The 551,577-nt window shown below is 36.1% G+C and overlaps 1 protein-coding gene across 2 annotated transcripts; it reads left to right on the forward strand.

Moving 5' to 3' along the window:
* Positions 1 to 12,840: 12,840 nt before the first annotated feature.
* LOC150109739 (solute carrier family 35 member F5) lies at positions 12,841 to 469,165 on the forward strand. 2 transcript variants are annotated; one of them, XM_090409943.1, is made up of 13 exons: positions 12,841 to 12,970; positions 45,922 to 46,180; positions 100,169 to 100,306; positions 134,377 to 134,445; positions 167,540 to 167,621; positions 214,923 to 214,973; positions 245,838 to 245,974; positions 252,402 to 252,571; positions 294,371 to 294,540; positions 341,298 to 341,457; positions 364,270 to 364,360; positions 389,712 to 389,863; positions 468,564 to 469,165. In XM_090409943.1, the coding sequence occupies exons 2-13, from the start codon at positions 46,085 to 46,087 to the stop codon at positions 468,625 to 468,627; spliced, it is 1,380 nt and encodes a 459-aa protein (XP_090266069.1). In that variant the 5' UTR covers positions 12,841 to 12,970; positions 45,922 to 46,084; the 3' UTR covers positions 468,628 to 469,165. The 2 variants fall into 2 exon arrangements, with proteins under 2 accessions (XP_090266069.1, XP_090266077.1); XM_090409951.1 differs by having other exon boundaries at positions 245,838 to 245,941.
* The last annotated feature ends 82,412 nt before the right edge of the window (positions 469,166 to 551,577 follow it).

Below are 551,577 nucleotides of genomic sequence, written 5' to 3' on the forward strand. Positions count from 1 at the left end.
GGGACCATTACTGGATTGTTGTTGGACAGACGTCCATTGAATTTATCTGAAGTTCCAATTCATCCCTCAGATGTTCAATAGGGTTGAGATCAGAGCTCTGTGGAAGCCAGTCAAGTGATGACGTTCATGTCACAAACCCCTTCGTTACAGCAATAGCCTTTTAATAAGGTGCATTGTCTTACTGAAAAGAAAATTCTCAGTTCTTCCTTAGAAACTCCACAAAACTAGGCAGCATTGCATTGTCCAGAATGGTGATACCTCTAGTAGTACAATGTTCGTGGCATCACAAACACTGGTCCGAGGGCAAACCAAGAAAAACAGGACCATACCATCTTTCGCCAGCTCCGAATTTCACAGTTGAAGTTATGCACTCTGTTAAGAGATGTTCACCAAACGTCGACAGAACACACCCCTGTCCATCGCTTGGTAGATAATGTAAACTGATTCGTCGCTCCATAACACAATTTTCCAAGCTCCTACAACCATATGCATCTACATCCTACTGTACAAGTTCTTTGCACCACTGAAGACGACGCTGCATGGTGGTTCACATAATGTAGGATTTGCATATTGCGGTCCTACCATGGAAAACAACGTCGTAACTCTCTGTTCTGAATGTTTTAGTGCAGATTCGTGTTCCAGTCGATGCCCGAAGTCTGTTTTCAACATATCAGCCGACGAATGGCGTCATTTACTTATTATCCTTCGTAACACCATAGTCACGTTCGGTGAGAGTGGGGAGTTATCCACTGTGGATAGTAGTTGAAGTTGACTCCCTGTGCTTCCATCTCAATATGTTATCACTAACTGTGAATCTGAGATAGCCTAATTACTCAACAATTTGCCGAACGGATAGGTCTTCCCCATGGCATCCTATCACAACGCATGTTTCAAACTCTGTCAGTTCCATTCTCGCAGCCATTTCACCTGGGCACAGTTGTACTGACTTGGGAACATCACATTTCTTCAATTTATATTGGCTACAATCACTAGATTCGTTGTATCACATGATGCACATTACCCATTGCGGTGTCCTTTGACTTCTTTAAAAGCAGCATAAGTTTATTTAGATAATAGGAGTTAATTCTTCTTTCTTGTAAAACCCATTAACTTCTGAGATCGCTTCTTTGGAAAATTTTATGCGATAGCTCTTGTTCAAGCTGCCGCCTAAGAGTCATAATCGCTAACTCTGTGGTTTTTCACATACCGTTTTTAATTGAAAAATAAGTGGAAAATGAAGAACAGAAAGAAGCAGCTTTGATAGCAACTAGTTGTTGCTATACTTTATAGCATCAACTGGTTCTGTATTTTCTGCCTTGTTGGCCTCAAATACAATGTTTTCAACAACTCTGTCCTCCTTCTAAGGATAAAGTTGTGAAACTCCGTACTCTTTTCATTTTTGCCATTTAATTGTTATTATTAGGAACAACTTCCTTCCTCCTGTTCCCCCTATCCTTGCTTAAAATACTTTTCAACTTATATTCTGGCCTTATAACTACTATTCATCCGCAATTAAATAAATCTCTCTAATTCCAAAAACCGCTCTATTCTATTAAAGATTATTCTTCTGTTTTTGGTATGCAAAACTTTCAGTATTCCCTTGTACCCACAATCTTCTCTACTAATTGCATTTAATATCATTCAAATAGGACTTGAGACACTACCTTCTGTATGTTTTGATAATTCTGAAACTCCCAGGCCTCAAGGTGCCACACACACAGGCTCACCTATTTTCCCTACGCATACATGCTCACCTATTTCTCTCCTAATGGCTCATTTGTCTCATTATATATTTTCACACACTGACTAAACACATATTTCAAAATAACTAACTCTAAATCTATTTCAGTGCTATCTGACAGTCTTATAAGGATTTTACTCTCCAAAATTCACCTACAGATGTCCCAAATTGCCACTATCTCTCATATATAACTTACATATTGACTCCTTTGAGATCATGGCCCTTCACGTCAATCTGACCGAAGATTTCATTTTTATCGATGTATGAAAGTTTTAGGAACGCATAGCGAATCAGCGCTCATCATAATTGGTCCAATGAAATTAATTGTAGGATCACTTTGAATATTTACCTGGATTACCTTGATGGACCTGTGATTTCAGTAAGGATTTCTCCATGACTGAGGTTGTAAAGAGTCCAGATATTCATGTCTTGAACCGTTCTTCTCCATTTTCTTCCAACTTTCTCGATCATTCTGTCTTCATATCTTCCAGGTTTCCTTTTGGTACCTTTGGGATACCAATTTGTTCTGAGTGTCCATCTGTTGTCTCTCATTCTGGCAAGATGTCCTGCCCATCTAGGTTTGCTGTTGTAGATCTTTTTATTACATTTTTGAGTCCATACGTTTTTGTGATTTCCGTATGTCTTTCGTGGTCTATTTTATTTATATTGCATGCTGAGTTGTTATTAAGCTTTGTTCTTCTTTTAAAGTTGTGTTCCATGTTTCACTTCCATAATGAATGCAATTAAGTTAATGCTGGTAGGATATGGCTATTGAAAAGATGGGCTCTTATTTCTATATCTGTTGTTGTTGGTAATTGTTGAGTTCATTTTGTTGAAGGCCATCCATATAGCCCTTTTCTCCTTGCTATTTCATTTTATATGTAGTTATTCATTTTTATAAACTGTCCTAGGTAGATGAAATCTTCAGCTTTTTCTAGAGTGATCGTTATGCTGACAATAGGTACCGTTTTTTTTTTCATATTTCCCGGCCGTCCCGTCGTTTTAATAAAAATGTGAGTTTTGTCCCGTTTTTAACAAAAAACTATAAATATACTTTAATATTGGTCAATCATAAATTATTATTAATAACCTATAATCGTATATCAATATCGTGGATACCAATAATTTGTATAACCATAGAGTCACATTGTTTGATACCAAATATCAATATCTGCAGTGATTTATTCAGAGAAAATAAAAAGTACATGCTGGCAACACTTGCGCGTCTCAGACGCGGCGTCTATTCTGTTATTCTATTCTAATTATTCTGCTATTCTATTCTAACCGGGGGTTTGTTATTCAATGCTAGTGGTTTAAATTTCATATCTTTTAAAGTTTGAAGTCTTATTTTTTAAAGCCTATCCTTGCAATTTCAAAGAATATAGTGATGGAACAAAAGTGGTATGCCAACATTGTAATGTTCATTTTTCCGTTGCTCATGCAGACAGAAGCGACATCAACCAACATCTACGTTGCCAGAAACATAAAGATGCTGAAGAGACTTTGACTTCAGTTAAAAACATCAGCTCGTTTATGGTGAGACCTGGTGATAGTGAAAGCAATAAAATTGCAGCAAGTGAAGCTCTTGTTGCTTATTATATTGTGCATCAGGGACAAAGTTTTCGCGCAAATGACTGCTTGTCGACATTTATAAATAAAATTTAGGAATCTAAATTTTCTTCAGCACGTACCAAATCAGAAGAAGGAATTACCAACGGTTCATTACCACACATATTGGGCGAAGTAATAGAAAATTTGAATAAAACAAAAATCATTAACTCAGTTTAGATGCATCAAACAAAAAAGACATCAAACTTTTTCCAATCGTTATGCGGTACTTTTTGCAAAATTGTGGTGTTCAAGACAAAATTATAGAGACTTTACTTCCTTAGGTAGTGAAACATCCAACATACAGTGTGCTATGTTGAAAGAAGTAAGTGACAAATTTGCTTTACAAAACAAAATGGTTGTTTGTGTGCAGATAACACGAACACCAATTTTGGTGATTGCAAAAGACTTGGAAAAAAGTAATGTGTTTACAATATCGTCGACAGGGTGTAGCATAGAGGAAGCCTTCCTCACGGCCCTGCTTAATTAAGGACGCTCGTTTAGCCATATTGCGGTAGGCGCCATATTAGGACAACAAGATATTTTACATCTGATGTAGATGCAATAGATTTATTTGAAGAATTAAAAATTCTCTCTCAAAAAAAAAATATATATATATATATATATATATATATATATATATATATTCGCCTTATATATATATATATATATAAGGCGACAAGCGACTTATATATATATATAAGTCGCCTGTGTAGCTCAGTGGATGTGGCGTTTGCACACCACCGCGCTAGGCCGCACGAAGGAAGTCTTGGTTTCGAGTCTAGTCGGCGACTAGAGGAAATTTTTCTAAGCCTTTTTTCGACCGGTTCCCGAGTTAGTCGATCTCTGGCACGGGCAAGCAGGTTTTTCCTCCCGGAAACTCGGGTTTTTCGTCCTGTAAACTCAAGAAAATCGACCGTAGAACCCACATTATTTCAGACATTAAATATATTGTGTTAGGGTTAGAGACCACGAGATGGCGGCACATTTGAGCCGTCTCTCTTCACTGCGTACCGCTTAATTAGTGATAGCCTTGGGCCATCTGTCTCTGATTGGGTACTAGTGGAGATTGAACTGCCCACTCAGTCTCCAAAAAGTTAGATAGGGCTAAATGGCCTCGCCTACTCCCGTATATACGGAAATAAAAAGGCGTTAGCTGATTTTTTTATATATATATATATATATATATATATATATTTTTTTTTTTTTTTGAGAGAGAATTTTTATATATATATATATATATATATATATATATATATATATATATATATATATATATATATATATATATAAAAAAAATCAGCCAAAATATTTTTTTTTTTTGAGAGAGAATTTTTATATATATATATATATATATAAATAAATATAAATATAAATATAAATATAAATATATATAAATATATATAATATATATATATATATATATATATATATATATATATATATATATATATATATATATATATATATATATATTTATTTATGAAGAGTTAAATGACTAGAACCGAGATTTAAGTAAAAAGGTTTTAATATAAACACACTACTAGTTTCGGCCTGTAACAGCCTTCTTCAGGTGACATTATAAAAGAAAAAACACTAAACATTGAGGGTTAAAAGACTATGAACAGCACAGACAGTCTTTATACATAATTAGCATGAAAACGTTGTAGTTGTATTTGAACTTATTCTTTCGTTTGTTGCATTGTTGGGAGAGTGCGTGTTTGCTGCATCACGTGAACGCCAGTACATGATTACAGCTGAATGACTATCTGGGAGGTTGTAACTTAAGTTGTTATTTAGATGAACAGGATTGAAGATGATTTCTCTAGATTCCACAATTTTTCTCTCTATTTCGTCACTGCAACGGAAGATGTTAGTAGATTTTTCCCAGCAGACTTTGTGACTTTGGTTATCATCATTAGGATTAGCCGAGAAAAGGATATGACTTGATAATGCACTCGCTCGCTGTCTCTTGTAAGTAATGTCTCTCATGTGTTCTTCCATACGCATTTCGACAGATTTGTCTGTCTGACCGAAATAAGGAATATCGCAGTCGCATAATATTTTATATACACCAAGGTATTTGAGTTGATGATGACAAGGTTTTGGGTGGCTAATTAAGGAACGGATCTTTGGAAGTGGAGTGAACAAGGTTCTGATATTGTATTTTCTTAGAACCTTTGCTAATTTGTGTGAAACAGTACTTATGTAAGGAATAGATATATTGCCTTTGAATCTATTTGTTTCTTCTGAGTGATGTCTAGGAGGATTAAGAAGGAATTTGTCAATGATTTTCTTGGAATATCCATTAACTTCGAAAGAAGTTTTCAGATGATTTATTTCTGTAAGCACTTCATTTGGGTCCTCAAGAAGAGAACGGGCTCTATATCCCAAGGTGGAAATTATTCCAAGCTTATGAGGAGGGAAATGATGAGACTGACTGCGCAGATATCTGTTGGTATGTGTGGGCTTTCTATATATCGATATTTTTAGTTTACCAGAAGAGCGAGTCAGTTTGACATGAAGAAAAGGCAAGGAATTATCCGTTTCAAGCTAGCAGTAAACTTAATACTTTGATGTCGGCTATTGAGATGTTCGAGGAAAACCATAAGGGATTCATGTCCATGGCTGCAAACAATGAAGACATCGTCCACATAACGTTTCCAAACTTTAGGTGTTAAAATAAAGGAAGAGATAGCCTTGGTTTCAAAATCCTCTACGTAAATATTTGCGAGTACAGGGGATAAAGGATTACCCATAGCCAGTCCATGATTTTGTTTGTATATATTATCTTGAAATTTGAAGTAACCGGACCTGATGCAATGTGTAAGAAGGGCTAACATTTTTTTGGATAACTTGTCCTTGAGTAATGTTAGGACTTCATCTGTAGAGACATTAGTGAACAAAGAAGTTATGTCGAAGCTAGCCATGATGTCATTTTCATCAACTGTAATATCCTTGATGTATGTAACAAATTCTGTAGTGTTGTTGATAAAGGATGGTGGCTTCCCTGAAAAACTTTTGAGGTATTTGGCAAGATATTTTGAAAGTTTGTATGTAAGAGAATCGATACCTTCTACAATTGGGCGTAATGGGGTGTTCTCTTTATGGATTTTAGGAACACCATATATGCGAGGAATTAACGGATGGAAAGAGCGTAGAGATAAACGAACGTTTCGGGATAATTCAGTTGTTGTTTTTAATAAGTTGTTTGTACGATTTTGAAGTTCACGAGTTGGATCTCTCTCAAGTATTGAGTAGGTATCATTATGTAGTAATTCAATCATTTTATTCTGGTAATCTTCAGCGTTCAGGATGACTGTTGCATTTCCTTTATCCGCAGGGAGGATGATTATATCTCTGTTGTTTTTTAAACTTTTAATAGCTTTGCGTTCAGTTGAAGTAATGTTGTCTGCAGGTGGTTTTGCGTTATTGATAATAAAGATTGATTCAATACGTAGAAGGTTTGCATCTTGTGGAGGGAGAAAAGAAGCAGCTTTTTCTATTTTTGTAAGTAGTGTCTCCTTTGGTATTAATTTTGGTGAAGGAATAAAGTTAGACCTTTACTAAGTATGCTTTGTTCTATGTATGTATTTTGATTGTGGCTCCTATTGGACGGTGGTCTTAATAAATATCACAGTAGGTTTTTCCAATGACTTCAAAATTTTTTTTTTATTATTCTTTTGCAATTTGTTAGGATGGAATCAATTTTGCTTATTGTCTCTCCATTTAGAGATTTCCAAGCATCTTTTTCCAGTTCTCTTTAAAAAAACAACAACTAATATTGAATACTTACATTTACCAATTAATTATAACCACATTTGCGTAGAGTGGAGGGTGATCTATTAAACACGTATTATGAAATAGAGAAGTGTCTGATGTACTCAGTTTTTGCATCTTTATGGTTACGCGTTAAATTTGGAACAGGAGATCGAATTATACTTTCTTCGACTATAATCATACAATCCGCAAAAGCTCAGACAGAAAGGAGATATTCGTCAACATTATTTCGCATTGTAAATATAGCCAAGAAAGTTATAAATTATTTATAGAAAATTATATGCAGTAGAATCCGCTTATTGTGATCGCGGATAATATTATCAATCGGTTATTGTTATCAAAATCAGTCGGTCCCAAAACACACTATTTAAAACGAATTAAAAATAATCCGTTTATTATAATCAAATTTCCAGTTATTGTTTTCAAAATCCTCGAACGTTTAGCCTTTTTTGTCTCAGAATTCTAAGAAATAAGAGTTAATCAGGAGAAAATTTGACGATGAACATTTGACGAAATATTCCTTTTTTTGTTAATCTTCCTTTAAACATTTTCAGATATTTTTCACTAGAAATGTTAATTGTTATTACTTTTCTTCTAGGAAAAAGAAAACAGGACGTCCTCTTAAACGATTCAACGATGACTTCTAAGGCCGGAACAGGCCATACTAGGCCTAAATCCTTGATACGTATGATGATGATGATGATGATGATGATGACTTTTCTTCGAGGTTTTTTTTTTTTAATAATAATTTTTTGCTCTTTCCTAATGAAGTGGGACAAAGATTTTCACGAAATTAGTCGAATTAAAACTTGATTCAGAACAGCACGGAGTGAAGTAACGGGTGGCAATAAAGGGAATTTGGAAATGCCATAAATAAATTAAGAAGGGACCGGGAAATTAATGGGCAATTAGGAATATTTCTACGGAATTCTGAAAGTGCGTCAAATTCCAATTGTTTTGAGGAAGAATATTGCAAAGCTGAAATTAATATATAAACTGATTATTATTAATATTAAAACTGATATAGAAGTGATTATCACTGATTAGATCGTCGGCTTGTCGAGAGCTCCTGAAAAGATTAGTAGTATTTTGTGTTAACATTGGATATTTTACTAGAATTTTAAGTAGTATTGTTTGCTTTTTGTTTCTTGGTGTGTCTGTGAAATTTTTGCGTGTTTTCTGTTATTTGAATTATTATTTTTAAGATAGCGTACACATGGCACCGATAAAGAAAAAAATGGCGGCCAGGTCGCCATGTTTGTTTAAGAGTTTTGATGTAAACGAATTTATGCAATGTTCTGTCTGTGAGATGTATGCCTTGTGAAGAGCGGTGGGAGTCTGGTTAGAAAGTGATAATGGAGTTAATATGTGCAGAAAGTGTAAAGAGAATGAGGATTTCAAGCGTGTTTCGTGTGTCGATAGTGACATCGTTAACGATAGTCAGAATGTAGAAAATGGTGGTGTGCTAGAGAATTGCGTGGTAGTGCCAGACAGGTGTGAGAGCGTCGCTGAAAGTGTAAATGAATATAGAAATACAGAAAGAATGGATGATTTGATCGATAATGAAAATGGTGATATAAATGCGAGTAGCGAAATTGCCCGTTTGAACGGTGCGATACACAGAGCTAAAAGACAACTGGAGCATATGGAAAAATGTGTGTTGAACGTACCGACAAATAACCGGCGGAAGTCTGTGACGGCAAATAATAGAATGTTCGTAACGTCAATAAAATGAAGGAGCGAGTGCTGTATGGGGATTCGCTATTAAGAGGTGTAATAATTGAGAGTTTAACGAAGTCGTACCAGCCGGGTGCGAACATAAAGGACGTCAGCGAATTTATTCGACTGCAAAAACAGAGGGTGAAAGAGATGATAATCGTGGCAGGAAAGAATGATGAACAAGAACGAAGAGTTTTTGGCCATGGTTGGCATTTCCAGGCCACAGATTGTTGGTATTAGTGAAACATGGCTGACTGAAGATGATAGAGCTAGTGGGATTGAATGCGACGGGTATAGCGTGTTCAGGAGTGATAGGGTGAATAAAAGGGGGGAAGGAGTGTTATTGATGATAGCTGATGAGCTTCAGCCAAGGAGTATAGAAGTTGAACTGCAGTATGGGGAAAAAAGCACATTTGAGGCTGTTTGGTGTGAGATAGAATCTAGCAGAACAAAATATACAATTGGGTGCTGCTATAGACTAGGTGATGGAATAGATGGTGGGGATAGTAGGCATAAGCAAATAGAAGAAATGAGTGGAAGGAGGGTAATTATTATGGGTGATTTCAATTATGGTAACATTGACTGTAAAGTGGAGAGGGCACATGGGAGGAAGGAATTGGATTTTATGCGGTTATTAAGGGACAACTATCTACGGCAACATGTAGTGGAAAATATCAGGGGGCAGAGAGTGCTGGACCTAGTAATTGCAACTGAGAATGTGGCTGTAACGAACATGACCATGTTGCCACCAATTGGTGAGAGTGACCATAAGGTCATGACTTGGGAGGTGGCTAAAGGAGTCGAATTTACAATTAAGACAGGGTACATGTGGAATTACTGGGCTGGAAAGTATGACAAACTTAGGTATGCGTGTGTGCTTGGCTCAATGCCATGGCATGTGAAACTGCAAGGGCTGGATGTTGGTAGTGCATGGGAGGTGGTTAAGAACTGTTTGCAGGAGGCAATGGTTGACTGTATACCAAGAGTCCGAATAATAAATCAAGTAGGGGTTAAATGGATGAATAACACTATTAAGCTTGAGCTGCAAAAAAGAAACAATTGTGGAGGGAATTTAAGGAGAAGGGTGACCATCAGGCACAGGAACAGTATAAACCTCAGGCCAGGATGGTAACAAGGGTGGTAAGAAAAGCAAAAGCAGATTACGAAAGGAAATTGGCCACGCAGGCTAGAGAGAATCCCAAACAGTTTTTCAATATGTTGCAAGTAAAAGGAAAAATGCTCATGGTAGAATGATCTTAAAAAATGCTGAGGGTAGGGAGGTAACCGAATCAGTCGATGTTGTGGAATTACTGAGCGAGCACTTTGCAAGAGTATATCATCCAGGTGGTGACTTTGCAGGAATGGAAGAACCAACAGCTTATACTGTAAAGTTAAGGGGATAAAAATCCCTTATTGTTATTCAGCCAGTAAGCGAAACTAAGATCGAAAACTACGATCCGTAACGTTTCATGCCGACGAACTGTCAGCGTATCCAAGCGTAAGTGACCACTTGGTAGTGCCATACCACGGCAACTCGTTGCAAAGGTGGAGCAAGATCCCTCACTGTTCTTGATATTTTCTCACAATATAAAACACACAGCTCTTAAGAGATGTAGTACTGTTTTACATTATGAGGAGAGGTCACTACCCAGACCGGTTTCAAACTTTTTTGAGGTCTCATCAGTGAGTAGCTAGACCTAGAATATCAGAGTTTAAGTGAAGAAAACTTACATACATTTGCTATACGATTGCCCGACAGGTGTGTCACTATATTATATTATAACATAGTATAACTAAGATGAAAAGCCAAATAGCTATTTTAAACCGGTCTGGGTAGTGACCTCTCCTCATAATGTAAAACAGTAGTACATCTGTTAAGAGCTGTGTGTTTTACATTGTGAGAAAATATCAAGAACAGTGAGGGATCTTGGTCCACCTTTGCAACGATTTGCCGTGGTGTGGCAGTACCAAGTGGTCACTTACGCTTGGATACACTGACAGTTCGTCGGCATGAAACGTTACAGATCGTAGTTTTCGATCTTAGTTTCGCTTACTGGCTCAATAACAATAAAGGATTTTTATCCCCTTAACTTATCAACCTCGACAGAAAAAAAAAAAAAAATAGCCGTTTGGCTTTTCGTCTTAGCTTATACTGGAATTGTGATGAATGAAGTAGAGGTAACTAGTCTATTACAGAACCTCAAAGTCAATACATCTGTGGGATTGGATGGTATACCAGCTCGTATCGTACGTGAAACGGCTAAAGAATTCTCAGTGCCTTTGACCATTTTGTTTAATTTAAGCCTCAGGACTGGGTCATCCCAAGGGGGTGGAAAGAGGGGAAAATAGTTCCGCTGCACAAAGGTGGTTCCAAGGCTGCTGTTTAAAATTACCGGCCAATCAGCATAACAGGAATCATTATCAAGGTCTTAGAGAAAATAGTCAAGAGGAAAATACAAGATTGGACAGAAGAAAATTGGATACTGTATCGGGGACAGCATGGTTTTGTGAAGGGTAGGTCATGCCTCAGTAACTTGCTCACGTATTATAACACAGTGACAGCTGAACTGGATAAGGGTAATGGGTTTACAGTAATTCTACTGGACCTTGCTAAGGCCTTTGACAGGATACCACATGGAATTCTAATCAGTAAATTGCAGCATATGGGGATGGACATAGGGTTGGTGAGATGGATAGGAGGGTGGTTGATGGAGAGATATCAGAGAGTGGTTTACTCAGGAGTAGAGTCCACAAGACGGCCTGTGACTAGTGGTGTGCCGCAAGGATCTGTTCTTGGACCACTGCTGTTTAATTTGTTCATAAATGATATAGAAAAGGATCTGAGAGGAACAGTTCATTTGTTTGCGGATGATGCGAAGTTGGGTAGGGCAATAGTGAATGCAGATGACGTCAAAATTTTGCAGGATGATTTGGATAGATTGGAGGTCTGGGCTAAGTAGAATGGATGTCAATTTAATGTGGCAAAATGTAAGGTTATGCATTTTGGGGTGAAAAGATTGGCGGCAGTTTACTGCATTGGTGGAACCGTGCTCCAGGAAATTGACCAGGCACGAGACTTAGGAGTGTTGGTGGATAAGGAATTGAAATTTAAGGGACACATTGCAAAAGTGGCCAAATCAGCTCATCAAATCACTTGGTTGCTGAAGAATACGTTGACAAGCAGAGACAAGCAGGTTATTGTTCCTCTGTATCGAGCCTTGATAAGACCCCATCTCGACTACTGTGCTCAGATTTGGTCACCTAGGTTTCTTTTTGATCGGGAGGAGGTGGAAAAGATCCAGAGGCGAGTGACCAAGATGATAACAGGTCTGTGGAATGAACCTTTTGAGAACAGGTTGAGGATTTGTGGGTTGCAAAAATTGGTTGATAGGCGGAGGAGGGGAGATATGATTGAGACATTCAAATTACTGAAGGGTTTCTATAAAATTAATTCAGAGGATATTTTTGAGAACAGGGTTGGTTGTGGGAGGACTAGGGGACATCCATGGAAACTGGGCAAAAGTGTGGTTAGTAAAGGTGTTAGAGCTGGGTTCTTTACGTTTAGAGTAGTGAATGAGTGGGATGCGCTCCCTGAGTCTGTGGTGGATGCTGTGACAGTGAATGAGTTTAAGGCGAGATATGATAGATACTGTATGAATGTCGAATAGTTGTGATGAATATGATTTGGGGCCTCCCTCGATGAGTCTAATGACTCCCTGGAGTTGCCCGTAATAATAGTAATAGTAATAGTAATAAAACACACTTTCTAAGATACCTTTATGCCTGGTTTAATACCGGAAATAATTAGTTCTGGTCATCTTAATTTCGAGAAGTAGTCAATTTTTCAACTAAGCTCGATTATGTAATAATTTGAACTACCCGAAATTACATGAGAATTCTGTATGGGGGAGCTGCGTCATATGCAAGCATTGACTACTGACGAATTGTTTTTAGTCTAAATTTGAGAATGTCTTATGTGACTCTGAATTTTACGTGGGCATGTGTTGTTGCTTTCTTAAGGTGTATTATTGCGTGCGTATTGTAAATCATCATTTTAATTCATTATGTATGCAGTGTATCGTTTATTTATTTATTTTTTCTAATCTGAGTTGTAAATGAAAGGTAAGCGCATTAATGTGTTTGCTGTTTAGTTTTTAAACTGCTAAACATGTCACAGGTCATTGATGAATGTATTTCGATGCGAAATCTGGTTATTATTATTATTATTCAGGCCTCCATGGAGTCAAAAGACTCATCGTAGGGGAGCGAAATTTTCGTTCAGAATTTTAGGAATGATTACTTCAAGTAATCATTCCTAAAATTCTGACTTGTCCCAGCAGGCGGTATAGCGATTTATCAGATTCAAATGCTTTTTTGAGAGCGTCAAATCCTTATTATTATTATTATTATTATTATTATTATTATGTGACACATCCAGGGAGGCCGAAGACTCAGCATTTGCGCATAGATATTTCTGCATTAATTAATTTTTTTACTTGAAATAGTTTTTAGTTTCATTTAACTTATTGAGATTCCTAATGTATATGCTCGGTAACTTTTGGGGAGATTCACATATATAAGGGAGAGAGAGAGAGAGACTTTATAGATGTTATCAGCAGTCATATTGTCTTAAAGACGTTTACCAGCAGTACCAGATATTTGTATAATGATGGAAGGATGTCCAAATGACATTTTTTCAGTTCCTTTGAATATTGACTCTGTTTTCAAAATAACTGATGAGTTGATAAAGCAATATCAAAAATCAGCTGTGGGATAATGAACTGCAGTGAGGTGAACTTTTATTACATCCACATGAAAGCACCCTGTGTGACAAAGTTTTATGGTTTACATGTTGTGTGTGGTTTGCAAGGAATGCAAAACAAAAAACAAATGTTTTCAAAATTACTGACAACAAATATAAAGTACAGTATTGCAGGGGGGAAAATTGGTACTGCACTTCGACACTTTCCTTTGTATCGTAGTTATTATTATTATGGTGCGGTCATCTCTGTACAGTCCGAAGACTCATCGCAGTAGACACAAACTATCCATGCAATCTATCATCCTTCTCGAACAAATTAACACAAATCACTCACAACTGACTCTGGCAACCAATTACACTCAGTCACAACTGTCCAAGTAAACAATCTAGTCCTCACACCCCTACTAACCACACATTTATTCAACGTCCAGGGATGATCTCTTGTTCTGGTCCCTCCGACCAAGTGCTAACACATTTTCCCTGCATCACTTCTATAAAACTCTTTACACAACTTAAATCTTTCTATCACATCCCCTCTTTTTCTCCTATCACCAACTTCTGCAATCCACACCCACCCACCTCCAATCTATCCTCACAGAGAACATTCCACAGACCACTCACTGTCATTGTCGCTTGTCTCTTAATTCTCTCCACCACTTCCTCATCCCTAAGAAACCAAGGAGACCAGACTTGAGCACAGTAATCCAGATGTGGACAGATAAGGCCTTATTGAGAAGAATAACTTTCTTATCTCTATTTGTTAATTTTTTTTATTTTTTATTATTTTTATTTATTTTTTTTTTTTTATTTTTTTTAAAATAACGAACCTGTGGTGTGTTCATAATTAGAAGAAACACACGTATAAACCATGTATAAATAACTTTCACTGTGGTTTATACGTGTGTTTCTTCTAATTATTAATTCTATTTGTTAATGTTTTCTTCAATAGCGAAGTAATTTATGGGCTACCTTAGCAATTTTAGCAATATGTCTGCTAAACTTTAATGCTGTCTACCACCACACCCCTAAATTTCTAGCTTCATCTATTTCCTGGAGTACATGTGCCATTAATATGATACATGGCTTGTAATCTATTTTTTTTACAAAATGCATAACTTTACATTTCTCCACATTAAAGTGATATCCATTATCTTTGCCAATACTGCCTGCCTATTTAAATCATCCTGCAAGCTGTTGACATCACCATAATTAACTATTATTTTATCTAATTTCACATCAACAAATATTTCCTTTTCAGGTTATTCCTATATCATTTATGTACAAATTAAACAGCAATGCTCCAGCCACTGAACCTTAGTCACATGAATCTTCCTCATGGCACACTACTAGTATCTGTTTTCTTCCCCTCCATATACCACTTTTTGATATCTGTCCAGCAGCCACCTTTTTATCCACTTAACCAGTTTCACATCCATCCCATTTGTTCTAACTTGTGTAACAGAGTTCCATATGGTATTCTGTCAAATGTCTTTGCAAAATCCAGCAGAATCATCCTTTAGCCATTTCCTTTATCCAACTCAGTTGTTACTCTATTATAAAAAAAAAGTTAGTAAATTACTAAGGCATGACTGACCCTTCACAAAGCCATGTTGCTCCACATACAGTATCATATTTTTATCCACCCATTCTTGAATTCTCTTTTTGACCAATTTTTCCAGTACTTCTACCACCATGCCTAAGATACTGATTGTTCTATAATTTGCTACAGCAGTCTTAGAACCTCCCTTATGCAAGGGAATTATTTTTCTCTCTTTCCACTCCCTTGGAACCTCTACCAGAGCCGAGACTTAAAGAGTCTAGTCACAGGCATTGCCAGTTCCCTTGCACATTCTCGCAAAACCCAAGCTGACATCCCATCTAATGCCACAGCTGTATTTACATTAAGATTCTGCAGTATCCTGAGAAACTCCAGTTCATCCACCTCTGTTACCACATTAGTGTCTGTCACATATATTAAAGCAGTAACCTTCCAAGGATGATATACCCTTGCAAAGTGGTTGTTCAGTAATTGATTAATAACATATTAATAACAGAATAACAGAAAAGTAACAGATGAATCATCCTCTTACCTGCTACGTAATGAAAGAACCCTTTGGGATCTCCTTTTGCATGCTTGGCTTGATTCTTCTTATAAACTGATTTTGCCTTTCTTGCCTGAGCCTTGTACTGTTCATGAATTTGCTGGTTACATTGCTCTTTATATACCATCTTTCTTCTTCTGCAGCTTGTGTTTAATGATATTACTCATCCATCTAACTTCTGCCTGATTAACCCTTCTTACTTTAGGTAAGCAATATTAAATTGTATATCACTACCCTGCAGTGTTCTTTGCCATGGCACAGATTTAAGCTTCTTCCTAAGCTTGTCATAATAACCTGCCTTGTAGTTCCACATATACTTCTTCTTGACAGAATATTCGTCATGTTTTACGATTTCTGATCATGAAAGTGACCGTGCAGTCTTGACTGCACATTGTCACTTTCATAAATTGGAGGCAATGAGGTAACCTTGGTTATGGATAGGTCTTCTGATCCTATGATCAGTTACCATACTCTCACAACCTTAGTCCCCTCCATCCCATGCAACCTAAAGTAATTATCTCTTAGTAGGTGGATAAATTGCATTTCCTTTTTGTCATGTGATCTTTCTTCCTTCTAGTCTATATCTCCATAATTGAAGTCCCCCATAATAATCACTTGACCTATACTCATTGTTCTAATTTAGCAATGCATGTCTTCCAGATTACCTGCGGAACTCTATGGTAACAACCAACTGTATAATTTGTCTTACTGCCCTTAATCTCACACCAGACTGCTTCAAATGAATGATCATCCTCCTGCCTATCTCCTATTCTTTTAGTGTGCAATTCCAATTCATCTGCTGTCATCAGTAGTACTCTCCTCCCCATCCTGTGTTCGCTATCTTCCCTGAAAACACTAAACCCTTTACATTCAATCCCTGTAACTACATCATCTGCTATTAGCTGTCTCACTAATGCCTACAACTTTTGGTGAGGTTGCACTAATCAATGGCAAAAACTCCTCCCTCTTGTTGCTGATACTTCTAGCATTAGTATATAGAAATGAAGAATCCCTTTAGGCCCCCACTCACCTTTACTTCCTGAATTGACTACCCTATTCAATATTGTTGCTTGAGAGACTAGATTCTGCACTTGGTCATTCTCATACTGTCATCTCATGGATGCCATAATACAAACTTACCTCCTTCCACCCTAATTGCTTAAGTTTTCCTGAATTTGTGCTTCAGCATGCTCGGTGAACAAAGCTCTCTCTCTAGACACCTAACACCAAAAACCATTTTGATGCCAAGCATTATACAAAAACTTTCCATCAAACACAGACCACAGAACCACAAATCCTACATCATTCCTTCTGCATAATCTATGTGTAGTTATTCATTGCTTTTTTTTTGTGTCATACTGTATTTATCAAAATGGTATTTGAAACTTTTGAACAGTTTTCACAAACAAAAGATTCTCTTTCCAGTGTCTTCCTATGTGTGAAAGATGCAGCAATTTTTTTTTCGGTTCCTAACCATAAAAGGTCATTAGTAAACCCATAGTATATTTGTACCGTGGGTGGACTAAGGAATTTTTTCTCCCCATTTTTATCAGTTTTATGTATATTTTTTTGTAATTTATTTATTTATTATTATCCCAAGACCCAATGGAGTCAGACTCATAGTGGAGGTCCTTTCGTCATACACACAGCTCATCATACTGTGCCTTAAACACATTCAAATTCTCTGCAGACTCCATTCTCACAGGTAAGGCATTCCAATCATTCGCAGCTCTGCATTCAAAAAAAAAACTCTGCTTCTCACTCCCTTGTTCACACCCTCCTTGTACATCTTCCAGGGATGACTTCTGGATTTCCCCCTGATCTCCCACTGTTTGTTGTAAAACCTCTCCAACATTGATCCTATAATAACCTCTTACTAACTTGTATGTCTCTATCATATCACTCCTCTTCCTCCTATCCACTAGACTCTGTAAATTGCATCTTCTCAACCTTTCCTCATATTCTGCATCCCAGAGATCAGAAACTACCTTAGTAAGTTGTCTCTCGGAACCTTTTCAACATCTCTTTGACCTTTTTAAAACCAGATGACCAAATCTGTGCACAGTCCATGTGTGGCCTAATCAAAGCCTTATACAATGGAACAAGACACTTTCTATAAGTCAATGTCTTCTGTCATTCCCAGAATTTTTTGTGTTGTCCTCACAATTTAAGCATTATCCCCTAAATTTCAGATCCTTATCCACTATCACCCCAAGATCTCTTATTTCCTCCACCTCCAAGAACATATCAGGACAGAAAGTGTTAGTAACAATTGTGTCGTGAGTGCACGTTTGAAAGAGGATGGTGAGAAAGAGAGGCGAAAAAATGTTAAAAAATCAGGAAAAAAGAAAAAGAGTGATTTGAAAACCGTAACGGATGTTAAAAGGGATGAAAGTGAGGCGAGAGTGGTGGAAAGAAATGAAATTGAGAGAACGAATGAAACTAGAAATTTTTTTCACTCGCAGAAATAGCAAGTGAAAAAAATCGAAAGAATAAATGATAGCGAAAGTTCGACGCATGTTGGATTGAAAGTACAGAAACAAAGAAGGATGAATGAGTCTGAAAATGAGAAGAATGATAGCGAAAGTTGGACACATGTTGGACTGAAAGTACGGAAACAAAGAAGGATGAATGAGAGGGAAAGTGAGAAGAGGGGGTCGAGAGTTAGAAAGATTTAATGATAGAGAGAATGTGTCGCGAGATTCGGAAAGTGAATTGGATTGGATGAGGCAAGAAATGACATGGATGCGGAATGAAATTAAGAGAATTCAGGTCAAAACTATTAAAATAAATCATGATGGCGTGAAAGAGTTAACGAAAGATGAGTGAGTGGCGTTGTGTGGCGACTCCATTATTAAAGGTGTGCTAAAGGATAAAATGCACAAGGTATGTTTTCCAGGTGGTAAAATGAGTAGAGTGATTGAGGCATTGGATTTGAGGCGGGAGCGAGCAAAAGAGTTAATAGTATTAATTGGTACAAATGATTGGAGAGAGAACAAAGAGCATGTCAGAATGAATATCAGGAGGCTGCTTGGAAAGATAAAAGAGAATAGTGTGACAGGAAGGGTAGTCAGTGTGTTGCCTAGGTATGACTGTGGTGAAATGAGTGGAGAGATTATGAATGATATGCTGGCTGAAATGTGTGAGGAGATGGGAGTACAGTTTGTTAATGTGTGGAATGAGTTTGAGGGATGAAGTGAGCTGTATGGGAGCGATGGCTGCATTTGAGTGGTTATGGTGTGAGTCGCTTGGAGAGACTGCTACTGGAAGGCAGAGAAGTGAATAAAGAGAATGAATCAGATCGAGAGGGGAGTAATGTGGAAGAGCAGGAGAGTAAGACAGGAGAGATTGAAGAAGTGGATATGAACGGGGATGTGAGTGGTATGAGTATAGAAAATGAGAGAATGGGTGTGCAAGAGGAGCAGGGAAATGGGGAGGCAGAGGGTGGACAGGGGTACACAGCGTGAGAAAGGTGGACGCTCCAAGAGGAGGTGAGAGCATGTGTAGGCAGGAAAGAAATGGGATGACCAGGGATCAAGAGGAAACAGATGGAATTGAAAAGGGTTCTAAAATGAAGAAGCAGAAAGGGAAATGGCCCCAGTCCAGCATAGAAAGATCACATCGAGTGAGTGGTATCAGTGGAACTAGCTGTAGATCCAGAAATGAGCTGTTGTGTTTGTATACCAATGCTAGAAGTATAAGAAACAAGGCAGATGAAATGGTTGCACTAATTGCGTCTGTTCACCCAAAGATTGCAGAACAAGTGAGACATGGTAAGATGAGGACGACATCCTGACAGGAATAGAGATGGAAGAGTATGATATGTTTTGTGAGAATAGAAGGGGTAAAAAGGGAGGGGAGTGCTATTTATGATAAAGAGTTATGTCCATACAAGGTAGAAATGCAAGAGGAGAAATAGGGCCAGTGGTTTAGAGGCAGTATGGTGTGAGATAGAGGTGAATAGAATCAAATACTTGGTGGGATGTTGTTATAGACCTGGTAATGTGGATGGTGGTGATAGTGAAATGTATAGTCAAATAAGCCAAGCAAATAAAAAAAGGGTGATCATTATGGTGATTTTAATTATGGCAATATAGACTGGAATGAAGAGTTAGTCTTTGACTCCATGATGTCTTGGGTAATAATAATTATTTTTATTATCACCCCAAGACCTCATGGAGTCAAAGACTCATCTGGTAGGTCCTTTTATCACAAGCACAGCTCATCATACCATGTTTTAAACACATTCAAACTCTTTGCAGACACCACATTCTCAGGCAAAATAAACTATAAAGGTTTTTTTAAGAGACTGGGTTCAAATCCTGCCTAGAATGTGAAGAACCTTTATCAGGGCTTTTGATCTGTCGGTGAGTTAGCTAGTTTGAGGTGGCTTTTTTCTCCTGTAAGAGTAACTCAGGTGTATTTGAGAGGCTAAGAAAAATTATGGTAGAGAACTTAAGCATGGATCTCAGGCCAAATAGAGAGTTGAAATTGGATTTTCACTTTGACATATAGTTAAGAAATTTTGGGAATATAACAAGGATCTGCATTTATTTCTAGATCTGGGAAAATAAATATGACAGGGTGCCAAAAAGAAAGAAAAAAAAAAAAGCCGTTCAGAATGCTAAGTTGTTTGTGATTAATGAAACTATATACCACTTGAATACTTGAATTAATATATATGGAATAAGAAAGAAATTAGCCAAAAGACTAAACTAGTAGTATACAAGACAATGTTCAAATTACTTAACTCATATATCTGAGTTGTTCTGGAAATAAAATAGTTGATCAAAGACTGAAGCCCACAGATATGAGCAGAGCTCCATAAATCGCTTCACAATGGGTGAATTATTAGTTATCTCTACTCACAAGTAGATAGTGAATTTTCAGCCTCGTTCTAAATTCATTTAAAATGAATTACCTTATTTTCTTTGCATAATTTAAACATCCCCCCCCCCCATTAAAAAACATCTCATTCACTGTTAAGTCATTCGATCCAGGTGGCCTCCAATGAATGTAATAGCTTCTCAACCATAAGCTATTTAGATAGTATTTTATGTAATGAATTTAATAAGTTAATTCCTTAGTAGACCATTTGTCCTGTCTAAAAGTTAGCCCGGAGACGCTCAAAGATTCCTTGCTGCAGTTTCTGAAATTATTATTATTATTATTATTAACATTTGACCTCCATGGAGCCAGACACTTATCGTGGGAGGTACTCACTGTTGCATACAATGCTCATCGAACCGCATCTTAAACTGATTCAATGTGTCCACATCCACAACACACTCAGGCGATGCATTCCACTCACCAACCACCCTCCATGCAAAGAACCTTCTTCTCACTCCTTTGCTCACACCCTCCTTAAACAGTTTCCAGCAATGGCCTCTTGTTCTACTCTCCTCTCCCCTCCCATTCTATGAAAAATCTCTTCCATGTCTACCTGATAACAACCCCTGACCAGCTTATATGTCTCAATCATATCGCCCCTCTTCCTCCTATTCACGAGGCTCTGCAACTTACATTCCCTCAATCTGTCCTCATACTCCACATTCCAAAGACCACTGACTACCTTTGTGAATCTTCTCTGTACCCTTTCCAACCCAGCGACCAAATCTGTGCACAGTAATCCATACAAGGCCTGATCAAGGCCTTATACAATGGAATCATAATCTCTTTATTTCTGCATGTCAGGATTCTCTGCATCATTGCATTATCCTCTTGCTGCCCAAGCATATTTATCTTTGTTTATAGAAAGAATTCATTATTTTAAGATTATTATAAACCACAAAGTCAATCAATTTTTTACTATTCCTGTTTAGAATGTTCATGTATTCCTGTATTATTATTAATTTTCGTTTTTCCAATTTTTGCAGTCTTCTGCTAATATTAAATAATCATTTTTATTTATTTTATTGTATATATTTTGTAATTATAAAATTCAGTATTATCTTCTCTTCCTTATTCTGGGACGTATGAACCAATTTTTGTTAAATAACCTCTATTTTTATTCTAGCTTTTATTATTCATTCATTCCATAGTTTATAATACGTTAACTGAATGTTGAAAGGGAATTATGAATCCAAATCACGTGCTCTTTGGTCTCTGTTGACTGCACTATATATTATGTTAAAATTTTCAGTTCTCATGGTTCCTTTTAATTTCTTTTTTTGTTTAGTTTTGCTTTTTAATAGTGTTATTTAAAAAAAAAAAAAAAAATATATATATATATATATATATATCCATCCAAGATAAGCCACAGGCCAAATCATTTTTGTGATGTTACATTGTGAAAAGTGTCTGGTTCCTTGTAAGTGCAATTTGTTGTTTTCATAAACTTTTCTTTTCTATTGAATTATTTTTATAAATAATTTATATAAATTCACCCTTCACTATGAACAATAAATGAAAGGAAATGCAAACTACACCTTTTAATTTTGTGACATTCAACACTGGAGAAAAATTATCTTGCATCATGAACTAAGCACAACCAAGATGCACTTTCAAGACAAATGGATCAACAAATTTACATTGGTTGTGCTATGAAGAGGAAGTTGCATACCGTAATGTAAAAAATATTCTAGGACTGCTGACAGAAACTCATGGAGGAGGAGTGCTGCTGATGATAGCAAAGAAATTATGTCCACATATCGAATGAAGAGATAGCATTTGGGAATAAGGAAAATGAATTTCTTGAGTTCTTGAGAGATAACTATCTCAGGCAGCATGTAAAGGAGGGTACGCAAGGATCGAGAGTTTTAGATCTGATCCTTTCATCAGAGGAGGTAATTGTGATTAGTGTTTCGTACTTTCCTCCAGTTGGTGAGAGTGAATATGAAGTGATCACCTGAGTTGTGGCTAGCCATTTGGCAGACTTCTGTGAGGAAAGGATATAGGGGGAAGTACAAGCTTGGTGATTATTACAAGCTTAGGAGACAGTTTTGAACTATAGCATGCAATGAGGAGTTGAGTGGTAAGGAAATAGATGCTGCTTTGGAACTGATAAAGAAATACATAACAGCATCAATATGGGAATCTATTCCGAAGTCCAAAAGACTGAATAAGGTAGGTGTAAAATGGATGAATTAAGCATGAAATCTGGAAGAAGATACTTTGGAGGCAGTATAAGAAGAATAATAGTAATAATCCGTTACATGAATAGTATAAAGAACAAGCCAGATAAGTGACTCAGTTAGTAAAGAAAACAAAAGTGGAGTATGAGCAGAAATTGGAAAACAACTTAAGTGTAGAGGACATAGGAGAAGATGGCTTAATTTTGAGTGAACACCAGGTATTTTAGGAAATATTTTGTATCTTGTGGGACCCCTTGATGTCAATAAGGCAATAGGATTTGATGACCTATCACCATGTGGCTTAAGGGAATTGGCAGTAGCATTGGCATGCCTATTTAATAAGAGACTTACAACAGCACAGGATCTAAGGAAGTGGAAAGAAGGTAAAATTGCTCTGTAGCATAAAGGTGGTGATAAGGCTGTGGCTATAAATTATAGGCTAGTTTGTATATCTGGAGTTGTGATGAAGGTACTAGAGATGAAGTAGGATACAGAAGGAATCGTGAGAAGTAGGATACAGAAATGGATTGATGATAGTATTATTTTCTGTGCTTATCAGCATGGGCTTGTTAAAAGGAGATCATGTTTTACTCACTTATGTACTATATAACAAGGTGAAAAATACCTTGGACAGGAGAGATGCATATACAGTACAGTGGTGTACTTGGACTTTGCAGAAGCTCTTGATAGACTTCCACACAACAAGCTATTAAATTAAAATAGATGGGATTGGATAACAGGCTTCTGAGTTGGGTCAGTGACTGGCTGTTAGATAGGTATCGGAAAGTAGTTGTATATAGTGGTGCAGTATCCTGAAAGAGGAAGGTCACTAGTGGTGTACTGTATGGGTCAGTTTTTGGACCGTTGTTGGTCAATTTTAATATTAATGATATCGGGATGGGTTTAACTAGTGATATGCAGCTATTTGCAGATGATGCAAAACTGGAGAGAGCAATGCAGAGTCGAGCAGATGTTATGGCTTTACAAGAGGACTTGAATAGATTTCATGAATGGGCAGGTAAGTGGAACTGTCAGTTCAATGCAAAGTATAAGGTTTGAGATTTAGTAAGCAACGATGGAATGCGAAGTATACGCTTGATGTGGAAACTTTAACGGAAGTAGAGGGGATGATAGATCTTGGAGTCATAGCGGACAAGGACTTGAAATTCCGGGGCCACATTGCACAAGTTGTGAAGACATCAGATAATGACAATGATGCAGAGGATCCTGACATACAGAAACAAAGAGGTTATGATTCCATTGTATAATGCCTTTTCAAGGCCTTATATGGATTATTGTGCACAGTTTCGTTCGAGGAGCTACGTTTGGCATTATGTGAACTCTTCTATGATGCCTGCACCCATCTGCACATCTGAAGTCTTACTGAACAATACTTTCTCAAGATACCTAACTCTGTCCACCGGGTTTTCATGGCAATGAGGATATGTTAGAAAGTGTCCAGAGAAGATTCACAAAGGTGGTTAGTGGTCTTTGAAATGTGCAGTATGAGGACAGATTGAGAGAATGTCAATTGCAATGCCTTGTGAATAGGAGGAGTAGGGGGAGGATATGATTGAGACATAAGCTAGTCAGGTGTTGTTATCAGGTTGACAAAGAGGAGATTTTCATAGAATGGGAGAGAGGGGTGTCGAACAAGAGGCCATTGCCTGGAAATTGTATAAGGTGGGTATGAGCAGAGGAGTGAGGTGCAGGTTCTTTGCATGGAGAGTGGTTGGTGTGTGGAATGCATTGCCTGAGTGTGTTGTGAATATTGACACATTGAATCAATTTAAGGCATGGTTGGATGAGTACTGTGTGCAATATTGTGTACCTCCCATGATTAGTCTGACTTCATGGAGGTTAGATGTTATTATTATTATTAACGCTACATTACCACAAGGTTTTTGAGGCTTTTTTAAGGTGCAGACATTTTGGTTTCATGAGATGGGATTTCCACCAAAGAAAAAAAAAATGGAATAGTGGCAGAATTAAGGAAAGCCGTACCAGATGTTAGAAATTATTGCACATAATTTATTATCATTACTCTTCATGCCTCCATGGAATCAAGACTCATTGTGGGAGGTTCTTCCTAGGTCTACTGTACCATTTCTTGAACTCATTGACTGTTCTTGCTCTCACCACTCTATCAGGCAATGCGTTCCACGGTTCAACCACCCTTCATGCAAAGAAGCCACTCCTTACCCTCTTACTCACAGCTTTCTTTCATAACTTCCAGGGATGGCCGCTTGTCATCGCTCCTTCCTGCTGATCCACAAAGCGAAGGAACTCACCAGTGTTAACCCTGTAACTACCTCTCAGCGGTTTAAAAGTCTCAATCATATCACCTCTCATTCTATCTACCAAACTCTACAGTCCACATTCCCTAAGCCTGTCATCATAACTAACATTGTACAGTCCTGAAACCATCTTTATTATCCACCTCTGTACCATTTCCACGGTTAATTTATCCTCTTCAAATTCTGGGGACCAAATTTGAGAACAATAGTCAAAGTGTGGTCTGATCAAGGTCTTATACAATGGAACAATAACTCTTTTATCTCTGCATGTCAGCTTCCTTCTCAGTATTGCAGCAATCCTCTGGGTTACCTTCACCACCTTTGCAGTATGTTCCCTGAATTTCAGTTTTCTATCAATCATCAACCCCAGATCTCTTGTCTCCCCTAATTCCTCCAGTACAACTCCAATAGAGTATGAAGTATCCCATTGATGTTTCCCAAACCTCAAGACCTTACATTTTGCTGCATTAAACCGATTACCCCATTCATTTGCCCATCTGTCTAGTCTATTCAAATCCTATTGCAGAGCTGCCACATCTGCACTATTACTAATAACCCTTCCCAGCTTCACATCATCTGCAAACTGAATATCCCCTTGCAATCCATTCACAGTGTCATTGATATAAAGGTTAAACAATACAGTTCCCAGTACTGAGCCCTGTAGGACCCCACTTGTAACCTTCTGCCTCCTTGATATTGCCCCACCATACACAGCTCTCTGATACCTATCTGACAGCCAATCCTGAATCCAGTTGGCTAACCTGACATCTAAACCCATGTGCTGCAGCTTATTATGTGGCACCCTGTCAATTGCCTTTGCAAAATCCAAAAAAAATGGCAGTATATTCCTTTCCCTCATCAACTGCTCTTGTCAGTTTATTATAAAAGGCAATCATATTACTAAAGCAAAAATACCCCTTAACAAATCCATGTTGACTCTCACAGATAACATTGCCATCATCTGCCCAACGCTGTATATGGTCCCTCACTAATTTCTCCAAGATCTTAACTACTGAAAAACAAACTGGCCTATATTTAAACACATCCAGTCTGCTACCGTCCTTATACAATGGCACTGTCTTACCTTCCTTCCATTCCTTGGTTACCATTCCTGTAGCCAGACTTTCATTGAAAAGCCAGGTCAACGGAGCTGTCAGTTCTTTAGCACATTCCCTCAAAACCCATGGTTGAAATACCATCCAGTCCCACAGTTTTACCGACATCCAGAGTACTACTCAGTATTTGGAACATCCTCTCCTTTTGCACATCTAAACTTCGAGCCTGCGCTATCTTTCTAGTATTAAAACTTGCTTCTCAGGATGTGAAATACTCCAATAAAGTGTTCATTGAACAACCCCACTATGTACTCTGCATCAGTCACTCTATTCCCATTTTTATCCACAATGTCATTTTTCTACAATCATTTCTCCTCCTACTTGCCACATTAGCTAATGTGGCAAGTAGGAGGATATTTCCTTCTTCATGCACCTGCTCTCCATCCCTCTCCTTATATCTCTTCCATAACCTCTTTTTCTCCTACAGTTCCTGAATTTGATTGTTTAAAATTCTATTAAAGATGTTCTCTCTCTGTTGATATTGAAATGGTGGTAAATATGTGTGTGTGGGTGTGTAGTACACTTTACCACAATTCATGCTATAGGCAAGTAAAATATTTTTGTGATTTAGCCGATTTATGTGGTATTTCTTGGATATATGTGTTCTGAGAAATAATAGGAGAGTTAATAGATGGTATCACTGGCAGAATCATATTAAAAATAAATTCTTTCAAGGTTACACCTTGGTCATAGCTCAGAGGTTAGTATAAATGATGAACACAGCAGTTAGATTGAGCTTGCTTTTGCATAATGTTATGTGTCTTGTTCATGTGTATGTTTTCCTGATGATTGACCTTGATATAGAGACCAAATCGTTGAGGTTTTTTCTTAATTATAAGTAAAGTAATTGCTCTAACATGTGTTTTTGTCTTCATAAATTCTATACAATGAATATCAGAAATAAAGATATTAGATGGAACTGGGTATTGTTGGCATTCAAGAATGTTGCATAGTTAATGTAGAGTGGTGTGGTGCCATAAACAGAATGGCAGAGGAAAAGTAAGCAAAATATGTGTTTGATGGCCAAGATGGCAGGAAAAAGACCCTCCCCACCCTCCAAGAAGGACCAATATTTAGGTGTATTCATGCAGTCAGAACTGCTGTAGATGGGATAAATATCTCATCTTCTTTATATACTCTTTTACCTTGCGATGTCGAGAGTTTATTAATCATCAGACGACTCAAACTGTTCACAGGATAAGGTGGTCAGCCCTACGACCTGGTGTATCCTATGTCCTGTAGTGTTGAGTTCTCAAGGCCAGTTTGCCTGCTTTGCAGGATGAAAAACCCCAGGTTAAACTGGAGAAAAACCCTACTATCCACTCCCAAGACTGGCTAACTTGGCTATGGCTGAGGAAAATCCTTCAGCTTCTCACATCTGAGAGACAGGAATCGAACCTAGAACACTCCTCCAGGAATATGGTTGCGACGTGCACAGCCACTAAGCTAACCGCACAGACATGAGACAAATATGAGCTATGACAATACTGGAGTGCTGACAAGTTATAAACTAACATGAAATAAATTTGTTTACCAGATGTTAGTAATGTAAGCTTAATTGTGTAGAACTGTTACAATATCCTGTACAGTCTTGAGGTACATGTCGGGAAATAATTGATGATTACTGTAGTTTGCATTTTAAGAGGCAGGGAAAACATATTTTGTTTGTCAGAATGGTAGCCAGTAAATATGAAGGTATGACAAACACAGTTAAGTTCAGCTATGAGAAAACCTAGACAGTCCATTTTGCTGATTGCTTGGCTGATTTGAAGTGCGAATGAAAGAGGTTTACTGTTTGTCAAATTATTCTTGTATTTTGTGGTTAAAAATTCGATAATTGCCAAGGAATTAATAAAATCTTTAACCTCCACCTTATTGGCCATATCACTTTTTATATAAAAAAAATTTACTAATTTCATTTAATTTCATTGGAATAAATGAAACATGGTTGAATGAAGATGATATTGTAACAGGAATAGAAATGGAAGGGTATAGTATTTTTTGCGACGATAGAAAGGGGAAGAAGGGAGGGGAAGTGCTGTTGATGATAGCAGGGGAATTAAGTCTGCATAAAAAGTGCGAAATAGTGGCAGTGATTATGAGGTATTGTGGTGTAACATGGAGGTTGAAAGGAAGACATTTAGTTGGATGTTACTTTGTCTGGTTGAAGGTGGCGATAAAGAAATCTATAAACAACTTGGATTAGTGAACAAACGAAGGCGTTTGTTCACTAATCCAAGTGAACAAGTGAACAAAATAAAATTATTATGAGTAATTTTAATTATGGTGGTATAGATTGGAATGAAGACATAGCATCTTGGAATAAGGAAAATGAATTTCTCTAGTTTTTGAGAGATAACCATCTTAGGCAGCACTTAAAGAAGGGCACTCGAGGATCAAGAGTTCTAGATCTCATCATTTCATCAGAGGATGTAATTGTTAGAGGGGTTTCACATTTTCCTCCAATTGGTGAAAGTGATCATGAAGTACTCACCTGTGTTCTGGCTAGTCGTAAACAGACTTTTGTGAGGAAAGGATATATGTGGAACTTCAAGGCTGGTGATTATGACAAGCTTAGGAGACAGCTTGGAGCTATAATGTGGAATGAGGAGTTGAGTCGTAAGGAAATAAATGCTGCATGGGAACTGACAAAGAAGTACATAACAGCATCAATGTACGACTGTTTTCCAAAGGCCAAAAGGTTGAATAAGGTAGGAGTAAAATGGATGAATGTGGAGCTTAACATGAAATCTGGAAAAAGAAGGTACTTTGGAGGAAGTACAAGATGAATAATGGTAATAATCAGCCACATGAAGAGTATAAAGAACAAGCCAGGAGAGTGACTCGGTTAGTAAGGAAAATAAAAGTAGAGTATGAGCAGAAATTGCCAAATTAGGCAAAGTTAAACCCCAGAGAATTTTTAAGATAAGATGCAAGTAGAAGGAAGAATGATCATGGTAAGATGAAGTTAAAGGATGAAAGTGGTAGAATGGTCACTGCTGCAGAAGACATCATGGAGGTATTCAGTGATCAATTTATAAGGGTATTTCATCCTGATCAGGGTGGAATCACGAGGATCTTAAATGTAGAGGACATAGGAGAGGATAGCTTAATTGTGAGTGAGCAAGAGGTATTTGAGGAAATAAACTTGATGTCAATAAGACAGTAGGATTTTATGACATATCGCCACACATCTTAACCACGCTACTGGCCAGGACGTATATATATGTCCAAGTTACCACGGATGTGAAGTGCATATTAAAATTGTAATACCATTGATATTACATTGAAATATATGATGGATACGAAGTTTATGAGGATGCATATTTGATCCATAATGGCCGGTAAGGTGGTTAAGGGAATGTTTCACGGAATTGACAGTAGCATTGGCATGCTTGTTTAATAAGTCTTACAACAGCGCAATTTCCAAGGGAATGGAAGGAGGGTAAAATTGTTCCACTGCATAAAGGTGCTGATAAGGCTGTAGCTTGAAATTATAGGCTGGTCTGTATATCTGAAGTTGTTGTGAAGGTCCTGGAAAGATTGGTGAGAAGTAGGATAATACAGAAATGGGTTGATAACAGCAGTATTCTCTGTGGTTATCAGCATGGGTTTGTTAATTGGTGAAATTTTTCCACTTGGTTATACTATAAATTAAAGATACCAAGAAATTATATACTTCGTTTAATCCTTTATCCAAGCAATCTGAAATATTTTTACGACTGGGGCAACTCATGGTAAAAGTGCTATGACTTCACATCACTTGCCTTGGTATCCCATAATGCAAAACACATCTCCTTGCAGAGATGTGTAATGCTATGCATTATGGGAAGGGTCACTACCCAGACTAGTTTCGAGCTTTATTGAGGTCTCATCAGTGGGAGCCAGACCCAGAGGTGTGATTCCAAGGTTGAAGTAATGCAGAAGTCATATTTTCATATACGAGTTACCAAAAGGTGTCGCATCTTGCCAAATCAAGTGATGTGAAGTCATACCCCTTTACACGAGTTGCCCCAGTCCTGAAAATATTTCAGGTGCAAACTTTGTTTGCTTACACTTGGATAAAGGATTAAACCAAGTACAGTTATACCTCGATTAATGAAGAGGTTGCGTTCCACAAAATTACTTTGAGCAAAACTTCATTCTCAGATGTTTTGCTTTCCATGCCATAATATGGATATGTTCATACATAAAGAAAATGAAAGACCTTTTTTTGAAAAAAGAAAAGCTTTATTAAATAAAATGTTGATATTACATACCAAACAAAGATAAAATCACGACATTTTAAAATACAAATCTAAAGTCAATTGTTTATGCTTTTTTCTCTTTCATTTAACAATTGCATATACGAATTTATTGCATTTAACACTGATTGCTTGACAATAACACTCATTTTCACTGAAAAAATTTAAAATGTTTTCAATGTCATTCAAGCACCTTTTCAAATCTTTGGTTGCTAACACTTTTTCGGTAGGAACTTCTTTAATTTCATCTTCATTTTCTTTGATTTTGTTGCTAACAAGATTTTCTAAATCTTCCACTGAAAAACCATCATCTTCGGCATTTAATAAATTTCTTACATCCTCTTCGTCAACATTTTTGAAACCTATTGATTGAGCCATCTGGATAACTTCATTTCTAATCTCTTGAATGTTATTTTCTTCTTGTAGTACAACTTCTGCCCATAATTTGCACCAAACTCCATTTAAGCATTTCTGAGTGACTTTTTTCCAAGAGCTATTAATGTTTTCAATTGCATCTTTAATGTGTAGTTTTTCCAAAAGGTTTTAATTGACATTTGCTCTTTAGCTTCTAGTTCAGTTACATTGCTTAATGTATCACGCAGATAATAAGCTTTAAACGTTGCTATTATTCCCTGATCCATCAGTTGAATCTGGGAAGTTGTGTTTGCCAGTAGAAAGACAACTTTGACAGGAATGCATGTGTCTAACGTATTAAGATCAGTAGGATGTTCCGGAGTGTTGTCCAACAACAAAAGAGCTTTTTCTTCAAAATTATTTCTTTGGCAATACTGTTCACTTCTGGACAAAAATGGTTAACAAACCAAACAGTAAATAACTCCTTGATAATCCACGCTTTTCTGTTAGCTTTCCATATTAGAAGTAAATTTGTTTTTATGTTACCTTTTAACATCCTCAGATTTTCCAAATGGTAAACTGATAACAATTTTAATTTAAAATCGCCAGAGGCATTTGATCCAATGAGTAATGTTAAACAGTCTTTGGCTGCTTTGAACCCAGCTGCTGATTTTTCTTCAATAAAAATGAAGCTTTTTGATGGTAGCCGTTTCCAGAACAAACTGCTTTCGTCAACATTGAACACCAAATTTGGTGAAAATTTTTCACGTTCAATTATTGCCTTTAGTTTTTCTGGAAACTTATTCACAGCTTCAACATCTGTACTTGCAGCTTCTCCTGATGATTTTGCACTATGAATTCTGGCCTGTTTTTAAAATTTCTCAAACCAACCATGACAAGTCCCAACATTTTCCACAATTTCTTCAGTTTGTTTAAATTTCAGGTGATTAAACAAATTTGCTTTTTCATGAATCACCATTCGAGTTAAAGGCATATGAATCACCATTCGAGTTAAAGGCATATGAATCACCATTCGAGTTAAAGGCATATTGTGGATAGATGATGTGTCATATTGTGACACATCATCTATCCACAAACTTAACATTTTCTCCAATTTTTCTAAAATTGGAGCAAGTTAATTTTGCTGCTATAACATCTGTACCATTCTGATCAGACTGTTTTATTGTTTCTGATTGACTAAGTATGGTTGTTAAAGTTGACTGCGCTAATCCTAAAGAATGTGCCACATTGGATTTTCTTTCACCCCTTTCAACACGTTGTACGATATTTAATTTAGTTTCTAAAGATATTGCTTTTCTTTTCAGCTAAGTGGGTAGAAAAATAAAATATCAATTAATATTTACAAAATCTACAATAATGCTATCAGAGAACATACGTCATTTATTACAATGCACCACACTGAAACACACCCTATGAAGTGTAAGCAATGACTAAATTAACACAGATGATGTGCGAAACAGTTAAAAAAAAAAGACAGACCCACAGCTTGGAAGTACGTGACGAGTTGGCGTCGTTTGCCAATCAGGTGATTGCCAGGCGTTGACCTTAAAATTTTAATATTTTAACATAAAATGAATCTTGGAATTGCGGACTTCGTTATATCGAAGCTTGTTACCAGAGATAACGTTAACCGTGGTATACCTGTATATAATTTCTTGGTATCTTTAATTTATAGTATAACCTTACATAAACTTACATCAACTACCTATCTCTAATCCAGAGTGTTTTAATAATGTATGACACCTTTTGGCAACTCGTATATGAAAATATGACTTCTGCATTACTTCAACCTTGGTATCACATCTCTGGGTCTGGCTCCCACTGATGAGACCTCAATAAAGGTTGAAGCCGGTCTGGGTAGTGACCCTTCCCATAATGCATAGTATTATACATCTCCACATGGAGATGTGCTTTGCATTATGGGATACCAAAGCAAGTGATGTGAAGTCGTACCACCTTTACCATGAGTTGTCCCAATCCTGAAAATATTTCTGGTGCAAACTTTGTTTGCTTACACTTGGATAAAGGATTAAACTAAGTATATAATTTCTTGGTATCTTTAATTTTTGGGTTTGTTATGGGATATCATGTTTCACTAACTTACTTATGTACTATAACAAAGTGACAAATACCTTGGACAGAGGAGATGCATATACTGTGGTGTGCTTAGATTTTGCAAAGGCTTTTGATAGACTGCCACACGATAAGCTCTTAAATAAATTAAAATAGATGGGATTGGATAACAGGCTTCTGATTTGGATCAGTGACTGGCTGTCTGATAGGTATCAGAAAGTTGTATATGGGGGCACAGTATCCTGAAAGGGAAAGATAACTAGGAGTGTGCTGCAGGGTTAGTTTTGGGGCCATTGTTGTTCAATTTATGTTAATGATATTGGGTTGGGTTTAACTAGTGATATCCAGCTGTTTGCAGATGATGCAAAACTGGGGAGAGTAATGCATAGTCAAGCAGATCTTATTTCCTTACAAAAGGACTTGAATAGATTGCATGATTTGGGCAGGTAAGTGGAACTGTCAGTTCAATGTTGCAGAGGGTGAGGTTTGAGATTTGGTAAGCAACAATTTGATGCAAAGTATACACTTGGTGGAGAAACTTTAACGGAAGTAGAGGAGATGAGAGATCTAGGAGTGATGGTGGACAAGCCCCTGAAATTCAGGGGCCACATTACACAAATTGTGAAGAGATCACATTGGATAATGGCAGTAATGCAGAGGACCTTGACATGCAGAAATAGAGAGGTTATGATTCCTTTGTATAAGGCCTTGATCAGGCCTCATATGGGTTATTGTGCTCAGATTTGGTTGCTGGGTTTTCGTGTTGATGAGGATATGTTAGAAAGGTTCCAGAGAAGATTCACAAAGATAGTCAGTGGTCTTTGGAATGTGGAATGTTCTCTATGCATAAGAGAATAGTTCTCTCTTGTGCATAGCTGCCTTATATGTGTAACATTTTGTAAGCCAATCCTAAACCTTCTATCTAAAATATATTGATCTAGTCTTCATTGATCATGTGTAGCTTATACATCCTTCCTTCACCTCAAGAATCGACATCCTCAGAATCCAGTTCACCATAAAAAAAGAAATAATGGTTTAGTCTTTCTAGATGCTTTATTGGCAAGCTTTCCTAATTTTACTTTATTCTTCACAATTTCCAAAAAGCCTACTCCTGTAGATTGATATATTCCATATTATTACTCCACTGGCACCTCCATTCAGTCCTAAGACTCATAGTGGGAGACTCAAACATCTGTCAAACTTCTCCTTGTAAGCAGACAGAGCACTCAAGCTGACTCAGCTAACCCATTCTGTTCATTTACCACTCTCCAAGTGAAAAAATCTAGTCCTCATGCCCTTGCTAACCACAGTCTTACCCAACTTCCAGGGATGACCTCTTGTTCTTACCCCTCTAGCCAAGTGCTGAAACATTTCCCCTGCATCAGTGCCATAAAATCCTTTAAGTAACTTAAATGTTTCTATCATATTCCCCTCTCTCCTTTCATCTTTTTATCAACTTTTGCAATCTTCAAACCCTCAATCTATCTTCATATGGAGCATCCCACAGACCACTCACCATCTTGGTTGCTTGCCTATGGATGTTTCTGCTTCTTTCTCATCCGAAAGAAATCCATGTGTGGTCATATCAAGGCTTTATAAAGAGAAATCATAACTCCCTCCCTTCAAATTAATTACTATATCATTTACGTATAAATTAAATAGCGGTGATCCAATCACAGAATCCTTTGGCACACAACTAGTCGCCTGGATTCTGCTCTTCCATATACTACTTTTTGATATCTATTCAGCAGCCACCCTTTTATCTATATCACCAGTTTTATATCCATCCCCATTTGTTGCAGTTTGCATAACAGAGTTCCATGTGGTATCCTGTCAAATAGCTTTGCAGAATCCAGGAGTATCATCGTGTAACCATTCTTGTTATCCAACTCAACTGTCACTCTGTTAAAAAAAAAAAAAAAACATTGTTATTATTACGTGACATCTTCGGGGAGTCCAAAGGATTCATCGTGAGAGGGCACTCTACTTTGCTAAATACCTCACCCTCTCCACTACTATTTAATTCTCCTACTACGACACTACTACCATCAACTCCATCTACCGCCCATCATCACCAACAGTATTTTTGTCTATAAATTGCATGTGTTCTGAAAGCCGATTTCTTTGTAGGTGGGATAAAAATCCTGAGTTTCCATGAGAAAAAACCCTGCTATCTCCGCATGAGATCGACTAACTCATCTTTAATTGAAAAAATTCGTACAAGAATTTCCCTTGTCATGACAAGAATCAAATCCAGGTCTTTTTCTGTCGAAGGGCACAATGTACTACTGTTCTTTCAGTTATTCTACAGAGGCTGTTATTATTCCCATTCACTTCGGCACCAAGTTAAGGTTACTCATAACATTAACATGATTATTATTATAATGTGGATAAGAACTGACAAATAAGAATATGAAGTTAACAAGACCCGAACTTCTGTCCTAACTAGGTTCCCCTCACAGCTGAACATAATCGTATTCGTGATATCTTCATAACAATGGCTACATTTCTAGCATAATTTAAAAAAAAAAAATTGTTCCTTCTTCCATCCCACCTATCTTTCAAAATACAGATCACAGTCATGCTATTATATGATTCCTATATCTGTGATGTGACACCTTGGTGAAATATTTTGGTCAATTAATTCTTGGTTATCTTGTTGCTGTAATACTTGCCTACCTCAATATAGCTGAATGAGTGCCCTTATTAAATGCCACTGTGAGGCAGGCTGCCTCTATGCTACATCCTGTCGACAGTACAGCAGACAGTGCACTCCTTCATAGGACTTGAAATTATTACCACATGTTCTTATGTGCACATTAGTTTTTATATTAGAGCCTTTAAACTAATGTTTAATTAACTCCTAGTGTTTTAATTCCATTTAAACATAAATGCAAAACTACTAACAAAGCAATTAGTAATATAACAGCGGTGTGCTGGTAAATTTTTAACAACTGACTTACTAAAAAAAAAAAAAAAAAAGAAAGAAAGCAAATATCTGATTAATTTTACCTGGGTCATTTCTTCTTAGGCTAATGACTTTATTAGGTTCATGACATTTCTAGAAATATAAAATATTTCATAGATGTTGAGCATGCAACAGTCTTACTTTAAGAAGAAGCAACTAAGGTAAAATTAACCTGATGTTTGTTGTGAAGGAGATAATCCCTACACAAGTTATTGTGTAGAATGGGGTGGGGGAGAAGAAGCCCAAAGGGTGCAGAAATAAGCCACATCCCCTGCTGTATTTTCCATGTTATCCCATATGAACGTATTGCCCAAATTCCTCTAGCCATTGTGGATTGAAGTGTGTGCCACTACAGTTTATAGCCATTGTTGGATTAACAACTGGTTTCGGCACTACTGGTGCATGTCTATGCTCATACACATATGCACATAACTAGCAAAGCAACTAACATCCACCTTACAAACCAAAGCTCATTCATTGCATAGGTAATGTGCTGTGCTTGGCACAATTTGGTCAACAGCAGACCGTTGTGCGGTTATAAAATTCTTTGTAAAAGAAGGTTTAACACCAAAAAGAAATTCATTCGAAGTTCATAAAAGTTTATGGGCACTCTTCTCCTTCATTTTTGAAAATTAAGAAATGAGCTGCTGAGTTTAAACATGGCCGTACAAGCCTTGAAGATGATCCACATGAAGGATGTCCAAAATGTGTAACAACACAGAAATCATTGATCAAGTGCACGATATGTTATTGGATGACCAGCAAGTCACATTGCGTGAAATTACTGAGACTATAGGCATTTCAAATGAACGTGTAGGATATATTTTGCATGAAGAATTGCAAATGAAAAAGCTTTGTGCAAGTTGAGTGCGTGCTTGCTCACAGCAGATCAAAAACGTACTCGCATGAAAATCTCTGAACAGTGCATGGAGCTTTTTAACAAGAATAAAACTGATTTTGTGTTGATTTATTACTATGGATGAGACTTGTATTCACCATTACACACACCAGAATGCAAACAGAAGTCAAAACAGTGGACAGAAGCCTGTTGTTCAGTGCCAAAGAAGGCAGTCGTTCCATCAGCAGGAAAGGTCATGGCATCGGTGTTTTGGGACGCTAAAGGCATTTTGTTTATTAATTATCTTGAAAAGGGTAAAACAATAACCTGAGAATATTATTCCAATTTTTTAACCAGACTAGACAAAAAAATTCGTGAGAAAAGACTGTTTGTAGGAGAAAAAAATCATCTTTCATCAGGACAATGCACCTGCTCACAAAGGTGTTTTGGCAGTGGGAAAATTAAGGGATCTGTGCTATGAATTGTTGGAACATCCACTTTATTCCTCTTCCTCGCTGGTCAGCATTTTTCTTCAAATCAAGAGGTGATTGTAGCTTTAGAGGGGTATTTTGCAGATCTTACTGAGAACCACTACAGGGATGAGATAATGGTGCTGAAGCATCGCTGTAATAAATGTATTAGTCTTAAGGGAGATTATGTTGAAAAATAAAAATAATTTTGAAATTATAAATTCGTTTTTTTCATTGTTAGGCCGAGAACTTTTCAGAACACCCTTGTATGTGTAGGTGTTTCGATGGCCTTTGATCTCACATCTCTCATCTTCTCCACCTTCCCTTCATTTATATACTCTGCATCCCTGCTTTACCTACCAAATTTCAAGACTTTGCACTATGCGACAGTGAATTGATAGCTCCACTTATTTTCTGACTCATTTCTCCTGCAAGGCTACAATAACTGCTTTCTCTCATAACCCTTCTCAACTTTTGCATCATCAGTAAATAGCTGCACATCTCCAGTTAAGCTGGTCCCAATGTCGATGTACAAGTTGAGCAATAATGGTCAAAAAACATTTCTGTGGCACTCTACTAGTGACCTTCCTCCTTTGAGACACCACTCCTCCATATACAACCTTCTAATACCTGTCTGACAGCAATCAACTATCCAACTCACTAATCTGCTATCTAATTACTAACTTGTCATGTGGCAATCTATCAAAGGCCTTTGAAAAAATCCAAGTAAACCACTGTATATTATTATTATGACACCTCCGGGGAGTCCAAAGACTCATCGAGGGAGCGTGTGCCAACAGATCAAACGATTGAACCCCTTCCAACTACTAACTGCACTCAAACTTGCTTAAATGTTTTGCGTGAGCCATTAGTAGCAGAGGCTCTAGCAATTGACCAACCTTTGCTATTCAGTGAGCTATTCACCTCGTTGTAACATGTAAGCAGATTGATGAAAAAAATACCTCCTCGAACAAACCCATGCTGACCATCATAAAGAATACTGCTATTATCAACCCTCTTCTGAATCGTATGCCACACCAACTTTTCTAATACCTTAATAGCTACCCCAGACACACAGATTAGCCTATAAATTGTAGCCTTAGTCTTACTACCCCCCCCCCCCACACACACAATTTGAAGTAAAACCATTTTTCCTATCTTCCATTCCTTTGGGACTCGCCCTGTTTCAAGACTCATGTTAAATAATTGTGGCAAATTGTGCCACTAATTCCATAGAGCATTCCCTCAAGACCCATGACAGTATATTGTCAAATTCCAATGCCTTATTAACATCGAGTTTACTTAATTGCTCATATTTTCTTCTCATTCACTATCAGTAACTCCTCCTCCATACATTTTACATTCAAGCTTCTTCTGATGTTTTCATCACTAGGATGAAATACACTGATAAACTAATTATTGAATAATTCAGCTATGTCCTGTGCATTGGTTACCAATCTGCTAAGAGCATCATCAACTAGCATCATCCTCCCATAGTCATTTTTCCTTCTACTTGCCATGTATCAAAAGAACTCCCTAGGATTTTTCTTAGCTTGATTGGCTAACTTCTCATACTGCTCTTTTGCTGCTTTTACCTAATGAGTTATCTTCCTGGCCTGCACTTTGTACTCTTTGTGCAGCTGATCATTACTAACACGTATCTTGTGTTGCGTCCACAGTGCCACCTTCTTTCAGATTTTCTGCTTAACCTCTTCATTCATCCATCCATTTTATTCCTACCTTGTTTAGTCTTTTCTTTATATAAATCAAGTCAGGTCAATAACAGATTATGCTTGTGCAGATTTTTAAAAGAATTTTCAAGCACTTCTAGTTCTCTTACAAAGGATTCACTGATTTTTTTGAACTATTGTATTATGACAATTGCTTGATATAATATATCAGAATTTTTTAATTGAAGTATAAATTAGTTCAAGGAATAAATAAGAGAGATAGTAGAAGTTTGTTGTACTTGGTTGAACTAGGTCCTATTAGATACTTAACGAAAGATTAGTAAAGAAGAGAAAATATGTTACAAATCCATTTTTAAATGAAACCGAAAATTTAGGTGGTTTAAGCCAATTCTTTAATTAATAGCATTGATAATTGTTATTGATGGAGCAGTAAAGTAAATAAAAATGAATTGATAGTTAATTATTATATTTAACACAGAGTATGTTTTTCTGTTTTTGTATAAATATCTAATTTTTTTTAACATTAAAAATACAAAAATAAGAAAATTTGAAAGCGAGAAAAGCTGTAGCATGATATGAGCCATTCTCTACATAAATGGTTTTTCTGCTTTACAGTAATACAGTAAACCTTCGATTTAACAGACTGATAGGGGCTAAGGGGGTGTCCATTAAATCGCGAATTTTTTAAAATAAAGATATCTAACATTATACTGCAATTTTATCAATATTAGCACTGTAATAAAATTATTTTATACCCAATTTTTAACACAATTTTCACACTTTTAGATAAGTTAATGTTTGATGTTGAGGCACTTGGTTTGGGTAATCCTGCTTTGAAAAAACTATGAAGTTTTTTTTTGAACTGTTGAATTCTTCTGTTTTCTTATACAGGTAACTCTCATATAACGCAGATGTTAGGTTCCATAGAAATGCCACGTTATATAAATTGCATTATGCTGGACTTAGATAACATAGAAAAAATAGGGTTAGGTTCTGAAATAGTTCTTTTTTTTTAATTATATAAACAACAATGACATATCCAACAAAAACAATATTTTTATTTAATTCAGGTAATTCATGTAAGTTAAGAAAACAAACTATTAGACAAATACATAGTACAAAATTATAAAATTTACAAATTTTACATAAACTTCATTGCACATGATGCATAAATATTAGACACAATAAAATAAAGTGCATATTTTAATCGTCATTACTGACTTCAAAAAGAATATTTCATAGATGTTCTTTATTTACGAGTGGCCGGACGTCGTCAATACTTGAAGTCTCTTGGACATCATTTGTATGATTCTCATTGCACATTTCGACTGGATTAGTTATCAAGAAGTCAGTAATAAGACCTTGCTTACCACTATGCTGCAAATTTTTATTAAGTTCATAATATGGCACTAAACAAATATCCAATTGTCTTGTGAATTTTCCCGAGCGCTCCATTATCCATAAAATAACTTCCTAACCTTGCCAAGTCCAATCCTTCTGCTAATTTCTTTAAACTGAATTCTTTAACGATTCATGGCAATCAGAATCTTCAGCAGAACTTTCCCCACCATTTGGTTCGATGTCATCTATTAATCGTACCAGTTCCTCCTCATTTAAATCTGTTTCCCCATCAGTTAATTCACTAATTTCGTTTTCAATCATATCGCAAAAGCCCTCTCCACCAAAAAAGGTGTGTGACGTTTATTATACAACTTAGCTCGGCATCCATTGGAGGTACGAAATTTTGTTCCAGAACGGCTTCAGGCCATATTTTTTTCCCAGCAAGCATTCAGCGTAGAGGGTTATAATTCCTTAATGGACAGAAAAATAATTTTCACAGAATTCAATATTGAAAACTCTTTCCATGCTTAAGGCAGTGTCATGTTTGGATTAGATTCCATTTTTTCCAAAATTAATTGAAATGTTCGAAAAATATATGACTTAAATGTTGATATTATTCCTTGGTTGAGTGGTTGAATAAGTGAAGTCGTATTAGGTAGCAAAAAAGTTATTTTAATATTCGAATGGCTTAGATTTGTTGGGTGGCCTGGTGCTTATCTAAAATTAGTAGAATTTTGAAGTCGATATTCTTTTTCTTTGTGTAACTTTCTACATCGGGTACAAAACACTTGAAAAACCAGTTTTCAAACATGCTAGCTGTAACCCATGCCTTTTTGTTGGCCCGCCAATAAACAGGTAGGGTGGACTTGTCTAGCCCTTTCATCGCACGAGGATTTGCGGATCAGTTAATAAACATTGGTTTTGTCATGTAATCAGCTGATGCATTACTACAAAACAGTAGAGTAATTCTATCTTTGGAAACTTTGAATCCAGGAGCTGATCTTTCATTTTTCAAAATATAGGTGTGTTTTGGTATTTTTTTCCAATATAACCCAGATTCATCCGCATTGAATACCTGGTCTTCATTATAACCACCTTCTTCAATTATTATTATTATTATTCAGGCCTCCATGGAGTCAAAAGACTCGTCGTGGGAGATCCTTCCTAAGAAACACAAAGTCTATCATACCACTCCTTGAACTCATTGACTGTTCTTGCTGTCACCACTCCATCAGGCAATGCATTCCATGGTTCAACCACCCTCCATAGAAACCACTCCTTACTCTCTTGCTCACAGCTTTCTTTCATAACTTCCAGGGATGGCCCCTTGTCATCGCTCCTTCCTGCTGATCCACGAAGCGAAAGAACTCCCCAGTGTCAACCCTGTAACTACCTCTCAACAGTTTAAGAGTCTCAATTATATCTCTCCTTCTTCTATCCACCAAACTCTGCAGTCCACATTCCCTCAGCCGATCCTCATTACTATCATTGTACAGTCCTGAAACCATCTTTGTCATCCGCCTTTGTACCCTTTCCACGGTTAATTTATCCCCTTCAAATCCTGGGGACCAAATCTGAGAACAATAGCCCAAGTGTGGTCTGATCAGGGTCTTATACAACAGAATGATAACTGTTTTATCTCAATGATTTTTAAAAGTTCTGCTGGGTATTTCTGGGCAGCTTCAATATCTGCTGATGCTGATTCTCCCTGGATTTTAAGATTATGCAAAGAAAACCACTTTTTAAAGTTTTCGAACCAACCTTTACTGGCACAAAATCCACGCTGAGAGATTTCTTCTGAAGGATCTTGATCAAATTCTTTTAAATGTTTATAAATTTTGAGAGTTATTTGCTTAAGATGTCCATCCAAAGGAATTTTCTTTTGAGTGAAATCTTCTATCCAAATCATTAGAGAGTTCTCTATTTTTATCTATTAGAATATCGCGTACATGAGCAACGCGCTTTGCACTTACTTTTGACCCAGCTATTATGTTCATTTTGTTTGACTGTTCGAATTATAGATTCATTTAAATTCAGAGTCCTTGCAGCAACTTCTAGTTTTTCTACAATTTTCAACCGATCCAAGATTTTAATTTTTTCTTCGAGCGAAATGAATTTCCTCTTCAATGTTGATTTTTTCCCTTTCGTTGCAGTTTAGTGGCCATTACATTAGAATTAAACTTTTACATAAAAAAAAAAAAAAAAAGCATTACATATTGTATGTAACTCACCAGAAAATAAACTGCTCAGCTTAAGAATAACACACTTATGATTTTTAATGCGCTTTCCTGGCAGAAAATGAAGACAATTTTCAACAATAAACACTTTATACAGTAACCCTAGATGGCGAACCTATGGCACTCATGCCAGGGGTGGCACGTCAACGATTTACAGGTGATATCCTTTTATATGCTTATAAATTATTCAACTTTTTTTTTTTAATTATTACATTACGTACAAGTTGAATTTTCTTTTACATGAGAGAGCAGCTATGAAGATGGGCTTATGATTGGTGCGGTATTAACAAAAGATCTTGCAAAGACAAAGGTAATCGTCAAGTGTTGAGTTGAAATGCTAATTCTCTTCAGTCAAATTCCATAACATCTGAAACTGTCATAACAACATTCACTATTAGTTTTAACACATTCACGACAGGGTGTCATTTATCGTTCCGACGGAACTTTTCATTACCGGCTGGCTCAACTCACACAGAGTTTCAACCCTTGGTTGTTTATGGCTGCTTGTTTGCGTTTGAGGTGGCAGGCGAAATCACACACTCATTATATGGCATGTTTCAATTCTTGGTAGAATTTTATTTCAAATTAGCCTTTGTGATTTGTTATAATAACATCACGAATTTCAAATGCAATAAAATAAACACTTATTTCATAATTGAAAAATTGGACAATAGTTTTTGGTTAGATACTGTTTCAGTGCAACATATGGTTTTGGTTGTGTTAGATCCTGAATGAAGGAATCTTGCAAAGAAATCATTCATTCAGAATCCAACATATTAAACTTACCAACAAAGAGAAATACTTGCACATCAGCTGTAATTAAAAGTGAAGCTTCTTCACTTTATGTATAAAGTTTGCATTTCTTATTTCATGTAGGATATATTTAATCTGTTGTGTTCATATTACGATTTTATTCAAGTATGTTTTATAAGAGGGATAATCTGACTTAAATTAAGCCTCACTTAAGTTGTGTAAAATTAATTTGAGTCATCAAATAGTTACTAAATAATAATTCTTGGAAGGTATAAAACTACATGTGTACAGCGTAATGCTGGTAGCAGTAGCTTAAGCAGAACTTATATTGATGCGAATTCTGGGAATACAAGGGCATAACAGCGTTGGAAAAAAGCAAGGGATGAACCCAAGGTGTGAAAAGATATGGGTCGTGTGCAAAGGGGACTGAGGAAAAAGAGGGCCCTCTAAGGAGGAATATAAGGGGATGAGCGCCGTATCGGAAGTCTCTTGTCATATTGTTTTCCTGTTTGGTTGTTCGGAAGTTAGCGGGAGTTCGTGTAAAGGGGGGGGAGAAGCGTCTGTGCTAAGATAAGATGTCGGACAGCAGGCTGTTTTAAAAATGGAGAAGGATTCTATGCAGAGCTGAAGGTAAAAATTTCCAGTCCTAGCAGAATTAAGCCGACGCTGAGAAGTCCCATAGAGTTGTTTCTGAAATGCAAAGATTTAAGTCCGTTTTTGGCAGAAATAATGAAGATAGCGTAACCCCTACGTTGGTGTATGGACAGCCAATAGACAAGAAGTATCCAGATGTACACGTGGTGCTGAAAGATGCGGAAAAAGTTCGGTAAGGTAAAATTACTCTATTTTGTGTATAAAATTCATTAGAAGAGAGAAGATTGTTTGCGAATGTGAAATTAAGAACAGTATTCTAAAGAACTCTGTGGACAGTCTCTAATTAGAAAGTTAACCTCCTTTGAGAGAGTAAGAAGAATTGTTTGGAAGAGATCTTTAGTAATTGTATGTGATAGGATTAACTTAATGAGATCAGAATTGTGAATTTTAGTAACTGAGTAACATTAGAATGTTTGTTTATATTATTTTATGAATAGCATTACAGAAAGGAATTTAGCTTAACTTCATGTCAATTGCTATCTATCCCAATATGCAGTTACTGTGTTTCGCATGCTTTATGACCTTTGATTTAATTTAGAATATGTTAACCTCTTAACTCGAGTTTTAATTAGCATTGAGTCATAGATTGAGTGTATGAATTCTTTTGTATTCTGTTTAGATATTCCAATAAACATGTCATATATACCTAAACCTGAGTCATGCCTGATTACGATTCCAAACTACCACTTATAAAAGTAGAACCTATTTTGGCAGGAAAGAATTAGTAAGAGTATATAATTATAGATTTAGGTCACGACTGCAATAATCTGAATCTATACGTCAGTGTTAAAGATCATTGTGTAAGAACGCCTCAGAATCTAGTATTGTCTCCTTGAGTAAGGATCCTTTTCTGCTATAGGATACTGGCTGGCGCAGCAGAATATAAATTTGCCAGTATCCGAAGAGGAAACAGTCCTAGATATATGTATATTAGGCCCGATATCTGAAGAAGTAAAATAGCGATAGAAAGATAGAATAGATATATTTAAAACAGAAAATATAGAGAAAGCAACGACATAACAATAGAGCAGCTGGTAGGATTTTAATTGAATAAGGTTTTGAATAAGAAAAGACATAATCAAGTAACAAACTAATCAAGTATAAATAATAAAATATATAAATAAAAATATATAACAGTTGAATCTATATAGCATAGTTTCTGTGAGAGGAGGACATGTGTGATTCATTAGTTAGCACGTTTTTATTCCAGCTCTATTATATCTTATTGCACTATTTGTTGAGAATTACAGACTGAAAAAGCCTCTGTACAGTACCTTATTCAGGGATACTTATAACTACTTGCGCGATACAGGGAGACACAAATTTAAATGATTATTTCGAAGATAAAATTTGATTTTTAAGTGACGGGGTGAAAAATATATTAAAAAAAATATAAAGGGTTACTAGAAATTGTAGACCGCGTTATATGGAAACCGTGTTGAACAAGGTTTGGAACAATTTGTAGACCGCGTTATATCAAAACCGCGTTATATGAGGGTTACCTGTAATTAACTCCCTAAAATTATGAAAATGTGTGTAATAAAACTGCTGCAGAAAGTCATGTTATGCCACAAAAGAACCAATTACAGTTTGATTGGTGTGATCACGTCCAAATCATTCAGCGAACATGTTTTATGAGCGGCGACTCATTTATGTCAGCTAAATTACTACAGTGTTTTTCCAACATATGATGGCCTATTCGCCAAAATTTGTTGAAAATAATAGGAAATTAATAACAAAAAAAAAATAACCTGTTAATTTAATTATAAGTAAATTTTGGTTAAAAGTATTTTAAAATTAACAGATGTTAATTTTCACATGTGACATCGAGGGTTTGCTGTATTAGGATGACCTTGGTGGTGATTGTGTGGTATAAGCTTAATCTACTATACTGTCATGTGTAAATTAGGTATTCAGCAGTTACTTGGGCAAGTTGTAGAACCCATGTCATTGCAACCGTAGATGGACTGAAATCTCTTGGAGACTTCAGTTTATTTATGGTGGATGTAAATGAACTAGTTAAAACTTTTTTTTTTTTCTTGGTGAAATAGATTTTCACAGCTTATTTTATTTAATGTAGGTTTTTCTTCTGTAAATTTACTGGAGGAATGATGTCCATATGCATGGCCTGACATGAAGAACAGGAGTCAGAAAAAACTTACTGGTTCCTGACATCGTTAACGGGGTTTCTGCACTATGCTGCATAGTATCCTTGACACAAAATCAGATTATACCTGAATTCCATGGCGATGTTAACTAAAACACAACGCTTGCTTGTGGGAACTTTTGTGCTGCTTCTTGTAGATATCATATGGGTGGCATCATCAGAATTCACCAAGGTATGATATCATTTTGAAACAAATAATTGAAATTTTCTAGATAATTTTGATATTGTATATGTTCCATAGTAGTCTACTATGTTATATCATTTTCAGTATTATAAAGAATAGACTTTGGATGGACTACTTAAACATCATTGAACAAACTTGAGTATAAATTAAAGATGCCATGGAATTATATTCGTGGTGTCACACTTTATCCAAGTGTAAGCAAACCAGGTTTGCACGTGAAGTCACTTCACGACTGGACTACTTTTATATAGAGGCTAATGACTTCACATCATCAGTTGCCTTAGTATCACATAATGCAATGCACATATCCTCACAGACATGTATAATGCCATGAATTATGGGAAGAGCCATTACCCAGACCAGTTACAACCTTTATTGAGGTCTCATCGGTGGGAGCCAGACCCAGAAGTGATACTGATTGGTATCTGTTGGTATCACTTCTGTATTGGTATCACCAGAATCATAGGCATCTTTAATTTATAGTATAACCAAGTGAAAAAAAATTTCAAAAACTTGAGTAGTTTGTCCAACATATATCGTGTCACAATATTTGCAAAACAGAACATACCGTATAAGACGCACTTTTTTTCTTTGAAAATAGGTCTGAAAAACAGGGTGCGTCTTATACGCCGATACTCAGTTTTTTTATTATTTTCATTTCTGGAAATTTTCTCTGTTCCGAGTTATGCGATTTCTTTATTGCTTCCTTGCAGTGTGTGTGTGAGCATTCCAGTTACGTAGAGCAGTGTTTCTCAAACTTCAGACATCCGCGTTCATGTGATTGGTGCAGTATTAACAAAAGATCGTGCTGCTAAATGACAAAGACAAGGCAACAGTTCAGTCGAAATGCTAATTCTCTTATATCTGTATAATATCTGAAACACATTCACTATATATTTCTTCGTTTTAACACGTTCACTCAAACAAAACCATATGTTGCACCAGCAACATATGGTTTTGCTTGAGTCATACAGTATTTTCTGTGTGTGGGGGGGGGCATGCGATTCATTAGTTAGTGCCGTTTTTATCCCAGTAGTCTGCACAGCCTACAGATGTCTCTGTACCTTATTCAGTGATACAATAGGAATGTTTTATGATCTCGAACTTCACGGATACATTGAATTTTATTCTATGCGTTAATGATGCATAGCCGAAAATTGCCATGAACCCCCGGCGGTACACGTACAGCGCATGCGCATCCACTGACATAGAGTTCAGTGGATGTGCATGCGCTGTCATCGATGATCACAGCTGTGTCCTGTTCGTTTAAACTTTCCAATTGTTGTCGCAGTTGTGAACGGTGATAAATTTCTGCCGTTAAATTTTCTCTAAATTTCTTGGAAAATTATGGCTGAATAACATTGGCATTGTTACAATATTGCATACAAGCTACGTGTGATTGCGTATGTTAAAGAACATGGAAACAGGGCTGCAAAGAGGCATTTCGGACCACCCTCAACTGAGAAAATGATAAGAACTTGGCGGAATCAGGAAGAGGATTTAAAAAATGCAACTCAGAGTAAACATAACCTACGAAGTGAAACTGCAAAATGGCCAGAACTCGAGGCAGAACTGAATACTTGGATTTTAGACCACAGAAAAGCAGGACTTTCAGTCTCTACAAAAATGATTATTAATCAAGCGAAAGTGATAGCCATTAACACAGGGATCGCCAACTTTACTGGATCAACATCGTGGTGTTCAAGATTCATGAAGACAAACCAGCTGTGTATGTGGACTAAAACAAAAATATCACAAAAGATGCCAGCTGAATATGAAGAAAAAATTATTGAATTTTGTCGATTCATCAGTAACGCAAGGAAGCGAGAAAATTTTGAACATGCATAAATAGGAAACATGAACGAGGTTCCACTGACTTTTCATGTGCCCTGAAACAAAACTGTAGATTCCAAGGGCACTAAAAGTGTTACTATTAAAACTTCGGGGCATGAAAAAACTCACTACACGGTTGTTTTATCCTGCTGTGCTGATGGGACAAAATTGCCGCCACTATTGATTTTTAAAAGGAAGATGCTACCCAAAGAAAAACTGCTTAAAGGTGTGTTTGTACATGTTCAAGCAAAAGGCTGGATGGATGGAGGAGGAATGAAGTTATGGATAGATAAAATTTGGTCTAGGTGCCCTGGTGGACTGTTGAAAAAGCATGCCATGCTAGTATGGGATCAGTTTCATTCTCACAGAACAGACGATGTTACAAATAAACTCAAGGTATTGAAAACTCAGTTGTAATTCCAGGAGGTCTAACTAGTCAGCTTTAACCTTTAGATGTCCGTATATTAATAAATCATTTAAGGGATTTATGAAGGAGAAGTGGAACAGCTGGATACAGTTTTCAGATTTTGAGGTTACGCCATCAGGAAGAAGGAAGAGGCCTAGCATTTCGCAAGTTTGTGAGTGGGTCAAAGCTTCATGGGATGCTGTGAAAACTGAGACAGTGGTTAAAACATTTAAGTGTGGAATTAATAATGCACTGGATGGTACAGAGGACAATTTGTTGTATGAGGACTCAGATTCTGATTTAGAAGAGGTTTCAAGTGTCTCTTCTTTTAGCTCTGGAGATGAATTTCTGGGTTTTGACGATTAAAAGGTGGGTACTCTTTCCTAGTTAGATTAGGTATTTGTTGAAAGTAGACCTACTTATTACTTTATATTTGAAATACTGTAAATTCATTATAATATTCAGTGATAAAATTTTTTTCCTAAAAAAATGTGTACAGAAAAGGGGTGCGTCCTATATGCCAGTGCGTTTATATATGCCGGCAAATACGGTAATTAAAACCAAAGTTTGAAATCTTGCATTATGCAGAGAAAACTCTGCATAATGCAAGATTTACTAACAGAACTAGGCCCACAGAAGTGTGAGCCTAGTTCTGTTAGTTGCATTGTGCACAGCAATCTTCGCATGTTTATCACTAGACAGAGAGAGAGTTGTCTAGTTGTATGGATTAACATTCTGTGGGAAGATTATGAGAACTGTGTAGCTGTAATAGCACCTCACAAGATTAGAATGCTGCCACCTGTTATTTTCAACATGCTAAAAACACTCGGAATCAGTAGGATGTTTATGTATTGGACTGTTAACTTAAGAATGATACAGAAGATGCATCTGACTACCAAAGAACAGGTCGAGCATGCTGTTGTGTCCCAATTTACGATTATTATGCTTTAAACTATCCTTACATGTGAAACCCTACTTGTCTTTATCCAAAAAATCTTTATATATGAGATATCACCCAAATATAAATATTCAAGCGTCTTCTCCCCTTAGTGTCCCTAAATATTTATTTTATACTGTACCTTTCAGGACATTTAGTTTAAGATATAAAATTCAAAAACAAGGAGCAATTACCAAAATATGTCTGAGTATGAAACTAATATGCAGTCGTGACCTTTATCTCGTAACTTAACAAAATCCCCCCTGCGTGATTAGGTTCGTACGTTGTTACAAGTGGTGTGGTGCATTGAGCGGCAATCTCAGACAACTGTATTTTCAATGAACAAAAGTTTATCAAACTCTTAAACATGGTACAATTCATTCTTTATCAAATAAAACTCAATTCAATACTAAGAATATATAATACAAATTTCACTAGCTAAACACAAGTATTAGGTTAAGACCCTACATGAGAATTGTGATCATATCGCCATAACAGATTCTATACATACAAACATGTATAATCCTAGAACTAGTTGATCCTTTGTCTAATCCCTTACTGGTTTGATCATGCTATAATTCTGTATTTTCTAGGACATATATAATCAGTTACTCTAATTTTCTCACTAAGACAATATGGATTAAAATTATCCTTTCGCTGAGCTAATACAAACTTTTGACCTTTAAAACTCTCTTAATTAAAATACAATGTACATGCATAAATCTCTAGGCACATGAATACGTATTAATTAATAGTAACAAGCTCATTTTTATTCTAGTTTGACATGTACTAAAGTCCTAGTATAATTCTCATTAATCCTTTCAACTGTTCAGTAATTGAACAATGACTACAGTTACATATGATTTAAATTGACACGAGATCTTACAGTACCTTTTGACTTTGGTCTTCTACACTGGTCTCTACCTTTTTCTGATATTTTACCTTCCTAGGACAAACTCTTCTATAACTTATCGCTCCTAAGTTCTTTTGGCACTAAGATGGGCTTTCACAATCTTTACCTTACATTCTTCAATCAAGGACATACATAGGATCATCTATTCTATGGCTATGAAATTCACCACATGGGCACTGACTCCTTTATAGAATTTTCTTTCTCTCGTTACGATCACTGGACGATGAAACACACTGACATTATCTTCTCTCTTTTTAACTAAACAGCATCCCTCATTTCTTACAATAGGAACACGGAATCGAAATCCTGCACACTTTATTTCCTTATTGTGTCGGACGGAGAAAACTCCTAACCCGTCACTCAAGAAAACCGCGTGAGACCTATATGAAGACTCGTGAAGAAAATACTGAGGAAAAAGCCTTGTGTGTGTGTGGGGGGGTTCCTAACCCTTTTATACGATGACCCCTACCAGCACCTTCTTCAATTTCTTTTCTTCCCCCCCTTACTGGAGTCGATTTCACTGACCAATTAGAGTGGCATTTTTCTGCCAAAACATCATGCGGTCGTCCATGTGCACGCGACTGACACGTGATGAAGTCTCAATTCGGGAATTATGACCTTGAGCTTTGGTTTTTGTTTAAGCTAACCTCTATACTAAATTAATCCCCTTTCCAAAATTTTCTAAGAATTAACTCGAATCTTTAATCTCTTATTTCAAGTGTAAAAACTAGCCTCTCACTTACAAAATCCTATGACTAATCTTCTTTGCTTTACTTAACCTTATTTTATCATATCACAACTGTAATAAAATTCCCTTCCTTTTTTTATTTAGTTCAACAAACAATTTCAGCTATATTTTTCACTTCCTTTTATTTTTTGTATTCGTTACTTTCAAGGGCTCTTAACGATATCTGCTTAGGAACAAGCCTGCTTACTTAGTTATCTATAAAGGTTTTTATTTCTTCTCCTGTTACATCATGATAACTGAAATTTTCACATTCTTAAGTTATCAGGGTGTAACACTGTGTTAGGACACAACAGCTTGTGAGAGCTGAGAAGGCATGCCTACACGATAATCCTGTGAGGACTCAGATCTTGTGAGAGATAAATGTTTCACAGAATGTCACATGTACTAACTGGTAACCTTGGAGTGAGAACCTATCATCGTTCTACTGGACACTTCCTAACAATACAACTTATGTGGCAGAGGGTGATAAAATCAAAGGCACTTCTCCAACGATATGCCAACAACAGAGACAGAAATATCCTTTTCACATATGAGAAGATTTTCACCATTGAAGAACCATTTAACTACCAAAACGAACGATAAACTATATTATTTATTAAGGGGATATTAAATACCACATTGTTTTAAAACCGAATAAGAAACTCAAAGATTGGAATCAAAGAGTTTCATGCTGAATATAGTAACTATAAATGTATCGGCGACTACTAGCATAAGCTAAAGCACGTAGTTCAAGTACATAGTACAAACTAGGACAACTTGCCGAAATGAAGCCTATTGGCTCTTTACTTTAAATAATTTATGGGTGCACCTTTTTGACAACTTGTATAGCAGAATATATGTTCTTTTCGCTATACCCTTAGTATTATACTTTGGTCTAGCTACTCACTGATGAGATCTCAATAAAGATTGAAACCGGTCTGGGTAGTGACCTCCCACCATAATGTATAACATCACCCATCTCCTAGGAGATGGGTTTACATTATGGAAAATATTAAGAATAGCGATCAGAACTTTCTCCACCTTTGCAACGAGTTGATGATTGACGAGTTCTGAATCATCATCCTACATCAGTGATGGTTTGGTAGGTGTGTGTGTGTGGGGGGGGGTGACATATTAGGGTTATCCAAATTTCTGCAAGAAAAGGGTCAAAACCTCTGCCAAAGTGTCTTGAAACTGTGCTGGAACCTGTGATACAGACCCTAAACAACACCTTGTTTAGTGATAGGCAGTGGACCTTCCAGTAGGACTCAGACCTTACACACAAGTGGTTGGAGGTGAATGTGTCCAATACATATCACCATCTGATTGGCCTTCTGGAAATCCTGATCTGAATCCATTGGACATCAAATTGCGCTTAGAGCTTGGGAGAGTAGCTTGCAAGAAAGGATACCTAGTCGCCAGCCTGAAGGTGAATTTAGAGAAATGGCAGCATTTTTATTCTGTTTGTGCATGCTGCCATCAATGTGTCCTCAGACATTGGGCACATTGATGGCAGCATTCACAAATACAATAAAAATGCATTTCAAATATTGAGTGCACGTTATACATGTGGTTTACATGTGCTGGAAGCTGTAAATGATTTACTGATAGATTAAAGGTTTATGTGCTATTCAAGTTCTAACAGTGTTTATGGCTAGACTAGGTACACTGCTTGGAAATAAGTCAATCAAGTGAGAAACAAATAGCCTTTTGCTGCGATGACTGCAGCAATCCTACGGGGTGATACAAATAAGCATATAACAGCAGTCAGTGGGAATTTTGCACCATTCTTCCTGTAATCATGTAATTTGGTTCTGGACTGTTGATGGACATTTCTTGACCTTATCCAATGCACCAGTTCATCCCTCAGATGCTTAGTATGGTTGATATCAGGGCTTATGGAGCCCACTCAAGTGTGGCGACATTCATCTATGCCAGGGGGGTGGCTAACCTATGGCAACTTCTGGTGTAGAAGAACGTCAATGCACCACTTCTGGTGCATGTGCCAAAAGTGGTGCATTGGATCCCAATGATAATAATAAAAAGTAAGCATATTTATGCAAAAAGTATTAACCAGAAGTCATTATTTTTAGCGATTCTATTATTTTGTGCACATATTTTGCACATTCACTTGTTTTGTCCTGAGGAGCCAAGTGTTAGCAACAGCAGTGCATCACAGATTTGTCAGTCAATTTACAACTGATACTCATGCACTACGGAGTTGTGCTTTGTTCGTCCTTTGTGAGTTTTTGTGGTTTTTGCATTGCAGTTTTTGTACTTTTTGGAAAATTAAACCTTGTTTTTACATTCAGTTACCTATCACAATGCAAAAGAAAAACAGAAGGTGGTAGTAAGCGTGAATTCAACGAACAGTGGGAAAATGAATTGTTATTTATAGTGAATCCGTCAAGAAAGCCATTATGCATTGTTTATGAAAAAACCTTCTCAATAATATAAGACATGATCTTAATAGACACTATAAAACACATCAGACTGAAATAGAAGGAAAACTGAAAGTAGTGCTTGGGTCTGAGTTACAGAGAGAATATGTGATTAAGAAAAATGAAGAAATCAAAAGAAGATGAAATATGTTTGTTAAAAGAAGTTGTGAAAGTTTGGCGATTACAGAAGAATCCTACGAAATTGCTTTAGCATTGACCAAAAAACAGTCTTTCTCTGATGGAGAAGAAATTGTTGAGCCTTGTCTCTAAATATTTGCAAGATGTCTTGGTGATAAAAATATCAAAAGGAAAGTAAATGAAATTGCTCTGTCAAAGCAAACAGTTATAAGACACACCTGAGAAACTTTCAGTTTCTCAGCTACATCTCATGATATAGCTGAGAAAGATCTTGTCCGTGCTTGTACTTTCTTTTCTTTAGCCTTGGAGATCTGCTCATATATGTGATGTTGCCCAGTTACAGATTTTTGTAAGAGGAATCGATGATAATTTTAACATTTTTGAAAACCTTATCAGTCTTGAATCGCTTCATGGAAAAGCAAGAGGATAAGACATATTTGAGAAAGTGAAATCTTGCCTAGAAAATCTACAAGTACATTCTAGTAAACTCATCAGTGTTTGTACTGATGGAGCTCCACCAATGATAGGTAACGTCATTGTAACTACAACTTTGCTTGAAAACTTTTTCTATCGTCCTTCACTGAAATATCACTGCATTATACATCAAGAGTCACTGTGTGAAAAAACATTACATTTGCAGCATGTTATGTGACTGACTAGTTGTGAAATGTGTGAATAAAATTAGAGCAAGAAGATTAAACAAGAGAATTTAGAGAATATTGTGAAACATTAGATTTGGAATATGGTGATCTTGTTCTTCATTGTGAGGTACGCTGGTTTCAAGACAGCAGGTTCCAAGTACATTTTGGATACTGAAAAATACCGTTCATAATTTTCTAGAAGAGAAAAATGAGCTATCTGAGAAATGATCCCTTTTATGTGATAACAATTGGCTCTTTGATTTAGCATTTTTGGTTGATGTTATCAGTGATCTTAATTTGAAACTGCAGGGTAAGAGCAAATTATTTCCTAGCTTAGTAAAGGATATCAATGCATTCAAGATGAAGTTAAAACCATTTACCTCTCAGTTAGAAAATGAGGATTTGAGCCAGTTTCCACACTTAATAAAGCAGAGTAAATGTGCTGAAGATAATGGTAATTTTACAAAAATACATCAAAAAACAAGCAATTGCAAGAATCAGTTGAAAGTCGCTTTCATGAATTTGCTAAAGAAGAAGACTGCATGCTTGCATCTTTAAACCCATTTTCACTTAGTGAACAAAAAAAATTATGAAGATACCTAGTAACATACAAATGGAACTTATTGATTTGAAAACAAATTTATTACTGAACATGAAATCTCATGAGCTTCCCTCAGTCCAAATGCTTCCGACATGATTAATTTCTGGCAATCATTACTTTGTGAGCATTTTCCAGAATTAAGAAAATTTGCCCAGAGTTATATGTTGTTTTGGAATGACATACAGACATGAACAAGTATTTTCAGCCATGAAATGGATTAATAACAAAATGAAGTCATGATTGACTGATTCAAATTTGAAGAATTCTCTGCTGCTCTCAGTAACTAATTTAATTCCAAATATTAAATGCTTAGCGAAATCAAAACAGACTCAAAAGTCTCATTAAGATAAGTAATGTTTATCTTATTTTATATTATATCACTATATCATGTCTATATTAAATATGTCTATATTAACATTTTTACAGGGAGTTTTTAAGGGTACAAGGGTCGTAATATGCACTGAACTCATACTAAGTAGTAGTATCAGAATGTTCTGATACTTCTCAGAGTTCATTGTTTGTCGCACTGCAAACAGAGGTCCTATGCCAAACCAGGAAAAACAGGACCATACCATCACACTGCTACCTCCAGATTTCATAGTTGGGATTGCACACTCTGTCAAGAGATGCTCACCGGGCATCTGCAACATCCATGCCCATCCAACTTCTCAGTAGAAGTTGCAGTTTGATTTGTCGCTCTATAGCACAGCTTTCGTAGCTACCACATCCCACTGTGGAAACCCATCTAGTCTCGCTTCTGAATGTTTTTGTGCAGATTTGCGTTCCAGTGGATTCTCAGAACTACACATTCAACGTGCCAGCCGACAAATGGTGGTTTTTACATATTATCATTTGTACCCCCCCCAACAGTTGTTCAATAAATGTAGTGGTCATTCACTGTGGGTGGCACTTGCAGTTGACTCCATATGTACTTCCATCTCAGTATCGTATACCACTGATTGGTGAGCTGGGATGGCCGAATTTGTTAACAGTTTTGCCAAACAGATAGGCCTGCAACATGACATCCTATCATAATGCCTCTTTCAAGCCTCATCAGTTCCCTTTACTCAGCCATTTCACTGGGTGGCATCATATTCCTCCAGTTTATAGCATGGTGCACCTTGTCCATGGGAGGGGGGGGGTGTCCTTTGACTTCTTTCCAAGCAGTATAATATATACAATAGATTCTAGTTCATAAGTTATTTTTATTGATCTCTGTAACAGGGCTGTGGCTTTTCGAACTAAAAAGCCCACAGTGAGGTATGGAAATGTATGTGTTGTACTTTTGATATAAAAGAGGCATTATTGAAAGTGCATCATATTTTTGCTGTCTGTTTGATGGTGAAAGCTTTATATGTCATTACGTGGACAGTAATAGCCTCTAGTTCCACCATAGTGTGTGATTAGTCACACGAATACAGCACATTTTTTTTTAATATTGACTCGACATATGAGATCACAAGACACATACCACAAGAATGCCATGTGTGAACAAATGATTAAGAAGTAATCTATTCATGTATGGAAGGCGCACCCTGGGGGGATGGGACCTTGCCCCTCAAAAAAAAAAAAAAAAAAAAAAACTAGAAAATTTTCCAAAAATCTTTTTCTAATTAAAATTCATTTTTTTATTTATGTTGTGTTGTGTTCTATTTCTATACTACTTATGATAACGGTCACGTAAGGTAGAAATACCCTATTATAAAATGACAGTAAATACCAAAAAAAAAAAGAAAAAAAAAAAAAAGGGGGCTTACATTGTATAAAGCCATGCTAGCAACTGCTGAGAGTCTTATTCCTTTTTATATTTGTATTTATCCATACATGAGTAGCAAGAACAATATAGCACATCAGTGCTCTGTTGTGGGGGGGGGGGGGGGGTAAGGACTGAGAAAGAAATCTGTTGACATTTATCTTGAATAGAGATTGTAGTTAAAAGTTTTTTCACTTGGTTATACTATAAATTAAAGATGCCAAGAAAATTATATTCTTGAATTAAGGGGATATTAAATCCCACATTATTTCAAAGCCAAATAAGAAACTCAAAGATAGAAACCAAAGAGTTTCATGCCGAATATATAGCAAACTATAAAAGTTTCGGCGGATTGTAACATACGCTAAAACACGTGGTTCAATACTACGGCAACTCGTAGCAAAGGTGGGGTAAAGTTCTGATCACTTCTTAGTATTTCCCATAATGTAAAACATCTCCTAGCAGATGTATGATGTTATACATTATGGTGGAAGGTCACTATCCAGACTGGTTTCGACCTTTATTTAGGTCTCATCGGTGAGTAGGACATGTCACTAGCAGACGTATGATGTTATACATTATGGTGTGAAACACATCTCCTAGAAGATGTTTTACATTATGGGAAATACTAAGAATAGTTATCAGAACATTACCCACCTTTGCTACGAGTTGCCCTAGTATTGAACCATGTGTTTTAGTGTATGCTACAATCCGCTGAAACTTTTATAGTTTGCCATATATTCGGCATGAAACTCTTTGATTTCTATCTCTTTGAGTTTCTTATTCGGTTTTGAAATAATGTGGGATTTAATATCCCCTTAATTTAAATAATTTTACATTGCCAAAATGAAGCCTTTTTGCTCTTTATTTTAGTAATTATATTCTTGATTTAATCCTTTATCCTAGTGTAAGCCAATTTGCACGTGAAGTAATTTCACGACTGGGCAACTCGTATGTAGAAGCTAATGACTTCACATCACTTCTTGGCATTTATTCATATTTGTTCAAATTAGGGGATATTGGATACCTACAGTAGATGATAAAAACAGTCTTTCTCTTCTAAATTTATTGTGATGGAGTATGGTTGTCTTGTTCCAATTTATTCTATGAACCTTATCCAAAGCATGCTCTGCAATGCCCAACTGACCATAGTCATGATTCCAGATGTATTTTTGTGTTCTTCCATGTGGATGGTAGCTGATCTTGTCATTCCATAGTAGGCCAGCTTGCAAGAACAAAGTCTATTAATGAAATAAAGAGGCTTCACTTCGGCGATGTTAAAATTATTTAAATTAAGGGGATATTTAATCCCACATTATATCAAAGCCGAATAAGAAAACTCTGAGATAGAAATCATAGAGTTTAATGCCGAATATAGTAAACTATAAAAGTTTGGCGAGTCCAAGCGTGAGCAAACACCTCGGTGGTACAATACCGGACAACTCATTGTAGAGGTGGATAAAGCTAGGATCGCTAGTCTTAGTATTTGCCCTAATGTAAAACTCATCTCCAAGGAGATGTGTGTTGTTTTACATTAAGGGAGATAGGTCACTACCCAAACCAGTTTCAACCTTTATTGAGGTCTCATCAGTGGAGTAGGTAAACCAAAATAATACCACGATGTAATGATAATAGCTTTAATACTTTACTGTACAAGTTGTCAAAAAGGTGCACAGATAAATTAATGAAATAAAGAGCCAAAAGGCTTCACTATGGCGATGTTAAAATTTAAATTAAGGGGATATTTAATCCCACATTATTTCAAAGCTGAATAAGAAAACTCTGAGATAGAAATCAAAGCATTTCATGCCGAATATAGCAAACTATAAAAGTCTGGCAAGTCTAAGCGTGAACAAACACCTGGGTGGTACCGGCTTTGAAATAATGTGGGATTAAATATCCCCTTAATTTAAATAATTTTAACATCACTGAAGTGAATCCTTTTGGCTCTTTATTTCATTAATTTATCTATGCACCTTTTTGACAACTCGTACTGTAAAGTATTAAAGATATTATCACTACATCTTGGTATTATTTTGGTCTGCCTACTCACTGATGAGACCTCAATAAAGGTTGAAACCGGTCTGGGTAGTGACCTATCTCCCTTAATGTAAAACAACATACATCTCCTAGGAGATGAGTTTTACATTAGGGAAAATACTAAGAATAGCAATCCTAGCTTTATCCATCTTTCCGAGTTGCCTGGTATTGTACCACCCAGGTGTTTGCTCATGTTTGGACTCGCCGAGCTTTTATAGTTTGCTATATTCGGCATGAAACTCTTTGATTTCTATCTCAGAGTTTTCTTATTCGGCTTTGAAATAATGTGGGATTAAATATCCCCATAATTTAAACAAAGTCTATATTTACCATGAACTGAAAGAGGAGGGAGTTCATCTTTAGTAGAGCAAATAAAGATAGCTAGTTTTAAGTGGGGCTTCAAAGTTATGCAAAGATTGTATTTCTTTAAGATTTTGGCTATTTTTTCTGATGTGCTTTGGATATAGGAGATGGTGATGGCATTACTAAAATCTTTCTGAAGTGAAGGTTGTGGATTAGAAATAGGATTTATTATTTATTTTAATTTTATTTTATTATATATATATTTTTTTTGATACTGTAGGAACTGTAGCCATTAGAGAAGGTTTGACATATATGATTGAGTTCTGTTTCAAGATCAAGTTCTGATCAAAGGATCCATTGGTTAGTGTTTTAATGATACCATATTGTTGAGATCAGGATGATGGGCAAGTTTGTGAATGTATCTACCTGTGTGAGTGGGTTTTCTGTATACTGAAAAGGACAGGTTACCATTAGGTAGGTATGTTGACCAAGGTGTCTAGAAAGGCTAGACTATTATTAATATCCTTTTCCATTGTAAATTGGTTAGAAGTTAGAAGGTTTGAAAGAGACTGAGTCAAGATCTTGTTTTACAAAATCATCCATCAAAAAATTGGCAAGAGGGAGATGAGAGGAGAGAACCCATAGAGGGTAACTGATATATCATTTATCACAACTGATACCACAGAGGTTTCCTCTGTGTATAAATTTTGTACTTACAAGAGAAATATCTGGAATGGATAGCAAAGGAAAATAGATCTATGAGGAAAAGCTTTTTTAAAAAAGTAATAAGGTGTCATTTAAAGGAATGTTGATGAATAGTTAGATGATGACAAATATTCCTATGATATCAGTATTATTAACAATTAGATTTTAATGTAACTTTTAAAGTGGGAAGTTTTTTTTTTTTTTATGTATGATGGGGTATGACCAGTAAGGAAGGCAACAGATTTCACTAATTGTAAAATTTAATAGCAAGGGGAAACAGTAGCATTTGCTATGGGTCTTAGGGAGGAATTAACCTTGTGAATTTTAAGTTAACTATATAGTGTTGTGTCCCTATCTATGATTATTCGACTTTCTTTTATCCTTTCAAGTGAATCTCTAATTTTATCTTTATTCAAAACTAAACTATGCATGAGATATTACAAAATTCATATATTTAAGCTTTTTCTCCCCTTAGTGTCCCTAATATTTATATTATACTGCGCCTTTCAGGACATTTAGTTTAAGATATATAATTCGAAAACAAGGAGCAATTACAAAAATATGTCTGAGTGTGAAACTATTAAGCAGTCATGACCCTTTATCTCGTAACTTTTCCCGCGTGATTAGGTTCATATGCTTTTTCAAGTGGTGCATTAGGCAGCAAATTCAGACAACTGTATTATCAACGAACAAAAGTTTATTTAAAATCTTAAACATGATACAATTCAATTTCTGTTATATAACACACAATTCAATACTAAGCATAAAATTACAAAATTACACAAGCAAAATACAAGTATTAGGGCAAAATCCTATATGGGAATTTGCGATCATGCTGTTATAATAGATTTTATACATATAAATATACACATATAATCCTGGAACAAATTAACACTTTACTTAACCTTTTACTAGTCAGAATGCTCTATATTGCTATAATAACATGGACATTTATATTTATATTCTGTATACCTTATCTAACTTACAAAACATTATAGGTTAAACTATCCTTTCGCCATGCCCATACATACATTTGACCTTTAAGACACACTCATATGAAGTACCATGCACATACATAAATCTCTAGCACATGAATGCTTATCAAATAATATAAACTAGTTTACTCTCACTCTAGTCTGACTTGCACTAAAGTCCTAGTATATCTTCAACTGTCCAGTAATTAACAATGATTGCAGCTATATGTGATTTCAATTGATACAAGATTTTACAGTACCTTTCTGGGATGAATCCTGGTTTTCACGATCTATACCTTTCGTGCTTGAATTAAGGACACACATTGGATCTTCTATTCTATCACTATGGAACTCATCACATGGGCACGGACTTCTGTATGGATTTTTTTTTCCTCGTTACGAGTACTGGATGATGAGATACATAGACAATTTCTTCCTTCTTGTAACTATACGGCTTTCCTTGTCTCTTGCAATAGGAATACAGAATCGAATTCCCGCACACTTTGTTTCCTTGTTGTGTTGGACGGAAATAACTCCTACAGCATCACTCAGGAAAACAGCATGTTAGCTATACGAAGATTTCGTGAAGAAACTCTGAGGAAAAAAGCCCTGTTGGGAGGGGGGTTTCCTAACCCTTTTATCTGCATGGCCCCTATCGGCACCTTCTTTAATTTCTTCCCTCCCTCCCTCCCCCTTACCGGAGTCGATCTCATTCACCAATTAAGTGGCCTTTTTCTGCCCAAAACATGCTAAGGTTCGCTTGCATGCGATTCTCACGTGGCGACATCTCACTTCGGGAATTGGCCTTGAGCGATCGTCATTTGTTTTAAGCTAGCCTCTATACTAAATTAATCCCCTTATTAGAATTTACTTGAATATTTTAATCTCCTTTTTTCAAGTGTTAAACTAGCCTCTCACATGCAAATTCTTATCACTAATCTTCTTTGTCTTACTTAACCTATTTTTTTCCATATCCTTTTTTTTTGTAATAAGATTCCCTTTTTTATTATTTAGTTAAACAAACAATTTCTATTATAATTAATTTACTTGGATGCAAGCATATTTTCTGTCTTTAAGTATTTTGTATTAGCTACTACTTACATATGATTTTATATTTTTATTTTCATGTTACATCATGATAACTGAAATTTTTACATTCTTGGTTATCAGGGTGTAACAATAGCTGTACATTAAGATATTTTGAGTTTTTTGTGATCTCAGGAAAACGGGAAGAAACTTTTAAGTAGAATTTAATTTCTTGATCTGAGATTTAGTTGGATCATAGTCCAAAGGTCTGTAGGTGGAGCAGTCCGAGAATGATATCCATTTTCCTGTTTAGTTTAGTGGCATTAAGGATAACATTATCTCTTACCATGTCAGCTCTGGTGCTGAATATGCTGTTATCTTAACATAGTTTCTTGAGGGCTTTGAGATGGTAGGATAATTTCTTTTAGGTGACAAAGATCTAGAAAGGAAACTAGTGATTCCATTTTACTTTCCTATGTTGTTAGCTTCTCTGGAGCTAAGTTGCAGATACTGCATTTGATGTTGAACATTAAGTCTAGTGCCAGTACCTGTTTAAGCGCAATGGCAAAATTGTAGCCAAGACTTAGGATGCTGGTGGCAGCTTCTCTAAGCCTTTTTGACAACAGGTTAACTGTATGAAGAGGTTGAACTTGACACAAGGATTTAGAATCCAAAAGACTACTTCTTTATATTTATTTATTTTTAATTTCAAGAATTCTTTTTGAGCAGAGGCTTCCGAAATATCAGAGAGCGGTACAAAGTTCAGTTTTGAGAATTGCTGAGAGCTCTGACTGTAATGAGCTTTTGGCTGCATTGGTGGCAGTGAGAATCATGCATCCAGCAGCTATCTGTTCAATTAGCAAAACTTGCACACTTGTTGATACAGAGGGTTTTTTGACTTGTGCTTGATTTTTAATTTGATGCAATTTGCCAATATTCCAGTATACCAACATCATTTAAGAAAGGCTAGCCAATTTAATTGTCTAGACAGTCTAAGTTTCAGCTCGCTGTATTGTGTTGCCTTGCATGCTATATTTTCACAAAGGTTGCCTGACATCACAAAATAAAACTTAAACCCTTCAGTTGCCATCCTCCTTGGATATATGGCTTACCTCAAATCGCAAACTTAATTACTCCCTTCCTCTAAAACCCATAGTAGATGCTAATGATTTCCCCTTGCTATAAATTATCCACTTATTGAAATCTGTTACCTCCTTTACTGGTCATACCACATCATACATAAACTCTTCCCATTTTAAAAGTTCTAAAAATTTAAGTTAATAATATTGATATCCTAGTAAACTTTGACATCACCTCACTGTTCACCATTTCACCAATATTCCCTTAGATGACACTTTATTACTTTAAAAAAAAAGGTTTTCCTGCTGATATCAGAGATCTTTTTTCATTTGCTATCCATTTTGGATATTTCTCTTAAAAGAACAAAATTTATTAAGAGTGAGTACCTCTTTGGGCTCTCTCCTCTCATTATCCATTTTTTCATGGAAGATTTTGAAACACAATCTCTTGACTTAGCTATTCTCAAAGCTTCTATTTGATCTTATGGCCCATATATATTACTCTTTCATCTGTCACATCAATAGTTTATCCTTTCTAGACACTATGTTCAACCAGCCACCTACCTACCTCAGTGTAACCTGTCCTTTTCATTATACAATAAACTCACTCAACAATATGGTGTCATTAAAACACTAAGCAATAGACTCTGTAAGTTTTGTTTCAGTGAAGCATCTCTTGCAGCAAAACTCAATCATATACCATACCTTTCTCTCTAATGTCTAGTTCCCATGGTATCAGGAAATGATACCAGGGGAACTAGACATTACTAAAATCTTTCTGAAGAGAGAGATTTTAGTAATGCTATCGCTATCCTCTGTCTTTAACACATCAGAAAAAGTAGCCTTTATGCAACCTTTTGATAACACTCAAGCCTAACTTAAAACCTCGCAATCTTTATCTGCTCCACTGAAGGCGAATTCCCTCATCTTTCAGTTCCTGGTAAATATAGAGTTCCTTGTTCCTGAAAATAGTCCTCCTATGAACTGACAAGAAGATCAGTTACCATTTGTATGGAAGAACATAAACAATACACCTGCAGTCATAACTATGGTCAATTGGGCAGTGCAGACCATGCTCATAGAATCAATTGGAATAGACAACCATGCTCCATCAGAGTAAATTTTGAAGAGAAAGACTGTTTTTAAGAGCTGCTTCTTATCCCAAAAATCAGCTTAAATAAAATATGGTTGCATAAAACTTTCCAAAATATTGGAAACGTTAGTAGTTTGAGATCTTTGTTTACATCATAGGTCGCTATCAGTTGCCTGTAGATGGCATCCCATCTAGTTAGGATTCTAGTCTTTTGTCCACATGTTTCACTTAGCTTTTTTTTGTGTGTGTGTGTGTGTGTGTGTGTGTGTGTGTGTGTGTGTGTGTGTGTGTGTTTGTGTTATACTTCTCGTATTGTACTCTCATGATGTACAGAGACAAACTACATATTATAATTCAAATATTATGCCAAGTAACTAATTTGAACAACCAGATATTTAACTAGCCTAACCTCAAGTGAGAGGGAGAAAAATAAATAAACCTACATCAAAGCTGTATCGTATTTTTACATGGCCAGATAACATATTATCTTTTATATATTATACTCTTAATACAGCAATTGTGGTGGCCTAATCAATACTTTAACATAAGTATTTGTTATATTAAGGCTTGGAGTACTATTATCCTAATTAAAATTTAGAATGAACTCTTACAAGAGGTTTGGTGGGTAGAATATGTGCCATCCACAACTTTGGATTTTTAGGCTATTGTTATTATTAAGATAACATATTAGAAAACCTCAATGTCAATTCATCTGCAGGATTGGATGGTATACCAGCTCGTGTCGTACGAGAAGTGGCTAAAGAATTGTCAGTGCCTTTGACCATTTTGTTTAATTTGAGTCTCGGGTCTGGGTTAGTCCCAAGGGGGTGGAAAGAGGGGAAAATAGTTCCACTGCATAAAGAAAGTTCCAAGGCTGCTGTTGAAATTACCGGCTGATCAGCATATCAGGAATTATTGTCAAGGTCTTGGAGAAAGTAGTCAAGAGGAAAATAAAAGATTGGATAGATGAAAATGGGATACTGTATGGGGGACAGCATGGTTTTGTGAAGGGTAGATCATGCCTCAGTAACTTGCTCACGTTCTATAACACAGTGACGGCTGAACTGGATAAGGGTAACGGGTTTACAGTGATTCTACTGGACCTTTCTAAAGCCTTTGATAGGATACCACATGGAATTCTAATCAGTATACTGCAGCATATGAGAATGGATATAGGGTTGGTGAAATGGATAGGAGGGTGGCTGGTGATCAGAGAGTGGTTTATTCAGGAGTAGAGTCCAAAAGACTGCCTGTGACTAGTGGTGTGCCACAGGGTTCTGTTCTTGGACCACTACTGTTTAAATTTGTTCATTAGCGATATAGGAAAGGATCTGAGCAGAACTGTGCATCTGTTTGCGGATGATGCAAAGTTAGGTACAGCAATAGTGAATGCTCAGGATGTCGAAATTTTGCAGAATGATTTGGATAGTTTGGAGGACTGGGCTAAGGGGAATGGATGTCAATTTAATGTGGGAAAAATGTAAGGTTTTGCATTTTGGGGTGAAAAGATTAGCAGCAGTATATCACATTTGTGGAACTGTACTCCAGGAGATTGACGAGGCCAGGGATTTGGGAGTGTTGGTGGATAGGGAGTTGAAGTTTAGGGGACACATTGCAAAAGTGGCAAAATCAGCTCATCAAATCACTTGGTTGCTCATCAAATCACTTGGATCCAGAGACGAGTGACCAAGATAATAGCAGGACTATGGAATGAACTTTATGAGAACAGGTTGAAGATTTGTGGGCTGCAGAAATTGGTTGATAGGCAGAAAAGGGGTGATATGATTGAGACATTCAAATTACTGAAGGGTTTCTATAAGATTAATTCAGAAGATATTTTTGAGAATAGGACTGGTAGTGGGAGGACTAGGGGCCATCCATGGAAACTTGGTAAGAGTGTGGTTAGCAAGGGTGTTAGAGCTAGGTTTTTTACTTGGAGAGTGGTAAATGAGTAGAATAAGCTGCCAGAATCTGTTGTGGGTGCCATGACTGTAAATGAGTTCAAGGTGAAGTATGATAGATACTGTGTGAATGTTGAATAGTTGCTCTTGACATGATGTTGGGCCTCCCTTGATGAGTCTAAGGACTCCTTGGAGCTGCCTGTAATAATAAAAAAAAATATTAAGTTGGTTGATTAAAATTCACAGGCTTCCTTAAATTTTTACTGATCTGTTTATTATATTATTATTATTATTCAGGCCTCCATGGAGTCAAAAGACTCATCATGGGAAGTCCTTCCTAAGAACATAAAGTCTGTCAAGACTCATCGAGGGGAGGTTCTCCCCTAAGAAAAACAAAGTCTATCATACCACTCCTTAAACTCACTGACCGTTCTCGCCCTCACCACTCTATCAGGTAATGCATTCCACGGCTCAACCAAGATTTAGCTTGATGTAATGAGCAGATGCATTTCCACACAGTAAAGTATCCAAGACATGATCAGAAAAGGCCAGATTTACCATAGTTATTAAATTTAATGTATCATCTATTTTCCTTTTTTCTAGATAGGAATTGTGCACCCAGTTTCACCTATATAAGACAGGTCACAAGTGCATTGAGTTAAGTACACTCCAGGGTGGGCCAGGGTAGGAAAAGGGATCCTTGGAGAAGTTGAATAAGTTCTTTGATTTAATTTGCAAGAAGTTTAAAGGTGGCATTAAGGTTATATTTCTTAAGTCTTTTCTTTATTTTATCTGCTATCCCTTTAATGTATATAACAGCTACAGTTTTATTGTAATCTACTTTATTTTTTATTATTAGTTGCAGTCATGTTAAGAATTTTGTTGATAGTATATTTGCTGTAGCCAATTTTTACAAAAGTATTTCCCACAATTCTTAATTCCCTCTACTAAGAGCTTGCTTGTTGGAGCAAATCTTTCCAACACCCTATTTTTTAATGTTATTGGTTTGACTTTAACATGGCATTAAAGATTTGCTCCAGTCATCAAGCTCTTTTGCTGCAATATTGTTATCTTAGACCACTAGTATTAATCTATTAAAAGTATCAAAGATGATATGAATTCTCGGTGCAGAAATTCACAATATCCACCATCCCATCTGGAGGCAAAAAGGCAAGCCGAATGAAATGATTGTCTTGGTTAGTAAAAATGATTTGAAAGGCAAGAAGTATTTTATGAGGGAGTATGCAAAGGAGTTGTTAGAAGAGGCAAACTGAGGAGCGAGAAGATGAAACGTAGATTGTGCAGAAGGAATGATTAGGATTTGTGGATCTGTGGTCGTGTTTGATGGAAAGAAAGATTTGTACAATTCTAATGGACTGCATCTAAATGGATTTGGTGTTAGGTATCTAGAGAGAGAGAGCTTTGTTCACTGAGCATGCTGAAGCACATATTCAAGGAAACTTAAGGAATCAGGGTGTAAGAAAGTGAGTTTGTGTGAAGGCATCCATGAAGTGAGTAGGAGTGAGAATGACCAAGTGAGGAATCTAGTCTCTCTCAAGTAGAAATATTCAATAGGAAGGTCAATTCTGAAAGTAAACGTGGGTGGGGAGGGCATAAAGGGAAGCTGCAGTTTCTATATACTAATGCCAGAAGTATCATCAACGAGAGAGAGAGAGGAGTTTTTGGCATTGGTTAGTGCAACCTTGCCAAAAGTTATACACATTAGTGAGACTTGGCTAGCAGCAGATGATGGAATTACAGAGAGAGAATGTGAAGGTTTAATATTTTCAAGGAAGATAGAAAAGAGAGGAGATGGAGGGAGGAGTACTGCTAATGTTAGCAGATGAATTGCAGGCAAAAAGAATAGGAGATAGGCAGGAGGATGACTGTTGATTTGAAGTAGTCTGGTGTTGAGATATTAAGGCCAGTTAGGCAAAATATAGTTAGTTGTTGCCATGGACCAGGGAGTTCCACAGATGATTCAGAAGACATGCATCACTAAATTAGTACAAAGATACAAGTCGATTATTATGCAGGACTTCAACTATGAAGATATAAATTGAAAGGAAGAAAGATCACATGTTAGGAACGAAATATAATTTATTTGCCTAATAAGAGATAATTACTTAAGGTCAGCATGTGATGGAAGGAACTAGGAGTGGGAGCGTATTGGACCTGGTCATTCTTGTAGAAAGGCTTTTATGTTGGCTGCACACATGTGTATATTCCAGTATACATTGTGAATTCCTTAAGTTATTTAATAAGACAGCGAATATCAGAATTTTGGAACACAAAGACTACATCCAGTTTCACCAGTACAGCTACTCTGGGCTTGCAGATCATGCTCTGAATACACACCACAGAATGTGTTGGAAGAAAACCACAGTAATACACTGCAGCAAGTTTAAATTTGAAAGACTATTCATAGAATCAGCTTCAGCTCTAAAAAAACATGCCAAACCACAACAAATTTGGATGCATGAGACTGTCCCAAATTTAGGAGACGTACATCATGAGAACTTCAGTCCAACGGCCAAGAATACTCAATATAGCCCTCTAGGGGGCACCATCAGAACTTTAGGAAAAATAGGAGTTTCTCTCTTCGACCTCATTTGCTGTTTTAGTGCCTGCGTGCACATGTCTTAGTCTTATGTTCCCATGAAGATGGCAATGTGACGTTGCTGAAATATAGGAAGTACATATTAAAGTTTATTTTAATTTATATTCCAGTATACGTTGTGAATTCCGTAAGTTATTTAATAATCATTGGACCTGGTCATAGGCTCAGAAGAGCTATCCATAACCAAGATGACCACAGAGCCTCCAATTGATGAACGTAAAATATGAGGAATATTCTCTCAAGAAGGAGGATATGTTGAACTCTAAGCAAGTGATTATGACAAGCTTAGGAAGAAGCTTAAATCTGTGCCATGGCATCAAACACTGCATTAGTAGTGCATGGGATATAGTTAAGGAACATGTAGAGGAAGCAATATTAAATTATATACCTAAGGTAAGGAGGGTTAATTAGATCGGAGTTAGATGGATGAGTAATATCATTGAGCACGAGCTGCAGAAGAAGAAAATGCTGTGGAGGGTATTACTATCATTGTCAATATCATCATCACACCCTCCATGGAGTCGGAAGACTCATCGTGGGAAGTTCATTCAACTGACAACATATTTATCATATAGAATCTTTAAATCCTTAACACTACTTGCATTAACAACACATTTCAGTAATGAGTTCCATTCACTGAAAATTCTTCATGCAAGAAATCTAATCCCCTGTGTGCCGAAATCTGGTCACACCAGGTGACCAGATTTGACCACAATAGTCTAGGTGTGGTGGCACAATCACTTCCTTATCCCTACATGTTAGAGTACTTCTTATCATTGCAGCACTAAAACATGCAGCCTTTGCAACACTAGCAATATGCCCTCTAAACTTCATTTTACTGTCAACCACCACTCCCAAATCTATAATCTCATACATTTCCTGCAGTACGGCACCATCAATGTAGTACACAGCCTTATATTTCTGAACTCTAAAATGCAACACCTTGTACTTATTGATATTAAAACTATAGTCTCACTCCTTTGTCTAAGTAAGTCTATTCAAATCTTGAAGGGAATTAACATCAATAGCGTTACTTATAATTCTTCCCAACGGTGCGTCATCAGGAAGTAACTGAAGATCCCCATTCAGTCCATAATATATTGTTTCCAAACAAGTTAAACAGCAAGGGCCCAAAAACAGAACCATGGGCCTGCCACTGGTCACCCTCCTTTTTTGAGACACTGCTGCATCATACACAACCTGATGGTATCGTTCAGAGAGCCAATCTCTGATCCATGTAACCAATATACTATCTGTTTCCATCGTTTGCTGCTTGTACATCAACTTATCATGTAATCTATCAAACACTTTTGCAAAGTTTAAGAATATCACTATATATGATTCTCTCTTATCTAACACACTTCTCACTTTATCATAAAATGCCAGTTAATCACTAAAACAGGGTTTACCCTTTACAAATCCATGTTGACCATAAAGAATGCCATGTCCATCAACCCAATTCTGTATTCTATACTTTACCAATCTCTCCAACACCTTTACCGCAACTGCAGTTATATAGACTGACCTATAGTTGGAGACTTTGGTCTTAGAACCATGCTTGTGGAGTGATACTATTTTGCCTTCTTTCCACTCCTTAGGAACCTACTCACTGCAAGACTTTCATTAAATAACTAAGTCAAGGGCATAGCCAACTGTGGTGGATATTCCTTAAGAATATGTGGTGATATGTGATCCATTCCCACAGCCTTATTAACATTTAACCCACCCAACATCTGATTTGAGTTGTAATCAAGCAATACTTAGTCTTTAATTGAGTTGTAAGTCAGCAGTTAGAATTCAAGGAAGTACAGGAAGATGGTTTAATGTTAAATCTGGTGTGAGACAAGGATGTACATTATCCCCTCTGTTATTCATTATCTATATGGATCACATTATGAAGGAAAGTGGTATTAAACATGATATCAAAATTGGAGATGTTAATGTCAGCTCTTTGCTTTATGCAGACGATGTTATACTTCTAATAAATCCACTACAAGTTTGCAAGATTCCCTGACGAAATTGAATAACTGTTGTAATAGATATGGTATGAAGGTCAGCAATAAAAAGACAAAGACAATGAAAATAGGTAGAATCATTAAAAATGTCAACTGTGTTTTGAATGGGGAACTTTGGAACAAGTAAAACATTTCAGCTACTTAGGCACGATTTTTAGTGAAGATGGTAAATTAAATACGGAAATAGATAACAGAATCAACAAAGCTGGTATGGTAGGAAGTCAATTGAATAAATTCATATGGAATAAGAGAGAAATTAGTCGGAACACTAAATTAGCTGTATACAAGACAGTGTTCAAATCAGTTTTAACATGTATCTGAGAGCTGGGTCAGAAGTAAAAAAACACTTGACCAAAGACTTGAGACCGGAGATATGAGAGTCCTGAGAAAGATTAGAGGCGTGAGCAGATGGCATCAATGGCAATATCATATTAAAAGCAAGAATATTAGGAAAGAACTTGACATTGTCAACATCCAGGAATGCATTAGCAGAGCTAATCTCAGGTGGAATGGGTGAGGAAGGATTAGCAAAACAAGTGTTCTCTGCCAGGTTGGCAGGAAAATGACCCAGAGGAAGACCAAGATATAGGTGGATTGATATGGTACAAAGTGCCTTAGACAATAGAAATATAAGATCTGATAATGTTGAAGTCTTGACAAGTAACAGACTGATCTGGAGGAAAATTGTAGATAAGAAGTTAGTAATGATGTAAATTTTTCATGTAGTACTATCATATCCTGTATACCCATTGAGGGTACATGGCAGAAATTTGATGATGATGAACATCGATACACCTCTGATTCTTTCACTTCCAATTCTCCTAATACTTTCCTATCTTCTATATATTGCACTGCATTATTTACACCAGTATGGTATATGCTGATAAAGTGCTTGTTCAATAATTCCACTATATCCTTTGCAACTGTTATTCTGCTACCATGACTATACAGCAATGTTTATCTGCCATAATTATTCTTTCTCTTTCTTGCCATATAGTGGAAACAATTCCCTTGAGTTAACCTTAGCCTGACCAGCCAATCTTATCTCATTCTGCACTTTTTCTTTCTTTACCATGCTCATCACCTGATAACATTTTCTTTTCCAGCACAGCTTGCTTGATTTCACTGTACAGTACATCCATTTCACTCCCATTCTTTTTACCCACTTAAACCTTGATATGCAGTTATACGTTGCTTTTGTCAGATACTGCCCTGTGAGTTTCCATGCATTGTCAACATCTTTTCTGCTCAGCTCATCTATCCAATGTACTGATGTTAACTGACTACATAGCTTCCTGTAACTACCTGCTTCATACTTCTGCATTTATCCATTTTGGGTAGTAAGCTTTTCTTGTTTCATCACTTTCCAAACAAGTACATCACTCTCACCAACTGACGGCAGTGTCAACACCTCATTAACAACTATGTCTTGTGAAGTTATCACCAAATCCAAAACATTAAAGCCTCTAGTTGCTTCAGTCACATTCTGCTTAAGATACTTCTCTCAGAAATTCCATAAACTCTCTCTCCTTGTTCCCATGCACTATCTCCTTCCATTCTATATTCCTGTAATGAAAGTCTCCCATGAGGATCATCTTCCTTTTACATGCCCAACTAATTTGCCTAAACATTCCATAATCTGTATTCCCTGCATCCTGTCAAATATACTAACCTGTTTATTTCAACTTCCACACTTTGCAGACACAATTCCTCTGCATTCATTAACAGCACCCCCCCCCTCCTCTTTTCATATTTCAATCCTTCCAGAAAATTGTATATCCTTCTAATTCTATTCTTGACATCTCATCATCATTTTACATATTCACCAAGTTTATAGTTTCACATATTCCAATTATCTTTGGGCATACTGACTCAATCAATGCAACAACCTCAGCTCTCTTGTTTCGAATACTCCTTACATTTGTGTACAAACATATCAATCCCTGTGTGTGATTGAGGCCATTCTATCAGCACCAACATTCTCTATTCTAGCTGCTATACCACATCTGTCTCTTTGGTCTGACCACTCCCATTTCCCTGATGCTGACTCCGTTCCTATCTGTCTCATCCTTGTCTTTATGCATTCCATCATCTTGTGCTGCTGCAATCGCATCTTCAATCTCATATCCATCTTCCTCCTATTGTACAGTCCATTTATTTGTGCTATCCTGCTTCACAAGTAAATTTTTATCATTTACTACATTACCTTCTGACTCTGTGCCTTCTCAGAAAACAATAGACTTTCTAAATGCCCAACACCAAATCCATTCAACTATTATCCATCAGCTGTAAACCATTCCAACTTCCCTTCAAATTCACTCCACAGATTTACAAATTTGAACTCCCATTTACCTCACATATAACTCAGCCATTTTACTATTTATATTCTGTGCTCTCCTTCTCAATTCACCATTGTCATATCTGTGCCTATGACTTTCCCAACAATACTATTCTTTCTCATAGACAGGCTTATACGTTGGTTATGCATTACTAAATCACTTAAGGAATTGACAACGTAGATACGAATATAAATTAAATTACACTTTAATAAATATTTCCGATATTTCGGCAACGTCACGTTGCCATCTTCAAAAGGAACTTGCAAAAAAAGGCACATGCACGTAGGCACTACAACACAGTAACTGAGAATGGAGTGATGAAGCTATTGTTCTTCTAAAACTCCTGATGGTGCCCTCTAGCAGGCTAAGTACCATGGCAGCTACGAGTTGCTTCGGGAAAAATCACCGCCACGCGGTTTCTCTTAGCAGACATTAACAAAGCTATTTGTGCTTTTGAAGAAGAGCTTTCATGCACTTTAAATCATGAGCTTTGGTCAATTTTACATGATGTCTCGTACTGCTGCAGACAAAGAATTTGAAAAAATACGAGGTCGACAGATGAAAAAATTAAAAAAGAACTCGACCGTCAATCCGAAACTTCCTACCAACACTGTAATCAACCTTTCTTCAGTCACCCTGAAGCCTGAAGCATTCAGCGTGCTTTCACATGGCCACAATTTCGCCATTGCTCCCAGAAAAATACCTAGTGAGGATATTATAATCCACCACCTTTCAAATGAAATCGCCAACAGTGTAAGACTGGATGTAGCTTGTGTCTTCTCCAAAGCAAGACAACCAAAAACCACCATATCCAACAAAGAATATAAAGCTCTGCAGGAAATGAGGAATAATAAAGAAATAGTTATCACCAAAGAGGATAAGGGAAATGCAACTGTAGTACTTAACCAAAAGGACTACACAGGTAAGCTTAATGCTCTTCTATTAGATCGGGCTACTTACCTCCCTATCGAATACAATCCCACCAACTCACAAATCAGAAAACTTCACAGGCTCCTTAAGAAAGTCACTTCTTGGCCTGTAGAAGTTACCAACAGATTAAAGCCGTTTAACTCTATACCCCCCCCTCCCCCCGTATTTATGGACTCCCAAAAATACATAAAGAAAATGTTCCATTACGTCCCATAGTGGATGGCATCGATTCTCCCACATACAAATTAGCTAAACATTTGGCCAAAGCGTTCGCACACTATACTGGCAACACACCATCACACACAAAAAACTCAGCCCACTTCAAAGCCAGCATAGTAAACCTTACACTCCAACATACTGACATAATGGTCAGCTTTGACGTCTCCTCCTTATTCACAAATGTCCCACTCAAGGAAACTTTAGAGCTAATCCAAGCTAAATTTTCTCCCGATATCTCAGCCCTATTTCAGTTCACAATGAACTCAAGCTATTTCATTTAGCAGGGAAAATTCTACAAACAAATAGAGGGGATAGCCATGGGTTCACCACTCTCCCCAACCTTGGCCAATTTCTTTATGGAGACCTTTGAAGAAAAAGCCTTAGCCTCTGCCCCACAAAAACCAACCAAAAACCAACTCCTCTCTTCTTAACACACTTAAACAACCAACATCCCAGAATCAAGTTCAACCTGGAAAAAGAGGAAAACAACAGCCTCCCTTTCCTAGACACACTATTCACCCGCCAGCCTGATGAAACCTTTGTTTTCTCAGTTTATAGAAAACCCACCCATACAGGCAGGTACATTCACCAACAATCTCACCACCACCACCCCTCACAACAATATGGAGTGGTGTAAACACTATGCAACAGGGCTAACCTAATCTGTTCTAACAACATGGCCCTAAACACTGAACTAAATCACATCCTCAACACTTTCTCAGCCAATGGCTACCCCCCCAAAAAAAATCCAAAAAATATTGAAACCTACAAACCACAACCCCCCTTCCACAACAAGGATTACTCTAAATCCATCACCGTTTCCTACATCCGAGACACCTTGAAAAAAATTACCAAAATCTTAAAAAACATGACTTGACCTCCTGTTACAGACCATACAGAAAATTCGCATCCCTTATCTGCTCCACTAAAGACCAACCACTTCCCCTAGACCTACCTGGTATATACCAGGTCCCTTGCAGCTGTAAACTGTCTTACTTTGGCCAAACAGGCATGACAGCGATTACTAGAATACAAGGACTACATCCGTTTTCACAAGTACAGCCATTCTAGTCTTGCAGACCATGCTCTGGATACATGCCATAGAATATGGTGGAAGAAAGCTACAGTAATACACCGTAGCAAATACAAATTCGAAAGACTATTTATGGAATATGCCTCAGCCCTAAGAAGCTCTCCAAACCTCAACAAATTTGGTTGTATGAGACTGGCCCAAATTTGGGAGGCGTACATCAGCAGACCTTCAGCCCAACGGCCAAGAACACCTACTTAGCTCACCAGAGGGCGCCATCAGGACTTTTAGTAAGAACAATAGCTTCATCACTTCATTCTCAGTTACTGTGTTGTAGTGCCTACGTGCACGTGACTTTTTTTTGTAAGTTCCTTTTGAAGATGGCAACATGACGTTGCCGAAATATCGGAAATATTTATTAAAGTGTCATTTAATTTATATTCGTATCTACGTTGTCAATTTCTAAGTGATTTAGTAATATTATTCTTTATCTGCTGCAACGACTTCCTCAAGTCCTTATCAACATTCTTTTTTTCTCCAACTACGTCTTCCTGACTATCACTAATTTTGATGCCTGGTTTTTCCTTTTCTGCAATGCATCAGTTATTTGCTTTATTCACGTGGATAGGCTTATGTGTTTGTCAGATATTTTTGTAATAGATTTCGCGGTTACTATTATCTATTACAAAAATATTTGCTTTATTGTTCCACTGCTTCATTGTATAAAAAGAGAAAGGTGGCCAGCAAACTCACAAACAGTACTAATCTCATGCAAGAAAGCTGAACAGCATGGCAAGGAAGGCAGAATCAGATTATGAGAAGAATCTAGCCAAGCAGGCCAAAGGAAATCCAAAGAGTTCTTAATTATACAGAAAGTAAGAGTAAGAATGACTATGAAAGATTAACCTCAATGAATGATGGTCTTTAGGAGACAGAAGCAGATAAAATAGTTGAGTTACTGAGTGACCAATTTGCAACCGATATATCATCCTAGTGAGGTTACTGCTTCAACATATGTGACAGACACAATGTGGGAACAGAGATGGATGAATTCGAAGTTCTTAGGATATTGCAGAATCTCAATTTGAATACAGCTGTGGGATTAGATGGGTTATCAGCTAATGTTTTGTGAGAATGTGCAAGGGAACTGGCAATGCCTCTGACGAGGCTCTTTAATTTATGTCTCAGCTCTGGTCAAGTTTCAAAGGAGTGGAAAGAACGAAAAATAATTCCCTTGCATAAGGGAGTTCTAAGACTGCAGTAGCAAATTATAGACCAATCAGTATCTCAGGTATGGTGGTAAAATTAGCAGAAAAATTTGTCATAAAGAGAATTCAAGAATCGATAAAAATAAGATACTGTGTGAGTGTCAACATGACTTTGTGAAGGGTTGGTCACGCCTTAGTAATTTACTCATCATCATCATGTGTATCAAGGATTTAGGCCTAGCATGGCCTGTTCCGGCCTTAGAAGTCATCGCCTGGTTTTCTTTTTCCTAATAGCTTGTACTTTAAGGCCTGTTTTGGTAATCTTTCTGTTTTCATTCTTTGAACATGTTCCATCCATTTATGTTTATATTTTTAATTTTTTCTATTACTGGTTCTTGGTTTAATTCTTTCATAATTTCTTCATTTCTTTTGTGATCAAATAGGGTATACTTTGCAGTTTTTCTCATAAACATCATTTCTGCTGTTGTTAATCTTTTTGTTTTATTGTCCAGATTTCGCTTCCATACATTAAGATTGGTAGGGCTAATGTATTGTATACTTTTAGTCTGGTTTGTTTTTGAACTAGGTTTAGTTTAAATATAGAGTTAATTACACCTGTTATTTTTAAATATTTTGCAGTTTTTACGTTTATATCTTTTTTCATTTTCATATGTGATCGTACATCCTAGGTAGTTAAATAAATTCACCTGTTCTAAGATCTTGTTATCTATAACTATTTTAGTTCTTACTGGATCTTGTCCTTTAAAGGCCATAGTTTTTGATTTTTCTGTTGATATTATCATACCATAATCTTTGGATATCTCATTTAGATCTAAAATAGTTTCTGTAAGTTACTCTTCAGAATTTGTAATTATTATTTGGTCGTTGGCAAAGAGGAGAGTGTTTAAGTTTACTGTAGAAGAAAGTTTAATTCCTTGATGTAAATTTTTATCCATTATTATTTCATTTAAGTAGATATTAAAAAGAGTTGCTGAAAGGGGGACATCCCTGTCGGACCCCTTGGTTTATCTCTCTCGTATATGATAGCTCGTGATTTAATCTTATTTGTATTTGATATATTTTCATATATACTTGTGATAGCTTTTAGGATATTATTTGGTATTTGTCTTTCTTTTAATATGCTAAATAATGTTTCTTTTAACTTTGTCAAATGCTTTCTCAAAGTCAATAAATGTATCATGTGATTCTAAATTGTATTCTCTTCTTTTCTCTATCATTAATTTTATGCAAAAGGCCGGGTCTATACATGATCGTCCTTTTCTAAATTCATTCTGTACCTCTAGAATAAAGTTTTCGGAATATTTCATTAGTGTTTTTTTGTTGTTATGTGCTCTGAAGATGCTGGATATAATACCAGCAAAATATTAGCTTTTAAGTTAATAAATAGTTATTTTCTTAATCATCTGTGTTCATATCAAACCGTGAAATCTATTACAAAAATGTCTGTTATTCTTTCATTCCATAATTTATAATGTTTTAACTGTTTTAAAAGGGAGTTTTGAATACAAATCATGACTCGTGCTTGTGCTCTTTGGTCTCTGTCAACTCCAATGTATATCACATTAAAATTTTCAGTTCTCATGGTTCCTTTTAATTTATTTTTTGTTTCAGTGATTACTGCTATTTTAAAATTTCTTTCATTTAATAATTGGTCTAATTCTATTTCTTTATATGCTATTCCTCTTATATTCCAGTTTGCTATGTGTATTATATTTTGTCGTTTCCATTTTTGTTTTACCTTTTCCATTCGAGGGTCGTTTCCTATAGATTCAATCCGATTATCTTTTTCTGTCAGCTTACTAGTAGAATTATGTTCTCCATGTCAGGGGACTAGCCTGATGATGGAATAGTTCAGTGGTAGGGCTGCTACCTTAAGGCTTCTGAACTAGCCTTCTTCCGAATTTAAACCCATAGGAGGAATAGGGTATATTGAAGGGGGAAAGAGTAGATTATAGAAGAATTATAGTAAGGTTTATAGAGAGGGCATAGTTGCAAGGCCAGAAATGAAAAGACCCCATGGCCCTCGAGTACTCTAATACAATAGGGGTCATAAAATAAAAAGAGTTGGCTAATAAGGCCTTATAGGAAAGATTAAATAAGTGGATCTTCCTCAAAATAGTAGGAGAGGATGATCCAGCTAGGGGTCCATGGGAGTGCCAGTTCCCTTACAATCAAGATGATTGCCCCTTATGGCCCTGTTGGTCCACGAGTCCTTATTTAGTATATTCGGACCACCCCACCTTAGTAATTTACTAACTTTTTATAATAGGGTAAAAGTTGAGTTTGATAAAGGAAATGGCTGTACAATGATTTTGCTGGATTTTGCAAAGCCATTTGACAGAATTCCAGATGTTATTCAGATTAGAACAAATGGAGATGTATTTGACACTGAATAAGTGGATAAGAGGGTAGCTGGTCGACAGATATCAAAAAGAGGTATATGGAATATCAGAATCGAGGCAAAAACAGGTGACTAGTGGTGTTCTGCAAGATTCAGTGTTGGAACCATTGCTGTTCAATTTGTATATAAATAATATAGGAAATATTCAGTTATTTGCTGAGGATGCAAAATTAGGTAGAGTAATAGTTAATCAAGGCAATGTGGAGAGCTTGCAGGATGATTTAAATAGGCTGTTAGTATGGGCAAAAGATAATGGGTATCAATTTCATGTGGAAAAATTAAAGTTATGCATTTTGGGAAAAATGTGTTACAAGCCATGTATCATATTGAAGGCACTGTACTCCAGGAAATAGATGAAGCTAGAGATTTAGGGATGGTGGTAGACAGTTTAGTGGGCATATTGCTAAGATGGCTAAGTTAGCCCACAAGATTACTTATATATGCTCCAAGCAAAATTTAATTTGCTTGGAGCGTTTATAAGGCCTTGATACTGTCACATCTGGATTATTGTGCTCAAGTCTGGTCCCCTGGATTTCTTGGGGATGAGAAATCAGTGGAGCGGATTTGTGGGCAAATGACCAAGATGGTGTGTGGACTGGGGAATGTACTCTGTGAGGATATTGAATGTGTGTGGATTGCAGAAGTTGGTTGATAAGACAAAAACAGGGGATATGATAGAAATATTTAATTTGCTTTAAGAGTGAGTTATAAAGGATTTGATGCAGGGGAAATGTTTCAGCATTTGGCTAGAGGGACCAGAAGAAATGGTCATCTCTGGAAGTTGAATAAAGATGTGGTTAATAGGAGTGTGATGACTAGATTGTTTGCTTGGAAAGTTGTGAATGTTGGGAATGGGTTGCCAGAGTGAGTTGTGAGTGCTTTGTCTGTTAATGGGTTGAAGGAGAGGTGTGATACAATGTGTGGATTGATTGTGTCTCCTGAATTGAGTCTTTGGACTCCATGGCCATGGAGGTGCCCATATAATAATAATGTTATTAATATTTGTTCGCTGACTGTCTAAAAATAGGATGTAGCTTTGATGTATGCTCCTCTCCCTTTCTCTCTTACTAGACATCAGATTAGTTAACTAACAATTAAATTATTGTCAATTTGACATACTGTTTGATATTGTAATGTAGCTTGTCTCTGTGTGTTTGTGTATCTGTGTATATATATGTGGGTGATCTGAAAAAGTTCTCGGCCTCTACCATAAATGGCAACACTATCGGCAAGATTTTTTTTGCCGATAGTGTTGAAATTGTGAAATCCATGTGAAATTGCAAGTCATTCTATCAAGTAGTTTTTTTTTATACATGGATAAAATATATGGATAAAATTGAGTATCGTGGGGTTTTAAAATGCTTTGTAAAAGTAGGTTTTTAACACCAAAAGAAATTCATTTGAAGTTCATAAAAGTTTATGGGCACTCTTCTTCTTCGTTTTCGACAATTAAGAAATGGGCTGCCTAGTTTAGACATGGCTGTACCAGCCTTGAAGATGATCCACATGAAAGACGTCCAAAAAAGTGTAACAACACCAGAAAAATCATTGATATCAGTGCATGATATGTTATTGGATGACTGGTGAGTCGAAGTGTGTGAAATTGCTGAGACAATAAGCATTTCAAAAGAACATGTAGGATATGTTTTGCATGAAGAATTGCAAATGAAAAAGCTGTTCGCAAGATGGGTGCCATGCTTGCTCACAGCAGATCAAAAATGCACTTGCATGAAAATCTCTGAACAGTGCTTGGAGTGTTTAACAAGAATAAAACTGATTTTGTGCATCGATTTATTACTATGGATGATATTTGGATTCACAATTACACACCAGAATCCAAACGCTAGTCAAAACAGTGGACGGAAGCCGGTTGTTCAGTGCCAAAGAAGACAAAGTTGGTTCCATCAGCAGGAAAGGTCATGGCATTGGTGTTTTGGGATGCTGAAGGCATTTTGTTATTAATTATCTTGGAAAGGGTAAAACAATAACCTGAGAATATTATTCTGATCTTTTAACCAGACTAGAGAAAAAAATTTGTGAGAAAAGACTGTTTGCAGGGAAAAAAAATCATCTTTCATTAGGACAATGCACCTGCCCACAAAGATGTTTTGGCAATGGGAAAATTAAGGGATCTGCACTATGAATTGTTGGAACATCCACCCTATTACCCAGATTTGGCTCCCTCTGACTTCTATCCCCCTCCCAAAATTAACACTCTTCTTCGCTGGTCAGCGTTTTTCTTCGAATCAAGAGGTGATTGCAGCTGTAGAAGGGTATTTTGCAGATCTTACTGAGAACCACTACATGGACAAGATAATGGGGCTGGAATAAATGTATTAGTCTTAAGGGATATTATGTTGAAAAATAAAAATGATTTTGAAATTATAAATTTGTTTTTTCATTGTTAGGCCGAAAACTTTTCAGACCACCCTCGCATGTAAAATCGAATGATATACTAATAGTAATGAGTGACTTGAAAATCCACTTGTTGGAAAATTTGGAGTGGGCAAAAGAAATGAAGGAGGCGAGAGATTGATATAATTCTGCATTCAAAACCACCTACGTATAACGAATACTTTCTTTCAACATCCAGAGAGCAGACTATATACTTGGAGAAACCCAGATAATTATATGAAACCAAATAGATTTCATAATGATAAATAATAGATACAAAAATAATATAACTAACATTAAAACATACCCAGGTGCTGATATAGGTTCAGACCATAATCTTGTTGTGTTTACTTTAAAAATTAAACTGAAAAAACATTTCTAAAAACAAGCATACTGAAAGACTTGACAGCTCTGAATACATCTGACAGCATAATGGTGTATAACTAAGAAATTAGATCATGTAGGATATAAAACAGAAGACAATATACTTTGCAACACAGAGGAAATTTGAAAACAGATGGTCAAATTTTAGAAGTGCAATATATGAGACAGCTAACAAGATTATTCCAAAAATTATATACAGTAAGAAAAAACCCTGGATGACAGAATCAGTATTAGAACTTATGAATGAAGGACCAAAAAAGAAAAGTACATAACAGTATAGAATACTCAGTAAAATTATAATAAAATGAATGCAGGAAGGTTAAAAACAAGTCTCTAAATGAAAAATGTAAAGAAATAGAGGAATTGGACAACAAACACAATAGTAAAGAAATGCATAAGTCAATCCATGCTCTGACAAATAAAAAGAAAAATTTCAACCATAATCTTTATATGAAAGATCAAAATGGAAAAATGCTACTAGAGACACAAGATATCTTAAAAAGATGGAAAGAATATGGAAAAAAAACTGTTTGACTCTGATCGCACAGGTGCACCAGATATACAAATTGTGGATGATGAACCAATTACATATGAAGAAATAGAATACACTCTAAGTCAAATGAAAACAGGTAAAACACCAGGACCTGATGAGATCCCTATCGAATTGTTATAGAAATTAAATGAAAACACAGTTAATGACCTGAAGGTTATTTTTAATAACATGATCTAAGGAAATCCATCTTTGTCACTATTCCCAAAATTCCAAGAACATTTGAATGTTCAGAATCTAGACTAATAAGTTTAACATGCCATGTTACAAAATTACTACTGAGAATAATCCTAGAAAGAATAAAAGGCACTTAGTCAATAGAAATAGAAGTGAGCGAGCATACAAGAGTATATCATCCAGGTGGTGATATTGCAGGAATGAAGGAACCAAGAGCTTAACAGGAATTGAGGTGAATGAAATGGAGGTGAATAGTATATTTCAAAACCTTAATGTGAATACATCTGTGGGATTGGATGGTATACCAGTTCAGGTCTTACTTGAAGTGGCTAAAGAATTGTCAGTGTCCGTGACCATTTTGTTTAATTTGAATCTCGGGTCTGGATTAGTCCCAAGAGGGGAAAATAGAAAATAGTTTTTTAGAAAGATGGGAAAATAGTTTCACTGCATAAAGGAGGTTCCAAGACTGCTGTTGTAAATTACCGACCGATTAGCGTATCAGGAATCATTGTCAAGGTCTTAGAGAAATTAGTCAAGAAAAGAATACAAGATTGGATAGATGAAAATGGGATATTGTATGGGGAACAACATGGTTTTGTGAAGGGTAGATCATGATTCAGTAACTTCTCATGTTTTATGACACAGTGACAGCTGAACTGGATAGGGGTAATGGGTTTACAGTAATACTACTGGACCTTGCCAAGGCTTTTGATAGGATACCACAGAGAACCCTAATCAGTAAACTGGAGCAGATGGGGTTGGTGAGATGGATAGGAGGGTGGTTGAAGGAGAGATACCAGAGAGTGGTTTATTCAGGAGTGGAGTCTAAAAGACGTCTTGTGACTAGTGGAGTGCCACAGGTCTCTGTACTTGGACCACTGCTTTTCAATTTGTTCATCAATGATATAGGAAAGGATTTGAGAGGGCGTGTTCACTTGTTTGCTGATGATGCAAAGTTGGGTAGAGCAATTATGAGTGCAGAGGATGTCAAAATTTTACAGGATGATTTGGATAGTTTGGAGGACTGGGCTAGGAAAAATGGATGTCAATTTAATGTGCCAAAGTGTAAGGTTATGCACTTTGGGGTGAAAAGAATAGCAGCAGTATATCGCATTGGTGGAACTGTACTCCAGGAGATTGACGAAGCGCCAGGGATTTGGAAGGGTTGGTAGATAGGGAGTTGAAGTTTAGGGGGCATATTGCAAAAGTGGCTAAATCAGCTCATCAAATCACTTGGTTACTGAAGAATACTTTGATGAGCAGAGACAAGCAAGTCATTATTCCTCTGTATCGAGCCTTGATAGGACCCCATCTTGACTACTGTTCCCAGATCTGGGTGCCAGGGTTTCTTCTTAATGGGGAGGAAGTGGAGAGGATCCAGAGGCGAGTGACCAAGATGATAGCAGGTCTATAGAATGAACCTTATGAGAACAGGTTGAAGATTTGTGGGTTGCAGAAAAGGGATGATATGATTGAGACATTCAAATTTCTGAAGGGTTTCTATAAGATTAATTCAGAGGATATTTTTCAGAACAGGACTGGTGGTGGTGGGAGGACTAGGGTCCATTTATGGAAATTGGGCAAGAGTGTGGTTAGCAAAGGTGTTAGAGCTAGGTTTTTTACTTTGAGAGTGGTGAATGAGTGGAATAAGCTGCCAGTGTCTGTTGTGGGTGCCATGACTGTGAATGAGTTCAAGGCAGTATGATAGATACTGTGTGGACGTTGAATAGTTGTTCTTGACACGATGTTTAGGGCCTCCCTCGATGAGTCTAAGGACTGCTTGGAGTTGCCCATAATAATAATAATAAAAAAATAGAAAACAATCAAGTTTTTAATAACCAGAAAAGTATATATATCTTTGTTTTATTGATTACACCAAAGCATTTGATTCAATAGATCACAAGAAATTAATACATATCCTACAGAATAATGGGTTAAAAGGAAAAGATGTACATATAATTACAAATATATACTGGAATCAAATGCCCTCAAGATATAAAAATGCATATTCTGACAACTTTGAAATCTAAAAAGGAGTAAGACAAGGATGTGTTCTTATCACCCTTACTGTATGTAGTGAGCAAGTTTTTAAAGATATTTCAGAATTGAATGGTGTAGAAGTCAGGGGTTGGAACTTCAACAACTTCAGGTATGCAGATGACACTGTCCTTATAGCTGAATCTGAAGATGATTTTCAAAACTTAGGCACAGAAATTTACAACAGAAGCTTAGAGATGGGATTAATTATTAACCTAAAGAAAACAAAGTGCATGATTATATCAAAAGAACCAATAAAGAAGAAATTAAACATAACTGATAACAAAAAGAAAATTGAACAGGTTCAATCTTTTATATATTTGGGACAAATGTTCACAGACGGAGGAAATTCCCTTAAAGAAATAAAAAGAAGAATAAAGATAGCAAGAAAGCCTTTATTGATATGAAAACTGTTCTAACATCCAGAGACATAACATAGACACAAGAAAAAGATTAATAAAATGCAATATCTGATGAAGTCTTCTCTAGAACAGTGAAACATGGACTAAATAAAGAAGCAGGGAAAAAAATTAGAAGCTTTTGAAATGTAGACTGTCAGAAAAATGTTGGAAATATCATGGACTGAGAAAATGAAAAAATATGTTTTAAAGAAAGCAAAAATGAAAAAATATGTTTTAAAGAAAGCAAAAATGAAAAGAACATTAATGAAAATAATTAATGAATAAAAACTTAAATATTTTGGACATCTAACTAGACAAGAAGGCATTCAGAAATTAATATCAGAAGGGAAACTGGATGGAAAAAGGAGAGGTAGACCCAGGAGAATGTGATTTCAAGACATTAAGGATTGGACTGGCTTGAATTACCATAAATGTTCCAGAGCAGCAAAAGAAAGAAAAAAGTTCTGTGACATGGTTACCAACCTCCTTCTAGGGGATGACACTTGAAGAAGGCAAAGAAGTCATATAGCCTCAATTTCAGTACCTTTATAATGTATCTTATTGATTTTCATTAATGAAATGTTGCAAACTTTGAAATAAGTGGTAATCTGAAGGTGCAAGATCAGGAGAATATGGAGAATGTGAAAGCTTTTCCCAGCTGAGTTCTTCAATCTTGATACAGGTGATTCTTGCTATGAGGGCATTCGTTATCGTTGGGAAAAACAACACCCTTTCAATTGACCAGAGAACACCTCTTTTCTTTCAATTTTTTCATTCAGTCGATCGAGTTGTTCACAGTATACTTCAGCCTTGATTGTTTGTTTTTGTGGCAAAAGTTTGAAAGTGTATAATACCATCCATATCCTACAAAATGCTTAACAAAACCTTCTGAGGGTGAAGGTCTTGTTTTGGTTATGGTTTAGCCTATTCCCCTGAATGAACTCACTCCCTTAGGTACTTAGCATTCTTGTGATGTGTCCACTTTTTATAACCAGTGGCTACATGACTCAAAAATGGAGATTGGCCCTCTTGAGAATGAATAGCAGTGCAGATGTTGGTGCAACTCTTCAGTTGTTGTTCGTCAGTTCGTGAGGAACTCACTTGCCAAACTTAGATCCAAGTTCTTGCAAATGGCAATGGATGGTCGATGACTATGAATTAATCTTTTGCTAAATCTGGAACAGTTGCATTGCCATTTCTTGCAGTAGCAGCCCAGAGTGAGGGGAGTCTTTCAAGCTAAAGGCCCCTTGTCAACATTTTTAGAACAATCGCTGGCACTTTCACCCATTCAAAACATTATCACCATACACTTTTTGCACATTTTTTACAGTGTTAGTAGCATTCTTACCTTTTTTGAACTCATAAAGCATGATGTGCGTAATGTGTTCTTCATTGACCTCCATAAAGGGTTATTTAAACAATAACTTATGTATGATGTTCTTGCAAAGTAGAATTCCTCAGAATGAGGCTGTCTCAGCTTAGTGGTACTTATAAAGGTTTAAAAATTCATGTTTAGATAAGCTGAGACACGTTCGAACAAGTACAGCATAAAAATGACATTACTTTTACGATGACCTAATACAGGGGTGTTCAACCCGTCGATCACGGAGCGATTTTTGGTCGATCTCTTGTGTATTCCTCCTCCTTACTGAACTGAAAACATGACATTTTATTTATCATTATTTTGTATTATTTTTAATTCGGTTTAAGTGTATTGCTATTGTTTATTTATTTTTCGTTAAAATTGTCAAATCAGTAATTTTCTTACAAGTCCGAAAAAATGAATTAATTTGGATCAGTGGAAGTCAAACAGCGAGCCGAGTGAATATGATTATAAGCAAAGTGTAAAAACTCGATTGTAGCTTAAATATTAAATATTCCAAGCACATTAAATCAGTTTTTTACTTAGGTTAAGTCCCATGTGAATATTGTAAAAAAATAAACTCAGTATAGTTTGTATTAGATGTTTTGTAAATAACTCTTTTGAAGCTAACTGTATATACTGCTTTAATAAGAAATGTTAGAGTGTTAAAAACAAAGGCAATGTTTTTGTCGCCAAAGCTGTAAATGGCAGCATTAGAAAGATTGTTATTGAAACTTGTATGTATGAGATAGGCTTGCAGGCTCTAAGTGTAAACATCTCTGAAGTCAGTCAGAAAGAGTTCAAACAACTTTCTGATGGCTGGCAACTTACAATCAAAAGAAAGCGGAGGAGAACAAAAGGCGTGCCGAACTTGAAACTTAAGATGAAAGACTCATACCGATTCATTGGGGATTGCCAAACTTCGGGTGAGGTCTCAGAGAAGGCATAATAAAAAGGAACTGAAGCAAGCAGAAGGGGTCCCAGTTCCAGAATTGCTGTCAGAGAGGAGGCCGCCTGGTCCACAGTCTCCGTCAGAGAGACTTCCCGGATCCACGCTGCTTGAGAGAGGAGTTTCCCGCTTTCAGAAAGGAGCTTCTCGGTTTAAGACATCGCTAGAGAGAGACTACTTCTAGGCCACAGACAAGGTTTCAAATTGCCGGAGAAAAGTTTCCAGGCCAGGTTAATGTCAAACATTCACGAGTGTGTTGCGTTTTCATTACAATTTGATGAATCGAATGACTTCACTGATATTGCTCAGTCAATGGTATTTATTTGCATGGTATTTCAAGATCATTCAAGTAAAGAACTTTTGAAAATTATACCATTATTGGGAAGGACTAGGGGAAAAGACATTTTTTTGGCATTTGATGAATTTGTGAAACAACACAAACTTTCGGTTTTTAAACTTATGTCTATTACTATTGATGGTGCTCCTGCAATGATAGGTAATAAATCAGGCTTCATTTCATTATGTAAAAACGATGACAAATATCCAGATTTTTTAACGTACCACTGTATTATTCACCAACAAGTACTATGTAGTAAAAGATTAAACACAAAAGATGTTTTGGATATTACATTTAAAATTGTAAATTCTGTTCGAGGAAAAGCCCTGCAACGGCGGTTATTTAAATTACAGGCAGATGATGATAGAGAACTTCTGTTGTACAATAATGTTCACTGACTCAGCAGAAGTCAATTTTTAGAAAGATTTCTTGTATTAATTAACAACATAAAAATTTTTCTTGATGAAAAAGGATATATTTATCCACAATTGAGTGATAAAAGATGGTTGTTACACTTATAATTTTTAGTAGATTTCTGTACAAAATTAAGCAATTTAAATTTAGAGTTACAAGGTAGAGATAAAAATTGTATTGACATATTAAGTTCAATAAAAACTTTCAAACAATACTTACTTTTATTAAAGAAAAATATAAATGACTTGGAATTTAGACCCATATTTATTAAAAAATTTTGAACAAAATCAAGAAATGCTTCGCTATGATTTAAAAGAATTTATTCGTGAAATAGAATTAGTTGAGGAAGAAATAAATTCAAGATTTAAAGATTTTAATAAAATTGAAATGATTGTATCTTTTATCAATAATCCATTTCAAGAAAACTTGAACATCACAGAAATTTCAAATAAAATTAGTGGGCTGTTTGATATAAACCAAGCTGAAGTAGAACTTGAGATAATAAACATTCAGAATAGTTTACATTTAAAATCAATAAACAATGAAGTCATTTGGAAGTATGCACATGAAAAATTCTTGATATTAACTGATATTGCGCAAAAAATTCTGTCGTGTTTCGGATCGACATATTTGTCAGAATCTGCTTTTTCAAATATGACTGTCATAAAAAATAAATTAAGAAACCAAATTACAAATGATCATTTGGATGATTGTCTGCGATTAGCCACTTCTTCATATCAACTTGACTATGAAAATATTGTGAGGTCCAAACAATGCCAAATTTCACATTAACTTTTTTTTTTTTTTTTTAATCAACCAGCATTTCCTGCAACTTGTGAGTTTGTAATCAATCTGTTGTTTTTTCTAACTTTGGTTTTCCAAAATAGAGAAATATTTTATTCCAAAATTTTTAAATTTTTTTTTGTTGTATTAAAATATTTGTTGTATTAAAATAATTAAAAGTGATAAATAAATTTTTAAATACACAAAGTTTTTAGTTGTGTATTTTTTTTATTTGTTTATTTTTTGTTGTTTATTTGTGCATAATCAGATATCAGATTGGGGGAACATGATCTATATATTGAGAGTAGATCACTGAATAACTTTTTATAGAAAAGTAGCTCGCATAGCAAAAAAGATTGAATACCACTGACCTAATAGATTAAGGTCAAACAGAGTGTCAGGATCAGATTTTCACTTTAAGACAAATAGTTGAGAAATCTCAGGAATATAACAAGTATCTCATCATCATCATCAAATTCCTGCCATGTACCCTCAAGGGGTGTACAGGATATGACAGTACTACATGAAAAAATTACATCATTACTAACTTCCTATCTACAATTTTCCTCCAAATCAGTCTGTTACTTGTCAAGACTCCAACATTATCAGATGTTATATTTCTATCGTCTAAGGCACTTTGTACCGTATCAATCCACCTATATTTTGGTCTTCCTCTGGGTCGTTTTCCTGCCAACCTGGCAGAGAACACTTGTTTTGCTAATCTTTCCTCTCCCATTCTATTTAAGTGACCATACCATCTGAGATTAGCTCTGCTAACGCATTCCTGGATGCTGACAATGTCAAGTTCTTTCCTAATATCCTCGTTTTTAATATGATATTGCCATTGATGCTATCTGTTCATGCCTCTAATCTTTCTCAGGACTCTCATATCTGTGGTCTCTAGTCTTTGGTCAAGTGTTTTACTTCTGACCCAGCTCTCAGATCCATAAGTTAAAATTGGTTTGAACACAGTCTTGTATACAGCTAATTTAGTGTTCTGACTAATTTCTTTCTTATTCCATATGAATTTATTCAATTGACTTCCCACGATACCAGCTTTGCTGATTCTGTTGTCTATTTCTATATTTAATTTACCATCTTCAGTAAAAATTGTGCCTAAGTAGCTGAAATGTTTTACTTGTTCCACAGGTTCTCCATTCACAACACAGTTGACATTTTCAATGATTCTGCCTATTTTCATTGTCTTTGTGTTTTTATTGCTGACCTTCATACCATATCTATTACAACAGCTATTCAATTTAGTCAGAGAATCTTGCAGACTTGTAGCGGATTTATTTAGAAGTATAACATCATCCGCATAAAGCAAAGAGCTGACATTAACATCTCCAATTTTGATATCAGGTTTAATACCACATTCCTTCATAATGTGATCCATATAGATAATGAATAACAGAGGGGATAATGTACATCCTTGTCTCACACCAGATTTAACATTAAACCATCTTCCTGTACTTCCTTCAATTCTAACTGCTGACTCACAACTCAAATAAAGACTAAGTATTGCTTGATATAATGCCCCATTGACACCATATAACTGCAGCGTATTGAATAGATTCTCTCTTGGCACCTTGTCATATGCCTTTTCCAAATCGACAAAACTTAAATACAGATCTTTGTTATATTCCCATGCTTTCTCGACTATTTGTCGTAAAGTGAAGATCTGATCCTGACAGCCTCTATTTGGCCTGAATCCAGCTTGTTCTTCACCAAGCTTTTCTTCCACAATTCTTCTCAACCGTTTCTCAAGTATACTTGCATAGATCTTGCCAGGAACACTCAGTAGGGAAATACCTCTGTAATTCTCACATTCAGTTTTATTTCCCTTTTTATATATGGGTACTATGAGAGCTCTACTCCAATCATCGGGAATTCGTCCCTCTGTCCAGGCTTTCTGAACTATGCAGTGCAGCCACTGTAAGACTCTTATACCACCATACTTCAGCATTTCTGGTCGAATATCATCTACTCCTGCTGCCTTTCCACATTTCAAGCCTTTGATGGCTTTTTCTACTTCAAGTATGGATATGTATTCCTGACTGCATGCCTGGTCAGTGTTTTTTATCACTGTGCTGTCATCACTGCTTGTTTCATTTAGCAGTTTTTCAAAGTAATTACTCCATACTTCAAGGATATCTTTTTCTCCTGTTTTCATTTCACCTTTATCATCTCTAATTTCTTTTACAGCACTCTTTCCTCCATTCCTAAGCTTCTTCAACAACCTCCAGAATATTTTGCCACCTACTTGATATTTATTTTCTATATTCTTGCCAAAGTCCTCCCATGACTTTTGTTTAGCTAGTTTTACGCACTGTTTAGCTTTCTTACATTTGTCTCTGTATTCTGTAAGAGTAAAAGCTGACTTATTTGCCAGGAACTTTTGATATGCTTTCTTCTTTTCCTTCACTGCCTCTTTAACTTCCTGTGTCCACCAGGGAGTTCTGATTTTTTTATCTTTGCACTAACAAGTATCTGTATATAAATTTTGTACATCTGGAAAAGACATGACAATGTGCCAAGAAAAAAAGCTCTTGAGAAAGCTACAGTTATATGATGTAAATGGAACATTATATCAAGCAGTATATACTCTCTGTTTGTGTTAAGTTATCAGTTAGAATTGAAGGCAGTACAGGAAGATGATTTGATGTTAAATCAGCTGTGTGACAAAGGATGGATATTATCTATGTAGATCACATTATAAAGGAAACATTAAATCCAATATCAAAATGGGCATTGTTCTCTTTACTTTATGCAAATGATGTTATACTTCTGAATAAATCCAATACATGTCTACAAGATTCCCGAACTAAATTTAATAACTGTTTGCAATTAATTTTGGTATGAAAATCAGTATTACAAAAACAATGAAAATAGGCAGAAACATTGAAAACATCAACTGCATCCTGAATGGAGAACTTATAGAATAAGTAAACTATTTCAGCTATTTAGGCACAATTTTTAGTGGTGATGGCAAATTAAATGTGGAAATAAATAACAGAATTAGTAAAGCTTTAATTGTAAGAAATCAGCTGAGAAAATTTATATGGAAAAAGAAAGAAAGAAATTAATCTAATCTTAACTTATAGATATGAGAGTTGGGTTAGAAATAAAACAATTGATCAAAAGCTGGACACTACGATATGAGAATTCTGAGAATGATTGGTAGAATGAACAGGTGGTGTCATGTCAGTATTGTATTAAAAATGAGGATATTAGGAAAGAACTTGCCATTGTTAACATTCAGGAATGTTGTTAGCACAGCTAATCTCAGGAAGTATGGTCTCTTAAGAGACCGTAGTAGGAGTTTTGACAAATAACAGATTAATTTGGAGGAAAATTGTTGACCTTGAAGTTATTAATGATGTAACTTTCATGTAGTACTGTCATTGAGAGGGCACTGCTAACATGTGAAGTTGGATGCAACATGTGACAAGAGCTGTTAAAAAAAAAAGATGAGTATTATTAATAAGTTACGATATTATTGTATTTATTTTGTGACAATACTGGTTTTTAAGTTTGCCCTATTCAAATTAACATTTTTTTTTTTTTTTATAATTGTTGGGTATTTTCTTAGGATTTTACTGTCTCAGTATTGTCTCTGCATGTATCAATTGTATTCAACATGGCAGCTACCAGTTTTATTACTACACCTATCCCTCCCCCATTCAAGAACTACATTATTCATAACCTAGTTGATGATTTTGTAGCTTTCTGCGCATGCAGTATGTATGCATCCCATTGTTTAAAAATGTGGTGGTCTGAGACAGGAATGTGTACATGAAATGTAGGTAGTGGGAAGCTCTAGGATACGCGAGTATCTCAGTCTCGGGATTTAGTAGCAGTGGATAGCTTGTGGATGTCAGTAGTTTGTTGGAGGATGGAGAGAATGTTAAAGACCTATATATAGATGTAGTGTAAATTTTTGTGGATGATTGCTTTATTGTGCTCTCTTGTATTCGTATTCTATCTCATGTATGATCTAATCATTAACTCATCAACTTCTCATTAACTTGTAGTCTTGTTGGACTGCACCATATATGAAAAATCATTCTATCTACTAAATCTCATCTATTCTAATTAATCTCTAACCTTACTTACTTTTTCTGTTTGCTAAGCCCTTCTGTCCTAAAGTTTTATTCTCCCCTTCCTTTCCCCTTCCCTTTGCTCCTACCTCTCGCTAAGCTGCCTGTTTATTCAGCTATTGCTGGCTAAATGATTGCAATGTACTTATTCTTTCAGACCCTTCTTCTAGACAAATTTATTTTTATTAACGACCGCACCAGTCTAGAAAAATTAGTATAGTGAGAATAATAAGAGTGCAAACAAAGGTAAGGTCCTAGCTAAAATCCTCTTAGCTATACTGCAAGTTGTGGCTATTCTAAATCTCATGCACACAGGTACGAATTTTATGACATAGTGCATTGGCAAATGATCAGATCAATTGTTGCTTAAACAAAACATTTTATTCTAACTTAACAGTTGAAATTACAACACAGTGGGAATGACTAACTATCTTAACATGTCTAACTTCATCAGAATTATTACATCTTGGAAGTATATACATTTTTATGTTAACTTAATATTTACACACAACTTAGCACTATGAAACACACATTCTTTACAATAAGGTATAGAATAAATATTCCCTCTAATACACGGTGTTTCAAAAAGAATGTCTCGATTTGAAAATTGTATATCTCTGCAACCACGAACCACAAATGAATGCGATTTGTACAATGTGAATGGCCTTGGCCCAGAGTTTGATATGATGCCCGCCAGATGCCACTACTAATTATAATAATTAGTTGTGGCATCTAATAACTATAATTATTTGAAATCGGGTCATTCTTTTTGAAACACCCTGTATAACTACTTTCAGGAAATAATCCTTGCACCGGCAATACATGTACACTTGTTCTACCTTGTTACTATACAATACATATATTTCAGTAAGGAAATACCGTAAGTAGACATAATAATTAAAATTATAATAATGGAATAACTCATGTAAAAATATTATTTATTAGTAGAATTTTTGCCTAGGTATCACAGGCATCTTCAGTACATGTATAAAGCTAATTAAACAATAACTGACAATTCCAAAAGCCACCACCTAAGTAACTAATGTGAGATAACTAAAGATGGTCAATAAATTTCCTAACTTATTAAAAAAGAAATATGTATATATATTATTATCCAGGGCTCCATGGAGTAAAAGACTCATTGTGGGAGGTCGTTTTTAGGAAACACAAAGTTTTTCATAGCACTCCTTGAACCCATTGACCGTTCCTGCTCTAACCACTCTCAGGCAATGCATTCAAGGTTCAACCACCCTCCATGCAAAGAAACCACTCCTCACCTTCTTGCACACAGCCTCCTTTCGTAACTTCCAGAGATGGCCACTTGTCATTGCTCCTTCCTGCCTTTCCACCAAGTGAAAGAACTCTCCAATGTCTTCCCTGTAACTGCCTCTCAACAGTTTAAAAGTCTCGATCATATCACTTCTCCTATCCACTGAACTCTGCAGTCCACATTCTCTCAGTCGATCCTCATAACTCATATTGTAAAGTCCTGAAACCATCTTTGTATTTTATATGTTCCTAACTTTTTTAATTGTGTGTGTATGTGTGTAATTAAAAAAGTTAGGAAAGATTAGCTGATTTATCAAGTACTGTCCTCCCACAAAGGGGATAGACGTAAACTATCAGATCTGTTTAAGTTAGGAGAATGGAGTAAAGTTTCACATGTTTCTTTATAAAGTCATTCCATAAGGAACCGACTTTTGTGAAGGACTCTTGTCTTGTTCCAATGAACTCTATGTCTAGTATTGATGGCATGTTCTGCAAGTCCAGACTGTTCAGGTTCAAGGTATTGAATATAAGACTGGTGTTCTTCTAGACAAATAGAGGCAGATCTTCCTGTTTGTCTGAAATAAGATAATCCACAAGAGCAAGGAATCTGTTAGACACCTGGATAACTGAGATGTGGAAGCTTGTCCTTTGGAGAAGTGAGAAAGGTAGATATTTTTCTGAATGGTCGAAAGGCAACAAAAATATTTAGTGGTTTTAAAACTTTTGCTATGCGTTTACTAATGCCTTGCACACAAGGGATAGGAATACGTGTTATTTCTTCTGCATTTGAAGAGGAAAACATATCAAAAGTACTCATAGCTCTTTTGATGAAGGAATTCTTATATCCATATGATAAAAAGGAGGAAATAATATATTGCAATTCTTTCTGTAATAGATCGTCTGAAGAACAAAAGGAGTGGGCCCGATGAACCAATGTTTTAATAGTTCCTGCCCTTTTGATTGGGATAGTGATGAGATTCAGCATGGATATAATGGCCTGTATGAGTCTTCTTCCTATAGACTGAAAAATGTAGGTTACCATCTGGTTGGAGAAGAATTAAAAGATCTAAAAAGGCTAACTGCTCACTTACTCACTCACTTCCTTCCTTCACTCAGCCGATCAGGAACTGAAACACCTGCAGCAGTAGTAAAAGAGCCAAGTCTCCTTTCTCTTCTTTGTAGTCTGTAGTCGCCCCCTTAAATACACTCCTTGCTCTTTGTTCTTAACCTTCGAATATCCACAATTATCCTGCAGTACGATGATGTCATTCTGGTCTTCTCGCTGAAAGTCGGTGCCTTAGGCAATCGGTTAGTTTGCAAGTTGTTGCAAACTTTTCTGATACATTATTCTTATTGCTTACTTACAATGTTAATATCGATTTCTCAAATTTTTAGTACAATATTTTAAACGTGAATTATTTAACACAATTTTCAATACAGTTAATTTATATTCAGACAAAAGGATTCATACGTTAATCTTTCTACATTATTTTTGCCTAAAAACTGTAAAATTGAGTTCAATAAGTTAAATTAATTTATCCCACAAAATTTTACAATAGCCTTGGGCAGTTTATTGGACAGAGATGGCCATGATTCTGTTTGTGAATGTCAGTTGAAAGCAGAACGTGTGGAGAGGGAAATAGAACCCTGAGAATGGGGATGGAAGGAATGAAGACCAAGTTGAGGAGGATGAATAAGGATCTTGGGAGGATAGAGAGATTGGCTGGTGTGAGAGGAACTAAAGTAGGTGTAAGCGAATGGCATCAGAGCACAAGGGACAGAGAGAGAGAGAGAGAGAGAGAGATTGAAAGGAAGGCAAGAGAATGGGAGAGACAGTGGAAGAGAGGAATTGCAGAAAGACAAGTGTGTGGAAACAAGGAATAGACAGGTGGAAGAGAAAGAAGAGATATTGGAAGCCATAACAGTCAGGGATGCCGGTAAGAGAAGGATGAAAGAATCTATTTGAAGCGTCATGTGGAGATTTGATAATTCAGGGTGTAATGCAAGGAGAGTGCTTCTCTGGTGTAATGATAGCGCATGGCAAGCATGTCAAACTCAAAGGCTAACACGGGCCAAATAAATGAGGTTTAAGTTTATGTGGGCTGCAAAAAACAAAAACTTCAATTTTCATAAAAATGCAGGTTTATTTTGAAAAGTACAGTATAAAAAGAGAACAAGAACAATGATAAAATTAATGTTTTCTCCCTGACACTTGGCATCTCTTCTCTGCTACTATCTTTCCTACTTCGGGGGAAATCTTGTTCGCAGTGATTACTTTCAAAACTGATCCAAGGTGAATGTCAGTTCTAGATCTGACAGGAGACTTATTTCCCTTCATAATTGTAAATAACTGCTCACACCAATAAGTACTTCCAAACATGGATATAATTTCATATGTGAATTTTCAAGTATTTTTAAACCTGGCCAGTAAATATTTGTAAAATCCAGGCACACCAACTTCACTGAATTTTGCCTTCAAATCTGAATCGCACTGGATCTCAATTACCTCCATTTACATTTGATTAGGTACTGATTCAATATTTATTGAAAAAATCGAAGAAAACAAAGAAAACTTGTCTTCCAAAAATTTAAAATCTGCAAACCTTGTTTCAAATTCATTTCTAAGGCTTACAATTTTTCCTGCATATTTTTTGATACGATGCAGTTTCACTTAAACTTGATTTGTTTATGTTGCATATCGGAAAGTGCATTAAATCTTCATTTTTCAACTGCTTTTTCCAGAGAACTAGTTTACATTTGAATGCCTTAACTCGGTCACACATGTTCGTAATGATCTGATATTTTCCTTGCAGTTTTAAATTTAAGTGTTTTGTTATATCAGCCATGAAGGATAAATCTTGCAACTACACTGTGTCAAAAAACAGGCTTGTGTCTTGATTTTTAGATTTTAAGAACTGACATATTTCTTCTTTCAAGTCTCAGAATTGTTTAAGAATCTTGGAGCAGGATAGCCATCGTACCTCAGTATAGTAGGACAAACCAGAATATTCGCTGTCTAATTCACTTAAGAAAGCAGAGAACTGTCGCTGATTTAAGCCTCGAGATTTTATGAAATTAATGATTTTTTTGATAGATGTCAACAAGTTTTCCATGTTTATTACTTTCACGCATAATACTTCTTGATGTATGATGCAATGCATATGATGAATCTTGGATCCGTCGTAAATTTCACTTTGCTTTTTTTTGTAGTAATGCCACGAAACCATTGTGTTTTCCGTTCAAAGAAGGAGCTCCATCTGTAGCTACAGAAGTTAATTTTGACACAGGTAGATTGTATTTTTGCAGAAGTTCAAAAACACGATTAAATATATCTTGTCCTGTACTAGTGTTATGCATTGGTACTAGTTCCAATAATTCCTCAAAAATGTTGAAATCTGTGTCGCAAGCACGAAGAAACACAGCTAATTGAGCTACGCCCTAATGTCCGTACTCTCGTCGCTGGCAATGGAAAAAGCTTCGAAACTAGATGATTTTGCTTTGATCTGAACACTTAAATTGTTGGCTAAATCAGTAATTCTTTCCAGAGCTGTATTTCGAGACAAAGAGATTGTTTGAAAAGCCTTCATATTTTCAGGACAAATGATTTCTGCAGCTTTAATTAGACATTCCTTAATGAAATCACCTTCAGTAAAAGGTTTCGAGTGTTTAGCTAACAGCTTGCATGCACTGCTGCTTCACTTTCTGGTGATACGTTAGTAAACATGAACTTTGTTTTTTTCAGTCCTGACTTGAGCTCTTTCAACTTTTCTTGTCTCATTAATCCCTCGTAATTATCATATTTTGATTTATGTTGTTCATAGTGACGATTAATGTTGTATAACTTTGGCACACTTATAATATTATTACATATTAAGCAGATTATTTTATTTTTTACTTCACAGCAAAAATACTCCAATTCCCACTTTTCTTGGAAATTTCGATGTTCGTCAGCAATTTTTCGTTTATTACTATAACTTGGTTTCGATAGAGACATGCTGAATACAAAGGACTGATAAAAATTAATAATCGTTAACATAAAATAATAGAATATTTTCATAAAAACTGATATTTTTTCTTGAACATCAACTTACCAGACACTAAATAACTGCACAAATTAATAAGCGTAACATAAATAAACTTATTTTTCTTGTTCACCGAAAGCGAAATATTTCCTGTTATGCACACCAAACAAGTGACGACTAGACGTGGGCCTGGCATGTGATAGTAGGCAAGTAATCGGCTGGTAGAAATAGTGGGGGAAATGGTTCGCCTGCGTGTAAAGGAAATGCATGCAACATGGCTATAAATAGTAATCACTTTCATTGGCAAATGTTTGGCTTGGCTGCAAAAAATATTCGTTGCAGGCCGCAAGTTTGACACCGATGGTGTATGGCAATGGCAATGTGGAGGAGACTATAGTAATGCTTGGGACAAATGACCTGAGAGGAGGTGTGAATCATGTAGCACAAGATTTGTGGTTGATGTTAGACATCGTGCAGCAGAAATGCATCTGAGGAAAAATAGGGAGCATGTTGCCCTGCTATGATAATACAGAGTGGAGAAGAGCAGTGATGATGAATGAGATGTGAGATGATTGCTAGAATGTGCAGAAAAAGTCTGGAATATGTGGATGCATGGAGTATGTTTAAGGATAGAAGGGAGCTGTATGCAAGAGATGAATTGTATTTGAATGCAGAAGGACACAGGCATTTGGAGAGACTGTTATTTTTTGAGCAAGTGAGTGTGTTGGGACTGAGAAACTAGAATTGCACAGGTTTCCAGAATGTTGTAGGAATGGCATCATGTGGAGATAGTGGCTTGGAAAATGAAGAGGTGTACACTATTATAGAGTCAGGTGCAGTATGAAGGAAGTAATAATGGCTATAAGATTACTTGCAATACACTGGTTTTTCTGTATACAAATGCTGGGAGCATTAGGAATAGAAGGAATAAGTTTGTGCCATTGACTGTCTCTGAAGAGACTGACATTGACTCAGTCTCTTCATGGTTGTTGGTATCAATGAAACTTGGTTAACTGAGGATGTTCTAACAGGGATAAAAATCAAAGGGTATAGCATATATCAGCAGAATCGGGAAGGTAAACATTGGTGGAGTGGTACTCATAATAAGAGATATTGTGCATTCTCGGGATGGAGGATCTCAGTGGAAATAACACTAATGGCTTTAAGAGTATATGGTGTGAGATAGGTGTTTATAAGACATTATAAACACCTATCTCACACCATATGTTGCTACAGACCTGGGAATATAGATGTGATAAGCAGGAAATGTTTAGGCAAATTAGTTTGGCAAGTGCAAAGCGAGCAATCATTATTGGGGACTTCAACTATGGTGATATAAACTAGGCAGAAAACAGCATGCAGTAATAAGGGAACTGAACTTTTGGATTTCTTCAGGTACAACTGTCTTAGGCAGCATGTGGTGGAGGGAACACGAGGACATGAGTTCTGAATTTGATTAATGCATCAGAGGATCTGATTGTAACTGAGATGACATACTTGTCCCATTAATGACAGTGACTGTAGTCCTGACTGGATGATTGAATAGGCATGTGAAGGTATCAAAAAAGAAAGAAGTTTTGTGGCATTATGAGGCAGGTGACTATCATAGACTTGTGGACCCAAAAGTTATTGGCATTAGTGAGTAACCTGACTAACAGATGATGGTTGCAATTATTCAAGGAGGGCAGACAGTGTAGAAAGCAGCACAAAATATGTGCATTCGATTGTAGCAAAAATTTCATACAATGACACAATTTGTGAAAATTAAAACTGAAATATCAGTTTGGTACCCTGACCTTTTAGTACAAATCTTAAGAAGGATAGATAAAGAAACTGATGTCAGTGATATAGGTTAACTTCATTATTCGGTTCTTTAACCACTAGTTTGTTTTAGAAAATAACATAAAAATATATTAGCATAACACCTTCTTTTTTTGTTTTCTGTAGATTTTGTTTCTTGCTAAACTGACAAACAGGTATTGCCATTGTATTTCATTATTACTACTGCAAATTCCACTCAAGAAAGATTTAAAATTTTTAGCACACTTGATGCCATGGGTGGAGTTAATGATTAGATAATCTGGGAACCCTGCTCCTAAAAAACATGAAACTTCATCATGCCTTCAGTGTACGACCACCACTTTGCTTATTTCATGAAGGCCTGATATAGAACTTCATCAGACTTTCAGTAAAGAAAGTAGTGGTCTTGCACTTATCAGAAAAATGTTAGAAAAACTTAAAGGAAGTTAGCCCCATGTATTTCTATAAATACATGGCAACCTCCAAAAAATTGAATCACATGAATCCATAACTAAGATAAATTCCCAAATATGCCATTACTGCAAAATGTACCATATTTTTAACATTTTTTATTTCTTTGGTCAATAATAAAAGAATTCTCTTCATCAGTTTGATTAAATTTTTGCTATCTATTGTGCATAGGTTTTTTTCTCATAATTTTGTATATCTGTTCTTTATTAAGGTTATATTCTTTCTTTACAGTACATTTTTCGAGAAGAAAATTTTTGTAAACCATTCTTCAGTACATATGTGAAAACAACCATGTTTATAATATACTTAATAGGATTTTTTGTCTGGAAACCCTGGAGAGATCAGTGTTCTAAAAAGCACATTTACACAGTAAGTTATTACAAAAATATGATTTGTATCTTTTGATTTCTTTCAAAATGAGAGCACATATAAATGAAATTTTTAATAGGGAATATTTTAAGTTTTCCATTTTATAGGCTTTCCTCTCAAATGCAAGCAACTTCATTTGATTTTATTAAATTAAGTGAAGTAGTGATATTGCTAAAAAGGTGGCAGGATAATATGGATAAGGGCAGCTAGCTTAATATAGGTTTTGAATATAGGGAATAGTAATAGCATTTCTGTAATCTGTAAGTGATATGAGTATTATGTGTTGGATGGAGAATTAAGTATTTTATTCATTCTATTGGAATTATATCCATGAGTAAGGTACTGCAGATATGTTCATTTTATCTGAGAGAGAGAAATATCTGATCAAAATAGATTGATCCTTTTGTTAGCCGGTGTTTTTATAATAATATTATTTTGTGTGGTAGCATGATGGGAGAGTTTGCGAATGTATCTGTATGAGACAGTTATTTTACATGCTGTGAAAGATGGGATATTATCTTGATGTCTAGAAAGGTTAAATTATTTTATTTTTTCTAGTAAATTGATTCTGGAGTATTGATAGTTGGGGTAGAAGAGGAACATATAACATGTTTGTCACATGGCCAGATAGAGAACACATCATCAGTATATCTTAATCAAACAGTTTATTAATAACTGTCACTGCATTTGATTCAAAATGTTTTAGAAATTGGCAAGGAGAGTAGAGACAGGAAAAACCTATTTTGATTACTTTGCTTGAAAGACCACAATTAGCATGAATGGCAGAATTGTGTAGAAATGTAATGCTAGTGGGGGAAAATGTTTTATTTATATTAGCAATAAGGTATCTTCATAGGAAAGTACTCTTAAAATCAAGGCTTGTCATCAAAATGAATTTGCTGTCAGGCTTTAATATTGTACAGTACTAAAGCAGATCATTTTTTTTTTCAATAGATTAACATCAAGGGAATCCACTTTAAGAAAAAGAAAGTAATCCACTTTAAAGTAAAGCCTTGAGTTATATGAGATTCTTGGCTTTTATTCATTGTATGAGTAAAAATACCAGATATTAATGAGCAAAACTATGATAGATTGACATTTCAATTAACAAATTGATTGTCCTATTTTGAAAGTAAGTGCAAGTTCTTAAGGCCTGTAGGAAGGAGTGGGGCAGTCAGTTAGTGATATGATGCATAATCTGCAAGTGCCACACACTCAAAAGGATGACTGTAAAATTCCTTATAGATGTAAGTGGCCACACTGGCCTTATCTGGTCCTAAATTTGTTTAGCTAGCTCCAGAAGTGTCAAAGTAGATTAAATCCTGGAGGTGTGACATTTGGATCTGTGATCTTGGTACTTGTAGTTCATTCCAGAGTTTTTCTCCATTATTACTGGGACCACTATCTGGTATTTCTGCAAGCCAGGTGGGAGATCTGTAGCTAATATGATGAGCTGGAGGTAGGGAGATATCTTGATGTATGAAAAGGTTGATTTTATTTCTTTGATGGATTTTATTTCTTTTATTTCTGCTTCTCTTCTGAAGCATGGTGAGTGATGTGGGAAAGAACAGGCAATCATGGAAAATCCTAGACCTTAAGACCAGAAATAGTTATCATTGTTATGTTGAGTTGTATATCCACAAGAATCATGTGGCAACATGTCTCCAAACTGGAGAGTTTACTCTGCTGTTGGAAAGACCAGAGCAGTTACTGTTCTAAGAGTTGAAGCATTACAACCTTAAGTTGTGCCTGTGAGCTTGTTTATCATGTTGTTCCTGGCAGCTATTTTTAACGTAATTTTTTCTAAATGCTATCAATATGTCAGACTGTAATCAAGTGCGACTCCAATGTAACAACGGTTGCTTTTATGAATTAATCCTTTTGGAAAGTTTATTTTTGAGTTTTCTATTTAGGTTGTAAAGCTGAAACTGTTGTTTCAGCTTTTTTCCTAAATTAGGGGATAATCTCCCTAGGTTTCAAAGTAGGTTTGCAGTGATTTTTGTGCAGTGTTCCCTCAAGGCCTTGGATGGTAATTGCTTATCAATTTAGATAAACTTTCAGCTGGCTGTTGAAGGAATGTCATTTGCATACAGGTTGAATAGAGCTGGGGCAAAGACAGATCCTTGTGGCAGTCCATTATGTAGGATGAATGTTCTGCTTTTTTTGCAAATTTAGATGAACCTTTATTTTCTTATTGGAGAACATTTGCCCTAGTATTAGTTTTTTGGCTGTTTTATACAGTAAGCCTTTCTTCCAATTAGTGTCATAAGCTGATGTTAGGTCTATGTAGATAGTAACTTTCTAAACCATTTGGTATACAGTTTCTATGTCAGTGGTGAGTAGCAGTACCTGGTCACAATAGCTTTTGCCAGGTCTAAACCTATACTGTGCATTGGGTAAGTGGCTTCTATTTTTGGAGAAATTCTAGAAAGGATAATCCTTGCAAACATTGAAATCATGGAAAGGATAATCCCAAGAGCAAATGCTATAGGACAGTAGTTGTTAGGTTCATCAATCGACTTTTTAGGTTTTGACAAGGCATGATCTTTGACTCATGCCAAAGTTTCAGGAGTCATTCATCATTTATTATTGATGAGAAGAAATTACATGCCAGGCTTTTGCTTTTAGGCCAAGATGAGTGATAAAACCTTGAAGGATGCCACTTGGCTTTTTCTGTCTTAGAGGCCTGCATCAAGTTCATCTAGGGTTACTGGATTAGAGTTTGCTGGAAATGTAGGACATGATATTTAAAAAAAAAAAAAAACGTGTGCATTGTCCGAATGGTTCTGTTCACATTCTGCCAGACGAATACTACTTTTGGTTGACCAGCATTGTGTGTGTAGATCTTTCTAAATCCTCTTTGGATGTGTGGTTTTCCAGTTGCTATGGGAACTTAAGTGAATCTTTCATAATTATCAAATGTAGGTGGAATTATGTTGATGTTATTTTCGATGAACTCAGTGAATATTGGGTGGTCTGCTTTCCTGAGATTCCAATGGGATATTGGGAAGCAGTAGGATGGCAAATAACACAAATGTTGATTGCTTAGAAATACAAGATGTTTACCATATTTTATTGCTTGCATTTGTGTGGTGGTGTGGGGAATTGTCATTTGAAATATTGGAAGGTTCTACTGTGGAATACTTATTGAAATTATGTTAAATTCTAATTAAAATATTATTAAAATTAACATAATATTAAAGGTTGCCAAAATTTCACTAATGGCATGTATTCATTTTGATTTATGATATACACACACAAAAACAGGATATGACAAAAACAAAACAACAGATTTCACAAATGAATACCCATACGAAAGCAAGAAAAAAGTCTTTGTAAACTTAGCTAGCATGTAGTTTCCCTTTGCTGCTCTGAAAAGATACACATAAAACTTAATACATTTATTTTTATTATTAAGTTTTATTTGCATTTATTTTACATTAATTTAGTTTGTTGCATTTGTAATAGTTCAAAGTATTGCTTGTTTCCTTTAGTATATTTAAGAACCATTGTCAATTTCAACTTCGATGCAAGTCAGGATTTGCAAATAAGGGAATGGCCTGCATATCATTTTTGAGCTGTTCTCATTTTTCATTTTCAGCACTCCATATGTGCATATTGGTCATTTCATGAATAGTGCACTTTGTCATTCATGACTAGATTTAAAAGTATGAGAGCCAAATAATAATTATATGTCAAACATCATAAACAGTTGTCAGTATCATTGAATGTGATAAGGTTTAACGGAATGAATACAACAACAAAGAAATAATTAAACACTGATTTGATCGTCTTTCATCGATTAATGATATTTCTTCTCTGCCACAGCGATATCTTCTGGGATACAGTATAGATATCGTAATAACATACACAAAAACAAACAAAACAATAGGTGGATGAAGTTAGACTAGATACCTAGAGTCCTATGGGTGTTTGTTTGCTAGCTTTGGACCTAGTCAAGTTTAGCTGAGCAATGCTGAGAGATAATTACTTAAGGCAGCATGTGATGGAGGGGACTAGGGGTGGGAGAGTATTGGACCTGGTCATAGGATCAGAAGAGCTATCCATAACCAAGGAGAAACATTGCCTCCAGTTGGTGAAAGTGGCCAATGTGGTCTTGACTTGGAAAATTGTAAAACATGAGGAATATTCTATCAAGAAGGGTTATTTGTGGAACTACAAGGAAAATGATTGACATTCTTAGGAAGAAGCTTTAATCTATATCATGGCAATAAAACATTGCAGGGTAAGGATGTTAGTATTGCATGGGATATAGTTAAGGATCATCTAGAGGAAGCACATTAAATTGTATACCTAGGATAAGAAGGGTTAATCGGATAGAAGTTAGATGGATGAGTAATATCATTAAACAAGAGTTGCAAAAGAAGAAAATGCTATGGAAGATATATAAAGAAAAAGGAAACCAGCAAAGCAAACTCATGAAAAGTACAAGGCTCAGTCAAGGAAGGCAAAATCAGATTATGAGAAGAATTTAGCCAAGCAGGCCAAAGGAAATCCTAAAGCGTTCTTTTGTTATGCGGCAAGTAAGAGGAAGAATGACTATGAAAGATAAACCTTCATGAGTGATGATGGTCACAAGGAGACAGGAGCAGATAAAATAGTTGAGTTACTGAGTGACCATTTTGCAAGCATATATCTTCCTAGTGAGGTTACTGCTTTAGCCTGTGTGACAGAAACCAATGTGGGAACAGAGGTGGATGAATTGGAAGTCCTTACGATATTGCAGAATCTCAATGCAAATACAGCTGTATTTACATTGAGATTCTGCAATATCCCCATTTCTCTTGCACATTCTGGCATTGCGTTGCGTTTGTCTAAGCTGTTTATATCAACTCTGATAGTTTCAGGAATTGGAAAAAGGACAAAATTATTCCTTTGCATAAGGGAGGCTCCAAGACTACAGTAGCAAATTATAAACCAATCAGGATCTCAGGCGTGGTGGTAAAAGTATTCAAAAAATTGTTGTTTATTATTTTAACGGTATAATAGAACACAGAAACTAAGTAAATAATTAATTTATTATATAGCTTTTTTTTTTTTTTTTCAGATAGAGGGTGCCAAAATCAGGACTCTAGTCTTTGTTGCTGCTACAATTTTGTTTAAGTACACCATGTTGTTTTAGTCTCGCGTATTGTGACAAACAGTGTTTTTGTGCTCTGAAGATGCTGGTTATAACACCAGCGAAATATCAGCATCAAGTTAATAAATTAATTATTTACTTAGTTTCTGTGTTCTATTATACCGTTAAAATAATAAACAACATGTTCGACGAACACATAAGTCTGTCCACATATTCAAAAAATTGTTAAAAAAGAGAATTCAAGAATGGGTAAATAAAAATATGATACTGTATGAGGGTCAACATAGTTTTGTGAACGGTCAGTTATGCCTTAGTAATTTTCTAACATTTTAGAATAGCGTAACAACTGAGTTGGATAAAGGAAATGGTTACATGATGATTTTGCAAAGGCATTTGACAGAATATCGTATGAAAGACTGTTATGCAAATTAGAACAAGTGGAGATGGATATGACACTGGTTAAGTGGATAAGAGGGCGGCTTCTGGACTGATATCAAAAAGTGGTATATGGAGGGACAGAATCCAGGCAAAAGCAGGTGACTAGTGGTGTGCCACAAGGTTCACTGCTGGGACCATTGCGGTTTAATTTATACATAAATGATATAGGAAATATGAAAGGAAATATTCAGTTGTTTGCTGATGATGCAAAATTCGGTAGAGTAAGAGTTAATCAAGACAATGTGGAGAGCTTGCAGGACGATTTTAAATAGGCTGTCAGTATGGGCAAAAGATAATGGGTATGAGTTTAATGTCGAGAAATGTAAAGTTATTCACTTTGGGATAAATTGATTACAAGCTACTTATCACATTGATGGCACTGTACTCCAGGAAGTAAATTTAGAGGTGGTGGTAGACAGAGAGTTGAAGTTTAGATGACATATTGCTATGGTAGCACATAAAATTACTTGGCCTGAAGAACACATTAACAAGTAGAGATAGGGATGTTGAAGAAATTCAGAGAGCCAGTCTGATCCATCTAATATACTATACTATCATACATCATACTATACTATCATTGTATGTATATAGTATATACATCATCATCATCATCATCATCATACGTATCAAGGTTTTAGGCCTAGCATGGCCTGTTCCAGCCTTAGAAGTCATCGTTGAATCGTTTAAGAGGACGTCCTGGTTTTCGTTTTCCTAATGGCTTGTACTTTAAGGCTTGTTTTGGTAATCTTTCTGTTTTCATTCTTTGAACGTGTTCCATCCATTTATATTTATATTTTTATTTAAATATAAATATAAATAGTATATACATATAATATACTATCTATTCCTGTCCTCTGCAACTTGTACACCAACTTGTCATGCAGTAATCTATTGAATTCTTTTGCAAAGTCTAAGAATATCGCTGTATATGATTCTCCTTCATCCAATACATTCATCACCTTATCATAAAACATAAGCAGATTGCTAAAACAAGACCTGACATCATAGAGAATCCTGACATTATGTTCATCAACTGAATCCTGTATTCTATTTCTAACCAATTTTTCCAGCACTTTGATCACAACTGCAGATATACAGACCAGTCTATAATTGGAAACTTCTGTTCTTGAACCATTCTTGTGGAGAGGTTTTATTTTTCCTTCTTTCCACATCTTAGGAACCTTATCCACTGCAAAACTCTAATTAAATAATCAGGACAAGGGTATGGCTAACTTTTTTGCATATTCTTTAAAAATATGTGGTGATATTTCGTCCATTCCCATAATCTTATTAACATCTAACCTGGGCAACACTTGATACACCTCTGATTCTTTCACTTTTAATTCTCCTAATTCTTGCCTCCCTTCTACATGTTGCACAGCATCATTCACACCACTTTGATACACAATGATGAAATGTTCATTAAATAATTCCTCTATATAATTTAATATGGTTACTCTGTTACCATAGCTATCCACCATCATCATCATACGTATCAAGGATTTTGGCCTAGCATGTCCTGTTCCGGCCTTAGAAGTCATCGTTGAATCGTTTAAGAGGACGTCCTGGTTTTCTTTTTCCTAATGGCTTGTACTTTAAGGCTTGTTTTGGTAATCTTTCTGTTTTCATTCTTTGAATGTGTTCCATCCATTTATGCTTATATTTTTTAATTTTTTCTATTACTGGTTCTTGGTTTAATTCTTTCATAATATCTTCGTTTCTTTTGTGATCAAATAGGGTATACTTTGCAGTTTTTCTCGTAAACTTCATTTCTGCTGTTGTTAATCTTTGTTTGTCTTTTTGTTTTATTGTCCAGATTTCATTTCCATACATTAAGACCGGTAAGGCTAATGTATTGTATACTTTTAGCCTGGTTTGTTTTTGAACTAGGTTTGGTTTAAATATAGAGTTAATTACTCCTGTTATTTTTAAATATTTTGCAATTTTTACATTTATATCTTTTTCATTTTCATATGTGATCATACATCCTAGGTAGTTAAATGAATTCACCTGTTCTAAGATCTTGTTATCTATTACTATTTTAGTTCTTGCTGGATCTTGTCCTTTAAAGGCCATAGTTTTTGATTTTTCCGTTGATATTATCATACCATAATCTTTGGATATCTTATTTAGATTTAAAATAGCTTTCTGTAAGTTATCTTCAGAATTTGTAATTATTATTTGGTCGTCTGCAAAGAGGAGAGTGTTTAAGTTAACTGTAGGTGAAAGTTTAATTCCTTGATGTAAATTTTTACTCCATTTTATTATTATTTCATTTAAGTAGATATTAAAAAGAGTTGCTGAGAGGGGACATCCCTGTCGGACCCCTTGGTTTATCTCTCTTGTATATGATAGCTTGTGATTTAATCTTATTTGTATTTGATTATTTTCATATATACTTGTGATAGCATTTAGGATATTATTTGGTATTTGTCTTTCTTTTAATATGTTAAATAATGTTTCTTTTAACTTTGTCAAATGCTTTTTCAAAGTCAATAAATGCAATATGTGTTTCTAAATTATATTCTCTTCTTTTCTCTATTATTAATTTTAGGCAAAAGGCTGGGTCTATACATGATCGTCCTTTTCTAAATCCATTTTGTACCTCTAGAATAAGGTTTTCGGAATATTTCATTAGTTTGTTATTTAAGATTCTGCTATATATTTTGTAACAGGAATTTAGTATACTGATACCTCTATAGTTTTTAGGGTCATCTCTATTACCTTTCTTAAAGATCCACCATCATCAACCCACCATAATTATTTTTCCTCTTGCTTGCCACACAGCAGAAAAATTCCATTGGATTAGCTTTGACCTGACTGGCCAATCTCCTTTCATGTTCTACTTAGTCTTTTTTTAACCATGCTTGTCACTTTTCTAACCTGCACTTTGTTTTTCATGTATTTATCCACTGCAAAATGTCATGCACTTCCTCCATAACTTCTTTTGCACTGCTTGCTTGATTTCACTGCCCATCCATCTAACTCCTACTCTGTTTATTCGCTTAACTCTTGGTATGCAGTTATGCATTGCTTATTTTAGATACTGCCTTATCATTTCCCATACACTGTCAACATGTTTTCTACACAGTTCATCAACCTAATGTATTGATGCTAGTTGACTACTGAGCTTCTGATAATCACCCACCTTATTGTTCCACATATAGACCTTCTTGATAACTTTTTCCTGATCGACTACCTTCAAAGCCAATACTTCATGATCACTTTCACCAACAGGTGGTAGTGTTGATACCTTATTCACAACCACATCCTGTGAGGATATCACAGAATCTAACACACCGATAAACTTTGTGTTGGTTATATCACATGCTGTTTTATATACTTATCCTGCAGAAACTTAACGAATTCACTCTCCTTGTTACTATACACTATCTCTTTTTTCCAATCACATTCCTATAATTAAAATCTCCCATTTAGGATCATTTTCCTTTCTCTTGCCAAATTAATTTGTCTAAGCATTTCACAATCAATACTCCACATTCCCTGGCCTATAACAGCATCCTATTAGATAAACTATTCTATTGATTTCAACTTCACACCAAACGGCTTCAAAATCTTCACACGTACTACTATTTTCTACTTCGTCTCTTGAAGGACACATTTCTTCTGCTACCATTAACAATACCCTCCTCTCTTGATCATCCTATCCTTTTGGAAAATTCTATATCCTACCATTTCAAGTTCTGACAATATATCATCCTCAGTCAACAACAAGAAGATGCACTGAATTCAATTTGTTTTAGAATATGTTTTCCAGTATTTATCCAAAAAATATATATAATTGTTCTGTTGTAGTGGGGTTTTGTCCTGGTTTCTGTTCTTGGAACATTGGTGAAAAGATTTACTATGTCCAGGCTTTCAGTTATTTCAGTAGGAATTATTGTGATGTCTGATGTTTTCTATGAAGTGTGAGGTGTTCTTTACATGAGAGGATGTTTGCCTGGTGTAAGATCTTAGTAGGTTTGCTAGGAATTTCGATAGCGAAGAAGTTGGAGAGTATCTTGCATTGACAATTGTTCTCTAAGGCAAGTCTTGTTTGTGCAGTTTGAGCTCCATATATTCTAGGATTTAGTGTTTAGATTCAAGGTGTTTTGTTTCCTCAGAACAGTTTAGCATGTTTTTTTTTTAATTTTTTTTTTTTTTATTAAGTTGGTCTTATTATGGAAATATCCTGTGGGATTGTGATTCAACTTTTCATATGTGTTGGTGATTTCATTTTAACTTAAAGGTTTAATTTTTCAACATAAAGGTAACCTTCTATCCAATCGGCAAGATCTTTTTTTTGACATTGTAGCCATTGGATGGAAAGGTATGGCAAATAAAGGAGAGTTCTGTGAAAGAAGCCTGGTCGGAACTTCTATTCCAACCAGGCTTCAGGTTTCAAGTTCCAATCTGATCACCAGAAACCTAAAAAAACGTTTCCACATCTGCCATTTAAAAATCCAGGTCTCTACAAGATCATTTGCAGTTGTGAGGACAGACAGGCAGATTTGGAGAGGTATGGCGATCGGAACACTTCAAAGGCATTGAGAATGAAATAAAACATAAATCAGGGCTGGCAGCACATACAACAGAAACAGAACATCAAGTGACATGGCAACAAACAAAAATGCTCCACATACATTACTGTTTTTTTTCTCAGGAGCATTCAAAATATCAGCTGAAATGATGATGCGTCCTCTACAGCATAACAAAAAACATGGGATGATTATATGTCAGGATGATTTAAATAAGCTGGTGGAATGAGCAAAAGGTAATGGATGTCAGTTCAATGTGGAAAAGTGTAAAGTTATGCATTTTGGGATTAAAAGATTACCAGCTGTGTACTACATTGATGGAACAGTACTCCAAGAGATTGATGAGGCTAGGGACTTAGGAGTGTTGGTAGATAGGGAGATGAAGTTCAGGGGACACATTGCTAAGGTGTCCAATATTGTACATAGGATTACTTGGTACATAGGAAAACTAGACCATAAGGGGCAATCATCTTCATTGTAAGGGAAGCAGCACTCCCATGGACCCCTAGCTGGATCTATCCTCTCCTTCTACTTTGAGGAAGACCCACTTACTTTAATCTTTCCTTTAAGGCCTTATCAGCCAACTCTTCTTACTTTATGACCCTTGTGCTATTAGAGTACTCGAGGGCCATGGGGTCTTTTCATTTCTGGCCTTACAACTATGTCCTCTCTATAAACCTTACTATATTTCTTCTATAATCTACCCTTTCCCCTTCAATATACCCTATTCCTCCTATGGGTTTAAATTCGGAAGAAGGCGAGTTCAGAAGCCTTAAGGTAGCAGCCCTACCACTGAACTATTCCATCGTCAGGCTAGTCCCCTGACATGGAGAACATAACCATACTTGTAAGCTCACAGAAAAAGATAATCGGATTGAATCTATGGGAAACGACAAAATATAATACACATTGCAAACTGGAATGTAAGAGGAATAGCATATAAAGAAATAGAATTAGACCAGTTATTAAATGAAAGAAATTTTAAAATAGCAGTAATCACTGAAACAAAAAAGAAATTAAAAGGAACTATGAGAACTGAAAATTTTAATGTGATATACAGTGGAGTCGACAGAGACCAAAGAGCACAAGCAGGAGTCATGATTTGGATTCATAACTCCCTTTCAGAACAGTTAAAACATTATAAATTATGGAATGAAAGAATAATAGAAGCTAGAATAAAAATAGATAGAGGCTATTTAACAATAATTGGTTTATATGCCCCAGAAGAAGGAAGAGAACAGGATAATATTGATTTTTATAATCAGCTACAAAACGTGTATAATAAAATAAATAAAAATGATTACATAATTTTAGCAGGAGACTTAAATGCAAGAACTGGAAACACGAAAATTAATAATAATATAGGAATACATGGAGAACACACTCTAAACAGAAATAGTAAAAAATTGATTGACTTTGTAGTTTATAATAACCTAAACATAATGAATTCCTTCTATAAACATAAAGACATAGATAAATATACTTGGGCAGCAAGAGGATGGAAATCAATATTAGATTACTTCATATTAAATGAAAAGACATCAGAATTTTCACTAGATGTTAGAGTTCACAGAGGATATGAAATAAGCAGTGACCACTTCCTTGTTAAAATAAAATTAAGATTACCACCTAAATGGCTACAAGTAACAAGAACAGAAAGAAAAATTGAAACATTTGTTTATAAAACTAGACTATTGAATGACACAAATGTACAATGGCTATATGAACAAAGAATTAACCAGTATCTAGATAAAATAAAACAAAATGAAGAAATAGAAATAGAATGGCTTACTATAAAAACGATACTAAATGCAGCAGCAAATGAAAGCTTAGGAAAGACCAAAAAATTCAATAAAAGAAAAAACTGAAGATCTGGGATGATACAATCAAAGAAATAATCAAAAAGAAAAAAGAAGCCTATCACAAATGGTTAAGCAGTAAAAGATTAGAAGATGAAATAGAATATTAAACCATAAGAGCCATAGCTAAAAGAGAAGTCCAAAAAAGACATAGAATCATGGAACAAATTTGTTTCTAATTTAGAACATGATTTATATAAAATAAGACCCAATGTATATAAGATTTTGAAACACCTAAATGCAGATACCAAAGAAAACATAAAATTAAACACTGAATTGAAATTAGAAGAATTTCTAAATTACCACACGGAACTGTGGACAGACAAATATTTTAAAAAAGACAACTGGCAAACAATTAACGAAAATGAAAAGGAAATAACTGAAGAAGAATTAGAAATCAGCCTGAAAGAAACAAGAAACGGAAAATCACCTGGAGAAGATAAGCTAGGTTCAGAACTATATAAATACGCAAGAACAAGATTCAAAGGAAGACTCTTATTATTTTTAAATAAAATTTACTCAACTGGTATCCCCCCAATAGAATGGAAAAAAGCAATTGTGATTCCTATCTTTAAGAAAGGTAATAGAGATGAGCCTAAAAACTATAGAGGTATCAGTATACTAAATTCATGTTACAAAATATACAGCAGAAACTTAAATAACAAACTAATGAAATATTCCGAAAACTTTATTCTAGAGGTACAAAATGGATTTAGAAAAGGACGATCATGTATAGACCCAGCCTTCTGCCTAAAATTAATAATAGAGAAAAGAAGAGAATATAATTTAGAAACACATATTGCATTTATTGACTTTGAAAAAGCATTTGACAAAGTTAAAAGAAACATATTATTTAACATATTAAAAGAAAGACAAATACCAAATAATATCCTAAAAGCTGTCACAAGTATATATGAAAATAATCAAATACAAATAAGATTAAATCATGAGCTATCATATACAAGAGAGATAAACCAAGGGGTCCGACAGGGATGTCCCCTCTCAGCAACTCTTTTTAATATCTACTTAAATGAAATAATAATAAAATGGAGTAAAAATTTACATCCAGGAATTAAACTTTCACCTACAGTTAACTTAAACACTCTCCTCTTTGCAGACGACCAAATAATAATTACAAATTCTGAAGATAACTTACAGAAAGCTATTTTAAATCTAAATAAGATATCCAAAGATTATGGTATAATAATATCAACGGAAAAATCAAAAACTATGGCCTTTAAAGGACAAGATCCAGCAAGAACTAAAATAGTAATAGATAACAAGATCTTAGAACAGGTGAATTCATTTAACTACCTAGGATGTATGATCACTTATGAAAATGAGAAAGATATAAACATAAAATTGCAAAATATTTAAAAATAACAGGAGTAATTAACTCTATATTTAAACCAAACCTAGTTCAAAAACAAACCAGGCTAAAAGTATACAATACATTAGCCTTACCGGTCTTAATGTATGGAAACGAAATCTGGACAATAAAACAAAAAGACAAACAAAGATTAACAACAGCAGAAATGAAATTTATGAGAAAAACTGCAAAGTATACCCAATTTGATCACAAAAGAAACTAAGATATTATGAAAGAATTAAACCAAGAACCAGTAATTGAAAAAATTAAAAAATATAAACATAGATGGATGGAACACGTTCTAAGAATGAAAACAGAAAGATTACCAAAACAATCCTTAAAGTACAAGCCATTAGGAAAAAGAAAACCAGGACGTCCTCTTAAACGATGCAACGATGACTTCTGAGGCCGGAACGGCCTAAATCCTTGATACGTATGATGATGATTACTTGGTTGTTGAGGAACACACTGACATCCAGAGATAAAGAGGTTATTATTCCCCTTTATAAAGCCTTGATACTTCCACATTTGGATTACTGTGCTCAGGTCTGGTCACCTGGATTCCTTGGAGATGAGGAGGCTGTGGAGAGGGTTCAGAGAAGAGTGACTAAGTTGATGAGTGATGTAAAAAATTCTCCCTACATTGATAGATTGCAGAGGTTGGTTGATAGGCAGAGAAGAGGGAAAAAGGTAGAAACATTTAAATTACTGAAAGGTTTTTATAGGATTGATGCATGGGAAATGTTTCAGCTGTGTGATAGTGATGGAAGAACAAGAGGTCATCCTTGGAAATTTAAGAAGAGTCTGGTTAATACGGGTGTGAGAACAAGGTTTTTTTGCCTGGAGGGTGGTGAATGGTGAATTCATTGCCTCACTTAGTTGTTAGCTCTTCGTCTGTAAATGAATTCAAGAAGATATATGACAGATATTGTTTTGCTAGTTTGGGTCTCTCTCCCGCGATGAGTCTACTGACTCCATGGAGATACCCTTAATAATAATAATATGTGAAACCTCAAAAGTCTGGTCTGGCTCAACATGGTATTGACACTAAACACAGTATTCAGTGGGATGAAGCTCGTCTTCTCCATAGAAACAGCTTTAAACATGAACTCGTTTTCAAATAAAGTTGCAAAGCCTTTTGAAATTGGCCAAACTGAATCGGAACGATTCTGTCTCTCAAAAGTTTGGGAGATTCTCATTTTATATAAACATCCAAATAGTTTTAATTTTATTTTTTAATATATTCATTTCTAGCACTCGGCAACCATTTTTAATCGATAAACTGATTGTTGTGTGTACTTTGTATTCTTGTATTTCATGTCACTTCTAATTCCTGTAGCAATGATGTTACAGGGCATGGAAAATTATGCTCACACGATGCAAATCATTGCTTGGGCAATCGCCCTCATATTCCTCTGCCTGGACTCCTTCAGATGACTGTAGCAGAATTATGCCAGCAAAATTTTTCACTAAATGACCTTTAAACGAAGAAAGGCTTTGTTTTCCAGATCTTAGTCTTCTGAAACTGTAGAGCATGCTTCAGAATAGAATAAAATAAATATGCATAAGATCACATGGGTAAATGCTTTTCAACCATCAGTGCACCTTGGAAATACATTATGACTGTGGAAGGTAACATGGTTTATCAACGTTTTTGGAAGACAGTTTCACCATTCGTGAATGGCTCCCAATAAATGAATAACCTGGTGATATTTTTAACTCAGAAATTGATGCTAATATAGATGATGAAATTTGCAGTAGTGTTGCAGTTGGTATGCGGTAGTCCTCCCCCCTCATCCACGGGTTCACTTTCCATGGTTTCAGTTACCTGCAGTCAACTCTGGTCTGAAAATATTAAATGACAAATTTCCAGATATAAACAATTCATAAGTTTTAAATTGTGTACCGTTCTGATTAGCATGATGAAATCTTGCACCATCCTGCCCAGGACACAAATCATCCCTTTGTCCAGTGTATCCATGCTGTACTGTATATGCTACCTGCCTGTTGGTCACTTGGTATCAGATTCGGTTATTAGATTGACTGTCGCAGTACTTGTGTTCAAGTAGCCCTTATTTTACTTAAGATCCCAAAGTGCAAAAGCTATAAAGTGCTTCCTTTAAAGGCGAACGTTCTCCACTTCATGTGGAAAGAAAAAAAATTCTATGCTGAGGTTGCTAAGATTCCATTCACATAACTTTTATTACAGTATATTGTTATAATTGTTCGATTTTATTATTAGGTATTGTTAATCTCTTACTATGCCTAATTTATAAATTAAACTGTATCATAGGTATGTATAGGAAAAAACAAGTGTGTGTGTGTGTGTGTGTGTGTGTGTGGAGGGTTTGGTGGTGTACATTCCTAGTATCAGGTATCCACTGGTTGTGTGTGTATGTGGGGGGGGGGGATCTTGGAATGTATCCCCTGCAGATAAGGGGTGAGGGACTACTGTATAATTAAAGTATTCATTATATCAGCTATACATCTTCATTGTCATCTTATGATTAGGTCGGTTTATTTGGATTTACAACCGAAGCAACTCAGGCTATGAGGCCAGTGTATTGTGTCTGTTAACTGCATGTGTTTTAATGGCTGATTTGATTGCTTTGTGGATGAAAAGCTAGAGTTTCAAGAAAGAAAACCCTTCCACCTCGGTTTGAAAAGATTTAATAAAGCTTCTTCACGTCCTTGACTCGATTCGAACCCAGATCTTTCTGAACAAAGGGCATCATTAAAATCAACTGTGCTATGGAGGCTCTGTCATCTTTTTACCCTTTATATTTGCTGTGAATTTTCTCTTCAGTCAATCACTACATTTATGATTTACTCTCTTCAGATTTTCCTGCCAATGCCAAAGTATCTCAAGGATGAACCACACAGCTCCAGATCACTTTGACATGGGTAGGGAAATTGGGAGAGAGAAATTCATGATTTTCTCTGACTGACCTCAGATCCTATCCACAGTTCTGTTGCTGATCCTTTCTCCTCCTCATGCCTTGCAGTGATCAAACATTCTCAGCTTCAGTATCTTCTATAATGAATACCTTAAACACTGAGCATCATGTTCTCCTTTACTGGGCTGAAACAACCTCATCAACTGCAATTTTACCAAAACACATATTCCATCTTTCCTCCTGGGAAAGATTACATACCAGCCCATTACCTTTTGACAATATCAACAATATTTATTGAAACAAATATCTACATTTCTGGGCAAGATTAGATTTCTTTTCTCTCATGACATATATGTTTAACCTTTCCTGACATAAAATGTTACATTCCTAGTATCCAAAAAAACAACAACTTAATTCTCTCTCTCTCTCTCCTCAAAGCATGATTTGTCACCTGCATAACTTCCAACCTTATGCAAATATCCCATTTCCTAATCTTTGTAATGCTGCTAGTGTTCTCATATTTCAGATAGTACTACAAAAGCTTCCATAAAATTCTTGATGCTATATCCAGATGATTGATTTAATCAGATTGACTCCTCTCTTATAGCTTACCTCCGAAATACTTGCTCACAGACTGTCATGGCTTGCTAAAGATATATCTATGAATACTAGCCTACTGAATTGCTGCCTTCACTCTTTTTCTCTAGGTTTATAAGAATGCATGTAGCTGCTAGTCAACATCCATTATTTTCAGTTGAACCTCAAACCCAGAACTTTTTCCCTTATTCATTCAATGCACCCCTGTCCTGGAACAGCCTTTTCTCAATTGCTACAATCTCCATTTGTTCAAAGTAACATTCATAGATTTTCTCTTTTCTTTAACTCTTGGTTGCACATTGTGCTAATGTCTTATTGATTCTGCAGCTGCTCAAGTGAGGTTAATCTTTAAAAATTCAACCTTTTGATTCAAACTTTAATATGCAACTTTCCTTCCTTTGTGATTATATTCATGTTTGTTTGTTTGTTTGATATTAACAAAATAAAGTAATAAGAATTTCTTATTTTATGTATTTTCTCTCCACAGTACTGAATTTATGAGTTTCATAAATCTCCAAATTTTCCATCTCTTTTTGCCCTCTCCCAACTTTCCCAGACATATAGAATGTATGCCTGGAATTCGTATGATATGATTTGTGAAAATCATGTCAGATTTCCACAAAAAAAAAGCTTTTTCTTTATATCGTTTTCCTCAACAAATCATTTTTGTTTGTCTTCCCTATTAAAATCTTTGGTGGGACCATGGACATCAATAAATTCTTTCCAATTTGCCATTTTGGTATTTGCCCATATTATCCTATTTGAAAATAGGCCAATCATGAATTTCCATTGTTCCATTAAGAAAATTTGTCTACTCTCTAATTTCAAATAAATTATCCTTGCCAAGAAATTATATCCTTGTTTAATCCTTTATCCAAGTATAAGCAAATAAAGCTTGCGTGAAATATCTTCAGAACTTGGCTACTTATGTACAGAATCTGATGATTTCACATCAGTTGCCTTTATATCAAGTAATGCATAATGCAAAACACATCTCCTTGCGGATACGTATAATGTTGACATTATACATATCCGCAAGGAGATGTGTTTTGCATTATGAGAGATACTGAGATAGAAGTGATTGTTAGCTTGGTCCTCCTTTGCTACAAGTTGCCCTGTGTTGTTACTACCTCACCCCAGTCCTGAAGATATTTTCAGGTGCAAACTTTGTTTGCTCACACTTGGATAAAGGATTAAACTAATTTTATTATAGTCTAACCAAGTGAAAAATAAACTTTCAAGGTCAATACTTAGACTGGTTTCAATCTTTATTTGAAGTCTCATCAGGAGAAGCCAGATTTAGGAAGATACCACAGTTGAATTAATGCAGATCTCACATATTGCTCACTGATGAGACCTCATTAAAAAGTCCAAACCAGTCTGGGACTGACCCTTCCCATAATGCATAGCATTAAGCATATCTGATAGGAAATGTGGTTTGCATTATGAGATACGAAGGCAATTGGTGTAAAGTCGTCAATCCTCTGTATAAAAGTAGCCTAGTCATGAGAATACATCACACACAAACTTTTTTTGCTTATACTTTGGATAAAAAATTAAACAAGAATATAATGCTTTGTCAGTTTACAATCATATATTTATTTTTATCATTTAAAGTTAGTCATGATGAAAGCATTTCTGGCATATAGTAAATGGAATATGTTAACGTTCATGTTAGTGTCAGAAACACTTTAGTATTGTCCTGTAATTGAATCTGCCCTCCAGTTCATCTGGTTAATGTAAAGATAGTGCAATATCGTATAAAGGATTTTCAGTAGGTAATTGTCCATAGTTTGATTTCTCTTAACAAGAAATGGGGTGGAACATCTGTGATTTTGATAAAGGAGATAACTTTTTGTAACTTTTCTACCATCATGTTCCAGTATATTATTGATTAGTAGTACAATGAATCATAATCTAAAGAGCAAGAAAGTAAAAATTGTGAGTCTGCTGCTTCAGTACGATAGGACAGAACTGAGAATGGCTGCGATTGTCAATGAGAAGATTGTGTAGGCAGAATGGTGTGCAGTTTATTGATGTATGGAGTGAGTTTGATGAACAAAAGGACTTTTATATGCCTGACATACTGCACTTGAATGGTTTTGAAGTTAGATGTTTGGAGAAAGTGTTTTTTAGCGAGAGTGTGGTAGTGCAAAACCAGGGAAACTAGAGATATTAGGGAGGATGAAATCTAGCATGTGTCTGACCACCCCTGTGATAAATGAGCATGTGTACACTAATGATTATGCAATACCAAATGTTTCACAGGTTTCCAGTTTGAATGGGTTGGTAATGATATTACACAAGGGTAACTGGGTTCAAAGGGACGTTAAAATGCATATACACGAATGCAAGAAGTTTCAGGAACATGGGTGAGGAGGTTTTGGCATTGGTGCCAAAACCTCCTCACCATTAATCGCCATTAATGCCAAAAATTATAGACATCAGTGAGACCTGGTTGACCGAAAATGATGTAGTTACAGGGATAGAATGTAAAGGGTATTGCATTTTCAGGGAGGACAGAGGGAACAGGAGAGGAGGTGGTGTATTGCTACTAATAGCTGAAGAACCAACAAAATTAGAAGTTAGAGGAGTTAGGGCTGACCAAAATGGTTCATTAGAGGTTGTCTAGTTTGAGATTAGAGGCAAATAGGACATATGTTGTTGGGTGCTACTACAGATGGGGGGGGGGGTCTACAGCAAGATGTAGATGCCATGTATTGGCAAATCAGCACAACGAGTGTAGACTGAAACATTATTACGGAAGATTTTAACTATGGGGACATCAATTGGAGGGAAGAAAGGGGGACATAGCAAGATGGAAGTGGGATTTATACAGTTGATAAGGAATAACTACATGAAACAACATGTTATAGAAGGGGGTGGGGGCAAGGGGTTTGAGGGTGTTGGATCTGATAATAGCATTAGAAGATGTATCCATAACCAAGGTAGACACTCTGCCTCCAATTGGAGAGCAGTCTTGTTCTGGGAAGTTGCCAAATACCCGGATTCTCTGTCAAGAAGGGGTTTATGTTCAATTATTAGGCTGGTGATTATGAGAGACTCGTGGTCATCTTGGAACAGTGCCAATGCCTGAAGCTGAAAGAATGTCAGTAGTGCATGGTAAGTGGTCAGAGACTGCTTGAAGCTTCTCAAGCCATGGCATTGTTCCAAGATGAATCCTGAGTGTCTCATAATCATGGGGTAGCAGTATCAGATTGCATACCCAAAGGTCAGGAGGACCAACCAAGTTAGAATTAAGTGGATGAGTACAGATATAAAGCAAGAGCTGCAAAAAAAAAGAAAACATTGTGAAGGAAATCTAAAGAAAAAAGTGATGAGCATACTCATGAGCAGTACAAAGTGCAAACAAGAAGGGTGACTAGCAGTTCGGCTCATCCATAAGGGCTGCAGGGCTGCATCATTGAATGCAGTTCCAGTATTGAGTATACTAGTGAATAGTACTGGCTAGTATACTCAATACTGGAGCTGCATTCAATGCAGCCCTGTAGCCCTTATGGACAAGCTGCCACTGGTAACTAGTATGATAAGGAAGGCCAAATCTAGACTATGAGAGAGAATTAGCCAAATAGGCCAAAGTAAACCCAAAAGAGTTTTTTTCATTGTACAGCAAATAAGAGGAAGAATGACTATGGTAGAATGACTTTAAACAATGTTCATGGTAGGAAGGTGACTGAACCAAAATAAATAGTTGAGTTGCTGAGTGATCATTTTGCAAAGGTGTATCATCTGGGGTGGTGATTTTACAGTTGCTGATGTTACAGAGATGCATATCACCATTAAGTTAGATGAACAGGAGGTGTTCAGCATATTAAAAAATATGAATGTGAACACAGAAGTGGGACTGGATGGCATATTAGCCCATGTACTACGTGAATATGCAAGAGAATTGGCATTGCCTCTGATGAAGTTGTTTGATCTAAGTCTCATCTCTTGCGGGGTTCCAAGGGAGTGGAAAGAGGATAAGATAGTACCATTGCATAAAGGTGGCTCCAAGACAGAGTTAGCACACTACAGACCAATTAATATATTGGGAGTGGTTGTTAAAGTATTGGAAAAGTTGGTGAAAGATAAAATACTACAGGGGTGGATAGGCATGTGATACTTTATAGTGGGGCATAACTTTGTAAAAGGTAGGTCCTGTCTTAGTAACGTATTCACATTTTGTAATAAAGTGACTGTAAAATTGGATAAAAGTAGTGGCTACACCTTGTCACTGCTTGACTTTGCCAAGGTATTTGATAGAATTACCGCATGTAAAACTATTATAAAAATTGGAGAGAATGGGAATGGATATAAAACTAGTAGCATGGATGGGGTAATGGCTGTGGTGGAGTGTTGGAAAAGTTGGCAAAAGGTAAAATACAACAATAAGTCTAGAAGAATGAGTGAGTAGTGTAGTACCTCAGGGTTTGGTACTAGGGCCACTACTCTTTAATTTGTATATGTCAGTGACATAGGGAAAATTTTAAGAGGGCATATTCATTTGTTTGCTGATGATGCAAAACTGGGAAGAGCAATAGTCGATAAAGGTGATGTAGTTATTCTTCAGTATGATTTAAATAAATTGGCATTGTGGGCAAATGATTGTTAATTTAATGTTGCAAAATGTAAGGTTATGCACTTTGAGTTGAAAAGGTTGCATGTGGTGTATCATATTGATGGTTTGCAGGAAACTGATGAGGCTAGGGACTTTGGGATAACATAAATTAAAGATACCAAGAAATTATATACTTTAATTCTCTATCCTAGTGTAAGCAAACAAAGTTTGCGCCTGAAGTATTTTCAGGAATGGGGGAACTCATATACAGAAGCTAATGACTTCACATCTTTGCCTTGGTATCAAATAATGCAAAAAATATGCATATACTATCCTTACAGGTATGTATAATGCTATGCATTATGGGAAGGGTCACTACCCTGACCAGTTTCGACCTTTATTCGGGTCTCATCAGTGGGAGCCAAACCCAGAGGTGATACTAAGGTTGAAGTAATGCCAAAGTCATTTTCATATACAAGTAGCCAAAAGGTGTCACACCATATTAAAATATTCTGGATTAGAGATACTTGTTGGAAGTTTTTCCACTTGGTTTAATTCTTTATCCAAGAGTAAGCAAAAACAAAGTTTGCCCCTGATGTATTTTCAGGACTGGGGCAACTTGTATATAAGCTAATGACTTCACATAACTTGTAAAGTGGAAAACTTCCAGTAGCTGTCTCTAATCCAGTGTATTTTAATAAGGTGTGACAACTTTTGTCTACTTGTTTATGAAAATATGACTTCAGCATTACTTCAACATTAGTATCGCCTCTGGGTCTGGCTCACATGGACGGGACCTCAATAAAGGTCAAAACTGGTCTGGGTAGTGACCCTTCCCATAATGCATAGCATTATACATACCTGTAAGCATATGTGCATTGTATTATGGTATACTAAGGAAAGTGATGTAAAGTCATTAGCGTCTATATACAAGTTGCCCCGATCATGAAAGTACTTCAGCACAAACTTTGTTTGCTTACACTTGGATAAAGGATTAAACAAAGTATATAATTTCTTGTTATCTTTAATTTATAGTATAAGCAAGTGGAAAGATGTTGGAAGTTTTTTCCACTAGATTAGACTATAATAAATTTAGTTTAATCCTTTATCCAAGTGTAAGCAAACAAAGTTTGTGCCTGAAGTATCTTCAGGACTGAGACAACTCGTGGTAAAGGTGGAAGCTATGGAGAAGTCATATTTACCTATGCAAGTTACCAAAAGGTGTCTCACCTTATCATTAAATTACTCTGGATTTAGAGAAAGATGTTGGAAGTTTTTTCTACTTGGTTAGAATATAATAAATTTAGTTTAATCCTTTATCCACCCCCCCCCCCCCCACCCCCCCCCCCCCCCACCCCCCCCCCCCCCCACCCCCCCCCCCCCCCACCCCCCCCCCCCCCCACCCCCCCCCCCCCCCACCCCCCCCCCCCCCCACCCCCCCCCCCCCCCACCCCCCCCCCCCCCCACCCCCCCCCCCCCCCACCCCCCCCCCCCCCCACCCCCCCCCCCCCCCACCCCCCCCCCCCCCCACCCCCCCCCCCCCCCACCCCCCCCCCCCCCCACCCCCCCCCCCCCCCACCCCCCCCCCCCCCCACCCCCCCCCCCCCCCACCCCCCCCCCCCCCCACCCCCCCCCCCCCCCACCCCCCCCCCCCCCCACCCCCCCCCCCCCCCACCCCCCCCCCCCCCCACCCCCCCCCCCCCCCACCCCCCCCCCCCCCCACCCCCCCCCCCCCCCACCCCCCCCCCCCCCCACCCCCCCCCCCCCCCACCCCCCCCCCCCCCCACCCCCCCCCCCCCCCACCCCCCCCCCCCCCCACCCCCAATAGCCTTTAAAGGAATGCGGAGAACCGACCAGGGCTTCTGACCTAATGTCCAATCCTCACCTTCTCGTGGTGCACCCTGTTGGGTATCTACTTGGATACTGAACGGACGAGGAGGGGCTGGCAATTTGGGATTTAGCCGACCAAATTGTATTCTTATTGGTTCAACCAAAATATTGAATGATGGTACAACATGACAATATTTCATGCCGGCTGGGGCGTCACCCGGTTAAACAAGGACCCCGTTGTTTTCGCCAGGGAACCAGGGCAAACAGCGAAAAGTCAGCTACTGGAACAAATCTGAAAATAAACCCCAACTCAACATCACCAGAGTTAAAGATCGGTACTATCAACGTAAGAAGCCTGAATGGCAAAGAAATGGAGCTAGCTGAGGAATTAGATAAGTACCAGATCGACATAATAGGGGTGACTGAAACAAAAAAGACCAAAACTGGTGAGATCTTTCTGAGCAATAAATACAAAATGTTATATTCAGGCAATGACAATCAAGGAAAAAAAGGAGTAGCCATAGTATTCAACACAAAATACGAGGCTAATCTTCTTGAATGGCAGTCAGTCTCAAGTAGAGTAATGTGGGCAAATATGAGAATGGGGAACTGGACAATGAGACTTATTTGTGCCCATGGTCCCCACAGAAGGTTCTACTAAGATAGAAGTGGAGGAATTTTTTGAGGGTTTAGAAAAAGCAACTGACACAATGAAAAATGAAAAGTTGGTCCTTGTTGGGGATCTAAATAGCAGAGTAGGAAATGATTGTGAGACATACAAAAATATTTTGGGAAAATTTGGAGAAAAGAGCAAAGCTAATAATAATGGCAAATATCTGTTGGATTTCTGCTCAGGACATGGACTGGTTATTACTAACACCATGTTCCAACATAAAAATGTGCACAAATTCACATGGAGAGAAGAGGCTAGGAATAAGAAAAGTCTCATTGACTATGTTATTGTTGATAGTGATGTTTTCTCCCTGGTGCAGGACACCAGAGTGTACAGAGGATTTGAAATTGGAAGTGATCACTATTTAGTCTTGAGCAGGATAAAATTGAATTTCATATTGAAAAGAATAACATGTAAGAAAGTTTTAAAGTGAATAAAAGTTGAGCAGCTCTCAGATGTGAGCTGTAGACTAAAATACACAAAGATTATTGAAGAAAAAATGAAAGAGTTTGAGAACATGAATCAAACCTTGGAGATTCAGTGGCAAACTCTGAAGAAAACATTGATTGATTCTTCCAGAGAGGCATGTGGTGAGGTTGTGTGCAAGGATAAAAAAATCAGAACTCCCTGGTGGACACAGGAAGTTAAAGAGGCAGTGAAGGAAAAGAAGAAAGCATACCAAAAGTTCCTGTCAAATAAGTCAGCTTGTGCTCTTAGAGAATATAGAGACAAATGCAAGAATGCTAAGCACTGTGTAAAACTAGCTAAACAAAAGTCATGGGAGGACTTTGGCAAGAATATAGAAAATAAATATCAAGAAAGTGGCAAAATATTCTGGAGGTTGTTGAAGAAGCTTAAGAATGGAGGAAAGAGTGCTATAAAAGGAATTAGAGATGATAAAGGTGACATGAAAATGGGAGAAAAAGATATCCTTGAAGTATGGAGTAATTACTTTGAAAAACTGCTAAATGAAACAAGCAGTGATGACAGCACAGTGGTAAAAAACACTGACCAGGCATGCATTCAGGAATACATATCCATACTTGAAGTAGAAAAAACCATCAAAAGCTTAAAATGTGGAAAGGCAGCAGTAGTAGATGATATTCGACCAGAAATGCTGAAGTATGGTGGTATGAGAGTCTTACAGTGGCTGCACTGCATAGTTCAGAAAGCCTGGACAGAGGGACGAATTCCCGATGATTGGAGTAGAGCTCTCATAGTACCCATATATAAAAAGGGAAATAAAACTGCATGTGAGAATTACAGAGGTATTTCCCTACTGAGTGTTTCTGGCAAGATCTATGCAAGTATACTTGAGAAACGGTTGAGAAGAATTGTGGAAGAAAAGCTTGGTGAAGAACAAGCTGGATTCAGGCCAAACAGAAGCTGTCAGGATCAGATCCTCACTTTACAACAAATAGTCGAGAAAGCATGGGAATATAACAAAGATCTGTATTTAAGTTTTGTCGATTTGGAAAAGGCATATGATAATGTGCCAAGAGAGAAGCATATTCAATATGCTGCAGTTATGTGGTGTGAATGGGGCATTATATCAAGCAATACTTAGTCTTTATTTGAGTTGTAAGTCAGCAGTTAGAATTGAAGGAAGTACAGGAAGATGGTTTAATATTAAATCTGGTGTGAGACAAGGATGTACATTATCCCCTCTGTTATTCATAATCTATATGGATCACATTATGAAGGAAAGTGGTATTAAACATGATATCAAAATTGGAGATGTTAATGTCAGCTCTTTGCTTTATGCAGATGATGTTATACTTCTAAATAAATCCGCTACAAGTCTGCAAGATTCTCTGACTAAATTGAATAGCTGTTGTAATAGATATGGTATGAAGGTCAGCAATAAAAAGACAAAGACAATGAAAATAGGCAGAATCATTGAAAATGTTAACTGTGTTGTGAATGGAGAACCTGTGGAACAAGTAAAACATTTCAGCTATTTAGGCACGATTTTTACTGAAGATGGTAAATTAAATATAGAAATAGACAACAGAATCATCAAAGCTGGTATGGTGGGAAGTCAATTGAATAAATTCATATGGAATAAGAGAGAAATTAGTCGAAACACTAAATTAGCTGTATACAAGACAGTGTTCAAACCAGTTTTAACTTATGGATCTGAGAGCTGGGTCAGAAATAAAACACTTGACCAAAGACTAGAGACCACAGATATGAGAGTCCTGAGAAAGATTAGAGGCGTGAACAGATGGCATCAATGGCAATATCATATTAAAAACGAGGATATTAGGAAAGAACTTGACATTGTCAGCATCCAGGAATGCGTTAGCAGAGCTAATCTCAGGTGGTATGGTCACTTAAACAGAATGGGCGAGGAAAGATTAGCAAAACAAGTGTTCTCTGCCAGGTTGGCAGCAAAACGACCCAGAGGAAGACCAAGATATAGGTGGATTGATACGGTACAAAGTGCTTTAGACGATAGAAATGTAAGATCTGATAATGTTGGAGTGTTGACAAGTAACAGACTGATTTGGAGGAAAATTGTAGATAGGAAGTTAGTAATGATGTAATTTTTTTTCATGTAGTACTATCATATCCTGTACACCCCTTGAGGGTACATGGCAGGAATTTGATGATGATGATGATGATAACTACGTTGTTCATTTCCTTAAGTGTTTTAATAATGCATAACCAGTGTATAAGCCTGTCTACGAGAATCAACACTTGTCTTCTTTGGTGCTGAACAACCAGCTTCTGTTCACTGTTTTGACTGCTGTTTGGATTCTGGTGTGGAATGGTGAATCCAAGTCTCAACCATATTAATAAATCGATGCACAAAATCAGTTTTATTCTTGTTAAAACGCTCCAAGCACTGTTCAGAGATTTTCATGCGAGTGCAGTTTTGATCTGCTGTGAGCAAGTGGTGCACCCATGTTGCACAAAGCTTTTTTATTTACAATTCTTCATGTAAAATATATCCTAGAGGTTCTTTCGAAACCTATAGTTTAAGCAATTTCACACACTTTGACTCGGCGGTCATCCAATACCATGTCGTGCACTTGATCAATGAATTCTGGTGGTGTTACACTTTTTGGGTGTCCTTCATGTGGATCATCTTCAAGGCTGGTATGGCTACATTTAAACTTGGCAGCCCATTTCTTAATTGTCAGAAATGAAGGAGAAGAGTGCCCAGAAATTTTTATGAACTTCTAATGAATTTCTTTTGGCATTAAACCAAACTACTTGATAGAATGACTTGCAATTTCACATTGATCCTTGTGACAGATGCACCAACGTAGAAAAAAAAAATCTTGCCGATAGTGTTGCCACATATGGTCGATGCCAAGAACTTTTCCGACCGCCCTTATATAGATGAGTGACCAAGATGGTGACAGGTCTGTGGAATACTCCCTACGAGGATAGAATGAAGGTTTGTGGGTTACAAAGTTCAATCGATAGGCAGAAAAGTGGAATCATGATAGAAACTTTTAAGATATTAAAGATGTTTTATAAAATTGCTGCAAGTGAAATTTTTCAACATATGACAAATATAGAACTAACAGCCACATGTGCATGTCGTGTTAAGAGTGTTGTTAGTAAGGATTCGCAGACCAGAATTTTTGCATGGAGATATGGATTGCCAGAATTGGTTGCGTGTTTCCTGATGGCAGTGAATGGATTCAAGGAGAGGTATGATAGGATTTTTGTGTGTGATGGTTAATTTTGGTCTCCAGTGATGAGTCTCCAGACTCTAGATGTAAATAATAATCCCCTTTCTTTCTTAATCTTCTTCTTCTTCTACCTTTTACGGTGTTGAGGTTTCTTATTCTTGCAACTGTAACCATCTTGAGGATAAGGTAGTAGGCCCTATGTCTCTAGATGCGTGTGTTCATGGAGGCTACTTTGCCTATTCTAGGGGATGAAAAACAGAATTTCTCGGTGGGGAAAAACCCTCTACCTCTGAATGAGACTGGCTAACTCTCCTTTTGTCAGAAGAGACCAGATAAAGGTTCCTCATGCCACTGACCTGAATCTAACCTAGGTGATTCCGACCAAAGGGCTTAGTCTGTAATAACTGAGCTATGGTGGCGCCCGTAAATATTAATCTTTCATAAATCTTAAATGCATTATTGCATTGTTCCATTGTTTCCTCAGGAAAACTTCTTAGGGAAAAGTTGCTATTGTTGGATTCTGATTATGTAGAGATTAGAGTAATTATTATTTGCTTCAGAATCCAACATGATCTTCCATCACAAAGGCTAGACTTGTAAATATTATTTAATGTAAACAACTTATTTTACAATTTAATATTCATATAACTACCTTAATTTTGTCTAATATTTAATTATTTATTCAAAGATATATGTATTAATAATGAAAAGACTGTATTAAATATTATTAAGCTATTTTATTTATTACTATGTTAATATTATAAGAGTTTGTATTTGATAATTTAACTGTGCATTAATTGAAACGTAAATATTCTCTATTTATTCCTATTTGTAGAAGTTTAACATTATGCAATAGCTCAATTTTATTATGTTTTGTTTTGTTGTCATGGAGACGCATGTAAGTAAGCAGCGCGAGTTTTGGAACACCACGTGGGAGAGAAGGTTTATTGAAAAGAGTTTTAGATCACGAGAACAATTTAGGCGGGAAGAATGGATATAAAAAGGGAAGAATGCTGAAAATAGAAGATTAGATTATTAAGAGAGAGAGAAAGGAGAGGATTGGCATTAGGTTGGAATCGGAGCATTCGGGAATCACAGTGCGATAATAGCGAGTCGGCAAGTCACTCAAGCAGCTAATAAAGTCTACTAGTCGAGAGGCGGTTAGCTAATAAATTGTAGAATAACAATTATAGCTATGGAAGACAGCTGAGTGACTACTAAATAGACTAGCGATATTTGAGTTGAGATTCAATTTCAGGGCCAACCTTTCAAGGACATACAGAACCTTGAAGCAAGGCACAGAGTTATTAGCGAATAGTAGAGGCCGTAAAGTTGAAGTTTACCATTAGTTGTGCTTAGAAATATACTGCCTAAAGAAATTAAATGAATGCAGGAAGAATGAACAGCTGTGCATATAAGACCTACAAGTTAAGGAATTATTGTGTATTGCCTTAATTCATAAGAGATCAGTAGTATTTCATGCAAGAACATTTATGTGTATAGTGACCGACGATTAATTCAGTTATTGCTTAGAAGATTTATTTAACGAGTGCCGTATACTGTTTAAAGTGTTTACAGTTATAAAAAGTGTTTACGTATGAGTAGATGAAGAAAAAAGATTATCGGTAAGATTATTCCAACCATTAATATTTCTATACAGAGAAGTGTGCGAGTTTCATCCTAGAATTTCCTTATACTAACAGTAACTATTGCAAAGATTAGCTGAAGTGTAAAATTAAAAGTGTTTGTTTGTGAAGAGGTGTGTTACTGCAATTTTTATTGTATTTGGAACTTAAGGAATTGCAAGAAGACTGTAATAGAGATAGCAGAATTACCATTGTCTGAGTTTGTATGATTGTACTTATCAGAGAAGCTAAAATGTTTGTGATATCTTAATTAGTGATTTGAAGTTAAGTGTAAAATTTGGGATTTTAAAATTAAACGTTTGTTTTGTTAATCAAAAGTTGTATTTTGCCTGAATCTCTTTTACTGCACCATTCATGAAATATTCGAACCAAAGCGGGTAAATTAAGTAAGTTAAATATTCTCGGCCAGTATATATAATAACAACATAAAGGAACGGTAATTGAGAGTTGGTTTATCTTCATTTCTTGAACTAATTCAGATATAAAGTGGCGCAGTCTTTAAATATAAATTTTCTTTATATTTGAATTAGAAATCAACTTACAACTTATCAATTAGTTAAGAACATCGTAATAGTAATCATGTCGGATCCAAAGTATAGATTCAGAAGAATTAGGATCCAACACTATCCAGATGATGTTGGCATTTCACATTTATTTTATGTATTTCCTTTGTGCCTCAGTCCTGTCTACAAGCTTTTTCAGACTCATTTGTTGTTCTTTGTAATGTCCTATTTATCTGTTTGAATAATTTATATAAAAACACTCTTTTCTCTTCTCTGCTGGTTCCCAACATTTAGAGTAATTGCATTTAATATAATAATGCGACTCAGGGCTTGACAAATACACAGACACCCCCCCCCCCACACACACACACATTACCATGGTGAATAGCTGAAAACTGAACAAAATGGCATATTTTTTATTTAATAAAAAATATTTTTCTAAATAGTCTAATTTTTTTTTTAACTTTTAGAAAATATATAATATGTGTAATAAAAAGGCCATTCTAACAAATTATGTTTTCCAAATATCAATCTAGTAAAATTTTACTGTTCTTCCTATTCTTATTATTATTAACTTATATTCTTAACTTCTTGGAATGGTTCTCACCAGGGCTGGATTAACTATTAAGCAAAATAAGCATGTGCTTAGGACATCATGGAGAGAGGGAGGGGGGAAACCACAAGATTTCTGCTTTAGTTAGATGACGAATTTAATTTAAATTAACTTTTAATTAGTTTTTCATTGATTTTATCTTTTCTTACTGTTACCTACTTTGTTTCAATAAATAATGACGTGTAGAAGGCCTAATAAAACTAACCACGTCAATGACGGTTCGTTTACACTGTATTATCGCTCACAACGCTTTCTGGCACTACCATTGCATCAAATGAGGTAATTTTTTATAATTAACGTAACCATTTTATTTTTTATTTTCCTGTCTGTTTTAGGTCTTGTTTTCATAAATTATGTCTTATAAAAGCTCCACAAGCAAATATAAAACAAATCACGTAGGTGTCTCAGAAACGCGCCTCTGTTAAAAGGCCTAGCTGTTGCAGAAGTGCGACTCCGATAAAATAAGAGTTAATTAAAGCACAAAAGCACAAGATTCAGCTGTAAGCCGAAAATTAAATTGTTTGTATGATTTTGCCTGTGATATGTGTAACTTGTTGATTGCCACCTAATATTTAACAAAATAATCTTTTTATTTCTGTATTTAAGATCCCAAGAACCAAGATGAAACTTGTTCAGTTAAGTGGTGCATAAAAGCGAAAACTATCAAAAAAGAAACAAGAGGAGACTTTGGAATTAGATTCCAAGACTGCAAAGCTGACTGATTTCTTCACAGAAGTTCCACAACATTATATACCAATTCCTGTTCAGAGCCAATCTCCATCATCAGAAGTGGACACAAATACCACTTTGATTACTTCAAAATCAAAATATGATGTTGGAATCATCAAGGTATCATAAGCAGGTTCATCTAGCACATATCTCACTACTGACCTCACTTTGTCTGTAAATTCTCTTAATATCTCTACTGCAAATGTTGATGCAAGTTGCTTTACAAAACATTCTGAGGTTGAAATAATCGCTGAAAATGAAAGTTTAGTGGGCCATGGTGGTGAAATGATTCAGTCTGCAAAAGATGAAGTAAATATAGCAAAAGATCCAGGGTTGTGGCTTGATTTCTCTGCTGATGACGTGGCTTATTGTACTGCTTGTGGATTCAGTGACTGTCAACACCACAATGGGCAATTTGACAAGTCTTACCAACATTTCAGTGGTGGCAAACCAGTAAGATACTGTTCGCAGAAACTTTTTGTTGGGACAAAAGCCAATGGTGAGGAATACAAGAGAGTGGTTATTGTATTCACCATCAACGGGATCAGTTTATTGTTTTGTTTGTAAACTGTTTGCTCCTAAAAATTTCTCACATTTTGTTACAAGAGAAGGGTTCAGTGACTGCTGAAATATTTTTGTAATTGATCAACATGAAAAATGCACTACTCACTGAGACTCTATGCTAACATACTTAACTCGCAGACAAGGTGTAGGGTTGGGACAACAGTTGGAAAAACAAATTCAGGAAGAGTGTGATTACTGGGAACATGTCCTGAGGTGTGTCATTGCTGTTATTCGTACATTAGCTGAATGTGGCTTGGCTTTTCGAGGAACAGAAGAAAGATTTGGCTCATTACAAAATGGGAACTTTTTAGGGCTGCTTGAGCTCATAAGTCAGTTTGATCCATTTTTAGCAGGTCACATTGCGAAATATGGAAATTGTGGCAAAGGAAATTCTTCTTATTTGTCCAAAGAGGTTGGACAGATAAGAAGAATTGGACAAAAAGTTGAACGAGTTCCTGTGAGGAACTCGTTCAACTGATGGCTCAAAAGGTCCACGTGCTTATTGTTGATGAAGTAAAATCTTCTGGTTATTTTAGTGTGTCAATTGATTCAACACCAGATCTGTCACATATCGACCAGTTAAGTGTTGTACTTAGGTACTTAAAAGATGGACAGCCTATTGAACGCTTTTTAACCTTTCTGGAAATGAAAAGCCATACCGGTGAGGAAATGGCAAATCGGGTGTTGCAGTACCTATGTAAAGTTTGTCAGCTAAACTTTTCAAAATGTAGGGGTCAGTCTTATGACAATGCTGCTAACATGTCTGGGTGTTATAAGGGGATGCAGCAAAAAGTTTTAGAAACAAACAAGTTTGCTATATATGTGCCCTGTGCAGCTCACTAAATTCGGTAGGCCAGTATGCTGTTGACTGCTGTCAAGAGGTGGTTAATTTCTTCTCTACAGTGCGGTTGCTCTATACCTTTTTTTCAGCCTCAACCAGCCAGTGGACAATTCTTAAAGGTTGTATTGGAAATGAAAATGTCTTAAAATCCCTCTCTGATACCAGATGGGAGGCACATGCTATGGCAACAGCAGCAATTTTGAAATCTTTTCTTCATATTTTAGAAGTGTTAGACTGTATAGCCGAAGACCAGTCACAAAAGGGAGACACTAGAAGAGAAGCAGATAATATTGCAAATAAGATGCAAGAGCTAGAATTCGTTTTTATGTTGAATTTTTGGGATGAGATTTTGCAAAATATTCATAGAGTAAGCCAAGTTCTACAGAATGAGAATGTCAACTTAAAAACATGTGCAGATCTGTATGGATCATTAGCTGACCAATTGTGCACTTCACGAAATGAATTTGAAAGATATGAAGCAGCTATAAAAGAAGTGCCACGATGTTGATTTCAAGGCAGCTCAAACTCGCAAACATATCAGAAGGAAGGTACCCAATGACGGAGATGCTCCAGAAATATATCTGAATGCCAGAGATAAATTTCATATCACCACCTTTTACACAATTGTTGACAAACTTGAAACAGATGAGAAGAAGAGGAGAGATATACAAAGAAATATCAGAGAGATTTTCTTTTCTAAGTGATGTGCCACATAATGCTACTTTAGTGATTTCATCATCTACTGAAATTGAAAGGTATTCTCAGTGTTGTCAAAAGTTGATTGATGCTTACCCAGAGGACTTGAACACTAATTTCTCAGCTGAGCTTCAGCAGTTTCACTCACATGTGCGCCATAAGTTCAGTGCAACAAAAAATGTAAAAACAAGATTCAGTAATGCTGAATTTTATAAAATAATTGTAGAAGACAATATTGAGTGTGCCTTTCCAAATGTAGATATTGCCTTTCATATATTTTTAACATTGATGGTCACAAATCTCTCAGCTGAGCGTTCATTTTCTCAGTTGAAAATGAATGCTCAGAATTTTATATTAAAAATCCCATCAGAACAACTATGCAACAAGGCAGGTTGAATGCCTTATCTCTACTAAATATAGAAGCAGATGTGTTACATAAAATTAATTTTGAGGATCTGATCGAAGACTTTGCAATTAAAAAAAAGTAGGAGAAAACTTTTCAAATCTAAATAAAGTTGAAGTATACAAAAATAAACATTATTTTCCATCTTACTATAAGTTTTGTTTCATTTTGAAAAATAAAAATTTATTTTATGGTTTATTATTGTTTATATTTTGAATTACATATATATAGGACACCAAAATCTTTTAAGTGCTTAGGGCCTCTATGGGTCTTAATCCGGCCCTGGTTCTCACACAGTGGAAGTGTTCTCCAAACAGTGATACAGCACCACTAATCACTTCATGGGACTCCTACTGACATATCATTAAAAAACTAAGTGTCTTTTGTGAGTAGGATTTTGCATAATTTGTCGAGTCCTGAAAATACTTATCATTAATTAATATCAGCATATAGAACTGTATAAAATATTGCTTGGTACCGTATATAATTAAAGGATTACTTTATATTTATATATATATATATATATATATATATATATATAATTATTTTTTTTTCTTTTCAGCTTGTTGATCCAAATGGAGAAATTCAAAATACTGAAAGAACTTGCTCTCTGAATGTGGAGCCTGTCTTAGTAAGTAGTATAAGTTGTTTGAAAATGAATAACCAGGAAAAAAAGTTGAATTGTATATTCATTGTCAGAGCGGGTTGTGGGGAGTATGATCCAGCTTGATTCATGAGGTTTTGTGCTGTGGCCTGAAAGTAGTAGTAATCATAATAAAAGTAAAATTAGAATTTAAGGCTACATTAGTTTTTCAACTTTGTAAAATGCAACAAAGAAAGCAAGACAGACATCTTCCAGTTGGTAGTCACTTGATCAGTTAGTCTTGTACAAATGTAATGGCATGAGAAATTATGGATCGAGCACTTTCAAAGTTCTCACATTTTATGTCAGAGTTATCTTATGAGGTGTTTGTATGAAATACTAGCATCACTTGTGAAGGAAACACTGTTGCTTCCTAAGCAAATTCAAATACTCACTAAAAACTTTTAACAACTTGCATTTTAGAAATTATGGACTTTTCAACCGTGTTATAAATAACTATTTTATTTTCTCAATGTTTCGACCTTCATATTAAGGTCATCATCAGGAGTATACACAAATATGCAAGAAAAAGCTGAGTTAAGTTTCACACAGTAAACTAAAAAAACAATGATTTGATCACCGGTTATTCTAATGGCATGACCTCTAGTGAAAAAAAAAAAATATATATATATATATATACACACAGAGATAAAATTACAATTAATTAATTATTTAGAAACTTCATAAAAGCTAAGTTCCATGAGAGAAACATTCTTTCTTATAGATAGTTTTCTTACAGTAACAGTGATGTCCTATTTTTAACATTACAATTGTTACATTAGATTTAAACCTGCAAAATTAAAAAGCTTAATCAACTCATCCAAAGACCCATTCCATCTGCTAACCCACCCTGACGTATACCGTATTTATTGCACTTGTAATCTGTCATATATAGGGGAAACGGGATGCACAATTCCTATTAGACAAAAGAAACATAAACAACACATTAAATATAATAACTATGGTGAAGCTGGCCTTTTTGATCATGACCTGAACACTTTACATTGAATTGACTGGAAAAGCACCAGTGTTTACATCACACCAAAACACGGTATGAATGCAAATTGAAGGAAGCCTGTGAAATTCTTATCAACTACCCCAATCTGAACAATAACGATGGTCTAAAAATCCCAAGCATATGGAAGGCACATATTCTACCCACAGAACCTTTATCCCTAAGAGTTAACTATAAACATGACTGTAGATAATCCATAATCCTAAATTTAATATAATAATTGTAATGTTAAAAATAGGACATCATTGTTACTCTAAGAAAACTATATATAAGAATGTTTCTCTCATGTTATCTTAAATAGAATTTAGCTTTGATGTGGTTTCTAAATAATTAATTTAAATTTTATCTGTGTGTGTGTGTGTATTTTTTATTTTTTTTTCACTAGAGGTTATGTCAGTAGAATAACCGGTGATCAAATCATTGTTTCTTTAGTTTGTGTGAAATGTAACTCGGTTTGTCCTTGTATATTTGTATATACTCCAGATGATAAACTTGTAAAATTCAATGTAGCTTGGAATTTTACAAGCGCTTTACATCGACTTTTACAGAGGTCACATCTCAAAAGTTTGTAATGTAAAAAAAACTTTTGTATAAAGAATGAATATAATCCTATGGAAAATTTAACCTGCCCAAAATGTAGTAAACAAAGAATGGCTAAAGTTAGTAACAACAAAAGAAAATGCTGTGTCACTGGAAACTGTATGTTATTGTTCTGAGTGCTTTGGAACCCTTTAATTACAAGCTCTGTGTATGCCCACCTTCAAGGTCGTTCTTAAGAGTCGGTGTGGATCAGTCAAGGTTCCGCTGTCCGACAAATCGGATTTTAGTAGTGCTAGGAGAAGAAAGAAATGGTCTGCTTTAACAGAAGATCAAGGAGTCGCGCTGAATTCTTTGGGCAGTCTCAACCCTTCATGCAAGGTTTCAGAGAAGGTGAAATAAAAGGGTGTGGAGAAGAATATCGGCAGTAGGAACCAGAGGACACGACTATATGGCGAGGCCATGCCAGAGGTCGAGGGAATGAAGAGAAGGTCGCCGATGAATATACCTGAGACAGTCTAGATCGGATGTCATTCCAGCTGGAGGTCAATCGAAGCCATTAATCGAACTACAGAGCTAACTTCAAGCGCCGGAAAAGTTGCACCTCCATCTGGATGAGATCACATGTGCTCTGTACGCTGAAACCTCATGCCAAGCTATGGAGTGCCGAAAATTTGCTTTCCAAAGCCCGCCACCATCCTGATGAGTTGCCAGTGAAGCAAGACACTGTAGAAGGAAGCCTAGTCTAGGAACTCTAGTGCAAATCCTTGAATGAGTGTGCGACACAGATAACGGATCCTATGTGAGTTTGTTCCTTTTTATATGTGCTGTATTTCTTTTATGTAATCTAGGAGATATAATTTAGATGGACTGATAAGATATAAGATACTAGGAATTAGCAGTGTCTATGAGAAAGTTTTGGCTTCTTAGTAAGTGGAATACTCTTATGTAATAACTTGATATAGCTAGTTAACTTCTTTATGAGTAAATTAGAGTTTTAATAATTTGATTCAACAAGCAGAGAAGTAAATGAGTAATTGTGCTATAAAGTTTGTTTAGAGGTGAAAAGGGAAGGGTTTTTTTTAACGCTAAAGTTTAATGGATAGGTAGAGAGAGAAAGTAACCTTCCTATCGTTTAATTGATGTACTTTTGTATTAGTGTAAATAAATGAGTTTTATTTATGTCAACAGAGTGCCACCTGATCTTTTGATTTACAATGCACTGTTCCTAAATAAACTTGGATAAGAGCAGGAAACAGATAAGGTATTAAAAAGTGTAATTTAAGTGCTTGAGAACTACAACTGTTTATTTATGGTAATTTTAATGAAGGAATTTATGCTAGAAAGTGAGAGAGGGAGAGATCTACCGGCTGTATTGCTGAGTCTTATGCCAAGAAAAGAATACTGGTGGCGCAGTCTAAACAAAAATAAATTTTCCAATACTCGTAGGCATATGACAAGAAGTGCGAAAGGCAGATAAAACCTTGTACAAAAGAGTAAGGTCACTAAGGTAGAATAAGCAACAAGATAAGATAGAGAATAAAATAAGATATTGCAAAGATTAAAGCGGAATAAAGCATAAAGATTAAAGATAGTAAATAACAATAGAGAACCAAGAATTTACAACAGTGCAGCAGCTGACAACGTAATAAGGTAGAAATAATATAAAGAGGCAAATGTATAGATTAAAGGTTACAATACGAATATAGAACATCTATTACAACCTTAATATGAAGGTCGAAATGTCGGGAAATTAAAATAGTTATTTATAACACGGTTGTAATGTCCATAATTTCTGAAATGAATGCTGATCACCATGCAACACTAAAAGAAAGGATTTAACAACTTGTGGACATGTCGCTTATGTTAGTATATATCAAAAAATCTTATCGATGTTTCTTCAAGAAACAATTTCTACAACAGAAGCTGTCAAGTGAATCGAAGCCCTCAGTTTCTTTCTATCCTTCGAAATTCTTTTTTCATGAACACAGTTTCAGCTGAGTATTTTTTCCTTAAATCTTTAATCTAGGCTCCATCTTTTATGAGGTCTTTCTCTTGGTCTCTTTCCCCTCAGTTTTCATTTCACACACACAAACAGGGATTGTTCAACTAATGAACAGTCCTTAATGGGTACCCATTTGGCTAAAAACTATCAACCTTGTTTATGTAACAGCCAAATATTGCATCTACACTGAGAAAGAAACTTAGATGTATGAGTAGGAGGTACTAGAGCTATCGCATAAGCCGAATATGAATTCGGTGATGGAGTGATGAGATATCAGCAGAGATGCTAAAAGTCTGTTCACCTGAACTGGCTGTTCCTTTCACTAGTCTGTATAAGTCTCAGCACAGGAAAGATTCCACACTAGTGAAAAGAATGTATGATAATCCCATTACATAAGGGTGGTTTTAAGACTGGTGCATCTATTGACATATCTCTTTGGTAGTAGCGGTGAAGATCTTGGAAAAGTTGGTAAGAATCTGCATACAGAAATAAATTAACAATCTATATTTTGCAATGAAAGCATGAGTTTACTAAATTAGTGTCTGGTTTGAGTAACTTGCTTATATTTTATAATGTTACAGTGGAGTTAGACAAGGGGAATGGATACACCATGTTGACAGAATTCAGCATGGAAGACTGTTGCATAAGTTGGAGTATATGAGAATAGATTACAAAAAATTTGAATAATAGGATAGCTGACTGACAGATAACAAAAAGTGGTATATGGGGAATTTGAGCTTACAAGATTTAAGGCGACCAGTAATATACCCCAGGAATCAGTCCTAGTCCATTTTCATTCAATCTTTATGTTAATGATATTGCGAAGAATTTAGCAGATGAAATACAGCTATTTGCTGATGATGCTAAAGACAGGTAATTCAGGTGGGAGATGAATTTCTTGAGGTTGCTTAAGGGTCAAAGTCAAATAACTGGAAGGAGACCTCCACATTGTTTTTCAGGAATGCGGAGAACTGACTGGAGCTTCTGAACTAATGTACAATCCTCAGCTTCATGTGGTGCACCCTATTAGTAGGTATCTACTGGGTAAACGAATGAGAATCGGCTGGCAATTTGGGACATAGCTGACCAATTTGTACTCTCTATGCTTAAACCACAAATGCATATAATGGTACAACATGATTACATTTCATGCTGTTCTTGGGCAACAAGGCCCCCACTTTTTTTTTCGTCAGGGAACCAGGGTTGAACAGTGAAAAGTCAGCTACTGGAACAAGCTCCAACTCAACATCTAACATTAGAACTGAAGATAGGCACCATCAATATAAGGAGTATTAATGGAAAGGAAATCGAACTTGCAGAAGAATTGGAAAAGTGTCGTGTGGATATGATAGGATATTATTTTCAGGCAATAATGGTCAAGGAAAAGTAGTAGCAATATCATTTAACATCAAACATGAAGATAAACTTATTGATTAAAAGAAAGTTTTAGTAAACTTATGTGGGCAAACATCAAAATGGGAACATGGACAATGTAACTTATTTGTGTCTATTTATTTACTTATTTATGGTCCCACAGAAGGTTCTTCCAAGGAAAAAGTGGAGGAATTTTTTGAGTCACTAGAACAGGCAGCTAAAAAAAAGAAAATGGGAAAAAGTGATTGTTGTTGGAGATCTGCACAGCAGAGTAGGAAATGACATCCCACCAGGCATATGGGAAAATTTGGAGAAAAGGCAAAGCTAATAACAATGGTAAGTATTCACTCAACTTCTGCTCAGGACACAGAATAGTCATTATTAACACCATGTTTCAACATAAAGATGTGCACAAGTTCACATGGAGAGAAGAAAGAACAAATAAGAAAAGCCTCATTGACTACGTCATTGTTGATGGTGATGCTCATTCAGGATACAAGACTTGTACAGAGGATTTGAAATTGAAAGTGACTATTACTTAGTACTAAGCAGGATAAAAATGGATATCACATTGAAAAGAACAGTATGTAAGAAAATTTTATAAAGAATTAAAGTTGAGCAACTTTACAATTAGATAACAGAAATGAAAGAGGAGAAAGAATATTAGAATTTTGTAAAGCAAACAATCTATTTATCTGTAATACCCTTTTTTTCCATAGACCTTCCCACAAATATACATGGACCTCACCAGATGGTACAATAAAGAACTGTGTTGATTACATTATAATCAAACACAATTGGAAATCATCAGTGCAGAATGTTAGAACTTTAAAAACTCCAGACTTCGACACTGACCATGAACTGCTTGCAGCAAAAATTAAACTAAAATTCAAGTATCGTAAATCATGAGCTCCTATCAACAAAGTGAACCTGTCAAAACTGAAAGAGAAAACTATGCAAGATAACTATCAGACACTAATTTGAAATGAGTTTAGAAAATTTTCCTATGACAATATAGGAAATACATGGAATCAAGATAAAAAAAATTGTTACAAGTACTGCAAGAAACATACTTGGTACAACATCAAGACCAAATCATGAATGGATAACCCCTGAAATTCTAAATACTTTAGAAGAAAAAAGAACAGCAAAGCATATATTAAATATAAAAAATACAGAAGAAAATAAATGACATTATAAGAATCTTAAAAACAAAATTGATAAAATATCCACATCTGCCAAAAATAACTGGTTGGAGGAAAAAGCAAAACTGTGCTAAGAAGCTAATAAAATTAATGATAATAAAACGGTATACAAAATTATCAAAGAATTAACTAAGATCTATAAAGATAAACCATTAACAATGAAAGATAAAAACAATCTAGAAACTGGGTCAATACAAAATATTAAAATAATTTTGAAGGACTACTATCAAACATTATTTCAAAAAGAACAGGAGGAGGAAAGTATAATGGAAAAGATGATATATGAAAAGGCACCACCCATAACTACAGCAGAAATTATAAATGCAATAAACCAAATGAAACTTTCAAAAGCTACGGGTAAAGATGAAATATCTATAGAACTATGGAAATATGGTGGCAAGGAAGCTATTAATTTCTTAATGAATTTATTTAATCAAATTCTTTATACTGGAGTAATCCCAACTGACTGGAAAACAGGAATTATTATACCAATTCACAAAAATGGAGAAAATAGAATATGAAAATTATAGACCCATAACACTCTTTAGTCATACTTATAAACTATTCATTCGAATTATACAAAAGAGAACACAAGTGCTTATAGAAAAAATCATAGAGGAAAACCAAGCAGGATTCAGGCCACATAGATCCACCATAGACCATATCTTCACCATTAATAATATAGCAGAAAAATATTGGGAATATAACCTGCCCATATACTGTTGTTTTATAGATTTTAAGCAAGCCTTTGATTCAGTTAATGGAAACAAATTAATCACTATCCTAAAAATGGATTCAGATATTTTAACACTGATTACAAATTATTATGGAGACACCAAAGCTTTTATTAAAATGAACAACATTAAAACCGAGGATTTCAGAGTGGAAAGGTGTAATGCAGGGATGCCCTCTCTCACCTCAACTCTATCATCTTCCTAGAAGAAGTCCGTAAAACCATAGCTGATGAACCAGGTGTAAAAATCAATGGTACCAACATTAATCGCATAAAATACGCAGATGATATCATTATTTTAGCAGATTCTAAACCACAGCTAGAAAAAACTATTAATATTTTAAATGACTCGTAAAACTTATGGTATGAAAATAAATCATCATAAAACAAAAATAAAGATAGGTAGAGAAGAAGAAAATATTTCTATAAATCTCGAAAGTCATCTGCTGGAACAAGTTAATAAATATGTTTATCTTGGCAATCTTATATCTAGTAACCTCAACAATATGAAAACAGTAAAACACAGGCTAAACCTAGGTTGGACCAACATGAATAAACTAAATAAAATATGGAAAAATAAAAAAATCCCAATGAGTCTAAAATTAAGATGATATAAAACAATTATTATCCCAACGGCTACTTATACTTATTCTTCAGAAGCTTGGAGATTAACTCAACAACCAATCAAGAAATTTCAAGCATTTGAAATGAAATGCCTCAGAAAAATTAATAACACCCACTGGATGGAACACAAGACTAATGATCAAGTCAGAACAGATTTAAACTTCACAGATAATATAATAGACACAATCATTAAGCATCAACTGAGATGGTTTGGTCATATTCAGAGAATGGCCCCTTGTAGACTCCCATATTTAGCTCTGAATGGATATATAGGAAGAAAAAGACCTAGAGGCAGACCAAGAAGTTCTTGGATAAAGTTGCTGAAAGAACATTCCCATCTACCCAGCTATAGAGTCATAAGTGAGATGGCTAAAGATCGTGATTAGTGGAGAACCTTTCTTCTTAGTGGACTCAACCCATTATCAAGTGGATGAGATGAGATGAACTTTACAAGTAAATTGTAGACTTGACTATAGAAATATTATTGAAGAAAAAATGAAACAAATTGAAAACATGAATCAAACCTTGGAGTCTCAGTGGCAAACTCTGAAAAAGACATTGATTGATTCAGCTAGGGAGGTATGGGGTGAAATTGTCTGCAAGGAATCAAAAAATAAGAACACCATGGTGAACACAAGGAGTTGAAGAAGCAGTCCTGGAAAAGAAGGAACATACCAAAAGTTCCTAGCAAATAAATTGGCAGATGCCCTCTGCCAATTTATTTGCAAGAATACAGAGAAAAATGTAAGAGCTAAGCTAAAAGTAGCTATACAAAAGTCATGGGAAGACTTTGGAAAGAATATTGAAAATAAATATCAGTAAGGCAAAATGTTCTTGAGGCTGTTGAATATTGATATAAAACGAACTTCTTTTAGCTCTTCCTCAATCTGCTTTGTCGCTAATGGTGCAATAACATTGGCTATTATTGCCTTTCACTTTGTTTGTGAACACCTGAATTTATCATTGAAAATTTTTTTCACGATGGTTGTCCACGGAGTTAAAGCTGTGGTTATGCACAGCTGTGTGATTAGCGAAGGTTGCTTCATGTGCTGCCAGTGATAACTCTTTTTCCCTTTCACTCTTAGTTTTCACAATTAAAAAATTACTTATACTGCATTTGGAAGCTTTACTTCAAACAGCAGCTTTGTTTTTTCGTTTTCACGTGGTTGACTACTTCTGACCGACCACCATGCGAAATGCAAATTTACAGTTACATAAAGCACATTCCACATTTTCATCTACACCTTTAATGAAAGGAAATTCTCTTCTAATATTATCATTATTACTGCACTTACGTTTCGGCATTATAGGGATAGAAAATTTAAATAAAAATAAAAATTTAAACACGCAAAGTATTGATCAAATAAGATACTGTTATAACAGAAGCATGGGAAAAAAAGAACATCGCCATTAGTTATTATTAGCAGGGGCGAATGCTGGTCTTGAATTCACGCTTGCTCTTGTTATCATTTAGGGAGTGAGAGGTGTGATCGAAGTCTGATTAGCAGAATAATGAATTACTTACCATTTAAAACTACTGTATTTTCCGGTGTATAAGACACACCCAAGAAATTTAGTACAATATTCTGGAAAAAACCTAAACTTTAAAGTGATTTTTAAAAAAAAATGGATAAAATAATAGGTAATTTTTAATAGTAAACTGACCTTTCAGAAACCTGCAAAACCCATGTCACTGTCATCTGACTCTTCTCTATCATCATTAATTTCTTCTCTTTCTTCTTCCTCTTGTTCTTCATCATCATCATCTTCATATAAGAAATGATCTTCACTTCCATCAAGGGCGTTGCTAATTCCACATTTCAAGAAAGATTTCACGCGCTAGAAGTCACGTGAAGGTCACGCATCAATTTGATTGCACCATTAACCGCCTACAAAGATCTTGGAACATAAAGGGGAGTGTGTATGACTTTGAAAAGAGGAAACAATCTTTACCTTCATTATATAAGATGCACCCCATTTTTAAGATGAATTTTTAAGGTAAAAAAGTGGGTCTTATACACCAGAAAATACGGTATATATTTAGAAATTTATGCACATTTAATCATACAAATATAACATTTATTTTACAAATGATATTCTATCTTTTTCAATTTAGCTACTTGAATACAAATTCTACCCTGCGGTTCTTCTTTATTAACTGGTCAATAACATCGTCATAAAAAAGTTGGTTGTAACTTAATTTTCCCAAGCAACACGCACACTTGTATAGGCTGGCTGAAGCTCACTGGCTAGAGCTACGTTGACTGTGTATGGCCTGTGTTTAAGCTACAGAGTGAGACTACGAGGGGGATACGTGGCAGTTTTTGGCTATGCACCATTAACACATGGAATCATTATTAAGAGAAAAAAAAGAATTATTTTAAACATATATATTTCTCAATAAATTATATATTATGTATGCATTCTTCTACTCAAATTGTGATAACTCCTTCATTTGAATAGTTTGCAAATTCGTGGCCGATCTCCTGAATCTTCATTCAGCTTTGTATATGAATGTACGTTGCGAGCCTGCAACAACGCGAAGAACATACGATAGTGACTGATTAAAAAAAAAAAAGTAAATTAAGGGGATAAAAATCCCTTATTATTTTACAGCCAGTATGCGAAACTCTGAGGTCGAAAACTATGATCTAAGAACTCTTAGATCGTTTTACAGTGATATAATTGCTTTAATAATGTACGGAAGTTATAATACCTATAATAAATATAATTTTTTTTAGCTTTCAAATTCTTAAGTATGGATCATTGGTTAAAGACTGGATTTATAAAACGCACAAAAGAGAGCAATATAGCAGATACAAGTAGCTGTAAGCAACAAGAAAATGTTTATTGTATCTGGATCAAATGAAATTGTTAATGAAATGTGAATTTTCATGGATGGGAAATGAAGAACCTATTCCATTATGTGTCATTCGTGGTGGAACTTTAAAAAATGAAAGCATGAAACCATCTAATTTAAATCACCATTTTGAATCGAAACATAATGAATACAAGAATAAACCTGTAGAATTTTTTCAAAACAAACTAAAAAATTTAAGCATCTCAAAAAATGAGGTCGATCATGTCAGGAGGTGAAAATCAAAGGCTTTAGAAGCTGCAATCATCTGTCACTATTAATAACAAAAAGTAGTGCAGCAGAAACAATACAGTGGTAACTTTGGTAAAACCTGTAGCAAGAAACATTAGCAGAAATTATGATCGGAGATAATGCAAAAATTCTCTTGATCAGATTTGCCTTTCAAATAGTACTGTTAATTGAAGAATCACTGAAATGGCTGAAAATATAAAACAAACATTGTTATCTGATATACGTAAGAGTCATTATTATGTATTGCAGGTCGATGAATCCACCGACACTACAAATTTTGCAAATCTTCTGGTGTTTGTTAGGTACAAAAAAAATCAAAAACTTCATGATGACCTTATATTTTGCCAACCCTTGCCAGAACATACAACAGGAGAAGAAATGTTCAACAATATAAATACATTTATGCATCAAAACAAGCTTGATTGGAATAAGTACAGACGGAGCAAAATCCATGGTCAGATCTAATAAAGGGTTTGTGTTCGAGGATTCAAGCTGTTGCACCAGATGTTGACATACTACTGCATGCACAGGGAGACTTTGGCTAAAAATGAAGCTGTAAAAATTATATTAAAAGGCTGTCCTCTAAATGCCAGACTTTTCTCTCAACTTTGTGAAGATGTTGGGAGAATAGCATCCAGAAAGACAGCTGAGATCAAAATTCTGGATTGGAATGGAAGAACTTAAGATAGAAAAGAATGAAATAAGACAGTGCTATACTTTGCAGTACAGGAGAAGTATCTCAGTTTTTGGTTAATACCATTTTCATACCATTGGACTATCTTCAGAAGCACATAAAGCAGCAGAAGTTGTTAGCATTATATATCGTAATATTTGCTCTGGTCAGATGGAATTTAATTAATTTGGGTTTTAATTTATTGTCATTTCAGCATTAGTTTCAATTTGTAGTGATAAAAAAATTAGACACAAGATAAGCCATTTACTAACTTTTGACACATTCATTGGTTTTTCATAGAGATATCTCCTTTTAATATCCTTTGCATGAATTTTTCACAGCCATTGTAATAGTTTTCATGAAAATAATAGAAATATTGGCAATTGAAAATTCATCTCTGAATAATTTCAAACTAAAATGTAGGTAAACAATTATAAGAGGCTAAGCCAATGCCTAATTGATCAGAACCAAAATTACTGCATTACACTAGATACATGGTAATGCAGCACTTTTCATCCTTTCAATGTCATGAACTCAGGACTGGTTGATAACCCTCCCCCCTTGTTTCCACTCTTGCTGTAATTCCTTTAATAAATGATGTCACTGTATTCATTTATTAAAGTGCTTTATCTGTTATCTGGAGGTTGGTAGCCATAGTTACTTGTTTCCTGCTTTGGTCATCTCTAAAGATTTGGATGGTATTTTGGTTGGATCATTGCTCTGTGTTCTTGGTATAATTGTGTTTCAGCTAATCTTTGTCCCTCCTTCCTTCTAGTGTTCCTATGATGATGATATTGGTGTCTTTCTCATACCATATGCTAAGCATTTCATTTCTCTTTTCAAATTCTTTGTTTATAACTTTTTCCATTCAAAATTTACATCATTCTTTTTATTAATCACATCTTGAAAAACTGCTATCTGCTTTTTTTTTTTTCCTCTTCTTTTCTAGTGACTTCTTATCTAGTGACCCTTGTTTCTGAGGCATGTACATAAACATAAGTTAATTGGTTGCATTCTGGTATTAATATTAACTCTTTTGTGATTTTATGTTAAGAAAAGGCCATTTGACTATTTGTTCTCTTTTAATTTCTTGTTCACATTTTCGATCACAAGCATGGACTTGGCTAATAGTTCTGTAAACTGCACAGAACTATTACTCACTGAAATTCCAGTGAATTTCTTTTTTTTTTTTTTGTTAATCAGGTGATCCTTTACCCCCTAAATTTTTTAACATTTCATTTGTAACTAAATCTGGATCTGGTGTTTTATTTAAGTCATCTTCTCCATTTTCTACTGTCACTATACACTGCTTGGAAAGAAGTCAGTGGATATCACCATGGGCAAAATGCATCTCGCCATGTAATTAGTTACATGTTTGTACCCGGTATATATTGGAGGAATATGATGCTCCCAAGTCGGTGCAAGTATGTCCAGGTGAAATGGCTGCGAGAAGGGAACTGATTTTGATAGAATGTCATGTTCAAGGCCCATCTCTTCAACAATCAGTGATACCATACTAAGACGGAAGCACAGGAAATCAACTGTAAGTGGTACCTGTAGTGGATGGCTTACTGAATGTGACTGTAGGGTGCTATGAAGGAAAATATGTAAAAACCACCATTTGTTAGCCGATATATATTGAATGAGGAGTTCCGGACATTGACCGGAACACAATTTTGCACAAAGACATTCAGAACTGAGGCTCACAACATGGGTTTCCATGGTAGGACCACAATATGCAAGCCCCACATTAACTGAACCAACCTGCATCATCAATTTCAATGGTAGTTGAAATTGATGTGTGAATCAAAAAATTGTGTGTGTGTATACAGTGGGACGTGGAAGCTTGGAAAAGCTGTATAGAGCAACAAATTAGGCAATTTGTTGCTCTATACAGCTTTTTCCTTCTACCGAATTACCTTCTACCGAGCAGATGGATGGGTGTGATGGATGCCCAGTGAATGTCTCTTACCAGAGTTCATAACCTAGCTAAATTCAAAGGTGGCAGTGTGATGGCATGGTCCTGTTTTTCCTGGTTTGGCCTCTTATTTTTGTTTGTGGTACCGTGAACATTGAACTCATAGAGATATCTGAACATTCTGGACATTGCAATGCTTCCTACTTTGTGACATTTCTAAGGAACTGAGCATTGTCTTTCAGCCAGACAATGGACTGTCATAAGGCTGTTGCTGTAACTGTTTGGTTTGTAGACATGAACATCTTCACACTTGACTGGCCTCCACAGAACCCTGATGTGAACCCTATTGAACATCTGTGGGATGAACTGAAATGTTGGGTGAGGTCAAGGGATGTCTGCCCTAAACAGTCCAGGACCTGATTACATGCCTACAAGTAGAATGGTCCAAAATTCCCATTGATCACTATCATACACTTGTGGAAAGTATACCCCGTCGGATTGCTGTAGTCATCACAGTGAAAGGAGGTCCTACATCTTATTAAGATGGGCATCTTAATAAGATCCTCACACTATAGTGTCCATTGGCTTCTTTCCGAGCAGTATAATGAAGCTATTAAAAATGCACTTTTAAATAACAATCTGCAGTCATTTCCTCACTTGTTCTGATATTTCTTTTCTTCTTCTAATCATCCGGACATACAGATATTAGTCATCTGTAGACTCACTGATCTCTGGGCACAAACTATGAAAAAGTTTGTAATCCATGTGGTCAGTTAAAACATTTCCAGAGTATTTGATCATATCTGGCATAGCCCACTTACCAAATCTTATGGTTTGTAGTCCACTCTTTACAGTAGGGTTGCCAGTTTCCTCTTTTGTCATTCACTATAATCTCAGAGTTTCCCCCCATTGCTGAAGTGTCCTAGGAGCCTTGGTGTGTGCTCTCTCTCACACACACACACACCTATTCATAAATGACTATCTTCTCTTACTCTCTTACTAAGCTTAAACCTTTCCATAGTTTTGCTAATCATAGACTCTTCATTCTTCTTTCTCATTTGACAAACCTTGCAGTGCTGATGGTGCAATCCAAGTTAATTGGTAATCTCTCAGAGTTATCCAGCTACTTTCTCATAGATGTTCTGTTTCTTTTTCTCTTCTACAGGTAATTTTCCATGTCTTGGGGAATTTCATCATGATCAATTATTCTGAATCCACTATCGGATGAAGGTCTTTTCAAGACCTTCTCCCTATCTCCAGATGTTCTATGAAAAATCTCATCCCTGCTAATCTGGCAATTAACCCTTACCAACTTATATGTCTTGATCATCTCTCTCCCCTCTTCTTTCTGTACACTAGGCTCTGTAATTTGTATTCTCTCAATCTGGCCTCATATTCTACATTACAGAGACCAGAAACCAACTTTGTCCACGAAAGTCCCTATCCACCACATGCCCCAAATCCTTCCAAAATATCCCCAACATTCCTATACTCTGCATCCCATCTTTGCTTCCCAAATTTTAAAATCTTACACTTTGTAACATTAAAATTACACCACCCCCACACACACATACGTGCATTGCCCATTGAGGCAGTCTATTTAGGTCCTCTTGCAAAGCTACAACATCTGCTGTACTTCTCATAGCTCTTCCCAACTTTGCATCATCTATAAACAACTGTATAACATTCCAGTGTCATTTACATACAAATAAAACAACAATGGCCCCAAAAACAGAGCTCTGGGGCATGCCCCTAGTGACCATTCTTTTCTGCAGTATCACTCCCGCATACACAACCTGTTGATACCTATCAGACTGCCAATCTCCAGTCCCATCTGTTCCAATTTAACTACTAGTTTGTCATGTGGTAATCTATCAAGAGCATTTGCAAAATCTAAATATACTTCTGTATATGCATACCCCTTGTCCATTGTATTTGTCATCTTGTTATAATAAGTAAGCAGATTGCTAAAACACGATCTCCCTTTAGCAGACTCATGCTGTCCATTAAAGAGAATTCTATTGCTGTCTACCCAGTTCTGAATCCTTGTTCTCACTAGCTTCTTCAACACCTTGACTTACCACAACTCCAGACAAGCAGATTGGCCTATAATTTTAAACCTATTTTTTTATCATCTTCTTTAAGAAGCAGAACAATTTTGCCAGTTTCCATTCCTTTGGACCTGGGCTAATCTAAGACATTTTGTTGAAAATGTATGTTAAAGCTGAAGTTATAGTTGAAGTGTTAAATGAGCATTTCATTAGGGAAGTAAATTTCCTTGAGGGAAGTTTACTTCCCTAATGAACTGCTCATTTAACACTTCAACTATATCCTCCTCAGTGCTTATCATTCCCCCATTATCACTGACCAACATCATCCTCCCATAATCATTCTTCCTTCTGTTGGCCACATATCAATAAAACTCTGGGATTTCACACTTTTGCTACCCTTACTAAGTAAGTCACCGTCCTTGCTTACTTTTTGTACTGCTCATATGATTATCTTCACTCTTCTGCCACCTCCACAATGCCTTTTTCTTCCAGATTGCACATTGCACCTCTTCAGTCATCCATTTTACACCAACTTTATTTAATCTCCTGATCTTTGGAATACACTGTCATTGCCTCTTCCAGATAATTCCTGAGTAGAGACCAGTCAGCTTTGATTTCCTTCCCGTCAAAGCTGTATAACTGAGAGGAATCCTCCACATAGCCTTTAAAGGAATGTGGAGAACCGACCAGGGCTTCTGACCTAATGTCCAATCCTCACCTTCTCGTGGTGCACCCTGCTGGGTATCTACTTGGATACTGAACGAACGAGGATGGGCTGGCAATTTGGGATTTAGCCGACCAAATTGTATTCTTATTGGTTAAACCAAAATAAAAATTAATGATGGTACAACATGACAAAATTTCATGCTGGCTGGGGCGTCGCCCGGTTAAACAAGGCCCCCGTTGTTTTCGCCAGGGAACCAGGGCAAACAGCGATAAGTCAGCTACTGGAACAAATCTGAAAACAAACCCCAACTCAACATCACCAGAGTTAAAGATTGATACTATCAACATAAGAAGCCTGAATGGCAAAGAAATGGAGCTAGCTGAGGAATTAGATAACTACCAGATCAACATAATAGGGGTGACTGCAACAAAAAAGACCAAAACAGGTGAGATCTTTCTGAGCAATAAATACAAAATGTTATATTCAGGCAATGACAATCAAGGAAAAGAAGGAGTAGCCATAGTTATTCAAAACAAAATATGAGGCTAATCTTCTTGAATGGCAGTCAGTCTCAAGTAGAGTAATGTGGGCAAATATGAGAATGGGGAACTGGACAATGAGACTTATTTGTGCCTATGGTGCCACAGAAGGTTCTCCAAGATAGAAGTGGAGGAATTTTTTGAGGTTTTAGAAAAAGCAACTGACACAATGAAAAAGGAAAAGTTGGTCCTTGTTGGGGATCTAAATAGCAGAGTAGGAAATGATTGTGAGACATACAAAAATATTTTGGGAAAATTTGGAGAAAAGAGCAAAGCTAATAATAATTGCAAATATCTGTTGGACTTCTGCTCAGGACATGGACTGGATATTACTAACACCATGTTTCAACATAAAAATGTGCACAAATTCACATGGAGAGAAGAGGCTAGGAATAAGAAAATTCTCATTGACTATGTTATTATTGATAGTGATGTTTTCTCCCTGGTGCAGGACACCAGAGTGTACAGAGGATTTGAAATTGGAAGTGATCACTATTTAGTCTTGAGCAGGATAAAATTTAATTTCATATTGAAAAGAATAACATGTAAGAAAGTTTTAAAGCGAATAAAAGTTGAGGTGCTCTCAGATGTGAACTGTAGACTAAAATACACAAAGATTATTGAAGAAAAAATGAAAGAGTTCGAGAACAGGAATCAAACCTTGGAGATTCAGTGGCAAACTTTGAAGAAAACATTGATTGATTCTGCCAGAGAGGCATGTGGTGAGGTTGTCTGCAAGGATAAAAAAATCAGAACTCCCTGGTGGACACAGGAAATTAAAGAAGCAGTGAAGGAAAAGAAGAAAGCATATCAAAAGTTCCTGGCAAATAAGTCGGCTTGTGCTTTTAGAGAATATAGAGACAAATGCAAGAATGCTAAGCACTGTGTAAAACTAGCTAAATAAAAGTCATGGGAGGACTTCAGCAAGAATATAGAAAATAAATATCAAGAAGGTGGCAAAATATTCTGGAGGTTGGTGAAGAAGCTTAGGAATGGAGGAAAGAGTGCTGTAAAAGGAGTTAGAGATGATAAAGTTGACATGAACTGGAGAAAAAGATATCCTTGAAGTATGGAGTAATTACTTTGAAAAACTGCTAAATGAAACAAGCAGTGATGACAGCACAGTGGTAAAAAACACTGACCAGTCATGCAGTCAGGAATACATATCCATACTTGAAGTAGAAAAAGCCATCAAAAGCTTAAAATGTGGAAAGGCAGCAGGAGTAGATGATATTCGACCAGAAATGCTGAAGTATGGTTGAATAAGAGTCTTACAGTGGCTGCACTGCATAGTTCAGAAAGCCTGGACAGAGGGACGAATTCCCGATGATTGGAGTAGAGCTCTCATAGTACCCATATATAAAAAGGGAAATAAAACCGAATGTCAGAATTACAGAGGTATTTCCCTACTGAGTGTTTCTGGCAAGATCTATGCAAGTATACTTGAGAAACGGTTGAGAAGGATTGTGGAAGAAAAGCTTGGTGAAGAACAAGCTGGATTCAGGCCAAACAGAAGCTGTCAGGATCAGATCCTCACTTTACGACAAATAGTCGAGAAAGCATGGGAATATATCAAAGATCTGTATTTAAGTTTTGTCGATTTGGAAAAGGCATATGATAATGTGCCAAGAGAGAAGCCATTAAATACGCTGCAGTTATGTGGTGTGAATGGGGCATTATATCAAGCAATACTTAGTCTTTATTTGAGTTGTAAGTCAGCAGTTAGAATTGAAGGAAGTACAGGAAGATGGTTTAATGTTAAATCTGATGTGAGACAAGGATGTACATTATCCCCTCTGTTATTCATTATCTATATGGATCACATTATGAAGGAAAGTGGTATTAAACATGATATCAAAATTGGAGATGTTAATGTCAGCTCTTTGCTTTATGCAGATGATGTCATACTTCTAAATAAATCCGCTACAAGTCTGCAAGATTCTCTGACTAAATTGAATAGCTGTTGTAATAGATATGGTATGAAGGTCAGCAATAAAAAGACAAAGACAATGAAAATAGGCAGAATTATTGAAAATGTCAACTGTGTTGTCAATGGAGAACCTGTGGAACAAGTAAAACATTTCAGCTACTTAGGCACGATTTTTACTGAAGATGGTAAATTAAATACAGAAATAGACAACAGCATCAACAAAGCTGGTATCGTGGGAAGTCAATTGAATAAATTCATATGGAATAAGAGAGAAATTAGTCGGAACACTAAATTAGCTGTATACAAGACGGTGTTCAAACGAGTTTTAACTTATGGATCTGAGAGCTGGGTCAGAAGTAAAACACTTGACCAAAGACTAGAGACCGCAGATATGAGAGTCCTGAGAAAGATTATAGGCGTGAACAGATGGCATCAATGGCAATATCATATTAAAAAAAAGGATATTAGGAAAGAACTTGATATTGTCAGCATTCAGGAATGCGTTAGCAGAGCTAATCTCAGGTGGTATGGTTACCTGAACAGAATGGGCGAGGAAAGATTAGCAAAACAAGTGTTCTCTGCTAGGTTGGCAGCAAAACGACCCAGAGGAAGACCAAGATATAGGTGGATTGATACAGTACAAAGTGCCTTAGATGATAGAAATATAAGATCTGATAATGTTGGAGTCTTGACAAGTAACAGACTGATTTGAAGGAAAATTGTAGATAGGAAGTTAGTAATGATATAATTTTTTCATGTAGTACTATCATATCCTGTACACCTCTTGTGGGTACATGCAGGAATTTGATAATGATGATGATGATGCAATTCCTCATTCTTCAATATTGCTGAAAGCTGTCTCCTGAGTTTGCCATAATCACCTTCCTTATAAATAACTCTGTTTCCCAGAAGTCCTAATATGACTGACCACCACCAAAGTGATCATCACTTCATGGTCACTTTCACCATCTGGAGGAAGATGTGACATGTAAAAAGTTTTTTACATTGGGTATATATTATGTTAATGATACCAAGCAATTTTATAAGCTACTTAGATAATTTTCCTTCTCAACCGTTCTTTTCACTTTATTATAAGAGGCAAGCAAATTACTTAAACAAGAGAGTCCTTTAACAAATCTATGCAGACCTTAACACATAATATTATCTTCATCTACCCAATTTTGTATAAGTTTTCTTGCTAATTTCAAGCCTTAACAACCACAGTAGAAATATAAAGTGGTATGTAGTTTGCCATCTGTATTCTACCATCACTTTTGTTCAATGGCACTATCTTACCCTTTTCCCACTAATTGGGCACTTTTCAATGACTCGACATTCATTAACCAGGTGTGTTAAGACCAGCGCTGCAGCCACACTAGGATTTCCAAAACCTGATCAACATTTCATTGACAAGCAAACCTGGTGATGGTTTGCTTGTCAAAGTTCCACAGTTTGTTGCGCCTTGAAGTGCAACAAACTGTGAAAATGAAAAAGAAAGCCTATAAGATATGACTAAAGACAACAAGAAAGTCTGATGATTGTGAAAGATACTGAAACCTAAAATCTGTAACAAAAGCAAAGTGTGCCTCAGCCAAAGCTATGCACTACCAATATATATATATATATATATATATATATATATTATCAACTGGACACATTGGAAGATGAAAAGCAAAAATCTGTCGTCTTGCCCGGGCACGTCAACGTTTTGCACAATACCTAGGTACATTATGAATCAAAGATGAAAACCGAATGATTCTGCAGAGTTTCCATACCCACATTGCAAATAATCACAGCAGACCTTGGACCTGTGCCTCCTATCAGCACTGATGAAGTACATACTTCAGTCCATCAAATGAAAAACAAGACCAACGGCCAACATTTCATTAGCCGGTTTGCCCAGATGATGCACCAGCTGAAATCTGAAAGCTACTCCGATCACAAGGAGCATAATCTCTAACGATGCTGTTTAACAAAATCATAAACAAAAAGGAAATACCATCAATCTGGTTAACCAGCATAACAATTCCCATCTGGAAAATCAAGGAGGACATTTGCTGTTCAAACTACAGACCAGTTTGGTACTTTGCCATTCAATGAAGATTTTCGAATGAATACTCGACGCGTACCTTAGAGTCATCTTCGAAATCTCATCAAATTAGTGTGGCTTTATCAAAAATTGTGAAACGACAGATACAATTCATGCCATTCGCCATTTAATGGAGAAACATCTAGAAAAGAAGAAAAACACATACATGGCTTTCCTAGATCTGGAGAAGACGTTCGACCGTATATCACACAATCTCATCTGGATGTCATTGAAAACATTATATACTAGAAGCCTATGTGCAATGCATAAAAATGCTGTATCAAAATGTCACTAGCACAGTACACTGCGCAGCAGGAAAATCTGATATCATCCTAATAAAGGTAGGAGCTCACCATGGATCTGCCTTCTCACCTTTGCCCTTCATCCTCTGTATGGACACTGTCATCATCATCATCATCATCATACGTATCAAGGATTTAGGCCTAGTATGGCCTGTTCCGTCCTTAGAAGTCATCGTTTAAGAGGACGTTCTGGTTTTCTTTTTCCTAATGGCTTGTACTTTAAGGCTTGTTTTGGTAATCTTTCTGTTTTCATTCTTTGAACGTGTTCCATCCATCTATGTTTATATTTTTTAATTTTTTCAATTACTGGTTCTTGGTTTAATTCTTTCATAATATCTTCGTTTCTTTTGTGATCAAATAGGGTATACTTTGCAGTTTTTCTCATAAACTTCATTTCTGCTGTTGTTAATCTTTGTCTTTTTGTTTTATTGTCCAGATTTCACTTCCATACATTAAGACCGGTAGGGCTAATGTATTGTATACTTTTAACCTGGTTTGTTTTTGAACTAGGTTTGGTTTAAATATAGAGTTAATTACTCCTGTTATTTTTAAATATTTTGCAATTTTTATGTTTATATCTTTCTCATTTTCATAAGTGATCATACATCCTAGGTAGTTAAATGAATTCACCTGTTCTAAGATCTTGTTATCTAATACTATTTTAGTTCTTGCTGGATCTTGTCCTTTAAAGGCCATAGTTTTTGATTTTTCTGTTGATATTATCATACCATAATCTTTGGATATCTCATTTAGATTTAAAATAGCTTTCTGTAAGTTATCTTCAGAATTTGTAATTATTATTTGGTCGTCTGCAAAGAGGAGTGTTTAAGTTAACTGTAGGTGAAAGTTTAATTCCTTGATGTAATTTTTTACTCCATTTTATTATTATTTCATTTAAGTAGATATTAAAAAGAGTTGCTGAGAGGGGACATCCCTGTCGGACCCCTTGGTTTATCTCTTTTGTATATGATAGCTCATGATTTAATCTTATTTGTATTTGATTATTTTCATATATACTTGTGACAGCTTTTAGGATATTATTTGGTATTTGTCTTTCTTTTAATATGTTAAATAATGTGTTTCTTTTAACTTTGTCAAATGCTTTTTCAAAGTCAATAAATGCAATATGTGTTTCTAAATTATATTCTCTTCTTTTCTCGATTATTAATTTTAGGCAGAAGGCTGGGTCTATACATGATCGTCCTTTTCTAAATCCATTTTGTACCTCTAGAATAAAGTTTTCGGAATATTTCATTAGTTTGTTATTTAAGATTCTGCTGTATATTTTGTAACATGAATTTAGTATACTGATACCTCTATAGTTTTTAGGGTCATCTCTATTACCTTTCTTAAAGATAGGAATCACAATTTCTTTTTTCCATTCTATTGGGGGGATACCATTTGAGTAAATTTTATTTAAAAATAATAAGAATCTTCCTTTGAATCTTGTTCCTGCGTATTTATATGCAGGAACAAGATTCAGTGATCAAGTAAGAAAGATATTTCCTATAGCTCTTGGGAACTATGGATGCTGTGAATGCAAACAAAATAGTGCTTGGATAGACAGAGCGCTGCTTCATTTTCCTGAACCGGGCCAGAGGAGATTACGGGTATCATGTATCGGCGATCACTGCAGATGCTCAGTCATAAGTTGTATGCAATGTGTAGTGTGTATTCTCAAATCGTCTACTCACCTCTGTTCCTCCCCCCCCCTCCCCAAGATTAAATCCTAAGTGCATCACTGCTATAGCAACACCCTACTAAACATTTCATCCTGTCCACCTCTACTTCACACCAATATTGCTTCAAAACCACAATCAGCATTTGCTTGCATCTCCACCCTATATGGGCACAACTCCTCTGCCATCATCATTAACACTCCTCCTTTTTTGCTTTGTCTCTCTTCATGAAAGACTACATGTCCCTCCATCTCTATTCCTGTCAGAATGTCTTCAACCATGTTTCACTTATGCCATACACACTAGTTCATTTCTGTATCTATAGCAAGTCCCACTTTCCCCACTTCTCGGACATGACTCTACACTTTCCATTGTCCATTGCTATCTATCATCATTGATATTATACCCTCACCAAACTTAAATGTCACCCTGACATCTTTGACTACCTTATTCCTTTCTTGCACACTCACACTTCCTCCTGAAATCATGATCTACACTTTTCATGAAATACTCCTGTCCACCTTGATTTCCTCCATTTCCCTGTCTACTCTGTGTTCCTTCTCTCTTATTCTCTTCACTTGTGCCACACACAAAGTTGCCTACGTTACTCTCTTCTTCTTGCACAACGCCGCTTGTTTCCTCAGAGATCTTACATTCACTTCAGTCATTATCTCTTGCAGGATGGTAGGCTTTTGTTTCTTTCACTTTCTTGGAATGGATTTGATATATGTTAATTTCCATAAGATGGGATAGGTGCAAGTTGAGTAGAAGATTGAAGAAATGATAGAAGACAAGTGTTAGATCTGAAGCACAATGTTAGGAAATATGTCATCGGACCAGACAACTATTTAGTGTTTAGGTTGTCTAATATTCTTATATCTTTCTGCTGAAAGACGACAGGAGGCATATGGTTCTCAGTTGCTGGTATGGAAAGAGGTGATTTGCCTTCATCTATGCAGGAGTTAGAGGAAATGAGTAGTGCTATGAGGTCAGCTTTTTCTTTGGGTTCTTTAACAGTAGTGCTATCTGAATGGGTGAGAGGTGGAAGTGCAGCAAAATCGTGTCCAATGGCTTTTGCAAGGGACCAGAAGTACTCAAATGACTTTTTTAATTAGTTGTGTTCTTAAAAATCAGCATAAATATGGACGTGTGAAATTTCCCATGATATGGGAAAGTTCAAATTTTAAGACCAGCTGCTCAGCAATTAAATTTACCTTTTAGCATCCATAGAAGACATCCTGTCTAGGATTTTATGCTTTTAGTGTTATTGCTTCCAATTTTTTGTTTTTGCCTGTGTAAGTATGTTCCACTGATGTTTCTGTGACAGATAAAATATTGGAATCATTAAAAGCTAATGTTTTTTCCCTGGGGGATTCCTCTGTGTAGTGAAAATACCATTTGCATCCATTCCCCTAGACTGCCATAGTCATTAAACCCCATTATTTCTATGTGCTCTTGTGCATTTCCACTAAATTTCAGTTATCAACTATAACCAATACTTAGGCATCTCTATTATGCACAATGCTTAACAGTGAATGATTTTTGTGTTGAAAAAAGTATATTGCACATATTCAGTGTTTTATTTAACTCTGAAGAGCAGTGGGGATTAAGTAGATAGTATAAATTAAAAAAAAAGGGGCAAATGAACTAAGTCAGTAGTATACATGAGGTAGCATGGAATTTGTGTGTCATTAGAATCTGTGAAGCATAAGTGTTAAGGATAGAGTTATTATTGCCCAGGTATGATAGTAGGAAGCTGAAAAGAAGGGCGATGATTATGAATAACGTGATAGCAAGAATGTGTAAGAAGAGGAATATTGTGTATGTTAATATGATGGCAAGAGAGTTGTTTGCTGAGGATGGTATACATCTGAACAAAAGTGGTAGTGAGAAGCTTTGTAGATTACTGTTCAGTGGAGGAAAGAGTGTGTCTTGGCAGGGCAATGTGAACTAAATGGTGGATTCATGATGTGGCTTCAAGGATTGTCTCTAGAAAGTCTACATAAATTAATGGTTTGGTCCCATCAGTGTTAGGAATTGTGGGAAGGGGATCTAATGAGTTCTTGAGGATGCCTATTAAGATAAATTTGATGAACTGGTGTGAGATTTGGGAATGCAAAGACAGGGAAGCTAAAGCTACTAGTTTTAGTAGCTTTAGCTTCAATAAGGGAAGGGGATCAGTGAAATGGAAAGCAGTACATTTGGCCATCTGGTCTGATTGGTTGCTGCTAATGGCCAAAGAATGGAAAAGATGATGCAAATGGTATGCATTGGCAAATAAACTCAATGAGTAAAGTGCAATGGGGACATTAATTAGAAAGAAGAAAGATCACATGGGTGAAAGGAAATGGAATTTATGCAGCTGCGAAGAATAATTGCTTAAAGCAATATGTGATGGAAGGTACTACTTTTGACCTAGGAGATGGCTAAACATGTGATTTCTGACTAAAGAAAGATTATGAATAGAATTACAGAGCTGCTGATTATAACAACTACAGGAGACGGGAAAATTGCAATGTTGTGACTAGTGGTGTGCCACAGAACTGTATTTGCACCACTATTATTTAATTTGTATCATTGGGTATAGAAACAATGGCATTTATATGCTTTATACTAATGCCAGGAGTATCTGGAATAAGGGAGAGGAATTGGTGGTGCAGATAGCATCAGCCTGGCCAAAAATTATTGGGATCACTGAGACGTGGTTGACAGAAGGGGATATAATAACAGGAATAGAAGTCGCTGGGTATAGCATTTTTCGTCAGGATAGGAGGAGAAAGCGTGGTGGTGGGGGTACTGCTTATGATAAGTGATGACCTATGTCCTCTAAGAGTGGAGGCTTTGGAAGGAAGTGAGACAAATGATTTTGAGAGCATATGGTGTGAGGTAGAGGTAGGCAAGACAGGATATTTAGTGGGGTGTTGCTACAGACCCAGGAGCACGGAGGATGGGGACCAGGAAATGTTTAGACAGCTTAGTTTGGCAAGTGCAAGAAGAATGATTGTTATGGGAGATTTTAACTACAGTAGTATAAATTGGAGAGAGGAAGATGCATGTAGCAATAGTGGAATGGAATTTCTAGAATTCTTGAGGGACAAATGTCTTAGGCAACATGTAACAGAGGGAACAAGAGGTTCAAGAGTTTTAGATTTGATTATAGCATCAGAAGAGTTGATAATAACTGAGATGACATCTCTCCCACCAGTTGGAGAGAGTGACCATAAGGTTTTGACTTGGAAAATGAATAGACATGCAGGAGTATCAAAGAGACGGGAACTTATGTGGAATTATAATGCAGGTGATTATAATAGTCTTAGACGTCAACTTCAGGAAGTTTCATGGAGGGAGGAATTGGAAGGCCTGGATATTGTTAGTGCGTGGGAAATTGTGAAAGAATATTTGTTAGCAGCAATGGTAAGTTGTATACCACGAGTGAAGAAGAGGACACAATTTGGAGTAAAGTGGATGACAAACAATATTAAACAGGAATTGCATGTGAAAAAGAGGCTATGGAAGAGATATAAGGAGACAGGTGAAGAGAGGATACGTGAAGATTATAAGACACAGGCCAGAAGAGTGACTAGTGTGGTAAGGAAAGCGAAACTGGAATATGAGAGGAGATTGGCCCTAAGATCCAAAGAAAATCCTAGGGAATTTTTTAGCTATATGGCCAGTAGGAGGAGAAATGACTGTGGAAGAATGATATTGTGGGATAAAAATGGGAATAGAGTGACTGATGCAGAGGACATAGTGGAATTGTTCAATGACCACTTTATTGGAGTATTTCATCCTGGAGGAGTCGGTTTTAATGCTAGAGGGATAGGGAAGGTTCAAGGTTTAGAGGTACAGGAGGAGAGTGTGTTTCAGATACTGAGAACTCTGGATGTCAATAAAGCTTTGGGACTAGATGGTATTTCACCACGAGTTTTGAGAGAATGTGCTAGGGAACCGACAGTGCCTTTAACCTGGCTTTTCAATGAAAGTCTGGCTTCGGCAAAGGTGCCCAGAGAATGGAAGGAAGCTAAGATAGTGCCATTGCATAAGGGTGGTAACAGAGTGGAAGTGTCTAATTATAGACCAGTCTGTGTGTCATCAGTAGTTGTTAAGATCTTGGAGAAAGTAGTGAGGGACTGTATACAGCACTGGGCAGATGAGGGTAATGTTATCTGTGAGAGTCAACATGGATTTGTGAAAGGGCGCTCTTGTTTTAGCAATATGCTAGCCTTTTATAATAAAGTTACAAGAACATTAGATGAGGGAAAGGCATATACTGCAATTTTCTTAGACTTAGCAAAGGCATTTGACAGGGTGCCACATGATAAGCTGATATTTAAGTTGCAACACATGGGTCTGAATATCAGATTGGTCAACTGGATTCAGGATTGGCTGTCTGATAGGTATCAGAGAGTTGTGTATGGTGGAGCAGTTTCAAGGAGACAGAAGGTTACAAGTGGGGTCCCACAGGGCTCAGTACTAGGACCTATATTGTTTAACCTTTATATCGATGACATTGCCAGTAGATTGCAAGGGGATATTCAGTTGTTTGCGGATGATGCAAAGCAGGGAAGGATTATTATTAATAGTGCAAATGTGGTAGCCCTGCAAGAGGATTTGAATAAGCTAGATAGATGGGAAAATGAATGGGGGTGTCAAGTTTAATGCAGCAAAATGTAAGGTCTTGAGATTTGGGAAACATCAATGCGATGCTGCATACTCTATGGGAGGAGTTATACTGGAGGAAGTTGGGGAGACAAGATATCTGGGGTTGATGATTGATAGAAACCTGAAGTTTAGTGGACATATTGCAAAGATGGTGAAGGTAACACAGGATTGCTGCAATTATGAGAAGGACACTGACCTGCAGAGATAAGAGGATTATCATTCCATTGTATAAGTCTCTGATCAGACTACACTTAGATTATTGTTCTCAGATTTGGTCCCCAGGATTTGAAGGGGATAAATTAACTGTGGAAAAGATACAAAGACGGATGACAAAGATGGTTTCAGGACTGTACAAGGATAGTTATGAGAATCGGCTGAGGGAATGTGGACATGAAGAGTTTGGCGGATAGGAGAAGGAAAGGTGATATGATTGAGACTTTTAAACTATTGAGAGGTGGTTACAGGGTTGACACTGGGGAGTTCTTTCACTTGGTTGAACAGCGGGAAGGAGTGATGACAAGAGGCCATCCCTGGAAGTTACGAAAGGAAACTGTGAGCAAGAGGGTGAGGAGTGGTTTCTTTGCATGGAGGGTGGTTGAGCCGTGGAATGCATTGCCGGATAGAGTGGTGAGAGCAAGAACAGTGAATGAGTTTAAGGAGTGGTATGATAGACTTTGTGTTTCTTAGGGGGGAACCTCCCCTCGATGAGTCTTGACAGACTTTATGTTCTTAGAAAGGACCTCCCACGATGAGTCTTTTGACTCCATGGAGGCCTGAATAATAATAATAATAATAATAATAATAATCTGATATAGGAAATGATCCCAGGGGAAATATTCAGTTATTTGCTGATGATGCAAAGCAAAGTAGAACACTAATTATAAGAATGATGGGAAGATCTTGCAGGTTGACGACATATATAGACTAACACTATGGACAAAGAAATATGGCTACCAATTTAATGTAACAAAATGTAATTTTGCATTTTGGGATGAAAAGATTGCCATCTGTGTACTGCATAGATGGACCTGAACTGCATGAAAATAGAGACTAGAGATTTGGGGGTGCTAGTGGACTCATGGTTAAAGTTCAGAGGGCCACATTGCAGAAGTAACTAAAAAGCTCATAGCATTACTTGAACACTAACAAGCAGAGATTAGGTGATCATCATACCTCTTTATGAGACCTTTATGGCTCTCTCTAGGCAATTTATGTACAGTTTAGTCACCAGGGTTCTTTGGAAATGTAGAAGAGCTGGAAAGGAACTAGAGGTGAGTGACCAAGGTGGTTGCAGTTCTATGAGATGCTCCTTATGAGAATAGATTGAAAATGTGTGGGCTGCAGAAGTTGACTAATAGGTGGAAAAGAGAGGGTATGGGGAGTATAATGGAAACATAACTACTTAAAGGGTTGTTATACAATTGATGCAGATGAAATTTTTCAGTATATAACTAGTGTGAGGGAACCAAAGTTAATCAATAGAAATTAAGAAAGAGTTTAGTTAGCAAGTGTATAAGGACTAGATTTTGTTTGGAGAGTGGTGAATGAGTAGAATGAATTTGCCAGAGTTACTTGTGAGTGCAGTGTTGATGAATGAGTTATTGTGCAGATGGTGATTGGTTAGTAGTTGGTTTAGTGGATCTCCTGCAATGAGTGATAACGAATTTTAATTGTATTAACATCTCCAAACTATTTTATAAGAAAGATGTTTATTAACTTTCTTATATTTTGCTGAATTTCAAATGTGCATTTTCAGAGCACAATGCAACATATTATAGTTTATATGTGACAATGAGTAAGAGAAACAATTCATATTCTAAGGAAAAAAAAGATCTAAATCTAAAGTCCTAATTTGGTGCCTTCTAATGTTGTGAAAAAAAAAAAAAAAAGCATTGCAGCTATGTAGGAGTCGATCTTAAGATAAGTCTCCCAAATTTTTTTTCAAATTTGGGAGACTTATTCTCCTAACCTGAATAAACTTATTCAGGTTAGGAGAATTCTTCATAGCGATGGCTGACTAAAAATAATCTTTCTGATCTGTAACAACTTCTAAATAGCACATTAGTTATCGTCCATCTAATCCTGTATGAAGAGGTGTCCAAAGCATGGTCTGCCAGTCCTCACTTGCCATAATAATGGTTGTGAATGTATTTTTTTTATGTTCTCCAAGGCAGATGTTAACAGATCTTCCTGTGTGCCAATAGTAGACCAGGTCATAGTCATAATTTTATGACTAGGATGTATGATCACACATGAAAATGAAAAAGATATAAACGTAAAAATTGCAAAATATTTAAAAATAACAGGTGTAAAAACCAAACCTAGTTCAAAAACAAACCAAACTGAAGTATACAATGAATTAGCCCTACCAGTCTTATTGTATGGAAGTGAAATCTGGACAATAAAACATTAAAGACAAAGATTAATAACAGCAGAAATGAAGTTTATGATAAAAACTACAAATTATACTCTATTTGATCACAGAAGAAATGATGAAATTATGAAAGAATTAAACCAAGAATCAGTAATAGAAAAAATTAAAAAATATAAACATAAATGGATGGAACATGTTCAAAGAATGAAAATAGAGCCTTAAAGTACAAGCCATTAGGAAAAAGAAAACCAGCCATCCTCTTAAATGATTCAATGATGACTTCTAAGACCAGAACAAGCCACGCTAGGCCTAAATCCTTGATATGCATGATGATGATGATGATGTGAGAGCATGTTGCTCTCTAGCTTAATATATCTCTTATTGATTTTTAACCAAATAAATAACAGTTTCATTATTCCAGATATTTACAAAGATTTCTTGTTCTGGCAAATTGTCTTATTATGGCCCAACTGGTTGATTTGCCATAGGTCTGGCCAGTAGTTTTAAGGGCTGACCAAATTAATGTAACTTTAGCATACTGTGTAGATTGTAATATCTTGTTTCTTTGTATATACTATTATTATTATTACATGACACCTCCAGGGAGTCCAAAGACTCATCAAGGGAGGGTACCTGCTCTACAACTCTGTCTCCACCAGCACCATCTATCGCCCATCACCACCACTAGTATTTTCACAAACATCTGTGCCCATGGTAGGATTCAAACCCACATCCTTTTGGCTGGAGAGTGGATATGCTAACCACTTGGCCAACCAGGTTGGCATACTATATGTGTATACTCCAGATGATGATCTTAATGTGAAGGTCGAAATGCCTAGTGATTATTTATGTTTATATTAAACTGAAGTTTTAATATAACATGGTAGTCATTTCCATAATTTTTAATAATAGATTCTGTTTTTCATTTTAGTCACTAAAACATCATCAGGGATACAATATTACAATTGTAAAAGCTCTCACAAAAATATCCAAAACAATAAATGGAAAAAATTTAGGCTAAAAGCCTAGTCACGGGAGGGAGGCTAAGAATAAGTTACCCAAATTTGGGAAGTTTAACTATTTATTGAGATTAGATTGTTTTTTTTTTTTTTTTTACTCCCCAAATCTATCAACTTTAGATTTGTTTCAGTGAAGCATAGAAGTTTTTTTATCTTTTGATTCTATGCAAGGTATCCAAGACATGGTCATCTAGACCTGACTGATCGTGTCTAGTTATGACTGCAGGTGTATTGATGGTTGTTGGCAGATAATCCCTATATCCAGGGCACCTAAGAAAAACTGGCCAGAAATCTAAAGAAATATAATCTCTGCACCACTTTTAAACTTCAACTGAACTTGGCTGCTAAGATCCACTCCTTCCTATTTGTTCCTGGTATTTACAAAGGTTCCTTGTTCTTGCAAATTATGTTATTATGGCCTAACTGAGAATAACACAAGCAGTAGTCTGAGCAAAGGAAATAGTTTGCTCAGGCTACAAGTTGTTATTCAGGTTAGGAGTTGTTATTCAGGTTAGCTTTGTCAAATCCTTTCACAGGATTTGACAAAGCCTTATGAGCAATTGCTGCTAGCTAAAATGAGGTTGAAAATAAAGATGTAGAACATTTGGTCAACACAGCTGTGGAAGAGAAGCTCTCAAATGAAGACCTTAAAGCATTAGAAGAGCACATGATGTTGCAGAAGAAGAAGAAAAAAGTGCAGAACAAAAACTTGAGCCCTAAACTTAAGTTTACATGAAAAAGTGAAATTGGTAGAGGTATTTACCTTTTGTAAGGCAGTTAGGTTGAGGAAATGGACACCAGTATGGAAAGATTTAGCAAAGTATACAAGCTGTGCAGACTGGGTTGGACTCGTATACGAGGGCTGTTCACTAAGTAATAAGACTAATTTTACTGTTGCGAAACCACTCATCGCAATATTAATTTCTGTGCAATAAAGAAATGTTGCTGTCTGTATTAACAAAAGAGATTGATAGATGGTGTATACTGGCTGATGTGCCAGAGTGTCACGTGACTAAATGCAAGCTTGTTTCGGCATGCCTACGAGCCGCGACCGGTCATCGAAATGGAAGCGTCCTTGGAACAGTGTTATGCGATTAAATTTTGTGTGCGTTTGCAAAATTCGGCATCGGATACTTTTAACGTGATACTCAAAACTTTCCACGATGAAGCAATGTCGAGGGCAAGTGTTTTTCGCTGGCATAAAACTTTTAAGGAAGGAAGGCAAAATGTGGAAGATCTTGAACATTAGGGAAGACCTTCAACGTCCATCACAGAGACAATGATCAACACAGCAGCGATTATCATCAAGGAGGATTGCAGAATTACAGTACGCCAGCTGCATGTTGTCCTGAATATTTCTGTGGGAGGTGTTCACTCAATCATGGCTGAACATTTGGGACTGAAACGTGTTTGCACCCGATGGATTCCCAAACTCTTGACACCGGAGCAAATGCAGCATTGAGTGGATGTGTGCACAGAATGGAAAGAAAGACTGGAACAGGAAGGCGACAACTTCTTAAAACGCATCATTACAGCAGATGAAGCTTGGTTGTATCACTATGACCCTCTACAATGAAACAACAAAGCAGTGAATGGAAGCATCCATCTTCGCCTACTTCCAAGAAAGCAAAAACTGTAAAATCGGCTGGTAAAGTTATGACCATAATGTTTTTTGACTACGAAGGCATTGTTTACCAACACGCTGTAGAACCCGGAATACTGTAAACGGCTCATACTATGCTGATGTTTTACGGACAATGGTACAGCACGTCAAAAGGAAGTATCCACTGCTGAAGAATGGCTTCTTATTGCACCACAATAATGCAAGGCCACATCTTTAAGGAAGGTTAACCTGTTCAATTTCGGTAGGTTGAAACTGAAATTGTCCAGAAAATTTCCCTGAGGTCACCCCCCATGATTTATACCTGCTAGGTAATGTGTACTTACTATCATTTCATCTATATTTGCTGCTACTCTTTGTAGCTAGATAATACATTAGCAGGTATTCCTGTGACATGCTGTTTTAGGCAATTTAAACCATTAGATCTTATGCAAAATTCTCTTTACTACTCTTCGTTAAAGGCTTATAACACCCATTTATACCTATTATTTTTATTCGCATGCATTGTCATCTTTCCCTTGACATTTCACTCATATCTGCATCCCTGTCTGCTCACTCTTTCATTCATATACCTTCTACTTGCTTCTTCACATCTTTGTTTAATTTTGATAATTTCACATGTTCAGTATTAATGAGATCATTTCAGAGTTTCATTTTGAGACAGTCCTGTTTTATTGTATAAAGAATTATGCAAAAAACTTTTTTGAAGTTTAGTATAATTCTTTAAAATTATTCTTTTATTTAAAATGTCACATGCAGCCTTTAGCCAATATATCTGATATCAACAATTTTTAAAATAGTAGCATGCTTAATAGATCACTGTGATGTACAAATAATGTTTTTTTTTTTTTAATGCTGATAAGTACACTAACTGTTCATGCATACTGTGTTCAGTATTCATAAACTATAATATTGCATTAGTATTTCCATATAAATGTTTTTCTTTTTCATTTTAGAGTGAACCAGTGTGGGTTCCAATCAGATTTCATGATGGAGGAGAAAGAAGTAGTGGTACAGAATCTGATGATGGTTCTTCAAGTTAGTATTTCTTAATTTAAAGAAATGTTTTATAGCTCCTGTACAGAACCTGCGCTAGGGTCTTTGCCACCCGAATGCAATGTCTATCTAAGCGCCCCTGTAACGATCCAGGCATGTGTGGTTCTTTAACGATAATAAAAATTGAAATTATTTGAAATTTCTTAAATAAATTTTGACTGAACAGCCACATGTCGGTTCGCTAAATGTAACGAACCGGGGTTGTTGACTAGGCAGGATAATCGTTAAAAACCCGAATATTCAAAAAAATTCTCAAAAGTTAAAGCAAATTTTGATAAAGCCATTTCATTTCACTTTAATTGTCGAATATAATGATACAGGAATTATCGCCTTCTCACCGACCCGAATCGCTAACACAATTAAAATGAATTTTAATTAAAGTTAAAATTTATTTGAACTAAAGTTTAAAAAATTTTTACATTTTACAAGTTACTAAATTCTTAGTAACTTGTAAAAATGTTTTAATAATATTTAGAAGTGGAACTATCTTTTAGGAAAATAAAAGAAACTCAAAATAGATGAGAAAATAATATAAGAATTCAGAAATTAGAACAATTAATATAAGTATTCAAAAAATAACTTCTTTATTTTTTGAATTAAATAAATTTAAATTATCTAAAATAACAGAAAATAAATTAAATTACATAAATATACTTGAAATTTTTTTATTAAAATTTTAGGGTTTTTGATTTCATATTCGCAAAATTAGAAATAATGGACTTAACGTCTAATTCCGCACATATATCATTTTCAATAGCTATTAACGCCAAACTAACAAGCCTGTTTTGTGACATACTTGTTCTTAAGCAGGTTTTAATCAATTTCAACTTGGAAAAGGAACGTTCACTTCTCGCTACACTAACAGGTCAGGTTAATAGTATTCTTAAAGCAATTGAAAAGTTAGGGAAAGATAAATTATTGGACACGATAAAATTAAGAAATCGAAAGGGTTGAATATTTAAATTATCCTTCCGAAAAATATCCCGGAAAGCACATAACTTGTCATATAGTTCTATTGCATTTACGTCTTTATTGTCGCCGTCAAGAGAATCTCTGAATCGCCACAATTTTTTCGTAAATCTTCATTATTAATTTGTAGTAATCTATACAAGAAATTGAAATTATCATAATATCTTTTTAGTTGTTCAAAACATTCTATTATCGAGCACATTGCAACGTCTAGAAGTGTATAAAACACATTCACTCTAAATTTATCTTTTGGCGATTGTGGCGTTTCGTCATGATGCTCGTAGTCAAATTGTCGTGTCTTCTTTCGTCGTCGAACTTCTGTACCAGTTTTAAATTCTTGTTCTCCATTCATCTCTTCACTCAGTTATTTTGCTGTTTTTAGAACTTCTTTAAAATTTGTATCTGATCGATACTCTTGTAAAAATATTTATAAGTTTTCGATAGATTCTAAAGCAAATGTAATGTTCATATTTTTGTCTTGAAGCATTTTACTCACAGGGTTTATTCTGTGAAGTAAATCATGCCAAGTTATAATTCAATGTTAATTTTTTTACGAACTTTAAAAGGATTGCCCAACGTTTATAAGAGAATGAAAAGAAATTGTATATTTCTTGAATAATTGCAAAGAAACTAATTATATCTGTATTCACTTTGGCTGCATCGTTAATGATTAAATTTAGAGTATGAGTAGCACATGGCACGTAAAAACCTCGAGGATTTTTGTTCAGAAGCTAATTTTGGAGCCCATATTTTTTCCCTTTAATATTTGCCCTATTATCATACCCTTGACCTGACGTCTTCAATGGAAGTATTACATTTTTCCAGTTGTTCCATTATTGTTGCACATAAACCATGTCCTGTGGAATCTGATATATCTGCAAAACCTAAAAGGTTTTCCCTGATCTTGACAATTCCATTGTCACAGGAAACAAAACACATAATAGTGGTCATTTGTTCTGTTTTATTTGCATCATGTGTGCAGTCTAAAATTATGGAATAATATTTAGATTTTCGAATTGATAATAAAATTGTATCTCTGATTGCATTGCTTAAATTTTTCAATATTTCATTTTGACTATCTTTACTCAAATAGTATACTCTATTGTTTCATTGTAGGGCCCTTTCAACATGATTTTCCATAATGGGATCAAACTTCGCAAACAGTTCGACTAATTTTAAAAAATTGCCGTTATTCCTTTCATATAATTTATCAAATGATCTGCGAAAAGCTAAATTTTGGCTACCAAGGAATTTTATAATTTCAATCAAGCATTTTAAAACACTTGTCCAATGTTTCTTTTCCATTTCATACATGCTTTTAGTCTGGCAATCAAAATAGTTTTGTTTTTTAAATTTTTATCAAGTTCCTTCCATTTTAAGAAATTTTTCATGTGAGTTAAACTAGTCTCATGTCTATGCACAGTTGTACTTACATTTCTCCAATTGTTATAACCTTCTACAAGACTACTTGATTCGGTAGGTGCAAAAGGTTTGCAACAAAAGCAAAAAACAGAATTTAAAGTTTCGGAATAAATGAGCTATGTTCTTGGTACGAGCTCACCGTTTTCCATTTTTCTATTATAATATGTGTCACCAAATTTACGTCATATGTATCTCTTGGATATATATTTTTCTTTTGAACAGGCCCCATTTCAATTAAAACAACTTGTAATTTTTCATCAATATTTCCCCATTTGCCTGGGTCTTCTAAATTTACAGAGACTAACAATGTGTTAGTTTCGTGGTCAACTACAACTAAATCTTCTAACTGTTTTTCACCTAAATCATGCGTCTTATTATCTTGTTCAATAGTTGCAATAGTACTTTCATACAAACAGGATGATGTGCACGGTTCTTCAACTCTGATTTCTGATGTATCGAGTTGGTTACAATCAGCATCAGAATATTTTAATATTTTAACGAATTTATTAAGAGCACTAGTTTGTTTCTTAACATCTGCTTCTTTCGCAGCATGATGCTTACGATTTTGTGCACCGGATAACTTTTTTAATTTTTGATTCCTTTTCTATTTTATACTCACAAGAAATTATTGCACAACACGACACAGAGATGAAATAATAGTCTGCACTGCTCTACTGTCAGTAGCCTACTGAGATGCATACCGTAGACTGGTTAACTAGCAACAAATGTTTTGTATGACAATTCGTTTCTGCGCATAAAAATCGTTCACTGTTTCACTTTAGATAGACTGCAGTAGACACAACAGTCTGCAGGCAAGCATTTAGCCTGCTCTTGCTGAAAAATTGTAAACAGCCGGCTGATGAACGAGGTGGCAATATACAATTTTTTAAAATTTTTATTTGGTGTATCAGGCCTTATTTAATTTAATATTGATCATTCTAAGAATTTTTTTGTTTTTATGATAAAAATTTTGTTTCTTAAAAATGAACTTATGAACCATGACCTGGCGGCGGTGCCCCCCTTCGTAGCGGTGCCCGCATGCCCGCTTCTGCCAGTCCTGCTCCTGTACATCTCAATTCAGGACAGTACAAGAAGAAAACATAGCCATGTTTCTAAAAAAAAACAATAAATGAAGTTTTACAATAAATACAATGTTTTCATAACTGACAGCTTAATTCATAATTTAGCAATCATTGTTGGTTTCCTTTTGCATGTATATTCATGCTTTGAATTTTTAACAGGGAAAGTTAAGTACACAGCTAATTATTATTATTATTATTATTATTATGAGACCTCCAGGAAGTCAAGGACTCATCAACAGAGGTTATAAATCATCCAAACCAGCTGTCATACCTTCCCTAAAATCATTGCACTAGTCCACTCGCTCACTGCTTTCTGGGAGAAAAACCTAGCTCTTAGCCCTTTCTTGACTGTGAACAAATGTGAAAAATGGATGTCAATTTAATGTGGCAAAGTGTAAGGTTATGCACTTTGGGGTGAAAAGAATAGCAGCAGTATATCGCATTGGTGGAATCATACTCCAGGAGATTGATGAGGCCAGGGATTTGGGAGTGTTGGTGGATAGGGAGTTGAAGTTTAGGGGGCACATTGCAAAAGTAACTAAAACAGCTCACCAAATCACTTGGCTTCTGAAAAATACTTTAATATGCAGAGACGAACAAGTTGTTGTTCCTCTGTATCGAGCCTTGATAAGACCCCATCTGGACTTCTGTGCCCAGCTATGGGCACCAGGGTTTCTTCGTGATGGGGAGGAAGTGGAGAGGGTCCAGAGATGAGTGACCAAGATGATAGCAGGTCTGTGGAATGAACCTTATGAGAATAGGTTGAAGATTTGTGGGTTGCAGAAATTGGACGATAGGCGAAGGAGGGGTGATATGATTGAGACATTCAAATTACTGAAGGGTTTTTATAAGATTGATCCAGAAGATATTTTTGAAAATATGACTGGTGGTGGGAGGACTAGGGGCCATGCATGGAAGCTGGGCAAGAGCGTGGTTGACAAGGGTGTTAGAGCTAGGTTCTTTACTTGGAGAGTGGTAAATGAGTGGAATAAGCTTCCAGAGTCTGTTGTGGGTGCTACGACCGTGAATGAGTTCAAGGCAAGGTATGATAGATACTGTGTGAATGTTGAATAGTTGTTCTTGACATGATGTTAGGGGCCTCCCTCGATGAGTCTGTCGACTCCTTGGAGTTTCCCGGAACAACAACAATAATAATAATAATAATAACAAGAGTCTGCAATCCACATACAATCTGTCATCATAATCTGGATATAATCTTTGTAACTCATCTTTGCACCCTTTCCACAGCTTCTTTATCCCCTTGGAACCTGGGAAACCAAATCTGCACACAATAATCTAGGTGTGGTCTTATCAAAGCCTTATAAAAAGGTAAAATGACTTCCTTATCCTTACATGTCAAGGTTTGCTTCAACATCACAATTATTCTCTGAGTTGTATTTGCAACTTTTTGCTATGTGACCTTTAAACTTCAAATTCCTATCCAACAATATGCCAAGATCCCTTGCCTCCTCAATTTCTTGTAACATAACCCCACTAATATAATATGCAGCTGGAACTCTAATCATGCCAAAGTGCATAACTTTATACTAATAAACTGATAGCCATTTTTGTTTGCCCTATTCAAATCATTTTGTAAGTGCTGAATATCAGTAGCATCCCTGATTGCCCTGCCTATCTTTGCATCATCAGAAAACAATTTGAACACCTGATGTTAGACCCTGTTTGATGTCAGTAATGTATAGATTGAATAATAATGGCCCAAGGACTGAACCCTAAGGTACACCATCGGTCACTTTAAATCTGGCAGATTCACACCCACTATATACCACTTTTTGATATCTGTCTGTCAGCCATCCCCTGATCCAAGTCAAGAGTTTATATTCAAATCCCATATTCTGCAGTTTATGCAACAGCCTTTTGTGTGGTATCCTATCAAATGCCTTAGAAAAATTCAACATTATCATATTCATTATCATCAACATATCATATCCCCTTATTAGTAGCTGCTTTGTGCATAACAGTTAATAATGTTATGTGAGGAGGTCATACCATAGTATAGTGTGAGCTCCCCTTCTAGAATAGTTATTAGCTGTTTTCACCTTGAGATTTTATAAAATTAGTATAATTTATTAATATTTTTATATTTTCTTACAAACTCTCCATAAACTGCAAAAAACTTTGCCAATGTTTAACAGGCTGCTGACTAATGAGAAATTTCTTAAGACATTTTCTGAAATTACTTGTAATGATTTCTGAGAACTATAGTATTCAACACTAAATGAGTATAATCTTGAATGACAAGAAAAAAAAAATTGGATATGTGGCATTTCAGGCTGTAAATTGTGCTCTGTTATTATAATGTTTTAAAAGTGATTTCACTTAATCTTCTACCGCAAAAGAAAGTACATCAATAGTTCTCAAGGGACTGAAGTTAAGTTGCTAAACCATTCATAAGTACTCTAAGCATCTCAAAAAAAGTTTCCCATACTTAAATACTGGCCATAGCAAGCATTATCAGCCAATGTGTGACCATGCCTGCAACAAAACAGGGCAGTGAGAAATCACTTCAAGTCTCGCCTCTGCAGATAGATCTCTTGAAGCTTTAAAATGTCAAAGCTGTAAACTTGACATTATGGAAAAGAAAAAGAGTTTACTTTGCAATTTTTGTTGCCAGTGGACTCATACTGATTGTGCCAAAATAGATAAATGGGTGATCAAACCCCTAAGCGACCTTGGCCAGCCATTTTTCTATCCCCTATGTCTCCCCACCATTAAACAATTCCTAAATCCTGGCAAGCACGTGGATAACCTGGAAAGTTCTTATCATACTCATTAAAACCTTCTTCCAGAAAATTGACAAAAAAAAAAAAAATCTCAAAACAATCCGCGATCACCATCTGAAAGCTAACATGCTTACTTCAGACAATGCCTGCAGGCTTTGTGATTTCATTGCTTCATCAGTTCAAGACATAATTGAAGCAGAAAATAAAAAGTACATCATCATCCTAAATTTCCATTTGGAAACAGACACAATGCTAAATGACATTTGCAGGCCTGCTGAACAATGCAACTTTGACTGCAAGAAAATTGTCAGGTGTCACTGTTTCAGGCCCATGATTGCAAGGAACAACAGAATGAACTTCCCACTCTTAATAAAAGTGACCTGCGATACGCCTGTAAGCAGATTGGCTGTGTACAGCTGAACTCTCCTTTATTCACCAAGCTTTCTTGTCCAATGTCTACAATGCCAATAAGATCAACAAAATAGTAATAAACACAAAAATTTATTCTGATTATAAGACCATCGGTTTAATACACATATGTACAAGAACGCCGACTAGTTTCTCTAGCATACTGTCTAGCTTTGTAAAGACTAAAAAAGGTGAAAAAATTTTGTTGCCTAACCGTTATAAACGGTTCTGTATTTCTTTCTTTTCTTTGCATTTATTATTTTTTCACCTTTTTTAGTTTTGATAAAGCTAGACAATATGCTAACGAAACTAGTCTGTGTTCTTGTACATATGTGTATTAAACTGATGGTCTTATAATCAGAATAAGTTTTCGTGTTTATTACAGTATATAAAGACCAAATATGAATAGGCTAAATCAACAAAATAGTTTTCTTCCACTCCTCACATCCCTTTCAACACACAGATTATATATACTATTACTGTTCTCTATATCCAGAGCACCTCTAGAAACATAGCCAGAACTTTAAAGAAATATAATCTCTGCACTACCTTCAAACCTCATGTGAAGTTGACTGCACTTAACTGCTCTCCTAAGGATCTACTCCTTTCTCTCACTCTTCTAGGTTTATAAGGTTCCTTGTTTTTGCAACTTATATTATGGTGAAACTGGAAAGATCTGCTGTGACAACAGAGGTCTAGATGGCCATGCCTTTGATACAGAATGAACTTAATAAATCAGTCCCACTCTTAATAAATCAGCCTAATCATTCAACCTAATGTAAAACATGGGTTAAATCCCATGATTTGGGAAACTTTAATTATTAGGCTCCCTCTCCAACAGCTAAGGCTATCCAGTGGCACCATAGAGGGGACCCCCCCACTTGAGGCTTTTGGTCTAACTTATTCCACATATTATTTAATGTGTCCTATTACAATTTTAATGTATCCCTGATGATGTCTCTATGGCACAGATGAAATATAGCAGCTTTAAAACATGTTTAATTATTTCTCTGTGCTATATTCATTCCATTAAACAACATTATGACTGTAAGAAGTTTATTTTGCACTTGGTTAGACTATAATAAATTTTGTTTAATCCTTTATCCAAGTGTAAGCAAACAAAGTTTCCACCTGAAAATATCTTCAGGACTGAGGTAAGGTGGTACATCCCTTGGCAACTTGTAGCAAAGGTGGATCAAGCTTTCATCACTCCTTGTTTCAGTATCTCCCATAATGCAAAGCACATCTCCTTGCAGACATGTATACTGCTATTCATTAAGGGAAGGGCCAATACTCAGACTGGTTTTGACCTTTAATGAGGTCTCGTCAGTGGGAGGCAGACCCAGAGCAGTGATACTAAGCTAGAAGTAATGGGGAGGTCATATTTACCTATACGAGTTAACAACTGGTGTACCACCTTATTATTAAATTACTCTGGATTTAGAGAAAGATGTTGGAAGTTTATTTTGCACTTGGTTAGACTATAATAAATTTAGTTTAATCCCTTATCCAAGTGTAAGCAAATAAAGTTTGCACCTGAAAATATCTTCAGGACTGAGGTAAAGTGGTGCAACTCGTAGCAAAGGTGGACCATTTGCATCATAGTCCATCTTTGCTTTTGGCTTAGTATCACCACTCTGGGTCTGCATCCCACTTACGAGACCTCAATAAAGGTCGAAACTGTCTGGGTAGTGGCCCTTCTCTTAATGCATATCAATATATATATGTCCGCAAGGAGATGTGCTTTGCATTATGGGAGATACTGAGACAAGGTGAGATGAGAGCTTGATCCACCTTTGCTACGAGTTGCAAAAGGATGTATCACCTTACCTCAGTCCTGAAGATATTTTCAGGCACAAACTTTGTTTGCTTACACTTGGATAAAGGATTAAACCAAATTTATTATTATGACTGTAAACCAGCACCTAATCCTATTAATAATATAATAAACTAATAGTAAACTAATAAGTTTTTATTATTTTCTAATAAGAACTAATGCTATCTATTTGACATACCAGCCTAACAAATAACATCAGGTGTTACTATTAAAGCTAGCCTACAAACAGATCAAACTTCAGGATTAAACGGCATTAAAATCACCATTATTAGAGAATGTCAATGTACATATGCATTATACTGTACATTTTTAACTTAATACTGATGACTGGTACATTTCTATTAAATATTAAGGAAGTTGTAGTAGTAGCATCAGTATATAAAGAAGGCAAATAAAGCTGATTTAAAAAATTAGGCTAATGAAATTTTTTGGATAAAAATAACTTTTCAAAGAATTAGTGTGAGTTCAGACAAAAAATTTAACACTGAACATGCTTTAGTAATGTTACACTAGGGAACACTGAACTAACAGTGGAAGCTTTTTTTTTTTTGAAAAAATTAAGTAATGGCTTTAACATGGTATGCCATGAAATTTTAATTAGTCAATTAGAGGCCATACGAACAACGTACGCTCCTCTATTGTTTTAAAATTTATTTAATTGCTAGATCTCAAGCTATAATTATAAACAGCTAAAGCAGTTTTGAAATATTCTATATTCTATGACCAATTTATTTTAGTGTGTGTGTGTGTAATATATATATATATATATATATATATATATGACGTGTGTGATCTAAAAACTAAACAGTGAAATACATATCGATATGAAATTGATAACAGGAAAACTCACGTACAAAGATTATTTAATAGTATAATTTTCGCCTGTGTGTCACAGGCATCTTCAGTACATTTTAAGCCCAAATTAAACAATAACTGACAATTCCAAAAAGTGCCACCTAAGTAACTGGTGTAAGGTAACTAAAAAGGTCAACAAATTTCCTAACAAAAAAAAAAATGTATGCAATAAAAAGTTAGGAAAGATTAGCTGATTTATAAAGTACTATCTCCCATAAAGATCATCACCATCCCAGTCAAAAGGCAGGAACTATTAAAACACTGGTTCATCTGGTCCACTACTTTTGTTCTTCAGACAATCTTTTGCAGAAAGAACTACAATATATAACTTCTTCCTTTCTATCTAATGGATATAAGAATTCCTTCATCAAAAGAGCTATGAGTAGTTTGTCTTCCTCTTCAAATACAGAAGAAATAATGTGCATTCCTATCCCTTATGTACAAGGCATTAGTGAACATATAGCAAAAGATTTAAAACCACTGAATATTTTTGTTGCCTTTCGACCATTTGGAAAAATCTCCACCTTTCTCACTTCTCCTAAGGACAAGCTTCCACATCTTCATCCAGGTGTCTACCAGATTCCGTGCTCTTGTGGATTATCTTATTTCGGACAAACGGGAAGATCTGCCTCTATTCGGCTAGAAGAACACCAATCTTATATTGAATACTTAAACCTGAAAAGTCTGGACTTGCAGAACATGCCATCTTCACTAGACACAGAGTTCATTGGAGAAAGACAAGAGTTCTTCACAAAAGTCAGTTTCTCGTGGAACACCTTTATAAAGAAACATGTGAACCTCTACTTCATTCTCCTAACTTAAACAGATCCGACGGCTTACGTCTGTCCCCTTTATGGGAGATAGTACTTTACAAATCAGCTAATCTTTCCTAACTTTTTATTGTATATGTATATATATATATATATATTTTTTTTTTTTAGGAAAGTTATTGACTTTTTTAGTTTTCTTACACCAGCTACTTAGGTGGCGCTTTTTGGAATTGTCAGTTATTGTTTAATTTGAGCTTAATGTACTGAAGATGCCTGTGACACACAGGCAAAAATTATGCTATTAAATAATCTTTGTATGTGAGTTTTTCCGTTATTAATTTTGTATCGATATGTCTACTCAAGTATACCTCTTTAAAAACTTAATTAATAGACATGATCAAACGAATGCAAACCATGATAAATGCTATCTTTTAAAAATAACAGATTGGTACCACCGAAATTTAATTTGTTTTTTGGGACATTTAGACTATATACATTTTAACTTACCAAATGCCTTATGTGAAATTAACTTCTTCATACATTTATTCTTACATTATAGAAATTGTAGAGCAGATTCAAATTGCATTTATATGGCAATAGAAAAACAATGTAAACATTTTTTTAGGATTTAAAAAAAAAAGTGATTGTAATTTAAGCTGTAAACCACACTACTAGTGTCAAAAATAGAGTAAGGGTTATGTTACCCACCCTGGCTGGCAAGCATGGTCTAGCAAGCTGCAGATCTGAATCCTGCTGTGGTATATGAATGTTTGTTAGTGTCTTTAGGTTGACGATGAATGTCATCTCTTGGCATGAGACCACCATCTCACTTATTGCAGGTCTGAAGTGACTTGGAAGTTTGGTCTCTAGATCAGGATTTCCAGACTGTGTAAAGATAAATAAGAATGCCAGCACACGCACACATGCTCACTCACTCAATTCCTGGTTTACGCTCACACATAGACCCACACTTCACTGTGTAGGCATTCGAAACTGAAATCCTGTGGAATAGGTTGGTTAAATCCTTATTCCAGGAGTGTCTTATATCTGTAGATGTGTGTGTTCGGGGGCCAGTTTGCCTGTTCTGTGGGATGAAAAACCAGAGTTTCCAGGTGAAAAAAATCCTCTACCTCTGTATGAGATCAGCTAATTCACCTTTAGTCAAAAGAGACCAGATGAAGGCTTGTCATGTCATGGACAAGCCTTCATCTGGTCTTGAACCCAGGTTTTTCCAACCAAAAGGCTTTGTCTATACTGACTGAGCTGTGGAAACTATATATACTTACTTCATTAAAAAAAATAAAAATCTTTTTTTTATATTCAAAAAAAAAAAAAAAGAGCAAACTTTATTGTTTGAATAGATTCATAAAATTAGAAACATTATATTCTGAATGAATTCAAAGCACACAGCATATTTTGAAGAAATGTGCTAAAGAACTGACAGCTCTGTTGACTGCTTTTCACTGATCATTTGATTATATGAAAGGTGCTCAAGGAGTGGAAGGAAAATAAGATAATGCTGTTACACAAGAGTGGTACTAGAATAAATACCGGTTTGTATTTCTTCATTGGTTTAGCATGTGCAGATGTGAGGGTAATGTTATCTGTGAGGATGTGCATGGAGTCATTTAAGGAATGATTGTGTTTTAGTAATCCGTTTGCTTTTATAAACAGAAAAAGGGAACAAATTTGTCAAGCCAAAATTATTTTCTAAGGCTTTAGCTACAGACAGTGTGCTGTTAGTTAACAGTCCTCATGTGGATAGAAATGCTGTTAAAAGGGGTGGGGGGGGTATCACCATATTGTGAATGTAAACTAACCCCACAGGCACCTTAACTGATATCCTTGAACTAATAAACTCCAGACCAGCTACCTAAATATTTGAATCTGCAATTTGATAGTTGGTGCACTGTTTTTAAAACTTCATATTTTAAAAATAATCACTTTGAACAGCATTTGTAAATTCAGATATGCAAATATTATTGAAGAGAATATGCGGGAGTAAAAAAAAAAAGAAGAAAAAAAAAGAACCAACCCTTAAGAGACCCATTGCTAAAATATGAAAGTAACAAAGTGATTCAGCCAGAGAAGTTTAATGGAAGGTTGTTATTCTTAATACTTTAGTATGAATATCATGGGTGGATTAAGGATTACATAATGTAGAATGCAATAAATAAACAATTGCATACAAGTTAAAAACCTGGTAATTATCAGCCAAATTCATTCATAGTGAATTGCAAAAAATTCAGAAATCCTTCTTTAGAATCCAAATATGTAGCTTTCTCTGGCTCTTTGGTAAGTAAATCAATCTCACACCAGACAATAAAATTCATCTCCCACCCATTCTCCATGGATGGATTTAAACTTTTATTCTGTTATTTGAAGAGCAGATGTGTTAACCATTTTGGCACCACTGGAATTTTCTGCAGTGCTAGAAAAATAGCATTAGTCCAATTACTGTGATTGAAATTACCGTTAATGATTATCTTTTCTTCTTTGCTATGTTAATTTGCCTATACATTTCCTTTTCGCTGCCCTCCACATTATTAGGTCTATGGCAACTAACTAAATATTTTATCCTGTCAACCTCTACCTCACATACTTCCTCAAAACTATTACTACCATTGCCCTTGCCCTTCCATCTTGGATTGTCATAACTCCTTTGTTGCTCTCTGCAGCACTCTCCCTCCTTTTCTGCCCTATCTCCAGTCTCCATGAAATACACACTCCTCCATCTGTATTCCTCTTAGGATGTCATCCTCATCTAACTGTCTGATTTATTTTGACCGTTTGGGGGCAAATTAACTCAATGCAACAATTTTATTATCCTTATTTCTGATACTACTTTCATTCATAAACAAATAACTAATTTCTGGTTCTATAGCAAGTCCCATCAACACCATTTCTCAGATATGACTCGCATATCTTCCGCCCTCCTGATTTTACAACTTTCCCAGATCAGAATGTCCCTTCCCACACCCCAGACCATCTTAATCCTTTCTGGTCAACTTGCATTTACTTCTATATCCAGCATCTACATTTCTCCCACAGTGTCTCCCTGTCCACCCTGAACACTCCAGTTCCTGGTCCTGCATTCCTGTTTTCTTGTTTCACTAACCTTATTCATCTCTCTTTTCACAACCTCCTAATCTTTCCTGCTTTTCCACATTACCTCTTATATCAGTAGATCTATTCACTACAGCCATTACTCTCCCATCCATTTGTTATACTGTTCTATCTCTCAAATTCATCAGACATTCACAAAATTCACTCCTTTCTCCTGGCACAGTGCTGCTAATATACCATTTATGATCTTCACATGCTATCTGAACTCATCACTGTCTACCTGGTGAACACACTGATTACCTTTCCTACTATTTTTATCTTGTATTCTCCTCAATAACCTCCTGATATCCATTCTTATATTCTCCTTGTTCCCAACCAAATAATTTATTCCTGCTACCATTACTAACTCTATCTCACTTGCTTTTCATATCCATTGCCTCAATTACTCTTCTCATTCTACTCCATCAAAACACACCTTATGCATCTTGTATTCACCACATATCATATTATTGAATACAGAGCCACTCAATTATTAGATACGTTATTTCTTTTACGTTATTCATCTTTCATTCCATTCTTCTTCACTCTTCCCATGCATATCTGCATTTCTTATTTCACTCTGTGCCCACTTCATCTCTTGCCTCATCTTTGTCAGCTCCACTTTCATGGCTTGTATTACTTTCTAACTACAATTTGTGCTTGCTACCTTGCCATTAGTTGCACGCGTCTTTCTTGCTGCCATTCTTGCCTACCATCTTCCCATAACTCTTTCTAGCTGTCAGTCTCATGTTTGTCAGCTTCACCCTCTTTCTCACCATCAGTTTCGCATATTATCTTACTACCAGTCTTCATGCTTCTATGCTTGCACTAATGGTCTCTCAATCTTTTCTGCTGCTGTTCAGATTCACAGAAGCCTCATAGTCCATAAGCATGTCACACTTATGGACTATGAGGCTTCTGATAGTAGTATTCAATCATCCAAAAAACTTTACCTAATTCTCTTCTCTTATTTAACCTGTCCACTTTTAGACCTGGGTTTAAATCCCATCTAGGATGTAAATATCAGGGCATTTTCAACTGAAGGTGATTTAGTCTCATATGGAGGTTGCATGTTTTTCTTGATCTCAAAATCAGGAATACCGGCCTTTAGAACGCACACAATTAACATACATAATACACTGACCTTAGAAGCTGAGTTGCTTTAGCCATGAATCCAAATCAATCAACCAATTAAATCAACCTCTCCACAGACATTTTGAGCTCTCACACATACACATTTCATTCATGGCATCATACCATTCTCGAAAACTCTGCACTCCTCATTTTATCCATCATTTGTGCTGATCTGCATATCAGCACTAGTGAACACAACAAAACTGAGTTAAAAACTCATCAGCATCAGTTTCATGATATGTATCCTCAAGGATTGTTAAGGCTATTACAACAGCACTATATAAATTAAGTTTACCTAATTATTAATCTCCTGTCAACAATTTTCCTCCAGATTAGTCTTTTTTTTTTTTTGTGATTCTCCCCCGTAGAAGGTTATTAGTAAACTTATATTACATTTGTACCGTGAGTGAGCTGAGGATTTTTTTTTTTTTTTCAATTTTTATCAGTTTTATATATTTGTTGTAGTTTTTTTATTTATTTTTACATAGTCTAGAAACCCTACTCTGCAAACCAAACATGGAACTTTCAGACAGGGTGGCAGACACACACACACACCAGGCTATGAAATACATCTCTCACCTAAAGAGAATCACAAACATCCATACCATGGTGTGATTTTAACCTGCCACCTGTTGATTGGTTGGTTGGAAAGCATGTATGCTAACTACTTGGCCAACCAGGTCAGCAACTTGTCAGTACTCCAATATTGTCTTATTTAACATTTTGTTTCTCAAAGTCACTTCTGACTGAATCAATCCACTTAGACCTTGGTCTTTTTTCCTGCCATATTGACATTAAATACCTGTTTTGCTAACCTTTCTTCTCCCATTCTGTTTAAGTAACTCCTTAGATTAGCCCTGCTCACACTTGACTCTGCCATTAATGCCATCTGCTTGAGCCACTAATTTTTCTGAGAACTCGCATTTGGTTAATTTCTCTCTTATTCCATGTAAATTTATTCAACTAGCTCTACACCATACATGCTAGCTTTGCTTATTCTTTTGTCTGTTTCCATGTGTAATTTGCTGTCTTTATTAAAAACTGTGCCTAAATAGCTGAAATATTTTACCTATTCCATAGGTTCTCCATTGAGAATGCAGCTGAACTTTTCCATGTTTCTACTATTTTCATAGTTTTGGTCTTTTTATTGTTAATTTTCTTGCCAAGTCTGTTACAGCTGTTATTTAATTTAGAGAATCCTGGAGACTTGCATTTGATGGATTTAAGAGAACATCATCTGCATAAAGCAAAAAGCTAAGTTTGAAATCTCCAATCTCCAACTATCTTCCTATATTCTCTTCAGTGCTAACTGCTGACTTACAACTTAAATATAGACTATGTATTGCTCTATATAATGTTCTCTTTAGCCCACTGCAAAACATGTATGTATCCCTATTTGAACATTTCTGTTCAAGTATCATTTACTCCGGCTGCGTTTCCACATTGTTTTTGAAGGCATTTTCTACTTCACGTATTGATATTGTAAAATCTTGTATAGGAGGAATTTTTGTACAAAAAATCCTTATATACCGATTTTACTGGAGAACGAAAATTCATACAATATACTTGTACTTAATTAGCATTTTTTATTATGTTTATGTAATATGGAAATATTTTAGAGGTGAACTATTAAATCAAGTAACTGCCAAATTATTGTATAATGACAAAGAAAGTTAAGTAAAAATTAAATTGTAACAAAGGATTGTTTAAACAAAGATATATCCCAGACGGATTAAGATATGACCTAAGGCAATCACTATCGCGAAGGTCTAGTATGTACGAGGTTTCCCACCTTAACATAGTGACCTAAAAGTGTGCTGTGTGAAGACCCATGAAGCACCCAAGGGAATAAAATCGTAACTGGACCCAAGGTCAAAGGAATAATATAAAAGGGGGAGACATTGAGGCAAGAGGAGTCACACACAGAGGAGTCTTGGTATTCATTGTCGGAATGTGGTTTGTTGTCGTTGTGGGTTTTTCGTAAGCCATAGTAGAGGTCAATCATATTCTGGGAGATGGCCACATAGAAACAAAGGTTGTATCGATGTTCGAGGATGTCATTACCGATTCAAGGTCGGTGACCTACATTCCATCCAACAGACACCTGAAGTGCGAGATAACTCATTTGAGTTTTGAAGAAAGTCGGTTCTAGATTTACAGTCGCCAAGTTTCGTGACGTTCTAGAAAATGAGAAGTGACCTCATCGATCTCGGAAAAAGGTGCCTGTATGTGTAGCCAAGATCGGAATGTAATGGAGGATAGTGATTTCAAGAATCTGTTAGTGTGGACCAGACGACTATGTACAAAGTGAGGTCTAATATATTGTATTTTACTAGAGGCAGAAATTGTGACAGAGATTACTCTAAAGTTTTTATGTTAATATTGTTTGAGGACTGAAGGCATTTAGCTAATCATTGAATTAACTTGTTTAGTTGTGGAGACAGGATATAATTAATGTAAGGTGAAATTTTAATATGCTAAATGTAGTTTATTAGCTAAGCCTGTCTATTGTTTAGCATGTGTAAGTTTGCTCTTTGTATGACTAAGTGATAGCTAAATTATTACCTTAGACAAGTTGTTTTAGAGAGAATTGTTAATTTTGGAGGAATATACATAATTCCAAGCATATAATCGCTGTAGAAGTATAGAGCCTGAATCAACTTGTGTGTTTAGTGTTAACTTATATTAATGTACATTCAATTAACATGAATAAATTGTTTTGTTTGTCAAATAATTTGCCTGATTCACTGCTGATAAAAATGGAATCTGTGTCACCTAGATTGTTATGTAGCCTCTACTGAAAATTGGCAATTTTGCATTGCTGGATTTAGTATTAAGTATAAGAGAGGAGAGGAGAGTTCCGTGTCTTGCTGAGTGTTTTTCTTTGGAAGGATATTAAACTCCTATCTCTGAATTCTGATGGCGCAGTCGATATAAACAAATACATTTTCAGAATTCAATATAGGAAGACGCTGGTAGTTCAGACAAAGAAATTGGCTCCATCCAGAGGCAATTTCTTATTTCTAAAGTTTCGTGCATGTGTAGAAGCATAATCGTGGCCTTGAGACAAGGGGGGGGGGGGTAAAGTTGAATGAGAGGATTAAAGATAAGAGACTAAATCATGCAACGTATTTAGAGCTTGGAGTTAAGACTGTTTAATTTAATAAGTATAATTGAACAAGTAATGGATAAATATTGAATAGTCATTTAGAATCAAGTATAAATAAAAATTGAGTAAAACAACCATAAAAATCCTATTTTTACAATATGTACTCCTCTGTTAATTTTCTGCTACTGTTCTGTTACTGTGTCTTCCAAAGTAATTACTTCCAGGTGCCTAGGATATTCTTATCTTCAGTTTTCATGTCACCTTTGTCATCTTTGATTCCTTTTACAGTACTCTTTCCTTCATTTCTAAGCTTTCAATAGTCTCCAGAACATTTTGCCACTTTTCTGATATTTACCTTCTATATTCTTCCAAAGTCTTCCCGTTACTTTTGTTTAGCTCCTTTTTACACATAGCTTACTCTTATATTTTCTCTATTCTTTCAGGACATCTGCTAACTTATTTGCTAAGAACTTTCTTCTTTTCCAGAACTGCTTCTTTAACATCTTGTGTCCACGATGACATTATTATTTTTTGATCCTTGCAGACAAGTTCACCATTTTCCTCCTTAGCCAGTCAGTATGTTTTTTGCAGAATTTGCCACCGAGGCTCCAACGTTTTCTTCTTATTTCTGAACAGCAATAATTCTATAGTTCACTACAATTTTCCTGTAAAAGTTGCTTGACTTTAATTATTTTCAAAACTTTTTTACATACTGTTCTTTTCAATGTGGTATCCCTTTTTATCCTACTCAAAACTTAGTGATGGTCACTTCCAATTTCAAATCCTCTGTACATTTGTATCTTGAATAGGCATAAGGATATCACTATCAACATAGTCAAAGAGTTTTTCTTATTTCTTGTCTTCTCTCCATTGAACTTGTGTACATCTTTATGTTAGAACATAGTAGTAGTAATGACCAGTCCATGTCCTAAGCAGAAATCTATAATAATATTATGCTATTATTATTATTAGCCTTGCCCTTTTCTTGAATTTTCCCACAATGTTTCTGTGCCTGGTGAATTTGCTGTTTCGATCTTCAACAAGAACCATTTTTCCATTTTTTTGTCAGCTGCCTTTCTAATAACTCAAAAAATTCATTTACTACTTCTTAGGGGAACCTTCTGCAAGATCATAGGTGCAAATTAGTTTCATTGTTCATTTCTCCACTTCGAAGTTCGCCCACATGACTTGAAATTGCCTTCCAATCAGTAAGTTTATGATGACTTTGGTGTTAAATGTTATGCTACTCCTTCATTTTCTTGATCATGATTGTACATCTTTAACATCCTATATTTATTATTTAGTAAGATCTCACTTGTTTTTGTATTCTTTGTTTTAATGATGCCAGGTACTTGTCTTCTGCATGCTCGATTTCCTTTCCATTAATACTACTTATATTTATGGTTTCTATCTTCATTTCTTCAGATGTTGAGTTTGTTCTTCATCTAGACATTAGCTTCAGTTTGTTCCAGTAGCTGACAATTGACTGTTTACTTTGGTTCCTTATTTAAAAAAAAATAAAAAAACAGCAAAGTTCTGATTTAACTGGCCAGTTTCTCAGCCTGGCATGAAATTTCATGTCTATCGTTTATATTTCTGGTTTAAGCCAGTAGAGAGTACAATTTGATTGGCTAGTTCCCGAATTTCCAGTCCATCCTTGTTTGTTCAGTACATGCTTGATACCTACTAACAGGGTGCACCATATGAAGGTGATGGTTGGGCATTAGGTCAGAAGCCCCTGTCAGGACTTGAAGGTGATTATGTGGAGGTCACATCCCAGTTATTTGGCTTTGTCCATTAAGTGCCAAAATATCAATATCATTGCACAATAAATATAAAAATTTAACTCGACTTTCTGCATCTCTTTGAACAATTATCCTCTTGATAGATGATGTCATGATTGCAAAAATGTTTGGGATGTTATTGAAGACAGAAATGAAGGGAGATACAAGTGAATAAAGAAGTCATGTTGAAACTAACCATGATATCAGTATTATTTAAAACTAAATTTCAGATTAAAGATTTATTGCTGGTAGAATTTTATATTCAAGTTGAATTATGGTCAGTAAGTGGAGTTAAAGATTGAGCTAATAATTTAAAGGAAGAGGAGTGAGAGCAAGGCAAGGAGTATTATGTTTATGAATTTTTAATAGCTGAGGTATCTTTTAAATGGTTTTCTGTGGTCATTAGTGGGGTTATAAACTAGAGGGTTGCAGATGGTTACAGTCTGAGCAAGCCACTCATTTTTTCATTTTCCTTTCTTTAATTGCATTCACCAGTGAAGACAACAGTGGCATTTCCCTTATCCATTGTAATGTTTTTTGTATCTTTACATAATTTATAGAGAGAAAGAGTTGGGAGTTAGGGACAAAGCTTTGTAAGATGTCAGTTATGTTGAGTTTAATCTTATTGACGATATATAGAGGAAGGTTGCAAACATTGCATTTCGTAAGGTCTTATGACCTTATGTTGTATACGGATTTGATGCAGTTGACCACTGCACCAAAAACAGTCACTGAGCTGCTTTGTCAAGTCTTTTAGAAGAAAGGTTGATGGCAACTGACATAGGCTGAATTTACAGATAAGAGTGAGAACAAAGGTGGCCATATTTCTTGATGTCTTTCTTCCTTAGTTTTGGAAATGTCAGTATGCTCCCAAGTTTTGTGAGATTAGAAGAGAGGACTGTTTAAAGATAGCAAATGGCCACCAGGTACTACATGTGGCAGCAGTGTATTCTCATAGCTAATCTGGCATGCCTATAGATTTCAGAGGCTTTTGCATAATAGAGTGATTTTAAACCTGACACGGATAGGTATAACACTACATCTTTTTTTTTTTAGAAAGGCTTGTCAGTTAACTTCCATAGATAAATGGAATTTCTACTTAATACAACTAATGCAAGATAGCAATAATTCTGGCATGCAAAAGAGCCTTAGAAATATTCCTTGTGAAATTTCTAACCAGAGTTCATATTGTTCTTTTAACTAGTTTTGTGTAGAAAAAAAAATAAAAAATAAAAAGTTGTTGCTCTGGTGTATTATTATTAAGAGAGACTTCCAGGGAGTCAGGGATTCATCGAGGGAGACCACATACTACACACACCAGCTCTCATACTTATTCTTGAATTCATTCACACTGCTTGCACTCCCAACATCCAATGGGAGTTCCAATCACAAACCACTCTACGAGAGAAAAATCTAGTCCTCACCCCTTCTTAGTGGCCTTCATTCTCAGCTTCCAAGGATGCCCTCACGTCCTTTCCCCACCCTCCATAAATTGAAAAATTCCATCAATTGAAATCCTATATGACAATTTCAGAAGTTTCTAAGTCTCAATCATATCTGCTCTTTCTCCTGTCTGCTGGTGTCTGCAGTCTACAAATTCTCAATCTGTCTTCATACTCAGTATTCCATAATCCTGATATCATTTTTAACACTCTCCTTTATACTCTCTCCAGTATATCAAAATCACAATGGAAACCAGGAGACCAGACCTTCGCACAATAGTCCAGGTGAGGTCTTATCAAGGCTTTGTAAAGAGGCAACATCCATAATCTTTACATGTGAACATTTGTTTTAGCATTGCAATTATCTTTCGAGTTGTATTTGCAATCTTTGCCACATGACCCATGAACTTAAACTTCCTGTCTATTAACACCCCAAGATCCCTAGCCTCATCAGTTTCTTCTAGCCTAATTCCACTAATATAATACGACATTGGGTATCTAATCACGCCGAAGTGAATGACTTTACATTTACTGACATTGAACTGAACCCATTTTCCCATGCTCACATTCCTGATTACACTACTTATCTTTGCATCATCAGAAAATAGCTGTATGTCGCTTGTCAAATCCTTCCCAATATCATTAAGGTACAGATGGAATAACAGTTGACCAAGCACTGATCCTTGTGTACATCACTAGTTACCTTAAATCTTGCAGACTCTCATCCCCCGTATATCACTTTTTAATATCTGTCAGTCAGTCAGTCAGCCATCCTCTTATCCATGCTAATATTCTATATTAGCATGGATAAGTGGATGCCTATAGATTTTTCAGACCAATTTTCTCAATTTATGCAGCAGTTTGCAATGCTGTATTCTGTCAAAAGCCTTAGCAAAATCCAAAAGTATCATGGTGTATCCATTCCCCTTGTTTAGTTCAATGGTAACATTGTTATAGAGTGTGAGCAAGTTGCTAAAACATGACCTTCCTTTAGTAAACCCATGCTGTTCATTGCATAGTAGAGATTCACTGTCAACCCATTTCTGAATGTGAGCCCTAACCACTTTTTCCGAAATCTTCAGATACTAATCGGTCGATAGTTGGATACATCGGTCATTGCACCACCCTTTTGCAATGGAATCACCTTCCATTACTGTGGAATCTTCCCTGTTCTGAGACTCATGTTAAACTCTTATCAATATCCCATCAGTACCTATTGCTGAATTCTTATTCAATTTGTGCAACAGCTCTAATACCTCGTCCTTATACAGCTGCATTTCTTCATCTAGTGAAGAGGTAACAGTGAGCTCAATGTTGTGTACATCAGGTTGATAGCTTTTAACAAAATGGGCACTCATTAACTGTGAACCTCTTCTGCATCTGTAACCCTCATGCCATCTGCACTTAGATGAGTTATTCAATCTTTCTTTTACTTGCAGCATATCAATAGCATTCTTGTCAGTTGTCTTTCGCATGCCAGTTTCTTTTCATATTCAGACTTTGCTTTCTGTACAACAGTTGTGACTATTCTAGCCTGCTGCTTATAATGGACGTCATCCTTATGCACAAGGTATTCCTTCCACATCATCCGTTTCTCATAAATCTCTTGCTTAATAAGATTACACATCCATATGACTCCTACTCTATTTATTCCTCAAACTATTGGGACGCATTTCAGTGTTGTTTAAATGCTTCCCATGCATTCTCGATATTCTTTCCATCCAGTAACTAATCCCATCTCACTGAACTCAGTATACTCCTGAGTTGGTCATAATTTCCTGCTTTGTAGTTCAGCATGTAACCTTTTCTGAATGGAACATTCATAAACTTAGTCACTTCCCAAGTGAGGACTGCATGATCACCGTCACCAACCAGAGGCAGAATAGTCATGTCTTTAACTGAAACACCATTTGACACTCTAATCAAATCTAACACTCCTTGACCTAGAGTTCCTTCTGTTACATGCTGCTTGAGGAAGTTGCCCCGCAACAGCTCAATAAATGCATTTTCATTCTTCTCATGAGATTCTACTGCTACCAAATAAATATTTGTATAATTAAAGTCCCCCATTATGATTACTCTTTTTACACTCATCTTTTCTATTTGGTGATGCATTTCTTCATCACTACCAACCGATCCACCAGGTCTGTAACAACACCCCACTATGTAATTAGTCTTGTTAGATTCCACCTCACACCAGAGGGCTTCAAACCCACTGCCACATGAAATATTCTTAGTAGTAGTACTACTACAATCATAGGTCTTGACTCTAACTGGATTCAAGTCATCCATTATCATTAGCAACATGCCCCTCCTCTCTATCCTTCCTAAAAGTACTCTACCCTTGACACCCAATACCAGTTAGTAGCTCTGATTCTGATAGCCGGGTCTCACTAATACCTACAATCTGAGGTCGCAACATATTGACTAAGGCAACAAACTCTATCCCTTTGTTTCTGATACTGCTAGCATTCGTGTACAAACATAATAATCTATCTGTTTGTTCTTTTGTATTGTCTTGTCTCCAGTCTACCTGACACAATTGGACAACTTGCACATCTCTATTATTCTCTAATGCCTTACATATGTTAGAAATTAGTCGGAACACTAAATTAGCTGTATACAAGACTGTGTTCAAACCAATTTTAACTTATGGATCTGAGAGCTGGGTCAGAAGTAAAACACTTGACCAAAGACTAGAGACCGCAGATATGAGAGTCCTGAGAAAGATTATAGGTGTGAACAGATGGCATCAATGGCAATATCATATTAAAAATGAGGATATTAGGAAAGAACTTGACATTGTCAGCATCCAGGAATGTGTTAGCAGAGCTAATCTCAGATGGTATGGTCACTTAAATAGAATGGGAGAGGAAAGATTAGCAAAACAAGTGTTCTCTGCCAGGTTGGCAGGAAAACAACCCAGAGGAAGACCAAGATATAGGTGGATTGATACGGTACAAAGTGCCTTAGACGATAGAAATATAAGATCTGATAATGTTGGAGTCTTGACAAGTAACAGACTGATTTGGAGGAAAATTGTAGATAGGAAGTTAGTAATGATGTAATTTTTTCATGTAGTACTGTCATATCCTGTACACCCCTTGAGGGTACATGGCAGGAATTTGATGATGATGATGATGATGATGCCTTACATATGTAGACGTCTTTGCACACTTATGATGGGTCCGAACCGGATGAACACAAAGTTGAAATCGTTCTCTCCTCATCAACATTTCCATGATAAAGTTCATTGTTATCATTAACACACAGCTATAACATTGTCGTCCTAACACTCGCATTCACACCATTCCCACCTTTATAATTTAGTTTCACTAACTCTATTTGTTAGGTCTCATACTAGTTATTAGTTTTTCTGGACTCCTGATACCAAACACATTCAGGTGTAGGCAATCCTTCTTATACAAATCTAATCTTCCCTCAAACTCACTCCATACATCCATAAACTCATCCATTCCTTCTATATAGCCTACGCATCAAATCGTTTGACATCATAGCTCTTCTTCTTAATTCATTTTTATCATAGTGAGGTAAAATACTAGTGATTTTCACTTTCTTGCTCTTCACTCTCGCCTCTTCAACAATCCTTTCATGCCCTCTCTCATACTGAACTTATCACCAGTTATATCGTTCATACCTACTACAACTATGATTTTGTTTACTTTTCTTTTCTGTTTTTGAATTGCTTCCTTTATATTCTTAATTTTCACTCCAAGAAAACTCACTGTTATAACTCTCATCTATAGTATGTTTTATTATAGAATCACCATACCAAATAACATCTTTCCTTTTACTAACAACATCACTTACCTGATTTCTGTTATTTCGTGCCTTATCTGTTTCCTTGCTTTGTTGTTTCTTATTTTCCTGTTTAATTTTTCTTTTTCTCCCTCTGTTCGTTTAAACATCTCTTTACTTTTTGCAATTTCCACATCATCTCTCTGATGATCTGCTTCAACTTCGCTATTTTGGAGGTTAATTGATTTTCATTAACCTCCTCAATAACCTCAATAGCAGTGCTAACACCTTCTTGTACTCGCCTTTTTTTAAAGGTGCTTTTTTTAGCATTGCATTTTTTGTCGGCATTTCAAATGTATACTAAATATTGAAATATCTAATAAAAATATGTGATAAAATACTAAATACACTAAAAAAACACTAAAATTTACACTACTATACTACAACACAGTAATTTTCTAAGGGAAAACACAATAAAAACAGACAAAAAAAAATCATCAATTTCACAGGAGCACCAAATTCACCAACCAACCACAATGTATCATTCAGAGGCAATTGTGTTTTAGCATGAGACGACGATTGTTTCACCGAGTAAGTATCATTATCATCAAATTCCTAACATGTACCCTCAAGGGGTGTACAGGATATGATACTACTACATGAAAAATTTACATCGTTACTAACTTCCTATCTACAATTTTCCTCCAAAATCAGTCTGTTACTTGTCAAAACTCCAACATTATCAGATCTTATATTACTGTCGTCTAAGGCACTTTGTACCGTATCAATCCAACTATATCTCGGTCTTTCTCTGAGTCGTATTATTGCTAATCTTTCCTCACCCATTCTGTTTAAGTGACCATACCACCTGAGATTAGCTCTGCTAATGCATTCCTGGAATGCATTATGCTGACAATGGCAAGTTCTTTCCTAATATCCTCGTTTTTAATATGATATTGCCATTGATGCCACCTGTTCACGCCTATAATCTTTCTCAGGACTCTCATATCTCCAGTCTCTAGTCTTTGGTCAAGTGTTTTACTGCTGACCCAGCTCTCAGATCCATAAGTTAAAACTGGTTCGAACACTGTCTTGTATACAGCTAATTTAGTGTTCCGACTAATTTCTCTCTTATTCCATATGAATTTATTCAGTTGACTTCCGACCATACCAGCTTTGTTGATTCTATTGTCTATTTCCGTATTTCTTTTACCATCTTCACTAAAAATAGTGCCTAAGTAGCTGCAATGTTTCACTTGTTCCACAGGTTCCCTGTTCACAACACAGTTGACATTTTCAACAATTCTACCTATTTTCATTGTCGCTGTCTTTTTAATGCTGACCTTCATACCATATCTATTACATCAGTTATACAATTTAGTCAGGGAATCCTGCAAACTTGTGGCAGATTTATTTAGAAGTATAACATCGTCCACATAAAGCAAAGAGCTGACATTAACATCTCCAATTCTGATATCATGTTTAATACCACTTTCCTTCATAATGTGATCCATATAGATAATGAATAACAGAGGGGATAATGTACATCCTTGTCTCACACCAGATTTAACATTAAACCATCTTCCTGTACTTCAATTCTAACTGCTGACTTACAACTCAAATGAAGACTAAGTATTGCTTGATGTAATCCCCCATTGACACCATATAACTGTAAATATTGAATAGCTTCTCTCTTGGCACCTTGTCATATGCCTTTTCTAGATCGACAAAACTTAAATACAGATCTTTGTTATATTCCCATGCTTTCTCAACTATTTGTCGTAAAGTGAGGATCTGATCCTGATAGCCTCTATTTGTCCTGAATTCAGCTTGTTCTTCACCAAGCTTTTCTTCCACAATTCCTCCGAACCGTTTCTCAAGTATACTTGCATAGATCTTGCCAGGAACCGCTCAGTAGGGAAATACCTCTATAATTCTTGCATTTAGTTTTATTTCCCTTTTTATATATTGGTACTATGAGAGTTCTTCTCCAATCATCGGGAATTGGTCCCTCTGTCCAGACATTCTGAACTATGCAGTGCAGCCACTGTAAGACTTTTATACCACCATACTTCAGCATTGCTGGTCGAATATCATCTACTACTGCTGCCTTTCCACATTTCGAGCCTTCGATGGCTTTTTCTACTTCAAGTATGGGTATGTATTCCTGACTGTATGCCTGTCGAGTGCTTTTTACCACTGTGCTGTCATCACTGCTTGTTTCATTTAGCAATTTTTCGAAGTAATTACTCCATACTTCAAGGATATCTTTTTCTCCTGTTTTCATGTCACCTTTATCATCTCTGACTCCTTTTATACCACTCTTTCTTCCATTTCTAAACTTCATCAACAACCTCCAGAATATTTTGCCACCTTCTTGATATTTATTTTGTGTATTCTTGCCAAAGCCCTCCAATGACTTTTGTTTAGCTAGTTTTACACAGTGTTTTGCTTTCTTGCATTTGTCTCTGTATTCTCAAAGAGCACAAGCTGACTTATTTGCCAGGAACTTTTGTTATGCATTTTTCTTTTCCTTCACTGCCTCTTTAACTTCCTGTGTCCAACATAGAGTTCTGATTTTTCTATCCTTGCAGACTACCTCATCACAGCCCTCTCTGGATGAATCAATCAGGGTTTTCTTCAAGGCTTGCCACTGAATCTCCAAGGTTTGGTTCCTGTTCTCAAACTCTTTCATTTTTTTCTTCAATAATCTTTGTATATTTTAGTCTACAGTTCACATCCGAGAGCTGCTCAACTTTTATTTGCTTTAAAACTTTCTTACATGTTATTCTTTTTAATATGAAATTTAATTTTATCCTGCTCAAGACTAAATAGTAATCACTTCTAATTCCTCTGTACATTCTGTTGTCCTGCACCACGGTGAAAACATCGCTATTGTTGTGTCCCAGTTTATGATTATTATCCTATCTAGTGAAATTCTGCTTATCTATGTTCAACTATTATCTATGTATGAGATATCACCCAAAAATACAAATATTTAAGTTATTTCTCCCCTTAGTGTCCCTAATATTTATATTATACTGCACCTTTTGGAACATTTAGTTTGAGATATTAAATACAGAAACAAGGAGCAATTACTAAAATATGTCTGAATGTGAAACAATATTGCAGTCGTGACACTTTATCTCATTTTTTTTTACACATTAATTTCCCGCGTGATTAGGTTCGTACGTTTTTCAAGTGGTGCATTGGGCAGCAATTTCAGGCAACTGTTTTATCAATGAACGAAGGTTTATTAAACTCATTAGTATGGTACAATTCAATTTCTAATATAATTCAATTCAATAGTAAGAAAACATTTACAAATTAGCATTAGCTTATCACAAGTAATTTGCTTTGATTCTATATGGGTATTACGATCATGCCGCCATAACAAATTCAACACATAAAATCATAAGTAAGATCCCTTATCTAATTAACACATTAGGTAACCCTATGTTAGTCTGAATATGTGCTATATGTTGTAGCACATGGACATATATGATCAACTCGCTCTATTTTACTATCTAAAATTACGTAGATTAAATTATCCTTTCACTGTACTAACACATAACTTTGACATTTAAAACTTTCCTATACATTACAATACACATGTATAATTCTCAGGACACATGAATTATTTATATAATATTAATATTAGCAAGCATACTTTCAACATAATCAGTCATGTGTCCTAGTATAATTTTGTTAGTCTCTTCAACAGTTCAGTAATAGAATAATGATAACAATTACAGACGATTTTCAGTTAACACGAGATTTTTACAGTACCTTTTTCCAATTGAACTATCCTGGTATGATCTCTCCTATAATCTGTTACTCCTAAGTTCTTTTGGCATTGAACTGTGCTTACACAATCTTAACTCTTCATAGTTGAATTAATAACACTTTAGAATCATCTATACCATGGCTGTGAAACTCGCCACTTGGACACCGACTTCTTTACAGATTTCCTTTTCACTGGACGATGAAACACTTAGACAATACCTTCTTTCCTTAGCTAAATGGCATTCCTCGTTTCTTACCATAGGAAATACAGAATCGAAATCCCGCTCACTTTTGTTTCCTTGTGACGAAGGAGATAACGGAGATAACTCCAATCCTGCCACTCAGGAAAACCACGTGAAACCTATACGAAGGAGCTCGTGAAGAAACTATCTGGGAAAAAAGCCTCTGTGTGGGTGTGTGTGGGTGGGGGGGGTTTCTAACCCTTTTCTGCATTGACTCCTAACTGCACCTTCTTTAATTTCTTTTCTCCGCCCCTTACTTGATTCGACTTCACCGTGACGATGTCTCAAATCTGGGAATTGACCCTGAGCGATAGTCTTTTTTTTTTTTTTTTTTTTTTTTTTTTTTTTTTTTTTTGCTAGCCTTTAAATTAATTCCCCTTCCAAATTTTTAAGAATTTACTCTTAATATTTTAATCTCTAGCCTCTCACATACAATTTCTTATGACTAATCCTTTCTGTCTTACTTAGCTAATTTAATCTTTTATATCACAACTGTAATATATTCCTTTTTTTTTTTTTTTAGTTAGTTCAACAAACACCCTTTTTTTTTTTCATATATATTACTTGGATGCAAGGATATTTTTCTTTCTTTTAAATAATTCATCTAATAGCTTTTATACAGGGTTTTATTTTATTTTCTCTTCATGTTACACCATGATAACTGGGAATTCTACATTCTTAAGGTATCAGGGTGTAACAAAATCCTGCTCAAGACTAAATAGTGATTACTTCCAATTCCTCTGTACATTCTGGTGTCCTGCACCACGGTGAAAACATCGCTATCAACAATAACATAGTCAATGAGACTTTTCTTATTTCTTGCTGCTTCTCTCCATGTGAATTTGTGCACATTTTTATGTTGTAACATGGTGTTAGTAATAACCATTCCATGTACTGACCAGAAATTCAACAGGTATTTGCCATTATTATTAGCTTTGCTCTTTTCTCCAAATTTTCCCAAAATATTTTTGTATGCCTGACAATCATTTCCTACTCTGCTATTTAGATCCCCAACAAGAACCAACTTTTCCTTTTTCATTGTGTCAATTGCTTTTTCTAAAGCATCAAAAAATTCTTCCACTTCTACCTTAGTAGAACCTTCTGTGGGATCATAGGCACAAATACGTCTCATTGTCCAATTCCCCATTCTGATATTAGTCCACATCACTCTACTTGAGACAGCCTGCCATTCAAGAAGATTAGAATCATATTTTGTGTTGAATACTATGGCTACTACTCCTTTTCCTTAATTGTAATTTCCTGAATGACAATTAAGGAAAAGTTTTGTATTTATTGCTCAGAAAGATCTAACCAGTTTTTTGTCTTTTTTTGTTTCAGTCACCCCTATTATGTCGATCTGATACTTATCTAATTCCTCAGCTAGCTCCATTTCTTTGCCATTCAGGCTTCTTATGTTGATAGTACCAATCATTATCTCTGGTGGTGTTGATTGGGGTATGCTTTCAGATTTGTTCCAGTAGCTGACTTTTCGCTGTTTTCCCTGGTTCCTTGGCGAAAACAACGGGGCCTTGTTTAACCAGGCGATGCCCCAGCCAGCTTGAAGTTTTGTCGTGTTGTACTGTCATTTTGTATATTGGTTTAAGCCAATAAGAGTACAGTTTGGTCGGCTAAAACTGAAATTGCCAGCCCATCCTTGTTCGTTTAGTATCCAGTTAGATACCCAACAGGGTGCACCACGAGAAGGTGAGATTGGACATTAGGTCAGTAGCCCTTGTCTGTTCTCCGCATTCCTTTAAAGGCTATGTGGAGGTCTACTCTCAGTTATACAGCATTGACCCTTAAGCTACAAATATTAATAAAGGAAAACATAAGCACACATGAATAAACAGTTTTTATTGTATTTATTCTTCCTATACTTGCATTATGTTTGTGAATATCATGTTGCTTTAAAGTTGAGAATTTGTATCTGCATTTTTTCAAAATCTGCATTTCTAGGCAAATCCCTAGCCTAGAAATCACCAGGCTATGGATTTACAAGTGAAGTAGATCTTGACCGTTAGTTTCATATTTTTTCATGTGATTTCTGTTTTGCAGTAGTAAAAACCTAGGTTTCTAGATAGAAACACTTTGTCACCTCTAAAGTGACCAACCAAACATAACTTCAGTTGAAAACCTCAATAAATGTTCCATGTATTCTAGAAAAAAGAGTTCCTTAGAGACATGCAAGGGACAGAGCCCTTCGGTTATTGTACTTGATGTGTAGAATACATAATCCATTTATTATTGTATTTGCAATATAATGGATTTGCATTTGCAGTTTAAACCAATAGACAGTACAATTTGGTTGGCTAAGTCTCAAATTGCCAGTCCATTTTTGCTTGTTCAGTACTCATTAGATACTTACTAAAGCTGCATCACATGAATGTGGGGATTGACATTAGGTCAGAAACCACAGTTGGTTCTTTGCATTCCTGAAGCGCGATGTGGAGATCTCCTACCTGTTATTTGGCTTTTCTCGTCAGGGAACCAGGGCAAACAGTGAAAAGTCAGCTACTGGAACAAGCTCCAAATCTAGAATAAGAAGAAACCTAACATCAGAAGAACTGAAGAAAGGAACTATCATCATAAAGAGTATCAATGGAAAGGAAATCGAAATTATAGAATTGAAAAAGTGCCACGTGGACATAATTGGCATTACTGAGACCAAGGAGACAGAAACAGGTGAGATCTTGCCAAATAATAGGTATAAGATGTTATTTTCAGGCAATATTGATCAAGGAAAGACAAGAGCAGCATTGGCTTTTAACATCCAACAGAGGTGCTCAAGGGTCAAAGCTGTATAACTGACAGGAGACCTCCACATAGCCCTTTAAAGGAATGTGGAGAATCGACCAGGGCTTCTGACGTAATGTCCAATCCTCACCTTCTCCTGGTGCACCCTGTTAGGTATCTGCCTGGATACTGAATGAACGAGGATTTTTTTTTTTTTTTTTTTTTTTTTTTTAATAACGAAACCTGTGGTGCGTTCATAATTAGAAGAAACATGTATAAACCACAGTGAAAATTATTTAATTGTAAATATTTCATCTTAAGTATCTTAGGACATCATCAGTACAGTATTTAAACAAAATTAGGAATAACATACAGTTAGGGCACATGATTACAATAGAATCTCATGAAAACGTGCATAACGTGCTAAAGTAGTACAAAAAAAAAAAAAAAAAAAAAACCGTTAATTATTTAACACAATTTTGTATGATAATTTCCCATACTTTAGGAATAGTAAGAACGTCGTTGCGGTTTAGGTTTGGTCTGTGTAGTAGGGCTTCAGAACTTTCTTTGTATTAACATTCATGTTTAAATAAAGATCTATGTAAAAGTTTAGCCTTTTCCCAATGGATCCTATGGTTTGGATTTTCAATTCCGTGTTGAGAGAGGCCAGATTTCTGCGGTTTAAGAAGACGAATGTGGTCTTGATGTTCCGAGATGCGTTTCTGAACAGACCTACCTGTCTGTCCAAAGTAAGATAATTTGCATGAGCATGGAATCTCATAAACACCAGGTAACATCAAGGGTGAGAATTTGTCCTTAGGAACCGAAGGTAATAAGTTGTAAATTTGGTTGATAGGTTTGTAAGTAGTGGCAAAATTGTATTTCTTCATAATTTTAGAAAGACGTTCTGAGATGCCTTTAACGTAAGGTATGGGAATCCTATGCACTTCTTCTGTCTGGTTTGATGTATGCAGAAGTGACTGATGATTTTTTGAGTTATTTTGGGATTATATCCATTTAGGATGGCTGTATTTTTGATAACTTCTAATTCTAGAACACCTTGAGGAAAAAATATTCACTTTTGAACCCAAACCAAAAATTTGGCTAAGTTATGTCAATGACGTATTTGCAGTCTGGAATCATCCCGAACCTGAATTACAACTGCTTCTAGATAAAATTAACCTTCTTCATCATCGCATCAACTTTACATTAGAAAAAGAATCTCCACAGGGTATCTCTTTTTTGGATTTACACATCAAAAGAAAAGACGGTTCCATCGCCACGTCCGTCTTTCGCAAGCCTACATTCTCAGGTCGCTACATTCACAATTCTTCTGCTCATCATCCATCTCAGAAATCTGGCATTATTAAATCACTAGTTTCCAGAGCACCCAAATTCTGCTCCTCTGAAGAATCTTTAAACCAGGAATTAGAAGTTATCAAAAATACAGCCATCCTAAATGGATATAATCCCAAAACAACTCAAAAAATCATCAGTCACTTCTGCATACATCAAACCAGACAGGAAGAAGTGCATAGGATTCCCATACCTTACGTTAAAGGCATCTCAGAACGTCTTTCTAAAATTATGAAGAAATACAATTTTGCCACTACTTACAAACCTATCAACCAAATTTACAACTTATTACCTTCTATGGGCAAATTCTCACCCTTGATGTTACCTGGTGTTTATGAGATTCCATGCTCATGCAAATTATCTTACTTTGGACAGACAGGTAGGTCTGTTCAGAAACGCATCTCGGAACATCAAGACCACATTCGTCTTCTTAAACCGCAGAAATCTGGCCTCTCTCAACACGGAATTGAAAATCCAAACCATAGGATCCATTGGGAAAAGGCTAAACTTTTACATAGATCTTTATTTAAACATGAACGTTAATACAAAGAAAGTTCTGAAGCCCTACTACACAGACCAAACCTAAACCTCAACAACGTTCTTACTATTCCTAAAGTATAGGAAATTATCATACAAAATTGTGTTAAATAATTAACGTTTTTTTTTTTTTTTTTTTTTTTGTACTACTTTAGCACTTTATGCACGTTTTCATTAGATTCTGTTGTAATCATGCGCCCTAATTGTATGTTATTCCTAATTTTGTTTAAATACTGTACTGATGATGTCCTAAGATACTTAGGATGAAATATTTACAATTAAATAATTTTCACTGTGGTTTATACGTGTGTTTCTTCTAATAATGAGGATGGGTTGGCAATTTGGGATTTAGTCAACCAAATTGTATTCTTATTGACTTAAACCACAATATAAAATGAGGGTACAACATGACAAAATTTCATGCCGGCTGGTGTGTCTCCCGGTTAAACATAGATCCCATTGTTTTTACAAGGAACCAGGATGAACAGCAAAAAGTCAGCTACTGTAACAAATCCTAAAACACATCCCCAACTCAACCAGAGTTCAAGATCGGTACTATCAACATAAGAAGCCTGAATGGCAAAGAATTGTAGCTAGTTGAGATATTGGATAAGTACCAGATCAACATACTAGGGGTGACTGAAACAAAAAGACAAAACCTGGTTGAGATCTTTCTGAGCAATAAATACAAAATGTTATATTCAATCAATGACAGTCAACGAAAAGGAGTAGCCATAGTATTCAACACTAAATATGAGTCTAATCTTCTTGAATGACAGGCATTTCAAGTAGAGTGATGTGGGCAAATATCAGAATTGGGAACTGGACAATGAGACTTATTTGTGCCTATGGTCCCACAGAAGGTTCTACTAAGGTAGAAGTGGAGGAATTTTTTGAGGCTTTACAGAAAGCAACTGACACAAAGAAAAAAAGGAAAAGTTGTTCCTTGTTAGGGACCTAAATAGCACAATAGGAAATGATTGTGAGACATTGAAAAAATATTTTGGGAAAATTTTTAGAAAAGAGCAAAGCTAATAATGGCAAATACCTGCTGGATTTCTACTCAGGACATGGACTGGTTATAACTAACACAATGTTCCAACATAAAAATGTGCACAAATTCACATTGAGAGAAGAGGCAGGTAATGAGAAAAGTCTCATTGACTGTGTTATTGTTGATAGTGATGTTTTCTCCTTGGTGCAGGAGACACTAGAGTGTACACAGGATTCAAAATTGGTAGTGATCAATATTTAGTCTTCAGCAGGTAAAATTGATTTTCATATTGAAAAGAATAGCATGTAAGAAAGTTTTAAAGTGAATAAAAGATGAGCAGCTTTCAGATGTTAACTGTAAATTAAAATACATAAACATTGAAGAAAAAATGAATGAGTTTGAGAATAGGAACCAGACCTTGGACATTCAGGGGCAAGCCCTGAAGAAAACATTAATTCAGCCAGTGAGGTCTGCAAGGATTGAAAAATCAGAACTCCATGGTGGACACAAAGAAGTTAATGGAACACTGAAGGAAAAGAAGAAAGCATATCAAAAGTTCCTTCCAAATAGGTCAGCTTGTGCTCTTGGAGAATACAGAGACAAATGTAAGAAAGCCAAATACTGTGTAAAACTAGCTTAACAAAAGTCATTGGAAGACTTTGGTAAGAACATAGAAAATAAATATCAAGAAGGTCACAAGATATTCTGGAGGTTGTTGAAGCTCAGAAATGGAGGAAAGAGTGCTATTAAAGGAATTAGAGGTGATAAAGGTGACATGAAAACTGAAGAAAACGATATCCTTAATGTATGGAGTAATTGCTAAATGAAACAATCAGTAACAGCATAGTGGTAAAAAAAAAAAAAAAAAAAAAAAAAAACTGACCAGGCATGCAATCAGGAATACATGCTTGAAATAGAAAAAGCCATCAAAAGCCTGAAATGTGGAAAGACAGTTCGAGTAGATGATATTCGACCAGAAATGCTCAAATATGGAGGTATAAAAGTCTTACAGTGGCTGCATTGCATAGTTTCGGAAGGCCTGGACAGAGGGTCGAATTCCTGGTGATTGGAATAAAAGCTCTCATAGTACACACACATAAAAAGGGAAATAAAATTGAATGTGAGAATTACAGAATTATTTCTGTACTGAGTGTTCCTGGTAAGATTTATGCCAGTATACTTGAGAAACGGTTGAGGAGGATTGTGGAAGAGAAGCTTGCTGAAGAACAAGCTGGATTCAGGCCAAAGAGACGGCTGTCAGATTTTCACTTTAAAACAGATAGCTGAGAAATCATGGGGATATAACAAAGATCTGTATTTAAGTTTTGTAGATCTGGAAAAGGCATATGACAATGTGCCAAGAGAGAAGCTATTCAAAATGCTACAGTTGTATTGTGTCAGTGGGGCATTATAATCAAGCTATACTTGGTCTTTGAGTTGTAAGTCAGCAATTAGAATTGAAGGACATACAGGAAGATCTTTTAATGTTAAATCTGGTGTCAGACAGAGATGTGCATTATCCCATCTGTTATTCATTATCTACATGGATCACTTAATGAAAAAATGGTATTAAAGCCGATATCAAAATTGGAGATATTAATCTCAGCTCTTTGCTTTATGCAGATGATGCTATACTTCTAAATTGAATGACTGTTCTAATAGATATGGTGTGTGAAGGTTAGCAAACCTATAGAACAAGCAAAACATTTCAGCTACTTAGGCATGATTTTTAGTGAAGTTGGTAAATTAAATATGGAAATAGACAACAGAATCAACAAAGCTGGCATGGTAGGAAGTCATCTAAATAAATTCATATGCAATAAGAGAAAATAGTCAACACACTAAATTAGCTGTATACAAGATAGTCTTCAAATCAGTTTTAATTATGAATCTGTGAGCTGGGTTAGAAATAAAACTCTTGACCAATGATTAGAGACCACAGATATGAGAATCCTTAGAAAGATTAGGGGCATGACCAGATGGCATCAATGGCAATATCATATTAAAAATGAGGATATTAGGAAAGAACTTGATATTGTCAGCATCCAGGAATGCATTAGCATAGCTAATCTCACGTGGTATGGTCACTTAAGCAGAATGGGAGAGGAAAGATTAGCAAAACAAGTGTTCTCTGCAAGGTTGGCAGGATAAAGATCCCAGAGGAAGACCAAGATATAGGTGTGATTGATACAGTAAGAAGTGCCTTAGAAGAAAAATATATAATTCTGATGATGATTGAGTCTTGACAGGTAATAGATTGATTTGGAGGAAAACTGTAGATCGGAAGTTAGTAATGTAAATTTTTCATGTAGTACTATCATATCCTGTACACCCTTTGAGGGTACATGTCAGGAATTTGCTGCTGATGATGATCAAACATGAAGATAAACTTATTGATTAAAAGACAGTTTCAAGTAAAGTTATGGGCAAACTTTAAAATGGGACATGGACAATGAAAGTTATTTTGCCTATGGTCCCACAGAAGGTTCTTCCAAGGAAGATGTGCAGGAATTTTTTGAGTCATTAGCACAGGCAGGTGAAAAAAAGAAAATGGAAAAAGTGGTCCTTGTTGGAGATCTGCACAGCAGATTATGAAATCGATACAAAATTAATAACGGAAAAAACTCACGTACAAAGATTATTTAATAGTATAATTTTCACCTGTGTGTCACAAGCATCTTCAGTACATTAAACTCAAATTAAACAATAACTGACAATTCAAAAAACGTAATTACATTATTGTACGTGAGTTTTTTCCGTTATTAATTTTGTATCGATATGTCTACTCACGGTATACCTCTTTTAAAACTTAGATTATGAAATGAAATCTCACCAGGCATATGGGAAAATTTGGAGAAAGGGGCAATGGTAAGTAATTATTATTATTACTACTACATGACACCTCCAGCCAGTCCAAAGACTCATCAAGGGAGGGTGATCCACTCTAAACTCTGTCTCCACCACACATATCCACCAACTACAATTAACCCGAACTACACCAATGCCATTGTTATAGCCTTACTTTTGTTTTTCTATATACATTTCTTTTCTATATCTTACTCTGCTAGTCTTTATCTTTAATTTCGTCTAATATACTACTTTATTCTTACTTATTTATCTCTGTTCGTCTAAGTCACTTGATATAACGTTCTTTCTCCCCTTTTCTCTACTATATACCCTTAAATAAAATATTTACTTATTAATATTTGCACAGCTATCTTAATTTTTTCACACATGCAAATAAAATGTTTATTTCCTACCAAGTATTCTTTCCATTAATTCCTTGCAGTCTCATTGGCCTCTTTATATCTTATGTTTTATCTAATCACACAACAATCTAATAGAGTTAACCCGATAAGTATTAACAAAATTTATTTTTTTCACTGCGCCAGCTAATACCTTGGATAGACGGGATTCTTACCCAGGGCAACCCTCTCAGAGTGATACATGAAAATTAGATCGAATTTAATCTTGTCCCTCCGTTTTCTTATTTCTTCCTCACAGTCGTGGCTCGCTTTAGGAGTTTATATACAAGGGTTTAACCCGCTTAGTTCGTTAGTATTTTATGAGCGGTTGTTTTGAATTCATAAGACAAAAGCAGATCAGGCAGGTACTCGAATGAAACATTTTAATAAGCTTGAGGAATTATGCAAATATACATTATAGGCATATTATTAGGAATGCTCTCAAGGTAAATCAAGGGCTCAAATTTCAATACACTAGATACATATACAAACTTGCATTGACCACTATTACAAGCATCTTCAGCATAAATTCATAGGCTAATATCATACCATCCTAATACACGTGGTCATAAATTAACACAATAATGCACTCCATACATTAAGTTTAGCTCGTTCAGAGATATTCTTGGCCTCGTAGGGCAAACCAATATTAACACAATCTTGGCCCGTACTAAGTCATAGGCTTTTCTTACAGTTCTTTAATTTTAGTCCATTACAAAATACTTTCTTAGGGATCGCACTCTTCTATAGCTGGAAATAGGAATTCAAAAGTCTATCTTACCGTCTCTGATCTAAATTTCTTTGACCTTCTTCTTGCCTTGTCTGGTCATCAAGGCTTTCTGTTTTAGTTTCCTATTAGGATATCTCCAGTCGGACTGTACAAGTGGAATCTCAGCGAGAAAGATTGGAGGTGGCACAGTAACATCACCTTGACCGGACGGCATCTATTTGGTTCCCTCCATCACACGACAACGCACAGCTATCCTAGTCCAAGGATATAGCTTGGCCCATTCCTAACGCTGCGACAGATGAACCAAATGCCTTCCACGACTAGCCAGGAACTTCTCCGACTGTGAACTCGACCACTGTCCGCAAGATCTGGAACCAGGAATCCAAGAAAAAAGCCTGGAATGGTGCTTGCAAGCTTATTAATTTTCTCCTCTTGGTATTTCTCGATCTTTGCGATGTGTGCCTACGCAGTCACGTGTGTTTACGTCAATCTCCTTAGCTCCACTCCCTCTATTTAGTCGCACGTATACCTGATTTCTCTTCCTGGAAGGCACTTTGGTTTCCTCCCTCCCTTATTCATAATACAGGACGGCAAAGGTGAACCCTGACTCACAGGCATAACTATTTTAGTACAAGAGATGGGGTTCTTAAGTGGATTTGCCAGCTTACATTGATCTCTACATCTGGCCCTCACTTAATACAGATTATTTTTAACAGCTCTTTATACAATTTTATACTATTCCTAAATTTTTAATTGATTTGCATTTACAAACAGCTTACATTTATTCTGTTGCCAACGTTCCATATTCTCTGCCCAAGTTGTATTAAAGTTGTGACCTGAATATTTTATAATAAACATTTCTTAGCCCTTTCAGGACACAACCATCTACCGCCCATCACCACTAATATTTCCACAGACAATCACAAACACCCATGCACATGGCGAGATTCGGACCTGCAGCCTTTTGGTTGGAGAGTGGATATGCTAACCACTCGGCCAACCAGACCGGCATTTACTGGACTTCTGCTCAGGACATGGAGTAGTCATTATTAATTCCATGTTTCAACATAAAGATGTGCACAAGTTCACATGGAGAGAAGACAGAAGAAATAAGAAAAGCCTCATTGACTACGTTCATAATCCAACATGCTTCTAAACCGCACCCTTAGGCATTCCTGCAATAACTCATTTTATACTGTAATTACCCCTTACTCACTTGTATGTTTTTGCCTTATTTCCTCAAACCATGATGACCACATTCCAGAGGCCACTTGTCATCTTGGGCACCTGTCTGAACCTTTCATTTTTCTCCTGAGAACCTAAGTGACCATATCTGCATACTCCATTCTAGATGTAGTCTTATCAGACCCTTCTAAATTAGAAGAATAACTCTTTTCCCCTTGAAGTTAGCATTGCCTTCAATAATGCAGTTATCTGATTTATCTTCTTCTTTGAGTGCCATCTCCTATCAGAGGTCGGCGACCACCTTGGCAAATTTTGAGCGATTCTCAGCTATTCTGAGCAGTCTCTCAGAGTTCATACCAGTCCACTGTCTGATATCTGCCAGCCAAGATTTTCTTCATCTTCCTTGTCCTCTTCTTCCATTTATCTTCCCTTTTATAATCAATTGAAGTATCTTATATTTTTCATTACGAAGTAGGTGACCAAGATATGCAGTTTTCCTTCTTTTTATGGTATCTAAAAGTTCACGTGATTTCCCCATTTGTTTCAGTACTTCCTGATTGGACGTTTTTGCTGTCCATGGGATTTTTAACATTCGTCTGTATAACCACATCTCAAAGGCTTCAAGTCTTTTTATTGATGTTGTCTTCAAGGTCCAAGTTTCTGCACCGTACAGCAGTACAGACCATACATAGCATTTAACCATGCGTGCTCTAAGTTTAAACTGCGGTTACACAGTGTTAATTTCATCAAGAGAAAATTTTTTCTTGCCATTTCAATTCTAACTTTTGTTTCCATTTCTGGATTGCAATCTTCATTTAACCAGCATCCAAGATATTTAAACTCTTGCCACTCTTTCTATTTGTTTCCTATTTAAAGAAAGTGCTAAATTAAGAATTGGTTTCTTACTTATGACCATGAATTTAGTTTTGGTGATATTTATTTTTAATCCCATTTTTTCACTCTATGCATTTATTAGCTCCAAAAGATTTTGAAGATCCTGAATATTGTCAGCCAGAAGAGCTGTATCATCGGCATATCCGATGTTACTGATGATTTCACCATTTACACTAATCCCTTCCTTTCTTCCTTCCAAGACTTTTTGAAATATGGCTTCTGAGTAGATATTAAAAAGAAGAGGTGACAGCACACATCCTTGCCTTACTCCTCGTTTGATGTTAATGGAGTCTATAATAATGTCATCAACTTGAGCAGATGCCTTTTGGTTCCAATATAAGTTTTCAATGATCCTGATGTCTTTACCATCTAATCCAATTCTTTTTAATAGTACAATCATTTTAGCATGTTGGACTTAGTCAAATGCTTTCTTGAAGTCGATGAAGCAAATGAATATTACCTTGCTTTGGTCAATACATTTTTGAAATAGGATCTGAGAACAGAAAAGGGCCTCTCTTGTTCACAAGCCGTTTCTAAAGCCGAATTGAGTATCACTGATGGTGTCTTCACATTTTCTGTATATTCTTTTTTGAATTATTTTCAGAAACATTTTGAGAACGTGACTCATTAGGCTGATCATTCTATAGTCATTGCAAGTTTTCGCATTTACTTTTTTAGGTAGCATGATGAAGGTCGACTGTAACCAGTCTTGAGGGATTATGCCTGTATCGTAGATCTTATTAAATAGCTCTACTAATATGTTAATGTCACCTTCTAATAACTTTACTATATCTGCCGGTATTCTATCTGGTCCTAGGGCTTTACCATTTTTAACTGAGTTCAATGCACATTCTACCTCTGATTTTAGAATGCATGGACCTTCCATATGTTCATAAGTATTTTCTGGGTTCTGTCTGTCATCAGTAAAGAGTTCTTCTATATATTTCACCCATTCTTGTATTTTGTCATCCTTTTTGGATATAATTTCTCCCTTTTTGTTTAGAAGGATACAGAATTGTTTTTTCTTATATATATACCTGAGGTCTCTTTCATCTTTTTGTGTAGATTAAAATTGTCATGTTTTTCCTGTAGAATTTCTATTTCATCCAAATTCATCCAAATTTCTTTTGCTTTTTTGATCTTGTGTTTAATAATTTTCTGAACCTCTGTATATTTTGTTGGATTATGATTTTTATATGATCTGCGTTGATCCATGAGAGAAAGAATTTCATCAGTCATCCAATCTTTCTTTTTTACTGCTCTATTAGGACATAAGGTATTGGTACATTTCTCTATGAAGACAGATTTCAATTTGTCCCACGATTCATCAACCCTCATGATGTCATCATTCTTGATAAGTGCTAGCTCTTGATTCAGATCTTGACTCAATTTGCTTCTTATCTCTGTGTTTTTTAATTTTCCCAAATCAAACCTTTTGTGTTGATGTTTCTTAAGCATAGCTTTCAGTTTAAGTTGTAACTCTGCCACCAGTAGGTTATGATCAGAAGCAATATCTGCACTAGGATAGGTTTTTGTACTCTTTATAGAACTTCGAAATCGTTGATTAATTAGTAAGTAATCAATTTGGTTTCTGACTATATTCCCATTATTATCCTGTGGTGATCGCCAAGTATACAATCTTCGAGGTGGTAGCTTAAACCATGTGTTTGTGATTATTAGCTCCTCTTCCTGGCAGAATTGAAAAAGACGGTCACCTCTCTCATTTCTTGTGCCCAGTCCATGTTCGCCAACTACATCTCCACTTCTACCTTTCCCAACTTTAGCATTGAAATCACCCATGACTATGTTAATATCATGCTTTTTTGTATTTTTCATTAGTTCTTTTAATTGATCATAAAATTCTTCAACCTCGGTATCACTCTTGTCAGCAGTAGGGGCATAGACTTGTATAAGATTAACATCTAGTGGTTGTCCTTTCAGTTTTAATAACATCATCCTAACTGAGTAAGGGATGAAGCTCAACAGTGACTTATTGATCTCTTTATTATTATTCCAATTCCATTTTGATGGTTGTTTTCACAACTTCCAGAGTGATACATTGTCATGTCATTGACTTGAGTTTTGCCTGATCCTGGCCACCTAACTTCACTCATTCCTAAAATTCCAATTTCAAGTCTTTTCATTTCTTGGATAGCATTTCTTAGCTTACCTGCTTCATACAAGGTTCTGACATTCCAGGTTCCTAGTTTTACAGAGCGCACCATGTTGAGCCCGGGGATTCTTCGCACCCCTGTCCCATTTAAGGGATGCCAGTAACTCGGGGCCATTTGTGTAGATTTGCTCGCCATGGTGGTTAGTCTGGAGAGAGAATAGAGCAGTAGTTTCTCCATTTGCTTTTTGCTCTGCAGTATTACAGACGTACACAATAAACTGTATTGCCATCTGCAATTTTCTAATCACAAGCTTTACCATCATCATGAGACTTCAACCTTGTGTCAGTACTGACAAAGCTGCTTCCCTTTGCCAGAGGATTGAATCCTTTATTTTTCCTTGTAATCCTAGGTAGGGGCCCTAACCGGGTACTGGCAGCCGGAGCCAGCTGAGCCCGGGTTGTTTATAGAGGTCTGCTCCTCTGAAGATTCTTCCGCACATTTCACTGTTGGGATACAAATCCTCTTCCACTGATTTGTCCGTTGTTCTTCACAGAGGTCCATTAGCATCCTTGTAGGGAGTGTACCCTACGGAAGGTCCCAGGGAGCACGACATGGACTTGCCTCATCTGATTTATGACAACCTTAAAAAAGGTTGTCATAAATCAGACCCTCTGAGACCCTAAACTTTAATCCTTTGATCACTACTAAACGTCTAGCTTTGTTGACTTACTGCAGAAAATGTCTATAATACATATTGTGAGCAAAGAATAATGATTGTCAATTTCATGTTGCAAAATGTAAGGTTATGCACTTCAGGTTGAAAAGGTTGCATATGATGTATCATATTGATGGTATTGGTTTGCAAGAAATTGATGAGGCTAGGCACTTCGATAATGGTGGACAAAGAGTTGAACTTCAGAAGACATATTGCGAAAGTTGGTAAAATAGCTCAATGATTTACTTGGATGCTGAAAAACACATTAACAAATAAAGATAAGGAATTTATTATCATTCTTTATAAGGCTATGATTCGGTCACATCTTAACTGCTACTCACAAATTTGGTCACCTGAGTTTCTTGGGGAACAGGAAGTGGTCGAAAGGATTAAAGACAAGTGACTAAGATGGTTACAGGTCTTTGGAATACTCCCTATCAGGATAGGTTGAAGGTTTTTTGGGTTACAAATTTGATAGGAAGAGAAGAGGGGACATGATAGAAACTTTTAATATATTAAAGGAGTTTTATAAAATTGATGCCCGCAGTAAAAGATTTTTCAATATATGACAGAGTACTAGGTGTTATCCATGGAAGTTGTGTAAGAATGTGTTTAGTAGGAGTATCCCGACCATATTTTTGTGTGGTGAGTGAGTGGAATGGATTGCCAGAATTGGTTGCGAATTCCCTAATGGTGAATGGATTCAAGGAGAGGTATGATAGAATTTGTGTGTATGATGGTTGGTTTGGGTCTTTTGCGATGAGTCGCTGAACTCCATAGGGATGCCATAAATAATAATAATAATAATCTTACATTTAGAAAACACTGGCACAAAAAGCTAAACCCAAAATTCCCACAGATACCAAAAAAAAAAAAGAGACCATCGTCTCCATGAAAAAGTTTTATCATGTCTTATGTCTACAGCAAACTCCAACCCACTCTAGATGAAATTGATGCAGCACTCAAACTAAAACAAGTAAAGCGTTTGGTATTGATGGCATCCTCCCAGACTTTCTTACTCACTTGGCTCAAAAGCAAAACCCTGCTATTTATTTTTCTTTTTAATAATAAATGATGAATGGCTCTGAAAACTTTGGCATGAATCAAAGATGATAGCCTTGCCAGAACCCAATGACCCAATAACTACTACTCTATAACATTACTGTGCACTCCTTACACACTTTTTGAAAGGATTATCCTCTCTAGGATTTCTCCACAAATAGAAGCCATCCTACCAAGTTAGCAGGCTGGGTTTAAACTTGCAGAAGCTGCTGTGACCACGTCATAGCTCTCACAATCCACATACACCCTCTGTCCAAAAAGAAGCCGAGCTTTTGATAGAAAATAAAACACAGGCCAATTATAATTATTGAAATCATTCATTTCAATCAATATGCTCTCCCTCAGCTTTGATACAGCGTTTGACACATTCAATTAATTCGTTAAATGAGTTTTTTATATCGGTGTTTGGGATACTGTTGAGGATCGTGGTTACTGCTGTTTGAATTTTCAGTGGTGTTGTATCGCTTTCCTTTTATTGGCAAATGAAGTCAGGGGAAGAGAAAGAAGTCACAGGGTGCTAAACAAGTGAATACAGCGAGTGATCCAACACACAAACTTGGTCTTTGCTCAAAAACTGTCTCACAATGTTTGAACGATGAGATGGTGCATTATCGTGCAAAAGTGACCAGCTGCCTGCATCACGATATTCATGCCGTACGCAACGAATTCTTGCTATCAATCGCTTCAAAACTTCAAGATAAAACTCACCATTGACTGTTTGGCCAGGCAGAGCAAATTCTTTGTGGATAATGCCCTTGGAATCATAGAAACAAATTAGCATTGTCTTTACTTTTGATTCTCCAAGCGACTTTTTTTTGCACATGCCCCCTCTTCTGGTGGTCTCCACTCAGCACTCTGGAGCTTTGTTTTTGGGCTCGTACTCAAAACACCACATTTCGTCACCAGTAACGATCGTTTCAAGGAAGTTTGAGTCCTTATGAGCGGTTTTAATGAGGTCCTTGCAGTGCTCAATTTGATACATTTTTTGGTCGTCAGTCAACTTGTGGAGAACAAATCGAATTCAATTTATGAAGGCCCAAACTCTCGGTCAAAATGTTGTGCACAGTTGATTTTGAAATCCTCAATTCATCTTCAATCAATCTCACAGACAATTTCGGGTTTTCTTTGATGAAATCGCGCACTTTTTGGATGGTAACTTCGCTCAGTCCAGTTTTTGGACAGCCTGGCTTTTCATCGTCCTCAAGTGTCTCATGACCACTTTGAAATCACTTAAACCACCCATAAACTTGAGTATGGGATAAGCATTCACCACTGTATGCTTTCTGAAGCATTTGATGCGTTTCAGTAAAACTTTTACCAAGTTTAACACAAAAGTCAATCGCAGTCCTCTGTTTGAAATTCATTTTCTGACCGTTCGTCATAACACACTGTCACAAACTCATTTTCTAACCATCATAACACACCATCACTCTTGGCACTATAACTTGGCTTCTAATGAAACGAATGTCATAAACAGTTCACACAACACTAATGAAGGTTGCTGCTTTCGACAACAAAAATATACAACAGGTGGCGCCACTAGTTTCTTCTATTTTCGAAAAATTCTGTTTCTTTTTGGACAGAGGGTGTAGATGCTGGAATTGTTTAAAAACAGGTACTGCTTTCAGAGACTTAACATCAGCTTATGACACCGTATGGAAGAAAGGTTTACTGTATAAAGCAGCCAAAAGACTCTAAAATTACTATAACAGATACTCGCCAATAGGAAAATGAAGGTTCATCTGGATTCACAGAAAAGAGAACATTTTTCCTGCAGGATTTATTGTCACAAGGTCCTCACCCCTCAGTTTTATTCAACCTGTAACACAAGTAACATCCCTCCAACTGCTAGTTTAAAGTATATCTATGCTGATGACACAGCTATTGATCCAAGACAAGATTACTCTGAAACTACAAGATTGCTTTGAAAGCTAAGGACTATCTCCTAATCACATCAAAACTGTTGTTTCTGCTTTCCACAAAAAACATGAAGCTCATAGAAAACTAAACTTCTGCAACAGGACTAATCCATTAAAGTAACCCCTGTTACCTTTGTCACACTTGACTTTCAAAAGCATTTGGAAAAAACTAAGTTTAAGAAATCTGCCAGGAACAACAACATAAACAAGCTGATAGCACAACTTGGGGTTGGAATGCCTCGACTCTTAAAATAGCAGCCCTGGCTCTTGTCTTTCCTGTTGCCAAGTATCCTTCACCAGTTATCAGTCAAAGTCACCACACAACTCTTGTGGACACACAATTTAACATAACAATAAGAACCATCTCGGTACCTTAAAATCTACTCTCTCATGGTTATCTTTTCTTTCCCACATCACTCCTCCATGCTTCAGAAGAGAAAAAAGCAACCATCAAAGAAATAAAGAAAATCAGAAATAACATGTACCTTCCTATACATCAAGATATCTGTCACTTCCAGCTCACTACCTTACCTCTAGATCTCCCATATGACTAGGGGAAGTACAAGATGATATTCCTCAGGATTTGGTGGTGAAGAAACTGGAATGAACTACAAATAAGTGCCTGATTACAGATCCAACTAGATGAAACCTACAGGATTCAGTCTCCCTCAACTTCTGGAGTCATCTAAAGAGAATTAGAACTGGACAAAGTCATTGTGCCCTCTTATTATATCTGGGGAATTTCAGTTACCCTTTTTTTGTGTGGTGCTGTACAGACTGTTTGTCATATCACCGATGACTGCTTCACACCTCCTTCCCTGAAGGTCTCAGGTGCTTGCATTTATTCCCAGATTGCACCATTGATTGGTTAACTGAACTCTGTCTGTATATAGTTTTGCTTATTAATTTCTTGTATTTTTCCTCATATGCTAAATAAATAATTAAATAGAAAACATTAAAACAACACACTTTAACATGTGTCCAACCTGCGTAGTTACTCTGTTATCAGATGTATCCCTTATCACTCGTTAGGCTGCTGAGAAGTTTATATAATGCATTCATTCTCCATGTCATACTTAATAATTGAGTTATTGCTGAGAAGGCTTCAGAGAATTGTGATTTTAGCAATATTTGGACTAAATTGAGATCATGAATTTCCAAGTTCAGACAGTCATTAGCCTTATAATGTATCAGATTTGTCACGTCTTTATTTGAATGTTTTGATATCTGTAAAAAATATTAAACACAGCATTCATGTTATAAAACTTTTGTGATTTTTGTTATGAAGTAATGAAACTGGATGAAACTCAGTATTTATCTAACCAATGGAATATTTTTTTATTCATTTTAGGTAATAAATCTGTGAAATTCAGTAAAGTCACAGAAGTTAGGCAGCTGTCAGGTAAGTAGTTTCGTTTACTGACAATTAGTATAAAGTTATCAAGTTATACATCTTGGTGAATAATAGGACTACAATACAGTCAGTGTTGGTTATGCTAGCTTCCTTAGATTATCTTGTTCGGAGATATTAAATGAAGTACCTTATAAGACAAGGTATGGCAAAATGGCATTAATTTTCTGATTTATTCATCATAGATGTTGGCAAGGAAATCTGCAGATCAAAAGTAGAAAAACTTATACTGGTGTTAAAAGATATTAAAAAATGTGTGTGTACATATAAAACATTTTATATACATTTTTTAAATGGATAATAAACAAGTAATCATTATGGGTAATATAAATTATTCGAATATTGATTGCATAGCTCATCATAAGAATGAAAGAGAATTTTTGAACTGTTGCTAAACAGTTTTTGCAAGTACCGTGTGAAAGAGGAATTTATGGTCAAAGAATGTTTGATTTAATCATACTGTCAATTATCGGGTCTCATTAAGGATGTGACTGTTTTTCCACCAGTTGGTGACAGTGATCGTACTGACTCAGGAAGAAATGAAATAAATAGACTACTACATTCAATCCCATGTTAATGTTGCTGAATGGGAATGACATGAATCTTGTATGGGGAATCTTTGAAAAGGTGCCTAAATCAAGCAGTATCTGAAAGAACAAATAGGGTGGGAGTGAAATGGATATGCAACTTTATTAAACAAGAGATCTTGAAGCAGGTGATGATAGGAAAAGATATCATGAGAATAAGAGTGAGCAAAGCTATGAAATATATAACATGCAGGCCATAAAAGTTACAAGTATTGTATGGAAAATAAAATCAGAGTATGAAACGAAATTGGCTGTATAGACCAAAGTACCCAAAAGAATTTTGGGTACATTATACTGCAAGTAAAAGAAAAAATGAATGTGAAATAATATCTTCAATGAATGCAAATAGTACTGTTGTGCAAGAAGCAGATATATATGATTATTCAAATAATGAATCCTTTCTTTGTTGAGATCTGTCAACCATATATATTGGATTTAGATATAGAAGTGAATGAGAGGGAGGTTCTCAAGTTGTTGCATAACCTGAATTCAGCAACAGGGACAGATAGGATATCAACACATCTTCTAATGGAATGTATAGAGGACCTGATTAAGCCATTGATACACTTGTATAATTTTAGCCTTAGTTCAGGAAAAATCCTGCATAAATGAAAAGGATGTATGATAGTCCCATTATACATATGCAGTACAAAAACTGATGTCTTGATTACCAATCTATCAGAAAGTCTGGAATGGTGGAAAATATTTTAGAGAAGTTGGTAAAAACTTGCACACTTGAAGTGGTTGGCAAATAAGCTATATGTTACAAGGAATAGGATGAGTTTAGTAAAGGGCAGTCATGTTCCATGCAATTTCCTCATGTTTTATAATAATGTTATGGCTAAGTTGGATAAAGGATGTTGCTAATACAGTGATAGTGTTGGACTTTGCTAAGGCATTTGATAGAATATCACATGAAAAGCTGTTGCATAAACTGGAGAATATGTGTTGGAATATAAACTGTTGACTTGGATAAGTGGTTGGGTGACAGACATCAGAAAGTTATAGGGTGTCTGTCTGCCAGATTTAGCATGACCACTTGGAGTACCTGAATGATTAGTCCTTGGTGGACCATTGCTGTGTTCATATATTTTAATGGTTTGGGAAACGTCTGTCAGGAGACTTTCAGTTTTTGCTGATGTTGCAAAGATGGGCAGGTCAATCAATGATGCTATTAGTATGCTGTACTTGCAGAATGATTTGAATAAGCCACAGCTGTAGGCAAATGATGATGGTTGTCAATTCAACATTTGTGAGTATAAAGTGATGCACTATTGTGTGAGATTTCCATGGTATATTATTTTGGTGGAACAATTATGTAAGGATAATGCAGTCATTTTTGCCTCTTTAAAAGGCTTTAATATGACCTCATGTGAACTACTTTGTGCAGATTTGGTCTCCTGCATTCCACAGAGATAAAAAAATCGATGGGAAGAGTTCAAATAGGAGCTACAAATATGATATTGGGATTATGAAATATAGATTATGAAGACAGATTGACAGAATGTGGACTGCAGAAACTAGTAAGAAAGTGAGGAGATATTGTTGCGATGTTTTCCTATAATATTTATCTCTCTACTTATTTGTTATAATACGTTTGTACTCTAATCGTTTAGATTAACTTCTATTGTTTTATATCTTTCCTTTATCCTACCAGCTACACCATTTATATTGAGACTTTTTCTTATCTTGTTTGCTTTTTCTTTACTTAATTAGTTATTTACCCTTTATATATATCCTTTCTTAACTAATCCAACATCCTATCTTTCTTAAATTCAAAACTCGTCTAACACTGTACCTTACTTATACACATTTATCCCTTATAATTTAAACTCTACGATCAAATATTCTCACCTTCAGTGCTTTGCAGTCCTATTGGCCTCTCTATGTCCTAAACAAACAATCTGAAGAAGTTCACCCTATAAGTATTAACACATTTATATTTATGCTGCGCCAGCTAATACCTAGGTAGAAAGGATTCTTGTTCAGGGTGACTCCTTTAGAGAGTTAATGATTATTTGATCAAGCATAAATTTATCTCCCCCTCGCTTGTCCTTTTCTTTCTTACAGTCGTGGCTTACTTATTGCATTAGTATTCATGGGTTTATCCCGCTTGGTTTGTTGTTATTTTTATGAGCGGTAGTTTTGAATTCATATAATATAGGCAGATCAGGCAAGTACATGAATGAAACAATTTAATTAGCTTTAAGGTGATACACTATAATACATTTCAAAACAGGATAATATGGTTGCACTCAACTCAGATCAAAAGCTCTAATTTACTTATACTTATCACACATACTAAATCTTAGTAACCTTAAATACAATCATAAAATACAATTCATAGATTATCATTAAGCCATTCGGATACACGTGGCTATCAGTGAACATCATCAGCACAATCACACTTTTAGTTTAACATGATCTTGTATCTATTCGGCCTCTTAGGCAAACAATTCTTAACACTGTCTCTGACACGTATCTAGTTGTAGGCTACTCTTACAGTTCTTTAAGTTCAGTCCAATTTAAACGTTCACACAGGAAATTCACTCTCTTCTTACAACTGGAATTAGTATTTCAAAAATCTACATTACCATTTCTGTCCTTGAACTCTTAAAACTTGTTCTCGCCTTGTCTAATCATCAAGGCCTTCAAATGTAATCGCTTGCGAGGATATCTTCCGTAGATCTGTGCGAGTAGAATCTCCGAGGGAAACACGGGCAGTGGCACGATAACGTCTCCTTGACATAGCTTGGCCCAATACGAACGCTACGATGGACGAACTAAGTGCCTTCTGCGACTGGCCAGGGACTTCCCTCCTATGACAAGCAGGACCACTCTGAGAGATCAGGAATCCAGGAAAAAAAGGATCTCGAATCTTCATGCAAGGCCTTTTTGTTTCATTTTCTCCTCTCGTTAAATCTCGATATTTGCGACACGCACCAACTCGGTCACATGTGTCCACTTCAATCTCATTAGCTCCCTCTATTAATTTTTCGCACGTGTGTCTGCCTCCTATTCCTGGAAGATGCTTAGGTTTCCCTTTCCAATACTTTCATAATGCAGGACGGTAAAAGTGACCTTTGAACCCTGACTCACAGGCTTTACTATTTTACTGCAAGAGGCTGGTTTTCCAAACGGATTTTGCCAGCTTACATGGATTTCTATTATCAGGCCCACACTTAATACAGATTATATTTAAACACTTTATACAATTTTATACAATTCCTTAAACTTTATCTTGACTTGTGTTCACAAACAATTTATTTTTTTTTATTGCCAACGTTCCATGTTCTCTGCCTGAGTAGAATTAATGTTGTGACCTGAATATTTTAATATAAACCTTTTTAATGCTTATTCAGGACACAACAATATGATAGATGCCTATAAACATTCTTAAAGAAAATATTGGTTGATGAAATTTTTTATTAAATGGAATGTGGAGAGAGGGCAAGAGGTCATCTGTGGAAGTTAAGTTTGTATGTGGGTAAGAAGTGGTGACACCTAGATTTTTCTCACAGAGCATTGATGAATGGAACAGTTTGCCTGTTGAAGTGGTGAGTAGATATAATGTCAATGAGTTTAAAAGAAGGGATGACGACTGATGTGGATAATATAGCACCACCTTTCAATAAGTCCATGATTACTGAGAGACCTTAATAATAATATCTGGACATTATTCAGATATCCACAAATTGATCCAATGGGGGGGGGGAATCTGCTACAGCACTACAATATCCTTAAACATTCCCAAAAGTCTATTGAGATCTTCAGCAAATGTCCATCTAAACAGCCATAGAAAATGCCAGTTAGGAATGCCCACCTTTTACGATCAAGCTGCATTTGCAATTCTGCTAGTGTACCTGCATGCATATGTGCAATGTAGAATGTAAGTAGAATGGCTTAGTAATCTAATTAGCTAAATAAATACATCATCTAATTCTTGACATGTACCCTTAAGGGCTGTACAGGATACTACTATTTGAAAAACTTACATCAATACTAACTTCCTATCTACAATTTTCCTCCAAATCAGTCTGTTACTTGTCAAGACTCCAACATTATCAGATCTTATATTTCTATCATCTAAGGCACTTTGTACCGTATCAATCCACCTATATCTTGGTCTTCCTCTGGGGTCTTTTTCCTGCCAACCTGGCAGAGAACACCTTGTTTTGCTAATCTTTCCTCTCCCATTCTGCTTAAGTGACCAGAGTACCTGAGATTAGCTCTGCTAATGCATTCCTGGATGCTGACAATAGGAAGTTTTTTCCTAATATCCTCGTTTTTAATATGATATTGCCATTGATGTCATCTGGTCACGCCTCTAATCTTTCTCATAACTGTGGTCTCTAGTCTTTGGTCAAGTGTTTTATTTCTAACCCAGCTCTCAGATCCATAATTAAAATTGGTTTGAACACTGTCTTGTATACAGCTAATTTAATGTTTTGACTAATTTCTCTCTTATTCCATATAAATTTATTCAGTTGGCTTCCTACCACACCCACTTTGTTGATTCTGTTGTCTATTTCCATACATTTTTCTTTTCTTTTATTTATTTATTTATTATTATTATTACGTGATGCCTCCAGAGAGTCCAAAGACTCCTCGAGGGAGGGCACCTACTCTGCAACTGTCTCCACTAACTACCATCATCATCTACTCTAACACCATCTACACCCACCACCACTAGTATTTTCAGACAACAAACATCCATGCCCAATGCAGGATTTGAACCCACAGCCTTTTGGCTGTAGAGAGGATATGCTAACCATGCCGACATTTAATTTACCATCTTAACTAAAAATTGTGCCTAAGTGGCTGAAATGTCTTACTCATTCTATAGGTTCTCCATTCATGATGCAGTTGATATTTTCAAAGTTTTTGCTTACTTTCTTTATCTTGTTATTGTTGATTTTCATGCCAAATTTATTACAACGGTTATTCAATTTAGTCAAGGAATCTTGCAGACTTTTACTTAATTTCTTTAAAAATATAACATCATCTGCATAAAGTAAAGAGTATTAACACCTCCGATTTTGATATCAGGCTTAATACCACTTTCCTTCATAATTTGATCCATATAGATAATCAATAACAGAAGAGATAATGTACAGCCTTCTCTGACACCAAATTTAATATCAAACCTTCCTCTTGTACTTCAATTCTAACTGCTGACGTACAACTCAGACTAAGTTATTGCTTGATATAATATCCCATTGATACCATATAACTGTAGTGTTTTGAATAGCTTTTCTCTTGGCATCTTGTCATATGCCTTTTGGGGGGGGGGAGGGTCTACAAAACTTAAATACATATTTTTGTTATTCCCACAATTTCTGAACTATTTGTCTTAAAGTGAAAATCTGATCCTGACAACCTCTGTTTTTCCTGAATCAAGCTTGTTCTTCACCAACCTTCCCTTCCACAATCCTTCTCAACCATTTCTCAAGTATACTTGCATAAATATTACCAGGAAGACATGAAAAAAAAAATTTATTTCATGTACTATCATATCCTGTACACTCCTTGAGGGTACATGTCAGAAATTTGATGATGATACCAGGAAGACTCAGTAGGGAGTGATTCTCACATTTCGTTTTATTTCCCTTTTTATATATGGGGTACTATGAGAGCTGTAATCTAATCATCTGGAATTCATCCTTCTGTTCAGGCCTTCAGAACTATGTAGTGCAGTGACTCAAGACTTATACCTCAATACTTGAGCATGTCTTGAATAACATCTACTCCCACTGCCTTTCCACATTTCAGGCTTTTGATGTCTTTTCTACTTCAAGTATCCTGTTTGATTGCTTGTTTCATTTAGCAATTTTTCGAAGTAATTACTTCATACATCAAGGATATCTTTCTCCATTTTTCATGTCATCTCTAATTCCTTTTACAGCACTCTTCCCTCCATTTCTGAGCTTCTTCAACAACCTCCAGAATACTTTGCCACCTTCCTGATATTTATTTTCTATGTTCTTACCAAAGTCTTCCCATGACTCTTGTTTAGCAAGTTCTACACAGTGTTTAGCTTTGTTACATTCGTTTCTGTATTCTCTAAGAGTACAAGCCGACTTATTTGTCAGGAACTCTCGATATTCTTTTTTTTTTTTTCACTGCATTTTTAACTTCCTGTGTCCACCATAGAGTTCTGATTTTTCTATCCTTGCAGACGACCTCATCACATTACTTTCTGACTGAATCGATCAATGTTTTCTTCAGGACTTGCCACTGAATCTCCAAGGTTTGGTTCCCATTCTCAAACTCTTTCATTTTTACTTGAATAATGTGCATTTTAGTCTACAGTATGCATCTGAGAACTTCTCAACTTTTATGCCCTTTAAAACTTTCCCACGTGTTTCTCTTTTCAATGTGAAATTCAATTATATCCTGCTCAAGACTAAATGGTTATTATTTCCAATTTTAAATCCATATTTTTGTTATTCCCACAATTTCTGAACTATTTGTCTTAAAGTGAAAATCTTTAATGTCCTGCGCCATTGAGAAAACATTGAGACTTTCTTATTCCTTGCCTCTTCTCTCCATGTGAATTTGTGCACATATTTATGTTGGAACATTGTGTTAGTAATAACCAGTCCATATCCTGAGCAGAATTCCAACAGGTATTTGCCATTATTATTATTAGCTAAATAAATTTAGTTAGCTAATTGCTTAGTTTTAGATGTCTGTTTTATTCATAAACATAAGCATGAAAAATGCATCCCCAAATTACCATGTTGGATATTAAATGAGTAATCATTATGCTATCATATTGTTATATCTTTACTTGTTACTCTCTATCTTTTACTTTTACTTGGTATAGTTTTACCCTTTTTACTACAGGTTACTTCTTACACTTACCAGAAATTAGCCTCTGACAAATTTGTTTATCTTAAATCGACTGTGCCAGCTGGAGACTAGTTCCTGATACTTAATCTTACTTTAACAAACTACCTCGACAATATTGCTTGGCATTGGGAACACGTGGTATGCAGTCGTGGCTCCTCTTTTTACTTAGCATAAATTATTTCCCCTCCCACTTACACAGGTTCGTTTTTTTTTATAAGTGGTGGAGTCAGTCTCAAAACAACAGGACAATCAACTTTTAAGTTAAAAGAACAGGTTTAATACAGCTATAAGTCATGTATAAAAAAAGTAATGGCAAAACAAAAGGAAACAAATGTTTAAGCTGATTCAATTAATACACTTACTCCCTCTTACATACTTATTAACATACTAACATACATGATTACATTTCTGGAGCATTAGTCAATCGACCTTACTTCTATTCTTTGCGTTAGAATTAAATAATGCTCCAATGGTCTTATAAATTATGATATTTAAAGTTAACTGGACATACACAATTATATACACTTAAGTTATCAATTTGAGATTCAGTTAAAGAACTACTCCTTACTGTGAGTCTTAAGCAAATCACAGGCTTAACATACAGGACATTATCTTCATGCACTTTATCACATATAATAAATTTATCTCTCAAACTGTCCTCTAAAGATGTACAACACTTCCAAATTACAACAGCAAGGTGCTATCAAGACGATTAGTCCAAAACGGATCTTCTAGTTGGCTCGAGCAGGACTACGTTTAATATCCTCCTAATTTTGATTCCCTCTAGTTCCATAACACTTGACACATAAAGTATTAAATATTCACCTTACCGGATAATTTCTTTAGTGTGGTGGTTCCTTAGTTCCGTTCCAGGTTTTCCTCGGTAGTGGCAAGATTTTCTTGTCGCTCTGCTGTCTTTTTCTTTCGTACTTTTCCGAAGGATTCTCTCGCTACCGTCACATTGGCAGCAGGTTGACCAATGGCCCTGTCTGCTGGTTTTTCGTTGTTCTGTTGGACGTCCTGTACATCTCAGGTCCCACAGCAACGTGGAAAGTTGCTGGATACCGGTGACAAGCTTCCTCAGCCTCGACGGCCAGGGTGAAAGTAAAAGGGGACCTCATCATTGGCCTATGAAAAAGGCGGGGTCAGAGTGCCCCAGTAGAAAAGAGAAAGAAGGGAAGGGAAATGACAGTGAGGTTGAGGTGGAGAAATGAGGGGGATGGGAAAGGGGAAAAGGAGAGGGAATAGGATGGGAAGGGGAGGGGGGAATAGGAAAAGGAAGTGTAGGCCTCAGCTCATATCTCACATCTTTCTAGTTCCATGCTATCAGATGATATCTTTTCATCCCAGCCGACTTCCTGGCTCACAAGATCAAAAAGACCACGGAGGTAGCCGGTGCCCAGGTGACCTGCCCCATCAGGGTAGCCCACCTCGAGTAGGCCTGCACTGCCTGGGTTTTTTCCTCCGAACTAGCTCCGTGGGAGACCAGGGAACAAAACAGACCTCAGGGTGGGGGGGGGATGCTGAGACCAAGGAAATGACTAGAAGTGGAGCTGCTACTGCTGCAGATGGAGATCTTAAAGCTGCAGCAGGCAAAACTTGATGGTGTTGTGTCTGACATCACACAGGATTGGAGGTGAACACCACTTGATCTTAAATGTGGTGTCACCCAGAGCCTCCCTTTCAAGATGTAAAAACCTCCTTAAGGAACTGTAGAACATGTAGAGAACGATCCAACAGATTGGGAGGATTAGTAGGATTAGAAAATTTCTTTCTTACCTTCCAGATGTGGTACTTGAACTCATTAATTATAAATACCACTAACTTCTGCTTGTTGTTGGCTGGGGGAGTGAACTGCAGGAAGATGACTTGCTCCTGCAGTAGGAGGGGGATGCAGAGCACGACACTTAGTCTCCTCCAGATGAAGATGGAAATGGGACACTGGTACAAGGCATGCTCCATGGTGTCCAGGCTCCCACAAAAGTCACAAAAGGGGTTCCGGATGTTGCGGAACCGCCAGATGTTGATGTTGACTGGAAGGTGTTCATACACAATCCTCCATGCCAGGTCCTTTCTCGACGGGTAGCCTCGATGTTTGGAGAGGTGGCCGAAGAGGATCTCGTTGTTGATCCCCAGATCCGGAACATCGGTACAAAGGATATTAAAGAAATGTTCGTACCATGTGTAGCTGTTCCGGATCCCGGCGATGTTCACACCCGACGAGCGGAGTTGTTGCATAAGTTGGCACAGTCTGTTGTAGTCTTCTGGAACAACAATGTCTGCCTTGGGACCCTGGTGGACTGGGATCCCAAAAAGGGGAAGCTTGAAACTAAGCTTCCCCTTTTTGGGATCCCAGATTTTTGGAAACTCTGTACCCTAAGAAATACTGCACAGGATAACTGCAGGGATGTGTGGTCTGCAGTACCCTGTTTAGATGGAAAGCAGTATTACTTAGGTATCTGATGTTAAAGGAGGGGAGGCCGAAGCCCCCCAGCTTCTCTGGAAGTTTGAAGGATCTTGATACCAACTTCCTGGCGTAGACTGTCCCAGAATAACTTCAGGGGCTTCCTGTAAAGCCGATTTCCTGATCCTCGCTGATGTTAGTAATGTTCAGGACATGCTGAAGCACAGGGCATATGATGTTCTTGATGACAGTGGCCCTGGAGGAGAGTGACAGCTGTCCATTTTTCCAGTCCTCGAGTCTCTCGACGGTGTTGTTGTCAAGATGTTCTGTGTTGAGCACGGGCTGTTCTTCAAACGTGACCCCGAGGATAGTGAGGGGGTCGGCAGTAGGGACGAGACCTGCAGGGATGTTGTTCAGGTCCCAGACTCCACACGTTTTGATCTTGGTTTTGTCGGGGTTGGATGTTAGCCCCGACACTTTAAACTTCTCTAAGATGTTGTAGAAGTTTAGTATGGAGTCATTGTCCCTAAGAGTGCCCACCACGTCATCCACGTAGGCGATTACCTTGGAATCATCCGTGGTGAGAGGAAGTGGGATTTCTCTAACCGAATGTTGTTGACAGCCCACAAGAACGGCTCAAGGGATAGTGCAAACAGCAGCGGACTGAGAGGACACCCTTGTTTGACCCCTTTCTGGATGGTAATGGTGTCGGATAGGTGTCTGTTGATCAGGAGGCGAGTGGAGCTGCTGTTGTAGCCTCTTCTGATGATGTTGAGGAGTCCACTGACCCCGACTTTCTCCAGGATGTTGAAGAGAAAGGAATGTCGAACACTCGGTTGAGATCAATAGTCAACAATGCCATAGAGCAGTTCTTGATGTTAACCAGATGTAGCACTTCTCTGATTAGGATGAGATTGAACTCCATCAATCGACCAGGAACACCATACACTTGTGTACTTTTGATGATGTACCTCATCACGATTTTCAGTCTGTTGTTGAGAACACGGGCGAGGATCTTATAGTCCGTGTTCAACAGACTGATGGGGCGCCAGTTTTTGATGATGGAAGGGTCCCTGTTGGTCTTCGGGATGAAGATGGTATGGCATTCCATAAATTCTCGTGGCATGTTTCTGGTGGTAAGGAAGATGTTAAATATTGCCACAAGAATGGGGAGGATGTAGTCCCAGGCCTCTCGGTAGAGTTCCGTGCTTAATCTGTCTGGCCCAGGTACTTTCTTTGTACGGCATTGCTTAAATGATGATGTTATTTCGACCGCTGTAAAGGGTGCATCCAACCCTGCTTGGATGTGCGCAGGGAAGGAGTCAATGTTCCAACAGGAGTAATCCTGGGGGGGGGGGGGGCACTGTTGTCTTGGTGGAGTTGACTGTTGACCCCAGAAGGCATTCATGACGTTAGGTGTAGTGGTGTGATTACACACGCCTTCATTGATGGTAGTAATGGCTCGCTCCCGCTGGAAGTTGACGTATCGCCTGTTATAAAAAGCGGCCGATTGCCTGTCTTCTGAGCAGAGGTGGCGACGGATCTTCATGTTCTTTTCTTCCACCTGCTTTTGTTTCTCCAATTCAATGTTGAGATTAATGTCACAGATGCCGTTGTGACATGGAAAGCCTTGGCGTTGGATGGCCACGAACTAGCTCCTCTCCTTGTAAAGATCCCGGAGCCGAGCTCTTCTGAGGAAGGCACATTCCTGGACCCATTTTTTCATGTTGTCTTTGATGGTAAGTTTAAGTCGTACTCAGGCATCCCAGTCCCAGCCAGCGGTGCTCCAGGTGTAGCACAGTTGATTAAGCTTGGCCGAGAGCAGGGACGGGAAGTCTGGTGGTAACTTCCAGGAGCCCGGACCAACATCTACAGCTTCTAAGGGATGATACCTGAGCATGACTAATTTATGGTCCGAGATTGAATAGCTGATTGGAACATGCCTTATTGTCTCGGCTCTGGAGACAAGGGAAGGTGACAAATAGAGGTGTTTGATTCGTGTGCCGATGCCTCAGCCTGTCCAAATATAATCCCGACAGTAGGGGTTGTGAACCCTTCAGATATCTGTCAATTGGAGGTTCCTAAGGTGGGTTTCCAATTCCCTGTAGCCAGCTGTACCTGTATTGGGATTGCCCCTTACTTTGTCGTAGGCCGGGTCCATCACACAGTGAAAGTTCCCCATCAAGATGACGTGATGGGCACCGTACAAGTATGTATGGAGCGACTAGAAGAATGCTGGTCTTAATGTTGCATATGCCGGGGCATAGATGTTAATTTATTTAGTGATACAGCCCCGGTACTTCCAGTCGACGGCTAGGACTTTCCCTTCTGTATTCCTCTCAATGTTATGGAAGGCTCCGAGGAGGGGGGCTACCATAAGCACCCCGACCCTGGCGCTGTTACTTGTGCCGAAGCTCCAATATGATTGTACGGGGTACTTATGGCTCAGTTCCTGCATATCTTTGTAATGAAAGAAGTGTGTCTCCCCCAGGAACAAGAGCCGATATTCTCTGTAGAGGGGAGGTAGAATATCCCGCATCCTGCAGACTGGCTTTCAGCCTTGTGCGCGAGCTCGAGAGAACTTCGAACTCGTGCTGGGTGTTAATAATTCTGAAGCTGACGATCTTATTGTCTTTCACTTCATAATTGTACAAGTTGAACTGGGAGCTGGTGAGGTTTTGTATTTTCGAGTTGACACTGTGTCTGTGGTGAGAGGAGGTTTCCCCCTCCATCTCGGACTCTGATGTTGTTGAGTCCAGATCTCCCTTGGGGCGACTTCGTTGATGTTTTTTCTCCAACTTTGGAGAAGCTGCCTCTTTTCTTTTCTTAGGGAGGTCTTTGGGGGGGAGTAGATGTTGCTCCCTTCGCTGGTGTTCAACTCTTCTGCAGGGGGTGGATTGTGAAGCATTAACAGACGACACTTCCTCTGCTGCGATGGGGGGGGATAGCTGGTGTTATGCTATCCATATCATCGTCTGTACCCTCGGCTGTGTGTTGTTTTTGTTCCTGTTCCGATGGTGATGGTGGAACAATGGAGGTGGCCGGGGGGGGGGACTGCTTCCTCAATGGATGTTGTTGCTGGGGGGGGGGGGGGGAACAGTCTCATCTGCTGATGTTGTTGCAGTGGGACGCTTCTTGATTTTCCCCAAGACAGTCTGTGAGAAAGTCTTCTCCCTGATGGTATTGGGGAGTACCGGAAATCCACCACCATCTTTTGCAGGCTGCGGATTTATAGGTTCATAATAAATTTAATTTAATCCTTTATCCAAGTGTGTGCAAACAAAGTTTGCGGCTGAAAGTATCTTCAGGACTGGGGTAAAGTGGTACAACACCGGGCGACTCCTTGCAAAGGTGGAGCAAGCTACCAACACTCCTATCTCAGTATCTCCCATAATGCAAAACACATCTCCTTGCGGATATGTATAATGTTATGCATTAAGGGAAGGGCCACTACCCAGACTAGTTTTGACCTTTATTGAGGTCTCTTCAGTGGGAGCCAGGCCCAAGTGGAGATACCAAGGCAGAAGCATTAGCAAGGTCATCTCCTCCTATAGCAACTGCCAAACGGTGTGCCACCTTTTTATTAAATTACTCTGAATTTAGAGAAAGATGTTGAAAGTTTATTTTTCATTTGGTCAAACTATAATAAATTTAATTTAATCCTTTATCCAAGTGTGTGCAAACAAAGTTTGCGCCTGAAAGTATCTTCAGGACTGGGGTAAAGTGGTACAACACCGGGCGACTCCTTGCAAAGGTGGAGCAAGTTACCAACACTACCAACTAGTGTGTTGTTTCAACATTTATAGGTTCAATCGGCAGCCCCACCCTCTCTGCAAATGTGCGCAGAGAGCAAGATGTTATTTTGTTCTCCATACTGGAGCACTTTCAGCAGGGGTGTGGGCACTGGTTGGCAATGTGCCCGATGCAGTTTAAGCACTTGGCTCGGGGGCAGTCACTACCCAGATGTTCTGCCGAGCCACATCACAAGCACTGTGTTTGCACTCCCGGATAGTTCACCATTACATGCAACGTGCCGATGGTAACAAGATTTGGCCCAGGCTGTCACATGTCCATGGTGAAAGTGACTTCACCGGAGAACCAGGCGGGGTCTTCCTGGGAGACGCTCTTCTTGATGTTACTCACTTTCCCCCACTTATTGAAAGTTTGTATGAGCACGTCGTCTCCAGCTTCGATGTATTCCATGGGGAAGCGGCTGATCTTAATTTGGCGCACTTGGGACCCCACCATGGTTGGGGTCACCTGCTTCCCCTGGACTTGGAAGCCCTCTAAAAGTTTATCCCTCGTTGTCACGTTCTTTACGATGAACAGAAATCTACCCCCTCCATAGGTGGTGAAGGAGAAGATATTCTGTGCTCCTATGGTCTCCTTTAGAACTTTGATTAGTACTCTGGGTCTTCCAACCCTGGAATCTCCCCTCCTAAGGTCCGGGTGCTGGGGGGGGACAAGGATCACTCGACTCATTCTTGGTCTCTCCGTCTATAGAAAAAACTTGATCTTAAATAAAAATGCTAACAAACAGACACACGCACACATGGAGAGAAAGAGAAACAATATTAAAGAATTAAAACACTATGACAAAGTGACACTAATTTGCTCAGACTTCATAATAGCAACAAAAGCAGTGGGGTGGGGGGTTCAGTTAAGGACAAAACTGTTTTGCTACAGGTTGGTTGACAGTGATCATGCTAAACTAGCCTGGAAAGTAGCTAAATATATTAATGTTCCAATTGAGTTAAATACTGAATTACAAAGCTGGAAAGCATGAATAACTAAAGAGAATTTTTTATTGGGAATAAATTTTCTCAATCATGAAACAACTTCCTCGGGCTGAATTTGATCATAGCATCTGTGAAGTTGTTAACTACACGAATGTTTCAATTAGGATAGGTTATGTGCTAAACTATGATGCTGGAAATTATGACAAGCTCAGAAGAATACCATGTGTTTGGTTTGGGTTACTAAATCTGACACAATGTATATTTGGCTCCAAAAATATTTAATGGCTTACCTTTCTTAATACGAAACAAGACTAACATGAACACAAAAAAGAAGTTGATTAGAGAGTAAGTACTTAAATTTTTATAAGAATATTGAAAATTTCTTTAGAATAAGAATATAAAACAAGAAATTAACCAATGCAAAATAATCAGTTAGTGTTTTTATCTGATGTGAACGTGTGTGTGTGTCTGTCTTTTATCTCCTGTATATTGTTCTTGCCAATATTTTTATGCACTCCACTATTATGTGTTGTATGTTGATTTCTGTAATTTATAACCCATTTTATAATTCATTGTTAAATTATATTTCTATTAAGTATTGTATTGTATCAAATAAATTTTGTTCCTTGAAAAAAAAAAGGGGGGGGGGAGATATCACCATTACATAAGAATCTCTGAAAAAAGTATTTAAGTGAGATCTGAATGCATCATTAGAGTTTGAACAATAAATAGGGTGGAAGTGAAATGGATGTGCAACCTTATTAAGCATGTAATCACTGAGAAGAAGATAATGTGGAAAGAATATTGTGAGAATAAGAGCAAGATGAGTTATTAAATATATAAATTGCAGATTTGTGCAGAAGGCTAAATCAGATTACAAAAAGAAATTAGCTGTGCAGGCTAAAGGCATTCCAATTTTATTCTTATGCTGCAAGTGAAAGAAAGAATAAATGTGGAACAATAACTTTACAGAATGCAAATGGTGTGCATGTATCAGAAGCTGGTGAGATTTTTGAAGTAATGAGTGCTTACTGTGCTAAGATATACCAACTGGTGCTACTAGTACATTGGATTTTTTTTTGATTTTTTTAATGTTAATACCATAGGGGAGAGGTCAGGAGACTTATAAGCACATCAGTGCCACGTGTGGCATAAAAAGTTCTTGTAGTCAATGACTGGATTCAAACCTAGGTCATTATTTTCGTGGCTTTGCACTGTGGAGTGCAAACACCACTTCCACTAAGCTACACAGGCTCCAAAAATGAAAGGATGAAAAGGATTTAAAAATAGAGGTGCATGAGAATGAGGTTGAAGAGCTAGTGCATAACCTGGATACTGATAGAATTTAGCAAGAGGGACAGACAAGATATCTGCATGTATGCAAAAGGATTGTTCATTTGAACTGGCTGTTCAAATTGACCTGTCCATATAATTTGAGTCTCAGCTCACGAAAGATACTACAGAAACAGAAAAAATGTGTGATAGTTCTGTTGTGCAAGGGTGATGTAAAAACCAGTGTGTATAACTACTGACCTATCAGTATCACTGGCATGGTGAAGGATTATAAAGAAGTTGGTCAGTTTGTTCATACAGAAATGGGTTCACAGACAAGCTGTACTAGGCAAGGAAGAGCATGAGTTTACTAAAGGGTGGTCATGTTTTAGAAGTTTACTCATATTTTATAACACTGTTACAGCTGAGTTGGATAAAGGGAATGAATTCACTATGATATTGACGGACTTCACTAAGATATTTGATAGAATAGCACATGAGTGACTTTTGCATGAACTGAAGAATATGGGATTGAATATAAACTTTTCACATGGGTAATTGGATGGTTGATGGTCATGTATCAGAAAGTGGTATATGGTGGGTGTTAATCTGTGAGATTTAAGGTGAGCAGTTGTGTCCCACAGGGGTTAGTCCTTGGATTACTGTTGTTCAATATATACATGAATGATTTTGGGAAGGATCTAACAGGTGTTCATTTGTTAGATCAGGAGCAATCAGGGAAGGGATGCTACTGATATTTGAATAGGCTTGAAATGTGGGTAAATGATAATGGCTGTCAGTTCAGTATTAGTAGGTGTAAACTTATGCACTTTGATGGTATGAGATTTCCAATGGTACATTTTACTGGCTAGGTTATGTTGCATGAAACTGATGATGCTGGAGATATTGAAGTTATGGTGGATAGGAATTTAAAGTTCAAAGGTCACATAGCAAAAATTGCAAATGCAACTCAGATGATAATTGTGATGTTAATACAAACATTGGCATGTAAGTATACAGAAGTCATTTTGCATCTTTACAATCCCTTGATAAGACTGCACCTGGACTACTGTGTACAGATTTGGTCTTCTTGTTTCATAGGAATAAAGAAGTTGTTGAAAGGGTGCATAGAAGAGTTACAAAGGTTATTTCAGGATTGTGGAATGCAGATCCAGATAAACACAGAAAAGTGGGGTGATGTGATAGAGGTCTATAAATTAGGATGTTATATATGTTACTGTAAAAGCCTGAAAACTGGCAAATCCTAGGTTTTACTGATAAATCCTGCATATACCATAGTGAGGTGGTAAAAGTCCGAAAAAGACTTGTAAACGCTTCCATTTCAGGCTTTTACCAAACCATTTCGGTAAATACCAGCATTTACCAACACCAATTGGTAAAAGCCCCAGTACAGTGTAAGTATAGACAGATGTGAGCAGCTATGATCTAGAATCAGTTTAAGTTAGGTTAGGTTCCAAGAACCTACTCTCAGACAAAATATTAGATTCAAAATACCAGATATTGATAGAGCCAAGATGGATCCAAAATCAATAATAGCCGTTATCAGAAACATTAAAGGTGGAACATTTTATGAACTTGGTACTAAGTTTGGGTAAACTAAAAGCATTGTACACAATAAACCAATTTACCTTGTGCAAAGAAAATTTTTTAAGCATCAAAGAAGTCAGAAAGGAAGAAATAAGTGCACATGAAGTGGTAAAAAAGCTTTCTTTAGTTGGTGGACAAGGATTCCAAAAATGCTACTGTTCAAAAAAATGTACAACGAAGATGTGTTTGTGCAAATCAGCCAATTTACTTTGTAACTCCAAATTTCACAACAGTCAACCTTGCTGTAACAAATAAGTTTGATTATGATTTAATAATGTTGAAGGAAATTGTGATTAATAAGTTACTTTTATTTCATGAACATTTTCTTATAATACATTAATTAAATGTAGTAAAATAATAAAGCAGTTATGTTTAATGTTATTATGGACATTATGTTTTGAAATTTAAATTGACAAAGGTAAATTATTATAATGTAAACAAAACAGGCTTTTACCAATTGGTGTTGGTAAATGCTGGCATTTACCGATATGGTTTGGTAAAAGCCTGAAATGGAAGCGTTTACAATCATTTTTCAGGCTTTTACCACCTCACTATGGTGAATGCTAGGATTTACCAATTTTCGGGCTTTTACAGTAACATATACACGAGAGAAAGCTAGCACATCATCCAAGGAGAATCCTGAAATTTTTTTTTGCTATTTTTCAAGTAGGAGAAAAAAGTGATTGTGAGTGGAATTACCTAGCTAGATGGAGAGGTGACTTGTGTAACCAATGTAGGTGACATAGTTGAGTTATGTAATGATCACTTTAACATTCCATCATGGTATAGTGATTACACTAAATCTCAGTAAGGCACTCTAGATGGAATTTTGCCATGTGTTGTGGATATGCCTGTTCCATTAATTTGGCTATTTATGGTGGCTGTAGAATAGAGGTATCCAACTATAGGCATGTTTGTATTTCTTCTGTAGCTAAGATTTTGGAGATGAGGATGTTATTTATACAAGCCAGCATCGATTTGTTAAGAGGAACTGTTGTTTTAGTAATCTAGTTTCCTTTAACAGTAGAGTAACGAGTGATGGTTGAGGGTAAGACTTGTCACAGGTCTACAGGAGATATTCAATTGTATCCAGATGATGTGAATCTTGGGAGGGTTATCAGTAATAGTGCTGATGTTTTGCCTCTTCAAGAGGATTTAAATAAGCCGGAAAGGTGGGCAAATGAATAAACGAATGTCAGTTTAATGCAGCTAAATGTGAGGTTTTGAAATTTGGAATCCACAGGTGGGATGCTTCATACACATTTGGTGGAGTTATTCTGGAAAAAGTGCAGGAGCAAAGGATATTGGAGTGATTGTAGATAGAAATTTGAAGTGTGGAAGGCATATTGTTAAAGTTGCTAAGGTAGCTCATAAAATTACTTGGCTATTGAAGAGCACTAACAAATAGAATAATCATCAAATTCCTGCCATGTACCCTCAAGGGGTGTACAGGATATGATAGTACTACATGAAAAAAATTACATCATTACTAACTTCCTATCTACAATTTTCCTGCAAATCAGTCTGTTACTTGTCAAGACTCCAACATTATCAGATCTTATATTTCTATCATCTAAGGCACTTTGTACCGTATCAATCCACCTATATCTTGGTCTTCCTCTAGGTCGTTTTGCTGCCAACCTGGCAGAGAACACTTGTTTTGCTAATCTTTCCTCTCCCATTCTATTTAAGTGACCATACCACCTGAGATTAGCTCTGCTAACACATTACTGGATGCTGACAATGTCAAGTTCTTTCCTAATATCCTCGTTTTTAATATGACTTTGCCATTGATGCCATCTGTTCACGCCTATAATCTTTCTCAGGACTCTCATATCTGCAGTCTCTGGTCTTTGGTCAAGTGTTTGACTTTTGACCCAGCTCTCAGATCCATAAGTTAAAACTGGTTTGAACATTGTCTTGTATACAGGAAATTTAGTGTTCTGACTGATTTCTCTCTTATTCCATATGAATTTATTCAATTGACTTCCCACGATACCAGCTTTGCCGATTCTGTTGTCTATTTCTATATTTAATTTACCATCTTCAGTAAAAATCGTGCCTAAGTAGCTGAAATGTTTTACTTGTTCCACAGGTTCTCCATTCACAACACAGTTGACATTTTCAATGATTCTGCCTATTTTCATTGTCTTTGTCTTTTTATTGCTGACCTTCATACCATATCTATTACAAACGCTATTCAATTTAGTCAGAGAATCTTGCAGACTGTAGCGGATTTATTTAGAAGTATAACATCATCCGCATAAAGCAAAGAGCTGACATTAACATCTCCAATTTTGATATCATGTTTAATACCACTTTCCTTCATAATGTGATCCATATAAATAATGAATAACACAGGGAATAATGTACATCCTTGTCTCACACCAGATTTAACATTAAACCATCTTCCTGTACTTCCTTCAGTTCTAACTGCTGACTTACAACTCAAATAAAGACTAAGTATTGCTTGATATAATGCCCCATTGACACCATATAACTGCAGTGTATTGAATAGCTTCTCTCTTGGCACCTTGTCATATGCCTTTTCCAAATCGACAAAACTTAAATACAACTCTTTGTTATATTCCCATGCTTTCTTGACTATTTGTCGTAAAGTGAAGATCTGATCCTGACAGCCTCTGTTTGGCCTGAATCCAGCTTGTTCTTCACCAAGTTTTTCTTCCACAATTCTTCTCAACCGTTTCTCAAGTATACTTGCATAGATCTTGCCAGGAACATTCAGTAGGGAAATACCTCTATAATTCTCACATTCAGTTTTATTTCCCTTTTTATGTATGGGTAGTATTACAGCTCTGCTCCAATTATCAGCAATTCGTCCCTCTGTCCAAGCCTTCTGAACTATGCAGTGCAGCCACTGTAAGAATCTTATACCACCATACTTCAGCATTTCTAGTCGAATATCATCTACTCCTGCTGCCTTTCCACATTTCAAGCCTTTGATGGCTTTTCCTACTTCGAGTATGGATATGTATTCCTGACTACATGCTTGGTCAGTGTTTTTTACCACTGTGCTGTCATCACTGCTTGTTTCATTTAGCAAATTTCCAAAGTAATTACTCCACACTTCAAGGATATCTTTTTCTCCCGTTTTCATGTCACCTTTATCATCTCTAACTCCTTTTACAGCACTCTTTCCTCCATTCCTAAGCTTTTTCAACAACCTCCAGAATATTTGGCCACCTTCTTGATATTTATTTTCTATATTCTTACCGAAGTCCTCCCATGACTTTTGTTTAGCTAGTTTTACACAGTGTTTAGCATTCTTGCATTTGTCTCTATATTCTCTAAGAGCGCAAGCTGACTTATTTGACTTATTATACATTTAAGTTACTTAAACAGTTTTATGGGATTAATGCTAGAGAAATATTTCTATTCTTTACTCATCCCTGGAAGTTGAGTAAAGGCATGGCTAGTAGAGGTGTGAGGACTAGATGTTTTGCTTGGAGGGTTCTGAATGGATGAATGGATTGCCAGTGTCTGCTATCAGTTTTCGGACTCCATTGAGATGCCTGTGCAATAATTATAATAATAAAATTCAGTAATTTTAATTAAGCATATATTATAATAGTAAATGGTTTAAAATAGTTCAAAGTGGTATCTTGAATGCTAAAATTTATTTAATTTAAGCATTTTTAAATTCAGAAATCATGATGTTCCAGAGATCCAACATGGAACTTTATCAAGCCACTTTAGGCCTCCAGTAAGCTAGAAAGTCTTACCTTCCATTCATTCACAAACAACCATGTCCATTTATGTTTGTTATTGTTCAGGATTCAAACCCTATAGCCTTTTAGTTGGAAAAGGTATACTAACCATTCATCCAGCCAGGCCATTAAGACAGTTTATACAGTGATTATTAGGTAAATGCAAAAAAAAAAAGGCACATAATAAACAAACTCTGGATGCCAAAAACATAATTTCTACTCTGCTTTACAAATTGAGGCTGTACCAAGCATCAGAGGGTGTGGTACTTGCTATTGAGTAAGTGGAAATGCAATTAATAGTGACCAGTCGTTGTTTTTATTTATATATATAGTATATATGTGTGTACACACACTACTAAATGGCTTTTTTTTTATATTAACCCCATACATGAGAAGTTAAGGGATGATAAGCACATCAGTGCCATGTGTGGGTTTCAGATGATGACAGATAGAAATTTATCAATGCTTTTATTAAGAATTGCAGGTGGTAGTTGTTTGGGAATACTTTGTTCTAGAGAACGTAGGTGGACTGAATAAAAGAAAAAGAATAGAAGCAGATATGATGTGTTTGCACCTGCAAAGACATCACACCTGTTTCTGCACAGTAAAGGGATGCTGGGTACTACTGCTCTTCTGTAAACAGGTGCAACAGAAAGTGCAGGGCTGCCAATTCACTGGAGCACTGACTATGGAAGTACCTGTAGAATAGACAGTGCTGAAGCACTGCACCTTTCAGATAGAGGTCGAAGCGAGTGTGTAAGAGAGGGATCATCAAGGAGCCTAATTTCTTTCCTCTGGATGGTGTCATGGATTTTAAGGGAAGTTTTAGGTACACCACCCCAAATATGTGAACAGTATTAGAAACATGGATGGATTTGGGATTTGTATATTTGCCAGTCTGTTTGTCTGAGTGGTTGGCGTATCCGCTCTCCAGCCAAAAGACTGCAGGTTCGAATCCCGCAGTGGGCACAGATGTTTGTGATTGTCTGTTAAAATATTAGTGGTGGTGGGCATTAGATGGCATTGGTGTAGTTGCGTTTCGTTGTAGTTGGTGCGTGGAGACAGAGAGTTGTACAGTAGGTGGCCTCCTGTGATGAGTCTTTGAACTCCCTGGAGGTGTCACGTAATAATAATAATATAGTTAAGAGCTGGTTGGGTGTAAAATAGGCTCTTGCCAGGCTTCTTGGATGCTGAGGAGGCTATTGATGAGATGTATTTATGACGGGAAAGAATGGAGGTAAAAGTTAGTGCAAGCAAAAAGATATGATCTTGTATGATGATTTCTATATTACTGAGGGCAAGGGTAGGTGGGATGGGATCTCTCTCTGTGTGAGAAAAGGCAAGACTGTTTTGATGGCCTTAAACATAACATGGTTGTCCATGCTCCATCCAAGAATAGTATGTAGATCAATGCTTAACGCACTAGTTATAGATGAGCTTGTAGCCGTGAATGTCAGGGTACTTCACGGTTTGTCGAATGAGTAGGACAAGTGGAGAGTACTGTTGTCTACAGAGCTGTGGATAGGATTCATGGTTATTGTAAGTCATTTATGTACAGGAGAAAGAGAGTAAGTGATAAACAGAGCCTACAATGACTAGCAGAGGATAACCAGAGAGAGAGAGAGCTAGCCACCCAATTACAGACTGGCAGTTTGTTTAGTAGGCTTCAATGCTACAAGATAACTTAAGAAAATCACAACGTACACTAGAATATAAATTAAATTTTAATATATATTTCCAATATTTTGGAAATATATTGGAATTGGAATATTTGCCATCATCAAAGGAACTTAAAATAAAGACACATGCATGCAAGCACTACACACAGTAAATGAGGACGAAGCAGGAAACTATTGCTTCTCCTAAAAGTCCTGATGGTGCCCCCTCGTGGGCTATGTAGTTATTCTTGGCCATTGGGCTGAAGGTCTCCTGATGTGGGTCTCCCAAATTCGGGGCAGTCTCATGCAACCAAATTTGTTGACGTTTGGCATATTTCTTAGAGCTTAGGCTGATTCCATGAATAGTCTTTCAAATTTGAACTTGCTAAAGTGTATTATTGTGGCTTTCTTCCACGGTATTCTGTGGCGTATATCCAGAGCATGATCTGCAAGACCAGAGTGACTGTACTGGTGAAACCGGATGTAGGCCTTGTGTTCTGAAATTCTAATATTTGCTGTCCTGCCAAAGTAGGACAGCTTACAGCCTGCAAGGGACCTGGTATACACTAGGTAGGTCTAGGGGAAGTGGCTGTTCTTTGTTGGAGCAGATAAGGGACGCCAATTTTCTATATGGTCTGTAACAAGAGGTCAAGTCATGTTTTTTTAAGATTTTGGTAATTTTTTCTGAGGTGCCTCAGATATGGGGAATGTGATGGATTTAGAGTAATCCTTATTGTGAAGGGGGGGTTACTGGTTTCAATATTTTTTTGGGGGGGGATGCATTGGCTGAGAAAGTGTTGAGGATGCGGTTTAGTTCAGTGGTTAGGTCATTGTCATTTGAACAGATTAGTTTAGCCCTGTTGTATAGTTTAACTCCATATTGTTGTGAGGGAGAAGATTGTTGGTGAATGTATCTGCCTGTATAGGTGGGTTTTCTATAAACTGAGAGAACCAAGGTTCCATCAGGCTTTCGGGAGACTAGTGTGTCTAGGAAAGGGAGGCTGTTGTTTTCCTCTTTTTCCAGGATGAACTTGATTCTGGGATGACAGAATCAAGTTCATCCTTCTTAACACACTTAAAAAGGAGAGGAGTGTATCAGAGCCATGTGGCCAAATAGCGAACACATCATCAACATAGTGAAGCCATATGGTTTGTTTTTGTGGGGCAGAGTTTATGGCTTTCTCTTCAAAAGTCTCCATAAAGAAGTTGGCCAAGGGTGGGTAGAGTGGTGAACCCATGGCTGTCCCCATTGTTTGTTTGTAGAATTTGCCATGCCAAACGAAATAACCTGAGTTCATTGTGAACTGAAATAGGGCTAGATATCAGGAGGAAATTTAGCTTGGATTAGCTCTAGGGTTTCCTTGAGTGGGACATTTGTGAATAAAGAGGAGACATCAAAACTGACCATTATGCCAGTATGTTGGAGTGTAAGGTTTTCTATGCTGGCTTTGAAGTGGACTGAGTTTTTTTATGTGTGATGGTGAGTTGCCAGTATAGTGTGTGAGCACTTCGGCCAGATGTTTAGCTAATTTGTATGTGAGGGAATCAATGCCATCCACTATGGGACATAATGGCACATTTTCTTTATGTATTTTTGGGAGCCCATATATTCGGGGTGGGGGGGTGGAGTTGAATGATTTTAATTTGTTAGTAACTTCTACAGGCCAAGAAGTGACCATTCTTAAGGAGCCTATGGAGTTTTCTAATTTGTGAGTTGGTGGGATTGTATTCAGTAGGGAGGTAAGCCTGATCTAATAATAGAGCATTAAGCTTTCCTGTGTAGCCCGTATGGTTGAGTACTACGGTGACATTTCCCTTATCTGCTTTGGTGATTACTGTTTCTTTGTTTTTCTTCATTTCCTGCAGAGCTTTATATTCCTTATTGGATATGTTGGTTTTTGGTGGTCTTGCCTTGGTGAAAACACAAGCTACATCCAGTCTGATATTGTTGGTGATGTGGTTTGGAAGGTGGCGGATCCCACATTCAATTTGATCATTATATCCTCGAGCAGTATTTTTCTGGGAGCAATGGCGAAGTTGTGGCCACATGAAAGAACGTTTAGTGCTTCAGGCTTCAACATAACTGAAGAAAGGTTTACTACGATGTTGGTTGGAAGTTTTGGTTCGGAATTTAGTTCTTTTTTCATTTCTCAAACTTCTTGATATGTCGACCCTGTATTTTCTTGAATTCTTTCTCTGCCGCAGTACACGAGACGTAATATAAAATTTACCAAAGCTCGTGATTTAATGTGTTGGAAAGCTCTTCTTCAAGCACCCAAATAGCTTTGTTTGCTTCAGCTAGGAGAACGCTTGTGCCTGCAATTTGTTCTCATAGCAGCGCGTAGCTAGCATGGTTATAAATTCGCAGAGCCTTTTGTGAAAAGAATTGGTGCTTTGAAAAGATGGTCATGTTGCCATCTTCAAAGGAACTTAAAATAAAGACGTGTGCACGCAAGCACTACACACAGTAAATGAGGACAATGCAGGAAGCTAATGTTTCTCCTAAAAGTTCTGATGGTGCCCCCTAGTGACCTATGTAGTTATTCTTGGCCGTTGGGCTGAAGGTCTCCTGAAGTAAGTCTCCCAAATTTGTGGCAGTCTCATGCAACTAAATTTGAGGTTTCGCATATTTCTTAGAGCTGAGGCTGATTCCATGAATAGTCATTCAAATTTGAACTTGCTATGGTGTATTATTGTGGCTATATTCCACCATATTTTGTGTATTCTTTCACATGGCCACAACTTCGCCATTGCTCCTAGAAAAATACCAGCCAAGGGTATAATGATCCAAATTGAACACGGAATCTGCCACCTTCCAAACCACATCTCCAAGAATATCAGACTGGATGTAGCTTGTGTTCTCACCAAGGCAAGACCACCAAAAACCAACATATCCAATAAGGAATATAAAGCTCTGCAGGAAATGAAGAAAACCAAAGAAATAGTAATCACCAAAGCGGATAACGAAAACTCCACCATAGTATAGTACTCAACCATATGGATTTTTGGAAATTATGGTTTATCAGAATTTTGCAGGATTCTTTAAATTTTCTTTCGTACCATGTTTTTGTGTGGTGTAAGGAGCAGGTGCTTTTCCTGCGAAATCCTGATAAACCACCCAAATATCAACAATAAAGATGGTATGAAAATTCCAAGGATCTGGATGGCACACATTCAGCCAACCCAATATGAAAGATTCAACATAAGTCAGGACTCTAGCCAATCCGCTAGTATTAGAAACCATTCCCCTCCAACTGGCTGGAATGATGTTAATATATGTATATAGTAGACAACACAAATAATAGGACTCTAGCGTTGATGTATAAATTTTTTTTTTTCACCAGAGGTCAGGCCAACAATTGTGGTAGCGGTTAGTCAGTGTCTTTAACGAACCAGTATGCTTGTAGTATAGCTTGTTTCTTGTGTATATTTGTACGCTCCAGAAGATGACCTTGACATAAAGGTCGAAACGTTGAATTGTAAAATTTTAGTAATATTAAACTAAAGTTTTTATTCAAACACAGTAGTTGTCTCCATAATTTCCAAAAATGCATTCGGATCACTGTGCAAGCCTAAAAGAAAGGATTCAACCATATGGACTACACAGGTAAGCTTGATGCATTATTATTAGATCGGGCTACTTACCTCCCTATCGAATACAATCCCACCAACTCACAAATTAGAAAACTTCATAGGCTTCTTAAGAAGGTCACTTCTTGGCCTGTAGAAGTTACTAACAAATTAAAACCGTTCAACTCTATACCCCCCCCCCCCTGGATATATGAACTCCCAAAAATACATAAAGCAAATGTGCCAATATGTCTCATAGTGGGTTGCATTGATTCCTTCACATACAAATTAGCTAAACATTTGGCCAAAGTGCTCACACACTATACTGGCAACACTACATCACACATAACAAAAACTCAGCCCACTTCCAAGCCAGCATAGAAAACCTCACACTCCAACATACTGACATAATTTATCAGTTTTGACATCTCCTCCTTATTCACAAATGTCCCACTCAAGGAAACCCTAGAGCTAATCCAAGCTAAATTTCCTCCCGATATCTCAGCCGTATTTCAGTTCACAATGAACTCAGGCTATTTCGTTTGGCATGGAAAATTCTACAAACAAATAGAGGGGACAACCATGGGTTCACCACTCTCCCCAACCTTGACCAACTTCTTTATGGAGATTTTTGAAGAGAAAGCCCTAAACTCTTCCCCACAAAAACCAACCATGTCGTTCGCTATGTTGATGATGTGTTTGTTATTTGGCCACATGGCTCTGATACACTCCTCTCCTTCTTAACATGCTTAAACAACCAACACCCCAGAATCAAGTTCACCCTGGAAAAAGAGGAAAACAGCAGCCTCCCTTTCCTAGACACACTAGTCTCCCGCCAGCCTGATGGAACCTTGGTTCTCTCAGTTTATAGAAAACCCACCAATGCAGGCAAACACATTCACCAACAATTCCCCCCACACACACACACAACAATATGGAGTTAAGACACTATACAACAGGGCTAAACTAATCTATTTAAATGACAATGCCCTAACCACTGAACTAAACCACATCCTCAACACTTCTTCAGCGAATGCAACCCCCCCCCCCCCGGAAAAAATATTGAAACCAGTAAACGACAATTACCCCCCTTCCCCCCTCACAATAAGGATTACTCTAAATCCATCACCATTCCCCATATCCCAAGCACCTCAGAAAAAATTACCAAAATCTTAAAAAAACATGACTTGACCTTTTGTTACAGACCATATAGAAAATTGGCGTCTCTTATCTGCTCCAACAAAGAACAGCCACTTCCCCTAGACCTACCTAGTGTGTACCAGGTCCCTTGCAGCTGTAAGCTGTCCTACTTTGGCCAAACAGGCAGGACAACGAATATCAGAATTTCAGAACACAAGGACTACATCCAGTTTTACCAGTACAGCCACAATAATACACCGTAGTGTTAGATCTAAATTAGCGACCTCATTTTACATGACGTCACCATTCCAGAATCTAACAGTAAACATAAAATAAATAAGCATACTTATCTTTTAGCACAGTATAATTATGTTTTTTTTTTGTAAACAACATCTTGTATATTAAACTTTGAATTATGTGAATGAAAATTAATGTATCTGTGTGTCAAGTATAAATGTAAGTCAGCAAAAAGGGGCAGTTATAAGAGAAATTATTAGTGATTTTCTTCAAGTGAAAGAATGAAAATTATTCAGCAACATAGGGCAAAGATCACCCTAACGCTACAATAGCAGCGTAAGCACCCGCGGGCATCACATCTGAGAAAATATCGTGATGCATATATTCTTGGAAATAGAAAGTCCCATGTGTTGATTAGTGAAGTCACCCTGTCTAAGACCAATAGGCGGGACGATAAGAGAAATTCAAACTCGGAAAGGTGGTGCTCTTGGGGAGCGTATAAAACCCGTAACACGGAATTGAATCCCTCCCCCCTCCCCGTTTGGTTGTTCCTGCATTCTCTCCGTGTGCTTCAAGTGTTCATCGCAGCTCAGCTCTTATTTTTAAGAGCTGACTTTTGGGAATTTCTGGCATGGCACCGCAGCAGAGTTCGGCAAGATCGAATGTAGGCCGTCAATAAGAAGGATCGTTGACGTAAACCCATAGCAGAGAAACAGCGCCCGGCTCAGGAGAGCACGTGTATCCCACGTGGCGAAAAAAATCAAGATAGCCAGAATCGTAACAAAGAAGGAAGGACGGAAAGAAACCGATAAAGAGTAGATAAGTACTTTCACATGTTCTAGCCCCCTTTTTGAGAAATTGACTAATAGTGCGAAAAGAGTGTATCTTAAACTTGTAATAGAAGGAAGTGTGAAGAATTGAGATTTATGTAAATGACTCCATACCTTTTGAAATGAATTTTAAGAACTTTCAGTTAGATAGAGATTTTGTCGTGATTCATTCGAGAAAGAATATCAATGTGCTAAATGCCTAAATGACCAAATGAGTTGTAGATAAGAATGTAAAAATAAGTTGAAATATTTAATTTGTTAACATTTAGAAATCAATGCTTAATTATTTTAAGAATGAGAGAGTGAGAGAAAAGTAGAAGCTTAACTTAGAATTGATAATTGTCTTGTTTCTGTATTGCATTGCATAATGAGTTCATTAAATTTACTTGATACTTTACATGTCTGTATTTCTAACCATGCTGACTGACCCTGACCCTTCATAAAATACGAACCTGTGATTGTATGTGTGCACGGGGATATCCCAATTAAGAGTAGTAGGGCACGACTGCAATAAACTAGGAAACCTAAGGCTTCTGAATTTTAGCTAAGATTATTAGTAGCACCTTATATCCTATGACTATTCTTAGGCTGAGTTTAACTCTACCCTTAAGGCCCAGGCTGGGGCAGTAAATAAATTTTCCTGAGTGAATAGGATAGCTCATAGTATTTAGGGAACAAGTATTTCTGGCAGCCCTTAGAAAGTTCAATTACGTAAGGAATAAAATAAAATGAATAAAGAATAGTATGATAGAACAAAGGCGCAGACCCGACGATAAGTATATAATAAGAGAAAGATTGTAAAGATTTGATAACACTAAGACATGATAAAAGTTAAAATAAGAATAAGATAATAAAAGAATAAAAAGGAAACATAATGATAAAATAAAACAAAGAGAAGGCCACATAACAATGGCGCAGCCGACATAACAAATGGTGCAAGCAGTAGGATTTTGATAGAAGAGGTTGAAATAAGAAAGGATATAATTAAATATAGAGCATCGATATAATAGTAATAAAATACAACATAACAGTAGCAAGTTCAAATTTGAAAGAGTATTCATGGAATCAGCCTCAGCTCTAAGAAATGTGCAAACCTCAACAAATTTGGTTGCATGAGACTGCCCCAAATTTGGGAGACATACATCAGGAGACCTTAAGCCCAACGTCCAAGAATAACTATATATCCCGCTAGGGGGCACAATCAAGACTTTTAGGAGAAACAATAGCTTCCTGCTTCATCCTCATTTACTGTGTAGTGCTTGCGTGCACCTGTCTTTATTTTAAGTTCCTTTGAAGATGGCAACGTGATGTTGGCGAAATATTGGAAATATATATTAAAGTTTAATTTAATTTATATTTTAGTGTACGTTGTGAATTCCTTAAGTTATCTAGTATTCAAGGGCGACAGCACATTTCTGCCAACCTTTCTTTCCATGATATGTGTCCATTGGTGGATGATGTAATTATGAGGTCAGCCTTGGATCTTGAATTGCTAGGCTTGTACTGGTGGTTACTGATTAATTGATGGGCCTCTAAGTGGTTGAGGATTTATCTATTGATGACTTTCTCCATTATTTTGAGAAGACAAAGATGATGGCATTTAGTTGGTAGTTTGGTAGACTTCTGTTGCCCTTTTTTGGAATAGGATGGATATGAGGTTGCTTTCATGCATTGGGAGAAATACCAGATATATATAATAAATTATAGAGATGATGCTGGACAGGTGTTAGCTCTGGCGCACAATGTTTGAGAACATTTGGAGATACCATCAGGACCAGAGAACGTTTTAGTATTCAAGTTATTTAGTAGTTTTCTGATGACTTTTTTGGCGAAAAACTATAGGAGGCATATGCTGCTTGGGTTCCAGTTTGGTTGGAGGTAGTTTCTCTTGTCATCTCTGCAGCAGTTTGAGGGAAAGAATGATACCAGGAAGTCAGCTTTATCTTTAAGTGAAGTAACAGTGGTGCCATTAGGATGAGCAAGAAGGGTTGAAGTGTAATTGAGCAGAAGTTGCATCCAACAGCCTTAGGAAGGGACCAGAAGGCATGGCTGTCATTGGGACAGGAGGCAAGTTTTCTGCTGTTGGATTTGGATCTGCTGATGACTGATTTACATATGTTATATGCTTTGTTATAGATAGGACAAGAAGCTGGAATTCTTGATATTCTTTGATGTAAATCTTGAACTTTATTTGACATCTTATGTTGGTAATTGTTCTTTGTTTCAGAATCTCAGGCAGAAGATGCTCTGCTAGCACGGTTATCATATCCCGCAACTCTCAGAGCTCAGGAAGCCGTTATACGGGCAGCAAGTAAATTAACAGTGAAGCAGGTAGCAAGAATAGCACTTATGTTTTGTTTATTAGTAAGTGATTTGATTTATATTCTTCCATGAATAACTTTGATTGCAGATGTACCATTTATTCACAGTTATAGAACTGCAGTGTTTTAATGTTTTCTTAACATTTCCAAGTTAGCTTTTTTAATTACTATATTCTTAAAACTCTAAATCCTGCACATTAATGGTTCCATGTCATGTGTTTTGGTGCCAGACAAATCTGTCTTCATGTGGAAAACAAGTTATCATGCAGGATACTAGGTACTATTTTTAATACACACACATACAAATAAAAATGAAGAAATATGTTATGTAAGGTTCCATCTGCCTAAAGAAAACTCAACATTCCATTGTATGAAACAAAACATTTTATTTCATAATCTATAGTTTCCTGTAGTGATGCTGCTATGTGAAATTAGATTATTAAATGCTCAGAGCAAGCCATTCAGATTTGGTGTCTTCTTATAAGCATAACTTATTTTAAGAAACATGTTCCAGTCCAGTGTATATGTCACTTTTCAATGGCATGTGATGCGACAGGTTATTGATATTCGCTGGGTTTGTAACCTACAAAGTATGGGCATTTTGAGCTAAGTACTGTGCTAATTTCATTTATGGACTGGAATATTATTATTATTAGTATTACACCCTCCATGGAGTCAACAGACTCATCATGGGAGGTTCATTCAACTGACAACCAATTCTCCATGTAAAAAATCTACTCGTCACATCCCTCTTCACCACAATTTTACATAACTTCGAGGAATGACCTCTAGTTCTTCCCCTCTCAACTTCTACTCTTTTTTTTTAATCCCCTCTGGATTAATCTGATAAAATCCTCTCACTAACTTAAATGTCTCTATCATATCACCTCTCTTCCTCCTATCCACTAAACTCTGTAATCCACATTTCTTCAACCTTTCCATAGCCAGCATTCCAAGCTCCTGATATTGTCTTAGTCACTTGTCTCTGGATCCTCTACACTGTCTCCACATCATATTGAAAACCACTTGACCAGATCTGAGCACAGTAGTCCAAGTGTGGCCTTTGCAACACTAGCAGTGTGCTCTCTGAACTTCAGTCTACTCAACCATCACTCCCAAATCTCTAATCTCATCCACTTCCTATAACATGGCACCATCAATATAGTACACAGTCTTATATTTCTTAGATATATTTTTTAGATATGTGGCCAGTAGGAGGAGAAATGACTGTGGAAGAATGACATTATGGGATAAAAATGGGAATAGTGACTGATACAGAGGACATAGTGGAGTTGTTCAATGAGCATTTTATTGGAGTATTTCATCTTTGAGAAGAAGGGTTTAATACTAGAGGAGTAGGGTAGGTTTAGAGGTGCAGGAGGAAAGTATGTTCCAAATACTGAGTACTCTGGATGTCAGTAAAGCAGTGGGACTGGATGATATTTGACCACAGGATTTGAGAGAATGTGCTAAAGAACTGACACAGCTCCTTTGACCTGGCTTTTCAATGAAAGTCTGGCTACAGGAAAGGTACCCAAGGAATGGAAGGAAGGTAAGATAGTGCCGTTACATAAGGGCGGTAGAAGACTGGAAGTGTCTAATTATAGGCCAGTTTGTGTGTCATCGGTAGTTAAGGTCGTGGAAAAATTAGTGAGGGACTATATACAGCGTTGGGCAGATGAGGGTAATGTTATCTGTGAGAATCAACATGGATTTGTTAAGGGGAAGGTAATATGATTTCCTCTTATAATAAAGTGACAAGCAGTTGATGAGGGAAAGGCATACACTGCCATTTTTTTGGATTTTGCAAAGGCATTTGACAGGGTGCCACATGATAAACTGATATTTAAGTTACAGCACATGGGTTTACATGTCACATTCAAAGTTATGTTCTCTTTTAGTGTTGTTCTTGATAATGTGTATTATAGAATACTGCAGGCAAGAAGGAAATTATTCAGACAGATACTTTCATTAGTACTAAAGGATTGTTTAGAAAACTGTAGAGCCAACTTTTTTTTTTTTTCTTTTAACACGTTCATGTCAGGGTAATAGAAGCTCGCTTGCCGTGAACTTAAACTCGTGAAGCAAGCAAAATTACCATCGATTTCATTCCTGTGTGTCATCGGATGTGCTACTCTTCGTAACGGTTTCTTCAATTTTGACTAAATTGAGGAGAGGGGATAGGTGAAAAGGAATGTTCTTTTCAGAATATGTTATAAAACAATAATTAAATAAAATTATATATTTGATTATTAGTTACTATACTTGATTTACTCAAAGATGTAAAGAATAGCAAATATAAGGAAGCGAAAGAATAGGCATGAATAAAAATACTTTCCATACTGTAAAATGGATTATGAATAATTTACATTGATATTTTATGTGCACTTGTGTTATAAGTATCTGGGATGGAGCGAAAAATATCTGATCCTATAAACTCTAAACTTTCATATATGCATTTATGATAGGCATTATTAAAAAAAAAAAAAAAAAAAAAACTTATGAATAGATGGAAAGGGATTCATTTGCGAAACATAAATTACTAATGGCCACTATACTGCAGATGCAAGAAAAATAAGTAGTTTTATTGTATCACTGAATAAGGTACAGAGACATTTGCAGTCTGTGTAATATTTGTCAACAAATAGGGCAATTAGAGACAACCAGAATAAAAATGGCACCTACCTAATGAAACACGTCCCCTGCCACAGAAACTATGCTGCATAGACTCAAGCAAAGCTGTTTGTTGTACTGCCAGACACAGTATCTAACTAAAAACAATTAATCAACCTTTGTCCAAATTTTCAATTACATGAAATAAGTGTTTGTTCAGTTGCATTTGAAATTTTATGTCATTAAGACAGATCACAAATACTAACTTCAAACAAAATTCTACTGGAAGAGTTGCAACTAACATGCCACATAAACTTTGTGCCATTGAGGCTGCCCACCAGCCTTACATAATGCCTTACAAACTTTCTGTCAGTTCAGCCTGTCCACACGATGCAGAAGCAGCATACAGTAATGAGAAGTCCTGTTGGTACAATAAACGTGTGAAACACTTCCTGGCATGAGCATGTTAGGTGTATCCTCCTCATGGATAATTTTCTGAACCAGAACTAATAAGATGTTTACACTGAAGTATGACAAGAATATGCATGAGGAAGGACCTGCATACTTTTGCATTCACTGTACTTGCTAGACTTAGTCTCATGAAGTTTTGTTTTATTTATTTATTAGTTTTTTATTTTTTTTGCAAAATTTAAGCCTTCTTTTTTTTGAGGCTGTACACACCATGCATTCAGCCATGACAAGACTGAACATTATACCAAATTTCAGGTCAATAATGGGCTGGTGATGTGCAATATATAGCTAATGCTAACCAAGCCATCTCTACCTTCCCATGGTATGGCTTCTTTTCACAAATGGGATACTGCAATCCTGGTAAAAGTCACCAGAAAGGCATATTTCCCCTTATTTGGAGGAAATGTCATTTGGACCATTAGCTGGTGGGTCACTTTCGTTACCCGGTGAAATGCCATCTGGCTTATTGGAGGCTTGAAGTGGTTATTGCCACTTCAGGTATTCAAGTTATTAGAAAGTAGTGGGTGTCTCACTCGCAATATGTGCCCCTATTCTTTAACTCCTTGTCAACATAACCATGTGAATCAACATAATATTAATACTGCAGATAAAAAAAATCTTCCTCAAAAAAATTTTAAAAAAATTCACATCTGCTGCACCAATATTGATGGCCTTAATTGTAATATACATGATGTATACCACCACCTAAACCCATCTAAACCCATCCTATTATTTTTAACAGAACCTCAAATAACACCTCAACCACTGTTTCTTGTCCACCTCATCTTTCTTAACTATACTTTGCAGTTCCTTCTCCCACAATCATGGAGCATGCACAGTTACTGTACTAATATGATACTACCCATATACAGTACTAAAGTATTTGGTTGATCAGCCAACTTCTCGTATATGGGCCCAACACTAAAATAAAGTTATCAAAGAATGGAAAATTTCAAGTCATCTCTTTACAACCTACAAACATTCAGAATTTGCTTGTTCCATTCTCATTCAAAAGGGAAAATTTATTATCCTCTTTGAACCTTATTATCATGGTTCAAAGATATATATTCGTCAAGAATTTATCTGCAGTCAAAATAACCAAACAGTGAGGTTGTCTTTCTTGGATGATTTCACATGAGCTTCCTGTCTCCACTGTACAAGCTAGAAAGGTGCATAGGTATTCTATCTTTCCTTGGACTAAATACTGCTTACATTCTTCTAACCTAAATACCTGCTCAATCAGAATAACTGAAATCGTTTTTACTGAAATTAAGTCTTCATTCCTATCTATCCAATCCCCAGATCAGTGTTCCAAACTTTTCAGCATATCACAAGTAGCTTGAAACCAAAACTCCAGCATCCAAATCAACCTCCACTGCAGCATACAATAGCTGCAAAAGACTAATAGCATCAAAACCAAGTTGGAGTTTGTGAGGGTCAATTGCAGAAGCTTGCCACCCCGTCAAATGCCATTTGAGTCTTTTGGTTCCTCATAAGATCATTTGAAGCAATTTCTACCTTTCCAAGTTTCTCACATCCAGATGTTACTATCATCTTTCATACCCATCTGTATCTACCCTATAGCATGGAAACAAGTCTATATTATGCTGGCCTGGTTGGTCAAGTGGTTAGCGTATCTGCTCCAGCCAAAATTCTGTGGGTTCGAATCCTGCCATGGGCATAGATGTTTGTGATTGTCTATGAAAATACTAGTGGTGTGGTGGGCAGTTAGTTGGCATTGGCATAGATGATGTGGTGGAGACAGAGAGTTGTAGAGTAGGTGCCCTCCCTTGATTAGTCTTTGGACTCCTTGGAGGTGTCACGTATCCTCAAATCCTGCCTATAGTTTTGCTGAATTAGGGAACATTCTTTGCCATGTTTCAGAGGAGTGAGGTCAGCCTTCTTAACTTCAGTGCTACCAACTACATTTTTCATTTTCATCTTGGTCCCAATTTTTATCCTACTGAATGTTTTGATCACTTCCTGTTTAATTCCCTTTATTCTCTTTTATCCAGAACTGATGTTAAGATATCAGTGTCAGTAAGTATACTTCACTAGAAATATTCATATCTTTCATGCAAACGAAAACACAAAAGTTTTCATGTGATGTATCTTCACAACTAGACTAATTGTATGTAGAAGCTATTGGCCTCACAATATGCATCTGTTTCCCATAATTCCCAGAACACTTAATAGCCTCTCATACTTGGTGATTTATACAGGAATATAAGTTCTTGTGAAGTATAATTTGCTTTTTAACCGACTGAAAAAAAAAAAAAACTTCCTACAGCATAGTAAAGATGTTTTTGTTCTCTTCATTGAAGAGAATTCTTATTTTAATGTTTCATGAGGATGTTAATGACAAATCCATTTTCTGATCAGAAATCAAACAATCTATTATTATTAGATTGTTCTTTTCTTCTGAAATGGGTTGGCTAAGAAGATTATTTGGAGTATCTCTGCTGGATCGACTAAGAAACGATGACATAAAGAAATAACTAAAACAAGAAATAACAATAATAGACAATATCCAAGAAAGAAGACTGCGATGGTTTGGCCATGTGACCAGAATGGGAACAGAAAGACTACCATCTAAAGCCCTGAATACGACGATGGAAGGTAAAAGATCTAAAGGTCAGCCCAGAATTAGATGGATAGACAAAATAAAAGAGGACCTGAAAACCAAATCACAACAAGCAATACCAAACTGGATAGAATTCTTCAGACTCTCCCAGGACAAACAGAAGTGGAAAGAGTTCATTCGGCCTCATCATCATTCACATAGATGATGGAAGAAGAAGCTCTTTTCTTCAAATTTTCTGAATCCATTTCTGTGTCCAGTTTTGGTTTCCTAATTTGCTGGTTAGATGTCTAGAACTATTTACTTATAACAAGAACTATTGTTTCCTTTTCTTTTATATCAACTTCACTTTAAAAACCCTCCAAAAAACCAAAAATAGGCAAAATTGCCATAAAAAAACAAACAGCGGAATCATTGTTCCAAATAACACATTTTTCCATTCTTTTTAAGCTAAAATTACATATGATGTAATCAAAGCTGACTGGGTGGTTAAGTTGGGTGGGATAGGATTGCTTCAGAATTTGGTTTTCAAGTAATATAGCTATTCATTACAATCAGAATACATTTTTTTACTTTTATAGACACTGTTCAAAATTTACTTTATATAGAACCACGTTCAGAAGCGGTTTTAGTTACTTTATTTCTTTTATTGCATATATGTAAAGAAGAAAGCTATGAAAACATTTATTTTAAAAAAAATTATTTAGTTGCTTTGCATATTCTCATTAATTATCAAGTAAAAAGTCTTTTAATACTGAAAATTCTATTACCAATAACAAATGCATATAGTAATAAATATTTTCAGTGGTTCATAGGAAACCTTTCTTACCAAGAGGCCCTCTCGGATACAGAAGCAGGCATTGTCAATATCCTCTCATGTTCTTCAGGCCTTTTCACCCTTATCTTGGCTGGCATGTTTCCTGCTAACAGTGGGGACCGATTTACTCTTTCAAAATTACTTGCTGTGATCATCAGGTAAGATGTCAGATTATTATTATTATTATTATTATTATTACGATCAGCTCCAAGGAGTCCTTAGACTCATTGAGGGAGGCCCAACATCATGTCAAGAACAACTATTCAACATTCACACAGTATCTATCATACTTCACCTTGAACTCATTTAGAGTCATGGCACCCACAACAGAATCTGGCAGCTTATTCCACTCATTCACCACTCTCCAAGTAAAAAACCTAGCTCTAACACCCTTGCTAACCACACTCTTACCAAGCTTCCATAGATGGCCCCTAGTCCTCCCACTACCAGTCGTATTCTCAAAAATATCTTCTGAATTAATCTTATAGAAACCCTTCAGTAATTTGTATGTCTCAATCATATTACCCCTTTTCTACATATCAACCAATTTCTGCAGCCCACAAATCTTCAACCTGTTCTCATAAGGTTCATTAGATAGTCGTGCTATCATTTTGGTCACTCGTCTCTGAATCCTTTCCACCACCTCCTCATCGAGAAGAAACCCTGACACCATATCTGGGCACAGTAGTCTAGATGGGGTCTTATCAAGGCTCGATACACAGGAACAATAACCTGTTTGTCTCTGCTTGTTAAAGTGTTTTTTAGCAACCAAGTGATTTGATGAGCTGATTTTGCCACTTTTGCGATGTGTCCCCTAAACTTCAACTCCCTATCCACCAACACTCCCAAATTCCTGGCCTCGTCAATCTCCTGGAGTACATTTCCACCAATGTGATATATTGCTGCTAATCTTTTCACCTTAAAATGCAAAACCGTACGTTTTTCGACATTAAATTGATATCCATTCTCCTTAGCCCAGTCTTGCAAACTATCCAAATGATCCCGCAAAATTTTGACATCCTGAGCATTCACTAGTGCTCTACCCAACTTTGCATCATCCACAAACAGATGTACAGTTCCTCTCAGATCCTTTCCTATATCGTTAATGAACAAATTAAACAGTAGTGGTCCAAGAACAGAATCATGCGGCATGCCACTAGTCACAGGCCATCTTTTGGACTCTACTCCTGAATAAACCACTCTCTGATATCTCTCCATCAACCACCCTCCTATCCATCTCACCAACCCTATATTCATTCTCATATACTGCAGTTTACTGATTAGAATTCCATGTGGTATCCTATCAAAGGTTTTAGCAAGGTCCAGTAGAATCACTGTAAACTCATTACCCTTATCTTTCATAATCCGCTTTTGCCTTTCTTACCACACTTGTTACCTTTCTGGCCTGGGCTTTATACTGTTCATGTGCCTGCAGGTTACCTTTCTCCTTAAATTCCCTACACAGTTGTTTCTTTTTTTTCAGCTCAAGCTTAATGGTGTTATTCATCCATTTAATCCCTACTTGATTTATTATTCAGACTCTAGGTATACATTCAGCCATTTCCTCCCAAACACTTCTTAACCGTCTCCCATGCACTATCAACATCCAGCCCTTGCAGTTTTACATCTATGGCACTAAACCAATCAGACTCCTAAGCTTGTCATACTTACCAGCCTGATAATTCCACATGTACCCTTTCTTAAATGTAAATTCCACACCTTTAACCACCTCCTACGTCAAGACCCTATGATCACTCTCACCAATTGGTGGCAATGTGGTCATATTGGTTACAGTCAAATCCTCAGATGCAATTACTAGGTCAAGCACTCTCTGACCCCTAGTATTTTCCATTACATGCTGATGCAGATAGTTATCCCTTAAAAATCACATAAAATCCAATTTCTTCCTCCCATGTCTCCTCTCCTCCTTCCAATCAATGTTACTATAGTTGAAATCTCCCATAATAATTAACCTCCTTCCACTCATTTCTTCTATTTGCTTATGCATACTATCTCCACCATCTATTCTATAGCAGCACCCAATTGTATATTTTGTTCTTCTAGCTTCAATCTCACACCAAATAGCCTCAAATGTGCTCTTTTCTCTATCCTGCAATTCAACTTCTATTCTCCTTGGCTACAGCTCATCAGCTATCATCAATAATACTCCTCCTCCCATTTTATTCTCCCTGTCACTTCTGAACACACTATACCCCTCACATTCAATCCCAATAGCTATATCATCTTCATCAGCCATGTTTCACTAATGCCAATAACCTGTGGTCTAGAAGTGCCAACCAAGGCCAAAAATTCTTCCTTCTTGTTCCTAATTCTCCTAGCATTAGTATACATAAATTGCAGAAGCCTGTTTGTCCCATTCCTTCCTTGATGTCTTATACTAACTATCCCATTCTGATTTGTTATTCTCTCGGGCATATTATACTCATTCATACACTCAACTGAGTCACTAAGGTCTGCATTCCTACAACCCCCCCCCCTTAATAAATCTAGTTTCCCTGATTCTGCACATCACTTCATTCAACAACACTTTTTCAAGTCTCCTTACACCGAATCCATTCAAATGCAAACCATCGATCTTATATAGATCCATTCGTCCATCGAACTCGCTCCACACGTCCACAAATTCCGCACCACTCATCTTGCATAACCCGTGCATAAAGTCATTAGCAATTATGGTCCTCCTCCTAAAATCTTCACTGTCATACCATGGGAACAGTCTAACTATCCTAACTCTCTCACTCTTCTCTTTTGCTAAATCAAACAATTCCTTCAGGTCCTCTATCATATCCCTTTTATCTCCTTCAAATCATTCCTATCTGCCACTACTATCATTTCTTTAACTCTTTGCTTTTGCTCCCTAATAGACTCACTTACATCCTTAATGGTCGCCCCAGGTTGGTACGATTTTGTCATACTCTTAACTATCACACCTCATACTAACGAATCTCCATACAGCACTCGCTCCTTCATTTTATTTACGTTCACAACCAAACTCTTATTTTTTTATCATACTTTTTTTTATTGGCTGGTACACTCGGTAGACATTTGTGCATACGCTCCAGCTGCTGATTTGCCCTATGTATCGCTCTGCCCAACCATGCGATCTCACTCTTTGCATCTATCTCATCTTTTTTATTATCTGTTAAACAATTTATTTGTTCTGTATTATTACCTTCATTCTCACTTTCAATGCCGCCTTCACAGCTCTGGTACAACCTCGCAATTTCTTATCATATCGCTATTTTCTACATTCTGAAATTTGACAAAAATATCACACTCACTACCTGAAATACACTTTAATTCCTAATTTTCCTTACATTTTCTACACACATTTACTCCACTATCATCATCTAACCAGACTCCAACCGCTCTCCGCAAAGCATACATATCGCAGATAGTACATTGAATAATCTCCTTTATGTTACAATTTTTGAACAAAGATGGCGAACCGTTATTACTGGTCACCATTATTTTCCTTCTTACCGGAGCCATGTGCGAAGTTCATATCATTTACAATAATGCAGACAGCATATTTTCATCTAGTCCACCAGTTCCCTACCTTTTTTTTTTTTTTTTTTTTTTTTGGATCATGCCCCACCTCAGCACCTCAAAAATTTCATGCATAGTAGTCAACTAAATTCTGAAAAAGTATAATATAAATAGCTACTTCAAATAAAAAAAGAACATAGGGAAAACTGTGTTTAATTTCACTTTCTTCAATGAAAATAAATTTTATATTACACTTTGTATATTATAAAACACAAATCGAATTCAACTCGGGAAACTAAATTCCTAGTTAATGTGATCCTTGAGCTTGATGTCTGCTGCAAAGAGTTATTTTAAAAATTTATTTTATTTAAAAAAGAAATGCTTGCTAGCATAAAGAAGTATTGATAATACATAAAGCCTCGTTATTTCTACAACAAAAACTGCACAAAGTTAAATTGGCACTGTTTACTTTTCAAAAGTAACAGATACTATGATATAACTCTAACACACTTATGCCACCAAGTATTTGTGTTGACTGGTGTACTAGTGTTGCCAGCTTTTTTTCTTGGAAAGTCAGGGTTGCAACATCGATAATTTATCGCCGACAATGGTGATTTTTTTTTTTTTTATGATATCAGTGATGAGGTGACAAATGCAACATCATTTAATAATTGCCCACCCTGTGGGGTGTATGCCCCACGTTGGAAAACACTGATTTAGTTTAAGCTAGACAAAGAAAAATTTCCGATGATTGGAGTAGAGCTCTAATAGTGCCCATATATAAAAAGAGAAATAAAACTGAATGTGAGAATTACAGAGGTATTTCCCTACTGAGTGTTCCTGGCAAGATCTATGCAAGTATACTTGAGAAACGGTCGAGAAGAATTGTGGAAGAAAAGCTTGGTGAAGAACAAGCTGGATTCAGGCCAAATAGAGGCTGTCAGAATCAGATCTTCACTTTACGACAAATAGTCAAGAAAGCATGGGAATATAACAAAGATCTGTATTTAAGTTTTGCCGATCTGGAAAAGGCATATGACAAGGTGGGTGCCAAGAGAGAAGCTATTCAGTACGCTACAGTTATATGGTGTTAATGGGGCATTATATCATGCAATACTTAGTCTGTATTTGAGTTGTAAGTCGGCAGTTAGAATTGAAGGATGTACGGGAGGATGGTTTAATGTTAAATCTGGTGTGAGAAAAGGATGTACGTTATCCCCTCTGTTATTCATTATCTATATGGATCACATTATGAAGGAAAGTGGTATTAAACATGATATCAGAATTGGAGATGTTAATGTCAGCTCTTTCCTTTATGCGGACGATGTTATACTTCTGAATAAATCCGCTACAAGTTTGCAAGATTCCCTGACTAAATTGAATGACTGTTGTAATATATATGGTATGAAGGTCAGCATTAAAAAGACAAAGACAATGAAAATAGGCAGAATTGTTGAAAATATCAACTGTGTTGTGAATGGAGAACCTGTGGAACAAGTAAAACATTTCAGCTACTTAGGCACGATTTTTACTGAAGATGGTAAATTAAATATGGAAATAGACAACACAATCAACAAAGCTGGTATGGTAGGAAGCCAACTGAATAAATTCATATGGAATAAGAGAGAAATTAGTCGGAATGCTAAATTAGCTGTATACAAAGCAGTGTTCAAACCAGTTTTAACTTATGGATCTGAGAGCTGGGTCAGAAGTAAAACACTTGACCAAAGACTAGAGACTGCAGATATGAGAGTCCTGATAAAGATTAGAGGAGTGAACAGACGGCATCAATGGCAATATTATATTTAAAACAAGGATATATAGGAAAGAACTTGACATTGTCGGCATCCAGGAGTGCATTAGCAGAGCTAATCTCTGGTAGTATAGTCACTTAAACAGAATGGGCGAGGAAAGATTAGCAAAACAAATGTTCTCTGCCTGGTTTGCAGGAAAATGACCCAGAGGAATACCAACATATAGGTGGATTGATAAGGTACAATGTGCCTTAGACAATAGAAATATAAGATCTGATAATATTGGAGTCTTGACAAGTTACAGACTGACTTGGAGGAAAATTGTAGATACGAAGTTAGTAATGATGTAAATTTTTCATGTAGTACTATCATATCCTGTACACCCCTTGAAGGTATGGCAGGAATTTGATGATGATGATGAGATTTCTATCATCTAAGGCACTTTGTACCATATCAATTCACATATATCTTGGTCTTCCTCTCGATCATTTTCCTGCCAACCTGGCAGAGAACACCTGTTTTGCTAATCTTTCCTTGCCCATTCTGTTTAAGTGACCATACCACCTGAGATTAGCTCTGCTAATGCATTCCTCGATGCTGACAATGCCTGATATCCTCGTTTTTAATATGATATTGCCATTGATGCCATCTGTTCATGCCTCTAATCTTTCTCAGGACTCTCATGTCAGCTCTCAGAAGCAAGATCTGAGAGCTGGGTCAGAAGTAAAACTCTTTTTCAAGTGTTTTACTTCTGACCCAGCTCTCAGATCTTCCTTCTGACCCAGCACTCAGATCCATAAGTAAAACTGGTTTGAACACTCTCTTGTATACAGCTAATTTAGTGTTCCGACTAATTTCTCTCTTATTCCATATGAATTTATTCAATTGACTTCCTACCATACCAGCTTTGTTGATTCTGTTGTCTGTTTCCATATTTAATTTACCATCTTCACTAAAAATCGTGCCTAAGTAGCTGAAATGTTTTACTTGTTTCACAGGTTCTCCGCTCAAAACACAGTAACACAGTTGACATTTTCAATGATTCTACCTATTTTCATTGTCTTTGTCTTTTTATTGCTGACCGTCAAACCATTATTCATTACAACGGCTATTCAATTTAGTCAGGGAATCTTGCAAATTTGTAGCAGATTTATTTAGAAGTATAAATAAATAAGAAGTAAAAAAATCCGTCACTTGGTGTCGCACTGATTAGATCGTCGGCTTGTCGAGAGCTCCTGAAAAGATTAGTATTATTTTGTGTTAACATTAGATATTTTACTAGAATTTTAAGTAGTATTGTTTGCTTTTTGTTTCTTGGTGTGTCTGTGCAATTTTTGCGTGTTTTCTGTTATTTTAATTATTATTTTTAAGAAAAGATAGCGTACACATGGCACTGATAAAGAAAAAAATGGCGGCCAGGTAGCCATGTTTGTTTAAGAGTTTTGATATAAACGAATTTATGCAATGTGCTGTCTGTGAGATGTATGCCTTGCGAAGAGCAGTGGGAGTCTGGTTAGAAAGTGATAGTGGAATTAATATGTGTAGAAAGTGTAAAGAGAATGAGGATTTCAAGCGTGTTTCGTGTGTCGAGACTGATATCGTTAACGATAGTCAGAATGTAGAAAATGGCGGTGTGCTAGAGAATTGCGTGGTAGTGCCAGATAGGTGTGAGAGCGTCGCTGAAAGTGTAAATGAAGGTAGAAACACAGAAAGAATGGATGATTTGATCGATAATGAAAATGGTGAGATAAATGTGAGTAGCGAAATTGCCCGTTTGAATGGCGCGATACACAGAGCCAAAAGACAACTGGAGCGTATGGAAAAATGTGTGTTGAACGTACCGACAAATAACCGGCTGAAGTCTGTGACGGCAAATAATAGAATGTTCGTAAACGTCAATAAAATGAAGGAGCCAGTGCTGTATGGGGATTCGCTATTAAGAGGCGTAATAATTGAGAGTTTAACGAAGTCATACCAGCCGGGTGCGAACATAAAGGACGTCAGCGAATCTATTCGACTGCAAAAACAGAGGGTGAAAGAGATGATAATCGTGGCAGGAACGAATGATTTGAAAGAGGACAAAATGGAAATGATAGAGGATGTGAGGGAGTTGTTTGAGGTAGCAAAAGAGAAGAGTGAGAGAGTTAGGATGGTGAGTATCTTACCGCGGTATGACAGCGAAGTGTTTAGAAGGAGGGCCATAATTGCCAATGACTTTATGCGTGGTTAATGCATGGAGAGTGGTGTGGAATTTGTGGATGTGTGGAATGAGTTCGATGGGCGAAAGGACTTATATAAGATGGATGGGTTACATTTGAATGGAGTTGGTGTACGGAAACTTGAAAGAATGTTGATGAATGATGTGGAAGTGGATGTACAGATTCAGGGAAACTAGATTTATTAAGAGGGGGGGAGTAAATATGCAGACTTTAGGGGGGGGACAGTTAAGTGTATGAATGAGTATATTATGCCTGGGCGAGTACGATGGACAACAAATCAGAATGGGATAGTTAGTATAAGGCATCAAAGTAGGGATGGGACAAATGGGCTTCTGCGATTCATGTACACTAATGCCAGGAGTATTAGGAACAAGAAGGAAGAGTTTTTGGCCATGGTTGGCACTTCCAGGCCACAGGTTGTCGGTATTAGTGAAACATGGCTGACAGAAGATGATAAAGCTAGTGGGATTGAATGCGATGGGTATAGCGTGTTCAGGAGTGACAGGGTGAATAAAAAGGGGGGAGGAGTGTTATTGATGATAGCTGATGAGCTTCAGCCAAGGAGTATAGAAGTTGAACTGCAGGATGGGGAAAAAAGCACATTTGAGGCTGTTTGGTGTGAGATAGAATCTAGCAGAACAAAATATACAATTGGATGCTGCTATAGACCGGGTGATGGAGTGGATGGTGGGGATAGTATGCATAAGCAAATAGAAGAAATGAGTGGAAGGAGGGTAATTATTATGGGTGATTTCAATTATGGTAACATTGACTGGAAAGAGGAGAGGGCACATGGGAGGAAGGAATTGGATTTTATGCAGTTATTAAGGGACAACTATCTACGGCAACATGTATTGGAAAATTCCAGGGGGCAGAGAGTGCTGGACCTAGTAATTGCAACTGAGAATGTAGCTGTAACGAACATGACCATGTTGCCACCAATTGGTGAGAGTGACCATAAGGTCATGACTTGGGAGGTGGCTAAAGGAGTCGAATTTACAATAAAGACAGGGTACATGTGAAATTACTGTGCTGGTAAGTATGACAAGCTTAGGTGTGTGCTTGGCTCAATGCCATGGCATGTAAAACTGCAAGGGCTGGATGTTGATAGTGCATGGGAGGTGGTTAAGAACTGTTTGCAGGAGGCAATGGTTGACTGTATACCAAGAGTCCGAATAATAAATCAAGTAGGGGTTAAATGGATGAATAACACTATTAAGCTTGAGCTGCAAAAAAAGAAACAATTGTGGAGGGAATTTAAGGAGAAGGGTGACCATCAGGTGCAGGAACAGTATAAAGCTCAGGCCAGGATGTAACAAGGGTGGTAAGAAAAGCAAAAGCAGATTACGAAAGGAAATTGGCCATGCAGGCTAAAGAGAATCCCAAACAGTTTTTTCAATATGTTGCAAGTAAAAGGAAAAATGCTCATGGTAGAATGATCTTAAAAAATGCTGAGGGTAGGGAGGTATCCAAATCAGTCGATATTGTGGAATTACTGAGCGAGCACTTTGCAAGAGTATATCATCCAGGTGGTGACTTTGCAGAAATGGAAGAACCAACAGCTTATACTGGAATTGTGATGAATGAAGTAGAGGTAACTAGTCTATTACAGAACCTCAATGTCAGTACATCTGTGGGATTGGATGGTATACCAGCTCGTGTCGTATGTGAAGCGGCCAAAGAATTGTCAGTGCCCTTGACCATTTTGTTTAATTTGAGCCTCAGGACTGGGTCAGTCCCAAGGGAGTGGAAAGAGGGGAAAATAGTTCCACTTCACAAAGGTGGTTCCAAGGCTGCTGTTGAAAATTACCCGCCAATCAGCATAACAGGAATCATTATCAAGGTCTTAGAGAAAATAGTCAAGAGGAAAATACAAGATTGGATAGAAGAAAATGGGATACTGTATCGGGGACAGCATGGTTTTGTGAAGGGTAGGTCATGCCTCAGTAACTTGCTCACGTATTATAACACAGTGACGGCTGAACTGGATAAGGGTAATGGGTTTACACTGATTCTACTGGACCTTGCTAAGGCCTTTGACAGGATACCACATGAAATTCTAATCAGTAAATTGCAGCATATGGGAATGGACATAGGGTTGGTGAGATGGATAGGAGGGTGGTTGACGGAGAGATATCAGAGAGTGGTTTACTCAGGAGTAGAGTCCACAAGATGGCCTGTGACTAGTGGTGTGCCACAAGGATTTGTTCTTGGACCACTGCTGTTTAATTTGTTCATAAATGATATAGGAAAGGATCTGAGAGGAACAGTTCATTTGTTTGCGGATGATGCGAAGTTGGGTAGGGCAATAGTGAATGCAGATGACGTCAAAATTTTGCAGGATGATTTGGATAGATTGGAGGTCTGGGATAGGGAGAATGGATGTCAATTTCATGGGGCAAAATGTAAGATTATGCATTTTGGGGTGAAAAGATTGGAGGCAGTTTACTGCATTGGTGGAACCGTGCTCCAAGAAATTGATAAGGCACGAGATTTAGGAGTGTTGGTGGATAAGGAATTGAAATTTAGGGGACACATTGCAAAAGTGGCCAAATCAGCTCATCAAATCACTTGGTTGCTGAAGAATACGTTGACAAGCAGAGACAAGCAGGTTATTGTTCCTCTGCATCGAGCCTTGATAAGACCCCATCTCGACTACTGTGCTCAGATTTGGTCACCTAGGTTTCTTCTTGATGGGGAGCAGGTGGAGAGGATCCAGAGGCGAGTGACCAAGATGATAGCAGGTCTGTGGAATGAATCGTATGAGAACAGGTTGAGGATTTGTGGGTTGCAAAAATTGGTTGATAGGCGGAGGAGGGGAGATATGATTCAGACATTCAAATTACTGAAGGGTTTCTATAAAATTAATTCAGAAGATATTTTTGAGAACAGGGCTGGTTGTGGGAGGACTAGGGGACATCCATGGAAACTATGCAAAAGTGTGGTTAGTAAAGGTGTTAGAGCTGGGTTCTTTACTTTTAGAGTAGTGAATGAGTGGAATGCGCTCCCTGAGTCTGTGGTGGATGCTGTGACAGTGAATGAGTTTAAGGCGAGGTATGATAGATACTGTATGAATGTCGAATAGTTGTGATGAATATGATTTAGGGCCTCCCTCGATGAGTCTAACGACTCCCTGGAGTTGCCCGTAATAATAGTAATAGTAATAATAACATTGTCTGCATAAAACAAAGAGCTGACATTAACATCTCCAATTCTGATATCATGTTTAATACCACTTTCCTTCATAATGTGATCCATATAGATAATGAATAATAGAGGGTATAATGTACATTCTTGTCTCACACCAGATTTAACATTAAACCACCTTCCTGTTCTTCCTTCATTTCTGACTGCTGTTAGAATTCCAGGCAAGATGTATACCAGTATATAGAGCTTGCCTGACACACTCAGTATGGAAATACCTCTGTAATTCTTTCATTAAGTTTTATTTCCCTTTTTATTTATGGGTACTATTACAGCTCTACTCCAATTATCAGCAATTCGCCCCTCTGTCCAAGCCTTCTGAACTATGCAGTACAGCCTCTGTAAGACTTTTATACCATCATACTTCAGCATTTCTGGTCAAATATCATCTACAGTGAGACCACATTTCAAGCCTTTGATGGCTTTTTCTGCTTCGAGCGTGGATATATATTCCTGACTGTATGTCTGTTGAGTGATTTTTACCACTGTGCTATCACTGCTTGTTTCATTTGGCAATTTTTCGAAGTAATTACTCCATACTTCAAGGATATCTTTTTCACCCAGTTTTCATGTCACCTTTTTAATCTCTGACTACTTTTACAGCACTCTTTGTTCTAATTTCTAAGCTTCTTCAACAACCTCCATAATATCTTACCACCTTCGTGATATTTATTTTCTGTGTTCTTGCCAAAGTCCTCCCATGACTTTTGTTTAGCTAGCTTTACACAGTGTTTAGCTTTCTTACATTTGTCTCTGTATTCTCTGACAGCACAAGCTGACTTATTTTCCAGGAACTTTTGATGTGCTTTCTTCTTTTCCTTCACTGCCTCTTTAACTTGATATGTCCACCATGGAGTTCTGATTTTTCTATCCTTGTAGACTGCCACACCACATGCCACTCTGGCTGAATCAATCAGGGTTTTCTTCCAAGTTTGCCACTGAATCTCCAAGGTTTTGTTCTTGTTCTTGAACTCTCATTTTTTCTTCAATAATCTTTGTGTATTTTAGTCTACAGTTCACATCTGACAGCTGCTCAACTTTTATTCACTTTAAAACTTTCTTATGTCATTCTTTTCAATATGAAATTCAATTTTATCCTGCTCAAGACTAAATAGTGATCGCTTCCAATTTTAAATCCTCTGTACACTCTGGTGTCCTGCACCAGGGAGAAAACATCACTATCAACAATAACATAGTCAGTGAGACTCTTCTTATTCCTTGCCTCTTCTCTCCATGTGAATTTGTTCACATTTTTATGTTGGAACATGGTGTAATAACCAGTCCATGTCCTGAGCAGAAATCCAACAGGTATTTGCCATTATTATTAGCTTTCCTCTTTTCTCCAAATTTTCCCAAAATATTTTTGTATGTCTGACAATCACTTCCTACTCTGCTATTTAGATAGCAGAGTAGGAAGTCCCAAACTAGGACCCACTTTTCCTTTTTCATTGTACCAGTAGCGTTCTCTAGAGCCTCAAAAAATTCTTCCACTTCTACCTTAGTAAAGCCTTCTGTGTTACCTTAGGCACAAATAAGTCTCATTGTCCAATTCCCTATTCTGATATTTGCCAACATCACTGTACTTGAGACTTCCTGCCATTTAAGAATTATCCTCGTATTTAGTGTTGAATACCTTAATATAACATTTTGTATTTATTGCTCAGGAAGATCTCATCAATTTTTGTCTTTCTTGTTTCAGTCACCCCTATTATGTCGATCTGATACTTATCTAATTCCTCAGCTAGCTCCATTTTTTTGCCATTCAGGCTTCTTATGTTGATAGTACCAATCTTTAACTCTGGTGATGTTGAGTTGGAGTGTATTTTCAGATTTGTTCCAGTAGCTGACTTTTCACTGTTCCCTGGGTCCCTCGCGAAAACAACGAGGGCCTTGTTTAACCAGGCGATGCCCCGGCCGGCATGAAATTTGGTCATGTTGTGCCATCATTTTCTATATTGGTTTAAGCCAATTAGAATACAATTTGGTTGGCTAAATACCAAATTGCATTTGGGATTTAGTGGGTTGAAGTGAGTTGTGTAGGGTAAGGTTAATCAAACGAAAGGGAGGAGTGCAGTGTGCTGTCATCTGCAAAACTGTGTATTATGTTGGAGGTCAACTGCAGTATATCATTTGTAAAAATAATCATAATTTAAAATTCTGAATATTTTTACGTATTGTTTATGTTAGTATGTTTATTAGTTTTAGTTTCATAACACACATTGTCGGCACTTGCGTGCCCGTTATTGAAATTATTTTGTCAAAGTGATATGTAAAGAATTTAAAAAAATTTATGTACTTACTAGATTTGATATTTGTATTACTTACAGGAATTTTATTTTAGTTTAAAATTAACAAAAGTTGTGTTTATGAAGACATTCTCACTTGCCGCCTTCATGGAGTGCTCATGCTCACCAAGAAGTTTGATGTGTGATTGACAGCTCACAAGTTCGGTATCGAAGCAATACAACAGTAAACAAGTTAGCGTTCAAGAGAAAATTAGAACACAAGCCGGCAGACATGTAGATTCGGAGGAAATTGAGTTTTTTTTATGTGACAATCGGAGGAAAATTAATAGTATATTCGGAAAAAGGAATCGTGGAACTATTAAGTTTAAAGTGGAATAAGTATTGATAAATAAAAGGGAAATATTGCTATAGGCGTTTTAATAGGAATATTGGAGGAAATGCTAATTGAAAGATTTATAGTAGGTTCCGAAAAGGGAATCGTAGATCTGTAAATTTTTTTAATGTGGAAGAGTTAAAACTGTCAATAAACATTAGTGAATAAAAGAAGATGCTATTTATGTTCTAAAGGAATGTTCGAGAAAACTCTGATTAGAAAGTTTTGTCTGTATTAAAGACACCGTATTTAACTGTTATTTCTGCTAAAATGAAGACAGAATTATGTCAGGAAGATTTAATGTGTTCTACATGAGTGATAAAAAAGGATCCTGTGAAAATGAAGAATAAAGTCATATATCTTCGGAAAAGGGCCTTAACAGAGAAAGAAATTGGCTATGAACGTTTTGTCATTGTGCAAACAAATTGTTTAGTCTAGTCTTAAGTGTAATATTATGATGATATCCTTTCTATATAAACATTCTAAATATTGAAAAATCTCTTTTTAGTAACAATATTGTTAATATTGGAGATTTTCATTTAAAGGATATTATCATAATATTAATCCTATCGCCTGCACCATTATTTAAATATAACATTTCTATTTATTTTATCTTTATTTAATCTCTTTTTCTAACAATTATTTTTTTAATTCCTCGTGTACCTATATATTTATTTATTGCACAACAGTTCACTCCGATTGGTGCAATGACCTTATTTTTACTATTTCTTACAGAATCCAAAAATCACTGACTCAAGACCAAAATACAAAATAAACACATTTAATAAAACAAAAACAATATATATATATATACACACACACTTCAAACAAACTGTACATAACTATAACTAAGTACAGAATTCATTGGATCCAAGGCCCTTTTAAAAATAAACTTACACTTAAGTCTAGACTTTGTTTGCACAATGACAAAATGTTCATAGCCAGTTTCTTTCTCTCATAAGGCCCTATTCCGAAGATATATGACTTTACCCTTCATTTTCATAGGATCCTTTTTTATCACTCATGTTGCACACATTAAATCTTCCTGACTTAATTCTGTCTTCTTTTTAGTAGAAATAGCAATTAGATCCATCGTGCTTAATACAGATGAAACTTCCTAATCAGAGTTTTCTCGAACATTCCTTTAGAACATAAATAGCAACTTCTTTTATTCACTAATGTTTTTTGACAGTCTTAACTCTTCCACTTTAAAAGAATTTACAGATCTACGATTCCATTTTCGGAACCTACTATAAATCTTTCAATTAGTGTTTCCTCCAATATTCCTTTTAAAAGGGAAAAATAACAATATTTCCCTTTTATTTATCAATACTTATTCAACTTTAAACTTAATAGTTCCATGATTCTTTTTTCGGAATATAGTATTAATTTTCCTCTGACTGTCGCATAAAAAAAACTCAATTTCCTCCGAATCTAAATGCCTGCCAGCTTGTGTTCTAATTTTCCCTGGGCACATCGCAAGTGCTGACAATGTGTGTTATGAAACTAAAACTAATAAACATACTAACATAAACAATACGTAAAAATATTGAGAATTTTAAATTATGATTATTTTTACATCAGTTTCATCTTTCTCTGAAAATTTGTTTTAAAAAAATTTTTTTAATATTTAATCTATATCTAACAAAACTTTTAATGCTTATTCCTTGATCTTAAAAAATAACGTGATTCCTGCTGATCATTATTTACACTCTCAGAATCATTAGTTTCAGAATCATCTGATGCTAGATAATTCAGAATTTTCTTCTTCCAATTTACTATACTTACAAATCTCATTTCTATATTTATCAAATAATTTCATTTAAACTACTTGAATTATGCCCTAAATCTACAGAATCAAATTCTAAGGGTTTCTGAGATTCTTTATTCTTACTAACTAAATTAGAGGTATTTTCACATCCCTCTGGCTTACTTAACTCTATATTAACTAACCTATGATATTCTGCTATAATTTCATCAATGTTAGAGGCAGTTTGATTATAATCACTCTTACATTGTACATTATCTGAATTGTGTGTCTTGGGATTTCTAAAATTTCCTGCATTAGGTTTTGTTTTACCCAGATTTCTTAATTTTCTTCCTTGCTGTGTATTTGAAATATGAGGTTCAAAACTATTCCCTTTCCTATTATTTGATTGGGAATGAGATGCACAAATATATCAGGAAAACAACTCTTACCTTTCAGTATTCTATTCTAGTCTCCTAATATAACTGAATTTTTCCTCCCTAAAAAATACTTTTTTAACCTATCAGAGTGTACATTTATAATTTTACTAGGATTTTTGACATCTTCAATCCTAAAATTCGCCCTAGAAAATTTATCTAAAATTCTGTATGGACCTAAAGCTTTCCTTCCTAATTTCCCAACTCTTTTTATACTAGATTTGTCATTTAACAGTACTAAATCTCCTGGTGCAAATGACTTATACTTTCTAAAATGATTTATATACTGCCTAGTTTTCTGAGAACTTAATCTACTTATTTCACCTACTAATCTATGAGTAGTGGAAAATTTATCTAAAACTGTTTCCAGATACTCATTTATGTCATTGTATCCTGTATTAGGAATGATTGAAACAAGTTCACATTAGGAAAGATTGGATGAAAACCATATAAAGCAAAAGATAGTTTTTCCCTGATAGCAGAATGAAAAGCAGATCTGCATGCAAATAATGCTTGAGAAAGATATGTGTCCCAATCATTCATATTAGTGTTTGCTGTATATTCTTATTCAGCCTTTCTCACATACCATTGCACTTTGGGTGGTAATGTGTAGTAAAAATCTTCCTAACGTCGAGTAATTTACATAACTGTAACAACAGTTCAGATGTGAAATTTGCTCCTTGATCTGTAAGTAAGGTCTGAGGAGTTCCAAATCTACAAATTATCATATTCAAAAACTTTCTTGCAATAGTCTTTGCAGTTTGATTCTTCATTGACACTGCTTCAGGAAATCTAGTTAACATATCTATGGCTATTAGAATGTACCTATTGCCTTTTTTTAGTAATTGGCAGTGGACCTACCACATCAATAGCAACAGCCTGAAAAGGTCTAGTTGGGATTGGAAATGGTTGTGAAGCTTTTCCTCTGAAGGGGGATCTTATTTTGCACTTATGACATGATTTGACATATGTGAGTATGTCGCTTTTCATATCTTTCCAGATGTAACGATCCTTTATTCTTTCCCAAGTTCTAGAAAATCCTTGGTGTCTTGCCAAGTCAGAATCAATGAAAGTGTACATAATTCAAGGAATCATTTCATTTGGCGCCAATATTTTCACTTTCAACCTTCCATCTTCCATTTGTCTAGATAAGAGTAACCCATCTTTATCTAAATATAAGTTTTCCAGGTTTAAAAATGTATCCAGTTGAGTTTCACCCTTCAATACTTCCTCATAGATAGTTTTGAGTATAGGATAATCTTTCTGAGCTTGGACAATCTTATCCTTTTCCCAAATTTGTGAACTAGGTTCCTTATTCTTTAGAGTGTCAATATTAAACACTTGATCATTATCATTAGTGTTTTGAAAAACTTCAGGAGACTGCTCTAATTTTCTATTGTCACCCGATGTCCTGTCTAAATGGCATTCTAGTCCACACAAGGACACTGTACAATCAACAAAATTACATGCAAAACCATGTCATTTCAGAAAATCAATTCCAAATATTACTTGTACATTTGGATTTGATGATTCTGGAAAAACTATTAATGGATGACAAACTTTCAATGGAAAACAAGAAATTGAAATAAAAACATTGATTTGCTTATCAGCAGAAATTTCTGATTCAAATATACTCTTTAATTTAATTGGACAACTTAAAATTGAAATATCATTTGGAATTAGAGATTTAATTCTGTTGAACAAACTATAAGAAATGAGTGAAATATGTGCACCTGTGTCAAGTAGAATTCACAAGGCACATCTTCAATAAATCCTTGTAGAACTGTCAAAGGATTATCTCTATTAGTATAAGGAGCTAATGATACATCAAACTCTCTCTTAGGGTTGGAGCTGTCTTTAGCTTTATCCATGTCTGATGAGTAGTTTGACATTTCTGTCCTTGCCAGTATGATATTGGAATAATAATTATTTCCAGATTTACTTTTATCCTGAGATTTCCTATGTTGAAAACCCTAACATAGCAGTCTTTAGCAAAATGACCAGGTTTACTGTATCTAAAGCATTTTGGAACATATCTCCATCGAGATGTTTTATTCCTGTCAATACCATTAGATTTACAAGAGAGTGATTGATAATCTGTAGATTCTTGGATATTGTTAAATCAGATATCATCTTAAATGGAAGTTCCTGTACTTTTACTATTGGTCTCTGTTGTCTTTCTATTTCTTCACTAAGAAATGTTTTCAGTTCCTCTAATTTTCCCAAATAATGTAATTGTACCTTGGACTCAGATTCCAGAACATTTTCTGTTAGATTTATGGAAACTTCCTTAGACTGTTTCTTTTTCTTAGCACCTTTTAATTTTTGAAACTTCCCTTCTCTCACTTTATGTGTAGCCACAATGTTAGGAGAATGAGTTTCATTATACTGAAAACAGTTCACCTGTTTATAGTTTGAGGAATGAAATATATCTCTAAGTCTCTCTCTCTCTTCCTTTTCCCTAACAAGTTCAAAACACTGTTCAAGATTTTTAACCTTTTTCTTGTATGCTGTTTCTTTCAAATTATCTTTAAGGCCATGCCTAAATTGATAACAGCAACCATTCTAAACAGGATTTCTCTTCAGATGAAACATTAAATTTATGAGCAATGCCCCAAAGTCTATGATAATATTCTGAAACAGACTCATTACTACCTTGAATGCACTGATGAATTTTCCAAATGTTAGGCACTAATTCTCTTACACTTGAAAATTCTGATGTTAGCAAACCTTTAAATGTTGCATAACTGTCAGTGTCATCTCAGTAAAGGAGATGAGTTTAAGAATGTTTTGTCTTTCCCCAATAATTTATTACGAAGCATAATCAACAAATGAAAATCTGACCATTTTCCCATATCTCTAATTTTTTCAGCATATTTAAAAAATTTTCTATGCTTTCACTACTATCTTCTGTTAAAGAAGGTATCACTAAAGTTGGATTAACAAACTTAAAAAATTCCTCATCTTTAATTGAAGAAACTTCACAACTAAAATTGCTATTTCCTGTAGCCATTTTACTTGAGTCAAGATTTACTTTCTGGATTCTAAAAATAAGTTAGGTCATAACCAATCCTGTCGTCGACTGTGCCATTGTTAATATTAGAGATTTTTATTTAAAGGATATTATCATAATATTAATCTGTCGACTGTGCCATTGTTAACAAAGAGAGATTTTTTTATATTTAGAAATGTTTATATAGGAAGGATATTATCATAATATTAATCCTGTTGGCAGTGCCATTGTTATATAAAGAGATTTTTATATAGAGGATATTATCATAATATTAATCCTGTTGACTGTGCCATTGTTAATATTAGAGATTTTTATTTAAATGATATTATCATAATATTAATCCTACTGGCTGCACCATTATTTAAATATAAGATTTTTATGTATTTTATCTTTATTTAATCTCTTTTTCTAACAATTATTTTTTTAATTCCGAGTGTACCTATATATTTATTTATTGCACAACAGTTCACTCCGATTGGTACAATGACCTTATTTTTACTATTTCTTACAGAATCCAAAAATCACTGACTCAAGACCTAAATACAAAATAAAAAACATTTAATAAAACAAAAACAATATATATATATATATATATATATACACACACACACTTCAAACAAACTATACATAACTATAACTAAGTACAGAATTCATTGGATCCAAGGCCCTTTTAAAAATAAACTTACACTTAAGTCTAGACTTTGTTTGCACAATGACAAAATGTTCATAGCCAGTTTCTTTCTCTGATAAGGCCCTTTTCCGAAGATATATGACTTTTATCTTCATTTTCACAGGATCCTTTTTTATCACTCATGTTGCACGCATTAAATCTTCCTGACTTAATTCTGTCTTCTTTTTAGTAGAAATAGAATTAGATCCATCGTGCTTAATACAGATGAAACTTCCTAATCAGAGTTTTCTCGAACATTCCTTTAGAACATAAATAGCAACTTCTTTTATTCACTAATGTTTATTGACAGTCTTCCACTTTAAAAGAATTTACAGTTCTGCGATTCCCTTTTCGGAACCTACTATAAATCTTTCAATTAGCGTTTCCTCCAATATTCCTTTTAAAATGCCTATAGTAATATTTCCCTTTTATTTATCAATACTTATTCCACTTTAAACTTAATAGTTCCATGATTCCTTTTTCGGAACATACTATTAATTTTCCTCTGACTGTCGCATATAAAAACTCAATTTCCTCCGAATGTAAATGTCTGCCGGCTTGTGTTCTAATTTTCTCTCGAACGCTATCTTGTTTACTCTCTTGTTGCTTCGATACCGAACTTGTGAGCTGTCAATCACACATCAAACTTCTCAGTGAGCATGCGCATTCCATGAAAGTGGCAAGCGAGAAACTAGGTATAATGGCACGCATTGTCTCCGTTAGCGACAAGAGAATGTCTTCATAAACACAACTTTTGATAATTTTAAACTACAATAAAATTCCTGTAAGTAATACAAATATCAAATCTAGTAAGCACATAAATATTTTTAAATGCTTTACATATCACTTTGACAAAACAATTTCAATAAAGGGCACATCGCAAGTGCCGACAATGTGTGTTATGAAACTAAAACTAATAAACATACTATCATAAACACTACGTAAAAATATTGAGAATTTTAAATTATGATTATTTTTACACATTGATATATATAGAAGGAAGAGGATCGGTGAGAGGACTGAACCTTGTGCCTCATGTCTTTTAGCATTATAATAGTGCCTAAGTGGATGACCTGCATGATTCCCACTCTTACTTTTCATTTGCTGACTATTGTTTTCACTCTTTAAATCCACACACACATGCTCTAACAGATGCATGTGTGTGTGTGTGTGTGTGTGTGTGTGTGTGTGTGGATTTAAAGAATGAAAAAGAAAGAATTCTGCATAATGTAAGTAGGTTGAAACCAAAACTCCAGAATCTCCCTTAGACTACAAGGCAGCACACACAACAGCTGCAAAAGACTATTAGTCCAGTGATGAGTGATGTTGCCCTTGGCAACATCACTCATCACTGGACTCAAGCTTGGAAAGGTTTGGTAAAACCCATGTGGTAACTCTAGATATCTTCAAACCTTTTGATTGGGTCTGCCAGAAAGGCCATTATATTGTCTGCCATCAACCCTTTGCAACCAGATTAACAACTTCCTCATTGGTCATTTGCTGTATATCATTATAGAGTTCAGTTCATCTCTTAAGATTTACCCATCAATGTTAGAGTAGGTACTCAAACCCACCTTTCATAAATGAACTATCACTAATATTAAATGCTATTCACATTTAATGCAGTACACACTTTTTTCCATTCATCAAACCTTTTAATGTCCACAAGTCCCAAGTAATGAGAACTTTTGTAATCTTCTGTTCAAGAATTAGGCAATTGCCTGTTTGAGCTTCACTGATCTTTCTCTCTTTCAGTTTATATTTATCCAACTCTTTTGGTAGCCATTATATTTCTATTATTATTATTATATCGTGACACCTCCAGGGAGTCCAAGGCCTCATCGAGGGATGGCACCTGCTCTACAGCTCTCTGTCTCACCACTCAATCTAACTACACCAACGCCATCTACTGCCCACTACTAATACTGGTATTTCCACAGACAACCACAAACATCCATGCCCACGGCGGGATTCGAACCCCCGCAGCCTTTTGGCTGGAGAGCTAACCATTAACCAACGCTAACCACCTGGCATATAGATGCTCTTTCCATTTCTCTCTATATTCCTTGATCTTTTCACTTATGTTGTAAATATCTAGCTCTCTTCTTATGTCTTCATTTTTTATATGGTCCAATTTTGTGCATCCTGTAATTGCTCTTAAAAATCTTATATTTTACTTTCATCATTCTTTTTAACAGTTCATGTTTCTGAACCATATAACAGTATAAAAATAACATACTACTTTATAAAATTTTAGCTGTGCTTCTTGTCATGTTTTTTTTTTTTTCAATGCCCTTTTAATTGTTCCACAGATTTTCTGAAATTTTTTTATCTTTCCATCTATATCTTTATCTTTTAAATATGTTATTATGCAACCTAAACAATTAAATTACCTGTTCTATTATTTTATTTTTTATTTTTATTAACGTGATCTCGACCCTTAAATGCCATTGCTTTTGTTTTGTGAAATTTTAAAATTGTATTGCATGTGTTACATGCATGTTTGCATGTAACATATTTTATTAGGGCTGTCGCCACTAGAGGGATTCATAGTGTGTACTGTTCGTGAAAGCTCCTGATAAGATAAGCATTATTTTCAGTTATCGTTGATAAATTTATTTAATATTGCGTAGTTTTGTTTGCCTTGCGTCTCTTAGTGCATCTTTTTGTGTGTTTTTGGTGTGTTATAATTTAATAAAATACGTTGCAAGTAAGTATGGCTCCAGTACGAAGGAAAATGACGGCCAGTAATGATGGTTCGCCATCTTTATCAAAGAACGGTAGTATAAAAGAGATGATTCAGTGTACTAGCTGTGAAATGTACACTTTGCGGAGTGCAGTCAGAGTGTGGTTAGATGATCATAAAGGAGTGGATGTGTGTAGAAAATGTAGGGAGAATGAGAAATTGAAGAGTATTTCGGATCGTGAGTGTGATATTTTTGTCAAACTTCAGAATGAAGAAAATAGGGATATGACAAGAAACAGCGAGGTTGTACCAGAGAATTGTGAGAGTGTGAATGTAGAAAGTGTGAATGATAGTATTAATGTTTTTACTGAGAATAAAAAAGATGAGATAGATGCAATGAGTGAGATCGCATTGTTGAATGGTGCGATACAAAGGGCAAAACAGCAGCAGCTGGAGCGTATGAGCAAAAGTCGACTGAATGAACCAACCAATAATAAAAAGTATGACAGGAAAAATAGACGTATGAGTGTGAACATGAACAAAATGAAGGATAGAGTGCTGTATGGAGACTCGTTAGTACGAGGTGTGATAGTAGAGGATTTGACAAAATCGTACCAACCTGGTGCGACCATAAAGGATGTAACTGAGTCTATTAGAGAGCAAAAGAAAAGGGTGAAAGAAATGATTGTTGTGGCAGGTACGAATGATTTGAAAGGAGACAAAATGGAAATGATAGCAGACCTGAATGAATTGTTTGAGGTAGCAAAAGAAAAGATCTGTTTAATTATCGAATTGTTTAATTCATAAATTGATTTTTGAAGTCATCGTCATTGTCTTGTAATGTAATCTGATCATCTGCAAACAGTATTGTATTGATTGATAACAATGCTGCATGCAGCATTCTTTGACAACAGTTCTTCTGGTTAACTAGATACCTTGTTATACAGTTTTTCCATACTGTAATAAACTGATCAATACAGACACACTGTGTGTGTGTGTGTGTAATAGAGTTGGAGATGAGCAACATCCTTATCTGATACCTTGATTAATTTCAATCTCTTCTGTTAAAAAAGTGCCATCAAATTAGCAGAAGAATGCAACATTGATTCTAAAAACATCATCAGGTGCCATCATTTCAGACCCATAAATAAAAGAAAGGACAAAACAAACTTTCCACACCTTGTAAAAGTGATTTTGGGACACGCCGATATGCACATCAAAATTAATAACAGCGATCAACAACAAGTTCAAAGACACTTGCCCCCAATCATGCATATGTGCTCGACTAGACCTAACATTTGCACACAGGGAACAAGGACGCCAGCTTCAAAGACAACTTGAAGAAAAATGTCAAATGGAGGCAACTGTTGGATCATTGACTACAGACGAGTTAAATTGGTGCAAAAATCAAGTGCCATCACTAGCAGTCACTGCATAGGAAATGTTCAAGATCCTTGCAGTCAAACATATGCACCACAGAACCCTACATATCCACTTCACAAACATCCATAGCATAAACTCCAACCTTAATAGTGTCCACTACCATCTTCAGTCTACCAGACCCCACCTATTCTTTCTGGCAGAAACTCAAATCTCACCTCATCCTAGCACTATTCATCTCAACCTTCCAAACTACATACTTTTAACTCTTTTCGACCCAAGGGTGGTTGTGTATACATCCATTCTGACATACCTTGCCAGAGAGCACCCAACTTTGACCTTCTTTGGTTGAAAATATCCCTTCCCCACTCAGTCAAATTCATTTGCTGTCTCTATTGGTCCTCTAATGCAGCTAACCACTCTGAGCTCTTTAATTTCCTCTCCTTAAAAATTGATTTTCTCCAGTCCCAATCTTGCAGGCAGAGATGCTGAAACATTTGTCGTCGCTAATGACCTTACACAACTTGTTCAGATGCCAACCAGAATGCCTGATAACCCAAACCACTCCACAAATACCCTGACCACAATCTAGTGTTAATCTCTTCCCCCATGCAACAATGCTTACACAGCCATTTCCATACAAGAATAGTCTGGCATTATAACAGTGCCAAGTGGGACAGCCTCTGCAACTTCTATGCCTCATTCCCATGGTTTGGACTATTGCTTTTTCCTTCCAATCCAAAATATGTCCCGAACTTATAACCAAAGTTATCCTCACCAGCATGGAAACATACGTTCCCCACAGTACTCTGACCTACCATTCCCTAACTAAACCCTGGTTTTCCAAAAGATGCACCAAGGCTGTTCAAATGAAAAAGCAAGCATACCATAACTGGCTCAAATCAAAAAGTCCATCCTCCTTTAAAGCTTATACCCAAGCATGAAATAGATGCAAAAAAAAAAAAAAGCAATGCTTCCAAATCAGAGTTCGAATGAGCAAAAAGCAGGAAAATAGCATCCTGTCCAGGTAGCTGAGCCTTTTGGTCTCTCACCAGAGCAATCGGTCGTAACTTCTGCCCAACATGCCCCCCCCCCCGACCCAGTCATACCTATGTGGCTCTGCATCATCACCTACAGAAAAAGAGAATCCCCTGTCCTCACACTACACTTTGCTTCCAATACTTGCATAACTAACAATGGTAAATGTCCCTCAACCATTCCAGATGCCCAACATACAATGCCCACTATATCCTTTTGCCAGAAAGAGATCAGAAAAATACCGTCCAAATTAGACACACAGAAAAAAGTCTCCTTGCCCTGATGGCATTCCTCCAGTTGTCCTGAAAGTTTGTGCACCAGAACTGACTCCTATCCTGTGTTGCCTGTATATACTGTCTTACTCCATGGGTATCTATCCCACAACCTGGAAATTGGCCTATATTCACCCCATTCCCAAGAAGTGTGACAAATCACTGCCATCCAACTACTGCCATATCTCGCTCACCTCAGTTCTGTCTAAAGTAATGGGAAAAAATCATCAATTCCCAACTTCTACGCTACCTTGAAGGTATCCACTTAATAAATGACCGCCAGTATGGATTCCGTCTCTGCCAATCAACAGGAAATCTGCTCACAATTGCCACTCATCTCTGGACAAATACCATGTAGAAGGTTGCCGAATCTCATGTGGTTGCACTTGATATCTCCAATGCGTTTGACCGGGTCTGGCACAAGGGTTTACTGAGCAAGCTGCCATCGTTTGGTCTGTCTCAAGACTTCTGTAGTTGGATTGACAGCTTTCTCTCTGGACGCACACTACGTGTTGTGGTGGATAGTTCCTTATCCTCTCATCAACCCTCTTCCTGCTATATATAAATTACCTACTTCAGCTGACCTCCAGCCCAATACACAGTTTTGCAAATGACAGCACATTGCACTTCTCCCTTTTATTTGATAAACCTTACTCTACACAACTCACCTCAGCCTACAGAACATCAACCACCACTGCCCTCAATTCTGATCTCCAAGCCATCCTCAAATGGGGTTCAGATAACTTAGTCAATTTCAATGTTGATGAAACTCAGTACTGTCTTATTTCTCATAAAATAGAACCATTTTCTCCCAATATTATTTTTGACAATACCCAATTTCCTGACAATTTGAGATTTCTCCTCTTGGAATTATCCTGACATTGGGCCTCTCCTGGCATAAATGCATCACAACTATTGCATCCTCAGCTTTTAAAAAACTAGGATTTCTCTTTCATTCAAGACTTTACTTAACTCCTGAATGGCTGTTAATCTTATACAAATCACAAATCTGCCCAGCTATTGAATACTGCTCTCACATATGGTGTGGGGCCCCCAAAAGCTCCCTTAAAATGCTTGACTCAATACAGAGGAGAGCACTTAGACTTATTAATAACCCATCTCTTATGAACTCACTCCCCCACTTTCATACAGACGATTGGTCTCTGCAATATGTGTATTCTACATATATTTCCACAGAAAAGGTTCATCTGAAATAGCATCAATAATTCCCCCACTTAGTATTAAGATCGTTGAAACACGTACAGCTGCTGCTCAACATCTATTCAAAGTGCACCTTGAAACCCACAGAACAAGTTTTTTCCCTCCTCCTCCATCCCTGCAACTGCTGTACTGTGGAACAGTCTTCCACCTGTTGTGTTCCCCAAGGAATACAATATGCAGTCATTTAAATCAAATGTGAACAAGTATCTCCTTTCCCAACCCACTACTCATACATGGTACTAATGTACTGTTGGTTGACCAACCAACCTCTCGTGTCTGGGCTCATAAGAAAGAGAACTGTATTTTTGTATCTGTGAGTAGATTATTTGTAATAATCTTAAGTCTTTTATTCAGGCTTTCACTGTAAATTTTTGTAACCTGTATATAATAAACTTATTCCTCTATAATTTCCACAATCATCTGTTTCCTTTCTAATATAGATATAACTTTACCTTTTGACCAATCTGATGGAACATCACATTTTCTCCAGCAGTTATTTATTAATTTTAAGAATCTGATGTAAATCTTCTCTACTATATTTCCAAAGCTCTGTATTTATGCTATTTAATCCTGTTGATTTTCCATTTTTTGATACCTGTATAACTTCTTTTAGTTCTTCTAATCTAATTGTTTCTATATCAGTACTGATTTCTTCATTATTATTTTCTAATATTAATTTAGGTCATACCATAAATTCATATAATTGTTTATCCATTGTTTCTCTTTTATTATATGTTGATTTGTGCTGTATCTCTTTCTTCATTGTTTCAGTCCTTAATATTTTGTAGGCTATGTCTTGTTTTCCATATATGTTTTCTTCTGTTTTATTAATAAATCTGTCGCAAGTATCTTTATGAGATTTCTGTATTAATTTTAACTATTTTTTTTTTGTTTTTGTATATTTCTTCTGTTTCATTTGTATGATGTTGAAGGAATGATTTATATGCATTGAGACTTATTTGTGCCTATTGGTCCCACAAAGGTTCTACTAAGGTAGAAGTGGAGGAATTTTTTGAGGCTTTAGAAAAAGTATCTGACACAATGGAAAAGGAAAAAGTTGGTCCTTGTTGAGGATCTAAATAGCAAAGTAGGAAATGATTGCCAGATGTACAAAAATATTAGAAAAAAAAGAGCTTTGCTCTTTTCTCCACATCCAAATAAATGTGGGATTTCTGCTCAGAACATGGACTGGTTATTATTAACACAATGTTCCAACATTAAAGTGTGCACAAATTCACATGGAGAGAAGAGGCAAGGGATAAGAAAGTCTCATCAACTATGTTATTGTTGATAGTGATGTTTTCTCCCTGGCGCAGGACAGCAGAGTGTACTGCGGATTTGAAATTGGAAGCGATCACCATTTAGTCTTGAGCAGGATAAAGTTGAATTGCATATTGAAAAGTAGAACATTTAAGAAAGTTTTAAAGCAAATGAAAGTTGAGCAACTCTAAGATGTGAACTGTAGACTAAAATACATAAACATTATCCAAGAAAAAACGAGAGTTTGAGAACAGGAACCAAACCTTGGAGATTCACTGGCAAATCCTGAAGAAAACATGGATTGATTCAGCTAGAGCGGCATGTAGTGCGAATGTCTACAAGGTTAGAAAGATCAGAACTCCATTGTGGATACAGAAAGTTAAAGAGACAGTGAAGAAAAACAAGAAAGAATATCAAAAGTTCTTGGCAAATAAGTCAGTTTATGTTCTTAAGAAAGCTGAACACTGTGTAAAGCTAACTAAACAAGAGTTATGTAAGTATACTTGAGAAACGGTTGAATAGGATTATGGAAGTGAAGCTTGGTGAAGAACAAGCTGGATTCAGGCCAAATAGGGACTGTCAGAATCAGATTTTCACTTTATGACAAATAGTTGGAAATCATGGGAATATAACAAAGATATATATTTAAGTTTTGTAGATCTAGAAAAGACATATGACAAAGTGTCAAGAGAAAAGCTATTCAAAACACTACGGTTGTATGGTGTTAGTGGGACATTATAACAAGTAATACTTGGTCTTTATGTGAGTTGCAAGTTAGCAGTTGGAATTGAAGTACAGGAAGATGGTTTCATGTTTAATCTGGTGTCAGACAAAGATGTACATTATCCCCTCTGTTATTCATTATTTATATGGATCACATTATAAAGGAAAGTGGGTATTAAACCTGATATTAAAATTGGACATGTTAATTTCAGCTCTTTACTTCATGCAGATGATGTTATACTTTTAAATAAATCCAGTACAAGTCTGCAAGATTCCCTGACTAAATTGAATAACTGTTGTAATCGATTTGCTATGAAGGTCAGCAATAACAAGACAAAGACAATGAAAATAGGCAGAAGCATTGAAAATATCAACTGCATTATGAATGGAGAAACTATAGAACAAGTAAAACTTTCAGCTACTTAAGCACGATTTTTTCGTGAAGTTGGTAAATTAAATATGGAAATTTACAACAATATGGAAGTTAACTGAATAAATTTATATAGAATAAGAGAAAAATTAGTCAAAACACTAACTAAGCTATATACAAGACAGTTTTCAAACCAATTTTAACTTATGGATCTGAGATCTAGGTTAGAAATAAAATACTTGACCAAATACTAGAAACCGCAGATATGAGAGTCCTGAGAAAGATTAGGGGTTTAAACAGATAGCATCAATGGCAATGTCATGTTAAAAACAAGAATATTAGGAAAGAACTTGACACTGTTAGCAGAGCTAATCTCAGGCAGTATGGTCACTTAAACAGAATTGGAGAGGAAACATTATCAAAAGAAGTGTTTGCTGACAGCTTGGCAGGAAAAAGAACCAGAGGGAGAACATGATGTAGATGGATTGATACAGAAAAAGTGCCTTAGAAGACAGAAATATAAGATCTGATAATGTTGAAGTCTTGACAGGTAGCAGATTGTTGTTGAGGAAAATTGTAGATAGAAGTTATTAATGATGTAAGTTTTTCATGTAGTATTATCATATCCTGTATTTCCCTTGAGGGTACATTTAAGGAATTTGATGATGATTTATATGCTGTTTTAACATTTTATTTTTCTTTCCAAGTACTTCAGAGGCTGTTTTATTAATTATCTTTATTAAAGTTTTCCTATTCTTCTTCTGATCTTCATTGAGTTTGGTTACTTTTTATGTTATCTGTTAATTGTGATTGATATAGCATTCTAATGCTTTCTTCTTGTAATATATATACTTTGTATACTTGTTCTGTTTCTTGTTTTTTCGTATTTACTTACTTTTTCCATTTTGTTATTATTTCTATTTTAGAAAGTACTAAGTATTGATCTGAAAAAATTTCGTTTCCTCCTTTAATATGTACATCTCGTAAATATTAAAGGAGGAAACGAAATTTTATGTGGAATTAATTTCTGATTAGTAATTATATAATCAGTTATCGATCTTGTTCCTCTGCCATTCTATGTATATTTGTATTCTTTTCCTGAAAAAAAAAAGTATTATTTTAAAATTATGGAAAATACAGAAATCTTATAATTCTTGATCATTGTTATTATCATTGTTATTCATGCAAAGTTTTCCTTATTTTCTTAAGATATTTGGGATTAGATTATTTTCAATTTTAGCATTCAGAACTCCTGGATGACTATAAAAATGACTATATTAATATATAGTCATTTTTATTACACATATTTAACTGTTTTGTAACCTCTGTAATCACTGCTTTAAATGCTGGTCTTCTTGCTAGATTTCAGTGAGTTGAGGACAGCCGTGTCATCTTCTGTGTCACCAAATACAATCTTGCTTTATATTTCACTCAAGGAAGATTGAAAGCATCCCCTCCCCATCATTGATCCAGATCCCATGAAAGATCAAATCTCTCTCCTTGCTGACTTATACTTCTAGTCAGTCCTGACATATGCATATCCCTAGCCATCTCTACATCCCAACAAGAAAAATAAAAGTGCTTTTGCACTCAGTATTCATACCGTATAAATACCAAATCCACCCTCACTTAGAATATTATCTCATATAGCAGTGGGTGGTGTTCAACCCTTCGATGTCTTGTTTGTTTATTTTTTTTATTTATCATTATTTTGCATTATTTTTTTAATTCTCTTTAAGTGTATTGCTATTGTTTGTTTATTTTTTGTTAAAATTGTCAAATCAGTAATTTTCTTATAAGTCTGGGTAAATGAATTAATTTGGATCAGTGGAAGTCAAACAGCAAGCCATGTAAATACGATTATAAGCAAAGCACATCGTATGCATTTTGTTTATAATCGTGTTGACTCGTAACTACATCACACACTTAACACTATCCACTGTTAGAATTTCAGTTGAGTTTCAGTTGCTCTAAATTTATCGTTGGATTTGCCATTATTTTGTTCACTAATTGATAAGTTGTAAACATTTTTTTTTTTTTTTTTAATAAAATATTTAAAATTTTTTTTTTTTTTAATTTGAGGATAATCATGAGTGTATCAAAGAAATCGAAGACCTATCATTTTCACAAGGAATGGGAAATAGATTATTTCTTTACAATGGTAAATGGAAAGTGTTGTTTGATTTGTAATTCATCTGTAGCAATTCCAAAAAAAAGGTAATATTAAGAGACATTTTCGATCGCTATTTGCAAAATATGATGAAGATTTTCCCAAAAATTCCGAAATACGTGAATCAAAAATTATAAATTTAAAGGCAGGACTTTCTGGACAACAAAATATGATTTCGAAAATAATAAATAAACCAATATCAGCCACTATTGCATCTTTGAAAGTGTGTCATTTATTAGCAAAAGCAAAAAAGCCTTTTACTGATGGAGAGGTTAATAAAATAATCGTTTCTTGCAGTAGCAGAATCTTTATTTTCTGATTTTAAAAATAATTTTTTTTTATTTTTGTAAGATATTTCGTTTCGAATATTAAAGATTTACAACTTTCAAGAACAATGGTTAGGAGAAGAGTTGAAATTTTAAGTGCCAATCTGAATACTCAGTTAATGTCAGATATTCACCAGTGTGTTGCATTTTCATTACAATTTGATGAATCAAATGACTTCACTAATACTGCTCAGTTAATGGTATTTATTTGCATGGTATTTCAAGATTATTCAAGTAAGAAGAACTTTTGAAAATTGTACCATTATTGGGAAGGACTAGGGGAGAAGACATTTTTTCGGCATTTGATGAATTTGTGAAACAACACAAACTTTTGCTTTTTAAACTTATGTCTATTACATTACTACTGGTCTCCTGCAGTGGTAGGTAATAAATCAGGCTTCATTTCATTATGTAAAAACGATGACAAATATCCAGATTTTTTAACGTACCACTGTATTATTCACCAACAAGTACTGTGTAGTAAAAGATTAAACACAAAAGATGTTCTGGATATTACATTTAAAATTGTAAATTCTGTTCGAGAAAAAGCCCTGCAACGGCGGTTATTTAAATTACAGGCAGATGATGATAGGGAACTTCTGTTGTACAATAATCTTCCACTGGCTCAGCAGAAGTAAATTTTTAGAAAGATTTCTTGTATTAATTAATGATATAAAAATTTTTCTTGATGAAAAAGGAGATATTTATCCACAATTGAGTGATAAAAGATGGTTGTTACACTTATAATTTTTAGTAGATTTCTGTACAAAATTAAGCAATTTAAATTTAGAGTTACAAGGTAGAGATAAAAATTTAATTGACATGTTAAGTTCAATAAAAAGTTTCAAACAATACTTACTTTTATTAAAGAAAAATATAAATGACGGCAAATTTAGACATCTCCCATATTTATTAAAATTTTTTGAACAAAATCAAGAAATGCTTCGCTGTGATTTAAAAGAATTTATTCGTGAAATAGAATTAGTTGAGGAAGAAATAAATTCAAGATTTAAAGATTTTAATAAAACTGAAATGATTGTATCTTTTATCAATAATCCATTTCAAGAAAACTTGAACATCACAGAAATTTCAAATAAAATTAGTGGGCTATTTGATATAAACCAAGCTGAAGTAGAACTTGAGATAATAAACATTCAGAATAGTTTACATTTAAAATCAATAAGCAATGAAGTCATTTAGAAGCATACACATGAAAAATTTCCAATATTAACTGATATTGCGCAATTTGTTTCGGATCGACATATGACTGCTTTTTCAAATATGAAGTCATAAAAAATAAATGAAGAAACCAAATTACAAATGATCATTTGGATGATTGTCTGCGATTGGCCACTTCTTCATATCAACCTGACTATGAAAATATTGCGAGGTCCAAACAATGCCAAATTTCACATTAACTTTTTTTTTTAATCAACCAGCATTTCCTGTAACTTGTAAGTTTGTAATCAATCTGTTGGTTTTTCTAACTTTGGTTTTCCAAAATAGAGAAATAAATATTTTATCCTAATATATTTGTTTTATTTGTTGTATTAAAATAATTAAAAGTGATAAATAAATTTTTAAATACACAAAGATTCTAGTTTCTTTAAAGTTTTTAGGGCTGGGAGAGTGGGTTCTCCGAATTGAGCGAGCGCATTTAACTGCATAGTTGTGCATAATCAGATATCAGGTTGGGGGAACGTGATCTATATAAGAGTAGATCACCGAATAACTTAGTATAGAAAAGTAGCTCGCATAGTAAAAAAGGTTGAACTGAAAAATGCTTGATGCATTTTCAGAGGTTTTCAGGTATCATCCTATATGTAAGTGGTGAATTGAGCCTCTATGATCTCTTTCGGCTCATAGAGGCTCACTTTCCTTACCACTTGGTTGCTGTACTCTTTCTGCATTTTGCCTTTTCTTTCTTTCCTGCAGATTTCTTCAAATTCATAAATATGAGAGATGCTTCTAGTCGATGTCCAGTCACTGTCCAGCTGCAAGCATAGTAAACAAACTTTTTTGTTCTCCTCTCTCATATCTCTGTGCTCTTGAACATCTTTTCCACATAGAATCAGAATGGGATAGTTAGTATAAGGCATCAAAATAGGGATGGGACAAATCAGCTTCTTCAATTCATGTATACAAATGCCAGAAGTATTAGGAACAAGAGGGAAGAATTTTTGGCCTTGGTTGGCACTTCCAGATCACAGATTATTGGCATTAGTGAAACATGGCTGACAGAAGATGACATAGCTAGTGGGATTGAATGTGAGGTATATGGTGTGTTCAGGAGTGACAGGGAGAATAAAATGGAAGGAGGAGTGTTATTGATGATAGCTGATGAGCTACAGCCAAGAAGAATACAAGTGGAACTGCAGGATAGAGAAAAGAGCACATTTGAGGCTATTTGGTGTGAGATTGAAATTAGCATAACTAAATATATGGGTGCTGCTATAGACCAGGTGATGGAATAGATGGTGGAGATAGTATGCATAAGCAAATAGAAGAAATGAGTGGAAGGAGGGTAATTATTATGGGAGATTTCAACTATGGTAACATTGATTGGAAGGAGGAGAGGACACATGGGAGGAAGGAATTGGATTTTATGCGGTTATTAAGGGATAACCATGTGCGACAGCATGTAATGGAAAATACTACGAGTCAATTACTTGACCTGGTAATTGCATCTGAGAATTTGACTGTAACGAATATGACCACGTTGCCACCAATTAGTGAGAGTGATCATAGGGTCTTGACTTGGGAGGTGGCTAAAGGTGTGAAATTTACAATTAAGAAAGGGTACATGTGGAATTAGCGGGCTGGTAAGTATGACAAGCTTAGGAGATTGATTGGTTCAGTGCAATGGCATGTACAACTGCAAGGGCTAGAAGTTGATAGTACATGGGAGGCGGTACACAAGTGTTTGCATAAAGCAATGGCTGACTGTATACCTAGAATCCGAATAATAAATCAAGTAGGAGTTAAATGGATGAATAACACCATTAAGCTTGAGCTGCAAAAAAAAGAAACAACTATGGAGGGAATTCAAGGAGAAAGGTGACCTGCAGGCACATGAATATAAAGTACCTTCTGGCCTGCGCTTTATACCGGTATAAAGCGCAGGCCAGAAGGGTAACGAGTGTGGTAAGAAAAGCAAAAAAGGATTATAAAAGAACATTGACCATGCAATCTAAAGAGAATCCTAAAAACAGTTTTTTCGATATGTTGCAAGTAAAAGAAAAAATGTATATGGCAGAATGATTTTGAAGAATGCCGATGGTAGGGAGGTAACCGAATCAGCTGATATAGTTGAATTACTGAGCGAGCACTTTGCAAGAATATATCTTCCAGGTGGTGACATTGCAGAAATGAATGAACCAACAGATTATACGGGAATTGTGGTGAATGAAGTGGAGGTGAGTGGTCTATTGCAAAACCTCAATGTCAATACATCTGTGGGATTGGATGGTATACCAGCTCATGTCGTATGTGAAGCGGCTAAAGAATTGTCAGTACCCTTGACCATTTTGTTTAATTTGAGTCTCGGGTCTGGGTTAGTTCCGAGGGGGTGGAAAGAGGGGAAAATAGTTCCACTGCATAAAGGTGGTTCCAAGACCGCTGTTGTAAATTACCGACCGATTAGCATATAAGGAATCGTTGTCAAGGTCTTGGAGAAATTAGTCAAGAAAATAATACAGGATTGGTTAGATGAAAATGGGATACTGTATGGGGGACAACATCCTCAGTAACTTGCTCAAGTTTTATAACACTCCTCAATTTACTGAGTTACTGAAGATCAATCCTCAGTAACGTGCTCAAGTTTTATAACACAGTGACGGCTGAACTGGATAAGGGTAATGGGTTTACAGTGATTCTACTGGACCTTGCCAAGGCCTTTCACAGGATATCACATGTTACTCTAATCAGTAAACTGGAGCAGATGGGAATGGATATAGGGTTGGTGAGATGGATAGGAGGGTGGTTGATGGAGAGATACCAGAGAGTGGTTTATTCAGGAGTGGAGTCCAAAAGATGGCTTGTGACTAGTGGTGTGCCGCAGGGTTCTGTTCTTGGACCACTACTTTTCAATTTGTTCATTAACGATATAGGAAAGGATCTGAGAGAAAGTGTTCACTTGTTTGCTGATGTTGCAAAGTTGGGTAGAGCAATTGTGAGCGCACAGGATGTCAAAATTTTACAGAATGATTTGGATAGTTTGGAGGACTGGGCTAGGGAAAATGGATGTCAATTTAATATGGCAAAGTGTAAAGTTATGCATTTTGGAGTGAAAAGATTAGCAGTATACCTCATCAATCTCCTGGAGTATGGTGGACCGTACTCCAGGAGATTGATGAGGCCAGGGATTTGGAAGTGTTGTTGGATAGGAAGTTGAAGTTTAGGGGGCACATTGCAAAAGTGGCCAAAACAGCTCATCAAGTCACTTGGTTGCTGAAAAATACTTTAACAAGCAGAGACAAACAAGTTATCTCTATATTGAGCCTTGATAAGACCCCATCTAGACTACTGTGCCCAGATATGGGTGCCAGGGTTTCTTCTTGATGGGGAGGAGGTGGAGAGGATCCAGAGACGAGTGACGAAGATGATAGCAGGTCTGCGGAATGAACCTTATGAGAACAGGTTGAAGATTTGTGGGTTGCAAAAATTGGTTGATAGGCAGAAAAGGGGTGATATGATTGAGACATTCAAATTACTGAAGGGTTTCTATAGTATTAATCCAGAAGATATTTTTGAGAATAGGATTGGTGGTGGGAGGACTAGGGGCCATACATGGAAGCTGGGCAAGAGTGTGGTTAGCATGGGGTGTTAGAACGAGGTTTACTTGGAGAGTGGTGAACGAGTGGAATAAGCTGCCAGAGTCTGTTTTGGGTGCTATGACCGTGAATGAGTTCAAGGCGAGGTATGATAGATACTGTGTGAATGTCGAATAGTTGCTCTTGACATGATGTTAGGGCCTCCCTCAATGAGTCTGTCGACTCCTTGGAGTTGCCCGAGATAATAATAATAGTTTTCTCAAAGGACTACAATCCCCAGTTGTTCAAAAACATATCAACAGGTTCCTTCTTCTCAACCACTTGCCCTCACACAAACTCCTTTCCAAGTGATGTATGGTATAAAATTAATCAGCTTTGAGATAACATGAAACTCGATCTGTTTATATTATATTATTATTAATAATAATTATTATTATTATTATTAATAATAATTATTATTATTATTAATAATTAAAGTTAAAGAATAAGAAAAATCCATTGTATTAATTCTAGAGCAGCGTGTTTAATCTAAGATATTCCAGGCAGCTTCTGTGCCTAAAAAAATTCCATTAGTATTCTAGATGGCCACACCATCTGTAACGTTATTAACATGTTGCCTGCTGACTATGACAACTCATAGTCGGGCATCTACATTAGGATGTCAGCTACAAGTTTTTTTGTATCATATTTGTGATAAATGAGTACTGTTGCAGACTATGAGATAATTCATTGCTGATGCAGGTGTTTCAAATGGGGAGATTGGCATACAACGTGATTATAGTAAATCATAAATACTTTTTCTATGTGAACAAATGAGAGAATTAAAACAACGGAATTGTAAATTATATACAAAGATTACAACACTTGAGTTGTACGAATGCGATTTCAAAGCTCACATGTTGATATTTCTATAAATTAAAGATGCCAAGAAATTATATTCTTGGTTTAATCCTTTATCCAAATGTAAGCAAGCAAAGTTTGTGCATGAAGTAACTTCATGTCTGGTCAACTTGTATATAGAGGATAATGACTTCACATCACTTGCTCTGGTATCCCATAATGCAAAACACATAACCTTATGGATATGTATAATGTTATGCGTTATGGAAAGAGTCGCTACCCAGACCAGTTTTGACCTTTATTGGGGTCTCATCAGTGGAAACCAGGCCCAGAAGGGATACTAAGGTTGAAGTGTTGCAGAAGTCATATTTCCATGTATAAGTAGCCAAAAGGTGTCACACCTTATTACTAAAATACTCTGGATTAGAGGATTGATTAGAGATTTCCAGATCTGCAAAACTTAAATACTGATCTTTGTTATATTCCCATGATTTCTCAACTATTTGTCATAAAGAAAAAATCTGATCCTGACAGCCTCTATTTGGCCTGAATCCAGCTTGTTCTTCAAGCTTTGATATTACTAGTTCAAAGTTTCTAGATCCGAGCAGGAAGGAAGCATCTAGCTTATTAGAAGTGAGCAGTACCAAAATCGGACTGATGTCAATAGGCAGTTAACGTAAGTTCCTTATTTTTTTTATAGGTGTGAACCAATTTCTCTTTGTGATATACAGAGATAACTTGACGAAATATCTTGTTGATGACATGTATAAAAGAAGTATTTATTCATATGCCAACTACAAAATAATTCACTTTTTGTTCCTTGACTGAAAAGTATACAGCTGCAGTGACAAAGTAAAAAAAAAAAAAAAAAATTATATTTTTGAAGAAAAAATACGAACATTTTGTCATAGGCAACAAGTTTGATTGGCTTATGGTAGCAGCATGAGGACGTTCGTGCAACTCACTTCTAACGAGCTGGTTGCTCCCTTCCCATGTGGGGCTATAAACTTTAATCTAGTACATATAACCATGTTCCAAAAAATTTTACTAATGAAAGGATTGTAATTACAATGACAAAGTGAAAAGTGTGATGACAATTATATATTTCTAAGGAGAATACATCATCAAATTCCTGCCATGTACCCTCAAGGGGTATACAGGATATGACAGTACTACATGAAAAAAATTACATCATTACTAACTTCCTATCTACAATTTTCCTCCAAATCAGTCTGTTACGTGTCAAGACTCCAATATTATCAGATCTTATATTTCTATCATCTAAGGCACTTTGTACCATATCAATCCACCTATATCTGTCTTCCTCTGAGTCGTTTTGCTGCCAACCTGGTAGAGAACACTTGTTTTGCTAATCTTTCTTCGCCCATTCTGTTTAAGTGACCATACCACCTGAGATTAGCTCTGCTAACGCATTCCTGGATGTTGACAATGTCAAGTTCTTTCCTAATATCCTCTTTTTAATGTGATATTGCCATTGATGCCATCTGTTCACGCCTATAATCTTTCTCAGGACTCTCATATCTGCAGTCTCTGGTCTTTGGTCAAGTGTTTTACTTCTGACCCAGCTCTCAGATACATAAGTTAAAACTGGTTTGAACACTGTCTTGTATACAGCTAATTTAGTGTTCCGACTAATTTCTCTCTTATTCCATATGAATTTATTCAATTGACTTCCTACCATACCAGCTTTGCTGATTCTGTTGTCTATTTCTATATTTAATTTACCATCTTCAGTAAAAATCATGCCTAAGTAGCTGAAATGTTTCACTTGTTCCACAGGTTCTCCATTCACAACACAGTTTACATTTTCAATGATTCTGCCTATTTTTATTGCTGACCTTCATACCATATCTATTACAACAGCTATTCAATTTAGTCAGAGAATCTTGCAGACTTTTAGCGGATTTATTTAGAAGTATAACATCATCTGCATAAAGCAAAGAGCTGACATTAACATCTCCAATTTTGATATCGTGTTTAATACCACTTTCCTTCATAATGTGATCCATATAGATAATGAATAACAGAGGGGAAAATGTACATCCTTATTTCACACCAGATTTAACATTAAACCATCTTCCTGTACTTCCTTCAATTCTAACTGCTGACTTACAACTCAAATATAGACTAAGTATTGCTTGATATAATGCTCCATTGACACCATATAACTGTAGCGTATTGAATAGCTTCTCTCTTGGCACCTTGTCATATGCCTTTTCCAAATCGACAAAACTTAAATACAGATCTCTGTTATATTCCCATGCTTTCTCAACTATTTGTCGTAAAGTGAAGATCTGATCCTGACAGCCTCTGTTTGGCCTGAATCCAGCTTGTTCTTCACCAAGCTTTTCTTCCACAATTCTTCTCAACCGTTTCTCAAGTATACTTGCATAGATCTTGCCAGGAACACTCAGTAGGGAAATACCTCTATAATTCTCACATTCAGTTTTATTTCCATTTTTATATATGGGTACTATTACAGCTCTACTCCAATTATCAGCAATTCGTCCCCCTGTCCAAGCCTTCTGAACCATGCAGTGCAGCCACTGTAAGAATCTTATACCACCATACTTCAGCATTTCTGGTCGAATATCATCTACTCCTGCTGCCTTTCCACATTTCAGGCCTTTGATGGCTTTTTCTACTTCAAGTATGGATATGTATTCCTGACTACATGCCTGGTCAGTGTTTTTTACCACTGTGCTGTCATCACTGCTTGTTTCATTTAGCAAATTTTCAAAGTAATTACTCCATACTTCAAGGATATCTTTTTCTCCTGTTTTCATGTCACCTTTATCATCTCTAACTCCTTTTACAGCACTCTTTCCTCCATTCCTAAGCTTCTTCAACAACTCCATAATATTTTGTCACCTTCTTGATATTTATTTTCTATATTCTTGCCATAGTCCTCCCATGACTTTTGTTTAGCTAGTTTTACACAGTGTTTAGCATTCTTGCATTTGTCTCTATATTATGCGCCTCCGTAGCGCAATTGGAAGAACGACGGTACATTGCGCCCTTCGATTGGAATAGGCCTAAGTTCGATTCTCGTCGCGACGGGAGGAATCTTTATCTGGTCGATTTCAATCGATGGTGAGTTAGCCGATCTCATACGGAGGTAGCAGGGTTTTTTCTCCCGGAAACTCGGGTTTTTCATCCCGCATACATACAAATCGGCCCTTCAGAACACACGCAATTTACAGACAAAAATTACTAGTTGTGGTGGTGTTGGAGGTGGGCGGTAGATGGCGTTGATTCGTAGTAGAGGTAAGGTGTAGAGACAGTTGAAGATGTCCTCCCGCGATGAGTCTTCGGACTCCTTGGAGGTATCAGGAATAATAATAATAATATTCTCTAAGAGCACAAGCTGACTTATTTGACAGGAACTTTTGATATGCTTTCTTCTTTTCCTTCACTGCCTCTTTAACTTCCTGTGTACCAGGGAGTTCTGATTTTTTTATCCTTGCAGACAACCTCACCACATGCCTCTCTGGCAGAATCAATCAATGTTTCCTTCAGAGTTTGCCACTGAATCTCCAAGGTTTGATTCCTGTTCTCAAACTCTTTCATTTTTTCTTCAATAATCTTTGTGTATTTTAGTCTACAGTTCATATCTGAGAGCTGCTCAACTTTTATTCGCTTTGAAACTTTCTTACATGTTATTCTTTTCTATATGAAATTCAAATTTGTCCTGCTCAACACTGAATAGTGATCACTTCCAATTTCAAATCCGCTGTACACTCTTGGATCCTGCACCAGGAGAAAACATCATAAACAACAATAACATAGTCAATTAGACTTTTCTTATTCCTAGCCTCTTCTCTCCATGTGAATTTGTGCACATTTTTATGTTGGAACATGGTGTTAGTAATAACCAGTCCATGTCCTGAGCAGAAATCCAACAGATATTTGCCATTATTATTAGCTTTGCTCTTTTCTCCAAATTTTCCCAAAATATTTTTGTATGTCTGACAATTACTGCCTACTCTGCTATTTAGATCCCCAATAAGGACCAACTTTTCCTTTTTCATTGTGTCAGTAGCTTTCTCGAGGGCCTCAAAAAATTCCTCCACTTCTACCTTAGTAGAATCTTCTGTTGGGCCATAGCCACAAATACAGGGTGTTCGGGATAAATTTGACATATTTATAATTAATTATATTTTTCCGTAAGTTACATGTATTAACACACACTTCTCTTCATTTAAAAGTTTGGACCCTTCTTCATTCATATACAAGATGTCAGAAAGGATGGATAGCTGGAACCCACCTGAATCATGGAAGAGAATAACTTGTATCATGATGATTCGTGCCCGCCATCAAAATAAGGATATTACGACTGCTGCCCAATGCTCCCTAAATACAGTAAAAACAATCAGGCATGAACTAGAGACTTGCAATGGTGACTACGAGGATGTAGCAAGAAGAAAGATCCCTAGCAGACGATCTGATTGCGTTCGTACAGCAGAATTCCTCGCAAATCTGCAGGAACAGGTGTTGAAGAACCCTGGCATTGGAATTCGGGCTTTGTTCGTGGAGTTGCTAACTATAGTCAAGCCCTGGATAACAAGGGTAGCCAATGGTAGGCCGTATGTATGGCAGCAGGATTCGGCCCCTTGCCACACCTCTGGGAAAAGTCAAAAATGGTTGTCTGAAAATTTCTACGACTTCACCAGTCCAAATGTTTGGCCTCCAAACTCCCCAGACCTTAACCCCATGGATTATTTTGTATGGGGCGCAGTTGAAAAAGACACCAATCGCACTTCCAGTAATACAAAAGCCCAGTTAATGGATAAAATTAAAACAGTTTTTCCGGCCCTTCCCAGGGAGACTGTAGCATCAGCTTGTTCGAGGTTCCGAAGCAGAATTGAAGCTGTGATCGATGCTAATGGTGGTTATTTTGAGTAAATCTTGTTGATAGTATTGTAATTAACTCTGCCTGTAATGTTTTTTTGTCAATTCATTAAATTTAATAGATACAAAGAAGATTTTCTTTTTCCTTACGAAACTGTCAAATTTATCCCGAACACCCTGTAAGTCTCATTGTCCAGTTTCCCATTCTCATATTTGCCCACATTACTCTACTTGAGACTGGCTGCCATTCAAGAAGATTAGCCTCGTATTTTTAGTTGAATACTATGGCTACTCCTTCTTTTCCTTGATTGTCATTGCCTGAATATAACATTTTGTATTTATTCCTTATCTGGTACTTAGCTAGCTCCATTTCTTTGCCATTCAGGCTTCTTATGTTGATAGTAAGGAGAATACTTAATTTAATATTTCAGAATATGACTGTTAATATTCTCAACTTAATAACTTGAAAATATTATCAACTTTAGGCCAAGGGGACAGTCATCATGTTAAACACAACAGTGAGATACATGATTCCTTTATCTCAAAATGATTTTCATTTATAGAGTATTTCTTGAGAACAACTTTTGAAAAATTTACTAGGAATGCATCTCTTACAAATATATTTATCATTTGACATGGCAGATTTCAACTCTACTTAAAAAGTAAAGTCATAAAAAAGAAGCTTCTTTTAATCCCTATTTTTAATTATTTTTCAGATTTTAGATCTTCACTTATAGTAAGACCATGTAGATTAGTTCGGATACATTGCAAATAACATGAATGTATTGGGTCTTTATTTTAAAATATTTTTACTGAATTAATTTATTACTTAGTTAATGTTTTCTTACTTAAAGCATAGCTGGTGTAGGGGTCATCAGTGCCACAGATAGACATCAATTGCGTAGTCATTTTCTCCAGGGAGCTGGATGGTCATTACTGGGTGCCCTCTTCTATGCAGCTTATATAGTATTGTTAAGAAGAAAAGTGGAAAATGAAGACAAAGTTGATATTCCAATGTTTTTTGGTGAGTTAGTTACTTTGAAAAAATGTTTAAAATTGATTGTATAATCATTATTATTATTATTATTATTATTATACCCTCCATGGAGACGACAGACTCATCGTGAGAGGTTCATTCAACTGAAAACATATTTATCATATAGAATCTTAAAGTCCTTCACACTCCTTGCATTAACAACACATTCTGGCAGTGCATTCCATTCACTGACAATTCTCCATGTAAAAAATTATTCCTCACACTTTTCTTCACCACACTTTTACACAACTTCCAGGAATGACCTCTGGTTTTTCCCCTCTCACCTTCTAATCTTTTTATAATCTTTTCTGGATTAATCTGATAAAATTCTCTCACTAACTTAAACGTCTCTATCATATCACCTTTCTCTATAGCCAGCATTCCAAACTCCTGATATTGTCTTAGTCACTCGTCTCTGGACCCTCTCCAGTGGCTCCACATCACATTGAAAACCAGGTGACCAGATCTGAGCACAACAGTACAAGTGTGGTCTGACCAGTTCCTTATACAGTGGCACAACCACTTCCTTATCCTTGCATGTTAGATTACTTCTTTCCATAGCAGCACTACAATGTGTAACATTTGCATTGCTAGCAATATGCCCTCTAAACTTCAGTCTACTATCAACCATCATTCCCAAATCTCTAATATTGTCCACTTCCAGCAGTACAACACCATCGATATAGTACACAGACTTATATTTCTGCACTCCAAAATGCAAAACCGCGCACTTATTGATATTAAAACTACAACCTCACTCTTTTGTCCAGGTAAAAAGTCTATTTAAATCTTCTGAAGAGATTCAACATCAGCAGTGCTACTTATAATTCTCTCCAACTTTGCATCATCAGCAAATAACTGAAGATCCCCAGTCAGTCCAGATGATATATCATTTACAAACCAAGTTAAACAGCAGGGGCCCAAGAACAGAACCCTGGGGCACACCACTGGTTACCCTTCTTTTTTGAGGTTGCTCCATCATACACAACCTGTTGGTATCATTCAGAGAGCCAATCCCTGATCCATTTAAAATATACTATTATTTAAAATATTTAAAATCTATTTCCATCCTCTGCAGGTTGTACATCAATTTATCATGTGGTAGTCTATCAAACACTTTTGCAAAGTCTAAGAATATCACTGTATATGATTCTCCGTTATCTAACACACTTGTCACCTTATCATAAAATGTAACTAACTACCCTTTACAAAAAACTACCAACACTACCTTTCTATTAAGCTTACATGGTGATCCGAATGCATTTTTGAAAATTATGGAGACAACTACCGTGTTTGAATAAAAACTTTAGTTTAATATAACTAAAATCTACATTCGACGTTTCGACCTTTATGTCGAGGTCATTTTCTTGAGCATAAAACTATACACAGAAAACAAGCTACACTACAATCAAACTGATTTGTTAAAGATACTGACCAACCGCTACAACAATTGTTGGCCTGACCTCTGGTAAGAAAAAAAAAAATTATACATCAACGCTAGAGTCCTATTATTAGTGTTATCTGTTGATTGTAGAAATATATTGAGCGCAACAACAAGTATCTATCTATATACATATATTAACATCATGATTATACTTGTACATTCCGCCCAGTTGATAAAGAATGGTTTCTAATACTAGCTGAAGATTGGCTAGAGTCCTGACTTATGCTGGATCTTATATATTAGGTAGGCTGAATGTGTACCATCCAGATCCTTGGAATTTTCATGCCATCTTTGTTGTTGATATTTGGGTGGTTTATCAGGATTTCGCAGGCTTCCTTAAATTTCCTTTCAAACCAGGTTTTTGTATGGTTTAAAGAGTGGGTGCTTTTCCATTTGATTTGGTGTAAGGTGTTGAGCGCGTGGTCTGAGAGGCCTGCTTCACCATAATGGTTATATTTAATGTGTTTAATGTGTTCTTTCTTGTGTATAGGGATTGTCCGTCCTGTTTCACCAATGTACAGTAAGTTATAGGTGCAGTGGATGCAATAGACTCCAGGATGAGCTAATGGGAGGAGAGGATCCTTAGAGGAGTTGAATATGGTTTTAAGTTTAGTGGGTGGTTTAAAGGTGGCATTGAGGTTATAATGTTGTAGGATTCTGTTGATATTTTCTGATAACCCTTTAATATGGGATGGCTATGGTTTTACTCTAATCTAGATTTGTTTTTGTTGTTGTTTTATGGAGTATTTTATTAATAGTATTTTTGTTATAGCCATTATTTATGAATGTGTCGCTGATGATTTTTAGTTCTTGTTTCAGGGCTTGCTGGTTAGAGCAGATTGTTGTATCTCTGTTTTTAAGGGTGTTAATGACTCCATATTTTTGTGGTGGGTTGTGGTATGAATTAGCATGTATGTATTGGCGTGTGTGTGTCAGTTTTCGGTAGACTGTGAAGGATAGCCTGCCTGAAGGAAGACGTGTGACTAGTGTGTCTAAAAACGGGAGCGAATTTTGATTTTCGATTTCGATGGTAAATTGTATGCATTCGTGTTGTTTGTTCAGGTGGCTAAGGAATGTGTTTAGCGTTTGTTGCCCGTGCGGCCAGATCGCGAACATGTCATCAACATATCTAAGCCAGACTATCGGTCTTAGCGTGGCGGAATCAAGAGCCCTTTGCTCAAAGGTTCCATGTAGAAGTTAGCGATTGTGTGTGGGGGAGGGGGATAGCGGTGAGCCCATGGCTGTACCTTCTTTCTGTAGGTAAATTTGTTTTACCACACAAAGTAACCAGACTAGTACGCGTAATGTTGGGTGGGAATTTGTTCTGTAGTAGGAAAATTGTGTCATTGATGGAGACATTAGTGAAAAGGGCAGAAACGTTAAAACTGACTAATAAGTCGTCTTTGTCGAGTGTTATGTTTTTAATTTTGTTTATAAAGTGTTGTGTGTTTTTTATGCAGGAGGGGGAATGACCTACCAACTCCTTGAGTGTTGTCGTTAATTTCTTGGCTAAGTGGTAATTGGGACTGTCTATTCCTTCCACGATTGGTCGAAGTGGGACATTTTGTTTGTGTATTTTCGGGACCCCATATATTCTGGGGGGGGGGGGGGCATGCGTAGTGGGGTTTGAGTTTTTTAACCGTGTCTGGTGGCCAAGAAGTGACGGACTTGAGTAGTTTCTCTGTTTTATCCTTTATCCTTTTTGTTGGGTTATAATTTACTAGCTTATATGTGTTGTTTTATTATGTTTTGTTTGGCTTTTAATGACTTAATTGCTGCTAGTTCTGTTTTAGTGAGATTGTATTTCTACAACCAACAGATAACTCTAGCGTTGATGTATAATTTTTTTTGTTTTTTCTCACCAGATGTCAGGCCAACAAGTGTTGTAGCGGTTGGTCAGTATCTTTAACAAACCAGTTTGATTGTAGTGTAGCTTGTTTCCTGTGTATAGTTTTATGCTCCAGAAGATGACCTTGACAATAAATTTCGAAACGTCGAATGTAGATTTTAGTTATATTGAACTAAAGTTTTTATTCAAACATGGTAGTTGTCTCTATAATTTTCAAAAATGCCATATAGAAAGAGGCATCAGGTCCCTACCTTACAATATAGCAGATAAAATACAACTAGAAACTAGTAATGTCCTGAACACTAAGAAAACCATACTAAAACAGAACTAGCAGCAATTAAGTCATTAAAAGCCAAACAAAACATAATAATAACGAAATTGGATAAAGGCAATGCCACTGTCTTCCTTGACAGGTCAACATATGTACTTCAAATGAATCAACTAGTAGCCGATAACAACATATAAGCTGGTAAATTATAACCCAACAAAAAGGATAAAGGATAAAACAGAGAAACTACTCAAGTCCGTCACTTCTTGGCCACCAGATACGGTTAAAAAAACTCAACCCTCCCCCCCACCCCAAAAAAAATATAATAAAATAAAAATAAAATATATGGGGTCCCGAAAATACACAAACAAAATGTGTCCCTTCGACCAATTGTAGAAGGAACAGACGGTCCCAATTACCACTTAGCCAAGAAATTAGCGACAACACTCAAGGAGTTGGTCGGTCATTCCCCCTCCTACATAAAAAAACACACTTTATAAACAAAATTAAAAACATAACACTCGACAAAGACGACTTATTAGTCAGTTTCGACGTTTCTGCCCTATTCACTAATGTCCCCATCAATGACACAATTCTCCTACTACAGAACGAATTCCTGCCCGACATTACGGCCCTCTTTGCCCACGTACTACAGTCTGGTTACTTCATGTGGCAAAACAAATTTTACCTACAGAAAGAAGGTACATCTATGGGCTCACCACTATCCCCCCCCCACACACACACAATCACTAACTTCTACATGGAAACCTTTGAGCAAAGGGCTCTTGATTCCGCCACGCTGAGACCGACAGTCTGCCATAGATACGTTGACGACGTGTTCACGATCTGGCCGCACGGGCGACAAACGCTAAATGCATTCCTTAGCCACCTGAACAAACAGCATGAACGCATACAATTTACCATCGAAATCGAAAATCAAAATTCGCTCCCGTTTCTAGACACACTAGTCACACATCTTCCTTCAGGCAGTCTATCCTTCATGGTCTACCGAAAACTGACACACACTGGCCAATACATACATGCTAATTCATACCACAACCCACCACAAAAATATGGAGTCATTAACACCCTTAAAAACAGAGCTACAACAATCTGCTCTAACCAGCAAGCCCTGAAACAAGAACTAAAAATCATCAGCAACACATTCATAAATAATGGCTATAACAAAAATACTATTAAAAAAATACTCCATAAAACAACAACAAAAACAAATCTATATTACAGTAAAACCATAGCCATCCCATACATTAAAGGGTTATCAGAAAAAATCAACAGAATCCTACAACATTATAACCTCAATGCCACCTTTAAACCACCCACTAAACTTAAAACCATATTCAACTCCTTTAAGGATCCTCTCCTCCCATTAGCTCATCCTGGAGTCTATTGCATCAACTGCACCTGTAACTTACCATACATTGGTGAAACAGGATGGACAATCCCTATACACAAGAAAGAACACATTAGACACATTAAATATAACCATTATGGTGAAGCAGGCCTCTCAGACCACGCGCTCAACACCTTACACCAAATCAACTGGAAAAGCACCCACTCTTTACACCACACAAAAACCTGGTTTGAAAGGAAATTTAAGGAAGCCTGCGAAATCCTGATAAACCACCCAAATATCAACAACAAAGATGGCATGAAAATTCCAAGGATCTGGATGGCACACATTCAGCCTACCTAATATATAAGATCCAGCATAAGTCAGGACTCTAGCCAATCTTCAACTAGTATTAGAAACCATTCTTTACCAACTGGGCGGAATGTACAAGTATAATCATGATGTTAATATATGTATATATATAGATAGATACTTGGTGTTGCACCCAATGTATTTCTACAATCAACAGATAACACTAATAATAGGACTCTAGCGTTGATGTATAATTTTTTTTTTTTTTTTCTCACCAGAGGTCAGGCCAACAATTGTTGTAGCGGTTGGTCAGTATCTTTAACAAACCAGTTTGATTGTAGTGTAGCTTGTTTCCTGTGTATAGTTTTATGCTCCAGAAGATGATCTTCACATAAAGGCCGAAACGTCGAATGTAGATTTTAGTTATATTAAACTAAAGTTTTTATTCAAACACGGTAGTTGTCTCCATAATTTCAAAAATGCATACCAAAACTACCCTTTACAAATCCATGCTGACCTTCATAAAGAATGCCATGTCCATCAACCCAATTCTGTATTCTATTCCTTATCAATCTCTCCAACACCTTGACCACAACTGCAGTTATACAGACTGGTCTATAGTTTGAGACTTCTGTCTTAGAACCATGCTTGTGGAATGGTACTATTTTGCCCTCTTTCCACTCCTTATGAACCCTACCGACTGGAAGACTTTCATTAAATAACCAGATCAAGAGCATAACCAACGTGGTGCACGTTCCTTAAGCATATGTGGTGATATGTCATCCATTCTCACAGCCTTATTCTCATCTAACCCAACCAACATCTGATACCTGTTATTTTCACTTCCAATTCTCCCGATACTTGCCTCTCTTCTGTATATTATACTGGATAATTTATACCAGTATGATATACGGTGATAAAGTGTTCAGTAATTCCACTATATCTTTTACAGTGGTTATTCTGCTGCCATGACTATCTACCAATGTTTATCTGCCAGAATTATTCTTCTCTTTCTTGCTAAATAGCAGAAAAATTCCCTCGAGTTAATCTTGGCCTGACCAGCCAGTCTCCTCCTATACTGCATCTTTTCTTTCTTGACCATGCTCGTCACCTTCCTAGCCTGCACCTTATACTTTTCATGGATCTGATCACCAACTGTCTTGTACCTCCTCCATAACAATTTCTTTTCCAGTACAGCTTGCTTGATTTCGCTCTTCATCCATTTCACTCCCATTCTACTTACTCACTTAACCCTCGGTATGCAGTCATACATTGCTTTTGTCAGATACTGCCTTATGAGTTTCCATGCATTTTCAACATCTTTTCTGCTCAGCTCATCTACCCAATGTACCAATGCTAAGTAACTACAGAGCTTCCTATAATCACCTGCTTTACACTTCCACATGTATCCATTTTTGGCAGTGAACTTTTCTTGTTTCATCACTTCCTAAATAAGTACTTCATGATCACTCTCACCAACTGGCAGCAGTGTCGACACCTGATTAACAACTACATCTTGTGAAGTTATCACCAAATCCAAAACATTAAAGCTTCTAGTTACTTCTATCACATGCTGCTTAAGATACTTATCTCTCAGAAATTCTACAAAACTTGCTCTCCTTGTTCCCATACATTATCTCCTCCTTCCAGTCTATGTTCCTGTAATTCAAGTCTCCCATCAGGATCATCTTCTTTTTTCATGCCCAACTAATTTTCCTAAACATTTCACAATCAGTATTCTCTACATTTCCTGACCTATAACAGCGATTGCAATAGTACTTTGTCTATGATTGTTAGTACAGATTCCTCCCTTGCTAACTTAGGAGATTTTCCTTCATACGTATATGTATCACTTGATATTTCAGAAATTGAAAAGTCTTCTCAGTAATGTTTTTTTTTTCTCTTGAATACTTACCTTCTTTTGAGCCATCTTTATGTGATTTCCGTTGCTTCACCTAATTCATGAATATGCAATATATCCCCACTATATATGAACCTATAGAGACCAGAGAATTATTGTGCAAAGTGTGCTGGTGGGAAGCGGGAGATTCTTATTCTCTCTTTGTCTCAGAATGTGTGTGTGTGTGTATGTATATATATTTTTATATATATATACATACATATATATATATATAATATTTTTATATATATTTGAAAGTATGGTTGATCACTGAAGCAGTTATGACTTCTTGTCTCAATCATTCATTGGATTTTTTTTATCATTTCCTTCCCTCATTTGGTAGCAATTTAAATAAACCATACCACCTGAGATTAGCTCTGCTAACGCATTCCTGGATGCTGACAATGTCAAGTTCTTTCCTAATATCTTAGTTTTTTAATATGATATTACCATTGATGCCATCTGTTCACGCCCTATAATCTTTCTCAGGGAACTCTCATATCTGCTGTCTCTAGTCTTTGGTCAAGTGTTTTACTTCTGACCCAGCTCTCAGATCCATAAGTTAAAACTGGTTTGAACACTGTCTTGCATACAGCTAATTTAGTGTTCCGACTAATTTCTCTCTTATTCCATATGAATTTATTCAATTGACTTCCCACCATACCAGCTTTGCTGATTCTGTTGTCTATTTCTATATTTAATTTACCATCTTCAGTAAAATTCGTGTCTAAGTAGCTGAAATGTTTTTACTTGTTCCACAGGTTCTCCATTCACAACCACAGTTGACATTTTCAATGATTCTGCCTATTTTCATTGTCTTTGTCTTTTTATTGCTGACCTTCATAACATATCTATTACAACAGCTATTCAATTTAGTCAGAGAATCTTGCAGACTTTTAGCGGATTTATTTAGAAGTATAACATCATCCGCATAAAGCAAAGAGCTTACATTAACATCTCCAATTTTGATATCATGTTTAATACCACTTTCCTTCATAATGTGATCCATATAGATAATGAATAACAGACGGGATAATGTACATCCTTGTCTCACACCAGATTTAACATTAAACCATCTTCCTGTACTTCCTTCAATTCTAACTGCTGACTTACAACTCAAATAAAGACTAAGTATTGCTTGATATATTAAATGAATCAGAAGGTTCATTTAGTAAGAAATAGATTTTTTAGAAATCACTAGTAAAAGGCAGCGTTCAAAGAAAAAGTTAGACCTCGTTGGATATCTAAAGATTATAATAGGAATTGGTTACCAGCCATACAGAAAATGTTTTTGAGAAAAAGATCAAAACTAATAATAATGGTAAGTACCTGCTGGATTTCTATTCAGGACATGAATTATTTATTACTAGCCCCATGTTCCATCATACAGATGTACACAAATTCATGTGGAGAGAAGCCACAGGAAAATAAGTCTTATTGATAATGTTATTTTACTACCCCCCCCCCCCCCCACCCCCCCCCCCCCCCACCCCCCCCCCCCCCCACCCCCCCCCCCCCCCACCCCCCCCCCCCCCCACCCCCCCCCCCCCCCACCCCCCCCCCCCCCCACCCCCCCCCCCCCCCACCCCCCCCCCCCCCCACCCCCCCCCCCCCCCACCCCCCCCCCCCCCCACCCCCCCCCCCCCCCACCCCCCCCCCCCCCCACCCCCCCCCCCCCCCACCCCCCCCCCCCCCCACCCCCCCCCCCCCCCACCCCCCCCCCCCCCCACCCCCCCCCCCCCCCACCCCCCCCCCCCCCCACCCCCCCCCCCCCCCACCCCCCCCCCCCCCCACCCCCCCCCCCCCCCACCCCCCCCCCCCCCCACCCCCCCCCCCCCCCACCCCCCCCCCCCCCCACCCCCCCCCCCCCCCACCCCCCCCCCCCCCCACCCCCCCCCCCCCCCACCCCCCCCCCCCCCCACCCCCCCCCCCCCCCACCCCCCCCCCCCCCCACCAAATAAATCCGCTACAAGTCTGCAAGATTCTCTGACTAAATTGAATAGCTGTTGTAATAGATATGGTATGAAGATCAGCAATAAAAAGACAAAGACAATGAAAATAGGCAGAATCATTGAAAATGTTAACTGTGTTGTGAATGGAGAACCTGTGGAACAAGTAAAACATTTCAGCTATTTAGGCACGATTTTTACTGAAGATGGTAAATTAAATATAGAAATAGACAACAGAATCAGCAAAGCTGGTATGGTGGGAAGTCAATTGAATAAATTCATATGGAATAAGAGAGAAATTAGTCGAAACACTAAATTAGCTGTATACAAGACAGTGTTCAAACCAGTTTTAACTTATGTATCTGAGAGCTGTTTAGAAGTAAAACACTTGACCAAAGACTAGAGACCACAGATATGAGAGTCCTGAGAAAGATTAGAGGTGTGAACAGATGGCATCAAATGCAATATCATATTAAAAACGAGGATATTAGGAAAGAACTTGACATTGTCAGCATCCAGGAATGCATTAGCAGAGCTAATCTCAGGTGGTATGGTCACTTAAACAGAATGGGCGAGGAAAGATTAGCAAAACGACCCAGAGGAAGACCAAGATATAGGTGGATTGATACGGTACAAAGTGCTTTAGACGATAGAAATGTGAGATCTGATAATGTTGGAGGCTTAATTGATTTTTTTTACAACACTCAAAAAGAATTAAAATAGAATTTAATACTTCCTAAATAAGTATTTCATGATCACTCTCACCAACTGGCAGCAGTGTCAACACCTGATTAACAACTACATCTTGTGAAGTTATCACCAAATCCAAAACATTAAAGCTTCTAGTTGCTTCTATCACATGCTGCTTAAGATACTTATCTCTCAGAAATTCTACAAAACTTGCTCTCCTTGTTCCCATACACTATCTCCTTCTTCCAGTCTATATTCCTGTAATTAAAGTCTCCCATCAGGATCATCTTCTTTTTTCATGCCCAACTAATTTTCCTAAACATTTCACAATCAGTATTCTCTACATTTCCTGACCTATAACAGCGATTGCAATAGTACTTCGTCTAATGATTGTTAGTACAGATTCCTCCCTTGCTAACTTAAGAGATTTTCCTTCATACGTATATGTATCACTTGATATTTCAGAAATCGAAAAGTCTACTCAGTAATGTTTTTTTTTTCTCTTGAATACTTACCTTCTTTTGAGCCATCTTTATGTCATTTCCGTTGCTTCACTTAATTCATGAATATGCAATATATCCCCACTATATATGAACCTATAGAGACCAGAGAATTATTGTGCAAAGTGTGCTGGTGGGAAGCGGGAGATTCTTATTCTCTCTTTGTCTCAGAATGTGTGTATGTGTGTGTATATATATATATATATATATATATATATATATATATATTTGAAAGTATGGTTGATCACTGAAGCAGTTATGACTTCTTGTCTCAATCATTCATTGGATTTTTTTTATCATTTCCTTCCCTCATTTGTAGCAATTTAAATAGTGTGTAGTGCTTTAACTGGCTTGTGTTGTCCACTTTTGGATAAAAGCCTGTTAAGTAAACTCTTATCAGTGTATTAAGTGACCTTCTCCATCATCATCATCATCAAATTCCTGCCATGTACTCTCAAGGAGTGTACAGGATATGATAGTACTACATGAAAAAAATTACATCATTACTAACTTCCTATTACATCATTACTAACTTCCTATCTACAGTTTTCCTCCAAATCAGTCTGTTACTTGTCAAGACTCCAACATTATCAGATCTTATATTTCTATCGTCTAAGCCACTTTGTACCGCATCAATCCACCTATATCTTGGTCTTCCTCTGGGTCGTTTTGCTGCCAACCTGGCAGAGAACACTTATTTTGCTAATCTTTCCTCGCCCATTCTGTTTAAGTGACCATACCACCTCAGATTAGCTCTGCTAACACATTCCTGGATGCAGACAATGTCAAGTTCTTTCTTAATATCTTAGTTTTTAATATGATATTACCGTTGATGCCATCTGTTCACGCCTATAATCTTTCTCAGGACTCTCATATCTGCCGTCTCTAGTCTTTGGTCAAGTGTTTTACTTCTGACCCAGCTCTCAGATCCATAAGTTAAAACTGGTTTGAACACTGTCTTGCATACAGCTAATTTAGTGTTCCGACTAATTTCTCTCTTATTCCATATGAATTTATTCAATTGACTTCCCACCATACCAGCTTTGCTGATTCTGTTGTCTATTTCTATATTTAATTTACCATCTTCAGTAAAAATTGTGCCTAAGTAGCTGAAATGTTTTACTTGTTCCACAGGTTCTCCATTCACAACACAGTTGACATTTTCAATGATTCTGCCTATTTTCATTGTCTTTGTCTTTTTATTGCTGACCTTCATACCATATCTATTACAACAGCTATTCAATTTAGTCAGAGAATCTTGCAGACTTGTAGCGGATTTATTTAGAAGTATAACATCATCCGCATAAAGCAAAGAGCTGACATTAACATCTCCAATTTTGATATCAGGTTTAATACCACATTCCTTCATAATGTGATCCATATAGATAATGAATAACAGAGGGGATAATGTACATCCTTGTCTCACACCAGATTTAACATTAAACCATCTTCCTGTACTTCCTTCAATTCTAACTGCTGACTTACAACTCAAATAAAGACTAAGTATTGCTTGATATAATGCCCCATTGACACCATATAACTGCAGCGTATTGAATAGCTTCTCTCTTGGCACCTTGTCATATGCCTTTTCCAAATCGACAAAACTTAAATACAGATCTTTGTTACATTCCCATGCTTTCTCAGCTATTTGTCGTAAAGTGAAGATCTGATCCTGACAGCCTCTATTTGGCCTGAATCCAGCTTGTTCTTCGCCAAGCTTTTCTTCCACAATTCTTCTCAACCGTTTCTCAAGTATACTTACATAGATCTTGCCAGGAACACTCAGTAGGGAAATACCTCTATAATTCTCACATTCAGTTTTATTTACCTTTTTATATATTGGTACTATAAGAGCTCTACTCCAATCATCGGGAATTCGTTCCTCTGTCCAGGCCTTCTGAACTATGCAATGCAGCCACTGTAAGACTCTCACACCACCTTACTTCAGCATTTCTGATCGAATATCATCTACTCCTGCTGCCTTTCCACATTTCAAGCCTTGATGGCTTTTTCTATGTCAAGTATGGATATGTATTCCTGATTGCATGCCTGGTCAGTGTTTTTTACCACTGTGCTATCATCACTGCTTGTTTCATTTAGCAGTTTTTCAACGTAATTACTTCATACTTCAAGGATATCTTTTTCTCCCGTTTTCATGTCAATTTTATCATCTCTAACTCCTGTTACAGCACTTTTTCCTTCATTCCTAAGCTTCTTCAACAACCTCCAGAATATTTTGCCACCTTCTTGATATTTGTTTTCTATATTCTTGCCAAAGTCCTCCCATGACTTTTGTTTAGCTAGTTTTACACAGTATTTAGCATTCTTGCATTTGTCTCTATATTCTCTAAGAGCACAAGCTGACTTATTTGACAGGAACTTTTGATATGCTTTCTTCTTTTCCTTCACTGCCTCTTTAACTTCCTGTGTCCACCAGGGAGTTCTGATTTTTTTATCCTTGCAGACAACCTCACCATATGCCTCTCTGGCGGAATCAATCAATGTTTTCTTCAGAGTTTGCCACTGAATCTTCAAGGTTTGATTCCTGTTCTCAAACTCTTTCATTTTTTCTTCAATAATCTTTGTGTATTTTAGTCTACAGTTCATATCTGAGAGCTGCTCAACTTTTATTCGCTTTGAAACTTTCTTACATGTTATTCTTTTCAATATGAAATTTAAATTTGTCCTGCTCAACACTAAATAGTGATCACTTCCAATTTCAAATCCGCTGTACCCTCTGGTGTCCTGCACCAAGGAGACAACATCACTATCAACAATAACATAGTCAGTGAGACTTTTCTTATTCCTAGCCTCTTCTCTCCATGTGAATTTGTGCACGTTTTTATGTTGGAACATGGTGTTAGTAATAACCAGTCCATGTCCTGAGCAGAAATCCAACAGATATTTGCCATTATTATTAGCTTTGTTCTTTTCTCCAAATTTTCCCAAAATATTTTTGAATGTCTTACAATAATTTCCTACTCTGCTATTTAGATCCCCAACAAGGACCAACTTTTCCTTTTTCATTGTACAGTTGCTTTTTCTAAAGCCTCAAAAAATTCCTCCACTTCTACCTTAGTAGAACCTTCTGTTGGATCATAGGAACAAATAAGTCTCATTGTCCAGTTCGCCATTCTCATATTTGCCCACATTACTCTACTTGAGACTGAGTGCCATTCAAGAAGATTAGCCTCGTATTTTGTGTTGAATACTATGGCTACTCCTTTTCCTTGATTGTCGTTGCCTGAATATAACATTTTGTATTTATTGCTCAGAAAGATCCACCAGTTTTTGTCTTTTTTGTTTCAGTCACCCCTATTATGTCGATGTGATACTTATCTAATTCCTCAGCTAGCTCCATTTCTTTGCCATTCAGGCTTTTTACGTTGATAGTACCGATCTTTAACTCTGGTGATGTTGAGTTGCGGTTTGTTTTCAGATTTGTTCTAGTAGCTGATTTTTCGCTGTTCGCCCTGGTTCCCTGGCGAAAACAATGGGGGCCTTGTTTAACCAGGCGACGCCCCAACTAGCATGAAATTTTGTCATGTTGTACCATCATTTTTTTTTATTTTGGTTTAACCAATAAGAATACAATTTGGTCGGCTAAATCCCAAATTGCCAGCCCATCTTCATTTGTTCGGTATCCAAGTAGATACCCAGCAGGGTGCACCATGAGAAGGTGAGGATTGGACATTATGTCAGAAGCCCTGGTCGGTTCTCTGCATTCCTTTAAAGGCTATGTGGAGGTCTCCTCTCAGTTATATAGCTTTGACCCTTAAGCACCCCGACCTTCTCCATTTGACTGTGAATCTCTACTGTGCTGCACTGCACTTCATTTTCTCATTGGACAAGCCTTACACACTACCCATATCACTAAAATTTCCAGAATATCAGTTTCAACAATTCTAAATTCTGATCACAAAGATTTCTCAGAATCTGACAGATTCGATTTTTTTCTTTCACTTAAGGCATTACTTTACCATTGGACAATTATTAACTTCATATAAATAACAAATCAGTTCATCCATTGAATACTGGCAATAATAATCAGGGAAAAGGAGTAGCTGTAATATTCATCTCTAAATATGACGATAATCTTCTTGAATGGAAACAATATCAAAGGGATTTGGACATATATTGAAATGGAGAATTAGGCAGTGAGAATTATTTGTTCTTATTAAATGAATCAGAAGGTTCATTTAGTAAGAAATAGATTTTTTAGAAATCACTAGTAAAAGGCAGCTGATACAAAGAAAAAGTCAGACCTCGTTGGATCTAAAGATTATAATAGGAATTGGTTACCAGCCATACAGAAATGTTTTGAGAAAAAGATCAAAACTAATAATAATGGTAAGTACCTGCTGGATTTCTATTCAGGACATGAATTATTTATTACTAGCCCCATGTTCCATCATACAGATGTACACAAATTCATGTGGAGAGAAGCCACAGGAAAATAAGTCTTATTGATAATGTTATTGTTGATAGTGATATCTTTACATTGGTTTAGGACAGAAGAGGATACACAGAATTTGAAATAGGAAATGATCACCATTTAGTTTTGAACAGATAAAAATATGATATTGAAATGTAAGAAGTTTTTAATATGAAACGTAAGAAACTTTCAAAAAGAATCAAAGTTGATCAGCTTTCAGCGATAAATTGTGGACTTAAATATACAAATATTATGCAAGAAAATGAAAGGTGTTTGTAAACAAGAACCATACCTTGGAAATTTTCTGTGCTAATGCTGAATAAAACATTGGTTCAGCTAGAAAGGTATGTGGTGAGATTGTCTGCAAAGATATAAGAATCAACTCCATGGTGGACAGGAAGTTAGAGGCAGTAAACAAAAACAAGAAAACATTGAAAATTCTTGGCAAGGAAATCAGCTTGTATTCTGAGAGAATACAGAGGAAAATATAAGAAAGTAAAGCACTGCATGTATGAATCCAAACAAATGTAATGGGGAAAACTTTTTGTAAAAGTTTTTTAAAAGGAATCAAATGATACAGATACTGTACGAGTTGCCAAAAGGTGCACTATTAAATTTTGGCGAGTTGTACAGTAAAGAAATAAGCTCTGCACTACTGCAACTTCAATATTTACATCTGGGTCTACCTACTCACTGATATAATAGTATTCCAGATATATGTGGTATATCTGGAATACTGTTACAGAATAGTGGTATTCTGTCAAATGCCTTGGCAAAGTCGAGCAGTATCAAGGTGTAGCCATTAACTTTATCCAATTCTGCCATCACTTTATTATGAAACATGAATAAGTCGCTAAGACAGGATCTACATTTACAAAGCTATGCTGTTCACTATAGAATATCACATCCCTGTCCATCCACTGTTGTATTTTGCCTTTCGCAAACTTTTTCACTACTTTAACAACCACGCCCAATTAATATATTAATTGGTCTGTAGTGTGCTTCCTCTGTCTTGGAGCCATCTTTCTGCAATGGTACTCTCTTTCCACTCCTTTGGAACCCCTGCCAAAGATCAGACTTAGATTGAACAACTTTGTCAGAAGCAATGCCAATTCTTTTGCACATTCGCATAATACACAGGCTGATATCTATCCAGTTGTGCTTCTGTGTTCACATTCATATTTTTTAATATGCTGAACACCTCTTGTTCATCTGCCTTAATGTTGATATGCATCTCTGTAACATCAGCAACTATAAAATCACTACCTGTATGATGCACCTTTGCAAAATGATCACTCAGCAACTCAACTATTTCTTTTTGTTCAGTCACCTTCCTACCTTGAACTTTGTTAAAGTCATTCTACCGTAGTTGTTTTTCCTCTTCATCTTGCTGTGGACCTCTGATCTATAGCAGCATCCAACAATGTATTTTGTCCTATTTGGCTCTATCAAACATCAAACAGCCTCAAATGAACCATCTCACTCAGACCTAAAATCCTCTTTAATGTCTAATTTTGTTAGTTTTAATTCTTTAGTTATCATCAGCAATACCCCACCCACTGTCCTGTTCCTTCTATCCTTGAAAATACACTGTTCCACTATCCTGTGGAACCCCTGGTCTATAGCCGCACCCAACAATGTATTTTGTCCTATTTGGCTCTATCAAACATCAAACAGCCTCAAATGAACCATCTCACTCAGACCTAAAATCCTCTTTAATGTCTAATTTTGCTGGTTGTAATTCTTCAGTTATCATCAGCAATACCAACTCACTGTCCTGTTCCTTCTATCCTCCTTGAAAATACAACATTCTTTACATTTTTATGCCTGTAATTATATCATTTTCAGTCAACCAGGTCTCATCGATGCCTATAGTTTTGGGCCAAGTCGAGCTGATCAGTGCCAAAAACTCCTCGCCCTTATTCCTGATACTACTTGCATTCATGTACATGCATTTCAACATCCTTTTGTATCCAAAGGGCTAAGACACATGCTTGATTTCATTCTCCCTAATATCTCTAGTTCCCTGGCTTTGCACTACCACATTCTCACTAAACAACGCTTTCTCCAAACATCTAACTCCAAAATCATTCAAATGCATTCCGTCAGGCATATACTAGTCCAGTGGTGATGAACCTATGGCACACCCGAGAATTTTGCTGGCACGTCAACGATTTACATGTGATATCCTTTTATACACTTATAAATTATTCAGCCTTTTTTTTTTTTAATTGTTACAATAAGTACAAGTTAAATTTTGTTTTACAGGAAAGAGCAGCTATGAAGAAATTAATTTGATTGGTGCAGTATTAACAAAAGATCATGCGACCCAAAGACAAATGGAACCGACAGTTTTTGAGTTGAGATGCTAATTCTCTTCAACCAAATTCCATAACATCTGCAACTGTCATAACAACATTCACTATATATTTCTTAGTTTTAAGACATTCATGATGGGGTGTCGTTTATCATTCCGACAGAACTTCTCATTACCGGAGGGCTCAACTCACACAAAGTTTCAACCCATGATTGGTTTTTATTGCCTTGTTTGCCTTTGAGCTGGAAGGAGAACTCACACAAGCATTATATGGCATGTTTCAATTCGTGGTAGAATTTTATTTGAAGTTAGCCTCTGTGATCTGTCATAATGACATCGAGAATTTCAAATGCAATCAAACAAACACTTAATTCGTGTAATTGAAAAATTGGACAATAGTTTTAGTTAGATACTGTGTTTCCAGTGCAACATATGGTTTTGCTTGCCTATACAGCGTAGTTTCTGTGAGAGGGGTACATGTGATTCATTAGTTAAGTGCCGTTTTTATTTCAGCTGTCTCTAATTGCACTATTTGTTGAGAAATATATTACACAGACTGCAAAAGCCTCTGTACCTTATTCAGGGATACAATAAAACTATTTTTTTTTCCTTGCATCTACAGTATATAATGGCTGTTAGGGAGGGCATGTTGTTTTTTGTGTGGGAGGTATATATGCAAAACCTTTTAATGTATTTTTTCGTAAAGTGAAATCAGGGGTGCCAGTTATATGCGAGGGAAGTCGACATCCTTCTGCTGCTTCCCCTACTCCGCTGACTTCTATGGTGAGTTACAATGCATAAATATTTTTCTCACTACCATTTTTTTTTTTTTTTTTTCAAACCAACATCATTAAAATCAATTTAATAATGCAATAATCAATTTTAATACTGAATAATATTATAAATTTTTGGTGATCAGAATGGGATATGTCAATGAAACTTATCAGAAGTTAATTTAATGATGTTGGCCTGAGGAAACTACAATATTGTAGCATTACTTCTGTGATTGATAACTAATTTAAATGCGTACTTTTATATTTGTCGACATGCTACACCGTATACATTAAGTGTATTAATACTCTTTATGATTATGCCATAATTAATTATTAATACTTATTTACTAAAATAAGTAGCCGAAAGGCTTCACATTGGCGATACAAAATTATATAAATTAAGTGGATATTAAATCCAACATTATTTCAAAGCTGACTACAGAAACTATAGATGTTTCTTGCAAAATTTGACCAGAGATCTTACGGGAATACACTCGCCAAATTTCCCACGAAAATTCTATAGTTACTTTAGTCGGCTTTGAAATAATGTTGGATTTAATATCCACTTAATTTATGTAATATTAATACTTATGATAGTTTAATGTATGAACTTTAAAAAAATGGGAACGGTATTTACGAGTAAGTTTGTTGGGACTGATACAGTAAGAATAAATAATACAGTAATACATTATTTCTTACTGATACAGTAAGAATAAATAAAAATACAGTCTATAGAAAAAGAATTGAGAACGACTGATCCTTAGGATTCCCTGACTTTTCCCTTTTCTAATCGCGTGTGTGTTCATTATGCATTTTGCACCATGCATCCGCCAGTAGGCAGAAATAAGTAGCGGCAAGTGCATTATTGTTGCATATGTGCACTGTTTTATTTTTGCTACTGTAAATGGGAATTATAAAGATAATTTAATTTAGGCATAACATAAAATGTTGATTTTTTTGAAGCTATATAAAAAATGCATTTAAGTTGTGAATTATTTTGTTACAGTTCTACCAAACATGGCTGCAGAAAATAAAAAACAAAAATTATCACAGTCAAGCAGCAGAGAGTTCCAAAGCTGGTGGACTGAAGAGTATGGCATGATTAATAATGACAATAAAGCAATATGCGTTTTATGTTCCGGGACAGTTGTGTTCAGAACGTCATCAGTAAAACGGCATTATGAGACAAACCATAAATCGCTCCTTGAGAAAAGCAAGGATGAACAGAAAGAATTTATTGCTCGGGCAATTAAAAATAGGAATATCCAGTCAACAATCCTAATGAAATTTATCGGCAGTCATTCAAATATAACTGCTGATAGTTTTTTTGCCTCAAATGCAATTGCTAAACACGGGAAACCTTTTACTGATGGGGAATATATAAAAGAAGCATGTTTAAAATGCGCACCAGTTCTCTTTGAAGATTTTGAAAACAAGGAAAAAATTATTCAAAGAATAAAAGATATGCATTTGGCTAGAAACACAGTGAAAGATAGAATCATAGAAATGGCTAAAAATATAACTCATCAGCAAAAAACAGATATAAAATCTTCTGGTTTAATTTCTCTTTGTCTTGATGAGAGTACTGACATAATTGGATCAGCTCGTTTAGCAATTTTTATTCGTTGTGTTGGGGATAACATCAAAGAAGAATTGATAAGTTTAACATCATTAGCAACAACAAAAGGAATAGATATTTGCAACGCAGTTGTAAATGCACTTGCTGAAAGAGATATAGATCCCTCCAAAATTGTATCAGTAACTACTGATGGTGCTCGCAGTATTGACTGAAGAGAAAAATGGGTTCATCAATTTATTTACCAAATATATTGGACATTCAGTTCTGGGTTTTCATTGTATTATACATCAGCAGGTTTTATGCGCAAAGGCTAGTTTCAAGACACTGGAAGATATTATGAGCATTGTAACAAAACTGGTCAATTTTATATCGGCACGCGCTTTAAATAAACGAAAATTTATAGAATTATTAAGTGAGGTAAACTCAGTATACACTGGTTTACTAATGTATAACAATATCCGATGGTTAAGTCGGAGGAAAGTTCTTCAAAGATTTGTTGAGTGTTTAGATGAAGTCAGACTTTTTTACATAATGAAAAAATCATTGAAAAATACAATCAATTAATGAAAGTCGAATGGCTTTCGAAATTAATGTTTTTTACTGATTTGTGTTTACATTTAAATGAATTAAATGTTAAACTGCAAGGTGTTAACAAGACAATTATTGTCATGTTTGATTTAATCAAAACATTCGAAGCTAAATTACCAATTTTTAATCGTGACGTCATTTCCAATACCTCCCGATATTTTCCAAATATAAATAAAGTCTGCAGATCTAAAATCCCATGAAAAAACAGATCAAGTTAAATTGACAAACTAGTTTTCTACAGTTTTTCAGTCGATAATCAACGAATTTTCTTCAAGTTTTTTGCAGTTCAGGCAATTTGCAGAGACATCAAAATTTATTTTGCATCTGCACACAATATCAACAGATAAACTCAATTTGGAGATTTTCGAATGGCTGAATTTGGAAGATATAGAAATGCAACTACTGGTAATCGATTTTCAATCTAGTTCTATATGGAAACAAAAGTTTGTGATTTGAGAAATGACTTGGAAATAATGGAAAATGATCAATTATTGGGGGCAATTAAAACGAATGCAGAAGAGGAAATATTGAGAACTTGGAATGCCATTCCTGAAACCTTTTGTTGTTTAAAAAAAACTAGCGATGGCTATATTATCAATTTTCTCCTCTATATATGCTTGTGAGTCATTATTTTTTCAAAATGAATTTTATAAAAGACAGTTTAAGAAATAAAATGACTGATGAATCTAGTTCCGCGTGTGTATTACTAAAAGTGACAAAATATGAACCTGATATAAATCATTTGGCATCTAATCTACAACAGCAAAAATCTCATTAATAAATTGATATATTGATAAATTAATAAATTGATAATAGGTTAATATTGATTTGTATACGACAATGTATGTCAAATTATGTGTTCATTATTGTGAAATTCTATATTAATTTTTAAACTTGTCTCAATAAAATTCTGCAATTATATTTGTATTAATTAATGTTAATTAATTAGTGTTGTATTAATTAGTTGCTGACGTGCCCGGCATGTCAGCAACTCGATTTGTAAACGTTTGGCACGCGGACATAAAAAGGTTCGCCACCACTGTGCTAGTCCTTTCATTCATCAAACTCACTACGTACATCAATAAACTGCACAACATTCCTCCTGCTCATTCTTCTTATTAACTTCAATTAAATCTTCTCATTAACTCATTGGCAATCATGACCCTTCTTATTATACCAAGGCAGCAAACTCACAATCTTTACTTTCTTGCTCTTCATTTTCACTTCTAATAACAATTCTTTCATATCTTCTCTCATTGCATATTTCTGACCTTTCAAATCATTTGTCCCAGCCAATACAATCAACTCGTTCACTCCCTCCTTCTGCATACGTTCATCATCATTAACATCTATTATCTTTACACCTTCATTAATTGCATCTCTTATCATCGAATCCCCATACAATACTATCTTTTTTTCCCCAGTTTCTCAACTTTTATGCTTTTCTTATTCTCTCTTTCTTTCATGCTCCATCCTTCCTTACCACTCGCCAATCATTTCTCTAGTTGCTGAAGCACATTTTCTTCCTGTGAAGGAGTTTATATAAGCATGCAATTTCTTTCTGCACTAGAATCTCATCATCCACATTGCTTTCAACCACTTCATTCACACTCTCGGCCATGTTTTGTTCACTATTGCATACTGCTTCCACTACTGCAATCTGTATGACACCTACAATCCTGCCTTATATTTTTATTATCAGTCACCTCATTGTTTTACGACATACATTTCCTATATTCATTTACAAAACGTTCACGTTGTTCTCATACCAGAAAACCATTCGCTCTCGGCAACGAATACATCCAACCCACAGTACATTGAACTAGATCATGCACATTGATATCAGCCAACACCAATGTCTTCATCACCATTTTTCTTGTGCATATTGGTGTCATAACAAAATATGATTTTGAAGAAAATGTTCATTAATAATAGATAACTAAAACAACACGACTTAACTACACAGTCAAAAATAAACAAAATACCATCAAATATATAAAATAATTTAATTAATATCTACTAAAAAATAATAACTTTTGAAAAATAATAGCTGAGCAACACATTTACTGCCTCCACTATTCAAGAAGAAACTAGCACCACCCTATAGACTTCCTGATGTTTGTAAAAAGGAGTGCTCTGTATAGGAGATCTGTGAAGACTGTTAACGGTTTGAATTGGTATGAAAATCACTCTGGTGTTATGATCCCTGAAGAGCAGCAATCCTAATAGTCATATTACTAATATATAGAATGGAGTTAAATCTCTACTGGATGGAGAGAGGATGATGATCTGAAAATAAATTTTTTGGAATATCCATTAAGAACGAACAAATCAGAAAGGATTTGGAGTTCCATCATTGTCAGTTTTTTTTTTTTTTATGGTAAGACCCTTCAGCATAGGAAGTTTACCATCTTTTTCTAGTTCTAATGTGAAATTAACCATGGGTTTAAATGAATTGAACTTCATGGAGAACTCTGAAATATGTTTTAGAATTCTCCATGAAAAGGTTAGTCTGAACTGTATATAAAAAATATTATTCCATTGAAAGAAATAGGGTGTAGTAATTTAAGTCGTCATAGTTTTCATTTAAGTTCAATGTTGCAAAATGTAAGGTTTTAAAATTTTGAAAACAGTGATAGGATGCAGAATTTATGCTTGGTGAGGATATATTGTCAGAATATCCTCTGGAGGAAATAAGAGATCTGGGAATGATAGTGGATAAGGATCTGAAATTTAGGGGACACATAGCCGAAATTGTGAAGACAACACAAAGGCTTCTGTTCTGGGAATGATGCAGAGGACACTGACTTGTAGAAGTAGGGAATTTCTTGTTCCATTGTATAAGGTTTTGATTAGGCCATACATGGACTATTGTGCCTAGATTTGGTCATCTGGTTTTCAGAAGGATGAAGAGATGTTGGAAAGGGTTCAAAGGCGACTAACTAAGGTAGATTCTAACCTCTGGAATGTCTAGTATGAGGAAAGATTGAGAAGATACAATTTGCTTGTGGACAGGAGGAAGAGGGGATATATGATAGAGACCTACAAGTTAGTAAGGAGTTGTTGTAGGATCAATGCTGGAGTGGTTCTACAGAAAATAGTGGGAGATCAGGGGAGAACCAAAGGTCATCCCTGGAAACTGTATAAAGAGGGTGTATAAAGAGTAAGGGAGTGAGAAGCAGGTTTTTTTCATGCAGAGTTGTGAATGATTGGAATTGCCTTGCCTGAGAGTGTGGTGTCTGCAGAGAATTTGAATGTGTTTAAAAAGCACGGTATAATGAGCTGTGTGTATGATAAAAGGACCTCCTAGATGAGTCTTTGACTCCATGGGGTCTTGGGTAATAATAATAATAGTAAATCTGGTGGCCATTTTACTTCATGTAGTATATAGGCAAAATATTATGTGACTCTTCCGAGGACTCATTGCGGGAGGGCATTCTACTCCACTCCATTACACACATCTACCTGTCTCCCATGCTACTTGATTTTCCTACTATATGCAACTACCATTAGCGCCATCTACCATTAGTGCCCATCACCAACAACAGTTTTTTTTTTTTTTTTTTTGCTGAAGGCCAATTTTGCCTGTATGCAGGATGAAAATTTTGAGTTTCCAGGAGAAAAATTCTGCTACCTCCGTATTAAATCAGCTAACTCACCTTTAAATGAAAAAAAAAAAAAAAAAAAAAAAACCCACATAAAGTTCCTGTCATAATGAGAGTCGAACTTAGGCCTTTTCCAGTTGAAGGGTGCAATATACCTCTGTTCTTTCAATTGCACTATGGAGGCAGAAAATACAGAAGAATTTTTTGGGGGAAAAGGAAAAACTGCAGTACTAGACTTAAAACAACAAATCTTACAGAATAAAGAGACCTAATAATAATAATTGGCCTACTATTGAAATTTTAGTAGTTTGAAATGTTACAGATCTGTTATTTTAGTAAATAACAGATCTGTAACAGTGTCACAGATCTGTTATTTACTAAAAGAAAAAGATAAAAGAAAAACTTTCTACTCAGATTTTCTGGCAATTCAGAGCACAACTGAATTGCCAGAAAACCACAAGCACTTAAAAATTAAAATTACATCTAAATGTAGAGAAGCAAAATTAGACCAGATGAATAAAAAAACAGATATATGTCAGAATGCAACTATCCATCATACCACAAAATTAGTATATAACACAATAAAAGAATTTTCAAAATCACACAAACCTGTACATCTAAAAATGAAAGATAAAAGAGGCACTCTGATTGGTGAAATTAAAAAAAATCAAAAAAAAAATCGGAAATCTGGATGGACTATTTTAAACAATTTTTGCAAAAGCTAACACTGAAAATTATGAAAAAAGTTTGATAAAAGTTGTTGTGACCCCAAAAATATTAGATACATACCATCATCAGACAGATTAAAACAGATAAATCTCTTGAGAGTTGAAATACTGATAGAGTTCTGGAAGTATGGAAGAGAAACAGCAAAACATTATTTAATTATTCAACCAAATCTTAAATTTTAGGGAAATTCTTAGTAACTGGAAATTGGGAAGAATGATTCTTATTCATAAAAAAGACAGTATACAAGAAGGAATATACAAATTATAGACCAATAACCTTATTGAGTTGCATATACATTATTTATCAGGATTATTCATAATGGAATTAATGCAACTTGTGGGCAACATTTAGGAGAGGGAGATTTATAACTGATGCAATCTATATTCTTTTACAATTAGCTGAATTAATGTGAGGAAAAGACAATCTTTACTACTACTTTATAAACTTTAAGCAAACATTTGAATCAAGAAGTAGAAATAAATTGCTGGAAATTTATAATAAAAAAAAAAAAAGATAAAATACTCTCATCCTTCAGTACTATAAAAAAATGCTACGGCAACAATAGATTTTGGAGCAGTTGAAACTTCTGAAATGTGTGAAGAGGTGTCATGCAGGATTGCTCTACAATCGCCATATTTGTTTAATAAATTTAGTTTAATCCTTTATCCTTAATCAATAAAGGTCGAAACTAGTCTGGATTGTGGCCCTTCCCTTAATGCATAACATTAGACATATCCGCAAGGAGATGTGTTTTGCATTATGGGAGATACTGAGATAAGAGTGTTGGTAGCTTGCTCCACCTTTGCAAGGAGTGTCCTGGTGTTGTACCACCTTACCCCAGTCCTGAAGATACTTTCAGGTGCAAACTTTGTTTGCTCACACTTGGATAAAGGATTAAACTAAATTTATTATACTCTAACCAAGTGAAAAAGAAACATTCAACATATGTGTTTATCCTGTTCATGGAAGAACTAGTAAAGAGTCTATTCCAGAAAACATGGGAATAACTGTGAATGAACAAAATTTACGTCATATAAAATATTCAGTTGATATAGTATTTACGGATAGTAAAGAAAACTTAAAGTATATGATTGAAATTCAATATTAATACAGTAATGACTATGTAATGCAGATAAATTTTATATATTAAATTAAATATAATATTTAATTATATTTATCATGGAGCATTGTCGTGAATGCTCTCCTGAAGCATTCATGACAATGCTCCAGTCCACCTGGCTATTGTTGCAAAGGCTGCAGTGAAGGACTGTGGCCTCCAGGAGATTGAACACCTACCCTACAGCCCAGATTTAGCACCCATTTGCTACTATCTTTTCTCAAAACTAAAGAAAGACCTCCAAGGAAGAAAATTTGCTGATGGCAATGAGGTGAAGGATGCATTTCGTGTGAATTTTACAGACAAAAGTAATTTTGTCTGTAAAACTATTTTATCAAGGGCATAGAAATGTTAATTTAAGGATGTGAAAAGTGTGGTGAAGTAAAGGGAGATTATGTTGAAAAGTGACAGTTTTCTTTCTATCACCTCTAAAAGTTAGGCCAGAAACTTATGGAACCACCTCGTATCTGTTATTTTATGTCCCTTTGATGTACTGTATCAAAGAATGAAAGAAAGGAGAATTAATGTTCAACATTGAACATGAAGATAAACTTCTTACATAGTAAGCATTCTCAAGTAGAATGATGTCCAATATTCCATTTTGAAATCAGCTTACAACAGGACATACTATGCCTGTAGTTACACAGAAGGTTCTATGAAGTAAGAAGTAAAGGATTCATCTCAGACAAATTATGGAGACTACAACCATGTTAGAAATAATTATTTTCATTTCCCAACGTTTCAACCTTCATAATAAGGTCATCATATGGAGTATATACAGAGACAATGATTTGATCAACGGTTATTCTACAGGCCTAACCTCTAGTGAAAAAAAATAATAAATAAAATACTTATATCAAAGCTATATTCTATTTATAATATTATCAGAAGACTTCATATAGATAGTTTTATTACAGCAAAAGTGATGTCTTAATTTCACATGAGAGTTGTTATATTAGAGCTAAGATCCTGTATTACCTATAGTCCTATTTATAATTAGCTCCTAGGGAGAAAGGTTATGTGGGTAGAATATGTGCCTTCCATATTCTTGGGATTTTTCGGCCATCGTTGTTGTTAAGATTAGGGTGGTTGATAAGAATTTCACAGGCCTCCTTAAATTTATGTTCATACTATGTTTTGGTAATGTAAACAACAGGTGTCTTTCCAATCAGTTCTGTGTAGAGTATTTAGGGCATGATCAGAAAGGCTAGATTACCATAGTTATTAAATTTAATGTACTGTTTGTCTTTTTTTTTTTTTTTTTTTCCTGATAGGAATTGTATGTCCTGTTTCACCTATATAGGGCAAATTACAGGTACAATGTATATGGTATATTCCAGGGTGGGACAGTGGAGGAAGTGGATCCTTCGATCAGTTGAGTAAGTTCTTTAATTTTTCAGGAAGTTTAAAGGTGGCATTAAGGTTGTATTTCTGAAGTATTCTGTTTTATTTTATCTGATATCCCTTTAATGTGTGGAATGGTTACAGTTTTATTGTAATCTAGTTTATTTTTATTTTTAAGTGAGATCTTGTGAAGAATTTTGTTGATAGTATTTTGACTGTAGCCATTTTTCAGGAAGATATTGCTGATAACTTTTAATTCATCTTTAAGTGCTTCTTTTGGAACAAATCTTCAAAGCCCTGTTTTTTAGGTGTTAATGACACCTAGTTTTTGTGGTGTAGGAGTTTATGTGTATATATTGGTCAGTACTCTCACCGTCTTTGTGAGATCAGAAGTCAACAAGCAGGAGAATTGGTTACTGATGGAGAGAAACCCTTTGTATTCAGGGCAAATGAGGAGGCAGAGAAGAACTTGGTTTTTTGATTCATAAAACTGTCAAAAAATATGTGATGGATTTTAAACCTATAAATAATAGAATAATTTTTGTCAGACTTGAAGGAAAACCAATAAATATCAATAATACAGGTATATACACCCACATTGTTATACAACTGAGAGTATATTAATGACTTCTATAGACAAACTTCGTGATAAAACATATTCCAAATAAAGACTGGAATGCAAAAATTTGTATAGATACTGGAAGGAATTTTCTTCTCTTTTGTGGTGCATTTAGTTTTGGTGAAATCAGTAACAGAGGATACAAACTTATTGATTTTGCTCTTCAAAATAATTTAACAATTACTAATATTTTATATCTTCATAAACGATGAAGAAAGTGGACATGAAGCCTCCATAGCTCAGTCAGAATAGACAAAGCCCTTTGGTCGGAAAGACCTGAGTTTGATTTCTGTCAGTGACGTGAGGAAAACCATTATGTGGTCTCTTTCGATGAAAGGCGAGTTGGCTGGGTGGGTGGGGGGTTTCACCCAGAAAGTCAGGTTTTTTGTCCCTCAGAATAGGCAAACCAGCCCCTTGAACACACATTTAAAGACAGGACACACCGGGAAGTGTATAGGGCTAACCACCTTATCCTCGAGTTATGGTTGTGAAGTCCAAGAATACTTGGAAAGGTCGTGGGCGCTTAAGTACCTGTTAGGACCACTGATAGGATAAGACATGAACTTCACCTAATAGATCTGATTACAATTTAATTGATTATACAGTTGTTCAGAGAACACGAAGCAGCACGTTAGACTATATCTTTCCCTGGAGTCGATATAGGCAGTGAACACAACATGGTCATTATTGCAGTGAATCTAAAATTAAAACAAAGAAAAAGATATGGTGTTGAGAAGTTGGAATTGCCTCATATCAGAGATATTTAATTCTGGTCTAGTCTCCTGGCTTTCTTGGGGATTAGGAAGTGAAGAGAGGATTCGGTCAAGCAACCAATGTGGTGGGTGGTCTGTGGAATGCTCCCTGTGAGGATAGATTGAAGATGTATGGACTGCAGAAGTTGGCTGATAGGCAAAAAAGAGGGCATATGATAGAAACGTTTGACTTAAAGGATTTTATAGGATTGATGCAGGGGAAATGTTTCAACACTTGGCTAGAAAGGCAGAACAAGACATCATGCCTGGAAGTAGAGTTAAAGTGTGGTTAGCAGAGACATGAGGACTAGGTTTCTCACTTGGAGAGTTGTGAATGAATGGAATCGTTTGCTAGAGTCAGTTGTTAGCACTTTGTCTGTTAATGGGTTCAAGAAGAGTTATGACCTGTGTTAAGGCTTAAGTGCTGAGAGGACATCATATTGAAGGTTTAATGGAATGTTTACAGCGCTAGGAAAGGATTAAAAACTAATCTTAATGCTTCTAATATTTCATCTCAATCACTGAGACATCTTCAGGTATTACAAAAAAAACTCTTACAACAATACTAAATGAAATACGTGGGTGACTGAAGTCCTATCTAGGTGGTGCACCCTCTATGGGCATTTGTAGGTGACCTAAGATGTAAAGTGGGACCTCTGACGATTGTTTCCCAAATTTTGGGAAGTTTTATGCATCCGTATTTATTTAAATTTGGTTGATTTCTGAGTGGTGTTGCAGATTCTGAAAGCAATCTTTCCTTTTTAAATTTACTATGGTGGAGCATAGTAGTTTTCTTCCGGGAGATCCTGTGGGTTGTATCCAATATGTGGCATGACTGTGGTCTTGATTTCTTGAAAACTTACCAAAATTTGGGAAACAACAGTTGTCAGATGTCCTACTTTACATCCTTGATTTATAGAAAATACATAAGAGGAAAGTATAGGTCTCTCATTGCCTATTTCATTTAAGTCTTTCAAAAGTAATTTCTCCAGATATACAAAATGTCTATCTTCATTTTTCATGTCACTTTTAATATCTTTGCTTCCTTTTACAGCACTCTTTCTTCCAGTTTTGAGCTTTTTCTATAGCATTTAGAAAAATTTGTGTCATCTTCCTGATATTTTCTTCTATATTACTAGTCTTCAAATAGTTATTATTAAGCTACATTTACACTATAGCTTTCTTACATTTTTCTCTGTATTCTCTCAGAGCATATGCTTGACTTACTTGCTAGGAACTTTTAGTATACTCGTTTCTTTAGAATTCATCTCTATTCTCCAAAAGACTGAGAGTGAATGTAGTTCAATCAGAGAGATCCAAACCTGGCTGGCAATAAGCGAATGTGAGCTGGGATTTCTTTACCAAGAGAAGAGGCAAGAGAAAAGGCACTGTGTTTTGGTAATATTGAACATGACCAGATTATCCTTGCACCATTGTAGGATAGTATGTGGATCTCTGAATAAGGTAATTGTTATAGTTGATATTAATGCTTGGAATATCTGTTCACTGCATAGTTTGTCAAATGAGTAGGATGAATGGAGAGTACTATCGTCTGCAAAGCTATGGATTAGTTGGATTGGTTATAGGATTAGTTGTGATTGAGAGTAGGTCATTTATGTACACGAGAAAGAGGATAGGTAATAGGACAGAAGTGGAAGCTTGCAACCCAGAGACAGAGGACGGCAGTTTTTTTTTATTAGGCCTCAATGATCCAGACATGATCACCAAAACGTAATATTACACTTTTGAACTTTTGAACTTGAAAAGAAACAAAGACATTATTGCAATTAAGGCAGACAAAGGAAACTCAACAGTCATTATGAATATACCAAAGATTACATATTTATTTTCTGACCAGTGTACATATCATACATCAGATAAAGACTCAACCATGAAAAACCACAATGAAACCAATCTTTTAATACACAATATGACTAGATGGCCTCAGGATTTACAAAGAAATTTAAAATCTTTACATCCATTAACACCAAGCCTATATGGTGTACCAAAAGTCCATAAAGACGGAGTTCCGCTTAGCCCAATCGTAGATGGTAGAAACTCTCCTGCTTACCTACTAGCCAAACACCTCGCTAGTCTGTTGAAAGAGAAGATAAAAAAATCAGCATTATATATAAAGAACTCTCAACATTTCATTGAAAAAAAACTTAATAACATCAATATATCAAACACAGACATATTAGCAAGTCTAGATGTGGTCTCTCTGTTCACGAACATACCAGTTGAAGAAGCAATAAAGATCATAAAAGATCTCTTTCCAAACGATATTATGCAACTTTTCCACCATTGCCTCAAGTCTAACTATTTTAAGGTAAACAACACAATATATCAACAACTGGAAGGCTTAGCCATGGACAGTCCCCTGTCACCACCGTGTGCAGATCTGTTCATGGAAAAATTAGAAAATGACATCCTAGCAAAAATAATTCCGAAACCATCAGTCTGGTGGAGATATGTTGACGATGTGTTCATCATTTGGAAAGGCACAGAAGATACCTTACATGAGTTCCTCCAAAAAATAAATTCATTCCATCATAAAATTAAAATCACATTAGAATTAGAAAACAACCATCAATTACCTTTTTTGGATGTACTAGTTAAAAAAAAAACAAGATAATGGACAAATCAAGCTTACAATCCATCGCAAACCTACAGACACCGGACGTTATCTTCATTTTACATCTAATCATCATTATGCACAGAAACTTAGCATCATACATATGTTAAAAAAAGGGTAAAAAATGTCATCACAGAGGAAAAAGTTGTACTTGCTGAGCTCTCACTTATATCAAAAACCCTATAAAAAAATGGTTATCCACAAAATATTATTAAAAAGATCCTCTATAGAAACAACCCCTTGCAACAACCTGTAGTGGCACAGTACGTATCGTCCATTGTCATTCCTTATGCAGGCTCAGTCTCCATCAAAATAGCAAGAATCATGATGCCTTTTAACATCAGAGTTGCTTTTAAACCTGTTTTAACTACACGACACTTATTAAGATCTCCTAAGGACAGCATCGCTTTCTACAAATATGCAGGGTTTTACAGCATGCCGTGTTCGTGTGGACTGACTTACATAGGCCAAACTTCACGAAGCCTAGAAATCTGAAAGAAGGAACATGTCGGTGATGTAAATAATAACAGAACAGATCTCAGGATTAACACATCATTTCTCAATTTCAAACCATTCCATAGATTGGGACAACAGCTTGATTGAAGAGGATTGCAGATGTAGAACCTTTAAAGAAGCTGCAGTAGTACTACGGACAGGAGACAACCTCAATAGGAATCAAGGCATAATATTAAAAGATATTTGGAAAAACCTAATTAATTCATTGTGTTTTGCAGAACTCAATTAAGCGAAAAATTATAAACCGCAGTTTAATAACAATGACTAAGTCTCCACGCTTCATGCATTTGATGTCACACGTGCTCTTCAATTTATTTAACTGTTTTTTTAAGTCGTTACTGCATTCTTTTGTTAGCATTGAATGTTAGTATAACCTTACCCATCTTGATAAAGCCAGACAGACCCCAGCTGGCGAAACTTGTCGACGATTATATACATATGTTTTATCTAAACCATGGTCCAATAAATCCAATATAATGTATCATATAAAAATATGTTATCTGCTAATGGGTTTCTTGATGACATATTCATAAGAAACAGAATTGCCTATGAGGTATCCTCTGCAATCTACTTTAGCAAAATAACAGATCATCATTCGATACTGTTGAAAGTATGCTTACTTAAGTTAGTATTGATACGACTGTGCAGATGGTCATAAAAAATTCGAAATAGGCACCAATTATAATAAATTTGAGAACTATATAAAACATCAACTGCCTCAAACCGACATATTAAACATAAATAAGCTATGTAAGGAATTTATCATAATGATTAAATATGCAGACAGCAAATCGCAATATCACAAAAGAGTTACTACAAAAAAGACGTATTTACCAATAAACGGATGTCGGTGGTTCCCGCCCAGCTGGCACGGCACGGCGGGAGCGAGATTGCAACACGTACACGGTTGCTTATATACGTATTCAATTCAAATCTCATTTTTGCACATCAGAATGCAAGTGAGCGTTAATGTTCTAAAATTCATCAATATACGTATTATAATTCGATCGTTATTCATTCACGAACTAAACTTCTCTATGTTGAAGAGTTGAGCAGGGCTGGTAGTTTTATAGATCCTCTAGAAATACGTGAGTAGGTATATTATTTAGACATTACTTTTGTTTACTGACTTCAATTTTAATTATTTTGTTACAACCCCAGTAACCACAATGGCAGCTTCAGATTCTAAAAAGAAATGCAGACAATATTTATTCGTTAGAATATTTGAAACTTGGGTTTATTGCTTCATTAAGAAACGAAACGAGGCCTATGTGTCTTCTTTGTGAAAAAACTTTTAGTAACGATGCAATGAAACCAGCAAAAATGAAAGATCATCTTCAAAGACTATCCCGATAAGAAAGATAAAGATCTTGACTTTTTTAAAGAACAAAGAGAAATGCACACATCGACCAACTATAAAATCATTTATGAAAGCACCTGCCGAAGCTGACAATAAACAAGAATTAACAGCCTCCTACAATATTTCTTTTAATATAGCAAAAAAGGAAAACCATATACAATTGCAGAGGACATTGTTATACCTGCAATCAAAGAAGTAATTGAAACCATAATGAAAAAAGTTTCTGGCCCTGTTTTAAAATGCTTACCATTGAGGATGAATACTGTGAAAAGACGTATTGGTGAAATGGCTGAAGATGTATAAAAAACTGTATTATCAGAACTCAAAAATAGTAAGTTCTCATCCAACTTGCTGAATCTACATTCGATAGTTCTATTCTTATGGCTTATGTATGATATTATAGTAAAACCAAACATCAAATTATTGACGAATTTTTATTTGCAAAATTTATTGAAAGTGATGGAACGGAGTTGACAATTTTTCAGTGATTGGAGGAATATTTAAATAAGTATGATATTCCATTTACTAATATAACAGCAGTAGCCACAGATGATACACCTGCAGTGGTGGGTCGTTATCGAGGTTTCGCTGCCTTTCTGAAAGAAAAAGTTCAAAGTGTACGTACTATTCACTGTGTGTTACACCGTACCCATTTGGTGGCAAAAGCTCTCAGTGACGAATTGCATGCTGCTCTAATCAAAATGACTTCAATTTATTAATAGATTTAATTAATAAATTAAATCTTTTAATAGATTTAATTTATTAATAGATTTAATAAATTAAATCTATTAATGAAATTAGAGCTCATCCTCTTAAATCACGATTGTTTGCCAAACTTTGAAAAAAAAATGAAGCATCAAACCAATTACTCTTGCATACTGAAGTAAGATGGTTGTCTAGAGGTGCAAGTCTGCAAAGATTTGTTGAGTTGTTCGACTCAACCCTAGAGTTCCTTACAGATGTTAATTTGTTATTGAGTGATGAACTGAAGAGAAATAAGAATCATATTTTCTACTTGGCGGACTTATTTTCAAAATTTAATGACGTACAGACCATCTACAAGGTAAAGATGTCACGATTATTCAAGCTCGGGTGATTCTTTTAGGCTTCCAAGCTAAATTAACCTTATTTAAATCATCATTGTTATGAAAAGATTTTCAGTACCCAATCTATGGCAATTGGAAGTAAAAGATGAAGACTTAGAAATATACACAGAACATCTTCAAAATTTGAGCGATGATTTTAAATTGCGCATTGAAGATTTTGAAAACATGCACATTCCAGATTGGGTTATCATGCCATTTTCTGCAGATATTGAAAATATCGAATGTAACTTACAAGATGAGCTTATTGGATTGTCAGTTGATCTTGAAGCTAAGATGCTTTTTAAAAATAGGACTTTAAGTTACTTTTGGACAAATATAAATGTTGTAGAAAAATATCTAAAACTTTCTGAAGTGGTACTCCCCTTTTTGCTTGTATTTCTAAGCTCATACATGGTTGAAGCTGATTTCAGCCATGTTAATTCCATTTTAACAAAACAAAGAAATAAGCTAGATATAGAATTCCATGGCGATTTAAGGCTGAAACTTCCAAATTTTGAGCCCAACATTGCTAATCTTGTCGAGTCATGAGGCACCCCTTCACATTGACAACATTAGTAAATTGTATACTAAGTTAATAAAAAGTCTTATTTTCATATATATAAGGAAGATTGTATTATTGTTATTTTGTTATCTAAATTAAATTTTATATATTATTTATCTCTCCTATCAAATATGTAATGTTAAGAAGGACGTCAAAAACAAAAACGTATCCCTTTGACGTTAAGCCAATATAATACTATATTATACATAAAATAAACACTGTAACTGTAAAATAAACAATCTAAAAACTTACAGAAGCGTCTTTTTTGCTTGTCCTATTATAATTACGTAATAGTAAAATAGAGGGGGTCGATAAAAAGTCAAGAAACTCTTGAAGGGGTCAACAAGGGAAAAAGTCAAAGAAGTTTGGCGACCCCTGTTCTAGACGGTCTTTTCCTGTATCTTTCAGAATTCTTCTTTTCTTCAATAGTTCTATTGTTCTTGCTGATAGGCGTTCCCTGGTCTTAGGAGGAAGTTCATACAAGGTTCTTTCTTTGCAGTTCATTAATTGATTATTAAAGTTTGTTAAATCTTCATCAATGTAATTTTTTAATTTCCAGTTGGTTTCTTCCACATTTTTTCCTAAATTTTTCTGGGTTTATCTGTTTTGAGCGTTTTTTATGGTTGGACTGTGCTTGTATGCGTTCTACTTTTTTTTTGTGTGTGTATTTTGAGGGCGGCTTTTATTGGACGGTGGTCTGAATGAATGTCGCAGTAGGTTTTCCCAATGACTTCGACATTTTTTATTATTCTTTTGCAGTCTGTTAGGATGAAATCAATTTCAATTCTTATTTCTCCATTCTGTAGCTTAATAAAAAAAAAAAAAAAAAAAAAAAAAAAATCAGCCAAATATTTGGTCCTCCATATCGATAGCAATATGAAGTGGAACTCTCATACCACTTTCTTAACAAATAAGTTTAGGTTTATAATTAATAGAATATATTATGTTAAAAAATTTGTAAATGCAGAATAATTAAAATTCTTATACTATTCCTGGGTAAATTCCTCACTGCAATATGGCATCACCTGTTGGGGTGGACATTAGTACAACAATCTGCTTCCATTAATAAGAATACAAAACAGAATAATTAGAGCTATAACTACTACTAACTTTGCACATTCAACCAACGATCTGGTTGTCTATTATATGTAAAAAGGAACGCTGAGAGTTTCTTGGTATATAATGTAGACTATGGATTATGTTGCGGTTGGAACATGCTGGTAGTACCCAAGGCAAAGAATGAAATCAAATCTATAACCTCAGCTTATGCATTCAGAAAAATATTGAGAGACTACCTCATGGAACTAAACAATGTTGACAATTACTTTAAACATATAGTATAAGAGATCATTATAACTCACACATCATATCCAATTAAGGTACCAGTGTACAAACTAGTTCATTCACTTAGGAGACTAATATATTAACATGTACATCAAATCAAACCGTGTAAGGTGAGCCCTCGTAGATACGGTCACTGGACTCGCAGTGAATGTTTCGAACTAATTTAATTCTCTAGTAACCAGTATGGCTATGGTCCTTGGTTACACATAAATACACAAAAACTAACTTGCTTTATCACTAAAACCAGTAACTTATAAACTACGAAAACTGTCCAAAACGTATTTTACTCTATTTGTATATATAAGGAAACATTTATTAACTGTAACAAAATAAATAGCCAAAAATAAGTGTAATTACCAATAGAAAAATGATAGTAATACTTGAACTGTATTGTAAAATATTGTACATTGAATTGCAAAACAAATTGTATTGTATAATATTGTACATTGAATTGTACAACTTGATTTGTATTGTATAATACTGTACATTGATTGTATAATACAGTATAAATATCTTGTATACGTGATGGGAATGATAATAAACTGTTAAACTTTTATTGAATAGGCATGACATGTTATTGCTTTCACATGTTCAGATAAGTACACACAATGTTTGAAAAGAAATGGAAAGATGCCATCAAGACCAGGAGACTTTTTAGTGTCCAAATTATTTAATAATTTTCTGATGTCATTTTGTCAAAAAAAAAAACTACAGGAGGCATAGTGCTCAGATTCCAGTATGGTAGGCAATTTCCCTTGGTCATTAGTGCAGGGTTTGAGTGATGGGTGAAGTAACAGTGATGCCATCAGAATGAAAGAGAGAGGGGGGGGGGGTTGCACAGAAGTTACATTCAATGCCCTTAGCAAGAGATCAGAAAACATGGCTTCCGTTTGGACAGGATGCAAGTTTTCTGCTTTTTGCCTTTATGAAAGATTTAGAACTGATGATTGTTTTGCAATTGTTGCATTGTAATATCTCCCTACTCTGCTCTATATGTATATATACGTCGTTTTTATAATGATCTTTTTCTGACTTATTCCCTCATATAAATTCCTTATCCTAACTTCAATAAAATACCTTGCTCGGTGCATCAAGTCAATATACCTAAATTCTTAAGCAGTCTCAATATTCAATCTGGGCCGTTAATCATTCTTAAGAGTAGTGTACGTGGATAGAAGACAAAGGGATTGCCGCTGGACAACACCAGTTCCTTTGTTTAAACACTGGCGCTAATTCCTTTTTCAGATTCAGGGAAAATTTCTATTATACTGCGCCACCCTGAATCCTAGATTATTGAACAATGCAAAATCAAGGAACCAGAACTCAGTTTAGCACACTGTCTTAAATCTTTTAATCACTTTTGATAAATTCTAAACCTTATCAAACAACTAAAACTTAATTCACAGTCGTAGCCTCCCTTGTGTTATAAAAATGTTCTCTGGCTCATATTTTATATTTTACCCTTTATATAACCTTGTTTGGCTCCCAGGGATATTTCCTTTTTTAGAAACTGGCAAATTTATATTTTAACTGCGCCAGCCAGTTTCCTATAACAAGAATATAATTCAAGTTCAGGGAAATATTCCTAGGTCTACAGGCATATACCTTAATGTAGAATTCACACTCGTGTACATATAGATCTTGGTACCTTGCGGTCGTGACCTAAGATCTAATCTTAAACATATATTTATCTAAACTCCTTCCCACTATTGGTTCTATTTTCATAAGTGGTAGCTTGACACCTCGAAATCAGGCTTAACTTAGGTTTAAGTAACAAAACATGTTTATTAATACTAAAAGACAAGTACATTAAATTATGCATCAGATTATTAAGACTTCTAAGCTCCTAGCTAAGTGATAAGTGAATATCTTATGCTGAGCTAGACAAACCGTTCAATACTAATCAAACTCTCTTACATATACTGATATGCTAAATCATATAATACTAATGGAAAACAAAACAATGTCACATTCAAATTAAATCCTTTCATCCACGTTACTCTAAAACAGATAATTCACAACTCATTTCTTTCTTAGTTAATTTTGTTCAACTTAACAAAAGGTTCTCACTACTTCAATGATATACAAATTAGAGATTCATCCTATACAATTCTTTGTTTAATAGAATTGGCTGTATTAATTACTTTATCCCATCAAAGTTCTCTAAAATGTCTCCTCATTTGTTTTGTCAAGACACAAATTCTATCCTCTAACAATTCCAAGACATAAAACAAAAGGAGCTCTACGTTACCAAGTCCTTCCAAAGGTCTATTAACGACCACGTATTGCTCGAGTCATCCTTCGTCTTTGCTATCTCTGGGTCAGGCCTCGTAACAAAGTTGTTCCTCTCACTGCTACCGGATATAATCTGATTATAGGCTGAGAAAACTACGGGTTTTCTCCACTCCCTCAGGTGGGTCATCCAGCGGCTGGCACGATTCTGCATGAGCTATTGATTCTCGTACGGCTCTCCGCGGAATACTTCTCAGCACTATCAGGAATACGGCCCGCTGTCTGAAGACATAGCCCCCCCCTGCTCTTCCTATCTCCGATCACTCATCGAGAATCCTCGATATCAAAATCCTGGAAAGACAAAAAGAGGCCTTGCAACTTGGCATGTATTGCCTTATATATTCCTTTTCAGCGCCCTCTTTCTCTGTATTCTTTTTCCGTACGATCCGTAACTTACATCGCCTTAGGTTGATCCTTTGCTTCCCCCCCCCCCCCTGCTACTAGGTGTTGTTTTGGAGGAAAGTGCGCTTACGTCAGCTTCCCCATAAGCTGCAGCCTTCGGCGTTACGGTAGGCACATGCGGCCCAGACGTGACCTTTGATCTGTTGGTCATTGCCTGTCTGGCAACTTAAGATATTTTGGTAGCTTAATAAGACATAAAACAAGCTAGTATTTTTTTTACATACAATGCTAATCTGACATAATTCCCGATCGTAGCTTTCCATCTGACAATAAATATTTCCAATACATTACACATACTGATATACACTTTCACATACAATAAACTAGGTGTTCCTCACCTTCCGCTGGTAAGCAGGTATTATGCATTTTTTATATTTTTTGTTAAACTTTCATGTTAAATTCCTGAATGAAGAACTTGTCAAGAAGTTCTCCATTCAGGGTCTAACAGTTGTAATTTACCTCCCGCCGTGGTTCGAACTTAATGAGTGGTACAATAGAAAGGAAATCAGGCAAATCATCAATTAAACTTAAAGAAAAACATTTAATCACAAATCAGACAGTTTACACAATACGAACAAATACTGACATATAATTGCACTGACTTTAAGGAATGAATATAATCATCCAACTTTTCTAATTTTCCCATAACGTGTAAAGACATCAATTCACGTAGGAAGTTCTATCTAAGGTCAATCATGCATTTTATACACTACAATGCTAAAGGTTATTCACTTATAAACAACAAAGTTAGCTCTCTGTGCTTCCACACTAAAGTCCTTTCATTAATCATAGCCTTCAAAACCTAATGTCCCTTTTACAATTACAAATATCCTTCTTTAACACAATTACTAAACAAATCAAAGTTTCTACATTACCAAAGGCTGGGGAACTATTTGACCCTCACATATATCATGACAGAACTTCTGATTCTTGATCGCTTCTTCAGTTGACTTTATCTGCTTTATTCTACTGATAGGCCCGGACTAGACATATCTCTGCTGAAGAAGGTAAGTGCTCGCCGCTCTCTGTTAGACTGGCTCGCCATGGCTTTACGATCTCCGTGGTGATCAGGAACTCTGCTCCGCTGGGCTATTCGTTGACCGGCGATCTGCCCATAGACATTTCAGCATGCTCCAACGACCCCCAAAAGACCTCCATCTTGAAGACCTCTCCAATGCAGGGGGAAGAAAAAAAGACCTCGAGCCAGCTCCGCAATGTCTTTTAAATCCCGCACCCGATGCTTCCTTTCTACATCATCATTCTCTCTCCCTTTGCCCACAATACCTTACCTCTCCCAAAGAAGTGGTTAGTAAATCTCACAGTTTGACCACAGTAAGACTATGCTTTGGATATCTTGCCCAGAATCAAACGGGGGGGAGAAAGTATTATGCTTCACCAAAACAAATATAAACTTGAAAGACTTTTCTTAGAATCAGCAGCAGATCTGTTAAACTAGACCAATCTTAATAAATATGGTTGTGTTAAACTTTCCAAGATTTTGGAAACTTTCTTTCTTGAGCCTCCCACCCAATAGCTAAAGAGTCGATAATACCCATAGAAGGCACCCTTCATAGGACTTAGTTTTTAGTCTATTTTTCCCCTGCTAATTGTTTTGAGTGTTTTTGTGTATTTTTTTAAAGTTTTGAAATTGTATCCCTGATGAAATATGAAATATAGAATCCAATAAACTTAGATGAAAGATGAAATATAGAATCCAATAAACTTATTTTATTTAATTTGTGCTGTATTCATTCCATTAAACCTAATAATGAAATTATATAAGTGGATATTAAATCCAGCATTATTATAAAGCCAAATGTAGAAACTATGAAAGCCTTATCAAAATGGACTAATAGAAAGTGAATATATAGACACTTGGGCAGCTTTTGTTTTCTATGTAGTCTGCACTAAGGCAACTCGTGAATGCTGGTGAGTATATTCTCGTAAGCTTTCTGGTCATCTTATTTTATGAAACTCATATAGTTTCTACATTCGGCTTGGAAATGATGCTGGATCTAATATCCACTTATATAATTTTGCATCACCAAACTGAAGCCTTTTGGCTCTTTATTTTAGTAAATAACTAATAATAAAATTAAACAGCACAAAAGCCTAAATACTAATATCTCTTCTTTTGAACAGGAGATATTCTATTCAGCATTTTTATGCATGTTTGTTTGTTTGGTGCATGAAAATGCACCAATCAAAATCAACATTTTTATAACTGCTAGAAGGCTGCTACATATGTGTTGTGGTTAAACAACTCTGTAAAAGAAAATTGCTATTTTGTGTAATAATTGGTGATATTTCTTGCGTTTAGTATAATATCATGAATGGTATATACTGGTAGAGCCTGTGAGAAGAGAAAAGAGGTGCGGTTTGTGGCATGTATTTGAGGGAAAAATGGAATTACACAAAAGTGACAGATTGCATTCGAATGGCTCTGGAGTGAGTGAATTGGAGAAACTTTTGCGAGATGGAAGGGCAGTGCATGATGAAAGCAAGAGATCTGAAGTAAGAGGTAAAGTGAATGATCAGTAGAGTAGTATCAAAGAGACTGAAGTGCTTGGTAATGGATACAGTAGTAGTAGTGTGAGCGATGAAGAGATAACAGGAATGCAAGAGGAACAAGGAAACGGGGTGGGGGAGCCCAGCTGGACATTGAGATATGGCATAGAGAGAGAGAGGAATGGAATGAGTCATGATGTGAGTTAAGTTATAAAGGTGATTGGACAGGTGCAGTGAGGAAATCACACATGTGGCTTGGGTAGGACTGATTGTAGACCTAAAAGTGAACTGCTGTGTTTATTTACAAATGCTGGAAGTATCAGAAATAAGGGTGGTGAAATTGTTTCACTAATTGAGTTCATCCAAAAATTGTTGGAATCAGTGAAACAGTTAAAATGAAGATGATATCCTGATTGGAAAAGAAATGGAAGTGGACAGTGGTTTTTGCAAAGATAGAAAGGACAAGCAGCGAGGATAAGTACTGATAATGATAGCAGGGGAATTATATCCATATAAGGTCTATGTGAAAGTGGAAAATAGCAGAAATGGTTTTGGGATGGTGTGAGGTGGAGATTGGCAAGAAAAGATATTTAGTTGCATGTTATAAGTCAGAGAATGTGGTAAGAGGTGAAGATGAAATGTATAACATGGGTTAGTGAACAAGGGAGGAGTGATTATTATATGTGATTTTATTTATGGCAGCATAGATTGCAATGAAAATATAGCATTTGGGAATAAGGAAAATGAATTTTGAGTTCTTGAGAGACAACTACCTTAAGCAGTATGTAAAGTAGGCACAGGAGGATCAAAAGTTTTATATCTGATCATTTCATCCAAGGATGTAATGGTGAGTAGTTTCGCATTCCTCCCCTCCCCCAATTGGACGAAAGAGATCACCTGGATTGTGGCTAACTATATGAAGACTTCTTGTGAGGAAAGGATATGTGAAAATGCAAGGCTAGTGATTATGACAAAAAATTAAATAAATAATAATACTAAATGCTGCTACAGGACAAAGAGAATACTTAATGGCATCAATGTGTGTGTGTGTGTATTTATTCCAAAAGTCAGAAGGCTAAATAAGATGTGTCAAATGGAGGAATGAGGGATTTAAGCATGAAATCTGGAAGAAGGTACCTTGGAGGTAGCACATCATGAATAATGATAATAATCAGTTGCATGAAGGGTATACAGAACAGGCCAGAAGAATACTCATTTGGTAAGAACAGTAAAAGTGCAGTACAAGCATAAATTTGCAAATCAGACCAAGAAAAACCCTTGGGAGTTTTTTCGATATGCAGCGAGTAGAAAGAATGATTGATGTTCATGGATGAAAGTGGGAGATTGGTAACTGCTGGAGAGGACACAGTCAAAGTATATTCATTGAGTAGTTTATCAGGATGTTTCATCCTCAGTGTAAAATCAGAAACTCGTTTAGGGAATGCAATGAAAGAATACTTAATCATGAGTAAGCAAGAGGTATGTAAGGAGTTAAGTAAGCCAGATGTCAATAAGGCAACAGGACTTGACATATCACCATGTGTCTTATGAGTATGTTACTAGGAGTTAGAATAAGTTTTAACCCTCCTGTTTAATCTTGCAATAGTAAAAGTCCCAAAGGAATGGTAGAAAGGTAAAATTGTTCTGCTTCACGAAGGTGGTAAGGAGGCTAAAAATAGAAATTATAGGCCAATCTCTATATCTGTCATTCTAGTTAAGGTGTTGGAGAGGTAGGAAACAAATATGTATCGATAACAGTGACATTCTTTGTGCTTGTCAGCATTGGTTTGTTTAAAGTAGGTTGTGTTTTACCAACTTGCTTATAAACTATAACAAGGTAATGAACGTATTGGACAAGGGTGATGCATATATAGTGGCATACTTAGATTTTGCAGAGGTTCAATAGACTGCCACACCACAAGTTGGCAACTAAACTGAAGCAGATGGGATTGGATGATATGAGGATGGTCTGAAAAGTTCTCTATTTATAATTTCAAAATTATTTTTATTTTTCAACATAATCTCTGTTAAGACACAAACTAATACATTTATTCCAGCAATGCTCCAGCACAATTATCCCATCCCTGCAGTGGTTCTCAGTAAGATCTGCAAAATATCCCTCTACAGCTGCAATCACCTCTTGATTCGAAGAAAAACGCTGACTGCAAGGAAGAGTTTTAGTTTTGGGAAGAGTTAGAAGTCAGAGGGAGCCAAATCTGGAAAATAGGGTGAATGTTCCAACAATTCATAGTGCAGATCCCTTAATTTTCCCATTGCCGAAACTCCTTTGTGGGCCGGTGCATTGTCCTGATGAAAGATGATTTTTTTTTCTCACAAATTTTTTTGTCTAGAATGATTAAAAGATCAGAATAATATTTCCCGGTTATTGTTTTCCCTTTTCAAGATAATTAACAAACAAAATGCCTTTTAGCATCCCAAAACACCAATTCCATGGCCTTTCCTGCTGATGGAACCGGCTTTGTCTTCTTTGGTACTGAACAAATGGTTTCTGTCCACTGTTTTGACTGCTGTTTGGATTCTGGTGTGTAATGATGGATTCAAGTCTCATCCATAGTAATAAATGGATGCACAAAATCGGTTTTATTCTTGTTAAAACGCTCCAAGCATTGTTCAGATATTTTCATGCGAGTATGTTTTTGATCTGCTGTGAGCAAGCACAGCATCCATATTGTGCAAAACTTTTTCAATTGCAAGACAGGATGTTGTGATGTGTTGCTATATTTACCAATTTTCAGATTGATGCACCAAAGAAGAGATAGTCTCAGCAATTTCATGCACTTTGACTTGCTGGTCATCCAATACCATATCGTGCACTGATCAATAATTTATGATGATGTTACACTTTTTGAACGTCCTTCACGTGAAACATCTTCAAGGGTGGTTTGGTCAAGTTTAAAATCAGCAGCCCATTTTTTAATTGTCGAAAATAAAGGAAAAGAGTGCCCATAAACTTTTATGAACTTTAAATGAATTTCTTTTGTCATTAAACCTTCTTTTACAAAGAATTTTATAACTGCACAATACTCAATTTTATCCATTTCAAGTGATACAGAGAATACTTTTGCTTCAGACAGCTGTATAAAGCAAACTACTTGATAGAATGACTTGCAATTTCACATGGATGCTTATGACAGATGTACCAACTTAGAAAAAAAAAATCTTGCCGATAGTGTTGCCATCTGTGGTCGAGGCCAAGAACTTTTCAGACTACCCTCGTAGAATAGTCAGTTGGTTAAGCTTACTGGATATCAGATAGGTCTCAGCAAGTTGTGTATGGGGCTCCAAAATCCCAGAAGAGAGAGAGAAGTCCCTAGTTGTTTGCTATAGTGGTCTGTTTTGGGTTTATTGTTATTTAATTTGTATGATATTGGGATAGGTTTAACTTGTGATATGCAACTGTTTGCAGATTATGTAAAACTGGGGAGAGTGATGAGAATTAATCAGATGTGGCCTTACTTGGAGGACTTGAATAATTGTATAAGTGGGAAATAGTATGGAACTGTCAGTTCAGTGTTGCAAAGCATACAGTCCTGAAATTTGGTACACAACAGTGGAATGCTAATTATACACTTAGTGGAGAAATTTTGAAGGAAGTTTAGGAGACAAGACCTTGGACAAGTTCAGAAGTCACAATGTACAAGTTGTGAAGTCATTACATCAGATTATGGTAATGATGTGGATGACCGTAATTTGCAAAAAATATAGGTTTTGTTTCCATTGTATAAGAGCTTGATCATCCCTTGTGTGGATTATTGTGCACAGATTTGGTCCCTTTGTTTTCATGGTGATTGAGGATATGTTGGAAAGGATCCAGAAAAGATTAAATTTCTAACTGGTCTTCGGAATGTGGGATATGAAGGTAGATTGAGAGAATTCAGTTTGCAAAGTCTCATGAATAGGAGGAAGAAAAAGGATATGATTGAGACATTTAAGTTGGTAAAGGGTTTGTTACTGGGTTAATTTTGAAGAATCTTGTTTATAGTGGACAAGTGGGTAGAACAAGGGGACATTCTTGGAAGTTTTATGTAAGGAGGGTGTGATTTGGGACATAAGGAGAAGGTTCTTTACATGGAGAGTAATTGGTGAGTGGAATAAATTTAAATTGTGAATGTGAATGAGTTTAAAATCCAGATTGATGGTATTTGCATAAAGCAGTGTGTGTCTCATGATGAGTCATTGACTTCATGGAAGTCTGGTGTTAATAATTACATGAACATATTCTTGAGTATATTCTGAAATCCAGATTTTCTTGAATTCTATCCTCCTATCCTAGATTGGAGTTCTTGCAATGTATAACCCCACTTTTTGCTTTGTGAATTGAAAATAAGTAAATAAAATAAGAAGAAAAAAATTGTATTAAGATATAAAATTTTAGTAATATATATTCAGCCAGATAGTCCTAGAATAACTTGTGATAGACAACCAAAATTACTGCAGTTGACTCTCACTATAAGAAACTACTGAAAAGACCTTGTAAATTAAACTTGCCAAGAAATTATATTCTTGTTTAATCCTTAATCCAAATGTCAATAAACAAAGATTATTCATGAAATATCTTCATGACTAGGCTGCTTTTATATAGAGGCTAATAACTTCACTTTTACTGCCTAAGCATCCTGTGATGCAAAATGCACATCATTCAGGACATGTATGCATTATGGGAAGGGCCACTAACCAAGTGAAAAAAAACTTTTCACAAATATCTCTAATCCAGAGTATTTTAATAAAGTGTTACACCTTTTTAGTACTTGTATATGGGAATTATGACTTCTCCATTACCTCAACCTTGGTGTCTCTTCTGGGTCTTGCTGATATTGATGAGACCTCAGTAGAGGTCAAAACTGATCTGGGTAGTAGTCCTTCTCATAATGCATAGCATTATATACATGTCTATAAGGATGTGTGCTTTGTATTATAGAATACTGAGGCAATTAATGTGATGTCATTAGTGTATATGTTACCGCTAAAGTGCAGAAATCAGTTATTCTGCAGATTAACTACGGTGATCCGTTAATGTGCGGAAAATTGTTTCATTTCTCAAATTACCTAGGTAATCTGCACATTACCTACTAGGCACTCGTTAAAGTGAAAATAAAATCTTTGCTGGAACAACAGCAACGTTTCCTTATGTTTAAATTAAGATAATGTTATTTATTTATTTTTTGATATCTAAAGAATCAAGTTAATACAATCAATCAACAAATTAGTTGATAGAATCAATCAATTAATATAATACAAGGAATCAAACGGTTTAAAATATTATTACAATTAAGAAAAAAAAACATGATAAAATTATGTTTACTTATTAAAAAACCAAACTAAAAGTGGAGGGAGAGGGGGGAAGGAGTAGGGAAAAGAAATGAGAGAAACAAACTTTTGAACTTTAACGATACGGAAGCCGTTAATGTGCACATTACTTAGGTAAAATGTGGAACACTCTTGATTCCGCACGTTAACAGAGCAAATCAGTTAATCTGCAGATTAGCCAGGTAATGTGCACATTAATGGTTTTCGCACTTTAGCGGTAACATATATACAAGTAGCTTAGTCATGAAGATACTTCACTCACAAACTTTGTTTGCTTACACTTGGATGAAGAATTAAACACAAATATAGTTTCTAGACAAGTTCTAATTTAAATTATTATGGAGTATTATTCCATAAGCAATTCACTTTATTAAACAATTTGTTATTTATATAACAAACTATTCCTACAAGTTTGCCATAGTTATTTGACTGTAATTTCTTAGACATTTTGCGATGCATTCCTAAAAGCATAACACTGATGAAAACTGAGGCCACTTAGAGTGTGTGTGTATGTTACTCAGAATCAATTAGAACTATGTTTAAATGTAATAAAAGTTAGAAATATTTTGTACTCAACTTTTTTTCCTTACAGGATTTGTTGGACTCTTTAACTTTTTATTAATATGGCCAGGTTTTATTCTTCTTCACTATACTAAAATTGAAGAGTTTCAGTGGCCATCACAACATCAGTGGCTGCTATTACTTAGTAATGGATTAGTTGGCACAGTTTTGTCTGAATTGCTCTGGCTCTGGTAAGTTGATTAACATCTGTCTTGATTCAGTAAACTATTCCATAAATAAATCTCAATTGAACAACAAATAATATGAATTTGTTTTTGATAAATGAAATAAACGACTAGCTTCTTTGGCCAAATGAATTGAATTCCTTCTCTTCATCCAACAGGCTGTGTGTTAAAATTCCACAATGACATGGATGATTGTGAGAGTCAAGGTGAGTTTTTATTAAACTCAATACCAGGCAACAAAAGGAAGACTTTTGTTGCCTGGTGTTGAGACCACCACCGTTATTCAAAGCCTGGGCTTTAAAACATGCCACAAACCATCTTTGGAGCTAGATTATCTAACCTTTAGTCCATCAGTAACATTAGGTACTATAGGTTTCAACCTTTTGTGGGTGGAATTTACATTAAAAAATAATGGAAATTGCTACATGGCCTTTGTGAAAAATGGAGTGTTGCTTGCTGTGCCCTTTTACTAAGTAGTTCTCCTATTATTGTTCAGCATATGGAGATATGCTGTATATTCTGTGTTAGCTTCAGTCACACACACAGTATGGAGACACAAAATAATGAACACAAAACAAAAATAAATCGTATTAAAGAGAAAATACCCATGCTGTTTTAAGGAAACCTGGGCAAAAGTGAAAAATCATCTACTGGAAAAACTTCGTATTTAGTAGAAAATCAGAAAATTATGTACCATATTTTTCGATAGATAATGCGCACCCCAACATTTTCATCACTTCTTTTGCTGTACAGATAATTCGTAGGTGCCAACTAGCGGTAGAGTTAAAATCCTACACAGCACAGTTCAAGCTTGAAGTGGTAGAAGTAGCAAAGGAAAAAGGGAATCGTGAAACAGGTAGATTGTTCAGTGTTGGAGAAAGTAGCGTTCGTGAATGGCGAAAGGCTGAAACAGTCCTAAAATGTGTACATATAAGGAAACGTGCTATGATGTTTAGAAGCTGCTTGTGGCCAACCATAGGAAAAAAAAACTATTTGATCGGGTTAGTGAAAGAGCTAAAGGTATGTGAATATCTACTGTCCATGTGTTGCAGGAATCGCAAAGAATTGCGCAACACAATAATATAAAGGATTTCAAAGCCTACCCATCTTGGGTTTTTGGATTTATGATGAGAAACAATTTAAGTGTGCGCTCCTCCACTAGTGTTGGACAAAATTTGCCGTGCGACTGGGAAACTAAATTAGCTAAATTTCATTTGTTTCTGAGAGAAAACTGTCGCAAAACCTGTAATTTGTTATGTGCAAACAGTTAGTCATTGAGAATGAGGTTCCCATAAGTTTTGACAGTCCTAGTTCTAGGACTGTGAATCTGAAGGGAGAAAAAGAGGTTTCAGTTGCTACAACAGGGCACAAAAGGTCTAACTTTGCTGTGGTTCTCTGCTTAAATGCCACCGATGGTGATTTTCAGAAGGTTGTGATTCCAAAGATATTATTGTTACTGCTAATGATAAAGGTTGGATAAATTCCGAGGTTATGAAATTTTCGTTGGAGAATGTGTGGCGAAAGAGAAAAATGGCATTTTTCAACCCAAAATCTTTGTTAGTGTTGGATTCGTGTAGGACACACACGACAGCAGAAGTTAAAACAATTGTAAGTATTCCAAATTGGCCATCATTCCAGGTGGTTTAACAAAAAAACTCCAACCCCCTTGATCTTGCAGTAGATAAACCATTCAAAGACAATTTGCAGGCTAAGTGAGAAGACTGAATGATGAATGGCATCCATGAACATAACAAAACAGGGCAGATGAAAAGAACATCATATAAAGATATAGTTACGTGGATTGTAGAAAGTTGGGTTGCTGTAAGTGAAAACTGTGTTAGAAATGGTTTCATTAAAGCACAAGGGAATGCAGTGATGTCCAGTGACAATGATTATGAAGATGAAGAAATACCAAACGGAATTTTTAACGCAATTGTCAATATTGAGTCTGAAGTATGTTTTGGATTTGAATAGTGTAATGTTCAATAAATATTAAGTCATATCAATACTTCTACCTTAGTTTTGTTATTTCATTTGATTTACCTCTCATACCTTTCAAATGTATACCACGCATGTTCATTTTTAATGAATTTAGACTTTTTTTTTTTTGTATAGATAACGCGCGTTATCTATCAAAAAATACAGTATATCAAACCTACAAGTAAACTGTCGCAAAACCTGTAATTTGTTATGTGCAAACAGTTTGTTATTGACTGTTAATGTATTTCATCTGCAGGTTGTATTCATTAAGCAGAATGAGAAGTTATTATACATGTATCTCTATGGGTTCGCGGACAGTTCATCGCCCGAACTATTGATTGCGGAAAAAATTCGCTAGAAAATTGTAACATATTGCATTGGTATACTGATACATGAAAAGTAAATGCAGTGCAAGATAAATTTCACAAACTATAATTTTTTATGTAGCCACTGGGGAGCGCAAGTTATCCCATCCCATCTCGGTGCCGGCCCCAAGCCCGCATAAATGGGGAGGGTTGGCATCAGGAGGGCATCCGGCCATAAAAAAACATGCCAAAACCCGGGATGAAATGTCGAATAATGGAGAAAGGACAACGGCTTGGGCGTCCGAGGACTGTGAGAAGTGGGCTTGGGCTACCTAACCAAGGACGGGTTCGGCTAAAGAAGCGAGTCCAACAGAAAGAGAGTGTGTAAAGTAAGAATCGGGTTGCTGAATGTGGGTACGATGAATGAGAAGAGTAGGGAGATTGTAGACATGATGAGAAGAAGGAAGCTGAAGATCTTGTGCGTGCAGGAGACAAGGTGGAAGGGCAATAAAGCAATGGAGCTGGCTGAAAGATATAAACTGTTTTACAGCAGGGTGAATGAGAATGGAAGAAATGGAGTTTGAATCATCATCGACAAGGAGCTGAAGGGTGGAGTCTGCGAGGTGTGCCGGAAGAACGATCGAACTATGAGTGTTAAGCTTGAGATTGGGGGAAGCGTGGCTGTGATAGTGTGTGGATACGCTCCACAAGTAGGTTGTGATGAGGAAGAGAAAGAGGCATTCTGGAGAGAACTAGACCAGGTAATAATGGGAATCCCTGATGGTGGGAGAGTGATCATCAGAGTAGACCTGAATGGGCATGTAGGAAGGCCACAAAGTGGTGAAGAAAGGGTGGACGGGGGTTGGAGTAGTGGTGAAAGAAATGAAGAAGGTAAAAGAATCGTAGCGCATGCTGTGGCCTTTGACCTGGCTATAGCTAACACGTGGTTTAAGAAGAGAGTTGGACACCTGATAACTCATAAGAGCGAGGATAGGATGAGTCAGATTGACTATATTATGTGCAGAAGGAAACATCTGAAGGAGGTGAAAAACTGTGTAAAGTGATTAACGGAGAAAGTGTAGCGGCACAGCACAGGTTGGTTGTGGTAGACTGTGATATAAAAGGGGAAAAGAAGAATAGACGGAAGTGGTGGAAATTGGAAGAGGAAGGTCCAAGGAATGAGTTTAAAGAAAAGGTATTGGAAGGAATGCAGTTACCAGAGGATGTGGAAGAATGGTGGGACGTAAATAGTCAGAATATTAGAAAAATTGGAGAAGAGGTGCTCGGTATTACATCAGGAAAGGAGCCGTCCGAGGATAAGGAGGCATGGTGGTGGAATGAGGACGTACAGTTGGAGATCAGGGAAAAGAAAGAGGCAAAGAAAAAAATGGGACATGACTGGAACCAGAGCTGACAAGGAGGCATATAGATTAGTGAAGAAAAGTGTAAAGAGAGCTGTGGCAAAGGCGAGGGCATTTGAAGAGGTTTATGAAGTACTGGAGAGAAACGGTGGTGAAACTAAGTTGTTGAGAATAGTAAAAGCTAGAGATAAGGCCTCGAAAGACATAACATCAGTTAAGCAGATAAAGGACACCACAGGAGTAGTACTACAAGAGGAGGACAAAATCAGAGGAAGATGGGAAGAATATTTTCGTAATCTACTAAATGAGGAGAATCCAAGAGAGGGGTGCGAGGATGGAGAGGCAAGCGAAGGATCGGTGCAAGACATAAGCAGAGAGGAAGTGTATGTGCACTGAGAAAAACGAAGAATGAAAGGCTGTGGGCGCGGACCAGATACCTGGAGAAGCTTCAGCAGAGAGGGCATAGACATGTAATGGGATCTGATGAGGAAAATTGCCCAATTGGAAAAGATACCAGAGGAATAGAGGAAAAGCATTCTCATCCCAATCTACAAAGGAAAAGGAGATGTCCAAGATTGTGGCAACTATAGAGGGATCAAGCTGATGTCACACATGTTTATGGTTTGGAAAAGAGTAATTGAAGGAAGGATATGGCGGGAAACAAAAATTGGTGAGGAGCAGTTTGGATTTATGCCAGGAAGAGGGACAATGGATGCAATATTTGTGCTAAGGCGATTGATGGAGAAATATAGGGAGATTCAGGCGGAGCTACATATGGTGTTTATAGACCTGGAAAAGGCATACAACAGAGTGGCCAGACAGGCGGTATGGAGGTGTATGAGGAAGAAGAAGGGGGTGTTGGAAAAGTACGTGAGGTTGGTGAAGGAGATATATGAGGGAGCGAAAACTCAGGTCAGGTCTAGTGTCGGGATGACAGAGGGGTTCCCCATTGTCGTAGGGCTCCATCAGGGATCAGCTCTGAGCCCCTACCTCTTTGATCTGGTCATGGATGTACTAGTGGAGGACTTCAAGAAGGAGGCACCATAGAGCATGATGTTTGCCGATGATATTGTTCTCTGTGAATCATCCCGAGTGAAGCTTGAAAAGACCCTGGAAGAGTGGAGAAATGTATGGGAGGAGAGAGGCATGAAAATTAACTGGGTAAAGACCGAATATATATCAACGGGGAGTGACGAGGTTATGATCATACGACTCCAGGGTGAAAGGTTAACTTCAGAGAAGATATTCAAGTACCTCGGGTCGGTCGTCGAGAGGAATGGTGACTGGATGAGGAAATACAGCACCGAATAACATGCAGCTGGATGAACTGGAGGAAGATGAGCGGGGTCCTGTGCGACAAGAGAGTAAGATGAAAGGAAAGCTGTATAAGATGGTGGTGAGGCCGGCGATGCTCCATGGTGCGGAGACGTGGCCTATAACAAAGGCAAGGAGAGGAAGATGGAGGTGGTGGAGATGTGGATGTTGAGATGGATGAGTGGTGTGACAACAGAGGACAGGATAAGGAATGACTACATCAGAGGGACAATCAAGGTGGGACCGATTGGTAAGAAGGTACAAGAAAGTAGGCTGAGGTGGTTCGTTCATGTAGAGAGAAGGAGTGAGGAGTATGTTGGTAAACGAGTGGACTGTAGGGAGGTGGAGGGAAGGAAGAAAAGAGTCAGGCCCAAACTCAGATGGAGGGATAAGATGACAGAGGATCTTAGGGAGAAAGGATGGAGTCAGGAAGATGCCCTGGACCGGAGAATCTGGAAGAAGAAGGTTAAAGATGGGAACGCTGACCCTATTTAACACTGGATAAGGCATATACGAAAGAATAATTTTTTATGTATTATTTATTTAGATTTTAATTAGATTTGCATAACATTTTTATTCTTATAGAGTGAAAGTAATATTTTATTGATCGGTGAGTTTTCTTATTTCTGTTTCATCTTAAAAAGTTGTAAATATTCTTTCTTATTTAAATAACTACAGGTTCTGCTAATGGAATATTAATATTTACAAAATTGGAATAGGGTAGTTTAAGGAGAAAGAGTACCATATTTAAGAATATTTATTCTGCGAACTGTTCACTGTTTTTCGCTTAGCACTTAGACACCCATCCAGATGTGATATATATGTATATATATATATACACACACACACTGGTGGCCAAAATTGTGGAAACCTTTTGGAAAAAGTGTATTTTTGAGGTTTGATGGCTAATAACACCACTTTTTTTTTTTTTTTTGGTGTAATACCATAAAATTATATATCAATGGAAAGATAATTTAATCAAGAATGTGATGCAACAAAGTTTGTTCAATTATGTGTATTCAAGGAAAGGTATAGCCAAATAACCAAAAAAAAAAAAAAAAGAATCACAACTTGCTTAGGTTTATATGAAGTACCTTTCCTTCATTTGAATGTAGCCAATGAGCATGAGGGTTTAGTGAGCCAATAAGGTCACAGTAGGACTCAGCAATTGATGTCATGTATTGCAGATGAGAGGAGGACATTTGTCGGTGTGTTATGTGATTGCTTTGAAGTTGGTTTTTTTTTGTGTGTGTGGTCTTTCATTTAGTGAGTTTGTAAAACATAATAAAATTAAAGAAATGTCACAAAGAGTTGACTGGTCACCCAGAAAGTGATGTAAAATAGTACTATTAAGTGAACAAGGCTACAGTCATGAAGAAATTAGAAGAACAATTGGTGAAAACTTAACCAATGGTGGAATTTCTAAATTTTTGAAGAGATTCAAAAATTTAGAAATTATACGGAGACTCAGTCACAAAAAAACCAGACTGGTAAAGGCAGGAAAAGGTGCACAACAGCAAGTGATGATAGAAGAATTGAGAGATTGTGCCTACATGACAGAAGAAAATTATCTAGGTGTACATAAGATGAAATGGTGCAATACGATGTGAAGTTGAGTGCAAGGACTGGTCAGTGCAGACTGCAGGAATTTGGTCTAAATGCTAGAATTCCTTGAAAAAAAGCCATTTTTTCTTTCAAACAAAGGTTGAAAAGATTAAACTGGGCTAAAACCCATATTAACTGGACAGCAGAACAATGAGACAGTGTTATTTGGAGTGATGAGACCAAAATCTCCCTATTTGGTAGTGGTGGCATAAAATACGTAAGGAGAAGATTTGCATCCTGATTTCATTACACCTACCTTGAAACATCCACTTAGTGTTATGATCTGGGGTTGTATGACATCAAAAAGTGTGGGCAGAATTTTGTGATTAATGGGAATATAAATGCCCAAAAATAAATTCATAAATGAAATACTTGAGTCCAAACTGAAGCCTTCCACATGTGATCTTTTCCAAGATAATGAAGTATTTATATTTCAACAGGATTCAGCTCCATGTCATCTTGCTGCTGTGTGCAAAAAGTGGTTTCAAGATAATCATATTCTGCTGCTGGAATGGCCTGGGAATAGCCCAGACCTTAACCCAATCAAAAATGTATGGAGCCGACTGAAGAAACTTGTTAGTCAGAAGCAACCCACTAATAAAATCCAATTAATAGAAGCAATAATTCAATCTTGGTTTCACATTATAACAGCTGCAGAATTGGTTCATGGGAAGGCGTTATAAGGCTGTAATTAGCGCTAAAGATTAGCTCACGTTGCGAGAATTTTTGTATAAAAACTCCTTCATAAAAGTTATTGCATTACATTCTTGATTAAATTATCTTTCCATTGATATTTAATTTTATGTTATTACTCAAAAAAAAAAAAACTGGTGTTATGAGCCATCAGTCCTCAGAAATACACTTTTTCCAAAAGGTTTCGACAATTTTGGCCACTAACGTATATATGTGTGTACTCCAGATGATGACCTTAATATGAAGATCAAAATGTTGGAAATTAAAATAATTATTTCTAACATGGTTGTAGAGTCCATTATTTGTCTAGAGGTACGATGTTAATGAACATACTTGTTCAGAGCTCAGGATTAGATTAGATTATCTTCAGAATGTTTGGCTCTACATCCCTAATGTACTAAGATACTTCAAATGTCAGAAATTTGCTTATGTCAAAACTGCTTGTACTGTCTATACCCTGTGTATTGGTAGAATTTTCCTCTACAAATTTTACTCTACAAAGAAACTCGCATCAGCTATGATGGGGAACCATTCTGCATACTCCCATGAAATGCCAAAGGTGGAAGGATGAAAAACAGATACAAAATATAAAATCATAAAAATTGAACATAATATCTTATATCATCATCATCAAATTCCTGACATGTACCCTCAAGGGGTGTACAGGATATGATAGTACTACATGAAAAATTTACATCATTAGTAACTTCTTATCTACAATTTTCCTCCAAATTAATCTGTTACTTGTCAAGACTCCAACATTATCAGATCTTATATTTCTATCGTCTAAGGCACTTTGTACCGTATCAATCCACCTATATCTTGGTCTTCCTCTGGATCTTTTACCTGCCAACCTGGCAGAGAACACTTGTTTTGGTAATCTTTCCTCGTCCATTCTGTTTAAGTGACCATGCCACCTGAGATTAGCTCTGCTAATGCATTCCTGGATGCTGACAATTTCAAGTTCTTTCCTAATATCCTTGTTTTTAATATGATATTGCCATTGATGCCATCTGTTCATGCCTCTAATCTTTCTCAGGACTCTCATATCTGCGGTCTCTAGTCTTTGGTCAAGTGTTTTACTTCTGACCTAGCTCTCAGATCCATAAGTTAAAACTGGTTTGAGCACTGTCTTTTGTACAGCTAATTTAGTGTTCCAACTAATTTCTCTCTTATTCCATGTGAATTTATTCAATTGACTTCCTACCATACTTGATATCTTATATCAAGATAAAGCTATTAAGAATTAGCTAGCAAGTACAACACCTATCCTGAAATTCTCTTATGCTGAGAATTTCAGTTAACACATTTGTGCCCATCAATGTGTGCACATGCATGAACCACTGGCAGGAATTAGCTTTAGCATGTGTATGCTGCTTCTATGTCAGGTGGCTGTATTTTTACATGGCTCATATAACATGCTAGTTGCAACTTTTTTGGATTTTACAAATAAAATTATCATTTGTGAAGTGTCTTGATGATATGAATATCTCAAATGTAATTTGAACTGATTTCAAGATATATACAGTATTTTCATACTGATCTTTTTGCTTTACATAAATTGTGTGCTTTCTATATCCAATGTACTGCATTATAAACAGCTGTTATACATATTTTTGGAACTGAAAATTTGAAAGAGAATATTATGACAAATGTGCTTAAGTTAGCTGCTATGTTTAGTGCTACAATAAATCTGTTTTGTTTGCATGCAGCATAGTTTGTGGGGGCAGTGTTTATCATAATTATTATATTATTATTATTATTCCATGGTCACCTCTGTGAAGTCATAGGACTCATCATGTGAGACCCAAACTATTAACATAGTAACTATCGTACCTCTTCTTGAAACCATTAACAGGTAAAGCACTTACAACTGACTCAGGCAACCCATTCCATTCATTCACCACTCTCGAAGCAAAAACATCTAGTCCTCGAGCCCTTGTTAACTACACTCTTACCAAATTCCCAGGGATGATCTCTTGTTCGGCTCCTTCTAACCAGTCGCTGAAACTTTTCTCCTGCACCAATCCTATAAAATCCTTTAAGTAACTTAAATGTTTTTATCGTATTCCCCCCTTTTTTTTTCTTTTTTTTTTTTTTTTGCCTATCAACCACCTTTTGCAATCAACAAATCCTCAATATATCCTCATAGGTTATATTAAGCATTATAATGATTTATGATAACTGCCTTATTTTTGCTTGTTAATGTGTTTTTAATAACCAAGTATTGTAATTTTGTGAGATACCCTGGCTACTTTAGCAATATACCCTCTACAGTTCAACTCTCTATCTACTACCTTCAGATCTCTGGCTTCATCAATTTCCTGAAGTACAGTTTCCTTATTGTGATATACAGCTTGTAATCTTTGTATCCCTAAATGCATAACTTTACTGAATGCCCACAGATGCAGGCCCTTCAACACTTCTGTGTATGTCAGAAGAAGGAGAATTCATTCCGATAATAGGGGTAATCGATCCATCTTGTGCAATGAGTTGTTCATTATTACATGTCGGAAAATTAACTTTTCTTTTATGAACATTGAAGTTTTTAAAGTGGTGACTATTTTGCTTGTATAACGTTGAAAAATTTTCCATTTAAGCACTTGATTTTGCGTGTTGGTAATGAATTCGTATATTGCTTTATTCCTTTCTCCCCCTTCAACATGAATTGTCTCCTCCTGGCACATTGCCAGCTGAGGGTCTTGGATCTGTGGTTGGACAGTACACTTTCCACATTATATTAACATCCATTATTTTGCCAGTACTGTTACTCTTTTCAAATCATCCTGTAGGCTCATTACCTTGATTAACTATTATCCTACTCAACTTTGCAACACTGGCAAACAACTGAATATTTACCTTCAAATTATTTCCTATATCATTTATGTGCAAGTTAAATAGCAGTGATCCAAGCTCGGAGTCCTGCAGCACACCACTAGTCACCTGCCTTCTCCTTCTGCTCCTCCATACTACTTTTTCAGTATCTTGATTCATTAGCCACTTTTTTATCCATATTACCAGTTTCATGTTTCATATCCATCCCCATTTGTTGCAGTTTGCATCCATGTGGTATCGTGTTAAATGCTTTTACAAAATCCTGCAGCAACATCGTGTAACCATTCCCTTTATATAACTTAGCCATCACCCTATTATAAAAATGTTAGATTGCTAAGGCATGACCTACCCTTTATAAAGCCATGTTGCCTCTCATAGAGTATCATTCTTATCCACTGATTCCTGAATTCTCTTTTTGACAACTTTTCAAGCTTTACTACCACTCCTGAAATAGCGATCAGTCTGTAATTTGCTGCCGCAGACTTAGATCCTCCTTTATGCCAAGAAATTATTTTGCCCACCTTCGACACTCTTGGGGATTTGCCAGAGATGGAATTAAGTTAAGCAACCTAGTCAAAAGCATTGCCAGTTCTCCTGCACATTCTCTTAAAATGTGAACCAGTATCCTATCCAATCCCACAGCTGTATTTGCATTCAGATTCTGCAATATCTTAAGTACCTCTAATTCATCAACCTCTGTTCTCCCATTAGTCCTGTCACCTGTTATGACAATATCTTCACATGGATGATATACCATTGCAAAATGATCACTTTGTAGTTCAACAGTTTCGTCTACCTCTGTTACCTCTCAGCCATCTGCACTCGATAAAGTTATCCTTCCATAGTCATTCTTCCTCCTACTTGCCACATTATGAAGTGTTATTCCAGTTGTCTCTAATTGCACTCATTCTTGCTAAATATGACATAGACTGTAAATGTCTCTGTACTGTATTTAGTGACACAATAAAGTTACTGGTTTTTCTTGCTTCTGCAGTATACATCTGATGATGTGGGAATGTTTCCATTCAGTATAGGAATATTTTTATTCCATCTTCAGAAACAATAGATGTAGTAAAAATTATCTATTTCTGAAGAACAATAAACACTTCTGTATTATGAAAAGTGGTTATTGATAAGATTGATGAGCCACTGACAAAAAAAAAAAAAACGAATGTAGAATTTGTGAAAATGTGAGTAATTCCAATGATCTGAAATTATGTATCCTATTGCTATATAAAATTTACTCTCATCCTCAGTAAGCAATAATAAATTCTTAGAAAACCAAGAGAAAGATTAATAAAACAGAGAAATAAATATACTTAACAAATGCAACAAGTTTTACAATTGCTGCTCCATCAACCAATATGCATTCCTGCCATGCTTAAATGAATCATCTTATCAACATTATTAGTTCATTGGATTAGCTCTCCCATAATTATTTACTGAGCTGCCAAATATATATACAATGGCTGTTTATTATTGGTTAGTTATTTATACTTTGCAAACAAATCTTTCTATCTCATCATTGTTTTTATAATTAATGTCATCATAAATACACTTATACATGAATGAAATTTATCATTTCACATGCTTTTCACTTTACCCAGCAACTTATAGGACACATATACAATATCACAGTAAGGACAGTATTTCTATTCACACACTGGTTCATTCTCTTTTTTCAGCCAATAGGCTGCAGGTTCGAATCCCGCCATGGGCATGAATGTTTGAGATTGTCTGTGAAAATGCTAATGATGGTGGTGTTCAGTGGTAGATGGCATTGGTGTAAATGATGAAGGTAGTTGTGGTTGGTTGAGTAGTGGAGATGGAGAGTTGTAGAGTAGGTACCCTCCCTCAATGAGTCTTTGGACTCTCTGGAGGTGTTATGTAATAATAATAAATTCTCTACATCTTTTTTTTTGGAGGCAGAGGGTTACAAGTGGGGTCCCACAGGGCTCAGTACTCAGTACTATGTTGTTTTACCTTTATATAAACGATTTTCAACCGGTATGCCACGAGAGGTCTTCAGGTGTGCCTCGAGATTTCTGAAAACAAATTAATTGAAAGAAATAATGTCATAATTTGCACATTTATTTATTAGTGTCTGGTCTTCCATCTTCTTGTGTGTGTAAATCAATCAAAATTATGCCTGTTTTTTGCCAGATCATCAAAAAAATTAAAAGAATATATGTGGACTGCAGAGTTTGGTGGATAGAAGAAGGAGAGGTGATATGATTGAAACTTTTAAACTGTCAAGAGGTGGTTACAGGGTTGACACTGGGGAGTTCTTTCACTTGGTTGAACAGCAGGAAGGAGTGATGACAAGAGGCCATCCATGGAAGTTATGGAAGGAAACTGTGAGCAAGAGGGTGAGTAGTGGTTTCTTTGCATGGAGGGTGTTTGAACCATGGAATGCATTGCCTGATAGAGTGGTGAGATCGAGAACGGTCTGAGTTTAAGGAGTGATATGATAAACTTTGTGTTTCCTAGAAGGGACCTCCCATGATGAGTCTTTTGACTCCCTGGAGACCTGAATAATAATAATAATAATATTTCACATCCTCACATAGCTTATTAATGATGGTTCACATATTAATAACCTTTTAGTAATTTAAATATACCAACCAAATATATCATTCTCCTTAATTATTGTTTTCCTAATATATCCTAAAACATGTTACACTCCCCCCCCCCCCCCCCCCAATATGGTTATAATTGAAGAACTGTCATAATATGTGGTGCATCTACCAAAACACAAGCATGAAATTTCTGCAGGTTACAGTGTGTTCTCTCACCACTGCAAGATAGGGTGATGGCAAGAGAGTGACGATCGCCCTGACATGAACATGTTAATGATATTTGGGCAGGTCAAACTAGAGATATGCAACTGTTTACAGATAATGCAAAATTGGTTGCAAAAAAAAAAGTTGCTTTGAATAGATTGTATGAATGGGCAGATAATTGGAACTGTCAGTTCAATGTTACAAAATGTAAGGTTCTGAAATTTGGTAAGCAGTGATGGGATGCAAAGTATACACTTGGTGGGGAAAGTTCGAAGGAGGTACAGAAGATGACAAATGGGAGTATTGGTGGACGAGGACCTGAAGTTCAGGAGCCACATTCAAGTTGTGAAATTGTCACATTGGATAATGGCAGTGGTGAAGAGGACCTTGGTGTGCAGAAATAAAGGGATTGTGGTTCCATTGTATACTGCCTAATATAGATTATTTTGTGCACAGCTTTTGTTCACCTGGTTCTCATGGTGAAGAGAATATGTTTGAAATGATTCGAGGAGATTCACAAAGGTGGTAACTGCTCTTTAGAATGTGGGATAGAAACAGATTGAGGGAATGTAATTTGCAAAGTCTCATGAATAAGGAGGAGAGGAGATATGATTGAGACATATAAGTTGGTTTGGTGTTATTACCAGGTTAACATGGAAGAAATTTTTTGTTGAATGGGAGAGGAAGGTAGAACAAATCCTCTTGGTTGGAATACAAGGAAGGTGTGACCAAAGGGGCAAGGAGAGGTTTTTTGTATGAAGAGTGAATGGTTAGTGGAATTCATTGCCTGAGTGTATTGTGAATGCAGGCACATTGAATGAGTTTAAGGCACAGTTTGATGGACTTTGTGTGACACTGTGTGCTTCTTGCGATGTCTCTGACTCCATGGAAATCTGATGTACAATTAATAATAATATTTTTGATGCTGCCCAAAAGTGGTTAATTGAGTTAACAAATGTGATTCCTTCTATATATAAAAGATTTCGACATCTTTTATATAACATATAAAAGATCTTGAAAATAGAAGGGAACACAAATCAGGCTTAGCATTCCACACAGCTACTACTGGCCATCAAGTAATCTGGCAACAGACAAACATGTCATACATTGATAAGAACTGTTTCACAAGAAAATTTAAAGAAGCTACAAAAATGCTTAGAATCCCTACCCAGTGCAATAAAAATCAAGGCTTGATTTTACATCTAGTGTGGTCTGCCTTGATCAAAAATTTAACTGCCTCATGGCAACAACTAGCATACAGTAACAAATGTATCATTTTGTTACTGTATGAACAGTTAATTAATGAACAGTTATGAAGTCAAAAAAAATCTCATGGACTATTAATTATCAATTAATCTTTGGTTGTTGTGTTAAACTTTTATACACCATTACCTCTGATGATGTAAGTCTTACGTCGAATGAAACTTGTCAGATATTTTTATTCTTTTATTTTTTATTGTTTAATAAACATTTGATCTCAATACTGAAAACTATCTCCAGAACTGCTTACTTACAGAAACCTTCGCTTACAAGGGGAGATCATGTTTCACTAACTTACTTATGTACTATAACAAGGTGATAAATACCTTGGACAGGGAAGATGCATATATGGTGATGTACTTCGATTTTGCAAATGCTTTTGATAGACTGCCACATACAAACTTATATAAATTGAAATAGATGAAATAGGATAACAGACTTCTGAGTTGGATCAGTGACTGGCTGTCGGATAGATATCAGAAAGTTGTATATGGGTGCAGTATCCTGAAAGACAAAGGTCACTAGCAGTGTGCCGCAGGGCTCGGTTTTGGGGCCATCGTTGTTCAATTTGTATGTTAATGATATTGGGTTTGGTTTAACTGGTGATATGCAGGTGATGCAATACTGGGATGAGCAATGCAGAGTCAAGCAGATGTTATGCAATTTTGAATAGATTTCATGAATGGGTAGTCAAATGGAACTGTCCGTTCATTGTTGCAAAGTATAAGGTTTTGAGATTTGGTAAGCAATGATGGAATGCGAAGTATACACTTGGTGAGGAAACTTTAACAGAAGTAGAGGAGATGAGAGATCTAGGAGTGATGGTGGACAAGTACCTAAAATTCAGGGCCACATTGCACAAGTTGACAAATGGCAATGATGCAGAGGACTCTGACATGCAAAAATAGAGAGGTTATGATGCCATTGTATAAAGCTTTAATCATATGGATGATTGTGCACAGATTTGGTTGCCAGGTTTTCATGGTGGCGAGGATATGTTAGAAAGGGTCCAGAGAAGATTCACAAAAGTGGTCAGTGGTCTTTGGAATGTGGAGTACAAGGACAGATTGAGAGAATGTAAGTTGCAGAGCCTTGTGAATAAGAGGAGGAAGGGGGGGGGGGAGATGATGACATATTAGCTAGTCAGGGGTTGTTATTGGATTGACATGAAAGAGATTTCTCATTGAATTGGAGTAGGAGGGGTAGAACAAGAGGCCATCTCGCTGGAAACTGTATAAGGAGGATGTGAACAGAGTAGTGAGGAGAAGATTCTTTGCATGGAGAGTGGTTGGTGAGCGGAATGCATTTCCTGAGCATAATGTTGTTGTAGACACATTGAATTAGTTTAAAGCACAGTTGGACGAGCATTGTGTGCAGTAGTGTGTACCTCCCACAATGAGTCTCTCACTCCATGGAGGTCAGATGTTAATAATAATAAATCTATAAATTGAATTAATATTAATTAAAGTTAATTTTATTAAATTGATTCACTAGCCTCTAAATGGTTGGTTAACTAGTGCAGTTTCATTCCAACTGGGGGGAGAGAGTGAACTTGCAGCCTTGAACTGGGTGGTCGCTAAAATCTGCAATTTTTGGAATAAAGCTGGTGATTGATAGTAGACAGCTAAGAGCACAGTGGTGGCATAAGTATTTACAAGCAAGGATGTTAATGCATTAATGCATGGAAAATGATTGAAGGATAAGACTATTACACTTTTTTTATATAATCTTTGTCAAGTAGCTTTATTTTTAGAAATAACAGACAAGACATTTCAGGCCTTTCATGCCACTTTGCCTCTACTAACCATCACATTGAGTGGGATAAGAGCTTTATGCCATACCTAGAAGATAACTACCATTCAAGAACCTTTAAAGAAGCAGCTACAGTCACCCGTAAAACTGAAAACCTAAACAAGAGTTAAGGTCTAATTTTACCAGAAATTTGGAAAACTTTTATCAGATCATTAAACATCAAAGAAATGAACTTTCATAACAATTACGTCATGAGCCATAACGAATAAATCACGTTAACGAGACACGCACATTGTCATGCACAATACCAATTTTTTGTATGAATTAGAACCATCAGTTATAACCTAATCTGTAACCTTCATTTTAGCTTACTAGTTTGTATTCCCTGAGGAATGCCAATAGAAAAATTGGCAAAACATGTAGGAGGATAAAATAAAGCTACTTGACAAAGATTATATAAAAAAAGTGTAATAGTCTTATGAATAATTGTCAAAAAAAAATTCAACATAATGATTGAAGGATGTTTGAGGAAAGTAGGTTGCATACTTAGGATTAGGAGACCAAATCATGCGGGAGTTAAATGGATGAGTAGCATCATCAGTCAGGAGCTGGAGGGGGGGGATTTATGGACAGAATAATATAAAAGAGAAATTTGATCAGTGAGATCATTAGAAGCTCAGACAAAAAAGACAACTAGCATGAGAAAGAAGACAGTCAGATTATAAGAGAAAATTAGCCAGACAAATAAAAAGAAATAGTCTGTTTGCTGTAAAAGGAAGAATGACAGTAGAAGAAATAGTTGAATTTATCCTTTGCAATGATGTATGATGGTGGAAATAATATAGTGGCTGATACAACAAGGACCAACATGAGAAAACAGGTAGATGAGCTGGTGTTTGTAGGATATTAGAATTTTCAGTGTAAACACAGGAATTGGATGGAATATCTATCTGATATTCCATCAAGAAAAAAAAAGTCAAGAGAAATGTCAGTGCCATTAACCATGCTGTTTAAGGTCTCAGTAGCACTAGAATTCCAGAGGAATAGATAGAGAAGGTAATGATAGTGCTGTTACATAAAGGAGATTCCAAGACAGAGGTAGCAAATTATAGACAGTATATTTCAAGAATGATGATTAAGGTATTGGAAAGGTTTGTTAACCACCAAGCTGACCATAGTAAATGAAATATGTTAACCATATTACTCTTTGTATCCATGTTTTAGTTGATGGAAATATTCATTGCTTGGATAGTTAAGGACAGCAGGCAGAATCCAAGAGAACACAGGTGACCCTGTGGTGTACCACAGAACCGTATTTGGACTGATGCTGCTTAATTTGTATAACGATGATATTGCAATATTCAGTTGATTGCTGATAATGTTAAATTAGGGAGAGCAGTAGTTAATAAAAGCTAGCTATGATGCTGCTCTTCCACATCATTCCAGTCCCTAGCACTGGTAAATAGGTGAGGCTCGAGCGAAGGGCTAGCAACCCATCCTCATAAAAAAATACATACATACATCTTCAAGGCCCACTCTTCCTAATTGGGTTGTGGGGGCAACAGCTGCAAGAGGAACTTCCAATGGTCACATTCCTCTACCGCCAAGTTCTGGTGGGATTCCCAAACGTGTCCACCCAAGGTTTTGGATATAATCTATCCACTGAGTCCTTGGCCTTCCACGTGGCCTCCCGCCCTCTCGCTTGGCAAAGAGGGCCTGCTGAGGGAGCCTCTCTTCTGGCATTCTGACCAGGTGCCCGTACCAACGTACTGTGATCTCTCAACACGGCAGCGGTTGAGTATTGAGGGTTTCCCGAATTGCAGAGCTTCTGACTCTGTCGAGTTTTGTCAGCCCCGCAACCTCATTGAAGGAACCTCATTTCAGCCGCTTGGATTCGTGTCCGCATTCTTTCGGTCATTACACAACTCTCATGACTATAGGTGAGGATGGGGACATAGACTGTATTGAAGACAGCCAGCTTTGCCTTCTGGCTTAACTCCTGCTTCAATACTACCGAACAGCCAAGCTCCCGCAATATTGAGCTTGCTAAGCCAATTCAAGTATCTAGCTCTACGTCCCATTTTCCATCAATCGTGAATATGGACCCAAGGTATTTAAACTTCTCCACCTGCCTCATTGGGACTCCCACTTACGTTTAGAGTGCACCGGGATGGTTGTCTTGAGACCACAAATGTTTCAGTTTTGGCCACACTGATCTTCATTCTGGCGTAAGGACTCAGATTCTGATTTAGAAGAGGTTTCAAGTGTCTCTTCATTTAGCTCTGGAGATGAATTTCTGGGTTTTGACGAAGATTAAAAGTGGGTACTGTTTCCTAGTTAGATTAGGTATTTGTTGAAAGTAGACCTACTTATTACTTTATATTTGAAATACTGTAAATTCATTATAATATTCAGTGATAAAGTTTTTTTCTTAAAAAATGTGGGGTGCAACTACAAAAAAGGGGTGCATCTTATATGCCAGCAAATACGGTACATCCTAACATAAAATTAACTCTGGAACCAGAAGAAAATAATAAACTTCCTTTCCTAGACATCCTTATAGAAATAAATGAAAGAAAAAACAGATTATTGTTCTCCATTTGTAGAAAGCCAACAAACACAGGAAGATTCCTTCATGCTACCTCACACCACCATCCCAAGCAAAAAATGGGCCTCATAAAAACCTTAAGGGATAAAGCATACAGCAGAAAGAAGAAATACAATACTTAACACAGATCCTGGAACTGAATGGTTTCAAAACTAAGACAATTGAGAAAATTCTCAATACAGCACCTACAAGAAACTTAAAGAAACAAGACTTCAAGAATGCAGTCACCTTTCCTTATATCAAAAATGTAATAGATAAATTAGCCAAACTCCTACAAGTACAACATAAAAGTGACTTTCCCGCCACTTGAAAAAATATCAAAATCTCTTCATCCTCCGAAACCTCCACATCACCCAATGAAAAAACCAGGAGTTTATAATATTCACTGTTCCTGTGGCATCTGCTATGTAGGAAAAGCGGGGAGATCGGGAGAAATCTGCATTAGCGAACATCAAAAGGACGTACAAAAAAAGAGAGAAAATAAGTCTGGCTTCGCATTTCACACAGCTTCTGCTGTCATAATGTACTCTGGGACAGAACAAACATGTCCTACATTGATAAAAACTGTTTCACGAGAAAATTCAAAGAGGCAGCATATATGATTAAAATTCATACGCAGTGCAACAAAAATCAAGGCTTGATTTTAAATCAAGTTTGGTCAACGTTTATTAAAAATTTACCCAGTTCAGACCTCGGACAGAGTGAAAGTGAACCACAGAACGCAACAGCACATAGCATTGTTTCCAGCTAATGTGTATTAACAGTTGTATAGATCTGCTGTTCGATTTTTTAACGAACTTTTGGTACACCTTTTGGCAACTCCTATAGGTAGAGATGACCTTGCTATTGCTTCTGCCTGGTATCTCCATCTGGGCCTGGCTCACACTGAAGAGACCTCAATAAAGGTCAAAACTAGTCTGGGTAGTGGCCCTTCCCTTAATGCATAACATTATACATGTCTGCAAGGAGATGTGTTTTGCATTATGAGAGATACTGAGATAGGAGTGGTGTTAGCTTGGTCCACCTTTGCAACAAGTTGCACGGTGTTGTTACTACCTTACCCCAGTCCTGAAGATACTTTCAGGCACAAACTTTGTTTGCTCACACTTGGATAAAGGATTAAATTAAATTTATTATATTTTCAAGATCCTGTGTAGCTCAGTGGATGTGGCGTTTGCATACCACGGCGCTTGGCCGTACAAAGGAAGACTTGGTTTTGAGTCTAGTCGGCAACTAGAGGAAATTTTTCTAAGCCTTTTTTCGACCGGTTCCCGAGTTAGTCGATCTCTGGAACGGGCAAGCAGGTTTTCCCTCCCGGAAACTCGGTTTTTTGTCCTGTAAACTCAAGAAAATCGACCGTAGAACCCACATTATTTTCAGACATTAAATATATTGTGTTAGGGTCAGGGACCACGAGATGGCGGCACATTTGAGCCATCTCTCTTCACTGCGTACCGCTTAATTAGTGATAGCCTTGGGCCATCTATCTCTGATTGGGCGCCAGTGGAGCTTGCCACTCAGTCTCTAAAAGTTAGATAGGGCTAAATGGCCTTGCCTATTTCCCGTATACGGGAATAAAAAGGCGTTAGCTGATTTATTTTTTTTTTGATATATTATATTTTTTGATGTTCATAACACCAATAAATGAACTTGTTTTTTTGTAATTTCTTAAGTTTGTGCTTTAAACTGTTAGTTTTCTTTACCCCTGAAGATGTTAATCTGACGACTAATGAAACTTGTCGAGTTTGTTTTTTAGTACTTGTTTAGTTTTAAAAAACAGTCTTTTTTTTAATAAAAATGTGATCACAGAACCGGAATGATTTGATTGAACTTTTTAACCACAGACACCTTCGCATGATTATAAATATACCATTTTTATAAAGACAAACTAATTTATTACGAAGTGTATATTACTGTAAACTTATTGTAAACATAAAATTAATACACTTAATTATATGATGAAAAAGGATTTATCTCATTTAAAATAATTTAATTTTTAGAGTGTGTTAATTGTTTTATCATATGTGGCATATCTGAATGATAATTATCAGATATTCCATAATGGATACCATCATTCTGAAGAAAAGTAAAGTAAATAGATGATCTCAGTGACAGAACTATATTAAAAATGATAATATATACCTTGAGTTACATCAAGCAACTAAGACTGTGAATCTAACATATTATGTCCATTAATTGCATTCTCTTTAGATCAGAAAAACGTGTTTCCAACAGAAGAAGCTATGCACTTGTGAATTGAGGCTGGCTAACTGATTAAATTAAAAAAAAAAAAAAAACGCTTTTAAAGGTTTCTTTGACAGGATTTTCACCTGAAAAGCATCATTGATAATAACTAACCTATGATGTTAGCCTGGCATTCTCTATAGTTCTTGAAGATGTATGCCGAGAAGTGATTTACAGATGTACTGAAAGAATACTGCAAGCGAAAATATCTCAGACTTCACAATCATAGCATACCACGAGAATTCAAATATATACCGTATATTTCTATAGATAACGTGCAACTAATGTGTAACGTGCATGCGCTAACTAGCAGTAGAGTTAGGAAGTACAGACAGAGGAATTCTTTAAAAGCACGTGCGTTGCTAGTAGCAGTGGTCGATTATTCTGTACATCCTGTTTTAAAATTTTTCATAAAGTAAATCACTATTTGTTTATATTTTGTTATTAGATCTGAATTACCCATGGAAGACAGAAGTACTTCTAGGAGAAAAAATCCCACACCACGCAGTTCAAGCTTGAAGTGATAGAAGTAGCACAGGAAGAAGGGAATCGTGAAGCTGGTAGATTGTTCAGTGTTGGAGAAAGTAGTGTTCGTTAAAGGCGAAAGGCTGAAAACAGTCCTGAAATGTTTACATATGAGGAAACGTGCTATGAGGTTTAGAAGGTGGTTGTGGCCAACCATAGGGAAAAAAAACTGTTTGATTGGGTTATTAGTAAAAGAGCTAAAGGTATGAGAATATCTACTGACTGTATGTTGCAGGAATCGAAAGGAATTGTGCAAAACGGTAATATAAAGGATTTCAAGGCCTACCCATCTTGGGTGTTTGGATTTATGAAGAGAAACAATTCAAGTGTGTTCTCCTCCACTAATGTTGGACAAAATTTGTCGTGCGACTTGGGAGCGAAAGTAGCTAAATTTCATTTGTTTCTGGGAGAAAACTTGTGTGTGGTTGATGCTTGTTACTTTGGGAATATGGATGACTTTCCCATAAGTTTTGACATACCTAGTTCTCGGACTGTGAATCTGAATGGAGCAAAAGAGATTTCAGTTGCTACAACATGGCACGAAAGGTCTAACTTTACTGTGGTTCTCTGCATAACTGCAGATGGTTCCAAAATGCCACCAATGGCGATTTTCAAAAGAAAGACTCTTCCAAAAGGTTGTGCTTCCAACGATATTATTGTTACTGCTAATGATAAAGGTTGGATAAATTCCGAGGTTATGAAATTTTCATTGGAGAATGTGTGACGAAAGAGAAAAATGGCATTTTTCAACCCAAAATTAGTGTTGGATTCGTGTAGGACACACACAACAGCAGAAGTTAAAACAATTGTAAGTATTCCAATTGGCAGTCATTCCAGGTGGTTTAACAAAAAAACTCCAACCCCTTGATCTTGCAGTAAATAAACCATTCAAAGACAATTTGCGAGCTGAGTGGGAAGACTGGATGATGAATGGCATCCATGAATATAACAAAACAGGACAGATGAAAAGAACATCATATAAAGATATAGTTATGTGGATTGTAGAAAGTTGGGTTGCTGTAAGTGAAAACTGTGTTAGAAATGGTTTCATTAAAGCACAAGGGAGTGCAGTGGTGTCCCGTGACAATGATTATGAAGCTGAAGAAATACCAAACGAAATTTTTAACACAATTGATTCTTTCAATATTGAGTCTGATGAAGAATTTTTTGGATTTGAATAGTGTAATGTTCAATAAATATTAAGTCATGTCAATACTTCTACCTTAGTTTTGTTATTACATTTGATTTACCTCTCATACCTTTCAAATGAATACAGCACATGTTTATTTTTAACGAATTTAGACTTTTTTTGTATAGATAATGCGTGCGTTATGTATCGAAAAATACAGTACTAAGTGTTTTGATATAGCAAAAAAGAAAAATATTATGCAGTATTCCCATAAAGAATATTATGGTTACAAATATCAATAGAATGGATGCTTACTCTAAGCATTAAATTTTGAATGATTAAATTATTGCTACATTAAATTCTTGTTCAAAATTAAATGGTATTATATGTAATCCCTAATAAAGCTATTAAATTTATTTTTCAGGGGCTGCTTCTTAACATCATCTTTGATTGCTACATTATCAATTTCTCTTACCATTCCTCTTACTATATTTTTTGACATATTTTTAAAAAAGGTAAGTAAAATGAATTAAAACCTTCAGTTAAATTTATATAAATTCTACAACTACTAACAATCAGTTGATTTTCTCATGACTGTTATTGTGAAAACTATTGACATATATCCACAGTGACAATATAGTAAATGTACATCTCTCATACCCATATAGAAAATTCTGTATAGTCATGAGAGCACAAGAGTCAGAGCAGTTGTTTGGGTTAGCTGCTCATAAATGTTATTTATTATATAGTGAAACCTGTGGAGTATTCATAACTAAAAAATCAAACGTATACCACAGTAATTAAATTTTAATAATATGTGGATATTTCATCTTAAGTATTTTAAGATCATCAGTACAGTTATTACAAACAGTACTAGGAATTACATCCAAAGGAACATTAGTGCACATGCTTACATTGGAATCCTTCTGTGTAGAGAAGGATGTTTGAGAACTTAAAAAAAAAAAAGTTAATTCGGCTGTAATTAAAATTACCTTAAGATACGTTGGTGGTCTGAAACGTTCTTGGCCTCGACCATAAATGACAACACTATCGGCAAGATTTCTTTTCTCTAAGTTGGTACATCTATCATAAGTATCAATGTGAAATTGCAAGTCATTCTATCAAGTATTTTTTTTTATATAGCTGTCAGAAGCCAAAGTGTTGTCTATATCCCTTGAAATGGATAAAATTGAGTATCGTCAGGTTATAAAATTCTTTGGAAAAGAAGGTTTAAAGACAAAAGAAATTCATTCGAAGTTCATAAAAGTTTATGGGCACTATTCTCCTTCGTTTTCGACAATTAAGAAATGGGCTGCCAAGTTTAAACGTGACCATACCAGCCTTTAGGATGATCCGTGTGAAGAATGCCCAAAAAGTGTAACAGCACCAGAAATCATTGATCGAGTGCACAACATGGTATTGGATGATCAGAGGGCGTGAAATTGCTTAAACTATACGTATTTCAAAAGAACATGTAGGTACATTTCATTATCATCATCAAATTACTGCCATGTACCCTCAAGGGGTGTACAGGATATGATAGTACTACATGAAAAATTTACTTCATTACTAACTTGCAATCTACAATTTTCCTCCAAATCAGTCTGTTACTTGTCAAGACTGCAACATCATCATCAGATCTTATATTTCTATCGTCTAAGCCACTCTGGGTCATTTTCTTGCCAACCTGGTGAGAATACTTGTTTTACTAATCTTTCTTTGCCCATTCTGTTTAAGTGACCATACCACCTGTGATTAGCTCTGCATTCCTGAATACCGACAATGTCAAATTCTTTCCTAATATCGTCATTATTTAATATGATATTGCCATTGATACCATCTGTTCATGCCTCTAATCTTTCTCAGGGCTCTCATATCTGCAGTCTCTAGTCTTTGGTTAAGTGCTTTACTTCTGACCCACCTCCCAGATCCATAAGTTAAAACTGGTTTGAACACTGTCTTGTCAAGTATACAGCTAATTTAGTGTTCTAAATAATTTCTCTCTTATTCCATATGAATTTATTCAAATGATTTCCTACCATACTAGCTTCGTTGATTCTGTTGTCTATTTCCATATTTAATTTACCACTAAAAATCGAGCCTAAGTAGCTGAAATGTTTTACATGTTCCACAGGTTCTCCATTCACAGCGCAGTTGACATTTTCATTGATTCTGCCAATGTTCATTGTCTTTGTCTTTTTATTGCTGACCTTCATACCATATCTATTACAACAGTTATTCAATTTAGTCAAGGAATCTTGCAAACTTGTAGTAGTTTTATTTAGAAGTATAACATCGTCTGCATAAAGCAAAGAGCTGACATTAATATCTCCAATTTTGATATCAGGTTTAATACCACTTTCTTACATAATATGATCCATATAGATAACGAAAAAAACTGGTGAGCTCTTTCTGAGCAATAAATACAAAATGTTATATTCAGGCAATGACAATCAAGGAAAAGAAGGAGTAGCCATAATATTCAACACAAAATACGAGGCTAATCTTCTTGAATGGCAAACAGTCTCAAGTAGAGTAATGTGGGCAAATATGAGAATGGGGAACTGGACAATGAGACTTATTTGTGCCTATGGTCCCACAAAACGTTCTACTAAGGTAGAAGTGGAGGAATTTTTTGAGGCCCTCGAGAAAGCTACTGACACAATGAAAAAGGAAAAGTTGGTCCTTATTGGGGATCTAAATAGCAGAGTAGGCAGTAATTGTCAGACATACAAAAATATTTTGGGAAAATTTGGAGAAAAGAGCAAAGCTAATAATAATGGCAAATATCTGTTGGATTTCTGCTCAGGACATGGACTGGTTATTACTAACACCATGTTCCAACATAAAAATGTGCACAAATTCACATGGAGAGAAGAGGCTAGGAATAAGAAAAGTCTCATTGACTATGTTATTGTTGATAGTGATGTTTTCTCCCTGGTGCAGGACACCAGAGTGTACAGAGGATTTGAAATTGGAAGTGATCACTATTTAGTCTTGAGCAGGATAAAATTTAATTTCATATTGAAAAGAATAACATGTAAGAAAGTTTTAAAGCGAATAAAAGTTGAGGTGCTCTCAGATGTGAACTGTAGACTAAATTACACAAAGATTATTGAAGAAAAAATGAAAGAGTTCGAGAACAGGAATCAAACCTTGGAGATTCAGTGGCAAACTTTGAAGAAAACATTGATTGATTCTGCCAGAGAGGCATGTGGTGAGGTTGTCTGCAAGGATAAAAAAATCAGAACTCCCTGGTGGACACAGGAAGTTAAAGAGGCAGCGAAGGAAAAGGAGAAAGCATATCAAAAGTTCCTGGCAAATAAGTCGGCTTGTGCTTTTAGAGAATATAGAGACAAATGCAAGAATGCTAAACACTGTGTAAAACTAGCTAAACAAAAGTCATGGGAGGACTTTTGCAAGAATATAGAAAATAAATATCAAGAAGGTGGCAAAATATTCTGGAGGTTGTTGAAGAAGCTTAAGGAATGGAGGAAAGTGTGCTGTAAAAGGAGTTAGAGATGATAAAGGTGACATGAAAACGGGAGAAAAAGATATCCTTGAAGTATGGAGTAAGTACTTTGAAAAACTGCTAAATGAAACAAGCAGTGATGACAGCGCATTGGTAAAAAACACTGCCCAGGCATGCAGTCAGGAATACATATCCATACTTGAAGTAGAAAAAGCCATCAAATGCTTGAAATGTGGAAAGGCAGCAGGATTAGATGATATTCGACCAGAAATACTTAAGTATGGTGGTATAAATATCTTACAGTGGCTGCGCTGCATAGTTCAGAAGTTGTGTCAGAGGGACGAATTTCCGATGATTGGAGTAAAGCTCTCATAGAATGCATATATAAAAAGGGAAATAAAATTGAATGTGAGAATTACAGAGGTATTTCCCTACTGAGTGTTCCTGGTAAGATTTATGCTAGTATACTTGAGAAACGGTTGAGAAGAATTCTGGAAGAAAAGCTTGGTGAAGAACAAGCAGGATTCAGGCCAAATAGAGGCTATCAAGATCAGATCTTCACTTTATGACAAATAGTCGAGAAATCATGGGAATGTAACAAAGATCTGTATAAGTTTTGTCGATCTGGAAAAGGCATATGACAAGGTTCCAAGAGAGAAGCTATTCAATACGCTACGATTATATGGTGTGAATGGGGTATTATATGAAGCAATACTTAGTGTTTATTTTAGTTGTAGGTCAGCAGTTAGAATTGAAGGAAGTACAGGAAGATGGTTTAATGTTAAATCTGGTGTCAGACAAGGATATACATTATCCCCTCTGTTATTCATTATCTATATGGATCACATTATGAAGGAAAGTGGAAATAAACATAACAAAATTGGAGATGTTAATGTCAGCTCTTTGCTTTATGCGGATGATGTTATACTTCTATATAAATCTGCTACAAGTCTGCAAGATTCTCTGACTAAATTGAATAGCTGTCGTAATAGATATGGTATGAAGGTCAGCAATAAAAAAGACAAAGACAGTGAAAATAGGCAGAATCATTGAAAATGTCAACTGTGTTGTGAAGAGAACCTGTGGAACAAGTAAATCATTTCAGCTACTTAGGCACGATTTTTACTAAAGATGGTAAATTAAATATAGAAATAGACAACAGAATCAACAAAGCTGGTATGGTATGGTAGATAGTCAACTGAATGAATTCACATGGAATAAGAGAGAAATTAGTCAAAACATTAAATTAGCTGTATACAAGACAGTGTTCAAACCAGTTTTAACTTATGGATCTGAGAGCTGGGTCAGAAGTAAAACACTTGACCAAAGACTAGAGACCGCAGATATGAGAGTCCTGAGAAAGATTATAGGTGTGAACAGATGGCATCAATGGCAATATCATATTAAAAACGAGGATATTAGGAAAGAACTTGACATTGTCAGCATCCAGGAATGCATTAGCAGAGCTAATCTCAGGTGGTATGGTCACTTAAACAGAATGGGTGAGGAAAGATTAGCAAAACAAGTGTTCTCTGCCAGGTAGGCAGCAAAACGACCCAGAGGAAGACCAAGATGTAGGTGGATTGATACGGTACAAAGTGCCTTAGACGATAGAAATTTAAGATCTGATAATGTTGGAGTCTTGACAAGTAACAGACTGATTTGGAGGAAAATTGTAGATAGGAAATTAATAATGATGTAAATTTTTCATGTAGTTCTATCACATCCTGTACACCCCCCTTGAGGGTACATAGCAGGAATTTGATGATGATGATAGATTACGAATAACAGAGGGGATAATGTACATCCCTGTCTCACACCAGATTTAACATTAAACCATCTTCCGGTACTTTCTTCAATCCTAACTGCTGATTTACAACTCAAATAAAAACTAAGTACTGCTTGATATAATGCCCATTGACACCATATAACTGTAGTGTATTGAATAGCTTCTCTCTTAGCACCTTGTCATATGCCTTTTCCAGATCGACAAAACTTATACAGATCTTTGTTACATTCCCATGATTTCTCGACTATTTGTCATAAAGTGAAGATCTGATCTTGACAGCCTCTATTTGGCCTAAATCCTGCTTGTTCTTCACCAAGCTTTTCTTCCACAATTCTTCTCAACCGTTTCTCAAGTATACTAGCATAAATCTTACCAGGAAGACTCAGTAGGGAAATACCTCTGTAATTCTCACATTCAATTTTATTTCCCTTTTTATATATGCGTTCTATGAGAGCTTTACTCCAATCATCGGAAATTCGTCCCTCTGACACAACTTCTGAACTATGCAGTGCAGCCACTGTAAGATATTTATACCACCATACTTAAGTATTTCTGGTCGAATATCATCTAATCCTGCTACCTTTCCACATTTCAAGCCTTTGATGGCTTTTTCTACTTCAAGTATGGATATGTATTCCTGACTGCATGCCATCATCATTATCAAATTCCTGCTATGTACCCTCAAGGGGGTGTACAGGATGTGATAGTACTACATGAAAAATTTACATCATTATTAATTTCCTATCTACAATTTTCCTCCAAATCAGTCTGTTACTTGTCAAGACTCCAACATTATCAGATCTTATATTTCTATCGTCTAAGGCACTTTGTACCGTATTAATCCACCTACATCTTGGTCTTCCTCTGGGTCGTTTTGCTGCCTACCTGGCAGAGAACACTTGTTTTGCTAATCTTTCCTGGCCCATTCTGTTTAAGTGACCATACCACCTGAGATTAGCTCTGCTAACGCATTCCTGGATGCTGACAATGTCAAGTTCTTTCCTAATATCCTCGTTTTTAATATGATATTGCCATTGATGCCATCTGTTCATGCCTATAATCTTTCTCAGGACTCTCATATCTGTGATCTCTAGTCTTTGGTCAAGTGTTTTGCTTCTGACCCAGCTCTCAGATCCATAAGTTAAAACTGGTTTGAACACTGTCTTGCATACAGCTAATTTAGTGTTCCGACTAATTTCTCTCTTATTCCATATGAATTTATTCAGTTGACTTCCCACCATACCAGCTTTGCTGATTCTGTTGTCTATTTCTATATTTAATTTACCATCTTCAGTAAAAATCGTGCCTAAGTAGCTGAAATGTTTTACTTGTTCCACAGGTTCTCCATTCACAACACAGTTGACATTTTCAATGATTCTGCCTATTTTCATTGTCTTTGTCTTTTTATTGCTGACCTTCATACCATATCTATTACAACAGCTATTCAATTTAGTCAGAGAATCTTGCAGACTTGTAGCGGATTTATTTAGAAGTATAACATCATCTGCATTAAGCAAAGAGCTGACATTAATATCTCAAATTTTGATATGATGTTTAATACCACTTTCCTTCATAATGTGATCCATATAGATAATGAATAACAGAGCGGATTATGTACATCCTTGTCTCACACCAGATTTAACATTAAACCATCTTCCTGTACTTCCTTCAATTCTAACTGCTGACGTACAACTCAAATAAAGACTAAGTATTGCTTGATATAATGCCCCGTTGACACCATATAACTGTAGCGTATTGAATAGCTTCTCTCTTGGCACCTTGTCATATGCCTTTTCCAAATCGGCAAAACATAAATACAGATCTTTGTTATATTCCCATGCTTTCTCGACTATTTCTCGTAAAGTGAAGATCTGATCCTGACAGCCTCTATTTGGCCTGAATCCAGCTTATTCTTCACCAAGCTTTTCTTCCACAATTCTTCTCAACTGTTTCTCAAGTATACTTGCATAGATCTTGCCATGAACACTCAGTAGGAAAATACCTCTGTAATTCTCACATGCAGTTTTATTTCCCTTTTTATATATAGGTACTATGAGAGCTCTACTCCAATTATCGGGAATTCGTCCCTCTGTCCAGGCTTTCTGAACTATGCAGTGGAGCCCCTGTAAGACTCTTATACCACCATACTTCAGCATTTCTGGTCGAATATCATCTACTCCTTCTGCCTTTCCACATTTCAAATCTTTGATGGCTTTTTCTACTTCAAGTATGGATATGTATTCCTGACTGCTTGCCTGGTCAGTGTTTTTTAGCACTGTGCTGTCATCACTGCTTGTTTCCTTTAGAACTTTTTCAAAGTAATTACTCCATACTTCAAGGATATCTTTTTCTCCCGTTTTCATGTCACCTTTATCATCTCTAACTCCTTTTACAGCACACTTTCCTCCATTCCTTAAGCTTCTTCAACAACCTCCAGAATATTTTGCCACCTTCTTGATATTTATTTTCTATATTCTTGCCAAAGTCCTCCCATGACTTTTGTTTAGCTAGTTTTACCCAGTGTTTATCCCCACCCCCCCCCCCCCCCACCCCCCCCCCCCCCCACCCCCCCCCCCCCCCACCCCCCCCCCCCCCCACCCCCCCCCCCCCCCACCCCCCCCCCCCCCCACCCCCCCCCCCCCCCACCCCCCCCCCCCCCCACCCCCCCCCCCCCCCACCCCCCCCCCCCCCCACCCCCCCCCCCCCCCACCCCCCCCCCCCCCCACCCCCCCCCCCCCCCACCCCCCCCCCCCCCCACCCCCCCCCCCCCCCACCCCCCCCCCCCCCCACCCCCCCCCCCCCCCACCCCCCCCCCCCCCCACCCCCCCCCCCCCCCACCCCCCCCCCCCCCCACCCCCCCCCCCCCCCACCCCCCCCCCCCCCCACCCCCCCCCCCCCCCACCCCCCCCCCCCCCCACCCCCCCCCCCCCCCACCCCCCCCCCCCCCCACCCCCCCCCCCCCCCACCCCCCCCCCCCCCCACCCCCCCCCCCCCCCACCCCCCCCCCCCCCCACCCCCCCCCCCCCCAGCTTCCTCAACAATCTCCAGAATATTTTGCCACTTTCTTGATATTTATTTTCTATGTTCATGCCAAAGTCCTCCCATAACGTTTGTTTAGCTAGTTTTACACAGTGTTTAGCTTTCTTCGTTTGTCTCTGTATTCTCTAAGAGCACAAGCTGGTTTATTTGCCAGGAATTTTTTATATTCTTTCTTCTTTTAATTCCTGTGTCCACCATGGAATTCTTATTTTACTATCCTTGCAGTCAACCTCATCACATGCTTCTCTGACTGAATCAATCAGTCAGAGAAGCATGTGATTCAGTGGCAAGGTTTGGTTCCTGTTCTGAAACTCTTTCATTTTTTCTTCAATAATATTTGTGTATGAAGAAAAGCCAAAACGGCTATTACTGGCTGAAAAACAATGAGGGATTTTTATCCCCTTCACTTAATATTTGTGTATTTTAGTCTGCAGTTCACATCTGAGAGCTGCTCAACTTTTATTCCCTTTAAAACTTTCCTACGTGTTATTTTTTTTTCAATGTGAAATTCAATTTTATCCTGCTCAAGACTAGATAGTGATCAATTTCAAATTCTCTGTACTCGCTAGTGTCCTGCACCACGGAGAAAACATCACTATCAACAATAACATTGTCACTGAGACTTTCTTATTCATTGCCTCTTCTCTCCATGTGAATTTGTGTACATTTTTATGTTGGATCATGGTGTTAGTAATAACTAGGCCATGTCCTGAGCAGAAATCCAACAGGTATTTGCCATTATTATTAGCTTTGCTCTTTTCTCCAAATTTTCCCAAAATATTTTTGTATGTCTGACAATCACTTCCTACTCTGCTATTTATATCCTCAACAAAGACAAACTTTTCCTTTTTCATTGTGTCAGTAGCTTTCTCTACGGCCTCAAAAAATTCCTCCACTTCTACCTTAGTAGAACGTTTTGTGGGACCATAGGCACAAATAAGTCTCATTGTCCAGTTCCCCATTCTGATATTTGCCCACATCACTCTACTTGAGATTGCCTGCCATTCAAGAAGATTAGACTCGTATTTAGTTGCCATCAACTAAATTGCATTTGGTTGATGGAGTAGCCATTTAATACTACGGCTAATCCATATTTTCCTTGATTGTCATTGCCTGAATATAATTTTGTATTTATTGCTGAGAAACAACTCACCAGTTTTTGTCTTTTTTGTTTCAGTCACCCCTATTATGTCATTCTGGTACTTATCTAATTCCTCAGTTAGCTCCATTTCTTTGCCATTCAGGTTCTTATGTCGATAATAACGATCTTCAACTCTGGTGATATTGAGTTGGTGTGCGTTTTAGGGTTTGTTCCAGTAGCTCACTTTTCGTTGGTTCCCTGGGGAAAACAACGGGGGCCTTGTTTAACCGGGCAGTGCTCCAGCCGGCATGAAATTCTGTCATTTTGTTCCATAATTTTGTATTTTGGTTTAAGCCAATAAGAATACAATTAGGTCAGCTAAATCCCAAATTGCCAACCCATCCTTGTTCGTTCAGTATCCTGGTAGATACCCAACAAGGTACACCACAAGAAGGTGAGGATTGGACATTAGGTCAGAAGCCCTGGTCGGTTCTCCGCATTGTTTTAAACGCTATGTGGAGGTCTCCTCTCAGTTATACAGCTTTGAACCTTAAGCACCCTTAGGATACATTTTCCATGAAGAATTGCAAATGAAAAAAGCTTTGTGCAAAATGAGTGCTGCACATATCAAAAACACACTTGGATGAAAATCTCTGAACAGTGTTTGGAGTGTTTTAACAAGAATAAAGCTGATTTTGTGCATCGATTTATTACTATGGATGAGACTTGGATTCACCATTACCCACCAGAATCCATACAATAGTCAGAACAGTGGACAGGAGCCAGTTGTTCACGCCAAAGAACACAAAGTCATGGCATCGCGTTTTGGGATGCTAAAGGCATTTTGTTTATTAATTATCTTGAAAAGGGTAAAACAGTAACTGGGGAATATTATTCCTATCTTTTAACCAGACTAGACAAAAAAATTTGTGAGAAAAGACTCTATTTGCAGAAGAAAAAATCATCTTTGATCAGAACAATGTACCTGCCCACAAATGTGTTTTGGCAATGGGAAAATTCAGGAATCACATTATGATGGAAACTGGTATTAAACCTTATATCAAAATTGGAGATGTTAATGTCAGCTCTTTTCTTTATGCTGATGATGTTATACTTCTAAATAAATCTGCTACAAGTCTACAAGAATCCCTGACTAAATTGAATAACTGTTGTAATAGATATAGTATGACGGTCAGCAATAACAAGACAAAGACAATGAAAATAGGTAGAAGCATTGAAAATATCAACTGAATTGTGAGTGGAGAACCTATAGAACAAGTGAAACATTTCAGTACTTCGGCACGATTTTTAGTGAAGATGGTAAATTAAATATGGAAATAGACAACAGAATCAACAAAGCTGGTATGGTAGGAAGTCAACTGAATAAATTTATATGGAATAAGAGAGAAATTAGTCAAAACACTAAATTAGCTGTATACAAGATAGTTTTTAAACCAATTTTAACTTATGGATCTGAGAGCTGGGTTGGAAGTAAAACACTTGACCAAAGACTAAAGACCGCAGATATGAAAATCCTGAGAAAGATTAGGGGCATGAACAGATGGTATCAATGGCATTATCATATTAAAAATTGAGGATATTAGGAAAGAACTTGATATTGTCAGCATCCAGGTATGTGTTAGCAGAGCTGATCTCAGGTGGTATGGTCACATAAACTGATTGGGAGAGGAAAGATTAGCAAAATAATGTTCTCTGCCAGGTTGGTAGGAAAAGATCCAGTGAAAGATCAAGATATAGGTGGATTGATACGGTAAAAAATACCTTAGAAGATAGAAATATAAGAACTTATAATTGTTTAGATTATATTTGGTCATTCAAACATATAATTGAAATTAAATATATATTGATCTTTAATTGACCGTGATTTATAAACATCTAATACCAACAAGTTTCGCCGACTGGGCTGCCTGGCTTCTTCAGGACTTATAATGGTAAAAGAAGGAAAAAAAACTCAAAGTGGCTAGTACAGAGAAAATGGAGTAACACTATTGTATAAATTAAAGATTAAAATAGAACACCTGACATTACACGTATGGAGCATGTTGTGTTAGTCACTGTTTTGAGAGCACGTTCTGTAGTTTTCAGCGAAATTAAATTCTGGCAGACTGAGTGATCTTATTAAGGTTTTCGATATGTCAGCTATTATCATTCCCTGGTTTCTTTTAAGATTTTCTTCAGAACCGGAGGACTACAACGGTTTCCTTGAAATTTCTATAACAGAAATCTTCTTCTAGGTAAGGCATGGAGCTGCTATCCCAATCAGTGGTATGGTTAGTAATCGCAAAATGATGGGCTAGACCTGAGTTGTCTGTTCTGTTGTTATTAACATCAACTGTATGTTCTTTTTTTGGATTGTGAGGTTTCTAGACATCTGTCCTATATAGTTTAGACCATAAGCACATCTGATGTACACTCCTGCGTGTTTGAAAAAGCATTAATGTCTTTTTCATGATCTTAAAACGTGATGGACAGTCTTGACTAGTTTGAACGCAACTCTATTGAATGGTTTAAAAAGTTTTGTGATCTTTTCGGACACTGTACTTGCATAAGGAATAACTATGGATGAACTGTATTGAGTGATGGTAGGTTGTTATTGTTGTGGGGGGGATTTCTATGAAGAATCTTGTTGATTAAATTCCTTGGATTGTCATTTTTTATTAGTGTCTCTGTTATATGACTAATTTCATCATAGAGTTCTTTTTCTTCTGAGATGATGTTCGTGGCTCTATTTTTGAACATATGTATTATGCTGAGCTTCTGGGAAATATGGTGAGTTGATTTGAAATTAAGATAGCATCCAGTGTGTGTTGGTTTGCGCTATACTGTTATTTGATATGTCCATCTGATAGTTTCTTGATTAGGGTATCCAAAAAAATGGATACCCTAATCAAGTTGATTATCTTTTTCCAGTTCCAAAGTGAATTGTATATTTTGATGAAAAGAATTAATTTTGGTAAAAAAGTCCAAGAGCTGTTTTTGTGTCCCTCCAAATTATGAAGACATTGTCTACATACCTCCACCACACTAAAGGTTATGAGTCTGATTTTGAGAGGATGTCTGTTTCTAGCTTTTCCATGAACAGATCTGCACAGGGTGGGAAAAGGGGACTACCCATAGTTAAGCCATTTAGTTGCTCATATATCGTTTCATTCCATTTAAAATAATTAGATTTAAGGCAGTGATGAAAAAGGTGAGCCGTATCTTCAGGGAAGAGGTTGTATAGGATACTGTTAACTTCTTCTACTGGGATGTTGGTAAATAAAGATATACCACGACCAAGCTAGTGAGAATGTCTGTCTTGAAGAACGAGATGTTTTTCAATAAAGTGCTTTGAATACTTAATGTAAGTGTCTGATTTTCTGATTTGTCCTTTTAGGAGGCTGGAGAAGTGTTTGAACAATAAATATGTGGGAGCATTTCTTCCATTAACGATTGGACGTGGCGGAACTCCACTTTTGTGTGACTTTCTGGGCTCCATACAATCGTGGCGTCAATGGGTGTAGTGACTTCAGATTCCATTGCAAGTCTGTGGACCAACTAGTCATGTTCCGTAATAAGTTATTAGTGTCCCTGTGGTTTTCCCATGTTGGGTCTGACTCTAATATGTGATAAGTTGATATGAATCTTATAGTAATTCTGCAATCTTGGCTATATAGTCCTTTCCTTAGTGTTTAAAATGACTGTGACATTACCTTTTTCTGCTTTAAAGATAGTTATTTGTTTATCCTTTTTCAAGTTTGAGAGAGCTCTTTTTTCTTGGGGTGTTATGTTTAGGTTAGGTGGCTTTGAAGTTGAAAGGATAATAGCACTTTTTAATCTGGTCTGAAGTTATAGTACTTTTCCTATAGCATGTTGAATTTTTTTATTTGATTTTTTTTACTAATTAGAAAAGCTTTGTTGAAACTGTTGGAAATCATCTTATCTAGAAGTGGCCATAAGTTGCTCTCTATGTTATTAGAAATAACTTCAAAAAGTCAGAAGGATGAAAGGTCTATTCTCTTAAGTTCAAATCTGATGTGTTGTATTCTTTCATGTAGTAGGGCCAGGGATGCCTTAGTATATATTCGTTTTGCTCTTCTTGAGTGGAATTGTTCTTTAAATGTTAAAAACTTGGGAATGTTAAAGTTTCTGCATCTTTTTAAGAAAGTTAGATGGTTTAGAAATCTAGCTTTTTTACATTTGAGTTTCTCAAAATAACGAACGTACCTTTTGCTTCATATCATCGAGTCTATTCATTGTTTAGATTACATTTGGTCATTCAAACATATAATTAAAATGAAATATATATATTGATCTTTAATTGACCATAATTTATAAACATCTAATACCAACAAGTTTTGCCGACGGGGCTGTCCGGCTTCTTCAGGGCTTATAACGGTAAGAGTTTAAAAAAAAAAAAAAAAAAAAAACTCAAAGTGGCTAGTACAGAGAAAATGAAATACACTATCGTATAAATTAAACATTAAAACAGAACACGTAACATTACATGCATGGAGCATGTAATGTTCATATAGTACTATCATATCCTGTACCCCCCCCCCCTTGAGGATAAATATCAGGAATTTGATGATGATAGTTGGAATCTGATGGTACTATTGTTCATTGGTAATCTTTCCTGCAGGAAAGCACAATTTCATGATGCTCTTAAGTACACCATATGCTTTTGTCTCCTTACTCTGTCTTTTTTGCTTGTTAACATTCTCCTTCTTCCTCTCACCTTTCCAGGGTAAGAAGGGAGAAGTAAGGAAATACATAACAATAATACATTTACAAAAATATATAACAAGGAGAACTTGTGTATTTTCAATACATAACAAGTTCCCTCCAAACTTGTTATATATTGAAAAAGTTTATTGCATCAATCTTGTAAAATCCCTTTAGTAAACGTATTACTTGGTTACTCATCTCTAGATCACCTTCACCACCTCATTCTAAAGAAACCAGGCAACCAAATCTTGATTACTATGCAGATTACTCTGCATAGTAATCAAGATCAATACCTTATAAAGAGGGATAATTACCTCCCTATCACTACTTATTAACATTTTCAGCTTCAACATAATCCTGTCAGCTGTTTTGTCCGATTTTTCAATGTCCTGTGAATTTCAACTCCATATTGTTGTGTCCCAATTTACGATTATTAGGCTTTCAACTATCCTTACATGTGAAACTCTACTTGTCTTTGTCCAAATCTTATTTACGAGATATCACCCAAATACAAATATTCAAGCTTCTTCTCCCCTTAATGTCCCTAAATATTTATTTTATACTGCGCCTTTCAGGACATTTCGTTTAAGATATAAATTCAAAAACAAGGAGCAATTACCAAAATATGTCTGAGTGTGAAACTAATATGCAGTCGGGACCTTTATCTCGTAACTTAACAAATCTTCCCCCCCCCCCCCCATGTTATTAGGTTCGTACGTTGTTACAAGTGGTATATTGAGCGGCAATCTCAGACAACTGCGTTTTCAATGAACAAAAGTTTATTGAACTCTTAAACATGGTACAGTTCATTGTTTATCAAATAAAACTCAATTCAATACTAAGAAAAGACAATTATTAGGTTAAGATCCTATATGAGAATTGTGATCATATCGCCATAACAGATTCTATACATATAAACATGTATAATTCTAGAACTAGTTGATCCTTTGTCTAACCCCTTACTGGTTTGATCATGCTATAATTCTGTATTTTCTAGGACATATATATAATCAGTTACTCTAATTTTCTCACTAAGACAATATGGATCAAATTTGTCCTTTTGCTGAGCTAATACACACTTTTGACCTTTAAAACTCTCTTAATTAAAATACAATGTACATGCATAAATCTCTAGGCACATGAATTAGGTATTAATTAATAATAACAAGCTCATTTATATACTAGTTTGACATATACTAAAGTCCTAGTATAATTCTCATTAATCCTTTCAACTGTTCAGTAATTGAACAATGACTAGTTACATATGATTTGAATTGACACGAGATTTTACAGTACCTTTTGACTTGGGTCTTCTACACTGGTTTCTACCTTTTTCCGATATTTTACCTTCCTAGGACAAATTCTTCTATAACTTATCACTCCTAAGTTCTTTTGGCACTAAGATGGGCTTTCACAATCTTTACCTTACATTCTTCAATCAAGGACATACATAGGATCATCTATTCTATGACTGTGAAATTCATCACATGGGCACTGACTCCTTTATAGAATTTTCTTTCTCTCGTTACGATCACTGGACGATGAAACACACTGACATTATCTTCTCTCTTTTTAACTAAACGGTGTCCCTCATTTCTTACAATAGAAACACGGAATCGAAATCCTGCACGCTTTGTTTCCTTATTGTGTCGGACGGAGAAAACTCCTAACCCATCACTCAAGAAAACCGCGTGAGACCTATACGAAGACTCGTGAAGAAAAAACTCTGATGGAAAAAAAAAGCCTCCTTTGGGGGGTTCCTAACCCTTTTATACGATGACCCCTACCAGTACTTTCTTCAATTTCTTTTCTTCCCCCCTTACTGGAGTCGATTTCACTGACGAATTAGAATGGTGTTTTTCTGCCAAAACATCATACGGTCCATGTGCACGCGACTGAGACATGACGAAGTCTCAATTCGGGAATTATGACCTTGAGCTTTGGTTTTTGTTTAAGCTAACCTCTATGTCATCCATACTAAATTAATCCCCTTTCCAAAATTTTCTAAGAATTAACTCGAATCTTTAATCTCTTATTTCAAGTGTAAAAACTAGCCTCTCACATACAAAATCCTATGACTAATCTTCTTTGCTTTACTTAACCTTATTTTATCATATCACAACTGTAATAAAATTCCCTTCCTTTTTTTACTTAGTTCAACAAACAATTTCAGCTATATTTTTCACTTGGATGCAAGCATGTTTTTCTTCCTTTTTATTTTACTTAGTTATCTATACAGGGTTTTTATTTCTTCTCTTGTTACATCATTATAACTGAAACTTTCACATTCTTAAGTTATCAGGGTGTAACAATTCCAGCATCCCCCCTCCCCTCCCAACTCCCTGGCCTCAGAAATTTCCTGTAGTCCAATGTTATCAGTGTAATATAAAATATGCAATATTTTCATTTCATAGTGCATAACCTTACACTTAACCTGACAACCATTTCTTTTGTCCACATTGTCAATTTATTCAAATCACACCACAGGTCACTACATCAATTTCTTGATATGAATACCTTATTGGGCATTCAGGCTATTACGACAGCACTACATGATTCAGTTTACCTTATTATTGGTTTCTCCTATCAACAATTTTCTTTCATTACTCTATAAATTAAAGATGCCGAGAAATTATATTCCTGGTTTAATCCTTTATCCAAGTGTAACAAATAAAGTTTGTGCCTGAAGTAATTTCAGGCATTCATCCTAGTTCTTCACAATCATTACAGAGGAGTGCTGTATTATCAGCGTATGTCAGACTGCTGGTCCATCTGCCACTTATTCCGATTTACTAAAAATTACTTCAGGTGCAAACTTTGTTTGCTTACACTTGGATAAAGGATTAAACCAATAATTTAATTTCTTGGCATCTTTAATTTATGATTGTCTTTAGATAGGCCAGGGAGTTGGACAGGGATGCTTACTTCCTCCTCACCTGTTCAGTATCTGTGCTGAGGTTATCATGAGTGTAGCACTGGATGAGCTGAAGACAGAAATTGGAATAAGTGGGCAGACAGACCAGCAGTCTAACTTATGCTGATAATGCAGCATTCCTCTGTAATGATTGCGAAGAACTAGAATGAATGCCTGAGGGAGTAATGAAATCAAAACGAGCAGAGGACTTTAACTTAACCTTAGCAAGAGAAAGATTATAAGTTCTTGAAGGAAATGTAGACAAACAAGAAGACTCTGAGAAACAAATGTACATTTAATGATAAATAGTTGATGTTACCAAATTTGAGTACCTAGGAACCATTATTTGCATGTACAGTTGCTATTCAGAAGACATCAGAAGAAAATTACAAATGACTAGAACAGTAGTAAGAAACTTATCCACTGTCTGGAAAGACAAATCTATCATACAGAACAAAGTGGAGGATTCTGGATGCAGCTGTTTTTTAGTAGCAACTTATGGATGTGATCCATGTATAAAGAAATGTGATATGAAAAAGATAGCTGCTTTTAAGATGTGGTGTTAGAGAAGATTGAATATCTCATAAGGAATGTATGGTTTCTAGGAAGAATCAGTAAAACTTTAAGGATGGAAACAGTCTAAAAATAGTAACAAAGGGTAAACTTCCTGGGAATATAAATAGTAGAACCCTAACGAGATAGCTGGTTATGTTTGGAGTCTTCAAAGAGCTGAAGCTAAAAGAAAAGCCTACAATACATCACTTAGTAAGAATTTGTGTGGTACATCCCAGAGGTACAGAGTAACGATTATGGCATTTGCTGATGTCCACTGAAATTATAGATATGGTCATGTAGTACTATCATATCCTGTACACCCCTTGAGGGTACATGTCAGGAATTTGATGATGATGATGTAATGTCTGCCCATCAGCCACCATCTTGTCTATCACCTTTTTCATTTCTGTCTCCATTTGCATCAACTTGTGTAGTAGAGCTCCATGCAGTATCATATCATGGTGTAGCCATGTTCCTTATCTACCTCAGCTTTCACTTTGTTGCAGAAAATAAGTTACTAAGATGACATATTCCCTATTCAGAAAGCCATGTTGTTCCCCCTTACAGCATCATATCTTTTTTCACCCATTCCCAAAGTCTGTCCTTCACTAACTTTTTCCAATATTTTAAATGACCACCACTCCTATAATACTAATGGGTCTATAATATGCTACCTGTTTTGGAGCCTATTTTATATAATAGAATTTTATATAATTAAGATATTGTATGCTTTATCCTGTTTTCATTCATTTCAGATTCTATCAGCTGTGAGACTTAAACAGCATAATTAGGGGCACTACAATTTCTCTTGCACTTTTGCTTAAAACATAGGCTGATTCATCACCCAAACCCATGGCTGTGTCCACATTGAAATTTCTTAATATCCTCAACACTTCCAGTTCATCTACCTTTTATTCTCATGTTAAACCCTGTTGCAGCAATCATGATGTTATCTCCACCTGGATGATAACACAAAGTGATCACTGAATTCTGTGATCACCTATTTTTTTACCTCCTTACCATTAGTATTCATTAATACTTCTATAATCATTTTTTGTTTTACTCGTAGCAAAAGAAAGTGCATATATGGAACTACAAGGCTGGTGATTATGAGAAGCTCATGAGACAGCTTGCAGCTGTAGCATAGAATGAGGAGTTGAGTGGAAAGGAGATCAATGCTTCTTGGGTGATATTCAAGAACTATTTAGTAGAAGCAATGTCTGCCCATCAGCCACCATCTTGTCTATCACCTTTTTCATATGGACTACTATGCACAGATTTTTTTAAATGTATTCCAAAGGTCAGAAGGTTATATAAGGTAAATGGGAAAGATGAATGAAGAGGCTGGGTATACAATACAGAGAAAAATGGCATTATTAAGGCAACATAAGAGTAGTGGAAATAATCAATTCCATGAGGAATGAAAAGAACAGGGCAAGGAGGATGACTCGGTTGGTAAGAGTAGCAAAAGTTCAGTATGAGCAGCAGTTAGCTAATGAAGCCAAAAAAATTCTAGGGAGTTCTTTCAATATGTAACCAGCAAAAATAAGAATGACTATGGTAGGATGGCATTGATTGGAGAAAATGGTACAAGAATAACTGCTGCAGAGAATATAGTTGAGATGTTTAATGAGCACTTCATAAAGGTCTTTCATCTTTGTTGAATATGACATCATGGAGAGTTCAAGAGCATTGGATGATAAGGAGGAGAGACTGGGTGAGGATGAGGTGTATGGGGAGTTAAGCAAACTTGATATTAATAATGCTGAGACTTAATGATATATCACTGCATATTTTGAAGGAATGTGTCTGGGAGTTGACATCTGCTTTGACATATTTGTTTGCTATGAGTCTTACATTGGGTTAGGTTCCAAAGGGGTGGAAGGAAGGCAAGATTGTACCACTTCATAAAGGAGGTGACAGAATTCAAGTATCAAATTATAGGCCATTCTGTGTGTCAAGTGTTGTGCTTAAAATGTTGGGAAGGTTTATGAGAATCACAATTGGGTTCACAGCAATGGTGTTATCTTTAATGGACAGCACGGATTTGTTAAAGGGAGGTCATGTTTTAATAATCTACTTACTTATTACAATAAGATGACAGCAGCTTTGGACTTGGGATATGGATACACAGCAGTATACTTGGACTTTGCAATGCTTTTGATAGATTACCATGTAAGTTGATAGTCAAACTAGAGCAGATGGGGTGTGATATTAGACTAGTGCATTTGATTAGAGATTGACAGTTTGATTGATAGATTCATAGGAGTCTGATAAGTATCAGTAAGTTGTGTATTGGAGAGCAATATCCCAGAAGAAAATTACTAGTGGTGTGCCTCAGGGGTCTGTTTTAGGGCCTTTGCAGTTGAACCTCTATGTTAATGATATTGGGGAAGATTTGAATGAGATATACAGCTGTTTTCAGATGACAAATTTGAGACAAACTATGAGGAGTAGAACAGATGTTGTTGCCTTGCAAGAAGACTTGAATAGACTGAGTGAATTGGCATGGGTGTGGGGATGCCAGTTCAATGCTACAAAATGTGAGATTTTAAAATTTGGAAAACAAAGATGAGATGTAGAATTTACTCTTGGTGGGGATATGTTATTGGAGGTCTAGGAAATAAGAGATCTTGGGATGATCATGGATTCTCATCCATGATCATCCCAAGATCATGGATTCTCATCTTTTAAGTTCCATTTTTTAAGGCTCTGATTAGGCCACATATGGACTACTATGCACAGATTTGGTCACCTGGTTTTCAAATGGATGCAGAGTTGTTGGAGTGGTTCCAAAGGTGATAGACCAGAATAGTTTCTGATCTCTGGAATGTTGAATATGAAGAAAGGTTGAGACAATGCAATTTGTAAGTGGGGAGAGATTAGGGAAGAACAACAGGTCATCCCTGGAAGCTGTATTAGGAGGGTGTGAGCAAGGCAGTGAGAAGTATATATTTCATTGAATTTCAAATCAGCATCATCAGAGCACGATACACTATGTCTATGCGACAGTGCATGAAACAATACAGTTGTAATGGACAAAAGATCTAAATTTTTATTTTGGTGCCCTCTAATGAAAAAAAAAAAAGAAAATTGTTGTTATAGTTGTATTGTTTCACTTACTTATTGTCACTTATACATGCTGTATTGTGCTCTGATGATGCTGATTTGAAATTTGATAAAATAGTTTTTTTGGTGTTGTTAATACTGTTAAAAATAAGTCATGAATAATGGTCGGCAACCTTTTTGGAGTGAAGAGCCATTTTTAAAATTATATCTGTTAAAAAAAATTTTAGGGAGCCGTATGCAGTGATGAGCAACCAATGGTCTGTGGGCTGCATGCGGCCCTCTCAGGTTTTTTTGTGCGGTCCGCGGTGTTTGTTTTGTATGGCAGAATTAGTATATTTTAATTAAAAATCTATTTTATGAATGTTGATTTTTATATGTGGATTTATTTGTGGGTTAAAAAATTAAAATATACCTAAATAATGGAAAATAAATTAATACTTTCTTATCAAAGAAAAAGAAAATATTCTTTATGCGGATCGAACCGAATATTTGATTTACTATTTAATTGCTCATCACTGCTTTAAATTTAGAAACTACATTGAAAAATATTAAAATTAAATTATTTATTCAGTTTTTTTTACAGTAACACATTATCATACTTGTAAAGCACAGGGGTGGCATGTCACACAAAATTATATGATATTTTTAAATATTAAATAATAAAACAAAGACCTCCTTACAAAAACATATGTATAAAACCCAATATTACATACTAATTTTTTTAATTTAAAATATCTTCTTAGTGTGACCTTTGCTGTTGAACTTCTTGGGATAGTTTCTCAATATATGGCAAATACTCCATAATTTTCATTTTCAAACATGACGAAAGACTCACATTGTTTAGTTGGTTTCTCAACTTATTTTAATAAAATTCATATTTGCTCACAGAAATATGTCGATCCGAAAATCGATAGAAGTCCAAATGCGTATGTTTTTAACTGAATGTAAGTGTCTGGTAAACAATTCCATGTGTCAAATACAATCTATTCTTTCTTTTTAAGATCTTCTATTTCAGACCATTTGTGTTGTATTGCAAGGATAGATTTTTGTCTTTCCAACTCTTCCAGGTGAGCTTCAAGATTTCTAAATTTTGAATTCCACAAATCCTTGGTTTTCAGGTCCTCTAACTCAAGTTGAAATGCAGCCTCATCAATTCCAGCAAAAGGTGAAAAATTTAATTCGGCAGGATTAGTTTCAAGTGGTCGCAATAAAAATGACATAGTTGCCTTGTTCTTTTTAAACTCCTCAAATCTCCCATTAAATTCAGATCTCATATTTACCACAATTTCTTTGAAAAAGGTTAAATTTATGGAATAATTATCAGCTTGTTCTTGTTGATACTTCTTCAACGTAGGGAAATGTAATAATGTGCCTTTCTCTAAGTCTGTCGCAAACAAATATAATTTTTGTTCCAACGAAATCACTTCTAAAAGCAAAACTGCTGTATTTCCCTTTCTCTGTAGTTTCTTATTTAGTGCGTTTAAATGGGAAGTCATATCCACCATAAAGTAGAATTTTTGTAACCAATGAGTATCTTCTAACTGTGCATATTCAAGGTCTTTTTGTCTTAGAAACAACTTAACCTCTCCAAGGCAGGTAGCAAATCGCATCAACATCGCACCTCTGGAAAACCATCTTATTCTGTTATGCAAAAGAAGATCGGAATATTTGCAATTGATTTCTTTAAGAAGTTCACGAAATTGCCAATGATGCAGCGGTGTTGCCATTATTTTGTTAACAATTTCTACAACCAAATCCATCACTACTGTTATCTCTTTTGGGAACGTTTGTGCACAAAGTATCTCTTGATGGATTATGCAGTGAAAGAAAAACACATCATGCAAAATTTGTATTTTTAATAAAGAAACAAAACCTTTCTTGTTCCTTTCATGCTTACCACCCCATCGGTCGCAATAGATATTATTTTGTTAATATTAATACCCCTACTTTTCAAGCAAGTGGTAACAGTGGATTCAATGTCTTCTCCACGAGTTTGTCCTGTACGTGGCAGTATATTGAGTAATTCTTCCTGTGGTCCTTGAGAGTTTACGAATCTACAAATAAATACAATCTGTGCAATGTTATCCATATTGCATGATTCGTCGCAGGCAATGGATAATCCTGGGGTTGAATTTAGATCTGTAACCTGCTGATTTGTTATTTCCGCTGTGTTTTTAAAATCGCAGAAGAGAAATTCGGGCATTTTAATAAAACATTCTTTCACATATTCGCCGTAAAAGATTTTCCTCGTTTAACAACTTCTTGAGCGGCCACAAAACTAGCAATAGTTGTATTTCTTGATGCTTTTATCCATTTGGAAAATGAACATTTAGTTATAATAAATTTAGTTTAATCCTTTATCCAAGTGTGAGCAAACAAAGTTTGCACCTGAAAGTATCTTCAGGACTGGGATAAGGTGGTGCAACTCGTTGCAAAGGTGGAGCAAGCTAACATCACTCCTATCTCAGTATTTCCCATAATGCAAAACACATCTCCTTGCAGATATGTATAATGTTATGCATTAAAGGAAGGGCCACTATCCAGACTAGTTTCGACCTTTATTGAGGTCTCTTCAGTGGGAGCCAGGTCCAAGTGGAGATACCAGGCAGAAACATTAGCAAGGTCATCTCTACTTATAGGAGTTGCCAAACGGTGTGCTACCTTTTTATTAAATTACTCTGGATTTAGAGAATGATGTTGAAAGTTTATTTTTCATTAAACTTGTTTGCTCACACTTGGATAAAGGATTAAACTAAATTTATTATAGTCTAACCAAGTGAAAAATAAACTTTCAATATCTTTCTCTAAATCCAGAGTAATTTAATAAAAAAGGTGGCACACCTAAAAAAAATTATCGCACTTGTGAGTGGGAAACCAAGTGAGATAGCCGAAGCGTATGGTTAAGTGCAAATAGACCACAACTGTTTGTGTAAAGTTTTACTGAAGGAATTTGTCTTAGAGAAAGAGAGAGAGAAATCAACCGGCCGTATTACTGAGTTTTATGCCAATTAAACGATATTAGTGGTGCAGTCTCAATAAAAATAACTTTTCTAGTGTCCGTAGGCATTAGACTCTTGGTGCGAAAGGTAGATAAACATAGTATGCAATAGTATAAGCAAGAAAGGTTACAAGAGAGAAAACTTGCACTGCTAATTAGAATAACAGTATTTCAAAGGCGCAGTAACCAAGCAGGCTTTATAAATAACAAGTAATAGCAACACACAGTTTACACTACTCCAATCATCTGGAATTCATCCCTCTGTCCAGGCCTTCTAAACTATGCAGTGCAGCCACTGTACGACTTTTATACCTCTATACTTGAGCATTTCTGGTTGAATATCATCTACTCCTTCTGCCTTTCCACATTTCAGGCTTTTGGTGGCTTTTTCTACTTCAAGTATGGGTATGTATTCCTGACTGCATGCTTGGTCAGTGTTTTTTTACAACTGTGCTGTCATCACTGCTTTTTTCATTTAGCAAAGTTTCAAAGTAATTACTGCTAAATGAAACAAACAGTAATACTCTCCTTACTTTCCTCTCTTATCTTTTCAAGTCAGTGTCAGTTTTTAGATGCTTCTCCAAACACTAACCCAACATCTCTTCTATGAAAAACCCAACATAAGCATGCTATTCTGCTGATTCCCTCCCCCCTCACTAATCTTTCATTACCTCTGGTAATGAAAGATTAGTGAGGGGGGAGGGAATCATAATTTTTGTGGTTTAACTTATTTCCATTTTCATTCTCTACAACACAGCACATTTTCATGCTGTTTTCCTCACAAATGTCCACCATGCTACTATTTCCTTTTTTGACAGACATGTTCTCACATTATACTTCCAGTACAATTTCACCATTTCTGGTTTTTATCACAAATGACTGAGTTGTGAATGCCTTGCACACTGCATTTCATAAACGTCTTATCCGTTCCAGTATATCAATCACCATCTGCATAGATGAACACAAAAAATACATCTGCAATCTTGCCTATGATCAGTCTGGTCTTGTAGACCATGCATTGGATAATACTCATTAATCAACTGGGAAAAAAACTGCCATGCACCCATTACTTCAAATTTAGAGAAGAAAAACAGTTTTCAGAATGTGCAGCTGCCCTCAGAAATTGATCTAATTTAAATACAGATGCAAGAATATTCCCAGAATATGGGAAACATTAATCATCAGAGATACCAGTTTACAACTTAGGCCTCCTACAAATGCCCATAGAGGATGCCCATGTAAATAGGATTCTAGTGTTATATCCAACTGTTTCATTTAGCATTGTGTTGCATTTTTATATTACATATGTGTTACAAGTGTTAGTTTGTACTTCCTGGACAAACAGTATTGACAGACAAAATACTGGAAAGAATCGAAATATTTTTAATCCTTTCCAAGTGCTGTTAATGCTCCATTAAACCTTCAACATGATGCCCTAGCACTATTAGCTACTAAAAATAATCTTACAAAAACACACAGTAAGTCAATGCAGAATTAAAACTATATAATAAACAAAATCTAACAAGTTGCTCAATATCATTAAAAAATAAATTATAACATCCTTCCACACAGCTGTATATATGTAAATATTCTTTGAGAATGATAATAAACTTTATCAGTAACTGATAATTTTATAAAACCAAGATAATACAAAATAAGATTTGGTTTTTATGAATCTTGTGGTTCAAGGAAAGGGATTATAATCTCTGATAAGCTCTAAATTTAAATCATGAAAACAGCAATACATTATTTATGGCAATCTGTAATTGACAGTAATCAAATATATGAATTTTATAAAGAAGTACTTTATAGTAGGCTAAAGGAACTTAGAGAATATAGTAGCTATGTGCGATCTTTTAGAGCTCTTACTTTCACCAAAAATTTCTTCATTATGCAATATTATGATGGCAAGACACTATGAAATATTTGCTTTTCTTTTAGAATACTGCCTGAGTACTTCAACAGTAATGAAATGTGTGAAGTTATAAGTAAAATCAGAACACGACAGTGAAAAGTACTAAATTTCACACTAACATCAGGAGTGTGATATGTGCCATGTTATTGCCTTTTTTAAAAATATTGAGAAATTGTGTTACTATAAATTACAGTAGAATTCACTTTCAGTAATATTAAAGTATCAAAATTGCATGGTGTTTTGATTAATTAGCAGTCAGGAGTAATAAGCACATTTCAGTTGCTTTTGTAACTTTCTCACTCTTAGGTGGATTATCCAAGCCTCTTCTTTGTGGGAACACTACCTATGTTTCTCTCATTTTTCGCAGTTGCTCTTTTAGCACATTATGATAACTGGGATCCAGCATTAGTCTGTTTAAGAAAAATTATTGGTGTTTGTTATAGGCGGCATGCTCTTAGGTGAGTATTTTTGTCATCAGCATATACAGATCATAATTATTTCTTAGTTCTTACTTTTCACTTCCTTTATCTTACATTAAAAGTATCATATTATTAAGAAGAGTTGCACTTTTGCATATGAAGATCATTTAACAAAATAAGCTGCCATACTGGTAACTCTAGACCATTCTTTTTTCTTTTTCACCAGTCTCATGCAGCTGAACAACCAAAAGACCAATTGAAATTAAAGTAGGAAAAAGATTAATACCTTTGTGTTTAGCCTTATCTAAGGTTAACTGCCTTGAGTTTGCTTTCTCTGCCTGGGATTGCTCTCCAGTCATCCTTGTAGTCGATATAAGACCACAATGAACTAAGAGGATGGAACAAATTAAAAAATCTCTCATAATAAAAATATAGCTTTATTCTGCCCTGCTGAATATTGCATGATGTGAGTAGTCAACACCTAGCCATCAGCACTTCAGTACTGATGTTTGTTATGAAGAACAATTTTGAAAATATATAAAGATGCCAGTGTTGGGATATACTTAATATTGAAAAAAAAAAAAATTTATTTTTTCACTAGTAAGATATACCTTTGTATGATATACATTTGAATCAATCCATATGTTGTGAACTATTGGCAAGTTCAGATTGAAGCTTCATGGCAGCAATACTGATTTCTTTTATATATATATATATATATATATATATATGTATAAAATATATATATGTATATATATATATATATGTATATACTTGGGAAATGGAGTAAAACCAGGTTTAAAAATTGCTTGGTATTTTTAACATATATATATATATATATATATATATAGACTTAACAATAGAACAATAAAAATTGCTTGGTATTTTTAACATATATATATATATAGAACTTCAACACAGACTGTAGCTACAGTTCAAAGCTAACTGATTTTATAATAGTCGTTTTAGTGATACGATGTTTCTTATAGTGTTTACTTGCTTTCTATGTTCCCATGCCTGAAGAAGTCAGACAATCCGATGAAACGTGTTGCGTTTTGAATAAATTTAATTGTTATTCTAGTCTCGGTTATAGTCAGTATATATATATATATATATATACACACAGTTCTACCCCAAGTTACGTAACACGCGACTTACGTAAATTCTCAGTTACGTAATAAATCTACTAGCGTATATGAACACGTTTGCAGCTTTGCACAGGTGCATCTTTGACAGCCTTATTGCAGTACAGTAGTACTGTATGCCAATAGATGCGAGACCCTTTGACACTTGTGCACATGTCAAAAGAAGGAGAATCCAATCTGATATTTGGGTAATCTATGCATTTCGTGGGATCGTTTTTTATTATTATGCGTCAGAAAATTAGCTTTTCTTTTATGAAAATTCTAGTGGTAACTATTTTGCTTGTACAACAGTTGGAGATTTTATGTATAAAGCACGTGATTTCACGTGTTGGTGACCAATTCATATATTCTTTTCCTCTTTCTCCCCTTCAGCATGAATTGACTATTCTTGGCACAAAGCCAAGGTCGGCTCTACAAAGTGTGGGTGTACAATAGATGCCTCTCACGGTTAGCTCTGTCACTTGTTTTCACTGCTAGTTTCATTGTTTTTTTTTACCCTTAAAATGGAATGCAAAACCGAAAATGATGCTAACTTAGCTATCCAAGCACTCGAAGATGACACCTTTCTAGCACCTTAAGCCACGAAATTTGGTCTATTTTATACAACATCGCGTGCACTGCAACGGAGAAAGAATTTAAAAAAGTATGAGATCGACACATCCAAAAATTTGAAAATTTAAAAAAACTCGATCTCAAAACCACAACTTCCTACCGAAACTAGAATTAAAAAATTGGAATCTACTAGAATTAAAGAAAAACAAGAAAATAATAATCACCAAAGCTGGTAAAGGGAACGCCACAGTATTGCTTAACCAAAAGGATTACACAGGTAAGCTGAAAGCTTTATTATTAGATCGGGCTACTTATCTCCCTATCGAGTACAATCCCACCATCTCACAAATTAGAAAACTCCACAGGCTCCTTAAGGTCAGTTCTTGACCTGTGGAAATCACTAACAAATTAAGACCATTTAACTACATACCCCCCCCCCCATATTTATGGACTCCCAAAAATACGTAAGGAAAAGTGGATGGCATTGATTCATCCACATACAAACTAGCTAAACATTTGGCCAAAGCTCTCTCACACTATACTGGCAACACACCTTCACACATAAAAAAAACTCAGCCCACTTCAAAACCAGCATAGAAAACCTTACACTCAAACACACTGACATACTGGTCAGTTTTGATGTCTCCTCCTTATTCACAAATGGTCCCACTCAAAGAATCTCTAGAGCTAATCCAAGCTAAATTTCATCCCGATATCACTATTTCAGTTCACAATGAACTCAGGCTATTTTGTTTGGCAAGGAAAATTCTACAAACAAATAGAGGAGACAGCCATGGGTTCTCCACTCTCCACACCGTTGGCCAACTTTTATATGGAGACTTTTGAAGAGAAAGCCTTAAACTCTGCCCCACAAATACCAACCATTTGGCTTCACTATGTTGATGATGTGTTCGCTATTTGGCCACATGGCTCCGATGCACTCCTCTCCTTCCTAACACACTTAAACAACTAACAACCCAGAATCAGATTCACCCTGGAAGAAGAAAAAAACAACTGCCTTCCTTTCTTAGACACACTAGTCACCCGCCAGCCTGATGGAACCTTGGTTTTCTCAGTCTATAGAAAACCCACCCATACAGGCAGATACATTCACTAACAATCCCACCACCCCTCCTCGCAACAGTATGAAGTCATTAAGACACTACACAACAGGGCTAAACTTATCTGTTCAAATGACAATGCCCTAACCACAGAACTAAAGCACATTCTCAACACTTTCTCAGCCAATGGCTACCCTCCTCCCCCCCCAAAAAAAAAAAATCCAAAAATATTGAAACCAGTAAACCACAACCCCCCTCACAACAAGGATTACGCTAAATCCATCACCATACCCAATATCCGAGGCACCTCAGAAAAAATTACAAAAATCCTAAAAAAACATGACTTAACCTTTTGAGTCGGAAGAGTCAAAAATTACAATTTACAAAATTTCAAAGTTTTTAAAGAGCCACAAAATTTTTTCTTGCCAACAATAAATACTACTCGCATAAATAAAGTTTTTTGATAAAAAAAAAACTAATCTATTTATTCATAAGAAAAAATATCTATTTATTCATATATAAGTAGTGTTTTTCACAACAAATTAGATAATATATATATGGCTTTATTAGATAATTACTTATTATTTAAGTAAAAAATTAAAACAATTAAACATTTACTTACAACACTAACTTGTACTTCAATAACAAACAATTGAGCAAACAAATTCAATGGGAGCGATGGCTTTGCATGGTTATTCAAGTAGAAAATTTAAACTTTACTAAACAATGTAACTTGTACTTAACACGTTCGCTGCCACGCTACTTTGGCATGGTCTGTTCCCCTACGCCGAGCAGTTTTTCTTCTTCAAGGTCAGTACGATAATCTCGTTACCGGAGGTAAACGTCCTACGAGTATACTCGTAGTTGGCTTGTACAGAGCATATACGGTCTATGAGAATACACAGTTTTGATGCTAGCCCCACACGCCAAGGATTTTCACTTCTTCAAGGTCACTACAATAATCTCGTTCCTGGAGGTAAGCGTCATACGAGTATACTCGTAGCTGGCTTGTGAAGCAGGTTTACCCACTACGAGTATACTCGTAGTTGGCAGCGAACGTGTTAAAATAAAAAAAACAATAACATACATTTGAGCAGACAAATTCAATGGGAGCGTTGGCTTTGCATGGTTTTAGAAAGTTTGGATAAATTTGGCTCATAACTTGTTGTTTTAAGTTTCAAACACGACTCTAAATTTTCATTTGTTAGTTGGCTTCTTACTTTACTTTTAATTATATTCATGCAAGAGAACGCTTGCTCGCACGGATATGTCGATCCGAAGATAGTCAGCACTCCAAATGCCAACTTCTTCACCTCACTGTAGCAATCTGGAAGACTATTCCATGCGTTGAATATAAGTGCCTCAACTCGCGGCATTTCTTTTAAAGCTGTCCACTTTTGTTGCGTTACGTACATACATTTCTGGACCTCCAACTCTTCCAACTTGCTTTTCAAATCTGTAAATGTTTCACTCCACAAAGCTTTACTTTTTAAATCGATCAATTGCATTTCTAGAGATCCAGTATCAATTCCAAATGGCTCAATGTGGATTTCATTACTATTTGTGTTGAGAGGATTTACTATGAATGCTAGAGTGGTTTTGTTGGTTTTGAATTGCTCAAATCTGTCAGCAAATTCATCTTTAATTTTTTTAGAACTGTGCTGAAGTAATTCGTGTCAACAGTTGCACTGGTTTTATTGCGATATTGCTTTAGAAATTGAAAATGAAGTAATTTACCGCTCTGAATATCTTCTGCAAAAAGAATTAATTTTTCTTCAAAATAAACCAATTCTTCTACCAAAACATAGGCTGGGTTTCCCTTTCCTTGCAGTTTTAGATTCAGCTCATTTAATTTCGCTGTGATATTATTAGTATTATTATTATTATTATTATTATTATTATTATTACGGGTATCTCCATGGAGTCAGTAGACTCATCGCGGGAGACCCAAACTAGCAAAACAATATCTGTCATATCTCTTCTTGAATTCATTTACAGATGAAGAGCTCACAACAAAGTCAGGCAATGAATTCCACTCATTCACCACCCTCCAGGCAAAAAACCTTGTTCTGACACCTTTGTTAACCACACTCTTCTTTAATTTCCAGAGATGACCTCTTGTTCTTCCATCACTATCACACAGCTGAAACATTTCCCCTGCATCAATCCTATAAAAACCTTTTAGTAATTTGAATGTTTCTATCATATCCCCTCTTCTTTGCCTATCAGCCAATCTCTGCAATCCACAAGCTCTCAATCTATCAATGTAGGGAGCATTTTTTATATCACTCACCAACTTGGTCACTCTTCTCTGAACCCTCTCCACAGCCTCCTCATCTCCAAGGAATCCAGGTGACCAGACCTGAGCACAGTAATCCAAATGTGGAAGTATCAATGCTTTATAAAGGGGAATAATAACCTCTTTATCTCTGGATGTCAGTGTGTTCCTCAACAACCAAGTAATCCTATGTGCAATCTTGGACACCTTAGCAATGTGTCCTCTGAACTTCATCTCCTTATCTACCAATACCCCTAAGTCCCTAGCCTCATCAATCTCTTGGAGTACCTTTCCATCTATGTAGTACACAGCTGGTAATCTTTTAATCCCAAAATGCAAGACTTTACACTTTTCCACATTGAACTGACATCCATTTTCTTTTGCCCATTTTACCAGCTTATTTAAATCCTCCTGCAAACTTTCAACATCAGCTTGATTTTTTATTGCACTACACAACTTTGCATCATCAGCAAACAACTGAATATCTCCCTTTAAGCCGTTTCCTATATCATTTATATACAAATTAAACAACATTGGCCCAAGCACAGAGCCCTGAGGCACACCACTGGTCACCTGCCTCATTCTGGACTCGGCTCCTCCATACACCACCTTATGGTATCTCTCCCTGAGCTATTCTCCTATCCATATCACCAATTTAATATCCATTCCCATCTGCTCCAATTTGCATAACAGTGTTCTATGGGGTATCCTGTCAAAAGCCTTAGCAAAATCCAGAAGTACCACTGTGTAGCCAGTTCCTTTGTCCAACTCTGATGTTATTCTATTATGGATAGTTAATAGATTGCTAAGGCAGGATCTACCTTTAACAAAACCATGTTGGCCTCTATAGAGTATATCCACCATAAAGTAAAATTTTTGCAACCATTTGTCGTTCTCTAATTGCCTTTTTCATTTAGGAATGTATTTATTTCATTCAAGCACAAAGCAAAACGTTTCAACACCTTACCTTTGGAAAGCCATCGCACTTTATTGTGAAGAAGGAGGTCGGAATACTGAGTCTCCATTTCGTTTAAGAATTCTTTAAACTGACGATGGTAGAGTGCTTTTGACAAGCTGCTGTTAACAATCTTGATTACCAAATTCATGACCTCAACTATTTCGGCCGGAAATGTTTGGGCACAAAGCGCTTCTTGGTGTATTATGCAGTGAAACGTAAGAATTTCGTGGTTTATTTTGCTCTGAAGAATCATTGTTGCCCCTTTATTTTTTCCTGTCATACTTCTGGCTCCATCAGTTGCTATTGAAACGATTTTATTTAAATCGATCTTATTGTCTTCAAGGCATTTTTGCACAGCATTCGCTATATCTTCCCCTCTAGTTTGTCCCGAGAGCGGTAGCAATCCTAGAAGTTCTTCTTTTGGACCTTGGGAAGACATATACCTGACAAAAAGGACAACTTGTGCCGTGTCTTTTATGTCGCAAGACTCATCTATAGCAAGTGATAAGGCAGAAGAAGGTTGAATATCTTCCACCTCCAAATATGTTACATTTGAAGACATTTTAGCTATTCTATCTTGTACTGTTTTAGCGGATAGTGGCAAATCTTTGATTTTTTTCAAGATTTCTGGTTTGTTTTTGAAATCACGAAACAGTTCTTCAGATGCACGTATGAAGCAATCTTTGACATACTCACCATCTGTGAATGGGTTGCCTTTTTTTGCAATTTCTAGTGATACCGCGAAGCTTGCCAGATTAACATTACTTGTAGATTGCGTCCAGTTACTTAACATGGAACTTGATTGCTGTTTTTGTTTTTGGATCTCGTCGACAGCTTTTTTTTCGTTCTTCGCCGGCTGGATATTTACTAGCAAACTGAGTATGATTTTTAGTGAAGTGTCTCTCTAAATTTGATTTCTTATTGTGTGCGAGTTTTTCGTGGCAAATGAGACAAGTCGGAAGGCCATCTGAGTTGCATATGAAAGCGAACGACTCCGTCCAATCCCGATTGAATTCTCGATGCTCTTCTTCAGTTCTCTTTTTTTTGTAGATGCCATGCTTGCGGTGAAGCTGTAATAAAGAATTTTTAAAATTATTATTTAGGTATCCAAAACAGCAGATGACAGGTTTTGCAATTATTTACTATGTCAACGTATACCTAAGTAAATACATACGAGAAGCTGGGCATAATGAAATATAATTTATCAAAAAACATTTTACAACGATATTTCCCAATTAAAAATACCTACCTAAATAAAATAAATAATTCTCTAATAATTTAATTATTAAAATAAATAATTTAGACACGAAACACTGTTTGTCTCACTCTCTCACGTACTGATTGACTATAAGTACATAGTTTCGTCGCATCTCGTGTGCGGTGATCGCCGACTGGCACGAACGGACTTGTCAGAACATGTTTATCACGGCGCAGTCTGCACATTTTAGTTTTTTTTTTAATTTTGGCAAATATTAGATACTTAGTTTACGAGTGAAGGTGTTATGCCCAGCTATGCCGAAATCAATGAAAATTGCCAAACATATAAACAATCTAAAACTGCAAATACCTACCTACTTTGATCCTCAGAGTTCGAAAATAGGTTTATTAAATAACAATTTATAGGTACTTACACTTATAATTATTATTTTAACGCTAATTTTTAAATAATAAAAGCTATAAAATAGATAAATAATAAAATAGGTAATTTATTAAATATATATTTTAATAAAAACACTTTTGCGATAATATCCAACAGTAGTACTTTGTTTCTTTTTTGACAATTCTTATTGACTTCAAAAAAGTAGTTAGGTATCTTATTTGGAAAAAAATATGTATAATATGTATTTTAAAAATATAATACTTATTATGTTACTTACCTTTACTTCGGTTTTTTTATTATTATTATATATATATGTACATACATAACTTTGAGAAGATAATTCGCTTCTAACTCTTTTACTTGAAACAACAAACTATACGTCACAGCCAAAGCACTGGTAAAGACGCCAAATTGTCTTGCGGCGAAAGCGAATTGAAACCTACATAGAAACATCCGACGACGACGTCATTCGAGAGCTTCCGACGGACTGACGACAGTGACGATGCGTGTCACGGGGGAGGGGCGCGGTGAAAAGCAAGTACAAGTGGCTGAGAGATAGAATCGGTGCCTAATCCTCCTTAATCGATTCAGAACGATTTTTAAATTATTTTTTTTTTTGATAAAATAAATAATATTTGCGTATGGAACTAAAGAGCCGCAGCTTCACATCCAAAGAGTCGCATGTGGCTCGCGAGCCGCAGGTTGCCGACCCCTGACCATACCCAATATCTGAGGCACCTCAGAAAAAATTACAAAAATCCTAAAAAAACATGACTTAACTTCTTGTTACAGACCATATAAAAAATTGGCATCCTTTATCCGCTCTACTAAAGACCAACCTCCCTTCCCTAGACCTACCTGGTGTATACCAGGTCCCTTGCAGCTGTAAGCCATCCTACTTTGGCCGAACAGGCAGGACAGCAAATATCAGAATTTCAGAACACAAGGACTACATCTGGTTTCACCAATACAGCTACTCTGGTCTTGCTGATCATGCGCTGGATACCTGCCATAGAATACGTGGAAGAAAGCCACGATAATACACCGTAGTAAATAAAAATATGAAAGACTTTTCATGGAATCAGCTTCATCCCTAAGAAACAATCCAAACCTCAACAAATTTGGCTGCATGAGACCGCCTCGAATTTGGGAAACCTACATCAAAAGACCTTCAGCCCAATCACCCAAGAATACTAACATTGCCCACTAGGGGGCACCATCAGGACTTTAGGAGAAATAATAGCTTCCTGCTTCTTCCTCACTTACTGTTTGTTGTGCCTGCATGCACGTGTCTTGTTCTTAAGTTTCTTGAAAATGGCAATGTGACGTTGCCGAAATATTGAAGTATATTAAACTTTATTTTAATGTATATCCTAGTTGACATTGTAATTTCCTTAAATTATTTAGTAAAAAATGCATAACCAATGTCTAAGCCTTTCCACGAGAAGTATGAAGGTGGGAAAATTCTATCAACAATAGCTTGGGAAATAAATCGTTTCAACAGTGAATACAATAGTGAAGGATAAAGTTCGCATTGTTGAAAGCACGAAAGGTACGGTAGTGTTGAAGGGCACAATTATTACCAAGAAGAGGCTGGGCCCGATATCAGAGATGGAGAAATTGTTGTCTCACTGGATCAGTGATCTGACGTAGAAGCAGATACCATTAAGTTTACTGATTATCCAAGAGAAGGTTATGTCCTTATATAAGGATTTAAAAGAGCAGGTCAGCATCACTGATGTGGAGAGTACATTTAAAGCTAGTGCTGAATGGTTCGAACGATTCAAGAAACGTACAATTCTGCACAGCATCAAAATCAAGGTTGAGGAAGCAAGTGCAGATACAGACGTGGCAAGTCGATTTTCCAAACTTCTGGCAGAAATAATTGAGGAGGAGGAGGAATATTTGCCTGAGCAAATATTTAATGTTGATGAAACGGCTCTGTTTTGGAAGAGGATGCCAACACGGACATTTATTGCAAAAGATGAAAAATCCATGCCTGGATTCGAGGTTGCAAAAGATCGGATAAAACTGTTATGATTGGCAGCAACATTTCAGGGGACTTAAAACTTAAACAGCTTACAGTGTACCATTCCTGCAGAACAGCCAACTTAGCTGTCACGAGACATTTTTTTATTTGAAAAGTGAATATTTCAGTTTGTTTTTACATTCTTTTATATTAGGTATTTTTCATATTTTCATATTTACAGTATGTATATGTATATTATTCAAACACAATTGATAAATTTTTTTATAATTGAATTTTTTTTTTAATCCCCCCAAAAATGAAAAATATTGAAAATGGAAAATATCTGATTAATGGCAAAAAAAAATTAATGTAAGACAGCAGTATGAGTAGCAATTGAACATTTTATTGTATGTATGTAATTTAGAAATTCGACTTACGTAAAATTCAAGTTACATAAAGATTTACGGAACGCATTACTTACGTAACTCGGGGTGTAACTGTATATATATATATATATATATATAATTGTTATGTTTACAAGAAAAAAAAAATCTTATGTACATGATTAACCAGTTTTTGGTTCTCTGCAGTCAGGCATAGAAGTTACATGCTCATACTCTTGTTGAAGTATGTTATATAGAAATCTCAGTTGTAAGGTGAATTTCTTTTTTTCATTTACAGTTATGAAATGATACTGTATAAGAACATAAAACCTAACATATGTGGAAGTACATAACAGTTACTATAGGACAATATTATCTATTTACATGAGAGTGACAGCTGATTATTATTCACACTTTTAAGCATGAAAAATCTTTCTTCCCCCTTTCTTTGGGATGGGGAGGAATGATGTCACTTCTATGCTAGAAAGTGGACTATGATGCAGTCGCCCTGTTCAGCCAGGAGTTGATTCCGTGGATTCCAGTCATGGTGGAAAAGATCTAAGGTTGTTTTGCCTGTGGTGTTGATGCTCATGTAGGATCTGACTTCTCACCTTTTGTTTGAAGGCTGCAAGGAGTTAGTCATCTTACTCTCTCTGTGAAGTTGCTGTGCTGTCTGGTCTTGTATGTCTGAGGTAGAAGCTGTATATTACCGCTTTCGCAGTGATGAAGAGGTAATTGCAGAATGAATGATATATATATATATATTCCGTTCATTTCCTTTTCTCTGCTAACTGTAATTTAGAAGAGCGTCAACACCAGATAGACTGGAATCTTACTTCAAATATCCATAAATGCCCTGATGAACTAGAAAGACGCATATTAGAATCCATAGAAATAGTTCTGAACCCCTCACACATGAACAGTAATTTAAGTTATAGCTTACCTGATTCACACAGCGCAGTAATTCAATTCTGGCATTCTTGAGATAGTTCCCACTCACTAACACCTCACACTAGACCTGTCACGCTGATGCCAGTTCAAACTTGACTGTTGTTGTTCCTAACTTGTTTATGTGATAAGTTCACTTTTTTTATCTTGCTAATTTTCCAGTTTTTTGTGATAGTATGTACACCTGAAGAAGTCGGCATTCCGATGAAACTAATTGTGTTCTAATTAAAGATTTTGTCTTATCTCGGTGTTTCTAGTTAGTAAAATTCTAATATAAAGGTATATAGATAGATAGATCCCACATGAGAGAGGTCAAGGGACCTATAGGCACATCATTGCCATGTGTGGATTGCAGAGAAAGACTGAGATAGAAGTTTATTGATGTTTGTTTTGAACAATTTTTTAGTTGTAGTTGTTTAGGAATATTTCTTCAGGTAGGCTGTTCCTGAGGACAGAGGTGGACAGAATAAAAGAGGACGAAAAGAAGCAGGTTTGGTATGTTTGCAGTTACACAGTAAAGGGATGCTGGGCAGATGCAGCTCCTGTATTAACAGGTGCAACAAAGTGGAGTAATGATGGTGCCAATTGACTGGAGCAGTGACCATGGAAGACCCTGTAGAATAGTTGTTGCAGATAACAAGAGATTGAAAAATCTACTCCTGCAAACTGCATTTTCAGTTTAATCTCTCTCTCTCTCTCTAGCATTTCATTGATTTTATTTATTTATTCTTATGGGAAAGCAGCTACAGGTCAATGTCCAGACCAGAAAGCCAATCCAGAGCCTCATCTGTCACCTCATGTATGTCCTGGAGGCCACCACCATGAAATTGGCACCTTGAGCAGTCATTCACAATATAAGTGATTGACTGGGCCACAGGGGAACAGTCACAAAAAGAATGGTCTGATAGTCTTCATTTATGCAGTAGGTAGCCACATCTGGTCTGGTTAGTTCTGAACCTGTTGATAGATGACCAAATCTTCCTAAGAAGGGCAAAACCAGGCTGTGGAGCACAGGGATCTTCAACCAGGAAACCATTTGTTGGATGATTGTTGAACCAGTGTTCTCTCCACTTATCAAGAGTTGATGGTAAGGCAGCTGAATAGAGTTCGTCCATGGACCAGAAAGGGTTTCTTGATTTTAGGTGAAGAGTAGGTGGATTTATGAGAGTCTGGTGCAGGGGAAGGAGCAGCTTGCTCATTACTTTATTAAATACTTTAATCAAGGCTTGTCTTCTCCATATATTTGGTGGAACAATGTTAGATAGGACAGGCAGGCAGAGAGAGGGCTGCTTCTCAGTGTCCCACTAATTGTGCACATGGTAGAGTTTAGCTGGGTGTCTATAATATTAAAATTTTCCTCCATATCAATCTGTTATCTGTCATGACTCCAATATTATAATATATCTTATATTTCTGTTTTAAGGCACTTTTTACTATATCAGTCTACCTACATCTTGGTCTTCCTCTTGATCTTTTTCCTGCCATCCTGGCCAAGAACACTTGTTTTTGCTAATTTTTACTCTTCCATTCTGTTTAACTACTCATACCACCTGAGATTAGTGCTGCTAACACATTCCTGAATGCTAAAAATGTCAGCTTCTTTCCTAATATCTTCATGTTAATTTACTACCATTAATTCCATCTGTTCACTCCTAGTCTTTCTCAGAACTTTCATATCAGCAGCCTCTAATATTTGATCAAGTGTTTTATTTCTAATCCAACTCTCAGATCCATAAGATAAAATCGGGTTGAACACTATCTTGTATACTAATTTAGTGTTTGACTAATTTCTTTCTTATTCCATATAAAATTTATTCAACTGACTTCCTACCCTACCAGCTTTATTAATTATGTTTTCTATTTCCATATTTAATTTGCCATCTTCACTAAATTTTTGCTTAAATAGCTGAAATGTTTTACTTGTTCTGTAAGTTCACTATTCAGGATACAAGTCAGTGAATCTTTCAGACTTGTACTGGACTTATTAAGGATATCATGTATCCTTACCTCACATCAGATTTAGCATGAAACCATCTTCCTATATTCCCTTCAATTCTAACTGCTGACTTACAACTCAAATACCGACTAAGTATTGCTTCATATAATGTCCCATTTACACCAAACAAGTCTAGTGTTTTGAACAGCTTTTTTTCTTACCACCATGTCATGTGCATTTTCCAGATCTGTATAAATTCCCATGATTTCTATCTTTTTGTCTTAAAGTGAAATTCTGATCCTAACAATCTGTTTGTCCTGAATCCAAATTGTTATTCTCTAAGTTTCCATCCACAATTTACCCTTAACTGTTTCTCGAGATTAATTGCATAAATCTTACCAGAAATGCTCGTTAGGGAAATTCCTCTATAATTCTTACATTCAGTGTTATTTCCCTTTTAAGGATGGGTTCTATAAGATCTTTACACCAATCATCTTGAATTCAACCCTCTCGCAAGGCCTTCTGAATTATATGGTGTAGCTGTTGCATAACGTTTGTACCTCCATATTTGAACATTCCTGTTCAAATATAGTACTGAACTTGGTAATCATAATATTAATAACAACAAGGTAAGTCAGTTAAAATCTAAGAAAAAAGAGGTGATATGGTATGCTGACTCAATCTTAAAATGTGCACTTGCCAAGGGAGTCACCACTTCTAGTTTCCAGGGAGCAAAACTTAAAAATATGACAAATGCTGGTAATTGAAAAGTAAAAGAGATGGTAGTAGCACTAGTTACTAATAATTTAAATAGTGATAAATATAGTATGAGAGAAGATATGAAAGGTCTGTAGGAAGAAGCAAGAAAGAAATGTCAGAGAATAAAAATTGTAGGATTGCTACTCAGATATAACAGCACTGAGTAAAGGAGGGCGATGATAACAGATGATTTGACGTGTAACCTGTGTAGAAGAAATGGATGCGAGATTTTAGATGTGTGGAGTGTGTTTGATGGTAGAAAAGACTTCTATAAGAAGGATGGCCTGCACTTGAATTCATTTGGCATCAGGAGCCTGGAGAAATTACTTCTTAGTATCATACCTAATGCAGAGAGTCAGAGAAACTAGATCATCAAGGGAGGAATGGAAAAAATGGTGTGCAAACGTGATAAAGATATGAATGTCTCTGAACATAGTTATCTATGTGGCAAAGGGGGTGTGAAAATGTGCTTTGGGTTTGCAGAGATTGATTTCGACTTTGTGTTCGTCCGATTCAGACCCATCAAACGTGTGCAGTAGACCAAATAATAACATTCGTGTGCAAGCATTGGGATATAACCAAGTTAATTAAATCTAGCCTCTAGGCATATCTTTTAGTTCTTGTGTTGGTTCAGCTTTTGCCTTGCCAAGTTATTCAGTGAATAGTGTACATTTGTAAATTTATAAAAACAATAAAAAACATTCTTAAAATAACAAAATTGCAAAAAACTGATGCACTGTCAAATTTAAAGAAAGCAAAAGGTGTGAAGCGAAAACGAACTGCTAGCTGCTTTAAAAGTGAATGGCTGGATGAAATAGTGAAAACTGCTACGCCAAATGCTCATGAGTTGATAAACATTCAGCTGCGTGAAATATTTATGTATGATGCTACAATTGGTGTTGTTTGTATTTATTGTTGTGATGCAAAAGGTTGCTGGGGATTTTGCTAATTGGAAGAAGTTTGATGTCACTTGGAAGTTGGACTTTTTGAAATGACATTTGACAAGTAAAATACATCTGGATGGTGTACACAAACTTAGGCAACAAAATTGTTCATTGCCACCTACAGGAGTACTCATATGCTACATGAAAGTTCAGATGACTGAGAGAGAAAACGATCAAAACCAGAGCAGATTAAAGTTCTTATTGACAGTGTCTTATTAGTTGTTAAGATGAATAATTCTTTACTTTCAGTTCAACATATTAATGAACATATGGAAAAGTATGTTCAACTCCCAGACAGCTGGCGAAGCAAAAATTATGCTTTTGAATTTCTGGAAACAATCAGTTTAATTGTTGAAAATGACATGTTTGAGCAAATTGCATCTGCAAATTTCCACACCTTAACCATTGATGAAAGCATTGATATAACTGTTAACAAATGTCTCATTCTCTATTTTAAGTTTAGACCTAAAGATTGTAATGAATATAAAACATATTTTGGCAGAATAATTCAGTTGCAGGCATGTGATGCCTCCTCCATTGTGTTAGCTATTAAATAATTTTATCAAGAAAAGAAACTTGATCTTCAAAAAATGGTGATGTTTACCTCTGATGGAGCTGCACGGATGCTGGGCAAAGTTAATGGTGTCACTGCAAAACTTAAATTAGAAGTTCCACATCTTGTCCAGCAACACTGTGTAGCTCACCGTGAGGATCTGGAGATCTGTGATACGTGGAAGGAAATTAAACTAATCAGAGATATTGATACATTAATGAGAACGGTGTACACACTCTTTTCTCATTCCACAGTGAAAAGACATGAATTTAAAGAAATTGTTGAGTCATCTGAAAATGAAGCTTTTGCCTTCAGACCACTCAATGAAGTGCGGTGGCTATCCAGACATTTTGCATTACAGGCAATAATAAGAAACTATGAGGGACTGATCACATATTTTGAAAAAGACAAATCAAATGATCCCGTGGTTAATTATTGTCACAATAAATTAACTAACGTGACATTCAAAGTAGCTTTTAATGTTTTAAGTGATGTTTTTGAAGAAATGGCTTCCCTGTGCAAAATCTAACAAAGGCTTAAAAATCTTACAAAACCTTACACCACTAGACAGTCATCATTTTGCCAGAGGGAAGATTAACAAAATCAGGAATCAGTATTTAGAAAGGTGACGCTTGCTGGAGTGACAGAGTAAATGCTTTACTTAAACAAGAAGAGACTGAACCAGTAGATACTAGGCCCCTGTTAAATTTTATAAATTGTTTGTGTACATTTAGAAGACAGATTCCCTGAGAATGAGATACAAGAATGGTCAGTGTATGATATCTCCTCTATTTCACATTGTGATTTCTCATTTGGTAGTGAACATGTTAATGCCCTTTGTCTTAAATATCATGATTTTCTGGATGATACTACAGAAATAGTCAGTTTAATGATTTCAAATTTTCTGTACAAGAAAAAATTAAATGCAAAATTATATCAAATTTTAAACAAATGGTTGTATTTGCTCTTCAAAATGAGAGTTTTGTGATTTGGCAAAGTTGATGGATATTGGAGGAACCTTACTTGCATCTAGTGCAGACTGTGAGCGAGGTTTTAGTCATCATCATCATCAAATTCCTGCTATGTACCCTCAAGGGGTGTACAGGATATGATAGTACTACATGAAAAAAATTACATCATTATTAATTTCCTATCTACAATTTTCCTCCAAATCTGTCTGTTACTTGTCAAGACTCCAACATTATCAGATCTTATATTTCTATCGTCTAAGGCACTTTGTGCCGTATCAATCCACCTATATCTTGGTCTTCCTCTGGGTCGTTTTCCTGCCAACCTGGCAGAGAACACTTGTTTTGCTAATCTTTCCTCGCCCATTCTGTTTAAGTGACCATACCACCTGAGATTAGCTCTGCTAATGCATTCCTGGATGCTGACAATGTCAAGTTCTTTCCTAATATCCTCGTTTTTAATATGATATTGCCATTGATGCCATCTGTTCACACCTATAATCTTTCTCAGGACTCTCATATCTGTGGTCTCTAGTCTTTGGTCAAGTGTTTTACTTCTGACCCAGCTCTCAGATCCATAAGTTAAAACTGGTTTGAACACTGTCTTGTATACAGCTAATTTAGTGTTTCGACTAATTTCTCTCTTATTCCATGTGAATTTATTCAATTGACTTCCCACCATACCAGCTTTGCTGATTCTGTTGTCATTTCTATATTTAATTTACCATCTTCAGTAAAAATCGTGCCTAAATAGCTGAAATGTTTTACTTGTTCCACAGGTTCTCCATTCACAACACAGTTGACATTTTCAATGATTCGGCATAAATAAGTCTCATTATCCAGTTCCCCATTCTCATATTTGCCCACATTACTCTACTTGAGACTAACTGTCATTCAAGAAGATTAGCCTCGTATTTTGTGTTGAATACTATGGCTACTCCTTCTTTTCCTAGATTGTCATTGCCTGAATATAACATTTTGTATTTATTGCTCAGAAAGAAATCACCATTTTTTGTCTTTTTTGTTTCAGTCATCCCTATTATGTCGATCTGTTACTTATCTAATTCCTCAGCTAGCTCCATTTCTTTGCCATTCAGGCTTCTTACGTTGATAGTACCGATCTTTAACTCTGGTGATGTTGAGTTGGGGTTTGTTTTCAGATTTGTTCCAGTAGCTGACTTTTCGGTGTTCACCCTGGTTCCCTGCCGAAAACAACGGGGGCCTTGTTTAACCGGGCGACGCCCCAGCCGTCACAAAATTTTGTCATGTCGTACCATCATTTTTTATTTTGGTTTAACCAATAAGAATACAATTTGGTCGGCTAAATCCCAAATTGCCATCCCATCCTCGTTTGTTCAGTATCCAAGTAGATACCCAACAGGGTGCACCACGAGAAGGTGAGGATTGGACATTAGGTCAGAAGCCCTGGTCAGTTCTCCGCATTCCTTTAAAGGCTATGTGGAGGTCTCCTCTCAGTTATACAGCTTTGACCCTTAAGCACCCCGAGGTTTTAGTCTAATGAATCAAATAAAAAACCAACTTAGAAACCGTTTAGGAGAATGTCATTTGGATATGCTAATGAGAGTGAAAAGTTATCAATTATATGGAAATTCAATTAATTTAGATAGTGTGTATAAAGAGTGGGTGAATGCCAAAGACAGAAGAGAGAAAAAATAAAGAGATAGAAGCTAGAACTAAACAAGATGAGAATTAGTAACGGACTTATTATGAATGTTTAACAAGGTGAGAATTAGTAATGGGAATATTTTATTATGTATGTTTAGAGTTATTTGCAAAGTTAGAAAATTTTATTAAAGGCAATCAGTCACTAGTGTTATCTTTTTTTTTTCTTTATTTCTTACTTCTAATCAGATCAATATTAAATACATATAAAATATTTATCTTAGCTCTGTGATTGATGCCACACAACTTACTTGGTGATGGTAATAATACACACACTTAGAATCCTATCTAGTACAGTCGGTGTCATGTTGGCCTCGCATGCGCAAAGTCCCTGGATCGAGTCCTACCAATTGACACCAGAAAGTAAAGAGTGAACTAAAATCTTTTAACTTTTTTGCTTAAATGATCAGTATGGTGACTCATATGGGTGCGCACATACTTTTCAAAAGAAGGCAAATTTTGCACACACGGAAATTTCTGCGTGCACTCACAGCAAAAAATTAGAGGAAAGATTGGTTTGATGCTTTGGTCAATATGTTGCAACCTCAGATTATAGGCATTAATGAAACCTGGCTGTCACAATCAGACCTACTAACTAGTATCGAGTGTCAAGGGTACAGTATTTTTAGGAAGGATAGAGAGGATAGGAGAGGAGGGGCCTATTGCTAATGATATCAAATGACTTGAATCCAGTTAGATTTGAGACCCATGATTGTAGTACTACTACTAACAGTATTTCATGTGGCAGTGAGTTTGAAGCCATCTGGTGTGAGGTGGGATCTAACAAGATCAATTACATAATAAATTTAGTTTAATCCTTTATCCAAGTCTTCAGGACTAAGGTAACTTGTAAAGGTGGACCAAGCTCTCATCACTACTTCTCTTAGTTTCTCCCATAATGCAAAGCACATCTCATTGCGGATATGTATAATGCTATGCATTAAAGGAAGGGCCACTACTCAGACCATTTTCAACCTTTATTGAGGTCTTGTCAGTGGGAACCAGACACAGAGGTGGTGATACTAAGGTGGAAGTAATGGAGAAGTCATATTTACCTATACAAGTTGCCAAAAGGTGTCTCATCTTATTATTAAATTACTCTGGATTTAGAGAAAGATGTTGGAAGTTTTTTTCCACTTAGTTAGACTATAATAAATTTAGTTTAATCCTTTATCCAAGTGTAAGCAAACAAAGTTTGCACCTGAAGTATCTTCAGGACTGAGGCAACTAGCGGTAAAGGTGCATTACTTCCACCTTGTGCAGTTCTGGGTCTGGCTCTCTGACAAGACCTCAATAAAGGTTGAAACCGGTCTGGGTAGTAGCCCTTCCCTTAATGCGTAGCATTATACATATCTGCAAGGAGATACTAAGAGAAGTAGTGATGAGAGCTTGGTCCACCTTTACCATGAGTTGCCTCAGTCCTGAAGATACTTCAGGTGCAAACTTTGTTTGCTTACACTTAGATAAAGGATTAAACTAAATTTATTATAGTCTAACGAAATGGGAAAAAACTTCCAACATCAATTACAAAGTACGGTGTTGTTACAGACCTGATGGATTGGTTGCTAATGATGAAGAAATGCATCCCAAATAGAAAAGATGAGTGTGAAAAGAGTAATCATAATGGGAGTCTTTAATTATCCAAATAGTGATTGGGTATCAGTAGAATCTCATGAGAAGAATTAAAATGCTTTTATTGAACTATTGTAGGAAAACTTCCTCAAGCAGATTCCATCTGACAGAGAGAATCAAATCTATAATCATCTGACACTATAATCAAATCTGTAATTTGATTATAGTGTCAGAAGGCATTTCAGTTAAAGACAACTATTCTGCCTCCAGTTGATAACATGATCATGTGGTACTCACTTGGGAAGTGACTAAGTTTATGAATGTTCCATTCAGAAAAGGTTACATGCTGAACTACAAAAACAGGAAATTATGACAAACTCAGGAGTATACTGGGTTCAATGGGATCAGTTGCTGGATGTAAAGAATATCAACAATGCATGGGAAGTATTTAGACAATACTTAAATAATGCAATATCAGAATGTGTCCCATTTAAGCAAGAGATTTTTAAGAAACAGATGATGTGGAAGGAATACCTTGTGCATAAGGATGATGTCCATTATGAAACTTATAAGCAGCAGGCTAGAATAATCACAACTGTTGTACTGAAAGCAAAGTCTGAGTATGAAAAGAAATTGGCTCTGCATGCTAAAGACAACTTACAAGAATTCTATTGATATGATGCAAGTAAAAAAGAATAAATATGAAAGTATAACTCTTCTAAATGCAGATGGCATGAGGGTTACAGGTGCTGAAGACATTCTTCAATTAATGAGTGCTCATTTTTAAAAGTTGTTAACCTGGTTGTACACAACATTGAGTGCTCACTGTTACTCTTCACTATATGAAGAAACGCAGGTGTGTGTGAAGCCGAGGTATTAGTGATGTTGCACAAATTGAATAAGAATTCAGCAATAGCGACTGATGGAATATCAGCACATGTGCTAGAAGAGTGTTCAGCTGAACTGGCCATTCCTTTGACCAGGATGCTTAATATGAGTCTCAGAATGGAAAGAATGTATGGTAATTCCATTGCACATGGTGCAAAACCCGATGTATCCAACTGTCAACCAATTAGTATGTCAGGAGTGGTGGTGAAGATTTTGGAAAAACTGGTTAGGGCTTGCATTCAGAAATGGGTTGGCATTGAATTTCTACTTTGCAATGAGCAACATGGGTTTATTAAGGGAAGGTCATGTTTTCGCAACTTCCTCACATTCTATGACAATGTTACCATTGAACTAGAAAGGGGAATCTTTGGATTTTACTAAGGCTTTTGACAGAGTATAGCATGGTAGACTTTTGCATAAATTGGAGAATATGGGTTTTGGTTATAGTATGTATATTAACATGGATAAGAGGATGGCTGACCGACAGATATCAAAAAGTGATATATGGGGGATGTGAGTCTACAAGATTTAAGGTAACAAGTGGTGTACCACAAGGTGCTTGGTCCACTGTTATTCAGTCTGTACCTTAATGATATTGAGAAGAATTTGACAAGTGACATCCAGCTCTTTGCTGATGATGCAAAGATAGGTAGTGTAATCAGGAATGCTGCTGGTATGCAGTGCTTGCAGAATAATTTGAATAGGCTGGTATATTGTTGTCATGGGAAAATGAATGTCAGTAAATGTAAAATTCATACACTTCGGCACGATGAGATATCCAATGTCGTATTATATTGGTGGGATTATGCTAGAAGAAACTGACGAGTCAATGGATCTTGGAATGTTAGTACATAGGAAGTTGAAGTTTAGAGCCATGTAGCATAGATTGCAAATACAATTCAAATGATAATTGCAATGCCAAAACGAACGTTCATATGTAAAGATAAGGATGTCATTTTGCCTACTTACAAGGACTTGATAAGACTTCACTTGGCCTGGTTTTTGTTGTGATTCTGATATATTGGAGAGAATGCAAAGGAGTGTGTTAAAAATGATATCAGGATTGTGGAATATTGATTATAAAGACATTGAGGATTTGAAGACTGTAGATACTAGTAAACAGGAGAAAGAGGAGTGATATGATGGAATTTTTCATTTTATGTGGGGGGAAAGGACAAGAAATCAGACTTGGAAACTGAAAATGAATATTGTTAAGAAGCGGGTGAGGGCTAGATTTTTTTCTCATTGTGTGGTGCGTGATTGGAATGGATTGTCAATAGATGTTGTGAATGAATTTAAGAATAAGTATGATAGCTGGTGCGTGTAGTATGTATGTGCCCTCCGTCGACGAATCGCTGATTCCCTGGAGTTCTCTCTTAATAATAATAATAATAATGACATCAGGCAGTGTTTAACATCAGTTGTGCAATTGTTTGCCGATGATGCGAAGAAAGGAAGGGTAATCGGTGATGCTACTGATTTTCAGCACATAAAAATTATTTGAATAGGGTGGAAATTTGGGCAAATAAAAATGGCTGTCAGTTTAAGTAATGGTTAGAGTTCCAGCAGCATATTATATTAACAGAGTTATGCTACAAGAAACTGAGGAGGCAAGGTATCTTGGTGTTTTGGTGGATAGGAATTTGAAGTTCAAAGATCATGAAGCAAAATTTGCAAATATAACCTAGGGGATAATTGCAATGTTTAAGTGAACCTTGACATGTAAGGAAAAGGAAGTTATTTTGCCTTTTTATAAGGCTTTGATAAGACCACACTGGAATATTGTGCATAGATTTGGTCTCTTGAGTTCCAAGAGGATAAAAAAGCCATGGAAAGGTTGCCAATAAATTTTTTCAAAGATTATATCCAGATTATGGGATTTATATTGAGGACAGATTGCAAGTATGTCAATTGTATACTCTGGTTAACAAGAGAAAGAGGAGTGATATGTTAGTGGTCTATAAACTTTTGAAAGGGTCTTATTGAATATCATGTGATGGAATTTTTCGTTATATGGAAGGTGGGGGAGAGAACACAGGCATCCATGGACGTTAAATTTATTTGAATTCAAGAAAGAGGTAGAAGCTAGGTTTTTCTCCCAGATGGCAGTGAGTGCATGGGATAGTTTGCCTTTAGGTGGTTGTGAGAGCATCTAGTGTGAATGAATGTAAGGGAAGTTATGACAGCTGGTTTGGGTGATTTGCACCCTCTGTCCAAAACGAAACCGAATTTTTCGAAAATAGAAGAAACTGGTGGCGCCACCTGTTGTATATTTTTGTTGTCAAACGATGCAACCTTCATTAGTGTTGTGTCAACTGTTTGACATTCGTTTCATTAGAAGCCGAGTTATAGTGCCAAGAGTGACAGTGTGTTTTGACGAACGGTCGGAAAATGAGTTTCAAACAGAGAGCTGCGATTGACTTTTGTGTTAAACTTGGTAAAAGTTTTACCGAAATGCATCAAATGCTTCAAAAAGCATACGGTGATGAATGCTTATCCCATACTCAAGTTTACGAGTGGTTTAAGCGATTTCAAAGTGGTGGTGAGATGCTTGAGGACGATGAAAAGCCGAGCCATCCAAAAACTGGACTGAGTGAAGTTAACATCCAAAACGTGCATGATTTCATCAAAGAAAACCCGAAATCGCCCGTGAGATTGATTGAAGATGAATTGAGGATTCCAAAATCAACTGGTCACAACACGTTGACCGAGAGTTTGGCCTTAGTAAATTGAATTCACGACTTGTTCCCCACAAGTTGACTGATGACCAAAAAATGTATCGAATTGAACACTGCAAGAACTTCATTAAAACTGCTTGTGAGGACTCAAACTTCCTTGAAACAATCGTTACTGGTGATGAAACATGGTGTTTTCAGTATGAGCCCGAAATAAAGCACCAGAGTGCTGAGTGGAGACCACCAGAAGAGGGGCAATTGCTCGGAGAAGTCAATGTTGATTTGTTTCTATGATTCCAAGGGCATTATCCACAAAGAATTCACTCCGCCTGGCCAAACGGTCAATGGTGAGTTTTATCTCGAAGTTTTGAAGCGATTGTTAGTGAGAATTTGTCATATGCGGCATGAATATCGTGATGCAGGCAGCTAGTCACTTTTGCAGGATGATTTACCTTCTCATCGTTCAAACATTGTGAGACAGTTTTTGAGCAAAAATCAAGTTTGTGTGTTGGATCACTCTCCGTATTCACCTGATTTAGCACCCTGTGACTTCTTTCTCTTATCCCGACTTCATTTGCTGATGAAAGGAAAGCGATACGACACCATTGAAAATGTTCAAGCTGCAGTAATCACGATCCTCAACAGTATCCCAAAAACCAATATAAAAAAACTAATTTAACAAATTAATTGACCGTGCCAAACTCTGTATCGAATCTGAGGGAGAGTATATTGATTGAAATAAATGATTTGAATAATTATAATTGGCCTGTGTTTTATTTTCTATCAAAATTCAGTTTCTTTTTGGACAGAGGGTTTATAACCTTCCTCGATGAGTCCTTGACTCCTTGGAGGTCTAAGATGATGATAATAATATCATCTACTCCAGCTGCTTTTCTGCTTTTCAGGTTTTGATAGCTTTTTTCTTCTCCAGGTATTGATATGTATTCCTAACTGTACTCCTGTTGGATGTAGTCAGGAATACATATCACTGCTGGTTTCATTTTGCAATCTGTGAAAGTAATTATTCCAGACATCTAGAATATCTTTAGTTTTCATGTCACCTTTATCATCTCCAATTCCATTTATTGTACTCTTTTCTCTATTTCTGAGCTTTTTCAATATTTTATCAACCCCCCCCCGATATTTATTTTCAGTGTTCTTACCAAACTCTTCTATGTCTTTCATTTAGCTGATTTTGCACAATGTTTGCTTTCTTACATTTTTCTCTGCATTCTCTCAAAGCACAAGTTGATTTACTTGCCAGAAACTTTTGATATGCTTTCTTCTTTTCCTGTACTGTCTGTTTAACTTCTTGAGTCCACTTTTGTGTTTTGGTTTTTCTATCCTTGCAGACACCCTCACCATATGCCTCTCTGGCTGAATCAATGTAATCATTAGGGTTTGCCACTGAATCTCCAAGGTTTGATTCAAGAGATTGTAGTTATTAAAAAAAAGCATTGCAAGGACAACTGTCTCAAAGGACAGAAGTAGGTAGAATGAAATAGGACAAGAAGCTGGTTTGAAGTAAGATGGTGGATAGATGTTTACCATCAAAATTACATTTGTGCAGACTTCAAATGAAAGTTGATGAATTACAGTAGTTAGTTCAGCCAAATAGTGTTCAGTAGCCTAAGGTAGAAACAGAGTTTTTCTACCTTCCTTATGGGGCAGGGGAATCATCTATTAACCAGAATTTCCTTTTTTGATAGCATCAAGCACTTTTATGAAGGTTTTAGTGTTCTCTTGAAATGTGAAAATTATTTTAAGATTGGGTGGATTTGTATTTACTTATATACTGCTAGCCATTGTAGAGGTGAGAAATAATATCTTAAGGAAATAGACACCCAACTTTTTGAAGTCAGGAAGTTGTGGATGTGATCACTGCTGTAAACAATTCCTAAATGTTGAATGCAATTTCTCAGGTCTCAAATCTGAATGAGATATTCATTAAAAGAGTTAAGAGTACTTGTAGACACAATGGAATGTTGCCATGTATAATCTAATTGCCAGAAGTATAAAATATTCATAATTAGAGTGAATAGTTGGGGAATTAGTATTCACCAAAAATTCTAGACATTAATGAGACTTAGTTGACAGAGTATAATGAAATACAGTTTAATATTTATCTAATGAAAAGAATATTGTATTCTCAGGGAGGGTAGAGACAGGGCTTTGGGAGCAGTATTGCTAATGATAGTATAAAAGCTTCTCAGCAAATTACAACTCGTGACCTGACTTTCACCCTTTTTAATTAATACACGTTCCCTGAAGCTCTGTCACGTCACTCATTCTCTTTCTAATATATATAAATGACCTTCACTCCCTAACCTTAAACTACATTGATAGTTTTACTGATGGTAGCACTTCCATTCCTACTAGTAATGCGATAAACTTTGCACTGGTCAAACATCTCACGTTTCAAAATCTTTTTGTAACTGGTGCCCTAAACACTGATTTCCATACTATCCTTCAGTGTAGTGATGGTACATAAGTCACTTTAATGCTTCCAAAACACTTTCTGCAAAAAGACTAATTCTGCTCTAATTACGATGATACTTTTTTCATCTCTATTTCTAAGTATGAATTCTGATAGCACTGGTAGGAGGATATACACAAAAGTCTACACTAGCAAATTCTTCATAATGGACCTTCAAATAACTTAGTCATAACATTCTAAATAGTAGTAGTATCAGCATTATCGTGATGTACAGTACACTTACAAGGGTGGTCTGAAATGTTCTTGGCCTAACAATGAAAAAACAAATTTATAATTTCAAAATTATTTTTATTTTCAACATAATCTCCCTTAAGACTAATACATTTATTCCAGCAATGCTCCAGCATCATTATTAAATACTGCCTGCAAAATACTCTTCTATAACCACTTGGCCAGCCTGGCTGGCCTAGTGGTTAGCGTATCTTCTCTCCAGCCAAAAGGCTGCAGGTTTGAATCCTGCCATGGGCATGGATATTTGTGATTGTCTTTGAAAATACTGGTGGTCGGTGGTAGATGGCATTGGTGTATTTTTGGTCGGTTGGTGGATTGATTGGCGGAGACAGAGTTGTAGAGTAGGTGCCCTCCCTTGATGAGTCTTTGGACCCCTTGGAGGTATCTAATAATAATGATAGCTGCAATCACCTTTTGATTCGAAGAAAACGCTGACCAGCTAGGAAGAGTTTTAGTTTTGGGAAGAGATAGAAGTCAGAGGCAGCCAAATCTGAGGAATAGGATGGATGTTCCGACAATTCATAGTGCAGATCCCTTAATTTTCCTATTGCCAAAACACCTTTGCGGACAGGTGCATTGTTCTGATGAAAGATGATTTTTTCTTCCACAAACTAGGTATTTTCTCACAAATTTTTTCGTCTAGTCTGGTTAAAAGATTGGAATAATATTTCCCAGTTATTGTTTTACCCTTTTCAAGATAGATAATAAACAAAATGCCTTTAGCATCCCAAAACACCGATGCCATGACCTTTCCTGCTGATGGAACAGATTTAGTCTTCTTTGGCACTGTTTTGACTGCTCTTTGGATTCTGGTGTGTAATGGTGAATTCAAGTCTCATCCATAGTAATAAATCGACACACAAAATCAGTTTTATTCTTGTTAAAACGATCCAAGTACTGTTCAGAGATTTTCATGTGAGTACATTTTTGATCTGCTGTTAACAAGTGCAGCACCCCTCTTGCACAAAGCTTTTTCATTTGCTATTCTTAATGCAAAATATATCCTACATGTTCTTTATAAATGGCTATAGTCTCAGCAATTTCACGCACTTTGACTCACCTTTCATCCAGTACCATTTCGTGCGCTTGATCAGTGCTTTCTGGTGTTGTTTGGACACCCTTAACATGAATCATCTTCAAGGCTGGTACAGCCATGTTTAAAGTTGGCAGCCCATTTCTTAATTGTCGAAAACGAAGGAGAAGAGTGTCCATAAACTTTTATGAACTTTGAATGAATTTCTTTTGGCGTTAAACCTTCTTTTGCAAAGAATTTTATAACTGCACGATACTCAATTTTATCCATTTCAAGGGATACAGACAATAAGTCTGTATCCCTTGTTTAAACAAATAACAAGTTTGTTTAAACTACCTGTTAGAATGACTTGCAATTTCACATGGATGCTTATAACAGATGTACCGACTTAAAAAAAAAAAATCTTGCCGATAGTGTTGCCATTTATGGTCAAGTCCGAGAACTTTTCAGACCACCCTCGTATCTCATGAAAGTTTCTTATTTTTATGAGTGTCTCTGAATTTCTAGAAAATAAGCTATTATGGGGAAATCCTATTAATGACAAACTACCTGTGAGTGTATTTATTTAAGTTGGAATATTTATTTTTAACAAATGAACTAAGATCACTGATCGCATGATTATTACTTCTATTTCATTTATTATTGTTCATGATATTGTTGACCCTTGATCCCGACATCTGTATAGAGAAAATTTAAAAACATAGATAATCATGTTGAAAATAAATAACATACGTTGCCTGGCATCTTTATATTAGTACTTCTTTTCTTCCTACATTATTTACCTCTGGACTCGTGCTGTTGCTCTCAACATTTCAAGACTTTGGATAGAATTTCTCAGCATTACAATCTTATCGTCTACCTTTCAATATTTGTAATCAGGTTGCCAGATTTCTTTTGGATTTTTAAGTGCATATAATGGTAGAAAGTGTTCTCTCCTCTATTATTTCATTTTCCCTCTTCCTCATTTACATAAACAACCTTCTCACTGATTTCAAACCCTATCCAAAGAAGAATGGAGAGTGCTGATAGCACTCTCCATTCCTCCTACTCATGAGACAAACATCTTGTGTTTCAATAACATCTACAGTCAGTGATCTAAACATTAATTTCCATACCATCAGTCAGGGGGTTAACAGCCTTTATTGCTTCCCACTTCCAAAACACAATTGTCTTTTTCACCAAAAAAAAAATTCTTCTATTGTCACTTTTAATAACACTGCTCAACAGTCAAGAACTGATATCTCTCTCTTCCCATAGCGATGCTTATCTCTAGCCTTTCCTGGAACAAATGCATCATTTATATGTCCTCTACTTCCAAAAAACTTATCATTCTTTTTCACTCAAATGTTACTTTTTATCTGTCTGGCTACTAACTCTGTAAAAATTCCAAATCATCCCAACCACTTGAAATACTGCTCTCACATTTGGGGTGGTGTACCTCATAACTCTAAAAGTTCTTGATGCTCTTCAGGAAATGGCAGTTTGGCTTTTCATCCTCTTTTCACAGACTTTCTGCAGCAACTGTCTCATATTCTGTTTTTGCATTTTGTCTTTTCTATGGATATTTCCATGGGTACAGTTCTGCACAACTGACATATGCCATTTCTCTTGTTGCTGTTAAACTTACAATTTTCCAACATGCATTTGCAGTTGAATTTCTAACCCACCTGTTCATCTTTCATTCTACCTACATCTGTTCTCTAGAGTAGCATTCCTGTGAAGTATTACCCAAAAGAATACAACCTACAGCTCTTTAAAAAATGTATACATTTATATATATATTGAAAACAATAATAATAAAGAAACAAATAGTTCATTTGGAAGTTGCAATTGAAGAAAAGAGTGCTCTTTAATGTGAAATAAGTCACCACGACAAGATATATAATTGGTTGTTGCTGTAGGCCTTGGGAAGCAAAAGGATGTATGGATGATATGCATCAGCAAATTAACTCAATGATTATATGTTGAGTAATCATTAAGTAAAACTTTGACTATATGGATATAGACTGAAAGTCAGAAAAGACATATGGGTAGTAAAGGAAATAGGATTTATGCAGCTCTTCTAAGATAATTACCTAAAGGCAACATATAACAGAAGGTACCTGAAGTTTGAGGGTATTGAATTTCATAATAACATTTGACAGTTTTTCCATAGCTTTGCTGCAGATTGAGGAGAGTGATCATCCTGTGAAGTAAACAAGCCTGTGGGATTTTCAGTTAAGAAGTATATGTAGAACTACAAAGCTGCTTATTATGACAAATTCAGGAGGCAACTGGCATCAGTGCCATGGCATAAGAAGCCACTAAAAAGGATGTCAGTAGTAATCAGAAATTGTCAAAAAAAATTAAGGAAAACAGTATTGATGAGTAGCATTAAACAGGATCTACAAAATTAATTTGATGGTTAAATAAGAAGAAAGATTATCATAAAGCACATTAGCAGCACAAGCACATGAGAAGAGCAACCAGCACTAGAAGGTAAAATCAGATCATTAGAGGAAAATACTTGATACCAAAGGAAATCAAAGGAGGTAGGTGAACTGTGAAAGCATTAGGATATTAAGAAATTTCAGTATGAATACATCATTTCATTAGATGGGATATCTACTAAGAATTTGATCCACTGTGCCATCTTATGTCTATTCAAAGGGCTCATAGGTATCTGTGTTTCTGACCACACACCCTGACTAGTAACATGAATGTGAAACAATGTGTACATGTTCAAAAAGTGTCCTTTTCATGAAGCATCAGTATATTCGTAAAGAAGCTAGGAAACAATTAGGGAAGTGTAATGGAATAATGATACACATCAATAAGAGAAGAAAAAGCCTAATTGGACACTATTTGAGGCATGGGGGACTAATTACAGAAATAATGGAAGGGGCTGTAGAAGGAAAGAGGCCACGAGACAGGCCAAGAATTTCATATATAAATAACATAATGATGCTAACTGGCACTAAGAGTTATGAAGAGATAAAAAGAAGGTCACAAGACAGGATGTTGTGATGTGCAGCTATATTTACTAATCTTCGGATTGATGCACCAAAAAAGAACGGAATAAATGCAAAAATATAATATCAGTGTTATTGCTATTACATGGGTGTGCACTGCACACTTAGCACCCCCTGAATATACTCCCCTGATATATATATATATATATATCAGAACATATCAAATCATCATTACACATCAAATCATCTAGATAAGATGTTATTTCTCTTTTTCAAATAATTCTAACTTGCAGTCTTTGCATAAATATATTAAAAATATTGTGCTGCACAGCATATAAGTAATTTGATTTTCTCTTTTGCACAAGTTGCTACTTCTGAATAGCTTTTTAACTGTCTGCCTTCATTTAATTTTTGACATTGAGACCACATGTTTATGAACATATAGCAATTTTAATAAAATAGACAACCCAAGTTTCGTAAGTCATTGAGCTCACATCATCAGGGATACCAAAACTTATCTCTGAACTGTCCACTTAGTTAGCCTAGTGGCTATGCGCTTTGCAACCATATGCCTGGGGAAGGAGTGTCCTAGGTTCGATTCCCATCGATGACGTGAGGCACTTAAGGATGTTCCTCAGCCATAGCCAAGTTAGCCGGTCTTAGGCATGGACAGCAGGGTTTTTCATCCCACATGCAGGCAAACCGGCCCTGTGAACACACACGGATACACTCAGGAATACTTAAGACAATCCCTCTAGCCATAGGTTTGAATTGTCAGCTATGCTGGTCCTGCGTCCGGATAAAAAATAGGGGGGGGGATTGAGGTGGTGCCATGCCTCCCTGTAAAAGGGGCTCACAGCCTTTGAATCACCATACAAAATGAATGAATGAATCTCCGAACTGAGTTAAATCATCCAACCAAACAAAAGTATCATCAATATAATGTAACCAAGTTTTTAGTGTTTGGTGATAATTTCAATAAGTTCTTTTCGAAATTCTCCATAAAGAGATTTGATGGGACTTGTGTTGGGGGAAAGGGGGGTAGAATGCTATTTAGATGGGTATCTCCATGGAGTTAAGACTCATTGCAGGAGATCCACACTACCCATTATTCGCTGTTGAGGCTGTTGCACTCATTCGCCATTCTCCAAGTAAATAACTTAGTCTCCACACCCTTACTAACCACACTCTTAGACAGCTTCCAAGTGTGACTCCTTGTTTTCCAGGTAGTCCTCGACTTATGATGGGTTCCGTTCCAACGTCTCCGTCGTAAGTCGAGGACTTTTTTAATTCTTGATTTGTTTGATTGTTTGATTTCTGTTATAATATTTTCATAAATTAGGTTTCTATTCAACTTAAAACGTTTAAAATGTATAAAATTACGTAAACATTTATAAATTATTTATTAGCATATATACATATAAATATAAAATTAGGAAAGAAAATTTTAAGAAAAAATACATAAACACATATCAAAAATGGTGCACTTACTTTAATTTGAAATTCCTTTAAATATTAGTAAACATGGACAAAAATTATTAACGGTGTCTTTAATTAAACAGGTGAGTAACTGCCACTCATTTGGACGATATGGTTATTTCTCGCAATCGGGAGTAGCTTTTTTAATGAAAATTGGTTAATGTTGTCTGTTGGTTTTTCTTTTTTTCTTCATATATTTCTCAATAACATCTGACTTCTTCTCGAATTTGCTTTTTGACTTTGGCGAAGCGATCAGTGTCTTGATCCATATTTTCGAGTAGCTGAAGTCCTTGATTTAGTTTAGAAAATACTTCGGCTAATCCTTTTACAGTAAATTTTTTTTTTAACGATTTCTCTTCTTCATCTTCCTCATTATTCCTTTCTTCTTCTACAACTCTTTCATTTCGGAAAATCAAGTCTTGATCAGTCAGTTCACCTTCTTCGTGATCTGCTAAATCTTCTATATCGATAATATTGATTTCTAGAACCAGTTTTAGATTCAAATTTAGAACATGATTTATATAAAATAAGACCCAATGTATATAAGATTTTAAAACACTTAAATGCAGATACCAAAGAAAACATAAAATTAAACACCGAATTGAAATTAGAAGAATTTCTAAATTACTACACAGAATTGAGGACAGACAAATATTTTAAAAAAGACAACTGGCAAACAATTAACAAAAAGGAAATAAATAAAGAAGAATTAGAAATCGGCCTGAAAGAAACAAGAAACGGAAAATCACCTGGAGAAGATAAGCTAGGTTCAGAACTATGTCAATACGCAGGAACAAGATTCAAAGAAAGACTCGTATTATTTTTAAATAAAATTTATTCAACTGGTATCCCCCCCCCAATAGAATGGAAAAAAAGCAGTTGCGATTCCTATCTTTAAAAAAGGGTAATAAAGATGACCCTAAAAACTGTAGAGGTATCAGTTAACTAAATTCCTGTTACAAAATATATAGCAGAATCTTAAATAGCAAACTAAGGAAATATTCCAAGAACTTTATTTTAGAAGTACAGAATGGATTTAAATAGGACGATCATGTATAGACCCGGCCTTTTCCCTAAAATTAATAATAGAGAAAAGAAGAAATACAATTTAGAAACACATGTTGCATTTATTGACTTTGAAAAAGCATTTGACAAAGTTAAAAGAAACATATTATTTAACATATTAAAAGAAAGTCGAATACCAAATAATATCCTAAAAGCTATCACAAGTATATATAAAAATAATCAAATGCAAATAAGATTAAATCACGAGCTATCATATACGAGAAAGATAAACCAAGGGATCCGACAGGGATGTCCCCTCTCAGCAACTCTTTTTAATATCTACTTAAATGAAATAATAATAAAATGGAATAAAAATTTACATCAAGGAATTAAACTTTCTTTTACAGTGAACTTAAACACTCTCCTTTTTGCCGACGACCAAATAATAATTACAAATTCTGAAGATAACTTATAGAAAGCTATTTTAGATCTAAATGAGATATCCTAAGATTATGGTATGATAATATCAACAGAAAAATCAAAAACTATGGCCTTTTAAAGGACAAGATCCAGCAAGAACTAAAATAGTAATAGATAACAAGGTCTTAGAACAGGTGAATTCATTTAACTACCAAGGATGTATGATCACATATAAAAATGAAAAATATATGAAAAAAATATAGTAAAAATTGCAAAATATTTAAAAATAACAGATGTAATTAACTCTGTATTTAAACCAACCTATTTCAAAAACAAACCAGACTAAAAGTATACAATACATTAGCCCTACCAGTCTTAATATATGGAAGCGAAATCTGGACAATAAAACAAAAAGACAAACTAAGATTAATAACAGCAGAAATTAAGTTTATGAGAAAACTGCAAAGTATACTCTATTTGATCACAAAAGAAACAAAAAAATTATGAAAGAATTAAACCAAGAACCAGTAATAGAAAAAATTAAAAAATATAAACAAATGGATGGAACATGTTCAAAGAATGAAAACAGAAAGATTACCAAAACAAGCCTTAAAGTGCAAGCCATTAGGAAAAAGGAAACCAGGATGTCCTCTTAAACGATTCAACGATGACTTCTAAGGCCGGAACAGGTTATGCTAGGTCTAAATCCTTGATCCGCATGATGATGAGATCCAGTTTTCTTGCAATTTAAACGATTTCTTCACCAATTTGTTCTAACATACTATGTCATTGTACTCTTCGAGTGTCTCCTGCAGTAGTAACTTCTTCGAAATTCCTTGCATACTTCTTTCCATGTAGTTCCAATGTCCTTGGATACATTGGTTAATATCGTAATTTTTCCGAAAATCGCATAATGTTATGGCATTGTTGTCCATTGCTGTTATTGCTTGAGAAAATGTAGTTTTCAGATAATATGTCTTGAATGTAGCAATCGAACCTTGATCCATAGGTTGAATCACAGCTGTTGTATTGGGTGGTAGATACATCACATTTATATTTTCATTCAAATCGTCGATGTGAAGAGGATGCCCTGGAGCATTGTCAAGTAGCAATTGAATTTTAAAAGGAATGTCTTTTTCATGACAGTAGGCACGTACTTCTGTAATAAAACAATTTAAAATCCATTCTTTGAATAAAACAATTGTCATCCAAGCCTTAGGATTACCCCTGTAGTAAACCGGTATTCTTGTCAATGTTTTTCACAGCTCTGGGGTTTTGTGAACAGTAAACAAGAAATGGTTTTAATTTAATTTTAAACCAGCAGCATTTCCTCCAAGAAGAAGCGTAATCCCATCTTTAAATGCCTTAAAACCAGGCGCTGATGTAGCTTCTCTGTGAACGTAAGTTCATTCTGGCATTCTTTTCCAGAACAGTCCGGTTTCATCTACGTTATTTGCTTTAGCAAATAGCCTTCATCTCTTTCAGATTTTTCTTGAGAATTTCAGCAGTTTCAAAATCAGAACTAGCAGCTTCTCCCGTTATTCGTATGCTATGTAAGTTAATCGGATTTGGAATCGATAAAACCATCCTTTACTAGCGTTAAATGTATGCTCAAACAAAATATGAGCTCAAACTCATATTTCATAATCTTGTTGATTTGATCATTTATCCATATTATTAAAAGCTTCTCCATTTCATGAATTGGCCCTTCTCTTTTTTTCGTTAAAATTGCACATTTCATGTTAACTGCCCCTTTGGCTGCCTCCATTATTCTTGATTTATCTTTTACACTGTTGAAACAGTTGAATGCAAAATTTTTCTTCGTGTGCTGTTTCACAGACTTTCTTTCCTTTGTCATATGATTTAATGACCTTCATTTTAACATCTAAACTTAAAGCTTTCCTCGCCTCCTTTTTTATGTTGGAATTTTCATCAGTAGTATTACTTCTCTTACTGGACATGATAGGGTTACGACGAGATGCCATAATTGCAATGAGAGAAACGAACACTTCACCTGCTGATTAGCAACTAGTGTGCCAAAGGCTGTGATAAGTTAGAAATGGGTAAATCATAGCAGCGGCTATTGCGTATTGGTGATAGGCTTTGCTTGTCGACTAATGGCGACGCTGTGATACGTATACAAAAGCAATGTGATATATGTAATTTTTAGTCGTCGTAAGTGCGAATCATCATAAGTCGAGGACTACTTGTATTGAAAAATTTCTTTTCTGTCAGTCTTATGGAATCCCTTTAGTAACTTGCAAGTTTCTATAATATCCCCTCTCCTCTGCCTGTTAGCTGAACTCTCAACCCACACAGCTTCGACCTATCTTCTTATGGAGCATTCTGCAGACTTTTCACAAGAGTGGTGACTCATCTCTGTAGTCACAGTGAGCATCCCAAATCTGTGCACCAAATCATAGCCTTAAACAGAGGGATAATAACCTCCCTATCTTTACTTGTCAATGTGTTCTTCAGCATCCAAGTAATTCTGCTTTTTGGGGTGTTCTTCAATAATCTGGTAATCCTATGTGCTACTTTTTTTTTTGGCTGATTTGATGACTCAACCACCTTAGTAATGTGGTCCCTAATCTTTGAACTGTCTACCATCACTCCGAGGTCTTAAGCTTTATTGACCACTTATATTAAATTACCATTGATATAATACTCTGCTTTCACTGTCCTCAGTCAAATGCATAACCTTGCACTTAGCAACATTGAACCGACATTTTATTTGACCTTGAACAAGTTTGTCTAGATTAGCTTACAAGGATTCTGTATCAGAAATATCCTTTATTGCCTTTCTTAACTCTGCATAATCAACAAATAATTGCATGTTACTATTCAGACCATTCCCAGTATCTTTAATATCAATACACCAATCACCCTCCTTCTCTTAGACTCCCTCTCTTCCAGTGAGCCTCTCCTATAGCAACATTCAGTTATGTGTTTTATTCTGTTGACCTCTATTTCAAATCATTTTCTTGTATTGCTTATATTTCCACTACCAGTTAAAATCACTTCTAATATAGGACAGTGTTGGAAATTATTAAACAGCTGTTTACCTAAACAGAAAACCATGTAGTGTTTAACCACAGATGAGAGAACCCTCGACACTTCTGTGCATTGCAGAAGGCAAATCTATTCCAATAATAAGGTAATCAATCTATCTTGTGGGATGAGGTTATTATTACATTAGCTTATTAATATTCTAGTTTTTAAAGTGATAACTATTTTGCTTGTATAACAGCTGGAGAATTTTATGTATAGTATTAACAAAATTTAAAAATTTAAAAAAGATATAAAATAAAAAATATTATAAGCAAAATTTATTTTTAAGAACATTTTGTATAAAACAATAATTATGCAGAAAAACAATTTTTTTTTTTTTTTTTTTCAAATGCACTTAGCCATTCTAAAATTTCATTTGAGAGAACTCAGGCACTTTAATGCCCTAAACCAATTAATTATTTATGACTTGTTGTGACTCTAACAAAACCATGCATAAAATTTTGAAAAAAAAAATACCTTAATCAAATTCTTTTAATCTTCATAGTCATCTGAATCAGCATCCAAATCACCATCATTTTCACTTACATTAATCACCAACGGTTTGCATAAATCTTCAATAATTCCATCTGTGTCTCAATACATATTTTCCAATGAGGCGACATGAGAGCAATATTTTCCTCAGTTTTGAACTCTAAGACTTTTAAGCATCTGTTATGAAAACCTAAAAAAGTTTGACATATCAATATTCCCAGTTATGTTGCAATGACAAATAAAATTCTTCACTTCTGCCTAAACATACTCAATAGCATTAATATCACAATGATATGGTGATAGTCTGATTACACAATTGGTCGTTTCTCCTCACTAAAACATTGTATTGCTATCAAATGCTGCATTCTAGATAAAACTGTCACTTTGCTCCATGATAAGTTTTCTTTTATTCTGTGACTTTTTGAAACAAAATCCCATTTCTTGAAGTATTTCCTTAAAGTTTCTCTTTTCTAAGGAAAATTAATTTTTTCTTTCAGCACAGGAATCGATTTAGGAACAGTTGGCACTTTTTTCTCGGCTGCATAAAATTCATGAATAGTTCTTCTTATAACTTCTACATCGAAATCATTCAAAGCTATGTTTCCAATGGTTTTATTTCTCTGGCAGGTTTTAGAAGATTTAAATTTTGACTTATCTTAACCTTTCAAATTCCTTTAACAGTCGAGTCCAATACGCCATCAAATTCACTTGCACATTTGTGGCCTGAGGAATTGGAACAAGGAGACTCGTTTCTAACGATTCTTTTTCGCAGTATGTCAGCACATTGTGCAATATTCTTTTGCAAGTGCTACTGAAAGGGTTTGGCACTAGAACTTGTTGACTGTCTGGATCCATCATCCAAATAAATATGAAAAAAAGTAACAACAAAAATCAAACTAGTACAGTGACGGACAAGAAAGCATTCAGTTTCACATATTGGTGATGAATTCGAGCATGCCTTATTCATTTCTCCCCCTTCAACATGAACAGATTCTTCTTTGCACTCTGCCAGCTGCTGTTCTCTCAACTGTGGGCAAGCAGTACAACCTAAATCTGGAATGTCAGGCTCCTGGTGGTGAATAATGGAATCATAGAAGTTTGCTTCGAAAAATGACTTTCTCAGTTGATTGAAGTTTGGAAAGTATAAATCATTGTATTATGACCGTGATATAGCATTTACAATAAATGTTAATGTGAAATAATAAACAAAAAGATAACTATCTGCTCTTGTCTTCTATACTTGTGTTTTATGTCCCAACCAAGGGACATATGAAAAATGTCCCTTGACACAGGAAAAATACAACTGTCGGACTTGAAAGATTGTTGAGAAGAGGGTTTGTGTGGTGTTTGACAAGAATCTGCAATTTGAAATAGCTAGCAGTCAGGCCAATGAAAACTCAAAAACACTAATAAAAGTAGTGCTTTTAAGTTTTGATATTTAAATAGTGTACTACTTAAATACCAAGGCACACAAATTTGTTATCCTTTCTTTAAAATTTTATTCATGTATTTAGAATGATTTTTTTTATTTTATTTTATTTTTTTTATACAATTAGTAGAAACTGTTCAGTTTCGTTTGTGATGAAATGTAGATATGCGAGTGCAATTACAATTTAAAATCTGTTTTCAGCTGCTATTGTAATTTAGTCTCGAATTGTGATTACACAATTTGGGACAAAATTTTTACAAGTACAATTTTTTTATTTTTTATTTTTTTTTTTTTATATACACCTATTAACATTAGGCAGCTGGCAGTTTCAGTTGCCAGCATAAGATGTCATTATGTTTTATTGGAGGCCTGTAGTTGCTCTTGAAAAAAAATTCAAGGTTTGGTGTCTGTAACAGGGGAACTGCATCATCTAATTTTTAACCCTGGTTAAAAATTATATAATAGGTTCCCAACCTGTCGTGAATAGAATTTGTTAAAAACGCTGTATGTATATATACACTTACACAAGGACTGTACCCAATATATTCTAAAATTAATTCAGGTTAAAAAAACTGAAATTATAGCTATACAAGTAAGCTTCATTAAAATGACTGCTGATATATCAGCTGAGTATCAGTGTTAGATTCATTTTCAAAGCAGATAACTAAATCCATAACAGCTGAACAGGTTGAATATGAGGCATGCATAAGTATAACAAAATTGAATACAAGCTAAATAGTAGGCAAAACTTATTGCTCCTTAGCAATAAAAAAATAAAATATTATTATTATTATTATTTGACACCTCCAGGGAGTCCAAAGACTCATCGAGGGAGAGTGTGCCAACAGTATCGAACGATTGGTCCCCTTCCAACTACTAACTGCGCTCAAACTTAACTGAGCCATTAGTAGCAAAGGCTCTACCAATGAACCAACCTTTGCCGGCTATATAGAATGTTTAGAAGAAATTTTCTGTGATTTCGGTAGTTCTCTGTAATCTTATTTGGTTTGAAGATCATTACTTCAAAAAATCTGTTCTTATGCTGTTCAAAATAATCTGCCAGAAAAACTTTCTAGCTTATTCTTTAGAGTGCATTTCAGCAAGACCAGACTTCTCAGGTTGATTGAACTTAATGTAATCTTGATCACCTTTCCCATATGGCAACTGCAGATTTATCTAACCAAGAAAGAGAGAGAGAACAAGCTTGGGGTATATTTGACACCTATATATAGAAAAAAGGATGTGATTTATCTTTGTTCAAATATTTTTTGATTTAGCCAAATGTGGCCCATAAGTTAGATTTATGTAAAAATTATTTTGCCTTCATTTTACCAGACTCATAAAAGTCTGAGTCTGGTATAATGAAGGCAAAAAGAATGCTAGGGAGTTATTTTAATATGTTGCCAGCAAAAAAAAAAAAAAAAATTATTATGGAAGGATGACATTGATTGGAGAAAATGGTATAAGGACAGCTGATTGCAGAAGATATAGTGGAGATACTTAATGAGCAGTTCATAAAGGTCTTTCATTCTTGTGAATGTGACTTCATGGAGAGATTGACAGCAGTTGATGGGGAGGAGAGACTGACTGTAAGTCAGCAAGAGGTGTATGGGGAGTTGAGCAAACTTGATCTTAATAAGGCTGTGAGACTTGATAATATATCACCATGTATTCTGAAGGAATATGCCAGATAGTTGACATCTGCCTTGACATATTTTTTTAATATGAGGCTTTCACTTGTCAAGTTCCTAGGGAGTGGAAGGAGGGCAAGATTGTGCCACAGGTGATAGAACTCAAGCATCAAATTATAGGCCTATATGTGTGTCAGGTGTTGTGGTTAAGTTGTTGGAGTAGATTGTGAGAAATAGGATCCAGAATTGGATTGACAACAATGGTATTATCTTTGATGGACAGCATGGATTTGCTAAAGGGAGGTCATATTTTAGTAATCTACTTACTTATTACAATAAGGTGACAACTTCCTTGGACAGAGGAGAGGATACACAGTAGTATACTTAGATTTTGCAAAGGCTTTTAATAGATTAGCACATGATAAGTTGATAGTCAGACTAGAGCAGATAGGGTTGGATATTAGATTAGTGCATTGGATCGGAGACTGGCTATCTGATAGGCATCAGCAAGTTGTGTATGGGGGGAGCAATATCCCAGAAAAGGAAAGCTAGTGGTGTACCTCAGGGGTCTGTTTTAGGGCCATTACTTTTAACTTGTATGTTAATGCTATTTGCGAAGATTTGGATAGAGATATTCAGTTGTTTGTAGATGATGCAAAGTTGGAACAAACTATGAAGAGTAGAGAAGATATTGTGGCCTTACAAGAAGACTTGAATAAATTGAGTGATTGGGCACTGGAACAGGGATGCGAGTTCAATGTTGCAAAATGTTAAGGTTTTAAAATTTGGGAAACAAAGATGGGATGTAGAATTTATGCTTGGTTGGGATATATTGTCAGAGGTAGAGGAAATAAGAGATCTTGGGGTGATAGTGGATAAGGATTTGAAATTTAGGGGACGCATTGTGAAAATTGTGAAGACAACACAAGGACTTCTGGGAATGATGCAGAGGACACTGACTTGTAGAAGTAGGGAGATTCTTGTTCCATTGTATAAGGCTTTGATTAGGCCACACATTGACAACTGTGCCCAGATTTGGTCACCTGGTTTTCAGAAGGACGAAGATATGTTGGAGAGAGTACAGATGTGACTAAGGTAGTTTCTGACCTCTGGAATGTTGAATATGAGGAAAGATTGAGAAGATGCAATTTACAGAGTCTAGTGGATAGGAGAAAGAGAGGAGATATGATAGAGACCTACAAGTTAGTAAGGAGTTGTTAAATGATCAATGTCAGAGAGGTTCTACAGAAAACGGTGTGAGATCAGGGGAGAACCAGAGGTCATCCCTGGAAACTGTATAAAGAAGGTGTGAGCAGGGAAGTGAGAAGGGATTTTGCATGCAGAGTTGTGAATGATTGGAATGAGTTGGATATTAGATGGGATGTTAAATATCACTTCTGTACACATGGGATGCTACAAAGCTTAGCAAATCAGTGGTGCACTGTGGATAGGTGTCAAGCAAATAGTAATCTGCTGATATCCTTTTTGAAGAGATGAAAGTTGTTGTCTGGGAAGCCTTCATGGAGAAAGCTATTTACAGAACTAATATGGAATGAAAGTTGAATGGAAATAAAATGTTTGGTGAGTCAGCAGTTTAACTATAAAAGGATGTTGGATAGCTGTTGGTCATGTTATTGTGTGGTTTATCAGAAATAGTGGATGTGATGGATGACATTTCTACTGAACAAACTACCCATGGAAATATTGGTAGAAGAGACATAATGCAAAAATTGACTGTCTTTGAAACAGTGGATGGAGAGGGAGTTGTGAATTAGCCAAACTGCTCTCTTCTGAACAGCATCAAGAATTTTTAGAGAAGTCTTAGGTTCACCACCAGAAGTGGGAGAGCAGTATTGCAGTATTCCAAGCGTGGGTGGATTTGTGATTTGCAGAGAGATAGTAGCTGGACAGATGAAAAGTAACATCTTGAGTGAACAGTGTTTTGGAAGCATAAAATGTTAGTGATGTGATGTGCTTCGTTCAGGAAAGGCTATAGGTAAGTGTCACTTCTAAAAGCAAGATCTTCACTGTTAAGCTGAACATTATCGAATGAGATAAAAGACAAAACTATTTTGAAACATATTAAAGGTGCCATTGTTATTGCCTTATTGAAAATTGAGTGCTAAAAAGTTCATCCTTTGAGTAGGAGATATGGAGAATGCTATCACCAGCAGACTGAATAGGGTTTTATAAAGATCATCATAACTCTCATTTATTTGAGAAGTGTGCTAATTCAGCCTGCAAAAATAACAAGAAAAGGATTTCTTTGAAATTAGCAGTTCAATTTTTTTTTTTCAGATAGTTAATGTGGGAGAGAGACCTATTTTGTAATGCTTTCCACACCAAGAAATGAAGGCATCATTCTTAAAAAATAAATAGTTTTATTAAGTTCAGTAGAAAATCTCATGATAGTTTTTGTACTTATGTCACTCATGTTGCGTCGTATATCTCTGATATTGATATATCGAGGCAATATATTTAACTTTGTCCTTTCCTACTTCAAACACTATATCAAATTCTATCGCATGTACCTCTTTGTTAAGTCGGTTGCGCCATTGTTATGTGATCTTCATTAACATTAATCTTAACGTTATGTCTCGCATCTCTTATACCTTTTCTTACGTAATTTAACCTTTTAAGGGCCACCAGAAATTACCTGTTCCCTGAATTCCATGAGTTATCCTGGTCACTCAAGCAAAAGTTATTTTTTATCTGCACCAGCCCGAGCCTTAAGGTTAGAGATAAACTCAGCCTTTAGGGTAATCATAGAATATCAGGTGCCACTAATAATGTTAATTGAATTCTTAGAAGCCTTGGGTTCTCTGGCTTATTTTATTTGCAGTCGTGCCCTACTATTTTCAATTGGGGGTATCCCCGCACACACACACACACACACGATCACAGGTTCGATGTTTTATGAAGGGTCAGTCATCATGATCAGAAACACATGTAAGTAAGGAATCAAAATATTTATTAAACTCATTATATAATGCCATACAAGTTAAAGTAGTTATCAAATCTAATTTAAACTTCTACCATTCTTTCACTCTCTCACTCTTAAAACCATTATGCATTGACTTCAAAATGTTAGCAAATTCCATAACTCAACATATAATACATTCTTAATTACAGCTCAATTGGACATTTAGGCATTTTAGCACATAAGTAATCTCTCTCAGATTAATTACAACAGAATCTCTATCTAACTGAAAGTTCTTAAAGTTCATTTCAAAGCATAGTCATTTACATAAATCTTAGTTCTTCACTCTTTCTTCAATTACAAATTTTAAGATGCATTCTCTTAACACTGTTAGTCAATTCTCAAAAGGGGCTAGAACAAGTGAGAGTACTTATCTATTCTTTATTGGTTTTCTTCCGTCCTTCTTTGTTTCGATTCTGGTTGTCTTGAGCTTATCGCCACGTGGGTTACACATGCTCACCTGAGTTGGGCACTATCTCTCTGCTAAGGTTTTACGTCGATTGCCCTCTCATTGACAGCCTACAGTTGATCTTGCCGAAATCTGCTGCAGTGTCATGCCAGATCCTTTCATAAGTCAGCCCTCAAAAATGAGAGCTGAACTGCGATGAACTCTTGGAGCACACGAAGAGAAATGCAGGAACAAGAAAAAACGGGGTGATTTACTTCCGTGTTGCAGGTTTTATACGCTCCCCTAGAGCGCCACCTTTCCGAGTTTGAATTTCTCTTATCGTCTCACCCATTGGTCTCAGGCTGGGTGACTTCACCGATCAACATACGGGACTTCTTGTTTCCGGGAACGTATGCGTCATGATGTCTTCTCAGATGTGATGCCTGCAGGTGCTTACGCTGCTCTTATAGTATTAAGGCGATCTTTGCCCTATGTTGCTTAATAATACGCATTCTTTCATTTATAATATTTCACTAATGATTTCTCTCATATCTGCCCCTTTTGCTGACTTACATTCATGCTAGACATATAGATACATTAATTTAAATTCACATAATTCACAGTTTATCATACAAGATGTTGTTACAAAAAAAAAACATAGTTACGCTGTGATAAAAGATAAGTATGCATATATATTTTTTGTTGATTGTTAGATTCTGGAATGGTGACATCATGTAAAATTTGAAGTCGCCTATTTCAGATCTAACACTCATAAATTAAGTGAATCATATCAGCATTCCATATTCCTGATATCTTAGTTCCTGACTGCTGCACCTTCTTTGCCTTGTTTTTTATGTAGGGCCCATACAAGAGAGGTAGGTTGATCAACCTATAGTATGTTAGTACCATATATGGATAGTAGGTTGGGAAAGAAGAAACTTGTTTACATTTGATTTAAAAGCCTGTATGTTGTAATCCTTGGGAAATACACTGGGGGAAAGACTGTGCCACAGTACAGCAGTAGCTAGGATGAAGGAGGAGGAAAAGAAACTTGTTCTGCAGGTTTCAAAGTGCACTGTGAAGGGATGTTGAGCAGTAGCTGCACATGTTCCAATGAGCTTTCTAAGTGGGGGAATTATTGATGCCATTTCAGATGAGCATTTGCTATGGAAATATTTATAGAATATATAAATTGCAGAGACCAAACATCTATGTAAAAGTGAGGAGAATGAGTTGGTAAGAGATGGGTCATTTAGCAACCTAATTGCTCTCCTCTGTTTTGAGTCAAGCATTTTGAGGGAGCTTTTAGGAGCCACACTCCAAATGTGAGAGCAGCATTCGATAGTGGGCAGATTTGTGATTTGTATAAAGTTAACTGCTGTTTAGAGGCGAAGTAACATCTTGAGCAAAAGAGAAATCCTAGTTTTTTGGAAGCTGGGAATGGAATGGTTGTGATGTGTTTATGCTAAAAGAGGCCTGATGTCAGGTTAATTCCAAGAAGAGAAATCTCATCTTGTCTGGAAATTTGAGTGCTATCAAAAATAATACTGGGGGGGGGGGGAAATGGTTCTTTTTTGTGAGAAATAAGACAGAATTGGGTTTTACTAGCAAGCATTGAAGTTGACGAGGTTATCTGATCCCCATTGGAATATGGCTTGGTGGTCAGAATTGAAGGGCAGTAGTGGTTGTTCTGTAGGTTGAAGTGAGTTGTGTAGAGTAAGGTTTGTCAAATGAAAGGGAGGAGTGCAGTGTGCTGTAATCTGCAAAACTGTGTATTGGGTTGGAGATCAACTGAAGTAGCTCATTGATATACAGAAGGAAGAGAGTTGGTGAGAGAACAGAACTTTGTGGAACCCTAGCATTAGTTGGATAGTGAGAGGATAGGAAACCATTTACCATCACACAGTGTGCATCCAGACAGAAAGCTGGCCATCCAACTACACAAGTCCTGAGACAGTCCAAATGATGGAAGTTTACTTAGTAAGCCAGACCCAGCCAAAAACTTTATAGATATCAAGTGCAACCGCTTGAGATTTGCCAAATTTCTCCATGCCATTTGTCCAGAGATGGGTGATATATGAGAGTAGATCTCCTGTTCATCAACAGCAACAGAATCTATACTAGTGGTTGCTTAATAGCTGGGTGCCTTCAAGGTGGTGTAGGAGTTGATAATTGATCATTTCCTCCATCACTTTAGATAGGACTGAAGTGAGTGAAATAGGGCGTTAGTTAGATGGCAGGGATTTATATCCCTCTTAGGAATGGGTTGAATATAGGCCAATTTCCAGGCTTTGGGATATATATATATAGTAGGGGGGTCCTCCCCCCCCCCAAGTTCCGGACTGGTATGCCGGTTCTCCTTGAATTCTGATGACTCAAATTTTGAAAACTCGAAAGCGGTTCCCCCCATCGTCTGTGCCCCCCCCCCCCCCAAGTTGCTGACTGGAAGGCCAGTTTTCCTTGAATTCTGATGACTCGAATTTTGAAGACTCGACACTCAGGTAGCCCCTGAGTTTCAAAACGTTTCAAATAACTTGACACAAAAATGTTACAAAAAAGGCTTATAATTTTATATTAACGAGTAGATATATATATATATATATAGACATACCAGTGGAGTAAGAGAGTATGTACTGGCGACATAGGATAGGGGTCAGTTCTGGTGCACACACCTTCAGGACAATTGCATCAGGGCCAGGTGAGACTTTTCTTGTGTCTAATTTAGACAATAGGTTTCTGATTTCTTTCTGGCAAAAGGATATAGGGAACGCTGTATGTTGGGCAGTTGTAATGACTCGGGAGGGGGGAGACATTTGCCATTATCAGTCATGCATGCATTGAATTCAAAGTGTGAAACCATGAGATTAGTGTTTTTTTTTTTTGGATGATAATACAATAGAGCCTAGTCCATTCTTTAGATTATATTTGGTCATTCAAACATATAATTAAAATGAAATATACTGTATATATATATTGAACTTTAATTGACCATGATTTAAAAACATCTCATACCAACAAGTTTCGCCGACAGGCCTGTCTGCTTCTTCAGGACTTATAATGGTAAGAGAAAAAAAAATCGGTGGCTAGTACAGAGAAAATGGAGTATAAATTAAACATTAAAACTGAATGCATAACATTACACGCATGGAGCGTGTTGTGTTAGTCACTGTTATGAGAGTACGTTCTGTAGTTTTGAGCAAAATTACATTCTGGCAGACTGAGTGATCTTATTAAGGTTTTCCATATGTCAGCTATTATCATTCCCTGGTTTCTGTTAAGATTTTCTCCAGGCTGGATGATTACACTTGCTTCCTTGAAATTTCTACAACGGAAATCTTCTAGGTAAGGCATGGAGCTGCTATCCCAATCAATGGTGTGGTTAGTAATCGCAAAATGATGCGATTACTAGACCTGAGTTGTCCGTTCTGCTGTTATTAACATCTCCTATATATTCTTTTTTACAGATTTCAAGGTTTCTCGACGTCTGTTCTATATAGTTTAGACCACAAATGGTAGTTGATTATCTTTTTCCAGTTCCAAGTGAATTGTATTTTTTGATGAAAAGAATTAAACTGGAAAAAGATAATCAACTACCATTTTTGGATACCCTAATCAAGAAACTAGCAGATGGACTTATCAAACTAACAGTCTACCACAAACCAACACACACTGGATACTACCTTCATTTCAAATCAGCTCATCATATTTCCCAGAAGCTCAGCATAATACATTTGCTCAAAAATAGAGCCACATCTCAGAAGAAAAAGAACTCTATGATGAAATTACTCATATATCAGAGATATTAATAAGAAATGACTATCCAAGGAATTTAATCAACAAGATTCTTCATAGAAACCCTCCACAACAACAACAACCTACCATCACTTAATACGGTTCATCCATAGTTATTCCTTATGCAGGTACAGTGTCCGAAAAGATCGCCAAAAGACATTAATGCTTTTTTCAAGCACGCTGGAGTGTACAACATCATATGTGCTTATGGTCTAAACCAGGGATTCTCAACCTATGGTACACGTACCACTGGTGGTACGTGAGCCACTGCCTTACCGGTACATTTAATATCTTGAATTAAATATAGTTGTATGCCACTGGAAAAGGTTGAGAACCCCTGGTCTAAACTATATAGGACAGACGTTGAGAAACCTCGAAATCTGAAAAAAAAAGAACATATAGGAGATGTTAACAACAACAGATAGAGTGGTGGCACTGTGACGTGTGGCTGGTGGTTGATTTAGCTGTATAAAGTCGTTTGCGCGTTTTAGTGAAATATTTTTGTTGAGGAGTATTTCTTTTAAAATTATGATGTTTAGGTTGAGCACATTGCATATAGGTTTGTGTAACTTGTCTATTGGTTTTTAGTGAGTATGCTTTATGAAACTGTAGTGGTAGAAAATGTGCGAACAACTAAGCCTAATTTGAGTAGAAGCTTATTATAGTACTTTGTTGTATGCAACTGCTTAAGAATTTTTGTCGCTAGTACTATGCTGCTCAATTTAGTTAAGGAATCCTAATATAAGGGGAGGGTTAGGGAAGGGCCAACCACCCCTCGTGTAAAAACCCTATTGGTTACGAAACGAGCACCACAGAAGCCTCGAAATTTCGGACGCCTTTGCGACTATGATTATTAATCATTTTGGGACCTGGAATATACGTAGTTTGGTCAAAGAAGTAGCTCTTTTTAATGTGACGAATGTCTTACGACAGTATAAAATTGGACTTTGTGCTGTACAAGAAGTGCGTTGGCCGGGACAATGCTCGACCCACAATCAGGAGTACATGCTATACTATAGTGGTGACGACAGAGGACGAAGAGTCCTCGGAACTGCGTTTTTAGTTAGTGATAACTTTTTGTGTAATATTTTAAATTTTAAACCTGTGAACAATTGGCTGTGTACTATTAGAGTTAAGGGACGTTTTCAAAATGTGTATTGTGAACTGTTATGCGCCTACTGAAGAGAGCTCGGAGGAAGCTAAAGATTGTTTCTACGAAGTGCTTGAGCATACTTGTAATAATCTACCGTCCTATGACGTCAAGCTAGTGGTGGGAGATTTCAACATGAAGCTGGGGAGAGAGCGTGTGTGGTGCCCTTTCGTGAGTAGTGAGAGCCTACATGAGGAGTGCAATGATAATGGGATCCGACTTGCGAGTTTTGCCACCACTACGGGATGCTTTGTAAAGCGCATATTTGCACATAAAGACGTCCGCAAACAGACCTGGAGATTGCCAGGCTGTAGAACAGCTAACCAAATAGACCATGTACTAGTGTATCGACATCACCACAGCTCCATCTCGGATGTGAGAAGTTTCAGACAAGCAGATGGAGATAGCGACCACTATCTGGTAGCCTACGATTTCAGGCATAGAATTGCAGTTCAGAAGCCCGCGTGTCCTACCATACGATCGGCACGGGAGCTGGACAAGTTGAAAACAGCGGAAGGCAAGCGGGCTTTCCAGTTAGAGTTGCAGAATCATTTTAGGGAGTTATAGGAGGAAGAGGATGATCCGGATGGGATGGGACACCATCAAAAATACGGTCGCGTTAGCTGCCTTGAGAACTGTGGGAAAGAGAAAGAGGAGGAGAAAAGCATGGTTTAATAGACAGTGCGAAGAAGCTGTAGCGAAACAAAGGGATTCACTATTGAACTACCTAGCGGATAGTAGCAGGAAGAAAGCTGCATATCAGAGGGTGAGAAGAGTGGCGAATACATGTCTACGCAGGGAAAAGCGGAAGTATCTTAATGAGAAAGTGGCTAGTATAGAGAGAAATAGAGTGACGAATAATGGACAGGAGATGTACCGGATGATCAAATCATGCGAGGTACCCAGACACAAGCGGCAACCATAAGAGATGAGAGTGGAAATCTATTAACAAACTCAAAAGATGCTCTCGCTTGGTGGCGTAGATATTTTGCGAACTTGCTGGAACGTCGATATCGGGGGATTATACTCCTTATCAAACTGCTGAGCCATTTATTGAAGAGCCGACATTTAGTGAGATTACTCGTGCTATCCGCATGCTGAAAAATAATAAGGCTCCAGGAGTGGACTACATTCCGGCAGAGCTCCTGAAGAATGGTGGGGACATCCTGCTGGAGCCGCTGCACCCGCTCATCTTGATGATCAGGCGAGAAGAACAGCTGCCAGACGAGTGGAAGGAGTCGCTGATCACCCCAGTATATAAGACTCAATGCGGCAACTATAGGGGCATCTCACTGCTGTCGACTGGCTACAAGGTGCTGTCTAACATCATGCTAATGCGCCTCACACCATATGCAGAAGAGTGCCTTGGTGACTACCAGATGGGCTTCAGGAGGAACCGTTCTACAATAGACCAACTCTTCACGCTGCACCAAGTTTTTGAAAAGTGCTGGGAATATAACCAGGAAGTTCATAATATTTTCATAGACTTTTCTAAAGCCTATGATGCCCAAAAATATGGCAGGAGTTAGAAGAGCTGGGAATTCCTCAAAAACTCCAAAAAATTGCACAGGTGTACGTAGCTGGTTCGAGAGCAAGAGCAAAAGTAGAAGGTGACCTTTCGGACCCGTTTCAAGCACAGACCGGTGTGAAGCAGGGTAATGGGATTTCTCCGATTCTCTTCAATCTAGTGTGGGAAAAGTAATTAGAAACACACAGCAAGTAGCAAGTGGAGTCGACATGGAGGTGCAAGTTAGGATTCTTAGCTACGCTGATGACCTGAACGTTATGGCACATCAACGGGAAGACACGGTGGCATTGGTTACTGCTATTGAAGAAGCTGCAGAAGAAGTTGGTCTGAAAATAAATGCCGAGAAGACAAAATACCTTTTTATGAGTCGCCATGCTGCCCAAGATCCAGAGAGAGAGCTGCACAGTTTGAGAGGGTTGAAGGCATTTAGGTACTTGGGTTCTTTCATAACTGAAGACAACAAAGTTGAGGCAGATGTCCAGAGTCAGGTAAATGCTGCGAATGTGGCCTATTATCAGGTGCATCCCCTTTTCACCTCATGCTTGCTGTCTTGGACTACAAAGGTGGGACTATACAAGACTTTGATCAGGCCTGTTCTCCTCTACGTTGCTGAAGCGTGGACTCTCACAGCGAGACAAGCCGATCACCTGAGAGTATTCGAGAACAAGATGCTACGACGTATTTATGGAGGGGTCATGGCAGACGGAGTCTGGAGGAGGCGGTCCAGTGCTGCCATACATGCTTTATACAACTCGGCAGATGTCTTGATGGAGCTGGGAGCACGGCATCTTTAGTGGCTGGGGTACCTGTACCGTATGGTCCCCGAAAGGACTGTGAGACAAGTGTGGGAGGCCCGACCCCGATCAGGGAGGCCGCCAGGGAGACCAAGAAAGAGATGGGCGGATCAGGAGAAGGATGACCTGTAGGCTGTCGGGCTGGAGACCATAACGTGGCGGACAGTCGCAGAGGACCGTGCCCAGTAGCGACGTGGTGCTTGAGGCCAAAAGTCCCCCCAGGCTGATAGTGCCTGGCTAATGTAATGTAATATGTAACAACAACAGAACAGATAACTCGGGTCTAGTCCATTATTTTGTGATTACTAACCATACCATTGATCGGGATAGTAGCTCCATGCCTTACCTAGAAGATCCGTTATAGAAATTTCATGGAAGCCGGTGTAATTCTCCATTCTGGGGAAAATATTAACAGAAAGCAGGGAATGCTAATAGCTGACATATGGAAAACCTTAATAAGATCACTCAGTCTGCCAGAATTTAATTTCGCTCAAAACTGCAGAACGAGCTCTCATAACAATGACTAACGCAACACGCTCCATGCGTGTAATGTCACGCATTCTGTTTTAATGTTTAATTTATATGATAGTGTTACTCCATTTTCTCTGTACTAGCCACTTTGCGTTTTTTTTTCTCCTACTGTTATAAGTCTCGAAGCCAGACAGCTCTGTTGGCGAAACTTGTTGGTATTAGATGTTTATAAATCATGGTCCATTAAATATCAATATATAGGGTGGCCATAAAATAACTTTACCCTTTGGAGGCATCTGTAGCTAAAACCAATAAACGGAATGAGACCAAATTTTATATTGAGACTTTTGAAGGCATGGGGAGATGATTTCCACGAAAAAAAGATTTAGTACCGAAAGTTGCTGACAGGGGAAATTTTGGCTCTGGCGGAGCCAAAAATAAGCAGATAATTACATCAAAGGCAGATACAATTGAATAATAACATTTTGATGGTGTAAGCGACAGTCACGTCACTCATTCCTGCTGGATATGTGGCACGCTACAATGATGATGATAATAATAATAATAATTAAACTAAAACAATTTGCGAGAGACACAGAAATTAATGTAGTGATTGAACTCACAGGAAATAATGTTTTATTCATGAGAATCAGGGTCCTCTGGACCACATACACGATTTTCAATGTGCTGACCTTTTTTGTGTACAACAAATTGCATCTGGTGTGCGACATGCTCTACAGCTGAGCTCAAGGAGTCGGATTGGATGTTCATAACAGCCCATTTTATGTTCTCTTTCATGACATGCAAGTTCGGAACTCCACCAACATACACAACGGATTTCAAATACCTCCACAGCCAAAAGTCACATGGACTGCTTTCGGCTCTGCCAGTGCCAAAATTTCCCCTATCGGCGACTTTTGGTTCTAAATCTTTTTTTCGCGGAATTCATCTCCCCATGCCTTTGAAAGTCTCAATATAAAATGTGGTCTCATTCCATGTATTAGTTTTAGTTACAGATACCTCCAAAGAGGGAAAGTTAATTTATGGCCACCCTGTATATTTCATTTTAACAATAGGGCCCATCTGGGTACGATAGGAGTGGGAATAGTGTAGGGCCAAAGTTATGACCAATTGCTCTGACAAAAGGCATGGCCACCATTTGGGTAGGCTGCAAGTTTCCTGCTTTTTGACTGTTTAAATTTTGTTTTGGAAGTATTGATGGTTTTCTTGCATCTGTTTCAGGCTTCAGTATAAGCATTAAAGGTAGATGGAGTTCTTGATTTGATCTAGTTTTGGTATGCTTGATATTTCATTTGTAAAGCCTTGGCACATCTTTTGGAGAACCAGGGATAGATAGGGGATGACAATTCAGAGAAGTGTGAGGAATGTATGTTTCCATGCCAGTGAGGATTACTTTGGTGATATGTTCAGTGATATGTTTGGATTGGAAGACTGGAAACAATAGTCCAACCATGAGAATAAAGCATAATAGTCTCAGAGGCTGACCCACTTGGCACTGTTATAATGCCAAACTATCATTTATGGGAGTGAGTGTGTAAGTGTTGTTGCATCATGAAGGAGATGAGCACTAGATTTTGGTCAAAATTACCCAGGGTTGGGCTCACTGCATTCACTACGTATTTGGAAGGGTCAATTGTAAGGAAGAGATCTAGGGTATTTGGGGGAGCGATTTGGGTTATCTGGTATTCTGGTTGGAATGTGAACAATTTGTGTAAGGTCGTTAGTGATGGCAAATGTTTCAGCATCTCTGCCCTGCAAGATCCATACAAATGGAGGAGGAAAGCCAGTTGGTGTTATGTACATTAAAATCTCCTAGGAGGATGATTTTGCTGTTAAGAGAGTGGGACTGGAGAAAATTAATTTTTAAGGAGAGGAAATTAAAGAGCAGAGTGGTACATGGCATTAGTAGAGCAATAAAGATAGCAGATAAATTTGACTGAGTGAAGAAGAGATATTTTCAACCAAAGAAGGTCAAAGTTGGGCAATTCTAGGTTAGGTGCTCTCTGGCAAGGTATGTCAGAGCAGGTATATGGGCAGACACCACCCTTGAGTTGAAAGGAGTTAAAGAATGTGTAGCTTGGAAGGTTGAGATGGACAGTGCTGGGGGGGGGGGGGGTGAGATTTAAGTTTCTGCTAAAAAGAGTAAGTGGGGTTTGGTGGACTGCAGATGGACATTGTTGAGGTTGAAGTTGAGGCCAAGGATGTTGGTGAAGTGGATATGCAAGGTTTCTGTGATGTATGTATTTGACCATAAGAGTCTTGCACATTTCCTATGCAGTGCCTGCATACTGGTTTCTTTGGTGGCTACTAGTTGCATTTTTCTTCAAGTTATCTTCGAAGTTGCGTCTTTGTTCCCTCTGGGAAAATGTTAAGTCAAGTCGAGCACATATGCGCATTTGGGGACAAATGTCCTTTAACTTGTTTTTTATCACTGTTATTAATTTGGATGTGCTTCAGGTCACTTTCAAAAGACGTGGAAAGTTTGTTCTGTCCTTTCTGGGATCAAAGTTGCATTGCCCTGCTAATTTGATGATGTCTTCTTTTAATTATTTGCCATTTTCTGTCGGAAAATTCAGAATAACAGTGTTGTCTCCTGTTTTCAGCCTCGATCGACCGACTTGTGTACCATTGATGTGATTAAGTCGCAGAGTTCGTTAGCAGGCAAGGGTGCAATTGTGATCGAGCACTGGTTGTTGAGTATCTTGAACTTAGTTTCCATCGTTCGGATTTTGGAAGAGAAAGTTTCAATCATAGTATTAAGGTGAAAAGATATATTCATATCACTTCAAAATTCAGGACTTATCAACCATATATATATACTTCAGTCCATGTGTGGTCATCAGATGGCTTTATCCCTTCTCATATGTTATCTTCTCAACATATCCATTGTCCTCTTTACAATATGTCTGTTTAACTCATAATTTCAGATATGCAGATAAATAGAATTTATTTAACTCCACTGTATTTCCTATGTTACAAAAACACCACCATGGAGAGACTGGTTGACATCATGCAAAATATGCGTTGCAAGGCATCGGTCACATAGCATGTGCTTACATGTAACTGAGTTAGCAGGAATTCTTGTAGAAAGGCTTATACGCTGGTTAAACATGATAACTAAATTCTTAAGGAATTGACAGCGTACACTAGAAATATAAATTAAATCAACTTTAATATATACTTTATATTTATGATTGAGTACCACAGTGGCATTTCCCTTATCTGCTTTCGTGAAAACTATTTCTTTGTTTTTATTGAATTCATGTAGAGACTTGTATTCACTAATGGATATGTTAGTTTTGGGTGGTTTTGCTTTTGTGAGAACACCGGCTACATCCAGTCTAATATCGTTGGCGACGTGGTTTGGAAGGTGGCGAATCCCGCATCTGGATCATTAATTCCTCGGCTGGTAATTTCTTAGGAGCAATGGCGAAGTTGTGACCACGTGACAGAGTGTTAAGTGCTTCAGGCTTCAAGATGACTGAAGAAAGGTTAACTACAGTGTTGCTTTGTAGTTTTGGTTTGGACGTCTAGTTCTTTTTTAATTTATCAAACTTGTTGATATGTCGACTCTGTATTCATTTGAATTCTTTATTTGCTGTAGTGCACGAGACATCATGTAGAATTGACCAAAGTTCAATTCTGAATTTGAAAGCTCATTCTCTAGCGCTAAAATAACTCTGTTTACGACAGCTAGGGAACCGCATGTAGCGTTAATTTGCTCCTGAAGTAAAGCCTGACTCGCCCGGTTGTAGATACGGAGAGCTTTCTGTGAAACGAAACGGTGCTTAAATTTTGTACAATTTGGGATTACCTGATTATCCCGACAGCGTTTTAGGAAGGTCAGGCGATTCAGTTGTCTAGATAACTTCCGCTTCAGTTTGCCATAATGGCAGGCCTTGCATGCGATGGAATCTCCATGGATGATAGTAATTCTTGTAGAAAGGCTTATATGCTGGTTAAACATGATATTTAAGGAATTGACAGCATACACTAGAAATATAAATTAAATCAACTTTAATATATACTTTCCGATATTTCGGCAATGTCACGTTGCCATCTTCATGGGAACTTAAGATAAAGACACGTGCACACAAGTACTACATAACAGCAAATGAGAAACAAAGCGAGGCTACCGTTTCCATAAAGTCCTGATGGTGCCCCCTGGCAAGCTATATTAGGTGTTCTTGGCCTTTGGACTGAAGTTCTTCTGATATGTTTCCCAAATTTGGGGCAGTCTCATGCATCCAAATTTGTTGAGGTTTGGCATAGGAATGTATATCGGAAAGTATAATCAGTATTGGAAAGTATATATTAAAGTTGATTTAATTTATATTTCAATCGTATGCTGTCGATTCCTTAAGTATTAGTTATCATGAGTTAACAGGAGAATGCAATATAAGAATTGAAAGGTAAACAATGGTTAGCTTTTATAATTTAAATACAAGGTTACATAATTTATTACAGAAATAAATAAAAATGAACAGCTAATCTTGATTACTTCCCAAAACTTTGAGGCAAGCTTGCAATCAGTGCAGTTAAAGACTTAGACAGTGTCATAAAATTTTACAATTTTCAAGAAAGTAATAATCAAATTTAAATCTACTAGAATAAAGAAACTTGGTTTGATTTCAGAGAACTCTATTGTCTGTGAGATTGTAGGCAAGGCCAGACTTTTCAGATACCAAGAATTTAATGTACTCCTGATTTGAATTTTATTCTCAGCAGAACAGCTCATGTTCATAATAAAATACATGAACAGGACGCTTCATAGGCACCAGGAAAGGAGTGAAGGATAATTTATCTTTAGTGAATAGCAGAAAAGAACAGTTTCTAATTATCTCAGCAAGTATAATCTATACACCACTACCTTCAAACCAGCTTGGAAACTGTCTTCATTCAATAAAACATTTCCATATGCTCAAGATGCATTGCAATGCACTATTGTTACATTTGGATTAGAGGATGGAAAGAAAGAAGAAATATTGATATTTGACTTCAGGAATTGTAAGACTTTGGTTTCACTGATAAAATTGCATAACGCTACTTTAAGTCGATAAATATATGAAGAAATAAGGTAAGTTCTTCAATCAGATTGCCATATCAGGAGGAGTTTAAAACTACTTGGCAAATCCAGCATATAAAACTATCATGCACTAAGAGTAAATATTTTATTGATAAAAATAGAATTTGTATTGCTACTTAATGAACAAGATTTATAATGTTGACTAGGTAATTTCTTAAATATATTGATTGATTGATTTGGGATTGCTATGTTTGCACAAATTTAAAGTGCCCTTGTGATGGTTTAATATTTTTTTATGAAATTATTCTTTATAAATTTAAATGGTCATCTATTTTATTATTTATCTATCGTGAAAGTAATGTTGTAGTATTCTAAAGTAATGTTAAATCTTATAATAGCTATAAATAATTTCATTCATGTAGTTATAATTCTGTTCAAGATTATACTCTCATAACTGAACTTCTCGTATGTTCAATTAACAACTTGGAAGATTGACACATAAGGTCACCAATAAAATTTTTTGTTTTGAAGATTGAAGTAAATTATTTGATTTGTTTCCTTAAGAAATAATTGCCACTTCATCTTTATTCATTTATATCTTTTGCACTATTCATAGTCTTTTCTTTCCAGTTATTTCAGTCATCTTATAGGCCGTTCACCAAAGGCCAAGTTAAAATATATCCTGTAACTCAGCAACACTGTTCCCAGATGATTTAGTATTGTTTATAAATATTGCAAGCTATCAGCAATGGTGGGTGGTTTTCCTTGTATAACTAAATATGTAGAAGTGTGTTTATAAAATACATTTTGATGGTTGTACTAATGGGAATGGTTGGGTCTCCTAGATGTGCTCAGTTTCATTAATGAGAATTTTTTTTTTCTAAAAAAAAAGTTGATTCATAAATACACCATTGCTGATTTTGCCAATGATGGCTAGCCAAAAAAAATTGTGACCTTATGAAAAAATTATACTTATCATTTTATAGCTGAAGGAAGATATAAAACTATCCTAAGGTGAAATTTTATTATATAATGGTACTGTTTTATTGAATGTGCACATAGAAAGTGATAAAATAACTATTCAAGAAAAATGTTCCATATCATTTCCTGGATAAGAGAGAATATTGGACAGTCACTAACAATATATTTAATGGTCTTAAATGTCACAGTTGCAAAGAGAGTGTCTTGGCAGATGAAAGCTCTTTGGCTTTGTGGTTGAGCTGGGAATAGTATTAACACCTACCTTATCTATATCAAATGTTTTATATCAAGACAATTGAGTAGAGTAAATTAACTATGCAGGCAATCCCCGACTTACATCAATTCAAACTTATGTAAATTATTCTGAAAGGGCTAGAATGGGCTAGAAAAATGTCAAGTTATTAAATTTTGCTAAACCCACCCACGTTTTTCGCACACCATCTAACATCAGTCTTCTGTAAAGTGGAAAGCCCACGTGGCCATGTCTACTCTTTCCTCAGTCTTGTTTTCAACACTGATGTGCTATATTTTTAGTGTTTAATGCTGTGTATTTATAGTGTTTGTATGGATGCTAATGACTCACTGCAAAGAGAAATAGATGAGGCATTAGCCTGTTATCCAGGGATTTATGAAGAGAAGACACAAGCACTTTTTAGTCATCTTTTGATAATTTCATAAGGAAGGTTAGACAGTGTAAAATTATAAGCAAACTTTATTTGCTTATAATCTGCATAAAGGGTAAAATAAGAATGTAATTTCTTAGCAAATTTGGCCAAATAAAAAAAAAAAAAATCTTTTTCTATAAAAGAAAAAAAAAATTATATTTTCTCATACTATTTATACCTGTGTATTACTTTACATTAATAATTACATATTGAAATCCAATCAGTGTCTGAATTCTCTGAATAAAACTAACAGAAATAACTTTTAAAATGTGTGTTAATGCACTACTGCATACACTTACTGTAAACACAGAAGGTTGTGATAACACATCCAAGTGACATAAAATTCTAGTTGCATAAAGTTGGCAGAGCTTGCATAAGTTGAAGACTTCCTGTATTTATGTATAATTTCATCATCATAATGCTAATTATGGGTATAGACCATGTTGGTCTGTTCTGGTCTCATTATCCATCCAATATAACCTTTTACAAATCACAAATCCACCCAGCTATCGAATACTGCTCTCACATTTGGAGTGGGGCTTCCTCAAAATGCTTGACTCAATAAAGAGGAGAGCAATTAGACTGATAAATGACCCATCTCCTACCAACTCACTTCTCCTCACTCTCACATAGATGTTTGGTCTCTGCAATTTGTATATTCTATAAATATTTCCATGGGAAATATTCATCTGAAACAACATCAATTAATTCCCCCACTCTGTACTAAGCCCATTGGAACACATACAGCTGCTGCCCAACATCCTTTCACAGTACACCTTGAAACCCACAGAATAAGTTTCTTTTCCTCTTCCTTCATTCCTGCTAACTGCTGTACTGTGGAAAAGCCTTCCCCCCTGGCGTATTTGCCAAGGAATACAATATACAGGCTTTTAAATCAAATTTAAACAACTTTTCCCTTTTCCAACCCACTACACATTTACAGTACTATAGGTTGGCCAGCAAACTTCTCATATATGTGCCCAATATATATATATATATATATATCCTTTTTTGAGATCTACCCTACCTTCTCTTTCAAATTGACTTATATTTCAGTATTTGTTTAGGATATTGGGTGTTGGACATTCGGTTTACATGTTCTATCCATTTTTGTTTATAAGTGTTTAGTTTTTCTTCTATTGATTTTGTTTTCAGTTCTATGTCTTTGTTCCTTTTGTGGTCTAATAATGTGTATTTTGCAGTTCTTCTCATAAATCTCGCTTCACTTGTTTTTATTCTTTGTTTATTTATCATCATCAAATTCCTGATATATACCCTGAAGGGGTGTACTGGATATGATAGTACTACATGAAAAATTTACATCATTACTAACTTCCTATCAACAATTTTCCTCCAAATCAGTCTGTTACCTGTCAAAACTCCAACATTATAAGTTCTTATATTTCTATCTTCTAAGGCACTTTGTACCATATCAATCCACCTATATCTTGGTCTTCCTCTGAGTCGTTTTCCTGCCAACCTGGCAGAGAACACTTGCTAATCTTTCCTTGCCCATTCTGTTTAAGTGACCATACCACCTGAGATTAGCTCTGCAAACACATTCCTGGATGCTGACAGTGACAAGTTCTTTCCTAATATTCTCATTTTTAATATCATATTTTATATCATATATTACATTTTTAATATGACCTTCATACCATATCTACTACAACAGTTATTCAATTTGGTCAGGGAATCTTGCAGACTTGTAGCAAATTTATTTAGAAGTATAACATCATCTGCATAAAGCAAAGAGCTGAAATTAACATCTCCTATATTGATATCAGGATTAATACCACTTTCCCTTATAATGTGATCCATATAGATAATGAATAATAGAGAGGATAATATACTTCCTTGAATTCTAACTGCTGACTTACAACTTAAATAAAGACAAAGTATTGCTTGATATAATGCCCCATTAACACCATATAACTGTAGCATTTTGAATAGCTTCTCTCTTGGCACCTTGTCATATGCCTTTTCCAGATCTACAAAACTTAATTACAGATCTTTGTTATATTCCCATGATTTCTCAACTATCTGTCTTAAAATGAAAATATGATCCTGACAACCTCTACTTGGCCTGAATTCAGCTTCTTCTTCACCAAGCTTCTCTTCCACAATCCTTCTCAACCGTTTCTCAAGTATGCTTGCATATATCTTACCAGAAACACTTAGTAGAGAAATACCTCTATAATTCTCACAGTCAGTTTTATTTCTCTTTTTATATATGGGTACTATGAGAGCTCTACTGCAATCATCTGGAATTCATCCTCTGTCCAGGCCTTCTGAACTATGCAGTGCAGCCACTGTAAGACTTTTATACCTTTATACTTGAGCATTTCTGGTCGAATATCATCTACTCCTGCTGCTTTTCTGCATTTCAGGCTTTTGATGGCTTTTTCTACTTCAAGTATGGATATTTGAAGTAGAAAAATGTAGCCGGCAAAGGTTGGTCGATTGGTAGAGCCGCTGCTACTAATGGCTCAGTTAAGTAAGTTTGAGCACGGTTAGTAGTTGAAAGGGTCCAATAGTTCGATGCTGTTGGCACACTCTCCCTCGATGAGTCTTTGGACTCCCTGGAGGTGTCAAATAATAATAATAATAATAATAATTTATTCCTGACTTCATGCCTTGTCAGTGTTTTTGACCACTCTGCTGTCATCACTACTCGTTTCATTTAGCAATATTTCTAAGTCATACTTCAAGGATATCTTTTTCTCCTGTTTTCATGTCATCTTTATCATCTCTAATTCCTTTTACAGCACTCTTTCCTCCATTTCTGAACTTCTTCAACAACCTCCAGAATATTTTTCCACCTTCTTGATATTTATTTTCTGTGTTCTTACCAAAGTCTTCTCATGACTTTTGTTTAGCTAGTTTTACACAGTGTTTAGTTTTCTTACATTTGTCTCTGTATTCTCTAAAAGCACAAGCTGTCTTATTTGCCAGGAACTTTTAATATGCTTTCCTCTTTTCTTTCACTGCCTCTTTAATTTCCAGTGTCCACCATGGAGTTCTGATTTTTTCTATCCTTACAGACAACCTCATCCATGGCACTCTGGCTGAATCAATCAGTGTTTTCTTCAGGACTTGCAACTCAATCTCCAAGGTTTGATTCCTGTTCTCAAACTCTTTCATTTTTTCTTCAATAATGTTTGTGTATTTTAGTCTACAGTTCACATCTGAGAGATGCTCAACTTTTATTCGCTTTAAAACTTTCTTACAAGTTATTCTTTTCAGTATGAAATTCAGTTTTATCCTTCTCAAGATTAAATGGTGATCACTTCCAATTTCAAATCCTCTGTACACGCTGGTGTCCTGCACAAGGCAGAAAACATCACTCTCAACAATAACATAGTCAATGAGACGTTCTTATTCCTTGCCTCTTCTCTCCATGTCCTGAGCAGAAATCCAACAGGTATTTGCTATTATTATTAGCTTTATTTTTTTCTCCAAATTTTCCCAAAATATTTTTGTATGTCTGACAATCATTTCGTACTCTGCTATTTAGATTCCCAACAAGGAGCTTTTCCTTTTTCATTGTGTTAGTAGCTTTCTTTAGAGCCTCAAAAAATTCCTCCACTTCTACCTTAGTAAAACCTTCTGTGGGACCATAGGCACAAATACGTCTCATTGTCCAGTTCCCCATTCTCATATTTGCTCACATTACTCTACTTGAGACTGACTGCCATTCAAGAAGATTAGCCTCGTATTTTGTGTTGAATACTATGGCTACTCCTTTTTTTCCTTGATTGTCATTGCCTGAATATAACATTTTGTATTTATTGCTCAGAAAGATCTCGCCAGTTTTTGTCTTTTTTGTTTCAGTCACCCTTATTATGTCGATCTGGTACTTATCCAATTCCTCAGCTGGCTTCATTTCTTTGCCATTCAGGCTTCTTGTGTTGATAGTACCAATCTGGAACTCTGATATTAAGTTGGGTGGATTTTAGGATTTGTTCCATTAGCTGACTTTTTTGCTGTTTGCCCTGGTTCCCTGGCGAAAACAATGTGGGGGCTTGTTTAACTGTGCGATGCCCCAGTGTCATGAAATTCTGTCATGTTGTACCATTTTTTATTTTGGTTTAAGCCAGTAAGAATACAATTTGGTCGGCTAAATCCCAAATTGCCAGCCTATTCTCGTTCATTCAGTATCTAGGTAGATACCTAACATGGTACACCACGAGAAGGTGAGGATTGGGCATTAGATCAGAAGCCCTGATCGGTTCTCCGCATTCCTTTAAAGGCTATGTGGAGGTCTCCTCTCAGTTATATAGCTTTGACCCTTAAGCACCTCCTCTTTGTTTATCTATTTTGTTTATTGCTCAAATTTCACTGCCACATATAATAATGTTAGTGCTAGCTACAGTGTTATATATATATATACAGGTAAACCCTCATATGACACGGTTTCGATATAACATGGTCTACAATTTCTAGTAACATTTTATTTTATTTTCATATTTTTCACCGCGGGACTTAAAAATCAAATTTTATCTTCGTGAAATTTGTGTCTGCCCGTATCACGCAAGTAGTTATAAGTATAGAATTTAGTTTTATTTTATCACTGAATAAGGTACTGTACAGTGGGCTTTTGCAGTCTGTGTCATTCTCAACAAATAGTGCAATTAGAGATGGAATAAAAACGGCACTAACTAATAAATCACATGCCCCCTCTCACAGAAATTATGCTGTATAGACTTGAGCAAAACCATATGTTGCACCGAAACATATTATCTAACTAAAAATTATTGTCCAATTTTTCAATTATGAAATAAGTGCTATTTTTATTGCATTTGAAATTCTCGGTCATTATGACAGATCACAAAGGCCATCTTAAAATAAAAGACTACCAAGAATTGAAACATGCCATATAATGAATGTGTGAGTTTGCCTGCAACCTCAAATGCAAACAAGAAGACATAAAATTCAACCAAGGTTGAAACGTTTGTTTGAGTTGAGCCAGTCAGTAATGAGAAATTCCATCGGAACGATAAATGACACCCTGTTGTGAATGTGTTAAAACTAATAGTGAAGGTTGTTATGACAGTTTCAGATGTTATGGAATTTGATTCAAGAGAATTAGCATTTCAACTCAACACTTGTTGGTTGCTTTTGTCTTTGGGTCGCGTGATCTTTTGTTAATACCGCACCAATCATATGCACATCTTTATAGCTGCTGTGCTGTGTAAAACAAAATTCAGCTCATATTGTAACAAAAAAAACTTGAATAATTTATAAGCATATAAAAGGATATCACCTGTAAATTGTTGATGTGTCAGCAAAATTCTCAGATGTGCCACCTCTGGCACGAATGCCATAAGTTCGCCATCTAGGGTTTCCTGTATAAAGTATTTATTGTTGAAAATTGTCTTTGTTTTCTGCAAGGAAAGCACATTTAAAATCATAAGTGTTTTATTCTCAAGCAGAGCAGTTCATTTTCTGGTGAGTTACATACATATGTAATGCTTTTTTTTTATGTAAAAGTTTATTTTTATTGTAATGGCCACTAAAACTGCAATGGAAGGAAAAAATCCAACATTGAAGAGGAAATTCATTTCTCTTGAAGAAAAAATTAAAATCTTGGATCGGTTGAAAATTGGAGAAAAACCAGGAGTTGTTGCAAGGACTCTGAATTTAAATGAATCGACAATTCGAACAATCAAACAAAATGAACATCAAATCCGAGAAAGTGTTATTGCTGGGTCAATGGTAAGTGCAAAGTGCGTTGCTCGTGTTCGTGATATTCTAATAGAAAAAATGGAGAAATCTCTAATGATTTGGATAGAAGATTGCACTCAAAAGAAAATTCCTTTGGATGGACACCTTATTAAGCAAAAAGCTCTCAAAGTTTATAAGCATTTAAAAGAACTTGATCAAGATTCTTCAGAAGAAATCTCTCAGCATGGATTTTCTGCCAGTAAGGATTGATTCGAAAACTTTAAAAAGCAGTTTTCTTTGGATAATCTTAAAATCCAGGGAGAATCAGCAGATGTTGAAGCTTCCCAGAAATACCCAGCAGAACTTTTAAAAATCATTAAAGGAGGTGGTTACAGTGCAGACCAGGTGTTCAATGCAGATGAATTTGGGTTATATTGGAAAAAAAATGCCAAAATGCACCTATATTTCGAAAAATGAAAGATCAGCTCCTGGATTCAAAGTTTCCAAAGATAGAAGTACTCTACTGTTTTGTAGTAATGCATCAGGTGATTACATGACAAAACCAATGTTTATTAACCGATCTGCAAATCCTCGTGCAATGAAAGGGCTAGACAAGTCCATCCTACCTGTTTATTGGTGGGCCAACAAAAAGGCATGGGTTTCAGCTAGCACATTTGAAAATTGGGTTTTCAAGTGTTTTGTACCCGATGTAGAAAGTTACACAAAGAAAAAGAATATGGACTTCAAAATTCTACTAATTTTAGATAACGCACCAGGCCACCCAACAAATTTAAGCCATCCGAATATTAAAATAACTTTTTTTGCCACCTGATACCACTTCACTTATTCAATCACTCGACCAAGGAATAATATCAACATTTAAGTCATATTATATTTGGCGAACATTTCAATTAATTTTGGAAAAAATGGAATCTAATCCAAACATGACGCTGCCTCAAGCGTGGAAAGTTTTCAATATTCAATTGCGTAAAAATTATTTCTCTGTCCATTAAGGAATTACAACCCTCTACGCTGAATGCTTGCTGGAAAAAAATATGGCGTGAAGCCGTAATGGAACAAAATTTCTTACTTCCATTGGATGCTGAGCTACATCGTATGATAAGCTTCGCACACATTTTTGGTGGAGAGGGCTTTTGCGATATGGTTGAAAACGTAATTAGTGAATTAATTGATGGAGAAACAGATTTAAATGAGGAGGAACTGGTACAATTAATAGATGGCATCGAACCAAATGTTGGGGAAAGTTCTGCCGAAGATTCTGATTGTAATGAATCCGTTAAGAATTCAATTTAAAGAAATTAGCAGAAGGATTGGACTTGGCAAGAAAGTTAGGAAGTTATTTTACGGATAATGATCCCTCGATGGAGCGCTCTGGAAAATTCACAAGACAATTGGATATTTGTTTAGCACATATTACGAACTTAATAAAAAATTGAAACATAGTGGAAAGCAAAGTCTTATTACTGACTTCTTGATGACTAAACCAGCCGAAGTATGCAATGAGAATTATACAAATGATGTCCAAGAGATTTCAAGTGGTGACGACCTCCAGCCACTTAAAGAACATCTATGAAATGTTATTTCTGAAGACAGTGATGACGATTAAAATATGCGCTTTATTTTATTGTGTCTAAAACATTAATGCATTATGTGCAATGAAATTTATGTACAATTTGTAATTTTTATAATTTTATACTACGTATTTGTCATAGTTTGTTTTTTTAACTTACATGAATTACCTGAATTAAATAAAAATATTGTTTTTGTTGGATATGTCATTGTTGTTTATATAATTTAAAAAAAAAAACGATTTTGGAACCTAACACTACTTTTTCTATGTGATCTATGTCTCGTATAATGCGATTTATATAATCTATAGAACCTAACATCCGCGTTATATGAGGGTTACCTGTGTGTGTGTATTTTTTTTTCAAGCTTGTTCCTTTTTGTACTATATTTGGATTGAGTGTTCTATTTATCAGACCTATAATCTGTAAAATTTTTTTAGTTTTTATGTTTATATCTTTTTCTCCTTCATATGATATTTCACATCGAAAATAATTAAAAGTATTTACATGTTCTATTATTTTATTATTAATAACTATTTTACTTCTAACTGGAGTTTGTCCACAAAATGCAATTGTTTTAATTTTATCTATGGAAGTTTTCATTCCAATCTGTTTTACTATAACGTTTAAATTATGTATTGCTCTTTGTAAATTGTCATCTTTATCTGATGTTATTACCTAATCATCTGCAAATAATAGCGTATTTATTTTGTTATTCTGTGAAATTTCTATACCTGGATTGTTTAAGACGTTCCATTTCATTAATGTAAATATTGAAAAGTATTGGAGACAGAGGGCATCCCTGTCTTACTCCTTGGTTTATAGATTGTTTTTCAGACATTTTTTCGTTTATTTTTAATATATATTTCATTATCTTTATATATGTTCAGTATTGCATGTAGTAAAATATTTGGTATATTTATTTTTTGTAATATATCAAACAGTATATATCTCTTTACTTTGTCAAATGCTTTTTCATAATCTATAAACAAAAGATGAGTTTCTAAATTAAATTATCTTCTTTTTTCTATAATTAGTTTTAAACAGAAAGCTTCATCCATTGTAGAACATCCTTTTCTAAATCCATTTTTGACATTCTGATAATATTTTTTCAGAATTTTTCAAAATACATTATATTTTCACTTTTTCATTAAGTATTCTACTGTATATTTTGCATCATGTATTCAATAAACTATACCTCTGTAATCATCAGGTTTTGTTTTATCCCCTTTTTTAAATATAGGTATTACTATACTTGTATTCCATTCTATTGTTATTTGCCCATTTGTATATATTTTATTTAAACATTTTAATAATCTTTGATGGAATTTTTTCCAGCAAATTTATACGGTTTATTCCATCTTCTCCTGCTGATTTGCCATTTTTTATTTTATATAGGTTGTCTTTTAATTCTTTCATTGTTATTATATCATTTAAAGTATTTTGTAAGTTTCTGGTGTATTTTTTTTTTTTTTTTGATGCCAGTATTATCTGTCCAAAGATCTGTAAAGTAATCCAAGAATTCTTTTACATAAATTTCACAGTTTATATTTCCAGTTTCTTTTATATCTGCATTCATGTGTTTTAGTATTTTATATGCATTGAGTTTTATTTTGTATATGTCATTTTCAAGATACGATACAAATTTTTCCCAGCTTTCTCTAGGTCTCTTTTTGGTTTCTCTTTTGGCTATTGCTCGTCTTTTTTTTATATTCAATTTCATCTTGTTTTTTTTTTTTTGCTACTTAACCATCTTTTAAAAGACAACTTTTTATTTTCAATTATTGTTTTTATTGTTTTCGATCATTGTCTGATATATGTAATTTTTTATTTTTCTGATATTTTTTGTGTGTTAATAGACTTTCATATGCTGCTGATGCAATAATTTCTTTCATATTTTTCTATTGTTTCTCAGTGCCTTCATTTTCTTGTATTTTTTCTAATAGTTGTTAATCCTCTGTTGGTATAAATTTCTTATACTTGAATCATTTAGTAGTCTTACTTTGTAATTAGATTTTGTTTCTCTAGTTTGGTGGAAGCCTTAGTTTTGCCTGCACTAAATAGTGATCTATGTTGATTTCTAACTCTCTTCTGAATTTAACATCTAGGAAGAGGTTTGCTGCTTTTGCATTTACTATAAAGTAGTATATTATTGATCTATGTCCTCTCGCACACCATGTATATTTTTATCTGTAAAATGTATTCAGTATTTTTAAATTATTATATATTGTATAATCAATGAGTCGATTTTCATTTTTGTTTACTGTTGGTTCTCCAAACTTTTGTATATTATCGTTATTTTTTTTTTCATTCCTTTTCTGGCATTAAGATCTCTGGATATAATTATATGGTCTGTTTTATTTATTTTTTCATATATTCCTTGTAACTCTTTGTAAAAGTAATCATTTTCTTCTTTTCTTTCTTCAGGGACATACACTCCAATAGCTGTTAAATTTTCTTTATTTAATTTTAATCGCACTTCTAATATTCTTTCATTCCAGTATGTATAATGAGTTATTTTTGCTTTAATTGATTTATGGATCTAAATCATTACACCATCTTTTGCATGTATCTGTTTGTCCACTCCACTGTATATGATATTGTAATTAGCTATTTGTTTTGTTCCTTTAAGTTTCTTTTTTGTTTCTGCAAGAACTGTAATTTCAATATTTTCGTCATTTAAAATTTTATCTAATTCTTTTTCTTTATGTGCTGTGCTTCTAATGTTCCATGTAGCATATTTCACCATGTTTTTCTTTTTCCAAAGTTTCTTAACCTTTTCCAGTTTGCAGTCCCCCCCCCCCCATATTTTGTGTCCAGTTTTGATTTCATTGAGACTTGAAAGTAACATGTGTTTCCTTATGTCAAGTGACTAGCATGATGGTAGGTATCCTATTGGTTGGGGCTGCCCCCTTTTTTAGTAAATTGTGGAAACTACAGTTTGAGAGGAAAAAATCACCCCCTCGCCTTCGAATTGCTTTAATAGCACTGAGGGGGGGGGTAAGAGAGAGTAGAGAAGACCAGTCTACAAATATGATATACCAAGTGTATATTGTAAGAAGTAAGATCAGGTCTATCTTGGGTTTGCCTTGCCTGTACTCAGCAGTGTGAGTCCCTGACCTGAGATATATATATACTTTTATTTTGTTTATGGTTGGTTAGAATATTTCAGATTCATACTATTATTATTATTAACATTTGACCTCCATAGAGTCAGAGAATCATTGTGGGAGTACACACTATTGCACACAATGTTCATCCAACTGTACCTTAAACTAATTCAATGTGTACACACTCAATGCATTCCACTCACCAACCACTCTGTATGCAAAAAAACATACTCTTTGCTATGATGGTACATTGACTTCAAAATCAGCATGTTATGATATGAAAAATGACCAATCACCAGGAATTGATAGTATAAAATCTGATGAATTAAAAATGGGTGGACAAATACTCTTTAAAGCTCTAGCAGAAAGGTTTACCCGATATATACAATTAAGGAAAGTACCTACTGAATGGAAAACATCAAAGACCATAATTCTGCATAAAAAAGGTAATAAAGAAGACATCAGTAACTACAGACCTAACTGTCTATTAGCACATATTTTATGCATAAAATATTCGCCAGAATCATCGTAAACCGAATACAAACCTCCATCAATGAAAATAGCTGCAAAGAACAGGCTGGTTTCAAAAAAGGCTTTTCAACAATAGATCACATTCAAACTATTACTCAGCTAACAGAAAGATGCAGAGAATACCAGATCTTTGTCTTTTTAAAGATCTGGTATTCTCTTTGTCTTCTTTTTATAGATTTTAAAAAGGCATTTGACACTGTTGAGCATAACGGACGTGCTATCGGAGAGCTCCTGAGAGATTTGTGTTTTTTGTTGATTTATTGGTGTTTTGGATTCAATTTAATGGATTTAAGTGTGTAATTTTGGTATATTATTGGAGCTTTATTAGCGTGGTTAGTGTACTAAAGTGTTTTATAACATAATCTATGTTGGGAAGTCGCCGCTAGATGAATTCGTAATGTGTAGTGTTCGTGCAAGCTCCAGATAAGATAAGTATCATTTTCAGTTATCGATACAAATTACTTAATATTGTGTAGTTTTGTTTTATTTGCCTTGCGTATTTTAGTGCGTCTATTTTTGGTGTGTTATAACGTATAATTTGACAAAACATGTTGCAAATAAGAATGGCACCTGTGGGAAGGAAAATGGCGGCCAGTAATGAAGGTTCGCCATCGTTATCAAAGAACGGTAGCATAAAAGAAATGAGCCAGTGTACTAGCTGTGAAATGTACGCTTTGCGGAGTGCGGTCGGAGTGTGGTTAGATGATAATAAAGGATTGAATGTATGTAGAAAATGTAGGGAGAATGAGGAATTGAAGTGTATTTTGGATCGTGAGTGTGATATTTTTGTCAACCTTCAGAATGAAGGAAATAGGGATATGACAAGAAACGGCAAGGTTGTACATGAAAATTGTGAGAGTGTAAATGTAGAAAGTGTGAATGATAGTATAAATGGTTTCTCAGAGAACAAAAAAGATGAGATAGATGCATTGAGTGAGATCGCGTTGTTGAATAGTGCGATAGAAAGAGCAAAACAGCAGCTAGAGTGCATGAACAAAAGTAGACTGAATGAACCAACCAATAATAAAAGGTATGACAGGAAAAATAGACGTATGAATGTGAACATGAACAAAATGAAGGATAGAGTGCTGTATGGAGACTCGTTAGTACGAGGTGTGTTAGTAGAGGATTTGACAAAATCATACCAACCTGGTGCGACCATAAAGGACGTAACTGCGTCTATTAGAGAGCAAAAGGAAAGGGTGAAAGAAATGATTGTTGTGGCAGGTACGAATGATTTGAAAGGAGATAAAATGGAAATGATAGAAGACCTGAATGAATTGTTTGAGGTAGCAAAAGAAAAGAGTGGGAGAGTTAGAATGATTAGTCTTTTGCCACGGTATGACAGTGAAATGTTTAAAAGGAGGGCTATGATTGCGAATGACTTTATGCGTGGGTTATGTATGACGAGTGGTGTGGAATTTGTGGATGTGTGGAGTGAGTTTGATGGGCGAAAGGATCTATATAAGATGGATGGCTTGCATTTGAATGGTTATGGTGTAAGAAGACTTGAGAAAGTGTTGCTGAATGTAGTGGATGTGCAAATTCAGGGAAACTAGATTTGTTGGGGGGGAGTAGAGATACAGTCCTTATGGAGGCAGTTGAATGTAAGAATGAATATAATATGCCAGAGCAAATAAGGACAACAAATCTGAGTGGGATAGTTAATATAAGGCATCAAGGTAGGGTTGGGGCTAATGGGGGTCTTAAATTCATGTACACTAATACTAGGAGTATTAGGAACAAGAAAGAAGAGTTTTTGGCCATGGTTGGCACTTCCAGACCACAGGTTATAGGTATTAGTGAAACATGGCTGACTGTAGATGATATAACTAGTGGGATTGAATGTGATGGGTATAGTGTGTTCAGGAATGACAGAGAGAATAAAATTATTATTATTATTATTATTATTATTATTATTATTAAACAAGACCTCATGGAGTCAAAGACTCATCTAGGAGGTCCTTTTATCTCACACACATCTCATCATACCGGGTCTTAAACACATTCAAACTCCTTGCAGACACCACACTCTCAGGCAAGGCATTCCAATCATTCACAACTCTGCACGAAAAAAACCTGCCTCTCACTCCCCTACTCACACACCCTCTTTATACAGTTTCCAGGGATGACCTCTGGTTCTCCCCTGATCTCCCACTATTCGCTGTAGAACTTCTCCACCATTGATCCTATAGCAACCCCTTACCAACTTGTAGGTCTCTATCATATCTCCCCTCTTCCTTCTCTCCACTAGTCTCTGCAAAAGACATCTTTTCAATCTTTCCTCATACTCGACATTCCAGAGGTCAGAAACTACCTTAGTCAGTCGCCTTTGGACCCTTTCCAACATCTCCTCATCCTTCTGAAAACCAGGTGACCAAATCTGGGCACAATAGTCCATGTGTGGCCTAATCAAAGCCTTATACAATGGAACAAGAATCTCCCTACTTCTACACGTCAGTGTCCTCCTCATCATTCCCAGAAGTCTTTGTGTTGTCTTCACAATTTTGGCGATGTGACCCCTAAATTTTAGATCCTTATCCACTATCACTCCCAGATCTCTTATTTCCTCTACTTCCAACAATATATTCTTACCAAGCATAAATTCTGCATCCCATCTTTGTTTTCCAAATTTTAAAACCTTACATTTTGCAACATTGAACTCACACCCCCATTTGCTTGCCCAATCACTCAATTTATTCAAGTCTTCTTGCAAGGCCACAACATCTTCACTACTCTTTATGGTTCTTCCCAACTTTGCATCATCTGCAAACAACTGAATATCTCCATCCAAATCTTCGCCAATATCATTAATATATTGGGGGGAGGAGTATTGTAATAAATGGGGGGAGGAGTATTGTTGATGATAGCTGATGAGCTCCAGCCAAGGAGAATAGAAGTTGAATTGCAGGATAGAGAAAAGAGCACATTTGAGGCCATTTGGTGTGAGATTGTGGCTAGCAGAACTAAATATACAATTGGGTGCTGCTATAGACCAGGTGATGGAAAAGATGGTGGTGACAGTATGCACAAGCAAATAGAAGAAATGGGTGGAAGGAGGGTGATTATTATGGGAGATTTCAACTATGGTCGCATTGATTGGAGTGGGGAGAGGACACACGGGAGGAAAGAACTGGATTTTATGCGGTTATTAAGGGATAACTATCTGTGACAGCATGTAATGGAAAATACTAGGGGTCAGAGAGTGCTTGACCTAGTAATTACATCTGAGGATTTGGCTGTAACAAATATGACCACATTGCCACCAATCGGTGAGAGTGATCATAGGGTCTTAACTTGGGAGGTGGCTAAAGGTGTAGAATTTTCAATTAAGACAGGGTACATGTGGAATTATCGGGCTGGAAAGTATGACAAGCTTAGGAGTTTGATTGGTTCAGTGCCATGGCATGTACAACTGCAAGGACTAGAAGTTGATAGTGCATGGGAGGTAGTTAAGAAGTGCTTGCATGAAGCAATGGCTGACTGTATACCTAGAATCCGAATAATAAATCAAGTAGGGGTTAAATGGATGAATAACACCATTAAGCTTGAGTTGCAAAAAAAAGAAACAACTATGGAGGGAATTTAAGGAGAAGGGTGAACGGCAGGCACATGAACGGTATAAAGCGCAGGCCAGAAGGGTGATGAGTGTGGTAAGAAAAGCAAAAAAGGATTACGAAAGAACATTGGCCATGCAGGCTAAAGAGAATCCTAAACAGTTTTTTAGATATGTAGCAAGTAAAAGGAAAAATGTACATGACAGATTGATTTTAAAGAATGCCGATGGTAGTGGGGTAACTGAATCAGTTGAGATAGTTGAGTTATTGAGTGAGCACTTTGCAAAAGTATATCATCCAGGTGGTGACATTGCAGAAACGAATAAACCAGTAGATTATACAGGAATTGTGGTTAATGAAGTGGAGGTGAGTAGTCTATTGCATAACCTCAATGTCAATACATCTGTGAGATTGGATGGTATACCAGCTCGTGTTGTACGAGAAGCAGCTAAAGAATTGTCAGTACCCTTGACCATTTTGTTTAATTTGAGTCTCGGGTCTAGGTTAGTCCCGAGCGGGTGGAAAGAGGGGAAAATAGTTCCACTGCATAAAGGTGGTTCCAAGACTGCTGTTGTAAATTACCGACCGATTAGCATATCAGGAATCATTGTCAAGGTCTTAGAGAAATTAGTCAAGAAAAGAATACAGGATTGGATAGATGAAAATAGGATATTGTATGGGGGACAACATGGTTTTGTGAAGCGTAGATCATGCCTCAGTAACTTGCTCACGTTTTATAACACAGTGACGGCTGAACTGGATAAGGGTAATGGGTTTACGGTGATTCTACTGGACCTTGCCAAGGCCTTTGATAGGATACCACTTGGAACCCTAATCAGTAAACCTAAGCATATGAGTATAGATATAGGGTTGGTGAGATGGATAAGAGGGTGGTTGAAGGAGAGATATCAAAGAGTGGTTTATTCAGGAGTGGAGTCTAAAAGACGTCTTGTGACTAGTGGAGTGCCACAGGGCTCTGTTCTTGGACCACTGCTTTTCAATTTGTTCATCAATGATATTGGAAAGGATCTGAGAGGAAGTGTTCACTTGTTTGCTGATGATGCAAAGTTGGGTTGAGCAATTGTGAGTGCACAAGATGTCAAAATTTGGATAGTTTGGAGATTTGGATAGTTTGGAGGACTGGGCTAGGAAAAATGGATGTCAATTTAATGTGGCAAAGTGTAAGGTTATGCACTTTGGGGTGAAAAGAATAGCAGCAGTATATTGCATTGGTGGAATCATACTCCAGGAGATTGATGAGGCCAGGGATTTGGGAGTGTTGGTGGATAGGGAGTTGAAGTTTAGGGGGCACATTGCAAAAGTAACTAAAACAGCTCACCAAATCACTTGGCTTCTGAAAAATACTTTAACATGCAGAGACGAACAAGTTGTTGTTCCTCTGTATCGAGCCTTGATAAGACCCGATCTGGACTTCTGTGCCCAGCTATGGGCACCAGGGTTTCTTCGTGATGGGGAGGAAGTGGAGAGGGTCCAGAGACGAGTGACCAAGATGATAGCAGGTCTGTGGAATGAACCTTATGAGAATAGGTTGAAGATTTGTGGGTTGCAGAAATTGGACGATAGGCGAAGGAGGGGTGATATGATTGAGACATTCAAATTACTGAAGGGTTTTTATAAGATTGATCCAGAAGATATTTTTGAAAATATGACTGGTGGTGGGAGGACTAGGGGCCATGCATGGAAGCTGGGCAAGAGCATGGTTGACAAGGGTGTTAGAGCTAGGTTCTTTACTTGGAGAGTGGTAAATGAGTGGAATAAGCTTCCAGAGTCTGTTGTGGGTGCTACGACCGTGAATGAGTTCAAGGCAAGGTATGATAGATACTGTGTGAATGTTGAATAGTTGTTCTTGACATGATATTAGGGCCCCCCTCGATGAGTCTGTCGACTCCTTGGAGTTTCCCGGAACAATAATAATAATAATAATAAAATAATAATAACGCAGTATTCCAAGCTTTAATAGAACAAGGCGTAGAAAAAGCATACATCCAACTCATAAAAGATATCTACAAAGAAAGCACAACAAATATCACCCTTTTCAATCACCCAATTAAAATTAACTTAAGTAGAGGAGTACGTCAGGGTGATGTCTTATCACCTAATCTCTTCACATCTACCCTGGACAGCATCATCTGAAAAATTGACATGAAAGATGTAATAAACATTGATGGTGAAATATTAAATATCCTATTATTCGGCGATGATGTGGTATTAATATCTCACTCACCCAAACTCTTAGAATCAATGCTGAATAACATAAGCCAAAACTGCCAAAAAAATTGGATTGGAAATGCACCCTGACAAAACAAGATGGATGAAAAACAAATACTGTAAAGATCATACAATCACTCTAGAATCTCACACCATCGAAAAAGTTGAAGAATACATCTACCTCAGCCAGTCCATAAAAATGAATAATGATATATCAAATGAAATAGCAAGGAGAAAAAGAGCTGCTTGGATAGCCTTCAACAAAATAAAATCAGCAATTACCAACCAAACCATAGATATAGACATAAGAGCCCATCTTTACAATAGTCACATCTTACCAGCATTAACTTATGGCAGTGAAACATGGAACACAACTTTAAAAGAAGAACAAAACTTAATAACAACTCAACATGCAATAGAAAGAAGAATATGCAATATAAACAAAATAGACCATGTAAGACACACAGAAATCAGGAAGAAGTCTGGACTCACAGATATAATAAAAACAATCCACAATAGCAAAAAGATGGGCAGGACATCTTGCCAGAATGAGAGACAACAGATGGACAGTCAGAGTTATAAATTGGTATCCGAGAGATACTAAAAGGAAACCTGGAAGACCAGCCTTAAGGTGGGAAGACCCAATGATTAAGGAAGTTGGAAGAAAATGGAGAAGAAAGGCCCAAGACAGGAATAGCTGAACTCTTTACGACCTGCAGTCATGGAGAAATCCTGACTGAAACCACAGGTCCATCAAGATAATCAAGGTATGATGAGCTGTGTGTATGATAAAAGGATCTCCGAAATGAGTCTTTGACTAAATGGGGTCTTGGATAATAATAATAATATTATTATTATTAATAATCCTTTCCATCCTAGCATTTCCCAAATTGAACAGTTAAACTACTCTCACTGTTGTTTGGAGGAAAAAAAAAAAAAAGTACAAGTCCCTGAAGTACATTAAAGTGCCAAACACTAGTCCAGTATATATATATCAGAAATTTCTTGTTTTATTTTAATTTTTTTTTTTTTTTTTTTTTTATTTAATTGATTCCAAAAAAAAAAAAAAAAAAACATGGACTTTTGTAGGTTGATATAGTGTTTTTGTCAAAATTAATTCAATCTTCTTCATCTCTTCAAGGATTAGGTAGTTGCCTGTCCAGCTTCACTTGTCTTTCCACCTTGCAGCTGGTCTCTCTCTCTCTTTTCCTTTGGTGTATATTTATTTGCCTCTTTTAGTAGCCAATATCTTTCCATCCTAAATACATTATCTTTCTATTTCTCTATATTCAACCTATCATAATTCACTCTATCACCTGCAAAGCTTATAATGCATAGTTTGTTTCATTATTGAAAAATTATAAATTATTTAATATATCTGGCTTGTGTTATGTATTCATTCAACTTCAAACTACAGAGAAACTGTTCATAAGGGAATTTAGAAATATGATCCTATAGTTTTTTTTTTTTTTCACATAAAACAGTAGTAAAAGTATAATAACTTCAAAAATGTCACATAATATCGAAATCACCAATAGATGCATTTGTTTTCAGATATACAGTATTTTCTTCTTCGTGGGATATGATTCTTTGTGAACCAAATTTTATTCACAAGACTTTCAAAACAAAATACAATGATTAATTTTCTCACTGTTTTCGCACCACCTAAACATCAAGAACAAATATAAGAATGACATTATTAATATTACTTCTAATTGCATGTTAGGCTTAGCCGAAACATAATTTGTATCATAGCTGTTTATTTCAAATCCTAATGAGATTCTGGAAAATGGGGTTGAGCTTCAGCTCAGAGTGCTTCAGATAATGATGATCTTTATACATATTGTGATAACTGTTTGTTTTCTGTTGAGGAAAACCTATTAGGAAACTATGCATCAATTTGGTGAATTGATTTTGATTTCTAATTGGGATTATGAATAAACAAAATTTGAAATGAACACTTCTTAAAACTCAGCTCATAGTGCATTGTTTGTTCTCTAAGTATCGTGTATCAGCTAAGCATGGTTAGGCAAAATGAATCAAAAATTGATTATGATATTGCTTTTTCCACACAGTTACAATATTGATGTGCAGTAAAGGATTACAACAATTTACCATACTCATCAATAACCATTTATGTCTAGTGATAACATGTGTGTTATTTATTTTGTTCTGACATTAACAACAAACTAATTTCATGTGTTAAGTGTAGAAATATAAAAAATATATTGTTATCTCCTTATACATAATGCATATGCCTTTCTTTTATTATTACTTTTTACATATTTTTTCCTTTTGAATCTGATTTCCTGATATAAGGAAATCGTTCCCACTGATGAGACATGAATAAAGATCAAAACTAGTCTGGGTAGTGATCCTTCCCATAATGCATTGCATTATTCCTTTCCTTAAGCATATGTTCAAAGCTAAATAGTGATCGTTCCTGCTTCACATTCTCCATATACTTTGTCCTGAACAAGTCTGAAGGGACTCAATACACTCATCATGGGAGGCCCACTCAACCACCAACAAGTCTATCATAATGAGCTTTCAAGTTTTTACACTGCTTGCACTCACAACACACTCAGGCAGTGCATTCTACTCACTAACAACTCTCCATGCAAAAAACTACTCCTTGCACCCTTCTTCACCACATCTTTATACAAATTCCAGGGCTAGCCTCTCATTCTTTCCATCCTAACATCCACTCTTTTTATAATTTCTTCTGCATTAATCTGATAAAATCCTTTAACTAACTTGAAGGTCATACTCCTCTTTTCCTCCTATCCACCAACCTCTGTAATCCACATTCTCTCAAATGCTCTTCATAGCTATTCCCAAGTCCTGATATGACTTTGATTATTCATCTTTGGACCCTCTCTAGTGTTTCCACAAAAGATGCCAAGAAATTATGAAGGATTAAATCAAGAATATAATTTTTTGGCATCTTTATGTTATAGTAAAACCATGTGGAAAAACTTTCAACTTCTTTCTGTAATTCAGAGTAATTTAATAAGGTTTGATACCTTTTGGCTACTTGTATATGGAAATATGACATCTGAATTACTTCAACCTTGGTATCACTTCTGGGTCTGGCTCCCACTGGTGAGACATGAAATTGCATTATTCCTTTCCTTAAGGATATATTCTTTGCATTATGGGATACTAAGACAAGTTATGTGAAGTCATTAGCCCCTATATACAAGTTGCCCAGTTGTGAAGTTACTTCACATGCAAACTTTGTTTGCTCACACTTGGATATAAAGGATTAAATCAAGAATATAACCAAATTTTAACTTATGTATTGCCAAAACTGTTTTCTTGGTCTTTCTCTTTTTTCTGTGTCCATTAGTTGTAGAAAGCAAGAGCACTGAAAGTAAGTGAAGGTGGATGTCTAAATTGGTATGCTAACCACTTCAGATGACTTTTCTGAATTGTTGGTTAGAGATCTTTGTTAGCTTTCTTCAAGAATGACAGTTTTTGGATTGATCTTTCCATGTATATCCTAGTATTGGTTAAAGGCATGTTGTCCAAAACCATTGATGATATTAAGCTTATTAATGATCCATGTTGGGAACCACATGCAAATAGAACTTAACTGGTGATTTTGTAGACAAATTTCGGTATTTGAGGGGATAAGATTTGCTCTTCCGTATATTACTTTGGCTTTTATTGAATCAAAAGTTTTGTGTTTTCTTTTCACTATGTTAGCAATGTACAAACCAAGGTATACTGAACATCTTTTGCTTTGGGTGTGTTCCTTTAGCTTAATATTTCCTTCTGTTTTTTAGGATTTAGTTTTAATACTGTTGACTGCCAACCCAATCAATACTTGCATTTTTACATAAATTTATCTAGGTTGTTTTGGAAAGGCTGAATGTTAATCAATTAGCATATCATCCTGCAAAGTGGAGATTGCTTATGTGAGTTTGTCCTAACAAATTTTCAGAAAAAGATTCTCCTTGAAGAACTCCAGTGAAAATAGGAAAGCTCTGTCATCACTCTTACATGATAATTCTGGTAAGGTTCTGCTATTGGTTTGATTATTTTCAAGGGTATGTCCATTCTTAGAATATTGTTTGCATGCTTGGGGTGATGTTCTTAAGAACCACCCTAAAAATTCTTGATGCTGTCTGAAGGAGAGTGATTCAGGTGATAGATGAACGTCCTCTTCATTCTCTTCACATGACTCACTTAATTCTCTTGCAGATGCATAATTTCAGCTCTGTATCTTTTCTTCATATACTTACATGATTACTTAACTGGCAACCATCATTCCGCCTCTTTCTGCTAGACCTGTTAAGACAAGACAGAAGCTTCCCAACATTCCTTTTCATTCTGACTGCAAACACTGAATCTGCTTCTCCCCTTCATGTATTCAATCTACCTCTCCTCTAGGAGAGGTAGATTGATATTACATATTGATACATGAAGTTATTAGGAAACACTTCATGAAGTGTTTCCTAATAACAACCTCCAACTCTTCAAATATAAATGTTTAATAGATTTCTTATTTCTCAACACTCACCTGCATCTGGTACTGATGTGCCTCAGTTTTTTCTACTTCTCATATATGGGATCAGTATTAAAAAACAATTGCTTCCTTGTTATCCATACTAGTCATTGTTCTTATCATTTTTGTCATTGCAATGTCTTTTTAGCCACAGTTGTCCACCGCTCAGGTCAGTCATCTCATTCTTGCAGTTGCTGCCTGTTAATATCATAGTATGTTCTAATTTTATGTTCCAACTAAAATACACAATCTTACACTTTAACCCATTGAAGTTGCACACAATTACAAAACATTCAAATCAGCTTCAGTTTTCATTGCTCTTACAATTTTGATGCTATCTGTAAACACTTGCACATCCCAGAATGTTCTCTATTCCTCAGTCTGCTATTTTATCAGCATGCAAATTAAATTAAACATATTTAAACATAGTGTTTAATTTAATCTGTGTTTAACTGCAGTGTGCTATGGGAGTGTGCTCCATTTGCACACCATTGGGCACTGTCCAATATCTTAAAAATTTTGGTTTCTATTGAATTATTTTACATCCAAACCTCATAGTTTATTAATATCTCTTATTGTTACATTAAAAATATTAGCTTGCTTACTTTTCATTTCAAAACTTTTTACTAATTTTAATGATGTGGTTTGTTTTCTAGGTTACGGGAAGTGGATAGGGAACAGTCAGAATCGTTAATCAATGTGAACAGTGAATACACATAACCTGAAAAAAAGAAATTTTGCTACAGATGGATAGTGCTTCCTGTGAATGTGTGTGTGTATGCACATTTTTGACATATACATGCATACTCTTGAAGAGCTTGCTTTTACTAATTTTCAGGGTAAAGTCAATAGCTAAACCACTAAACTATTTATAGCAGTGGCATTGAAGTTTCAAGTCTGAACACCAAGTGTGCCAACATCACTACTGACTTTAATATCATTGTACTTATTAGTGATTCAGAAGGATTAATGTAGCTAAGAAATGCCATTTTACTATATAATTTTATAGATATATTTTTGTCAGCCAGTTACTTCAAAGATGCATTGTGATGTTTATTCTGATATGAATTTTTCTCTCCCTTAACAGATGAGGGATATTAATATACACACATGCAGAGGTAGACAAATACAACCCTGTATTTATTACAAAAAAATAATAATAAGGTGCTCTTTCATTGAAAATTAGTTATTATATTTTGTTTCCTGTTATTGTGGATTTGTTTTAATCTATTCTGTATAGATTCTATTTTTATTATTAGCATATTAGCTTTTATAGTTCTGATATCTGATGTGATAATTTTTTTAATTATTTTGACATAGTCAAGCTACTTTGTACAACTTACTTTTATTAATTTCAGTATAATGATGTATTTTTCTTTTTATTTATATTTTTGTTATTTTAAGAATTCTCAGCAAGACTCAAATTTCTCAAATTTTGGTAATTTGAGAAAAATAATGATTATATATTTCACTAAGTTCTTTCTGCCATGTACTTTCATGATTTTTTTTCTTACACAATATATTTCTAAAACTGTTTCTATACTAAATAGAACTGTAAATATTGTAAGAATTCAAAACAGTAATACTGCAAATTCAGTATATATAATTTACTTGAAAGCAGTCTTTATATTGGATTTATAAAGGAAGTTTAAAATAAAATTTCTGATTACCATTGTATGTATTTTTCAGAAATTGTCCATAAAAAAAGTCAAGTGAAATATATAATTTATTATTATATTTGTTTTCCTGAAATGTAAAACAGGATTTAGATTACCATTAATATTGATATGGTTCACAATAGAAAATTTAGTTATAGAACTACTTTTCAAGTACCCCATGGTTTTCAGCCCTTCTGTTCACTTGTGTTCACTGAACACAAGTGAACAAAATTGTTCACTTCTCTTGTAGAGGGACCCTTATTATCCCCCTCCCCTCCCCCAACATATAAACATCATATCTGTGTACTGCAGATGAAAAGAATGAACATAAACTGAAAAGAATCCAATCTCTTGGAATTGAAAGCAAAGGCCAAATTTTGCATTAGGTAATTTGTAGTATAGATAATTCAATCTAGTTTATAGTTTTTGCAACTAGCTTTTTTTAATATCAACCCATTGCAAGACATGATTTTGAATGTTTGAAAAACTGCAGTATATCGCAATTACCATATTCACTCAACAATCTTGAGCTTCCATGGTGTATTAACACTACTGATGTGATGCACAATTTCTAATGTCCAGAGGAGAGGATTTTCTTGTTAAAATTCACTAAACTAGAATTAAGGTATTGTAACATTTAATTTTTATATTTTTTAACAATTTGCATAAAATTAATGTAAACAATTTGATGGTATATTGTTTTGAATATTTATACAATAGTAATCTATTCAATCATCAAAATTCACAGACTAATCAACTTTTATTTTTATCACACTTCCTTCATACTTACCTAAATAATGTCATTCTTACTGGAATTTTTTTCTATATGCCATTGCTATTTGAGGGAACTAATACTGTACTTTGTATATTTATCAGAGTTTGATCGATCATTATATGATATCTAAGTTTTGCAAAACATGTAACTTCCATTACATGGACAAATATGCATAACTTTTCATGTAAATTTCTTTATGTAGTAGTAGTAGTACAGTGTGGAAGATCTTTATGAGAATTAATTTTTCAAACCGTCTTTAAAAAGAACCACTAATTATTTTTCTATGAACATGATCCTAACCTAGCATTTTCCAAAATCAAAACATAATGAGAGAAGGGCAATCCAATTTTATGCTATAGCAGCTCACCAACAAGCACTAAATACTGCATCACCTTAAATGACATGGCAGGCAGTCAGTGCAAAATCTCTCATTGCAACTTTTTTTAAATAGTTGAAAGTAATTTCTCCCTCAGTCTAGTTTTATAGAATTTAATTGCACTTGGTTTTTTTTTTTTATTAAACCTTCCCTTGTTTGAGTCTAATCTGACCACTATTCCTTCAATAATAGTTAATTGTGAATAGCTTGCTTCTATTTTTTCTTGAAACTGTTTTTCTAACCTTTCATTTCCCATGATATCATCTTAGATTAGTTTCACTTATACATTCTGAAATGCAAATAATATCAAGTTCCTTGCTAATAATGTATCTTCATTTTTAATATGGTTCTACCACTGATCTTATCTGTTACCTTAGCTTTCTTGAACTCTGAAATTTGGGATCTTCAGTCTTTAATCATCTGTTTTATTTCTGAATTGATTTTCAGCTGCTTATAATAAAACTGGTAAACTTCAATAATAAATTGATTCATCACTATCCTCTGGCCTTAAAATAATGTTACATTTTTATGTCACTCCCACCAAAGAAGGTTATGAACCTAAAACCTTCTTTATGTTTGCACTAAAGATTCCTTTCCTTTTTTATTAATTTATATATATATATATATATTTATATATATATATATTTACCTTATCTAGAATCCCTACTCTAGACACCAAACGTGGAACTATTTTCAAGGACTACTCCAAGTCCCAATAAGCAAGGTGGTCTCACACCCAGTGATGAAATTCATCTCCCGTCTAAATAACTTAAATATGTTAAATATTCATTATTGAGAGTGCAGTTGGTGTTTATTTTTTTTTTTATTATTTATTGTTCTGCTGAAACCCCCCCCCCCAACACAGATTTCATCTTTATTTTATGAAAATATGAAGAGAAACAGTCAATAATTAAAATTTAAAAAAATAATAATAAAAAATGTCGAGCCACTAAGTTAATTTTCCTTTTCTAGAATTGAAGAAACTATAAAACACAGAAGCATTTAATATCATAGGGTGAGCCACTCTCTTGTTCTCGATCAAGTGCATTTGTCAAAAAAGAAATTAGCTCATTGCTATAACAATGCCAACAAAGATTAGTTAACCTACCAACTGATAAATAGGTTATCAATCTCTGTTAATAGAGAATGAACCAAACATACTTTTTCTAATACACATATTTAAATTTTAACACTATATTGGCTTTGGTGTCATAATGCATTGATGCCATATTTGCTGTGATGTCAATGTTACCCCATATCTTCTCCACAGTAGAGAATATAACATTTCTCATCTTTCTAGTGATGAAGCTAACAAGTTAAACTTCATACTCACTAAGGCAATTTGTGCTTCTAAAACTCCAAACTTTAAAACACTCTTGTTCTTGAAATAAAAGCTCTATATTCTGTAACAACTAAAGCAAATCTTCTCGTTAAAAGAACAAATGAAAATTAACTTTCTGTGGTTATGGATTGAATGCTTACATTCAAAAAAATTAAAATATTCTTGTATGAGTTCGCAGTACAATGTCATTAGCAAAGACCCACCACAACTAACTTAAACTCCTATCTAATGTTACTCATTAGATCAAACATCAAAACCCAAGTTATATCAAGCCCGATCTCTACCAAAGGTACATAAACTGTGACTATCCTTCGAGACCATCGTTGATCCTATTGGGCAATACTATGTATAAAATCTCATTCTTATGCAGCATTCTATCCTCTCACAGGTCATTCAGATTTGTATATATCTAACAAATTCACTTCATTTAAAGCTCAGACCTTCCAATATGCTAAGTTTTGACATTATGTCCATCTTCATTAATAAACCTTTGCTAGCAGTTGGGAATATTTATATTCAGATTATTCTTGATAAATGATATAAATTCTTGATGGCTTGATAAATGTTTTACTATGAAAATTTGATGTATATTTACTGTTTAAAATTTTATGGCAAATCCAGATATTTTACCTTAAAGAATAAATATTATAAATAAATTGAAAACTGCTATGAACACTACTTTATTCCTAGTTTTGATTATTTATTTGAAACATCTAGAAGGGGAAAAAAAATTCAAGCTCTGAACATCCAGAATCCTCCTTATTGAGCTGTTACATTGATAACATTTTTGCCATTTAGAAAGATATAAAGTCAAGAATGCTAGGATCAGATATACTTTTCATGAGGAATTACAAGAAGAGGATAATGGTTCTTTGTAAATATTCACCTCCAACATGAAATTGAGAGTTCTTTCTGCCACAGGTTCACTTTCTCTGGATTTCCATCTTAAAAATATGAAAAAAAATTAGTATCACCCCCCCCCCACACACACACAAACAAACATAGGGGCCTCGAAGCCTATAATACAAAGTTGATGCATACAGGTAAATCATTACAGAAAAGAAAGGAGTCTGCTAATGTATTACTTGAAGATGTGGGGGGGGGATTGTATTCTTGAGGAAAAAGTATGGAGGAGACTGTTCCTCAAAGGACATGTAATTGTATTACTTGAAGATGGGGGGGTTGTATTCTTGGGGGAAAAGTATGGAGGAACAGTTCCAAAGGATATGGAATGAAGATGAGAAGCTAGTTCAGTAGGTTTGGAGCTGAACTTTATATGGATGTTGACCAGTGGCTGGCCTTGTTTATGCATGATTAAAGAGAAGTGGAGAAATGGTAGTGATGGTCAGTTCATTGGAATAATGACAATGAAAATACCTATAGAAAAAACAATGTAGGGACAAGAGAATATATGGGAATGTGAGTGGAGGCATTTAGGAGTGGGAAGTCATCTGTTAATCTAATAACTCTCTTCTGGATACAATCAAGCAGTTTGAAGAAGGTTTTTGGTATGCCATTTGAAAACAACATTCTAAGACTGGGTGGATTTGGAATTTATGAAGAGTTGAGCAGAAAACTGTTGTTTAAAACAAAAAAGAATGCTAAGCTTTTGCTTTTTGGAAAGTTGAAAAAACTATGGACATGATAATTATGGGCATTTGTGCTAAAATAGTCTCGATGTGAAGGTTAACCTGAAAAGAAGAAGAAAATGATCATGAGTGAGGTCAGAAGTGAGGGAGAAGTGGCCTTTTCTTCTGTAAAAGAAGATTGTGTTTTTAGTAGTATTAAAGTTTATTAAATTATCTTCATCCCACTCTTGAGAATGGCCAGAAGATTGGTGTTTAAGGCGCTTTAGCCATAGAAGATCTTAAAGCTTGAGCCATCTTAGCACACTGCATAATGAGGGAAAATGGAGTGTAATATCATCTGCAAAGCTGTGAATAAGACTGGATGTTAGTGAAAGATCTTGTTGTATGGGAGAAAAAGTATAGGTGACACTCTTACATTGATGAAACATTAGACAAGAGGGAACTGTAAAATCGACTTGATATTGATATGTCTGCTGCACCTTTATATTCTTTATTCAAAACTTATACTCGATGGTTTCCCCTTAACTTTATTCTATTTAATATACAGTCGTAACTCTGAGCTCTTAATATGTTGCCTGATTTAGTCTCCTATTTTTAATCCTCCCATTCAAGTTTAATCCCCCCCCTTTGTCTCAAGGCCATAATTATGCTTCTTTACTTGCACGAAACTTTAGAACTAAGAAATTGCCTCTGGCTGGAGCCAATTTCTTTATCTGAACTACTGCCGTTTTTCTATATAGAATCCTGAAAATTTATATGTTTATATCAACTGCCCCATCAGAATTTGTAGATAGGAATTAAATATCCTTCCAAAGAAAAACACTCAGCAAAACACGGAACTTTCCTATCTTATAGGGCCAGTGGTTTTGAGGCAGTATGGTGTGAGATAGAGGTTGAATAGAATCAAATATGGTGGGATGTTGTTATAGACCTGGTAATGTGGATGGTGGTGATAGTGAAATGTATAGTCAAATAAGCCAAACAAATAAGAAAAGGGTGATCATTATGGGTGATTTTAATTATGGCAATATAGACTGGAATGATGAGATAGCAACTGGAAGTAAAGAAAATGAGTTTCTTGAGTTTTTGAGGGATAACTACCTCAGACAGTATGTAACACAGGGCGCACAAGGATTAAGGGTCTTGGATTTGGTCATCTCATCAGAGGATGTAATTATAAATGAGGTGTCAAATCATCCACCAATTGGTGAAAGTGATAATGAGGTGATTACCTTGGTGGTTGCCAGCAGTGCAAGGACCCCTGTGAAAAAAGGTATATGTGGAACTACAAGGGGGGTGATTATGAAGAGCTCAAGAGAGCTTGCAGGTGTAGCATGGAATGAGGAGTTAGCTGGAAAAGAGATCAATGCAGCTTGGGGGATTTTCAAAAACTATTTAGTAGATGCAATGTCTAAATGTATTCCAAGGGTGAGAAAGTTAAATAAGGTAGGTGTGAGATGGATGAATAAAGAGATTAAGCATGTGATACAGAGAAAAAGGGCATTGTGGAGGCAGCATAAGAGAAGTGGAAGTAACCAATTTCATGAGGTCTACAAAGACCAGGCAAGGAGGGTGACTTGGTTGGTGAGAGTAGCCAAAGAGAGGTATGAACAGCAGTTACCTAATGAAGCCAAAAAGAATCCTAGGGAGTTCTTTCGATATGTAGCCAGCAAAAGAAAGAATGATTATGAAAGGATGACATTGATTGGAGGAAATGATATAAAGACAGCTGTTGCAGAATGTGTGGTGGAGATACTTAATGAGCAGTTCATAAAGATCTTTCAATCTTGTGAATGTGACTTCATGGAGAGATTGAGAGCAGTTGATGATGGGGAGGAGAGACTGACTGTAAGTGAGCAAGAGGTGTTTGGGGAGTTGAGTAAACTAGATGTAAATAAGGCTGTGGGACTTGATAATATATCACCGCGTATTCTGAAGGAATGTGCCAGAGAGTTGACACCTGCCTTGACATATTTTTTTAATATGAGTTTTGCACTTGGTCAAGTTCCTAAAGAGTGGAAGGAGGGAAAGATTGTGCCACTTCATAAAGGAGGTGATGGAACTCAAGCATCAAACTTTAGGCCTATCTGTGTCAGGTGTTGTTGGAGAAGCTTGTGAGAACTAGGATCCAGAGTTGGGTTGACAACAATGGTATAATCTTTGATGGGCAGCATGGATTTGCTAAAGAGAGGTCATGTTTTAGTAAACCACTTACTTATTACAATAAAGTGACTGCTTCCTTGGACAGAGGAGAAGGATACACAGTAATATACTTGGATTTCGCAAAGGCTTTTGATAGAGTACCTCATGATAAGTTGACAGTCAAACTAGAGCAGATGGGGTTGGATATTAGATTAGTGCATTGGAGACTGGCTATCTGATAGGTATCAACAAGTTGTGTATGGGGGGTGCGATATCCAGGAAAAGGAAAGTCACTAGTGGAGTGCCTCAGGGGTCTGTTTTAGGGCCATTACTATTCAACTTGTATATTAATGATATTAGCGAAGATTTGAATGGAGATATTCAGTTGTTTGCAGATGATGCAAAGTTGGGACGAACCATAAAGAGTAGTGAAGATGTTGTGGTCTTGCAAGAAGACTTGAATAAATTGAGTGATTGGGCAAGCAAATGGGGATGTGAGTTCAATGTTGCAAAATGTAAGGTTTTAAAATTTGGAAAACAAAGATGAGATGCAGAATTTATGCTTGGTGAAAATATATTGTTGGAGGTAGAGGAAATAAGAGATCTAGGGGTGATAGTGGATAAGGATCTAAAATTTAGGGGACACATCGCCAAAATTGTGAAGACAACACAAAGACTTCTGGGAATGATGCGGAGGACACTGACGTGTAGAAGTAGGGAGATTCTTGTTCCATTGTATAAGGCTTTGATTAGGCCACACACATGGATTATTGTGCCCAGATTTGGTCACTGGGTTTTCAGAAGGATGAAGAGATGTTGGAAAGGGTCCAAAGGCAACTGACTAAGGTAGTTTCTGACCTCTGGAATGTTGAGTATGAGGAAAGATTGAGAAGATGTAATTTGCAGAGTGGTGGAGAGAAGGAAGAGGGGAGATATGATAGAGACCTACAAGTTGGTAAGGGATTGTTATAAGATCAATGGTGGAGAAGTTCTACAGAGAATAGTGGGAGATCAGGGGAGAACCAGAGGTCATCCCTGGAAACTGTATAAAGAGGGTGTGAGTAGGGGAGTGAGAGGCAGTTTTTTTTCGTGCAGAGTTGTGAATGATTGGAATGCCTTGCCTGAGAGTATGGTGTCTGCAAGGAGTTTGAGTGTGTTTAAGATACGTTATGATGAGATGTGTGTGTGTGTATGTGTGATAAAAGGACTTCCCAGATGAGTCTTTGACTCCATGAGGTCTTGGGAAATAATAATAATAATACTTACTGCTAAATCTAGCAACGCAAAATTACTAATTTTCATTTGTGGCTGCTTAACACTGTAGGTCACACAGATTCGATTTTTATGAGCAGTGCATTGGTATGCAGGAATGAGGCAAATTATTTGACAAACAAAACAATTTCATACAATTATTGGATTGTTTCTTTATTAAAATGTCAAGGAATGGCAGTTTTTTTATCTTTTTCCATTTCTAATGTGAATTTGATGGTATTGTGGAAACTATTGATTTGGTTGAGGTAATTCATTAGTTCTTCTTTTGTATGATCCCAAATGATAAAGATGTCATCTACATATCTGTACCAAATTTTCGGTTTTGGAAAGATCTGGGTTAAGATTTTTTTCTCTAGATCTTCCATGAATAAGTCAGCACAAGGAGGTGAGAGGGGACTACCCATAGCTAATCCAGTGAGTTGTTTGTAGATCGTTTCTTGCCAAATGAAATAGTTAGAAGTTAAACAGTGATTGAACAAAGTAGTGATATTTCTTGGGAACAATTTGTCTAAGATGTTGATGACTTCAACCACTGGAATGTTAGTAAACAGAGATGTGATGTCCAGGCTTGCTAGTATATCCTCTTCAAAAATAGGGATGTTTTTTAACATTTTTTAACAATTTCATGTTAATTGAATGTACATTAAAAATTAACACTAAACATACAAGTTAATTCAGGCTATATACTTCTGCAGCAAAGTATGCTTGGAATTATAAGTAATCCTCCTAAGTTAGCAATTATCTCTTAAATAACGAGTCTAAGGTACTGATTTACGCAGAGCAAACTTACACATGCTAAACAATAGACAGGCTTAGCTAATAAACAATATTAAGAATATTAAATTTTCATCTTACATTAATTCTATCCTGTCTCCACAACTAAAGTTAATTCAATGATTAGCTAAATGCCTTCAGTCCTCAAACAATATTAACATAAAAATTTTAGAGTAATCTCTGTCACAATTTCTGCCTCTAGTAAAATACAGTATATTAGACCTTCCTTTGTATATAGTCGTCTGGTCCATACTAGTAGATTCTTGAAATCACTATCCTCTGTTACATTCCGATCTTTGCTACACTTTCTTTGTTCTTTTACAATACTTTGGTGATTACATGATTAAACAGTTCACTCTAAAATATTTCCATATTACATAAACATAAGAAAAAATGCTAATTAACTACAAGTATGTTGTATGGATTTTCGTTCTCCAGTAAAATTGGTATATAAGGATGTTTGTACAAAAATCCTTCTATACAATTTTACAAGAACCATCTATTATAACATAAAATGATCAACTAGAGAGGAAGCTGGCAATCCAGTCCCATGAGATAGCAGCTTGGTAAAAGCTGCAGTCTGTCATTTAAAATGCTTGGAAATATCATGAGTGATGATAAAATTTCCTCAGATCTTTGTTTTGCCTATGCCCAAAGGCTGGTAAGGTGCAAATAGGTCTGCTGTAGAATGTCAGGATTCATATTGGAGATCACTAATTGATTGATGGATCTCCATTTAGTGAAGAAGCTAGTTGTTAGCGACTTCTCCATCATTTTTAGGAGTATTCAAATGTGAGAAGTAGGATGGTAGTTTGATAACAAACTTTTATCTCCCTTTTTAGGAACAAGATGAATAAAAGCTTATTTCCATGCTTTTTAATAGATGCCAGATGAGTATGACAGCTTTTAAAAGCAGTACAGGATGGATGTCAATTCTGGACCACAAGCTTTTAGTTCACCTGGAGTGATAGCATATAAACCAGAAAAAGACTATTGAGTATTTTCTGATGTTCTGGCAAAAGATCAAAGGAGGAATGGTGATGGTTTTCCTTGGTCATCTAAACAAGAGTTGAAGGGAAATATTGATACTGATGTACCTTTTCTTTAGAAGACTGCCATTGTATCATTAGGACCCAACAACCTTGGGGAGTGATCAGAAAGTTGGACTGCCATTTGAGTAAAAGGCAAGTTCGATGCATTTGACCCTTACCAAGTCTACTATGGATTTGTTTATTTTTATGTATTCGTTTTATTTTATTTATTTTTTTTTTTTTTCAAGTTATGGACTGCTGTAGTTACAAAGTAAGAAGCTGGCATTTTTAATTTTAATCATTTAGTGCAGCATTTCCCAGATTTTTCCTACAACAGAACACTTCACAAATCCTGAAATTTTCACAGAACACCTTGGTTATTTTGTAATGTATTAATAATTAATTATGGCATAATCATAAAGAGTATAAATACACATATGTATGTGGTGTGACATATTGATGGTTAGTGGTTAGTGTATCCGCTTTCCAGCCAAAAGGCTGTGGGTTTGAATCCTGCCGTGTGCATGGATGTTTGTGATTGTCTGTGGAAATACCATTGGTGGTTGGCGATAGATGCCGTTGGTGTAGTTGTGGTCAGTTGGTGATGGAGTGGTGGAGATGGAGTTGTAGAGCAGATGCCCTCCCTCGATGAGTCCTTGGACTCCTTGGAGGTGTCAAATAATAATAATAAAATTACATTAAATCAGTTATCAATCACTGGACTAATGAAATCCTGTAGCATATTGCAGTTTCCTCAGGCCAACATCATTAAATTAATTTGTGCTGATTTTCATTGATATATCCTATTCTGTTCACCAAAAATTTATAATATTATTATAAATACTTATGAGTGAATGCAGACTTTTTCTCCTGTGTGCTGGTAGTTTTCCTCTCCTTTTGTACATCCTGGAGATTGCTTTGCAGGCTGGAGGTGGATGAATCACTCTGTTGTATCACAAACACCTTCAATAAGAGATTTCTTAACATCAAAATTAAACGAAGTCCCTTGTCTCTTATTCATATTAAAATTTAAATCTGTAGGACTTTTACGTTTAAAAAATCACGTCACTACGGTTTCGAAACAAGCACTTTCACTCTACAATACGTACTTGCGAAGAAAGTATTCAGTATTACTAGATTTCAGAACTGGATACAGACTACTTTGATCTTCTTCAGTGGAAAATTTTGCTTTATACTTCCTTACTGATTGGTCACTAACATTTGCACCACAGATGTTATTTTGTTCAGTTTTGAGAACCGCGGATAAGCTGCCCATTGTTGTAATCGGCTTGCAGGCAATGTTTATGACCGGTCATTAACAGCGGTATTCCCTTTCCCGAATTACTTCCATGTTTAAAAATACACGGCTTGGTCACTGACATCACGGAACACTTATTCACTTTCTGCTGAACACAATTTGGGAAACCCTGATTTAGTGTATGTTTCAGTATACGCTGCATTTTTAGCTTGGACTTCTTTGATGTGCATTTGTTAAAAAACAGAGGCTTGGGGGGGGGGGGGGGGGGGAGACACTTTTCTTAGTAGGAATTACAGTTATTAGATTAAAGCAAATACTTCAAGCAGAAGAGTGGAAATAATCAGACCATGGAAAAGATGTATAGATATCTGAAAAGTTATTCCAATATCTTTTGGCACCATCGTAGTACCACAGGGTGCATGGCTGAGATTAGCTAAGATGATCTGTGGAAGAAGAAACATAGACAGATTTGCCCAAGAAGAGAACTAATGCCAGTGGTGTATTTTTATTATTATTATTGTTGTTGTTTTGGGCTACTCCATGGAGTTTTTAGACACTAAAGGAGTCCCTAAATATCATGCCAAGCACTATCCAACATTTGCACAGTATCTGTCATACTTTGCTTTGAACTCAGTCATGGCACCCACAACGGCCTCTGGCAACTTATTCCACTCATTCACCACTCTCCAAACAGAAAATCTAGCTCTAGCTTTAACTGTATTAATCTTGTAAAAACTCTTCAGTAATTTGTATGTCTCAATCATATCACACCTTTTCCACCTGTCAATCAATTTCTGTAATAACCCACAAATCTTCAACCTGTTCTCATCTATTGGTGAGTGACATCTTGGTCACTCACCAATAGATCTTCTCTACCTTTTCCTCATCTCCAAAAAATCCAGGTGACCAGATATGCATGCAGTAGTCAAGATGGGATTTTATCAAGTCTCGATAAAGAGGAATAATAACCTGCTTGTCTCTACTTGTCAAAGTATTCCTTAGTAACCAAGTATCCTATGATCTGCTTTAGCCATTTTTGCTATGTGCCCTCTAAACTTTAAATCCCTCTCCACTAACAATCCCAAATCTCTGGCTTCGTCAATGCCTGGAGTATAATTCCATTAGTGTGGTATTTAGCTGGTAATCTTTTCACACCGGAATGCATAACCTTATACTTTGCTACATTGAACTGACATCCATTCTCGTTTTCCCACACTGCCAGTCTATCTAAATCATCCTGTAAAATATTGACACCTGTATTAACTATTGCTCCATCCAATTTTGCATCATCGGCAAACAACTGAATAGTTTTTTTGGAAGTTTTTTTTTCACTTGGTTAGACTATATATTATATATATATATTTTGTAGATTAAACTTTGTAAGTCCAGATCAGCCCAGCATGAAGTTGAACTAAACCATGGGATGGATCCTCTGAATAATACCAAATTGATTCATCAGAGTATCTCCAAATATGAATGACTACTCAAAGAAAAAGAAACCTCTAAATCTTATAATTTTTTATCATGTTGTTATTTTCTCTGTGGATAAGACTCGTTGGATGTCCATACTAATTATTATACACACTATCATATTTCTCCTTGGACTCATTCACCAATGAAGCACTCTACATTTGACAACCAATTCACAACCCTCCAAAGCCAGCCTGGTTGGCTGAGTGGTTAGCATATCTGCTCTCCAGCTGAAGTTCAAATCCCACCAATGTCATGGAGGTTTGTGGTTGTCCTACTAACTGTTTACCATATCTCTGCTGCTGCAACCTGTGTTCTGGTGCAGTATGACCTTTGATGCCTTTGTGGCATAAAAACCAAATAAAAAAATCATGACCTTTCAAGTAAAAAATCTAGTACCCTCTAATACCTAAAAACTTGTTCTCTCACTTCTATGTACCGAAAGAAAGGCTCCTGTGTCAGTCATAAAAAAATCATTTAATAACTTATATATCTGTTATATCCTGTCTTTGCTGCTGGTCAACTAGTCATTATAATCCAGAGACCTTCAGTCTGTCTTCATAGGGGATGTGCCATGGACATATAATCTTAGTCATCTCGGACCCTCTCTGCCATCTCCTCACCCCCGAGGAATCCAGGTAACCATATCTATGTGCAGTAATTCAGAAGATCTTATTAAAGCCTTATGACCTCCCTATCCCTCCTTGTCAGTCCTTTCTTCGACATCTAAGTAATCTGATAAGCTGCTTTGTCTGCCTTGCAGTGTGCACTCAAAACTTCATCTCTGTCTATAGTCATCCCCAAATCTCTAATCTAATTAATTTTCTGTATGCCATTTCCATCAATGTAGTGAACAACTTGTGATCTCTTCTTGCATAAGTGCATTACCTCACATTTCACCACATTCATAATTAGGTTTAATTCTATTAATGCAGCACAGAGAAATAATTTAGGACAGGTTTAATTGTTTTGATATATCCTCTATCACAGAAAAATATATTTTGGGATACAATATAAAAATTATAATAATACAAAAAAAATTGCAGAAGTGAGACTACAAGCCTAAAATTCTACAAAGGGCACCCTCTATGAGTGCCCTTTGTAGATTAATTAATTCTTAGACCATTAATTCTTAGACAACCAGCTCTGCAGCCAAGGTTAGCAGAGCTGGTTGTCTAAGAATTAATGTTTCCCAAATCATGGGAAGTTTTGTACCATCCTATTTATTTAGATAAGGTCAGCTTTGTAAATCTGCTGTTGATTCTAAAAAAAAAGTCTTACAAGTTTTTATTTGCTGAAGTGAATACTATTCCCCCCCCCTCCATTTGATTCTGTGCATGGTATCGAAGGCATGGTCACTTAGACCTGACTGACCATAATTATTACAGTGGATGTATTTCTTGTATTCTCCTAGATGAATATTAGCAGATCTTCTAGTTTGTTCATAATGTAACAAGTTGCAATAACAAGTAACCTTGTTAACACTGGAAACTGGAAAGGATCTTCAAGAGAGCAGATGAGGGCTGCCATTTTTAAATGAGGCTTAAAAGCAGTGCAGAGATTATATTTCTTTAAAATTCCAGCAATATTTTTCTAAGGTTCCATGCATATAGTGAATAGTAATAGCATTATGTAATCTGTATGTTGAAAGAATATGAGATGATGGCAGAAACAACCATTCTGTTAATTTTTTGGCATTGTAAGCATTGGATAGGGAAATGTGACAAATATGACAAAGGAGATCTCAGCTGTGAGGGAGGACTGACTGGAACAGAGATCAGAGACTGTTGGCAAGGTGTTTAAAATATCACATTGTTGAGAGTAGGTAGTGGGAATGTTTGTGTATTTTCTTTTTCTGCAGTGCTGATTGTTAAGGAGGAAAGAGTAATGTGTTCAAGCTATGTGACCAAATGGAGAAAACATCATCAATGTATCTTAGCCAGATAGACAGTTTGAGAATGGCATTATCAATAGCATGTTTTAAAATACTTGTTATTTCTCTCCCATATATGGTGCCATGTCAAATGAAGTAACCAGTATGGATGGCTAAATTGATGAGATGAATCATGTCATTGGAGGAAACATTTTTAAATAAAGTTATGAAGTGTCAGAAATAACTGAGATGTTGGTGAAGTGATGCAGAAACTCACCATGACATTAGCATTACCTAAAATAAATTTGAGATTAAAGAATTGAAGTGGGTGGAATTTTTTGGATAAGATGAAGTATGGCCAGTAAGTGGGGGAGTTGAAAATTTAGCTAAGTAATTTGTCTAGTTCAAAAGAGTGGGCGTTAGTAGTATTTACTATGGGACTAAAAGGGCGATTTCATTTAAGAATTTTTGGCAAACCATATATCTTGGAGGTTGCAGGGAAAAGAGACTAAAAGGTTATGTGATCATGACCACCAGTAAAGTGTCATTAGGATTTAAATGGGGTGGGGACATGCTTATCTATAAATAATATCTGCTAATGCTTTTTATTTCCCAAAAGGAGTGGTAGATGAGGCCAGTTAGCCCTAACTGTTGAAAACTATTGAGCAGCTAGCCTCTGCCCCCCCCCCCTAGTCATTCACAGAATACTTGACCCACTGTTATCAATGGTTTTGACACCCAGAGAGGAGAGTACACCAGATAAGTGCTGCTACCTCATTGTCCCTAATGGTATATGTTATTATCTGAAATAGTGTAAATTCTATGCTGGATTTTCTTGAGTCAATGGAATGAGAAACCAGAGTTTCTGGGTGAAAAAACCCTCTACCTCCATATGAGACCAGCTAACTCACCTTCAGTCAAAAGAGATCAGATAAAGGTTCCTCACATCATGGATGGGAATAAAACTGAGGTCTTTACGACCAAAGGGCTTTGTCTATACAGAATGAGCTACAGAGGCTGCATAAAAACATTAAGTCTTTAAAATGTTTGAATTCAAATCCCCTCCAAGATATACAGTTTGCCTAACATTCTTTCCACCCCATATTCATTCACATTTCCACCAACACCAGCTCTTTTAAACTAGGCAAATTATTTAGCTTAATCTTCAGCCTCCCACACACACATACTGACCATACTTCATGTTAAAAAAATTTCACCCATTTGAAGTCTTTAACCCTTTCTGCCCTAGTGATTCCAATTGGAATCTAAAAGTTAGTTTTAAGTAACCCTGACATCCCAGTTGTTTTTGACACTTTATAACTTCACTTGAAAATTTTTTTTCCCCATGACATGATTACCTGGCAAAGGCGTTTGATAGGATACCACATGGAATTCTAATCCATAAACTACAACATATGGGAATGGATATAGGGTTGGTGAGATGGATAGCTGGGTGGTTGATGGAGAGATATCAAAGAGTAGTTTATTCAGGAGTAGAGTCCAAAAAACGGCCTGTGACTAGTGGTGTGCCACAGGGTTCTGTTCTTGGACCACTGCTGTTTAATCTGTTCATTAACGATATAGGGAATGGTCTAAGTGGGACAGTTCATTTGTTCGCTGATGATGCAAAGTTGGGTAGGGCGATAGTGAATGCAGAAGATGTCAAAGTCTTGCAAGATGACTTTCCAAAATTGGAGTTCTGGACTAAGGAGAATGGATGTCAATTTAATGTGACAAAATGTAAGGTTATGCATTTCGGAGTGAAAAGATTAGCAGCAGTATACTACATTGGTGGAACTGTACTCCAAGAGATTGATGAGGCCAGGGACTTGGGAGTGTTGGTGGATAGGGAGATGAAGTTTATGGGGCACATTGCGAAAGTAGCTAAATCATCTCATCAACTCACTTGGTTGTTGAAAAATACCTTGACGAGCAGAGAAAAACAAGTTATTGTACCTCTGTACCGAGCCCTGATAAGACCTCATCTCGACTACAGTGCCCAGATTTGGTCACCTCGGTTCCTTCTTGATGGGGAGGAGGTTGAGAGGATCCAGAGGCGAGTGACTAAGATGATAGCAGGTCTATGGAATGAACCATATGAGAACAGGTTGAAGATTTGTGGGTTGCAGAAACTGGTTGATAAGCGAAAAAGGGGAGATATGATTGAGACATTCAAATTGCTAAAAGGATTCTATATGATTAATTCAGATGATATTTTTGAGATCAGGACTGGTGGTGGGAGAACTAGGGGACACCCACGGAAGCTGGGCAAGAGCGTGGTTAGCAGGGGTGTTAGAGCTGGGTTCTTTACTTTTAGAGTGGTAAATGAGTGGAATAAGCTGCCAGAGTCTGTTGTGGGTGCTATGACAGTGAGCGAGTTCAAGGCAAGGTATGATAGATACTGTGAGAATGTTGAACAGCTGTGTGAACATGATGTTTAGGGCCTCCCTCGATGAGTCTAAGGACTCCTGGAGTAGCCCGTGGTAATAATAATAATAATAATAATGTTGTCAATTTAGCCCTCCATACCAGTTACTTCATTTGGCATGACACCATGTATAAGAGAGAGAAATAGAAAGTACAGCGATGAACTCCTCTCTCACCTCCAGCCAATTTCTATCTGAAGCTATTTGAAAAACATGCTCATGATAATAGCATTTTAAACTGTCTATCTGGCTATGTTACATTGATGATGCTCTCTTCATTTGGTCACATAGCTCAGACACATTACGCTTTCTTTCTCAACCTTAATAACACTACAGAGTCTAGTTCACTAGAAAATAAAAGCAGGTTGACTTTTCTGACACTTTAATCGCACATCTTTTTCATAACACTCTTTTTTCTCATTTCACAGAAAACCTACCCACATGGGTAGGTTTAACGCAAATTCGATATGCGCAGTAATCAATTAGCGTGATTAAGCGAAACGATACTATTTCCCGCTTTAAGCGAGCAATTAATCAAGTTAACATGATTTTTTGCATTATGTGAAATTTTTTGTCACCAATTTGCAGCGAGCAGAAAAGCTGGAAGTCATTAAGAGACGTGAAAATGGCACTAACAATACAATGATTGTGCGAGACCTGCGATACAGTAAGTCTACAGTTCGTACTATATTAAATAAGAGCAAAGAATAAAAGAACAAGGAAAATGCTACTTCTTTAAGCATGAAGATCACCCAAAATAGAAACCATTTTATGATTGAGATAGAGCGTCTTCTACCATTCTGGATTGAAGATTATAACCAAAAAGGAATACCTCTTAGTACAGGGAATATTGAGGTAAAAGCTCAATATTTTTACCTCATTGAAGGAGACCAAATTTGAAGAGGAATGCGAAAGCCTTTCTGCGAGTTTAGGATGGTTTGACTATTTTAAAAATCGAGCTGAACTGCATAATGTAATAATAACTGGAGAATCTGCTAGTGCTGATAAAGATTCTGCAGCCAAGTTTCCTGAATAATTGCAAAGAATAATTCAAGAGGGTGATTATGATGATCAGCAAATATTCAACATTGACGAAACTGGTCACTTTTGGAAGTATATGCCAACAAAAACTTTCCTAGCTAAAACTGAAGCATCTCAACCAGGATACAAAGTACCTAAAGATCATCTTTCATTTTTATTTTTACACTTTTTTTAGGAGGCAATGCATAGGCTTTAAACTCGAGCGTATATTAGCTTATCATGCACAAAATCTAACATTATTGAAAAAATCAACACAATCGGAAAAGAACTTGGATTTAATGAACTACATGAAGTCGATTCCCATTCAGAACAGTTAAGTGAGAATGATCTCCTTCAACTAGAAGAACAGCATGGATATGAAGAAGATAAGGAGTATGAACAAGAAGAGAATGTTATGACTAAGAAGCTAACTGCAAAAGAACTTAGCTAGTTTTCAATTGCATTGAGTATGCTAAGGAAATTTTGTTTCCTGCTGATCCTGATATGGAACGAAGCTTCGAAGTCCGAAATCTTGATAAAGCGATCACCTGCTATCACAAATTACATGACAAGATGAAAAAGTTCAGCATGATTCAAACATCTTTACTCAATTTGTTTTTTTATAAAAAAAGTAGCTCAATCGTATGTTTAGACATTAAATTTTTCTCATAGGGTGGTGTGTGATTGGAATGGATTGCTATTGGATGTTGTGAATGCAAGCAGTGTGAATGAATTCAAGAATAAGTATGATAGCTGGTGTGTGTGTAGTATGTGGCCTCCCTCGGTGAGTCTCTGACTCCCTGGAGGTCTTTCTTAATAATAATAAATAAAAATTTAAGCAATTGATTTTTATTAATTTGGATGATTTTATCCTCTAATAAAGCTTATACTGTAATTTTTTTTCCCAAATTTATGCTAACTGGTGGATGAATTATAATTATTCCTATTGTTTATTGTATTTACCGTATTTTCCGGTGTTTTCCGCACCCAAGAAATTTAATACAATTTTCTGGAAAAAACCTAAACTTTAAAGTATGATTTTAAAAAAAATGGATAAAATAATAGGTAATTTTTAATAGTAAACTGACCTTTCAGAAACCTGCAAAACCCATGTCACTGTCATCTGACTCTTCTCTATCATCATTAATTTCTTATAATATAGAAATAATTTTGTCTTCATATTCTTTTGGCATTTTTTGACTGATTTTTGTTTTTGTACACATACAAAGTCCACTGCGTTTCATGAAACGGTAACACTATGACGCACCACCTCTAAAATCTTTTTTTAAATCATTTTTGTTGAAATGGCAATGCCATTTTGCCGATTTTCTTGCACCCATTTCAAAACTTCGGTCTCTAGTTCTGGCCACTTCGCAATTTTTCCACGTTCATCGCACTTTTCTTTACGCAAATTTTACAAAATCTCCTTCTGACCACGCCAAGTTCTAATCATTTTTTCTGTAGACAGAGGTCCAAAATGTCTTTCAGCTTCCCTATTCCCATGTTCTTCCACATATTTTACAACCTACAATTTGTAACTTGAAATATATGAATGTCGCCTGCTTTTTTCCATCACTAAAATCTACGGGGAAATATCAAACTGAACATCTCAACACGTCAACTCAATACTGATAAACATCGGTAACTGATTACTCGGATAAGATATTATGAAACTTGAATAGGGGCTCCCTGTTCTTAGCCAATGATGCACTAGAAGTCACATGAAGGTCACGCATCAATTTGATTGCACCATTTACCGCCTACAAAGATCTTGGAACATTAAAGGGGAGTGCGTATGACTTTGAAAAGAGGAAACAATCTTTACCTTCATTATTAAGATGCACCCCATTTTTAAGATGAATTTTTAAGGTAAAAAAGTGCGCCTTATACACCGGAAAATATGGTACTTAACACGATTTCACTTATGCATTAATAATTAATCAATCCATCCATTAATCACAAGTGCATTAATGGATGGATTGATTAATACAGCTTTCCAACAGAGCCTCCAATCTCTGTTCCGACTAGTCTTCCCTGCCAACTGAGCTCTCCTTTGTCATACTTTTCTTTCCCAATGCCTACAGCGCCAAAAAAGATTTAACATTGTTCCTATCATCGTCTTACGTTATTCTCAAGATACAGATTATTGTGTACTTTTACTATTATAAATCTTTAATTTGTACATTAATGATGCAGCAGAAGATCCAGTTGTTTACAGATGATGCAAAACTAGCAAGGGGACAGTACTTAATAAAATTGGTGTAGATATCTTAGAAGATGATTTAAATAAATTGTCAGTGTAGGCGAACGGTTGTTGTCAATTCAATTTTGTAAAATTTAAGGTAATGCATTTTGGAATGAAAAGATGTATCATCACTTTGTATCATATTGAGGCCAGGGATCTGGTTGTAATGGTGGATAGAGATTTGAAATTTAGATGACATTGCAAGAGTTGTCAAAATAGCTCAAAGGATTACTGGATGCTGAAGAACACATTGGCAAGTAAAGATAGGGAAGCTATTATTCAGCCACATGTTGACTACAGATTTTTTACTTGCATTTCTTGGGGATCAGAAAGTAGTGGAAAGGATTCAGAGACAAGCGACCAAGCTGGTGACAGGTCTGTGGAATGTTGTTCCCTATGAAGATGGATTGAGGATGTGTGTGTAAGGGGGGGTTGCAGAGTTTAGCTGACAAGCAGAGAAGGGATATGATAGAAACTTGTAAGTTACTAAAGGGATTCTATGATATTGACACAGAAGAAATTTTTCAGTACATAGGGAGTAAAGGAAAAACAAGGAGTGGAATGGATTTCCAGAGATGGTTGTGAGTGCCCCAACGGTGAATAGGTTTAAGGAGATGGGTGATCGGTACTGTGTTAATGGATAGAGCAGGTCTCCTGCAATGAGTCCTTTGACTGCATGGAGTGCCCATATAAAAAATAATAGTAATGCTATTATTACATCCAGGGAACCTCGGGAGAAAAATGCTTTAACTTGAAAGAAATATAATCTTTGCACTGTTTTTAAACTTCATTTGAAACTGGCAGCCTTTATCCACTCTCCTAAAGATCCTTTCCCATTCCCTGTTTCTTTCAGGTGTTAACAAGGTTTTTTTCTTGCAACCTTTTCACATTATGGACACAAAGAAATACATCCACTATCACTGTTATGGCCAGTCAGGTCTAGCAGATCATGACTGGGTGGATACCTTGCACAAAATAAAATGTGGAGGGAATACTATACTTCCCTGCAGCTAATACAAACTTGCAAGACATTTTTTTAGAATCAGAAGCAGATTAAAAACAAACAAACAAAAAAAAACATGATCTAAATAAATATGATTGTGTTAAACTTCCCTGCAGGCATAAAACTAGCTTAATTTCTTTCACTTGTTTTGTGTGTATTACTACAATTTTTATTTTGATCCAAGATTGTGTCTCTGTGATAGATGAAATATTGAATTAATTATTTCTATGCTTACTTTGCCACTTTAAAGTGCCAGCTTATACGAGTCTTCCTTCAGTATTTCTGTATCATCTCTGAGTGTCACTCTTCTTAGTTGTGCATAATCAGCATACTACTGGATATTACCCAAAGTTTAGGAAATAGTAATTTTCAATTGTGTAAAATAGTCTCCCTTCCTTAAATTTCTAACAGTGTATAGTTCTAAACCTAGTGTTACGTCCCCGCCTCGTCACTTTTACTTTTTTATTCTTATGTTATATTGTTCTGTATGTATTATTTATCTCTCATGCATATCAGTTATTTCATTGCCGACAAATTTATATTTTGTTTAGAACGACTGCTCCAGCCGGCAACTAAATTCTGATACTCAAACATATAACGCTAAACAACAAAGGGATCACGCGATGTGCAGTCGTGGCTCCTCCCTTTTTTTTTTCTTATGTAAATTGCTTCCCTCTTCACTCATACAGGTCCAAAAGTTTTATAAGTGGTAATTCAATCTCAGAGACAACAGACTCGTGAACTTTGATATCAAGAAATACATTTATTATAAACACTTGCATAGATACATTTTAAGTAATAATTTCAATGCTAGAGAGTCTGAACCCTCCCCCCCCTTTAGGTTAAGATATCCAAAATTTCAATTCCTATGTTTAAATGAAACAATCCTATATCTCTGTTATATTATTATGTTCAGACTCGATTATTCCATACAGGGTTACTCAGTGCTCATTTTCCAAGCACAATTATATACAATCTTTATACAAAGTATGTCAGATGCATTCCATCTTGTATTTTAACATGGAAAATTATTCTAATTCGTGCCCAAGCTCTATCCCCCCACAACTTAATTAAAATTCAGGCTAATATCTAACATTATACCATATAGCTTCTTCCTAACAAACAGTTCCTTTCTCAGCAGAAGCTTAGAGTGGCACCAGCTTATTTGACACAGACAGATCAGTCCAAGCAGTCTTTTAGGCACTATGGATGTGTGGAGCTCCTTAAATCCTTGGCTCCTATTCCTTTTATGATTACAATTCTATAATGATTATGAAAAATTGTACATTACCATCTTGTTCTTTTCATGGGGTTTCCATGACTTCCCTCCACGCCTTCACTTTCGATATGCAAGACTCCCGTATTTTCTCACCACGTGTTTCTGTGCGACTTACTTCCACTATCTTCGAAAGTTGCCCTTCGCTGACTTCACGTTGGCATAACTTACCAACTGCTCTCTACTGGAATTCTGACTTCATTCCTTTGGTGGCTTTATTCGACTCGGTACAACAGCAACCAGGAGATTGTTGCTGGGCACCGCCGAGAAGCTTCCGTAGCTATCCAGGATTGGACGGGAACACAGGAACAGAAAACTAGAGAGCGTTTGCATCTCACGCCGTGCCTTATATTACAACTGCAAGCACCCTGTCTTGGTGACTACATCATACTCTTAGCCACGGCCGATTGGTCACCCCAACTCCGAACTGTTTTGACATGGTTCTAATACATAGATCTCTTATGCACATTTAATAATAACAATTTTGGTCCTGAGACACAATTTCCCTTTGCTTATTTTACACAGACATTATCAATTCTAAATACAGATTTCCTAAGTTTATTTAATATTAACAATCTCAGTCGGTTTGATATACTTCTGAGTTAACATATATACAACACTCTCTTAGCCCTGTCTCTGGACATAAGCATGTCCTTATCCTTAGGGCTGATCGTCACTGTGTGTTGGGTCGGAAACAAGATGGCTTACGAATAGTGAGTCAGCTCTTTTTCCGACACAACACTAGTATACAGACGAGACAACTGCATCTAAAAAGACAACCATTGTTGCATCATGCAGTGATAATCTGTTTCATTTGATTTTCCTATTTTTGTCTCAATGTTTTTTGATTCTGAAAATGAAATATCTCATAACTAATTAAATCCAAGTACCTCATTCATCCAAGATTAGGTTGAATCACCTACGTAGGAGTTTCAGGCAATTTATTACAACTAGCTTGCCATTCCTCTGCTACACTCTCTAAGGGATAAATATTATCTGTCTATAGATATCTGTTCACAAGGCATGTTTATATGATAAAAATCCCAAGTTTACAGGAGTAAAACCCTCCCATATACGTATGAAACTGGTTAACTCACTTTGAGTTGAAAAGTGATAAAGGTTCTTTGCAGCCTATGGATTTAAACTCAGGTCTTTCCACCTAAAGAGCTTTGTCTATACTAACTGAACTAATGAGGCTTCCTACTAACTTAAATGTTTTTTTTTTTTACTGTATTTATGCATTTCATTTTTTGGAAGTGTTCCACTTACACTGTACAATTTTCAATATTTTGATGAGTTTTCTCCTTGGTACATTGTACCATACGTCATGTCGCATTCTGTGTAAAACTTGGTTTTTTATATGTTTCCCCTGATTTCTTAACCTTTTCTTAAGTATGCTTCCATAAAAGATTGTTATGAGAAATTATAATTTAATATGTATATTGGGAAAGTGAATTTTAAGTTATTTAACATTGTTCTTTATAAATATATACAATCATCGACAAGTTTCGCCAGCTTAAGTTTGTCTGGCTCCTTCAGGACAAGAAATGAGTATACTGATGTTAAATGCTAAAAAAAAAAATCTTTCTTTCTTTTCTTTTTTTAGCATTTAATGTTAGTGTGCCCATTTCTTATCCTGAAGAAGCCAGAACAGACTTAAGCTGACGAAATTTGTCGACGATTGTATATATTTATAAAGAACTATGGTCCACTAATAAATCCAAAAGAAAATTTCTCATACTTATTTAACATTGTAGTTAATCTGTTTTCTAATATTTCTGAACCATGCATACAATAATATGTGACTCAAAATCACTGCACTTTCACACTTCTCAAGTTAGCTGTATACTATTAGTATTCTCACATTCTGCAAGTTTGAAGAGTTTTTTGAAACTTTTTCCACTTGATTATACTATAAATTAAATATGCCAAGAAGTTATATTCTTGGTTTCATCCTTTATCCAAGTGTCACCTCCCGACTGGGCTACTTTTAATATAGAGGCTAATGACATCAGTTGCTTTAGTATCCCATAATGCAATACACATATCCTTATGGATGTATAATGCTATGCATTATGGGAAAGGCCATTACCCAGAATGGTTTAACCAAGTGGGAAAAACTTTCGATATCTATCTCTAATCCAGAATATTTTATTATTAAAGTGTAACACCTTTTGACTACTTATATATGGAAATATGACTTCTGCATTACTTCAACTTTGGTATCACTTCTTGGTCTGGCCTCCCACTGATGACACCTCAATAATGGTCGAGACCAGTCCGGGTAGTGGCCCTTCCCATAATGCACAGCATTATACATGTCTGTAAGGATATGTACATTGCATTATGGGATACTAAGACAACTGATGTGTAGTCATTAGCCTCTATAAGTAACCCAGTCATGAAGTGGCTTCATGCACAAACTTTGTTTGCTTACACTTGGATAAAGGATGAAACCGAGAATATAAATTCTTGGCATCTTTAATTTTTAGAATACTGCTTTCTTGGGAATTAAGAATTCCAGAGGAATAATGAATGTGAACCTTTAGTTAAATCAGTCTTCAGCCGTACTCAATATCTGTGTTTATTATCTGCTCTTCAGTTCTTGCATGCTTTAATTTCTTGTGAATTAATAATTCCATATATATATTATTGGTTGGATAACAATGGGCAGACTACAAAAAATATGGAACAATGAAAGATTAAGCAAAGAACTCAAACTAAAGATATATAAAACAATGATAATTCCCACAGTACTCTGTGGCTCAGAATTCTGGATCATAAGAAAAAAAGAAATGGATAATCTCAATGCTTTTGAAATGAAGTGCCTAAGAAAAATCAATAGAACAAGCTTGACAGAAAGAAAAACAAATGAAAAAGTCAGAGAAGAACTTTAAAGAAATAATTATAGCACTAAAAAAAGAGCCAACTAAGCTGGTTTGGACATTTTCAAGAATGAACCCAGAAAGACATCCAAGCATATTATTAAATGGCAGAATTGAAGGACAGCCCAGCAGAGGATTGACAACATTAAAGAAAGCACCCTCTTAAACTCCATAATAGAACTACATTTAAAAAAAAAAAAAAAACAGCAGACACAAAGAAATGCCAAAAATTTGTCTTTGAGGAACTCAACCTGCCATGAGCAGATAAGAAGATATATCATTAATTCCATAGGTATCTAAATGTATCCTTAGAGTTTGAAGAATAAATACAGCAGGAGTGAAATTTATGTGCAACCAAGAAAGTTTGAGATCCATAAGAAGATGATGTGGAAAGAATACCATAAGAATAAGAGTGAAAAGAGTTATGAAATATATAAAGCACATGCCAGAAAAATAATGAGCATTGTGCAGAAAGACAAATCGGAGTATGAAAAGAAATTGGCTATGTGGCAATCCATAAGAATTTTATTATGTTGCAAGCAAAAGAAAGAATGAATGTGGAAGAATAACTTTACTGAATGCAGATGGTACTCTGGTATCAGAAGCTAATGAGATCATTCAATTAATGATTGCTCACTTTGGTAAGTATAGCAAATGGATGAACAGTTAGAGGTGCATTGAGAATGAGGTTGAAGAGTTGCTGCATAGCTGGGATAAGAATTTTGCAACAGGCACAAATGGAATATCAGCATGTGTGGTGAAGGATTATTCAGCCAAATTGGCTATGCTTTTCACATGTTTGTATAACTTGAGCCTCAGTTCAGGAATGGAAACAGTGTATGATAGTACCATTGTACAAGGGTAGTGCAAAAGTTGATGTGTCTCACTACTTCACCTCAGTATCTCTGGTGTGGTAGCGAAGATTTTAGAGAAGTTGGTAAGAATTCGCATACAGAAATGGGTAGACATACAAGCTACATTCTGCAAGGAACAGCATCAGTTTACTAAAGGATGGTCATGTTGGCCGAGTGGTTAGCATATCCTCTCTCCAGCTGAAAGGCTGTGGGTTTGAATCCTGTGGGCATGGATGTTTGTGATTGTCTCTGAAAATACTAGTGGTGGTGATGTAGTTGACAGTAGATGGCGTTAGTGTAGTTGACGCGGTTCACTATAGTTGGTGGATGAGTGGTGGAGACAGAGTTGTAGAGTGGGTGCCCTCTCTCGATGAGTCTTTGGACTCTTTGGAGGTGTAACCTAATAATAATACAGCAATCCCTCGATTAATGCGTTCTTTAAAACAGGCACATTAATCAAAAACGCACTAATCAAATATAATAACCTATGGGAAAAAGTATAATTTGTTCCACACTTTGTAGAGCTTCGCTTGGCTTGGTGCCAAGAATAGTCGATTCGTGCTGAAGGGGAGAAAGAAATGAAGGACGTACGAATTGGTCGCCAACATCCAAAACTACGTGCTTAATAGATAAAATTTCCCAACTGTTATACAAATAAAATAGTTATCACTTTAAAAACTACAATGATCGTAAAAGAGAAGTTTATTTTCCAAAGTGTAATAATAAATAACTCATCCCAGAAGACGGATTGATTACCCTATTATCGGAATGGATTCTCCTTTTTGTGACATGCGCAGAAGTGTCGAAGGGTCTCAAATCTGTGAGCTACTACAGCAGACTACATAAATTTTTGTGGTAAAAATTTGGAACATAGTGTACATGGAAGTAGTGTAGTATGCCATTAAAAATAACTTTGTGAAATGTTTTAAATCAGTAACTAAATTATTTCATTCTGGTGAGTAATTTTTTTAAATAGTTAGCCATAAAAATGTATAGACAGGAAATTTTTAAAATCTGTTTCATTTATTTTTAAGATTTTTAGGTGCACTAATCAAATTTGGGTATCGAAAAAAAAAATACGCACTAATCAGGGGCACATTAATTGAGGTATTAATAATAATAATGTTTTAACAATTGCTAATATTTTATAACAATGTTACAGCTGCATTGGATAAAGGGAATGGATATAATATGATAATGTTGGATTTTACTAAGGCATTTGATAGAAGGTCTATAATAAGGTTTTGATAGGAGGTTTAAATCAACCCCTATTATAGGGGTCTATAATAGGGGTTGATGTGATGGAGGTCTATAAACTTCTGAATCTGTATTATAGGATATCGTCTGATTTCATCAGACGATATCCTGTGAGGAATAAGGAAGGTGGGCAGAGAACACGGGAACAATAATGCTCCCGTATTGTTCCCGTTTTATTGCTCTCACATCTAGGATGTGAGAGCAATAAGAGAGCTCCCTAAAGATACTGGGCTCTGTATACAAAAAAGAACATTCAGACCAATTAATGACTCCTCTCTCACTAATAGACTTCTTTTGCTTTCAGACAAGTGCTCAATTTTTGCTTCTTGCATCTTCTGCAAATACTTCTGTCCTATTCATCAGAATTAACATCAGTGATTCCTCGCTCTCTGTCAAATTCATTCAAACATGTGTATAAACCAATTAGTATTCCATCACAATGCATCTCCAAACTTTTTACTAATTTTCTCCTCTTGTTTCATCCTTCCAGCCCTCTGGATTTGTATATCTTATGTGTTTCCAAGGATTGCAATCTACATCTCTTCAAGGTAAATGAATTGGAGAACAGATATACTAACCACTCAGCCAAGCAAGCTAGCAATTGTCATTATTAAATGAACACTGTGATTTATTAAGCATCTGAAGTGGCTTGAAAAATTTCCATGTTTGGTTTCTAGGCTACAATTTCTGGATTATATAATCCTTAGCTCCAAGACTAATACATCAGATTGCAAGTCCTTAAACATGCAGAGATTGACTAAAGAAAAAGCTCCATAGTGTACAATACTATGCACTAATGGCTAACAGCCTTTTGTGGGTGGGATTCAAAATTGCGTTTATTAAATTAGAATCTTCGATTTCACATAAACATATCTTGCCACAGTGACTGAATACCCTTCCACCATTCATTCTTTCTCTCCATTTCATTGCTGTTAACGAATTGTCAATATGTATGGTACCTGACTCACTTCCAAACTTTTTATTGACTGTCAAGCAAATTGTGACATATGGATTTTCCTGGTATTCATAATTTTTTAAACAAGTGAAAGCACATTGTCATTCCTTTGTTTAGACTATCTTACATATAATAATATTTATAGTGCTGTAATATATGTTATTTTTTTTTACACAGACTATTCTATTTTTAGGTGGTATGATAATGATAGGCTGTCTCACATATTATCCAATATATGAGACAACCACTTTGCTGATATTGAGCCCCAAAGTGGCTTCTAAAAGTTTTATGCAGGGTCTCTAGAATAGAGATTCCAGATTATCTGCTCTTTAACCCACTTTGTCGGAGTGTGTTATTTGACAAAAACTTTCAAATAAAAATATTAAACTTTTAAATAAATTTATGTTTAATTTTTTCTTTAAAAAAAATCATTCCAAATTTGATGGTTATTTATCCTGCTTTATGGAATTTTATGCAGGGTCTCTAGAATGGAGATTCCAGATTATCTGACCCTTAACTCACTTTGTCGGAGTGTGTTATTTGATAAAAACTTTAAAATAAAAATATTAAACTTTAATTTTAACTTTTAATTAACTTTATGTTTAATTTTTTCTTTAAAAAATTTCATTTATTATTGTTATTGTTATTTCGGGCTACTCCAGTGAGTCTTTAGACTCATCGAGGGAGGCCCTAAACAGTATGTCCACACAACTATTCGACATGCTCACAGTCATAGCACCCGCAACAGACTCTGGCAGCTTATTCCACTCATTTACCACTCTAAAAGTAAAGAACCCAGCTATAACACCCCTGCTAACCACACTCTTGCCCAGCTTCCATAGGTGTCCCCTAGTTCTCCCACCACCAGTCCTGATCTCAAAAATATCCTCTGAATTAATCCTATAAAATCCTTTTAGCAATTTGAATGTCTCAATCATATCTCCCCTTTTCCGCCTATCAACTAGTTTCTGTAACCCACAAATCTTCAACCTGTTCTCATATGGTTCATTCCATAGACCTGCTATCATCTTAGTCACTCGCCTCTGGAGCCTCTCCACCTCCTCCCCATCAAGAAGGAACCGAGGTGACCAAATCTGGGCACAGTAGTCGAGATGAGGTCTTATCAGGGCTCGGTACAGAGGTATTTGGAATGATATTTAAAAAATATCATTCCAAATTTGATAGTGATGAGTAGGTTCAATACTTCTGGAGATGTAAACCAAAAACTATATAACATGAGTATAATTAATGATTGGGAAAATTAAAAATGTTTGGACCAAAATATAGTCTAGGCAGGTTTTCCGATTAAAATGTGAAGATCTTGAAAATTTTGATGGTTGCAGTTTCAGTGATACAAATTTGACTTTCAGTAAGGCTACTTATCACTGTAGATGTTTTGATCTCTTATTATTTAAAAAAAAAAAAATAAACTTTATTTACAAGTAAAGACATTCTCCACTGATGGTTTTTTGAAAAATTATTTTTGTAATTTCATTTCTCATTTTCCAAACAATATATCTAAACTGGAGTTCTCCCCCCCCCCCTTAAAATCAACCACATTTCGTTTAGTCTAATTTTAAAAGTATTGGAGTTTTTTATTTTTATTTTTGTTGTTTCCTTATTGATTAAAAATTACAAAAGAAGCAATCTACTCTAAATTATTTTCATCAAGTAAGCTCAAAACACACAAAACAATCATTGTTTTCTGTACATATGCACTTCTTTTCCTGTTTCTGAATTAGTCTTGACTTATCTAACTCCTTTTCCTTTCATTTTTTTTTTGTGTTGAAGTTAATTTTTTTTTCCCCCTGTTTAACAGTTAATACAATTTTTGTTCCATGCAGTAACAAGAACCCTGAAACCATTAATTGTGATGCACGTTACTTGTTCTTATTTATGTTGCAGGCTATACCAGGAATGGGAAGGGATTTGGGGTTTGTGCACACATGGTCAAATGAAAAATCTGGTGATAGTAATTCCAACTGTTAAAATTTGTATATATATATATATATATACATACACACACACACACACACATACATGAGATGAATATTCTCTCTCTCTTTCTTTGTTTCAAGTCTTTCATATAAAATTACTCTGAAATATATTATTTTTTTTTTTTTCCAATGCAGTTAGTATCATTTAAGTTTCTGTGAGTGAAATCTCTCTATAAACATTATCTTGGATTTCTTATGACTGTAATTATAGAGTTCATTTTATATACTCTAACTCATTTTATTGCGGCTCTTAATGTACATCATCCATTTGTATAATAGATGATGTACAGTATAATACATTTGTTACTGCGATAAGTCTGACTCCATGGAGGTCTAGTGTTAATAATTTTGTTACATAGGTATGTCACTACCCATTTAACATAACTTATTGTACATTTGAAAATTGAAAAGTTATACAAACGTGTTTAGTACTCATTCTTTGTTGCATGTGTTGTTTCATAAATAAAGTTTCAAACTCATGTAAGTTATGAATTTAAAAGTGAGGATTGAAATATTTTGTATTGTTTATATCACAGTTCTCTTTAATAAATTTAGTTTAATCCTTTATCCAAGTGTAAGCAAACAAAGTTTTCACCTGAAGTATCTTCAGGACTGAGGCAACTCATGGTAGAGGTGGTGATACTAAGGTGGAAATAATGGAGAAGTCATGTTTACCTATACACAGTGGTGAGCTATAAGGGGCTCACACAAGCCCCTCATTCTTCTTGTTTACTTTTTTATTTTTTTCAAAAAATAAAAATAAAATAAAATATTTTTTTGAAACATATTAAGCGACAAACTCATACGGTAACCTAACAAAAATTAATCTATTTGACAGTGTATAGATTATTTGGAATTATTGTTTCAACTCCACTATAACGAATGTGCCCAACTTTTAAAATAAAATAAGCGCATGCGCTTTCTTTAGCCTTCTCCCTTTTGGTAGCCAGTCGTATGGTAAAACCAGAAGCCAATCAAATGTTTTATAAAAGATTTCATTCTTATTATATTTTGATAGTTAAAAAAATGTTTTTCTTATGTAAGATAAATTAACACAGTTGATTTCATGTTTAGATCATGAAATATTTGTTTGAAAATTATAGCCTTTAGAGGTTGATTGTCCTCCCATACTTTTTGATTGGAATTTGTACACAAGCTGTATTAATAAAAGTTTTTGTGTGAAATATGGCTTTTTTTTTTTCTTTTCTTTTTTTCTCGACGATGCGAGCCCTTTGTTAAAATTTCCATAGCTCACCACTGCCTATACGGGTTGCCAGGTGTCCCACCTTATTATTAAATTACTCCGGATTTAGAGAAAGCTGTTGAAATTTTTTCCCACTTGGTTAGACTATAATAAATTTAGTTTAATCCTTTATCTAAGTGTAAGCAAACAAAGTTTGCACCCTGAAGTGGAAAAAAACTTCCAACATCTTTCTCTAAATCCAGAGTAATTTAATAATAAGGTGAGACACCTTTTGGCAACTCTTATAGGTAAATATGACTTCTCCATTACTTCCACCTTAGTATCACCACCTCTGGGTAGTGGCCTTTCCCTTAATGCATAGCATTATACATGTCCTCAAGGAGATGTGCTTTACATTATGGGAGATACTAAGACAAGTGATGAGAGCTTGGTCCACCTTTACCACGAGTTGCCTCAGTCCTGAAGATACTTCAGGTGCAAACTTTGTTTGCTTACACTTCGATAAAGGATTAAACTAAATTTATTATAGTGTAACCAAATGGGAAAAAATTTCCCACACAGAGAAAAGTTGTAATTTTTTTATATATCTTGTTGGATAACATATTCTGACCATTTATATAATCTTTGCAAATTAAATGCATTCATATCTTGTATATTTATTTTAAAAAATTCTTAATTGTATTCATAAATGCTATTTTAAGAACAAAGCTATAAAATTATAACATTCAGAATGTTTTTGTGATCTGTTCATTATCATGAAAATTTAAGCTATGATTTTTGAATATCATGTGATATCTTGAACCAGACTTTTACATCATTTTGAGATTACATATCAGACATGTATAAAATATTTCATTTCTTCTTTTAAGTTAACATAATTTTCTTTTAAGTAATATCAGAACAATTAAACAGATATGTGCATATGCACTGAAGTGCACTTCATATGCACTGAAGCTAATAAAAATGTCTTCTAATGAACCATTACAACAGTTTAATAGATATGTGTTCCTTTCTATAGATGCTTAATCATCCATTTGTACTATCTTTATGAAGTATACTTTGTTTTTACCATTTTGATCCTAATGGTAGTCACATGTTTCTCTGGTACAGTGAATAAATCAATGTGTAAAATACCATGAAGTTTATTAAATTATGAAAAAATATTTTCCAACTTACATACTAATGGTTATCTCTGGTTTATTGGCCAGTTAAGAAATCTTTATCTGATATATCCAGATAAAGAGATCTTAACTGACCTTTGTTGAATTACTTTTTCATATATCTGTAGTTTTTCAGGTGGCTCATAAAGTGGCTAATAGAAATACTTTATATGGCTCCCACTCGCAAAATGTTATTTGAAAACCTATAGTACATTTGTACCATGGATGTGCTAAGGATTTTTTTTTTTTTTATCAATTTTGTATATACAGGTAACCCTTGTATAATGCGCTACTTATACAACACAGTTTCGATATAATGTGGTTTACAAATTGTAGTAACCCTTTATCCTTTCATATGTTTTTCACCGTGCGACTTGAAAATCAAATTTTATCTTCATTGAATTTGCGTCTGCCCGTGTCACGCATGTAGTTATAAGTAGCGAATTTATATTAGGGGAAATACCCTTTAGTACGCATGTATGTCAATTGTTTACCATACAAAGTGTTTATTGTTGAAAATGGTCTTCGTTTTCTTACAGGAAAGCACATTAAAATCATAAGTGTGTTAATCTCAAGCTGAGCACTTTATTTTCTGGTGAATTACTTACATAATTAATATGTAATGCTTTTTTTATGCAAAAAAAAATATTTTTATAGGAATGACCACAAATTGCAACAAAAGCAAAAAACCAACATTGAAAAGAAAATTTATTTCTCAGGAAGAAAAAATTAAAAACTTGGATTGGTTGAAGAATGGAGAAAAATCAAGAGCTGTTGCAAGGACTTTAAATTTAAACAAATCAACAATTCGAACAATCAAAATGAACATAAAATCCGAGACAGTGTTTATGGCTGGGTCAATAGTAAGTGCAAAGCACATTGCTCGTATATGCCATATTCTAATGTGAAAAATGGAGAAATCTCTAATGATATGAATAAAAGATTGCACTCAAAAGAAAATTCCTTTGGATGGAAATCTTATTAAACAAAAAGCTCTCACAGTTTATAAACATTTATGATGCAGACCAGGTGTTTAATGCAGATGAATCTGGGTTATATTGGAAAAAATGCAAAAACGCCCTTATATTTCAAAAAATGAAAGCTCAGCTCCTGAATTTAAAGTTTCTAAAGCTAGAATTACTCTACTGTTTTGTAGTAATACATCAGGTGATTACATGACGAAACCAATGTTTTATTAACCGATCTTCAAATCCTCATGCTATGAAAGATTAAAATATGCACTTTATTTTATTTTGCTTAAAACATTTATGCATCATGCGCAATGAAGTTTAGGCACAATTTGTAATTTTTATAATTTTATACTATGTATTTGTTTCATAGTTTGTTTTCTTAACTTACATGAATTATCTGAATTAAATAAAAATATTTTTTGTTGGATATGTCATTGTTGTTTATATAATTTAAAAAAAAAAAATCGATTTCGAAACATAATCCTACTTTTTCTATGTTATCTGAGTCTCGCATAATGTGTCATTTCTGTGGAATCTAACATCTGCATTATACAAGGGTTAGCTATATATATATTTTATTTATTTTATACATAGTTAGGAAACCCTGTTCTAGAGACCAAACGTGGAAATTTTTTCAAGCCACTTCAGGTGGTCTCCAATAAGTGAGGAAGTGGTTTTACACTGGAACTTGCTTTAATTTCTCTCTCCCCTCCCTACGGGTGCGAAATTTAAGGATGTAAGTGAGAGTATTAGAGTGCAAAAACAGAGGGTGAAAGAATTAATGATTGTGGCGGGTACGAATGAATTGAAAGGTGATAAATGTTTTATGAGAGAGGACTTGAAAGTATTGTTAAAGGTAGCGAAAGAAAAGAGTGACAGAGTTAAAATGGTGAGTCTGTTGCCACGGTATGACAGAGAGGAGTTTAGAAGGAGAGCGATAATCGCAAATGACATTATGCGCAGGTTATGCAGACGGTGTGGTGTGGAATGAGTTTGATGGGCGAAAGGACTTAAACAAGATGGATGGCCTGCATTTGAATGGAACTTGGTGTGCGGAGACTGGAAAACGTGTTGCTGAATGAAGTGAAAATGGATGTGCAGAACCAGGGAAACTAGAACTACCAAGGGGGGGGGGAGTGGATATGCAAACTTCAGTGAGACAGTTGTGTGTAAAAATGTATATAATGTACCCGAGCCAGCACTAAGGACAAAAAATGGGAATGGACATTTAGAATAACGCATCAAGATAGGGGTGGGACAAAGGGATCACTGCATTTCATGTATACTAATGCCAGGAGTATTAGGAACAAGAAGGAAGAATTTTTGGCCTTGATTGGCTCTTCCTGGCCACAGGTTATTGGCATGAGTGAAACATGGCTGACGGAAGATGATATAGTTAGTGGGATAGAATGTGTAGGTTATAGTGTGTTTAGGAGGGACAGAGAGAATAAAATGGGAGGAGGGGTGTTATTGATGATAGCTGATGAACTGCAGCCAAGGAGAATTGAAGTTGTATTGCAGAATAGTAAAAGGAGCTCATTTGAGGCTATTTGTTGTGAGATTGAGACTGGCAGAATAAAATATACAGTTGGGTGCTGCTATAGACCAGGTGATGGAATAGATGGTGGAGATAGTATGCATAAACAAATTGATGAAATGAGTGGAAGGAGGGTAATTATTATGGGGGATTTCAACTATGATAACATTGATTGGAAGGAGGAGAGGACACGTGTGAGGAAGGAAATGGATTTTATTCAATTATTAAGGGATAACTATCTGAGACACCATGTAATTGAAAATACTAGGGGTGTGAGAGTGCTTGACCTGGTAATAGCATCTCCAATTTGACTGTAATGAATATGACCATGTTGCCACCTATTGGTTAGAGTGATCATAAGGTCTTGACCTGGGAGGTGGCTAAAGGTGTGGAATTTTGAATTAAGACAGGGTATATGTGGAATTACCGTGCTGGCAAGTTTGACAAGCTTAGGAGAATGCTTGGATCAGTGCCATATCATGTAAAACTGCAAGGGCTGGAAGTTGATAGTGCATGGGAAGTGGTAAAGGAGCTTTTGAAGGAGGTAATGGCTGACTATTATACCTAGTATACCCAGAGTCCAGATAGTAAATCAAGTAGGGGTTAAATGGATGAATAACACCATTAAGCTTGAGCTGCAAAAAAAGAAACAACTCTGGAGGGAATTTAAAGAAAGGAGTGACCTGCAGGCACACGAACGGTATAAAGTGCAGGCCAGAAGGGTAGCGAGTGTGGTAAAAACAGCAAAAGTCGATTATGAAAGGAAACTAGCTATGCAAGCAAAAGAGAATCCCAAACAGTTCTTTCAATATGCTGCAAGCAAGAAAAAACTGTACATGGCAAAATGATTTTAAGGAATGACGATGGTAAGGAGGTCACTGAACCAGTCAATATAGTGGAGTTACTGAGCGCACACTTTGCAAAAGTATATCATCCAGGTGGTGACATTGAAAAAATGAAGGAACCATTAGTTTATACGGGAATTGTGATGAATGAAGTGGAGGTAAATAGTCTATTACAGAACCTTAATGTGAATACATCTGTGGGATTGGATGGTATACTGGCACGGGTCTTGCGTGAAGCAGCTAAGGAATTATCAGTGCCCTTGACCATGTTGTTTAATCCGAGTCTCGGGTCTGGTTTAGTCCCGAAGGCATGGAAAGAGGGGAAAATAGTTTCACTGCATAAAGGAGGATCCAAGACTATGGTGGCAAATTACCGACCGATCAGCATATCAGGAGTCGTTGTCAAGGTCTTGGAGAAAGTAGTCAAGGGAAAAATACAGGAATGGATTGATGAAAATGAGATACTTTACTATACTATACTATACATTGGGATCATGTATTGTAGACATTAGTGAGATCTGGCTATCAGAAACAGACATTAACTGGTATTAAGTGTAAAAGGTACAGTATTTTTTGGAAGGACAGAAGGAAATGAAAGGTATACTTCTAATGCTATTACACAACTTGAATCCAGTTACAGTTAAGACTGCGACTGCAATACTAGTAACAGTTTTTCATGTAGCAGTGAGTTCGAAGCTATCTGGTGTGAGGTGGAGTCTAACAATGTCATCACCCCAGAACATTGGGGTGGGGGGTTGTTACAGACTCAGCAGATTTGTTGCCAGTGATGAACAAATGCATTACCAAACAAAGATGATGGGTGCAAAACAAGTAATTGTAATGGGGGACTGTAATTATCCAAATATTGTTTGGGTAGCAGTAAAATCTCATGTGAAGAATGAAACTGAATTTATTGAGCTGTTCTGAGACAACAACCTCAAGCAACATGTGACGGAAGGTATCGAGGTCAAAAAAGCATTAAATCTGATTATAGTGTTAGAGGGGGATTTTAGTTAAAGATGTAACTATTCTGCCTCTGGTTGATGACAGTGATCATGAGCACTCACTTGGGAAGTGGCTAAGTTTATGAATGTTCCATTCAGAAAAGGTTATATGCCTAACTACAAATCAGGAAATTTTGAACACCTATGCCATAATATCAGTTATTGGATGGGAAGTGTTTAAAAAATACATAAATGATGCAATATCAGAACATTTCCATGGAGCTTCAAGAATAAATATTGTGGGAAGAATGAAGTGAATGTGTAATCTAACTAAACAAAAGATTCGTAAGAAAAAATAAAGATTATGTAGAAGGAATACTGTGTGGATGAGGATGTCAGTTATGACAATTATAATGACAGTTATGGGAGATTTCAACTATGGTCGCATTGATTGGAGTGAGGAGAGGACACGGGAGGAAGGAACTGGATTTTATGCGGTTATTAAGGGATAACTATCTGCGACAGCATGTAATGGAAAATACTAGGGGTCAGAGAGTGCTTGACCTAGTAATTACATCTGAGGATTTGGCTGTAACAAATAAGACCACATTGCCACCAATCGGTGAGAGTGATCATAGGGTCTTAACTTGGGAGGTGGCTAAAGGTGTAGAATTTTCAATTAAGACAGGGTACATGTGGAATTATCGGGTGGGAAAGTATGACAAGCTTAGGAGTTTGATTGGTTCAGTGCCATGGCATGTACAACTGCAAGGACTAGAAGTTGATAGTGCATGGGAGGTAGTTAAGAAGTGCTTGCATGAAGCAATGGCTGACTGTATACCTAGAGTCCGAATAATAAATCAAGTAGGGGTTAAATGGATGAATAACACCATTAAGCTTGAGTTGCAAAAAAAGAAACAACTATGGAGGGAATTTAAGGAGAAGGGTGACTGGCAGGCACATGAACGGTATAAAGCGCAGGCCAGAAGGGTGACGAGTGTGGTAAGAAAAGCAAAAAAGGATTACGAAAGAACATTGCCCATGCAGGCTAAAGAGAATCCTAAACAGTTTTTTAGATATGTAGCACGTAAAAGAAAAAATGTACATGGCAGATTGATTTTAAAGAATGCCGATGGTAGGGAGGTAACTGAATCAGTTGAGATAGTTGAGTTACTGAGTGAGCACTTTGCAAAAGTATATCATCCAGGTGGTGACATTGCAGAAACGAATAAACCAGTAGATTATACGGGAATTGTGGTGAATGAAGTGGAGGTGAGTAGTCTATTGCATAACCTCAATGTCAATACATCTGTGGGATTGGATGGTATACCAGCTCGTGTTGTATGAGAAGCAGCTAAAGAATTGTCAGTACCCTTGACCATTTTGTTTAATTTGAGTCTCGGGTCTGGGTTAGTCCCGAGCGGGTGGAAAGAGGGGAAAATAGTTCCACTGCATAAAGGTGGTTCCAAGACTGCTGTTGTAAATTACCGACCGATTAGCATATCAGGAATCATTGTCAAGGTCTTAGAGAAAATAGTCAAGAGGAAAATACAAGATTGGATAGAAGAAAATGGGATGCTGTATCGGGGACAGCATGGTTTTGTGAAGGGTAGGTCATGCCTCAGTAACTTGCTCACGTATTATAACACAGTGACGGCTGAACTGGATAAGGGTAATGGGTTTACAGTGATTCTACTGGACCTTGCCAAGGCCTTTGACAGGATTCCACATGGAATTCTAATCAGTAAATTGCAGCATATGGGAATGGACATAGGGTTGGTGAGATGGATAGGAGGGTGGTTGACGGAGAGATATCAGAGAGTGGTTTACTCGGGAGTAGAGTCCACAAGACGGCCTGTGACTAGACCCCATCTAGACTACTGTGCTCAGATTTGGTCACCTAAGTTTCTTCTTGATGGGGAGGAGGTGGAGAGGATCCAGAGGCGAGTGACCAAGATGATAGCAGGTCTGTGGAATGAACCGTATGAGAACAGGTTGAGGATTTGTGGGTTGCAAAAATTGGTTGATAGGCGGAGGAGGGGAGATATGATTGAGACATTCAAATTACTGAAGGGTTTCTATAAAATTAATTCAGAAGATATTTTTGAGAACAGGGCTGGTTGTGGGAGGACTAGGGGACATCCATGGAAACTGGGCAAAAGTGTGGTTAGTAAAGGTGTTAGAGCTGGGTTCTTTACTTTTAGAGTAGTGAATGAGTGGAATGCGCTCCCTGAGTCTGTAGTGGATGCTGTGACAGTGAATGAGTTTAAGGCGAGGTATGATAGATACTGTATGAATGTCAGATAGTTGTGATGAATATGATTTGGGGCCTCCCTCGATGAGTCTAATGACTCCCTGGAGTTGCCCGTAATAATAGTAATAGTAATAATAAGCAGCAAGCCAGAAGAGTCACAGTATTGTACAGAAAACAGTCTTGAGTATGAAAAGAAACTGACTCAACAAGTTAAAGACACCCAAAAGAATTCTGTCATTATGTTGCAAGTAAAAGAAAGAATGAATTTGAAAGAATAACTCTACTGAATGCAGGTGGCTGATGCAGAAGTTATTGTTCAAGTAATGAGTAGCAATTTTGCTGAAAGCTATCAACCTGGTATATGCAACATTGAACTCACTGTTGCCTCTTCACTGGATGAGAAAACTTGTGTGTGAGGAGGAAGTATTAGATCTTTTGTATAAACGGAAGAAGAATTCTGCAATAGGAACTGATGGGATATCAGCATGGATGCTAAAAGAGCGTTCAGCTGAATTGCCTATTCCTTTGTCCAGACTATATAATTTGTGTCTTAGAATAGGAAAGAATGTGTGATAATCCTATTGTGCAAGAGTGGTGCAAAAAACTGATGTATCCGACCATCGACCTATTGATATCTCTGGAGTAGTGGTGAAGATATTGGAGAAGTTGGTTCGGTCTTGTATACAGAACTGGATTGATAGAAACTGTACTTTGTAATGAACAGCATAGGCCTACTAAGGGAAGGTCATGTTTCAGAAACTCACCTCACATTCTATAATATGAGGATGGTCTCAGCCTAACAATGCAAAAAATGAATTTATAATTTCAAAATTATTTTTAGTTTTCAACATAATCTTCCTTAAGACTAATACGTTTATTCCAGCAATGCTCAATCACCATTATCCTGTCCCTGTAATTCTCAGTAAGATCTGCAAAATACCCCTCTACAGGGGTAGATTCAAATTAAAAAGTTGATTCAAATATCGCTGACCAACAAGGAGTAGTTTTGGGAAGAGATAGAAGTTAGAGGGAGCCAAATCTCAGGAATAGGGTGGATGTTCCAACAATTCATAGTGCAGATCCCTTAATTTTCACATTGCCAAAACACCTTTGTATGCAGGTGCATTGTCCTGATGAAAGATGATTTTCTTCTTCTGCAAACTGCGTCTTTTCTCACGAATTTTTTCATCTAGTCTAGTTAAAAGATCAGAATAATATTCCCTGGTTATTTTTTTATCCTTTTCAAGATAATTAATAAACAAAATGCTTTAACATCCCAAAACACCAATGCCGTGACCTTGTCTTCTTTGGTGCTGAACAACTGGCTTCTGTCCACTGTTTTGACTGCTGTTTGGATTCTGGTGTGTAATGATGAATCCAAGTCTCATCCATAATAATTGGACAAATAAGGATTGGGCTTGTGTACTTTTTAGTGACAAGTCCAAGTTCAGTCTACAACCAGATAACCAATGTATCTTGATATGGAGTGAAAGTGGAACAAGAAATAATCTACAGTTTGTTCGTGAAAGACCTCAACATTAAGTTGGGAGTTTGATGGTATGGGCTGGAATAAGTATAGGTGGCATACTGATCTCTATTTTATCAGAAACAGTTCCTTAACAGGCCAGAGGTATTGCAATGAGATTTTGAAACCTATAGTTCATTCATATGCTGCTGCAATTGGCCAAGAATTCATTTTTATGGATGACAATGCTCTTCCACACTGTGCAAATTTGGTATAAGAGTGGTTTGATCTAGAAGGCGTTGAACGAATGGACTGCCTGCCTGTTCACTGGATTGTAATCCAATCAAACATGCCTGGGATGCTTTAGGTAGGCGTGTTTCTTCTCGACTGGTGACCCCACGATTGGTTCAAGAGCTCGAAATCAAATTTCTCTCACAGAAGAGTGAGAAAATATCCCATAAGAACTGTTTGATCATCTTATCCCGTCCATGCAATCAAGATGTACCGCTGTTAATGGACACCATATGCCCTATTAAAAATTAACAAAAGCGTTTTGGGCTATTGTTCTTGTTAAAATCATTTCACACTAAAATGTATAATTTGTAATAAATATTGATTATTTAATATCTCATCAATTACACCCTATCCATGAGTAAGAAATATTTATGTATAAAGTACCCAATAGTTATAATTATTTCCAGAAATGTATAATTATCCGACAAACTAAAATATCCCCTAATTATTTTGAGCAGTGTAGAAGAAACTGATCATGCTAGGGAACTTGCAGACTTAGTAGACAGAAATTTGAAGTTCAAGGGCCATATAGCAAAGATTGCAAATACAACTGAATAATTGCAATGCTCAAATGAACCTTGACATCTAAAGATAAGGAAGTTATTTTTGCCTCTTTACAAGGCCTTCTTAAGACCTAACTTGGACTATTCTACAGTGTTCTGGTTTCCATGGTGATTCTGATACAGTGGAGAGAATGCAGAGGAGAGTTAAGAATGATATTGTGGTGTGATTGTGAAAACAGATGGAGAATTTGTAGGCTGCAAATGCAACAAAGTGGAAGAAGAGAGGTAATATGATTGAGAGTTACAAACTTCTGAAATCTATTACTGAAATACAAGAAAAATTAATAATGAAGTTTCAAGCCCTACAACATGAAAGCACAAGACAATCAGGATGCCATAATGAAAGGAGCAGCCAATCAAACTGACATCACAAGGAGCAGCCAATCACCCACAAACAAAGTTAGGAGCAACCAACCACCATCGGACCATGGCCTGGTTATCAACCAATCACCATCGGACCATGGCCTGGTTATCAACCATTCAAACTACAATCTCACCCAACGTGAACTCTCGCTGCTGGAGAAAAGTCTAAACTACGCCATTGCACCAAAGTCAGTAAACAAACTTGATATCATTTATCATATCGAGAGAGGTTTAAGATCCCTCCCCGCCAATCTAGCTGACGAAATATGCATGGAAACATCTTGTATACTAAATTCAAACAAAAAACTAAGCAGCAACCTAAACAAAACAGACATTATAATCACAAAAGCAGATAAAGGGAATGCCACTGTTGTTTTAGATCGGACAACTTACGTAGAAAAAATGAACCATTTGGTATCTGACCACAATACCTACCAAATGGTAAATTACAACCCCACGAAACGCATCAAAAAGAAAACAACAGAATTAATTAAATCCATTAACACATGGCCCGAAGAAACAACAAAAAAACTAATACCTCATTGCCTGCTCGCCCAGAATTTATGGTCCGCCAAAAATACACAAAACAGACACACCACTATGTCCAATTGTTGAAGGAATCGACAGCCCTAATTACCACTTAGCCAAAAAATTAATGGCCACGCTCAAGGAATTGGTAGGTCAGTCCCCTTCCTACATAAAAAAAATACACATTGCATAAACAAAATTAAAAACATTACACTCAACGAACAAGATTTATTAGTCAGCTTTGACATAACTTCCCTTTTCACCAATGTCCCGATCAATGATACTATCTTGCTCCTACAGAACATATTTCCACATGACATCACGGCCCACTTTCTCTGCTCTGGATGTTTCGTGTGGCAAAATATCTGTTTCATTCAAAAAGAGGGTACAGCCATTGGCTCACCACCCTCTCTCCAATAGCTAACTTTTATATGGAAGACTTTGAGCAATGAGCTCTAGTGTCAGCATGTCTAAAGCCCAAAATTTGGCTCAGATACGTCGACAATATTTTCGCCATTACCCCAGGGCTGCAAAGCACTAAATACATTCTTTAGCCACCTGAACAAACAACACAAACGTATCCAATTCACCATTGAAATAGAAAAAAAGCAACTATCTTCCATTCCTAGACACACTCGTCATACGTCTTCCCTCTGGCTGCCTCTCCTCAGTCTACCTCAAACCTACACACACAGGCCAGTACATACACAAAAATTCTTATCACCACCCAACACAAAAATTAGGTGTAATATTTATTCTTTTCTCTTTTAACGTCATGATTTATGATCTTAATCCTGACTTATTCCCTCATATAATTTTTCCTTAACCAAATTTCAATAAAAGTTCTTTGCTCGATGCATCAAGTTAATATACTTTAATTCCTATGCAGTCTCAATATTTAATCTGGGCCGTTAACCTTTCTTAAGAGTAGTGCACGTGGATTGAAGACAAAGGGATTGCCGTTGGATAGCGCCAATTTCCTTGTTTCAGTACTGGTGCCAGTTCCTTTTTACATTCAGAGAAAATTTCTGTTATACTGTGCCACCCTAAATCCTAGACTATTGAACAATTCAAAATCAAGGAACTAGAACTCAGTTTAGTACACTGTCTAATATCTCTTAAGCACTTTCGTTCAAATCTAAATTCATCAAATAACTAAAATTCATTTCACAGTCATAGCCTCCCTTGTATTTTACCTCTCGCTTTGGTTCTAATTTAATGAGCGGTGCAATAGAAAGGAAATCATGCAAGTCATCAATTAATACAAAAGAAAACATTTAATTACAATATCAGACAAGTTACACTTTATGAACAAATTCTGACATAGAATTGCACTAACTTGAGGGAATGAGTATACTCAACTAAAATTTCTAATTCTCCCATAATAAGTTAAAACATTGTTTCAAGTAGGAAATTCTATCAAAGGTCAATTATCTATTTTACACATAACAATGTTAAAGGTCATTCATTTATCAATAACAAAATTATCCCAGCAAGCTTCCACATAATTCCTCCATCCAAAACTTAAAGTTCCTCTACTTCCTTTAGCATAATCTCTAAAGTCCTTTCGTTAATCGAAACATTATAAACCTCAAGTCCTATTTACAATTACAGGTTGTTCCCCTCAACACAATTATATAATGGATCAAAATTCTACATTATCAAAGGCTGGGGAATTATTTGACCTTCACATACATCTCAACAGAACTTCGTTTCCTTGATCCTTCTCTTAATTGATTTCATCTGCATTATTCGACTGATGGACTCTGACTAGACACATCTCCGAACAAGGTTAGTCTGGCTCGCTGCTCTCAGGTCGAGTGGCTTGGCATGGCTTATCGATCTTCGTGGTGACCGGAAACTCTGCTCCGCTGGGTTACTCGTTGACTGGCAAACTTGCCATAGTTCAGCGTGCTCCAACAACCTCTATCTTGATGACCACTCCAATTCAGGGGGAAGAGAAAAAAAGCCACAAACTAGCGCCGCTATGCTTTTTTAAATCACGTGCCCGATGTTTCCTCTCTCTATGTCATCCTGCTCTCTCTCCCTTTTCCCACAACACCTTGCTTTTTCCTGCACCTAGCTCCACACTCTCCCCTAGCGTGCTTTACGGAGGGAACCGACGTGTGCATTCTACTTGGTGCACGTGTTTAGTTTCAGGCCATCACTATCTAATCCGATTATCTTTCTCCTGGCAATACACAAGTATTTGCACAAAATCCGCATAGTTTAAACATTAGAAAATTTACAATAATTATTTACAACATGATGCATAGACAAGTTTTACTCAAATTACTAATGTTGCTTATAAATTACAATTAACTTTATTTCTTCTGATGCACCAATATTGGCCCTGGGAATGTTATTGCATGTTAAATCTGAATGAAACATAAATGGATTTAATTTCAGTTTCATTAAGAATTTAACATAGGGGTCATAAGCACCCATAAACACAGGGCTCAAACTATTTGTTTAAATGAACAAGCTATACGAGATCATCAACCATACATTTATAAAAAATGGATACAATAAAAAAACTATTCGCAAGATCCTCCACTGAGATACTAGTAAAAACAAAAAAAGATTTCAAGAATGCTATTGCCATACCTTATGTTAGAGGCATATCCAAAAAAATAGAACACTACACAAATACAACATCAAAAACCACCTTTAAACCCCCAACAAAATTAAGACACCTACTCAGTTCTTCCAAAGATCCTCTTCCACACCTAGCCCACCCAGGGGGGTATACAAAATACAATGCACATATAACCTACCATACATAGGGGAAACAGGGCGAACCATCCCAGTTAGGAAGGACAAACACAAACAACTCATTAAATATCTCCATTTTGGGAAAACCAGCCTTTCTGAACCACGCAATCCAAACATACCACAGAATTGATTGGAGAGGTACCAAGTCCCTACACTGCACCAAAACCTGTTTCGAGAGAAAATTTAAAGACCCATGTGAAATGCTCAAACATAATTCAAATCTGAACAAAAATGATGGCCTAACCATTGCAAGAATATGGAGGACCCATTTGCAACCTTTATAGCAACCAGAACAAGCCAAAGAAAAATCCCACTACAAGAAGACCTGGTGAAGTGTTTTTTTTCTTCCTTAGCATTCAATAGCAACTTGAAATGTACAAGTCCAGAAGAAAATTTTAGTATAACAATCTGAACTGTACGAATCCAGAAGAATCTTAGTACACGAGGACTTTAGCAGAGTTTATTGTAGTTTTTTATTTGTTTTATTTATTAATTATTTATATATATATATTTTATTTATTTAATTTTTTTTAATCACTAGAGGTCAGGCTAAGAAAAAGATTAATTAACAGCATAGATTTAATTTACCTTTATAGAGTGCAAGAGCATGTAGCTTGGTTTCCTATACATGTATCTTTCTGATGATGACCTCAATACAGGGGTCGAAACGTCAAGTGTTATTTTATTAATAATAGGTAAAATAATCATTTGAACACGTGCTTTGTGTCCCTAAATTTGTAAATATGAATGCTGATCACCATGTAACCTTAAAAGAAAAAAAAAACTTCTGAAAGTATCTTAAAGGATTTCAGTTGATGGAATTTTTCATTTTATGGAGATTAAGGAAAGAATACAGGATCATCCTTTGAAGTTGATAATGAAATGCTATCAAGGAGTGGGGGCTAGATTTTTCTCTCATAAAGTGGTGTGTGATAGGAATGAATTGCCTTGGATGTAGTATATACCAGTAGTGTGAATGAATTCAAGAAGATTTATGATAGCTGGTGTGGATAGTAAGACCTCTTTTGATGAGTCCCTAGCTCCCTGGAAGTCTCTTAATATGTATTATTATTGCTATTATTAATATTATTATTACATACATCCAAAAGGATGTTTGTTCTGCATTATGAGATACTGAAGGCAAATGATGTGTCATCATCCACCTCTGTAGAAATAGTCCTGAAGATACTTCTCATGCTAACTTTGTTTGCTTTACACTTGGATAAAGGATTAAGCAAAAATATAATTTCTTGGCAAGTTTACTTTAGATTGCCAGGTCAGCAGAACAGTTACCATGGAAGCAAGTTTAGAACAGACACAGTGCTGAAACCTTGCAGTGCAGACATAGAGATTGAACTGAGTATAATGTATTGATCATCTGTGAGCAAAATTGCTCTCCTCTGGATGGCATTGAGAAATTAGGTTTTAGGTGCACTACCTCAGATGTGAGCAGTATTCTAAGGATGGGCAGATTTTGGATTTATATATATATATATATATATATACACACACACACACACATACACACACACTGGTGTCTCAAACCTGAGGATCAGCACTATTTCTGAAGATCACAACTGCAAATTCAAACAGATCAGCTTGTGGCAATTTGTATAGCTGATGGTTTCGAGTGGAAGGCGGGTACACATTCAAATTTTCGAATCCCGTTCGAAGGGCTAACATGATAGGCCTCAACAGGATAAAAGGCAAAAGGCTGTGCTTAGTAAATTGTGTTTGAAGGAAGCTCTTTTCATGAAGGAATACAGTTGCAAACTTGGATATCTTGTAATGTCTCAAAGACATCATCTAGATCAGGGGTGTCAAACTCATTTTGCTTGCAGGCTGGATAAGGACAGTTATTCCTAAAAACCCTATTGGTACATAATAATTTTACTAAAAATAGAACTCTTCAGCAGCTGAAATTTGATTATTGCAAATCAAGATCAGTTTACCATCCAATTTGACAAAAAAAAAATATAAATTAATCCATTCCCCTTGCACTATTCAACATTCAGTATCAACTTTTCTTTGCTTTCCGTGTGTAGAGGCTTAAGTGCTGTGAGGACATCATGTTGGAGGCTTAATGGATTTTTTTTACAACACTCAAAAAGAATTAAAATAGAATTTAATACTTCCTATATTTCGTCCTAGTCACTAGGACATCTACGGGGATTACAAAAACAATTAATGTAACATATGCACAAATATTTTCTTTGCTTTGGCATAATGAGGTTAGAAAGGTATAAAATTTTATCATAAAAATCATATGCCTTTTCCAGATCTACAAAACTTAAATACAGATCTTTGTTGTTATTATTATTATTAAGACAGACTCATCGAGGGAGGCCACATACCACACATACACCAGCTACTTATTCTTGAATTCATTCACACTGCTTGCACTCACAACATCCAATTTCAATCCATTCCAGTCATGCACCACCCTCTGAGAGAAAAATCTAGCCTTCACACCCTTCTTAGCAGCTTTTATTCTCAGCCTCCAAGGATGCCGTCTTGTCCTATCCCCACCCTCCATAAAGTGAAAAATTCCAACAATTGAAATCCTGTATGACCCTTTCAGAATTTTGTAAGTCTCAATCATTTCACCCCTCTTTCTCCTGTTTACTAGTGTCTGCAGTCTACAAATTCCCAATCTGGCTTCATAATCAGTATTCCACAATCCTGATTCCAAATTCCACAAGTGTTAAAACAATTTTAACACTCTTTCGTACTCTCTTCAATATATCAGAATCACAACAGAGACCACACCTGCACACAATACCTCAAGTGAGGTCTTATCAAGGATTTGTGAAGAGGCAAAATGACATCCTTATCTTTATATGTGAATTAGCGTTTCAGCATTGCTATTATCTTTTGAGTTGTATTTACAATCTTTGCTGCATTGCCCTTGATAAGACCTCACTTGGTCCACCACTAATACTCCAAGATCTCTAGCCTCATGAGTTTCTTTTAGCATAATCCCACCAATATAATATGACATTGGATATCTAATCACTCCAAAGTGAATGACTTTACATTTACTGACATTGAACTAACACCCATTTTCCCATACCCATAATTCCAACCTATTCAAATCATTCAAGTACTATCTTGCATCATCAGCAAATAACTGAATGTCACTTGTCAAATGCTTCCCAATATCGTTAATGTACAGATTGAATAACAGTGGACCAAGCACTGATCCTTGTGGTACACCACTAGTTTTTTTTTTTTTTTGTGTTAATGTTTGTACTGGTTATGGGCAGTACTATCCTTTCATCTCGTCCAGCCTAAGCCAAATCTTGCAGAATCACATCTCCCGTAAACCACTTTTTGTTATCTGTCAGTCAGCCAACCTCTTATCCATGCTAATATTCTATAACCCAAACCCTCCAATTTATGCCACAGTCTATCATGCTATATTCTGTCAAAAGCCTTAGCAAAATCCAAAAGTATCAGAGTCTATCCATTCCCCTTATCTAGTTCAGTGGTAACATTGTTATAGAATGTGAGCAAGTTGCTAAAACATTACCTTCCTTTAGTAAACCCATGTTGTTCATTGCAAAGTAGAGATTTGCTGTCAACCCATTTCTGAATGCAAGCCCTAACCAATTTTTCCAAAATATTCACCACCACTGCTGAGATACTAATTGGTTGATAATCGGATACATTGGCCTTTGCACCACCGCTGTTCAATGCAGTTACCATACATCTCTTCCATTTCTGCAGAATCTTCCCTGTTCTGAAATTCATATTAAACAGCCTGGTCAAAGGAATAGCCAGTTCAGTTGAACTCTTTTAGCACACATGCTGATATCCCATCTATTCCTATTGCTGAAATCTTCTTCAGTTTGTGCAACAGCTCTGATACCTCATCCTCATACAGCTGCATTACTTCATCTAGTGAAAAGGTAGCAGTGCGCTCAATGTTGCATACACCAGATTGATAGCATTTTAACAAAATGAGCACTCATTAGCTGAACAATCTTCTGCATCTGTAACCCTCATGCCATCAGGATTTAGACGAGTTATTCTTTCATATTCATTCTTTTACTTGCACCATATCAATAGAATTCTTGTGGGTTGTCTTGAACACGCAGAGCCATTTCTTTTCATACTTAGACTTTGCTTTGCGTACAACAGTTATGACTATTCTAGCCTGCTGCTTATAATGTTCATAACGGATGTCATCATTATGCACTCGGTATTCTTTCCACATCGTTCTTTTCTTACGAATCTCTTGCTTAATACGATTACACATCCATTTGACTCCTACCCTATTTATTCTTTGAACTCTCAGGATACATTCTTAAATAGCATTACTTAAGTATTGTTTAAATGCTTCCCATGCACTTTTGATATTCTTTCCATCCAGCAAATAATCCCATTCCACTGATCTCAATTGGTCATAATTTCTTGCTTTGTAGTTCATCATGTAACCTTTTCTGAATGTTCCATTCATAAACTTAGTCACTTCCCAAGTGAGTACCACATGATCACTGTCACCAACTGGAGGCAGAATAGTTATGTCTTTAACTGAAATGCCCTCTGACACTATAATCAAATCTAACACTCTTTCACCTCGATTTCCTTCTGTCACATTCTGCTTGAGGAAGTTCTCCCGCAACAGCTCAATAAATGCATTTTCATTCTTCTCACAAGATTCTACTGCTACCAAATCAATATTTGGATAATTAGTCTCCCATTGTGATTACTCTTTTGGCTCTCATCTTTTCTATTTGGCGATGCATTTCTTCATCACTAGCAACTTCTGTTCTGTTCTGTTCAGTTCTGTAACAGTTGTTACAGAACTGATCCACCAGGTCTGTAACAACACCCCACTATGTAATTGATCTTGTTAGATTCCACCTCACACCAGATAGCTTCAAACTCACTGCCACATGAAATATTATTACTAGTAGTAGTACTACAATCATTATATTCTCAGGATTTCTCAAATATTTGTCCTACAGTAAAAATCTAATCCTGACAGCTTCTATTTAGTCTGCTTATTCTTCATCAGGCTTCCCTTCCATAATCTTTCTCAACTGTTTCTCAAGTATACTCAGCCTGCTGGTCTGGTTGGCAGAGTGGTTAGCATATCTGCTCTCCAGTCAAAAGGCTGTGGGTTCGAATCCCGCCATGGGAATGGATCTTTTTGATCATCCGTGAAAATACTAGTGTTGGTGGTGGGAGGTAGATGGTGATGGTAGTGGCAGTTCATTGTAGTCGGTAGATTGTAAGTCGTGGAGACAGTTGTAGAGTATGGATATGTATTCCTGATTGCATGCCTGTTGAGTTTTTTTACCACTGTGCTTTCACTGATAGCAATTTTTTGAAGTAATTACTCCATAATCAAAGATATCTTTTTCTCTAGTTTTCATGTCACCTTTATCATCTCTAATTCCTTTTATTTAGATTTAAGGAAAGAGTGCTATAAATAGCACTCTTTCCTTCATTTCTGAGCATTTTCGACAACCTCGAGAACATCTTGCCACCTTCTTGATATTTATTTTCTATGTTCTTCTTACCAAAGTCTTCGCATGGCTTTTGTTTAGCTTTCTTACATTTCTCTATGTATTCTCTAAGAGCACAAGCTGACTTATTTGCCAGGAACTTTTGATATGCTTTCTTCTTTTCCTTCACTGCCTCTTTAACTTCCTGTGTCCACCATGGAGTTCTGATTTTTCTATTTCTTGCAGACAACCTCACCACGTGCCTCTCTGGCTGAATCAATCAGTGTTTTCTTCAGTGCATCCCACTGAATCTCCAAGGTTTGGTTCCTGTTCTCAAACCCTTTCTTTTTTTCTTGAATAATTGTATATTTTAGTCTACAGTTCAAATCTGAGAGCTGCTCAGCAACTTTTATTCTCTTTAAAACTTTCTTACATGTTCTTCTTTTCAATATGAAATTAAATTTTATCCTGCTCAAGACTAAATAGTGATCAGTTCCAATTTCAAATCCTCTGTACACTCTGGTGTCCTGCACCAGGGAGAAAACATCATTATCAACAATAACATAGTCAATGGGACTTTTCTTATTCCTTGCTTCTTCTCTCCATCTATCTTTGTGCCACTTTTATGTTGGAACATTGTGTTAATAATAACCAGTCCATGTTCTGAGTAGAAATCCAACAGGTATTTGCCAATGGAATGTATTACAGGCATTTGCTAACAGGTCACCCTCACTCCACCACAGAGCACTAAGCGAAATTTTTTTTTCTTCTAGCAGCAAAACGTAATCAACGCACCATGACAGATGAGATTGAAAGTTGGCTCTATTCAAGCACAGGTACTCAAATATCTGAACAAACTGTGGCAAGATATCTGTGACAATTAGGCCTATGTGCCTGTCGTCTGCATCCCTTTATCCACAGCTCATTGTAGAGCACATTTTCAGTGGTGTTGTATCCATAAAAATTGAACAAGACACCAGTGAGTCATTTTAGTCTTTCCTCTGCTACTAGACAACACTTGATCTGGCATGAAAGTGAAACCGCTTACCATAACAAGAATGTTCTTGAAAGGGATAGATTCAGTAGTGCTGGGATCATGGTGTGGAGAGGCATTATGCTTAATGGACATCCCAAGCTATTAGTGCTGGAAAAGGGACTGTGACTGATGAACAATATGCCAGCAAAGTTCTTAAACTTCATTTTCGATTTTTCTGTAGTGCTGTAGGTGAAGAATTAATTTCTATTGATTGCAATGTCCCATCAAATCGTGCACGAGCAGTGGAGATACTTCTGGAGAGCATGCTCCACCAGATCTCAACCCATGGAACACGTTTGGGATACCATAGGGATACACATTGTTGCTCGAAATTCCCCTTCAGAAAACAAACAAGGCCTTATCCTTTCTCTGAAGGAGGAGTCGGCCAGTTTGCCTCAAGAACTCCTGAATAGTAGACCAGTCACTGATGACCAGATCAAGATAAGATACGGAATCGTGACGTCAGTTCTTGTGTTTTGGTTCATATATGGAATTATGGGTGATGGTAGAGATAAGGAATCGTGTCGTGGGTGTGTGTTGTTTTCAGATGTAGATAAGTAATGTCATTTCTTGTTGTCAATAAGTGATGTATTTTGTTAGTTGTATATAAGTGACATTGTTTTTAATGGAAAAGGGGGATATTTTAGTGGATAAGCATTCGTGTCGTGATTGGTGGGACTCTATGAAACAAATAGGAATATGGTGAAAGGGGAAGCAACGTCAGTGTCCTGGATGTGTTGTTATGAGTAGTAGATGAGTAAATGGTTTGCATATGGCATTATGGGTGATGGATAGTGATAAGATAAATTTGGAATGTTTTGAATTTCGCTGGGGGGGGTTCCCTTCTGTCGGGAACATCACGTGGTATGTTGTTGGGTTCGCGTATTGCATTGTGTGTGATATTTAGAGATAATCAGTCATGTCATTATGTGTTTGGAAATTTCTGGGGAACATATGTCTCTGTGATATCACATGCTGTTTTGGTTTGCCTATGGAATTGTGGGCGATGTTTTTGAGATAAGATATCTTGGAATTTTCCCAGGGTGACACATATCCGTCATTGTCGTCATGTTTTGTCTTTCGTTGTCTCTTGATGGTTGTACTAATTTTTCAATACATTTTGAGGTATTTCTTTAAGGGTGGGAATTCTTAGAGTAGAATCGTGATGGCAGCAGTGATTAGGTTTTTCTGAATAATTTAATTATATGCTTGTGTCTCTCAAATACAGACTTTTTTTTCCCATAGCTCATCCATATTTTCTTCTATATTGTAATTCAAATTCATATTTTATTCATAATTCATCCGAATATTTTGATTTGTCTAAAATTAAGATCTTAAAGTTCAATAAATAAACAAATCATGTGTGAATTCACTGTGATTTCAAAAGTGATCTTACTTAAACATACATAACATATCAATGACACTGTTTGTTCTTTTAAATTTACACATTTATTTCAGAGATATTATTTACAATGCAATATGCTGAAATAGGAATTTACAGATATCACCAATGCATCTGGTGTTTTTCTTGTTGTAACAATTCTTTGGTATTTTCAAAAATAAATTAAAAATAAACGAGACTTAAAGGCTTACAATAACTTTTTTGTATGTAGTATAGAAATTCTAATGATAATTTAAATTTACTTACAGTCTTTCCAGAATGACTCCTCTTAATGCAAATAGATATTCCAAATGAGTTGAATTTTTATCCACAGCAGAATACACACAAAAACACAAGCTTGAAAGAACGAAATTTCTGTAATAACCTAAAAAGCTATTTGACTTTTGTTCCCTTAGGTTTTCTGTTGTTTGGTACACCGTTAATTCCTTGGCATTGGGTCATGCTATGTTTTTATTCCCAAGGTGGTGAGTGTAAACTCAAACTGTCTTATGCTGACTAATATATCCACCAGTGATCGGTAATTGTTGTGTCTACTTGTGAACTTTTCTGACTGGGGGGATTGGAATTCTCTAGGTCTTACTTGAGGGTTTGATAATACTTCCCACATGACATTCCAAACATCATCTTTTTCATAACTCATATTCTCCCTTTGATGTTTTGTGCGGTATTATCAGTTTGAGGAAGTAAGACTGTTTTTCTAGTCTAAAATTCTTATGACACATATCCTAAAATTATACATTCCTGATTAAGGATTTTATACACTTATTGTTTTCAAGTAGATGGCTTGTTTGTTTGATTACATTTTGTGCAGCTAGGAAACTGGAATTTATTTCAAATGAATATTAGCTCTGTAATATATATACTTTGTTAATTTCTATATTACCTTTTATTTGACTAATATTATTAACAAATTATATTTACTGAAATAAGATACAGAAATTAAAGTGAAAAAGAATATTTTTTTTCTTATTCTTCTGATTTAAAATTGCGCTGATGTTCATAGTGTATGATTTGCCACTGGTGCTTACGTGCAATTCATGTGATTTTTCTCCATGTGACATTTCAAAACAAGTTGAACTATGGTTTTTACATAGTTCAAATATGTAAAACTCATTTCTATTAGTCCCTATTTACTGTTGTCCTCTCAGCCCGACATTTATTTCACAGTAGGGATATTTATATATATATTTTAACACAATTAATATATTAGATATTCTTTCAATACAAATATTTATGATCATAACGAACAAGAAATTCATCACCCCTTCAAAGTTTTGAAATTCATGCACATATTGTTTTCGTCATTTGGTATCATTTAAATGAAGAACGGGTCTGGCTATTGAGTTCGTTAATGTTTTTTGATTTTTCTCTTCCAATAGCGAGTATTTTTTCATATATATGTGTCTTGATTCACTTGTTATCTACATGCTACGATACCTTTTTATTTATACAACAAACTTTTTAAGAGTTTAGTAACTCAATGGGTTTAAATATCTAATGTCCCTTTGTAAATAACCAAATTCTAACAGTCGTTCTTAAAGTACAATTGTTTTTTCTAGTCTACTGGAGGTATCTACATATATAATAAATAAATTGTCACTTTTCAGGTGAAATATTCTCCACTAAAATTCTGCCTATTAATTTAATACCCATTTCCTTTTGCTTCCAAGAGTTGACAGACACAGTTTCACTGAGTGGATTTTCAAAAAAAAAAAAGTCCCTGGTTAGTTTGTGGCATGAAATTTTATAAGGAGAAAAAAAAAAGTATGGTCTTACTTAAATTTGTATAACACATCAATGACATCCAATTTCTTCATTTAAATTTACACATTTTATTTGAATGAAATATTATTTACAAATTGTATTTACTGAATCTAACATACAGAAAATAAATAAATTGAAAAATACAATCTATTTTTTTTTGTTCCTTAATCTTCTCATTGATAAATTTGCACTGTTGTTCAAAGGTTCTTTACATGCTTGTGGAATTGCCATCGTGTGGTTTTTGACAATGTGACTCTCATCTGAAAGTTAATTTTCATTTCGTGATTGTTGGGAATTTATTACCGTAGTAAAATTAAGGGTTGCATGTTTATTTTTTTTTGAAACCAATACATATACTTCTGAACATTATTAAAAGCACAGAATCTTTCGTTATATTTCCAAAAGCATTTAAAAGTACACGTTATGTTTTCATGTTTTGGGCATCCAGTTTGATTTAAATCAAGAACAGTCCTCCCTATTAACCTCGTTAATGTTTTTGATTTTTCTCTTCCTTTGGAGAGTAATATTTGATATTTGCATGTTGATTCTATCATCCAATTTCTTAGTTTGTCCAGAGGTAGTGAACCAATTTCCCACTTCAGCTGATGGTTATATTTTATTAACCAAGAATTCTGTTTTTTTAACTCTTTCAGGTAATTCTTTCCAACTACAAGGTGATTTTATCAATGCATATCTTACAATAATTCTATCAGAAATACAAATTTCTTTAGGAAATAAATTTGAAGTCATATTCAAAAGAAATTGACAATGAATTATTCCAATGATGAGTGAATATTCGTATAAAAACACCCACTGTCGATTTTTCATATTCGTTTCCTTCATTCTTCATCTTAGATTACTTCATATGGCATCACAAATAAATAGTTATTTATTATTATTATTTCACTGAATATTAGCTCTGATCTTATATTTTATGTTAACATTCTGTTACAAAATTCTAAACAATTAGAACTTTTCACAAAGAAACTTTCAAAGAATTTTGTGGCTCACCCATTATTTTTACATTACCAAACACAAAACACCACAACACAAAACAGCAGCTGCAGTGGAGGAACGATTACCTTAAGTCCAAAGTCACTCGACACTTTTCTTATAGTACTGTTTACCCTTACTATATGCCCTACCCTGACCGTTCCTTCAAAAATGAACCTTTTGCGCAGATGATTCAACAACATGTTTTTGTATACTCTTGGATATACTGTTGGTGTGTGTGGAGAAAGGTAAAATTTGTATATGTGTTATCTGGAGACAAACATGTTTTCTATATCAAACTTTAAGAGTTTGTCACGCTTTTGGGTTAATTATCTGCTATCGCTCTGTAAAACAACCAAATTCTAACAGTTTGGATTTTCGATTATGTGAACGAATTGTTTTCAGATAACTCAAACAATGTCAATAGGTAGCATTAGATAATTACTAAAATAATCAATACATGGATATTGATTATTTTAGTTTTCAACACTTTTTTCCCCCCATTCCTTGCATTAATTTCACAGTAGTGATTTTTTTTTTTTTAAATAATTAAACAAAATTGCATTAAGGTATAAGTTGTGGATTTAAATATCAAATTCTAATCAGAATAACTGAGTAAAAAATTCACTGTGTAAAAACACAACAAAAGCATACGTTTGTTCATTTAAGTTTAGAAATGCATATTTCATTTTGCAGAATTACTATTTATAAGTATATTCACTGAGAAAATTCGAAACATGTAATTACCTAAAAATATTTCATAATATTTAGTTTAGACTCAACATTTTCCAAAGAGTTCAATGAATAAAAATTTTTTTACTAACTGTTTCTTGGTTACATTACATCAAAATAGCTGGTCACGCAAAAGAGTTTTTAAATCAGATACCAAGGTAAGCACACTTCCATGCATTTGATATTGTGTCAGTCTGGAAATGACTTTTGTCACCAAATATACACAGTTTTCGTGAAATGTTCGTAAATGTCGTAAAATAAAGAATCATTATCGAATTGGATAAAATCTTGAAAGTCTAGTTTTACCATTGATGAATTTAAATGATTAGCGATAATTTTCCACATGATACGAATAGCTGGTAATTCAGTTTCCAAAAATAGTAAATAATTAACAATGTCGTACATTTTTGGTGAAAATCTCTCAGCTTCTTCACAACTAATAGAAAAAACATTACTTCCATCAGCTCCTGTATCATCAAGTATTAGTTCCCCATCTTGCCATTTCAGGATATAGCACTCACCGAGGTCCATTTCATAGTCAACTCTTCTCTGCAAGTTGCCGAGGGTATCAGACACTTCCTGCGTAACTTTTCCCAAGTGGTCCTGGATAAATACATCACAATGTACATGTCTTCTAAAATAATAATCAGTTTCTATCCTTTTATAGAGCTATATGAAGAGTTTTGTCTTGTGCTATTTTCCTGAAGAAAGAAAATTTCAATGACTTTTGTGGCTCACCCATTATTTAACTTTACTTTCCTGGATACAAAACACCACAACACAATATGATAGCTGCACAGGATGAACGAATTGCCATAACTGCAAAGATACTTGACTCATTTGTTTTTCCTTATAGTACTGTTTACTTAACCCTGACCATTCCTTTCAAAATGAAACGTTTGCGCAGATGATTCACGGACATGTTTCTACATGCTGTTGGATATGATGTTGATGTGAGATTATCTTACTTTGAGACATCATAGGGCAAATCTTATCTCTGTGGCTCGAAGGGTATTCTATATTATTTGTCCTTATTATGTTAAGTATTTTATCCTCAAAAAGTTTTTGATGTTAGACCAGGGGTGGCCAACCTTTTATAGTTCATGCATCAATTTTTTCATTTTTTAGTTAAGATGCACCATACAAACTTATCCCACTTTTCAGGCCCTTTTAAAATATGGTAATATGGATATATTTAACAGTTATGCATAAAATGATTTATTATATATATGGTAATAAAGACACCTTTAGCAGTTTTGAACAAAAGGATTGCATATAAACACAAGATAAGCATTAATTATTTTATTGAGACTTTTGAATTTGCTTTTGCTAAGCTTGTAATGTTTGGAGTTAAATCAGTTACAGAAAGCATCAAAGAGTTTTTCAAATTTGAATCAGTCAGTCGCGATCGTAGTTTGTTCTTAATCATTTTCATTGATGAAAATACTTATTTGCATCTGTATGTAGTTCCAAAACGACAGATATAACTGAGCAAATTTTCTCAGTTCTGGAAAATGTTCACAGGGCAACGATAGCCAGAAATTAATTATATCAGAAGCATCTGGGAGTGATGGAAGTTCATTAAATTTCATTTTCAATAAAGAATTGATTTTGAAATCAGTAAGTTCTATTTGTATGTTACTATGCATCGTCAAGATTTTTTTTTTTTGTTCAGTTAGTGAAAAGGGATTTATAAATGCAAGTATGCAGTCTTCTTCGGCAAAATCGCTAAAATGACTGTTAAAAGACTCTTGCAATAACCTGAGTTTCTTAGTATATTCTGTAAAGTTGCCATTATCTTCAACAGATTCACTATGTTCTTTTAAATGTGGAAATTGACTTAAATCCGTGTTTTCTAACTGGGAGATGAACACTTTTAATTTCATTTTGAATGCACTGGTGTCATTTACTAAGCTAGGAAACAATTTGTTCTTGCCCTGCAGTTTCAAATTTAGATCATTGAGGCGGCTGGTAACATCAAATAAAAATGCTAAATGAAATAGCTATTTCTCATCACACAACAGCTTTTTCCTCATGCAGCACATCCTTCTCTTCCAGAAAATTACGAAGACTTTCTTTCAGCTTTCAAAATTTACTGAGAATTTGTCCTTTAGAAAGCCAGCACACCTCATAATGAAGGATGAGATCACCATATTCCATATCTAACAGTTCACAATATTCTCTGAATTCTCTTCTGTTTAACCCTCTTGCTCTAATTTTATTCACACACAACTGGTATCATGACATGCTTCAAATTTAGAATTTTTCCGCACAGAGATTCTTCATGTATAACACAGTGATACTTTAGTAGAGAACAACCTAAAAAGCTATAATAAATTTAGTTTAATCCTTTATCCAAGTGTGTGTGCAAACGAAGTTTGCGCCTGAAAGTATCTTCAGGACTGGGGTAAAGTGGTACAACACCGGGCGACTCCTTGCAAAGGTGGAGCAAGCTACCAACACTCCTATCTCCCATAATGCAAAACATCTCCTTGCTGATATGTATAATGTTATGCATTAAGGGAAGGGCCACTACCCAGACTAGTTTCGACCTTTATTGAGGTCTCTTCAGTGGGAGCCAGACCTAAGTGGAGATACCAAGGCAGAAGCATTAGCAAGGTCATCTCCTCCTATAGGAGCTGCCAAACAGTGTGCCACCTTTTTATTAAATTACTCTGGATTTAGAGAAAGTTGTTGAAAGTTTATTTTTCACTTGGTCAGACTATAATAAATTTAGTTTAATCCTTTATTCAAGTGTGTGCAAACGAAGTTTGTGCCTGAAAGTATCTTCAGGACAGGTAAAGTGGTACAACACTGGGCGACTCCTTGCAAAGGTGGAGCAATCTACCAACACTCCTATCTCAGTATCTCCCATAATGCAAAACACATCTCCTTGCAGATATCTATAATGTTATGCATTAAGGGAAGGGCCACTACCCAGACTAGTTTCGACCTTTATTGAGGTCTCTTCAGTGGGAGCCAGACCCAAGTGGAGATACCAAGGCAGAAGAATTAGCAAGCTCATCTCCTCCTATAGGAGTGCCACCTTTTTATTAAATTACTCTGGATATAGAGAAAGATGTTAAAAGTTTATTTTTCACTTGGTCAGACTATAATAAATTTAGTTTAATCCTTTATCCAAGGGTGTGCAAACAAAGTGAACTTTGTTCTTTTTTTGCACTTTTTTTCTTGGCGCTTGCTATCACCTTCTGCTTTTCTTCTGCTCATTTGCTTTTGCAAAGTAATGGGTAACTGATAGTAAAAAAAATTATTTCAAAAAGTAAAGCTTATTATTAAATAATTTATTTAAATTATTTTATCGTTTTAAACATTATGAACATTCAAAAACAGTTCTACAAGTTTTAGATAAGATTCCTGTTTTCATAAAGGCCTAGTACAGTTCTGTAAGTTTAAAAATCACATATATATTTTTTTTTCATAGAGAGTTTTCGTCTCTTTCTCGTAATATATTATGTCTAATGAAATACGAGATCGCTTCCTGCCATAAAACAGTCAATCAGCTGGCCATCACACACACAACCCAAGCATCCTCATTACGAAAGCTTTGCTGATGATCAGTTAAATTTTAGGAATAAACCTACTATACATAAATAAAAAGGAAAGATATTATATAAAAAAAGCATAAAAACACACCCATACAAATACACCTAATAATTGCAGATTTCAGTAATCAGCAAATTAGGGGAGAGGGCAAGAACTTGACGTATGCGTTCAAAATGAAAACTTTATTTTTAAATTTACAGAACTATATTAAGCCTTCGTGAAAACAGAAATCTTATCTTAAACTTAATGAACTGTTAATAAAAACATAAAGTTCGAAAATACAAAATTGTTCACTGTCACATCGAATCAGAAGTTCAAACGTTATGAGAATCAGCTGTAAACTGATTGAATGGTGACGCATGTCAGCATTTGCCGGTGACTGTTGCTTCAATATCAAACAAATGTAATAAGTGAGGACTCTAGAATTCAGTGGTAGGTTAATTGTGTGTTTATATAAATTGTATACAAAATTTTTTTAAATTTTTCTCTGGGGTTCAGCACGCCACTTTTGGCACATGTGCCATAGGTTGGCCACCCCTGTGTTAGACCATGTGACTATTTCTCTTACTCATATGTCCAAAATTGTTGGGATGGGAAAAAATAGCATTAGGTGGTGGAAGTGAAAAGGTCGTCAAGAGGTCTTCCCTGCAATGCTTTCCCCTTCTTCTCCCACTCTCCTCCAGAAGATGTCTGCTGAGATGAGGGAGCTCATCATTTGGAGATATCTTTTAGTGATGTCACCTCCAACTGATACTGATAACTTTGTATGGAAATAAACACATTTTTTTTCAACAAAAAAACATTTGGAAATACAGGAGCTGATGGAAGTAATATTTTTTCTATTAGTTGTGATGAAGGCCGAGAGATTTTCACCAAAAATTTAAGACATTGATAATCATTTACTATTTTTGGAAACTGAATTACCAGCTCTTCGTATCATGGGTAAAATTATCGCTAATCATTTAAATTCATCAATGGTAAAATTAGACTTTCAAGATTTTATCCAATTCGATAATGATTCTTTATTTTAGGACATTTACGAACATTTCACGAAAACTGTGTATATTTGGTGACAAAAGTCATTTCCAGACTGACATAATATCAAATGCATGGAAGTGTGCTTACCTTGGTATCTGATTTAAAAACTCTTTTGCGTGACCAGCTATTTTGATGTAATGTAACCAAGAAACAGTTAGTAAAAAAATTTTTATTCATTGAACTCTTTGGAAAATGTTGAGTCTAAACTAAATATTATGAAATATTTTTAGGTAATAACATGTTTCGAATTTTCTCAGTGAATATACTTATAAATAGTAATTCCGCAAAATGAAATATGCATTTCTAAACTTAAATGAACAAACGTATGCTTTTGTTGTGTTTTTCCACAGTGAATTTTTTACTCAGTTATTCTGATTAGAATTTGATATTAAAATCCACAACTTATACATTAATGCAATTCTGTTTAATTATTTTTTAAAAAAATCACTACTGTGAAATTAATGCCAGAAACGAGGGAAAAAAGTGTTGAAAACTAAAATAATCAATATCCATGTATTGATTATTTTAGAAATTGTCTAATGCTACCTATTGACATTGTTTGAGTTATCTGAAAACAATTCGTTCACATAATCGAAAATCCAAACTGTTAGAATTTGGTTGTTTTACAGAGCGATGGCAGATAAATAACCCAAAAGCGTGACTTAAACTCTTAAAGTTTAATATAGAAAACATGTTTGTCTCCAGATAACACATATACAAATTTTACCTTTCTCCACACAACAATAGTATATCAAGAGTATACAAAAACATGTTGAATCATCTGTTCAAAAGGTTCATTTTTGAAGGAACGGTCAGGGTAGGGCATATAGTAAGGATAAACAGTACTATAAGAAAAAACCATAAGAGTCGAGTGACTTTAGACTTAAGCTAATCGTTCATCCACTGCAGCTGCTTTTTTGTGTTTGGTAATGTAAAAATAATGGGTGAGCCACAAAATTCTTTGAAAGTTTCTTTGTGAAAAGTTCTAATTGTTTAGAATTTTGTAACAGAAATGTAACAAAATATAAGATCAGTGAAATAATAATAAATAACTATTTGTGGTGCCATATGAAGTAATCTAAGAAGAATGATAAAAACTATTATGAAAAATCGACAGTGGGTAAAAAATATGAATATTCACTTCTCACTTATATATGGAATAATTGATTGTCAATTTCTTTTGAATAAGATTTCAAATTTATTTCCTAAAGAAATTTATATTTATGATGGAATTATTTCAAGATATGCATTGACAAAATCACCTTGTAGTTAGAAAGAATTACCTGAAAGAGTTGAAAAACAGAATTCTTGATTAATAAAATATAACCATCAGCTGAAGTGGGAAATTGGTTCACTACCTCTGGACAAACTAAGAAATTGGATGATAGAATCAACATGCAAATATCAAATATTACTCTCCAAAGGAAGAGAAAAATCAAAAACATTAACGAGGTTAATAGGGAGGCCTGTTCCTGATTTAAAGCCTTAAAGTACATGCCATTAGGAAAAAGAAAACCAGGACGTCCTCTTAAACGATTCAACGATGACTTCTAAGGCCAGAACAGGCCATACTAGGCCTAAATCCTTGATACGTATGATGATGATGAATAAAAGGTAACATAGAAATTAACAAAGTATATATATTACAGAGCTAATATTCATTTGAAATAAATTCCAGTTTCCTAGCTACACAAAATTTCATCAAACAAACAAGCCATCTACTTGAAAACAATAAGTGTATAAAATCCTTAATCAGGAATGAATAATTTTAGGATATGTGTCATAAGAATTTTAGACTAAAAAAACAGTCGTACTTCCTCGAACTGATAATACTGTGCAAAACATCAAAGGGAGAATGTGAATCATTATTATAATTACAGCTATTTTGCCTGCTTCAGTTTAGGAGTGCCCCTGTTTAAAGGTCATTGGCTATTTACTCATAGATTCTTAGGGCATTGTGAGTGTAAATGTACCAAAAAGTATATGTAGCATAAGGAATAGAAATTTACACATACTTATTTCTGGGTGTTGCGCCTTTTCCTCTTCTAATAGATTCTAAAAACTTCTAATAAATTTCTAATAGAAATTTACACATACAAGTTATGTGTAAATTTCTATTCCTTATGCTACATATACTTTTTGGTACATTTACACTCACAATGCCCTAAGAATCCATGAGTAAATAGCCAATGACATTTAAACAGGGGCACTCCTAAACTGAAGCAGGCAAAATAGCTGTAATTATAATAGTTTATTAAGAGGAGTAACATGGGAGTTTTCGCAGAAATAATATACATAATATGAGTCATGAAAAAGATGATGTTTGGAATGTCATGTGGGAAGTATTATCAAACCCTCAAGAAAGACCTGGAGAATTCCAATCCCCCCGGTCAGAAAAGTTCACAAGTAGACACAACAATTACCGATCACTGGCGGATATATTAGCATAAGACAGTTTGAGTTTATACTCACCAACTTGGGAATAAAAACATAGTATGACCCCAATGCCAAGGAATTAACGGTGTACCAAACAACAGAAAATCTAAGGGAAGAAAAGTTGAATAGCTTTTTTGGTTATTACAGAAATTTCGTTCTTTCAAGCTTGTGTTTTTGTGTGTGTATTCTTCTGTGGATAAAAATTCAACTCATTTGGAATATCTATTTGCATTAAGAGGGGTCATTCTGGAAAGACTGTAAGTAAATTTAAATTATCATTAGAATTTCTATACTACATACAAATAAAGTTATTGTAAGCCTTTTAGTCTCGTTTATTTTTAATTTATTTTTGAAAATACCAAAGAATTGTTACAACAAGAAAAACACCAGATGCATTGGTGATATCTGTAAATTCCTATTTCTGCATATTGCATTGTAAATAATATCTGTGAAATAAATATGTAAACTTAAAAGAACAAACAGTGTCGTTGATGTATTATGTATGTTTAAATAAGATCACTTTTGAAATCATAGTGAATTCACACACGATTTGTTTATTTATTGAACTTTAAGATCTTAATTTTAGACAAATCAAAATAATCGGATGAATTATGAATAAAATATGAATTAGAATATAGAAGAAAATACGAATGAGCTGTGGGAAAAAAGTGTGTGTTTGAGGAGACACAAGCATATAATTAAATTATTCAGAAAAGCCTAATCACTGCCGCCATCACAAAACTACTATAAGAATTCCCACCCTTAAAGAAGTACCTCAAAATGTATTGGAAAATTAGTTCATATTGGAAAAACATGACAATGACGGATGTTTGTCACTATGGGAAAATTCCAAGATATCTTATCTCAAAAACATTGCCCACAAATCCATAGGCAAACCAAAACACCATGTGATATGACAGAGAGACATATTTTCCCCAGAATTTCCAAACACATAATGACATGATTGATTATCTCTAAATATCACCCACAATGCACTACCTGAACCCAACACACACGTGATGTCCCTGACAGAAGGTGGCTCCCAGCAAAATTCTAAACATTCCAAATTTATCGTATCACTATCCATCACCCATAATGCCATAAGCAAAGCATTTACTTATCTACAACTCATAACAACACATATCCAGGACACTGATGTCGCTTCCCCTTTCACTATACCCCTATTTGTTTCGTAGAGTCCCACCAATCACGACACGAATGCTTATCCACTAAAATATCCCCCTTTTCCATTCAAAACAACATCACTTATTTACACCTAACAAAATATGTCACTTATTGACAACAACAAATGACATCGCTTATCCACATCTGAAAAACAACACACATCCGCGACACGATTCCTTATCTTATCTTGATCTTGATCTGGTCAGAAGTGCACCACCAATCACAACACGAATCCTTATCTCTACTATCCCCCATAATTCCATATGCAAACCAAAACACAAGAACTGACGACTGACACATCTCCCCCAGGAAAATTCCAAACTCATGACGTGAAACACAATGATGTCATCATCTCATTCACGTCACGATTCCTTATCTTGATCTTGTTCTGGTCACTAGTGCCTAGTCTACTACTCCTGAATCACTTGGTGATAAGCATAGTAGTTGTGAGAGCTGCATTGTAGTTAGGGGTGCACATATTCCATAATGAAATGTCTCTCTGCATAGTTTTCTGTAAGTACTGCACATTAACTCCTTAACACGTTAACTGCCACAATACTAATTTTTTTTCCATCTTCACAGGCCACTGGGAATAAGTTAACCTGTGAAACAGATACTTATCACATGGCTCTAGCAGAAAGTGTATGTGTGAGGCACACGGCAGTCAAAGTGTTAACTATGTCCTTAGGAAATTTGTAACTTTTGCCAAAAGCTTATTGCAATTTAATTTGTACAAAATCTATAACACATTTTTTGTGTAATATAATATAATTTATTATTATGTTGGCAACAAATTTATTTCCACATTTGGCTGTAGTTATTAAACATTTTTTCATATAAAAGTTAAAATGTAGTTCATCCTTAGGTTTTGAACACCTGTGTAGTTAGTTGTTTGTTGGGTTGGTGAGAACAGCATCTTCAGTGGAGGAGAACATCTAGTTTATTAGATGCCAAGGAAGTTATCATGTAATGTGTTTATGCTAGGAGAAGCTGGAAGTAAATGTTAGTCCAAGCAAAGAGTAAGATTTGATCCTGTCTAGTGATTTGTGTAGGATAAGGGTGGGTGAGCTGAGATCTCTTTTGAGAGAAAAGGCAATAACTTTTTTTGGGCATTGCAGGGCACCAGATTTTTCTCACACCTACTGAAGAATTGTATGTACATCAGTGTATAAGGCACTGAGTGGAGATGATCTAGAGATGGGATTTCGATGTTTGTCAAATGAGTAGGATGAATGGAGAGTACTATAATCACCATAAATTTGAATAGGATTAATGGTTATTGAGAGTAGGCCATTTATGTACAGGAGAAAGAGGGGATGTGAAAGAACAGCCTGGGGGCACTAATACATGGATAGCAAAGCCTGAAGAACAGATGCCATCTGCCATGATGTGCAGTATTTATTTTATTTATCGTATGGCTTGTACACATGGTTAAAAGACAATAAGATATAATACACACGAATATAGATAAGATATACATATATGATTAAAAAAATTTTTAAAAAATGTCTACATTCAGGCAAATAATAATATGAAATTTATTACAAGCATCAGAAGATTAGTCATATTTTAACATTTAGGTTTTTAATCCAGTTGATCGCCTCTGGGGATAGGTCAAAGATATCCTTAAAGTCACCTGGATATGCTATCAGCTCGCATTCCTGTACTATATGCTGAATGGTTTGGGTCTCGGCTCCACAGGGACAGTGGAGATTTGATATCTTATCCCACTTTGAAAATGAGTCTCCACATACACCATGGCCTGTACGAATCCTGTTAGCCGTTGTCCATATATTCCTGGGCAGGTCAAATCCAGATGGTTTTTGGAAGATGTTTATGTGATTACGAACTTCAGGTGATGCTGCTTGGGAGCACAGTATATCCCACCTACTCACCATACGGTCATCCTGGCTAAGATTACAGGCGGTTTTTATGGTAGGTCTTTTGGATTTTAGTCTATTAGATAACGCATCTGAAATAAATTCATGTATTGGGAGATTTTGGTTATTTAAAATTCTTTTATATTCACGAAGTAAGGCTTCTTGTCGTCGCAGTTCCGGAGGAGCAATATGGCTCAAAGTGGAGGGCCATTGTAAGAGTGTACTCCTAATGCAACCTGTTATTAAATGCAGAGTGGAGTTAAGTTGAGTATCTAGTTTATTGACATGGTAACTATTGAGCCAGACAGGAGCACCATGCTCTGCTGCACTGTAAACTAGACCCATTGCAGTGCACTGCAGAGTTGTGGCACTTGAGCCCCATATAGTACCACAAAGCTTCTCAACTATGTTACTTCTGGTGCGAACTTTAGCAGCAATATTAAGCATATGCTGTTTATATGTCAGAGTTATTCCCAGATATTTAGGTGTTGGATTAAACTAAATTAATATTCCATCAGCATATATCTCTGGTTTTTGATTTACAAGTCTATTGTTCAGGTGAAAGCAAGAGCATTCGTTTTTACCAGAATTTGGTGTTAATCTCCATTTTTTATAGAACTGCCATGAAGCCGACAGATCATTTGTCAATATTTCTTCAGTTCTTTTGATAGACTTGTCGCTGATCATCAAACCTAGATCATCTACATAAGCAAACTTCCTGCTGGCTGTTTCGGGAATATCTGCAATGTAAAGGCTAAAAAGCAGTGGTGCGACCCCTGAGGTAATCCATTCTTAAGCACTCTCTGTTTACTGCTGCTTCCTCTGGTGACTACCCTGAAATATCAATCACACAGTAAGTTTTTAGGAGACAGCCCAATATTTTACATGGATGACCTTAAGAAATTTATATATGAGTCTCTCCCTCCAAACAGTATCGTAAGCTGCTTTTAAGGCAATAAAGACTGCAGTAGTCTTCAGGCATCTTTGAAATCCTGCTTCAATGTAGGTTGTTAAGCTGAGAACTTGATCTGTGCAGCTGCGATGTCTTCTGAACAGAACCTTGCTTGTTCTGTTGGAACACGTTCCAAAATTTTATCTCTGATCCTGTTCAATATTAGTCTCTCCAATAATTTGTAGGTTGCACTTAAAAGGGCTATGGGGGTGATAGCTTTCAGTTCTGTCTGCTGGCTTACCTGGTTTTAACACAGGAATGATTTTTGTCCTTTTAAATTCTTTAGTAATGCAGCCACTTTCGAGTATATCATTAAAGAACTTAGCCAGCCACAATCTTGCATAAGGTTTACAGTGCGTCAGGAATTCATTATGAATATTGTCAAATCCAGGAGCCTTCCTCATTTTGATGTTTTAAAGTGCCAAGGATATTTCCTCACGGGAAAAAGTCAAAGAAAATTGTTAAAAATATCAAGCTATTTTAAACCTGGTTTTACTCCATTTCCCAAGTAAGCAAACAGACAAGTCAAGTTTGCACCTGCACATATTGGAAGTCTAGCTGACCCTCAAAGTAGTGCAAGACCATTTGCATTTTTAACATATTTTTAACATTTATTTTATTTTACATTAATTATATTTTTAACATTTAATATACCCAAGGTAAAATACTTTCTACATTTATATCTCCTTCTGAGATTTTTATTTAATGAGGTTAAAATACCTTATGGTAACTTGTTCTGATAAAATACTTATAAGTATTTTATACTTATTATATACTTATAAATACTTATATAAAATACTAATGCCGGCAAAGGTTGGTCGATTGGTAGAGCCTCTGCTACTAATGGCTCAGTTAAGTAAGTTTGAGCGCGGTTAGTAGTTAGAAGGGGAACAATCGTTCGATGCTGTTGGCACACTCTCCCTCGATGAGTCTTTGGACTCCCTGGAGGTGTATAATAATAATAATAATAATAATAATAATAATAAGCTCTGTATTACTAAAATCTTGGTATTTCTAGCCTGGCTCCCACTGATGAGACCTCAATAAAAGTCAAAACTGGTCTGGGTAGTGGCCCCTTGCCTTTAATACAAAACATCATACATCTCCTCCAGGAGATGTGCTTTGCATTAAGGGTAAATATTAAGATTAGTGATCAGAGCTTATTCTACTTTTACCAAGAGTTGCCTTGGTCTTGCACTACTTTGAGGGTCAGCTAGACTTCCAATATGTGCAGGTGCAAACTTGTTTGTCTGTTTGCTTACTTGAGAAATGGAGTAAAACCAGGTTTAAAATAGCTTGATATTTTTAACATTTATTATACCCAAGGTAAAATACTTTCGGCAAAGAGAATTGTTGATTCTTTTGAGTTACAGACTTCATAGTCTTTAGTTTGCGTTTTACCTCTTTGGTATATTCTTTATCTATCGGAGCTCTAGAAAGAGAAACAATATGAGCAGCTATCTGATTCGGATCGACAAGAGATTTCTTTGGTACAGAGGGGCTTGAGCCAAGCTTTTTAAGTAGCGACCAGACTTTTCTACTAGAGTGTTTGAAATCTATGTTTTCAGTTATTTGAATCCACTTTTCCTTATGGACAGCGTTGAGACTATGGAGTAGTTCTATCTCAGGATCCTTGCTTTCAAGGAATTCCCAATACAGGGATTTGCTTTCATTGGTCCATCCAGGCACGTATTCTTTTCGCTAGCCTTGAGGAATGTGTATTTTGCGAGGAATGTGTATGATGTGCAGTGAATGTCCAAAAAGCTGGTAACCTAATTAAAGGTGATCAAAATGGATGGCAATTTGTTTAACAGGCCTAGATGCCATATGCAATCAAAAGCTTTTGAAAGTTCAACAGCAATAGCACGTTTCTTCAAACCTTTCCATGGTATGTATCCAGTGCTGATGATATAGGCTGAGGTCAGTCTTGGACCTTGAATGGTGGAATCCAGATTGGTCTTTACTGATTTACTGGTGGAGACCTCTAGGTAGTAGAGAATTTGAGTATTGATGACTTTGTTCCATTATTTTGGAAAGGATTAAGGCTCTTGATCAGTAATATGATCATAGACTTCTGTCTCTTATTTTTAGCTGGATACATGATTGTTTCCATGCATTGGGATACATACTGGCTAAGTATAAAAGATTATGGAGATGATACAGAGCAAGTGCTAGCTCATATCTGAGTAAAATTGGAGAGATGATATCAGGACCAGAAAACTTTTTAATATCCAAGATACTTAAGTACTCTTTTGTCTTTTTGCCTAAAATCCAGAGGTATATGGTGCTTAGATTTTGGTATGATAGGAAGTGATTTGCATTGGTCATTTATGCCAGGAGGTCAGCTTTATCTTTAGGTGCTATAACTGTGGTGCCATCTCAGAGAGAGAGAGAGATGGAAGCACAGATGAGTGGAAGTTTCATCCAGTGCAATGACCAAAAGGCATGACTTCCATTGGAACAGATGGTTACGTTTTCTTCTGTTGGCCTCTTTGAAGTTAGATTTACATCTGCTGATTGTTTTGCATCCATTATGTGCTTCAGCATAGGATGAGCATAAAGCTGGGGTTCTTGATGCAAGCCACCTCTGTTAAGCTGAGTTTTTTCCCGTCAACCTTCTTTTGTTCACTTTCTGTTGAACCTGGGGTTGTAAAATGGAGAAGAGTTTTGGGTAGAATCAGGAATGAAGGCCTTCATGCCAGTGAATATAATTCCTATGGCTCACTCAGAACAGGTGTTTGGGTCAGAAAAATAGGAGTAAAAATTCCAGAGGTCATCCCACTTGGCACCTTTATAGTGCCAAAGGGCAAGGTTTGGAATGGCTGGAAGAAGGATACTGTGAGAGAGAGGTCACTTTGCAGAAGATTATTATTAAGAGGGACCTCCAGGGAGTCAGGAACTCATTGAGGGAGGCCATACTGTTTGCACCAGCTGTCATACCAGTTCTTGAATTCATTCTCGCTACTTGCACACACCATTCAATGGCAGTCTATTCCAATCAAGCACTACTCTGAGAGAAAAATCTAGTCCTAACCCCCTTTTTGATAGCATTCATTCTCAACTTCCATGGATGACTTTGCATCCTTTCCCCCATCTTCCATAAAATGAAAAATTCCATCTATTGAATTTCTGTATAACCCTTTCAGAAGTTTGTAAGTCTCAATTATGTCATGCCTCTTTCTCCTGTTTGCTAGTGTCTGCAGTCTATAAATTCTCATTTCACTGTATAAGAATCACCACTGAAACCAGGAGACCATACCTGCATGCAGTAGTCCAAGTAAGGACTTGTAAAGAGGCAAATGACTTCTTTATCTATTATGATCTGAGTTCTGACAGGAGAGGTTACCTCTTGGTGTATCTGGAAAGAGAACTTTTTAAAAAGAGAAGGGGGGGGGGATTTGGGTAGGCAAATGTGCAATTTGTATCATATCATAGCTTATAGCAAAAAATTTTGCATCTTGTCCAGCTTAATCAGTGGTGTTGGAAAAGGGAGATAGTTGGAAATGTGGCTATAACAGTAACCTCAGAAGATGACCTCACTATTTGGATAGCTGGATTGCAAATGGTCACATTTCATGAAGAGGAAGATGAAGTCAGAGTGGTTTTTGGAGTTTGGAGACTGGTAAATGCAGCAAATGAATGTTACTAAATTAGGCAAGGAAACCTTGAGCCAGAAGAGCAAAACAATGTCAGATCTCACAAAGGCATAGCTTGTTATCTATGTGACAAAAGAAAACTCAGATTTGTAATTTGGACGTTTAAGATGGATTGTAGAGGATGTAACTGCAGTTTTGATTTATTTGTCAAAAGAAAGTGTTTTGGTCTGGATGACTGTAATTGATTGTGAACGTCAGATGTTAGTAAAATGTGTTTCCAGTGTATGGATTCTGTGATGATTTATATGTTGTGCTTGGTCTGTCTTTTTTTATTGGGATGGGTTTTCGAAAATGATTTATTTTTGTCACAGTATCACTGTGAGTGTTTGTATGGTTCATTTATAGTGAGATGGAAGTATAGACTAAGGAAATGCAGTGAGAGGAGATACTCTTGAGCATGAGACCATACAGAGAACAACCAGTCTCCTTATCATAACATGCCTTTGACAGTACCTCGCATATACCACTATGTAGAATTGCTCTCCAGGCATAACCTGGCAGAGTATGTAGCAGTGCACTTATGTGCCAGTTAACTTGGAAACCTAAATCATTATTAATGGGGTTGGGGCCTGTGCACTATCCAGTGGCCAGTCTGTGACACCACCATTTTGAAGTGCCCAAGAAATGAAAATTTTAGGTTTCTGTTTGGTGTGCATCTTGAAGGGTATCACTCATATTGCATGGAGAAGGGAGGGGTGACAAAAACTAAATCAACTGCTCTGGAGACCAAATGTCATTGATCACTTTAGGCTTCCAGTAAGTCTGCGATATTTCATTGGACAATGAAAGTCTTCTACCAACAAGTAGTTAGCATTTCCTCCAGTTGGGAATATATCCTTTTGCAGTGGGAATATTCACTGGGTTTGCCAGAGGCCTTTTTTTTGAAAGGGAGGCAAGGTTCACTTGACAGGAGAGGCTATATATTGCACATCTAACCTTACTCATTAGACAGATAAGGCATGATCAATAGAAGAAAGAATGTTTATGGCAGGATGATGTTGAAAATAGTGACTGCTGCAGAGGATATAGTTGAACTATTTAATGAATGATTCCTCGGGGTATTTCTTCTTCATATGTGTGATATCATGCAACATTTGAGTGCAGAGGAGAATGGAGGAAGAGGGAGTGATGATAAGCAAGCAGGAGGTATGAAGCATTAAGTAAACTTGATGTTAATATGGCAATAGGTGGTGGTTGTCATTTGGATTAGTCATAACAATAAGGCAGTGAGACTTGATGACATAAATATCACTCTGTGTTTTAAGGGAATGTTCTGCCAGTGCATTAACCAGCCATGACATGTATACATCTCAAGGTTACCATGGATGTGAAGTGCATTTTAAAGGTATAATACTCTTGATATTACTTTGATATATATGATGGATACAAAGTGTATGAGGAGTGATCTATATTATCCATATTGACGTTGATGTGGTTAACAGCACCCGTAATGCTTTTTTTCAAATGAGAATTTTGCAAAGGTGAAAAAATTTTATCCTCTTCCAGGATGGAAGGGGACAAAATTGGTTCACTTCACAAAGGGGGTGATAAGAATGACATTATCACCTCCCTGAATTATAAACCAGTCTAAGTGAGTGTTATGGTGTTGGAGAGACAAGTGCTCAGACCCAGAATTGCATGACAGTGATATTTTTTGTACAGGATGAATAGGTTTTAAAGGAGATGGTTTAGCAATCCACTGCCACTTGACCAAAGTGGCAAATGCATTAGCAAGTGAGATGCATGTATGGTAGTATATTTTGTGAAAGCATTTGAAAATTACCGCATGAAAGTTGATAATTAAAACAGATGGTACAATGGTCTGTGAACAAGTTTTATTTGGGGGAAGCAATAAATATTCTGGAAGAAGAAATTCACTAGTAGCGTACCCTAGATTTTTTATATATATTTTTGAGTGTAGGAGGAGGAGAATTGCTGTTCAACTTTATATAATATTTGGAGAAATTTAAATGAGGATATGCAGTTATTTTGAAATGATGCAAAGTGACTAAGAGAAGTTTGATCTGATGTTTTCTTACTAGAAGATTTGAACGGACTGGGTGATTGGAGCTACCAGTTTTAGTATTGCAGAATGTAAGATTTTAAAATTGGAAAAGCAAGGATGGGATAGAGGATATATGATTAATGTTTTGGGATACATGATCCAGTTTGATGGCAGAGAAGGACCAAAACATTAGAGCAGGGATCTTCAACACAAGGCAGGTGGACCACCTGTGGCCTGCCGGCCATTTTGAAAAAATAACTACTTAACATTAAAACGTGATTAAATAAAAAAATAATTTCAATAAAGCCCAGGCTACTAAGCTACACTACGGTATTTAGAATTGTAAGATGCTTTCCAGATTCACAAAGAACGCTGTACATTTGATACTTCACATAAAATCCTATAAAAAATAAATATTAAATAGACATGCTTCTTCAGTCATCGACCAGGGCCAAGCGGTACTTAAGTATTAGCACTAACGTCGCAGGTAGATGGCTGGAGCAGTAGTTCGATCGAGTGCGCTGTTTAGTGCCTTCCAGATACATCTCGAAGGGTATCGATACTTCGTTATTTTCATATAAATACAAGAGGATCTCATCCACAGTCAGTCGTGAACAGTGTGATATTCGTCTATAAGCGCACGCAGGTCGTGTTAGCCATAGCCTATTGTGGTTTTATGTTGCCAGACTTTTTTCGTTCGTGTGAAACATATTCAGTGGATAATAACTGTTACAGGGCCATTTTGGATCATTTTTTAGGTTCATCTTTCATCACTATGGCGTCTACGAGTAAAAAGGCGTAAATCAAGTGATTGTTGTCAGGTTTTTAATGAAAAGTGGACCAATTTGCACTTTTTTGTGCCAATCGATGATAAGCCAGTGTCAGTATCAAAAGAATACAATATAAATCGACACTAAGACAAAGCATGCGTCCAATTTCGATCACCTTCAAGGGCGGCTTCATGCGGACAAAGTGAACGGTCTCCAAATTGATTTGAAATGCCAGCAGGATACGTTGGAAAGGCAGAGCGAAGCGTGCGTCAAAGTAAGTTATGTAATTGCTGAAAAAATTGCTAAAAAATCAAAAGCCTTCTTGGACAACGAGTTTGTGAAAGAGTGTATCATCACTGCTGTGGAAATTCTGTGTCCAAATAATAAGGAAGTCTTTAAAAAACCGAGTTTGTGTAACTGTAGCACGACGTGTCGAGGAACTTGCCAATGACATTGAAGGAACTTTAAAAAAAACGGTCATCCGAATTTACATCATATTCACTTGCTTTAGATGAGAGTACAACTGGCTATCTTTGTTCGTGGCATTGATCAACAATTCACTGTGACAGAACTGCTAGCGCTCGTACCTATGAAGGGAACGACAAAGGCACTGATATGCTTGAAGCTGCCAAGAAAATGCTCCAGCGTTTTGACCTCTGCTTAACCAACCTCGAGGGTGTGGTAACTGATGGTGCCGCTGCTATGATGGGAAAGAACGAAGGGTTTGTTGTGCTGCTATGGAAAGAACCGGAACTAGAAGGAATAGATTTCGTCCATTGCCACTGTTTAATCCACCAAGAGAATTTGTGCATGAAAACTATTGGATTTGAGAATGTCATGAAAGTTATTGTGACTGTCGTCAACATTATTGGGGCAAGAGGATTGAATCATCGTCAATTCCAAGAGTCTTTGACCCAAGAGTGCGAAGCAGATCACGGCGATATGGTTTATTATACTGATTTTTTAAGAAGGTTCTTAAAAGAGGTATTTCGCTCCTTTGATTTAAGGAGCGAAATACAGCAGTTCATGCAAACCAAGGGGAAGCCGATTGTGGAATTCAACGATCTGAAGTGGATGACAGACTTTGCCTTTGTGACCGACATCTCTTTGCATATGAACGACCTAAATACGCTGCTACAATCCAAAGATCAACTGGTGCATACTGTTTGATCACATCAAAGCCTTTGTGGCCAAGCTCAATCTTTGGGAGGTACAACTCGCAAAAAAGGAGACTTAACTCATGCTCATCTTCTTGCTGAGTCCAACTGTTCATCTCTTGATGAATACGCTATAAAATTAGCCATATTGCGAAGTGAGTTTGAAGAGAGATTTAGTGATTTTCGTAACCAACAGTCTGCTTTAGATTTATTTTCAATGCCATTCAGTGTCAGTGGTGCCGAAATGCCAAGCCCAGTACAAATGGAACTGCTTGAACTCCAAAACAACTCTTCTTTGAGAGAAAAATTATTCAATGTGCCCTTGCTTACATTTTACAAAGACTACATTTCTGAGGATGCATTCCCTAATCCTCGCCGGCATGCTTTGAAGATGTGCGCTTTGTTAGGAAGCACATACTTATGTGAGAAGTTCTTCTCCAGAATAAAGCATGTGAAGTCCAAGAAAGAACTCAGATTGCGGACCAACATCTCGAGAATACTCTGCGCATAACAACTTCCAACACTGATACCAATATCGAAAAGCTGGTCAAGGAAAAGCATTGCCAAGTTTCCCATTGACATTGTAAAAAATGAATGCTTTCTTCATTAAATTGTCTTTTGTCAAGTATTGATTGTATTTGCTTATCATGAACCCGACTCCTTCCTAAAAGCTGAGTGTTTATTTTTATAGGATTTTATGTAAAGTATTAAATCACAGCGTTCCTTGTGAATCTGGAAGGTTGAAGACCCCTGCGTTAGAGGAATAGGGCAGTGCTGAAATTGTAAGCACCTTCACAGCAGAGTATGACAGTGCTGTGGAGATAACGACATGTAAAAGTAAGGAGACTTATGATTCCCTTATATAATGCTCTCATCTGGCTGCATATGGATTATTGTATTGTGCAGATTTGTACACTGGTTTTCAAGGAATGGCACTATTCAAGGAATGAAATGTAATTTGCAGAGTTCCCTAGACTGGAGGAAAAATGGAGGATAGGGTTGATTCATGAACATTGATAAGGAATTGTCACTGGATTAATGTGAAACAGATTTTTTACTAGGGGACGGGAGAATGTATAGAACACAGACCATCCCTGGACAAGTTGAATCATTGGAAAGAGCACCCTGTAGTGGTTAAAATGATGTACCATTTTACCCAATTCTATATGTAGCATACCCATAAAAGATTTGTCTCATTATTTAATGAGCATGCGGTGTAGCTGGCATGTTTTTCTTACCATTTGAAGATACATTTTATTTTCTTGACACAGTATGCAATATGATAACAACACAGGTATTAGCATCTGGCTTAAAATACATAGTGTAATTTCTCCCTCCTATTATACAGTTTAATGGAATAATTACAGCACAGAGAGAAATAATTAACCAGCAGGTTTAATTGTTTCGATATTTTGTCTGTCACAGACATCTTTAGGAATACGATGTTAAAATTGTAATAACACACAAGAATCAATAAGTGGAAGAAATTAGATTAAATGAAGACTCATTTTTTCACAACATAAGTGCTAACCTCATGCCAGCTATTAGATGTTGGGCAGGAAGCTTAAGACTCAAACTTTCTTGTATTAATTATGTATTCTAATCAGTAAATTACAGCATATGGGAATGGACATGGGGTTGGTGAGATGGATAGGAGGGTGGTTGACGGAGAGATATCAGAGAGTGGTTTACTCGGGAGTAGAGTCCACAAGACGGCCTGTGACTAGTGGTGTGCCACAAGGATCTGTTCTTGGACCACTGCTGTTTAATTTGTTCATAAATGATATAGGAAATGATCTGAGAGGAACAGTTCATTTGTTTGCGGATGATGCGAAGTTGGGTAGGGCAATAGTGAATGCAGACGACGTCAAAATTTTGCAGGATGATTTGGATAGATTGGAGGTCTGGGCTAAGGAGAATGGATGTCAGTTTAATGTGGCAAAATGTAAGGTTATGCATTTTGGGGTGAAAAGATTGGCGGCAGTTTACTGCATTGGTGGAACCCTGCTCCAGGAAATTGATGAGGCACGAGATTTAGGAGTGTTGGTAGATAAGGAATTGAAATTTAGGGGACACATTGCAAAAGTGACCAAAGCAGCTCATCAAATCACTTGGTTGCTGAAGAATACGTTGACAAGCAGGTTATTGTTCCTCTGTATCGAGCCTTGATAAGACCCCATCTAGACTACTGTGCTCAGATTTGGTCACCTAGGTTTCTTCTTGATGGGGAGGAGGTGGAGAGGATCCAGAGGCGAGTGACCAAGATGATAGCAGGTCTGTGGAATGAACCGTATGAGAACAGGTTGAGGATTTGTGGGTTGCAAAAATTGGTTGATAGGCGGAGGAGGGGAGATATGATTGAGACATTCAAATTACTGAAGGGTTTCTATAAAATTAATTCAGAAGATATTTTTGAGAACAGGGCTGGTTGTGGGAGGACTAGGGGACATCCATGGAAACTGGGCAAAAGTGTGGTTAGTAAAGGTGTTAGAGCTGGGTTCTTTACTTTTAGAGTAGTGAATGAGTGGAATGCGCTCCCTGAGTCTGTGGTGGATGCTGTGACAGTGAATGAGTTTAAGGCGAGGTATGATAGATACTGTATGAATGTCAAATAGTTGTGATGAATATGATTTGGGGCCTCCCTCGATGAGTCTAATGACTCCCTGGAGTTGCCCGTAATAATAGTAATAATAATTTAATACAACCATATTAATTAATATGGTTGTATTAAACTTTTGGGAAGTTTAATACAACCATAAGGAAAAAACAAAAACGCAATTAAATTCAGTTGACTGCACAGGAGCACTCTTATATCGTGAAAAAGTGCAATTTCAGCGGTTAGTATCCTACAGTTTGAAGGTCAGATAAACCGTACATTACTGTATCTCTGATAACCATGTACATAATCATTGATATATTTTCCACTGTTCAAATTCAAAAGTGTACAATACGTGCATCTAAGAAACTTGAAAAAAAGCACAATTTGATAAACGGATAACAAATTCAGTAAACAGCTAACATGTCAGAATTAACCGTGCTTTCAGCTTGACAATAAAAAAAAATAAAAACAATGGACATATTCAAGACTTTTCGCCTTGTGGGTGAAAAGTCTGCTTGCAAAACAAACCCAAATCTTTATATAGGAGATAAATTTTACCACCTGATGCAAAGCCGCCATCTGCTTACTGGAAACCTGAAATGGCTTGGGAAAAAAATGTTTTGTTTAGTCTCCAAGAGCAAGGTTTCCTGATTATTGAACACTTAGTCCACCCATGATACTAATGTATGACAAGTTTATTTACAACCTTTCAGAAGTAGGACTACAAAAAAATGTACATAAAATTAATAACTCAGTTGTAGCGTAATTATTACATGAGGTTAGTTTACTTATCATTGAGCCTAACTAATATTCACAGACTGGTATTCACTTAAACTTTCACTTTGATTGGACACTAACAAGCCGACTATCCCCATACTGGGCCAAAACTCTGTCTCCAGAAATAACACCTATCCATTGTTACCATTTCAGTCTTTTCTACTTGAATGGCATAACTCTCCTGCATGGAAACAAACATACATTTAGCTCATTAAAAAAAAAGGGGGGGTGATAAAAGTTGATGCAGCATTGAAGTCCTCATGGTTATTTTGTCCCTACTTAAAAAATACCAGATCAGACTTTAGAGCGTTGATTATAAGGTTTATTAAATGAAAGAATATTGAAGAGTGCTATCATCAGCAAAGCTATAAAGAGGATTTGAAATGAGCAAAGGCATTTTTATGCGGGAAGAAGAAAGACTTTGCCTTACTTATAGTTAAAGCCTTTCCTGACAAACAGTTTCTGCATCCCCTTTAAAAAAAAAAGGATAATCATAATGCACTTTTCTGCTTAAGGCACTACTTGTGCAACTTCTAACACTTATCCCATTCTTTCTTCTGAAGAAGTTCCAGAGTTTGCATTCCTTCTGTAAAAGGTGAGTGAAGAGCTCAGTAGGCTTCTGCACCAGATTAGCCTTTGTCTCCTTCCATCCATTTCATAAACTAAATTCATTCTTACACTCTCCTGAGGACAAATATCCTCCTCTCTCTCCTGTTACAGATCCTCTAGCTCATGCAGCTTCTTGTTATGGGAGGACAAGTTTGACTACTCAGATATGTCTAGAACAGGGGTCGGGTACCGGCGGCTCCGAAGTCGCATGCTGCCCTTGGCTGAACAAAGTGCGGCTCTTTTATATTGAATTAAAAGGTACATAATTAATACAAACAACTAAATAAATATTGTTTTTTGATACGGCCTGTTCGAGGTATTAGATACTATGCATGTGACGTGTGTTACGCATGCCTAAGGTAACTAGCGCCACGGCGAAAATTTAAACTAATTGATCCGCTATCCTGTCAAACACAACGGTTTTTAGATACATACGGATTTTAACTGTTAATATAAATATTCTGTTAGTTAACTTATTTATTGTGGTACTAAACCGGTGTTTATTTTTGTGTCAGGTAATGTTATGCACAAATTAATTTTTATTATGTTATGTTGAATTTGTGTTTTTACTTGCAGGTAAATTTGTGATAATAACCCTCCTAATATGAGTTCAAGAAAAAGAAAAATAATCGAAGAAAACAGAGGATTCAATAAAATGTGGATAGAGAAATTTGCATTTTTAGAAGTAAATTGAAATCCGCAATTTATTTTGCCATCTGCGACTTCAGAATAACAAATCAAGTAATGTCGAACGACATTTTCAAGGAAAACATTTAGACTTCAGTAAAAAAGTATCCTGAGGGTGATAATAGAAAAAAAAAGCAATTGAAGAATTACAAAAGAAAACATTGCTTCAGCGAAGAAATTTGATTCAACTTGGAGACGAAATCTTCGTCGAATACTACTGAAGCAAGTTTTTTGTTATCTCTTGAAATAGCAAAAGCGGGAAAACCTTTTTCCGATGGTGAATTTCTAAAAAATTGCATGTGTAATGTCTCTGAAATTCTATTTAAGGATATGAAAAATAAGGACGAGATACGTAAAAAAAAATTAAAGATTTACCTCTTTCGACTGGTACTGTCAAGGAACGGATGGTAACAATTTCTGCAGAAGTTTCAAATATGCAAATTATGGATATTAATGTTTAAGTTAAGGGACATTACATCCCCTATCATTTCTTAGCCGAATAAGAAACTCAAAAGAGTTTCATCCCGAATATAGAAATTATATAAAGTTCGGCGATTCCAAGCGTAAGCAAATACCTGGATAGTGTTACAACTGACCTTTAAGGTAGTGCAAGCTGAGGCAACTCATAAAGGTTGAAATCGGTCTGGGTAGTGACCTCCTCTCATAATGTAGAACAGTAATACAGCTCCTAGGAGCTAAGTTCACATTATGGGTAAATATCAAGAATAGTGATCGGAGCTTGCTCCACCTTTGCTATGAGTTGCCTCGTCTTGCACTACCTTAAGGGTCAGTTGCTGCTATCCAGGTATTTGCTTACGCTTGGAATCGCCGAACTTGATATAATTTCTATATTCGGCATGAAACTCTTTTGAGTTTCTTATTCGGCTAAGAAATGACATGGGATGTAATGTCCCTTAACTTAAACATGTCATATCGCCGAGTTGAAGCCTTTGGCTCTTCATATATCTAATATGGATATTAGTTCTGCCGATTTTATATCTATTGCGGTTGATGAATCAAATGATATTTCCGATACGGCACAATGCTGCGTGATGGTTAAATATGTCACATCTTCCGGTATTCGAGAAGAACTTCTTGATCTGCTAACACTTAAAGGACACACTACAGGTCAAGATATTTCAGAAAACCTTCTAACAAGTTTACAGAATAAAAATATAACTATTAATAATATAGTTTGCATTGCGACCGATGGCGCGCCTTCTATGATTGCGAAAAATAAGGGGTTTGTCAAATTATTCTCCACTCATATTCTACAAGGAGTTATTTCATTTCATTACATTTAGCATCAAGAAGCTTTAGTTGCAAATTCTTTGGGATTATTGCCACAACTAAAAACAGTGATGGATGTTGTTGTTGTCGTGACAATGATCAATTTCATCCGATTTCAGGCGTTGAATGACAGACTTTTTGACACATTTTTAGAGGAACTAGGTAGTCGATATAAAGATTTAGTGACATTTACATCTGTACGATGGTTATCAAGGGGAAAAGCATTAAAACGTGTTTTTTTTTTCAATACTTAAAAGAAGTAACAGTTTTCTTAACCACTAAAATTATAACGTAAATCATGTGGAACGTCTCAGTAATCCCGAATGAATACAAAATTTTTATTTTTGCTTGATATGACACAACCTTTTAATAAGCTAAATTTGAAGTTGCAAGGGAAGGGAAACACAGCCTTACAATTACTATAAAAAATCCTTACCTTTGAACAGAAACTAAGAGTATTTTTCGAAGATGTTACTGAAGGAAAATTTATATATTTTGAAAATCTAAAAAAAATTATAGATTGAATTTAAATCAAGAAAACGTTGATTGCAAAATATTCGCTGAAACTATTACTATAATTTTAGATTCATTTACAAGCAGATTTCAGGATTTAAAAAAAAAATCAGGAGATGATGAAATTTATATTACATCCGTTAAATTGCAATTTAAAATTAATAGATATTGAAGCTCTTCCCGGAATATCAATTGCAGAACTACAAATGGAGCTTCTGGAAATTCAGAATAAAAGCATCTGGGTACAGAAACTTTAGGAAATGGTAGCACAAATTGAAGGAAATGAGGAAACTATGGAAGAAACACCGCAGGAAATTATATTTAAATGTTGCAATTCTTTCCCAACTAATTATTCAAATGCCAGGCGACTTGCTTTGGGGGTTTTGACTCTTTTTGGTTCAACGTACAATTGCGAACAATTTTTCTCTTCGATGAATTACATTAAAAATAAGTATAGGAACAAATTGACTGATGAAAGTTTAAAAGCCGAATTACTATTAAAGTGCATGACATACAATCCACATTTAAGTCAATTAGCTTAAATCTGGATTGTAGAGAGGATGCAAAATCAAAAGTCTCATTAGTGAATTTTAAATTAAAACAATCAAATATCTATTAAAATGCATAATATTGTATTTTTGTTCGGACTAATTCTTTTTGCAATATCATACATACTTAAACATGTTTTGTGATTAAAAACTTAATGTTGTTTTATCTATTGAACATATAAAAAATATATATGCAAACATAAAAGTGCTATTTGATATCTGGAATTAAAAACAAATTTA

The sequence above is a fragment of the Typopeltis vanoorti genome, chromosome 2 (genome assembly GCF_054136105.1).
Source record: "Typopeltis vanoorti isolate ZY-2024b chromosome 2, IOZ_Tvanoo_1.0, whole genome shotgun sequence".
Lineage (NCBI taxonomy): Eukaryota > Metazoa > Arthropoda > Arachnida > Uropygi > Thelyphonidae > Typopeltis > Typopeltis vanoorti.

Coding starts and splice junctions, on each gene's coding strand:
- LOC150109739 (XM_090409943.1), top strand. CDS start 46,085: ATGGCGATGTTAACTAAAACACAACGCTTGCTTGTGGGAACTTTTGTG. Junction 214,974..245,837: donor AGAAGTTAGGCAGCTGTCAG/GTAAGTAGTTTC, acceptor TCTTTGTTTCAG/AATCTCAGGCAGAAGATGCT. Junction 294,541..341,297: donor TGATATTCCAATGTTTTTTG/GTGAGTTAGTTA, acceptor TTTTCCTTACAG/GATTTGTTGGACTCTTTAAC.